At 34.8% G+C, this 576,716-nt stretch overlaps 1 protein-coding gene across 1 annotated transcript; it reads left to right on the top strand.

Moving 5' to 3' along the window:
- Positions 1 to 138,299: 138,299 nt before the first annotated feature.
- On the top strand, positions 138,300 to 512,883 carry HCN1 (hyperpolarization activated cyclic nucleotide gated potassium channel 1; the record flags this gene model as incomplete). The annotated part of the gene is made up of 8 exons (XM_080711364.1): positions 138,300 to 138,697; positions 185,144 to 185,567; positions 341,867 to 342,028; positions 398,281 to 398,499; positions 425,627 to 425,773; positions 457,008 to 457,248; positions 508,016 to 508,180; positions 511,994 to 512,883. The coding sequence occupies 8 exons, from the start codon at positions 138,300 to 138,302 to the stop codon at positions 512,881 to 512,883; spliced, it is 2,646 nt and encodes an 881-aa protein (XP_080567490.1).
- Between the last annotated feature and the right edge of the window lie 63,833 nt (positions 512,884 to 576,716).

The raw sequence follows: 576,716 nt of genomic DNA, 5'->3' as shown, positions 1-576,716 counted from the left end.
TATTTTAGAGTGTCTTCAATCACGATTCTATTCTATTTAAAATGATTAGAATAAAATTGTATTATGAGCTCACTCGAGTCTTGGGGAAAATACATGAATTTCTTATAAACACAATGAGTCAAATTTAAATACATATTATTGCAAATGATACTTCTGGCACTGAGTGAAATGCAAACTCACTACTTTGCTGTGTTTATTGAAATGACAGCGAAGCCAGCTGTTTTGATTATCTCACTTGAAGAGAATGATTTGGTCATTAATACCAGATAAACCAGTGAAAAGAATTTAGCACTTGAATCAGCAGATTGAGTAAAAAGATCACCTTTACCAGTGTCAGCTGACATCAGTGAATATTTTGAGAACTAGAACAGAACAAAACAGCAGAGAAGGGGTGACTTTTCATTGTCTTCCTGAGTAGGGACATCCAGCTTCTGTTGACCCTGAACATTAGAGTGCCTGGTTCTTGAGCTTTTGGTCTTTTACCAGTTGTACCCCCATTTCCCACTTCTGACATCTTATTTCCCTTATTTTATAACTTTAGCCTTGAACTGGGAGTTATATCATTGGCTCCCCTGGTTCTATGACCATTATACTAAGACAGAATTATGATTTCAGCAGTCATGCTCCTTTACCTTACAGGTTTAGAGGCAGCATATTATGGGACTTCTTAGTCTCTATAATTGTGTGACCCAATTCCCATAATGAATGTTTACTTATACATGTATATTAAATCTAGAATTTTTTTCTTCCTTTCTCTTTCTCTCTAGTAGGAAATATGTTAGCACATTCATTAGTTATGGGAAGGGTATATAAGAAAGTGAAGAGTTGATGATTCAGAAGTGAGTGGAGCAATGTCCCTAAATTAATAAAGGCATGAGGCCCAGTGCCACCTTGGGGAAGCTGACTTTACCTAGAAACATTAGTGGCTCCTTTCTCATTTGTAACTTGAATAATGACAGTGGTGTGTACAGAGACAGGTAGCCTAATTCTAGTCATGATGTCCTGTGAAAATTCTTTACTGATTGCTTAATTTTGCTCAGTAAAATAAGAAGTAATGTCAGCTAAGAGTGAGCAGACAGAGAATAAATTGGAATGTGGAATCTTTAAGAAGCTGGTAATCAAATTAAATTAAATACTTATAAAGAGTCATTTTCAGTTCCTAGCTTGCTCTCCTTCAGTGATGTGATAATTACATAAGATATCCTTCTCTGGTTTGAAATAACCATTTTCATTAGAAAAATTGACTTTTCTATTTTTATTTTTTATATATTGTGGTACTGTGTATTGAACCTAGAGGCATTCTACTTCCCAGTTATATATCTATACCTATTTTATTTTTATTTTGAAACAGGGTCTTGCTAGGTTGATCAGAGTCATATTACTTGCTGAGGATGTCCTTGAACCTATGATACCCCTGTCTCAGCCTCCCAGGTACTGGATTACAGGCATGTGTCACCATACTTGTCTTAAAATTTGACTTTTATTTAAGTTTTAGAAAACAATGTGGTTTGTGTTATTTTAAATCATTGTTTCTTGTTTTGCATAGTAGTAAATCTACGACTTAAATCTATGTGTTAAGTGCTTCAGTTACTAACTAAAAGATGAGTAAACCAAGTGACCTGTATTATTTTATAACTGGGATACAAAATAATAGATGTTAAAAAAGAAAGAAAAATAATTTAGTTGAGGTAGATATGGAAAAATCTCTTAGAAGATATGAAGATATGACATTTCAAATTAATCCATAATTATGGATGACAGTGACAAAAGACATAACATGAACAAAAATAGAGCGTCCAATTAAGTTGTAATCTTGAGTAGTTTTTATAATTAGAATTATAAGCAGAGCTAGGTGTGGTGGTATATACCTGTAATCTCAGTATCGGGAGGCTGAAACAGGAGGATTGCAGGTTCAAAGTCAGCCTCAACAATATAGCAAGGTTCTCAGCAACTTAGTGAGACCCTATTTAATATTTTAAAAAGTACGATAAAATAGGAGAGGATGTGTAGCTCTCAGAGGTAAAATGTTCCTGGATTCAAGGAAGAAAAGAAGGATGACGACTGGGAGAAAGAAATCAAAGAGATGAAGAAAGCATTTGAGCTCATTCATTTATTGAGACATGGCTTTCATGTCAGGTACTCTGTTGGGCACTGGAAACAGCAGAATTCATCTCTTTAAGGCATCCACAGCCCAATAGGGAGACACAATCGAATGTCTCCACCGTGGCTAGACAACTTCTGTTGATGGAATCCTGAACATGTTCTAAAGAAGTAAAGAAGCTGGGAGTGGTGGCACATGCTTGTAATACCAGCATTTGGGAGACTGAGACAGGAAAATCATGGTTCTAGGAGAGCCTCAGCTACTTAGTGAGGCCCTTTGCAACTCAGTGAGACTGTTTCAAAATACAGAATAAAAAATAGGGCTGGGGGGTGTAGCTCAAAAGTAGAATGCCCTGGGTTCCCTCCCCAGCACAGCAATAAATAAATAAATAAATAAACAAAGAAGTAAAGAGCCAGAAATTTGTGAGAAAATTGTACATTGAAGTAAGCTATTTAGTTCCAAAAGATGTTTATTAGCACTTAGGCATGTAAAGCCTGAATTTTTGTTTAAAATTCATCTTATTATGTTCATGTAGAGAAGACCTTTGCTCTACTGCTTTGAATACCTGGCCTTTGTTTCTGCTCCATTTCACAGGTAAGAGTGGCTTCCTTCACTGCAATGCCCTAAAAACTCTATCCAGTCACATTAGGTGGACTGTACTAGCTAGAAGTAACCTTTGAAATTCTGCCATTCAGTGAAGCATGAGCCCATTAAAATTGGAATTCTCTTAAGGCAAGCTGGGAACTATTGGTGACTTGCATATGTCAAACCTATTATTGAACTTTATTTTTTTATGATAAAGAGGTCTCTTATTACATAAATGTGTTACCATACTTGATTTAAAAACACAACTTCATTAGCTACATGTCTATATTTCATGGACTAAATAATGCAAATACAAAACATTATAAATCAAGTTGTCTTTCAGGCAACATTGCAAAATAATTTTCTTTCTTTATGTGGTAATTAATGAACTGTAGGGAAACCATTTAAAGCTAACATCAAAAGAATATTACAGGCATTTTAAAATGTCTTAGCAAAAATTTTATGGGTAAGGAATCCCCCTACCCCCATTCTATGAGTTCTCATACCATTCAGAGCTTCTCGACTTTCAATTTGGCAATCCTTATGAAGGCAAAGTGTGCATGCTGTTCCTGGCTCCATGTGCATCCCCCTTTTTTTTTTTTTATAACATTTTGTTTTTAGACAATGATGATAGGGATATAGGTATCTGAACTGTAGTATGGATAGGCCCTGAATGTAGAATTAAAACTTAACTCCAAGCCGGGCGTGGTGGTGCACTCTTGTAATCCCCGCACTTGGGAGGTGGAGACGGGAGGATCGTGCAGGTTCGAAGCCAGCCGTGCTGGTTTAAGAGACCCTTTTCCCAAATAAAAATATAAAATAGGTCTGGGAGTGTAGCCCGGAAGTAGAAGGGCTTCCAGGAACCCCAGTACCACACACACAAAAAAAGAAAACCTTAACTCCAAGACTATGGACTCCTAGTCAATAGTCTCACCTGTGACTTTAAATATATACTATTCTTTTAATAATGTAAGGCATCTGTTTTCTTTTTCATCTAGGGCTATAAAATTACAATTACATTTACCTTAGTGCATAAGTCAAGAAACTGAATTTTCCATTACATCTCTTCTGAGATAGCTTTCTTTCCTCCTTCATCAGCACCGATCTTATAGACCAGTTCTGTCACTGTCACTATTGACTTATATGAACATTGGAACATTCTATCTTCAATTGAAACATTTTGTTCTCATACCAAGATATCACGATGTTTAAGAATATAAATTATAGACACAAACTGATAAATTGTAATTCTACCTCCACTACTCATTTCCTCTGAGAGTCTGGGCAAGTTGAAACCCGTTTATTTATCTCATGAAATTTTAAAGTCTATTTCAGGAAACAGTTTTACACAATGGCTCACATTGAGTAAATCGACACTTGCTTATCCCAAGTCCCAGGACATAGCAATAGGGGTAGGAGGAGTGATCCTGTGGGTGGCTTGACTTCTGCCTTGGAAATTTCCTTTTCTTCTTGTGTGTGCTCCCAGCATTGGATAGCTTATAGAGCATGGAACTAATTAGCACTTTCAGGTTTTCATATTGCTTTTCTTAGTGGCTTTCTAACAAAGTCTTTTTTTCTCTCTTTCCATGCCCAGTATTAGTACACCAAATTGTAACTAGGTGGTCATGTTTTAAAGGCGAGGAAATGTTGGATAATAAAATTTGCTAGGTGTTTTTACTGATGAATTATATGTGAAAATATCAAGTAAAAACTATGACACAGGCCCTTGCTACTTATCTCAGAAACCTAAGTAGCTCCTGGTCAGTTCAAGTCTAAACTGTCCTTATCAGAATCAAGGCAATAAATCAGATAAAATTTACAGCTTTAAAAATAATGTACTCTACAGATAAATTTAATTACCAATAAATCATGATTCATATTAAAACTTAATGTGACACATTCAAGCAGAGTGACTTAATCAATTTGTCATTATTTGGAATGTGTTTATCTTCTGAAATAAAGGGTAGAGTTCATTTTATAAAATATTGGGCAAATTAGATTAAGTAATAGCTTAAGAGCATATGAAGTCAACAGTTGGAACAGGACTGAGGAGTTTTTTATTTAAATTTCAAATAGGACTTCACAATCCTTTTATTTAAATCTCAAATAACACTTTGCCTAGTTTTTTATTGAAAACATTCATTGTGGTTTTGTTTTCTGCACAGATATATAGTCCAAATTTTGATTATCTGGCTAAACTATAGACAAAGATGTAAAAAATATTATATTAATTCAAAGAGGAAGGATTGCTTGAATTTCAAGATTGTGCTGGCTTCACCAGATGCTGAAGAGTTTTTGTAGAAATTTTTAAAGCATGGTATTTAACATCTTTCTTGTCAAGATGTTGTTCCATATATTCCTTTCTATCAAATAACTTATTAAAAATTAAATGGATATGTTAAGTAGATTGACTTAACCATTTCATACATATCTTAGAATATCATGTTGTATCTCATAGATACATAAACATATGTATATGGCTTTGGGAAAATACAACTTAATGAATCCTAAAATCTAGTAACACAGGTTCTTCATTATGTGATGGCTACAAAAAAAAAAAAAGCACATTCAAAGTGTTTTAATTTTATGGCTAATGGCACTAATGCTAGAATCATGGCAACATTTTACACTTGTCAATTATTTGGGGCATTATATAACTTAGGGCAGGTTCATCCAAAGCAATACTAAAACAGTGATCCTTGTGCCAGTGACTTATTAAAAAGGATTCCATGTGAATCCATTAAAGGAGTGAGATAAACAGGAAAAGAAAGAAAGACTAACATAGATGGATTTAGATAAAGTTGTGTCAGTCTGACCCCACAGGAGAAAGCTGAAGAGTAAGTTACTTGATTTTAGTGAGGGAGCCTACACAGGTGGGCCATTGATTAAAGATCATGTACAAGAAGAATGTAAGCTTCCAGGTTCTCCACACCTTTGCTTTGGTAAAGCAGCTTCACAAGCCCATGGACTGCTCTTCGCAGCTGAGAAAGGGGTGCAAAGGAAGCATAAAGGGGGTTCACAGAATTATCTCTGTTCTGTAGAGGAACCAAATGTTATTATCCAACATTTAGTTGAAAAAAACACTCTTAACAAATTATTCAAGATTACACAATTATAAAGGTCAGAGGCTGAATCTGAATAATTTAAAAATTCCTCACAATGACAATGACATCTTTGAGTCACAACAATGAGTTGATTCAAGGCACTAAAATAAATGTAGTTTCAAATACTTCATAACTTTTATATAATAGTGGCAAAACCAATAAAGCATGACTTTAAACTCATTATTCCTCACAAAACATGCTGAGAGATGTTAAATACAATTTTTTGAATTTTATTTATTTACCTTTGAGATTTTATTGGTGTAGTATAATTATACTGCATAGTGAGATTCAAAGTGATACATTCATATATGCACACAACATCTCTTGTTGTGTTTATTTCCGTACATCAACTGCTGCTCCCCTCCTCCCTCCACATACATGCTAACGAGGTTGGTACCTCCTTTTTCCATTCTCTCCTTACTTGCCCGTCCTCTTTTATGATTCTATAGTTTCTCTTTTTAATTTTATGAAAACTCTTTGCTATTTTCTCTAGTTTCTACATATGAGAGAAAACATATAACCCTGGACTTTCTGAGACTGGCTGGTCTTACTTAGCATAATGTTCTCCAGTTTCATTAATTTTTTTATCAAATAACATAATTTTCTTCTTCTTTATTACTGAGTAAAATTCCTCTTTGTGCATCTACCATATTTTCTTTACACATTCATCTGTTGATGGACACCTAGATTGGTTCCATGATTTGGCTTCCAAGTAAAATAACACAGCATTCAGATTACAGAAAACCTTTTGTTTCAGGATTGGTTTAAAAAAATAACAATAACTTATTGAGATGATGTGAAATAATTTATTAAAATATATAAAACAATGATGGAATATTAATGATTTAAAATTTATAAGCAAATTTCACATGCAATATCTTACCATTTTCCATAATAATCCTCTAATGTAGGCATTTGTAATTTTTTTCCATGAAAAAGTTCATGATCAAAGAAGTCAGGAAAATTTTCCATATCATTAGCTACTTTTACTCAGGAACACAACAGTAGAATCTACTGTGCTGTGAACCAATACTGCAAAATATGTGCACCAAATGTCTGCAACATTCAGTGTGCCACTAGGTACCTTCATGTACCTTTCATCAGAAATTAGTAAGCCATTCATATTAAAGTAATGTATGGGCCCAGTTGAGAATCTGATGAAGGGCAAGATTTCCTCTCCCCAAAAATGTTTACCTATATACACTTTTCCCATAATTAATTTTAGTTGATTTCATGACCTTTGTGAATCCCAAAATTAATTACTGTTTTATAAAACTTCTCAAAAAGTCATCTTAGAGCAGTAGTGGAAGACAAATGCCTGAAGAGGCTTAGCCCTATGGTCTACAGCCTTGAGAGACCTGGATCTCAGGAAGGAGCCCATAGGGTTAGACAATGGCAGAGGGCACTAAAGCTTGATGCTCGCTCACGTCCCTTGTGTTCAAGGATTTCTCTGCCTATTCTGTCATTCAGTTTTGAGGATTAACTTGTATGAAATTCTACTGAGTGAACATATTCTGATTTTCCCAACATCTTGAATTTCTTTATTCTGATTATTTTATTAGGTGTGCACATTTTCTGGTCCCTCTACAAATCACTACCAAGACCACATGTACTAGTCAGTTTTCCAGGAGAAAACTAACTAATGACATTCATATAGTGGGATAATTCAAGATATATTTTATTAGAGGTATTAAAAAAGTGTAGGCAGCATAAAGAGAATCTACAGAGAATAGTTCAGTATGCCAGGGTCAGCAACAGTGAGGCTATTACTAACTTTAGATTTTGCAGTGTAAGCAGCCTGGTGGAAAGTGGAACAGTTTAAAGAATTCAGAAGTAAAAAATAAATGCTTGAAAAAAGCTTAACTGATCAAAAACTGGATGAAAATATCAATTGATGATCAACTGATGAAGTGATTTGAACTCAGCCAAAAGACCTGTGTCCAGATCTTGAGAAAACTATGACTTTGGTTCAGAGACACCACCAAACTGAGAGAATCACTTAGTACCAGCTCTAGGGGAATAAGCCCTTGGCCTTCCTTCCCTTTAACTCTCTGACACCTTGCACAGTTGCCCTGCGAGCCAGTCAATCCCATTGTGAACCATGAGAGAATCTTTTTCTATGGTCCCTGCAGGTCATTTTTCAAAGAAAGTAAATTAAGCCTGGATCTAAAGGAGCAAGCAGAAGATACCCTGCAAAGAAAGCATGTACACACACACACGCGCGCGCACACACACACACACACACACACACACACACACCATCTTTTCCTTTTTGAGTCTTGAGAATAATTTACTCAGGGTAGAATGCAAGTTTATTATGTTTTCTCTTAGACTGTTCCTTGTGAAATTTAAGGCAGGGGGTACTATTTTTATACTTTGGGTACAGAGGATTCTACTACCAAGCTACACTCTTCGCCCTATTTTACTTTTTATTTAGAAACAGGATTTCTCTATGTTGCTGAGAGAATCACTAAGGTACTGAGGCTGGCTTCAAACCTGTGATTCTCCTGTTTCAGTGTCCCAAGTACTGGGACTACAGGTGTGCACTACTATGCCCAGAAAAATCAGGCTATACTCTTTTGAAAAGCCATTCTCTTTTGACCTGAGCCACAACTCTGACACTTGATTTGCCCTCACACCTTATTTAAAGAATTATTTGTGTCTATTTTATATTTTTTTATCAGTTCAGAAGTATAGGGGCTATGCTTCACAGCTTGAACACCTTCCTAGCATCTCTATATATGTCTGAGTGATGGATGAGGAACTCTGAGATTTTGTTTTTCTTATCTTAAAGTGGGATGTAATTACCAGTAATTTTCCCCTGAAAGTATATATCTCATCTTTTTTTCTTTTAAACTCACCAGACTAAAAAAATACTTTATCTAGGTTGCTTAGATACTAATGTTTTCTATGTCTTATGAAAAGACTTTGTAATGCCTTTCAAATAATTTGTTCAACCTTTTAATTTTCTCAGGAATGAAAAATAGCCAGATGCCTTCTAATTTTGATTTTCTTACTCTACCCAAATATAATGAAAATAGCACTTTTTATATGAGCTAATTAATTAATGTTTCAGTCATTTAATACATACATTAATATGAAATATGCATGAATAATTATAATCATAGAAATTATTAAGTAGTTTCAAAGAGGTAAAGCTTTACTAAGACTAGAAGAAGGGTTTCTGGGTGGTTGTGCTGAGAAATGTGTCCACAGGAGCTTTTTTAGGTAGTTGTTTATGACTAACCAGAACAATAATAAAGATGAACAAGGTAAGCTACATCTGTTTTTGCTGATACCAACTCTTTACTGGTTCTCCTGTGATCATATTCTATTGATTTTCTGTATCTTAGACGCATTGGTTGTTAAACGTAGAAAGGACCTAGTTCAATTCATCCACAATGAACAGGCTACCCAGGGAACAGAATTACCCCAGATATAAACAGTCGATTCAAGCCTAATTTTGTTTAAAAACCAAATAATTGGCCTTTCTGGCCAAGGACCACATGTTGTCCACATACTCTTTTTGCTGGAAATACCTAGTTAACCTCAAAAAGGCTGAAGATAGAGGTGTTAAGAATGTTGACAGTGCAGAAGAATCCATGGAGTAAATCTGTCAGAGGGCTGACATGAGGAAATCTACAGGCCTGCCTGGTTTCTTAAATACACAATATTATTTGGGCAGGTCCTTTGCAAAAGCAATTTAAAAGATTCAGATAAAAATATAAATCATAGCAATAATAACAGATTGCTTTTTCCACATTGGAAATGTTATATTTTTCTCATACATTGATGATCTGGAATCAAGAACTGTAAGTAACAATAAGATTCAGGGATGAATGGACAAGCCCAACTTTAAAACAGGAAGTAAAGAAGAACACATTATAGGAGTGTTTATGACCAAGAAACATAAAATACGAAACTTTGTTTTGCTCTCACATGAGAAGTGGATGTTCCATACAGGTTCGGCCTTTAGAAAGTATTAAAACACTCTCTTACTTCAAAAAGGATCATACATAATGAGGAATGAAGCTATTCATACTATAAAGTACACACTATAAATTAGCTGGAACCACAGGTTAATGTTCACAGAAGTGAAAAAGAAGCCAATTTATAATATACGAATAAATTTCTTGTATAACATTTTCCTGCATCTATAATAGAAAGAAGAGCTTCATCTTAGCCAAATCATTGGACTAGTTTTTACTAAAAGTTAAAGTAGCATTTAACAACATTCTCGTGACCTATAATAAATTTGTAAGGTAAGGTAGAATGTTCGATTCTGGAAGTTCTTTTTATTTTTAAAACACTACAGTACATATATTAACCAGATTTCCTTATTTTTCCTCAGTGTCCTTTTTCTGTTTCAGGATCCCATCCAGGATACCATGTTACACTTAGTTGTCATGTCTCCTCTTCTTGCCTTTATGATTGCTTAGCATAAATTCCTTCTCTGTTGCTTAAATTATTTTCAAATGTTCTTAACTGAAATAAAGAGGATAAACATAGATAAAAAGTGTGAAGATCAGGATGACAAGAATGAAGTTTCTTATATTTTATATTTGTATTGCATCTGCCTCACTAATTCTGTGCCTTGGCTTGTACTTCCTGGTACTTTTAATATAAATTGAAATTACAGATTAATTTCAGCTTAGGGATGCCTTAGTTACCATCTTTGAAACATAAGAAATCACATGTGAGAGGGCTGTACTTGAGTACCCCAGGAAATCCCAAATGAGAGCCTATCTCTTTTTGCTGTTGAAAAGCAACTTAACAGTGGTGAAGCCTTTTACTGGAACTAACAATTATATTTTAGCCTCTGGGCTCATTTGAAAGCATCACAGGAAAACAGGCAGCTCTTGCCAACACAGCTAACAAGACACAGACAACACAGGAAATGTTAGCAACACTTTAAAAAAAACATGATAATGGTGATATAATGTTCAAAGCAAAATATGTTAAGGGAAATATAAAATTAAATACAGAAATACTCTGAGTTAATTACTGCAGGGGAAACTAGAACGAATTAAAGACTATTTTGAGTACATATGTTCAGTTTATACTATATATGAGTGATATTCCAAGGCTTTGGTGAAGATGAGAACATGAGATAATACACTAGACACGAGTCTACCTCATGCCTATAATGTATAGAATTTTTAACTAAATTTTTACTCTATTGGCAAATATCTGATTAAATAATAAATATTTTCTATAAGTGTGCATGAAAATAGTATGTTGCTAGGTGCTGTAGGTATGGAGATGACTAAGAAGAGTTTTTTTCTTCCTTAGAAAAAGCCAGTCACTTTGTTAGAAACAGAAATGGAAACACACAACTTATAGTTAAAGCTATTAGTTTGCCATGGAGCAAAAGGCAGAAAAGCTGTCAGGAGGGGGGTCAAAAATAAGAATTGTCAAGTAACAAAGTACTTAAAAAGAGCACCCAGACTCAACTACACAGTTAGACAGAACTGCCATACCCTGTCTTTTTTCTGTCTCTGGATATCTATAAACAAGCAATAAAATTAGCATTAAAAAAGAAATACATCTACATTTCTATTTATAAAAAATCTGTATAATTTGGAAGAAGGTAGAATTATGGGAAATTAATATTTGGGACCCTTCAGAATTCAGAATAGAAGAAATATGAGACATGATAGTGTCATACTTTGAAAGAATAAAATTATTACAGTCTGACAGTGCATAATACAATGGCATATTCTTAGTGATATTATACAAAATAAAAACTGGATCCCAGGAATTTTTAAAGAATCTATGCTTTCCCATGGTAGAATTATAGGATTTTTTAAATATAACTTATGGTTTTAATTATTTTAAAAAGGACAGTACGACAAATTTGGAGGAATAAAGTCTGTGGGGATACTCATTCCTAAAGCAGTAGTTTTATAATTCTAAAGTGGAGATGCAGAAGATGTATAGATAGTTTCACAGACAAAAATAGATAGTTAATGAATAGATTACATCATAATAAATTAAAGATATGTCTCTAGGGCACTTTGCTGGCTCACATAGCTCTATAATTTCTTGAAGCCATGATTAATTGTTTCTTAGCTTTAAAGTATAATTATCTTAAATAGCACTTATTTCTGATTGTTGTATACTTTGTTGGGTGATGAGGTAAATGCAAATAGGCTAAAGTTCCTGCGTGAAGTTTGATTAGGCAAAAATGACTTTGGAAATGTGATTTGGTTATATTTTGAGGTCAGAAATTTTGTTTTCCCCACCCAGAAGTATACTTTTGCTTTTCATTTGAAAAAGCAACACACATTCTTTAGTTGTAAATTTACTAATAATTCTCATCTAATCCCTCAACTTGGCAAAAATAAGCCACTTACAACTCTTTTTTTTTTTTTTTTTTTTTTTTTTTTTTTAGTGAAAAATATTTTATTTTTTTTAAATTAATTTATTTTTAAAATTGGTGCATTGTAGTCATATATCAATCACATTGGAGTACCAGACTTGAGAGGATATACAAGCACACATCATCCAATTAGCCCTCCTCCAGCCCCCGTCCCATTCCCTCCCCCTCCCTCCATCCCACACTTCTTTGGTGATTTACTTTGATACATTTGTTTATGTACCTCCTGCATTTTAAAGAGGCTCCGTCCTCCAGTATTACATACCCTCTGATTGATCACATTAGTTGATTCACTATAGGGCCCTTTCTATAGCTCAACCTCTTCCTGTTGCCCTTTTCCTCCTAGTTATTGCTGATTAAGAGAAGCGTCTGATTTATATTTTCTGCGATATTTCTCTGTGCATGCTGCGTTGCAAGTACCAATCCCACTCTTGATGGTCCCAGTAGTGGCCTGGCTACTCAGTGGACTGATCCAGACCTCGCTGGCTCACGCAGTGGCCTTGCCTCATGGGAGGACCCAGTTCTGGTCTCGCTGCCCCTGAACCAGTCAAACCCCTAAGCTGGCTTTGGTCCCGACCTTGGAGGCCGCAGGAGTGAACTTGCCTCACGCCAGGCTCCGATGCTGGCCATTGGCCCCTGCACCGGTCTAACCCCTTGGCAGGATTCCAATCCCGGCCTCTGAGGCCCCAACACTGGTAATGCCTCACGGCAGGCTCCGATGCCGGCCTCACTGGCCCCAGCACCGGCCTAACCCCTTGACAGGCTCTTATCCTGGCCTCAGAGGCCCCAGTACCGGCCTTGCCTCACGGCAGGCTCCGATGCCGGCCTTGCTGGCCCCAGCACCGGCCTAACCCCTCGGCAGGCTCTTATCCTGGCCTCGGAGGCCCCAGTACCGGCCTTGCCTCACAGCAGGCTCCGATGCCGGCCTCGCTGGCCCCAGCAGCGGCCTAACCCCTCGGCAGGCTCCGATCCCGGCCTCGGAGGCCCCAGCACTGGTCATGCCTCAAGGCAGGCTCCGATGCCGGCCTCGCTGGCCCCAGCACCAGCCTAGCCCCTTGGCAGGCTCTTATCCTGGCCTCGGAGGCCCCAGTACTGGCCTTGCCTCACGGCAGGCTCCGCTGCCGGCCTCGCTGGCCCCAGCACCGGCCTAACCCCTCAGCAGGCTCTTATCCTGGCCTCGGAGGCCCCAGTACCGGCCTTGCCTCACGGCAGGCTCCGATGCCGGCCTCACTGGCCCCAGCAGCGGCCTAACCCCTCGGCAGGCTCCGATCCCGGCCTCAGAAGCCCCAGTACCGGCCTTGCCTCAAGGCAGGCTCCGATGCCGGCCTCGCTGGCCCCAGCACCGGCCTAACCCCTCGGCAGGCTCTTGTCCTGGCCTCGGAGGCCCCAGTACCGGCCTTGCCTCACGGCAGGCTCCGATGCCGGCCTTGCTGGCCCCAGCAGCGGCCTAACCCCTCGGCAGGCTCCGATCCCGGCCTCGGAGGCCCCAGCACTGGTCATGCCTCAAGGCAGGCTCCGATGCCGGCCTCGCTGGCCCCAGCACCGGCCTAACCCCTTGGCAGGCTCTTATCCTGGCCTCGGAGGCCCCAGTACTGGCCTTGCCTCACGGCAGGCTCCGATGCCGGCCTCGCTGGCCCCAGCACCGGCCTAACCCCTCGGCATGCTCCAATCCCGGCCTCGGAGGCCCCAGCACTGGTCATGCCTCACGGCAGGCTCCGCTGCCGGCCTCATTGGCCCCAGCACCGGCCTAACCCCTCGGCAAGCTCTTATCCTGGCCTCGGAGGCCCCAGTACCGGCCTTGCCTCACGGCAGGCTCCGATGCCGGCCTCGCTGGCCCCAGCACCGGCCTAACCCCTTGACAGGCTCCGATCCCGGCCTCGGAGGCCCCAGCACTGGTCATGCCTCACGGCAGGCTCCGATGCCGGCCTCGCTGGCCCCAGCACCGGCCTAGCCCCTTGGCAGGCTCTTATCCTGGCCTCGGAGGCCCCAGTACCGGCCTTGCCTCACGGCAGGCTCCGATGCCGGCCTCGCTGGCCCCAGCACCGGCCTAACCCCTCTGCATGCTCCGATCCCGGCCTCGGAGGCCCCAGGACTGGTCATGCCTCACGGCAGGTTCCGCTGCCGGCCTCGCTGGCCCCAGCACCGGCCTAACCCCTCAGCAGACTCTTATCCTGGCCTCGGAGGCCCCAGTACCGGCCTTGCCTCACGGCAGGCTCCGATGCCGGCCTCACTGGTCCCAGCAGCGGCCTAACCCCTCGGCAGGCTCCGATCCCGGCCTCAGAAGCCCCAGTACCGGCCTTGCCTCAAGGCAGGCTCCGATGCCGGCCTCGCTGGCCCCAGCACCGGCCTAACCCCTCGGCAGGCTCTTGTCCTGGCCTCGGAGGCCCCAGTACCGGCCTTGCCTCACGGCAGGCTCCGATGCTGGCCTCGCTGACCCCAGCAGCGGCCTAACCCCTCGGCAGGCTCCGATCCCGGCCTCGGAGGCCCCAGCACTGGTCATGCCTCAAGGCAGGCTCCGATGCCGGCCTCGCTGGCCCCAGCACCGGCCTAACCCCTTGGCAGGCTCTTATCCTGGCCTCGGAGGCCCCAGTACTGGCCTTGCCTCACGGCAGGCTCCGATGCCGGCCTCGCTGGCCCCAGCACTGGCCTAACCCCTCGGCATGCTCCAATCCCGGCCTCGGAGGCCCCAGCACTGGTCATGCCTCACGGCAGGCTCCGCTGCATGCCTCATTGGCCCCAGCACCGGCCTAACCCCTCGGCAAGCTCTTATCCTGGCCTCGGAGGCCCCAGTACCGGCCTTGCCTCACGGCAGGCTCCGATGCCGGCCTCGCTGGCCCCAGCACCGGCCTAACCCCTCGGCAGGCTCTTATCCTGGCCTAGAGGCCCCAGTACCGGCCTTGCCTCAAGGCAGGCTCTGATGCCGGCCTCAATGGCCCCAGCACCGGCCTAACCCCTCGGCATGCTCCGATCCCGGCCTCGGAGGCCCCAGCACTGGTCATGCCTCAAGGCAGGCTCCGATGCCGGCCTCGCTGGCCCCAGCAGCGGCCTAACCCCTCGGCAGGCTCCGATCCCGGCCTCGGAGGCCCCAGCACTGGTTATGCCTCAAGGCAGGCTCCGATGCCGGCCTCGCTGGCCCCAGCACCGGCCTAACCCCTTGGCAGGCTCTTATCCTGGCCTCGGAGGCCCCAGTACTGGCCTTGCCTCACGGCAGGCTCCGATGCCGGCCTCGCTGGCCCCAGCACCGGCCTAACCCCTCGGCATGCTCCAATCCCTGCCTCGGAGGCCCCAGCACTGGTCATGCCTCACGGCAGGCTCCGCTGCCGGCCTCATTGGCCCCAGCACCGGCCTAACCCCTCGGCAAGCTCTTATCCTGGCCTCGGAGGCCCCAGTACCGGCCTTGCCTCAAGGCAGGCTCCGATGCCGGCCTCGCTGGCCCCAGCACCGGTCTAACCTCTCAGCAGGCTCTTATCCTGGCCTCGGAGGCCCCAGCACCGGCCTAACCCCTCGGCAGGCACTTATCCTGGCCTCAGAGGCCCAAGTACCAGCCTTGCCTCATGGCAGGCTCTGATGCCAGCCTCGCTGGCCCCAGCACCGGCCTAACCCCTCAGCAGGCTCCGGTCCCGTCCTCGGGGGCCCCAACACTGGCCTTGCCTCACGGCAGGCTCCGATGCCGGCCTCGCTGACCCCAGCACCGGCCTAACCCCTCAGCAAGTTCCGGACCCGACCTCGGAGGCCCTAGCACAAGCCTTGCATCATGGCAGGCTCCAATGCCGGCCTCGCTGGCCCCAGCATCGGTCTAACCCCTCTGCAGGTTCCAATACCGGCCACGGAGGCCTCAGTAGTGACCCTGCCTCACAGCAAGCTCCGATGTCGGCCACTGGCCCTGGCGCCCGCCTAACCCCTCAGCAGGTTCCGATCACTGTCTCTGTGGTTAGTATTTCAAAGGTTCCAGTTGTAATGTATCAGATCTCTGCCTCCCCCGAATATTGGCCACTGGCATTGCCACTGCCTCCACCGTTTCAAATCCTTCCCAGGCTCTTTTTCCACTCTGAATGTTGTCCAGTGTTCCTAAGCATGCGTGATGGTAGCATTCGACATTTGGTGTAATTTCTCCAAAAAAATAAAGTTGGTAAGATCCGGTTTCTGCTTCTCCTGAATACAAGTCTCTACCACCATCGCGAAGAACTCTTTCAACACCGCATTTCTCCTTGGTCTCCGCTAAACTCTCTCCTTATATGTGATGTCTGAGATTCTTAACAATATAGAGAAATAGCAGTCCTCTTTCACGGCGAATTTTTCCATAAGTTCCAGTGCATTTAGATAAGTTTTGTCTGCATCTCCAGTGTCCTGGCATCCATAACGGCTTTCTTACCACCTCTCCGATATTTTTCTTTATCTTTTTCTGTTCTGGGCCCGGTTTCTCCAGGGGTCTGGCGTGCTACTCGCAGTTCGGCCGGGCCCCAGAGTCCCGCGATCCGGGCCCCAGCTGGCGTGCTCTGTGCTCGACCCCCGCCCAGAACCCAGCATCTTACTGGGCCTTGTTTCTCCAGGGGTCTGGCGTGCTACTCGCAGTTCGGCCTGGGGCCCAGAGTCCCGCGACCCGGGCCCCATCTGGCGTGCCCAGCCCGCGACCCCTGCCCAGAACCCAGCGTCTTACTGGGTCCGGTTTCTCCAGGGGTCTGGCGTGCTACGCGCAGTTCGGCAGGGGCCCAGAGTCCCGCGACCCGGGCCCCATCTGGCGTGCCCCGCCCGCGACCCCCGCCCAGAACCCAGCGTCTTACTGGGTCCGGTTTCTCCAGGGGTCTGGCGTGCTACGCGCAGTTCGGCCCGGGGCCCAGGGTCCCGCGACCCAGGCCCCGGCTTTTGTGCGCCGCGCGCGACCCCTGCCCAGAACCCAGCGTCTTACTGGGCCTGGTTTCTCCAGGGATCTGGCGTGCTACTCGCAGTTCGGCCTGGGGCCCAGAGTCCCGCGACCCGGGCCCCATCTGGCGTGCCCAGCCCGCGACCCCTGCCCAGAACCCAGCGTCTTACTGGGTCCGGTTTCTCCAGGGGTCTGGCGTGCTACGCGCAGTTCGGCAGGGGCCCAGAGTCCCGCGACCCGGGCCCCATCTGGCGTGCCCAGCCCGCGACCCCCGCCCAGAACCCAGCGTCTTACTGGGTCCGGTTTCTCCAGGGGTCTGGCGTGCTACGCGCAGTTCGGCCCGGGGCCCAGGGTCCACTTACAACTCTTTAGAATAATAAACTGAAAATATTGTAGTCTATGTACCTTTTGATTACGGGACACTTCATAATCTTTTCCGTTTAGTTCATACTAGACTGATTCTCTTATACTAGCTATCCAATAAAAAAAATCCCCTGTGACTTTTTCTTGGTGATATAAAGTGAGAATATGATTATTTTATATATATATATATATATATATATATATATATATATATATTCTGACAAATATAAACAATTCATTTCTTAACTACATTAGAATTTTTTTACAGTTGAATTTGTTCTGGGATCTTCTAATTTGAAAGAGTGACACAATTCTAGATTATTGAATCTCAATATAATCAACTTTTTTTAAAAGTTTCTTGTTCCAGATTTTATGAAAATTAAATGGTTCTGAAAAGGATCAGCACTTGAGTTGCATAGTGTGTGATAATTTCATTTTCTGTCCTCCTTTGGTATTCTAGGAGTTAATAATTGCCTGGGTTTTTTCTCAGTTCTTTTTGTCAGTAATTAGTCACCAAACTCTATGCAATAATGCACAACCCCTCTTAGGATATAATAAAAATTTGGAAATTAATGAAATATATACATTATTTTTTCTTAAAGACATCTCTTCTTGGGGCCCTCTGTCCTCTTGATTTGGCATACTAAACATGATCTTTGAGCTTGCTGCACAAATGTCAGCCTTAAATTTTCTTCATCTCTCTCATGGGTCAGAGCCTTTGTATCCTGGAGCCAATGCCTTTCACTTTATTTGGTCTTTACCTTGTTTTGATGCAGTGATCATGATTCCTGCCAAATAATTCAGGGTAAATAACTTACGAAAGTTATTTGTACTCCTCATAAAATACTCATTCTATGTTTATTGTTAAGTGACAGTGTGGTTACTTACATAATTTTACTTTGGGAATCCCTATCCCTCAGTATTACAAAAACATTGCTGCATTAACTTTTAATTTCTAGTGTTGCTAGTGAAATACAATACCATTCTACTTTATTATTTCTATAGGTATTGACTATTTTATTCTTTCATATCTCAGAGTAATATAATTGTCCTCAGTGTTCTACAATGCCACCATAATAGAAGGTAAATATTTTAAATTACTTAAATACTTAATTTTATTTATATACGTTTTAAAATTTATTTATTTATTTATTTATTTATTTATTTATTTATTTATTGTACTGAGGGTAGGACTCAGAAGCTTTCCTACCTCCATGCTATACTCCCAGACATATTTTATACTTTATTTGGAAACAGGGTCTTACTAAGTTGCTGAGAACGTCACCAAGTAGCTGAGGCTGGCTTCGAACCTATGCTATCCTCCTGTCTCTGCCTCCCAGTGCTGGAATTACAAGCGTGTGTCACCATGCCCGGTTAAATACCTAATTTTAAAAGTATTTTAGATTACAGAAAAATTTGAAGACAGTACACAAATTTAGTACACATCTCATACCCAGATCCTCTATTAGTAACATATTAGTATGGTGTATGTTGTATAACTAATGAACTGATATTTATAATATTTTAATGAACTAAATTTCACACTTCAGTCATATTTCTATTGTTTTAAATTAATGCTATTTTCTGTTCCAGAATTCCATTAAGTATATCACATTACATTTAGTAGTCATGACTTTTGGCTGTCATACTTTCTCTGACTTTTCTTGTTTTGTTTTGTTGTTGTTGTTGTTGTTGTTTGTTTGTTTGTTGATAATTGTGATAGTTTTGACAAGTTTTGGAATATATTTTCTAGAATGATCCTCAACTAAAAATTCAAATTTTTGAGCTTATATATCAACATCCTGTCAATTGAAGCATTTCCATATTTATTTACTAATGGATATTTTATTCTTTGGTTTATCACTCAGTACTATAGTTTTGGTTTCATTGCTTTTAAAATTGTAATTGGAAGTTCTTTCTGTTAATATCTGTGTTACTTATACATACTCTATCATGTATGTATGTATATATGTATGTATCTATCATATATCTGTATGTATTAGAAAGTAAATATATAAAATATATTTATTATTTATATTGTATATAAATTTATATTTATTATTTATATTGTATGTATATATAAAAGTGGTGTGTGTGTGTGTGTGTGTGTGTGTGTGTGTGTACTTTCTTACTTTCTGGAATTATATGACAATCCTTGCCATCAATAACTGGTGATAGGTTTCTAGATTTTAACCATTCTGTCATGTATGTGATAATATCTTACTGTTTACTTTGCAATTCCTTAATGAGAAATGATATTGAATATACTTTCAAATATGTATACATATATTTTTGATGTGTATCTGCTCATATATTTTCCCACATTTAAAATTGCTAATCTTCATATTATTGAGTTTTGAGAGTTCTTTGTTTATTTGAGATAGTACATATATATTTTGTAAGTATTTTCTCTAAGTCTATGTCCTTTTTTTGTGTGGCACTGGGGATGGAACCCAGGGACATTTTACCTCCGAGCTACACCCCACCCCTATTTTGCTCTACTTTTTATTTTGAAACAAGATATCACTGAGTTTAAAAAAGGGCCTCACTAAGTAGCTGAGGCTATTCACGAACAGTGATGCTCCTGTCTCAGCCTCCTAAATGCTGGGATTACAAGCGTGCACCACCACACCCAGCTCCAAGTCTATGTCTTGTTCATTTACTCTTTCAATAGTGTATTTGATGGGACAGATTTATTTTATTTTATTTTTATATGGATCATATTGAAAATGGCATACATTCACACAGTGCTTGTTGCCCTTCCCCCTCCTGCCTCCCCTTTACCCCTTCCCAACAATGAGTGTCCAGGTTGACCATGCTACATTCACACTTATACACATATTTGAATGTAGCTCCTCCATTAATCAACCTAAGCCTTCTTCCTCTCCTACCCTAACTTTCTATATTTGCTGAGGTTTTCCCTCCATTATCTGGAGTCCCTCTGGTATCCCTAACACTCCCTAGTTTGGGCATATTAGAGAAAACATGTGTCCCTTCTCTTTCTGTGTTTGGCTGATCTCACTTAACATAATGTTCTCCAGGTCTTTCCATCTTCTTGCAAATGACATGATTTTGTTCTTCTTTATGGCTGAATAGAATTCCATTGTCTGTATGCATTTTTATGCAAATGTATGCCCATAAATTTGCATTTTATTCATTTGTTGATGAAGACATAGGTTGGTTCCATATTTTGGCTATTACAAATTGTGCTGCTATGAACATGGGTATGCATATGTTACTGTAGTTCTCTGATTTCAACCCCTTTGGAAAAATACCCAGGAGTGGTAGAGCTGGAGCATATGGTGAATCAATTCCTAGTTTCCTAAGGAATCTCCACACTGATCTCTATAGTGGCTGAACTAGTTTGCACTGCCACCAACAGTGTGAAAGAGGTCCTCTTTCCCCACATCCTCACCAGCATTTGTTATTATTTTACTTCTTAATGCTTGCCACTCTGGTTGGGGTTAGATGAAATCACAGCATAGTTTTGATTTGCATCTCCCTGATGGCTAATGCTGTTGAGCATCTTTGCATGTATCTATTGGCCATTTGTATCTCTTCTTTTGTGAAATGCCTATTCAATTCAGTTGCCCATTTCTTGATTGAGTTATTTGTTTTTCTACCGTAGAGTTTTTTGAGCTCTTTGTATATTCTGGATATTAGCTCTCTATCAGAGTGGTGGCTGGTAGAGATCTCCCATTCTGTATGCTTTCTCAGATGACATGATCCTTTATCTAGAAGACCCAAAGAACTCAACTAAAAGACTACTGGAGCTGATTAACCAGTTCAACAAAGTTGCAGGATACAAAATCAACCTAAAGAAATCAGTTGTTTTTCTATATGCCAACAATGAATACACAATGAAAGAAATAAAGACAACAATTTCATTCACAATAACCTCAAAACCAATAAAATACATAGGAATAAACCTAACCAAAGATGTAAAAGGCCTCTATAATGAAAAGTATTAAAAAATTAAAGAAAGAATTTGGAAGACCTTGGAAGATGGAAAAATCTTCCTTGCTCATGGATAGGCAGAATTAATATCAAAATGGCCATTCTGCCAAAAGTGATCAATATATTCAATGCAATTCCTATTAATATACCAATGACATTCTTCATAGACCTAAAAAATCAGTCATGAATTTTATATAGAGAAAGAAAAGACCCAGAGTAGTCAAAGGAATTCTCAGCAACAAGAACCATGCAGCAGGCATCATAATCACTGACTTCAAATTATACTACAGAGCAATAGTAGTAAAAGCAGCATGGTCTTGGCACAAAAATAGGCATATAGAACATTGGAACAGAATAAAAGATACAGAAACAAACCCACACACCTATAGTCAATTGATCTTTAACAAAGGGGCCAAAATCATACACTGGAGAAAAGATAGCCCTTTCAACAAATGGTGCTGGGAGAACTGGCTATCCATTTGTAGAAAGATGGAACTAAATCCTTACCTCTCACTGCACAGGAATCAAATTAAGATAGATAAAAAACTTGGAAATAAGACCAGAGTCTTCGATGCCTGTAGAGGAAGGCATTGGCTCAAAACTCCAACATACAAGCCCAGGAAATAACTTTCTCAACAAGACCTTCAAAGCACAGAAAATTAATGCAAGAATTAACAAGTGGGATGGCTTCAAACTAAAGTTTCTGCTCATCACAGGAAACCATCAAGAACCTAAAGAGAAAGGACAGATGTTTTAAAAAATAAAATCTTGCAATTTTTTTATAAATAAATTTTTGATAATTTGTCTAAAATATATATTTCTAAATCCAATCTTTAGAATTTTTATATTATAGTTTAGTCCATAATCTATTTTGATTTATATTTTACCGTGTCTTTATTTTCATTTATACATTTATGTATTTATTTATTTTGTATATGGATGTTCAATTGTTCCAGTACTATTTTGTGGAGAAGATATTTCTCCATTAAATTGCCTTTGATCTATTTGTGGGACTATTTTCAGGCTCTCCATTCTGATCTACTTATCTACTAGTTTATTTATTTATGTTTTTTCTTTTTACCAATACCATGATGCCTTGACTACAGCCTAAGTCAATTTTAATATTAGGTCATTTTTGTTACTATTTTTTTATACTATTGTGTTGGCTGTTTGAAGGTTTTCATTTATTTGTCTTTTCACAGATATATATTTAAGGCGTTTTTGATGTTCAAGGAATATTTGTTGGGATTATTTGAAATTCATAGATACAATTAGAAAGAATTGACATTGTAACTTCCAATATATTTCTATTTATCTTTATTTAAATATTTGATTTTCAAAAACTTTGTTTTTTGGCACATACACATTCCTAGATTTATATGGATTTTATTTTTTGATGCTATTATAAATGGAATTTTTTTTCTGCAGTACTTGGAATCGAAACAAGAAGCATTCTACCTTAAAGCCACACCCTCAGCCCTGTTATCTTTTTTATTTTGAAACAGGGTCTCACTAAGTTTCAGAGGGCCTCAATCTGTGATTCTCCTTTCTCAGCCTCCCAAGTACTGAGATTACAAGCATGTGTCATCATGCCCAGGTTAAATGACATTTTTAAATTTAAATTCCAATTGTTTATTGAAATATAGAAAAGCTACTGATTTTTAAATTTTAACTTTTTTTCTATAAATATAGATCACTCTTAAGTTTTTATTTTAGATACTCAGAAGGTCTCAATTTATATGTATCAGTATCTTTGGTTCTCAAAAAAATTTCCCCTCATTCTTTTTATCCCTGTTTCCTATCTGTTCTCTGTGAAACTCATCTTACTCATTTATGAACCTAATGTATTTTTATGTTTTTAAAACATTTTTCTCTCCTTTTTTTTTGCTTTTGTGCTTAGCCTCCTTTTAAAAACTGATTATTAGAAATCAGTGCTTGAAAGTGTAAAAATGTACTTTTCATTTTATTCAATGAGAATTTTCTCAAAGTCTAATGCTTTCAGTGACTGTTTAAAATCTGATGTGAAATGATTTTTAAAATACATTTTTAGCTGGCGTGGTGGCGCACGCTTGTAATCCCTGCGTTTGGGAGGCGGATACAGGAGGATTGCATAGGTTCGGAGCCTACCGCGCTGGCTTAAGAGACCCTGTTTCCAAATAAAATATGAAATAGGTCTGGGAGTGTAACCCAGAGGTAGAAGGCCCATGAGTTCCATCCCCAGTACCACCAAAAAAAAACCAAACAAACAAAAAAAAACATTTTTTTAAGGATTGATATTTACATTTTACAGACCTTATCACTGGTTTTTATTAATAATCAGAATTAACAATGTGATTTACATTTTACATTTAAAGAAATAATATATACAAGCTTGTAATTTAAAATTTTAACATTAACTTTAATAGTCAGGGGCTATAAATTTCAAATTATTTATAGAAGAAATGACTAAAACCTTCCCTGGGGTTCAGATATTTTTATTAAGCAAATATATTAAAATCCTTTTAAAAATTCTATAATTTCTTCAATATACTTAACCCAGAATCTTATTAATCTACATTTGCTATTTTATATTCATATATATGTATTGTCATTTTATATGATGCTAGTAATGTGGCAAAAGACCTTTCTTTTCCTTCTTTATGTCACTTAACAATTTTGCCTCCTCGCATCCTACAATTCTACTTCATGTTTTTTGTTTTGTTTTCAGTAGTGAGAATTGAAACCATGGACATTCTACCACTGAGTTACATCCTCAGACTTTTATATTTTATTTTGAGACAGAGTCTCACAAAGTTGTTCACCCTAGCCTTGAACTTGTGATCCTCCTGCCTCATTCTCCCAAGTTGCTGGGTTTATACGGGTGTGCCTCCATGCATGCCCATCACCATTTTATCACTATTATTGTTAAATAACTTTGCATGATCAAGTACAGCATTTATTTTCTACTTTTATATCGCAGAGCTGACCACAGAAATTCCAACTGTCTATGGATAATTATGTAAAAATTATTCTAGGAATAGGAATAGTGCTGACATCACAAGGCCACCAAAGAGGATAAAGTTTTCTTCACAGAAAATCTGTAGTCTGTAGACTAATATATGAAGCTTTGATCCATGTAAATATTTCATTTACCTAAATCACTTTGACTGGTTTCTAGATATAATAAAATAGAAAACCCTTAATTTTTTCGAGGAAACAAATGTTTAATAACAAAGTCAGCTTTTATAAGAAAACTTTTGTGTTGTTTTCAAAATTTAAAATTGGTAGTGTTAAGTAGATAAATATATGCTCCTTGTAATCACTTCTCTCATTTTCAATTAAGCTGTTAAGTAGTGAGTTTAATACATGTCTTCTAAGTCTTTTCTCTTCAAATATGCTTAGTAGAATATCAGTACTAATATTCTTTGAGAACATTAAAATTTTTTTCTGGAATAGCTTCCCTGAGCCAGCAGTCCTGAAGTAAGTAAGATGAGAGCCTGGCACAAAGGAAATTACATAAGAATTAGGACATCCACATCATTCAATTTCACCATCATTTTATAAGATGAATAAGGGAATATGTCTTTTCTTCACAATTCCAATTTTCTATCTGTAAAATGGGAAAGCTATTAGTGTTTTCTAAATGATGCTTCTTATAAATCAGTTCATGTACAGAGACTAAAAAAAATACTATAAATTAAATAACCATAGACAGATTATCCTAATGCTATCCTACTCCTAAATTATGCTAGGTCATTTTGAAAATAGTTTTTGACCAGGCAGATTGGTATCTTTTCCTTGGATAGAAAATCACATAATTGAGCGATTTGTTTAGCACTGTCAAAGTGAATTTTATCCTATAATATAAAATATAATTACTCTTCTAGCATAGCTGAAATATTTTAAAAGATTCATATATTTGAGAAATTAAGGCCACTATTTATGAATTCCCTTTATCAAATATGTCATTATGAAAACAAACAAAAAAGGCCAAATTACTTTAGAAAGCTTTCTTTCAGATCAATTACTTATCCAGATATCTGGAATGGTTGTACCACCAGACAGCCTTATAGATGACATCATTCTAAATCCTACTCTGTAAATGCATTTACGATAAGATAACCAAGATTTATTATTAAAAATATTTTAAATTATTTTTTCCTGAAACAAGAAATGAGCAGTGAAATTAAACCCAAAATGTACCTGAAACTCTCTGTATTTCTTTGCAAGGACAGTATTCTATTATCAGTCTCTTGATGAGTCTTTCTGTAGTGAAGTCCTTTGTGCATCTTTTCTTGAAACATGTTGTAGCCAAGTTGGGGCTGTCGTTATTTATGGTTGAGCTACTCCTATTCTCCCATGGACATGGTTAGTTTGTTGACTGCTTAGAATTGACTGTCTTCTGTTCTTCTATGGGCTCTCATCTCGTAGTGCGAGTAAAAGCACTTGAATATTTTATCTGTGCTGAAAGTGTACTATCCTGAGCATCCTCTATAGAAACAAGGCCCTTTGAATTTTACCTCAAAATACAGTTGTTCTATCTATGACCCAGTCTATAACAGTGGTGTCATATGAGAGATTCCCTCAAAGTAGAAATAACTGTTGTATCATCTTGTAATTTTATTTTTAATTGTGTGAGGAACTTCCATATTTTCTTCCATAATGGTGCTACTAATTTCCATTTCCGTCAACAATTTGTGAGTGTTCCCCTTTCTCTGTATCTTTGCCAACACTTATTTTGTCTCTTTAATAATAGCCATTCTGACTAGTGTGAGATATTATCTTATTGTAGTTTTGATTTTCATTTTACTGTTGAATAGTGGTCTTGATCATATTTTGTCATATACCTATGAGTCATTAGTATGTTTTTCTCTCAAAAATGTCCAGTAAACAAGGTTGTGAGTGGGAATGATGCACAGGGGCATCTGGGCCTTTCACTCAGAACCCCCATTTCCACCTCACTTGCTTCCTTAAATCTTGTAGTACAGGTGCTCACAGCTAATATCTGTTTAATTCCATCTTGCTCTCAGACAGTGCTAGTTTCAAGGAAGGACACTGTCCTTTTAAAATGCATTGTTTTATTTCCACAACTGTTTAAAATATTTCATTAAAGAAAAAAATGTCTATTTAAGTCTTTTGCTCATTTTAAAATTGTGTTTTTTTTTTTTGCTAGTATATAGTTTGTATTCTTTATATATTTTGGATGTTAACCCTTTTCATACATGGGTTTTGCAAATATTTTAATATATTATTTCTGACTCTCTAGGTTGTTGTTTTACTCTACTGATTGTATTTTCTGTTGTACAGAGACTTTTTTAGTTTGATGTAATTTCGTTTATCTATTTTTGCTTCTGCAGTCTTATTTAAAAAAATCCATGACAAGAGAACAAGTACAATTACATGGATTCAGTCACGGTAATACATACCTGTAATCCTAGTACTCAGGAGGCTGAGAAAGTAGAATAGCAAGTTTGAGGCCAGTCTCAGCAACTTTGTGAGACCCTGTTTGAAAATAAATGGTAAAAACAAGTGCCCTATAGTCAATCCATAGCACCACAAACAAAGCAATACAAACCCCACAAAATTAGCATGGTAGTGATATTAAAAATAGATACACAGACCAATGGAACAAAATAAAGGCTCAGAAATTGATAAATGTACTTTCAGACAACCAACTGATGCTCAACAAAGGCACAAAAAACACATGGAGGAAAAGATATGTTTGCCAATAAATGGTGTTGGGAAAACTCAATAGCCACGTATAGATTTAAGTTAGACATTTTAGTGCTACAATATACAAAAATTAATGTGATATGGGTTAAGGACTTAAATTTAAGAGCTATGACTATGAAATTACTGAAAGAAAATATAGGGGAAAATATATTGTGGTCTTAATGTAAATTTCATTTTCCCTTCATTCTTGTCATATGACTTATTCTTTTGCTTATTATTTTTAAGTGGGAATCCTAGAGTGTACAATATATATTTACAACTAGTCAAAGTTAACTTTAAAATAGCATGATACTACTTTACATATAGTGGAATCACTTACAATAACAACATATTCCCCATTTTTTCCTCCTGTTCTTTGTATCATTGTTATCATTCCTTTAGTTTATTTCTAGTTTCATTCCCTTATGGTCTGAAAAGACACAGTGAAGCATGTCACATTTTTTGAATTTGCTAATGCTTACTTTGTGGCCAAGGATGTGATCTATTTTGGAGAAGGTTCCATGAGCATCTGAGAAAAATGTGGATTCTGCTGTAGTTGGGTAGAATAGTTTATATGTGTCTAACAGGTCCATTTGATTAATGATGTTTTTTAGGTCTGAGGCATCTTTATTGAACTTTTGTCTAGAAGATTGATCTAATTGTGTGAGAGAAGTGTTGAAATCCCCCAGTATTATTGTACTGGGATTCATGTGTGATTTAATGACACAAAGAGTTTGTTTTATGAAAGTAGCTGCACCTATGTTTGGGGCATGAATGTTGAGTATCATTATTTCCTCTTTTATGAGTAAATAATGACCTGCTTTGTCTCTTCTAATAAGGTTGAGCTTCAAGTCTAATTTGTCTGATATCATATTTTCAAGTCTAATTTGTCTGATATCATATTTGCTACTCCTGCTTGTCTGGTTATCTGAGTCTTTCTCAGTCTATAAAGATGATCTCTATCAATGGGGCTGTATCTAGTGTTAAGCGCAGGTTACCCTCCATGCTTTCCACAGATTTGGAGTCTTGGTCTCCCCCACCCTCCTTAGGTGGCAGATGCCTCTGAGACTAAACTCAATGTAAGAGTCTCTGTTCTCCACAGTTAGGGCTGGTCTGGTCTGGTCTGGCTTCTCCCTGTTCACCATAATTGGGTGGTCTGTGGTAATCCCAAAGATCCTACTAGTTGGGTCTAGTGTTAAGTGTAGGTCTCTCCCCACACTTTCCACTGATCAGAGCCTGAGTCTGTCTGAGCCTCTGCTATGCCCAACAGCAGATTCCATCCTTACCTTCCTTGGGTTGAACTGCAAATTCTCAGACCCAGGGAGTTTGTTGTGGCTACATAAGTCCCTGGGGGTGCTGCTGAAAGGCTCCATTTAGAAGAAAAATCATAAGCCCCTAGCAGCTAGCTAATAGTTAAAACAGCCAGCTAATAGTTAAAAAGAAAAAGTATATTTTACTGCAGCTTACAGCTTAGGAATGTAAGATATGCGATAAGCCCACCCCATCTTATCTATACTGTCTGGGCCAGAGCGCCTTGACCCGGGAGCTTACTGACTACACCTGGTATTTTATCTAACACTTGACTACAGAATGTACTTTTCAAATGATTCTGTAATTTTCTGTAAACGCATGCAATTTAGCCCAAAACCCCCTAACTAATGGTCTTTTCCCTATAAATACCCTCAGTTTCAGTGGCTCGGAGCCAAACTCCTATACAAGTAGGCCCCAGTGCACTGGCTCCTTAATAAACCTTTTACCTTTTGCTTTTGCATCAAGGAAATTAAAGTTTCTCGTGTGTTCTTGCTGTCATCACTTATCCCGAGGCTGATTGAGGGTCTCCCCTTGGCGGGGGTCTTACACTGCACCAGGTGTTTTCTTGCGGGAACCAGTGACTTTACTTATAGTGCTATTGAGCACAGTTCTGGATTTCTGGAGAGCATGGTAAGCTCAGCCACCATTGCTTCAAGTTTAAGACTATCTTGTGCTTTGCTGGGTTGAACTGCAAAGTCTCAGGCCCAGGGAGATTTTCATGGCTGTGCAAGACTCTGGGGGATACCATGCTGGGTGTTTTACTGTGAAGACCTTGGCTTCACTTAAGGTTTTGGTGTGAGCTGGTCTGGGTCTTGAAGGAGTGGGGGCTTGGCTATTACTGCTGCAAGTTGTAGCCAGTGTTTGGGCAGGAAGAATTGTACTTACAATTCTGATTATCTGTAGCTACTTATTTCAGGTCCTTGGATGTTTTACTGAGAGTCCCTGGAGTTGGCTATAGTTAGTTAGATAAGATGGTGCTGCTGTGATGCCCTCAGCTGCAAGGTGGGTAGGGTTTTTTTCTGGTGTTGAACTCCACTCTGGATCCCTGAAAGGTGTAGTGAGCTCAGCTGCCACTGCTAGAGTTTGTAGCTAGTGTTTGCATGGGAAGTACAGATGGCTTACAACCCTGATGGTCTGCAGCTGCTCACTTCAGGTCCATGATTTTGCTTTTTGTCATTGGAGTCAGGTGCCATGAAACAAGATGGTTCAGCCATGGTGCATGACACTGCAAGGTGGACAGGTTTCTTTTCTGCTTTCTGCTTGGTCTTCTAATCTTTTTCCTTGTCTCTTGTATCTATCATTTTTATTCCTATACTGATAGTATTTTCTGGCTTTGTAAAACGTTGGTTTTGAGGCAATGGAGATCAGATGTCAGCAGGACTGGTATGTGCTGCTTCCCTCAGTCACCATTTTCCCCAAAGTCCTACTTATAAGATTTGAGTCATTGTTGCTATTATTTTGGACAAATTATTTTATAGATCAATTACTACTTTTTTTGCTGTATGAGAATGAAATCCAGGGGCATTCCACCTCCAAGAGGCACCACAACCCTATTTCTTATTCTTTTTATTTTTGAAACAGGTTTGTAAAGAGCCTTACTAAAAAGCTGAGGCTGTCCATAAACCACAATTCTCTGATCTCAGCCTCCCGAATGCTGGAATTACAAGTGTGCACCACCATACCAGGCAATTAATACGTGTTTAAAATTTATTTTTTTTATTGTTAAATTGTTATTATACATCTTAATGAGGTACAAGATGATAGAGGCATACATGTACATATCATTTAGCCCTTCTCCAATTCCCACCCCATTTCTTCCTCCCTTCCTCCTTCTCCCTCCTCATGTTTGGCTTAGTGATTGACTTTGATATGTTTGTTAATGTACATCATGTCCATTAGAAAATTCCCCTCTTCCCCCTTATACATCCCTCAGTTAGTCACCTTATTTGCTTACTATGGTTTCTCCTTCCTTCTCTAGAGTTCCTCTTATGACCCATTTTCTTCCTAGTTTCTGTACATTAGGAAGAACATCCATTATTTTACATTTTCATGACTGATTAACTTAGCATAATGTTCTCCAGTTCCATCTATTTCCCTGTAAATGACATAATTTTGTTCTTCTTTATGGCTGAGCAAAATTCCATTGTGTACATATCCTATAGTTATGTAATCCATTCATCTGTTGATGGATATTTTGGCTAGTTCCATAGTTTGGCAATTATGAATTGTGCAGATATAAACATAGATATGCATGCATTAGTTTGGTAATTTGGTTTCTATTCTTTTGGGTAGATACCCAGAAATGGTATTGCTGGATTGTATGGTAAGTTCATTCACATTTTTCTGAGGATTCTCTGCACTGTTTATAATTCCAGCAACAATGCATAAGAGTTTTCACTTCTCCAAACTCTTGCCAGAATTTGTTGTTGTTTGTGTTTGTAATAATTGCCATTCTAATTAGAGTTAAGTAAAATCTCAGGGTAGTTTTGATGTGCATCTCTCTGATTGCTAATGATGTTGAGCATTATTTCATATAAGTATATGAAAAGTATATAAGTATGAAAAGTATATTGGCCATTTGAATTTCTTCTTTTGTGAAGTATCTATTTAGTTTACTTGCCCATTTTTATTGAGCTGTTTTCTTAGTGGTGAGTTTTTTGAGTTCTCTGTATATTTAAGATATTAGTTCTCTATCAAAGAAGTAGTTGGCAGAATTTTTCTCTCATTCTGTCAACTCTCTGTTGAGGTTCTTGATCTTTGCTGCACAGAAGCTCTTCAGTTTAATGCAATCCCACATATTGATCCCCCTTTTAATTTCTTGTGCCTTGAGGGTCTTGTTGAGGTTTTTCCTGTGCCTATGTGTTGAAGTGTTGGATGTATGTCCTCTTCAAGGAGCTGCAAGGTCTCTGATCTAATTTCCATGTTTTTGATCCATCTTGAATTGACTCTTATGCAGGGTGAGAAAGTGGGGTTTATTTTCATTTTTCTGTATATGGTTAACCATTTTTGCTAATACCATTTGATGAACAGGCTATCTTTTTTCCAGTGTATATTTCTGGCTCCTTTGTAAAAAATCAATTGGCTTTTTTGTTTCTGAGTCTTCTATTCTGTTCCCTTGATTTTATATATATATATGTATATATATATTTTTTGTGCCAGTACCATGCTGTTTTATATGTGGCTTTATAGTATAGTTTGAAGTCAGATATTTTGATGCTTTTTGCATGTTTTTTGTTGCTGAGAACTACTTTGGCTATTTTAAGTTTTTTGTTGTTCAAATGAATTAATTTAAGAAGTCATTTTTTGAAGTTTTAATTTAATGTAATTTAATGATATAAAGTAATTTGAATTTTTTCTGGTGTTCTCTCTTTCTATAGGTAGATCTCAGAGTCTGACTGCTATTATCTTTTTTTGCTTTAAAGACCTTTTTCATATTTCTAGTATTTTGAATCTCATAATGAAGACATTAGTTTTCTCTGGCTCTTTCTTAAAAAGAAATTTTTGTTTTCTTTATTTCTGATATTTGATTGCAATATGACTAGGCGTGTTTTTTCTTTTACTTTTTTTTTTTAATTTATCTTGCTTTGTGTACTTGTTAGCTTCCTGAGTGTGGTTTATTATCTGACATCTATTTGGGGGAAATTATGTAATTATTGCTTCAAATATTTCTGTTTTATTCTCTATTTCTTTTCTTCTGATATTACTATTATACTAAATTATATTTTGTATTTACCCCACAATTTTCAGATATTTTGTTTTGTATTTTTTTTTTTTAGTCTTGTCTACTTCACTTTTCATTTTGGAAATTTTCTTTTGTCATATCATCAATCTGAGATGTTCTTTCCTTAGTCATATTAAGTATAACAACAATTTCATCAAATACATTTTTATTTATTTTAACAGTGCTGTTTTTTATTGTTAGCACTTACTCTTGGTGCTTCTTTGAATGATCATCTCTGCTTACATTTCTCTTCTGTTTTTGCATGTCTTCTACTTTTCCCATTAAAGTCATTTTTTATATATTTATTATAGGGGTTTTAAATTTCTAGTCTGATAAATCCAATATTCTTGCCATACTCTGACCATGATTCTGATATACTTTTAGTCTCTTCAAAGTGGGATTTTTTTTTTTTTTTAGTTTTCCTTGTAAATTTTTGTTGCAATGCAAACATGATATACTGGTTAAGAGAAACTGTATTAAGTATGGTTAGTAATAATAGTATTGAGGTGAGATGAGAGGATAAGTATTGCCTTGTCTTCTGGTCCGCTCAGGGCTCAGTCTTTTGCTGATTTTGTACCCTAGACTATGAACTTCACAAATGCTTTTCATTAATTTTCTTCTCCACTGTTCCCTTGGGTAGTACATGATGACCAAAGGGAGATGAAATTGAACATTTCTTTTCCCAAGGAAGTTAGTCTCTGATATAACTCCAGCAAGTTAAACTTCAGTAAAATGGTTCCTGCTCCCAACCCCTGAAGGCAAACCTTGTTAAGGCCAACAAAATATTGTGGAAATTTTGTAGTGGTTTATTTTCCTCTAACCTGCCAGAAGCACAGAAGCATAATGAAACCTTTTTTGTCAATGTGAGAATCTGATAACAATCTGGAGGTATGAGAGCCCTGCTACACCTGGATCTCCATAAAGATTTTGGTCTCCTGGTCCAATCCATACCGAGCCTTCTGCAGTTTGTCAATTGTTCATGGATTTTTGCTCAGGTACATTGTGATTCTCTGTATTTACCTGTCTTTCTAATATTTGGGGAAGTATATTGCTATGTTACCTCACTTCTGTGATGAGTCCATGGAGACCCACTAATTTTTCAGTTTGTTCAATTTTTACTTGTTGGTCAGAGGGATTAATTTTAAGCACATTATATAGCAGGCCAAAACTGAGAAGTGGTAATTTATTTTTTCTTGCTTATCTATTTTTAAACATTTTTGGTATATTAGAGTGTCACATCATAATGCGGTTTATAGTGATAATTACACACATAAACACAGCACATAGTAGGCTTTCCCCCAGCTTCCTCCCCATTTCCCCCTTCCTCACTCAGGGCACTGAGACTGGCATTGGTGTTCTCACATATATACAGAATGTCAATAGAAGTAATTTTTTCAATGATCCTTCCTCTCCTTCCCCTCTTCCTCTGGATCCACTATAATTTCTCCTCCATTATATGAAGTCTCTCTTAGCCTGATTACTCCTTAGCTTCTGTGTATGAGAGAAAACATATAATCTTTCACTTTCTGTGACTGGATAATCTCATTTAATATAATGTTCTCCAGATCCATTCATTTTCCTGAAAATGACATTATTTTGTTCTTCTTTATTGGTGAGTAGAAAGCAGAATTCCACTGTATGTACACTCGATAATTTTGTGACTCATTCATGTGTTGATGGACACCTAGGGTGTTTCCATAATTTAGGTTTTGTGAATTGTGCTGATATAAACATGGATATGCATACATTACTATAATATTCCAACTTCAACCCCTTTGGAAAGATAGCCAGTAGTGGTAGAGCTGGACCATCTAGAGCATCCATTCACAATTTTTGGAAGAATTTCCACACTCATCTCCATAGCAGCTGTACTAATTTGCAATCCCACCAACAGTGTAAAAGAGTTCCTATTTCCCCACATCTTTACCACCATTTATTGTTGTTTGATGTCTTTATAATTGCCATTTTTATTAGGGTTAGATGGAATCTTAGTATATTTTTATTTTTAATATGTAGATTTTATACTTTGAACAATAATAAAATAATACAATTACTTTAGATTTAATTAAAACCTTATAATCATATAGAAATTTACCAAATAGTAAATACAAACATAAATACATTTTGACAATATAAAATTATTTTGATGTTAGAAGAACAATTTTAACTTGGATTTTGTTGATGCTGCCACTAGAAATGAATCAAAATTAGAAATAAACATTTCCCTTTTTTGGTTAGCATGTTCTTTTCTTCACAAGACTGAATATATTTCCTGAGAGGAAGTTGAATGGTACAGAAATTTCTACTAAAGAATGAGTCACTGCATTGGAAATTTCCAAAAAAATAAAAAAAAATAAAATGTTAAATCTTCACTTTGCTCTTTATCTCAGATATGTGTTGGTTGGTGTGTGGGGCTGAGGAGGTGATGTTTAGAAGGGCTTATCATGTGATTTGTTTGGTCAACAGATTCTGGCAAGAGTAACATTTTGCTTGTTCCAAGCCTTGTGTTTAAGTGTTATTGTGTGCTTCCTCTGTTTCTCTCCTGGGCTTTTATCAGAGCTTTTTGAAAAGCATCGTTCCCTAGTTTATTTTTTCAAGGTGCATCTGATAACTGTGTAGGAGAGAGTTGCCTTGGATAAGAAACAGCCCCTGATAAGCTCCATTGCAAATACATTGTCACAACACACAAATCCACCTGCAGATGTATTAGAAATGAATGCCTATATTTTGTATGCCACAGAGAATTTTGGCTGGTTGTTTCATAGTTCATTACAGCAACAACTAACAATTATCTTCAAAGAGAGATTGTTTTTTACCTAAGTTTCAGGGAAAAAAATTGTGTATGTGTGGGTTGGTGTGTATTCCTGAATGCGCTTGGGAAAAGTAACCATATGTTTTTATGAATCTAGATTTCAAAGCCCAAATGGTTTTTAGCATATTTTTCATTTTTATAAATTAGCTCAAATCTATCTTAGAACATAAATTCATAAAATAAATTTTGGTAGTTTGTATTGATTGCCTGTTTTTCTGAGAGCAAATAACATGATTAACTGTTCTGTATGTTTTATTTTATAAATATACATAAGCTTATAACATATAAAAATAATTTGAATAACATTTCACCTGTTTTTGAAAATAAAATTTTTCCATTGTATACTAATTTTAGTTAAACAGTCTGTGATCCAATTTTAGATAAATTTAAATTGGTGGACTTTGTTTTAGTGCAGTTTTAGGTTTATAGAATAGTTAAAGAAGAGCGTCCCACACATCCCCTCACTACTCCAATAAATTGTATATGGGTTTAGACAAACATATAATATGTATCTACAGTTACAGCATTATACAAAACAGTTATTTCCCCCTACAACATCTGTGCTCTGCCTGTTCATTCTTCTCTCTCTCAACCCAAATCCTTCACACCTTCACAGCCACTGATTTCTTCAATATCTCTACAGTATTGCTATTCACAGTATGTACATAGTCTTTTCAGATTGGTAAGTTTAGTTAAATTTTCAACTCACTTGTTTCTATACCAAACAGTGCTATTACTTGATCTTTCATATACTTATCTGATAAGTGTATGCAAGAAACCATCAAACCATCCACTAAAGTGATTGTACCATTTTATACTCCCATCAGCAATGGATCAAATTTCCTGTTGCTCCACATCTTTGAAAGATTTTTGTGTAACTAGCAGGTATCAATGTGGATGATATAGTCTCTTTGTGTACTGATTTGATTTTCTGTTAAAAACAAAGAGATTTTCACATTTGGTAATGGTAAATGTTTCTTTCATACTGTACTTACTGATTGGAATAAAAATAGAGTTACACATACCTGGGCATGGTGGCATACACCTGTAATCCTAGTAATTGGGAGGCTGAGACAAGAGAATTCCAGGTTCACTGCCAGCTTCAGCAACTTAATAAGACCCTCAGTAACTTAGCAAAACCCTGTTTCAAATTGAAAAATAATAAAGGCCTGGAGTTATGGCTCCAGGGTAAATTGTCTCTGAGTTTCATCCCCAGTTCCCACCCCGGTATATTTTTTTCTTCTTTTTTTTTGCAGGTCTGGGGATGGAACTCAGGGACATTCGACCTCCTAGCTATAGCCCTGCCTTATTTTTTATTCTTTATTTTGAAACTGGGTCTCACTGAGTTGCAGAGGGCCTCACTAAGTAGCTGAGGCTGTCCGCGAACCACGATCCTCTGGTGTCAGCCTCCCGAATGCGGGGATTACAACTGTGTGCCACCACGTGTGGCTCCCCACCCCAATATTAGGTTAAACAAAATTGGACAAGATTTCCATGCACAAATTTATTAATTCCAATCACTATGTCCTGCACAGGGAGTGGGGAAGGAGGGTGGTGGTGAAATGGGGGGTTTTTTCTGAGCCCCCAAGATGAAACAGGGGGGTTTCTTGAGAAGAAACCTTGTGTTTCATCAAAGATGAAACAGAGTTTCTTGAGAAGAAACTCGGCATTTCCTTACTGGATTCTTGTCTATGGTGAGCGAAGAATGACACCCGCAGACTGCAGAAAGGGGAGTAAATGGTTTATTGGAAGCAGCAGGGAATGGGGAAAGGTGGCTGAACACCCCAAAGGGGCTGTCGGAACTCTAGGGTCCAGTAGCTACCTTCAGGTCACTACCCGAGTGTCGTCCAAGCCAAGTGCCATCAGTTGCAAACTACTCTCTCCCAGGGTCCACGCGATCTGCCAGAAAAGAGGTGTAGGCCACCCATAGGGGCCCTGGTCAGCCTTGATGTCCAGCAGAGGTCTTCAGATCACTACCCGAGAGTAGCTTGAGCCATGTGCCCTCATTTGCACTCTGCCTTCTCTCAAGGCTAATACGACCTGCGAGAGAGAGAAAAGCTTCCCAAAAGGGGATGGGGTCCCCGAGAGGGAAAAACCCCAATTTGGTGGCTACACTAGGGATTTTGCCAGATGTCTGCATGTCCTCTGTTTCATTGTGGTGAGTTTGGGATTTTGGGAATTCTGGGAAACAGCTCTCAGAATTTGCATAGGGTATTTGCAAGTCCTTTGAAGAGTCTCCTTTCAGAAGTGTCAGACTTGCTCCAGTGATGTCTCCTGGGTTTGTTGATTAGTAACCAGATGGTTTTGTGAAGCTTTGGTCCTTATCTGTGAACCTTGGAATAGCTGATCTCAAAAGCCTTGGAAGTTAGTATTCCTCCCCCCTCAGGAAATTGACTTTTCTTCTTTCTACCTAGGCCTCTTCCCTACCTGCCTATTTCCTTTCTATCTCCTCAGTGGGAGCTGGGGAGGGCTCCTTCTTAAATGCTGTGTACATGTATGTCTCCATCACTCTGAACATCATGATGATGTATGATTACAATGCACCAATAAAAAATAAAAAATACACATGAAGGAATTATGAAGCTCTTGATAAACAGACATGAGTGGCAAGGATCCTAGAGGGAAGAATGACATTAGGTGTTGCTTCTCCCTAAAGCTACTTGACAGTTCCAAGATGGTAACTGTATGAGAGAAAACCCAAACAAAATTGTGAAGCCCAACAGTCTAAAAAGCTAAATAGAGTTTTCAGCAATCTCTCACTGATGGGGTGAGTCAGAGTTCAGGTCCTGAATCAGAGGAGATGCTCAGGAATTCCTCTGGGACTCCTAAATTACTATGCTTTAGGAGTAAAAATAAACTAGAAATATACACTTCTTCTCACCAAGCCTAGAGCCTTCACCCATTAAGTAACTCTAATCCCTGGTCTATTCATGGAGCGTACACTTCTAATTGCCTATTGGAAGAAAAATTAAACAGGATGTTATTCTAAGATAACATCATATAGATTCTCAAATGATCACTAAAGATTTTTATATAAAATACTTGGCATTTAATAAAATATAAATAAATATATAAACAGATATATAAATAAAATATAAATAGCTATAGCTATAATACACACATAATACAAACATCAAGAAGTAACACTAGGAAAAAGTAGAACATAGAAAGCAATCTAAAAAAATCCTCTTATTAAAATTATCAAACTTGGATTTTTAAGTAACCATTATCTATCTATCTACCTATTATCTATCTATTTATCTATCTATCTATCTATTGCAGGTCTGGGGATGGAACCCAGAGGCATTTGACCTCTGAGCTATACCCCCTGCCCTATTTTTTATTCTGTATTTTGAAACAGGGTCTCACTAAGTTGCGGAGGGCTTCACTAGGTCTCAGCCTCCCAAATGCTGGGATTACAAGCATGCACCACCATGCCTGCTCCATTATCAGTATTTTTAAGAAATTAAATGTCAGAATTGACATGAGTGAACAGGAAATTTGATAACTGAAAAGCCTAAGTAATGAAATTAAGAAGTCTCTAGACAAATGCAACTATGTACAAGGTATCAGTGCATATAGTTAAATTAACTGGATGATAGTCCAGAAGAAAATTTCTAGACTGAAGCATTGAAAAAGAGATAGAGAAAATGGGTAAGAAATATATGGGGAATGATGAAAATATTTACTATACTTTAAATTGTATGTGTCAAGTAATAGAGAAATGATCCCTACCAGACATATAAGAACATAAACAACATGTGGTGGCTAAATCTTGTAATCCCAGTACTTGGGAAGCTGAAACAGGAGGATTGCAAGTTTATGGACAGCCTAAGCTACTTTGTGAGCCCTTGTTTCAAAATAAAGAATAAAATTATGGCTAGGGGTGTAGCTTGAAGTTAGAATGCCCCTGGGTTCAATCCCCAATACTGCAAAAAGAAAAAAAGAAAAAAAATGTAAGAACATATAATGGCTGAAAAACTTCCCCAAATGCCAGAAAGTTTCAAGCCATGATTAGAGAAGCAGTACAAGTTTCATTTGGGGAAACAGATCATAGATCATTCTGGAAGTCTAAATAATTTAAAAAAAAATTTTTTTTTTTTGTGGTACTGGGGTTCCTGGAAGCCCTTCTACCTCCGGGCTACACTCCCAGATACCTATTTTTTATATTTTTATTTGGAAACAGGGTCTCTTAAGCCAGCGCGGCTGGCTTTGAACCTGTGTAATCCTCCTGTCTCCGCCTCCCAAGCGCGGGGATTACAAGCATGTGCTACCACGTCTGGTCTGGCTAATTTACAATTGTTTTTATAGGCAATGTATAACCAGTCATATTTATAGAAGAATACTGAAGTAATCATGATGGTTAAGGGAGATAAATCTGACAACAAAAATGACCAGGATAAAAATATTGGAGAAAACAACAGAGATTGGAAGACTAGTTAGCTGTTTCCATAGGCACAGAGAAAAATAATGGAACTTTGACTAATATAGCAAATTTGGAATAAAAATTGATGGATTATAGTCATTTGGGGATGAAAGGAGACAACAGGATTGAATCCAAATGGCAAAAAAAAAGGAAGAATGAAAGATGAGTTGATAATTGTGTATATGAGCAATAGCTATCAAATGTCTTTAATGGAACATGAAACACATATTAAAGAGCATATTTACCAGAAAATATGAGTATTATTAATTTGCTTTTCAATTGAAGTTCATAATTTTTTCCAAAAAATAGTAACAAGTGTGGAACAATGGATTGTAAACATATTAGTTCCCTATTTACTGTTGCAAATTGCCACTAATTTAGTGGCTTAAAGTAACACACATTTATTACATATATTTCCAGAAATCAGAAGTCCAAAATGGGTTTTGCTGGAATAAAATCAAGTTGTTGGCATGAAGGTATTTCTTCCTGTTTTCCAACTTCCAGACTCAAACATTCCTTAGCTTGTGGTCCCTTGTTTCATCTTCAAAGATTGCAGCAAACAACTTGAACTCTTATTACTTATTAGTAATTCAAAGTCCAAATCCCCTTGAGCACTTTAGCCATTTACTTTATTTCAGACTTTTTAATCAAGAATATATGTTCTTGTGAGCATACCATGGCTAATTCTCCAATTCTTTTTTTTTTTTACTGTATGTAACTGTAGCCTCCTTGAGGAACAGAGCTATTCATTTCAAGTAGTACAGCTCAGATTTAAATCCTCTGAAAACATAATAACTGCACAATGTAAAGACATATTCTTATCTTCCCTCTTTTAATATGATCTAAAAATTATGTACTAAGTCTAACCAGGGTAGTGAATTAGAGATTACAAAAAAGAAAGAAGACATACTTTTGTTCTCCTAAAACTCAAGTTTGAAGACAGTCCCCTTTTTCAACTAAAATGAAATGGATGTTCTTCCTGGGTATTTCTTTTTCTTTCTTGACAATATAAATCATTCACTGTGCTCTAGATTGGTGCTTTTTATTCATGTTTATTGTTAGGGGAAAAAAGTTCCAGATATTCAGCCAATGTATTTTTTTCCCATTGTGACTTTTACTGTTCTACAGCTGTTATCTTTTTAATCATTAGAATTCACAGTTTAGGGAAAAGGTACCCTTGCCTCAGAACAATGAACTGCCTTTTTTGGGGAATGGATCCTTATAGATAGAATAAAAATCATAAGTGCAGAACAAAGTTTTGAACACGTTATTATGTCTATATTGCTGGGTTTGCCTCCCATTTTATATATTGCAACTGTCAATTTTAGTTGAGAGGCATAAAATTACACTTCTATTCCTAAAACAATAGAATGAAAAAGTAGATATTTTGGTCAATCTATACATGGATGAGTGGAAAATATTTGAATATCTTACCAAGAACCATAGCCTTAGATGTATGGAAGGTAGTTTCATTTTGAAGAGAGTGTTTTGGTTCTCAGTGAGAGGCATATTGCTGGTATATTAATAGCAGATTGGAAAATAATACAGATAAATTCTTCTTGATGTTATTTAAATGCTTTTGCCTTTAAATACAATAAATTTCAAGGTGGATTCTTTTTTGTATTTTATTTTTATTTTATTTATCAAATTTATTCCTGTCAAAGACAAAGACAGAAGGTTATTTAGGAAACTCTCTCTCTCTCTCTCTCTCTCTCTCTCTCTCTCTCTCTCTGTGTGTGTGTGTGTGTGTGTGTGTGTGTGTGTGTGTGTGTGTGTGTTTGGAGGGAGTGGATACCTAACAAATGAAATCATAGCGTGAGACACAAGTGTCAAAGAGAAAGACAAAGAGTGTACTTTATAAAGTGCAAATTGGATGCATAATATTGTCTACATCATGGCACCAGCCCCCTAACTCACATCTTTCCTCCCATTCTCTATCTTTGCAGTCTATGCTCTACATTTTTTCTATAACTAGATTTCTAATTTGCAAATATTACCTGTGTACTTAGATATTTCACTCATTTCAATAAGGCTTTATGCTTCTACTATCTTCTAGAATTGCTCACGTCTTTAGGGAGACATTCTATGCCTTCAACACCATGGTTGTTAACTAAACCTCCAATCTCATCTTCCACCAGCTCCCAACAACCTTTGACTCCAGGAATATCAAACTATGGGTTGTTACTCCATACCCACTCTGAGGCTTCCGAACTCTACACTTCCCTTCTATTCCTAGTATTCCTTTGCTAAATACTTTCCTCATTAAATGTCTTATCATTCTTAATCATTTTAGAAACCTTTATTTTTTTGTGGTATTGAAATTCAGATGAAACAATCTTCTTTTGGGAAGTTTTTCTTATCTACTTAAGTAGGGCTAAACACATTTTATCTTTGACACCAATGTGCCATTTTTTTCAATTAATAGGCTGATGAGTAGTATTAATGAATACTGTTTAAAATTAAATTACTTGCCTCTTCTAATGAATCATGAGTACCACAGCATTGGAGATGTGTTCAGTTTTCTATTTAAATCATCTAGCAGACCCCCCAGTAAATAAATTTAAAAATCTCACTGATTTAAGCTATTTTATAATTTTATAAACATACATTAAAAATGTGTACAAATATGTCCCTTAGATTTTAACTGAAGAAATTAATAAAACTAATAGTATTTTCTTTGACACCTAAACAGCGGAAAGCAAAATAAATCTCTTTGTCTAGGGAACAGAAAATATACTTATTTTTCTAAATATAATAGTTTCTGGCTATTCTTCAAATTTGAGAATATAAATTAAAGCTTCTTAATTCCTTCACACTTTATTATTTTATAATTTTAAATACTATACTTTATATTTCACATATAAAAAATAAATACCTGTCAAGAATGGATTACTTCTTTCAATGAATAATATGTTAAACTGAACACAAAGGAAAAGATCAGTAATACATATTTGGCAAATTTATATTCTGGAGAAAAATGTATTTTTGAATTAATTTAATGAATTCAGTTAATAAGGTTGTATTTTTCAAACTTTCTTTTCAATTTAATCAATTTTAGTTAATCCCTATAATAGTTAAATCTTGGTTAGAATAAATCCCATTTATCATAATATCATAATGCTTTATTCTCTGGACAGTTTCCCTAGATAGCTGATGAGTTTTAACTTTTTTTGTGTGTGTGTATGGATCTGGAGGTGGAACCCAGGGACATTCAAGCTTCAAGCTACACACCCTGCCCTGTTTTTTTATTCTTTACTTTGAAACCGGGTCTCACTAAGTTGCGGAAGGCCTCACTAAGTAGTTGAGGCTGTCCGCGAACTGTGATCCTCTGGTCTCAGCCTCCTGAATGCTGGGATTACAAGAGTAAGCCACCACGCCCAGTTAGTTTTAACTTTTTGTAATGAACCCATGAACAAAGATTAAAATAAAACAAAATAAAATAAACACAAAATATCATGACTTACTTTTGGAAAATATTTTTTTCTTTGTCAGTGAAGAAATAAATTTTTTTCTCATCCATGTCCCACCCTCCCCATAATCTTTATTCTAAATACAGAAGCAAAAGAAATCCCACTATTGCAATATGATTTTATTTTCTTCAAGAAACATTACATGCTAACCAGGTCAATTTTCTAGATAAATACAACATTCCTAAACTGGGTCAAGAAGATATAGAAAATTCAAACCAACCAATGGCAATCAAAGAGATTGAAGCAGCAATAAGAGCCTACCATCATAAAAAAGCACAAGACCAGATGGTTTCCCACATAAATTTTATAAAACCTTTATAGAAAATCAAATCCCAATAACCCTCAATCTATTTCATGAAATAGAAAGAAACAGGACTCTCCCAAATAACTTCTATGAAGCCAATATCACATTAATACTAAAATCAAATAAAGATAGCTCAAGGAATAAAAACTACAGGCCTATCATTGATGAACTTGGATGCAAAACTGCTAAACAAAAATACTAGAAACATACGTTAAAAATCACATCAGGAAAATAATAGACCATGACCAAGTAGGGTTCATTCCAGTGATGCAAGGCTGGTTCAATATATGAAAATCAATACATGTAATTCATCACATAAACAGAACCAAAGACAAAAATCATATGATCATTTTAATAGATGCTGAAAAAGCAATTGACAAAATTCAAAATCATTTATACTAAGCACTGTGGAGAATCGGAATAGAAGGAATATATCTTAATATCATAAAGGCAATCTACAATAGGCTTATAATAAACATCATAGTAAATGGGGAAAACTGCAAGAATTTCCCCTAAAAACAGAAACAAGACAATGATGTACACTATCACCACTTCTTTTCAATACTTAACGCTCTCACCAGAGCAATAAGGCAAGAAAAGAAAATCAAAGAAATACAGATAGGAAAAGAAGAACTTAAACTTTCTCTATTTGCATGTGACATGATACTATACTTAGAAGACCCAACAAACTCAACCAAAAGGCTAAAATAACTTCATCAACAAATTCAGCAAAATGTCTGGATACAAATTCAATCTTAAAAAAATTCAGATAACACTTCCACTCAGGATATCCCACAAAAATTAAATACTTAGGAATAAACTTAAACAATTAGGTAAAAGACATCTACAAAGAAAATTATAAGGCATTGAAAAAATAAATCAAGACCTCAGAAGATGAAAAGATCATCCATGTTCATGGATAAACAGAATAAATATCATCAAAATGACCATTCTTCCAAAAGTGATCTACAGATTCAATTCAATACCCATTAAAAACCCAAGGTAATTTTCACATACATAGAAAAACTGGTCCTTAAAATTATTTGGAACAACAACAAAAAAAAACCCAGAATAGCCACAGTATTTATCACAAGAAACTATAAGGTGAATCAGTGATGGGTCCAGCCCATCAGCGGTGGGGCAAGTAGGAAGGTTGAGTGCCAACGGCCCCAAACAACAGCAATACACAGAGCCGGGAGATGTGTCAAGCAGGATCTCATTTATTCTTCTTCAAACAACATATATATAGCACAAAACCACAAGGGAATTTCCAATGAGGAAATAGCCTAGCCTATTGGGATAAAGGTCACCTCTTCACGGACCCAGCATGTAGCTCTCAGCCAATCCCAGGCCAGTACACAAGCCATTCATGTGTGTGGAAGCTCCTTTAAAGGTAAAAAGGGAAAAACTGCTCAGTCTCCCTACCCATAATGAATGGGGAAACCACGTCTTCGTAGGTTCCTCCAGGCGCCATCTTAGCCCCTTTTCTGCTGAATCATTTTACTGCAGAAGTTCTTAAACTTTACCTAAAGCTTTGCCTTAGCCTGCAGGCCACTCAGGCCGAGGGAGGCTGCATCTCTTTAAGCACTGTATGCACATACCCCAATGAATCAGTACCTTAGATTGCATTAAACTAAAGAGGTTCTGTACAGCTAAGGAAACTATTAAGAACCTCAACAGAGACCCGAAAGAATGGGAGAAAATTTTTTCCACCTACTTTTTAGATAGAGGATTAGTATCTAGACTATACAGAGAACTCAAGAAACTCAACACTTAAAAAAACAAATAATCTAATAAAAAATGGGCACATAAACTAAACACTTCACAAAGGAAAAAATTCAAATGGCCAAAAAATGTACAAAAATGTTTAACGTTATTAACAATCAGAGAGATGCAAATCAAAACTTTCTTGAGATTTCACCTAACTTTAACTAGAATAGAAATCTTTCAATAAAACAACAAATGCTGGCAAAAATGTGGAGAAGTGGGAACTCTAATACACTGTTGTTAGAAATGCAAATTAATGTAACCACTTGGAAAAACAGTATGGAGAATATTTAGAAGAATGGGAACAAACTTACCATTTGATCCAGCAATAGAATTTCTGAGTATTTACCTAAGAATAGAAACAAAACTACCAAAGTAATGTATGTGTATCTATGTTTATAGCTGCATAATTTACCATTGCTAAACTATGAAATCTGGCAAGAATCAATGGATGAATGGATTACAAAATTATGGGATATATACACAATAGAACTTTACTCAGCTATAAATAACAACAAAATTATGTCATTTACAGTGAAATGGATGGAACTGGAAAACATTATACTAATTGAGATTAGTCATAAAAAATTGGGTATCGGATGCCTTCCTTAATATGCTGAAGCTAGGGAGAAAATGAGTCATAGAAGAGACTCTAGACAATGAAGGAGAAACTATATATGAGCAAATAAGTTATCTACCTGAAGGGGGAAGAGGGAAATTATTTAGTGGATGATGCATATTCATAAACATATCAATGTCAATCACTAAGCCAAACATGAGAAGGAAGGAGGGAGTACTTGAGAGGCAGAGACAAGAGGATCATAGGTTTCAAGTTAGCCTCATCTACTTAATAAGAACCTGTTGCACAATAAGAATCCTGGGAGTCTAGCTCAGAAGTAGAAAGCCACTGAGTTCAATTCCTAGTACCCAAAACAAGACCTAAGGGAATTTCATTTTCCTCACATGTTGATTTTAAGACTCCTTCCTTCCCCTCTATTTATTTTGCAGTTGCTGTTTTATCACAGTATAATAAATGGAAACATTCATTTCAACATATTATTTATAATGGAATGATCAAACAGAGACATGGGCTCAAATAAACTCATTACAAATGGCCATGCCCAGCACACATCTTACAAATGTTACTGAGCCCAATTTCCTATCGAGAGTCACATAAGCTTTTACACAGTCTCTCGAACCAGAAACTTAAAGGTTGTTTATAACATCATGTGTTTTATTTTCTCTTAAATAACCCTCTTAACAATTTTGATATAAGTCCTCATTTCTCATCTCAGTTCTGTTCTTATAATATAGAAGAGTCAAAGCTGGGCAATGGTGGTGCATGCTTGTAATCCCTGCATTCAGGAGGCTGAGACAGGAGGATTGCAGTTTTCAGATAGCCTCAGTTACTTAGTGAGGCCCTTTGCAACTCAGTGAGATCCAGTTTCAAAAGAAAAAAGAAAAAATAGAGCTGGGGATATAGCTTGGAGGAAGGATGTCCATGGGTTCTATTTCCAGTACCACAAAACAAACAAAAAAAGATAAAAAGAAAAAGAAAAAGAGAAGACTCACTAACTCACAGTAGAGATGGTGAGAAATCAAATGCAGCATTTATTTTATTAACACACATAATTTTACTTACATTTGGTTTCATGCATATGAGAAAATATATATTTTTTGAGACAAATGAAGTTGTTTAGTTATTTCACATATGTATTTATGCTAAATTATATTTAAAATGGAAGTCTAGTATTTTTACAGTGGTAGAAATCTTGTGAATAAGTTTATAGAATCCCAGTCATTCACAATATTTTTTTTCTTCCCACAAGGATTAACTTCTATGTCTTTAATCTTTCTTTAAAAATGTCTAAATCTATATTTTGTCTAGTTTAACTCTTAACTTCATATTCATTAATATCAATGGGCTTTCCTGGTTCTAAAACTGATGAATTTCAGGATATTTATTATCTCATCGTCACTTCCACAAATTCAATAACCCATTTCAGACATCCTACAACTTAAATTAGTAAATTCTCATTGTCTTTTATCAGTAGAGAAGAAGTCATCTTTCTCCCAAAAATCAATATCATGGACCATGATACTTTTAAATGACTAATTGGATGATTACCAATGTAATTAAATTGCATTTTGACAAATTGCTGCCCCATCTTTCGGATACTATAAAGATAGAGTTTAGTAATATGCTATTTGTTATGTAAGCTTACTAGATTATAGAAAGCTGTGAGAATACATTGTTTACATCCCAACTACAAAAATAAAATCCATAAATCTACACAACCATAACTCATCTCAAGACTACCAGAGCGCACTATCAGGGAGCTGAATATTCAAGGCACCTTGTCAACTAAAAGACAAAGAGTGACATCCCGCCTAGAAAAGCAGAAGGACACATGGAATATTTCATTTTTGACAGAGTGCAGGAGGGAGAAGAATCTGCCATACTAATGAGTAAGGCAAAAACACCTTATACTTTAACATTTTCTCAAAAAACCAGTTTGTAGCGGGGAGTTTAGATTCCCTGGGAATCCTGACATACTTTAGCTTACAGGCCCTTACAGTATGTAGTCACAAGAAACAGTGGGAGAGATCAGGACACCTAAGAGAACCTACCCCCGTTCCTAAACTCCACAGACAGTAGCATACAGATAAAAATCTTTTTCAGCTTCTTAGACTCTTATCTAACACAAATCAAAAGTGTTAAGGCAAGGGAAGTCAGAATGTCTTCCTTGCTTTGCTCAGTCAAAAATCTAGTGTCTGTGAAGATGAGGAGAAACAATAAGCCTCTTACCTTTAAGAGAAAAATAAAAACCCTCCAATATCCAGGCTTAAATGTTGATAGAGGGTGTTTCAGTTGCTGTTATAATATAAAGATCTCACCACATAACTTAGAGAAAAGAAGATTGGTTTTCTAGTGGTTTCAGGATCAATTCATGTGAAGCCAGGGACTATGAATCTCAGGGCATGTCAGTAGAATTGGAGAGAGGAAGAGCATCATGGAGGCTGAAGCAAGGGGGAGGAGGAACCGTATATAATCCCTGAGGTCACCCCTGAGGGACCACTTCCTCCAGCCACACCCTACTAGCCTACAGGTACCACCCAGGCAAATCCATTACAACGGACTTATCCACTTATGGGATGATAGCTCTCACAACTCAAATAAATCAACTCCAAACATTAATGAGTGAGGTCTTTAGGAGACATTTTATATCTAACTGTAACAGAGTGTAAAATAAATGTTGTGGGCCAGTGAAGGAATCCAGAAAAAACTAGAAATCCACCAAGAATGTGGCATCATATAACAATCGACAGAATTTCAATGCTGGTGAAGTGGCCAGGAATCCTCCTCCCCCAAGTTCCAGATAAAAAGTACACTGGCATTCAAGAAAGAATAGAATCAAAGCTATGTAGCCCTGAAGGAGGATGGAAAATGCTTGTGCCTAGGATCCTGCACTTAACAAAAGCAAATGTCTGCTATCAGATGAGAAGCAAAATATTCTCTACTGATCATGACTCCAAGAGATATAATGTTGTTTGACAAAGCTCTTCCAAATCTGATCCAGAAACAGTTTACCAATATCAGAAATAAAAGTATGAAAAGATGATAAAGAACTTGGTGCCAATAAATTCAATCATTAGATGAAATGGGCCAACTCCTTAAAATACACGACCTGAAAAAGTCCACGTGAGAAGAAATAGATTATCCAAATATCCCTATATGTATTGTTAAAAGATAAACATATTAAAATAAAATTTCAAATAGTTTATTTTATTAGTCAGAGATTTGCGAATCATGAAATATTAAGTCATAAGTAATTTAGAATTTCTTTGAGAAAGTACAAGGGGAAACTTTAACAGCATATTCACAGAAACAACAAAAGGAAACTACACTTAAACTAAAATTACCTGGTTAAAGGTTAGTTGGCATTTTTTGATTTGTTGAGCTTTAGTTTCTTTTTACTCTTTACCAAGGGCCTTGGTTTGCCTAAGGGGAAACTTAAAGCCCTTGATTCTTCTCAACCTAATGCCCCACCCCATTAGAATTTGTTGACAGAATTTATAAAATGACTATTTTAGTTAAACATCTTCCTAGGGAAACTGATCAGCCTAGATGATTTTATGGATGAATTTTACCTGATAATAAAGTAAGATTTAATTAATTCATATATTGAGTTATATATTTCCAAAGAGAAAGAGAATGATAGCAATATTTCTAAACTCAATATTTATTTCAGGTTATCAGCATTGCTCAATACCCAAATCAGATAAAAATCACAAGTATGCCACAAATTAATAGCCTCCATGAAAATAGAGAAAACAACTCTTAAGCAAATTATTAGCAAATTAAAATTATAAAAGTATAAAATAGAAAATACAGTATGGTCATATATACAATGAAGTTACACTTCAGAATCTGAGATTGGAGGACTGGGCGTGGTGGCGCACGCTTGTAATCCCTGCACTTGGGAGGCGGAGACAGGAGGATCGCGCTGGTTTGGAGCCAGCCTTGCTGGCTTAAGAGACCCTGTTTCCACATAAAAAGGTAAAAAAATAGGTCTGGGAGTGTAGCCCGTAGGAGTGTATCCGGAGGTAGAAGGGCTTCCAAGAGCCCCAGTACCACCAAAAAAAAAAAAAAAAAAAAAAATCTGAGATTGGAGAAAAATTTAAACATGCTTCAATTAAATTAATTTTATGACTAGACTAAACATGAATGAATCACACATGAATTTCTAAATAAATAAGAAAAACCACAAAATATCCTTAATATTATGTTATACCATAATCTTTTTTCCTGGAAGGTCACCATTTGCAATCTCTTAAATATTGTGTTTTGTGAGCTTAACCTATGCTGCTGCTTTAGCAATGGTTTATTCATTCTTCTTTTTACACAATAATCCATTGCATGAAGTACCACAATTTGCTGAGCATGATGGCACATGGTTATAATTCCAGTACTTGGGAAGCTGAGATAGGAAGATCACAGTTTTGCTGCCAACCTCACATACTTAGTGAGGCCCTCTGCAACTTAGTGAGACCCTGTTTTAAAATAAAGAAGAAAAAATACAGCAGGCTGTATAGGTGGTAGGTCGAATGCCCCTAGGTTCAATCTCCAGTACCCCAACAAAAAAGTCCCACAATTTCCATAGGCATTCGAATTATGTTCATTTTTACAATTCTTACTGATAACACTATGAACATCTTATATTTGTTTTAATGATTGATTGTATATATATATATATATATATATATATATATATATATATATGTATATTTCTGTTGAGTATACACATATAAGTGAAATTTCTGGGTCAGACACTATTAATTTATTTTCTAAATGTTGCATGAATACAATGTTTTCCACTGCCTGCACTCAGGCTAAGTTAATTAGTAAAGAAGATAGTAAAGTGGCATTAAAACTGGAGCATTCCGCCTCTACCCACCACTTTTGTCCATTTAGTCCAATATTGAAGGAGCAATCTGTAGGAAACACTTTTTTTTCATGTTTTAAGCTTCCTGAAAGCACATACAGATTCCCTATTATTTACAGAGTAAAACTGAAGTTTTATATTTGGCATTGATTTTCCTCATGAGCTCACTAGTGTGAGATTTTTAGCCTTATAACCTCTCATTCTTTTTTTAGAGTTTATTTTTATTATGCTTTTATTGGTGCATTATAGTCTCACATCATAATGTAAATCATGTTGACAGTGACATACATGCACTCAGTACCTGGTGCCCTCCCACCTCCCCATTTCTCCCCTTCTCAATATGGAGTATGGAGACTGACATTGGTATACTCATTTATGTACATATAGTTGATGGTAGTATTTCCATTAATAAATATCAGTCTTCCTCTTCACCTTCCATTAGACCACTTCCTTGGTGCCAGTAAGGTTTCTCCTACATTATCTGGAGTTCCTAGTTCACTCTAATATAACCTTTCATTATTATTATTATCATAGACTATTTCATTTCAAAACTCAACTATTTTATTATAGCTCCTATTCTAATATATTTGTTCAATAAGGACTTTAACTTGAATGTAGAGCTATTTGTTGTTGTGGTTGATCTTAGGGCCGTTCTTCCTGATCTAGAGGCTATATCTCTTAGGTTCTGGCCCCATATAAGCCTTGGCTGACCCTTGCCTCATAAAGGAGATTTTTTTTATATTCTTTGGATTCCTTAACAAATATTGTTGGGGACCTCAATATTTTAGTATGAATTATAGAAGGTTAACAGTGCTGTATTTCTTATTTAGAGGTGGAACTGTGTTGATCTAAGGGTTCTGGTAGGGTGATTCCCAGGTTAGATTAAGTAGTAGAGATAGTTTACTTTTTATAAAAATACTACTTTTTAAATAAATACTACTTATTTTTTTAAAATATTACATAAGAAATATTACAAGTATGTAATTTGCAGGAAAATGGATGGAACTAAAAAATATTATGCCTAGTGAGATTAGCCACTTGCAAAAAGTGAAAGATTATGTATTTTCCCTCATATGTAAAAGCTAGAGAGAAACTGGGAAATAAAAAGACTTCAGATAAATGAGGGGAGACACTAAGGAAATGGGGGAGAGGTAAGCCTGAGAGAGGGAGATACAGAAAGAGAAAGGGGAGATCTGCTGATGGTAACTGTTCAAGTAACCCTTTGTTCATACATGAAGTTGTTTGTATTGCTGCGAGGACTATGAAGACCGCGTATGGGGAGGGGGGTCGGGGTGGGAACCTGAGGGAAACACAACAAATGCTGTGTGCATATAAGTATTTATCACTCTGAACCTCATTATGATGTATAACTACAACGCACCAATAAAAAGTTCATGAAAGAAACCTGCCAAATAATTATTGGTGATATCATTTAAGAGTGTGATGATTAGGATTAGGGATTAAAAATAAACCAGAGCCTCTCTCGTGAATTTCCAGAACGTTTCTCCTCTAGAAAGAAATTTTTCTTAAGCAACAGAGATTGGAAGGCAAAAGTCATGATTATTCATGATAAAAAAAGTATTGTTTGATGTCAAACCAGAACTTTGGCAGCAATTGAATTAGGAAAATTGATATTAGCCAAGACCTGGAATTCCTCTATATAGTGGAGAACTAGCAATTATTGTAGAACAAGTGGACCATTCCAGCGAAGTCAATTAAGGTAGAGAACAATAAGATGGCAGGCAATTGATTCTGATAGACACTTGATCAAATTTAGGATTCTGAGAAAAAGGAAAACAAGTAATAGAACAGACAGGAAGCCAAAAATTTAAAAAGCTAGACAATGCGAAATCAGAATGTAGTTATTTTAACTGAGTAAATGGGCTTTCTTATAGAATGAAAGGCTGTTTGAACTAGAATATTTATAAGATATTCTATTACCTAGGAACTCAACTAATCTCAAATAAGTGGGAGGTCTGAATGGGCAAGTTTGCCAAAGATTAACTGAAATGCTCTGTGTTAAGTCTCCTGGTTGTCAAAGACACTTACTTTATAGGATTTGATCCAATTTTGTACTTCTATGGGGTTAGTCTCAGATTTTTTTTTTTTGGGGGGGAGATGGAGAATAAATTATTACATTACACATATAGCAGAATTTAGATAAGTCATTGATAGGCAAATATTTATCAAAATTTCACCCAAGAAACAAATATCAGGTGTGTGTGTGTGGGGGGGGGGTGTTGAACATAGGAGCATTCTTCCTCTGAGGTAGGTACACCCTCAGCCATTTTTACTTTTTGTTTTGAAATAGGGTCTTAGTAGGTTGCTGAGAGTCATGCTACAGTTCTGAGGCTGTTTTTAAACCTGCAATCTTTCGGTTTCAGCCTCCCAGATACTGGGTTTACAGGCATACACCACCATGCCTGATTCAAGAACCATCTTAAATTCTTTTAAAATTGAGAATTGAGGTCTCTTTTTTAGTCCCAACTGGTTTAGAACTCTCCAGAGGGTAAAGAGGAGTGTAGCAACTAGGAAACTCCATTACGTAGTAAGAGCCCAGGTAATTCTTTGTGTAATTTGAGAAGAAAATTTGAGAAAATTATGGAGACAGGGTACACAATGTGGTCCAAACACACCAGAGCAAACTACTGGGGTAGTTGGTGGAGAACAGTCCTGGAGAGTAGTGCTCTCTAAAGGTCTGAGAAATTTCTAGTCCATGGATCATAACAGGAGACTGATAAACTGATAGCGCAAGTCATAAAAATAAGTTAAAGAAAAAGAGGTTGCGTGAAGATACCAGGCCCAGAATAGTGGAGAGGATTTTTTAAAGGGTAGAAAAGCTTTCTGAAAGAATTACTCAACGAGGGGATTTGGCTGTATATTTTTATCATAATTGGGTATACAAGTTGGAACATACTTGGATTAAAAGCAAAAACAAACAAAAAACTTCCCTCTTCTTATGTTTACTCAGATGAGAAAATTCTCTAATTTGTAGCATTTTCTCTCTAAAGAGGACTATGTTTACACTTTAGACTGATATTCAACAAGAATCCCTATATTTTCAAGTGTGACATTGTTGTCATGGACCCAACACCTTTGCTTTTTAGTCTTAAGTCAGTCTCTCTCTCTCTCTCTCTCTCTCTCTCTCTCTCTCTCTCTCTCTCTCTCTCTCTCTCTCTCTCTGTGTGTGTGTGTGTGAAAGAGACAGAGGAGACAGAGATACAAAGAAATAAATTGTATTTCAGTGATCCTCTTCTTTTACTCATAGTAGTTGGTATTTTTATAGTGTTCAGAAAAAAAACACCTTTTCTTGGAATTTATTCCATGATCTATAAAGATGAAAAAAAAGTATTTTAAAAAAGGGACAAAAAATATATTTTTGTCTTCTAAAAAATTCTACAATAAATTAGAGAATCTTCTTAGCATTTTTTTCTCCATTTCCAGCAAATCTGTTTCTTTGTCTTTTGCTGTTCATCTTCTCTTTCCTGCCATAATCTATAACATTTCATGTTATAAAAAATGTATGTGTATTTGGTACTGAAGACAAAGATTTAATCAGTTAAAGATTAATAAAACATCAATTCTATATTAAAGATAAAAGCATATATTACAATACACTTAAAAATTGCTTGTTATCAGCAATATTAAAGTCAGTTTATATTTTTAATTATTTCTTATCTCACATTTCAATCTCTTCTGCTTTGCAAAATTTATTATATCAACCACAATTCAGAACTTCCTAAAATGTTACTTTTGTATAACCGTTTTCAAGAATACAAGATAAAAATGATCAGCTTCAATCTCTATTTTGCAATTAATAGAGCAGTTCCTATCAATAGCCACTGGGAGGTAGCACATGTATTATATTTTCATTATTTTAAGTGTAAAGTTATGAACTATGAATTCACCTTCCCTAAAGTTATTGATAGTATTTTTATCATTTGCATTAAATTTGTGTTAAAATAGAAAATTAGTGACTATGATAAAATTGATAACAGCAAAGCCAACTAAACAATATAAGAAGATAAATGTACTCCATGATTTCTTAGGCCAATATTTTTCACTCAGAAAAATATACATAATGCTGAGTATGTGCGTATTTTGTCATATCTGTGAATTTGTGAAAAACTGAGTAACAGAAATTGGACATAGAGTTATTTATGTTCAATTTTAAAATAGTTTAGAAATAAAAATAGTTTGATTATGATGCCGGAGTTAAAAAAATAGCACACAATGCAGGAAACTAATTTAGAGGCCTGGATACAAATCCCAGTGGAAGCAAAGCTTTGTTCTGCATAGATTTTCTATTAATATACATTAAATTGTTACTGTTACTAAAGAGCATTACTGGAAATTTGGGTAGTATAGATTTAATAGAGAATCTTCATAGTAAGTAAATTTCTTGCTTGCAACATGCTATTTCCAGCTTTCTTATTGTGGAAATTAACCTCAGAGCATTTTTTGTAGACACTAATGCCTTTACAAGCGTCCAGTATTTTGAGTTGTTGCCAATTTTAGGTATGTCAGATAAAATATTTCTTGCTAAAAGGATTTGAGGTATATTTGACTATATTTGAAGTCTCATCTCTTTTTTCTCAGTACTTAGCTACAATTTAGTAACAGTGTGCCTAAGAGATTTTTCGTTATAAGATTATAATTCATAAATTTAATCAATCACAAAATTAATTAATTTAATATAAGCAATTCCTTATTTGTCATATGCAGCCTTTAATTAAAATAGTCAATCATGATAGAACCTTAATATGATTATTAAGAATTTTATTCAATAACCAGAATATACCACCCTCAATTAAAAAAAGAACAAATTTTGTAAAAAAAAATTCACGATTGGTGTTCATGATTGGTGTGCAAAGCAAGGAAATATACTAGCCATAATTAGGAAATTTAGGAAATTTTCATATCTTAAAATTATATTTCGCCGGGCGTGGTGGCGCACGCTTGTAATCCCCGCGCTTGGGAGGTGGAGACAGGAGGATCGCGCTGGTTCGAAGCCAGCCTCGCTGGCTTAAGAGACTCTGTTTCCACATTAAAAAAATGTTAAAAAATAGGTCTGGGAGTGTAGCCCGTGGGAGTGTATCCCGGAGGTAGAAGGGCTTCCAGGAACCCCAGTACCACCAAAAAAAAAAAAAAAAAAAAAAAAAAAATTATATTTCAAAGGCTTTCTTTCCTTATTATTGACTTGGTCTTTCAGAAAATATAAAGTAATATTAATTAACTAAGTTACTATTTCTATTTTTAAAAGATTAAATGTGATAATTACTGCCATACAATATGCATTTGTGAATATTTACTTTCACTTGTTATTTTCCAAATATGTAAACTTCTTGACTTTTACGAATCAGTCTTTCAGAAGGGAACCTCTGTTTTTACTATATGATTTATAGTTCCCTGGAGAAAAATAGAGAATATTATTATTTTATATTTTAATGGTGGCTATTTCTCTTTTTAAATTTTGATTGGTGCATTGTAGTTATACATCTTAATGCAGTGTAAAATGGTAGAGGCATACATGCACACGTCACCTAGCCCTTACCCAATTCCCATCCCACACCCTCCCTCTGCCCTCCTTCCCATGTTTGGCTTAGTGATAAATTAGTGATTAACTTCAATATGCTTGTTAATGTACACCATGTACATTAGGGAATTTTCATTTAGCCCTCACCCCCCTCAGTTAGGTCGCCTTATTTGCTCATCTACAGTTTCTCCTTCTTTGCCTAGAGTTTCTCTTATGACCCATTTTCTCCCTTGCTTCTGCATAATAGGAAGAGCATCTGATTTCTTTCTTTTTTTGACTAACTAATCTCACTTAGCATGCTGTTTTCCAGTTCCATATATTTCCCTGTAAATGACATAATTTTGTTCTCTTTTTTGGCTGAGTAAAATTCCATTGTGTACATATTCCGTAGTTTTATAATCCACTCATCTGTTGATGGACATCTTGGCTGGTTCCATAGTTTGTCAATGATGAATTGTGCAGCTATGAACATGGATACTCATGCATTAGTTTGGTAGCTTGGTTTTCATTATTTTGGGTAGATACTCAAAAGTGGTACTGCTGGATCATTTTATTCCACAAATATGCCCGGAAAAGTACCAGAGCATCCCTGGACATGACTTCAAAAATCTATGGTAAAATTGTATAGTCATCAAAACAGAGCAGAAGTCTTTTAACCAATCAGCACATAAGTAACTCACTAATCCTCTTAGTCGCTCTATTCTGAAAAAAAAAAAAACAACCCCCCCCCAAAAAAAACCTGATATTTCTAACACATTGAGCTTTAAGAATAGTTTTTCCACTGGGGGTGATGGTACACGCTTGTAATCCCAGCATTTGGGAGGCTGAGACTGGAGGATTGCAGTTCGCAGACAGCCTCAGCTACTTAGTGAGGTCCTCTGTAACTCAGTGAGGCCCTGTTTCAAAAAATAAAGAATAAAAATAGGGGTGGGGCTATAGCTCAGAGGTTGAATGCCCCTGGGTTCCATCCCCAGACCTGAAAAAAAAAAAAAAAAAAAAGAAGAGTTTTTCTAGCCAGGCATTGTGGCACATGCTTGTATTCCCAGTACTTGGGAGGCTGAGACAGGAAGATCCAGGTTTGTGGACAGCCTCAGCTACTTAGTGAGACCTTCTGTAATTTTGTAAGATTGTGTTTCAAAATAAAGAATAAAAAAAAATAGGGCTTGGAGTTAGAATGTTCCTGGGTTCCATCCCCAGCACCACAAACAAATACATACCCACACACACAACAGCTTGCCCACCAGTAAACCTACCAACTTCCACCCTTTGCCAGTGTTCACAGTCTTATCTACTGCATTGCTCAGAACTGTTAGTTTCCTGTAATACAGCATCCTCCAGTCAGTTTAAAATGGAGAATTATTTATGTAAAATATAAAATAACTTGCAGGACCTCTAGGCAAACTGGAAGAGTGGCTTTGAAGCTGGATTTGCTCCAACATCTTGGATGGAACCTGTGAACAAAAGCAGGACTCTGGACACAAATCCCATTTGCTTCTCACATGGATTCCATTGCACCCAAAAGGGGCCTTTTGAAAGTAGTAGGGACATTCAGTCCATGCATTTAAACCCTAAGGCCTAGAGATTCATACAGCAGTGATGTATTTTGCTATTGGGGGACCAACCTATCCAGAAACATGGATGTGGCCTATAAAAAAATTCCATGTATCCAAGAAAATATTGGGAAAGTTGTTGAGTTATGTTCTAGAAGCGTATGCTTCAGGCTGATACTTTTCTTTAGTCCTAGAGATCTTTTTTCCCCCCATAGGGAAAGGTATAACAAAACATTACACTAGTTGCTAAGATCTAAACATGCCATTGCTTGGTTTCTATGTAGTCAAGTACCCTGGAGCTACTGAAAGTCAATGTTAGTAACTGGAAACCTGATACTAGGAATTCTGTGACCACTACTTCGATGCTGAAAAATCTTCACCACCACTCCCATCAGAAAATCAATCTGGTAGCTACTACTTAGTGACAGCAAAGGAATCTGGGTCATTTACCTCTCACTTAAAGTGCCCACATGTAGACTGCAAGGGAATTTGACTAAATTTCCAGCTTCTACTTTAGCCTAAATCATAATGTGGAAAATTACCCACACTCAAGAATAATGTTCATTATTGCTAGATGGCCCAAAGATATAGTGAAAGTCACTGATTTAATGTAATTTGTGTGTGTGTCTTTGTGGATGTGTGTGTGTGTGTGTGTGTGTGTGTATACACGTGTGTGTCCCCAAATCATTGATGACAAATGCTCTTACTTTGCAATTAAATAATCTAAAAATATTATATAAATTTATGACAAATAAATGATAGAAGAAATTGTTTCTTCCAAAGCTTTTTGAATACTTTTTAGAAACTTGATGAGAGTGTGGTCTTTTTTAATGCTGTTAAATTAAATGTGGGTGGAAAAATCATTATATTCTAAAAAAACAACTGCAATTAGATTGCTTCTCAAGTGTTTTTAGGCTAGGTCTTCATTCTACCTTAAAGAAAACACAAGTTGAAATCAATCGTAAATAGCTTATTATGGCTATGAATAATGAAGGAAAGATAATCAATTACTTTGGTCAGCAGATCTATATTTAAAGAAAAGATGTTGGCCCTACTTCAATAGATTACTAGCACAATATTTATTAGCTGGTTTGATATTAGGGAGAAAAATTTTATAATAATGGGCCCTAGAGGAGTAATATCCATTTATGAACATGAAGTTCAAAATCTTACAGAAGTACTGAAATCATTAATTGAAAATAATTTTATAATATAGCATACATTATTTTCTGATTCATTCTCATGATTTTATTTATTATTCTATCTTATATGTTTGATAAGGTGGCTTCTCCAATTTAGTTAAGTAAAGATGAACTTGAATACTTGTATTAGATTACTTTGTCTTTGATTCAAATTAATTTCATATGGAATCATTATAACATACTTAAGAAAATGGGTGGCATAAAATCAAATTACCATGCTCAACAACCTGAAGTTATTTTTGCCAAAATTTCACAGGTAAATTGAAATAAAAATAGAAATTAATATACATCATTACTTAGTTTACTGGGTAAAGAAGAGGGATTAGAAACTTTTTTAAAAATGCTGACTACATGTCAGTATTGGTTTAAGTTACCTTCCTATATAAAAAGACAACTGAAACAAATATTATTTCTTCTTTATCATATTCTATACTATCAAAATCTGTGCCATAAAACTTGTTTGCTTTTATTTCTGGGTAAATGACTGCATTCAACTATTGTGCAAAATTAATTAACACTTTGGGTGCATTCTGCTACAAAAACGAGGCTTTCATGGCATAGATATTTTATGTTGCTTTTGTTGACTTTCATCTCTAGTCTTAATTGTTACTTCTGGGTTCTCACATTTACCTGGACTCAATCTTCTGATATTTGTTTCTTTCTAGTCCCTTCCCTATTCTTGAATTCTATTTACATCCTTAATCTGGCATTACCATCTTGGCTACATATTGCTGATGCTCTTAAAAAAAAAAAAACAAAAATCCTTTATCGGTGCACTGTAATTATAAATTATGGTGATTCATTCATACCGTACACATGACTTGGTGTATTTCCCTACACATCTCACCCACTTCATCCGCCTCTCTCTACTCACATTCATGAGATTGGTAATGATACCTTCATGTAGAGGCATAACATTATTTACATTGTTCCCTTAATGACAGCTCTTAAGCAGTAGGTTTTTCTGATGGGTGATAATTGAGTACAACTCACTCTGACAGTTACTCTCTACTTTTCTGCATCTTGTCATGTCACTTCTCCAATTGCTGACTAACAGTACACTATTCAAATGTCCCACAAAATTTACTTACCTGGTCATCTGCTGAGAGATATCTTGGTTCTTTCAGTTTGGGGCTATTATAGATGAAACTGCAATGAACATTTATGCGAAAGGCTTTCAGGAACACAGCACTTTCCTTTCTGGAGTTAAATGGCCATATGGAAAATATATGGTTTATTTTAACACATTGATTCTATTTTATAACACACAATAAACTATGTTGCAAGTTATTTTTGCCAATATTAATGTTGCAGAATTTGCTTTCCAAAATGATTCCACCATATTACACCCATATTACTCTCAGTATGTGAGAGTCCTGGTTATTCTACATCCTCATCAACATGTGGCATGGTCACTCTCTTTAATTTAGTGTAGGCCTGTGTCATCGTGATTTTAATTTGCATTTGCCTAATGGCTAGTGATGTTGAGTATCTTGCTATGTGCCTATTTTTCAGGTTGGTTTCTTCTTTAGTGAGGCATTTATTAAAACATTTCACTCATTTTTATTGTATTCTTTCTTTATATTGAGTTTTGCAATATGAATACAAGTCCTTAGTCAGATATAATTTGGAAATATTTTCCCAGTATATGATTTGTCTTTTCCTTCTCTTATTAGTGTCTTTTGTCTTTTTTGCAAATAAAAAACGTTAATTATAATGAAGTCCAACTTAATCAGTTTGTCTTTTATATATTGTGTTGTTGGTCCTAAAGAAAATAAATTTTTGTCTAATGAAAGGTCACACATATTTTATCTTGCATTTTGTTTTAGAAAGTTTTTGTTTTAGGTTGTATGAATATATACATACATATATATATATATATATATATATATACAAGTTATAATATATATGTGTTATATACATATGCATTTATATGTTCATCAGTTGTTTATTACATATGTGTTATATACATATGCATTTAATGTCATAAGTATTGGTTGATATTCTGTTTTAAAGTGGATATACAAATTGCTCTAGTATCATTAATTGAAAAAAATTATCCTTTCTCCACTGAATTGCCTTTATATTGCTTTAATCAGTTGATCATATGTGTGTGAGTTTATATCTGGAAATATATTCCTTTCCATTGATCTATTAGTTTACCTTTATACAAATATCATGCTATTTTGATTGCTATTGTTTAAAGGCGAGTAGTATTATACTTCAGCTTTTTTTTTTCTAAGTAGTTTTGGGTATTCTAGGGTTTGTATTTCCATATAAAATTTAGAATCAATCTGTCTACTTCTACAAAAACCAAATGATAAAATTTTTATTGATGTTGCATCACATGTTTAGATCATTTTCTAGAAAACAGACATCTTTAAAATACAGTATTTTGACCTATTATATTGTTTTTCTTATTTATTTAGGTCTCTTTAAATTTATCTCCCCAATATTTTGTAAAGCACCCATGTTACAAAATAAGTCCACTTTTCTTTCAAAGAGCACTATTGTAAGTCTTGAAACTGTATCTCATCAACCACAATTATTAATATAGCAGACTATAGCTGCAAAGGTATCTGAATGGATATTTTCAGGTACTATTAATTTAGGATATCAAGAGAAAATGGAGATTGGAGATAATTTTCAAGTTTATTGCAATAACTTCTAATACATCATTCTTTTTCAAATTCCCTAGCCATTTTTTTATATTCACTATGCTTTAGGGTAGTAAGTTTTTTTTTTTCATCTGTAATATGGGTGAATACTTTAGGATTCTAATTTTAAAATTAAATCTGAAATCATAGTTTCTCCAGAATTAAATAATGCTATTACTCTTTGTCCTGAATTTCTTTTTTCATTGGATGTATTTATAGCATTGTAAGCTTATTTTCTTTTCTTGTTTGTAGGAAACTTATGTTTATCCTATTGTAGGAAGGATCCAAGAAATTCCAGATACTTATAAGGTGTATTTATGCTCGTGTTGAGAGTAGGGTCTAGAGTTAAGGTTTCTAGTACTATCTGAGTTTTGGAGTAGAAAAACACAAACTACCACTGATCCGTGGGTAGAAAATGAGAAGAAGCTTTCCCAAATATAGGTTATAATGTTTGTTCAAGCAACTGATGAACATCTCATTTTATAGAAATGCAACATGGCTGATATTAAAGACTGAAATTGAGGAAAATGTTAATTTTTTGAGTTTCTTATGATAATATAAGTCATAGTTTTAAAAATATACACTTTGGTAGCAGTCTTGACTTAACCTAGATCTGAAGGCATTGCTGTTTCAGTTTGTACTACTAAAACCTCTCTCTATATATGTACTTTGACTAAGCATTTTACCCACTTTAGCTGTCAATGCCACATAGTACGTATGACAAATTATCTCAAAATTTAAATCCAGTATGTTGTGTCATCGGAGGTCTTTCTTCCAATAAAATGCTTTGGGGAAAAAAATAAACAAAGGAAACGTGTGATGTCCAACATAAGTAAAATAAATAGCCTGTTGGTAAAAAATGGCATTAGATGTATTTTTAGTATATAGTTGAGATCAAGCATAAATACCTCAAAGCATCAGTCACCAGTGACAGGAAAATTAACTAAAAAGTGCCCACAGTTTAAATACTTGAGCTATTGTTATAATTTAACACAGTGAACAGAAATTTAAGAGAAACATAAACTCCTTCTATTTCACACAGTCAAAATATTTTTATTAAGATTTAAATAGTTTAATCCTAAATGTTTATTCCTTTATACATGTGTTCATGTTATTCCCTCATAAATGTACCTGACATTTAAAAAATGGAATAAAGCATGCTCATGTATAAAGCATAAAAATATTGTACATGCAACAGTGAGAATAAGAATGATTTCCCTGATATGGGTCATCCTCTCCAAATTGAAGTAATTATAAGTGGTATTACTTTGCATAGAATCATGATGCCACTTATCCAGGGTAGGTTTGGATAATACAAAATCACTGATAGTTTTTTTTCCAATTTAAATATCTGGCTGACTATGAGATTATTCATGCTATAATGAGCCTTTCTGTCATGCTTAAAAAGATTTCTATTTTAGGAACAAAACTGTTAGAGTGTAGAGAGAGTGCTCAACAAATTTAGGATTGTAAAGAAATTTCTCCCAGTGAATTGAGACATTTTCATTGGTGGAGTGGAAAATATGAGTGGTTTAAGAAAGCATGTAGTGGTAAAAAAAATGAATTCAAAGGAGAAAATAGGAGTATTTGATATAAATCATGCTTTTTGTTTTTTCTTTCCAATACTAAATACTATAGTCATCAGAAGGATATCAAATAAACCAATGAGTGTGATGGGTATGAACCAGCATGGATATGTACATTTGTGTGCATGTATTTGCCCATATTGAAAGGGTAAAAGAATATGTATTTGTTTCTTGACCCCTTAATACCTTTTTAAATTCTCTATTCTTCTTTTCCTCTCATCTCTTCAAAACTTTGATCTATAAGAAATATGCCCATTTATGTATGGATGAACATAAAGATTCAGCTCAAATTTAAAATAACAGCAATTACAACACATATTGGGAGCATTTTAAACTCAAGAGGGCTGTTAGATCTGATTGGAACTACTCTGACCATTTGCTGCCTTGATGAAAATCTATTGTGCTATCCTTGACTTAAACTCCCAGGGATTGTGCAAAATATAGCTTTGGAACTCCAGGAAGAAAATATCTTGAACATAATGGCTATATGCATTTAGAGACAGCAAATTGTTAATTCAGCTGTAAAAGAGTTTCATTTGAATAAGATGCAATTTTTGAGCTTGCTCTTTGTTTCTAAAGCAGGGAGCATGAATCCACACATTATAGAACTAGAAATTGTGTTTAATTTAAACATAACTGGCTTTATTAATCCCTTCCATTTCTCAAAATGTCTTTGTACTGTAAAAGAATGTAAGCATCAGTGCATGAAACTCAGATACAGTCAAATGATTTCACACATTATCAGAGATCCTGGCTTAGGAATTGCACAAAATACATGAGCTTGAGGCCATAATATTCATAAGCATACTGTGAATATTTTGATAGCTTTTATGCCTGAACAAATTTGAGACTCTTTTCTCCGTTTGAATCCAGGCAATTCAAATGCTATATTTGCCAGCAAATATAAATTTAGAAATCATTAGAATTAATCAAGTCATATTTTCAAAAAAATAGAAATATTCACTGTACTGAATGTAGTTTAGGTGTATGGAAAACCATTTCATATGATAATATGTTATAAAATTATCCTTTTAATTGTAGGACTAATGAATGAGAGAAATTTTTCCAGATAGTCAATAGTCAGTGGTCATAGATCCTACTTCTAATCTAACATCTTTCTCTTCATCATTTTATTTGTGTGATATTAGAGGTAGAACTCAGGGAGTATTCTACTTCTGAGTATACCCCCAGCCCTATTTTATTTTATTTATTTTGAAACAGGTTATCACTAAATCTTTGAGTGCCTCATTAATTTCCTGAAGCTGGCTTCAAACTGGGATTACAAGTGTATGTCACCACATCTAGCTCCTCCTTACCTCTTTTTGGGATGACTGAATCACCAATAAAAATTCTAGCTCTTTTTTTCATTTTTTGGTATTATATATTTGCAAATGTTTACCAGGTTCATAAAATGTTCTTAGAGGCTTATCTGAAACAATTTGAGGTCATCAACACCTTCAGCAGAATCTTAAGTAAACTAAATTGAATATAAGATCTTACCTTTGTATGAGTTAAACTATTAAGTAGTCAAAACTAAAATGAATGTAAAACTAAAATGATTTTAGTAGTCAAAACTAAAATGGACAACTAAAAGAGAAAAATGAATTAGTTTGTTGTTTTGTATTTATATTCTCTCCACTTCCATGTTTAACTTGTGTGTGTGTGTGTGTGTGTGTGTGTGTGTGTGTGTGTCTTGTTCCTAACACTAAGCTTGACATCAGTACTCTGAAGCACTCATGATAAAGGATTCAAGATATTCATTTGCATTTGTTGCTTGTAATTTCTATTATCCAATGTAGCCTTTTGCAAATGCTTTTCTATTGTATTGTTCCAGGCCACTGTGGGTGAAGGGAGTTTAATGATGTTGTCCAGGAAGAGTAGCAGTTTTATGCAATTAGAAATTGTTTGTTTAATCTTTAAGCAGAAAGATACTCTTCCTGCTGCTATTATCTCAACATCCAGAAAACACAAATCTTACTGATTAAAAATGCAGAGCTACGTTATTATGTGAATAATAGTTTTTACATATTAAGCATTTTATGCTTAATGAGAAAAAAGCCCTTCAAACTATTTATGGTGATGTCACACAAACTATTTATAGTGATGTCACATATTCTTTTTTTCTTGTATGTTACCATCTCTTTCCATAAGATTCTAAGTCCTTTGAGCTTTCTGGTTTACCAGAAAGGCTTGGTGAGAAAATGGCTTGGTGCAAAATGGCTGTTCAATAAATGTTTGTTGGAAGGATAAATCAATGAGTCCTGAAGAAGAAAGTATATATTCCAGCATGAATATGTGTGTGATAAGATTTAGAATATTTAAAAAGAGAAGAATTTTAAGCCCAAGGGGAGGTAGTTTTTTAAGTCATAAAAATATAGGAAGAATTTTTGAAGTAGACTTAGTAAAACTCACATCATATTTTCTGGTTGATTACACAGATGTGAGTATACCAAACTATGGACATAGCAGCTAATACCAGGAGGACTCCCAGGGGTTATGGAAAAATGTTGAAGAGAATAGATTCCAAAGCCCCTTACACACACACACACACACACACACACACACACACACACTCTCTCTCTCTCTCTCTCTCTCTCTCTCTCTCTCTCTCTCTCTCTCTCTCTCTCTCTCCCTCCCTCACTCCCTCCACTGTAAGGCTGTAAGAGTGTAAGAGTTTGGGTTCAGAATGTCCCCCTAGCCCTTATGAAAACAAGGTATAATGGAAACAGGTCTTGGTTCCTAAGGAAGAACCTCTGGGGGTGTGGCCTTGGGTATTACACAAGATCACTCCTGCTTCCTGCCTCTATGATGTGAGTGGTGCTTTAGGCTCGCTCTCTTTCTCTCTCTCATCTCTATCTCTATCTCTATCTCTATCTCTATCTCTATCTCTATCTCTATCTCTATCTCTCTCTCCTGCCACCACTTCCTGAGCTTCAGACCTTGGCCTCCCATGAACTGATGCCAGAATCTCCAAATAATTGTGAGCAAATAAATCTTTCTCCAAGTTGTGTGTATTTTGGAGTATATCAGTGAGAACATTCACACACACACACACACACACACACACACACACACACACTCAATCACTTAGATCTCTTATACACAGCTTACCCCATGAAACATCCTATTATAAAATCAATGGAAATATAAGTGTTATTTATTTCTATTTCACAAAATAAATTGAGGAATATTGGGATTAGCTCTTCTATAAAGGTTTTATAAAATTCACTTGGGAAACTATCTAATCCTGGTCTTTTGTTTGATTGTAAGCTCTTTATTATTGCTGCTTCAATATCTTTGATTGCTATTGGTTGGTTTGATTTTCTTTATCTTCTTTACTCACTTTAGAAAGTTTGTATTTATCTATAAAGTTGTCGATTTCTTCAAGATTTTCTACTTTGTTGGAATATACTTTTTCAAAATAGTTTCTGATAATCTTCTGTATTTATGGACTGTTGGTGTCCAAACTGTTGCAATATCTTCTTTTTCTTTTTGTATTTTGGAAATTTAGATTGATTCTTTCTCTTTTTTTTTTTTTTTTGTTAAGTTGCCTAGTGGTTTTTTAATTTAACTTTTACAAGAAAACAGCTTTGGATTTGTTGATTTTATGTATTTTTTATTCACTACTTTGTTGATTTCTTCTCTGATTTTAATAATTTCTTGTCTTATATTGGCTTTGGTGTTAGATTCTTTCTGTTTTTCAAGGGCTTTGAAGTATATCATTAGGTTATTTATCTGGTCATGTTCTGTTCTTATGTACTCAGGGCTATGAAGTTTCCTCTTAATACTGCCTCAAGGTGTCCTAGAGGTTTTCATATGTTGTATGTCTATTTTTGTTTATTTCTAGGAATTTTTTTATTTTACTCCTTACTTCTTCTATGACCCAATTCTTCATTCAGCAGTGTGGTGTTCAGTCTTTAGATGTTTATATGGTTTCTCTGGGTGTTCTTATAGTTGACCTCTAGTTTCATTCCATTGTGGTCTGTAAAAACACAGGAGAGTATGTTATGGTTTTGGAATTTTCTAGTGCTCACTTTATGGCCCAGGATGTGGCCTATTTTGGAGAAGGTTCCTTGAGAAACTGAGAAAAATGTGAAATTTACTGTAGTTGGGTGCCATATTCTATATGTGTCTAATAGCTCCATTTGTTTTATTGTGTTCTTTAGGTCTGAGACATCTTTACTAACTTTTTGTCTAGAAGATTGCTCTAATTGTGTGAAAGAAGTGTTGAAATCTCCCAGTATTGTTGTACTGGGATTTATGTGTGACTTAATGTTACAAAGAGTTTGTTTAATGAAAGTAGCTAATGTTGACTATTTTTTGTCTTGCTGGATTGTTCCTTTTACTTGTAAAAAACTGACCTGCCTTGTCTCTTGTGATAAGCTTGAGCTTAAAGTCTATCTTGTCTGATTTCATAGTTGCTATTCCTGCTTGTCTTCGAGTTCCAGTGGCATGGATTACCTTGCTTCAGCCCTTTACCTTTAGTTTGCTTCTATCCTTATTGTAAGGTGTGTTTCTTGTCTGCAGCAAATAGATGGATTCTGGTTTTTAGTTCATTTTTTCACCTAATGTCATTTCTATTGGGGAGTTGAGACCATTAATGTGTAGTGTGATTATTAAGAGGTGATTTTTAATTCTTAATATTTTGAGTTTTAACTTCAGTTTGAGGTAGTGTTTGTTATTTGCTTAGTTCTTTGCTTGATGGAAATTCTTGTTTCTCTGGTTCTGGTATGTATTATTATTTCTTCTTTGCAGTTAATGCCTTTGAGTATTTTCTCTAGTGCTGGTTTGGAAGACATAAATTCTTTCAGCTTCTATTTGTTGTGAAAGATGTTTATTTCCCCATCTAATCTGAAAGATAGTTTTTCTGAGTAGGAAATTTTTTGCTGCAAGTTGTTTTCTTTCAGAGTTTGGAATGTGTTGCTCCGGGCACTTCTGGCTTTCATGACTTGGTTAGGCAAATCTTGAGTTATTCTAACTAGTTTGCCTCTGAATATCATTTGGTCATTTGTTTTTGTTGCCTTTAATGTTCTTTTCCTTGGCTTTTATGTTGGTCAGTATGACTATTATGTGGCATGGTGAACCTTTTCTTTGATCTTATCTAAAGGGGATTCTATAAGTTTTCTGTACCTGTGTATTGACCTTTTGTTCTATGTTTAGAAAATTTTCTGATGATTTTCTGATATTACTTCTTTGAAAAGATTGTTGATCCCTTTGGTTTTATCTTCTATTTCCTCTTCTGTGGTTATTATTCTTAGATTAGCTTTTTAAAGATGAGTTCATATCTCTTTAATGTTGTATTCATGTTGTCAACTTGTTTTTTCTAAATTACATACTATGCGTTCATTTTTGGAGTGATCATCTTCTAAGAGCAAGATTCTATTTTTCATATGGTCTAATCTATTGTTTATAGTTTGTTCGATGCCTTAACTTTAATGATTGTATCCTTTATTTCTTTCAGGATCTCTCTAAATTTTTTCATAAATTCTGTATCATTTGTAACCTTAAATGTCTTATTTGTCCTTCTGGCAATCTGCAATTTTGTGTTGTCAGGTTCTATTATTGTGGGGTTGTGGGAGCTTGCTGCTTCCCTGTTATTCCTCCTTCTCATGACTTCAGAAGTTTGTATCTTATACTTTTGGTAGATTTCTCTCAGTCTATATGTGGCAGCTGGTATATACAAGGGCAAGTTGTGTTGTATTCAATGGTAAAGGTTGAGTAAGGAGCAAAGTGAAGACATAAATGCAAGAATAGGGTAAAGCCACAGATAAGATCAAATAGAATTAGAGTATGAGTTTGGTAAGGTAGTATATAGTAGAGATTAGACAGAGTGAATATGTAATAGGATTCTAGTATTCAAAGTAGTTTACTTGGTATAGTGATATGAAGTGGATTTAATATAAGACAAAGAAGAGAAAAGAAAAGAAAAAAGAAAAAGGATGGAGAGAAGAGAATATATATATATATATATATATATATATATATATATATATACACACACACACTCTCAAAATAAAAACAAAAACACAAAACAACAACAAAATAATGCAACCTTATAAATATATGAATACTCAGCAGACTTGGCCCCTGAGTCTCTCTCTGTCCAAATGCTGATAGTCACTGGCACTTTTCCTGCTGCAAGCCTGGCTCTCTGAATTTTTCTCAGTCTATGCAGATGGCCAGTATCAATGGGTCTGGGTCAAGTGTTAAGCATAGATTTCCCTCCACACTTTCCACTGATGCTGAGCCTGGGTCTCTGCTGTGTCCAAGAGCTGACTCCACCTGCACCTTCACCAGGTTGAACTGCAAAGTCTCAAGCCCAGTGAGTTTATCATGTCTGTGTGAATTCCTGCAGGTGCAGTCCTGGGTTTTCTCGCATGGGTGCAGTGGGTTCACATACGGTGTTGTTGAGTGCTGCTTTATATGGCTTGATGTGCTCAGCTGCCACTGCTGCAAGTCATAGCAGGTGTTTGTACAGGAAGAACTAAGTGCTCACAATTCTGATGTGCTGTAGGTGCTTATTTTGTTTCAATTTGTTGAATTTTTCTATGAATCTGTAGCAGTCCCACGAGGTGAGGCAAAGTAGCACCACCATGGTGCCCACAGCCACAGCTGTTGGAGGTGAGTGTGGGCCTTTTCTGCTCTCTGATTGTCCTTGTATCTTTTTACCTGCCACCTCCCATTTGTTACGTTCTTTTTAAATATATGCTGTTTTCTTTCTTTCATCAGAATGATGTTTTCATGGCAATAGAGACTGAGTGTCAGCAGGACTAATATGTGCTGCATCCCTCTGTTGCCATCTTCCCAGAAGACTTTATTACCAATTTTTAATAGAATAGGTAACAAAGAGGAGTTATATTTTGCTTCTAGTTTGGGAAAATGGTATTGAGACTGCTTTCCATAGAGGAGTCACATTTAGGATACATTTCCACTGCTGATAGTAAAAATTATTTCCAGGATTTTGTATTATGTTTATAAAGTATTAAGAACTTTTTTGGTCATAGAGCAGATACTTAAAGTAGAACAGGTATTTATTACTCTCAGAGTCAAGTTTCATTAGCTACAACATATAAAAAAAACTTTGTCAACTATAAACTTTAGCTATAAACAGCTATGTTCTAATAAAATTTTAGCAAAGCAGGGTTGAAGTTTTCTTTATATAATTTGTTTCCATAATGAGTACACATTCTTGGATCTTATATCTCTTTCATAAAAAAACTGACATCTACTTTTTATGGTAATGTGAACTGAACCCATTGAGGTAGGTTCCCTACCTCTGAACTATACCCACAGCCCTAATTTTATTTATTTTTATTTTTGAAATAGGCTATTTCCTAATTAGAGCATGCTGGCCTTGAAACTGTGATCCTCTTGTCTCCATCTCCCAAGTATAAGGATACATGCATGCACCACTGAGCCTGGCCCTATTATCTACTTTTGATTACATAGTTAAGTATGGTGGCTACAGTTTAGTACATTTATTCTTCATCTTAAAGACCAGGCTAACTAGAGGATAGTGATAATGTTTTTAGTATTTAGACTTAAATAATTAAACAATTAATTTTAAAGATACCCTATAATCCAAAGTCTCTTTGGTTTATAGGATTTTGTTTATTTCCCACACAAAACTATGTAGAATACATTGAGTACCTGTCCTAAACATTACTGAATAATTTGTTTTCAGTTGCTGGAAGAGAGGTTAGGTGAGGAGGCACTGGTCGGCATGCATGTTGGGTGTGGGGCTAGTCAATCATCCTTTAGTGAGTGATTGAGGATCATCATTTATGCAAGTGTGTGCAAAGAAATAAACCACAACTCCCATGGTGATTTGCATTATTGTTTCTACCCAGATACTCAGGGGAATCTTGTAGCACTTTAGCTCAGAAAGAATTTGCATTTTCCAGAGAAGTATCTACAACCTGGTAACCTGAATCTTTAAGTTCTTTCTGGGGCCTTGTGGATTAAATCAAACAGACATGCTGTCATCAAAGTCAGGTGTAACTTAAAAATAAATAGCTTTGGTAATGACTATTCTCTGTATTTCTATGACATCAGCTTTTTTCAATTCCACAAATCAGTGAGATATTGCAGTATTTGTCTTCCCATGTCTAGATTATTCACTTAGCATAATGTCCTGCAGTTTCCTGCATGTTACCACAGATGTCAAAATTTCACTTTTTTATATTACAGTAGTGATTATGAGAGGCTTCAGAAGATAGTAGGGAGGGGATGGGGAAAAATTGGTCACCAGAGACAAATTTATATTTAGAAGGAACAAGTTCTGATCTCCTATGGCAGTTTGGTGGTTATAGTAAACAATATTGTAGTATATATTTCAAAATAAGTAGAAGAAAAAATTCTTAATGTTCTCACCACAAAGAACTAGTAAGTGTTTGAAGTGATGGATAGATTAAATGATTTGATAATATATAATATATACATATATTAAAATATTCCACTATACCTATAAATATGTACATATATTATATGTCAGAGAAAAACAAAATAAAACAAAACTTTAGAAATGAGTATAGCTGTAGAGAAATAAAAATATTCTGAGAAATTCAGTTCTCAATAAAAAAAAAATTTGAAGAAAGTAAATATATCTTTATTGTATATCTCTCTATAGATCCATTTGATAGTTTTTAAATTATCTTTTGAGTATATAATAAAATCAAACATTATTCATGTACTGAATACATTCCTCAATATCTGAATATACTTTGAATAAAAATAATTTTTCTAGTTTTATTGATACTCAGAAATTATAGATAACCATAATCTCTCTCTCCCTCTCTCTCTCTCTCTCTCTCTCTCTCTCTCTCTCTCTCTCTCTCTCTCTGTGTGTGTGTGTGTGTGTGTGTGTGTGTGTGTGTGTGGGTGTATTTGGTACTAGAGATTGAACTCAGGGACATGTTATCTATGAGTTACATCTTCAGTCCTTTTTATAATATTTTTTCTTGAAGCATGGTCTCGCTAGGTTACTGAGATTCCAGGTACATTGCTGGGGCTGTACTCCAACCTGAAATCCTCCTGTCTCAACCTCCCAATTACTGGAATGTAGGAATGTGCCACCACACCTGGCTCATAATTCAACTTGAAATTAAGCATTTTTTTTCAAAACAATCCTTTGATTATTGAATTATGTAGCAAGTTCTTGGAACACTGAGTAGAAGAGAGTAAAAAAATAGAGAAGAGTTATTTCAGACCAAAAGAGAGACTGTCTGACAGAACCTAGAATTGTATTACATGAAAACATCATGAAAAGATTATACTTTCTAATTCTATTTGTTTCAATAATTCATAAAATAACATTACAGTACTTATGTCCTTTCTAGCTAGACTTATGCCACAGATTAATAGTCTCTAGACATATTTTACTCAACACTGCTTTTTAATATTGTAAGCAGATGAAAAATTACAATTTTTGAAATGAGTACATGTCAGTCTAAAAACTTTTCTGTATACTGTGTGCTTTAAATGATTCTAAGAGTCTGTAAGAAGGAATAGCACAGTATTTTCTAAATGTTTGATTTATGAAATAATCCCCCCCCCCCTCTGCACATATAAAGTAATTTCAGGGAAATGGAGAGTGATCTTGAATTTGAAGAAAAAAATCTCTGTATTCCTGGATTCTGGAAATACAAAGATAAATGAGCCATAGAACCTACCTTTAGGCCGGGCGTGGTGGCGCACGTTTGTAATCCCCGTGCTTGGGAGGCAGAGACAGGAGGATCACGCAGGTTTGAAGCCAGCCGTGCTGGCTTAAGAGACCCTGTTTCCACATAAGAAAGTAAAAAATATGTCTGGGAGTGTATCCCGGAGGTAGAAGGGCTTCCAGGAACCCCAGTACCACCAAAAAAGAAAAGAAAAAAAAAAAAAGAACCTACCTTTGAGAATGAAATAGGTAAATCCATCATAATTAACCATTGCAATTACAAAACTATTATTATTAATGATAATAAATTTAAAAATCCAACATTTACATGTTTCCACAGAAACGAAAAGTAGGGAGTAACTGACTTGGCTAGAGAGTACTTACCTCAAATATACAGTAAAATAAGAATTTTTTAAAAAGAAATTACTTTGAAGGAGTTAAGTAAATCATTTCCATCAAAGAAAACAGAAATTGCAAATCCCAGAGATTTGTTAGGCAAGGAGGATACATATCACATTAACTTTGTTAGATAAATTAGTCTTATTAGACTTTTAAGGATGAAGATGAGAGGACAAATGAACATGGGGCCGTTGAGGGATGGCCAAGAAATCACCAGATCCTCTCCTACCACTTTGCTGCTGGGCTACTCTTACCTTTGGGGCTGGGAGAGATTTAATCTTCAAACTATTATGAAAATATTTCAAGCATTTGGAACTATGAATCAGGTTCCTTTAACTCTTAACTCAGCTAGATTATGGGTTGAGTTTTTAATGGGCTGATCTAGAAAGTTGAGTAAGACTGTGTAAGTTCCAAATCATTGGGCACACATAATGTTTTCACTGATCAAAAGCTGCATGTATAATCATATGTTGTCAGGGGTTGGTGCTGATTTATTCTGTTTCCAAGCAGCAGGCTGTGTGATATCTGCCTGCAAGTAAGTAGAAAACCTAATCAAGAGTGCCCTCATGCCTTCTGAGAGTTGGCAAGGAGAGAACAGTACCATCGTTCTCCATTCCAAATTTAAGGGCAGCTGAGAGCCAACAAAGTCCAACCTTCCGCTTGATGGGGAAGCTTGGATTTTCCACCCACATCACAGCTGGCTTCTCGAGTTGTCTCATCAGTGTCACCTACAAAGCATTCTTTGCCTGAGATAATTTGGCAGAGTCTCCCTCCCTGGGACATTGGAATGCAGCCAATCTATTAGTATGGATCTGTGCCTGTAGGAAGCTCACATGGCTGTTGGAAGTAGTGCTGATTGAAGAGAGTGATTCTGAGCAGTTCTGATTATAAAAAAAATCTCCTTATGGGCATAAAAATTTATTACTTGGGATGTTAGAAGCACTACACACCAAAAGCTTTGCAGATAATGTAATGTTTGCTTATTTTATTTTGTTTTTCATTTGATTAGAAGACAACGATTTGAAATAGAGAAAATTCTATCAGCAAAAGGGTCCAGTAGACTATAAAACTGAGCCCCCAAAGGCTGAGTTTGAAAATGGAACCATCTACTTACAAATCAGATCACTCTGACATCTTGACACAATAGTAGGCTTATTGGACAGTATTCATGGTATTTAATTTAGGATAATGTTGGGAACAGCAAGTCAGCTTTACTTATTTCTCTTGTAAGCCTCCCTTTATGATTAAGAGCAAATGGTTGTCATGATATCAATTTTATCTGCCCTCCAAACTAAAAGAGCTATTTCTGAAAGATCTAGTAATGGATTAGGAAAGGCTAGTGAGCCTTGTTGAGCTTTGTCGACAAAATTGTGAGCCTTGTTGAGGTGGAATAATAAAGCTCTCTTGTTGTGATACTAGATCAGGAAAAAGGCTAATCTTGGCCTATATGAACTACAGTGAAGTTGGCCCATGAAGGGCTCTTTCTCTATGCTATGCTCAGAGCAATGGAAAATATTACCATTCAAAGGGAAGATATGTAAGGAAAAAAGACTCACCCAATGGCAAAGGCCTTTTATACTAGGTACCTGTGACTTTTGCTCATAGACATAAACTGACAACAGGAGATCATGAGACATTCAAAGAAAATCAACAATATAGAAGATAAAATTCTAGAGAAATAGAACAACTAATACTAAAGGGAACAGAAATTACTTTGAGAATTGGGATAAACAGTAGAACTATCATTTGCATACTCAGATTGGCTTCAATAAACTATACATCTGTTAAACAAGAACAGATATTTTTAAAAGAGAATTATGAGAGAACAAAAAAGTCATTTCCAAAGATATAGTGACTTCCAAAGAGAAGTAAAATTAATATAGGACTGAAATATATATAAAAGGAAATCTAAAATATAGAGGATGACAGAGATGAAAATGTAAAAAAAATACCAACAATTGAACCAAAAAGTTCAGCATTTGTTCAAATAGTGGATTTAAAGTAAAGAAAATTTAAAAAATTAAGAGAAAAAATAAACAACAGAATGTTATTAGTGATATAGGAGAGAGGAAGGATTAAGTTGTAAGAATGTTATATAAGCACACTTTTCTTTGCCAAAAGTAAAAACAAAACAAAAATACAAGTTGTAGAATGTTATATACAATATGTTTCCATAATCAAAAATTTTAGTAAAGCTTCAGTGTATATTCCTTATAAGATGAATGATATATAGTAAGATCATAAAACTATGCAAGAGAATGATGATCACAAAACACACTGTAGTTATTAATCCTAGGGAGAAAGGGAGGAAGTAGAATGGTTATGGGGAAGGATATACTCAACCCTCAAATAGGTTTACAAATTTTAGTTCTATAAACAAAGATGAGCAAATATATAGTATTTTAAAATTTGAAAATGCTGAGTTCTGGACTCAGAATACTTTTTATATTTTTCTATACTTTAAAAAATTTAATTGAATTCATAATTTTTAAATAAAGCCCTAAATATAGTTACAGCCATGAACTTCCTAATAAAATGCCTTTCAATACAAGTCTTTTGTAAATAATATTTCTCCTTCCTTTTATATTAAGTGATAGGATAAATTAGAATCTAGAGAGTTCATCTTGGAGAAAGAAAGTTGAGAAGGAAGCTGCATTCACATTTATGAAAAATATAAAACACTTTAAATTTGCCAGATGCAATATGAGAGTTTGCCTACTGAGTGGTAAATCTTTGATGGAAAAATTAATTTGTCAGTGTGTTGATGAAGCTTATTGGCTCAAGAGTAAACGGTTTAATGAATTGGGAATTATGATGCCTAGGTCTGGTAGACTATTGTGCACTTTCTGCCTGACTCACACCGAATATTGAGGGTATTCAAAATTGCATTTAGTTTGTATATTATGAGGGAAATATTTCAATCACTTTTGTCTATTGAAGACATTGTTGAGTTCTCTGTTTTTTCACATACATTTGGGACATCTCAAATTAACATCCATTACATGTCTCCATTTGCTTTCAAGTCAGTCATTGAAAAATAATGACAGAGGAGATGAAAGTATAAAGTAAATTCTCTATATTGACAAGGTGTATGTTATTCCTCCCTGTTTTTAGGATGCTATATGTACAGCACCCTGAATAAATCCTGATATGTCTATATGCTAGGCAAAGTGCTCCAATAAGTATTTAGAAATATATAGAGAGGTAGATAGATGATAGGTGATAAATGGATGGGTATATGGATGGATAATCTTCACATATATTAAAATATAGAGATATAGACAGGGATATAGATGTAGACATACATATAACGAGGTATGTAAAGATACAATTAGATAAGGGAAAAAACTCTGTATAATGTTCTCAATATCTAGAAAGGAAGATAATTATAGGATAACTCAGAAATAAAGTCATGGTTAGCTAGTCAGAAGCATACAAAACCCAGGAAGCACTGCAGAATATTACTACATCTTCTCCCTGTCCATCTATAGGTACCTGGGATGGCTCAGAGTCCTTTCTCTTCTGTCTCCTTTCCTCCTCTCACTCAGTCTCACTTGCTCAGACTCTTCCCTGCTTTTGTCCTTCTGACTTCTGTCCTGGATAGAAGCATCAAAATCACACAATACATGTACAGAGTTGCCCTTTCCTGGAATGATTGCAGTAGGTCCTTAAAGTTTCTATGGACAAGCTCCCTATTAAATTTCAGGTAATTTAGAATTAAGCCTCCACAATTTGAATGGTGGAAAATTATTTTTACAATTTTCAACATTTCTATTTGTACTCGGTTTTGGAAATTCTTCTAATATATATTTTATAATGCCTTGAACTACAACAATACATAATCACTGATATATAATCATGTGTAAAGTATAATTAAATCTGAATACATAAATGTATATATTTTTCAGGCTATATTTGTTTAAGTGTGATATCCTTTTACAGGCTTCTTTAGAAGATAAAAATCTATTTTTAACATTATTTTCCTCAATGTGTTAAGATTGCAGTTTTTCATAAAGACAATAAGTATAACAACAGAAAACGTTTTTTATAATATCTTAACAAATTTGCTTTCTCTACCATGACCAAAAAATGGAAAGAAAAGGTAAAATAAATTATAGCTGATACCCTGCCTTATCAAATTACTAAATTAATGGAAATATCAAAGAGGTGTAGCAAATTTAAAGATAACAATGAACTACTGCTTTTCAAATTCTTGTCAGTTCCAGAAAGTGTTCAGAAGGAATGTTGGGTTACAAGGTCGCCTTGATGATGCCATGTTCTAATTGGGCTTTCTGCTTTCCTCTTGCCTTCTACAGTCTCTGCCATCGAGCAGGTAAGGGGATCCTTTCATCTTTGTAAAACAAATCCCTTCATTCCTCTAGATTCAGCCTTCCATTCCTGCTCCTCACCCTCAGTATGAAACCCAAAGCCATTACAGTGTTCAAAAAGGCAGAGAGCCACTTATATATACAAATAAAATTATAACTTGATTGCAATGTGAATTAGTAGAAGGAGACTGACATTAGAACCTAAGATTTTGGATTCAAAATTGAGTACTTTTCAGTCACATGATTCTTTTTTGTTGTTTTTCAGATGAGACTTAATAAATTTTACAGGACAAATATTTTGGTTCCAATTACTACTGTGTTTCCAGCTGATGTCAGTTAATGTTATCAGAGAAATCAAATTTATTTAAGCATAAGTCTAAGCAATACATGATTAAATAACATTCTCATAAATCAATCATGGATTCCATAAACAGATAAAGATTAGATTATCTGCTTTTTTCTCTCTTCATTGTTCTCTTCCTCTCTCCCTACTTCTCTTTTCTTCCTTCCTTCCTTCCTTCCTTCTCTCCTTCCTTCCTCCCTCCCTCCCTCTCTCCCAGGATCTCACTAGGTTGCTGAGAGTTTCACTACATTGTTGAAGCTGTTCTTGAACCTGTGATCATCCTGTCTCAGCCTCCCAGTACTGGGGTTGCAGTCATGCACCACGACCCCTCGCAATCTAAGTTACCTTCTAAATGAGAGCTGACTATTTTAGGGCATTTTTCAAGCATGAATTGAGGGTTGGAAGGAATTTATTTGTTTCATACATCTATTGTAAAACAATTAATGTAGAATTTGTACTTTTTTCTTTGCGGTACTGAGGTTTCTAGAAGCCCTTCTACCTCCGGACTACACTCCCAGACCTATTTTATACTTTTTTATTTGGAAACAGGGTCTCTTAAGCCACCGTGGCTGGCTTTTGAACCCGCGTGATCCTCCTGTCTCTGCCTCCCAAGCGCTGAGATTACAAGAGTGCTCCACTACTCCCAGTAAGAACTTGTACTTTGAAAGAGTATTCTATATTCTATACTTGAAAGAAATTATTATTTTAGGCTGTTTTTTTTTTATTTCAATGGAGAGCCAAAGTCTTCAGTTTGACTAGAAATCTCAGGCAGCAGACACCAAGCTCCCTTCCCAGCATGGGTGGGAACAGGGATCTCACAATGCAGCTCTTCCAGAGGCAGGGGCATTGGCTAGGAAGGTTCTGGTGACAGTCTCATGGCAGCAACTGGCTCTCTAGTTCCCAATTCATCATGTTACCAACTGTCAGAAAGGAAAAAGGCAAAAGAAGGGAGAAGAGAACATTTGACACACTGTGCTAATAGCTGCCTAACTCTACCTGATGTCATCCTTCAATTTACATAAGGGATATTAATCTAGCCCTAAACTCACAAAAATTTTACCTATGGCTACAGGGCTCACCAAGCCCTAACCAGTAATAAGAAAAAAATGAAACTCAGAAAATTTCAGTACTTTCAAATTTATGTCAATGTTTTTATATAACTCAATTATTTTGTTGTTTGTAAATTATTTCTGATAAGAACACCCTGTTTTATTCACAGTCAATAAATTGACTTTTATTTAACTTGGCTATTTTACACTAGTCCATGACCTTCTGCTATTATTGAATGTTTGAAATTTCAAAAATTCACATTGAAATTTAATTGTCATCTTAGCAGTATAATGAGAGGTTACATGGGATTGGTGTTAATATAAAAGAATGTGGTGATTTCCATGCTTCTTGATCTCTCTTGCCTTTCTTCTTTCTACCAGGGGATGATACAGCTGGAGGGCTCTTACAAAGTACCAGCTGCCCTACCTTGGAATTCCCAGCCTTGATAACTGGGAGCCGATAAATGTTTGTTAATTAAAAATTACCTAGTCTCAGGTATCCTGTTATAGAAGACCAAATGAAACCAAGACATATCTATATGGTAGGTAATCACTTAAACATCCAGTAGTATCATAATATTGCTGATAACAAAGAGGAAATAAATGAATGATTAAGGATATTAAGTAGTTCATGACCTTAGTAACCAGTGATCGTTTTACTATCTTCATAGTTTACAACTTTTCCATACTATCATGTAGTTGAAATTGTACTGTATGTAGCCTTTTTAAATCAGCTTTTTCACTTAATATGTGTTTAAGTTCCCTCTATGTCTTTCATGGCTTGGTAGCGCATTTTTTGTGGTAATGCTAAATACTATGGTCTGGATATACCATAGTTTTTTTTTTTTTTTTTTATCCACTCACTGACCAGAGGACATTGTGGTTGATACAAAGTTTTGGGTTTGTGAATAATGTTTCTATAAACAGCCAAGTGAAGATGTTTGTGTGGACACAAGTGGTTGACTTCTTTGGATAAGTACCAAGGTGTGCAACTATTGGGTCACATGGGAAGAGTAGTAGAGAAAGAAGGTGATAGCTTGTGTGGGCTCCCAGCAGCAGGGGATGAAAAGGAGCAGCAGCTGCAGCCACCAGCCTGTGAAAACACTATCCCCTGCAACAACACCCTATCTCCAGTACGACTGCCTAAAACCCATCAGGTGTGGGGGACATTTTAAATCCAAACTATAATTTATGTTATCAGTATCTCTTTAAATAAGTCTTAACACCATCTGCAAATCTTTGGTGAGCTATATATTTAGGTATTTTGCTTTTTTAAAAAACAGAGTTTCTCATTTTATTTTGTTGAGTTTTAAAGCTCTTTGTATATTTTGGAAAACTTCTCAATCAGATGTGTCTTTTGCAGATATTTCTCCAAACTTGCAACTTGTCTTCTCATCATTTACACATTGTTCTTCTCAGAGCAGAAGCTTTAGATACCAACAAAATGTAGTTTATCAATTGTTTCTTTAATGTGTCATATATTAGCTGTTAAATTTGTAAGGTCATTTTCACACTCAACATAATCTAGGTTTTCTCCTATTTTATCTTTTAGTTTTAAAGTCTTGCATTTTACACTCACATATATAGTCTATTTTAATTCATTTTAGTGAAGGATGGAAATTTTGTATCTATAGCCTTTTTTTTCTTTTTTGCTTGTCTGTGTTCAGTATTTTCAGCAACATTTGTTGAAAAGACTATTTTTGCTCCATTATATATTGACTTTATTCCTTTTACAAACACAAGTTGAGTATAATGTGGATCTATTTCTGGGTTCTCAAGTCTGTTCCACTGATGAGTATTTTTTCACCAATAATGTGCTATTTTGATGACAGTAGCTTTGTAGTGAGCCTTGAAGTTTGATAGTGTCAATCTTATGATTTTGTTTTTCTCCAGTACTGAGTTGGATATTCTGGGACTTTTGCTTTTCCATAAAAAACATTTTTTATCAGTTAAGCAATATCCACAAAACAATTTATTGGACTTTGAGATTGTATTAAATCTGTTGATCTAGTTGGGAAGAAGCAACACCTTGATAATACTGAGTCCTCATATCCATGAACATGGATTATTGCTCTATATTTAGTTCTACTTTTGTCTTATCAGTTTTATGGTTTTACTAATATAATATATTATATTTATATAAGTACTTTATTTTAAAAATTTATAATTTATATATGAATATGTTTTTAATTTCAAATTCCATTAGTTCACTGCTGGTAAATGGTAAATCAAATAACTTTTGTATGTTAACTTTAGACATTGCAGTTTTGCTACAATTACTTTTTTGTTCAACAAGGCCCTATTGAGTATAAAAGCACCTTACTAATTTTTTTGGCAGCTGTATCTATTTCTTATAGAGAGATAAATAGATTTATTAATTTTTTTCTGGTGGTTCCATCAATTTTTACTTAAAGATTTTGATGCTCTTTAAAGGCACATACATATCAAAGATTGCTACATCATCTTAAGGCATTTCTCTCTTTATCATTGTGTTATGTCCTTCCTCATTTCTTATAACCTTTCTTGATCTGAGGTCTGCATTGTCCAAGATTGTCATTAGTACTGTCAGAGCAAATCTTTTTCTACCCATTTACTTTTAATTTATATGTATCATTAAATTGAAACAAGTTTCTTGTAGATGGCATAGATTTGGTGGTTGTTTAATTATCCTCTTTAGTAATATTTGTCTTTTAATTGGTATATTTGAACCATGTAATTATTGATATATTTGAATTGTTACCTGTCATATGTATTTTCATTTTCTCTTTGTTACTCTTGATTTATTCCTTTTTGCCATTCCATATTTTTTCTGTATTTTGTGGTCTTGATTGCAGATGTTATGATTCCATTTTTTCCCCTATCTTATTGTATAAGTATTACTTTAAAAAAAAACTATAATAGTGCTTGCTTCTGAGTTTTCAGTACAGATATATAGCTATTCCTAGTCATTTTGCAAGTAATACTATTGTACCTATGGCTAATGCAAGTACCTTAAAATAGCAAATGCCTAAAATTTTATTCTTTTATCTCTAATGTCATTATTGTTATGCATTTTATATGTAAGCACATTAAATAGATATAAATATATGTGTGTATATAATATATGTAATCAAATATGTTGATTTTATTATTTTGAACAAATTATCTATTAGATAAACTATGAATAAGAAATTAAAGTTTTTAATTTACCTTTTTTTATAAATATATTATTTTCTTTTAAAATTTTTTGTTGGTGCATTGAATTCATACCTCTTTAATGGGATGCAAGTTGGTTGGAGACATACATGCACACATCACTCAACTAGCCCTTACCCAGTTCCCACCCCATTCCCTCCCCCACCCTCCTCATATTTGGATTACTGATTGACATTGATATGTTTGTTAAAGTACATCATGTGCACTAAAGAATTTTCCTCTTCCCCACTCCTATCCCCTCATTTAGGTCACTTATTTGCTCATCTATAGAATCTCCTTCTTCATATAGAATTCCTCTTATGACCCATTTTCTCCCTAGCTTCTGCATATTAGGGAGAGCATACGATTTCTTATTTTTTGTAACTGACTAATCTCACTTAGCATAATGTTCTCCAGTTTCATCCATTTTCCTGTAAATGGTGTAATTGTGTTTTTTTATGGCTGAGTAAAATTCTATTGTGTACATATCTTACAGTTTTGTAATCCATTAATCTGTTGGATATCTTGGCTGGTTCCATACTTTGGCAATGGTGAACTGTGTAGCTATGACATAGATATGGATGCATTAGTTTGGTAGTTCGGTTTCCATTCTTTTGGGTAGATACACAGAAGTGGTATTGCTGGATGATATGGTAAGTTTGTTCCAATTCATCTGAGGATCCTCCATATAGTTTTCCAAAGTGGTTGCATTAATTTGCAATCCCACCAATAATGTATTAGAATTCCCAATTCTCCACATCCTCACCGCCATTTGTTGTTGGTTTGTGTTTTTAATGGTTGCCATTCTAGTTGGAGTTAGGTGAAATCTCAGGGTAGTTTTGATTTGCATTTCTCTGATTGCTAATGCTGATGAGCATTTTTTCATGCATTAATTGGCCATTTGAATTTCTTCTTTTGTGAAGTGTCTATTTAGTTCACTTGCCCATTTTTTATTGTGTTATTTGTTTTCTTAGTGTTGAGTTTCTTGAGTTCTCTGCATATTCTAGATATTAGTCCTCTATCAGAGGAGTAGTTGGCAAAAATCTTCTCCCATTCTGCTGGCTCTCAGTTGAGGCTCTTGATAGTTTCCTTTGCTATACAGAAGCTCTTCAGTTTAATGCAATCCCATGTATTGATTTGACCTTTAGTTTCTTGTGCCTTTGGGGTCTTGTTGAGAAAGTTTTTATCTGTGCCTATGTTTTGCAGTGTTGGACCTATGCCCTCTTCAAGGGACCTCAAGGTTTCTGGTCTAATTTCCAAGTCTTTGATCCATCTTGAATTGACTCTTGTGCAGGGTGAGCAAGTGGTATTTATTTCCACTTTTCTGCATATGGTTAACCAGTTTTGCCAACACCATTTGTTGAACATGCTATCTTTTTTCCAGTGTTATGTTTTTGACCTCTTTTTAAAAAATAATTGGCCATAAGTGTGCAAATTTGTTTTTGAGTCTTCTATTCAGCTCCACTGCTCTATGATTCTGTTTTTGTGTCACTACCCTGCTGTTTTTATTACTGTGGTTTTGTAGTAATGTTTAAAGTCAGGTATTGTGTTTCCTCCTGCATGGTTTTTGTTGCTGAGAACTACTTTGGCTATTCTTAGTTTGTTTTTTGTTGTTGTTCCAAATTAATTTAAGGACGAGTTTTTCTATGTCTGTGCGGAATGGTCTCGGTAATTTCAGGGGTATTACATTGAATCTGTAGATCACTTTTGGAAGTATGACCAAAATAATAAAAGATAGTAATAAGTTATGAATTTACTTGATATAAGAGAAACATAGAAAAATGGGTGAGTGGAGAGAAAAATCTTACATATAATAAGATGCCACCTATAGATTAAAGAGCTATTTCTGTGCAGTCATCACAGAAAACATCGGTGTAAGTGAAAGTCAACAATAAAAGTTAAATCAGGGAAAATTTTGATAAGAAGGTATTTGGATATGCAGTTAATTAGCACCTTAGTAATCTATTGGGGTTTTAAATTCTGGTTTTTATCTTGAATCTCCGAGTTTTATGATTCCACATGTCTCAAAATCAGTGTCTATTAAGAATGGATTATGCATATACATAATTACACATATTTCAAAAAATCAGGAGTTTACACAGAGACCTACAATTCTAATCCATCCCCACATATTTTTTCCTGCCTTTCTCCATTTCATATCTGTGTATTCTTTCTCCCAAAGGGAGAATTCTTGCCTTCAACACAAATAACACATCTACTCTATTCTGTAACACATATGAAATATTTTGGAATTGATTTTTTATTCTTAGTAATTAAGTAATCTTTGATATTGCTAGTATTTTCCAGCTCTGATTCAACAGAAGTATGCCTTTATTATTTTTCATTCACAAAGAAGCCTACTTTCTCAATTGTGGGTAGGATATATCTTAGCATCCATTTGTTACTGTTGGCTTTGTATGTATATGTATATTATATAAGCATATACATATATATGTATAATCTCATATCATCAATAATGGATTTTATATCAACAGGAAAATACCCTCATTATATATCAAGATTTGTATTAAGCATGTCTTCTCTAAGTAACTGTATGGTATTTGTGGAAAGTAATCTTAAATTATCAAGGCAAACACACCAGATTGACTTTCCAAAGTTTGTTGTCATTGACTGAACCACCACTTCAGTCTATAAGCTTTCAACACTTTATCATTTCAAAGTACTGAAGAAATGAATAAAACTGTATCATTAAGAGTAATGACTTACCAGTTAGAAAGTCAAGCTTTCTGGTTCATATTTCCCACTTACTAGGTAAGTGACTTCTCTATGCAATCAAATATATTTAGTTGGTTGTGGTGTCACGCACTTGTAATCCCAGCATTTGGGAGGCTGAGACAGGAGAATTGCAGCTCATGGACAGCCTCAGCTACTTAAGGCCCTTTGCAACTCAGTGAGACCCTGTTTGAAAAATAAAAGAATACAAAAATAGAGCTGAGGTGTAGCTCAGAGGTAGAATGCCCCTGGATTCCATCCTTCATACCACAAAACAAAAACAAAAACAAAAAACCCCACAATTATTTAGTTCAAATATGTGTTTTGTGAATTAAATGGATGCTTTATACAAAAGTGGTAAGTGTAGGGCTTGACCTATAAGAAGATGTTAATGGTCATTAGCTGTATTGTAACACTGTGTTTTAATATACTGTATACTATGATACTGCAATATAGTATACACTATAATACTATGTTACAATTATGTAAGTTCTATGATATCCATATACAATTTAATCTACTTAGGATCTTAGTAACTTATTCTAAATTGTGACCCTAGTTTTAATTGTATCTTAGGGTTAAAAAACACCTAGCAAATTTATTGCTATATTTCTTACTTACATCATCTTCATGAAAAAAATCTAATGGTACCAGTTTTTATTTTTTCTTCATTATAGTTTATCATTTGCAATTTCTCAAAGCCATATATTGCCTAGTCCCTAACTACTCTGACTCTGTAGATTCATTGTTTATAAAGTACATTCTTTAGAAAGCTGATCTTAAAATTAAAAGTTGTAGCTGGGCATGATGGTGTATTCTTGTGATCTCAGTACTTGGGGGGGCACTGAGAGAGGAGGATGGAAGGTTTGAAGCCAGCCTCAACAACTTAGCCAGATTCTCAGAAACTTAGTGAGATCCTGTTTAAAAATAAAAAAATAAAATAGGGTAGCGTGTGTAGCTCAGGGGTAGATTTTCACTTTGTCCAACAACAACAACAACAACAACAACAACAACAACAACTACTACTACTACTACTAGTTCTAATAATAATAAAAAAACATAGAAATTTATTGTCTAAAAATATAAGGAAAGGTATTTGAATCATACATAGGAGGAAATCTATCATAAAATGCTGATTTTTCACTCAGTACTGATTTTGCTGGTTTCCTGTGAGGGAGCTTTAAGAAATGATTTCATAGATTTCCACTCATGTCCTGACGTATAGTTTCTACCTATTTTTGTCAGTTATGAAGCCTTCCTTTTTATATTTGTGGTTTTCTTACCTGGTTTCTCACAGGGGTAGACAGCTTGTTTACTTTCTTCGGCCTTGACCTTGCTTTGACATCCACAGGAGGGAAATAGACTGTCAATACTAAAATCAGAATGGGGCAGAGACTGTCTGGCAACTAGAATCTGGGACAACTTTGGCAGCTCCTGCAGATTTGTATTTTCCATTTGATTATTCAGCTTGCCCCCCCCACCCTAAAATGTTAGAAGGCATTCCAATGCTAGAGGGCTAATACACGTAATTAGAGAGGCGTGGTTTTTGCTATTCCCATCCCATCTGCAACAGCTTCAGTACCACTGCATTACTCACTAGGAGTCATAAGCCCTGACCTACTGGATACCCAAAGGACTCAAAGGCTAGGGGTGGACAGGTTGGAAGGGAGCCAACTTTGCTTCTGACCTAGGGTAGCCAAATGAGCCCAAATAAAGTTTATATTCTGCATCTCATATTAAAAAATAAAGATTTTAAATGCTCCACTCATATGTTTCCATGAGACCCATTATTTTCAGCTATTTTTATTTTTTTACACTTTTAAATTTAGGGTGCAATATAAGTGTAGCAATATAGCATGGAAAATTAACAGTTTCTAAAAAGGATTAAAAAGTCAAAAATATGAAAATGCATATTAGAAAAATAACCTCTAGTTATTTCCATACTAATAATAGAATGCATTATTTTTCTTGTTAATAATTAGGATTAGGACAAGTAAGAGAGATTCAGAAGAACTGAATTTGAATTTTTTTTGTTTCTTTCTAAAAATAGCTTTTATCTAATTGGCTTTACCCATAATTTGGGCAATTTAATATACTAAATAAATCAGGTGCTACATATGAAAATAGATATACAATGAGTATTGTCTTTAAAATTTATACAATCTGCTTAACTAAATCTATAGAATTAACTGAATGACAAAATCAATATTTAACATAGTATATATTTTACTTATTAATTACCTGCTTCTCTCCAGTGGAAAGTATAAATTTTATGAGAGCAAAATATTGCTGGTTTTACTTATTACTGAATCCTCATTATCTAGACGTGGTTGATTTCAGAATATAGTTTGGAAATATAAGGCATTCAGTAATTAATTGAATGAGTTGATAGGTGATCAATCTGAAGACACAACTTGCATTATAACAAGAAAAGTGGAACACAGGCAAAATTGTGAAGGAAGCTTGGTTCACATTTGCTCTCCCTTTAACTTCCTTTTTCACTTTCTTTTTCTTTTCCTGGGAGGCTGGTGGTCATATAGTAGAAAGATCATGGCACATAAAATTAGAAAGGCATTTCTAATTATGATTTCTGGCTGTAAGACATTGAAACGTTACTTACCGATCTGAGATGCTTCTGTAAAATGGGGATAATGATTTTTCCAGTTAGCATTCCTGCAGTTATAATCTAAAAGACTGACCACTCAAAGGAAGGAAGATTTATTTTCTTCTGATTTCGGGTTCAGTCTATGTGAGACCTGGAACCAGGGATCTCAGGGTGAGGTGTGAAAGATGGAGAAAGAGAGAGAGCATAAGCTGTACTTCTTACATAATGGAGACCAGAAGCAAGAGAGTGCACAGGGGAAGGAGAAACAATTCATATGGTACCCAGGCCACATGCTCAGGGACCCATCTCCAGCCACACCACAGTGGCTGGGCTACAACCCAGATAAATCAATTAAAATGGATTTATTCATTGCTGGGATTACAACCCTCATGACTCATTATATCAGCTCCAATAATTAATCAATGAGCTCTTTTAGGGACATTTTACATCTAACTATAACAATAATCTTACTTTGCAGGCTTGGTACAAATATTATGTGATATTCAGGGCACATGTTTTCTAGTGCAGGTTTTGTCTCATTGTAGGTATATGCAAAGGTACCTGTGTAGATACTACAATACTCTGCGGTGATAGACACTGTCAAAGACTCTTTACTTGCTCAGATTTCCACCAATGTCTTCTACCATACGCCTTATGCTTTCTCAGGTGTGCTTCTGTGTGTAACCAGCATATACTTTTCTCTTAGGAGGAAAACTCATGGGTTACTGAACCTGCTTTGTCTATGTCATTGAAGAGCCAGAGTACTTTAGAGTTTTCATCCACCTAACCTCATCTTAAAATCCTTAGCCATTGAATATAAAAGTTCAACTGGACACGGTGGCACACACCTGTAATCCCAGCGACTAAGAAAGCTGAAGCAGGGCTATTGTATTGCACATTCTAGGGTAGCCTGGGAAATTTAGTGAGCCCCTGTCTGAAATTAAAATATAAAAATGGCTGGTGATATAGCTCCATGGCAGAGCACCCCTGGTTTTATCCTTGGTACTGAATAAAGGTTGCCTATCCTCTAATCAAGATAAACTCTGAGGTTGCCAGAATCAGGATAAATATTCCCTCCAAGGGATTTTATTTAAAATTACATTTTTTCCTGATTTCTACCTTTTCTTTATCTTACTTCTATCATTTCCTCATCTTTTCCCCTGGAAGCATTCCCTAATCAATGACTTAAATACAGATCTTAAGTTAAACTGCTTTTGGGGTACCAGATCTCAGAAATTCTCATAGATGTCAGCATGACTCACTTATGAATTGCAGTGTGGCATTACATTCTGGTTTTTTCAATCTGAAGAATGTTTGCATTTCCTAACAACTATAAAATTTTATATAAAAATATCCCACCCACTAGACAAGGGGATTTAATTTTCAAAACTAGATCCACATTTTTTATTCTTTCTTCTTTTGCTAAGTGAGGTCCTAGGATTATGTTGTGTGCTTGCTTGTGATGACCCTCTGGCACTCAGTGGCCTACTTACTTTCTTATTATGGCTGTTTTCCACTCTCCAAGAAGGCCACTTCCACCTATGCACGTCCTACTCATGCTACAAGCCCTGGGCTATTCTGTTCTCCAGAAAAACACTCAAATAAATTCAGCTGACACACTTCTTTTCTTTCTCTACTTCTCTTTGTGCCAATTTTCTGTATGATGTAATTTAGCATATGTTTCTAGCATTTTTTTTCTTTAACTTTTAAGTCTTGCTTTTATTCTATGTCCTAACTAGATGGCAGCTGCATATGAGATTTTTGTCTCCAATTTTTTAATTAAACTTTCAATTTTAACATAATTGTAGATTCACAAGTATGGAATGATACAAAAAGATCCCATATACTCTTTATTCATTTTCCTCCAGTGTTAGCATCTTGTAAAACTGCAGTTCAGCATCACCACCTGGATGGTGGCCTTGATGCAGGCAAGATTCAGAACATTTCCACCACCATGATGATCCCTCACCTTGCCCAGTGACCATCCCATCCATCATTCCTTTAACTTCTGAAATCAATCATTTATTATCCATCTTTATAATTTATTCATTTTAAGAATAAAATATAAGTTAAATCACACAGTATCTAATATTTTGTGTTCACCTTTTTTTTCACTTGGTATAATATTCTTTGTTTTCTTTTCTTTTCTTTTTTTTTTGGTGGTACTGGGGGTGGAACCCAGAGCCTTTCTACCTCTGGGCTATACTCCCAGACCTTTTTTATATGTTATTTGGAAACAGGGTCTCACTAAGTTGCTGAGAGCCTCACTAAGTAGCTGAAGCTGGCTTCGAACCTGTGCCATCCTCCTGTCTCAGCCTCCCAAGTGTTGGGATTACAAGCGTGCGCCACCACCCCCGGCCTTGGTATAATATTCTAAAGTCATCAGGTTGTTATACATAACCGTAGCTATCTTTTCATTGTTCAGAGTAGTCTATGCATAGCACATGCCAGTTTGTTTAGACATTCAAGTATTTGAGGATATTTTGGTTGTTTCTAAGAAAGAAAGAAAGATGATAGATAGATAGATAGATAAAATAGATGCCTCACTGTGATTTTTATTTTGCATTTTTCTAATGCACAATGGCTTTTCTAATGTTTAATGTAATTAGATTTCACTTGTGAATCTTCAGTGAAATGTCTACTCACATTCTTGTTCAATTTCTAACGGGATTGTGCTTTTTTAACCTTTGAGTTTTGATAGTTCTTTATATTTTATAGAATATACCCCTTTTCAGAAATAAGATTTATGAATATTTTCTGCCATGCCATAGCTTAACTTATTTTTTCATCTTTTTTAACATCTGCATAATCTTAGAAAATTATTATTGTTTTTTATTTATTGGTACACTATAGTTTCATGTCACAAGGTGGATCATATTAACAATGGCATACATTCACACAGTACTTGGTGCCCTCTCCCCTTTCCTCCCTCCCATCAATGAGCGTCCAAATTAACCATGCTACATTCATGCTTATACACATATTTGAATTAGTTCCTTTATTAACCAACCTCAGCCTTCTTCTTCCTCTACCCTTCCTTTCTAGCTTTGCTGAGGTTTCCCCTCCATTATCTGGAGTCACTCTGGTATCCCTAATACTCCCTAGTTTGGGCATATTAAACATATGTCCTTTATCTTTCTGTCCTTGGCTGATATCACTTAAAAAAATGTTCTCCAGGTCTTTTCAACTCCTTGAGAATGACATGAGTGTCCTTTATTGCTTAGTAGAATTCCATTGCATGTGTGTCCCATAATTTTGCAATCCATTCATCTTTTGATGGAGACCTAGGTTGGTTAGATATTTTGGCTATTGTGAATTGTGCTGCTGTGAACATGGGTATTCATATGTTTTTATGTTGCTCTATTTCTCTGATTTCAATCCCTTTGGAAAGATAGCCAGGAATGGTATAGCTGGATCATATGGTGGATCAATTCCCAGTTTACTAAGGAATCTCCATACAGATCTCCATAGCAGATAAACTAGTTTGCATTCCCACCAACAGTGTAAAAGAGATCTTATTTCTCTACATCCTCTCCAACATTTGTTTTTATTTGACTTCTTTATGCTTGTCTCTCTAATTGGGGTTAGATGGAATCTCAGAGTAGTTTTGATTTGCATCTCCCTGATGGCTAATAATGGTGAACATTTTTTATGTATCTATTGGCCATTTGTATCTCTTCTTTTGTGAAGAGTCTATTCAATTCAGTTGCCCATTTCTTGATTGGGTTATTTGTTTTACTAGTGTAGAGTCTTTTGAGCTTTTTGTATATTCTGGATATGAGCCCTCTATCTGAGTGGTGGCTGGTAAAGATCTTCTCCCATTCTGTAGGCTTTCTCTTTAGGTTCTTGATGGTTTCCTTTGATGAGAAGAAACTTTTTAGTTTGATGCTGTCCCACTTGTAAATTCTTGCTTTAATTTCTTGTGCTTCAGAGGTCTTGTTGAAGAAGTTACTACCCGTGCCTATATATTAGTGTTGAACATATGCCTTCCTCTAATAGCTTCACAATCTATGGTATAATTTCAAAGTTTTTGATCCATCTCAAGTTGATTCCTGTGCATAGTAAGAGGAAAGGATTTAGCCCCACCTTTCTACAAATGGATAGCCATTTCTCCCGGTACCATTTGTTAAAAGGCTGTCTTTTCTCCAGTATATGAAGTTGGCCCCTCTTTCAAAGATCAATTGACTGTAAGTGTGTAGATTTGTTTCTGTATCTTCTATTTTGTTCCCTTGGTCTGTGTGCCTGTTGCTGTGCCAATTATCATGCTGTTTTTAACTACTAGTGCTCTGTAGTATAATTTAAAGTCAGGGATTTTGATGTCTCCTGCATGATTCTTATTACCGAGAATTGCTCTGGCTATTCTTTTTTCTTTTTCCAGATAAAATTCATGACTGAGCCAGGTGTGGTGGCACACGCTTGTAATCCCCGTGCTTGGGAAGCTGAGACAGGAGGATTGCACGGGTTCGAAGCCAGCCTCAGCTACTTAGTGAGGCTCTCAGCAACTTAGTGAGACCATGTTTCCAAATAAAGTATAAAAATAGGTCTGGGAGTATAGAGCGGAGGTAGAAAGTCTCTGGGTTCCAACCCCACCTACTACCACCAATAAATAAATAAATAAATAAATTAATTAATTAATTAATTAATGACTGGTTTCTATAAATCTATGAAGAATGTTGTTGGTATTTTGATAGGAATTGCATTGAATCTGTAGATCACTTTTGATAGAATAGCCATTTTGATGATATTTCTTCTGCCTACCTATGAGCAAGGGTAATTTTTCCAAAAAATATGGAATGCTTCATAAATTTGTGTGTCATCCTTGTGCAGGGGCCATGTTAATCTTCTCTGTATCATTCCAAATTTAGTATATGAGCTGCTGACATGAGCAGTTTTCCATCTTTTTAATATAAACTTTCACAAATAAAAGATAATTGGATTTTGATTAAGTCTAATTTATTAATATTTCAAGAATTGTTCTTGTGGTGTCAGGTGTGCTTGGTGCTAGACACCCAAACGTTTCTCCTATAGTTTTTCTGTAAATTTTATAGTTTTATGTTTAAATACATGGTACAGACTGGATATAGCAGTGCATGCCTCTTATCCCAATACTTGGGAGACTTATACTGAAAGATTGCAAGTTTAAGGCCAGACTTGGCAACTTAGTGATATGCTGTTCAAGAGTTGAAAAGAATAAAAAGAACTGAGGGTAGAACTCAGAGTTAGGATGTTTCTGTGCTCAATACCTAGCACTGCCTCTCAATAAAATACATAATATATTTTTTAGTTAAATTCTGCATAAAGTTGTGAAATACATTTATTTATTTATTTACTTTTGCTTATTGATACCTATATAATACAGTACCATTCGTTGAAAAGGCTATCATTCTTGAATTACTTTTTACCTTTGTCAGAATTAGTTGGGAATATTTGTGTGGATATGATTTTTGGTTTTCTCGTTTGTTTCATGGATCTATGTGTCTGTGCACCTTATAATAGCACATGGTTTCTCTTAATATAGCTGTATCTAAGTCTTAAAATAGGGCAGTGTTTCTCCAGTTTGGTTTTTCCTTTTCAAAATTATTTTATCTATACTATCTCATTTCCCATTTGATATAAATACTTGAATAATATTGTCTAACATCTATAAAATAATGCTATATTCTGATGCAAAATGAGTTACACCTGTGATTAAGTTAAGAAAATTGACATCTTTACTATATTAAATCTTTAAATCCAAGAATATGATATGTCTCTCCTTTTGTTTACATTTAAAATTTTTCTTTTCTAACACCATTATGTAGTTTTTAGCATACAAATATTGTACATGTTTTATTAGAATTACATTTAATTATTTTACTTTTTTAAAATTGTAAATGAAACTGAACTGTACTCTTGTTGTCTTTTCTGTAGTTAGTAAATAGAAATGTGATTGATTTTTGTTTCTTTTTTCTTATATCCTGTGGCCTTGCTTAGTTTATTTATTATTAGGAGATTTTTTTACACATATGTTGGAATTTTCTACATAGATGATCAGATGAACTACAAATATCAGTCTATTTTTTAATATTTTGTATTTTCCCATCTTGGTTTTCCTCTTTCTCTCCTTCTACCTCCATTCTCTCCTATTCTTCCCTCTTTCTCTCTCCCCTTTTCTCATAATTTTTTTCCTTTTGAACTTACTGAAACTTTACGAAATATGTAGCAGTTCTGAGTTTTTATAATGACTAGGTGCTAAAACATATTTTCAGTTGATACAATTATGTTATTTTTCTTATTAATTTCATTTATGTTAAGTATTATATTTTCAGTATATAAATCAACCTTGCTGTAATGAATTCTTCTTGACTATGCCTGCATCTCTTTTTACTATACTTATGTAATATATTTGCCAATATTTTGTTGAAGAATTTTGTGGACATATTCAGAGCTATTGCCTTATAATTTTATGTTTTGAATTATCTTTGTACAATTTTGATATCTACATAATGTTAAATTTGTGGATAAATTTAAAAAGTTACTTTTCTCTTTTATGGAAAAGACTATAGAATTGATGTTAATTATTCTTCAAACATTTGATAAAATTATTCAATGTGACAATTTAGGTGTTGGAGTTTTTCTTTTGAAATTATTTATAATTGTAACTTTAATTTTTTAAATTGTTATAGAGCTTCTGAATTATAAATTTTGTACTGAATGAGTTGTGATAACTTTTTGGATAGACTGGCCTGGTGTATCTATATTATCAAATAAATGTGTGTAGATTTGGTCAAAGTATTTCCTTATTTTTTGTGTATGGTACTGGGGATTGAACTCAGAGACATTCTACCTCCTACCCATACACTCAGCCCTCTTTTTATTCTTTATTTTGAAATAGGGTCTTACTAGGTTGCTGAAAGTCTCCGTAAGTTGCTGAGGCTGGTCTCAAACCTGTGATCTTCTATTTCAGTCTCCCAAGTACTGAGACTACAGGCTTGTGCCACCATGCTGGGCTCCTTAATATTCTTTTGGTGTCTGTAGAATCTGAAATTATATTGCCTATTTCATTACTGATATTAACAATTTGTGTTTTCTTCATTTTATTTTGTTATTCTTAGTGGAGCTGCGTCAATGTTCATATTTTTTCAAATAATCAACTTGTTTCTCATTGATTTTTATCTATTGTTTTTCTGTTTTCAATTTTGTTGATTTCTGATTATGTCTTAATCATTTTCTCTTACTTGTGTAGCGTTTAGGTTGTCCTTTCCTTAGAATTTTGAGGTTGAGCTTAGATTACTGATTTGAGACTTTTTAATATGATGAAAAGAAATTTATCTTTCAAGAATGCTTTAGGCTGGGTATGGTGGTATACACTTGTAATCCCAGTAATGTGAGGCAGAGACAGGAGGATCACAGGTTGCAGCCAGCCTCAGCTACTTAGGCCCTCCGCACGTTAGTGAGACCCTGTTAGAAAACAAAGAATAAAAAATAGGGCTGAGAGTATAGCTTAGGGGTAGAATGTCCTTGGGTTTAATCCCCAGTACCTCAAAAAATGCAACTGTGTGTCTCACAGATTTTTGATATATTGCATTTTAATTTTCATTTGGTAAAATCTATTTAAAATTTTTTCTGATTCTTCTTTGATTTATGGATTATTTAGAGGCATGTTGTTTTTTTCCCAAGTGTTTGTAGATTTTATTATCTTTCTGTTATTGATTCCTAGTATGTTCTTATTGTGATCAGTAAAGATACTCTGTATGATTTCACTTACTTAAATTTGTTGATAATTGATCTATGGCCAAGGATAAGATGTAAAATGGATATGCATATTTTGGATACTAGAAAACCTTATGAGTTCTATTGTTTGGTTAGCTGTTCTATAAGTGGCAATTATATCCTTTTGGCTGGTGGGCTTTGAGTTCTCATCTTGCTGTATTTCTTTCCATTTGTTCTTTCAATTGCTGAGAAAAGGCAGTTGAAATCTCTGAATAGAATTAAGAGAGCTGTCTATCTCCACGGTTTTATGAGTCTCTGACTTACATAGTTGTCTGTTGTTTGGAAAGAACAATATAGGATTGTTCTGTCTTGATGGATTACCCTGTTATAATTATATAATTTTTTTCACTCATAATTTGTTTTGATGTCTACTTTATGATATTAGTTACTCATACTTTCCTTTGATTACTAGTTTCATAATACTTTTACTATTTTATGCATTTATTCTGACTCTATTGTTATATATGAAGTAAATATGTTGTAAGTAGGATTTCATTAAGGCCTGCTTATTACTCTACAAATTTTTGTCTTTTGATTAGTGCATTTAAGTCATTTATATCTAATTGTTGATATGTTAGGATTTAAATATGCCATTTTATTTTCTGTTTTTTTCCCATCTGATTTTTATTTTTCTGTTCTTTTTCTGCATCTCTGTGTTTACTTTTATAGGAATATATTCAAGTTTATCTATAGTGTATCTTAATGTACTTATTTGTATAGCTTTGTTAGTAGTTTATCTAGGTATTAAATTATATATACCTAACATATCACAGTGTACAAGTATTATCATTTTACTATAGAAACCTATCTCACTGTATATTTATTTAGCTTTTTTTATTATTATATGTGATATCAAATATTTGTTCTACATACATTTATTTATTTATTTATTTTGGTTGTACTGGGGTAGAACCCAGAGGCTTTCTACCTCCGGGCTATACTCCCAGACCTATTTTATATTTTGTTTGGAAACAGGGTCTCATTAAGTTGCTGAGAGCCTCACTAAGTAGCTGAGGCTGGCTTTGAACCCGTGCAATCCTCCTGTCTCAGACTCCCAAGCACGGGGATTACAAGCGTGCACCACCACGCCCGGCTCGTTCTACATACATTTAAATCCAAGTCAGATATTATACTTTTGTTTCAATTTATCATACACAATAAACCCAAAAGAAAAAAGGTTTATCACATTCAACTGCATTTTTATTACTGCGTTCTTTCTGCCTAAAATTTCATAGTTTAATTTTATTTTACTTATAAAGGTTGAATTTATTTATTGCATTTTATTGCTGAATTATAATCACACATCATGATGAAGTTCAGAATAATGAAGGCACATGCACACAGCACTTGGTAAGCTTCTCCCTAGCTCCCACCCCACACTCTCCCCTTACCTACGCATGAAAGTGGGATTAGCATTGAAAATTTTATTTCTGTATAACATATCAACTGAAGTGTTTATTTCATCAGATCCTTCTTCCCCCACCTACCTCTCTCCCTTGGACCCCCTCCATCACTCCACTAGAGTTTCTCTTCCTCTGTCTGGAGTCCCATTTGTATCCTAATTTCTCTCTGTCTTGCACATATGAGGGAAAACATATGGCCCTTTTCTGTATATTACTGACTGATTTCACTTAGCGTAACATTCTCTAATTCCATCTATTTTCCTGAAAATGACATAATTTTGTTTTATATTATGGCGATGTAGAATTCCATTGTGTGTATATCTCATAATTTGTAATCCATTTATCTGTTGATGGACATTTATATTGATTCCATAATTTGTCTATTGTGAATTTCACTGTTATAAACTTAGATATGCATGTAGTACTATAACATTCTCATTTCAATCCCTTTGGATAGATATCCAAGTGTGGTGTAGCTAGAGCATATGGTATTCCACCATCAGTTTTCTGAGGAATCTCAACACAGATCTCCAAAGTGTCCACTAATTCATAATCTCATTAACATTTTTTCAGATTTATTATTTTTTACATACTTGCCAGCATTTATTATTGTTTGTATTTTTCAAAAATTGCCATTCTAATTGAGGTTTAGGTGAAATCTCCATGTAATTTTGATTCACATCTCTGATTATTTATGATGTTAAACATTTTTATATATTTATTGGCCATTTGTGCTTTTTCTTTTGTGAAGTGTCTGTTTAGTTCACTTGCCCATTTTATTGGATTATTTGGTTTTTATAGTATTAATTTTAAAGTTTTTTGTATATTCTAGATATTAGTCCTCTTTCAGAGGAATGAATAGCTTGCAAAGATTGTCTCCTTGTGTTGACTTTATCTTAAGATTCTTGATGGTTTTCTTTGCTGCCCAGAAGCTTTTTAACTTAATGCCATCCCACTTACTAATTCTTATTTTGATTTTTTTGTGTGCTTTAGAAGTCTTATTGAGGAAGTTCTTATCAGTGCCTATAATTTAGAGTGTAGGTCTTAAGCCCTCTTCTAGTAATTGCAGATTTTCTGTTCTAATTCCCATGTATTTTATAAATTACTTTCTGTGCATAGAAATTCTTTTAGCTATTCTATTATTAGAGTGGTTACACTAGTGAAACATTTTATTTGTTCTTTATCTGAGTATGTCTTTTATACCCAAATAACTTTTTTGTTGATTATATGATTCTGGGTTGACTGTTCTTTTCTTTCAATACTCAAGAGATATCATTTTTTCTGGCCTCTATTATTTATTTATTTTTATTCTCTATCCAACTGTATTTATTTAAAAATTGTATTAATGCATTGTAGTCATATATCTTATTGGAGTCTAAGATGGTAGAGGCATACATGCACACATCAGTCAATTAGTGAAGGATTATGTCATTCTAATAATTTTCCCAGTAGGTTTCTCTTGCTATCAAGACTTTTTCCTTTTTCTTTAGTTTTTCAAAAGTTTAATTATGATGTTCTTTGGCATAGATTTCTTTGGGGTTTTGCTACCTTCATTTTTTTCAGACACATAAATGTGTAGGTTTATGTCTTTTTTTCTATCTTCAACATGCCACTATGCATTTATCTGCCTCATAAGCATCATAATTTTAGCTCGAATCTAATATAAAGCAATGCCTCCACTGCTATAGAACTGGCTTTTATACGTAGATAATAATAATCTTCAATAAAAAGTATCAAATTTAAATCTAAGTCATTATGGAATTAACCCAGGTTTTATCCCCTGATCAGTTGTATGGCCTGTAAATGATTATTTAAAGAAAAAATATTCTTTATAGATTGGGCACACTTCTTTGCTCTAATGTTCTGGGTTGCCAAGCTCAGCCACCAGGAGGAAGTATTGCCACCATGGTGCTATTCAGTGGTCTAGAATCTCTTCCTAGATCCATGTGAACCATAGACTTCTGGTTTTATGCATAGTTTTTCCATCCCTACTAGAGAGCACACTGATCACTAAATAATTTGGGGAAACATTTTTGCTGGGTGAGGGGAGAATGCATTTTATATACTTCCAAATACAAACAAACGAATCCCAAAACAGTTTATTCAAATAATAGTTTTTATAATAAAAAAAATCTTTGTCATAAGTTAAGCCCTCATGCTAATAAGCATCTTGGGTACTAGTCCAATTTTATGCTCATTACCCATAGATTCTGTGAGGAAAAAATCTATTGACTTATTAAAAATTATTTCTTAGGCCAGGCGTGGTGGCACACGCTTGTATTCCCAGCGCTTGGGAGGCGGAGACAGGTGGATCGTGCAGGTTGGAAGCCAGCTGCGCTGGTTTAAGAGACCCTGTTTCCAAATAAAAATATAAAAATAGGTCTGGGGGTGTTGCCCGGAGGTAGAAGGGCTTCCAGAAACCCCAGTACCACCAAAAAAAAATTATTCCTTAGCATTTAGTTTATGAATATAGTTGAGTTCATTACACTATTTTTTTAATGCTTCTATTGGAACATTGTAATTATGCACCACAGTGACGTTCATAGTCAAACAAACATACACACAGGTCTTGGTGTGGTTTCACTTTATGACACCTGCTCCTCTCCCCTTTCATACATAATAGTGATTTTGGTGGAGGCACCTTCAAATATGGAAATAGCATAATTTGAACTGCTGTTTCATCGGTCCTTTCTTTTCACCTCTCCCCATCCTACCTAGTATTATACTGGTCACTCTCTCTCTCTCTCAATTACCTGAAATCTCTTTTGTTTTCTATTAAGCTTCCACATATGAGAAAACAAACCTTTGACTTTTTGAGAATGGCTAATCTCCATTAGCATAATATTTTCTCATTCTATATTTTCAAAGTGAACTCAAAGTTTAGCGTTATGTAGTGTTATAGACTTGCACTTGAATTTCCTACAGAATTCGAAAACTATTATTTCCACTAAACCAGAAGTATTTTAGCACAGAACCAGCAACACTTTATCTACCAACATGCATAATCATTGTTTTTGACCAATTCTACACTGATTTTCATTTAACAAATGAATGTCTTATAAGGGCAATGTCTTATAAGCATTGTCGTCAGTGCTCATAAAACACCGTGTTAATAAAATAAGCACACACACACAAAAACTTCAGAACACTAGCAGGGAAGTGCACTTCTCAATGACAGGCCTTAGAATAAAGTGATAGAAGCTCTAAACTACATGGCAGAAGAATATACCTCATTTCCAAAGGCCACTACTGAGTCATCTTCTCATACATGCACGCATATTTATCCTGCATCCCCACCTCCCATCCAATTCCTTTTAACCTATAATCCATTAAGAAAAAGCAGCAATAAAACAATTTCTTTTATATGGTTAAAAAATCAATGGTCACAATGGCGATAAAATTTTATAAAAGAAAGAAAATTTATACAGTAACCGAAAAATTGCTACTCATCTCTCATTCTTTTTATAATGAATTAATCCATTGGCCAGCTAGGCATGGTTCATTACTGGTTATCAAGAAAGAAAGTTCCAACTTCATACTTGACTTTCTTTATACTATACCAGTACCTACTGGTTAAAAGCCCTGGTATTTCCTACCTAGATTGGAAGGCTAGCCTTTCTAATTGGTTTTTGTTAGTACAAACAGCGATATGTTTTGGGTGCATGTTTGATGTTGGTATGGGTCAGAGTGGTTATTGTTTAAAAGTTTATATTTCTATTCTGATAGAATGCCTTTTCTTCTTTTTTCCCCCAGAGAGATCATGCTTTTGTCATGATTTTTTTTATTTTATTTTTTGAAATTTATTAGTTCTATGTAATTACACTTCAAAGTAAGGTTCATAAAGGTGCATTTATGCACACACACAACATCTCTTGGTGTGTTTTCCTCTGCGCCCCACCTTGCTAACTCTCTACTTCCTTCCCGTTATGCTACTGAGATTGATAGTGGTGCCTTCATATATGAACATGACATTATTTGGTCTGTTTCTTTCCTCAAGCTCCCATCTCTCCCCTCCCTCTGCCTCCCTCTTCTGATTCCCTTCTCTTTTATTGGTTTCTCTCCTCATTTTCATGAAGTTCCTTTTTTTTCCCTATTTTCTCTCCAGCTTCTCCATATATGAGAAAACATATATGACCCTTGACTTTCTGAGTCTGTCTGTTCTCACTTTGCACAATTCCTCTTAATTCCATCCATTTTCCTACAAATTATATAATTTTTTCTTCGTTATAGCCAAGTAAAACTCCACGGCATGTATATACCACGTTTTCTTTATCCATTCATCTATTAACAGATTGGTTCCATAATTTGTATGCTGTGAACTGTGCTGCTATAAACATGAGTGTTTCTGTGTCGCTATAGTATTCTGACTTTAATTTTTTTTGGAAAGATGCCCAGGAGTGGGACAGCTGGGTCATATGGTGGTTCCATTCCTAGTCTTTTGAGAAACTTCCATACTGATATCCATATGTGTTGTACTAATTTAAAATCCCATCAATAGTGCATAAACATTTATTTTCACCCACATATTTTAGTAATGTTTTATATTTTTGTTTATGCTGGTTGGTGTTTTCAAGTTCTCAACTTCTTCACTTCTCAGTATGGAATATGTGAAAGCTAAAAAGACACTCAGAGAAATTATGGTGCCATTTCTTTGGTCCTTCAAATTTTATTCAGTCTAATTTTTTTTCTCTTTCAGAGTCTTATTTTATATATAATGCTGAAGATTTCAGTCATACTTAGGAAGAGAGAATAAAGTATGTCTATATTATCTTCCTATTAGCAAAAGTCAGAGTATTTTTTCATTGTTGAGTATTTAATATCACATATGATTTGAAGTGTATTTAAAAAATTTAATAATATTTTTATAATTTATGTATTTATGGACTAAAATAAATACATAAAATGAATGACTTAGAAATGAAGTTAACTTTCACCTACAATGTATTTCAGAGATATATAAATTGATAAAGATATTGCTTTGGAAGGTCATCAGCCTAAAACAAATATACTCACATTCATATCTTTGTAGAATTAACTATATACTATATTATATAATGAAGTACCTTTTATATCAGTGTTTTTAAACAGTAAATACTTTGATTTTTAGTTCTTATACAAATTAGGTTTTTCTACTACTAAATCCATATTTTTAGCCAAACCACCACAGCATTCTTCTTCATACCCTGAGGAAAATTTATTAAGTGACAGTTCTTATTAAGGAAACTATATTCTATTTTCACAAAAGCTACTTATGGGCAAGGAAGAACTTTGCCAAGGTGTACAGCAAAAATTTGTTCCAGTAATTTTATGTGGGACAAGCATTTTGTGCTTAGTTCACATTAGGATTTATTTTAAACTCTCAGAATGATTGTGAGGGAATTTTGACATTTCAATGTGCACTTAAATGAAGTGAACATTACCAGGACTAACTTTAATAAATACTGTACAATTGCAGGTCTAATACTTGAAAAATTCTTTGATATAGTTATAAAATAAATTTCCTTCTTATATTTTTACCATAAAAAATAACTGCCTCATGTATTATTTTGCTTTTCATAAAACTGTCCGATAAGTATTTAAAATTTGTGGGAGGATGCAAAAAAAAAGAATAAAGAATAAAATATTTAAAATAATTTTCTCATCATGTTTGAAAGTGACATTGTGAGATTCAGCTTTAAATTTAAAAATGTCTGAGTTTTTAAAGACTTTTCCTTTCATTGGTCTATGATCCAGGAGAGATAAATGTATCACAGAGGGGATTAGAAAGAGAATCAGGTTTTGAGACAAATAGAATCCTTAACCAAGTGCTTAACAAAAGACTACTTAACTAAAGTCCAATATCTCTTAATAATGTATTACACAAATTATAGGTCAGTTTTTCCAATGTCACCTGGCGTTCTGTATATGTTATTGGTGCATTGTAATCATACATCTTGATGAAGTTCAGTGTAATGACGTATACATGCACACAGTACTCATTTTACCCTCCCCCATTCCCCTCCCCCCAGCTTTCTGTGCTCAGCATAGTGACTGGCTTTGGCAAGTTATGTGTGTACATAATGGCCATTAAGATGCTTCCCTTTACACCCTCCCATCTTCCTAAGATAGGAAGGTTGCCTTCTTTACTCATCTGAAGTTTCTCCTTTTATGTCTGGAGTCCTTCCTATTGCCTGTTTTCTGAAGAACACCTAATTTTTTATTTTTTATGATTGACTAGTCTCACATAGCATAATGTTCTCCCTGCAAATGGCATAATTTTGTTCTTCTTTATGGCTCAGTAAAATTCCATTGTGTACATATCCCATAGTTCTATAATCCATTCATCTGTTGATGGACATCTTGGCTGGTTCCATAGTTTGTCAATTGTGAATTGTGCCACTATAAACATAGAAATTTATTTATTACTCTCATAGTTTAGTTTTCATTCTTTTGGGTAGATACACAGAAGTAGTATAGCTGGGTCATATGATAAATTCATTCCCATTATTCTGAGGATCTTCCGCACTATTTTCCAAAGTGATTACACAAATTTTCAACCCCACTGACAATATATTAGATTTCTACTTCTGTACACCCTTGCCAGCATTTGTTGTTGTTTGTGATTTTAATTATTGCCATTCTAATTGGGCTTAGGTGAATCTCAGGACAGTTTTTATTTGCATCTTTGTAATCTCTGCTGATATTGACCATTCTTTTCATACCCTTATTTGTCATTTGTATTTTTGTGAATATCTATTTTGTTCACTTGCCCATTTTTACTGGATTATTTGTTTTATTGTTGATGAGTGTTTTTAGTTTCTCTGTATATTCAAGATATTAGTTCTCTATCAGAAGAGTAGCTGGAAAATAGAAATCTAGAAGAAATTGAGAAAATTTATAGGTACATAAAACCTCCCTTTGCATTCTTAGAAGATACTAAGAGTGTTCTAGTTCAAAGACAAAAGGAAAATTGCAAGTTGTTTTTGTAGACAATATGTGGAATATATTGCTATTAAATGTCAGTTTAGTTGTATTATATAACATTAAATGCTTGATAAGTAATTTTTACTATAATATGTTATGTGTCTTTAGTTCTTCGCTAAGAATGGGACAATTTGATATTCTATGACTTTGAAGAAAGCTGAAAAATATTAATATGTTACATAATATTTATATCTTATATGTTGTTCAAATATATCAAGTAATGATAGCCTCTAAAACATCCCCCAGTAAGAGAACAGAAATATTAATTTGAAATTTTAAGGCGTGCAGTTGAGGTACGTGGGTAAAAGTGACCCAATAACTGGGATAGGAGTGAAAATCTAGGATATAACCTCCATTGTTTTCTTACTCTAAGATAAGGCACTTAAATATATTACAACCTGTCTTCTAATCTATATAACAGGTGCCCCAAATTAATAATATTTAAGGCAAGGCATCTGTAGCCCTTATTTCACAGAGGTACATTAGGGCTGCCTTATGAGACTGGGGCTTTAGAGTTTCTTCTTTATCCACAGTGACCTTGATTCTACACAGTTATAAATCAAGACCCTACATAAAATTTATTGTCAAAAATAGGTTCTGTAATTTCAAAAAAGTTAGAAATCTATTGATATTGTTTATATTTTCTCTTTTTTCTGTGACTACTTTGTCAAAAGGGAGACCTTGGCAAATTATAAAGTAAAAGTAAGTTCCTTATGTAAGAACAAAGTGTCCCAAATTTTTTAATGTATGTAGAGTGGTAAAACCCAGGATTTTGTCAGAAAAAAAAAAGAAAAAAAAAACCTATATTTGTGCTGGGCGTGATGGCGTACACTTGTAATTCCCGCGCTTGGGAGGCGAAGACAGGAGGATCATGCAGGTTCAAAGCCAGCCGTGCTGGCTTAAGAGACTCTGTTTCCAAATAAAAATATAAAAATAGGTCTGGGAGTGTAGCCCAGAGGTAGAAGAGTTTCCAGCAACCCCAGTACCACAAAAAAAAAAACACAACTATATTTTGTTCATTTTTAATAATATGCAGAATTAGGAGTGGACAATTTAAAGGCTTTGCTTCTAATTTTCACTTTTAGTCAACATTCAATATGAACTCAAGACTCACTCAAGAGGATACCTTCTCTTATAATCTTTTATAAAAATAGAAAAGACAAAGAAAGAAAGAAGAGAAATAAATGAATAAATGAAAGAAGAGAGAAAAAAGAAAAAAGAAAGAAAAAGAAAGAACCCCTTGGATTGGATTTGGGATAGTTTCAATCAAGAAGTAAATAAAAATATTAAAAATTACCAAACATACCTCTTTAGCAGGAGCAATATAACTTTAAATATTTCTTCTTAAAGAATTTAGAACTTTAAAAAATGTATAGTTTCAAGAATGAGACAGAGGATGTGCCATGCTGATATGAATCATCTTGTCACTATAAGAAGAAGGCTCAGACTATCAGAGATTCTTAAACCATTTCAAAAAGATTTTAGAGGCAGTATGAAGAATAATTCGCTGGCCAATGAGAAAACAATTTAAAGAAAATCAAGGAATGATAATAATAATTATAACTGACGTAGATTGAGACATATCAAATATACTTATATCTATGGCTTATAATCATATACCCCAACAAATTTATTGTTTACTTTTTAAAAATTTTTTATTTTTATAAGTGGAACATATTGAAAGTGGTGTACATTTAGATTGTGCTTCGTGCCCTTCCCCCTCCATTTCCCTTCCTCCCTCCCAATAGAGAGTGTCCAGGTTAACCATATTATATTTATACTATTACACATATTCATATGTAGCTCCTCCATTGAACAACCTCAGCTTTCTTCCTCTCCTATCCTTCCATTCAAGCTTTGGTGAGATTTCCCCTCCATCATCTGGAGTCCCTCTGGTATTACCATTACTCCCTAGCTTGGCATGTTAGAGAAAACATATGTCCCTTCTCTTTCTGTGCTTGACTAATCTCACTTAACATAATGTTCTCCAGTTCCTTCCATCTTCTTGCAAATGCTAATATTTTATTCTTCTTTATAGCTGAATAGAATTCCATTGTGTGTATTTCCCATAATTTTGCAATCCTTTCATCTGTTGATGGCGATCTAGGTTGGTTCCATATTTTGGCTATTACAAACTGTGCTGCTATGACCATGGGTATGCATATGTTAATGTATTTCTCTGATTTCAACCCCTTGGGAAAGATACCCAGGAGTGGTATAGCCGGATCAAATGGTGGATCTATTCCCAGTTTTCTAAGGAATCTCCATACTGATCTCCATAGTGGCTGAACTACTCTACACTCCCACCAACAGTGTAAAAGAGTTCCTCTTTCCCCACATCCTCACCAGCATTTGTTGATATTTGATTTATTTATGCTTGCCACTCTGATTGGGGATAGATGGAATGTCAGTGTAGTTTTGATTTTCATCTCCCGGATGGCCAGTGATGTTGAACATCTTTTCATGTATCTATGGGCCATTTGTATCTCTTCTTTTGTGAAGTGTCTATTCATTTCAGTTGCCCATTTCTTGATTGGGTTGTTTGTTTTGCTAGTGTAGAGTCTTTTGAGCTCTTTGAATATTCTGGATATTAGCCCCCTATCAGAGTGGCTGGTAAAGATCTCCCATTCTGTAGGCTTCCTCATTAGGTTCTTGATGGTTTCCTTTGATGAGAAGAAACTTTTTAGTTTGAAGAGATCCCACTTATTAATTCTTGCTTTAATTTTCTGCGCTTTGAAAGTCTTATTGAGAAAGTTACTCCCTGTGCCTGTTGGAGTGTGGATCCTATGCCTTTCTCTAATAACTTCACAGTGTCTGTTCTAATTTCTAAGTCTTTGATCCATCTTGATTTGATTCCTGTTCATTTCCCTAATTGCTAGTAATATTGAACACTTTGTTCATGTATTTATTGACTGATTGCATTTCTTCTTTTGGGACCCATTTATTCAGTTCAATTGCCCATGTTTGGATTGGGTTATTTGTTTTTAAATGTTACATTTTTAAAGTTCTTTGTATATTGTAGATAGTAGTCCTCTATAAGGAGAGTGGCTAGAAACAATTTTGTCTCATTCTGTACTCTCCTTTTAGACTTTGGATTGTTTCCTTTGATTTGATACTTGGTTTTGTTTTCTTAGCTCTGGAAGTCTAACTAAGAAAGTCTCTACCAGGATGAAATTCTTTCATCCACTTAGAGTTGACTTTTGTACCAGATGAGATCCAGAAATCTAATTTCATTCTTCAATATATGGATATCTTGTTTACCCAGCACAATTTGTTGAATGATTATCTTATCTTCTGGTATATTTTTTACTCTTTTGTCAACAATTAACTGACTATAGGTGTGAGGCTTTATTTCTGTATATTCTAATCATTGATCTATGTATTTGTTATTATAAGTCTATAGAATTATCTTCTATATTTAATAAAATTATGAATCAAAGCAATGATCAGTGGCCAAAACTATCACACAAATGCAGGAATCGGATAAAGCCACACATAGGATCAAATGGAATGATATTATGAGTTTGGCAATATAGTATAAAGTAGAGATTACAGATAATCAATTGCGATGGACCAGCTCAGCTGGAGCACTGGGACTGTTGGGACAGGGGTCTTGGAAGGTGGGCAAGTATTCGGCAAAGAGTGACAAACAGACACAGACAACTCAAGGATGTTGTATCTGAGTATAATTTGCAAGGTAGTGAGCAAGGAATATATACAATATAAGGAAATTTTTTGCATCATTGGATAACTTTGGCTTACATACAAGTTATTGTTTTTAGATCAATGATTTCTATGCACAGTCTAAGATTCCCACCATTGCACATGTCTCAATTTGGCAGCGCATGCTGACCAGCTGCTAGACTTGTGGTACAGCATCTTTCCTGTATGAAAAGGTCAAAGCTATAACTAGAAGTTATTGTTGATTTCTTTTTATATATTTTTTGTATATTGTAACAAGCTCCTTTCCATTATACATATATCCCAAATATCTCTATTCATTCTATTTTCAAACATTGTAAAAAACCAAGTCCAATGTATCCAGGGAGCTTTGTAAGGCCTCCTTTTCCAGTAAGAAAACACCTCCTCTTTTAATTCCTTTGTTATGTTTTACTTCTGGGCATTTGTTAATAAACACCTTAGTCATAATGGTGGGAGGCATGGGCCTTTTCTCCTCAGCCCCCTTCTTTCTTCTAACTGCTTAAGCTTTTTGTATGACTAAGTTCTCTTTTGGGCTTTTCTGAAATATTTCTTGCTGTTGTAATGCATCCACTAATGTGCTGGAGCCCCCTTTTTCCTTCTTTAGCCAATTTTATTATAGCTTGGAGCAAGGCAGGGGCATTTGAGGGTATAGACATATTACTAGGAAATTTATCTTCCACGGAATCAGCTTCATTTGTTCCTACAGTCTTGATTCAGGGACCTCGTCCTGCACCACTGGAGCCATGTTTGTGAAAAGTTAATAGAATCATTACCAAAAAGACAATAGCTACAAAAGAACATCCAAGAACAGGGAGTACTTTGACCAGAAACCTCTTTTTGCCTCCTTCAGGGCAGCTTCCTTGAAGCTTCTTCTGGTTTTCAGTATATTTATTTTTTTATTTGATTGTTCTACTTTTTCACCACCCCCAATATAACACTATAATTTAAGCTTTATGCTGATTGCACTGATTTTTCTGTATTTGTTCATACGATTTCCCTTGTGCTTATGAAGTGTCCATAAAAAAGAATTTATAAAATGAACAAATTTAAAGAAACAACAGGGATTGTCTATCAATTATACTTCAAAGCCAAGGGAAAGAGAATAGTTAAGAGATATTTCAAGCCTTTGGGTTAGATGACCTGAGAGTATAATTTTATATATTTGCTAAAATAAGAACTGGTTCTCCTCTGGATTTTATTCTTTTAATTTTTGTCAAAGAGTATTTCCATGGAATTTTACAAGCATTACCTATTTTATTCGTGGTGGCCCATAAAATTTATTTTTGTGAAAAACTTCACAAATCTTAAGCATAAATAATTTCAGTATAATAGTGAACAGAAAAAAATTCTATTCATGGTTGTTTCTCAATAATATGTAAAATCATTGACTTTTGTTAAATATTAAGGGACTTCCACCTATAAAGACAAATTTTTCCAGGTGCTATTCTAGGGCATTGATATCATGATCATGAGGTCAGAGAGAAATAGAAGAGGTTTGGAACTGAAAGGAGATTATATATATATATATTCGGGCATGGTGGTGGCTTATAATGTCAGCATTTGGAAGGCTGAGAAAGGAAGATCATGGTTCACAGACAGCCTCAGCTACTTAGGCATTTTGCAACTCAGTGAGATCCTGTTTCAAAATAAAGAATAAAAAATAGAACTTGGAGTGTGGCTTGGAGGTAGAATACCTCTGGGTTCCATCCCCACTACCACAAAATAATAATAATAATATATATATATATATATATATGTGTGTGTGTGTGTGTGTGTGTGTGTGTGTGTGTGTGTGTGTGTGCATATATTTCTTTTTTTTTTTTTGGTGGTATTGGGGTTCCTGGAAGCCCTTCTACCTCCGGGCTACACTCCCAGACCTATTTTTACATTTTTATTTGGAAACAGGGTCTCCTAAGCCAGCGTGCGCAGCTGGCTTCTAACCTGCACGATCCTCCTGTCTCTGCCTCCCAAGCACGGGGATTACAAGCGTGCACCACCACGCCCGGCTATGTGCATATATTTCTATATATGATATATATATACATATAAATGTGCATATATATTTCCATATATGATATATATATATACATATATACATATAAATATATTTCTAAAGAAAAACAACATTAGTAAAGGATGGTAGATAAATGTGAAACAAAAAAAGAGAAGAAGAGTGACATCAACCTTTGCCTCAGCCAAAAACAGCACACCCATGTGCTGATACATGTCTCTAAATATAATTTTATTATCCATGAAAATCTACATTTTGATTACAAAATCTTCTAATTTAATTATTTACATATCTATGCAAAAACATTCATTAAAGGTTTTACATTAAATTTCCCGTGTTGAAGTACTTTCCTTCTATCCCAATTTTTTGCAGTGTTTTTAACATAAATGGGTGTTGGATTTTGTCGAATGCTTTTTCAGCATCTATTGCTATGATGATGTGGTTTTTGTTCTTGGTTCTATTTATGTGGTGTATAACATGTATTGATTTGCGTATGTTGAACCAGCCTTGTTTTTCTGGGATGAAACCGACTTGGTCGTGATGAATTATTCTCTTGATATAGTTTTGAATGCGTATAGCTAGTATTTTGTTTAGAATTTTTGCATCTATGTTCATTAAGGATATTGGTCTGTAGTTTTCCTTTCTTGAGGTATCTTTATTTGGTTTGGGGATTAATGTGATACTGGCCTCATAGAAGGAATTTGGAAGAGTTCCATCTCTTTCAATTTCCCGGAACGTGTTATGAAGTATTGGTATTAGTTGTTCACTGAAGGTTTTGTAGAATTCAGCTGGGAACCCATCTGGGCCTGGGCTTTTCTTTGGTGGAAGAATTTTTATTGCCGTTTCTATAGGATGTGGGGAAAGAGGAACTCTTTTACACTGTTGGTGGGAGTGCAAACTAGTTCAACCACTATGGAGATCTGTGTGGAGATTCCTAAGAAAGGTGGGAATAGATCCACCATATGATCCAGCTATACCACTCCTGGGTATCTTTCCAAAAGGGTTGAATTCAGAGAAATACAGCAACATATGCATACCTATGTTCATAGCAGCACAATTTGTAATAGCCAAAATATGGATCCAACCCAGATCACCATCAACAGATGAATGGATAGCAAAACTGTGGGAAATACACACAATGGAATTCTATTCAGCCATAAAGAAGAACAAAATTATATCATTTGCAAGAAGATGGAAAGCCCTGGAAAGCATCATGTTAAGTGAGATCAACCAAGCACAGAAGGAGAAGATACACATGTTTCCTCTAATATGCCCAAACTAGAAAACACAAAGGATACCAGTAGGACCCCAGATATTAGAGGGGAAATACTAGCTAAGTTTTAATGGAAAGATAGGAGAGGAGAAAGGCCGATCTTGATTAAGGAGCATCTTCACCTGAACATGTGTAAAATTATGAATAAGACATGGTTAACCTGGCCAACCATTGGTGGGGGGGGGAGAGAAAACGGGGGCGGGGGGGACCAAATATAGTGTAAATGTATACTATTTATGTTCAATAAAAAAAATTGTTAAAAAAAATAAAGCGAACTTCACTTGCAGAGAAAAAAAAATAAATAAATTTCCCGTGAATTATTTTGGTTGCTTGTAAGATCATTATATATATATATATATATATATATATATATATATAATGATCTTATATATATATAGCTACATATAAAAGTTAGGAATATGGACAAATTTAAAAATATGTAGTCAATAAGAAGAAATGAGAAAGTGGAAATGGAACTCTTATTTATTGAGATACTTTTGCGACACATACAATCCTTATGTGTCTTAAACATATTTTTAATTAATCATTGCCATATTTCTGGAAAATATAGTTTTCCCAATTTACAGATGAAGATAAATAATAAATTATCTTAGTTCTAAACTAAAATAAAGGAAATTGAATGCATGTAATCTGACTTCAAAATAACTATTAATTACTGTATATTTCATACAATATCACAAAAATTACTGTGCACAAAGTTCTAAAAGCCTAATTGTACATGAAGAAAATGGTCATCATGGAAAGATTTCCAGCACTCCCATGCTTTGTTGGCATTTATAAAATTCTCCTAAGTTTGGATCAGAAACGACACAAACACACACTACAAGGAACCATTTGTTTGTGTGTGACTGTTTTGGGAAAGAGGAGAGAAAGCAAAAATGCATTGTGGGAGTTCAGACAAAGAGCAGTGTTCTTAAACTGTAGCAATGACAGAGAAAGATTTTAAGCTTGAGGGGGAAAAAAAGTGGGAAAAACAAAGTTAGAAACAAGATCAACCTCCATTATTACAAAATGTCAAGACTAGGAGTTTCCGTGACACTTATCATGGTCAAATATTTTAAATTATTTTATTATTTTACTATTTTTGTTTTTAAGACTTTGAACTTTATTATAATGTATAATTACAATGCACCAATAAGGGTATTTATTTTTATTTAAAAAATTTTTATTGGTGCATTGTAGTCATATACTTTAATAAAGACTTGTGTAGATAAACATGCACACATCACCCAATTAGCTCTTACGCAATCCCCATCCTATTCCCTCCCCATCCCTCCTTCTCATGCTTGCCTTAGTTGGCTTAGTGATTGACTTTGATATGTTTAAGTACATCATGTGCTTTAAAGAGTTAACCTCTTCCCTTCTCCCATTACCTCATTTAGGTCGCTTTATTTGCTCCTCTATAGGATCTCCTTCTTCGTCTAGAGTTCCTCCTGTTACCCATCTCTCCCTACCTTTCGCATATTAGGGAAAGCATGTGTCTATACCTTTGATTCAACAACATCAACATATTTATTCACTGCTTAAAATTAAATGAGGGAGGGAGAAGAACAGAGGTTCACTAAGCAATTTCCTCTAAATAACAGTTGACAAATCACAATGATATGCTATTTAGAAGAATGGAATGATGCCATGAAAATGTTCAATAGACGCTGATCCCCATCCTAGTAAATTGACCTACATATTTATTTACTTTCAGCATTGCATGACAACCTTATTTCATTTTCTAAGCTATAAACTAATGGTTTGACAAATAAACTTTTAGAACATAAGTATTCTTGAGTATGAGTTTGCCTAGATTATGAGCTTGTGCTAAAGTCAGTGAACACCTGTATACAGATGGGAAACAATCAGTTATCAAAATGCTCCAGACCAACTCCTTTTATGAAGGAAAAAGGGCATCTTGTGATCACATTTTGACTACTTCATGGGATCTGAAATAAATTAAATAGACTGATCCTTATTTGTAATATAGGATGATTGAGAAGATTAGGCATTGCAGACCCAAAGCAATTATTATTTCCATTTAGTTATTAATTAGGAGACAAATTATGAGTGAACAAGGAAAAGGAGAATTGAGAAAGGAAGAATATAAGGAAAGAAAAGCAAAAAATGGCAGTGCTATTATAAGAGTGCATGTAAAAAAATCATTAAATTTCATCAAAAAAATCTTTAGAAGTCAATTTTTCTAAATGAACTAACAAACCACAATATTACGAAAACACATCAGATGAAATAAAATAAAATACAGTTAGATTTCAGAGATAACAAGCCCAAACCATTTCAGTGTTCATTGAGCTCCCCAGGTGAAAATAACTGTGTAATCTTATTACTTTGGGGAGAAAAAATACTTTATAATTGGAATTTATATGTGAATCAATAATATATCAAAAGCAGGATGCTTGATTCTAATTATAATTTACCATCAGAGTTTACATCAGTATTATCCTAACATTTCCAGGATGGCTTATTGTGCAAAATTCCACATTCTTATGAAAACCTGTAACAAAATAAATATGTCCTTGAATCATGGATCAAGAATTCTTAAAATTATATAAACAACATTTTTTGATTATTTATTGACATAATTAAATTATTCATTTTTGATTATTTATTGACATAATTAAATTATTCATGAACTATAATAAAACCATAAGTAATTTTAAAATTACAGACTTTTCTATCAGTCATAAAAACCTCTCAGACATCATTCTAAATTAATGTTAAGGTCTTTTGAGTAGATGAAAATGTTTTCCTGCTAAAAAAAAACAGTTTGTCATAGATTGCCCTCAGAAATGCTGGGAATGAAAGAAATAGCTTAGTATTTTTAAATTTTGTTCTTTTGGGAAGTGGTTATCAGATGTCTAGTAGATTTAATCATAGTGTCTTCCGGTGCTCCCTAATTTATTAAGCAGTTTTCCTAGCCCACACAAAGTTAGAAGCATTAGCTTCCTTAGATAATTCAAGAACGTTTGCATGTGTATTGTGCATAATACGTCACATATTGTGCCAGATCTTTGTTTATGGGAATATACTTGCCAGAAAGGGAAAGACTAGCTTATTATTATTTCTCTTTTTCTCCATTTTCAGTCTTTGGAACCACTTGGTTATCCTAAATCTAAAATTTATGAAACAGAAAGAGAATAAAATATTTGAAATTTTAAAGCAGCTGACTCTTTAAGAAATGACAGAAGTGACAGATACTCTGGCAAGGGCAAGTTTCTTCAGTAAGAGGAAGTTGTGGAGACAGTTTCATAAATGCAAAATTAAGATTTCAAATGATCTCGTTCCTTTGTGATTGTTATAGGAAGTTCATAGCAACCAAAACATTTTTCAAATGAATGGGATATAAGAAATGGTTAATTTCCTGTATCATAGGGGCAGTGTACTGTGGAAAAATGGAAGTATTTGTCACAAACTAGTTTGAATTCTTAAAAAAAAACCAGAAATTAACACATTCTATTTCTTATCCCATTATGTACCTAATTATTATTTATTTCTTATGTATTTCATTATTATTCTTTTAGATATCTTATGATTATTATATTATTATTATTATAAAATGAGATACTTTGATACAGCATTCAGTACTTCGGCTTGAAGAGAAAGGGCAAATAAGTATTATATTGTTTGATACTGAAAAACCATTGGTAGACTTCCCAGAGTGTCATTAAAAAGACAAAAAGGCATTTGAGGACTCCTCTGGGCTCAGTGGAACACTATGCCGTGATCCATAAGTAATGGCCAAAGGCTTGGGGGGAGGGGCCACTATCCTTTGCTAAGTTTTTGCCATTCCTGGTCTGGAACATTGCTGGTTTTTAATGAATGTTAAAAATTTTATGAGACAATCAGTATTTGTTATTAATAGCACAAGGATGAGAAAAATTAAATTTGGGGGGTTTCTTCTTACATTACTAATTGTGAATTTTTATGTTGTCTAAAAATTGTGATATTGGTGATGAAATAGAATAGTGCAATAAAAAATAACATGACCAAGAGCGTCTTTATGGAGAAAAACAATAATCTCTCCTACTATTCCTCCAGAATGTTTTCTTTTTACTACTGTGTGTTCACTAGCCCACCCTTTCCTTTGATTTCTCCTTCTTTCAGAATAGTATTATTTTCAGACATATCTTTAAAGCAGCCTAATGTGAGTTGATATATGCAGTATGGCAGTTCCAAGTTTATCAGAAAATGCTCAGTGGGAACTACCCCCTCACAAGTGCACCTCGGGTTCCTGGCAGCCAGAGGTTTTGGAAACCTGCCTTTTTTTTTTTCCTTGGGTAAACAGTGCCATTTCAAAAGACAAATACCACTGTAATTCCTGTTGAGTTAGGACACAGCCTTCATCATCTAACACACTATGATTTTATGAAAGCATACCTCAGACTCACAAGATAATATCTGAGTCAGCTGTCCCTACTTTTGTTTTGAATATAATTAAAAGCATGAAATGAATGCTTGTCACACATTCTGTCTCATTGAAAAAATATATAAATAAACACTGAGACAGAGAATTGTAAGATATGGCAAGTGGAAAAAACAATAGGTAATTTTACCCAGAGGGAAACTTGATTATTTGACATCCAGAAAATCAATTTAACTAAAAACCATATATTGAATATGCTAAATACTGAAAGGCCCGGATTAGTAGTGTGATAAGACATTAGGTGAATGCTTTTCAAAAAATCATAAGTGTATCTAATGGACTTGTATGCTAATATAATATTTTCCTAATTTTTTTTAGTTCATAACAGGAGAGTGTTTATAATGCTCCTGTTTAATAAAGATTATATCAGAACACAGGGATACATGGGGATACATGCAAGGATATATGTGGTAAATGTGACATAAAGTGCAATGGATTAGTTTGGCTGTTTGGAGGCTTTTAAAGTTAAAACATGGAAAGAAACCGCTTACTAAGCTAACCATCCCATGCCATATGCCAGAGACTATAATGATCTGCTCCAGCTGGGAGCACACAACTGGAACATCAACTCATGGGGATCAGTACGCCTGGTTAAGATTTTCATCGCCACCTGCAGTTTCCTAAGCCCCAACCTTCTCTGAACAAATCAAAGAGGAAAACAGCGATAATGTATCTTGGGACTCAAGAGCCCTGCATTTTTCAGGTCTCAATAGTTGCACAGATTCTTGAGACTGGACAAAGAATGCAGCATTCTGTGATTTAAAACTTTGATTGGGGAAGGAGTTCTGGGACCTAGAGATGACCCTTCCTATCAGAATAGCTTATTGAATAGGTCAGGAGTCTACTGAGGTGCTGCTGTCTGTGGCTGAGGAAAGCTGGTCCAAAATACAAAATTGGATACTTTCTTTTTTTTTTTTTTGAGCTGGAAATGGGTCTTATTGGGTTAAGGTACTGAGATTTTTAGTTTGTTAGTATAGCATAATCTACCCTATTCTAATATATGACATAAAAACTAGAATATTTAAATGATGTATAAAGCCGGGCGTGGTGGCGCACGCTTGTAATCCCCGCGCTTGGGAGGCAGAGACAGGAGGATCGCGCAGGTTCGAAGCCAGCCGCGCGCGCTGGCTTAGGAGACCCTGTTTCCAAATGAAAATGTAAAAATAGGTCTGGGAGTGTAGTCTGGAGGTAGAAGGGCTTCCAGGAACCCCAGTACCACCAAAAAAATAAAAAAATAAAAAAAATAAATGATGTATAAATATAAAATGTTTGTGCATATGTATATATAAGCATCTATGCATATGTATGTATATATGTACATATGCATAAGAATAAATTTATATAGGTACAGTTATGTGCATTAAAGATTGGGTACATTCTGAGAAATGTGTTATGACACTTTTAACAGAGAAAGAATATAAAAACTTAAAAGTTGTTTAATTTTTTGAGTAATGACTCAAATTCATTTTCAAAAACACGATTATTTGTAAAAAATAAAAATGGATTTGTGTAAGCTGGGTGTGGTGCCACACACTTGTAATCCCAGCTTTAGGAGGCTGGGAGGCTATTTAGGAGGCTGAGACATGAGGATCGCGGTTCGATGACAGTCTCACCTACTTAGTGAGGCCCTTTGCAACTCAGTGAGATACTGTTTCAAAATAAAGAATAAAAATAGGGCTGGGGGTGTAGCTAGGAGGTAGAATGCCCCTGGATTTCATCCCCAGTAGTACTGGGAAATACATATGTGTGTGTGTGTGTGTGTGTGTGTGTGTGTATGTATGTGTGTGTGTGTGTGTGTGTGTGTGTATGTATGTATGTGTGTGTGTGTGTGTGTATGTGTGTATAGACATGAAATACTTATATCAGTTAGATTAATTTTTTTTAATGGTGGTACTGGGGATGGAACCCTTCTAACTCTGGGCTACATTCCCAGACCTATTTTATATTTTTATTTGGAAACAGGGTCTCTTAAGCCAGCGCAGCTGGCTTCGAAACTGCGCAATCCTCCTGTCTCTGCCTCCCAAGCGCGGGGATTACAAGTGTGCGCCACCACGCCCAGCTTGATTAGATCAATTTTAAGAAAGGTAGGATAATACTTTTTTACAAATAATTACTTGTGGAGAATTTTCCTATTTCACTGTATAAATATTTCTGCCCAAGCAACTTCAAATTTATTATCATTTACCCACAACAAGCTATTTTAAGTTATTATTTTACAAGTTAAAAATTAATGAATGTTGTCATTATTCTGATTTGTGCTTCATATTTTATTATTTTATTACCATTCTGTCAAATGGTAGATGGTGAAATAACATAGGGTGTCTCCATTTCATTTATATTTAATATCACATTCAGAAGCAAAGATTTGCATTTTATTACTACAATATCACCAACTATACCCTGGTGGTTTTGTGCATCCTACAGTTTCCAGAATGGCGCACTAACCAAGATGCCAACTGCCTGCTGGTGGCAACATCAATGTCTCTTTCTTCTACTTCCACCAGAGTATTGAAATTTCGAGTTAGGCATGCCTGGCTTCTCATGTCCAGGGAGATTTGTTTTATCAGTGAATGCCTTTCCTAGAAAGGGAGGTGTGAGATGCATAATCTCTGAAAACCACTGGAGAGAGAAATGCAAGTTATGTCTGGTCATCTGGCAGACTTTCCCATGAAATACAGTAAGAATTGACTGTCCAGCGTGTTTCATACACTACTAGATGAGGCCATGGAAGATCTACCCAAATCCTCCCAATTGATTCTAGTTTAAATACTAAATGTGACTCATATTTCCTTTTAAAAACTGAAAATTTCAAGACAACTTCTGAGTCAAAGGGCACACTGAAGCATGACCTGCTGTCTTGGATTATAATTTTGATAACAGATAAGAACTCAGTAATGATCATGTTCATGGCTCCATTTGCCCTACTGATAGAAAGACTTGTTTTGATTCCCTTTTTCATTTTGTAAGAGTTTTATACAAGTTAAGATTATATAGTATGGAAATAATTATTTAAGAAAAAGGATAACAGTATTGTATGCTTACAAATTGTACAAAAATAACAAAAAAAATTGACTTCTAGGTACTGAAGCTTGATTATTTTTGTAGTAGTAGTAGTTCTGGGGATTGAACCAGTGGCATTCTGCCCCTGAGGTGCACCCTCCCCCACTAACAGCTCCATGCTGACTAGTTGACAACAGGGATTGTCTAACTCTCCAGCAAGTGTGTTAGTTTGAAGATGGTTGTCAGCAAAAAGAAAAGGGTCTCAGTTAATGACAAGGGAAATAAATAAGAGAAAAATCTTTCTGTGGATGCAGAGAAAAGCACATGAGCTGGAAAATCCAAGTGATCAAACCCAAACTTTCTATACTCGAGTCTTTCCTGTGGTGTATACAGTATTGCCTCTAATCAGGAGTCTGGGATTTGTGAACAGGTTCAGGTCTGGGAATTGCACGTGAGGCCTGGACTCCATTTTGTTGGCTTAAGTCAGTTCTCTGTTCATCAGTCAAAGTTCTGCTGTCATAACTAAGATCCACACACACCAGAATTGTGCAATACAAGGTCTGACATGGCTGCCTTCCCCCTCCTCCTCCCATAATGCAGGGACTGTGCTTCTGAGGAAGGGACCAACCTCGACTGGGCGTAGTATCCCCAAGAGAACATGCTAAGAAGACATGTAAACTGGAGACATGCTGCCAGAAGCATTGTGACTGTCATTATGCCAACCCACTGCTCTGTGACAGTGACAGGGGTAGGAAACAAATAGGAGAAAAATGTTTCTTTTTTCTTTTCCATCTTTTCAGTTGTTTCTATCACTTCCTAACAGTGATTCACTGAAAAGAGAAATGTGGTTTTCAGGGTTCCAAATCCAAGAATAGAAAGGACTAGGTTAGAGCTGAGAAACTGGTTTATTAATCAGCACAATGTCAGTGAGCAGATATACTATCTCACTGTCCTGGAATTAATTTATTCTTTTCACCTGTATTTTCCAACACTTATCATAGGGAAGGTACTCTAGGGAGATTAACGTATTGAACAAAATGGACAAAGTCTCTGCCTTTATACAGTTCCTTTTCTAGTGGGAAAAGTCCAATAATGGCAATTTAACAAGTAAAAAGTATATGTCAAATAATAAGTGCTATGAAGACAATAAAAGAGAAATTCCACAATGCTGTTTATAGGGATTCATAGCAAGTTACCTGGTTCTTCAGATTTTGCTCTCGATGGGCAATTGGTTCTATGTAACCATTTGTGTTACAGAGGACCAAGTCCTTAATTAGCTATTTGGCCACTTCACCTTGTACTGTTTCTTCATTCTACTACAAGTATATTCAAGAAAGTTTTGCTATTTTAAACTATTTAAAAAGTACAATTAATTTAAAATGTTCCATATATCCTCAGTGGTGAATATTTGCACCCCATTTCTGGCACCATTTTCTGTGATAAGATATTTTATTACAGGCCACAGAAACTAACTTAAGCAAAAGGAATATTCATAATATTTGCATATTTTTTTGTTTCATTGTAATTATACATCCCAGTTAGGTTTAAAGTGATAGGAACCTACATAAACACAGTAGTTGGTGTGTTTCCTATAGATCCCTCTCCTTCGCCTTTCCCAAGACATAATAGTGAGATTGGCAGTGATACTCTTATATATGGGCATAGCAGAATTTGAGATGTTTCCCTCATTCACAAGATTAAAGCGGAAGCTGACACTACCATACTGGAGAATACGGAAACTAAGAATCTCCATGGCATTTCGATACAGAAAGGATTTAATATTCTCATCCATGTGTCACGGCTGGATGAAATACATAAGCAAAATCATATCTTATTCTATTTTCACCCTTTTCAGGATTCAAAAACCCCAGGAGAGAAAGCATTCTGGTCATGTGTCCATATCTCGGTTCTCCTGGGGTGAAGAAAAGGGATTTTAAATAGGAGCCTCTGTCTCATTTCAGATTTCACGGGGGAGGACTGAGATTAGTGCAGTGTGCCACCAAGATAGCTCATAATCAGAGACGTCACTACCCAAAATAAAATTGGAAGGCTGTCAGATACGGGAAGTGGATGCACTAAGTAAAACATTACTAAAGCCAACTTCAGTTTTTAACTGTCATCTCTTATTAGGCTAAATAAACTCGGATCAACTTAGTTATTACTTTATGAATTTTAAAAACACACACTTATTATGTCTCTAAATTAATAATATAAAGACAGAAGTGCCATACTATTCTGTTGTACTAGATTTTTTTATCACATTTGACAAAACAATCCATACATTCAGTGATGTTAATGATTTAAAAAATATATCATTGTGGATCTTCAAATAAGGGATCATTTTCATGATATGTCTTATTTTGAAAGGAGGAAGAATTACTCCTTACCTAAACCAAATTCCCATATTCTTCAGCAACTAGTGACTAAATCTGAGGTTACACTTAGAAGTAACAAAAATGGGCATGGTGGTGTACACTTTTAATCTAGCATTTGGGAGGTGGAGACTGGAGGATCATGGTTCACGGATAGCCTCAGCTACTTAGTGAGACCCTTCACAACTCAGTGAGACCCTGTTTCAAAAAATAAAAAGACTAAAAAATAGGGCTGGGGGTGTAGCTCAGAGGTAGAATGCCCTGGGTTCCATCTCATGTACCACACACACACAAAAAAGTAACATAAATGTGTTTTGTTCTAATAAATCCAATCTTGATATTGTTATTGCTCCACCAGTGATGGAAGACCCTGTGGAGATCTGACTGCACGACCAACAGGTTATCTCCACATGGACTCCATGGCTTCTATGCCTTCCCAGTGGCTCTGCTGCAGGGGGAGTCATCATGTTGTCACAGCTGCCTGGTGATGTGCCTGTGGCAATTGTATATAGGAGTATGCTCATACATCATTTCACAACTGTGCTATGCTCTATAAATGCATTATCAGGCAATTTCGTCATTGTGCAAACATCGTAGAGCTTGCCCATCACTCCTAGGGCCAAGGTGAACAAAACAACAAGACTAAAGCAAACACAAGAGACAGAGATGAAATCAGGAGACACAGTAAATGGGTGAATGTGAGATGTGTGAAGCTGCTGCTAGTATCACATGACACACTGTCTGACAGTAAATATGTTTTAGTGAACAGAAAGAGGACAGTCCAAAATAATGACGAACATTATTGTACACTAAGCACATAAACCAGTAACATAGTTGTTTATTATCAGGATTAAGTATTATGTACTGTACATAATTGCATGTGCTTTACTTTCATATGACTAGCAGCACAATCGGTTTGTTTACATCAGTATCACCACAAATGTGTGATAATATGTTGTGAGAAAGTGTTGTAAATGCTATGACATCACTGGATGATAGGAACTTTTCATCTTCCTTATAATATTCTGAGAGCACCATCCTATGTGTCATTCCTTGTTTACTGGGACAGAGCGATATAGCTTATGACTGTGACTGTAAACATGAGTGAAGGTAGAACAGAGAAGGGAGCCATTTTCCTTAGTGTTAAGCTTTGTCATGAAGAAAATCATCAGTTCAGGTTCCTCTCTGCTTTGCGATTGCTAGCGAAATGGCTCTTTCAAGTCTTCTGTGACATCCAGGATAGGTGACAGTAGTCAGTGCTCACCACCAGCATCAGGCACTGCGGGGAACTAATAAATCACTGCGTCCATGCCTGCGTCCATGTCCTACTTTGGGGTTCACAACTTCTGGCCTCTTTCTTTGATATGTATTTTTCTAAGAAGCATATCAGATGTCTTCCTCCAAATGAGCCTTCCTCCATGGTTATTCATCAGTTTTCCAGATATTACTTACTAACTCTCCCAATGTGTATTATCACATCCAGAGTCACCACTTCTGTAGAAATTTAAAGGACTTTCATTAATTCATGAACCATAGTATCAATTATTTCAACTGAACTCTACAGCTAAGACTCCAGTTGCCTAAAGCTAGTTCTAGATCTGATATTCCATGATTCCGTATTTCTAACTCTTCAGATTATCCTTAGGAGAGCCAGTTTTCCTTATTTCCAAAATTTGTTCTTTCTGAGTTTAGTCAAGTTATGGTCTTGGATGAATAATTATATTTTACCCCTTAACCACTTTCCAGGCAGCAAATGAATAAGGGCTTTCATTCATGTATTACACTCATAAAAACCAAAATATAATCTATTTTTATTTCCTTAATTTCTAATGAGTTCCATATTAAGCTACCATTAAATATCTATTGGAAAGTCAACATTTTTTTGGTGGTACTGGGGTTCCTGGAAGCCCTTCTACCTCCAGACTACACTCCCAGACCTATTTTTACATTTTTATTTGGAAACAGAGTCTCCTAAACCAGCACGCGTGGCTGGCTTCGAACCTGTGCGATCCTCCTGTCTCTGCCTCCCAAGCGCGGGGATTACAAGTGTGCGCCACCACGCCCAGCCGGAAAGTCACATTTTAATCATATACATGGCATTTTTTTAATCCAAATTCTATTTAATGCCTACATAATAATTTATCAGTATCTCTTATCTCTCTGTTTTCTACTTTTTTTTTTTTTTTTTGCAGTACTGGGAATGGAACCCAGGGGCATTCTACATCCAAGCTACACCACCAGCCCTATTTTTAATTCTTTATTTTGAAACATGGTTTCACTGAGTTGCAAAGGGCCCCATAAGTAGCTGAGGCTGTCTGCAAATCATTATCTTCCTGTCTCAGCCTCTGGATGCTGGGGTTACAAGCATGCACCATCACACCCAGCTTCTAAATTTTTTTGTTAAATGCTCAAAACTAAAATCTAGGGTTATTTTCTCTTTTATTAAGTCACTTGACCAATTGTCAATTATAACATTGACTCAATAATTTCATCAATATTTTTGGTATAAAATGAAATGACCCTAGTTCTACAATGAAATATTTACATAGAAAATCTAAAAGAACATAGAATTGGAATATGCTGAATTTTTTCACCTGTTACAAGGATCCCCTTAAATATGTAGTCAGTTTTATTAAAAGCAAGAACTAAAATAATTATATAATTACTAATATATAATCATTTGCTGTTTTGCTTTCAAATTCTTATCTTGGAGGGGCAGAAAGTGCCTTCATAATTTCATTCATTCAAAAACAATTCATTGAATATGACTAGATGCAAGTCATTGTTCTAAGTGCTGGAAACACAGGAAATTTCATTTTATTGTGCAAGAGAGTCTACAAATACAGAAGTAAAATACTGAGCGTGTCACTTTGTTTCTCCTGCAGTAGAGAAAAAGAAAGCAGGAATTTGAGGAAGGAAATAACTAGAGGAGTTGACTGTTCTGTGTACAATGATCAGTGAAGGCTTCACTGGGAGAATCACCGAAGTTCATCTTTGGGGTGAGAGGAATCCTTTTCAGGCAGAAGGAATAGCATGCACTATGTTTTGATGTGGAATCATGCCTGTTGGGCTTGAAGAACAAGCTGATCTCTGTGGCGAGAGCAGAGTTTGGCGTAGTATAAGTTAGGTAGTGGTATCAGAGGTGTAACAGGGTTTAGAGAGGCATTGTCAAGACTGTGAGCCTTACTAAAATAATCACCCCAAGAGAGGACTGGGATTAGAGGAACAACCTGGCTGGTCTTCATTTGTCAAAATGCACTCTGGTTATAGTTCTTGAGTTTATATTAAAAGAAGGCAAAGTAGTAGGGAATGGAAAGACAGAATGTAGAGGAAATAGGAATTGCTGACAGACTGAATGTAAGGTAGAAGTGAAGCCAGACGTGGTGGCACATGCTTGTAATCCCAGTATTTGAGAATCTGAGACAGAATCATTGCCGGTTCAAGTCCAGCCTCAGCAATTTGTGAATCACTGTTTCCAAATAAGAACTAAAATTTGGCTGGGAGTGTAGCTTGGAGGTAGAAAGCCTCTTGACTCAGTCCCGAGTAGCCCTCAAAAAATTAGAAATAGAACAGAGAAGTCAAATATAAAGCCATATCTTTTATTGAATCTGAACTGGTAGAATATATGTTAGACTTACAATTTAGATTTTATAACAAGTATTTTTTTTAAAGGAAATAGGTTAAAATTTTCTGAAAACAAGTGCTGTTGATTAATATTTTTAAACAGAACATATTTTAATATAATTTTATTGATGCATTGTAATCACACATCATAGTGAAGTTCAGAGAGATAGAGATATAGATGATCAGAGCACTTGGCGAGCTTCCCTTCCCTACTCCTCCCCCTCCCTGTCATTCCTTGTATACGATATTGATATTGGCTTTGATAATTTTGAACATGTATATAGTGTCAATTGAACTGATTTGTTGGTCAAGTTTCCATCCCCCCATCTCTTTCCCTAGACCCCTCTATTGTTCTACAGGGACTTCTCCTCTATCTACAGCCCCGTTTATATCTCAGTTTATCCCTAGTTTCCACATATGAGAGAAAACATATGGCCCTTCACTTTCTGTGACTGGCTAATCTCACTTAACATAATATTCTGAAGAAAGTACATTTTGAAATATATATATATATATATATATATATATATATATATATATATATATATAATATTCTCACACTTACACAAAAATGAAAAATAACTCAATAATTTTCACAAGTATTGATAGGATAGATAGATTGATGAGTCAATCTGTGACTTCTTCAATGTGGGAAACAAATGCTAACTCTTACAAAGAAATTTATTAGACATATTCTGGGAAATATTACCTGTCAAAGTACTGAAAAGAAAAATATAACCTATTTCTCAGATCTAACTGAAGATATTTTAATTAAAGTACTATTTGCAGAGATATGGCCGAGTTCAGGGGGCCAATGTGCATGGTGACCAGCCATATTGAAACTCACCAAAGCAGGGAAGTCTTTACCACTCTTAAACTGGCAAAATAGGTATTGAATAGGTACAATCTATACCACTGATATTGCCACAGGAGCTGTGGCCATACAAACATGCCTTCGAAACCTAAGCTATGGTGAGGAAGGAGGAAGAAGGACATGGAGAATAAGATGCCATTCTTTTTCTCCTCCTGTCCTCTGTCTTGCTTTCCTTTGACTCAGAGTGGTGCTCATGTATAGGAGTCTTGGTGCATCAGTCCATAGCAGAGGAAGGGTGTCAGCCTCTGTGGAACTGCCAATGAAAAAAGGGAATGATGTTGAATCTGGAGAAACAAAAAAGAAAGGAAAATGTATAGCACAAAATTTCATATAATTTAGGGAAGACCTAAACATCAAGACATAATTGAGGGTTGCTATAAAATGCAAGTAGGAAAAGTGAAGATTGAATGTCTGTGTTGATATCCTGGAAATGAACATAGCTGCCGGTGCTCACTTTCTCACTTATTTGGTGCTAGAGAGTTCAGGTTCTGGGAGAATAACCTCCTTGACCCATCTTGAATCAAGTATTGGCCCTTGCAATGCGAGTGGGTCAGAAGCCAGTGAATGGGGTCCAGTTCTAACCCTGTGGAGTCAAAAAAGGGCTGTGCTTCAAAGAAAGAAATATTGGATAGAGAAAATTAATACCTGGCTCCCTCTGGCAATATCAAAATATTTTTATTATTTTTTGTTGCTATTTCTATTGTTGTTTTTGCCAAAACAGGAAGATAAGCTACTCTAAATGGACAATACAAGAATTGTTCCAGTCAGCATTCTCATGGCCATAACCTAAAGACCTGAGCATGTAACTTAGAAGAAACAAGATTTGTGTTCTTACAGTTTTGGGTTCAGTCCATGTGAGGCTGTGGTGGTGGGAGGTGGAGAGAGGAAGAGCTGTGCTCCTCACCTTATGGAGGCCAGAAGCAAGAGAGAGTACAGCGGGAGGAGGAACCATATAGAATCCCTAAGGGGACACCCCCAAGGATCCACCCACTTTGGCCATACCCACATTTGAATGGATTTATCCACTACCACTATTACAACCCTCATGAATCAGTCACATCAGCTCCAAACATTAATAAGTGAATTTTTAGGGGATTTTTTTATATCTAACTATGATATTCCATCTCTGGCCCCTAAAAAGCTCACACCCAGCTCAGAATGCAAAATATACTTAGTCTTCTCCAAGTATTTCTAAAGTCTTAACAGTTCCAGCATTGCTGAAAAGTCCCAAAGTCTGAAGTATCTATTGAGACTGAAGATGAGCTCCTTTTAGTCCCTGTACAAGACAATGAAGATCAAAATAAAAAGCAAGTTACATGCATCCAATATACAACGGCAAGGTATAAACATTTGCATTCTCAAAGGGAAGAATAGGAGCATAAAAATAAAGAATGAATCCAAAGCAGTAACAAAATCTATCAAGATAAGCTTTCGATCTTGCAGGTCCGCTTCCAGCATCCACAGCACATGGCTGTGAGAAGAGATCCCCAAAGGGCCTTGGCTGCCCTGCCCTTGCAGCCTGGATAATTGCAATGGGCTATTTCCTGCCTTTTCCAGCCTGGCGCCATGGCTCACAGCTAGCAGCTCATCATTCTCTGTCATTCCCATGTTTCTGGCATTTTTAAATCCCAGGTTTTTTTTTATTTTTATTGCAACCTTGGCTTCACCCTCACAGCTTCACCAGGTGCCCCACTGGGGCCTGTTTGCAGGGATTTTGACTCTGCCATGGGTTGCCTGGCTTTCCAGGCCTTCCTTTGAAATCTAGGAGGATGCCTCCATGCCCCCCCTTTTCCTACTAAAGTCAGCATTCCATGGGCTCCGAGTTGGGCTGTCAATAGAAAAGGTAGTCACATCCTCCTTAATCATCGCCACTGGGCCTTTTTCATCACAGCCTCTGAGCCCACTTCATCCAGGTGGCCCCAACTCCATCTGGGCTGCCCCTGACCCCAACTTCCTCTGTGTGGCTCCTGGTCCAAACTCCATCTTCCATCTCCATCATGGCCACTGTTGGCCCTGCCTCTATCATGGCCCTCACTTCCTCCTCCTTTTCTTCCAACTTCTTTCCTTCCATGACATCATCTCTCTGAACTCCAGTTTTACACATGCCTTTCTGGCCAAAATGAAAATCTATGAAGTCTCTCTGCTTTACTTTCGTCTCCCAAAATTTGAATGTAGACATCAATACTCATAATGCAGTTCAGATATTTTTTGTTTTGAGATTTCCTCCACCAGTTTATTTAGCCCATTGTCTTTAAATTTGGCATCACACAAATTCAGGACATCAACAATATTCAGATAAATTTTTTGTCAAAGTATAACACATGTGGATTCTACTACATTTCCATATGGAGTCCACTTTGCCCTTCCAAATCTCCTGAGCACATTCTCTCTGTCTGCCTTTCTAGCCACATTCTGGCCCTTCCAATTTCCTCTCAGAAACCAGTACCAAAGAGTCACAGTCCACATGGTCAGATAAAGCAGCAATCTCAGTTTTCTGGTATCATTTTATTTTCAGTTCAGCATTCTTACAGGTATAATCTAAAATACTGACCATCTTCCTGTTGTGGTGGTGCACACTTGTAATCCCAGCATTTGGGAGTCTGAGACAGGAGGATCGCAGTTCGCAAATAGCCTCAGCTACTTAGTGAGGCCCTTTGCAACTCACTGAGACCCTGTTTTAAAATAAAGAATAAAAAAATAGGGCCGGGGTGTACCTTGGAGGTAGAATGCCCCTGGGTTTCATCCCCAGTACTGCAAAATAAATAAATAAATAAATAAATAAATAAATAAATAAATAATTGACCATGTAACTTAAAGATGATTTATTTTCTTATGTTTGGGGGGTATAGTCCATGTGAGACCAAGGACTATGGAACTCAGAGCATGGTGGCAGGGAGTGGGAAGAGGGAGAGCTTGTAGATTGTGCTTCTCATATCATGGAGGCTAGATGCAAGACAGAGATAACAGGGGAGGAAGAGTCATAGATAATCTCCACAGCTTTACCCCCAGTGACCCACCTCCAACCGTACCCTCCAAGCCTGGGTCACCATGTAGATGAATCCAGTGGATTTATTCACTGCTGCGCTCACAGCTTTCATTATTCAATTACATCAGCTCCAAAGACTAATAAATAAACTCTTTAGGGGACATTTTGTGTCTAAATATAACATGTTTCATTTCTGAATTACAATGAGTTTAAAGTTTTAGCACTTTGTGGGACTTTTCTGTCCCTAATTCCATGTTGTTTCTTTTAATATTTTGAAAGCTTACAATAATCCTAAAAAGAGGAACTTTGAAGGGATTAGCATGCAATACTTGATGCTGTTGGGGGTAGTATAATAATGAATGCATAAACAAAACTTTGAAGCTGAGCATTGTGGCACATGCCTGTAATCCCAGCTGAGACAGGAGAACTATGATTCAAGACTGGCTTCAGCAACTTATCAAGACTCTCACAACTGTACTGAGACCCTGTTTAAAAAAATAAAATAAAGATAAAATAAAAGGAGCTGAGGCTATAGCTTGGAGATAGAATGTCTCTGGGTTCAATTCCCAGTAACTTCTCCCCACAACCACATACACACATAGACATATAATTTTGAACTATAAGGTTTTATCAATTGCTAGGGGAAAAAGAATCACAATGATTAAACACCTTTAACCCAATTTTTGAATTCTAATTGATTCAGAGGCAAAATACAATACAGTCTCATTTATAATAGTATGCAATTTTATGTCCAGACTTTTTCCATAATAACTTGCTAAAGAAATAGAGAAAGTTAGCTCTCAGGCTCAAAGTTGATCAAAGGACTCTTTGTTGGCAGCAGTATCTACCCCTTCTCTCTGAGACAATAGGTCATGAGGTTTGGCCTTGGCAGTGAAAGGTTAAAGGAGACTGAATTTTAAAATGGAAATTACAGTGGATCAGTTCAGTATTGCCAGATTATTAACCGCTTTTCATCTTGTTTATTATTTTATCTGGTAGCCTGACATTTAATAATTTTCAGTACCAAGAGACAAGTATATTTTAAAACCTATTTTATAGTTCTTGAGAAAATAGAAAGCCCAGAATTTTAGTTATGGGTACAGTTGATTTTGTAACCAGAATGAACATGAGGTAGCTCTGGCAAAGAAGAGGAATGTAAAAATTGTATATCAGTAAACTCTCCATCCTACAGTATAAAACAGAGGGGAAGTTAGTTTTAAAAACTTATGGTGATCTGGGCATGGTGGCGAACGCTTGTAATCCCAGAATTCGGGAGGCTGAAACTGAAGGATCACAGTTCGTGGACAGCCTGTTACTTAGTGAGGTAACAGTGAGGTAATTCACTCAGTGAGACCCTGTTTCAAAATAAAAAAAATAAGGCTGGGGGTGTTTCAAAATAAAAAAAATAAGGCTGGGGGTGTAACTCGAAGGTAGAATGCCCATGGGTTTCATCCCCAGTACTGAAAAATAAATAAATAAATAAATAAGTTAATTAATTAATTAATTAATAAACAAAAAATATGGTGAGTTTTAAGTGACATAGCAATAGGCCCAGCACAGAATAAGCCTGTAGTCTTGCTAGAAATTATACAACTAATATCACTCATATGCTATAGTAAAAGATTCAGATCTGTAATTATAATGTACCATGATAAACAGTGTAAGAGTAAAGTCTTTAGTGACTTATATTTGTTGCTCTAAAAACAAAAGAGAGGACACTGTATCAAACTGGAGGATTCATGAGGAGGATTTTTGTTCATTATTTCAAAAATATGTACACAGTTTCTATTTTGGGCCAACTTGCATTATATTAGTTTCAGCAGCAAACACAACAAGGACTTGCAACTCTTGTGGTGCTTCCTATTGGATTAAAAATAGTAAAATAAAAATAAACACACACATACAATGTGAAAAAATGAAAGAATACACACTGTTTAGGAAACAAAATAGGGAAACTGTAATGGGATGAAGTGAGGAGCCAAACTAAAGAGCATGTCACATATATATTTTCTATTTGGACCCATTCTCCATCCTTTTTCTTTTGACCCTTTTCTGTTCTCCTGCCCTGTCTTGGACATATGGAAAGATCTCTGACCTCTGCAGTTTTAGTTGGATTTGTTGAGAAAAAACCCCAGCAAGAGGTTGGAGGGAGAGAAGAGACTGTGGAGGGATTCCACTTTGATATTAAAATCTGTTCCTGCACTTGTTAAATTAGATAAAAATTGACTATTATTTTTATTTCTATAGTCTACAACTGCTGATGTCATTAATATATAATATAATCTGTATTTAAAAAATCTTAACAAGATTTTGAACATAGCTGGGTTTGGTGGCATATCCCTGTAATCCTAGCACTATCCTGTTTCAAAACAAAACAAAACAAACAAAAAAATATATATAAGGGGCTGAGACAGTGGGTCAAAGGTAGAATTTTCCCTTTTTATAAGATTAAAATAAAAAAAATTAACTCTGGATTTTTGTTCTTTAATAAAATAACCAGCCGGGCATGGTGGCACATGCTTGTAATCCCAGTACTTAGAAGGCTGTGAGACAGGAATCCAGATTCAAGGCCAGCCTCAGCTACTTAGTGAGGCCCTCCACAACTTACTGTGACCCCATTTCAAAATGCAGAATAAAAGACAGGGCTGGAGGTGGGCCTCGGAGGTAGAATGTCCCTTGTTTCAATCCCCAGCTACACACACAACACACACACACACACACACACACACACACACACACACACACACACAGTTTCACATTGTGGTAGAAGTAAATCTATTCATTTTAATAAACAAAATGCAAAATATGTTGAAGAAAACATCATAATATTACTGGAAAATATTTAATAATTATATGAGAAAGACCAGGGGAATCTACTGAGAAATACAAAACAAAAGTTAAATTATCGGTCATAGCAAAGAATAGCTTAAGAGAGCAAACAAAACATTTATCTGCTACATCCTCGGAATGTAAATGCCTTAAAATGGTAGAGATGATAAATTTACAGAAATGGTGCAACATATTGTATTAAAAAATGACATGGATTTCTATCTGCATATTCAAATTTCAAGACCTTCTAAGAAGATAGAAAATAAATGTTATCAATTTGGGGATGAAAATAGTTTTAATAAGTAAAGTAAGATAGAAAAACCAAGAAAATCCTCCAAGGAGTAAGTGCCGCAAAGACAAATGTTTTTCAGAGTACTTCATACTTAATAAATGAATTGAAAAAGGGTGCCCTGGGGCAATTTTTAAAGTATTTAGTTGAAAATTGGGTCCATTAAAAGCTGAAAATTTGGGACCCTCAGAAATCAGAGAAACAGTGAAAAAGTATACACATACTTTTTTTTTACTTTGTCAACAAAATAAAAATTGGCTATTGAAAAATGACTAATAAAATATTGCATTTTCTTTAATATGGAAAGAAAACTTTGGGAATGAAATAAAGACAAAGCTACAGACACAGGAATTTTTATTGCTTTTAAAGCAAATAAAGCATGCAGATATGTACAAAGGCTTGAATGGACTGGAAAACATTTTAATATAATATAAATTAGCAAATAAAATTCAATAAAAGAAACATCAAATTACCCAATAATTGTAATAAAACAAAAAGAAAATAAAAACACAGTTAAGGATATTCTTAAATAAGCACATAAATTCTACATAAATGCTGATAGATTTGTCACTTAATGAAATATGAAGTGTTACAGAGCAGAGACATAAAATAAAGCTTTCAGATCTTCGTCTATGAAAAGGTGGCATAACCAAAGCTGGCTAAAATTACAAATAGTAATTTTAAAAATTGACATAATTTTTATCATCCAACAATGTAGTAAACTAATGATCTAGTGTACATAAAATTTAATTTATAAAAAAGAATTGTTGGTCATATGTGCTGAGAAAGTAGAAATAATTATAAAATTTTTTTATTTAACAGGTGTTAAAGTGATTTTGAAGAACAAATATATTTTACTTTCATGTATTCAAATTTATCATTATGTCACATATGGCTTCTTGTGATAATTTGGTAGGAACTCAATACTATAAAATTATATGCATGGTACATATTTTATTCATAAAAGATTCAAAATAAAACACACATTTTATATGTGATATTAAATAGCTAACAAATGCATAACCATTAGGAACTCAATGAATATGTGAAATTGGTTCATTCTTATTAGTGATTGAGGAAATCCAATTAAAAGTAAAACAGTCCTTATTTCTTGTTCATTTTAAATTGAAAAAGATTGCTCATATCTTATATTGGTACAAGGATATAAAACAGAAAACCTCATGTAATTCTCAGCAGAACTAGGCATTTGCATAGGCTTTGGAGGGCAAACTGATAGCACTATTAAAAGCAAATGTACACATAACTTTAGTAATTCCCTTTACTTGGAATATTTTTTATCCAGATATATTTTTTGCATGTACACAAGAGTGTAACAAAGACACTAATTGCAGCATTGCTTGGAATAGCATAAAAATTAAAAAACAAACCACCTCAAATTTCCATTATTAAAGGCGATATTAAATAAATTATGGTCTATTCATTCTACAAAACCAAGGCAAGAATTACAGAAACAATGCTATAATTTCTGTCATGGTAATATCTTCAAGGTATATTTTTAAACATTCCATTCAAGGGCTGACACAAGATGTCTATTAAGCTTTTGGCTATGGAAAATGATAAAAGTCTATATATGCACGCATGTAACTTTAGAGTAAGAAGTCTGGAAAGACAGATTGGTGCCAGCAGGACCAGGAGGCAGTGGAAGTGCTGAGATGCTGCGGGATACTCTATAATTTTGCAGTATTCAAGTTTTTGACAAAAATAAGGTATCATTGGATGCATAATTAAAAAAACAACTAATGAAGGAATGATGCATTTTGATTTTGGAGAGCAAGGCTCAATGTTGTGGCGCCAGTTCTTCCTAAATAATACCTATAGGCTATGCAATACCAATTTAATTGCAAAGTGGCAAAAATTATAAAAATTAATTTTACATGTATCTGTAAAAAATAAATATGTCCAATATGTGCACAAAAGCACACGTACTCTCTCTCTCTCTTGACATTGACTCTTGTTACTATATTTGCAAATGTTAAATTGAAAATTTTATTATTTAAAATTAAAATACTTTTAATTCAGAGGGTGCTAGGAATTATTATATATTTATTAAAATTTCTCCGTTGAATAATTGATTCATGGCAATTTTTCCTTTAGAACAATTGCCTTTTATTCATGTAAAAGCTTTTTACTTTATATAAGACCTTTAAATACATAGTGCTTTTTATATTATATATAATATATAAAATATTTACATATTATAACTATATGTATAACTTTTATTTATATGAAGAATAATCAACTATATAAAAATCTTTTTACATATGAAAGACACCAATTGTTTTTATGGCGTGTTTTGACATTTCTCTTTCTGTGTCTTTAAATATGCATATTCCCTTTTAGAACAGAAGCTTTAACTTTGTCTGTATCATTGAATGCACGCTATATTTTTATCTTTTTTTGTTTTGCCATCATAATTTGCAACTTTCCCAGTGCTTGAATTTGTAAACATTTATCTACATTTTTAACTAACTTAGCTTTAGAGTTTAGATTTAGAAATAATGTGAGATTACATTCTACCTTCTTTCTTTCTTAAGTTGCTTCTTAAAAATACTAGCACCATTAAATATACAACATACCCTTGACTCATTGATGTAAAATGACAGCTTTGAGCTGTGATCAATACTAAAATATGTTTCTAGTTCTCATTCTATTGCATTGACTCATCTGTTGTTTTTTTTTTTTCTGTGCTCAGGATTACCCTATGCAGCTCTAGTGTTTATAATACCTTCTCATGATTTTTTAAGGGCATAGCTTACTATTTAATAAAATGATCAATCCAAATAAGCCTGGAAAACATGTAAAACATTGTGTCTTGTTTGACCTTCAAGGAAAGAAAAAAAAGTAAGTCACACAATTTTGTTTGAAACTTAAAAATCAATATGAGAGAAACCACCATATTTATAAAATTAAGTCTTTACATTATAGACAAAAATATATCCCAATTTATTTAAATGTACTTCATGCTGTTTATTAAAATCTTCTCTTCTCTTCTCTTCCCTTCCCTTCCCTTCTCTTCTCTTCTCTTCTCTTCTCTTCTCTTCTCTTCTCTTCTCTTCTCTTCTCTTCTCTCTTCTCTTCCCTTCTCTTCTCTTCTCTCTTCTCTTCTCTCTTCTTGTGTGCATTACTGGGGATTGAACCCAGTGAGTTCTACCTCTAAGGTACACCACCAGTCTAATATCTATATATATCAGGTCTGGGAATGAAACCCAGCGGCATTCCACTTCCAAGCTACACCCCCTGCCCTATTTTTCATTCTTTATTTTGAAACGGGGTTTCACTAAGTTACGGAGGGCCTTACTAAGTAGCTGAGGCTGTCTGTAAACCGCGATCCTCCTATCTCAGCCTCCCGAATGTTAGAATTACAAGCATGAGCCACCAATCTTGGCTTATACTTTTTGCTTTGAAACAGGATCTCACTAGGTTGATGAGGCTCTCCTTGAGCCAGCAGTTCTTCTGTGTTAGCCCCCCAAATACTGAGATTACAGGCTGAACTATCACTCTCAGCTAAAATTGGTGTTTCTTAAACTATGAATCTCATACATTTCTTGTTAAGCATATTACCATGTCATTTTCATTTTTAGTTGCAATTGTGAAAATAAAATTGTTCTTTGTATTTTCTTACTGGTTACCGCTGATGCTTAGTAAAAACATCCCTTTTTGAATGTGTACTTTAGCCAAATATCTAAATTCTATTATTTATTATGATGGTAATCCAGTTGATTCTTTTGGGCTTTCAGGGAGACAATATTATTGATTGAAAATAACATGCATTACAGAAATGCTGGGTTTGAATGTCTTGTTCTGACTTTAATAGCCCTGGTGTTTCACATTAAGCATGATGTCGGTAGTTGCTTTCCAGATAGATAATCAAATTTGCCTGTGTATAAGATACACTGAGTCTGTGAGGCAGCTGAATTTGAACTATTTTTTCACTGTTTCATTGTTCTCTTCAACAGAGACAGGTCTTTTGACTTTATTTTTTTTACATGTGAAATATATGTTTTAACATACTCATCTGTCCTACTAAAAAAAGACTTCAGTGTTTTATCCCTTAAACCTTTAAATCCCACAGAGAATTTTCCAATAAGCTGTCAAACTTTAAGTCACTCATCTATCTTTTTTGTCTCATTTCACATGTGCTTTCGTCTGCTGCATGGGGATTTTATTTTAGATTCATATTAATCTTCTGCTGCTGTCTGCAATTTGATCTTAAGCAGAGTATTAAAGGAGACAGGGAACATTTTAAGAGATGTACAATTCTTACTTGCGCCGAACCGCAGTCATTACAACTATCGATGAGACATTCTCATGAAATAAATTCATAATTGATCATCTCTCATGAGACCTCAGAAATCAGATTCCTCTGAATTATGAAGCTTTTTTTTTAACATCATGGACATCTAATGTCAGAGAGTCAAACATGATAGGAGCCCTATTTCTAACATGACTTTGAAGAACATACTCTTATTTAGCCCAGTGGATTTCAGCCCAAGATCGTTTATGAATGAAGAGACAGGGAAACATGCTAAGCATTTTCCCTCAAGTTCCAAGCTTCTCTGTCTTCTCTTTCTTTTACTCTCATTGTTTTTTTCTTTTCTCTCACTCTATCCCACTCTTCTTGCAAGTTCTCTCTTCTTCCTCAGGAAACTTATTATGTAAGTCCACATTTTATTTATTTATTTTTTTAATTTGGAAACAGGGTCTTCCTAGGCTGCTGAGAGTCTTGCTAAGATATTGAGGCTGGTATTAAACCTGGGATCCTTCCGTCTCAGCATCCCAAGTACTGAGATTACTAGCATGTGCCACCATGTCTGGCATAAATCCACATTTTAAACAATTTTAAATGAACATTCTGATAGTGAAGAAATTTGACTTTTTATATTGCTGATAGCTTTATGTTAGTACCCTAATGTAATAGACACATTCACAAATTTAAAAAATAACGTATTTTCTTTCTTCTTCTTCTTCTTCTTCTTCTTCTTCTTCTTCTTCTTCTTCTTCTTCTTCTTCTTCTTCTTCTTTTTAAGCGGGTCTGGGGATGGAACCCAGGGGCATTTGACCTCAAAGCTATATCCCCTGCCCTATTTTTTTATTCTTTATTTTGAAACAGGGTCTCACTAAGTTGTGGGGGGCCTCACTAAGTAGCTGAGGCTGTCTGCAAACCGCGATCCTCTGGTCTCAGCCTCCCGAATGCTGGGATTACAGGCATTTCTGAGAATTAGACTGAACAAAATATGACCTAAAAGCTACCCTAAAAGCAGCTGACTTCATGATCCTTTTTAGACATTTCTTGGTTCTATTTTTCAGATTTTGTTTTCAGTAATTCTCTCATATTTAATGCAGACATCAAAGCTCAGAAAAAAACTTCTTACTGAAATAACTGCCTTGTCATAATTACGAATAAGTTGAAATGGAACAAAGAGAGGGATTGGCTAAAAGAGAAACTTACTTCAACTCAGTCAGCCTAACGTTTTAGATGGCATATTTTTACGTTATTATAAAATTTAAAATTTATGTTAAAATATACATTTTCACACTCATGACTGAAAATAGAGGGATTGGGAAAGCACGCAGAATGGGAGCAAGCAGAGAGCTGTCTTTAGTCTAATAGAGAAAAGCTGCCTGGAAACTTGGGCCTGTCTTCAGCGGAACTCCTCTTTGGGCAGTGTTTGTTTTGATTCATCTGTGGCTTCCTTCAGGCCCTGGTACCTGGTATCCTCATCTCACCTCTTGGAGTTCCAAGGTCCCTCGTGGAAGACAGCAGAGTTCTATATTGTTTATATTTTCCCTATTTCTTAGCATCCAGATCTGGCCATCTATACTTATTTCCTGGGGTTGTGGATTTTGATTAGTTGCAAACAGATGGCGTCTGAGTCAGGACTGAGCTCACTGGAAAAGGAGATTTCGCATGGGTTCTGGTAAACGGAATGTGGTAAGGGGAATCTTACAAGACTCTGACAGGGTCGGCTTAGTGACTTCTTGTTTCTGCTTCTCTCTGCCTTTCCCTTGGTTCCCTGCTTTCCTTCTCAGTCTTGTGTCACCCTCCCCAAGCCCCTGAAAGCATTCAATCATCTTGCCCTCATGCTTGTCTCTCTCATAGTAAATTGGCTTCATCACTGCGCAGTTGTTTTGGAAAAACACCTTGGTTGGCCTCAGTCATTTTTTCATGCCAGGTCATTGTTGCCAGCCTGACAAGGATTCCCTTCCTCAAGTGCCGACCCTGCTTCAGCACAACAACGTGGCTGTAGCTATCAGAACTCAGAGGATTGGGGACTCCTGGCAGGACTCGATTTCCTTTGAAGCGGCTGTGGGCAGGGAGTCGATGTTTGTGTATGGAACAGATGTTTTGGGACATTCAAGAGTCTTGAAGCTCTTCAGACTTCCAGGCTGCCCTGCTGAGCGACTGGTGGGTTTGGCAGCACATTTTGCTTCTTTTAGCTAATCCAGTGAGTTTGAGAGACGCGTAGGGAATAGATGGAATCCGAGAATGCTTTCCTCAGCATGAGTTGCATGTTGTAAGTTTCACTTGAGAATTCTCCCCCAGTCTGAAATGGTGATTGCATCCGGACCTGATTCCAAACTCCATGGCTTCCTAGGATGATCTGGGTAAACCCGGGCCAGTGCACAGGCCTCTTGAGTTTTAGTAATTATGTAACTAATTTAGAAAAGATCAGTCTATTCAGGCAAGGTCTCTCACACATATTTCTCCCACTCTTGGTGGCTGATACAACTGAGCACATATGTGCATTGATGTAAGCCCTGGTAAGGAAGAAATCCCATCTCCTGCTTAAGGAGCCACGAGAGAATAGACAAGGATAAGCGGAAGGAGGTCAGCTGTCTGTCCCTAGGTGCACAGCTTTAATCTGAAAAGCCCCAAGCGGCTGATTACCCAGGGTTACTGAGACCTGGTCACTTTGCTGGTCCGCTTTACTTTATTTTCAGTGGAAGCCTAAGCGTGTGCTGCCCCCCCCCCCACACACAATGTATTTTCCGCCGTCAAAGCTTACTTTACTATGTTCAGCTTGCTTTACACGTGAGTTTTCGGCATGCAGAATCAGACCGTTCCCTTTCCCCATCTGTGCCATTAAACAAGCATTCAAACAAGGTCTCTGCGAGTTTGAGAGTGTTTGTTTTCTTTGGACAAACTCGCTATCTCAGTCTCCCGCTCTCTCTCTTCTCCCTCTCCCTCTCTCTCTCTCTCTCTCTCTCCCCGGTGCAAACATCCGCCGAGTCTCTCTCGCCACTTGTACAAATAGCCGCCTCGGAGGGCCGGGGAGTTCAATGTCACGCTGGGCACAAGTGGAGCAGGCGCGCGGGGCCGGGTGCGTGCGGGCTGCAGGGCGCGCTGCGGCCGGCAGAGGGCGCGGCGGGAGGCGCTGCGCGGGGAGCATCCTCCCTCGCCCGCTGGGCAGCGGCAGCCTCAGCCCCGGCGCGGCGGAGGAGCGCAGCTCTAAGGGCAGCGGCGGCGGCGGGAGCCAGGCGCGCAGCGAGCCGCGGGCGGGCGGGAAGCAGAGGCGCCGCCGCCGCCGCCGCCGCCGCGACGGGCAGCCGGGCTCGCGGGCAGCCGGCTCGGGCCCCTGCCCCCTCGGCTTGCAGCCCCCGCGCCGGGCGGCCGGCCGCGTCCTCCGGGCATGGAAGGAGGCTGCAAGCCCAACTCCGCGCCCAGCAGCCGGGACGATGGCAACAGCGTCTTCCCCGCCAAGCCGCCCGCGACGGGCGCGGGGCCGGCCGCGGCCGAGAAGCGCCTGGGCACCCCGCCGGGGGGCGGCGCGGCCGGGGGCAAGGAGCACGGCAACTCCGTGTGCTTCAAGGTGGACGGCGGCGGCGAGGAGCCGGCCGGGGGCTTCGAGGACGCCGAGGGGCCCCGGCGGCAGTACGGCTTCATGCAGCGCCAGTTCACCTCCATGCTGCAGCCCGGGGTCAACAAATTCTCCCTCCGCATGTTCGGCAGCCAGAAGGCGGTGGAGAAGGAGCAGGAAAGGGTTAAAACTGCAGGCTTCTGGATTATCCACCCGTACAGTGATTTCAGGTGAGGCCCCGGGCCGCTGCCCCACCCTCCCTCCCGGGCGCGCCCTCCCAGCCCTGTCTGCGCTCCGGGGGGAGGGGGCGCCGGGGGACCGCGGGAGGGGGCGCGGGGCGGCGGGCGGGGGTGGCCAACCGGCTCCGCTGCTCCCCAACTCCTGTTCACCGAGGAGGGGTTTCGAGGATGAGTTCCTGTTGCCCGGGAGCCCCCCCACCCCAGCCCCCCTCCCCGGGCGACTCGTCCCCCTCTGCCTCGGGAACTTTGGGGACCGATCGGGGAAAGATGAAGGCCACCGTGACCCCCAGTTGGGAGGATGTTAAGTTGTACCCAGGAAACTTTTTGGAGCCGGGAGTGGGAGGAAGAGGGCAGACACCCTTCCCAGGGCCGCTCCCTCAAGATGTGGGTCCCTCCCCAAAGGGACACAGCGGCTCCCGGGGTTCGGGGAGGACGGGCAGCGCGGGGACGGTCGCTCGCTCGCAGATCCCTTTCCAGCCGCGCGCGCTCGCCCCCGGGGAGCGTTAATCTGTTGTTCTTATGCTCATAGGCACTGAGTATGCATCCTCCTCGCGTTTCTTCCGACTAGTGGCTGGCAGGCGGAGGAAGGGTAATTTGCGCTTGGTTAGTCCCTGACTTGAGGTTTCAGAGGAGCGGGCGCCGCCAGCCTGGGCAGGAGGCTGACAGGAAGCCTCGAGTTCCTGAAACAGAGACAGGGGGCGTTTCCAGAGCCCCTTCCTGAAATAGAGCGACACCCTTTCTTGACCTTGACTACAAGTCTATTTCAGAAACCTCTTTCCCATTTCCCAGCCCGGGAGGAAGGGCAGCAGAGCTTGTCTGCCCGGCAGTAAGAAACTCTGCTTTGGAGAAAAGAAAATTAAGACGTTTTCTGATCTTATCTGCCACCCAAATATTCCCTCGGTTCTAAGCATGTTGAATAGATTGTCAAATGAAGGTCGCGAAGTAGATCCTCTTATTCACCTGCGTGCATCGTGTAGTCGTGGTCTATTAACACCTGCACAAGGATGGGCTTGCCACATTAAAAAAAAAAAAACAAAAAACTAGTAACTCAGATTGGTATTTATTTATTTATTTAACTGAACTCGTAAAAAAAAGATAGTCAACTAAAGGAGTACGTGTGCATACTAAGCAGTTTTAGTAGTTTCCTATTAAACAGCATGCGGATATAGCAATAAAAAGCAGCATTACTTTGAGTTGTGTTTAGAAACTAAGGGAAATTGCCAATAACTGCACGCCTTAATGGGAGCTGTCCACAGTTCTGAATCTCATTAGCCGTGGAAAACACATAGTCCTGTCACACAAAGCCTCGTGGTGACTGTCTTCTTCCTTGAGATATTTATCAGTCTCAGAAATCAGTAGCATCTGTTATTTATGTACAGAGTGAATAGATTTTCAGGAGATGTTGAATTTTAAGGTACTTAGTTGCAAAACATATGCAAAAGTCTGGAGACTTGCGAAAGGGAATAGCAATTTTAGTCCTTAGGTCATAAAGAGTTTGATTGAAACATGTTCACACTAAAAGGTCTTACTAAATAATCAAACATGTTTTCTACACTAGGAAGATACATAGAGAAGCCAACCTACAGATGCTCTTGTTTTAAGGCAAATTAGATTGTTACATTCTTTAGTATTTCAAAGGTTAGAATCAAGTGTAGAATACTATCTCTTCTTTCAACTCCTTAAGGAAAGATATTGCAACACACATTAAATTTTGAATATGGAAATAGCCTGAAGTAGTAATAAAAAATAAAATAACAATATTTTCAGAAATATATGATCTTCAACAGACGCATGCAAGTAAAATGCTAAACTTTACTTACTGTCACATTCAAGTGATTATATATAATACTTTTATTTCTTCAACAATGTGAAAAGGACATCAATTTTCAAAATAGTAACATATACCACATGATAAAAAGTCTCTTCCACTTATTGGATAAACACATAGAACCACCTTTTAGAAATTAGCATAGTGTGCCAAAATCTTTTGAATGAATGACATTAAGAGGTTCTCCACATTTTCCCAGAAATTTTGTGAGACTAAATATCTCTTTATAAAAACATTGTTATTGAAAACAGGAAGGAATTGAATTAGGTGATGATTTGTTTTATTATGTATTTCAGAAATTAGGAGATCACTAAAAAGTGAGGTAATACTCTGGTATAATCTCCAATTGTAGAATAGTTTGGACTATTTGATTCTTCCCATGAACAAGTGGGAAAAGAAAAAGGCAGACATAAATAATCATTATTATTTAGATTTTTAAAGTAGAATGTGTCTGAAAATTAAAATTTAAAGAGCATAATTACAATATACATTAGTTTTCTAAACCAAGAGACTAAAGAAATTATCATATACTTACTTGCATTTAGGAGATATTTACTTATTATTATTATTGTTATTATTATTATTATTATTAATTATTATTATTATTAATGTGTTTGTATGGCCTAAATACCAATATAACCTATTGCATGTCAGGGTAATTTAGAAACTAAACTATGCAAGACAGAATCCTATCATTACTTTTTTTTCTACAGGAAAAGCAGTGTGTGAGTAATCTTTAATAAAAACAAATATTTGGTGGGCTTGTTATACTCACCTTTCCTGAAAAATTATTCTTTATGGGAGGTGCTTTTTTACAATTCCTAAAACGCCAAACTTAAGTGACTTATTTAGCAACCAAGAGACTGACACTTAATAAATTTCCACAAAGGGGGTAAGGTATTGGAAATAAAGCTACCTATAGAATTTTTTTCTCAGTACTTTCGTAAGCCTTTGCATGAGCAGGAAAGTGCTCAGCTTGCTCATTGCTTGTCCCTACACTGCTGAGTGTCCTACAGCCCTGTCCGGGGCATGACAGGACTGGTTTTCCTTCTCAGGAAGACTTCTAAGGCCAGTTCCTTTGCCTCTTTCTCAACAGGCAGGGCTGTGCTCCCCTGGAGATTTCCAGAGAGCTGGCTAGTACTTCTTTCACCTGCCAGAACCCAGGAGCTCTGTTGCTGTATCTAGCAGGTGGGTTTCTCCCACCTCTGGTTAAGTAGGACAGAGGCACTGCATTTCCCTTCTCAGGAAAGGATAATGTTAGAAGTTGTCAGAGAGTTAAGAGTTCCAAAATACTGATACTATAAGAGATAACTGGGCAGAAGCTAGAGAATTTAGCAAAAACACAAAGTTTCAATTTTTAAAATTGTTATTATGATATGTAATCACGCAGACTAGGGAAAATATAGACAAGTACTTAAGCATTCAATTTTTGAGTAGTGAGGACATGTTTTTAGTCTTGGTGAATTTCATGTGACTAATACACACATATTTAACTTCAAGGTTAAACATGAGTTTTTTAGATTACTAACAGGGATTATATATTTCATAGTTGCAAGTTTTCCTTTTCCTTTTTCATTCATTAAATGAAAAATGACGGTGGCCAAGCTTTGTGGTTTCACAGCACATTGGTAGTTTTAAATGTATGCAAAGTATATTGAGAGTGTTCTTGTGGATGATTTTTGTGCATGTGTATGTAGGGTGCTGGGGATTGAATGCAGGGCCTCATATGCTTTCAAAACAAGTAGTTTTTATTATGCAAGTACCTTATCATGGAAAGATTTCTCACCGAGGAGTTTGCTGTTTTAGGGATTCTGATGTTATTTTGTTGGGTCAGGCTTACCCAAGGACTCTTTAAAATATAATGCTCCTATTTTATGTAGATTCTTGTGGACATTTTGCCCCTCATAAGAGATATTTAGTATCTTCACTTTTTATTTCCTCCACTGCTTTTCATCATTACCGTGACTGTGTGTAAAGCTGTGTTGTAAGAACTCAAGGACTCTGGAGACTAGAGATGGGAGTCACTTCCTGAAGATATTGCACTCCCAGGCTTCCATCTCTGCCTCTGAGTTCTTCCAACTATGCTAATGTCAGCGGTCAGGAAGGTGTCAACTAGAAAAGGCAGGCTTCACACCAACTCTGCAGTTCATCACAGAGAGACTATTTGTTTCTGGGAGCTTCTCACAAGAAAACAATTCAATCTTCTGGGGTTTAAGGTCTAATTAACCAACTATTATATTATCTTTAGGATGAATGTACTATCTATTCTCCTAGCAATTTGTCTTTTTTTCCTCAAATCATCAGAGCCAAAATAAAACACAAGGACTTATTTTTTTCCTATGTTAGGTGAACCTTTTTATATCTTAAAATTGAGTTAATTTTGCTGGGTGTGGTGGTACACGCTTGTAATCCCCGTGCTTGGGAGGCAGAGACAGGAGGATCATGCAGGTTTGAAGCCATTCTCGCTGGCTTGAGACCCTATTTCCAAATAAAAATATAAAAATAGGTCTGGGAGTGTAGCCCGGAGGTAGAACAGCTTCCAGGAACCTCAGTACCACCATAAATAAATAAATAAATAAATAAATAAATAAATAAATAAATAAAATTAAGTTACTTTTTATTGACTTTAGCAACTGTTCAGTCCAACTGAAGTGAAATTATAAACCAGGTGTGGTCACGGATGCCTATAATCCCCTTACTTGGGAGGCTGAGACAAGAGGATCACAGGTTCAAGGACAGCCTCAGCAAATAGACTCTCAACAACTTAGTGAGATCCTGTTTTAAAATAAAAATAAAATAGGGCTGGAGTGTAGCTCAGAGGTAGAATACCCCTGGGTTTAATTCCCAGTTCCACAAAAAGGTAAAAATTATTTAAGAGATTTGAAAGTATTTGAAAGTTATTTGGTTACCTTTTCAATATTTCAGCAAATATTTCACTATTAAACTTCATTTAATAGTTGAATGTGGTGACACATGCCTGTAATCTCAGTATTTGAGAAACAGGAGAAATGCAGGGTCGAAGATACCCTCAGCAAGTAGTAAAGCTCTCAGGTACTTAGTAGCACCCTGCTTCAGAACAAACAAAGTTAGGCTGGGAATGTAGCTCAGAGATAGAATGTTCTTGATTCCAATTGCTAGTGCCATAAAAGACCAAAAAGAAAGAATACATTTAATAATTATTAGAGTAACGTGATACTATTAAAATATTACATGGTAGTTTTCATATTTTTCTAATCAGTTTTTCCTTTAGTCCAATTTTGAGGACTTGTTACAAGTTGAGAACCAGTGGAAATATGTTTTACCAGTCAGATCTAATTGTGTGAGAATGCATTTATGAACTTGTCTGTTGAATAATAATGAAAGAAATTTAATTGCATTAGATATATTATTTATGCTTTTTATTATGGGCCCAGATAGCTACATTGAATTCAACTTTTTCTACTTAATCAAAAGCCGCAGACCAAAACATCACCAGCAAAATACATTTTAAGTAGTATTTGTAGTTCTGCACCGTTCCATTCAATGAATCTATGTCACAAAGTGAGCATGAGAACAACCAAATGGGTTTGATGTGACTTTCAGGTGAGCATCTTGCCATTCTGACTGTAATTCTTGTGTTTTGCAGGTAACTCATCTCATTAGCTAGAGGTAGAAACTGGGTTTAGGATGAAAACTTATAATCTCTTATGATTACAGTACAAATTATGGCATGTCATTAGAAACACATAAAGAATACTGAACATTTTCAGGGCCTCTGACAAATTTTGATTTTTATCATTTTTTGTAAAAAATAAACTATGAAATTAGGCTGATACCATGTATTTTAGGAGCAGAGGTAGCGGTAATAAAAACAATCTGCATGTACTAGGAAATAACTATTTTCACTTAAACTTAGTCAATTTCTTAAAAATAATTTTCTTGTGAGGCCATATTGGTATATAACTTACCATTAGTTTTTTCATAAAAAATCGGGGAATTCCTTATGCATCCTGGAATTTTCCAATTTGTAAAATAAACCTTCAGAGTTCTATTAATTCTACTTGTCATGTGTATGGTAATGTGTGACAGCTATCCAAGGGGCATCCATATATAGTTATGTGCATTTTGAACATAAATATAGAAGTTGATTATTTTTGAATTAAGAGTTTATCTGACACATTTAACCAATTTTGATGGGCTAACTGGATTTCATGAGCCTTTCAAGTTTACTACTTAATTTCCTTATAGTCTCCTCCTCCTTTTCCTCTTACTCCTCCTTCTCTTACCCCTACCCCTCCTCCCTCTCATCCTTTTTCTTCTTTATATGGTACTAGGGATTGAACCTGGGGCCGTTCTACTTCAGAGCTATACCCCCAGCCCTATTTTATTTTTGATTTTTAAACAGGTTATCACTAAATTTCTGAGGGCCTTGCTAAGTTGCTAAGCTGGCTTCCAACTTGCTATACTTTTGTCTCAACTTCCCAGTAATTACATGTATGCCACCATGCCCAACCCTCAAGGTAACCTTCTATTTACCTAAGAATTGATCACTCAAGGCAAAGAAGAAAAATTACACATCCTCTTGATTTACAATTCAATGATCTTATTTACATAGACCTGATTTTATTTTCAAGTCCTTAGCCGTAACTAATCGTACGAAAAAATAAGGCTAATAAAAAAATAAGGTTAATCACACACACACACACACACACACACACACACACGCGCACGCACACACACACACACACACAAACACACACACAGCTTTTTACTAATTTTGGACCTTCATATTTGTTTCCAAAATTTTAGTTATAAATAGTGCTGCAACAAACATGTTCATATATTACTTAATTATGTTTTGGAACTCTCTGGCTTGGACATATATTCTCTCTGGGAAAATCTTATGTATTGGCAACATAAAAATGTTCAGAGGTGAAATCATTGAATCACAGGGTGCTATTCTTCTCAGTGAAATAATCCATTGATGAAGTGATCATTTGCATGGATTTACTGGGCAGTACCTCCTATGGTTGGGTAGGTCATGGCTGGAGGAGGCAGGTCTCTGGGAGAGTGACCTGAGGACTTTGTAAGTCCCTGGTCTCTCCTTTGCCATTACTGTGCTTCTGGGCTGCCATCACTTAAGCAGCTTTTCTCCACCTGACACCAGGATGTTCCTGCTTTGGAGCCAGCCAGCCATGGACTCTGACCCTGAGAGCCCACAGACACCTTTCCCCTTACATTGTTCATGTCAGCTATTTCAGTTACAGCAACAAAAGGGCCAACTAAAGACATGGGCAAAGTTCAGGGAACAGAATGACTGGCTATAGACATTTTAAATTCTGAGCCTATGAATTCTTACCAAGTAATACTAATGTCAGTTAAGACACTTCTTAAAATGACAAGAGTGGTGTCGGTTTTCTGAGGGTGACAGTCCTGTTAAGATATGCCTAGGGTGATTTAGAACAGGAGGTCTAAATTGTCCTCTATTCCTATAATCAAAAAGTGATAAAGGTGATCTTAAAAAGTAAATTGAGTATTATGCTGCTTAATTCTCTTGAGTGGCTTCCTCTGACTCAGAATATATTTGACAAAACTTCCATGAGCTGCAAGACCCTGCAGAATCACAAGCTCTCTGTGACTTAGTCACACGTGGCTCACTCATTCACTCCCTCCTGCACTGCCTTCAAGCCCTCAGGTAAAATTTCAGTTTCTAGAAGAAGTGGAGTTCTCTCCTGCCACAGAGATTTTGGATGTGACATTTAACCCCATTGCTTGAAACTCTTTTCACTGTTCATCACTACACAGCTAGTTTCTCCACATACCTGGTTTAATCATTATGGTCATGCTTATTTTTGTTTTCCACCTAGGTCATCATTGGGTCTAGTGATCATTTGATTTTTTTATCTAGTCCTCAGAATTTATAATTATGTTTATGTGTTTTCCTCCACTAGGATTTATGCTCTGTTTCCTCATCAGTCTAACTCAGTTTTAAATTTTGAATGCTATGCAAATGGACATAATAGACTTTTATTGCCAAACTTTCTCAAATGCTTCTTAGCAGATTTTAAGATATAATAGAATCCACTAGCTTAAAGAGTAAAATTCAATGTTTTTAGGACATTTGGAGGTTTGTATAAGCATCACCATAATCAAATTTAGAACATTTTATCATCCCAAGAAAAAGCCTCATACTCATTAGTACTCTCTTCCTACCCTCCTCTCATCTCTTAGTAACCACTAATCTACTTTATGTCTTCATAGTTTTAAAAAATATCCAGGACTTTTCATATCAGTGGAATTGTACAAAAGATAGTCTACATTCCTGGTTTCTTTCACATGTGTCTTTTCAAGGTTCGTATATATTACAACAGGTATCAGGTATTGCACTTTTTGCTGAATACTATACAATTGTATGGATGTGAAATCTTTGATTTATCTGTTCATTAGCTGATGGACTTCTGGGTTTTCTCTACTTATTTGCTATTGTGAATACTTCTGATATGAACATTCTTGAACTAGATTTTGTGCAGAGATGTATTTAATTTCTCTTAGGAGTTGAAATTGCTGAGTCAATATGACAAGATTGTAATAAATATTTATTGAATAAACAGACATATAATTAGTCTCACCAGGGTACATGCATATTTAACCTTGGAGTTAATAAGTCCACATGAAGGCAGGGGAGGCTCTTTTATTCTCCTACAGCAGTACCTGGAGCCCTCCTCCACTGCCATCTGTGACTGTGGGACCCAAACATTTCATTTCCTTTCCCAGTCTACAAATGAATAAATAAAACTGCAGAGAGGTTAAAAACCATGAACATTCTGACATAGATATAGAATAAGAACTGGGCCAGAAATTCAGTTCTTTTTGAATCTTCATTTGGTCACCTAAACTCTTACCTAATAAGAAACAAGGATACCAGCATAAATCTCTAAAGATTCAGGGAGTCATGATGGCTTAAACCTAAACATTTACACTTCCTCCTTCTTAAAACCATACCAAAATGGTTAAAATGGGAAAAAAAAAAAGGACTAAACACTTACACTCGAACACTTAGACCTGTAGGGAAAAAGAAAGAAGACAGTGGAGAAAAAGATCTAAAAAATATTTGGGGAACTAGGAAGCTGGTGGACAAATTATCCTGCTTCCACAGTCCTCCATCCATTGAACTGTAGAAAACCTCGGGACTTGGAAATGCTGGTTAAAAAACGAGTCCCAGGACGGGGTGTGGTGGCACATGCTTGAGACGTAGGATCACAAGTAAAAGTGATGCTCAGCTGCTTAGTGAAGCCTTCTGCAACATAGTGAGACCCTGTTTCCCTATTTCAAAATGAAAAATATAGGACTGGGATGTAGCTCAGAGGGAGAATGCCTTTGGGTTCAATCACCAGTACTACAAGAAAGAAAAGGAAAAAAATAATTTTTTGAGAAGCCAGGGTGTAAGCAGGGTTTGCCTAGTTCATAGAGTAAATTTAGAGCTCCCAATGCTGACAGACAGCTTGGAGCCCAGTCAGTTCTCCTCAGGCAGGAAAATGGAGTAGAATACTGCTAATGGGAGACGTTTCAAAGTCTCCCAATAAAGAGTCTTGTTTATTAGCTAGTCACTCTGAAAAGTTTCTTCATATGTACACAGAAACTTTATGTTTTTGGTATTGTATTATTTAATATGAACTAAAAGCAAAATATTGCCAGATTTTTTAGAAAAATCTCCAACATGAAAGAAAAATAAATGGCAAGGAATCTTCAAAGGACAGAGAGAGGTATTAGAATAAGGAAAAATGACAAAAACTATAAAAATATTCTATACACAGTATTTTCAAAATGTTATTACAATAAGAATAATATGATACAAAAAGAATGAAAATTAACACTGTGCTCTTAGATGGGATGAGTTAGCAGGTAAAGTATAGGAAGCCTTTCAGAATTAGGGGAAAGAGAGAGAAGAAAACAGAAAATTAACGGAATATGAAATAATAAGGGTTCATTCATAAGGTTAACATCTAATGGAAGAAGTTCTAAAATGAGAACAAAGCCTAAAAATGAACACGTGGAATTAGTAGAGACACTGTAAACAAAATTTTCCAGATAACAGTAACTTCAATTTATATTCTGAGAAACTCAGTGCTCAGCACCATCACAGAAAAAGCTCCAGCTAGAACAAGCATGCAGAAGCTTCAGAATACCAGTGAGACCAGAGAAACAAAGCTTTCCAAAGAGAAGGTTACATATCAAGACGTGATAGCAGTTCTTCAAGTTAGATGACAGTGTAACAAAGTCTACAAAGTTTCAGGAAGTGATTTCTAAAAGAATTTTATACTTTGCCATAATATAATGATGAAGTCATTGAGAATCCAAAGCTTCAAATGTTCACCACCCATGTACCCTTTCTTAGAAAGTTTCTAGATGGTATGCTTCAGCAAGACAATGTGAAGGCATGAAGATAGGAAATTGGATCTAATGGAGAAAAACCTTAAATGGAAGTCCTAGGGATACTCAGAATAGCTGCCTTGAAGGAGACTAGGCTGGACTGGGGCAGGCAAGCAGAGGGCTTTCTTCAATGTCTTCCTGGGGAGAAAAACAAAAAAACAGATACCAGAATTTGAAATATGATATTGATACATATTCCGCAGATAATTTGGAATAAGATATCTTTGACTTTCTTATAAATAATTATAGACTACATTGGATATAAACAAATAAAGGACATTATCAACTCTAGAATGATCTAAAGGTATATAAAAGTAGGAAAAATACAGGTGTTTTTCTGTTCAGCAGTCAGGGGTATTTTATCTAGTTATTATTTAGACACAGTTTTTGGCTCAATTATTCTGAGAGGACATTAAACAGGTAAATATGGGTTGGATGGTGTAAGAAAGCCATAATTGGATGCTAACATAGTATTTAAAGTGGATAGATCAATTTATCTTTGAGATATAAATTAAAAGCTAAAAGAAGCAATTGGTATGGTTGAATTTGGGGAGTGGCTATGCAGAATGAAAGAATTGGGGCAAGTATATGTTTTTATAATCCTTCAATACTCTTACTTAAGAAACTATGAAGAAACTATGGGCATGCATTGAGTTAACATAAATATCTATTGAGATAGAATTCTGGCTCCATCTACCACCTTAGTAACTGGGCCTCCATTTCCTCAATTACAAAAGGAGGAAAATAATTATGTTCTCATAGGTTTGTTGGGAATATTTGATTTTACATCTATATACACTATGTATGATGTATACTTATAACCGTATTTAGTGCTAACAAATTATACTGTGCACTACTGCTATTTATGTGTTAGCTATTATTACATAAGTAAAATTAGAATTAGGGCATGTGACCTATTTGAGAAAAATAATATTCCCAATGTGTGTACTCTGACAGTTTTTGGAGTCTTTTAACAAATATACATGTGAAGTCTGGGCAGCAGAAGCAATGGCATGTTTTGTGTGTGTTAAGTGAAGTAGGTAACTCTGAAAAAATGCTTTTTTTTTTTTTTTTTGCAGACTGGGGAGAACCCAGGGACATTCTACCTTGAGCTACACTCCCAGCCCCATTTTTATTCTTTATTTTTGAAACAGGGTCTCACTAATTTGCAGAGGGCCTCACTAAGTAGCTGAGGCTGTCCACAAACTGTGATCCTCTGGTCTCAGCCTCCTGAATGCTGGGATTACAAGTATGCACCACCACACCCGGCTGCACTGGAAAAATTATGATGTACCCTTTATGCAATGTTTTTAGATATAACAACTTTATATTCTAAATTGGTATAAAATGTTACAGTATTAAACATTTGGAAATAGATTTTAGAGAAAAATTTAAAAAATGATTTGGTTGAATGTATTAGTTCCTGTTAATCTTCATTTTTATTAGAAATGCACAGTTAAATCATTTGGGATCTTATTTCAAATCACTTAAATGGTATACATGAGCCAAATAAGATGAGTCACAACATGCTAAACTCTTTCATTTTTCTTTTTATCGTCAAATTTAATAGTCTATGAAAAATGGTATTTTGAAGTATAATTTGAGAATTTGAGAAATATTGCAAATTTGGCAGAATGGTTTTTAAATTTTTCTTACATCATTTCTAGAACAGATGTCACTTATAACCCTTGCAGAATATTTTAGCCTTGTTAATTTTTTAAAAAGAGAATATATATTATTAAAAATTATACTGCTTCCATTATTTGCACATAAGCTAAAAATCAAAATTATATCACTAGTATGTATGGAAATGACAAGTGATCCTTATTTTTTCTATGAAAGAGTCATTCCATTCATAGATTAAATAATTATTTTAAATAACCGTTAGGAGCAATAAACTTGGTAATTTTGTTGAATACCATGTAACTGAAATAGGATGAAGACAGATGTATTGTCTGGAGGCATATATATATGCATATTTATGTATATATGTATATACGTTATAAATATATGCTAGAAACAGTTATGACTGTATATGTATGACACATTATAAATCTCAGAATTCAATTGATTATATAAATAATTCATGTTTATCCATTTGTCTCATTGTCGACTAGGCTTTCAAGCTCAGAATACTTTGCCCACAATATTTTGTTTATGGTTTTAAGAGATAATGTGGTTCCCTTCAAGCACACTTATTTTGTGGGCTCCAGGTTAAGACTTCCTGAACTATCTAATATTGCACAGCAGAAATAGAGATGCTATAAACAATTCATGAAAGATCCAAGGAAACAGTTTTGCTTGGGCAAACATTAAGAATTGGAGTTGCATCTAGAAAATCTTGCCTTGAGAGTGAGAGAATTTTCTTTCAACCAAGGAGTTGCTCTAGATACCTGATCGTTAGAGATTGAATAAAAAGGATTTGTTCCAGATGGGTCAGTAAATACAATAAAACACAAAATTATAACTACAAATATACTTAGGAAGAGAAGAGACTGGTTTAGCTTTTACAAGTGATGTTTGCCTGCCTTTAAAAGGCGATTAAGCCAGCTGATAAATGATAGTTAAGAAACAAGTTCAAGAAAGTGCCTAAATATAAGTTTAATATATTAAAATAAATCACTAAATTTCCTGTATGTCAACAATTTTAATTAAAGTTGTATAATGGGAAAAATGTCACAGACTACACAAACCAAAATATAAAGTATATACCCTAATTTGAAATTTGAAAACATAGTGTTAATTAAAATAATTGAGTAAAATAAGTTCATGGCCTAAATTCAAAGTGTAGGTAAAATTTATGAATAGTAAAAATAACTGAAATAAATTCTAGAAAAATATTAGTGAATAAGGTCATTGCAGGGGAGAATTTTCTTCATTTTACTCCAAAGATTGTACAAGTTGTTGTAAAATTTCTAAGGCTCAATTTGACATCATAAAAAAACTTGAAAATTTAGCCAGGCCTGGTGGCACACGCTTGTAATCCCCGTGCTTGGGAGGCAGAGACAGGAGAATCGTGCAGGTTCGAAGCCACCCGCACTGGCTTAAGAGACCATTTCTAAATAAAATATATATATAAAAAATAGGTGTCTGGGAGTGTACCCCAGAAATAGAAGGGTTTCCAGGAACCCCAGTACCACACACAAAAAAAAAAACTTGAAAATTTATAGGGTAGTAAATTATCATAAAAAGAAAATATGAAATGTTTGCAAACACATGGAAACAAGGATGATCCTATAGTATTTTTTATAATTATAAAGTTATAAATAAATATAACCTCATTAAATTTCAACCCTGTCTTAAACCCCTGCTTATGAGTTATTCTCCAGATGTCTTCCTGCTTTTTCTTTCTATATAACTAAACATAGCAAATGTTTTGTTCCTTAGCTTTGATTATATATGTTGTCCCGCATATGAAATTTAAGCCTCACTAGAGTGAGGATATTTTTTATTGTCTTAATTGCTTCAGTCTCAGCCCTAAAAATATGCATGATACAAAGTAGGCACTTAACAAATTTGAATACATTAAGAAACTTTTAGAAATATTATGCAGAATCTTGATTTTATTTATAATTTATAATTTTAGTTTCTCCCCTATGTTTCTATCCTTCAAAAATTATTATTTTAATATAGTGTAGATCCTAATCTTTTTATCCCTATGTGGAAATGTGCATTTGGAAGTAAGATCTGAAGCTGTTTAAGATGACATCTGTGCCTACTTTTACTAATTTTGTTTACTGTAATGCTTTCTTTTATATAGTTTTTTAAAAATTTGAGTGTACTGAGGTATTGTGGTGTCTCAGTCCATTTGGTTTGCTATAATGAAATTCCATATAGTAGGTGGCTTATAAACAACAGAACCTTATTTAGCTGTCCATGGTGGCCTACACTTGTTATCAGGAGGATCCTGTTTCACAGACAGCCTCAGCTACTTAGTGAGACTCTCTGCAACTTAGTGAGATCCTGTTTCAAAGTAAAGAATAAAAAATAGGGCTGGGGATATAAGGGTATAAGCTCAAAGGTAGAATGCCCCTGGGTTCCATCTTCAGTACTGCAAAAAATAAAAAGGAAGGAAGGAAGGAAGGAAGGAAGGAAGGAAGGAAGGAAGGGAGGAAGGAAGGAAGGAATGAATTTATTTTTCACAGTTCAGCAAGCAGGGAAGGACAAGATCAAGGTGGACAGATTTGGTGTTTGGTGGGGCCCATTCTCCCCCAGGGGCTGTATCTTCATTTTAACTTCACAAGGTAGAAGGAACTGAAGTTCTCTTCAGGTTTGTTTTGTGAGGACACTAAATCCACTCATTAAAGCTCAACCATCTTGGCCTAATGACTTTTTAAAGGCCTCATTCCTTAATACCACCATCCTGGGAGTTAAAATTTTAACCTACAAAGTTTGAAGGTATGGGAACCTTTAGTATCTTGTACTTGGGATGGCAAACTAAAAAACTATTTGAAAGTCATGGCTTTGGGAATGCCTAATATCTTAATCAAAATAAGTTGATAATATATCTTTAAGAAATGACATTTAGAATGATATTGTTTTTTGGTATGTATCATATATTTTTCTGCTTTCCAAGTTGTATCATTTATGCTGGGTGTAGTGGAACATGTTTGCAATCCCAGTACTTGGGAGGCTGAGAGAGAAGAATTGTAGGTTCGCAGCCGGCCTCAGCTACTTAGGGAGGCCCTCTGCAACTTTGTGAGACCCTGTTTCAAAATAAAGAATAATAATTAGGGATGGGGTTGTAGCTTGGAAGTAGAATGCCCCTGGGTTCAATTCCTAGTACCATAAGAAAATTATGTCATTTGGTATAATATACATTTAAAACCCAATTATACAAAGAAAGAATATTGACACTATGCTCTTCTAGGTTTTATTAATAAATTCCAAATCAATATTTTGAAATATTATTAATTTTGAATTTTAACTTCATGACAACCAGAATTTTTAAATAGTATTCACCAAACTTGGAGGAAAAAAGTTTCCAATAAAAACATTTCTAGTTAGTACTACCAAATTTGTCCCTGTATAAAGTTAATAGAAGAATATTAGATCTTGATGCAAGAAAATTGAAGTTAACATAATTTTCATAAGCAAAGGGAAATTGAGTCTGTAAAGATAGTGGTGGTAGTGACAGCCTAGTATTTGTACATAAAACATAGAGCAAGTGGATATCAAAACAAAAATCCAAACAACTGAACAAGGCATGACGAAACTATACAGCAAAACTGTCTCCCAAAACCTAAAAGACAAATGAGTTGAAGTAATTCTTCAACTACTACGATGTGTGATTTTTTCCTCTGCATAGGAGGAGGGAAGCAATGGTAGACAGAGTTATCTGACATACCTGAGGACAGGTGGGCCTTTCATAGCCAACAGATATTTGCTGCAATAGCACTTGAAATGGGAGTAGGATTTGCACAAGAGGAGGAATGGCTGGTCTCAGGCTTGGGGCAAGTAATGTCTGCTAGGAGCCTGGAGCAACCTGAATTTTAGATATTAAGGAAGCTACCATAGACTGCCAGGGTCAAAAAGAATGAGGAGTCTTCTTAAAGAAACCAATATTGGCCTTCAAAAATGGATAGAAATTTCAATATATTTAAATCCATTGGTTGTTTAAATTTGGATTCATAAGGATATGAAAATGATTACCTATTAATTACCTTGAAGCCTCTGTAAGTTAAAGGAAAGAACAAAGCATTTGTTTAGCCCTTCCTATAAGAGCTGAACCTAATAGAAGAAAACAGGTATATTTATAAAATGATTTTAAGCTAATCCATAAAAACAATAGGTATATTATGTAATTAGGAAATCATGATTTTACCACCCCCATTTAATTAACAGAACTAGATGTTGAACACCAATGACCACTAATAACAAACAAAAGCAAAAGCAGACATTTCATCTTCTTGATGAAAGAACATATGATTACCTGCAGTTTTGCCAAAGGGATAGATTCTGAGTCTAATCAGGTCTCTGGGTCCAGGTGTCAATATGCAAGAAACACAGCAGATGGAGGAATGTATTGAACTGCATACCCTTGGGTATGTAATCAGCAAAACCCAGTCTGGGAGAACTGGCAACCTGCCTCCCAGGGTCTTCATCAAGTTGAATAATAAAGCAAAGAATGAGTTAGCAGAGAATTTGTAGATTAAGATATATTTGAAATAAGCTTTAAAAAGGAGGTGGGGCACACTAATCTGGGGGTGCACAATCATGACCAGCGATAAAAAAACTTTGAAGAACCAAGTACTGTAGCCATCAGCAGAGCTGTTATTTTGGAGGCTGGGAGGGTTTATGATTGAGACTGGAATTGAGTTGATGACAAAGTGCTATTGCTTGTCCTGAATGTGATTTCAAGTTTGTTTGACATATGATAAGTCACTTTTGTGGTTTTCTGTATTTGTTTTATTTCACAGTAAAAAGGAAGGGTGGAAAGCTGGAAGAAGTCTTGATTTTAAAAAAGTCTATTGTGAAAGGGCAGCAACAATATTACTATTTATCTCTGTTTTACTCAGAAATCTGATTTGTATTTGCAACAAAATCCCTTAATACTAAAGTAAAGAAACTTAATGCAACTTAATGCTGCGAAAATGACAGAGAAAAGTCAGACTCTTAACTTGATTTCAGTGGGTTTTTCTGGTCTTTTGAAGGAGGAAACTTTTGTGGTTACTGATATTTAGGGATGCAAATATTTCCAGTTTTTGGTAATGTAGTTCACATAGGAAGGAGGTATTACATGATGGAAAGTAAGAAGCCTAGTAAGTTTAAACCCATTTTTATCCCTATTCATTTGGTGTTTTGAGACAAGAGTTAACCTCTTTGAAGCTAAATTGTAAAATCTGAGAAAATAATGTCTATTCTTTTAAGATTGTTGTGATAACAAAATAAGCCAAATGGGCTGAACACATAAATGATATTTAGTAAATATCAAATTCTCTTTTCTCTTTCTTATCCTTATTCTTTTAGTGGTTATTATATAAGTACAAATAAATAATGGAGGCCAGTCAAAAAGATAGAGGATTGCAGACACAAATTTGTTTAGTAAATACTGACTGCTTAGGTTTCTTTCAGAGGAACTTAGTTATTTAACATATATTTTCAAAAAGAATGAAGCAAAGTTATAGCCGGGCGTGGTGGCGCAAGCTTGTAATCCCTGCGCTTGGGAGGCTGAGACAGGAGGATCGCACAGGTTCAAAGCCAGCCTCAGCTACTTAGTGAGGCTCTCAGCAACCTAGTGAGACCCTGTTTCCAAATAAAAATATAAAAAAGGTCTGGGAGTATAGCCCAGAGGTAGAAAGCCTCTGGGTTCCACCCCTAGTACCACACACACACACACACACACACACACACACACACAAAATAGAATGAAGCAAAGTTATAGATTTTTAAGAATTTCTTAATCTAATAAAGGAAATAGCATATAGGGATTATTTAATGGAGTAAATTAAATACTGACAGGGAAAATGTACAAAACAATACCATGAGGGAAAATCGTGATGGTTTAGTCCTATAGCATTTAGTCAGATAAAATTTGTAATTTTTACTTTTAAGATTACAGTGTGTGTTTATTGTTTTTACTTTTAAGATCTGTGTGTGTGTGTGTGTGTGTGTGTGTCTGTGTGTGTGGTGTCTGTGTGTGTGGTCTTTTACTTATTCTGTAAGCCATCACAAAAAATTAGTGCTTTTTATGTACTTCTTATGAGAAAGCAATTACTGGGGATGAAATGATCACTTTAGAAATGTAACATTTAAATCTTTACATTATTGCAGAGTTGTGATTCCAGAAAGTATAAAGCATTTTCAGGCTTGTTTTAAATGTCAGTCAAATGGAGAATTCTTTCTGAACTGTGTACTCAAAGAAAAAAAAAATCTACTGGAAATAGCTAAGGAATTTACTTATTGAAGGAAATCAGAATTTTCATTGTATATCTTTTTATGTAAAATAAAACATATATAGTGTTTTCTTATCAACAAATCATGTTTGAAAAAAGAGAAAAAAGTTCTTAACCTACTTTCCTACCTTCAATTTTTAACTTTATCATGCTTGCTAATTGCCTGGGTGTCCTTTAACCATCTATTTCCATGAGTCTTTCCCAGAGGCTTGATTTAATTTTAAAAGTGCAGTGTATTTAGCCCTAATTATGTGAGAGCTCACTGCTGGCAAACAGCAAGAGATAGTAATGACAAAAATGTGTTCTTAAATCAGTGTCACGGATACCACAGCACATTGTTATAAACATTTAATGACTAGGAAATACAGCTCTGTAAGGAGATACTTAGAAACCAGTGACATTTCAAAACAGAAATCTTTTCCCAAAACATAGTTTCCCTACATGAGATTTAAGAAATATTCACCGTACTCTTCATGTTTATTTTCCATCAAGTAGTTAAAAAAGAGGAATATTTATTTATTCATATTCCTCTCATAATCAGTGCCTTGACATGAGGCAGTTCTATTACTTCATCTGAGTTAGACTGAAGTTTAAAAACTACACTCTGTGCATCTAGAAACACTAATGTTTTCATTGCAGTACATGCTTCTATGTTGGCTTAAATGTCCACAATTAAATAAACATTTTAAGTACTATCTGTCTCATTAATATGGTGGGAGAAAGAATTGCCACTAAAATATTGTTTTAATTGTTTGCACTTTGGAAAAGCCATTCAGTGAGATATTCCACGAAAGGTGATCAAAATGTTGTATTATTTGTTAAGTTCTGACACTATACCAAGTGTTCATACTACCTCACAGAGTTCTTACAGCAATCCTTGATAGGTACAGTTTGCATTTTATTGCAGCTTAGAAAACAAAACTGGGGGGGAAATTAGGCATTCAGCCAGCTTGTAAGTGAAGAAACTCAGATTTGTGAGGTATACAGAAATAAAGAAATAAAGAATCTAAAACTTGAGTCATAAATATTACTGAAGAGCCATAGTTATTACAGAAAAGGGTCAATGTCATTAGGTCAGAATATATCACAATATGTGTGTGTGTGTGTGTGTGTGTGTGTGTGTGTGTGTGTTCTATATTAGTTCATAAATTGAAGTAAATTGAAGTTCTTTAGAATAAGAATAGATTATAATATTGGGTTATTCAGAAGGTTTATTATTACAGTTTGCATCTTTTAAAGAAAAGGCAGATAAGGCAGGAAACAATGACTGAGGTATCAAGTGGCAGATCCCTGAGAAATTCCCCCATAACCACAGAACTGCTGTGCTCTTAGATCATTCCCTCTGGTGTCCTGAGGGCTGTTAGCATGATATCTCACCATAAAAAACCATGACGTATTGCTGCTATAGAGCCATAGAAATAATTGGAGGGACCGGTAATCCCAAAAAGAATTAGAAGGAAACAATAGACATAACAAAGAATTAAAGAAATACCTCCTGAATTTTATCTGTCTAAAAATACTATTATTTTTAAATTCTTGGAAAAATAGGTGGTTTGATCACCAGTCTTCAAGATCAGAGTTTCCTGTAATAATGGATAATTTAAAAACGCATATCATGATTCATCCTTCCTAATGGGTAAATTCTTTCTGGATAAGAAATATGTTCATGGCACATTGGCTCCTATAAATATATACATTTATTAAGTCAACTAAAAATAAAAAAATATTAAAAAATAAGTAATAAGCTCAAAACACTTGAGTCAAAGGACAGAACAAACTCTTGACTCAGGTATGCTTGGCACTTTTCCGGTTTGCTGTTTACCTCTGTAGGCTTTGGAAAAGAGGGCTTCCCCTGCACGCTCACCTTGCTTTTGGTTACCTCTTAACCCTCTACTGCCTGACGTGACCTTAAGCATTCTCTTGAAAAACAAACAGAACAACAAAAGGAAATGACACAAATCAAACGAATGAATAGTAAATATTGTAAATGTCACTTAGTCCTCTTATTTCTAAATCTAGTAAACACTTTCCAGAACTTTCTATACTAACTTGTTTGTGAACTAGAGTTTCCTTCTTGACTCTTGACTCCTCTCTCCTCTGCAGTTCTGTTCACTACCTCTCAAATTCCTCTCAGGCTCTAACTCTTTCATTGAACTTAAATTCCGGTAGGCCTTAATGTTTTTCTTGAACACCTCTTCTTGTATATATTCTCCTTGGGAAATATCAGCCATTAGCAGATCTTAAATTATTGCCCCTTACATGCCAATATCCCAGGATCTGTTCCACAGCTTTATACCATGTATTGTTTATTTTGCCACCTTTGACCTGATGGGTAAATCGGCTTTGTGGCTTATGATACCTTAAAGATTGAGTGACTATCAATGACACTGAATCCTACAACTCATTGTCATTTTAGCCTCCCACTTGTTTTCTCAACATTCAGTACATCATTTGGTGCATAGCTTGGTGCATAGCTTACATGGTCAAACACACACACACACACACACACACACACACACACACACACACACTTTGCTTTACTTATTCCATTTTCTGAATATCTCCTGAATTTCTCTCCTCTTCACCATCAGTACCCAAGGTACTTTTCCTGTTATGCCTCACCCACCGATGTTTGCTGTTCTACTTCCGTGTGGTAAGGGTTCTATGTCTGTCTTCTAAATCAACATGTTTTCCTACTTTTGCTTGTTTCTCAACATACATATTGGACTTTTATATGTCTCTGTTGTTCCAACTATTTTATATCAAACAGAAATTGAAGGTTAAATTCTAAATATATAAATATACTAAATTATCTATTCATGTAATTGAAGCCAAAGAATACTGGGTTACAGAATTGAACTTAGCGCACTACACGAGGGCTACAGTTTGAAATAGAATTCAGACTCAGGCTTGGAGAAATTCTCTGAGGCTATCCAGCTGTGCAGTTCAACTCAGTACAGACCATTAATCACTTAGTTTGTGCAGCCACTGAGATGGACCCAGGGTAGAGCAATGAGGGAGGCAGATGTCATTTCTATTTTATTATCTTACAATTTTGTATAAAAACACATAGTAAATAAGTAATGAAAGGTGATTTCAATTAAGAAATCAGAGGTACGGGGTGATAGATGGAAGCACAGAGTTAAGCACTTTATCCAGGGTTTAAGAAAAGCTTCTCTGAGATGTGACAGTTGAATTTAGAACCCAAAGACAAATAGGAATTAGAGAGGTCACCAGTGGGTTCAGGCATGTGTGAGAACAAAAATAATCACCTGGCAAATGCCACTTGTAATTTAGCAACTACTGAGAACATTTTAAGTCACTCCCTAACCAGTGTTAGTTAGGGTTAGATAAGATATATAGAGCTAGGTAGATCAATAGTTATGTGGCAGATAATCAAGTACCTCTCAAGGATTACTTTGTATATATTTTTCTTCTACAATGTATCATCTCAGCCCTTGTTCATTTTTTTACTGTCATGTTTGTATTTGAATATATTCTCATTAAAGTTTGTGATTTTCCACAGATCTTTCAGCATACAAATGATCATTCCTTTGACTTCATATTTGCATAATCTAAGAATTTACTTGTGATTGAGTTTTCATTGTCTTAAGACCAAATTTCTTGGTTATTTTAGCCTTTTATTTTTCTGTCGTTTTTCTTTATATTCCTTCTAGAGCATTTATATATTCTATTTCCATTTGATTTTGTTCCCTCTCAGTACCATTTATCTGCATGGCCTAAGTGTCTTATTTGAAGGCATTCTTCCAACATAATTTTGCTCAAAACATGTTAATTTTTTTCTAGATTGGTTGTGAATGAATACGAGATAAAATATTTTAAAATATTTTAATATTTTATAACTACAGACATATCTTATTTAGCATGACTTTGCTAAAATGTGTTTTTTCCAGAGCAGGTAAAACCTTTATTGCTGTTTAGTTAATCATAAAATTTATATTAAAAACCAGATTATTCTCTGGGTTTTCATAGCCAATAGTTATTATGACAAGAAATGTCATACCAGAATGGCTAAGCAATAGAGTGCAGTTTATGAAGATTTGAAATAAAGTGATGCCTCAAGAAAGACTTCTGGTAATAAAGCTTGTTTGTACAAAGTCCAGCCATGTTAAAATACTAGCACAGGCACATACGGATGTTATAAATCATGTGAGGAGGAGATGCATGCACAGAACTGCAGTGAAGAGCTGCCTGTTTGTCTTGATCCAATTAATGACCAACAGGGCTGGATCTTGTCAAAGTTGTGAAGTATGAATAACCTAGGTTCTGCTCACCAATCTTCCCCTACAGCATTTTCCCTTTTCACACTTGAGAATCTCCCCATTAAAATGCAAGAGGATCTGACATAAACCATTTATTAATGGCATTTAGATGGAAGTATGTTCACACTGAAATGATTTTTACCATTTTTTGCTTTAAAATTATATATCTAATGGCAGAAAAAAACTGTTCATAATGGAATGAAGTGAATAAGCTGTTTGTATGTAGGTGGTTGATGGGAACGATACAGAAATGAGCCTTAAATCATATTAGGCTTACTTGGCTCTTCCTGAAGCTAAAGCTGATTTACTACTTTGGGATGATCCAGGGAAAGGTCAGAAGATACAACCGAGTATAACAAATGGGACTGAGGTTTAAGAACATAAATTTTTAGTGTCCTCCTTAGCATTCCTGTGTGCATTTTCTCTAATGTTCAGCATCCCTGCTTGTACACAGAGAGCTCAGACTGGAGCTTCCATACACATTTGGGTTTGGCTGGTGCATTTGAATGAAAGATCACTAGTGAGTCAGTGGGGTACAGAATTAATACTCAGTGATCTACTATGAGACTTAGGAAATCTTAAAATGTTAGGGAAAGTAAGACACAGAAAAGGTTTATATGGGTAATAGACTAGCAGGTAGGTACCAGTGACTAGCAATGGATAGTAGTGACCAGCAGACCCCATTCTGAAGAGGACATGGGTGCCTTAAGATATCTTAAGGCACAAAAACTGATCTCATGATGCATGAACTCTAACTAATATCATATTCAATGTAGGGAAGTTAATGAGCATTAACTGAAAATACATGGTGGTATGTTTTCCCCAAGATATATCTGATAAAAATTCAAAGTAGCGGTGAGGGTACTTTTCCCAGCAAGGATATGAAGTTGTATTTTTAGAAAACCATATTGCCTTTATTTATATTTCCTAAGGAGCATACATGCTTAGGAATTCTAAATTCACCTACATATAGCATATATTATGCACTTTTATATTCATGCATCTCTTATTGGAAATACATTTTATGCTTTCTTAGTTTAAACACCACAAATACTTTTCATTGTATTTAAAATACATTAATAAGACATTAAGCATTCATTGTATCAGAAAATATTGTCAGTTTGTAAGTTCATTTTCTGATTTGTGTACAATATACTTAATATTAAGTTAACTCTAAGAGGCAGAGGAGAGCACATAGTTTGTTAACTTACATCTAATAACATGTACTAATATTAGTTGTTATATAACTCACAAAATAAATAGTGACTAATCCATACAAAGCTTAGTTAGATTTCATAATGCAAACAAAAGAGAATTGTAAAAATATGGCATATATGTAGATAGAAGATATACAGCTTAGAAATATATTCTTTGTAGAACATTTATTTCTTTTTATCCACTATTGTATCATTCAGTGGTTTTGTTAATCACTTTTGTAAATATGGGACTTTAAAAATACAGACTCCTTCTCAGCAACTCTGTTTGGCCCTGTTCTCAAAAAAAATATAAAATAGGTCTGGGAGTGTAGCTTGGAGGTAGAAAGCCCCTGGGTTCCATCTCCAGTATCACAAAAAATAATAAAATAAAAAATAAAAATACAGACTCCTAAGTACTTATAAATTAATGATAAATTAACATCTCCCTGAAGATATTTTAAGATTGTTGAGTATTTGTCCCAAAGAGCTAATTAAAATAATTCATAATAAGAAGCTTAATTATGGGCAAATATTTATTGACTAAAAGCCAATTAAAATTAGCATTTTAGTATTAAAACTTAAAGGCCAACTATTTGGTGAAAAGCTTTGCATAATATCTGCAAAGTTTTCACTTATCACTTAAGTAGTGTGGTGTGCTATTTCATCAAAGAAGAAAAGCATGTTTTGTCTTAAGTATTAAAATATGGGGGGAAATATTAAATGAAATTAAGAAATAATGGGAAATAATTAGGGGAGCTTATATATTTGTACTTGAAATCGTGAATAATGAAATAAAATACTAGAATAATTCTGCTGTGACTTTCTTGTAGAGGGTATAAGGTCAGGTTTGTGACTGTTGCTTGATGGGTCTGTTTTAGAATGTGTTCAGTTGATTGTAGCTATAGAAAACTTTGAAGACAAACATTTCTTTATCACCTGTAACCCCCATTTGTGATGCTGATATAAGCAAAGGATTGTGGTACTTGAAAAGACCATTAAGAACTAGGCATGCTTGAGTGGAACTTGCAAAGATAATTTAAAAACCTCTCAGTGGTCAGAGATGGAGCAAACCGAGCAACTAAATAAATAAATAAGTATTGAATAATAACCTAACCTTTAAAATAAGTATTTGCGAGTCTATACTGATGTAAATATAACATAGAATCAATAAGTGAATGCAGGAGAATTGTGGGTATTTATGCAGGTACTCTACCCTCAAGGAAGTGAGCTGTAAGTCCTTGTTCCATAATTATGCACTGCCAATGGTGATGTTTTTCAAAGAATCGGTTGAAAAACCTGACCAGCACTACCATAAAACTGTCATATCTGTACTCCCCCAAACTGTCAACGTCATCAAAACCAAGAATAGTTTCAGAAATAGTCACAGCCAAGAGATGCTAAGGAGATGTGAAAACAAGACAACTAGACAGTGACATGCTATCCTGGATGGGATCTTGAAGCAGAAAAAGGGCATTAGGTTAAAAAAAATAAAGACATCTGAATAAAGAAAGGACTTCAGTTAATAATAAAGTGTTGATATCGGTGCATTATTTATGACTGAAGATGTAAAAATAGAGGAAACGTGCATATGCAGATTCTTTTCTGTGGATTTAGGTGATTCTAAGCAAAGGTCTATAATTTAAAAAGATATAATAAAATCAAAATTTCAGCAACCAGAGATCTAGAGCAGAACATAGTGAATGGACACCCTAGACAAATCTGCAAGACTCTCCAATGGAGAAAAAACTTGATATTTTTACACATTTTTTCACACCATTTTTATTTCTGATTATTTAATATGGTAATTTTCTGTTCTAAGTACTTAAACCACAAGCTGGAATTTTTAGCAAGATGAATCTAATTTAGTCACTTATTTTTTTACTTAAATATCTGACCAGATTTTAATTTCTTGATGGAATTCAGTTACTTCATTCCATACTGGGTTGATAATATGTTTACATATAGCCTGTGAATGAATATTAGCCATGCAATTATGACTACCAGCAATATATTTTATGTAGATAGTTGAACACTGAAAACATTCTTTTGACTGTTCACACTCACTGAGGCCTAAGGAAGCTTTGACTAACATTTCTAGCTTTTAAAGCTTATTATTATGATGATGTTAACAATAGTGTTATTTAAAATATCATTCCATAAATGAATGCAATAAAACAGCTCCTAGCGTTTCTGCACACATACACCAATAATTAAGACCTCCTTTGTTTATACATAGTTAATATGTGGCTTTTTAGGATTCTCTCATTTAGTTGGAAGTACAAGCCAGTAATCCACAGTTTATGTGGTATTTATGACTAATCAAACTCATTCCAGGAGTCAAACCAACTTATACATGTAGACACGTTATTGAATAACTTACATTCCACAACATTCTTTTTTTATCTCCTTCACATTTCACCATGATATTGTTGAAATTTAGAAGAGAAAGCATTTCAAATGTAGATTTTGGTGGAAGGATTTGACAACATTTTTGAAAAAAGTTATCTTTCCTATATGGACCATAAATTTTTAGCCAGCTAAAGAACAACCATATTATATTGTAACTTATATTTACTAATGCTGGGAAAGAAAAACTCCTGAATACAATCATAAGAGGTTTTCTGTTAACTTGGATTCAACTTATATTAGTGGTAACTTAGAACAACAACAACTAAACAACAACAGGTCATTCTCATAAAAGATACAGTCTTAATATTTAACTAAAGTAAAACACTACACAGTTTTACTATTGAAGGTGAACATATTGAACTATAGATATTTATGCAACAATTAGAATTGACTTTTTTCTAAATTCTACCTCATGACTTTTTTTCTGTGTGACTAGTGGTCATGAAAGGATATTATTACATGTATCTAAATTTACTCAATATCGAGTTGAGTAAACTCAATATTGAATTGTACCAATATATAACTATGTAGGTGGTGTCAAAATGGAGTGAAAAAATGTTAGATATGAACCTTATTGTTAAGGATCTTACAATCTAGGGGGAATGTTAGGGGTAGGGGATAAAGCAATTATACAGCTACTTCACTAATATATACCTATACATGATATCAGATACTCAAATAATGTACTAAAAACATGATTTTCTGGGAATGAACATTAAGATTAATAGGGAATGTTATCAGTTCAAACTGGTAAGTTCCAGAAAGTTAATTGAGGAAGGTAGTATTTGAAATTGGACATTTTAGGAGAGGAGGAATTTGGATGGTGGAGATGGAAAACAGAAAATAGACATTTCAAGTGGAAGATCCAATATGGGTGATTATGGAAAAGTAGGAAACAGTGGGGTGCTGGAGACAATTAAGAAAAGGGTATAAAAATAAAATAGTTTTCTAAAAAAATGACCGAAGAATGAGGTTGGATTTTCTGTTTGTAGTGAATTTAGTTGATACTTTGCCACATCTAAAGAAATTAAAACATTTGACATTACATTAAAATAATTAAATCATGTCATTTAAAATGTAATTCAGGGTTAAATTTCTTAAATTTCTTGCATTAGCTATCTATCCATATATATATGATATATTTCTATATATCAGGTTCTATTATAAGTAACAGATTTAGGAATATTTGCTTGTATTTGTTTTGTAGGATATGATACTAAGCATTTTTCTTTAAAAGCTGAGTTTGGAGAACATCTTATGCAGAAGTAAATTATAATTTATTGCATTGTAATTATGTTAGAGTAGGTATTGCTTATACTCTTCAAAACTATGTATTGAAAGGAGGATTTAATCATTTCCTTAAAATATAATAAAGACTTTTTCTCCAGTAGACAAATCCTGAAGTGATAGAGCTTATGTTGGATGTAGACTGAACATTAGAGAAATGTATTATTTGCAAGTTACGGCAGAGTTAATGGAATTTTCTTTGTGTGTGTAGATATTTTAGGATATTTTATATATATTAATATATATTTTAGGATATTTTAAGTTTCTTTATATTTAAATAGTATATAGCAATGGCAGTTTAAGAAACTGTTTTCACTTAAATGCATGGGCCAGAATTCTATGATATTTTCTAATCGAGGATGTTTTCTTTAACAATTTCTAGTTTGAGGACTCATGCCTACATCTTTTATGCAAAATTATAAACTTCTTTGGGAACATTATTTTACAGAAACACAGGGCCGGAATAAGGAAGTAAAATTCTCTTCCAGATTTAGTGGTTCTACTCCAAAACATATGAAAAGCATTGGATATAGAGTGTGGCAATTAACTTTTTCATTATGAAAGGAAAAAAGCTCCAATTAAGCATCATTTTTTGGCTCTATATTCCTAAGTTTGCCTTTCCTGTTTTTTATTAAATATATGTGGAAGATGTATCACATCTATGATTCAAAGCAAAGTTTTCTACTTGGTCTATGTCCAATATTTCTCCCTCTTCAGCAACTTCATTTCCCATATTTTCACTGTTCATATTCAATTTTTAAAATTAATAGCTTCTATGCTATCAGCCTTCAAATACAATCAGGTTTCTTCTAGGCTTGAAAAGTAGAAAACAAATATTTACCTTTTCCTACATCTATCACAGAGGTTAATGAGAAACACTACAAAGTTATCTAAATAAATAAAATGAAAAATATCTCACTTATTCAAAAAGGCTCTCTAGGACTTTCTGATCTTTGTTTTTCTTTTGGTAACAACTATTTGATCACATATCTTTAATAGCACATATCTTTACATAAACACTTGGTCACTACTTATAATCTGTCTTTCATGTTATGATAGTACCACTGCTTTTATAATGATAATGTATCATTGCATAAGCAATCCAAAATTATACATATTTATATAATATATAGAGCTATGTGTTATATGTAATATATAAAATTATATATAAATACACATAAATAAGCATATATTTATATATAAGCATATAAATATATAAAATTATATATATATACATATATATATATATATATATATATATTATATATTCTTTTCTGTGTATGTATGTCGTACTGGGAAGTGAACCCTGGGAAGTTCTCCAAGCTTTACCCCCATGCCCTTTTTATTTTGAAACAGGGGCTCACTAGGTTGCTTAGAGTCTCAGTACTTGCTGAGACCATCTTTGAACCTGTGATCCTTCTTGTAATCCCAAGTACTGGAATTACAGGCATGTGCCACCATGCCTGAATTATTTCTCAAATTCTGAGCATCATTTTAAACCTGTTTCCTAGTTTTGCCCGTTCTTCTCTAACACTTAGCTTTCTACTCTCCCTCCATAATCTCTACTCACTATTTTTCTCATTTATTCACATGATTTCTAAACTAGTAATTCTACCCCCAGACTCACTTTTTAAACTGAAACTGTTTTATTCAGGATTCTCACTGCTAAAACCCAAGCACCTGAAGTTAAAAAAGAAAACTTTAAATGAAGGGAGATTTATTTGTTCATGGTTCTGGAGATTTTCAGTCCATGCTAGACTGGCTTCCAAGAAGGACCCTGTTGAATAGATCCTCAGGGCATGATGGTTGAAAGCAGAAAGAGCAAGGGAAGGGAGTGAGGGACTTATAGGAATCCCAGGCGCACACCTCCCACCAAGACCTGCTTGCAGAGGCCATACTTGCAGGGATCTGCCTCTGAGCATGGCTGCCTCCAGCATATGAGGTCCAAGGGACATTTTACTTTTAAACTATAAGAACAAATAGTCCTCACCTGTGTGTTTTTCAGCCTCCTCAAAATGATCATGTCTCAAAATTAGTTAGCTCTTTGCATAAACATCATTCCTCTACCAGGCCTCCCCTTTAGAACCTTTGTTCTCTAAATCTTAGAATCTCTTCCCAAGTCCACCTTTTCTCCTAACTCTGCCCTAAGTACTGTTACATATAGACCTTCTTATCTCTTTCCAGCTTAATACCTACTGTCTCCCGCTAGTTAGGCCCTCACTATCTCCACCCCTTCATTCTAACATCATCCCCTTCTAACCAAATTGACTTTCAATTTCAAATTTACATAGATTTCAAAACAGTTTTCTAAAACAAAAAGTTATATTTCATTATGCCACTCAGCTGCCCAAGATTTTTATTTTTTCTATTGTATTTCATATCAATTCCAAAAGCTGAAAAAGCATTTGACAAAATCCAACACTCATTCATGTTAAAAATACTGCAGAAAATTGGACTAGAAATAATGTATCTCAACATCATTAAGGCAATATACAATAAACTCAAAGCCAACATTATTTTGAATGGAGAAAAACTGTAAGAATTACCCCTAAAATCAGGAACATCAAGGATGCCCACTATTACCACTCCTTTTCAATATAGTCCTCGAGATTCTTGCCACAACAATAAGACAAGGGATGGATATCAAAGGAATTTAAATAGAAAAAGAGGAATTAAAATTATCTTTGTTTTCAGATGACATGAGCCTATATCCAGAAGACCCAAAGAAACTCACCCAAAACACTACTGGAGCTGGTTAACCAGTTCAGCAAAGTGGCAGGATACAAAAATCAACCTAAAAAATCAATTGCTTTTCTATAATGCCAACAGTGAATCCACAAAGACAGAAATAAAGGAAACAATTAAATTCACAATAACCTCAAAACCAATAAACTGCCTAGGAGTAAACCTAACCAAAGATGTAAAAGACCTCTACAATGAAAACTATAAAACATTCAAGAAAGAAATTGGAAATTCCTTTATAATGGAATGCCATTGTGCCTACTTTCCTCTATTTCCAGGTTCTTTCTAGAATTCACTCTGGGCCCCACAAGGATTGATTTCTTTGTAGCCTCTCTAATATTATGTATTTATTCATGTATAATTGGCATATTTTATTCCTCTCGAGCCCCCTACATTGCCTGTCTAAATTCTGTTGGTCTAGCCTCATGTCAGCCCTCTTCCTCCCACTCAAGCAGCATTGTCCCATTTTTTGAGTCTCACGTTTCCTTTTTTTATTTTTAAAGATTTAATGATTGACTTTGTGAATGTACATCATATACATTATTTTTGATGATTTTTCTTTGGTTTTCAACTTCATTTTCAGCAATTTGTCACAAAGCTTGGTAGCAAATTACTGCCTTAGTTTAGGAGGAAATATGAAAAGCTGTTAGATTCATATTTGATGGTTTATATTAGTACTGAGAACTCCCTTCACTTTTATGCATAAGAATTAAACTGCTTCTGAAGCTCTTGTTGAGTGAAGAACTAAACAAGATGCACCTCAAGATAAATGTATTTATTGCACACATCTTAAATGAACACGGCATTCAACCCTTGAAAAAACATTTTAAAGACAATCAATATATACATTTTCAGAATTTTGCTGTTGCAGTAGCTATTTATGTTCTATTATGTCACATGTGAGAAATTATATTTCTTGCCAAATAGTTTCATTCATAATTTATAACAATTCCATTATTTTTTTTTCAGCCAGGCTTCTGTAGTTTGAGCTCAAGTTTTTCAGGGAAGATGGCCATTCCAGATAACTCTTGGGACAAGCAGAAAAACAATAACATTATTAGAAATTAAATCTAATTCTATTTGCCTTCATGCAAACCCCATCACATGAACCATGTGATTTACCAAGGTTTGTGTGGTAATTTGGCTATTAAATACTTCATTGATAAAACAAATGTATTTGGTCACCTACTCTTTGCCATAAGTGAGTCAGATGCTGCAGATACAGCTGGTTCTACTCCTTCTGGGCCTTTTCTAGTCCATTTTTTTCATGTGAAACTCTTTATTTCTGTCATTATCTTCATTTATCAAAATTCTGCTTCTTTATTGGATAACAAAATGTCACTCCTTTACACCTTCTTCCAATTCACTAAGGTATAATGATCTTTCTCTATCCTGAATTTTCAACATGCCTTGAGTTGTTAATTATTATCAAAATTAATCATACTCCACCTTATATTTTAGTCTTGACCATTCATAACTTTTGGCTCTGTCCATTCATAACTTGCTCTTGTCATGTTGTCTGACAAAATGCAGAATGTAAAATAAAATATTTAACTGAAATGAAATGTAGATAGATATGAAAAATATTACACCAGCACTATATTCAACTATTCAAAAATAGCATCTCATTTTGATTAATAGAATTATGTATTGACTTGCTTTTCTTTGGCTTAGGTCATTGAAACCTAGCCAAATGTGAGAATTAGGTGAATATATACTAATGTTTAAAAGTGAATCTTATGAAATATTCAATTTTCATTTTAGAAAAACCTCACTATCACCATGGTATAGATAAATGGAAGAGGGAAAAATACTAAGACTTGTAAAGAGACATAATATCTAAATTTGTTTGACTATCTTATACTAATTACTCCTAATTTTGCAGAAATCTTTCTTTGTATGATACATGCCAAGCCATGGACTCCTTCTCTCAGAGATTCCTTTTCCAACTCCATTTTCTGGTGTATCTTCTAGGTATCTATTGAGTGGACTTGGTCTTTGACCATCCCCTTGGCTCTTCTTCTTTTCTAACTTTTCACTGGAGGACTCCTATTCAACCATTGTTAAAATTTACAAATCTATTCAAAGACTACTAAAGCCGCTGCCCTCATCCTGGCATCAACTTGGAATTCTAGAATATTCCAGTTTAGTCTCTTATGCCATGGGAATGAGAAATATAATAAACTCTGTCTCCAAAGTTGAACTCATAATTTCTCTTTACACTTAAAACCCTTATCATATTTTTACCTTCATTGGCATAAGTCCTGGGGGTTAGATTTCATTTTCTTAACTTCTTTCTCTTCAAATCCAGACATTGCCACATCTTAACTATTCATTCTTCAGTCTTCTTTGCATCCAAGACAATTTTCATATTAAATATATTGAAAATTGCTTCAGTTATCTGTTTTGACATACAACCAACCCCTACAAAATAAAACTAAGATTTGTGAAGATTGTTGCAACTTTTATGGGTTCATGTTATGCAAGAAAAGGGAATAAACAATGATGGGATTTTTCTCAAAATGAAAATTCTAGCTAGTTGGAGTGGAGCACACCTGTAGTCCCAGTATTTGGGAGGTATAGACAGGAGGATTGCCGGTTTGAAGACAGTGGCTGGAATCATAGTGAGACTGAAGTTCCCAAACCAAAAATTTATGGGACAGATACTAGTGGACTGAGATCAGAGCAGTGTCTGTATTTATTAGATACCTGGTATTCATCGAATCATTCAATCGAGTTAATTCCAGTTGCAAACACTCTGTTAAAAAATCAGTGGGGATAAAGTGGAGAGTAGAGCTAGATATATTATCCCTGACCACGACACTTTCAGTATGGTTAGAGAACTAGACCTTTAAAGATAATTCCATCTATATATATATAAAAACACTGAGTAATTTTTGTGTATGAAAGTAGACATGCTGCAAGGACCGTAACCAGAGCATCTAAGTCTGGAAGTCATTACTTCATTCAGTCTGTAAACCCTCATGTGATTCTGAGCATTTGCACTGTGTAGTTGCTGGCTTTCTTCAAACACAACACAAGAGCAAGATAGCTTTGTTGTCCTTTATGGGAGCACTGAGGGGTGGCTTATGAGCGTTTTTGGCCATCAACCATTCAAGTGTTTTGAGGTTGTACAGGAAGTCTAAATACGTATCTGTAGGACAAGTTGCTGTTTTTATTGACTAGCAGTTAAAAGTCTAGCAAAAATTGTGCGGGTTTAGGAAGCAGCTATACTTCAAATCCTCCTAAACCGCTTCCCATATTGCCAGTTTGCCACCTCCTTAGTTCCAACTAAAAAGAAACTCTGGAGGTGCCACTGCTTGCCCCTGCATTGGGATTACCATGTCCCGAGGTTCACATGCACTCGGGTTCTGAGCAGAGAGAAGCCTGATAGGCTCAGACCGTGAGATTATGCCAGTGTGCCAACAGTCCACTCAGGATGCATGAGGTAAAAAGGGGGGGGGAGGGAGACTATTGCAAGCCCTTGCAGGAAGCAATTGAAGAAATTAAGAAAGTACATAAACTAAGTGATTATGTCAGCCTGTCTAAAACTCCATGATTTGGTAGAGGTAATGAAAGGAAAGATGAAGTTGGGTAGAGATTTAAACTAAGACGTTTATATAAGTTTAAGTAGTTTTAATATGAATCACTCCTCATGAACATAACCTATAGGTAGATATTTCTCTTTTCCTTGCTACTGTTATGGTTTGGTGCCATATGGATTTTGGAATAATGGCTCTTGAGTTAGTAATTGCAAAGCACAATGCAATCTTTATTTCCAGAACTGCTATTTTTGACACATACAAAAGATTGGGTTTTGAGTGCTTCATTTTAATTTCCTCTATGTCCTTGGCCTACATAAAATAAAAAACAAAACAGGAAAAACTTCCACCAACTAACTGCCTTTAGTCATCTGTTGAGCAACATCTTATCCTGGGTATATTTTCCGTTGAAGCAAAAAAGGTTAATAAGTCCAGTGAATGATGAAAGGAGAGATGAAAGGACAAAAATACATTTTTCGTTATGCCTATACAAAAAACACACAAGTTCTTTGTAGGGACTGAAGGTAATTGGAGTGGTTATTCATTCGATTCATTTGTAGGTGACTGAAAATTTCTCATTGTACTAGCAGTTCTGCTTAAAATGTGCCCTACTGTTTGTGTGAATTGCCAAATAATTAAAGCAACTTGGTCCTCAATTCTTAAATACTGCATAGCAAATGGTGCTCTGCCCACACACCCTTGATATTTGTTACAGACCTGAAAACATATGCTCCTGATAGAATCACTTTCTTCCTTGGCACATTCCCCCATTCTGCTCCTCAGATAATACGCAGCTGCCAGTGGGTGAAAACCACAATGCAGTTTAAGTATGAAATAACATCTTTAAGCGCTACTCTTTTTTTAGGAAAAAAAAATCCCTATAAACTAAATGGCATTCCTGTTTATCTAAGTAGGGTTCTAAATCTGTGGAAATGAATAATCTTTAACTTCAAAAATCTGCTGTTAAGTAAGTTGGTATTGGTTGCTTTAAAAAAGATTTGGAAGAAAAATGTACTTGAAAATGTATAAATATAAGCAGAACTTAACACTTCTTTGGTGTGTGGTGCTGGAGATTGAACTCAGAAGTATTCTACCTCCAAGCTACATCTCCAGCCCTATTTTATTTTTTATTTGAAAACAGGGTCTCGCTAAGTTGTTGGCAGCATAAATTGCTGAGGCTGGCTTCAAACCTGTGATCCTCCTGTCTCAGCCTTCCAGGGATGGGGATTACAGGCATAACTTTGGTGTGTTTCCCTCCAGATCCCACCCCACTGCTCCCTACTCCTTATACATGTTAGTGAGATTGTTAGTGATACCTTCCTATATGGTCATAGCATTATTTTTAATAGTTTCCTTCATCTTTTCTTTTCCTCTTTCACCTCACTCCTTTGTCCCCTTCCACTATTCTACTAGTTTCTTCATCTTCATGAAGTCCCTTTTGTTTCCTATTTTTGTTCTAGCTTCCACATATCAGAGCAAACATATGACCCTTAACTTTCTGAAACTGGCTGATCTCACTAATATTCTCTAGCTCCATCCATTTTTCTGAAAATGACATAATTTTCTTCTTCCTTAGGACCAAGTAAAATTTTGTTTTCTGTCTATACTGCATTTCTTCATCCATTCATCTGATGATGAACACATAAATTGGTTTTATAATTTGACTTTGTAAATGGTGCTTAATTGAGATTTTTATTTGACCAGATTCTTGGCTATCCTTCATCGTGATCATGCATTTTGATTGGGAAAACAAGGACTTTAAAATAGATGAGGATTAAATGTTGATATAGCCTTAGATTTACTTTATATTACAATGGCTAGAGCATTAACTGAAAAAATAAGTATACCAGAAGACCTTTTACCTTCTCATGACATTTAATCCCTTTATTTCTACCTCATGTCTAGTTTTGCTTTTTTAGTGGCAAGCAAGGGGCATTTAGTGCTCAGTGAATGTGTTGTCATGTGCACCAAAGCAAATTCCTGCAGTTGTGTAGGTAAGAGATGGATTAATTGACTCTGTGAATTTTTCCTGTTGTTCCTACTTAGAAGACATGACTACTCTCCTTGGTATGCTCTAGTACTATCTTTTATTTAAGACCATCACCGAATTTGTTATATTTTATGAGATATTTAGTTTGTTTTCTTTCCTATTTCATGTCTTTTTGAGAGCTGAGATGTATCTGATTTTCTTTAAAAGTCTAAGTAGCCCATGTATGATTATGTATTGATATTTGTGCCATAAATAAATATTCAACTTCAGCATTTCCTCAGCAAATACTGTTTTTGAACTTTTTTAATATTCATACTGACCTTAAACAGATGACCAGTTGTTCCCCTTTTGGAAATCCTTGTCTACTATACTTACAAACATACCTTAAATTATTTTTTAGTTTTATTTAGGTAAAAATTATCATTTTTATCTCATTAATTTTTCATGGTTCTTGAAGGCAGGCAGGGTTTGTGTATAATTTGCATATGCATTTCCTGCAGTGCTCAGAACAATACTTGCAGTTGTGGGGGACTTCATTAAGTAGCTAAGGTTGGTTGCGAACCTGTGATCCTCCTGTCTTAGCCTCCCAAGTATTGGGATTACAAGTATATGCCACCATGCTCGACTTTATTTACTTTTTGTGTGTGTGGTACTAGGATTAAACCCAGGAGCACTTTCAACTCCCTGGCCCTTTTAACTTTTTTACTTTGAGTCAGAGTTTTGCCAAGTTACCAAGGTTGTCTTCAATCCTTTGATCCTGCTGTCTCAACTCTTAAGTACCTGGAATTATAGGCATGCACCCCTTAGTTAATTTAACAGTAGAATGAATGATGCTAGAACATACGACTGTTGAGAATTACATAACCAGTGACAGCATTTTTTGCTTTTCTTAAATAAGATGCCAAGAAATAGAAAACAATATATGTATTTTTAAAAATCACTCAATGTTCAATGAAATAAAAATGCTTGGAGTCTATAGAGTACTAGCCTCTCTAGCAATGAAACAGAATCAATCTGGACTTTTTGAAGAACTCTAAATTTAAACATGAGGAGCTATTTTATGCACTATTTCTACTCATCCTTTATAAATTAAGAATTTTTCTTTTTAAGGAAAGTCTACATGTCATCATAAATACAGAATAATGCAGCATAGACGAACTTAATTCTCAGAGAGTTCTGCTCCATTATGTATCCTTTGATTAAAGCTGCAGACTATGGAAGTAAATTTGTGGGTGACAATTAGGGGTAAACAGATGTTTGGATTCAGCAGATTGCAAGTTGTGGCCTTCATTTGAAGTTATTTTGAATGACATAATCAAAGCACCCTTGAATGACATCTTTCTTCCTGTTGTCTAAAGCAAGGAGATTAGAACAGTTTAAAAATATACATCGTAATTCTACCATTCAAGGAGAAATAAAAAAGGCTTATACCTAATTAATTTCTAAGCCATCCAAAAGAACATCTCATCATATATTTTAACTGAAATCTTATAATAACATAATAAACCCTCATTATCACGGATGCAACTGATTTGGAATTTGATCATTAGGAACTCAGCAACACAGACATATCATTTAGTAGGCAATTTAAATATAAAGAAGATTGACATTTCATTTGGTTAGGAAAAAGAGCTAAAGCAGTATATTTAGAAATTGCTTATTAAGTGCTCTTTATCAAATTATTATTGACCCCTTGTTACGGTAAGGTATACACTATTCACTAGTGGTGCCTGCAGATGCTGGAAATTGTGTATAGAAATTAAGACAGGAGTTTGGGGCAGGGAGGAAATCAACTCCTGACTTAGTAATGGGATTAAGAAGGGTACCAGAAAGGAACTGGAAGGCAAGTTGACTATTAAAGTAACATTAGAATATACTGAATTTGGGTTTTAGAAAAAAAACACCCCAGGTGATATTTTTTGAGGAATAGCAAAACACAAGATGTTTGAATAACAGATTATTTCTAAAGTTTAGCTAAAAATCATGTACATAAAAAATAAACTCTAAGATATAGAATTGGTTTACACTCCAGAGGATTTTGAGTGATTGTATTTCATTTTGTAAGTGACAGGAAAGTTTCTTGTATATAAATAGAATGCAATTTATGATGGCAGGTTGAAATAAAAAAAATTAGTAAGCCAAATAATGATATAATAAGAACTTCACCCTGTATGATATAAACAGAAATAAATGAAAAGCCGATGTATAAACTATTTTATTAGAAGAAATGTAGAGTTGGAAAAATTATTAATTCTTATGCTTAATGGATGAAGGAAATAGGAACAAATATTTTATAATAAAAATAAAGAAAAATATCAGGCAAATTACGTTGAGGCTGTAAGATTAATTGGTTTAAATGTAAACCTGTTGACTTCAAACCATATAAAGCTACAATAATTGAAACAGTGTAGTACTATTCTAAAGGCAGATATATAAACCATTGGAGTTAAATAAAAGCCATATTAGGATAGATTTTTTTTCTGAAAAATAAATATATAAATATATGATAGTTTCACCTAAAAAAAATAGAAAAAATATTCTCTGGTAAGAAAGAAAGTAAAAAGAAATATTGAAATGTTATCTTTAAGTCATCAAAAGCTTGGTATCAGACAAATGAAACTGTTATGTGAGATTATCATTTTTAATTTTGGATAAATTGCTATAATACTAGATGTCAACCACTAAGCCAAGCATGGGAGGGAGGGATGGGGAGAGAATGGGGTGGGGATCGGGTGGGGGCTGACTGGGCGATGTGTGCATGTATGTCTACAAAAGTTTGTATCCCACTATGATGTATGAATACAGTGCACCAATAAAAAATAAAAAAATTAAAAAAAATAAATGTAAACCTGTTGAGATGGTTGTTCCACTGGGACATTTAGAGGCCACCAACTCTGCAGGATGTATTTAGAAATGCACAACACTAGCATGTAGGGTGAGGCCAGTAATAGATTGGGGAACCATTTGTATTGACGGATTAGTTAAACTTGGAGTTGATGAGGCCAAAGGAGATAGTGAATAGAGGAAAGAAAGGTAGGGGGTAGAAAGCCTACATTAAAGACAAGTTGTCTGGTAAGGACTGAAGAAAATATTTTTTCTAATATAGAAATATAAAGGAGAAACTATGATAATGTGAAATCAATGAAACCAAGTATTTGGGAGGATTTTAAGTAGGAAGCTAAACAGTTGTAAAATACCACCTATAAGAGTATGTGAAGCAAAATAAGGACATTAGTATTGGTGGTTAGAAGATTGACACCAGGGAAGAAATGCAGTACCAGGTTAAGGAAAATACACAAAATAGGTTTGTTTTGGGCTGAATTAGTTCAGATCTTAACACTTACATAGTGTGTGAATTTCTCTCTCATTAGACAGTCCCACAATTAGTTTATTATCATCAGCCATTCACAAAATTGGTTAAAATAATGTGCCACTCACCTGTCTCATGTTCGTATTGGGCAAATTGCTAGGCTGCTGGAAAACACTGAAATATCTTTAAATATGGTCTTAGTTTTTTCCTTAAGTTAGACTACATTTTCTCAAATGAAATCATTTAGTAAAAATTTTTTGTACTGAGAAAGCTAGCATATATACATTTAAAATTGTTTATATATGTGTTATTTGCATTTCTGATATCTTTCCTTTCCATTCTCCAAGGATAATAAATGTGTCTTTATGAGACATAAAAACACTAGAGCAAAAACTAGACCTGCAAATTAGCATAGCCTCTATGGAGATCAATGTGAAGATTTCTCAGAAACCTGGGAATGGATACACCATATGATATAGCTGTACCACTCCTGGGGATCTTTTCAAAGGGATAGAATTTAGGTATTTATAGTAATATCTTAATAGCCAAATTATGGAACCAATTCAAGTACTAAACAACAGACGAATTGATCATGAAATTATAGGATATGCAAACAGGGACATTGTACTCAGCAATAAAGAGAACCAAGTTATGTCATTTGCAGGAAAATGAATGGACCTGGGGATCATTATGTTAAATGAAATTAGCCAGTCACAGAAAGTGAAGGGTCATATGATTTTTCTCTCAGATGCAGAAGCTAGGGATAAATTGGACTACAAGAGGGACTTTAGATATGGAACAGAAACTAGTGGAGTAATGGAAATGGATTTATGGAGGAGGGAAAAGGAAAGTAATGAAGGAAGCACTTCTACTGACATTATATATGCATGTGAGAATACCAATGCCAGTCTCAATATCCTGTATTCCATGGGAAGGGGGAGTGGGGAGGGAGTCTTTTTTGCAAAGCTTACTAAAGGCATATACTTCAGATCAATTCCAGATTAAATATTCTTTGGGCATTCCAGGTGGGTGTTTCAGAAACAAAAATCATACACGCTAGAAGTTGCAATATATAATATTATGTATTATTTTAATTGTAGTCAAGGCATATATTAAGAAGCAATAAGGATACAGTTTTATAAAGGGAGCTTAAGTATTAGGTACAAACGTTAAATTCAGTAGGTAATGGGGCTCTCAACTGATTTGGATGCAAGTATTTATTAAAGATGATATTTTTGGTAGCTACATGTGTCATGGACCTAAATAAAACTAAATTTATAATTTTTAACTATAACTTAAGTAATTAATAGTTCTTCTACTTTCAAAAAATATCATGTGAGTAGTGGGGTTTAATTGGTGACAGGGAATTCTGCTAACACTTCAGATCAAAGTTCAGATACTGGCTTCTGAGACTTAGAGAGGTAAACCCCACTGAAAATACTGGGAAGGGGCCTCAGCAAATAAGAGAAGGCCCTTTATGCCATTTTTCAGAAGGTATGTGCCAAAGCACTGGACTATTAATTGAAATTTTGAAAATTCAGCATAAAAAAGTAGATTCAGAACATGATTGTGAAGACTGTTATTATATTGTTATAAAAAGAAATCTAGGGGGGATATTGAATACTTATGTACTTATTATATTTGTAAGTGTGTGGATACAAATGTATCCCCTATTTATGGTTGACACCTAAAAATAAAATTTAATTGATGTCTTGAGGACATTTTTTGAATAAAAGAGGATAAACACTTATATTGCATCTATAATTATTATAGATGTTTATTAATCCCTAGGAAAATACATTTTGAAACCAGTTGGCAGTTCACAGAAACATAACCAGAAGTTATCTTCCTCTTTTTTTCTAATGGCAATCTGTTTATTTTGAGAGGGAGGGAGGTAGGGAGGGAAGAGAGAGGAGAGAAGAGAGAAGAGAGAAGGAAAGGAGAGAGGACAAGTGTTTATTCAATACAATATCAAGAGAGAATATTATAAAGACAAGCACACTTTTAGTAGGTATCACAAGTGTTTATATTATATCTCTTTAAGACTTTAGTTTAGAGATGTCTGACATCAGATTATCTCCACCCAAGCAGATATCTTAAGTAAGGAGCTTCCACTCAAGGACAGCGGGGGAATCTTGTGGAGGAAGTAGAGTTGTCTTTATTTACCATAGGCCTCAGAGGGATGTAAGTGGGTAGCAAAAATGAAGTATGACCAAGTTTAGAAGTCTGAGGTTTAATATTACGGACTAATTTTTATGAAACCATTTCCATATTTCTAAATACCGAGAAGAAGCATATTCATTCTTTATAAGAAAAATAAGTTGTCTATGTAAATGATTTTATTTGTAATTAAAATTATAGTTATTAGTGATAATACACTAAGTATAATTGAAAAATATTATTTTACTTGAAGTATCTTATTATTTATTATTTACTTATTTCCAGAATGGGATAAAACACTTACCTGGTTATTACACGGCCATAATTGTCAGGACTACCGGTTTTCAACTTAATGTACTTTTTTCTGGTAGTTGAGAGAAGAGCGTTTTGTATATAGCAATTTCTTTGTCCATTTGAACTGTGGGCATTTATTTTAAGGGTCTAGAGATAAGCAAAGCCTCCTAGGGATGCTGATGTTCTGTGTGGAGAATGGAAATATTGATCAGGATTCTATAGAGAAAAAGTATAGACAAAAAACTTAGGCTACCAGATTGGGGTCTTGGTATGCTCTGACTTCTGTATCACAACTTCTAAACCCTACACTGCATATGCATATACAATTTTGAAAATAATATAAGAATATTGCAGTTCAGTGCGGTTAAATACCTTATTCCAACTTATTTAGCTAGTGAGGCTAGGATTTGAACAACTTATTCCAATTTATTTAGCTGTAAAAGCTAGGATTTGAACTCTAGTTTGCTTTAAAATTTCAACCAGAACCTTTTATAAATTCTTTCTCTCTAAGCTGGGCATGGTGGTGCACGCTTATAATCTCAGTGCTTGGGAGGCTGAGACAGGAGGATCGCACAGGTTCGAAGCCAGCCTCAGCTACTGAGTGAGGCTCTCAGCAACTTAGTGAGAGGCTGTTTCCAAATAAAGTATAAAATAGGTCTGGGAGTATAGCCCAAAGATAGAAAGCCTCTGGGTCCCACCCCCAGTACCACAATAAATAAATAAATAAATAAATAAATAAATAATTTCTCTCTGAGTAGAAGTAGATAGATTTTATATTATAGCAAATTGGGAGTCAAATCTTTTGTTTTCTGGCTATCTAACCTAAAATATATATTTCTAATCTCTTTGTTTTCCATTTCCTATTCTTTTTAATGTTATGTTATTAATGTTATCTTATTATAAAGATATTATTAAATGTTAAATATCCCCATTGAATGCATTTTTAGATGCTGTCTACCTTATAGCAAAAAATAAATGAAAGGCAAGATAAAATTTTGAACTTCAAAGAACATGAATACAGTAATGACAGAAGAAACAAGGAAAAATAGTGACAGAAGCAAAACCAAATAGGAAGCATTCTGAAAATATGTTGTTTGAGGATTGTAAAATAGGCAGAGCACAGACGATTTTTAAGGTAGTGAAACTACCCATGCATATACATGTCCCAATAAACTTTCTCAAACTCATATAATGTACAACCTCAACCACGAACCCTAATATAAAGTCTGGACTCTGAATGATAATGACATGTTGATGTAGATTTATCATTTGTAACAAATGTTCTTCCATGGTGAGTTCCATTGATAATGGGGCTGGCTATGTATGTGTCAGAGAAAAAGGTATATGAGAAATCTCTATTCTCTTGGTGCTCGCGCGCGTGCGTGTGTGTGTGTGTGCGTGTGTGTGTGTGTGTGTGTGTATCTAAACCTTATAGCTACTTAGTGAGGCTCTTTGCAACTCAATAAGACCCTTTTTCAAAATAAAGAATAAAAAATGGGGCATAGGTCAGAGGTAGAATGCCCCTGAGTTCCATCCCCAGTAGCACACAAAAAAGTATTTTATACAAACAAACAAAAAACAACATTCCCTTACACAAACTAAAGAATACTTTGTCAGATTCTAGGATAGCTAGAATGGAAGTGACCATATCTCCTGTGTATATACAGTACATAGGTATGCATGATGATAAACGTTCTTGCCTAACCTATGGAGTGCTTGTCGTAAGTTTTTCAGAGAGGCTGGGAAGGAGAAGGAGGCCATGTTGCAAAGTACCTTGACAATCATATTAAGTTGTTTTTATTTAATTGAGTCATTGATGGGCTTTTGACGTGGAAAATTACATGTTAGGTTGCTTTGAGACTGGTGGGTAGAAATGACGGGAAAGAAGAGATATGGGACTTATGAGGAACTCTAAGGAAGTGCTATCTCTGCCTAAATCAGAAAAACAACAGTGGAAATGGAAAGAGGAGATGAATAATAAGGACAATTTGGTATTAACATTTGCAAGATATAGAAATTGAGAGTTCAGGAAAAGGGAGAGCCTGGCACCGAAGAGAAATTTCCACAGCAGAGACAAGAAGAACAATTCATGGACAGTTGAGGAAATTCTCACATGGTCAGTTTTCAGGGATACATTTATTACTTAAAAAGACAGAAGTTATATCATACTTCTCTAATGGATAATTGTATTTTCTTTAGCTAACTAAGGAATGAATCTATCTGGGGAAAAGACAGTGTTATATTATACTATAAAGTCAATAGCTCGATCTGTGTTTATGCCTATAAAATACAGTAAATGATACTTTATAAGGAAATTACAAGGATTAATGGAGCTTCACATTGATACTGAGATATCAAATGGCTTCAGTATTGCTAATAAAAAGCATGGTATGATAAATATTATTGCTATAATGAATAATGGATAATACTTCATTCTTTTCATCTCTATTGGCTAATAGGGATAATATATTAGTTTTCTTTCTAACAAAGCTTCTATTTTAACAACAGAGATATAAAACTCGGTTTAATTTTAATAAGTTTCTGTATATTCCATAAAAATTTGATTTTTTTCAATAAGGAAAGAAGGACACATGGATAATTATTAGACCAACAACATTGTGTCCCACAGTTTACTTTGTGCCAAGCTCTTTGACTTATAGTCATCATTTTACTTAATCATTTTAGTCAATAAAATGTATATATTTGGTTTCATGCAAATTTTAATTTTATAGATGAGAAAATGTAGGATTAGAGAATTTATATAACTTATCTCCAAATTAAACATCTGTCAAGAATTTCTAAATGAGGACAGATGACATGGTAATAGTGAGGAGCATATATATAAATGTATGTATATACATATATAATTTAATTTTTATTGGTACATTGTAGTCATATACCTTGATGGGATAAAAGATAGTAGAGACATACATGTACACATCACCCAATTAGCCCTTACCCAATTATCGCCCCATTCCCTCTCCTCCCTCCTTCCCGTGCTTGGCTTAGTGATTGACTTTGATGTGTTTGTTTAAGTACATCACGTCCTTTATAGAGTTTCCCTCCATCCCCTCAGTTAGGTCGCTTTATTTGAGGAGCAAATATATTAATATAACATTCTTTTATGTTTTTAATTTAAAATGTAGGAATACTCTCTTTTGGGGGTCTCATCCCCACTTGGGGAAACTTCTCTGTCTCAGTATTTCCTATTTTTTTTTGGATTAAAATAAAACTTTAATATCCCTAAAAACAAATTAAAGTTATCCTCATTTGGTTTTGGTGTATGACATTTATAATATGGTCATAATTTATTATTTTATCATTTTCACTTTTAACTTTATGGTTTTAAAAACCATATATGTTAAAGGAGTATCATGCACTGTTATATTTTTAAATATTAGCCAAAGAGTCTTGGTAACTGGGGATGAGATTGGGTAAATTTATGTCTAAGAGTTGGACAGTCTAAGATAGCTCCAATATTTCTTACTTGGAAAGAATGTAATGAGTTATTTTATTCCCTGAGATAGAGGATAGTGAGACGTGCATGTGGGAGGGGAGTCTATGTGGAGGGTGTTTGAGCTTGGTTTTACTGATTGGCATCAGTGTGAAATCTTAAAGGGCAGACTTGCTAGGCTGCTGATCATGGGGATCTGGACTGAGAAGACAGGACTGGATTGGAGATAAAGCTTTTAGATAATGCTATTGTTTAAAAATTATTCATTGAAGACATAGATGAATGCATAATATTTCCCAAGTAGCATGTGTAGAACAGAAGATGACAGTCCTGTGTGTGACACTCCAGGGAAGAACAGCCTTCAAGGGCAGGACAGAGAGAATGAAGTTCACAGAAGAGACAGATTAGATTGTCGAGAAGTGAAGGATGCTCAGGGTATACTCAGTTTCATTTTAGAGTTCAATGATGTCATTTCTTTGTGAAATAGCTATTACAATATTGTATCTCCTCTATGTGTCTACTCTGTCCTGAGTGTGTTAAATGGCACATTTTGCATTTCTATTAAGAGGGGAGGGAAATTAAATTTCTAGTATTTCTAGTGAATGTTTACCTGACAGGAGTATTTGTAGACTTTTTTATACAGGTACACATAAGTTTTAACAGCTGTAGTGATGAAATCTTTAAAATGGCAAATATTTACATAATCTCAGGGCCAGAGAAAGGGGAAAAGACCAATACAGTTCTCTCTGGCACTGCAACTCTTATTCTCGGACTCATTCATAATTATGGTTAATAATAACTTCAAAAAGCTTTTGGAAATTATAACTCAGTCTAAGTAGGAGAATTAATCTAAATAAAATATCTTGGTTAACATAAATGTTATCATAGAAATTTACATTATACAATAAAAAGTCAGAAGAGAGTATTTATTTATTTATTTATTTATATTTATTTATTTGCAGGTCTGGGGACAGAACCCAGGGGCATTTGGACTCCGGGTTACATCCCCTGCCCTATTTTTATTCTTTATTTTGAAACAGGATCTCACTAAGTTGTGAAGGGCCTAAGTAGCTGAGGCTGCCCTGAGAGGTGATCCTCAGGTCTCAGCCTCCTGAATGACAAGTGTGCGCCACCATACTCAGCTTGTACTTTTAGAGATAAATTTGCAGCATCAACATTTTCAAAGCACTCTACTTATTACTATTTATTCTAATATAAGTTTGGTAAGTTGCATGTCAAGTATTTCAAAACACCTCTAGAGTCTCCCCAAATGCAATTTTTAAAGGCAGAACTTCTAATCTTATATTTTTCCCTTTTTCCATTTATATTTTAAGTTAAACATATAGGGAGATTGCTTTTGTCTCTCACATTAAGGAGGGTACGGGTGCTTTTAAATTTTATACTTACAATGCAAATAAATTTTTAGACTTTTACAAACATACTGCTTTGGTTTAGAAATATGATAGTATGGCTTAGACTAAATTAAATGTGTATACATTGAATGAATTATATTAAAATTTGTTTCTTTGTCCTCTTAGTTATATATTTAAGTATGAATCATTAATAATTTTTATGGGATGAGGAAGACGGGCTGGTTATTTTCTGTGTCTTAAAATCTGATTTTTTTATTTGTTGTAGGTTTTATTGGGATTTAATAATGCTTATAATGATGGTTGGAAATCTGGTCATCATACCAGTTGGAATCACATTCTTTACAGAGCAAACCACAACACCATGGATTATTTTCAATGTGGCATCAGATACCGTTTTCCTGTTGGACCTGATCATGAATTTTAGGACTGGGACTGTCAATGAAGACAGTTCTGAAATCATCCTGGACCCTAAAGTGATCAAGATGAATTACTTAAAAAGCTGGTTTGTGGTTGACTTCATCTCATCAATCCCAGTGGATTATATCTTTCTTATTGTAGAAAAAGGGATGGATTCAGAAGTTTACAAGACAGCCAGGGCACTGCGCATCGTGAGGTTTACAAAAATCCTCAGTCTCTTGCGCTTATTACGACTTTCACGGTTAATTAGATACATACACCAGTGGGAAGAGGTAAGTGACATTTTTTCTTTTTTAAAAAGATGGCATGAGATTTTTTGTCATGACGGCTTGAATATGAATGTGTTATGTGTCATAAGTTACTTGAAATTTGAGTAGTAAAATTTCTTTGAGTACTATTTTTGGTGCATATTTGTATCTCTGAATGATATAATCAAACACTAGGTTCTCACAACTGAAAAAAATTGGTCATTATAAAACATTGATATTATGCCAATTTAATGTATTTAAAACACATACATTGATTAACAGACTTTTATCTTAATCAGTGTAAAACTTTCTGTGCTTGGGGTATTTATTTATTTTATTTTATTTTATTTTCGGTGGTACTGGGGTTCCTGGAAGCCCTTCTACCTCCGGGCTACACTCCCACGGGCTACACTCCCAGACCTAATTTTTTTTTTTAACATTTTTATGTGGAAACAGAGTCTCTTAAGCCAGCGACAGCGCGATCCTCCTGTCTCCGCCTCCCAAGCGCGGGGATTACAAGTGTGCGCCACCACGCCCAGCTGCTTGGGTGATTTTAAAAAATCTAATATGAATGCATCAAGTATACCATCTTTGACAAAAATTTTTAGGGCTTGATTTCTAATCTATTAGTAGCTCAAAAAGATAGTATGGCATATGTTTCCTTGAATATTTAATTTATAATAAATTTGTAAATGCCTTTCTTCTTTGAATATGTCCAAGTTGTATGTATAAAGACTTTAATTTTAGCATAATATTTTTTCTCATTGTTATGCCTTACCTACATTTATTCATTAGAGTTCCTTCCTATTAGTGTACTTTGTACTACTGGAAAACAGCACACCCAAAAGGGAAATTACTACATAGAAAACACACACAATGCAGTGAATCAATGGAGTGAACCTGTCCAATCAGGCCCCTGTTTTGCTGAATAGGGAGGGCTCCTGCTGTTCTGAGGCAGTGGGTGGGAGCACAGCGCTGAGCCAACTGGTGTTTACAAAGGTCTGAGTTAAATGGACAGTCCTCAAGCAAATGAGTTTATATCTAAATTTCAATCTGTAATATTAACCTCTTTGGCTTTCTTTTTTCTTCTATGCCCACCTTTTTGTATTAATTTTAACCTGAATTTTATTGTCTGCATTAAAATGAGCATCAAGAAAGCCTCTGGAGACCTAAGCCAGCACTTATGAAAGCTTAATATTGGCTGTGGATTGTGTCTTTTTTCCCCCCGCAGAAACGCTTTTTAGCATTTTTAAGATGAAGCATGCTTTTAAACAAGTCATAAAATGGAAGTTCTGTTTGCTTTCTGTGCAGCTGGAGCAATGTTTTTGTGTGTGCTTGTCAATGACATTTTGGTTTGCAAGATTTCAGGAAATGGCATGCAATAATAAAACACTGCATAATGCATGGATGAAAAGACGTAAAGATGGGTTATTCTTAAAATATGGATTTGAAATATCTTTAAAATCAAATGAAGTGCATTTGAGAAATTGAATTCATCTTGTAATTTTTCTCTATGTAGCACATTCCACCTAAAATGGAAGAAATGTTCAGTTCTCAAAACTGTTTTATTGATTTGGGATTAGTATCAAACCAAGATGATTGTTGATAATAATAGCTAATTTTCATTGTGAGCTTATTATATATCAAATAATATATTTTACTCTTTATATAGATTAGCTTAATAATTCTTCCTAACAACACGGTGAGGTAGATGCAGTTACCATGATCATTTTACAGATGAAAACAAATACAGTTAGGAAACTTATGCCAATTCACAAAGCTGGTAAGAGGTAGAGCTGTAATGATAGCCACAGTATTTTGACCACAGAACCAATGCTTTTAACGTGAAAAACTATAAGAGTTCTCACTGTAGAATGTACTTTTAAAATTTTGAATATCTTAATATTCTGTTTTATAGATTGCCTAAGAACTGTAGGAGACTTTTTACTAAGACTGTGGCCCATGCAATGTAATAGAATTGAACCTCTCGAAACAAGGCCATGAAATTATTTTAACAAATAGCCTGTGAGAAAAAGTCACCGAGAAAATAATCAGTCAATTATAAATACAGTAGGAAATGTGACTATTTTTAATGTCTTGTAGTTTTAACCCAGTTACTGTAGAGAATGGCAGCAGGATGAACAGATGGCATCCTCTCAGATAAAATGGCAGGCCATGTGGTCAAAGAAGAGGACACTCCTTAACACCGATGTCCTCTATTCCTGGCAGTGGTCACAGGCACCTAGATCCGTGTAACACGACAGTGTTTTAAAGATGCCTTAATAGATTTCAGGAGCATCAGCTTCCTGCTATCATTATTGTGAAATGCAATTTAATATATACTCACCGACATTTGATAACCAAATGCATCTAAGACAGAATTGTGAGTTGGCAAGATTTTTTTTTTATAAATAAATAACCTTGGTTATAAATGAACAATAAGCTCATTTAGGTCAAGAATGGATTTTTTTATTTTATGATATGCTCATATAATATCACATGTCTTGGATATTTAGTGTCTGTTAATACCTAATATTTTACTAAACAGGAAAAAGCAGAATAATAGTCCAAAATTTTATAAAGACTTATTATTCTACCTATGTACTTCAAGCCAGAATCAAAAAGACACGTGAATGGTGAATGGTTCCTGAACTGGCAAATCTCTACCTGAATTCTACAAATGCCAACAGGATATATTTACAAGTAGAAATACAACAAATAAATCTGAAGTAGCTCTGTGAGCTTCTGGAATCAGATTGCAGAGGAGGATGTCTTGAGTTCACCCACATGTCTTTGAGTTCTGAGTGTTTTAGTAGCAAGCTGGCTAATGCTAAATTCAGCAAATTTGGGGAAGTAATGTGTGAAGTCTGGAAGCTGCCACTGTTCTAAATGAATCATTCCCGAGGAACATGGCTGTCTTCTAGAGGAAACTGCTTCCATCTTCCACCGTACTCAACTCCCCAACTCCCTGCCTCAGTCTGAATTAGTTCAACTGAAAAACAAGAAGAAGCCCCGAAGCCAGATAAACTAGAGAAACATCATGAATGAAATACAAAAGTTTAATATTTAGTCCTTATTTGATAACATGACTAAAGTTAAATATAGTGAGTAAAATAGGAAAGAAGAGACAGTTTATGAAATGGCATGGTGGGAGGATTTCAGGAAGGACGTTCTTATCATGAGCCAATTATAAGATCAGTAGTTTTGGAATACCAAAAAACAGAGCAAACATCAGACTGAAACTTTATATCTATTGCCAAGTGAGGTGAAAATTTGAGGTAATTTAGGTAAATTGTGTCAGAAAATTAAATATACAGTAGGTGAGTTCTCCCACTTGAGTTTTTAAAATCATTCTCTTGATTCACTACCGTTGCTGTTGTATTCAAGTAGTGACAGTGATTCAAGTGAGACTGCTACTTTGCAACCTACCAGAAGAAATAACTTATTCTGTATGATCCTCCTAACAGAGAGGTGTGGAAATCTTTGGAAATTAAATGGAATATTATTAACAATTTGTGACAATCACAAGCCACTGAAGAGATAAAATGTAGATGAAATGTTTAGTAAATAGGAGATTATTCAGTTTATGAAAGTGAAGAGTCCCAGGAACCTCAAGTGTTATAGCTGCTGATCCTAGTCTTTCAATAGAGATGACCCTTGACGTTTTTAGAGATAAGAAAAATTATTCATGGTAACATAAAATATGGCATTATGGGCCATTATGGGCTTTGTAATAAGCAAGTATAACAATTTATTTTATTTCTTATTTCCCATCACTTTAACCTCTTTATGTAGATTGTAGACACAGTACAGTTGAACACGTACTTTTAAAGCATGAAAGATGATAGTTTTTATCTTCTTTGATGTCTCTGGAAAATTCAGATGAGTGACATCTTTTGAACATGCTTTTCTAACAATTATTATTAGATTTTTATTTTGATTTAGAGATCGAATTATCTACAAATTATATTTAACAACAGTCTATCAATAAGAAAATTCAGTTCATGGGTAATAAACATAGACTTTAGTTTCTGTATTGAGTCCATTTTAGCATCTAATTGGTTTAGATTAGCAATTTAACTCTTCCTGAAAATTTTATATCTATAATTATTCAGTATATATTTCAAATACTTTAACTTTTTAGAAAACATGTAACATTCTAAGACTTACCATAAGCAAACAGCAGTGTTTTTCTAAGCCTGCCCTGGACTAGAACTCAGAGACGCTTTCTATGGCCTATCACATCAGATCTGTGTTTCTTAGCTGTGCCTTCAAGGCTCTCCAGCATACTGCTCCCTGTGTCACCATTGTCACTTCACATTTGCACCAATGATTCTTTCTGTTTGTTTACACTTTTTAGTTTTATAATGTTTCTTGCAGGAATAATTATTTCCCCTTTGATACTTTTGCATATGCTAGCCCTCAGATTCAAAAAACATATATTGTTCAATAGCTCCGTTAAAAAATCAAAGTAACCTAAAAGTATTCTACATGGATAGACTCAGCTACAGTAGTTATCCCCTTATCCCTGTGTGGTGGCTAATATAGGAAAATTAAATATACAGATCTGTGGGAGGCTGATATAGGAAGATCACAGGTTTGAGGCCAGCTACAGCAACTTAGCAAGACCCTCGGCAACTTAGTGAGGCCACAGATGCACATGATATACATTAACAAACTTATCAATCACTAAGTCAACATGAAAGAGGGAGAGGGGAGGGAAAAGGATGGGAATTGGGAAAGGGGTAAATTAGTTAATATGTGCCTGTATGCCTCTATCATCCTGTAGCTCATCAAAATGTATCATTACAATGCACCAATAAATTAAAAAATAAAATGAAATAAGGCTGAGGGAGAATGTCCCTGGGTTCTGTTTCTGGCACTATGATAATATGCACACACATAGACACAAGACACACACATACACACACAGGTAAGCACTTTTACAATCAGATATTCATACCGCAAGCATTTGTGAATGATATTTAATCATATGCATTTTGATTTTCTTTGGCTGGACATAAACAGTGAGGAAAGTCAGTATCAATTTTTCCTTTGAATCTTCTTACTTTTGTTCAATATTTAAACACAAGAGATAATTAGAATGTGCCTATCCATTAAATATGTGGAAATCTTTATGTTCTAAGTCCATTCTATAATTACAAAGGAGCATTCATTCTTCCCTTCCAAACATTTATTGAATAAAATCTATTTGTAGATATATGTGAGATTATAAAGTGGATGCCAATTTTGTAGGAAAAGCAGATGTGAGCAAATAATCATGGATGGTATGGTCAGTAGTGGCAGGAAGGAGGAGTGAACAGCACAGTTTCTCTTAAATAAGAAGAGGCCTTCAAAGGTAGATCAACTGAACTTTGAAGCTAGAGTCTGGGTCAGACAATGGGCCACGCAGAGGAGTTCATGGCAATAAAATACAAAGTACAAACAATCTAGCATGGCAGTTGCATTTATCCAGAGTGAGTTTGGAAGTATAGACTGGTGTTTGTGCTAGTTATGGAGTTAATAAGGTGTCGGTGAGGGATTTTAGGCAGGAGATTAAGATGGTAGATTGTTGCAGAGTGGAGAGAACTGGAGGTTTCATAGCTTAGAGCTAATACTATCAGCCAGGAGAGAGGTTTGTCATTTACTTGTATATTTTGCTCAAAGTATCCATAAAGGTACTTTTTTGGAATAGCTAAAGGGAGGTTTATATTTACTAAGTCCTCTTGCTTTTTAAATGTGTATATTAATAAAATATTATAAGTGTAAGTCTATTCTGTATTTCATAATATCAATTGTATTGGAGAGTTTTTTTTTTGACATATGGTATGGATTCTATACCAGAGAGTGCTTCTTATATATATATGCACCTTTATTTTTCATTTAACTTAAAAAGAATAATGTAAAGTGACTTTTTGTTTCTACACATCACAGCATAATTATGAAATGTAAATGAGGTGAGAAATATGGAAATTATTAAAAATATTTCAAATTGATATGTCTAATAATATTTATAAATATACTGTCCATGATGACATCTCTCTCAGGTTAGCATATCTATGCACACCAACATTCTTACACATGTGCAAATAGACTGATATTTTCTGCAGGCAAATATTGATTCTGCCAAAGACCACTAGGTGTCCTCTATTGGTTATGTTACTTCAGGGTTCTACTTCCTAAAACACAAAAACTATCTTTTTTGAAATTGTTGATTTACATTTTTTTTAGAATCACTGAATTGCTTGACTAATTTATTTCTATAAAAAGTAAATGACTATGGATATTTATATATGCAAAAGTATTTTCTAGTTATACTTCCTTCTCAGGTTAAGCAGAGAACTTCAAGTTTTAAGTTTAAGTTACTTCTCTAATCATTTGTATTCTGGGAGAGGTTTTTTCACCATGATACTGTATGTTTTTGAATAAAACATTTTAACAGATTCCCTGACAATGTGATGAGTCCCATTTGGATATGAAATGTTAAGTCAAGATGATTAGGAAGGGATTAACATGACGTGTGTGGGTGTACATATTTGTGTGCTAGAATTAAGACACCTCATTTTATAAATGTGTTTTGGTCAGTGCCCAGCAGCAGATCTGTGTAACCTCAACACTTTTTAACATGGAAATCTCACTTTAGTGTTAGAATGTAAGATACAGTTTGAAAGAGTCTAGGATCTGATTATAAGATTTAAATACTCAGCTTTCTTAATGCCCTGTGTTTGGCCCAATCTCTTTTCTTATTTTGCATGTTTCTCTATAATTTTATGATTCCTTAGTGATGATAATCAGACTATATCCAAAGCTTCAAAGCTATGCAGCCTGATGCCTCAGTGCCTTTCTGACTGAGGGACATGCCTGCACAAACATCTCATGCTCCCCAATACCTTGTTTCCTTTTGCTCAAGTCCAAGTCTAAGAGAGAGCCTTGAATTTTCTTCCAAACTCCACGGCTAATAATAGCCAAGTCCTGCTAATTCTACTTCCTAAATGTGGTTTGAATCATTTAACTCCTCCACTTGTTCATCCCAGCATCATCCTAGTCCCAGCCAACTGCAGTTGCCTCTCATTTGAATTTCAATAAGAGACTCATAACTTTATTCTAAAATTCATCCTTAATTATCTTCCCAGACACTCATAAGCGATATTTCATTAATAAATATTGCCATGTCACCCACCTTCTGAAAATATTTTTATAACTTTTTATTACCACTAGGGTAAAGTCCAACATTGAAGACCCTTTGAAATCTGATTCTGGCCAAACTCGGTCACTTCAGCGTGGGAAGCACTCTGCCTCATTATTTTTCAACTATGGCGAACCTCTTTACATTGCCAAATAAGCTGTTTTAAATCCTTTACGTGTGTTGTTCATTTTTCCCAGAACTTTGTTCCTTTCACTGATCTAAACTTATCTGTTACATTTTAACATAAGCTTCACTTCCTTGAGGTGGAAGTAACTAATCTCTCAGACAAAGTTGGTTCCCTCTGCAATGAGCTGGCATAACTCCTCGTGATTTTGCTTGGTAACATTCATCATTTTTTAAATTTCTCTGAAATAATGCTTTTTTAACTAGATATTAAGCTTCAGAAAGGGAGAGACCACAGTTTTCCCGAATGTTCAGTTCCTAGTCCCGTCTCTGGGAAATAAATGAGCACTATAATATATTCTAATAATATGCCCTCAAGAGAACTTCAAGTCCATAAGAATAGCAAACATGTGGGCAAACAAACAGATAATTAAAACAATAGTGGGTACTGAGTCCAATACTAGAAGTGTTTATGGTATAGACAACAAATGCAAAAGAGAGAGACATGGTATCTGCGTGTGTGCTAGAGAGTATTGGAGGAGCCTAGGGAAAAGATGCGAAATGTGGTCACTTCCAAAATGAAGTGTGAAAGTGTATGTTCTTCCATAGGCTGAGCCTAAGACATATTACAAGAGTCTTTAGAAATCATGAAAAAGATCAATTAAGTTTCTCATTAAGTACTCTTATAGAATTATTTTGAGGCCCAAACACAATGTTTTTATTGAATATATGTTGAAATCCTAAATATTGTAGATTTTGAAGTTATTATTACAAATATTTTTATAATCTCACAAAAGTATCTTTTGGCTCTTTAGTGTACTTACTGACCTTTCAAATATTGTAAAGTATTATAAATGCTACTGAGTTTTACTTCTGCCCAAAATGTACCAAGTGGATAATTGAAGCAGCACATGAGTCAGGTACATTTAGGACAAAGGACATTTAATCTTATATTTTCCCAATATTGTATGGATAAGATAAATGTTTTACTTTTGTCTTTTATTGTGCATGCAGATGGAATATATATTATGACAACTGCTGTTTAAGACTCATCCATGAACCATTGGACTCACGTTTGGGAATTTAGTTGGTTCATTAATATTGGAAACATAATTTGTGATGTGCTTCTTGTTTAAATTTGAGTTCCAATTGAAATGCCAGAGTGTTTTGTAATAAACATGTGTTACTTTAATTATCTGAGTAATTATCTCAGTAGAACAGGTCACTTTGGTTGGTGTTGTACACAATGCACCTGTCTAAAAACAAAACAGATGTGATGGGACACGACTTATATTGGAAAATGGTATAGTGGCACTCAAGAATATTTTGTTTTTATAAATAATGAAGTGAAATTAATAAACTTATCTCAGCAGGAAATATTAAACACAATTATCTAGTCAGGAGGGGAAATAAATGTTTTTTATTGTCAGTTTCTAATAAATAAATCGTTTACATTTTCTGATATAATATCAAAAGTGTTTATTAATTTGAATAGAATTTACTCAGACATAAAGTAAAATAAAATTAGGTCATTCACAGGAAGTGCCACCACGCCCGGTAATTTGAGAATATCATACTCAATGAGATAAACCAGCCTCAGAAAGCGAATAGTTATGTTTTCTCTTCTATATAGAAGCCAGATAAAAATTGGGAAACAAGCCGGGCGTGGCGGTATACACTTGTCATCCCAGTACTTGGGAGGCTAAAACAGGAGGATTGCACATTCCTAGCCAGTCTCAGCTACTTAGTGAGGCCCTTTGAAACTTAGTGAGACTTTGTTTCAAAATAAGGAATAAAAATTAGGGCCCTGGGCTCAATATCCAGTATTGAAAAAAAAAGGAAGGGGACCTTACAGGGTTAGGAGAGGCAGAAGGGGAGATAGAGACATAAAGAAGGTAACAGTTGAACTAAAGCTGCGTACATATATGGAATTGCCTATGTCAATCTCAACATGTATGAGAAAGGGAAGGAGCTGGGAGGAAATGCACCAACTATTGTGTACCTGTATATTCCTACCACTGTATACCTCAGTATGATTTATAATTATAAAAATAAAAATAAGTAATTTCTATTTTTTAGGCAAAGTAAAATATGGAAATATATCAGAAATTATCACATAAAATCTGTTTCCAGAGGCATTCTAACTGTGTGATGAAAGCTCACGAATAAATATGACTTGAACCTTCCATTGCACTGGGGAGTGGCTGAGAAAGACCTACTTTGGCTTTTTTTTTCTTGCTGATACATGCATTTTAAATTTTGTATCAGAGGAGTCATGTCTTAGTGTGAAAAGGAAATACATTTGGTTGGTTATATAATTCTGATGGCTATTCTGGGTTAAGTATGCCATTTAGGCCATTTTTTCCCCCAACAGCTCAAATCTTTTCTTATTTCAGCTTAAAGTGAAAGTAGACCTTGAGTAAAGTTTCTGAAGACTAGTCTCAGGACTCTGTATAATTCAAATCAGATGTGAATTAAGGTAATACTAGCCATTCTGAGTTAATCTTCTTCAAGGCAGGATTGGAATGACCCAAAAGGGTCTCCCATTGAGATGGGTCTTGGTGGAGGATGTTTACAATAGCTTGCTGTTTGTCAATGTGTGGCCTTTCTGGTTTTGATGTGATATAATCGTGGGAGCCCACATGATCCAGGGAATTCAGAACTTTGAGTCAGGAAGCACCTGTGAAAGTCCCTTCCAGACATTATTTTTTTTTTTTTTGCTTTAAAATGTGAATGTTGGCTTCTACTTGGATTATATGGTTGTCTTAATAATAAAGAAGAAAATTCATATGAAAGTGTTTTGTAAATTCTAAAGTTGAAAGTTAAAAAGCATATTGGCACGACATATAATTACCCTGTCAAATCAATCCCACTGATTCCTTTACAGAATCTATAAGAAAATGAAATTTCCACCTTCCTCATCAAGTAGAATTAGGCTTGTGGTGGCAGATGCTTTGAATTTAGAATTCAGAAGCTTTTAGTCCCTAACTGTACATAACAGTAATGCTTGGGGAATTAGCTAACTTTGTGGAGGTGAGTCTCTTTTTAGTCTGGAAAGTAGTTTGCCATTGTGTGAAAATATTCATGCTCATGAAACTGAGAAGGATAAAATGTTCAGAACAACTTCTTTCAACTTCCCTGTAATGAATCAGAAGCATTAAAATTCACAGATTTAAATAATACTGTAAAATTAAAATGCCTATCTCACTTCTATCTAATCAGAAATTTAGAGAAATGAAGCTTAGAAAGTTTTTAATCTAGTAAAAAATTACATCTCCATCTTTTCCCTGAAAAGATTTACTGTAGAAGCAAAACAAGTTTGTAATAACAAAGTTTGTCAATAAATGCTAATAAAAGGTGCCGTGAAAGACTTATCAAAGAATTTCTAGATTTGTCATATTTTAGGCTTATATGATTTTTTGACTTTAGGGTAATTTGGAAAATATATAGACTTCAGAATATTATACGTATACACTTCCTGACTGCAAGGCCAAGTTATGAGTAATAGAATCTTAAGGTTCTAAATGACTACTATTCTGCTTTCAGGCATTTTTTTTGGTGGGGGAGGAAATTGTTACATTGATGACTAAAACTTCACACAGGGGGATGATTCATTTATGTTTCAAGGCTTTCTCAACTTCAAGAGTATCCCAGAAAACCTCAACTATACTTTAAGTCACGTCTAGATAATATCTTAGCAGGCTGTTGGTTGACAGATAGCTGAGAGCAGTTCTTCATACATGAGTGTCACAATCCGAGCTGGAGGACATGCGTCTTTGTGTCATAGAGCGTCAGCTAGGACGTGGGAAGCTCAGATGGGCTGGCAGAGGAGGCAGGAGGGCACAAATGAGGGATAAAAAAAAATATTTCACAGTTTTTCTGAAGTCCTTCACTGCTGCCAAATTACCAGCTTTTGCTTAATGCCAAAGACAAACGTTTAATGTTTCTAAGTGGTACTGGGAATTCTGCTAACTAAAATCATCCCTCCCCTTCCCATTTAGTTGAATCATTATTTTAGATGTTCCAAAAATCACCAATGGCTTGAAATTAGAAGATGACTCTATGGCTTCAGAAAAAGCATTTTCAGTGAACACATGTTCCAGCAAAATGCTACTGTTTTTGAAAGAATTCTGAGTAGTAGCACATTTCTTAACTGTACAATTTTGTGCAACCAGCTAAAATTGTATATACAATTATATGCTGGCTGTACTAAATAAAAATAAAAGATGAAGTAGGTATTTCATTGACTTCTGCGAATCTAATACCTTTATATTATCAATTATAATATTTAATCAAAAATATATATGTATATATGTATGTGTGTGTATATATATATTCATATATATATATATATATATGAATGAATTGGCAGTATGTACACCCTATGTTGGACCATGCTATCTGAATACAAAGATGAATAAGAAACAACCACTGGTAAAAGGAATTTTATAATTTAGTAGAGGAAACCAACAAACATAATAGGTATTTGTAAATTTCCATCTGTTGTAAATTGTTCTGTAGAGAATGACTCTAAAGGTACATCTCAGCTTAGCTGGAAAGACCTACACTACCAATTCATAGTCTCTCTTGAGAGTGGGAGTAGACACAGCCATATCTGACCAGCTGATTACCATCCTTAGACTAGTCAGTGGAAACTATACCTTGCTGTATTAAAATGTGAGATTCTCCAACTTTCACAAGCAGAAAAATAATTTTATTTAAAATAATATCAATACCATTTTAAAATTGCAAAATGACTTTCTCATACTAGAATATGAAATATTTATTTGTGTTGAAAGCATGCAAATTTATGAACGATCTATAAATACGGAAAGTTTTTTTAGGAAGAAAAAAATAATATATTTCAATTTTATATGTAGTCTTATAAATGCTGCAATCAGAGACTTTAACAAAAAAGAGACCTAATTTCTCTCAATGTCTACCTCTTCTGTATTTTTATAAAATTTATTGTTTTATTGGTTAAATGTCGTTATTCAACACAGTGAGATACAAAGCGACACATTTTTATATGCAAAGGACTTCTCTTGGTGTGCTTTCCTTTGAATAACATCCCTATTTCCTGCTTGTATATACGAGTAAGATTGTTACTGATACATTCATATACCGACATAATGCTATTAGTTTTACTCTGACTCTTATTTTTTTCTAGAGTATGGATATTCTTGAGTGAAAATGTGGTATCACAATTAACAGGTGAATAGCTACAAATGCATAACAAATACCAAGGAACTGAGCACATTCAGAGACCTGAGACAAATGAGTTATTCTATAGTTACAAAAACACCAGCTCCATTCAAATGCTATGCAGAGGCATCCTCAAGATTTCCACATGCGTGTATTATTTCATTCATTTTAGTGATATTGTGATATTGTTGAAACTACCACTCAGAAGAATCTATGTGCAAAACAATGCATTCCTTCCACCAGAGCTATGATAAAATATCTTTTTAGCTGTAGGACTATTTATTGATGCTATTATTATTGTTGTTGCTTCTCTTGCCACAGAAGCAGCAGTCAATGAAGTTACCTAGAATCTGGGGTTAGATAACATTGCCCATTCTTCCATGAAGTTAGAGATCAGAGGACCCCCAGATCTAATTATCAACTGTCGTGTCCCTAGGGCTCTGACCAGCAGAGCCTAGGGAAGAAACACACGAACGCCGACTCTGTTGATGAAGCTCCTTCCTCTTTAATGCTCTCTCAACGCCCTCTCAGGTAAAAACAACATCGGTCTTCTATCCCCTCCCTCATCACTCCACCAACCCTCCTAGCTTACCCGCTAGGGCATGAGCATTTTCAACCTTCTCCTGGGCGGGCAGGTGGTAGCACAAGGCGCTGCGTCACTAATCATTCATAAGGCGCCTGATAGGGCTCACTGCGCAGGCTCAGGGCACCGCCAGCCTCGTGAGCCTCGTGACTTGGCTGCAAGCCCAGGCGCCATCTTGAGTCCACGCTGGCAACAAACCTGGGTGCCACCTCGGTCCAGCCAAGTGGGCCCCGACAATCAACCTTAGGAAATAGATCTTTCCTGTGTCCTGAGAAAACAAGGTCCTTTCAAAAAGAAGAAGGAGAAGGAAAAGGAGAAGGAGAAGAAGGAGAAGGAGGAGGAAGAGGAGGAGGAGGAGGAGGAGGAGGAGGAGGAGGAGGAGGAGAAGAAGAAACTGAGCTCGTCTTTTTATTTTTTCTTTAAGAAAGCAGGTCTTCCCCTGGCTTCCTTCACTGTCACATTTCCCTTAGATTTGCTAAAAAAGATTGCCAGCAAAAAATCTGTTAGTGATTTTTTATAACTGTAGGAAAACAAATATCAATCAGAACACACACACACACACACACACACACACACACACACACGATGGAGCCTTAGTATAAGGCCAAGGAAATTCTATTCCACAGACCTATTGTATTATATATTTCATTATTCTTTGAAGTACAGGAGGGTAAAGATACCAGCATAACCTACCATTTTGTTGGAGAACCATTTATTTTATCCATTAATTAATTATTTTGTTGTTTTATTTCTGCCTTCCAAAACTAGAGGGGAAAACCTCACAATATTTGTATGAAAAAAAAAGCAACTGAGAACATGATTAAATCTACAGATGAACGTTGCCAAATTGGCAAAATATCTTACTCAACTTTCAGAACCAAACATATCAGATTAATTATTTTCCATTGTACCTAATACAAATTTCCGGATGAAAATTTACTTTAATTATTTTATTTGACAAGAAAAATGAGTGATTCTGACTAAGTATACAGATTAAACAGTTTTACCGTAATTATTCCATAAGCATTTCTTTTCGATTATGCTATGGAGATTTTCCTAAAGAAATAATAGTTCAATTTCCCCCCTTAAAAAAAAATAATCAAAGCCAGTATCATGGTGAATGCCTGTAATCCCAGTACTTGGGAGGCTGAGATAGGAAGGATCTCGGTTTTGAGACCAGCCTCAGCAATTTAGTGAGATGCTATTTCAAAATAAAATAAAATGAGTGAAGAAATAAGTAAATAAAGCTGGAGGTATAGCTTGGAGGTGGAATGTACTTGGGTTCAATATTTAGTACTTAGCTCTCCAAAAGTCAAAATAGTTTCTTCTAGGTCAGTTATGGCAAATCATGTTATTGATACAAATTTCAGAATAAAATCAAGATGTCCTGGATTTTGAGAAAGGGATTTTTCTTGGAATATTCTCCTCTTGCTCTAGGAATCTTGATCAACATCTCTCAGTGTGCAGTCTATGAGTTGTTAAGCATTTGATAAAGACAGTTCTCTTTAATGCTGAAAATACAAGCTAAGATATTGTATTAGTGTTTCACAAAGTTCCCTCTGTTGCTCCCACTACACAGCCATCGTAGATGGGCTACCAATCCTGCTTCTTCTCACCCTACACCTGAATGCCAACTAACTAAGGAGTTCCATTGTGTCCATTGCCAATCATTTTGAAAGGGAAATAGATAACTCTGTAGGATCTTGATGTGCAACCAGATAATCTTAATCACAACTTGTGTATGTCACTTCTTATAACTCTTTGTCCAAAGTTGGTTATATGACTACCAGCCTTGATAAAGTCAGAAAGAGCAATTCTACTATGTACCTGGGATGCAGAGAACTGGAGCTATGTGCTTAATACTACTACTTCAATATTTGCAATAGTTGAGAGAGGGAGACAGGATGTATCCTAAATGGATCACTAAATTTTTTTGGTGGCTAACTTGCAGTAAAATTGAATCTGTTTAAAATAAAACCACAGAGTAGCTTGATCTCTCTCTCTCCTCACCCCCCCCTTATCTCTCTCTCCCCCCCTCACCTCTCCCTCCCTCCCTCCCTCCCTCTCCCCCCCCTCTCTCTAATGGATTTTAGCCCCAGACAACTTTACAACTATCTAATGAGGTCATGATGGAGCAAATGTGCCCTATTTTCTGCAATGCAGTCACTATGTTGTCTTTAATTCATTAACTTAGTTACCCTTATATTTATTGAATAAATGTATATGAGATTCACACTTTATGACAAGCATACAGATTACAACAGTGCATGAAAATAGTTTTCATTCTTAGTATACAATATAGTAATATAATAAAAATACAGTTACAATAAAGAGTCCTTTGGGAACATTGCAAAGCTTTCTGTGAGAATGTATCACAGTTTGGGAGGCTATGGAAGGCTTCTGGTAGAAGGCTTCTGGCAGGGAAAAATATCTGAACTACTCAATAAGACTTAGAGTGAAAAAAAAAAGAAACGTGTCATAGCCAAGGGAATATTTCTTAAACAAAAAGACAACAATATTTTCAAGAAACTTAAGTCCATATAGCTTGAGTATACAAAGATGAGGTTTGGAAGATGAATTGTATTTTGTTGTTGTTGTTGGCAGTACTGGGGATTGAACCCTTGGTCATTCTACCTCCAAATCACACCCCCAGCCCTATTTTTTATTCTTTATTTTGAAACAGGGTCTTACTTGGTTACAGAGGGCCACACAGTAGTTGAAGCTGGCTGCAAACCTGAAATCCTCCTGTCTCACCCTCCTAAATACTGGGGTTACAAGTGTACAAGACCACACTTGGTTTAAATTGCTATTTTGAAGGTTAAATTAAAGACTTCATATTAAGGACAACCTGGAACATTTGAAAGTTCTAGGTGGCAACATGAAATATTTATCAAACTTATTACCATGGAGCCACAAGCAATTCCAAGCACTTAAAATACTAATTTGATTAAGTCCCCAAATAACCCTAATGAAGCAGGAAGTATCATTATTATCATAAACACAAACCAGGGTACAGAGAAACTAATAAATTGTTCAAAATTTATAGCTAATATATGATGGAGTTAGGATTTAAACCTATACTGCATGGTTCAAAATCTTAACAAATAGATTGTTCTCTCTCTGTCGGTCTGTCTGTCTCTAAATATGACAATGCATATGGTTTTGGGGAAAAAAAGCAGGTAGAATTTGAGGAAGGGCACCCGCAATAAATGGCATGTACTCTTCTTTAAAAAAGGAATGAGACCTTAAGGTATCAATGGTGATGAAACCTCCCAAGGTGCTTAGAAAGCTGATAGAAATTCCTCTAGGCATCACTGGGGGATGACACCTTCTATTACTCTCTTGGAACTGCTTCTTGAATACATAAATTATAAAACAGTCTTTATTTATATATATTTTTTCCGGGTCTGTAGATGGAACCCAGAGGCATTTGACCTCCGAGCAATACCCCCTGCCTTATTTTTTATTCTTTATTTTGAAACAGGGTCTCACTAAGTTGCGGAGGCTGTCTGCGAACCACAATCCTCCAGTCTCAGCTTCCCGAATGCTGGGATTACAAGCGTGCGCCACCACACCCGGCTCTAAAGCAGTCTTTATTTTACTTAGTTTATTGTATGTGAACTCAACCTTAATAAGATTTAAAATAACTCTGTTAATGAAAGTACCGATTCCCAACTTTCAGAACATCAGATTTAGTGTGAGTTTAATAATTAATTTATTGTGGATGCATATTTGCCTAATTTAATTTCCTAATATCCACAGTAAAAAGATTCACAATGTACAATTTTTAGATTTTTGCCTAATCATATAGAAAACAATAAATGGTATGCATGGATACTATAACTAGCATAATTCTTTTACAAGGGAATTTTATCATACTTGGAATCTTAAGAACACTTAAATTATAATCATTAAATAATTACATATTAATATTCACTTCTTTATTTAAAAATCAAATACTTATTATTTTTAAGTATTGAGATTATTACTACTACTATCACATTTTTAATCAGCTTTGAGTTTTATGCCTTAACTCAATTAATGGAGACTTAATTCATTCTTCAGAATATGACCTATCTTAATGAATTTTCTATACTTTCTTAAAAGTTGTGATTCTTGATATTATTTGTTAGAATGTTCCCTAGTGGTCAATTACGTCAATTTCAGCCAGTTAATGGTATTATACCCTTTCAGTGTTATATATCCTTACTGATTTGATGAGTGCATATTTTCAAGAGAGGAGTATTAGAATACTCAACTATAATTCTGAATTTTTCTATTTCTCCTTTTAATTCCATCAGTTTTTTAGATTTGCTTTGAAGATGTGCCATTAGCTTCAAACATAAAAATTCTCTCTCCTCTAGAAAGACTACTTACTCAGCCAGAATAAGATGACCTTTTGTATATCTGAAATCTAGTTTATCAGATATTAACTTACTTATTCTTTATTTAGTTATGATTATGCCTGCCTTTTTTGTCTTTTATTCTTAACCTTTGATTAATGTGAGTTTTTTTTATAGACAGCTTATAGTTGAGTCTTACATTCATTTACCAAGTTAGAAAACTTCTGTCTTTTAAATGATATGCCCCAAACATTTGCATTTAATGTTTGTATTGATAGAGTTGTGTTTAAATGTACTCATTTGTATTTGTTTTTATCTTCTCTGTTTTTCAATTTCCCTGCTTCCTTTTATATTAAATTTAAAATGTTTAGAATTCTCTGGGAGTGGTGGCGTGCACTTGTAATCCCTGTGCTTGGGAGACAGAGACAGGAGGATGGCACAGGTTCGAAGCCAGCCTTGCTGGCTTAAGAGACCCTGTTTCCAAATAAAAATATAAAATAGGTCTAGAAGTATAGCCTGGGGAAGGGTTCCATCCCCAATACCCCCCCAAAAAAAAACGTTTAGGATTCTATTTTATTTCCACTCTTGCATTAGTATCTATATCTCATTTTTTACCCAATGCTTCCTCTGAGATTTATAATATACATCTTTGGTTTATGATGGTCTACTTTAAAAAATATTTTACCATTTTGCTCATAGTATAAAAGCTTAACATATTGTATTTCTGGTGTTTCCCTGCTGTCCTTTGTGCTATTGTTAGCATATAATTTATTTCTATAATTTTATAGGTAACATAATTTTAAAAGTTATTTTATTTTTGTCTGACAATTTAAAAATATTTTAGGAGTGTACTGTAATCATACGTCATGATGAAGTTAAGAGTGCCAGAGGCATACATATACATATACATGTATATCTACATATACATACACATGCATACACTTGGTGAATCCTCCCCTCAGCCCCCACCCAACTTCCTTCTCCTCCCCATTTTTATTGGCATTGATAATTAATTATTTTAAAGTGTTTTAAGTAAAATATACTTTTACATTAACTCTTGTCCCCCTTTTTATTTCTTTGCGTAGATTCATTCAATTTGGTATTATTTTCCTTCTATCTAAATATTTTCCTTTAATATTTTTATGGTGTCGGTCTGCTGTAGTAGATGCATTCTTCCTGCTTTGGTATGTCTGAAAGTCATTATTCTATCTTGATTTTCAAACTATTCTTGTTACATACGAGATTTAAGGAGAGTTTTTCCATTTTTGGTACTTTTAAGATAGCACTTTTTTTTTACATACATTATTTCTGATGAGAATTGTGATGCCAATTTTTTCTTTGCTCTACTATATAAAACTTTTGCTTTATCTGCTTTTAAGTCCTTCTTTCCCTTCCTTCTTTTCCTTTCCTTTCCTTTCCTTTTTTTTTTTTTTTGTGGCACTGGGAATTGAACTCAAAGGTATTGTACCACTGGCTATACTGCAGGGCTATTTTATTTTTTATTTTGAAACAGGGCCTCACTAAGTTGCTAAGGCCTTCATTAAGGCTAGCTTTGAACCTGTGATCCTCCTGTCTCAGCCTGGATAACAGGCCTGTGCCACCATGCCTGAATCAGATTTTTTTCTTCTTCTTTATTATGGCTTTCAAAAATTTGATTTTTCTGTGCTTTACTATGGTTTTATGTTTCTTCCACCTGAAGTTTGTTGAGCACCCTAGATCTATGGGATTATAGTTTTCATTAAATTTGAAAAGTCTGTTGTCTCATTTCTTATTTATTCTCTTATCTTGACTTTCTTGATAATTCCTCCCTTGGCTTTGGTAGTGACTACGTAGGTGTGTACACATTTCATATTCAACACGAACCTCGAGGGGACAGTCCCTTTGCCTATCTTTGAACTTTCTTGTCTGTGCAGCTTCCTCTACTCTATTATTTCCCCACTCAGTTTCCAGCTGTCATCACCTCCATGTCTCTAAGTTCCTTCTCAGTTTAGCTGGCTGTCAGCTGGTTTCCCTGTCACTGTACTGTGGGTACTCTACAGGCAGTAAACTGGTGCAAGGTCAGAGCTTACAGTCATTACTTCCCTTCTCCTATGGATTAGTTTTTGTGCTGCCTGTGAGTTGATATCTAAAACGATTGATTCATGTGGTCTGTCAGGTTTCCTGATTATTAAAAGTAAAAAGGGAAATCCGTGGTTATGACTCCATCATGCTCAGAAGTAGAATGCTGTGCTGTTTCAAAATGGAGGATCATATTTCACAGAAAGATCTTTCAATGCAGAAATGGTGATAATATAATTAGAAAAAATGTTTATTATAATTTTGCAACTTATATGGCATAAAACATAGTTTGCAATATGCTTTGGATACAGTAAAATTGTGATGTATGACATAATTTAATTTATGCAGTTAGGTTCATATAGGAGGGTCAGGCAAACAAAATATGTGTGAATAAGAAGCTTTTCCATAGGAAAAATATAAATGTCATTCAAATGACCTTACATGATTTATATCATAATTAACTAGCCATGACTAAAGCTTAAATTATAGCCATTTTAAATTTAAGAACTATAATTTGTTACATCCAAGCTTCTACACTTAGGATTCTTAGTGCTGTGGGTTAGCTGTACCCAATCACTTCATTTAATATGAGCAAATCATATGCAGACATAAAGCCATGCCCCATCTGAAAGCAAAGGATTCAAAAATTGCTCTTGGTCTTAATATGAAGGACCACTTGGTTTTAGTATCTCACCTTGAGACATAGGAAGTCCAGACTGGTTCTCCTACATATACAAAACATATTCAAGCATCCCTTTTACTAATCCAAATATTAAATAATTTTATTATGACAGAATAGCAGTACATTTCAGTTACCTCTTCCCTAGACAGCACTTGTATTGTGAGGAAGGGGGATGAAGTAGTCTGGCATTCTTCCATTCTATTTTTTTTAAACTAGTGTGTATATAGCAAACATTTGTGTGTGTGTGTACATGTATGCATTATGTTACTGCTACACATAACCTTTTTCATAATAAATATAGCTCTAGGTAATTTTAAGCCCCACTCTACTAATACTCAGGGGATGTGATTCTAATCTTAATCACTTGGATCTACCAATAGCCAGGCTACTTTATGGTACAAAGTATTGGCTGAGCATACAGAGATTATTTAAACATAATACTGGGGACAAAATGCATTATAATTAAGAAAATACATTTTATGAACCTGCATTAAAATATGCATCCATTTTTTCCCCATTATAATGATGAACCCTTTGGAAGTGTTAAAAATCTGATCTTTCACTTATGGAAGCACAAAGGATTTATCTATTTACAATTGACTTGATCTTTACCTTCTATAATAGAAAATCTTTTTAAGCATTTAATTTTTTTCCAAAAAAAGTATTATGAAAAATTTCAAGCAAGCAAAAAAGCTAAAGGAGCTCCACAGTGAACAATAAATATTGAATACTTAGATCCTATAATTGACATTTTACTAAATGTTCCATGCTACACATTTATCCCTCTATTCATGTATCATATTTTTATTCAGTGCAAATCAAAGAAACCAAACCATAGACTCAATCTTCTTTCCTCTAAATATTTCATAATCCATCACATGTTCAATGTTTAATCTCTCACTATCGCATCTATACTATCACATATAAAGCACTTATTTTATAATAATAGATTTCATAGTAAAATGAGAATAAAAGTGATCAGGCAGCAAAAATAAAATTAAGTATTAAGTGACATTGAGAAACTGCAAAGCTTACTCCAGTGATAATGGTTTCCATCATGGTTTTGTTTAAGGATTATCAGAATTTCCTTTCCTGTCTCTACCTTTTTAATCTTTATTGATTTTTATGATAAAATTATTAAAACTATCATTGGTTGCGGAAACATTAATAATTTCATTCCTATGGTCTTTGTTTTCTTGTCTCTGTAAAGAGAACTTTGGATTAGGTGATTTCTAATAGCTCTTCCAGACATGTTCCTCAATCTCAATCTTTTAATTATGTACCATGTGCTGCTTTGTGGCAGCAAATAAAGGGTATTCACATTGTATTCAGTGTGGGGAATAAATCAATTTTTGAGTAATAAACATTTATCCAGAATTGCATACTTATTTATACATTCTATTCACCAAAGTGTCTACAAAATTCAAAGTCCCCCTTTTCCTGTTCTTTGTGTCCTATTTTTACATTTCCTTGTGTGATCTTTTTCTCAAAGAAGGTGATTTCTTGAGAGCCATATGTAAGGATGTACAATTCTGATTATAAAACAATAATGGTAACAATTATTCTCTATAAGTAGCCTTAGGACCTGCATTATTCAGATTAAGGCCTACAAAGGTCTGGGACATACATGCACCTTGCAAAATACACAATGACATTAAGGAGACAATAACCAGTTTAACAGAACAAATCAAACAAAAAAGCTTATGTCAAACTCCAGGTGACCACTCTATCTTGACATTACAGGGGAAACTTTTATCTCACCAAGAGAAGTAAAGTATGATATTAGAAAACAGAGGTTACTTGATACTTTATTGCATATTTATTTTCCCAGCATTCTAGAGCTTCCTGTAGACAGAAAGGTCTACAGGGATTGAATCCAGGGCCTCAAACATGCTAAGCATTACTCTACCACTGAACATCAGGTCCAATCCCCAAGTTGGGTTTTTATTTTGACAATAAGTGACTTTGAAAAACACCTTCCGCATATTATCATTGCAGTTTTGTGCTACACTAGAAATGTTGAAGACCAAAATCAACAGTCAATGAAAACCTCTCTTGCTTTCTCAGATCAGTGAGATAACTCACTATGTCTGCATCTGACTACAGAGAAGTATTTTGAGCATTGGTTCCATATAAAGGAAATCATCAAGAGGGTGAGAAAGAACAGTAGACATCTCTATCATATGACACAAATTGATAATATGCAATCATATCCAGATTACTCTGGATAAAAATGACTTGTGTGACTTAGTAAAAGGTGATGTCCATGCTACTCAGATAAGTTTTTAGGGACTTGAGGTGATAAGTGGATGATTTTTCAGGTTCTACATTTTAATGTCAGTTACAAAAAGAAACTTGTCATTTAGACAGAATAAGAGGAAATCAGAATTACAGAATTCTATTCCTTCCTGCCTGAAGGCATATCCATTTTATTTGACATTAGATCTCAGTAGCTTGACTTTGAAAAATATATTTGGAGTAGAAATGCAGGCAAATGAATGGATCCTTCTTGATATATATGCATAGAAACTATATATATAGCATATATATATTACATATGTAAATTTTAGGCATATTTTATATATCGTAAATATATATACCCTCTCTGTGAGGTTACTTTATGTTTCTTTTTTCCCGTGTTCAGTCTGTGACTGAATGAATCCTCTGATTATAAACTTCTGTGGCTTGACTTAGAATAAAGTCTACACATCTTAACAAGATCAGTATCCTGAACCATCAGGCCCTTGCTTACCTCTCCATACTCACAGGGCTTTCAGAATTCTCCCTTTTTACAGACCCCTTATGAGTGTCCTTACACTTATTTCTGTTCCTCAAAGGTCCTTCCTAAAGTATATTTTTTACATTGGTTATTCTCTCTGCCTCCTAAGTCTTAGCTCAGATATTACAGGGAGATATTTCCTTTAGTTAAAGTTGCTATTCCTTTGCATTCACCTTTACATCATGGCGAGTCTTTGCTCTTCAGTCCTTAGATGGTTTTGTTTGTGTGTTTACTGGTTGCTGTCTCCTCTACCCATAAGTTGGTTAATAGCTGATTTGTACTGAATTGTCAGTGCTCAACTTACTCCATAGCGAGCACTCAGAAGTGATTGCTGAAGGATGTTTCCTGGAAATAGCACTGCTGATTGTGGTCTTTCAGCGATTTTGACATCAATATTCAGAACTGCTAGTCTACATAACAATATAATTATTTTCAACAAAGAAGCATTATTATATATTATTTGTAATTGACATTAGGGGTCTTTCATAATTTTCACAAATTTGATAAGTGACATCAATGGCTGTATCAATATACACATGACAGGGTTAAAATTTTTTCTCTTCTTCTAATGAACTTTGCAAACTTACTAAGCCTTCACCCCTTATCTGTGCAGTAGAAGTAATAATAGTTAACTAGAAGGGATGTTGTAAGGACTGTGTTTCCAAAGTTCCAAATTTTCTTTTTGTTATAAATAAACCTTCTGTATAAATAAGGCCAGAGTGATAATAGAGATAGATCAAAATGTGGGATATTAATTCATTATATATTTTTCTATCCTGTTCAAGTATTTGTAGTAAAATAATACAAATTTCACAATATTCTTTGAGAGCAAAGCTTAGTGCAACACAGTTTCAAAACTTTATTTAATTGCAGTATATTGGTACATTTTATTAACATATTATTTATTTCATACCCTTTGTAAAACATCAAAAACTATTAGTTTTGTTTCTTTTTTAATTTTTCCCTCCCCTCTGAGAGTGCTTTGCATTCCATGATTTTAGAGGTTAAAATTTTAATTAGAATTCGTCACATTTTTCCAGTGATATTATGAATTTAAATTTTACTGCCCAATTTAATGTGTAGACACTAAGTTTTCAGAGGATAGTGTTGTGGGGCATCAGGAAGACGTGGGCAGTACGGTAAACAGGAGAGACCATGGTGGCTTGTCTTATCTTTACAAAGGCTGTAGGAAAGTGGTAAAGACTAACTGTACCTGCAGATAAATATGTATCTAATAATAGCATGCAAGTACTGCCACAAATAGCTACACTCTATTAGATCAAGTAGAAAAATCAAAGATAATATTTTGTCCAGGAACTTGAGGACAGAGGAAGAAGCACATGTATTTTCAGCATCTCAGAGAGCCACAGGTTCCCAGCAAGAAGAGGCCCCTTTTCCCAGAGATGATTCACAGCCACATTACTCACTACAGTTGACCTAAGATGCCATGCAGACTAGCCCCAAAATGCCCTGCATCCCTATAGACTTTCATAACCACAAGAAACCCTCAGCCATAACATTTCTATTCCTGATAACCCACACATCTATTCTGACTTCATGTATGTCCCTCAAACCTCTGTCCCCCACAATTCCCACTAGGTTCTGTGGAACTTGAAAATTTTTTTAATCAATAAAATCCCTCTGCCTACCAATTCTTTTTAAAAATACTCCATCCTTCTTCTACCCCCCTTTACACTGTAACCTTGTTTCCACTTGAGAATTTTTCTTTCCCTATAGCTCTTGAATATGATGACTTTTCAATTTTCCTCTGTTCATTCTTGGGGCCTGCAAGCAAAATAGGTGTATTCCTTGACCCTCATTGTCAATTAAGGTCCATTTCCCTCTCTCTGTTCCATTACTTACTTAACTGCCCTTGCCCACAATTTCCATATTCTATTGACTTTATTTTAAATGTGGACTTGGGGACTGACCACTTCTAACCAGTGCTACCTTTACTGTTCTGTTTAAATCACCATCAGCTTTTATGGGAGTTATGATAATACTACATAAGTGGCTTCTTTACTCCTCCTCTTCCCTGCCTTTGTCTTTTTTATATAGTAGCCGGGGCATTTATTTAAGGCTAACTCATGTTACTCCAAAGCTTCAAACCATAAAATTGCTTCTCATCCTGTGAAGAGACCCGAAATATCCAACATTATCAGACTCTCCAATACCTCTGTAACCTCCTTTTCTAACATACAATCCTTGTTAACCTCCTCTAGCCACAGTCTCCTGCCTAGACTTGGAACTTGCAAGATTGCCTTGGCCCATAGCTTTTGTATGAGCTCTTCCCTCTACCTAGAAAGCTGTTCCACCAGACATCTTCTAATTTTTTAGTTTACTTGGATCTTGGTTCATAGATCTTCTATGACTAACCTATGTGAAGTTGTAATCCTATACCTATCCTTCCTCATCCCTTCTGCTCTTTTATTTTTAATTCATAGCATGTATTACAACTGCACAGGGCCTACATTTATTTGCATCCCTTCCTTCAATCTTGAATGGAAGCTAAATAGAGCTGAAACTTCATGTCACTATTGTTTTGTCCTTTTACCCTAAAACATTTCCTGAGTTTAGTGGGTTTATATTCATTATTTGTAGAGGAAATGATTAAAGTATGCTACCACTATGGGTATACCACAATGAACCCATTGTTTTATATAATCAATATACATTAATAAATAAAATTTTAAAAACATTCTTTTGAATTAGAATTAGGAGGGATTCTTCAATCACTAAATGTTTTCCTCTATGCAAAGAAAAACTATCTTTAGTTAGTCTTGGCTTCTTTAATTAGTCCCAGTGGTAGAAATAATAGAGGATAGGAAGAGAAATGTGGATAAGAGTATTATATTTGAAATTAAGTTTCTTTAAAATCTCATGTGTAAATCAAGAAAAGAGTCTCAAATAACAATTTCTTAAAAAGTAAAATCTTAGAGAGGAGAGTGATTCCAGGCGAAGCTGAGACATGGTTGAGGCCAAATGGACTTGTCCAGAATCATGGAACAGATTTCTGGCAGGCAGGATTGAACCTAAACTTTATTAGTCTCTTTCCAGATTCATTCCTTCAGCCATAACTATTTACTAAGTGCATGTTCAGGCTCAAGAAGACAAAGTTCTCCTTTTATGGATCTTACAGTTTAGCATAAGAGACACAATTATGTGCCAAAAATATATTAGAATTAAATGCATGCATTCTTGGGCTCTGTGCTGAAGAAGGAGGGGACTATGTCTAAAAAGTGGCATATTAAGAGAGGAGACTGGCCCAATATAAAGCTAGCTATATTCATGAAGTTTTGAGTGATGAGAGGAGTTAGCAAAAAGAATAGTGAAGAGATGCATTTCTGCAAAGGATAAAACACTCATCCTGATGCAGGAAAAAGCAGAGCCCTGTCACCCAGTGGAAGAAAGATCTTGATGTCCTTTATAACATGGCCAGATATATAACCTCATATATATTTGGCTATGAATAAAATTTTTTCTATTCTTTTCATTTCGGGAATGAATTTGCCATTAGCAGAAAAGTTTAACTTCAGTCTCCCTTGTTCCTATTAATGATCTTATTTTCATTCCTTGTTCTTTCTTTCAAAGAATCCTCTCCCTGACAGTCTGTTTCTTTGTGGCTCATCCTTTCTCATGCAGCTAGTTTCCTATTTTTATTGCTGAGTCATCCAATCAGGCTTAATTGTCTCTCTCTCCAGCTGGCTATGTCCTTTTAGAGAAAAAATTCTGCCACAGGTGCATTTTTTAAAATTAGGATTATGAGTGCCTATATACGGACAGCTAGATTTTAATGGTGAATTCTGAAATTATAAAGGATGATTAGCACCTTTCATCATGATGACCAATAGTTTTTGAAGCATCCATTTTACTCTGCCCACAGACTGACCCGTAGCACTCAATGAAAAATCTTTTTTTTTAAAAAATTCATTTCATATGGTTTTTATTTGTTGCTTAGTTATTTTATTTCCTTTTGTTTAGAAATTTACAATCGATTCAAAATCAAGTAAAATAATTTGATTTCAAAGGAAATGCATCTGAACTAAACAATTATTAGGTTTTAGAATGTATGGTGTGTGTGTGTGTGTGTGTGTGTGTGTGTGTGTGTGTGTGTGTGTTGGGGATTGAACCAAGGGCCTTGCTCATTTCAGGCAAGTTCTAAGATGATAAATGATCATTTTTCTTTTTTTTTGTGGTACTGAGGATTGAACCCAGGGGCCTTCCACCTCCAGTCCTCTTTTATTTTTTATATTGAAACTTAGTCTTTGTGTGTTGCTGAGCATATTGCTAAGTTGCTGAGGCGGGACTCAAACCTATGATCCTGCTATATTAGTCTCCCAAGTACTGGGATTAGAGGCATGCACCACCGCATCAAACTCATGATAAATCATCTTAATATTTCTCCTCATTACATATTCAAAACTATATTTCCAAGTAAATTAGTTGCTTGAAAATTGAAAGGGAATGTTTAACATATCAATGAACAAAGCTTATTAGTGCTACTGAATATGTATGTTAAGAATAATATAACATCAACATGAATGTAATGATTCTAAAATATTTTGTTCCATATACTAAAAGGAACAGAACTAATTGAAACATATTCCAAATATTTCTGATTAGTGAAGTTCAGTAAGCAAAACATACTCTTTTCTACTCAAATTATTTAAATATCAAATGCTTATGTTGATGAAATTTTTCTTATGAAAAATCCTTTCATATTATCTCAAGTAATGGAATATGACTCCTGTATACTAAGTCAGAGGTCAAAATTGTTAGATCAGTATCTTTTGTGTGCCCAGGGCTGCACTTATGGGATATTCAAAATATTTCCATAAAACATTTTTAAACTTTAACCCTTTTCTTACAGTAGTCATGTCTATCTAGTTCTACAAATAATTTTTCACACTTATCTCATATTCTCACTTTGGTTTTTGATGCTAATAATTTTGGGGAAATAGAGGGAAAGCTTAATCAAGCATGTACCAATTTTATGCTAATATTTCATATACATGATGGCAAATAATAGACATAATAACTAATAGGATGTGGATTATTTATTCCTTTTATCTATAGGAACTTGTGCTCAGAGAAACTAAAAAACTTGGCCATCGTAGGATCAGAGAAAATGTCCTCTAAAAGTAAAATGCCTGATGACATCCATGTTGTGGGTTTCATATGTATATAATTCTGCTTCATTAGACTCTAGGATTCAGGACAACTTTACTTGGTAGTGAGAGTACTACAGGAAAATAGAACTCAATTCAGTGTGATAACATGAGGTGAAGTAAGGCAAACTTGAGGAATCTGGAGGCTTCTATTTTCAGCTTTGTCACTATCTTATTAAATGAGCTCAGAAAAGCATTTAACCTTCCAATGCTTGACTTTCTACTGTCTGGGGGGAAAAGAATTAGAACAACTATGAGACTTATCTAACAAGGATTTTCTGAAGATTAAACAGTGTGAGTTTCAAGTTCTTGGAATAAAGGTTGTTAGAAGCAAGAGCTATTTGACTAAATCATAACCGTGAACTCATATCACCCCTTGAGTCGAGTGAAGTATTTCCTCTTTACAGAGGAAACAGGCACAGTTTATAGTTTCCCCCGTGCTAGCCCTCATCCAGAGTCATTGTTTGGGTTGAGAAGAGAGTTACTGAAAATGGAGATAGGTTTCTAGTCTCCTTGGGTCATTAATATCATAACACATATAAACTCTGAATATATAGAATTTATATCATCTCATAGTCAAGAGTTTGTGTTAGATGCTGTGTATTGTTTATTTCAACTATAGCTAGAATTCATTTATGCCAGCCATCTAGGAGGAGATATGGTACATGGTAGGTGATCAAGAAATAGCAGTTGAATAAATAGATGGTTACGTAGGCTTCTTTTCCTCTGTTAGGTGGGTTCTTGAAGATTTGTTATATAAGAAAACTACAAGGATTCCTGTGAGGGAAAAAAGCTATGGTGAGAAAGTTTAAATGAAATAATGATTTTGTCTCACTCTGCTCAAACATGAGGGGTGGGATATTAGAATTTCAATGAAATTTTCTCAGTGGTTTTTGTGTTTCTGATCCTTTCTCCTCTTTGGTTGTCAAACTAATTTACATAACAGAGAACTGGGCTTGATATAATAACCAGTATATATAACTTTCCTCTTATAGCTTAGTTCCTTAACATTGTCTATATTTATCTTCTGATACCAGCAGGAGAATAATTAAAAAAAACAGTTTATTTTAAAACAATTTTAGATTCACAGAGAATTTTATAAGAGCATATCAAGTGTTTATGTGATTTTCATATAGCTTCTCCAGTGTTATCATCTTACATAAACATGGTATAGTTATTAAAACCAAGAAATTATTTTTGGCAGTATAGTCCATTGGTATGATGTTATTAACTGCTATTAAAATTTTTTTACTAATGTCCCTCTCCTGTTAGTCATCAAACATTTTAGGGACAGATGATATTCCTTAGCCTTCTTTTTTTTTAAAAAATGAGTGTGTATGATACCTTGACAGTGAATACCATGCCTCAGATATTTTGTAGAATTTGCTTTTCTCTGATGTTTTCTCGTGATTAGACTTGAGTTAATGATTTTTTTTAAAGGAAAAAGGACACTAAGGGGAAGTACTCTTCCCATTGGCATCAGCATGACTTATTAGTGGTGATATTAAACTTATGATTAAGAGAGTGTCTGTGATATTTCTTTGAGGTAAAATAACTATTCTTCCTTTTTCAATTATCTAGTCATTAGAAGCAAGTTGCTAAGTTCAGCCCATATTCTAGAAAAGAGAAATGAATGCCTACCACCTATAGAGAGGAGCTTCAAAGAATTGGTGAACAAAAATGAAAATCACCACTCTAACAAGTATTTGATATAGTTGATATTTAGAGTTTGGTCCACTTACTTTAACATTCCTCGTGGGAGCTTAGCTATCTTAATATTACTGTCATTTTCTAGTGGTAATTTTTCTGTTCCCCTCATTTTTCCCACATTTATTATTTGAAATTCTTATGTAATGAAAATTTGTACCTTTTCATTCATCCATTGATTCATTCATTTCTTCATTGATTTGTTTACATCATTATGGACTGTGGATCACTTATTAGGGTTTAATTCAATAATGTTGTCACTTATTTTGCTACTCTGATTAGTCCAGCATTAGCCAACTCTTTTAGGTTAGCTCCTGTATCCTTTACACATGTTCCTTTTTTTCAGTATTTCTTTATGTCTTGACATTGCATGATACTCCAGTGTAGTCTTAATTTTCCCTTCCTCAGTTCTTGAATTTTCAGTTTCTCCACTGTTTTTATTGGACGATGGTATTTATAAATTAAATCCAGGTATCAGATATGCTCATTGCTGCTGGGGATGCCTGGGCATCACTGATTCTGTGTCCTTTCAGCGGACAGACATTGGAACAGTTTTAATCCAGGTTGGTGGTAATGTATAAAATATTTCTTAAAGAGTCTTGGTTTCTACTCCTTCTCCTAATTTATGCTATTTGAAGACTTTGAAATGACTAGTTATATATTCCCTACATTTATCACACCATTTTTCTACCAAGTAAATGTTAAAGTCACTTTTTAAAACAAATAGGGGCAAGTATTAAAATTTTACTACTACCCAAATCAAATGACTCTCAAATAATAATTCTACCAAAGATTACGTTTATGTTTCAGACTTCCATGTCCAAGCCCTGCTGAGTATTTCTACATGTAAGTTTGTCATGTTTCAAACTTAAACTCTTCACAACCCTCTCCCTTTTTATCTCCCTCAACAGCAACATCATCTATCTAGGCGTTTAAGTTAGTCTCTATCAGATCACCTTTCCAATTAATTACTATGCCCTGCTGATTTTACTCTCAAAATGTAATCTGCATTTCTTTCTTCCCTTCTAATCTTATTTTAGCTCAGAACTTTATGGCCTTACACTGGATGAATTCTATCTGTTCCCAAACTGGTCTCAGTCTATATTAACCATTTATTAATGTACATATTTATTTATTTTTTTCCAAGTCCATCCTTCTCACTGATCAAACAAAAATCTTTCCCTGCAGCTTCTATGCTTTCATCTTCTTAAATGACTTTCCTGTCATTTATTTGCAGAAATAAATCTTATTTAAATATCATGCAAATTATTCTCCACCTTCATGTTCTGCACCTACTGATAGCTTGTGGACCACATATGCTTCCCTGTACTTTTCTTCAGTACTATCCTCACTCCTCACCATAACACACACACACACACACACACACACACACACACACACACACACCTTTTCCTAGGATTCATTCTCTCATTTTATCCAGTAGGAGATTTGATGTGCAACCATGGCTACCTGTATTTATGCCACTGCTTTCATTTATTTTATTTTATTTTTATTACTGATTGTTTATGACATACCATAACATTATCAGTTCTTTATTTTTCAACTTCCTAAAATTATTGGTTCCTAATTTTCTGTGTTCTGCTTTTTCTGGTGTATTGAGCTGCTGAGACAGCACACCAGACCTTCTTCTTTGTTGTATCCTTACTTACTAATGAGCCACTTGTACTGAGTAGCAAGTCTGCATGGTATTCTATGTTGGGTAGATGAGTCTGGAACCGGCTAGCATGGGAGAGGGCAACATAATCTTCTCAGAAGGCCTATTTTGAAAATAGTGATATCTGTTCCTAGAAGTCAGCTATACTTACTGCTAAGATGATGGTGACAAGTACAACAACTGTTATCGGAAATTCTTTGGTGCCTTTACAATTTGGAAATATTCCCTAAATTTGTTACATTTTTTTTTTCTGAATTAACTTTCACCATAAAAAAAGGAAGAACACAAAAAAGTGAGTGGATTTACTTCCAATTTTTTTTTGCAGTAACGGAGATGAAACCCAGGGGCATTCTACCTCTGAGCTACACCCTCAGCCCTATTTTTTAGTCTTTTTATTTTTTGAAACATGATCTCAGTGAGTTGTGAAGGGCCTTGCTAAGTAGCCGAGGCTATCCGTGAACCGAGATCCTCTGGTCTCTGCTTCCCGAATGATGGGATTATAAGTGTCGGCCACAATACCCGGCTTCTTCCTAATTTTTAATTAAGTAAATTAAGGCTGTAGCAGAAGTTTATCAAGGGCTCATAATACCATTTTGCCAACTGTACCTATAAATGAGAATGGAAGTGAAAAGACTGAGTTCTTGCCAATGAGTTTTATTACTATGCCTGGTTTATAACCCTGGCCACTTGTTCTTTTCCATTATCCTTTCTTTTCTCCATGGAAGATAGTGAGACCACAATGTAAAGGGAGCCTGGGTCCAAGATTTCTACCTGGAGCAGAGACACATGTCTATGAAGAGTACTCTTTGGACATTAAGTGGATATGCTTGCTTTGTTGAAAACCTGAGATATTAGGGTTTAGTTACTTAAATGGCTAGCATTGCCCTAACACTAACATAGTGGTCAGTAGAGCCCATTAGATTCTTCATGTCACTTATTGCTGTGAAATAGGGGCCAACAGCCCCAAACTGGTTCTTATAGAACATGGGAACCAAAGTGATAAATCATGTTATGTTTATTATAATTGTGACTATTGATTTGATTGTTTACTCATTTAGGCATAGTCTTAGCACTCAGAAAAGTATGAACTGTTCTCAAGCTCTCATATTAGCCACTGACCTGGTTTCTATTACTTAAAGTAATGCTTTTTAAAAGCTTTAAAGGGCTGGGCATGGTAGTACATGCCTATAATTCCAGTACTTAGTAGAGCGGAGATAGGAGAATGGCAGGCTCTATGACAACCTCAATAATGTAGGTAGACTTTCAGCAACCTAATGAGACCCTTATTTCAAAACCAAATGTAAAAAATGGCTGAGCATGTAGCTTGGAGGGTTAATGGCCCTGGATTCAATACCCAGTAACGCACACAAACACACAGACATAGACACACACACACACAGACATAGACACACACACACGCACATGCACACACACACAATTCTTAAAGATTTTCTTTATTTTAGTTTGTATGTTTTTCCAAATAACTTTGGAAAAATAACTTGAGCAATTTGAATATAGTAACTATTATGTTTTAGGCCATTTTACAATTTTGCAAGTCATCACCATAGGGGAATAATTTATCATCAGAATTTTGAGAAAAGGAATGAGGTCAGCGCCTCATCACCTTCTGTCATCCTTCATGCGATAGGAGGAGAGGCATGACACAGATAACGGAGGAGAGCAATTGATACCAACACTTTTGTATTTGGCTTTTTAACTGAGTTCGATCATTTTGAGAAACAGATTTATTGTTCTTACTAGATTTATTTCTATGATTATTAATGCATCTCTATTCTTTAAATACATAATATATTATGTTGTACATTAAACACATTATATCAAAGGGCTTTGACAGGAAATTTGTAAGAAGCTGAACTGTCTAACTGAATGTTTCCAATCAAATCTATTCTAAAGTTTCACAATTAAATGCTGCATTCTGTACCTACCTTGTCAAGTCTACGAAGCTGCAGTATATTTGGAATCAGGTTCTTTAAGGTATAAAACATATCACAATATTGTTTCTTGGTTTGTATTTGAAAGCAAATATCAAATATCCAGAATAAGACATGACCATATACATTAAAAATGTTTAAAATTTCACTTTTATGCAGTTGCATCTTTTTTCTCCCACCCCAAAGCTAATTAATAATTTAGTATATTAATATTCCCAGAGTTATCAGTAAGGCTTTCAGAGTGCTTACATTGCAAAGAGTTTGTTAAACAAATAATGCAAATGTGATTATTTTAAGTACATGGATACTTTTCTACTAATTACTATTTATATTGTTTTGCTTAGGATAATATATTCAAAATCTGTTTATAGGAAGTGATAACTTCTAGATGAGAAACTCAGATGAAATATAGGGAAATTTCCTAGCTTTTGAAGATTAAGTTAATTGAGGTAGGAGAAAATTTTCTAGCTTTGGAAAAATAAAGTCAACTTAACAAAGGTGACTGTTTTTTTTCCCCTTTATGGGTCTAAAACAAATTCCACTATTTACCTGTAAATATATAATTTCTAACCAAATGATCCAGTGAGTCAATGTCCAAATTTGGATTGGTTACTAAGAACAAATGCAAATTTCTCATGGAAATATTGTTGGACATGGCATTTAGGTTCCAACAATATTCAGCAGAGCTTCACTTAAGTGACAATGAATATGATGACACTAAAATGATACAAACATTTACTAAAATTTATTTGATAAACTGTATGTACAGAATTTCATATACATCATTCAGAGCACAGGGAGTTTAATATTTCTTCTGCCAAACGACTGTGGACACATCAAGGAGGGAATTCCACTGACACATTTGGGTCAGGGGGGATAGAAAATAAAAGATATGGAGAATAGAAGAGCATATTTACTAAACTACATTATCTTGCCTCTTCCCCGGTTTGTATATGTCATCAGCTCTTCTGTTCTATACTGTTAACTATCTGCAGATATGTTAAGTGAGAAGACCTGGAGGTGAGGCTGGACTCTGATAACTGCTGGGTATATAAAATTATAGAATTGATATAAAATCTCCCAATCACACTTCCCTTATCTATAATAAGATTTTCATGAGATCTGGGTGTGGTGTCTCATGCTTTTAATTCCACTACTTGGGAGGTCAAGAGGATCACAGGCTCAAGACCAGCCTCAACAACTTAGTGAGACTCTCAGCAACCTAGCCAGACCCTCTTTCAAAGTAAAAATAAAAAGGGTAGGTGGTGTAGCTTGGAGGTAGAATGTCCCTGGGTTCAATTCCCAGTAGTACAATAAACAACAAAACAAAACAAAACAAAAAGATTTTTATGAGGGTCGAGAAGAGATAATTGCATGAAGAGTGTATGAACATTCTCAAATGTTACAGTTACATATTTTTTTTCAATAAAGTTTGTGTTTGCTTACACTTGATATCCAGGTTCTACATATCCTATCTGGTTCTAGCTTAGGGATCTTTTGCACATAAAAAGTCAACCTGCATTTTAATAGATAATGTTGATTCTATTTTAGAATGGAATTGGTAATTGCTGCTGCCAACAAAAACGATGGATATTTTCTGAGTAAGATACTATGAATAAAAGAAGTGAAAGAAGATAAGTAAATACATTGATATAAATGAGGACTTATAGATTCTATGTGAAAATCATTTTTGAGAGAGGTGGGGTAAGGAATTTGGAATGTATAATATGAAAATGCAAAAGCATAAAAAATTGAAAATCAGAAAACACAGGAGCACAACTAAAGTTTTTATGTGCCACTTCTTATATGTACCAAATTTCACTACTTTGGCTTCTTTTCTTTTTTCATTAAATGTATTTAGTATTAAAAGGACCTGTGTTTAAAAAAAACACCAAAGAAGAAAAATCAGAGGAGAAAGAAGAGACATCAATGGGATGGTTCACTTATTAGATAATCAGGTCCTAAATAATTGAGAGATGACTAGATCTGAAAAGTTTATCAATACCAAGAAAGCCTTGGGTAACCTTAAACCTCAGACTATTGTCAATGGGAAGAAGTGATCTGTTTCAAGTTTCCTCTTTTTCTTTTGTATCCTTTTTGGCAGCTTTTAAGAATAGATATCAGAACAAGCACCAGCTTTAGATATTGAAGGATTTTAGTTTGTATTAAAATCTACATAAATATATCTTTATTTCTTCAGAAAAGTTTGCCACTGATTAAATTAAAATGATGAATGTAGATTTCCCTAATAAACTAAAAGATGGATGAATAGATGGTTATGTATTTCATGAATAAATAAATAGGCTGAATTTATCATCTTCTAGAAAAGGAACAGAAATATAAACTTTCTTTTTATTTGCAAGATGAATTATTGAGGAAGAGACATTTGGAAAATGGAAGTTTGGGCTACTAGAATTATCCTGACTATAAGTAATGAAAATCACATGAACAACAGATGCCTCTTATTATTTTATTTCAAGATACTTTATTTTCAAAACAAATCACAACACTAAACTTTTGGCCCATTCTGTTATTGTATAAGCTACAAATGCTTTCTCAGCACCTGAGAGGCACTCTTTAGTAACATGTTTGAAACAGGATCTGGGATGACACTAATACATCATTCTTCCCGATTTGCTGTATATAACAAGAAGAAACCTGAGGCTATACAGGTACATTTTAAAAATGCATTACTGAACTTATCACAGTAACCATTTTTTCCCTACACTTGAATTTGGAGTACTCATTAGGCTATAAATGTGGCTGTAAATACTGTGGACCAGAACATTTGTACCACAGAGTGCAAAGCATACTATTTTGAAGTTTACTATTGATAGAGCAAAGTCTTTTTAAAATTTTATTGAAGAATTTTAAGTTTAAAATAAATTGAATTAAATGGTGCTTTTCTACTTCTGACAACATATCTTTGTGAACAAATATCAGTTGATGAGAACCTAAAATAAAAATGTACATCTCTATTTTTTTTGTTTCTCTATAACACACACAATTCATAAAGGTAGGTGCCTGTTTCACAAGGTCATTTTCATTAATCTTTTTAAAAATAGAATGGGTAGGGAGATAAAATCAAGCGACATGACTCTTAGATTAGTCAGTGGCATTAACTCATGTCCATTGGCTTTGAAACGTGAATTCTTTTCTCCCAGGGCTCATCAGTGTAGCTGTAAGGTTGAACAAATGTACACCAGAAGATGTATAAGAACATACAAATAACATGACATGATACACATTAATAGAATGCAAATTATACATAGCAAAATCTCAGAAATCAAGTACTAAATGGAATTATTTTATCATGCTCAGGATTATATAAATAAATGTAGTTGCTTTTCAAAATGAAATCAACATGATTAAATATTAATAAATAAATGGTTATTCTCTATTATCAATGTGCTATCCTTTTTGCTAAGCACTAGAAAAGCACACTATTTTAATACAAACACCTTGTCCTCAAGGATCTTAATGCCCATTGAGTTAGAAAATTAGGGTTAAAATAACAGTTGCCATTTAGGTAATGAAGGACAGGGACAGTAACACATGATTTACTGGAGAACTTGTAGTACATGAAAATGAAAACACCTTTCAGGTAAAAGGAGGAATCTGAGAAAGTTAAAATTTCAGAAATAATATAGTGATATTTAACTATTGGAGAATTAATGACTATTCTTGTGAATGTGATGGAGGTTGCTACTCTGTTTCAAGTCTGAAATAGTTATTGTCAAACCCATGTGCATACGATCAAACATTTATAGGAAGTTTTTCAAGTCTATGATTTTTTTTCAGCTTCCCAAAGAGAGGTCTAACTCTCTCCAAAAGTTGAAAAACCTCTGATCTGTATTTGATCTATATTATAATATGTTGCCCAGAAAACTAATTTCTCATGATAGTTCACTTGCTTAAAGTTGACTGTCCAAGTTATTGCATATTTTATGCTGAAATAGCAGTGTTTTGGCAAAGATGTTTGTGCTAGTTAGTTGAATCTTTTTTATATTTTATTTTTTATTGGTGATTACTATCAAACATCTTAATGGAGTATAAGATGGTAGAGGCATACATGCACACATCACTCATTTAGCCCTTCCCCAGTTTCCACCCCATTCCATTCTCCTCCCTCCTTCTCATGTTTGGCTTAGTGATTGGCTTTCATATGTTTGTGAATGTACATCATGTAAAAGGAACGAACCATGTTTGAATATCTCTTCAATAACATGCACCAGAAATAATTTGCTACATACATTGTAAGATTACATGGTTCCTTTTATTAAAAATGGCAAATGGAAACAAATGAAACTAATCAATACTCATTTAATTAAGAACTTAATGGTAGTACTTAAATTTTTTTCATTTTTTATTGATGCATTGTAGTTTTACATCTTAATGGAGTACAGGATGGTAGAGGCATACATGCACAGATCACCCAATTAATCCCTTACCCAATTCTCACCCCACTCCCTCCCAGCTTCTTCCTTCTTGTGTTTGGTTTAGTGATTGACTTTGAGATGCTTATTAATGTATATTCTTCACATTAGGGAATTTTCCTCCCCCCCTTCCATCCTCCTCAATTACATCTCTTTATTTGCTTAACTAAGATTTCTTCTTTGTCTAGAGTTCCTCCTTTGACCCATTTTCTCCTTAGCTTACACATATTAGGAAGAGCATCCTATACCTTACTTATGTGACTGACTAATCTCACTTTGGTAGGACAAATTTTAGTGAAAAAATATAGATAACTTTTCAAAACACTCTGGATTTATTAATCATTTTTATGAGTTATATTTTGTTAATACTACATAAACCCCAAACTGAACTAGGTTTTATTTTTAGCAGACATAGTTCTCATTTGATTTGTTTTAGATTAAATTAGTCTTAAAGAACATTCCAATTATTTTAAATTTTATAGTACTTCTTTTATGCACATACCTTTTATATGTGCAGAAGTAATTTGCTTATGATAAAACAAAGCAGATGAGCAATTTTAAGAATGTATTGTTCTCTATCTAGTATTCTTTTCACTTTATACTAAGTTATTAAGCTAATTATGAGATATAAAATTCAAGTAAATAACTTAATTGACAGAAATTATTATATCTAGTAACATGAAGCCTTAAGAAAAGTGTTTAATTATAAAGTTTGAACATGTATTAGCCATTATGTATATAATTATACATGTGATTTATATATCCTAAGTACATTTATAATATATTTTTGTACTGTATTAGAAATATATAAATAAATGAACATAAATATTTATAAAATGCTAGATGTACTGATGTTTCGTTTTGAAATAGATTCAGATAAAATTGAGATGAACTTTCAGTCTATTTCAGAAAAAATCAACATATATCCCAATAGATGTTTATTTGTAGACTTTGGACTCTAATCCTTTTGTACCCAGTTATATTTTTGTTAAGCAGATGCATGACTTTATCATTTTCCAGATAGTTTTGGGAGAAAGTAGTTACTTTGATGCCTAGTTACTTTATGTTTTCTATATTCTCATAGCTCTCTGCTGCCAGAATGCATAATACATGAGAAAAAGAGTTCAAGTTAAGGAGGAACTAATGCTGGAGAGGTAATTTATATATGAGAGTCACAGTTCTAAATAGAAGTATGAGCGTCACAGCTCTAAAAAGAACTCTGACTATACTATTGCTAAGCCCTTCTAAAACACAAACCATTTCCATTCATTTCCTGAATCTCCCTTTGTGACCTTACATCTTCCCTAGGATGCAATTCTGACTTATCTGTGTCATTTTCCAAACTTCTTTATCTCATCTGACCTCAAGTTACCTGGACATCAACTTTTGCTGACTTCTTATGCCCAGGTGTTTTTACACCAGGTTCACATAGTTACTCTCCATTCCCCAAGGGAACCATGTCCTCTCTGCCTCCTCTATACTTTTTCATGATAGTTTACTTAAATTTTGTTGGCAAGTCTGTCTCCCTCATTACACTGAAGGATCATGGGAGGAAGCTTTGCCTCCCTCTTTTCTACATCCCCTGGAACTAGTCTGTAGTGTACACAAAGACTCTACCATGGCTTGCGAAATACATTCACACTAGACTGATAATACTATAACCACTATAGCTAGGGTCTTTTAAATTTTTAATAGTCAAAATCACTGTAGAAACTAAAAGACAATATTAAGATACACCCATTGACTTATATAGTGTTCACTTTATCTTACCATGTGAAACACCCACCATTCTGAAGGTATTCAGAGCATTAATGCTCCCATAACCCAAGTAGAAAGAAAAATAAGTTTAAAAGAATTGCTATTCAGTTTCACTACAGAAGAGTTATAACTGTTATTATCTATCCTACCATTGATGGTCATTTGAATTACTTCAAGTTTTGTTGTTATTATAAGCATTATTTTACATATTTTTATGCATACATTACTAAGATTTCCTCCAAGGAGTATACCAATTGCAAGAGGGGAAATAGGTGTCTTTTGCTTTAAAAAATTATCCAAATAAAGCAGAATATGGTGGCGTACCCTTGTAATCCCAGCACTTGGGAGGCAGAGACAGGAGGATCACACAGGTTCTAAGCCAGCCTCAGCTACTTAGAGATGTTCTCAGCAACTTAGTGAGACCCTGTTTCTAAATAAATTATTTAAAAAATAGGACTGGGGGTGTAGCCTAGAGGTAAAAACCCCCCGGGTTCCACCTTCAAGTACCACACACATACAAAAAGATCTAAATAGTTTTTCTAGAAATTGATACATCCTTTATCCATCAGCAGATGAGAAAGTTACTGTTTCATATCCTCTTAAATGGTATTACTTTTTAATTTGCTAACACTTTTATTGGTGCATTGTTATTTATTTCTCTTTTTTGATATCTCTTTTCTTTCTTTCTTTTTTTTTGGGGGGGTATGTTTTGGTACTGGGATTGAATACAGGGTGTTCCATATGCAAGACAAGCACTTTACCACTGAGCTAAATCACAGCCTTAATTTATCATTCTTTAACTTGCTCTCTCAGTTGGTTTGAATTTGCATTTTTCTGATTACAAAGAAGGTTAAGCATATTTTCAGTTTGTGGGTCATTCAAATGTCTTGAATACCATTTGCTAATTTTTTCTCTTATTGATTTATGAGTTACATATAAGATATAATTATACACTAAGCAAAATTTTTGCCTAGCTTATAGATTGCCTTTATACTTTTTTCCTTTGTGCTCTTTTATTTTGCTTTTGATATATAGATTTTCATAGTTTTGATAGAATAAAATATATTATTTTTCATTATGATTTTGTGGTATTTTTGTATTTTCTTCCTACTCTACATCATGAACAATTTTTCATATTCCAATTTATTTATTTATTTTAATTTTAATTATAATTTTCTTGTTGCATTATGCCATTTTCCAGGTAAGATTATTTTTCATGTTACCATTTCTTAAATTTATACTTCAGTTTTATGAGTTTCTATTTTCTCCCATTCATCTGTTCATCTATAAGTGTGTTAATACCACTATCTCATTTACTGAAGATCATATTTACTACTAATATTATTTTTAATGTTTTGGATTTAGTACTTACTCTTCTGTTCTTCTAACATCATAAGTCAGATGCTGAGTTTATTAATTTCCCTTCATTTTCTCTAATGTTATCATCAAAGTCCATACATATGCCTTTACATACAATTTTACTACATTCTACAAGATTTATATATAAAATTTTCATTATCATTCTGTTTTAAATTATATGAAGATTTAGATTATCTTATTTACTTTGCTTTCCTGCATATTTTGATTAATTCCCACTATTTTACATCATTGTTTCTATTTTAACATATTCATTTATTTATTTATTTATTTATGTATTTATTTATCTATTTTTATGGTACTGGGAATTGAACCCAGTATTGTCCTACCACTGAACTATATGCACAGCCTTTTATTCTATCTTTATTATTATTTTCTATTTGTGTGTGTGTGTGTGCATATGATACTGGATAGTTAGCCCGGCAGTTCTGCCTCTTAGTTATATTCCTGGTCTTTTTTTCTTTTGAAACAGTTTCTTACTGAGTTATTACATGCTAGCCGTGGACCTGTGATCTTCTCTTCTTAGCTTACCAAACAGGAATGAGTACAGTTGTATTTGGCATTATTTTGTTTAGTTTGTTGCCTATTGAGATTGAGTTCTATTTCTTTTTTAAAGAAATAAGGTAAAACTTCTACTTCTCTAGAGCTGTTTCATTTCATCCTGCCTCATTTACTTTTGTAAATTATAGAGTGAAAGACATTTTTTTTTTAGTTTTGAAGAGAAGTGATTAAAATATCATATGTTTATTAAATGTTTAGTTATAGTTATGGATAGAGACGTGCTCATTTAATTTCAAAGATCTACACACCTCAAACACCTTTCTTAAATATATGCCAATGCTTAGGCTAATGTTTGCCTTTCTTATATTGACTGTTTGACTTAGATTATATGCTTACACAGTAAAATATTTTGCTCTTTTATGGCTTCCAGAAAGTCTTAAGTAGAAAAATTTACAGTGAATTTTCACTTCTTATCTCTTTGAAAATAATAAAAAAACAAAATTCAAGATTCGTATATTTGCTTAGTTATAGATAATGTCTTGTATTTTTACCTATGCCTTGGAATTAAAATAGTATTATTTGAAAAACTATAAATTACTAAAAGCAGTGTACCTTCTTGATACAGATTTTGGATAATTTGCTAACCATAAAGCCATGTTTGTTTGTGCCTATATTTTGAATTAGGTCTAATGGTCATTATTTAATATTTGGAACCTGTGATTTTAGTTTTGATCTTATTGTTCTTTCAATTATTGTTTAAATAACTATTTGAGAAATATGTCAATTTAAATTTCTTAGCACTAAAGCACCCACTAGCTCAAGTGCATCATTTTTTTAAAAGGCAGTGATATATTTAGCTTCAGACATATGACATATAATTTCTCTCCCTCTATTATTCATACATCTTTGAAGAACCATTTATCAGCAGACCACAGAAAAGTAGTTAACAGATGCAGTGTCACCTATGTGGCTGGCTCCTTAATTTCTTACAATACCACTATTTATTAATAAGACCTTTTCATTATGTCAAAAGTATGGACTTTTTTAATGTTCTTTTTTTATTGGAGATTTGTAGTTATACATCTCAAGGGAATACAAGATGGTGGAAGCATACATGCACACATCACTCACTCATTTAACCTTCACCCAATTTCTACCCCATTACTAGGAGAATAACAGTGTATAATCACCATCCACATTGCCTGTCCTGAAACTTTGGCTCTGGCACTGGACAGCTGTACCACTTATGGCACTGGTAACTCGGTCATTTGCTCTGAGTGTCCACATCTACAGTGTGGGAACAGGTGAAGTCGTTTATTCCTCAGAGCATTGCTAGGAAGTAATCAAATTTGTTCTAACCACTTAGCATTGGCAGCTAGGTTATTTGGAAAGTTCTTCTTGTCACTTCCTTTGTTATGTTTAAAATTATATCTTAAAACTTTTTAGCTGGGCATGGTGGCGCATGCTTGTAATCTCAGCATTTGGGAGGCAGAGACAGGAGGATCACGGTTTGAGGATAACCTCAGCTTCTTATAACTCAGTGAGGCCCTTCACAACTCAGTGAGATCCTGTTTCATAAATAAAGAATAAAAAAAAGGGCTGGGGGTATAGTTTGGAGTTAGAATGTTCCTGGGTTCCATCCCCAGTACTGCAAAAAAAAAAAAAAAATTACTTTTAGTTTTGAATTTGTTTCAAATATTTTTGTGAAACGTTATTTTGGGGCATAATACATTGTAATATTTTGTACTGCCTAAGTGGCTCTTATGCAAAATTAAACTTTTTTTCCCTTATATTATTTGCTTATGAGTAACTGACAACTATTGATAAGTTAAATCAATTTGAAAAAGCAAAAAGGCCATAATTGCTAACATGTTTATTTTGATTTTTCAATGCAAAAGTAGTTAAATGCATGCATATTCTGAAACAGAAAATTGAAGTGAATAACTAACCATATTATAAATTGTCTGTGCCCATAAAATACAAGAATAAAATTCTAAAATATTTGAATTTCAAAATATTATATTTATGTCATGAAGTAAAGTGAGACGCTGTAAAGAAATACCTGGCATTCTGTTACTCTCTTTGTATAAAGGCCAACTTTTATCTCCAAATGTGTGAAATTTAAAGCTTCCTCCGAGAAAATATTGTTTTCAGATTACTGGAACAGGTATTTCTTGTTTTCCTGTCTGTTTTTGAAATAGCCATAATAGAAAAATTACTATGAGAAAAATAAAAAAGAGAATAGAAATGACTTCAACATATTTTCTTCGAATGTCTATAAAGTAAACCTTTTACAAAAATTAGGGAACAAAGAACGCACAGTACATAAAACTCTGAGTGGGCAGAGCCTATTTTTATATCTTCAGTGTATAGCATTGACACACACTTGGAACATAACAGGCTTATAATGAAAATGAAGAACACAGGAGAGATAATCACAGGGCATGTTCAGTGTGGGGGATGGGATTGTCTTCTTGATCATATTGTTACTAACTGTTCACACATACCATGTATTGTATTACTACAAATGCCTTCAGCCCCTCAAATATTATCAAATATTAAAAAAGAACTGAAATAAAAAACACATACATAATAATTATAAGTATATATAAAAAGCCTGCCTGTGCTTTAAGACAGCCTTCTTTCTTTAAAAAAAAATTACTCGAACCAGACTTTTAATATTGTACTTGAAAATCCTTTATCCTTTAAACTGTGGTAGATGTTTCATTTTTATTATATTAGTTATCCCATCTATTCAAACTATCCCCTACCAGTGGATTCCTGAAACTGGATAGTAACAATCTCTCTCTATACTATGTTTTCTTCTATACATATATACATATGATCAAGTAAGGTATAGTACGAGATTAACACTGATGACTAATAATAAAATACAACAATTAAAGAGTATGTTATGAAAATGTCAACATCACTTTGTGCCAACATGCACTCTTGTGTACTGGGCCCATTCTTAAGTGAAGAAGTGTTACTGAGCACAGGCTCTGTGATACCACCACAGTCCATCTGATAACTGAGAGGACTACTGAGTGACTAATGAGCAGGCAGTGTGGACAGTGTGGATATTCTGAAGGGGACTGATTTATGTTCCAGGATGGAGGGATTAGGACAGTGTGAAATTGCATTATACTAAGCAATACGCAATTTAAAACATACATTATTTATTTCTGGAAATTTCCATTTAGTATTTTAAACCATAACTGACCATGGGTAATGGTTGACTGCAAGTAACTGATGATCAACTTTTCTTTAAACAAGGAAAAATGATACAAATGTGATTTTGAAACATTAGAAAAAACTATTCAACAAAATCTGTTTTACAGGGATCACAAAGTAAACCAGAAGCCATTTATTTCATTTAAAAATGCCTAGCTTTGTAGCTTCAAGCAATAACTAATATGGAAAGCTTGTCAAACAACTAGTCATATCTTAAAATCCATAGTGAGCAGTGTTTTTACTGCTTGGCAAGGTTTCATTTTGCTCCTTGCTATTCCTTTGGGCATGACACTCCACAATTGATTACCGATTTAATGGTCTTTCTGGCAGTACAAATTTTGTGGCAAGCCTTTCTGTTATAAATTGTACACAGGAAGTCATATATCTGATTTTTCCTTACAACAAGTTCAATCATTTAATGCTCTTTAGAGTCCATTTTAAACATTCTGTAGAGAGAACATGAAATAAATATTAAATTAAAAAAGTCTCTGTGGAAGATATGCCATCACCCACTTTCATCCAATATTCATCTGTAAAAATTAGGAACCGAATTACATCATCTTTTAACAGCCTTTTCTCTTGATCCTGTTTATCACTGGGTAGCATCTTAGGGCTTTTATTTAAACATAGTTTATTCAGAAAAGTTCTGGAAACCTATTGGCAATTGTTCTAGCCATTGATATATTTGATATTTATATGTATTTTAAAGCTTATATTTAGAAAGATGAAAGATAATTGGTTGGAAATTATCTTTGGCAGTACTAAAACAGTAAATGAATTTAGAATATATAAAATATCATAGCAATGTATCACATAATATTATAGGACATGTTACCCTGCCATCTGAAAATTTCAAAAAGGAAAAGGGATTAGGAACATTATGACAATCTGATTTATAAAAAAGAATCAGTTGAAAGAGATCCAATCATGTTAAAAAATTTTTGCTAGGTACTGTATATATCTACGTTGGCTATTTTTCTCTATTGAATTGGATAGATGTTTGATAGGATTAACCAGTTTTTGTTGTGTATTAGGTGCCACAAATTGTATTTGAACTTTAGAAATAAAGAGCCTAAACACACATCTAGTTCACTGATTGTTAGTAAGAACATAAATTAAAACTGATCATGGGTACTCAAATTTTTTGTGCCACTGTTTCAAAGCTGTGTACATATGTGTTTGCTAGTGATTTAAAGATGCTCAGCAAAAGTGCCCCTTAGGCACTCTAGTCTGAAAAGAGAATTTCCAAGTTATAGACAAAATTTTATCTTAATCACAGGATAAAAAGAAAGCAGCACTTTTTCCCAGTTGGCAATCATAAAATTATTCAAAAGGAAAATGGCAAATTCTCAATTACTTTAGGTAAATGGAAAATGAGAAAGGCACTTTATTAATTTACTAGAACTGCCATAACAAAATATCAGAGACTAGGTGCCCTAAATAACAAAAAGATAAAGTCACAATTTTCTAGAGGCTGAAAGTCTAAAATGAAGGTAGTGGGTTGGCAGATTTGCTTTGAGTCTTCTCTTTGGCTTATAGATGTCCTTTTTATGTCATTACAGTTTTTTTCTCTGTGCATAGGCATCCATTGTGTCTCCTTCTGTACCTAATTTCCTTTTATAAGGACATCAGTAATATTGGACTAAAGCCTATCCTAATGGTTTCAATGGAACCTGGCAACTTTTTCAAAGTCCTTATCTCCAAATATGGAAGCTTTCTAAGGTACTGAAAGTTAGGACTTCAGCATGTGAGTTTGGGAAAACACATCTCTGCCCATCACAGAGCACCTTCCATTATTTCTCACTTAATATTTGGAAAATGTAACCCTTAATATTATAGTTTAAGCTGCGCATGGTGGCGCACACTTGTAATCCCCGCACTTGGGAGGCGAGACAGGAGGATCGCGCAGGTTCGAAGCCAGCCTTGCTGGCTTAAAAGACCCTGTTTCCAAATAAAAATAAAAAATTAGATCTGGGAGTGTAGCCCAGAGGTAGAAGGACTTCCAGGAACCCCAGTACCACACACACACAAAAAAAACAGTATAGTTAATAATAAATAATCAGCGCTTAACCAATACTACTGAAAGGATTCAGAACAGTCAAGATAAATACCCCAACGTCTGTGCAATGTGCTTTATTCACTTAGATTTGATTTATTTTAGATGTATGCATGCATGCTTGTAACAGAAATGATTTAATTTCCTGGTATTGCAGCATTAGAAAGGGATTAGGATTAAAAAGGAATTGATTTTAGCTATTATCCTCCAGCTCATTATTTAACAGGTGAGAAATATAGGCTCTCAAGGTCAGTGGTGAATCTGCTGTAAAGCCTCTGCTCTTGGCAGTATATCTAGAGCTTTTCGATAGACTGTTTGTTGATTTGGGATTGGATTCTAGCATCTGAGTCTCCATAGAAACTGCTCCCTATTGGAAAAACGTGTCTACAGGGAGATAAAAAAAAAAAGAAAAGAAAGAAAAAGAAAAAGAAAAAGAAAAATCATTAGACTCTTCTTGTTTTAAAGCATAGAAGAAATGCCTACTCATCAAGACAAATCCCGGGACACAGAGATACACAACAAAGTCTACATATGCCCATTCACCCACCAAGGTGAATCTTCACTGAGCAATGTGAATCTTCCCCTAACTTCTAAGTTGAAAACAAATTTTCCATTTTTAGCTTTTACTCTGATATTTGAATAAAGACTAATACAACATAAATAGGATAAAGAAAAATATTCTTTCCAACCTTGGATCCAATTTCTATATCCCTTATTATTTCACTGTTATTTATTTACCTAACAATAGGAGAGAAGTAAAATACTTTTGTAAGTCTTTCTAGCCAGTTTCCCACTGTTTTTCTGCACAGACAATAATTTTGGCTAATGGAATTTAGCCTTTCTTCAAGGCCAAGTTTAATTACTATGTTTCCTGGAAGTGTATCCTGCTTTTTTAACCTATAGATCTTACTCTTTTCTGGTGTTCCCAATAACCTCACTGGCAGGAATGCTCACTTGACATTCATCTTGTGTGGTGTACTCCCTCTCACTTACTTTAATTGCAAACCTCTTGACATCAAGGGTTTGTTCAATATATTTGTGGGTTCTCAGGTCAGGAACTGCCAACGAAGTGCATTTCTGTCTCATTCAACTGTTTCCAGTCTGATGGCTTCAAAGCAAGGTGCTCTTAAGACTGTTCCTTCCAGGTGAGCTGGCCTGTAGACTTCCTAATGACTAGTATCTTGCTCAGTACAATTCTGCATGGAAAAGAACATTTTCTCAGACTCTGAAGTTCTTGTGACAACTAAAATTTTACCACAAATGAGAATTTCAGTGACTCTATAGTAGTTATAAATACTAATATTGTGTCAGGCATTTTGGGAAAAAAAACAAAGATATCTCTGGAACAAAAGAGGGAAAAGAGAAGAGAAAATATTTCCAGCACAGTTAAGTTCTTATTAAGAACTTACTAGTCTCTTATTGCTGTTTTGGATGACATTATTGGGAAAGAGAGAGAGGGAGAGGGAGAGGGAGAGGGAGAGGGAGAGGGAGAGAGAGAGAGAGAGAGAGAGAGAGAGAGAGAGAGAGAGAGAGAGAGAGAACACGAGAACATGAACATTGTAAAACGGTGCCTAAAACTACAACTCTTTTTATGGAGTAAGTTGAGATAAAATGGCATGGCCACTCATTTAAACGTATTACAGTGATTACCTTGCTAGTTGGTGAATGCTTCTTATCTCTAGCCTCCTTTAGCCACTGAGTGTTGAGTTGTGAACAGGCCTGGACAAATCGTATTGTCCTAATTGTCATTTCTTATGAGCACATTTTTCTGTGTGCCCTTGGTGAGGAAGAAAAGAAGCTTCTGTGTGAACATCTGCACTGAATTCAGTCTCACATTTGTTTCAGTAAAGTAATATTGAAAAAATACTTTTTTAAAAGGTGGAAAAAAATATAAAAGAATACTTTGTGATGTGCCTGTAGGGACTGCTTACTGATGACACAGCCACATTTCCCGTGATAACCAGTATCAGTCCAGAACATCACAACACTTCCCCAAGTAATAAGAAACAACTTACTGACCATACTTTTGTGACTAAGAGTTAGCAGATAGTACAGGAACTTTGAATTGCTCTAAAACCCAAACATATGTGATTTTCTTCTTCCTGTTTCTAATGAGAGCCTCAGGAGATTTTATTCCTCCTAAAAACTAAAATTTTCTCTCTCTCCTGTGTGTGTGTGTGTGTGTGTGTGTGTGTGTGTGTGTGTGTGTGTGTGTGTGTGGGAATACTAAGGAGTAAGCCTAGGAGTATTTTACCACTTATCTATATGGCAGCCCTTTTTATGTTGAAACAGGGTCTTGCTTAATTAACATTCTGGCTTCAGAACCTGTGATTCCTCTGTTTCATCCCCACAAGTCCTGGAATTATGGGTGTGTGCCAATACATTTGGAAAAAGTAACTTTCTCTTTTAAGATGAACAAAAAAATCTATCAATCAATCAAGCAAATAAAAGTATTACTTTTTAAAAATTTCGCTTTGAAGGAAATGTTAAGTGTTTGACTTCTTTCTCGTTCTTGTCTCGCTTGAAATATTCTTCTAATTTTGTTTTGGATGATGCAGAAGATCTGTATCTATTCTAATTCAGTTTATCCAGTCAGTAACTTTTGCTGTACTTATTAAATCTGATGTAAATTATGGGCTTTGTTTCATGGAAAAAAATGTGCACAGACTACATAGAACTTTTCATATGGTTTCATAAAATTCATGGGCAAACTCAATTCCACCAAAATGGAGGCAGGCATTTCAAAACTGTCACTAAATGGCAATTTGACAGGCAATTTCACTCAGCAAGTCCATGTTCTACTTCCCTTGTGAAAAGGCGGCAGCATGTGTGGCTTTGATATTGTCCACTTATAGATTTTTCTCTTCTCTGCAGGCATACTCTTGATCCCTGCATGATTATGTACATAAACTATTTAAAGCTCTGTCCTTCCATTCAGTCGGCTGAATTTCTCTTGAATGATAAGCTGGATTAAATCAATTATATAAACTTCAAGCTTTGTTCAAGGCATTTTGGTTATATATAATTACTATGATAGGGACATTTAGGATAATTAATAGTTTTGATCACCTGCTATGTGGAAAGCACTGCTCATGTGTCACTTTAGCTTAAACTGTAGTGAGGCAAACACCATTATTATCCATTATTATTCATAAGATGCTGAACCCAGAAAGTTTTTTGGTTGCATATATATATATATATATATATATATATATATATATTTTTTTTTTTTTGGTGGTACTGGAGATGGAACCCTTCTACCTTCGGACTACACTCCCAGACCTATTTTATAATTTTTTATTGGGAAACAAGGTCTCTTAAGCCAGCGAGACTAGTTTCGAACCTGCGCGATCCTACTGTCTCCACCTCCCAGGCGCCGGGATTACAAGTGTGCGCTACCATGCTCGGCTTGGTTGTTTATATTTTGTTTCACGTGAAGTCAAATAAAATTTGTAAAGTCATATACCTTCTTAAGAAATATAATCAGAATAGAATGCAGGACCGACAGATTTCAAAGTCATGCTCATGTTACTAAGTTAGACCTTAAATATATTATGAGAATTAGAAATGATAGAAATTTCACGCTGGGCGTGGTGGTGCATGCTTGTAATCCCAGCATTTGGGAGCCTGAGACAGGAGGATTGTGGTTCGCAGACAGCCTCAGCTACTTAGTGAGGCCCTTGAAACTCAGTGAGACCCTGTTTCAAAATAAAGAATAAAAAGTAGGGCTGGAGGGATGTAGCTGGGAGGAAGAATGCCTCTAGATTCCATTCCCAGTACCACACACACAAAAAAAGAAATGCTAGAAATTTCAGTATGTAATAACCAAGGGTAAAACTATTAGACACAGCAATTGAAGTTGATAGGATATTTAATTCTTAACCTACATATCACTTTGATTATGCTCAGAGCTACCAACTTGGCTGGAATCAGAGTGAAGTAACCAGGCTTGGAAATGCAGTCCTGAGGGTTGAATTTCTTCTTGTGCATGACTGATCTTGACAACTTGGATGTTAGAAGGCTTCAGGCTTTTAGTGTCTAGAAGTTTATTTTATATGTGTTTGTCTTTCAATGTCTGTTGGTCTTCATTATTTGGAAAAAAAATCCTGCATTTTTCTCTATTACCAGTTTTACCTTTACCTGTATTTATATTTTATCCCATATCCACAACATCTAATAACCCAGATACCTACATATATTTTACCCCCTTCCCTGTTCTGAGCTTCATTTTCAGATACTCAAATGTTTTAACTAAGACATTCTACAGGCCAGGATTCCTGGGTAATTTTCTTTCTTGCTGCCAATTAACTGAATCCTTTAAACCCATATTGATGAAACTTCTGTCCACTCATCATAATCCAAATAAGCGAAGGTCATGGTAGGATTGTATTTGGGAGTGGGAGAAAGATGATAAGTTTGGTAAAAATCAGATCTGGGATACTTTAGGTTACATTTCTAATACCCACTTAGGATGAAGATCTTTATGTTGTATTGGAGTTGTTGAAACAGAAACTCCATGTGTGTCTACTTGTGATCTGTTTATAAGAATCTTGAAAATTCTCTTTTGTCATTGATGAAGATGAGATTTAAAAATTTAGAGGTATCCATTTGACATTTTGAGTAGAAGGACCACATTCCAGGGCACCTTGCATTCAGCTGATGAATCAGGAGGGTGTTGGTTGTTGGTTTCATTGGTATTTCAGTTATTAGTGATTGATTCAGCAAAACAGATTCATTTTCCATCTGAAGAAAATGATGTAAAAGACAGTACTATTTTTTAAAAATTAAAACAGCAGAGTCATGATATCATGATACCTTGATGCAATATTGGCCACCGAAAAGCAAAGAAGGATAAAGGTGTTATCTTCATCAAACTATAGAAAGAAAACCTTTTTTCCTCTGAGCCCTAGGACTCTGAAGTACTTGGGGCAGCATGATAACACTTTCATCCCACTATAGGAAACCATTTAGTAAATTGCCACTGTAGTGCTCTTAAGGTCCCTCAAGAGGTCTGAAAGTGTTAATGTACCTCCCAAAGTGTCTGGCTTAGACCCAGGGAAGAAGAGCAGCACTCCGAATTTAGGAAAAAGTAGGAATAATCACGGAAATAGCTGCCATGTTGTAGCCATTTAGAAGCCCAGAGCACTTTTCTTTGCTCCCCTGCATCCTTGTGTTGGTAGTAGCAAGGTTAAATGAGGTTCCTTGTCTGTCCGTTGAACATGTGGGTATTCCCATTGGAATTCTGCCCAGGTGTTATGGAGATTTACCAGCTTTACTGTCTTGCTAAATATGGCTCACCATCAGGGATAAGGGAAGCTGCCATGAGAAAATGAACGTGTGGCTTCCTAATATCAATGAGGAACACTATGTCCTATGTTATGTGCATGTGGGTGTGTGTGTGCATGCATTTATGAGTGTGTCTCTATCTTTGTCTGTGTGGCTCTCTCTGCCAGTATGAGTTTGTGTGTGTGCATAGGGGGGGTGTGGGGTATGTGTGTATAAGGATTAAAAAAATTATTACTCTAAAAATAAGAAAAGTTTTATATGAATGCTATATGAAAAACATTTCTAGGTGGTGATCTAAGTGATTTGGGATAAGGATTGACTACTTCCTCATTAGTTATCATTACTGGAAATTAAACATATAATGCTTTCATTAAGTAATGTTTTATTTTGTACGTTATTTTGTCAGTGCATTGCAATTATACATCATAGCAAACTTCAATGTGTTACATCCAGACCTGCACACAGTTGTTGGTATATTTTCCTCCATATCTTCTCCCACTACATTCTCCTCCCTCCCCAAGGAGTTAGTGAGATCTGTAGTAATACTTTCATATATAACCACAGTATTATTTGAATTTTTTCTTCCTCAGTCAGCTCTCTTCCCCTTCCTCTCTCCTCAATCCCCTTCAACTATTCTATAGATATCTCTCCCTCTGCATTAATATTTTTACATTTACTATTCATTAGGGTACATGAATGGACTATGATATGTTCATAAAATTTCCAAAATGGAAGTAGCTTGTTTCAAGATATATATTCAAAAGTAGTAATCAGAATTTTTCAACCTTTCCTTAAGAAAGGTCATCTAGGCAAACAAAAAGTTTGCTTACCCCTGATTCTAATTCTTCAGTGATTTCTTTCATTTACATTGAAATGGAGATTACCTTTTTTTTTTTTTTGGTGGTACTGAGGTTCCTGGAAGCCCTTCTACTTTGGGGGCTACACTCCCAGACCTATTTTATATTTTTATTTGGAAACAGGGTCTCTTAAGCCAGTGCGGCTGGCTTAGAACCAGCTCCATCCTCCTGTCTCGTCCTCCCAAGCATGGGGATTACAAGTGTGTGCCACCATGCCCACCGAGATTACCTATTATTATTACCTAAGCCCTTACTCTAAACACAAGTCCCTGTTAATTATCCATATAATTACTTGTTTAAAATTATATGCGGTTTTTTTTTTTTTTTTTTTTTTTTTTGCGGTACTGGGGGTGGAACCCAGGGGCATTCTACCTCTGAGCTACCTCCCCCCAGCCCTACTTTTTATTCTTTATTTTGAAACAAGGTCTCACTGAGTTGCAGAGGGCCTCATTAAGTAACTGAGGTGATCTGCGAACTGCGATCCTCCTGTCTCAGCCTCCCAGATGCTGGGATTACAAGCATGCACCACCATGCCTGATTATCATATTCATTATGAAAACATTTTCACCCATTTTCTTTAAACAACTTCAAATATATTGAGTGCAGTTAAAGAAACTTAAAGAATCCAGGAAACAAGACCACTCCAGGAAAACAGATTCTAAGCAAATCTAATATCTTTAAGTTAGAATGTATTATGTAATAAAATAAAATGTATTCAAGAGCAATGAAATGTATAAATATCACAATACATATTTTAAATGAATGCCAATATCTAATTAGTATTCTCTATCATTTATTATCTTCCTCTAATATATTTATGGTTCCTGCAAAACAAAAGATTATGTTAATGGCAGAAGTTAGCCAAACAATGATCCCATTGGTGATTCATGTTCCATCTCATTAGCCAAATATTGTTGTCCGGTTACATTTAAAACTAAGATTCTTTTAATCGTAGGTTACTTTAATTATAAAACTAAGCGCATTAGGATTTTAAATATTTAAAAAACATTCGTTTGATAGACTGACCCTACATGACTTCAAAACTTACTGTGTTATAGTGATAAAGACAGTGTAGGCACCTAAAAAGAAGAGTGAGATGAATGAAACAGAATATATAACTATATAACTATAACTATATATATATGTGTATATATATATATATATATATTTACACAGACTGATTTGTCCTGTCCAAGTGGGTGAAAACCAGTAGAGTACAGTAGATATGTAACCCAAGTGTTGCTCTGAAGTTTTTTATATCATTTTTATTTTGTATATTTTTCACTTATCTCAGAAAAATGAAAACATCCCACTTTGTTTTCTTGGGCAAACTGTTTGATTTAAACTCAGGCCTCTAATGAGCTGTTTGATGAGCTGTGCGACTTTGCCAGGAGTGTTACTGTCTCTGTGTTTCCCTTTTCTCCTTTATTTTTTGTCTTGAAAATTGGGATACTCAATAGTATCCACCTTACAGAGTATTCTGATAATTAATTGGGTATGAAGTCTATGTAAAACTCTTAGAATACTTCCTAGAAAAGGAAATGCTCAGTGCTGATGAGCTCCTGTGATTCAGGAGTCAGACAGGCTTCAAAAGTGGCTGAGAGACAGGGTGACACTGTAGGATGTTTGCCTCACCACCTCCCACTCTTATCAAATGCTTTCTGGAAACATCAGAATACATTTGTGAAGGCACTGGAGAGGAGATCTCTAGGTGCATTTTTATCCTCTCTGTAGCTACAAGAAAGAAACAATCTGTTCTGGATGTTGGGTCAAAAGGCTTCAGATATTTTGCTGTCAAGTTTGAATCTAAACTCAATTTATATTCACTGCTGAGAAGAGGCTACACGCTGACTGCCGGGAATGCCCTCCCTCCCCAGCCTCATGGTGACCTCCCTAACCTGGAATGTGCCTCAGCCTCAACAACCTGGGCTCCCACTAAGCCATGTTTATTCCATTTTGGCTTCCTGAGACATAATGATTGGTCATCGGAAAGGAGACACAGGGAAATATTCTTAATATTTGATATTAACCTGGGCAACAATATTATTTTCTTAATTTTTAGGTTTTTTTTTCTTTCAAAGCAGTTCAGAGGATAGATTCATTGCTTCATTTTCCTAAAGACATTTAAGAAAAGTAAATCTTGGGCATAAAAAATTACTTTATGGGGGATATGTTTTGTAATAACAGGTTCATTTTATAATTTATATGGAGCTGTTAATGTGGATATTAACATTACTAAGAAGTTATATTAATTGCAGTTATTTGTTTATTTTGGTACTGGGTATAGAATTCCAGGGGAATTCTACCTCTGAGCTACATCCCATCCCAAAGTTTTTTTTTTATTTTGAATTGTTTCTTGGTCTTTCTAGGTTGATGAGAGTCACAACTTGCTGAGGCTGTTCTCAAACCTGTGATCCTCCTGTCTTAGCCTCCCAGGCAAATACTTAAGGGTGTGCGCCACTATGCTTGGCTTAATTAGTTTTAAATGATTCCCCTCTGAAAATATTTTCACTTTAATAAAAAAGATAACATCTTTATAAGACTAAGAATTATATATTATGTAAGTAATTACCATAAGAAATCTATGCTAGTAAAATAATTTTGTATTTCTTACATTATTAATTATAAGGTACTTTGAAAATTTATATGATAAATTTGGGAAGCTAATTTTATGTATTTCTTACCAAATGCAGTATGATACTTCACAGCCAATTCTCCATCTTGACATATTAAAATTACACCTTGCCGGGCATCGTGGCACATGCTTGTAATCCCAGCATTTGTGAGGCTGAGACTGGAGGATTGCAGTTCGCGGTCAGCCTCAGCTACTACTTAGGCCCTCCGCAGCTCAGTGAGACCCTGTTTCAAAGTAAAGAATAAAAAATTGGGCAGGGTTGTAGCTTGGAAGTCAGATGTCTCTGGTTCCATTTCCAGACCCACACACACACACAAAAATTATACCTTGCCACCCAGGTACCAGCTCTGATGTCACCTGCTCTATTGAATTTTCTGGATCATCTTAGGCAGGAGAATTTTAATTTCCTCTGACCTCAAGCAATTTACGCATACCATTCATGATGCTATTATTTGCATGCGTGTTTTTCTATTTATTATATTGTATAACCTTAAAAGGAAAATAACTTTATTCATTTTATCTATTTCTACAACATTGTACTAGAAGGTTAATAATTTTGTTGTTTTTACTAAGTGACTTTGTGGTGAGAGTAACAACTTGTTGACACACCATCCTTGCTAAAGTAAAGTTATAGATTTATGGAGAAATATTCTAGTGGAGGTGAATGTCAGTTACTCATTTAGTACAAAAACATGTAAAAACATGATCTGTAAAATTATGAATAACTTAAATAGAAGAGTAAACGCCTCATAATACTTTCTTGAATATGGCAGATTGAAGGGTTAATTTCACAATGATTCAATAATTGGGAAGGTGGACTAATAGGAGAATTGGAAGGAATTTATGCAAATTTTTCCAAAATGTAATATCTAATTCCCTTAATCTAAGGAATTATAAATATACAATTTTTATTGTTCTATGGCACTTATAATACATTGAATAATCGATAGTTAACCACTGTTTTTTTCAGTACTGGGGATTCAACCCAGAGGCATTCTATCTCTAAGTGACACTACTGACCCTATTTTTTTATTCTTAATTTGAAACAGGGTCTCACTGAGTTGCAAAGGGCCTCACTAAGTAGTAGCTGAGGCTGTCCTCGAACCATGATCGATCCTCCTGTCTTAGGCTCCCAAATGCTGGGATTAAAAGCATGAACCACCACGCCCGGCCGTTAGCCACTTTCAATGTATGTGTACTATTGGGCTCCTACTTATCTTAAATTTAAGTAATCCCAGAAAAGTATTATATCATGAAGATATAATCTAAATATAATTTTTTTGTGTGATACTGGGGTTCCTGGAAGCCCTTCTACCTCCGGGCTACACTCCCAGACCTATTTTATATTTTTGAAACAGGGTCCCTTAAGCCAGAGCGGCTGGCTTCGAACCTGCAGGATCCTCTTGTCTCTGCCTCCCTGGCATGGGGGTTACAAGTGTGCGCCACCATGCCCGGCTTCAAAGGCTTTCTTAATGTTGCCCAGATTTCTGAATTGCTCAGGTTTAGTATCACTCACTGAAAATGAGTGGATGGTTGAGCTCCCTGCTAGTTGGAAGGGAAGGAGAGACAATAATGGATTTTAAAAATAAAAATGATGAGTTTAATTTTAAATGGTTTTAAAGTTGAAGTTCTTTGGGAAGGTTAGAGACCTTTATTATATGTATATAGACTGCCTTATTATGTACATATATGTAGCCATACATACATACTTAAAACTAGTAAGTTTCTATCATCAGCCTCCCAAGTATCAATTTTTATATATACAACCCAACCCAAAATACTGTGAACAACATAGCACAGAAATGCTAATGGAGATATTTGCTCATATGATACATTTAAAAAAGGTTTTTTTCTGACCACCTTTTAAAAAAATCAAGTCTTTCTCTGTATCGCTACATTCTCCCTTCTACTTTTTTCTATTTAATTTTTATTTCTTCTTTTCCATCTGGTAACTATAAAGTCTTTCCATGAGAGCAAATGCTTGAGTTCATTGCTATACTCTTAACACCCGAATGTGTGCCAGACACATAACAGTGCTCACAATTCTGTTGAATAAATTAATGAGTAATGGCACAGTATTAGGTCTTGAAATTTTATAATAATAATTTTTTATGTATGATGAATTATATTTCACTATAAAAAAGAATAAACATTTCTTCATACTGGAAAAAGAAGAGTAGTAAGATTATATTGCCCTCAACCTTAGCTATACACCAGGCTAAAAGATAAGGTGCACATTGGTTTGTACAAAAATGACTCAGCCATACTTTATCTCATCAACAGATATTTTCGAAATGAATGGATTCTTAATGTTGTCAACCCTGAGTGGACTGCAGCATATCCCTGTTTATTCTCTTTAAAGTATTTTGCCAGGCGTGGTGGCGCACACTTGTAATCCCAGTATTTGGGACACTGAGACCTGGAGGATCGCGGTTCGCGGACAGCCTTAGCTGCTTAGTGAGGCCCTCTGCAACTCAGTGAGACCCGGTTTCAAAATAAAGAATAAAAAAAATAGGGCAGGGGGTGTAGCTCGGAGGTCAAATGTCCCTGGGTTCCACCCCCAAACCCGCAAAAAAAATAAAAAAATAAAAATAAAGTATTTTAAGTATTCTTATACTTCAAGACAAAATATAAAGTTTTACAGTTAAGGAATAGACTAAGTGTGGAGATGTCATCTCCTGACCATTGATTGAGACACCTTTCCCACAGATCTTCCTCTATACCTATAGTTTTTTTCCCCTAGATATTCCATTTGTTTTGGTTGAGATTTGATTTAAAATTCCTTATTAGCATGAAAGTGCCTCTTGAAGGGCAAGCATTGTTACTTGCCCTTTGGTATTAATTAATATCAAAGCAAGGCCAGGTGTGGTGGCAAGTGCCTGTAATTCCAGTACTTGGGAGGTTGAGACAAAAGCATGGTAGGTTCTAGGCCAGCCTCAGCAACATAGTGAGACTTTTGGTAGCCTAGGGAAACCTTGTTCCAAAAACAAAAAAATAAAATGGGTTGGGGTATGCATCAGAGATAGAATACCCCTGGGTTCAATCCCCAGTTGCACACAGGCAAATACAACACATACAAAACAATATCAAAGCAGTTTCTCTGGTGAGGACTGATTAAATAGAAGGCAATAGATATATCATATCTAAGACATATAACTTAGTGGTAGAGCAGTTGCATAATATACATAAGGGCCTGGGTTCAATCTCCATCATCAATAAAAAAAAAATAACAGAGAGGACTGTAGAAGATAAGTACTGTTTTGAAACCAAAAGGCTTCTTTCTGATTAGATCAAACACCATGCTTCCTAAAGAGGAAGGACACTGCACACGGTCAAATGCATTAATAAAATGCAAATGGTCATAACTCATGTTAATTTTAAATTCAACATATCACTTCTAATTTATAATAAGTATCCTGAGGTAGAGAAGAAGTTGATTAATTTGGTAACTCATAAAATCTCATGAAGCATCCAGGTTTATTATATCATTTTAGCCCCCGCCATCCCTAATGTATCTGCCGTGATCTCCAGTCTAGCTTGCTCCAGGAACTCTTGAAAAGAAGTCTGGATAATATGATGCCAAGAAGAAAAAAAGAAAATCAGCTTCCTCTCTGGCTTTCTGTATAGGAGTCAAGAAATATTTCCAGGAAGCAACCATCAATCTTCCCCCACATGCTCAGATTTACACCAGTACTGTCAAAGGTATTGGGATGACCAGGATTGTGCCCTGGTCTAAATTTACATGAATCAAATGGGAACTGCTCTACCAACTAACAAAGCCAGCCACTAGGAAGGAAACAGTAAGTGGCTGTGATTAGACAGCCAATTTTTCCTGCTTTGGGAACAAAAAGAAGCTTTGAAACTGGGACTACTATATCAATGTAGTTATGGAAGGAGTAAAAACTGTGAAATAATGCTAGCAGTCCTCTGTAGCACTTTGTTTGATAATATAATGATATATATAAAATTACAAAATAAGGAAGTTTGCATATAACCCTCAGTGGTGAGTAGGTGAGTATCATGATATAAAAAAGAGAGATACTATAAAATGGTCATGAAAGAACTTGAAGTTCTCATAGTCGCAGTAGTTGTAGTTGTTATTTTTTGTTTGTTTATATGCTGGGTATCAAATCCAGGTGCATGCCAGAAAACTGGGTCTACATTGCTAAGAACTTGCCTAAGTTTCTGAGACTGGCTTTGAACCTGTGGTTTTTCTTTCTTAGTTTTTCAAATATTGGGGTTATAAATCATGCACCACTGCATTCAAATTTCCTAAGAGATTTTTACATATAAAAATCTTTTGTAAATTTTTTCTAGAAAAGTCAAATAATTATAATAAGGTAAATATTTATTAATGAAAGTTTTACTTTTTAAAAATTAAAAAAATGGCAGGTTCATTTTTATGTTATTTTGTTCATAGATTGACCAGTTCAAACTTCTAGTTAAAAACTTATGGTGAAAAGAATAAAAGTTAGTTAAAAAATTTAAACAATAAGAGTATTTGGCCTGAGGGTTTCAGTGTTCTCTGTGTATACCATAAAACAGCAAAATAGCTGGCCTTCTCTTTTAATTATTACTTCTACTTCACGTAAAGGTCCTTTCCCAACTTGCATGCTGTACAGTGGTAGAAAGACGATTGCTGAAAGGCTTTTAATGATTGATGAGCCTCCTGCTAAACATGGAGATGATAAGATGAAAAATGAATATGTCAGCGATTCTATGCTCTAGATGATATGGAATCTAGGAAAATGTGCAATGAATGGAATGCTAGCAGAGTCCCCAGAAGAATCATGCTGGCTTTAAAGATACAGTAAAAATTCTCTGGGGATGGATGTAGTACATGTAGAGAGAAAGATATTGAGAGATTGTAAAAGAAGAAGAGAGAGGAAGAAAAAGAGAAAGGAGGGTTTACTAAATGCAAATATACTTGATTAAAAGAGATATTTATAGCCACTAATTAAAAATAAAATATCATTTTGATAGTTAAAAATAGTGATAGGACTTTTTCATTGTGCACAAATATCTTATGGAACAATTTTAGATAAGTCATTTTGCAAGTACCTGAAGATTTACAATTTCAGTTAGTGGGCTGCGTCTGAATTAAATTTCTCAAAAGATTAATTGCTTATAGTTTTTTAAAATAATTTACTTAAATCAGTTATTTTAAACTATGCTAGAAGATATGCTATATTCTTGTCTCTAAAGCAAAGAGTTATGCTAGTAATTGAAAAACTAATATAAACAACTGTAAATATCAGATAAATCTTATGGTACTGAATAATTTTATAAAGAGTCATTTTTATTTTTGTAGTCAAATATTACCATCAAGAAATATGGGATTTAATCAAATAGCTAAATATAGTGTTATACGAGGTGAAATATTATCCCCAAGTTTAGAAAGAGATCATTCATGAAAGTCTTGAGAGTTCCTAAGTCAAACAGATTTTCAGCCATATGTAACAATTTTTGAACTTCCAAACACAAATCTTTCTTCCCGTATCTAATATTACATCTAAGAAAGAAAAAAGTAATGTCTTTTCCTCATCCACCATAAAGTTCATAGCTGACTCCTTATAATGAAAGTCTGATAAAAAAATGAAAGCATAAAAATTTATTTTATTTAAGTTGCATATGACACTAAAGATCCTAAAAGTGAAGTCCCACAATGCAGGATGGGGCCGTGTATTTTTTGTTCTGTCATATAGAAGTTATGATTACAGAACAAAGGTGTCTGTTCTAATGGAATCAACCAGGAGAGGGGATTCAGCAAGGCCTGTTCAGATTCTTTCCTGTGTCTCAGTGAGACAGTCTTGCCTTGGGCCTAGGGCAAAAGACCTATCTCCCAAGGTCTTAAAGTAGAGAGAGGGAGAAGGTTATGGACTGAACTTTCTAGCATTTAGGACCTTCTCAGAAGAGGAGGGAGAGGAATTCAGGAGAGAGGGGCCAGGACAAGGTCAGGTACACACAGTCCTGTTTTTGTGGTTTTCTCAATTACCTTTAGTTTAAAATACTCATTATGCCTAGATGACATACTTGAAGATATTTTGAATATTAGTATAATTAATTTAAAAATAAAACTACTTTAAAATTATATTTTGAAATAACCATTTAGTTTTCATAATGCTTTTAAGATTTTAAACTATACATAAAAATAAAGCTAATGTTTTGAATAAATATTACTTTGTTGACATAATCCTTTTAAGATTTTAAAGCACAATGGGCATTTAAAAATACATAGAGAAGCCGGGCGTGGTGGCGCATACTTGTAATCCCCACACTGGGGGGGGGGGGGCAGGAGGATTGCGTAGGTTCCAAGCCAGCATCGCTGTCCTAAGAGACCCTGTTTCCAAATAAAAAACTATAAAATGGGTCTGGGAGTGTAGCCTGGAGGTAGGAGGGTTTCCAGGAACCCCAGTACCACAAAAAAAAAACATAAAGAATTTATTATAAACTGCACATAATTTATTTTAAAATACAATAAGCATTCTAAAACCTTTTGCGGTAGAATTTAATGTATTGTAGAATACTAAATATGATTAATTTTAAAAACTAGAGGTAATAACAATAGTTATTGACATTTAGTAAATGCTTATTTGCTACAAAAAATCTTCTAAGGCACTCTAGCACTCTATACATATTACGTAATTTAATATTTAGGCACTATTATTGTACCAATTAAATGATGAAAATATTGAGGCTTTTTTGCATTACATATTCCAACATTTCTTATTTGTATTCCTTAAAAAATGAAATCAGATAATACAACCCAAAGCCCTGTAAGTTTCCTAACTCATACAAAGATTTTTAAATTTCATTGATACAATTATTTTCATTATTAGAGTAAATGATTTACTCAATGTTTTTAAGAAAGCTTTGCTCAAAATTTAGCTTATGTCTTCTTTTTAATTTGTGGGTCATTAAAGTAGCTCAAAAATAAGAAAGGCCTCTAAATATTTTGTAAAATGTATAACTAAAAATGATAATCACAGCTAAAATAGTGAAATAGAAAATACAAAAACAACACAAAAACTATGGTATTATGGTTTGGATTTAGAATACGCCTTTAGACATCAGTGAGACAAGTAAACCATTTGAAGGTGGAGCTTGATTTCTGAGGATGTAGGTGTGGTCTTGAGGATTACATAGGCTTCTTCCCTCTTCTTTCTGCTTCTGGCCTTCATGATGTGACGACAAATTTCTTGAAGTTCTTTTTCTTTCTGCTCCCTATGCCCTGCCATAATCTCTGCAGACTTCATTCAGCCTAACATGGACTGAAACCCTGAAATCTCCATAACTGTGAGCAGATAAATCTGTCTTTCTCTAAGTTGCAGTGGTCAGATGTTTTGGATCACATCAGTGAGAATGCTGCCTGAAATACCCAGTTACCTATTATAAATGGAGTTATACTGGGTTCTTGTCTTCAGTGAGAATATAACTTCAAGCAAGTTCTTAGTGAAACTCTTGAGTAGCATAGTTACTATACTTATGTTTATAACTTACATATAAAGTAAAATACAGTACCTTGGTTAGGTATATGTTTAAACACATAGTCATAATGGAGTAAAGAAAATGGGATGGATCTTTAAGAATAATTCTAAGAAGGCCAAATTTAGAACTCAGATTTGTTTTAGAAACATTCTGGGGGAGAGGGCACCAAATATAGTTTAAATGTATACCATTTATGTTCAATAAAAAATTTGTTAAAAAAAAGAAACATTCCAAGGACAATAGAAGTGGCCATAACAGTACAGTATAAATCTAGAATTTAGTTTTAGGTTCTTTCAGTTGGTATGCACTATACTAGATGAGGATTTTTGTTTGATCAATATTTCTCATAGGGTACTTTTTCTAATTCAATATGGAAGTTTTAGTCTTTGATGCAAACACATGTTTTTTGTACTTTTTTTTTTTTACCCTTCCCTAAATCTTTCTTTTCCTTATTAACATCTAGAACACCTGAGTTAGTCCTCAATACTTAGCTCTGCTAAGTGTCAGTAGTTAGCTCTGAAGGTAGTTCAGGGTTACCTATATTCTCAGTTAACGATAGGCACCAGTTCTCCACTCACATCTATTTTTCCTTCCTTATTAATAGCACTTTCACCCTGAAAGACAATTGTCTGTTCTTCTCTATTCCTTTATATGAGAAAGAAATATTACCATTTGATTTTATATTAGCTGAGCCAAAAAGTATTTTTGGTGCATAAAGGTGTTGAATAATTTTTATAAGGAAGGAAGTTAGAAAGTGGTAAGACAAAAAAGGCAGGAAGATAAGCAGATTTCTATCAAACTGATATATCTTAATTCCATTCTCACTCAATTAAGCTCATTTTAATTTCATTAATTCCTTTGCACACTGTACATAGTTCCAGAAGCAGCTAAGTAAATTTTCTATTTGTATTAGCAAAAATATTAAATTATGAAGCTGAGCATGGTAGTGCATGCTTGTAATCCCCGCGCTTGGGAGGGTGAGACAGGAGGATCCTACAGGTTCACAGCCAGGCTCAGCTGCTTGGTGAGGCTCTCAGCAACTTAGTGAGACCCTGTTTCCAAATAAAAATGTAAAATAAGTCTGGGAGTATAGCTTGGAGGTATAAAAGCCGCTGGGTTCCACCCACAGTACCACAAAAATATTAAATTATGAAACATTCACAAGCTTCTAGTGGAAAAATTGGCAGGAATCGATTTTTATGAAGGGAGGCCTAAGTTGTTTGTGGGTTTTGGCCTGGATCAGAAAGAAATTAAGGAGAGAAGATACTGAGAATTTTGCTATACGTATATGGCTCACTCCAGTATTGACTCATTTTAGTTAAAAAATAATTCTACTTTTGTAAATCTCCTATTATTTGGATTAAAAAAATTACATGAAAGTAACTGAGACTTTCCTGGCCGTTTTCCATCATATGGAGGAACTCATCCCAGAGTGCAGAGATTGAACCTTGAAGAACACGATTAGAATGGGGCAATTTCTCTCAGATTTGGAGATCTGTATTCACTAGAGGACCACATGTTTTATCTAATATGTGGAAGCCAGAGAGAAGAAAATAAAAGATCTCATGGAAATGAGGAGAGCAGTAGAGTAGTGGAAGGAGAGAGAAATGATGCTTGTGGAAGGAAACAGAGCAAATAATGTCATGTGTCTATATGAAAGTATCACTATAAATCTCTATCATTTAAATTACAATTCACCAGTGAAAATTAATTTTGTAATTAAGATAGATTTTTACTGGTTAATAGAATCTGAAAGAGAGACAAGGAAAACTTCACGATTCTATTCTCGGTATTATACAATAAATACTGTCCTCTGTTGTAATAGAGAGATTCAGTGTGTGAGAACCACATTCAAATAGCAGCATCCATATTTTTTGCTGCTTATACGCAACTAATTCTACCACCAAATTATTACACTGAGGATACATTTAATTTTTTTGTTATCAAAATGAGGATATCCTTCAAAGTAATTTTCTCTCAAGGCTTTCACTCATGTCCAATTAAGTTAATCCCTAAACCAAAAGAGTGATCTTGGTAAATAGAATATGTTAATTTTTACCATCCCTCAACAATACCACAATAAGTAGATTCCTTGGCATGCAAGCATGATGTCTCTACTCAAGAAGTCTTCCTCATTAAACATGGTGTCGTGATAGTAGAACAGGCATCATTATACATGCAAATATATTCTATAGAGAAAGGCATTTGTGTGTTAAAGTCTTTTTAAGCCACCAAAAATCACAGAGTGGGGAGAGGAGCCTGTTCTGCACTGGGAAAGATGCTGTCAACTTAATAATGACACTTCCTTCATTGTCCCCATTGGTGTCTGCAGATGAACAGCAACAACAAAAAAGTTATAATGAATTTGACATCCTTCCCCTGATAGAACACAGCAGATACTTAGAGAAATCAAAAGACAAAATAGCTATAGTGTGTATCATAACACATGAGTTTTATGGTCAGTATCATTGGACAGGACCTTAAATCTGACAGTTTCATTTTAGTTTACTTTCTCATTGCCTTTTCTCTGCTATCTTCTTCCCACGATGGATTTCAGTCCAATTTAATTTGACTATAATACATAGAAGATTTTTCTGACAAGATAATTACTCTGGGCTATTTATATAAGTATTTTTAGTTTACATGGCAGAGAAAGAAAGCTCTTAAAAATACAAATGTGTAGCTCCAGAGTGCTTGTAAATCTCTTTATGTTTTTCTCCTTCTGTCTTCTCTTTCCTTCCCCTCTGATACAGTTTAACAACAGATGTAATGCAGGCAGCCACCTGTGCCTTGTTTATTTGAGATATTCCTTTTTATCATCTCATGTTCCTTACTACTGACAATTATGGAAAGCTTATTTTAATATCAGATTGTCTGTGAAATAGGATACTTTATAAAGAATAAGCTCAATATTTTTCACATAAAGTGGGGCTGACATAAAGGAATGCATAATCAGAGCAAAATCAATTATCATTTTAAGAGTGAACCCTTTAAAATAGTGAAGAAAAAGAACATTGACTCTTCTGTGTGAACTGACAAGTGTGGTGGGCAAGCATTTGGAGATTTGGAGATGGGGATAAGAGACTCTTACTACTACATCCACATTAGTTTCTTTGCTCAAATGACTTATACCAGGTGGGAAATTAGTTTGTGAGGTACCAAATGGAATTAGTAATTTACCTCGTCTTTGTGGAGTAGAATGAAATTAAATTAAGTTCATTCATTTATAAGTTCTGAATAACCAACAAGTTACCTTTTGTTGGGTAAGAATAACTTCCTACATATATGATTTGGTCTAAGGATACTGGTGGTCAGTGGTGAGCACAATAGTTTTGCTCCTGCCAGATGGCCTTATAAGATCATAATTAAAAGGTTTCTCTAGCTCATCAGTGTACTTGAAAGAACTCTTAGGATCAAAGAAAAATTAAAGTGACATAGATAGAAATTTAAAATAATTCATAGAAAATAGGAGAACTTAATATTTTAAAGGACTTGTGCTTTAAAGGTAGAGGTACCTAGGTTCAAATCCCACTCTTGCTAGTCCAGAAGTCTACCTTCTCTGTTTTGGTGTCCTTGCTTTTGGCACTCAGTTTTTCACCTGTGAATAGAGATCTAATGTGAGGAAGGATTAGAGATGTTTGAAAAATATTTTATAAAAAGTATCTGATATGTATATATTACAATTGTTCATTAAATAGTTACATTTACTAAAATGTGGTTGAATAAATTTAAGATTTCAACATTGTTATGTATTAATGTAAGCTATTAGAATTTATCAGCTAGATTTATATTTTTTAATTTTCTCATTTGACAGTGATGAAGACTGGTTTCTCTCAATGTAGGGCCTCTCTGGTAAATGTTATATTTATAAATCTTAAATTACTTTCAATATGTTATTTACTTTATAAGTGAAATGAAACAGTGATTATTTATTTTATAAGTTCACTTTATAAATCCACACTATAAAAAGAATAATAAAAGAGGTATGATAAATATTAAGTTTCTTCCTCTTGGTTGATTAAAGGAGTAAGAGATAACTATTAACATATTTAAATTTATTCACAAATTTTATATCTATGAGCAAAACTGTGCCATAGTACAGTGGTATATTAAGATTTATGCTAAATATCTCTTTGTTTCTTCAAATTCTAATTTTATGTAGTCTATCACATACCATATATATTTTGTTTAATTTAAATTAATGTTACTTTATATTATTTGTCCAGGAAATAGTGTCAGCTCTGATAATAGGAATTCATTATATTTATATTAAGTGTGATCTATACAAGAATGTTTTTTATCATATGTATCAGATATTTTTATTCTGAGTTGACCTGTGGAAAGGAAATATGGCAATTCTTATTTTAGTATCTATCTATCTATCTATCATCTATTATCTGTCTCTCCTCTAACCTTCTCTCTCTCTCTCTCTCTCTCTCTCTCTCTCTCTCTCTCTCTCATTCTCCTTAAAACATTCACTTCTTTTTCACTTTCTTAGTATTCTAAATCACAAGATTCATCTCAAGAAATTACCTTTGTGGATACTATTTTTACCCAGATATTCACTCGGAGCCTTATGTTGGGATCCATGCAGATATTTCTGTGTGTAACATTTAACTAAATTTAAGGTCAGAAGAATATACCAGGACCTGGTGTCTGCGGGCCCACTTTCTTGTGAGTTTTTTCTCTCCCTGAATTGTAAACGGCTGTCTTCTCCTTATGTCTTCACACAGTTTTCCCTCTGTCTGTATTCTAATCTTCTTTTCTCATAAGGAGCCAGTCATATTGGATCATTTCACACTCTATTAGCCCCATTTTAATTTTATTACCTCTTTAAAAACCTTATCTTTAAATATAGTCAAATTATGAAGTACTACTTCACTTCAGCATCTAAATTTGTTTGAGACACAATTGAGGCCATAACATATTTGAACTAAATTTAGCCTCGTAAGAACTGTATAAAATGGGCATTGTTACTATAAGCATTTTCCTTAGGCAGAACCCAGGGTACAGGATGCTTAAGTAACTTGTTCAAGGTATTTAGCTAATACTTGATAGACCTGGGATTTGAACTCTAGGCAGTCTGATATCAGAGTCTGTGATCTTGATGACTACACAATATTGCAAAAAATTAACTGTGGTGAATTCAAATATTATACAGTAATTCAATTATGAAACAAAATAATGTAATTAAAATTATAATGAATGTTATTTATTTTGTTCAATAATTTGTTTCTGTGGTACTGCGGATTGAACCCAGGACATTCTACTTCTGAGCTATACCACTAGCCCTTTATATTTTTATTTTCTTCTTTTGGATCAGGTCTCACTAGATTTCCAAGAGTCTCACTAGGTTACTGAGGCTGGTATGGATTCTCCTGTCTCAGCTTCTCAAATACTGGGATTATAGGCATGCACTACGATGCCTAGCTATCTGATAATTTTGTATGTGATAATTTCTTTTTTAATTTAATTTTTTTTTTTTATAAGTGGAACATACTGAGAGTGGTATACATTTACATTGTGCTTCATGCCCTTCCCCCTCCCTTCCCCCCCAATACAGAGTGTCCGGGTTAATTATGTTGTATTTATGCTATTACACATATTCGTATGTAGCTCCTCCATTGAACAATCTCAGCTTTCTTCCTCTCCTATCCTTCCATTCAAGCTTTGCTGAGATTTCCCTTCTATCATCTGGAGTCCCTCTGGTATTACCACTACTCCCTAGCTTGGACATATTAGAGAAAACATATGTCCCTTCTCTTTCTGTGCTTGACTAATCTCACTTAACATAATGTTCTCTAGTTCCTTCCATTGTATGTGATAATTTCTAAAAATATTTTCTTAGTATATTTGTTATATTATGACAACATACCTGACAGAAAGTAATTGGTACAGAACAGAAGTTTGTTTCTTAACAGTTCTAGAGGCCAAGATTCAAGATCAAGGTATGGCATATTTGTTATCTCATGAAGACTCATCCTGTGTTCTAAACATGTGGTCAAAGGGGGTGAAGGACTACAAGGTCAAGCCCTTCTCTGAGGCCTTTTTATAAGGGAATTAAATCCCTCCTGAGGGCAGAGCTTTCATGGCCTAATCACTTACTTATCCTATTACACTGGCTATTATGTTTCAACATATACATTTATGGGGACACCTTCATATCATAGCAGATATGAACGTGGAAGTTAACTTTCTGCTTCATTACTTACACTAAATACTATAAAGACATGAATAAAATAACAGACCTAGACAAATTTCGGTATGCTGCTAAGGAATCTACATGTTAACATTTAAGAAGTATACACGCAAAATTCCATCTTCCGTACTTAGTAGCAATGATAAGGCTTTCAAACAACTTAAAAGAAATACATAATAAGCTAAAACCCCTTTATTCTGTATCGTCTGCTTACTAATGTAGAACAAGAAAAGAAACTCGGTAGCACAGAAAGAGCAGTTGACAGTTAAAGATACAAAAGCAGCAATTATTCCCCACAGAAAACTCAAGTGGTTTAATGATGAGAACCTGGGGGGATCCGGGGTTTTCTGATCAATGCGTCTTGTACTAAAAGAAACAGAGTGAAAGCAAAAGGCAAAATGGGAACAAACATAACAAAAAAACTTACCAGCCCCTGGAGGAGACAGCAGAGAACTTTGGGGGAAATGAAGAAATCTGATATTTCTGCTTTAATTGTGTTTAAAACAGAAAAGGCTCTGCATTTTCTATGAATTTCTGTGGTGAGTCTTGGGAAAGAGTAGTGACAAAGCAGTGGCAGAGGAGCTTGAGTTGACAGCGATGGGACGGGGATGAAAAAGGAAGTTTTAAGCAATCCCTGAGTCAGGAATAGGTAGAAAGAAGGCTTTTGAGAGGACGATCGCTATAGACGGGGTATTTGTGGTATAGATAGGACCTCTAAAAGATGAATTCCATCTTTTCATTTTTAATACAGGGAAGAGATCGCAGTTGGGGATACATACATTTTGTGTTTATAGAATTTTACATATAAATAGTAGAAATAAACAGTAAGAAGAGTTCAGAGGGAAAGAAAACAATGAAAGAATGAGTTTGAGAAGAGTCTACATCAGAATATTTGAGGATGAAATTTTGAAGCCATTAAGAGAATTACAGTAAATTTACTGCTTGGGGTAGAGACCAAGGCCGCCTTCTTTGTACGTTTAGTGCTTTTCACAATATTAAATAGTTTTAGAAAAAAATTTAAAAACTAGGAAATTAAGAAATGAATGTTATAGTAGTATGATATTACCCAAGAGATTTGGGGCTAGAAAAGGTAAAATTCATAACAAAGTTTACAGGTAGTCATGGTGAGATATGACTAAAATAATGAACAGTTACAAAATGACACAGCTGTAGAAAGAGAAAAATGGAACTTGTGAAACTCATTTTACTGAGAGTAAAGATAGAACATTATCAGAGGTTCTGGCTTCTAATCCGATATCCAGAATTTCTTGGAAATGTTTAAATAAAGAGGTGAGGTACAGGTCTGAGTGAAGGTTTCAGCAGAAGCTCAAGGGAATGATAGCTTGGCTTTATCGTAGAAGTCAGTTTATTAGTAATTAAAGATAATACTGCCTGTAATATTGAACTGCCTGATGTAGGTGAAGAATAACTTAAACAGCTGAATTGAGTAAGTAAATATTAGTTACATAGTTAAATTAATGATTCTGGAATTTTCCATCCTTTGTTTATGAAAAAAAATGAGTTGCTTAAATGAATTAGGTTAACATTGTACCAGATTTTAAAGGAAAGTGACTGTGAACATGTTTATTCCAAAGACAAGTGTTTTGATGTGGGTGTTTTGCCTTAGGAGCATTTTGAAGCAGTCTCATCAAAACAGCTATGAAAATGTAAACACTTTTTTTTATTAAAAAGACACTCTTATTTATAGTTCATGACTGAATAATACCCTCATCCCTGATCCTCCATGAAACTCAGAGGAAAGCAGGGTAAAATACTGAGTTAAACAATCATACAGAATAAATTTAATCCGTTTGAGCAGAGGACTACATTTTAAGGTCATGTTGGCTTCAGCAAACTACCACATACACTGATTGCTCATGAATGCTTAAATAGCTCCTTAACCATTATTATTGGTCTTTTTTATTTCCTGCTGGTTGCCTTAAAGATTCTTCTGAATCCCCACAGGGAGTATTGGACTGTGGTGTCCGTCTAGATCTTGTGAAATAGCTTTTGTTTATTGTATTGACCTGGTTTTCAGATGTACTAATATATAGATACAAGGAGCTTAAAAAACTTAACACTAAAAGCAACAATAACTCAATCAAAAGAGAGCAATTGAAATAGATACTTCTAAAAACAAGAAATACAAACAGCCAATAGATATATGAAAAAATGTTCAGATCATTAGCAATCAGGGAGATGCAAATCAAAACCACTGAGATTCCATTTAATTCAAGTTAAAATGACAGTCACCAAGAACACAAACCATGAAGAACACCGGTAAGGATGTGGTTGGATAGGAAGTTTCATATGTTGTTGGTGGGACTACAAACTAATACAGCTGTTCTGGAGATCACTGTGGAGGTTTCTGAGAAGATTGGAAATGGATCCATCATATGACCTAGCCATAGCACTCCTGGACATCTTTACAAAGGAATTCAGTTCAGCATATTACAGTAATACATGCATATCCATAGCCTAAGTGCCCATTAAGAAATAAATATATCACAGAACTGTGGTATATGTTCACATGGACTTTTACCCAACCATAAACAAGAATAAAATTATGTCATTTGCAGAAAAATGGGTGGAACTTGAGAATATTACGCTAATAGAGATTAGACAATCTCAGAAAACAAGTAATTGGATGTTTTTTCTCATATGTGGAAGTGATATAGAAATGGGAAACAAAAGAAATAACAGGTAGAGGTTCAGAGACTCCAATGGAGTGATGGTGGGAATGCAGGGAATCGAAGAGGAGGGATAGAAACATTAAAAGTAATAGTTTAAATAACACTGTGTACATATATAAAATTGCAATGACATCTAAGGGGAAGGGGAGAGGGTGGGGTAGGATCTGGAGAGAAATGCGCCAAGTATTATGTACATGTATATTCCTAGCACTCTATCCATCAGTATGATGAATAACTGCAATCCACTGATAAAAGAATAAAAAATGATCTTGTAGATTCTCTGCAGGGAAGAGAGCAGTGATCATCCTGGACTCAGGTCTTTTCTCTCAACACAAGCCATCCAAATGGGTTTGCAAGAGGAATTTCATTCATCCTTTCATTAAATTCAAAGACTGAGAAAGACTAATACATTTGTGCCTGATCTGTTACATTTCATTGGACTCACAAGAAACAGAATATTAGATTTAGGAGGAAATTTAGTGGTCTTCCAGTTCAACAGGTCTTCTTACTTGGGAACCTCCTTTATAGCATTTCTAACCTCTAATCGCTCATCATGTGCCTGAGAATTACAATTTCACAAGCTTTTCTATTTTAACGGGCCTTTTTGTAAATGATAACAAACTGCCTGTTGCATCCGTCAAAATTTAGTACTTCTTTTGTCTTGCCTGAACTCCCTTGTACCCATATGCGATGAGTTGTCAGTGAGAGAGAAAAAGGCAAAATCAGGAAGGAGTACTAGTGATAGGCTGATGGTGAAGCAAGGCTAGACATCCCATAGCTAATATAAATGCTGGACTTCAGTGAAAATTTGATATAGGTGGGGAAAATGCAGACATCAAAGACAGTGCATGAAAACGAGTCAAAGTATTTTACTCATTCCATTCTTACAGTTAGGGAGCTTGTGGTGTACTTCCAGGCATGTTATTTTATAAAGGAAACATGTTTCCTCTACCCTCTGAAGGTTCCACATTGAGTCCATGAAATAAACTGATAGTATGCAAATGAAAGGAGAACAGGCCTATGAATATATTATTTTCATGAGTGCATCACAGGAAGGAAAAGTCTCAGCAACCCAGTGAGATCTAGAAGCTGATATATCTTCTCTATAGGAAAGAAGGGAGGGAAGGATGTCAGTAATATGGGGGAAGTAAGTGATTTTGGAGGAAAGATGAATGGGCTCTCAGAAGAATAAAAGAGTGTTTTCACGTGTTGTCAACCTGAGGCCCCACTCTTGTGAGAACTCGTGACAATTGTGTTCCTTTTGAAGGATCTGTGTTTAGTAAGATAAGTGTTTCCCAGCATTTTCTGGTCTCCATGCTCCCTCAGTTTGAGGCAAGTGGCCCACCTAAGTGGCATATTTTGGTGTGACTTTTCCTGAACTTTTTCACTTTGTGGTTAATTTGATCATTTTCTTTTTCTTTCTTTTTTTTTTTTTTGTCTTTGGAATTGAACCCAGGGCTATTCTAACTCTGAGCTTTTTATACCCTTCGCCTTTACTACTTTTTAATTTTGAAAGAATCTACCTAAATTCCCAAGGGTTTTGCTAAATGTTGAGGTTGACCTTGGACTTGGAATCTTTTCATCCTTCCAAGTAGAGGCAGTACAGGTGTGCACCACCATGCCCTCCCTGACCGTTTTCATTTCACACGCGCTTCTTCTAAGACCATATCCTCATCTGTGTCCCTCCATGTATTGAGAGGCTCTATATATTTAGTGTCTCTTATTTTTCACATACATCATGTCATGTAGAATACAAGTATACTTGTTTTGATCTAAAATTCACCTCTTTAACAGTACTTTTAGGTACGAATCCTGATGATAAAGTTACATAACTCTGTAATTAGTCACGATGATCCTCCTGAGATTTTTTTTCTATTTGATAAATGCTATTTTAGAGTGGATTAAGAAAATGCAACATATTTCTAGGCTTTTCAAGTCCCTCTTAACTGTCTTCGTAAACTCTTCAGATTCCCCCTTTAGAGCAAACAGCTGATAAAAACTGTTTCAGATGTGACATTTCCAAAACAAAATTAAATGCAATGATGATATTTTTGTCATAGAAATCTGTTCTCTTTATTCCAGAAGATTTCAAGGGTTTTACTTGATTATACTTATAGATGATGGTACTAAATAAGTAATATAAAGTCATGTTATGCAGAATATTAAGTTTTGAGTCCAACAGTTATGAGATGTTACTCCGTTGCAAAGGGATACTGATTGCTGTTTGAAAGAAAATGCTGTTAACCTTGTTGACTACTGTATTATTTGAGTTCAGTGCTGCCCATTTTTTGCCTTTCTTTAGCTGTTCAGTGTCAACAAAAGGTGCATTATAAATTCACAGTTTGAGAGATGGGGAGTACTACTCAAACATTAAAGAGGAAAAATATAATGCTGCTAAAGTTAATGGAGAAGTCAGATTTAATGAAGCCTTTGCAGTTCTTCGAAGAAATGTGATAGATTGCACAAAGGATGTTATTTATAGAGCTGCCTTTCTTTTAGTTGAAGCTCAGATGCAAAATCTGAGGATAAATATGCTTTTGTTAGGTCCTACCTAGTTCATGGATTTCCTTCAAAGAATATGGGATAATCTTGAGTCAGAAATAAAATTCTGTCAAAAAAACAAAAAAAAAAAAGACTGAGTGGGCAAATGAGTGGTCACTAGGCATGTATTTTAAATTAATTTTAGGATTTGAATCTATTATGTTATGAAAGTAAGCACTTTAAACATCTTAAACTATTACCTTTTGACTACTTACAAGTAATACATAAAATCACTTCCTTAAAATAGCAAGTTTTTATACCTTATAAGCAATTAAAATTCGGCAGTAATTAAAATTTTTCTACACAATTCAAAATTATTTATTATTATAAGTCCTTTATAAAGTCACTCAGAGTCATTCTCCTTAGTTTATAAATTGTACAGGTTAAAGAAAATAATTGGTGGAAATAGGTATATTACTGTGGAGAACAATATAATATGAAACTGAATATTCTTTAGCAATGCAATTGTATATTATGACATTGACTGTAATCTGAATTAAAATGCCCTATGTAAGGTGCTGTTTTACCTTCTTTATGGAAAATGAAGATAGCTCTTCAATCTTCTACCATTTTGTAATTCTTCATGATTGCTCACAGAGATATCATTTTTATAGTGACATTGAGAGTTCTACTAGTGTCCTGTGATATCATTCATTCTTATTTAGTGACTTGAAATCTTGGATATGTTTCTTAATGAACCAAACATAATTATGGAATATTTTATTAAAATTTATTTATTAAAATTTTCTTGTTCATGTTCTAAACTTTTTAGAAAATTAGATATGTAAGTCATAAGGGTATGATATTTCTTCACTCTTTGGTCATTAGCTAGTTGTCTTTTATTGCTTATTGTATCATTTTTTGTAAGAGTCAATCAGGAAATTGGGCAGAAATTTGACAGAATGCATATCATAAAATATAAAGTGATGTTTTAAAATTTAGGTTAGTGAAGTAGATAGATATAGTGGACTATTATAGAATGGTAGTATGCGTCAGAGTTATACTTAAGAATGGGGATAATGAGTTATCATTCTGAGAATTATTAAGATCTGTATGCTTAAAGTGATGTAATTTAGTTTTCTCTGCACGGCTTTCAAAAATAATATGAGCCCTTTTTCTACTTTTAACAAATGCAGAATCCATAGAAATGGAAATTAGTTGCAGCTGTGATTTTATGAATGGTTTCCTAGAAACTAGATTGAAGGAAACTTCAGTCCACAAATGTGTTTTATACTGCTCTGTTAAGCAAGTACAGATGGGAGATTTGCAAAATTTCATTGTAGCTATCAAAATGCATTAAATACGTTTTTTGAAGGTATTGCCACATTTTTTTTAGTTTATGGTAACATTAAATAAATACCATCTTTATAAAATGGGTAAATATGCATGTGTTAGTAATAGATCATTTAGCAATCATCTATTAAAACTAGAAACTGATTTATTATAATTAACATCTCTTTAAAAACTAAATAAAAATCATTGAATTTCTTATTTGTTCGTACGGACTTGGAACTCCCATATCATCTTCTAATCCAGATGATCATATTCTATTTTTGTTAAATCTAGGATTATACAATATATTTATATAAAGTATACATAGTATATTCTTACTACATACAGAGCATTGTTAGTAGTTTTGGTGAAAATATTACAATAATTCAGGAAACGTCTTTTTTTAAAGTTTATAAATTCATTGGAGAGACAAGAAATATTTATCAATAGATTAATGATAGGACCTAGACAATTCTAAAACTAATCATTAAACACATAGTTTTTTTCAGCTCAGCTAAGTATAATTTTTTAACATATAATTTTAATGCCCCCAAAAGATATGAGAATAAATGCATATGATGTTTTACTAGTTGGGCATATCATATTTAAATAGACCTTTTTGACAAAATGAAAAACAAATAGGTATTTTATAAATCTTGTGGCAAGATAGTGAGATATGCAATGAGTAGGAATATATCTAGTGGTAAATATTGGATTACCATATCAATAAATTCTTAAAAGGATTAATATTAGCCTAAAAGACAGTTCTTATGGATTGTCCTTTGACCACCCCATTTTATATATTTCTTAAATTAAAACATTGTTTATAAAACTTGTAGATGAAACCTGACACAAAATCAGGACCTAAAAAATTACAGTACTAAAGAATGAAGCATTCAATCAAATGAGATACAATTTAATAAATATTAAGATATGTTCTACACTTGTGCTCAAGACATATAATACAGGTAAACTACAGCTCTGAAAAAGATTACCATGCAGAAAATTCTCCTCGAAGTTCCAGCCTGATAGGAATAGGTAGACTGGTAATTTTATCCCACAAAGTTTCTTCACAAATGCATACTCTCTCTTGCTAAGTTATTCTGTCCAGCAGTAGCTTGTTTTTTCTACCTTTACTCAGCTTAGAAAAAATAGAAATTCACCTTCAAATTGTCCCTTCTCCTACTTTTTACTGGTACAGCAGCTCCTGTTCCTTGATTGCTTCACCTAAAACCTTGTCAGTCCCAGCTTCCTCATTTCTTTTGTGTAATCAATGTCTTGTGTATTCTGCAAAATGGATGGAGATATGTTACAAAGAACTTTTTGAAAAATATTAATAATTTCAGATATTTTCAGTAAACAATGCATAGTCTTACAAATATTTTATTATGTCTTAAATGACTAAGGTGCATTCTTATGGTTGTGCTGATGTAGAGAATGCAGGCAAAGAGAAAAATTCAAAGGTTAATGAAATAGTATAGGCATGAGGTGAAAGCTAAGAGAAGTAGGAGAGATGAAATGTAAGGAATGAACTAAAGACATGTACATAGGAAAATCTATGGGAGATTTTTGATTAATGTAAGTTCTACTTTTATAGGAATTAAATTATAATAATTATCGATTTAAGAAAACAAATGTTATTATGATCATCTGAATTAAAAGATGATATAGTAGTCTCAAGTTATATGAATAAAAAATTCAATAAACTTTGAATTTAGTCTTTGAAGAGGTTATGCACATATCATTTTAATGTGCATATATGTTAAAATTTTATATATATAGTATAATATGATTATATATAATATAATAGGGAGAGAGAGAAAGATAGAGAGAGAAAGATAGATAGATAGAGAGAGAGAGAGAGAGAGAGAGAGAGAGAGAGAGACTGACTAAAATATTTCAGAAGTATCAGTGAACCTATGGTCCAAGTTAGAGTATGAGAGCAGGAGGTCAAATAACATCTTATTATAGAAGTGAAAAGGGAGGGAAGAGTAAACCATGGAGGATGTGATCATTAATGCCACATATTTTAGAGTTAAGACTTCAGAAGATGCCATTTTCCTTGTCAAGTAGGAGTAATTTTCTAAATTAGAAAAAGACAGTAAACCTAAAACTCTAGAGATTAATCTTTACAACAAATAAAATTTATTGATTTAACAAGGTTATAAATTTTATTTTGATATTCTAAGTCACTTTTTAAGAATAATGGGAGTTAATGGTCTCTGAATATTGTACCATTATCTAGTTTATAATATATGATTACATTATTTTCTATTTAGTGTTAGAAGTGTATTCTAAACAGGCATTGTGTCTTTTGATGGTATGTTAGTTAAGATGCAACACACTATTTCTCAAAGAGCAGAGTTCTTTTAGATGGGAAGAAGATAAGTATTTGATGCCCTTTTACTAAACCATTTCTAAATCATGAAATAACAAAAGTTGAAATATAGTCAGGAAATGTAGCCCCTTTTATATGTTGATTATATAAAAGTGCTTATGAATTATTTAGGGGCAGGGAGGCACCAAGAACTGTCTGAATGTATGCCATTTTAATACGATCCACATAAAAAATTAAAAATTAAAAAATTAAAAATAAATTTAAAAGGCTGAGGTATAGCGCAGAGGTAGCATGTCCTTTGGTCCAAGTCCCAGTACTCCCCCCCAGAAAAAAATGTAGGTCAAAAAAATGTCCTATGTTAGGCCAAACACTGGTTTCCTTTCTGTAGCTATATGAGGTTTCTGAACAGAAAAAAAGTGAAAATGGTGATGAGGTAAGGTTAATTTTATGTTGAGCGTAGTTTAAGCACTCTCCGTGAATCAACACCTTACAATTATTAACCACCTATGGGGTCAGTGAACTGTGTGCTGTCACAGCCTCATGTCATACTAGGGTGCCTGAAACTGGAGAGTCCTGGAGCCCTCGCCAAGGTCACCCAGACCAGGCGACTGGCAGCCAGGTTTGTATGTGGGCCCTGCGCCTCCAGAGGCCTCACCCCCAGCAATGCTGTCTTCCTGGGAGTGGGCTGCTGAGGGCAAGGGAAGAGGATAGGCACAGGAAAGCCCTGGAATGATAAAGGTCTCAGCCACGGGAGAGGGAATGCCGAAATTTAAACCACCAGTGCTATTTATTTACTCATCTCTTGGTATTGGGGATAAAACCCAAGGGCATTCTACAACTCTAAGCTATACCCCCAGCCCTTTTTAGTTCTTATAAATTAATTAATTAATTAATTAATTGGGCTAGAAGTATAGATCAGGTATAGAATGCCCTGGGTTAACTCTCCAGCAACACAGCTACACACACACACACAAACACACACACACACACACACACACACACACACACACACATTTATCATAAGAAAACAAATAGTATGAGCATAGACATATTTTTATTGTAATTTTGTTTAGTTTTTTTAGGTGAACTTTCCCAAATAACAATATTTTTACTACCTTAGTGACCAAGTGCGTATTTGTATCCAAGTTCACCACCTTGAAGTTTATTTTAACTGGACTATTTTTAATTGGTTGTCATCCATCTAAAAAATTATTTATAACTGGATTGGAAATGGGCAAAAATAAAAACATTAATTCATTTTTACTCATTAATTTATCTATATAATAATTTAAAAATGTTTATGGAATAAAATCTATGGAATAGCTTGTATTCAAGGGTATATTCCATAGCTTGTATTTTCAAGGGTATTGTCTCTTTTTTTATCTTTATCAACTGTATTATTCCATTTTTTTATTAATTTATTTTTTAAATTGGTGCATTGTAGTCATATATCAATCACATTGGAGTACAAGACTTGAGAGGATATACAAGCACACATCATCCAATTAGCCCTCCTCCAGCCCCCATCCCATTCCCTCCCCCTCCCTCCATCCCACACTTCTTTGGTGATTTACTTTGATACATTTGTTTATGTACCTCCTGCGTTTTTTTTTTTAATTTTATTTTATTGGTGCACTGTATTCATACATCATAGTGGGATACAAACTTTTGTAGACATACATGCACACATCGCCCAGTCAGCCCCCACCCGATCCCCACCCCATTCTCTCCCCATCCCTCCCTCCCATGCTTGGCTTAGTGGTTGACATCTAGTATTATAGCAATTTATCCAAAATTAAAAATGATAATCTCACATAACAGTTTCATTTGTCTGATACCAAGCTTTTGATGACTTAAAGATAACATTTCAATATTTCTTTTTGCTTTCTTTCTTACCAGAGAATATTTTTTTCTTTTTTTTAGGTGAAACTATCATATATTTATTTTTCAGAAAAAAATCTATCCTGATATGGAATATGGACTCTAGATACCCAAAACAATCTCGAAGCAAAAACAAAGCTAGAAGATGTATATTTTCTGATTTCAAACCATATAAAGCTACAATAGTTGAAACAGTGTAGTACTGTTCTAAAGGCAGATATATAGGCCATTGGAGTTAAATACAAGCCTAGAGCTAACTTCTTCCCTATATTGTCAAGTTATTTTTGACAAGGTTTCCACAAAGATTTGGTGGTGGAAATAATAATCTTTTAACTAAATATTGTTGAAAAATAATAATTACATGGAAAAGAATAGAATTGGACCCTTACCTAATCCCACATACAAGTATTAACTCAAACTAGATAAAAGACCTAAATATAAATCTTAAGACTATAAACTTTTAGGAGAAAATCTGGGTCATAAAACCTCACAACATTGAAATTGGCAGTGATTTCTTGGATATGATTTCAATGGCACAGGCAACAGAAGAATATACAAACTCCCTAAAAAATAAAAGAAAATATTGTATATCCAAAGACAATGTAAACAGAGTTAAAAGTTACTAATAGAATTGGATAAAATATTTCCAAATGCTATATGTGAAGGTATATTAATATTCCAACTAGAAATCCTAAAAATTAACAACAATAAAGGCAAACAATACAATTTAGAGATAGGTAAAAGACTAACATAAATAATGAATCTCCACAGATAACCAATCTTAGTTGTCTGTTGGATGGAAACTCTTGTTTCTCTGGTTCTGGTGTGTGTTACCTATTTCTTCTTTGTAGTTAATCTCTTTGAGTATTTTCTCTAGAGCTGGTTTTGAAGACATAAATTCCTTCAGTTTCTGTTTGTCATGGAAGCTTCTTATTTCTCCATCTAATTTGATAGAAAGTTTTGCTGGGTAGGAAATTTTTGGCTGGAAGTTGTTTTCTTTCAGAGTTTGGAATATGTTACTCCAAGCCCTTCTGGCTCTCATGACTTGGTTTGGGAAGTCTGGAGTGATTCTAATTGGTTTGCCTCTGAATGTCACTTGGCCCTTTGTTTTTGTTGCCTTTAAGATTCTCTGCTTGGCTTCCACATTGGTCATTTTGACAATTATATGGCGTGGGGATCCTCTTCTCGGATCCTGTCTAAAGGGAGTTCTATAAGTTTCCTGGATCTGTGTATCAACCTCTTGCTCTATATTTGGAAAATTTTCTGCTATTACTTCCTTGAAGAGATTGTTGATCCCTTTGGTTTCACTTTCTTTTCCCTCCTCTATTCCAATTATTCTTAGGTTAGCTCTCTTAAGATGGGCCCATATTTCTTCAATGTCAGATTCCTGCTGTTGGATATCTTTTTCTAGATTAGAAACTATGCATTCATTTTTGGATTGCTCATCTTCTAAGAGCGAGATTCTGTTCTCTATGTGGTCTAATCGGTTGTTTGTGCTTTGAATTGAGGCCTTTACTTCATTAATTGCATCCTTTATCTCTTTTTGGCTCTCTCTGAGTTCTTTTCGAAGCACCTCTATTATTTCTACAGTTATTTTCCTGATTTGATCTTCTAGAAATCTCTGATTTTCTGTTTTATCAGGTTCTGATGTTGTGGGGTTGTGCACATTCATTACTTCAGTGTTATTCCTCTTTTCCATGATTTCGGAGGTTTGTGCCTTCTCTGGGTTCTTCCCTTGGGTCACTATGGCTTCACTTAAGGTGCTCTGGATCTCGAGTCTGTATTATCTCAGACCCTACTACTCCTGTACTGGGTTGTATCACAGAGTCTCCGACCCAGGGAGTCGATAGAGGCTGCTTTAAACTATGGGGGGTGCCAGGTTGCACGCTCTCCTATGGTGTGATATCTCTGCCACCACCACTCCCTCACTGGGTCAAGTCTCAGGAGGCACAATACTGGGATTTCTCCTCTGTGGCCCGCAATTTGACTCACTGTTCTTGAGTACGTAGATGTAGCTGTACTGGACTCGGTGAATTCACTGCTGCTGCCGCCGCCGGTGGCAATATGGCGCCTCTGCCACGCCCTTGGCCATGAGGCTGGCGTATTTTTTCTTCTCTGGTTTTGATTTCCACTCTGAATCCCTGCAGCGTGTTCTGAGCTCAGCCACTGGGAGCTTTAAATGCTGCCTGCGCCGAAAGATCCCGCCTGGCTGTTCCGCATCGGCTCACCTCGGCTTGCTGTAGCAGTCCTCTGAGTTCGCCTCTGCCGCCGGCAGTATGGCGCTGCTGCCGCGTCCTCGGGCGCGTGTGTCTCTTCTGTGGCCCTGAGCTCTGTTCTCAGTCCGCTTTCTCTCTGGAGCCTGGTGGTTTTTTTGTTTTTCTGGTGATGGTGTTTTCTGGCTATGAAAGGTGCTCTTTTTGTGGTAATGGAGATTGGTTGTTAGCGGGACTCTTAAGCCCCACTTTTCTCGGTCGCCATCTTCCTGGAAGTCCCCTCCTGCGTTTTAAAGAGGCTCCGTCCTCCAGTATTACATACCCTCTGATTGGTCACATTAGTTGCTTCACTATAGGCCCTTTCTATAGCTCAACCTCTTCCTGTTGCCCTTTTCCTCCTAGTTATTGCTGATTAAGAGAAGCATCTGATTTATATTTTCTGCGATATTTCTCTGTGCATGCTGCGTTGCAAGTACTGATCCCACTCTTGATGGTCCCAGTAGTGGCCTGGCTACTCAGTGGACTGATCCAGACCTCGCTGGCTCAAGCAGTGGCCTTGCCTCATGGGAGGCTCCAGTTCTGGTCTCACCGGCCCCTGCACCGGTCTAACCCCTAAGCTGGCTTTGGTCCTGGCCTTGGAGGCTGCAGGAGTGAACTTGCCTCACGCCAGGCTCCGATGCTGGCCATTGGCCCCTGCACTGGCCTAACCCCTTGGCAGGATTCCAATCCCGGCCTCGGAGGCCCCAGCACTTGCCTAGCCTCATGGCAGGCTCCAATGCTGGCCTCGTTGGCCCCAGCACCGGCCTAACCCCTCGGCAGGTTCCGTTCCCGGCCTAGGAGGCCCCAGCACTGGCCATGTCTCACTGCAGGCTCCGATGCTGGCCTCGCCTCACGGCAGGCTCCGATGCCAGCCTCGCTGGCCCCAGCACCGGTCTAACCCTTCAGCAGGTTGTTATCCTGGCCTCGGAGGCCCCAGTACCGGCCTAGCCTCACAGCAGGCTCCGATGCCGGCTTCGCTGGCCCCAGCACCAGCCTAACTCCTCTGCAGGCTCTTATCCTGGCCTCGGAGGCCCCAGTACCGGCCTTGCCTCAAGGTAGGCTTCGATCCCAGCCTCGGAGGCCTCAGCACTGGCCGTGCCTCACGGCAGGCTCTAATGCCAGCCTCACTGGCCCCAGCTTCGGCTTCACCCCTCGGCAGGCTCCAATCCCAGCCTCGGAGGCCCCAGTACCGGCCTTGCCTCATGGCAGGCTCCGGTGCTGGCCTCGCTGGCCCCAGCACCGGCCTAACCAAGGGTATAGTCTCTTTTAAGCAGATAAAAATGTGTAGCGAAATTGGAATACAACTATGCAGATTAAATTTTATACAAGTGGTTACTGTATCATCAGTTAAACAGATAACAGAATTCCATTGGCTTTCCTCCCAAAATTTTCTCCGAGAATTGCCTTTATTTGTAAAAAATACTCATATTATGGGGTGTTATGGGATGTATAATAAGTAAATCATTTGGTTTTTGTATATATTAGTTTTGATTTTAAGTTTTATTTTAAAATGGTATCTTTTAATTAACCAAATTCAGTGAAGTGGCAATCATTCTGAATGTACATCTAAACTCACAATGTCCCTCCATAATTTGTTGGAATAGAAAGAACCTGAAATTAAATGTATGGTCTTACATTTCAAAGAGGGAAAGCAAGATACCAGTTAGCAACTTTGAGGACCAGGTATTTTGAAAATGTAATCACATTTGGCTCTGGTTAAGAAATGTCATTGGGCATTGGATTATACTTAGAAGATAGAAGGAGTTCTATGGTTATATCTTTCCATTAGACATATTCCAATTTCTTGAGCATATTATGCAGTTCAAATGGCTAGAAACATCTTAAGTGAGGTTTAATAGCTCTATGTAATAGCTTCTCCTACTTCATGGAAATCTGATTTCAACTAAGCTCTGTTGGAAACAACAAACCAACAAAAACTGCAAAAATCCTGTCACTGGATAATGCGATAGGACAACCAGTCCTCTGGGGTGACTTTGCAGCCTGTTGCCTGTCATAGTTCCTAGGTAGGTTCATTAGAGGGCACTTAGTTCTTCAGCAGATCTGTTGCTTGTCTCCTTTCTGTCACCACTGTAGTGGTCATCAAAATAACACCTCAGAAAGAAACCGCAGCAGTGTCTCCAAAGAACTGCTAATCTGAAAGTCTTTTAAAAAATTCTCTTTTCCTTATCTAAAAATGGCACTAAAATTATGTTAGCAGATATTATAAGAAGCAAAAAATTGTTATGTACTAGAAAAAAACTTTCATACTACAAAGTCAGATACTAGAATGTGATAAGATAGCTCTACCAGTCGAAAATGTGAAGAAAACGTATTAACCAATCTACTGAGTTATTAATTATCAAGTGAGTTTGAGGTATTATGGAAACTATAAAACAAAGGTATGTGTATTTTACTATATAATTATTTATTTTGATATTGCCTGTGTGTATTTTTAGTCTTCATGTGAATGGTTAGAGAGAAAGAATTTTGCCTGAATAAACCTGAACTTAATGATATTCTATTTCTAATGTTTTCTATTAAACGCATACTATATAAAATATGTATTTTATTTCTCTTTATCTGATTTCCACTTGAATTAAACTACAGAAAGTATGCAAATTAATTCATCTTTGTATGGTTAATCAAGGCTTATAAGAATGGTGTTCATTTAAAAAATATTTTTTGTTCACAAATATGTTTGTTAGTGTCAAAAGTAGTAGTCATTTTCTTGTTTCAGACTTACAGCTCTGCAAGAAATAGGTTCAAGATACTTTCATTCTGTATTTAAATTTATATTTTAACCATTAACCACAGATAACGAGTCTCCCCAAAGAAAAGACAAGACACACATTAAAACAAAATGTTCTTTTGTAAATTTTGTGAAAGAAAATGTTTGCAGATCATGAAATCAAATTCTCATTATGTCATTGTTTACATTTTGTAGTTCTGTTGAATGTTCTAAGATTTGTATGCCATTTCTGAATCCTCGTCCTACTGAGAATGACACAAAGAAAGTAAATGGTTAAAGACCTCTGTAGTACAGTGGCTGGATATTCAAGATTCAATCAAGGAGCTTAACCATCTTCACTTAACCAAGTCTGACAGGTTCAAGGAAAACACAGGATAATTAAACAGATTTGGAGATAGCAAGCTAAAATAGGGCTGGGGCTGAGCATTCTAGGTGGATGCAAGGAGACAGCCTGATACTAGTCAGCACATGTAGGGTCACATTCAGGACAGCTGGAAAACAGAGCAATAGAGAATGCCCAGTAGGTCATAGCTTTGGAGATGGACTGATACATACAGGATTTTATAATCAAGAATTTGCTGCCTTTGTACAGAATTAAGATAGCATTTAAGGGAGATTTATCAACACAATGTGACATCACCAACATTGATTTCTCAAGATGTTACAAAGGCATTTTGTACCATTATATGTGGCTCATAGTCCACAGAAATATTTTTTAAAATTTGGAATGAGGCAATATTTTAGGCCCTTTTGTCTTACATAAACTTATTTTTTAAACTGGCTGTAATGAAGTTTGAGTTTAGCACTACATAGAATAATTTAACAAAGATGTGTATGCTTTATCAAATCAAATCAATCATATATATTACTCTCTTTGGGTTTCAATTTTTTTCTCTTACACTGAAGAGAAGCAAAAAGTTGGAATCCATTATTACCTCATATTATAAAAATAGATTTATCTTGTTTTGAGGTACTGGGGACGGAACCCAGAGACATTCTACTTTCAAGCTGTACCCCCAGCTGTATTCTTTTATTCTTTATTTTGAAACAGAGTCTCACTGAGTTGTGGAGGGCCTAAATAGCTGAGGCTGTCTGTGACCTCTATTCTCCTGTTTCAGCCTCCCAATGCTGGGATTACAAGCATGCAGTATTTCTCTTTTTTGAAATTTAATGTCACATGATAAAAATGCCTATTAAATCTACAACATAGATACACAGTAAAATATTTTCATCAAGCAGAACATATTGAGTATCATATCAGATTATTAAAATAAAATATGTAAATTTAGACAGCTTAAGAAGAAAAATAAACAATACAAGTATAACAAAAATGTGCAGTTTGCATATGTAAAATATATAAAAACAAGAACAATTATAAAAACTCAGTAATGATAAAAATTCAATAAAATATTGAGCATTTTTCATTTATTTTAGCAAATCTTTGGAAATAAGAGCAGTTAAAACCCTGAATCCAGTCCCCAGGAGAAAACACATATATACACACACCATTTAAACTGTCTTACACTGTTCAAGCAAGGGAAGAAATTATATGCTTGTTTAAAATTATGCTAAATATGTATTTATGTTTGTACATGTGATCGTCTAGCCTAAGCCTTCCTAGTAACTGTCATAATAGGCATGTGCCACAACCACTAAACTTCCTTAGATATTACTTTCTATTTAGCTATTACTCATCACATGGTTTTCTTATCCTTTTAAATGAAGTTGATATTTTAATTTTATTATATATATAATAATTGGAGGGCTAGTCCTTGTATCATATTAATTAATAGATTTTAGTTTCCAAGATCAAAAGGCTCATTGCTTATTTTGGTGCTAAAAGTGTAAATTCAACATCTTTAAATGTTTATGTGATAAGACAAAATAATGAGGTTACTCTTCCTTCGTTCATTTGGATTTTGAAGACCCACTCAGAATTAGCAAACTGCAGATAAAGCTACAGTCACTTCCAGTCTTTTTGTACCCCTTCCTTAATAATAATTAATTATGCCTATTTAAAAGTTGCATAGTTCAAGAAAAGTATATGCTATGGCAGGGCCATTGACTGCAATGGTAGTGATTTTTTTCCCTTTCATGGCACAGCCAAAGCAGTGGACCTTGACTTTTTACCTTTTCAGTCAAAGACCTGTCAACCTTAAAGTCTGTTGAAAAGCTGGTGCTTTCCTTTAGAGTTAACATTTCCGATTTCCTCGGTGATTCTAGGCATATTCTTTAAATAACTCTTGTCAAATGGCCAATAGCACAAAGAACAACAGAGGAAAAGGCAAGAAACAGAAGGACCAACCCAAGCATTTAAGTAACCTGAGAAGATAACAAGATGAACAAAAGATCTAATGGTGACTTTCTTAAGTGACATCAATGAAATAGTCAAGATCTAACATATTTGGCAATATATTCAGACAGGTATAGTATACATACAACTCATAGACAATCTGCTTTGAATCAAGACTTTACACCTGGTGATTTAAATAATTTAAAATGTTCACTTATGAACTATTCCTCATTTGACAAAACTTTATAAGGTTTAGTATATGATTGTGTGTGTGTGTGTGTGTGTGTGTGTGTGTGTGTGTGTGTGTGTTACTGGGGATTGAACCCAGGGGCATTCTACTTCTGAGTTATACCACCAGCCCTGTATTTATTTATTTATTTTTGAAACAGGCTCTTACTAAGTTTCAAAGGGCCTCAGTAAGTTCCTGAAGCAGGCTGTAAACCTGCAATCCTCTTGTTTCGGCCTCCAAAGTATTGTGATTATAGGCATGGACCACCATGCCTGGCACATTGCCTGGCACATGATAGTTTTTATTTTTTTATTTTTTTCACATGATAGTTTTTAAAAATTGAAGTTGACAGAGAATCAGAGATCAAAACTACTATTAAGATATAAGAACTTCGTCACATAAGACTTTTAAGTTTTGTTGATTTTATGCACTGGGGTATTTTCTGAGAAAACAGAGAGGTTCAACACAAAGTTCAACTTTATTAGGATGGGCTGTCAGAGCACAGAGTTTAAAACTAAAAGAACAGCTATAAATTTACAGGGGAATTCTTGAAAGAGAGGAATGCCCAAAAAGAATGAAACAACAGCATATTAGTATAAAAACTTTCTAAAATTTTATCTGATATATAAATTATGTATATTGTTTGAGAAATTGTGCATGAGCTTGGAGGGACCAGAGAAAAAACCATCAGCCAGCAGCAGAACAAGCTGATTGGAGATTTTACCTACTGCCAGCCAACTCTAATGCATTTGGAGTTTAAGTTCAGCTAAGGTGACTGCTTCAGAGTAAAATACATTTTCAGAGAAATAGAACAAAATCCAGATTCTCTTTATTATTACTAACCTTCATTATCCAATTAAAAATCAGTAGATATGTGAATAAACTGGAAAAAAGGGACTTACATTCAAGAATAAGCAATTGAATGATTGTCATAATAGTATGACGAAATTGTTTCTATTAGTGGACAGAAATGTTCGAGCAGCTCTTAAAATTCCAAGGAATATAATGAATGGAATCTCAGAAGAGAAATAGAAACTATTAAAAAAATGAAATGAAAATTCTGATGCTGAAAATGCAGCAACTGAAATGAGAGGGGAAAACCTCTGCGTCAGGTTGAGGAAAGATCTAAGGTGACAGAAGACAGTCAGTTGAGTTGAAGATAGAAACCATCCAGTCTGAAGGGCCGAAGAAAAAATATCTGAAGAACAATGAACACAGCCTTACAAATAATGCTAGAGTCTAACATAAAGCAATCAGAATTTCAGAATAAGATGAGAGAAGAATTCAGACAGAAAAAAAAATGTTTTGAAGAATAATGATTGAAAACTTTCCAAAAGATGTTAACAACATATGGATCCTAAAAGGTCAGTAAACACCCAAATGAGAAACACAAAGAAAACTACATCTTGGTACATGATACTCAAATTACCAAAATCTAAAATGGAGGAGAAAATCTTGAAATTAGCTTGGGGGAGTGAGAAGATGATACAAGTGACAGTGGACTTTTCATGAGAAACAATGCAATAATATTTAAAGTTGAGGGGTGTCACTCAAAAACAACACACATCACGGCCAGTCAGAATTACGTATCCATCAAAACTACCATTTGAAAAAATGAATATGAATGAGAAATGTTTAGATGCACAAGTAATGGTAGATCTCACCATTAGGGGACCTGTATTACAAGCCATTGTAAAGAAAGTTTATAAATGGGACAGGAAATGACACCAGATGGAGACTCAGATCTAGAAGAAAAATAAGACTATACAAAAGTTTTCATTTTTCAGACACTTAGAAGTTAGGAAAGTAGGAAATAAGAGTCAAGGGAGAATGTGGGCCATCTCAGGGAGAGAGTGACATTTTGGGAGGGTAGTACTTTTCCTTTATAGGGGAATTTCGTGAGGTGTGGGCAGGAGGTATATAAAGATGACCTCAGTCCCATAGTCACATGATTATTTGGGGTGATTCTGGTCCTGATCTGCACTGTTTTGTCATCAGGCATCCTTCTACAGGAAAGTAAAAAATATACGATGTATATGTATGTATGTATTGATATTACAAATTGTATTTTTTAACTTTAACATGAAAGGACAATGATGGAAAAAGACTTGATATTACAAATAATTATTGATAAAAACAATCAGATTTATTGAATTACACATAGCTCCTCTATCTTATTTCTCATATGGAAGATTACCATGAGGAATATAATGAGATGTTTTTAGTCATTGTATGTATTAGGACCAAGCACATGTCTCCGGTTTGTGTTAAAATAGTCTCCAGTTATATAACACAGTGTAAGAAATCCTAAAGGTTATTCATCCCTTCACTTTATTTAAAGATCATTTTCCTTACTCAAAATGTCGTATGCCTTTCAGTCTTTTAAATAAAGGCATAAAGTTATTCACTTCAGTTTTATAGTGCATAGATTAATTTCACAGCATGTCAACTGGTACTGAGAAAATACGGATACTTTATCTTGGAAAGATGGAGTTGCGAGGTTTTATTGTTTCATAGGCTATCAAGTCAGGCATATAATTAATGTATGTGGCTGTTAAAATATGTTGTTATGCTTTAAAAGTTTTCCATTCTGAGCTTTACAGTTTGTAAGAAATGTTTTGTTTGGACCAATACCTTTTCATTTCTTGGATTTGAAAACAAACCATATGCTTGTGATCCATTAAAATGACCTATTAGTCGATGAACTAGAAGTATGAGGTTAGCAGATTAGCTCTTTTATTCCTAAAATCATTCCTTCCAAGCAATTATTTTCTGAATCAGTTGATGCAAGATGAGCCTGATTCTTATTTGTTTCAGAATTACATTACTCTGTTATGCTATGCTGTCTCTACCTTTCTCATCTTTATCTACACATTAAAAAACAAAACAAAACAACCTTTGTCCACTGCTTCACAACCAGTCTCTGACTATTGTGCAAGTTAAGGTATATCCTTCTTCCTTTAAGAGATACTTTAGGCTTGTTCTAAAATTTCAGGCAGAAATGATCTTACAGTAACCTCCCTTTATATCCCTCCAGTCTCCATGTGTGATTTAGTACTTTCCCTCTAGAAAGCAACATGTTGGAGTATGCAGTGTGGATTTTGAGCAGTATCTGTAGGTGGCGCAGGGCAGAGATCTGCGCCTAGTAGAACAGGGTTTTCTTACAAATCGCAAACACTTTTAGCTAATGCAGCCTAAAGCGGGGTGCCAGTATCTGCCACTCTTTGTTCTCTCTTTTCCCCTCCACTGGCCACTTAGCAGATGGCATCCAGCCCACAGAACTGCCCGGCTGCACTCCACTAATGACCTTATTGTCAGCACTCTTTATCTTCAGGGCACAAGGCCACCCTCAAGGACTGAGTAGTTTGCTCAGCAAAGGCCCTTTCCTGAGCAGTGAGAAAGGGCTGAAGTCCAGCTCTGGCGCCTCTCCCCAGGTTCATTCTCCAGAGGCAATGCTGTTCTTATTAAACATTGGTCCAGGGAGAGCCTTTCTCTAGATCTTGTCTTGACCCTCTATGCTTTTAGCTGTGATCGGGGCTATCAGGGATACAGGTGGAGTTTTGGTATAATGAAAATACTTATTTCTTAAAAAGTGTTGGAGTAGATTAATGAGTATATTCACTTTGGTGCATCACCCACCTTGGAGAAGAAAGTTAGTAAAAAGAAGACTTTGTCCAAACTGCATGGCAGAAAAAGAAGGTCTGGGCTTTATCATATAATTCTACATAGTAAGGATATATTGACCTGGCGTAGTGGCATACACTTATAATCTCAGTACTTGGGAGGCTGAGACAGGAGGATCTGGGTTTGTGCCCAGCCTTATCTACTTAGTGATACCCTCTGCAACTTGGTGAAATCCTTTTTCAAAATAAAGAATAATAAAAAAAAGTGGGGGGGCTGAGGGTGTAGCTTGGAGGCAGAATGCCCTTGAGTTCGATCCCCGGTACTGAAAAACAAAACAAAAAACACCTCTAGGGAGCTCCCTAGACTAAGCTGAAATTTTTGAAAGTGTAGAAAGAAATAGACTTATAGTGTCAGAATTTATTGAAGAGATTTTTGCTTTTTACTTGTTTTGATTGTAACCTGTGTGTTAGTTATACCCAGGGATTAAACCCAGGGGCATTCTGCCTCTGAGCTACACACCCAGGGTTTTTTTATTTTTTATTTTTTATTTTGAAACAAGGTCCCACTGAGTTTCTGAGGGTCTTACTAAATTGCTGAAGCTAGCTTTGAGCCTGTCATTCTCTGCCTCAGCCTCCCAAGTACTGGGACTGCAGGCATGTGCTACTACTTCTGGCTTTGTTCTGATTCTAATTTGGAGTTATAGTGAACAAGTGAGGATATTTATTTTTTAAGTCAGTTCTCATTTGACAAATGTGTAGTGTTTGCTAAGAAGAAAAAGGCATTACATAAAACACAAACATACAACACACATCAATTGCACTGATTTCTCCAAAGCTCACTTGGAGCCTGCCACCATTTAGAACTGTGCCTTTGGTGCAGTAGCCCTCTCCTTAGAGCCCCAAATCTTAGCTGTCAAACGTCCTCTCAACTCATTAAGACTCATTTGTCTTTGTCAGTGACATCTTCTCCAGTGCCAGTTCATGGGGGCTGCTCTGTCTCACAGACACTTTTAATACGGCTGGTTTACAAGGGGGAAAAAAAAAAGCAAAATTATGGTTTGGCATGGATCTCAGGAAATGACAAAGTTTTTTCTTTACACCACTCCATTTACATGGAGAAGTGCAGGTAAAGCACTGCCTAAATGAATTAAATGGCACATAATAAAGATATCCTTTCCATAAAAAACTCAATTCTGAGTGTTGTACATTGGCCCAAATGAACATAGTAGAGATTCTGACTTCAGCCTTGGCTGAAAGACATGTTCTGCAGGATAATCTCTTAATACTCAGTTTAGAACTGTCTTAGGACCATATGCTGCGATAAAAATAAAACATATATACCACTCTGATCATTTAATTCAAGAGTAGATTTTTGTCTCCTTTTGAAAATAGATGATGGGTAGATTATATATATTTAAAGCCATGCTCTATAAATACAATTTCTCTCAATCTAGTCTTTTAAAGAATTAAATGCAAATGACTCCACATTAAAACTAACTGGCTATACCTTGAAGTACCCAGTTTTAATAGCTAAATGTTAAAATTGAAAGTGATATTCTTAAAGTGAAATAAGAAATTGTTTATATAGAAGGCTGCAAAATTATAAAAATCTATATTATATCTTTTTCTGTTGATTCTAACAAGCAAATAAACTATTGATGCTTCAACTTTCTATACTATGGATCATGACTGCCAATATTTTTGTCTCTAGTGTTCATTAAGATGAATAACATGCATAATCCCTGACTTTGAAGTTCCTATAGTCTAGGAGAAAAACAAAACAAAATCTGTATTAATCATAAAGGTGAGATGAGACTACAAATCATATGAACTCGGTGAATGGAAACAGAGAAAGGAGGAATTGACCGTGACTAGTAAAATCCTTTCTGAAGGGTCATACTGGAACAGAATTTGAAATAACTATAGCAATCTGATAGGTAAACTACAAGAGACAACCTATTCTAGCACTCAAAAAAAAAAAAAAAAAGTCAATGCCGGGCGTGGTGGCGCACGCTTGTAATCCCCGCGCTTGGGAGGCAGAGAAAGGAGGATCGCGCAAGTTTGAAGCCAGCCGCTAGCGCTGGCTTAGGAGACCCTGTTCCCAAATAAAAATATAAAATAGGTCTGAGAGTGTAGCCCAGAGGTTGAAGGGCTTCCAGGAACCCCAGTACCACCAAAAAAAAAAAAAAAAAAAAAGTCAGAAGAAAACAAAAGGAAACAAAATGGAATTATACATTTTTTCAACACTGGCAAATGTGGCTGGCAGAGGTGTCATAGGAGGAAATAGTGGGGTAGAGAACATTTAGATGGGGCAGGTAAACAGGGATCTATTGGCTGCACCAAGACAGTTGCGTTTTATTGTGTCTGCAGCAGAGCATAGTCTTTGAGAAAGATGGAGCCAGCAGTGTCAAGATCATATTTATAGACCTGGATAATCTTGGAGGCCTGATGGAGAGTCAGTAATGACAACAGAGGGATCTAGAGTGAGAGGTGAGAAATATTTTAGTGGGGATGTATAGGAAAAGCTCAAACAAAAAGCAGTTAGCATTTCAGTGCTGTGCATTTATATGACAAAAAAGAAAATAATAATTGTGAGCCAGAAACAATTATATAATTTTAGGAATGATGATTATCGCTTTTTTAAAAAAAGTACTGCAGATGTATGTGATTACTTCTTTATTTTTATGTCAGTAAACTCTACCCTAGATTTCTTGGCTTTTAAATCCTAAATTAATGATCTGTAGAGTCCTACCACCACCACCCTAGCCGTTTTGGCTTTACTTGCTCTTTTCCCCTCTTGTATCTGCGCTGATTCGTAATTCCTGTGTTTGACCTGTTATCAGCCAGATGACCTTGGTAAAGAGGGAATCCTTTCCATGACATCAGGTATGTTACCTGTCAGAGCAAGAGGGAGATGTTAGTAATAGAATCTACTAAAAACAGCCAATGCAAGATTTTTTTAGCTAATACTCATACAATGCTTAATTGACTTATCTTTTGGGAGAACATAACTTTTGTTAGCTGATCTTGGTGGCACAAGCCTCTAATCTCAGAATGTGGGAGGCTGACAGGATTGCAAGTTCAAGGCTAACCTCAGCAATTTAGCAAGGCTCCCAGCAACATAGAGAGACTCTGGTCCAAAATAAAAAAAATAATAATAATAATAAAATAAAATAAAACAGGGCTGAGGGTGTAGCTCAGAGGTAGAATGCCTCTGGATTCAATCCCTAGCAAGATACACACACACACACACACACACACACACACACACACACTTAAACTTTGTTATTTTGTGATAGACCCTTTGGAAGCAATTTAAAGATTATTCTTTGAATTATAGTTAACTCGAAATAGAAGTGCCGAGTTTCATTGGCTCAAATTTACTACACATGTATTTGTTCCTAGAGTCCATGTTCCAACTAGGAAGCCCTATGAAATGTCCAAAGTATGATCCTTACCAATTGTATGCTTGCAAGTAGTTTTTGGTACTCTGAAAAATACCATTTGCTGTCTTTTAAATAACAAATAACCTGCCACTAATTCAGAGATAGTAGGGCAAATTTAGAGATGACTTTCTAAATAACTCTTTAGTCATGTATTTTTACATAAAAATATAGACTTGTTTTTTCAAACACATATGAAAGTATTTTATCCAATTATCTCAAAAAGCTCCAAAGCAAATTGTATGTTCACTATGTCACAATTATTCCCTCCAAGCTACAAAGTGACATGTTTTAAAATGTCACTTTCCTTATGTTTAGTGAATATGAGTTCTTTATTTATTTACTTATTTTATTGTTTTTATAGTATAGCGTGACTTGAAGCAGGTCTGCTTATGTTTTTAGTACATTTAGTGTTATATAATTTACAAAATATTTTCAAACATGAGTTCAGTCGGTGACATAGAAGTGGGACCTGATTTACCTTGCTGCCTAGAATATGGAGCTGAGAAACAGAAGCTGTACCTCAGGTGACAGACCCAGTAAACACTGGAGTCAAAGCACAACCCAATCGCTTAGACTTCTAGGTCAGCGCTGCTTCCTTTGCAGTCTCTTTCTCTTAATTCATCTCTTTTATTATGTCTGTTTACATAATAGGCATAGCAGAGATTATGTCTTCTGGATTTTCCTGAAGAGACAAGTAGCCACAAAATACTATAAAAATAGTCACTTCTCTGATTTGTCTTCTTGATTTGGGAAGATTTAGCAAATTCATAGAGAATATTCTAGATAAACCCAGTTTTTAGAAATGGAATGATATAGAATTGGTTAGTTGCAACCGATGACATGTAACATTGTGAGCTAAATCTTTAGAGTGAAGCAGAAAAAGTGATTTGGCCACTGTGACAAATACTAGATTTCCTTAAGGGCTTACCTTATGAGAAAACATTTATCTTCATTTGCTTTTAAACTCAAGTGGGTGCTTTTGATTTGGCCTATTTTAACTTGGTGTTCTGCCCGAGACACCAGTTGGATCTGATCAAAATGACTTTGTTTCAACACACTCCACGTTTCTGGATTTATCCACAGTTATCATTAATTACTAACACAAAAATCCTTTTTTTCTTCACAGCCACACAGTATTTCTTTTATTACTTTGTCACATTTTAGGTGAAGAGAGAGTACATCAGACAGTGTCACTGTTAGAAGAGACCTCTGCAGAGGCCTTTATGCCAGTCTCCACCTCGCCATGTTTAATGAAGCCAAGGAAAGCGGGTTTATATGAGCTGTGGTTTGTCCTCATGATTCATTACCTACTTAACTAGGGACTAATTAACTCATACACATTGAAAGAGCAAAATATGTTTATATTTTATTGGGTTGAGAGATCATATGCTGCTTTCTTTCAGACAGTGTATTATCAAAGAAGAAATGTTTAGGAAAAGGGTTTCTGAAATCTATTTAACACACACACAAAATATCATGTTAATGCACAATGCTACACTTAATTTTCTTTTTTATGCCAAGTAAAAAAAGAAAATCTTGGTAATTTTAAAAATCCCTAGTATAACTACGATGAAGGAGAGTATTGCTTTTTATTTTAAAACTTAAGCATATATTCCAGTCTCTACTGTCTTTGAATACACTCTAAGAATAGGAAGTTTCTAGCTGTATTTGTCTTTATTACACTTTTGTATTTTATTAAGCTGGTGGCAACTTTACTATGTTTTACTTGTCCTTACTTTTATAATATGTCTGTGATCTTTAATTACCGTGCCAATTAGATTTGCCTTCAGAACTTATGCTTTCAATTTTAATGACATGGTCTATACTTTTCTTATCATTGGGACTCAAAATGAGAAGCAAAGACATTTTGGAAGAATTATCTTGTCATAGTACATAGATTTCAAAGACAGTGTGAACACAAGGGCAAGATTTAGAAAGAAACGATGTTTTACTTGGTGTTTTTCTACATTGTCTTGCTGGAGATATTTGCTTATTTTTAAATATTTGTAACATTTATTAGGCAACAAGTCCTTTTATAAGATTATTTCATTTCCCTCAGATTTGAATTTTATATAGATAAAATTGCTATAATGATGTATATTTTCCTATCCTCTTAAACTTGCTCCAAGTACCAAAAATCTGCCAGGTTGATGATGCACACCCGTAATCCCAGTACATGGGAGGCTGAGTCAGGAGATCACAGAGTCTAGGCCATTTTCAGCAACTTAGCAAGACTCTTATTTCAAAATTAAATAAAAATAAAATAGAGATGGATGTATCTCAGAGATAGAATACCCCTGGCTTAAATTCCCAACAAAACACACACACACACACACACACACACAAAAAAAAAAAATTATGCTAGGTACCATGACACATGCCTGTAATCAAAGCAACTCAGAAGACTGAGGCAAGAGGATTGCAAGCTTGAGGTCAACCTAGGCAACTTAGTAAAATCATATATGTATGATTAGTAAGATTTATATACATATGTGTGAGTACTGGGGATTGAACCCCAAGACACAAGGACATTCTACCTCTGAACTACACTACCAATTCTATTTATTTATTTTGAAACAGAGTCTCACTGAGTTGGAGAGTGCCTCACAAGGTTGTTGAAGCTGGCTGTGAATCTATGATCCTCGTGTTGCAGCCTCCCAAGTACTAGAATTATAGGTATGCAACCACTGCATGCTTGTCAGTAAGATCCTATTTTAAAAAAGAGAAAAAAAAAAGCAACAAAGTAATCTATGGTAGAGTGCCAATGAATTCAATCCCCAGTACAAAATTCAAAATGAAAAAAATCTATGACAAATGGTAGTAAACAAAATATTTATCAATCATCAGTCAAACTCAGTAATGAAAGCCATCTGGTCTACATATATTACTTGTAGTACTACATACAGGCTTGTAGTCTTAGCATAAAAACTTTCTATCAACCTACAGCAATATATATATATATATATATATATATATATATATATACTTACACTATTAGTCATATTGTTCATGGGAATATTAATAGATGGCTATCAGAACTGAGAACCCAAATTTATAAGTACAAATAATTAGCAATGGTATTTAGAGAAGATATATTAGATAGCCTTTTAGAGAAAAAATTGTCCTTCTAGAATATATTATATCAGATTGCATAGTTAATATTCTACCATGTTTGAAAATTCACTGGCATGTAGTGAAGATTTTCATTGCTTAAGCTGAATTTACTTATAGGATTAAAACACCTAAACTAATTCCTCTACATTTTGGTAAAAATAAGTGGAACTAAAGCAAACTTACTTATTTAATTTTTAATTTAAAATTTATTCTTTTCTAAGGACTAGAGTATGATTGGATAGGAAAATAAAATAACTCAGCCCTAACTTTCAAATTACTTGTAGTTTGATTGAGATACCATCTCCATCATTACTGCCACTATAAACTTAATGAATATGCATTATAAGTCATGCAGTAAAAATACATAAAAACTATGTGCTATCTCCCCACAGTCACCTCACATTCAAATGTGTGTGTGTGTGTGTGTGTGTGTGTGTGTGTGTGTGCACATGTGATGGGTGGTTATTTAGAATGTTTCTCTAGACCTCATTAGGACAAGTCTACCATGTTGGAGGTGGGGCTTGTTTGCTTAGGAGGGGTCCCTGGGGTTATGGCCTTGGGGATTACATATGGTCCTCCTCCTCTTTTGTTTCAGGCCTCTATGATAAGAATAGAACACTTGCTCTCTCCTTTTCTGTGCCTCCCTCCACCATGCTCTGAGCTCCACCCATGCAAACTGGCCTAACATGGACTGAATCCTTGAAATCTTTATAAATGTGAGCAAACAAATTTTTCTTTCCTTTCTCTTACCAAGAGTAGAATGCTCCTGGGTTCAATTCCCAGTAACACACACACACACACACACACACACACACACACACACACACCATTCTTCCTCTAAATTGTGGTAGTCAGGTGTTTAGGATTACAACAGTAAGAATTCAGACTGAAACAGGTGATAGAGCACTGAACCCAAGGCTAGAACTTAGATACTCAGATAACTTTTCTTCTGTTATCTGCAAATTGGAGAGAATAACATGGAACATACTTCTGGAGGAAAAGGAGATTAAATAGGCTAATATACTGGAAGCCTCTGTGACTGATCATGGCAGTGTGGCCTGCTATAGGCTATCTCCAATAAGAGGATAAAGAACTGAGAGGGAAGGCTTGTATGAATTGCCAGTCCAGGAGATGTTGAACCCAAATCCCCATTTCTAGTCCCCAGGAAAGAGGAAATCTAGTTCCAGATGAATCATGTATCTGAAAGATAGAGGTAATAGAAGAACAAAAATAAATGATACCATTAGGAAGAATGATTTCTTCAAGTCGGAGGGGTCAGAAGAACTAGTGAGCTGAATTATCAGGCTCAGAAAAAGGAACAGGAATCAATAGAGGAAATGATGGGACTGAGACAGGGCAAGGTGGAGTCAAGGACATAGAAGGTACCAAACAGATTAAAAGACTGACAGTGTACAGAGATTGAAGCCAGTTCCTGAAACTAGGACTCATGTTAGTGGCCACTTCCTGCTAAATCCTTGACAGTTTAGCCCAATCTCTTGTATCCTTCCTGTTTAAGTTTATGGCTGGTCTAAAGAGTGGTGAACCAGGTTTGGAGGAAGAACTCAACTGACCTCAACAATGGGAAAAATGGTTGGCAAAACTAGGAATTAGAATCTGATAATTTATAGTAATTTTTTTGGCTCCCTGAAAGCCTGCAAATCTTAGTTAATGTGGGTTTCTATGGAAAACTATTATAGACGGGGGTAGCTACAGACAGCCCAAACTTATTTTTCATACTTCTGGATGATCATGGATAAGGGAACCAGCAAAGCTGGGTTCCGGAGAGAGAGAGAGAGAGGGAGAGAGAGAGAGAGAGAGAGAGAGAGAGAGAGAGAGAGAGAGAGGAGAGAGAGAGAGAGAGAGAGAGAGAGAGAGAGAGAGAGAGAGAGAGAGAGAGAAGGGATTTTTCTCTTTCTTTCTCCCTCTCTCTCTTTCCTCTTTCTCTTTTTTTTTCTCTCCTTTTTAAAGAACACTGATCTCATTAAAAGGCTTTGCCTTGGCCACCGAATGCCAGTGTATGGGGGAGTGGGCTGCATATGACTTCAGGGGAAAAACAGACTTGCAGAGTATATGGTACAAGAAGACCTATGTTAAATAGTATAGAGAACATCTGGGCAGAGCAGTGCATCAGTGCAGTGGACTAGTCACTAGCATGTGACTAATCTGTTTGTTTTGGGCAAATCTGTTACTCTCTCTTACTCTGCTATTTGTCCTTTGTAAAATGAAGCAATAATATTTGCCTTGACATTAATTAGGGATATTTTCTTATGGGGCTTTAATGTGTTCAATTTATATTTTAATCCACTTGTTATTATTTAGCCTGACTATTGAAAATGTTAGGTTTGTATCAGACTTAGTATAATGACTATATCAAATAATACTTAGTATATTGATACCATATCAAATAATACTTTTTCTTTATCATTATCTTATCATTATAATTATTTAAGGTTGATGTTAAAATATCTCTAACTTAGAAGTTAAAACAGAGGATGTTGAATTTTTCTTTGCCCACAAGGCTATTTTTATTTTAGAGGCTCAATTCAATATAAAGCCCAGTTATGCTTGATATAATTTCTTTTAAATTTAGGAAAATGTTACTTGGATCAAGTGCTAATACTTTTAAGTTTTCTCTTCAGTTTGATAAAGAAAAGAGACGGTTTAAGAATTTCTACTAAGTCAAATTATGTCTTGGGTAAAACTGCTCGTAATTTAAGCAAAATTAGTTTTCAATTCAGATTAATTTTCTTTTAAGGTATTGTTGTGGTAGTTGAAGGCTGATTAATGTTTGTTCTTCACAATTGCTGCTAAGGGCCACAATGTAGTTTCATTGTGCATAGGTCTGGAAATCGATGCATGATTTAATTCAAATGAAAAAATATGACACAAATTCTTAAAACAGTAGCTATTTTGATTAATTTGACTTAATGATCATTTCTCTAACTTTTTAGAATTTTAACAGACTATATATATATATATTTTGGTACTGGGGTTCCTGGAAGCCCTTCTACCTCCGGGCTACACTCCCAGACCTATTTTATACTTTTTTTATTTGGAAACAGGGTCTCTTAAGCCAGCTTCGAACCTGAGAGATCCTCTTGTCTCCGCCTCCCAAGTGTGGGAATTACAAGCATGCGCCACCACGCCCGGCTAACAGACACATATTTATAAAGTATTCTTAATGAACTAATAGTCTAAAATGAAGCTGAATGTAATAAAGCAAAACTAATTCTGGATAGATTTTTTTTGATAATAATTTAGATAAATTAGAAAGTGTTAAAAAAAAGTAAATTTCTCTATTTTAAAATAATGGAATAAAATCAATTTCTAGCTACATGGTTATTAGATAAGACACAGAAACATGTACTTGAATGAAACTTCTGAATCACTTCATCTAGAGTGTTTTAAATTTTAAGGGCAATTTAAGAAGAATAAAATCAGTCTCATTTATGACTAGTTAGGTTCTAGAAGAGATTTTTAAAAAAATCATCAGAGTTTTAAATTGAAAAGGACTTGACTGAGTCGGGCGTGGTGGCGCACGCTTGTAATCTCTGCACTTGGGAGGCTGAGACAGGAGGATCGCATGGGTTCGAAGCCAGCCTTAGCTACTTAGTGAGGCTTTCAGCAACTTAGTGAGACCCTGTTTCTAAATAAAATATAAAAAAGGTCTGGGAGTATAGCCCAGAGGTAGAAAGCCTCTGGGTTCCAACACCAGTACCACCAAAAAAAAAAAAAAAAAAAAAAAAGAGGACTTGACTTTAATACTATAAAATTATTCTGTCAAATATAATAATTCCTTTTCTTATGAATAAAGTTGTTTAAAGATTAATGAAAATTTGGGCTCTATCCTATGCACTTCCCCAAAACAATTTCTGTCTTAACTCGGAGTTTCTCAAAATGTGACATTATTCTGAAAGTTATTATTAAATGATCAAATTAAAATGAATCATTGGAGAGGAATCCCATTCAATATGACTTGTCATTATAAAACGAATACACAGGATTAGTATAGAAATGCAGGGAAAATGTGAAGAGACAGAAACTTTCACCTGAAAACCAATATGCGACTGAGGCAGGGCGCCAGAATCCTGCAGAAAGGCACAGATCAGCTTCTCCTCACAGTGCTCAGAAGGAACTGGCCCCACGGACACACTGAATCTAGACTTCTAGTCTCCAGACCAAAAGAAAACAACTTCCTATTATTGAGACCTACCCAATCTGTGGCAACTTTTTTTTTTTTTTTTTTTTTTTTTTGTGGTACTGAGGGTGGAACCCAGGGGCTTTGCTACCTCTAGGCTATACTCCCAGACTCATTTTATACTTTATTTGGAAACAGGGTCTCACTAAGTTGCTGAGAGCCTTACTAAGTTGCTGAGGCTGGCTTCGAACCTGTGTGATCCTCCTGTCTCAGCCTCCCAAGCGCTGGGATTACAAATGTGCACCACCACACCCTTTTTATAGCAGTTCTTGGAACCAAATGCTCTTTCCCTTTGGCCTCCTGCTAAGTTTAGCCAGCTGTGGGCACCAGACATGACAAGAGAGACTGGACCCCATGAGGTCAGGGCATTTGCCTTCCTGGCTCTGTCTTTGCAAAGACCCTGATAGTTAGGTTATAGAAGATTTTTGTAAATCATCTGAGTTTTAGTTTGAAAAGATTTTACTTTAGTAATTTGTAAAATTATTCTTCCAAAGATTATTTTCTTCCTTACTAAAGTTGATTAAAGATTAATAAAAATGTGGGCTGTATCTTTACTAAGAATAAGTAAGTAAAACTATGAAATACTTTAATAATCTGTAAAATTATTCATGCGTTTTATTATTTCATCCTCATGAGAGGATGGGTTCACTCCCATTATGGTGCCCTGCCCCAGCAGTTATCTTCTGTGGATTCCTGAAGCCAGTCTCCCTCCTCCTCTGTTCACACACTGGCATTCCAGGGCTCCCAGGTGCTGCAGCCTCTGGGACCTTTGTCAGAGCTTACTCTTTCCCACACCCTTGGAAATCATTCCTTTATTCAACCTTTTGAAAGCATCTTATTTCGCACATGACATGTCCTTGGCAGGACCTTGGTTGATACAGCCTCTCTTCTCTTAAAGAGAACCCATCACCCTCTTTTTATTTTAAATTTCTTGGTGGTGCATTGTAGTTCTACTTTGTAGTGAGATTCAAAGTCATACATCCACATATTCTAGGCAATTCTAACTGCCTTTCCCTCCACACCTCATTCTCCTCCTCCCTTTCACATGCAAGTGTGATTGGTAGTGATGCATTCATATACTAATATAACATTACTTGGTCTGTTTTCCTCCTCAAGCCCCATTTCCCCCCTCCCATTATCTCTCCCCCTGTCCCTGAATTACTCTAACTGGTCTCTCTCTTCATTATCATGAAGTCCCCTTACTGTAATATTTTCTCTCTAATATATATATATATATATATATATATATATATATTCTTTTATTTCTGAGTCTGGCTAAATTTCCCTTAGCATGATATTCTCTAGTTTCATTTATTTTCCTGCAAATGACATAATTTTGTTGTTCTTATATACTTTATTGTGTGTATATACTACATTTTCTTTTATCCATTCATCTGTTGATAGACACCTAGGTTTGGTCCCATAACTTGACTATTAAGAATTGTGCTGCTATAAACATAGCTATGCATGGGTAACAGTATATTGTAATGATTTATTTCAGTAAGCCTTTAAATTTATAATAGAAATTCCATGAAGTGGAACTTAGTAGTTATTGTCAAACTAGCACTTTGTGCAGGTTCTGGCATAAAGTAATTACTCAATATATAGTTATCAAAGGAATGTATAGGTGAGTATTTATTTTTAAAATTTTTATGTAACCTGCCTTCTACACATGGAAAAAGACAGTTTGGGTATACTATACTAGGCATCATAGAATAAAATTAATTGGTGAAGGAATTCAAAACATAATAAGGTTAGGGAAAGAAATCATGAATGTAGTCAGGTTAATGCATGGAATTTCATAATGTGCTGTATACTTGCACAAAGTGAATAATAAACACTGTTTTGTGCTCTCTCACAAATATGAAAAAGCAAAATAAAATCAGTCACATAAATCACACTGTCCATAAATTAAATGCAAACTAATTACTAGGTGATGCAAACATATTTCAAATATTGAGACCAGATATAAATATTAATCTCCAGTAAATCTCCCTGAGGAGGCAAGCATGTGATCTACTGAACAATGTCTTCAATATTCTCCTACAGATAAAAAATAGTTTTATTATGATGTTTTTGTTCCAGACTCTCATGTAGCCATTGCTTTAATGTCCAAGTACTGTTCAGTAAACTCTATTCCAGTGGGAGCAAGCTAAGCAGAGCAGTGTAGATCAGGTGCTGGACAGAATGAACTTCTCCAAGCATGCCTTCAGAAGACCTAGAATAATAGGAACTGCCTATTTTTTATGTTATTTTGATTTATGCCCATAATTTCTGAAATCATAAATATTAAGTGTATATAATACTTTTCCCACTAAGATTTTGATTGGTATGTTATATGAATAAATTTGTTTTCCAAGTACTAAGAATGCAGATAACCATTGTTAACTATTATAGGTGAACTTGTGCTTTTTAATGGAAACCCATGCTATTTATTAGGTAAACTCTTCTTTTTCCATGGTCAACAAAATATGGAAAAATGTTGAAAATAGAAGTACATTTTAAAATGAATGTACACAGCAAGTCTGTAAAGGCCAGAAAATATAATTTTACTTTTAGTACCTCTTAGAATTTCCTAAACAGTTTTTTTTTTTATAGTACTTGAATTCAACTCAGGGACTTTCTACCTCAGAGATATATCGCCAGCCCTTTTTATTTTTTGTTAAAAAACAAAAGGTCTCACTAGGTTGCTGAGAGTATTTTTTTGTTGCTGAGAGGCTGGTCTTAAACCTGCAATCATAGTGTCTCAACCTCCCAAATATTAAAATTACAAGTGTGTGCTACCACACCTGACTCCACGCATGTTTTTGAATAATGAGGTATTAGAATTATATATCAGACAATTGAAATGAAAGACATTATTGAATACATAAATAATTAAATATCATTCAAAAATTTTAATAACTTGCCCCAAATGTATATAATTTAAAGAAATAACTACACCTGGTAAATCTTCATTATAGACTTTCTTCAGATTGTCACCCTGAGGAACAGAATGAAAGAACTTTGAGTATGAGATAATTAAATGCTAAAAGTCATCAATCAAAACTCATTTCATGGGGTTAAAACAAATTAATATGAACTTTTTTGTTTTGGGCAATACTCAGGAGGGTATTTCAGTAGGGATTATGTTAAATTACACGAAAAAGCTACTGTTTTGAATTTGGTGGTATTTTTAAATTTTTGTCTACATAAAGAGAAAATGCAAAGCTGGTGAGGCAAGTTATTCATCTGGTGACAACATGATCCCATAAGGGATGATGTCTCTAACCTCTTGTTAACTTCCTGTGGTCCTTTTTCTCAGACTTACAAAATATGTATAAGAACTTAAGCCATTATGCTCTTTTTTCAAAAAGAATAAAAGATGAAGAGCCAGTGGTCATCAGGTACATATCACTTGATTCAGCCTCCTTGAACCTCATTACTAATATTTTTCATGACATCACATGGACATTTATAATGATAAGGTTGGATTTAGATATAGTTATTTACCTAGGCAACTTACAGACCCAAATGAAATCATGGTTTTGTTTTTAAAGAGAAGAATTATTAAGAATGTAGTCTCTTCTATAGAAAAGCAGTTAACTTTGTGACTATATGATAATATGTATGTAGCTAAAATATCTCTTTATATTTGAGAGTACAAATGTGTGTGTAAGTGTGCATACATGTGTGTGTTAGGGTCAGGTTCAGGGTCAGAAGAAATACATGGAAAAAATCTAAAATTAGTTTCAATATTTCAGTAGAGAAGTAAAAAGAAAGAGGTAATCAGAATATATCCCCATTTGTATCTTTTCAGAAATTATATCAATAGAGGTTATTTCTGTTAATTATGATCAACAGGGTTCAATTTTGGTGCAGGAACCTCTATTGAAGTCACACAACTTATGGTCATAGGTTATTCTTGTTCCTGAAATCAAAAGCATCACATTATGTCAATAAAAGCTCTAAAGCAGTCTTCATTTTTTCTAACAATTTTCACAAACTTCTCTTTAAAAATAAATGAGAAAGTTGTGTCTAAATTCTGTGCACTTAGATTCCTGAATATTATCCTGACAAAGTTAATCAGATAAATGTGTTTATATACATGATAACTATTGAGTTAATTCATCTATATATTATAATCTAACATATAATTGACTATTTTTAATAAGTTAGAATCTGAACTAATATTATTTGATAAACTATATCCTATCAAATATCAAATAACACATCAAATATTTGATAAGATGAAAAAAATAAAAGTGGCTTAAATATTTCTTAAGGCAAAATACATTATCCAAAGATATTATTAGCTCAAATATATTAAACAGCTTACTTCATACTGCAAACAAACATACCAAATTCAAACTATGACTTATTTTAGTTAGATTAGGTTTTACTTTAAATTTTATCTATCTACTTTTTGCATCCCAGGAACTACTGAAAAAAAAAGAAAGAAAGTGAGAAGCAATGGAAGAAAATATCATTTTCATTTTTTAAAAATAAAATTTAGCCGGGCATGGTGGCGCACGCTTGTAATCCCCGCGCTTGGGAGGCAGAGACAGGAGGATCGCTCAGGTTCAAAGCCAGCCGCACGCGCTGACTTAGGAGACCCTGTTTCCAAATAAAAATATAAAAATAGGTCTGGGAGTGTAGCCCGGAAGTAGAAGGGCTTCCAGGAACCCCAGTACCACCAAAAATAAAAAATAAAAATAAATAAATAAAATTTATAATATATATTATTTTGTATTAATTCATTCTTCTGAAGAATATGGTATACCAAATAACAAATGTCTTTATCTAGGATACAAGTACTCCTGAAGTTTAGGGACTAAAGATCAGTACCTACTGAAAGTTAGAGAAGGCCAAGAAGGATCAGATTGAGAGGATAAACCAACTCCAAAGATGAATGCCTTACAGAGGGTAGGCCTGGTATCTGTGTTGTTAAAAATAAAATGAAGTGGGAGCTAGGTGTGGTGGCACAGGCATGTAGTCCTAGTACTTGTGAAGCTAAGACAATGGGATTACAGGTTTGAGGCCAGTGCATAGTAACTTAGCAAGAAGATCCTGTTTCAAAAATAACATTAAAAGTAGGGCTAGGGATGTATCTCATAAGTAGAATGTCCTTGGGTTCAAAGAGTAGTAACACACACACACACACACACACACACACACACACGAATGAGATGAGGGTATTAAAAATATATGCTTGAGTTTTTCCAACTTAGAATCTTGAATTAAAAGTTGACATGCATTTTTGTTTAATAATCACTTCTTTCTTCATGAATGATGTTTTTGTGCTGTGTGCATCTATGTCACTGTTATGAGCTACATTATGATGTGAGACTATAATACATGAATAAGAGCATAAAAAGAAAAAAAGAAATATCAGTGTTTGGTGGAAATTTAATAAACTATCTGATAGCTTTCTCACTTTGTTTTGTTTTATGGGATAATTTTGACATTAATTTTTTGAGTTACTTTTCTAAGTTTATATATTTGATGTGAAACCAGCAGCCAGTATGCTTAGAACCTGAACTGGTGTGGCACTTCGTAAGGTGGTTATAGATTGAGCTTGAAGTAACTGGCTGGGTAGGTAAACTTTTTCTCTATAGGGACTCCACGTGCGATGTCAATGGAACCGTGGCTTTACTTTTTTGTGATGTCATTGAATTGACATTATATATATCTATACTTTAGCCAGCTCTAGTTATAATAGCATGTATTTTGTATTTTTTGTATGTGAAAGCAGCTATGAAGACACAAATGATATCTTTTCAATTAAGAAAGTAGTTAATAGTGATTTTTTCAGGAATGGAATTACTTGTACATGGCTTTATTCATACTTCTCTAAGACATTAACAAATATACAGTATTTGTTGAATGAATAACTACCGAAACTTCAACCGTGGTTTCACTAATTACTTTAAGCAAAAAATTTATACCAATAAATTCTGTATACAAAGAACATTTTAAAACACTCCAATTTAAGAATTTTCAGGATGTTCTTTTTTGTTGCTGAGTAGAATTCCATTGTGTTTATTTTCCATAATTTTGCAATCCATTCATCTGTTGATGGAGACCAAGGTTGGTTCCTTATTTTGGCTATTATGAATTGTGCTGTTTTGAGCATGGGTATGCATATGTTACTGTAATTCTCTGATTTAAACTCCTTTGGAAAGATACCCAGGAGTGGTATAGCCCAATTATATGGTGGATCCATTCCCCATTTTTTAAGGAATCTCCACACTGATCTCCATAGCGGCTGAACGAGTTTGCACTCCCACCCAATGGTTTAAAAGAGTTTCTTTTTACCCACATCCTCGCTAGCATTTATTGTTATTTGATTTCTTTATGATTGCCTCTCTGATTGGGGTTAGATGACATCTCAACATAGTTTTTATTTGCATCTCCCTGATGGCTAATGATGTTGAACATGTTTTCATGTATCTATTGGCCATTTGTATCTCTTCTTTTATCAAGTATCTATTCAGTTCAGTTGCCCATTTCTTGATTGGGTTATATGTTTTGCTAGTGTAGAGTCTTTCGAGCTCTTTGTATATTCTGGATGTTAGCTATCAGAGTGATGGCTGGTAAAGATCTTCTACCACATACAATGGAATTCTACTCAGCATTAAAGAAGAACAAAAACATGTCATTCACAAGAAGATGGAAAGACCTGGAGAACATTATGTTAAGTGAGATCTGTCAAGCACAGAAAAAGAAGGGGCATATGTTTTCACTAATATGCCCAAACTAGGGAATATTAGGGATGCCAGAGGGACTTAATGGAGGGGAAACCTCAGCAAAGCTAGAAAGGAAAGGTAGGAGAGGAAGAAGTCTGAGGTTGATTAATGGAGGAGCTACATTTGAATATGTGTATAAGTGTGGAAAACCAGGACAATCATTGTCCTGAGGAGGGAAAGGGGAAGTAGAGGTGTGAATATATGCCATTTTCAATATGATCTACATAAAAAATTAAAATCAAAAATAATTTTCTGACAACAACAGAAAAAGAATTTTCAGGTTGACTGGATGGTAATTTATTTCCAAAAACAAGGTTTCAAGTTTAACAAAATGAAATGAATACTTCATGAAGCAGTGAATTATTTTTAAATAGACTTTTTTAAAGTTTTTTACATTTAATAGAGTAAAAGATTTTTAAATCAATTTTATGAGCATTCACCAAATGCATACTTTGTTCAAGATTTTATTAAAAATGTCTCCTCTTTAGTTGGATTATAGGAGATGGATAGAAATCCATTAGCTCTTAGTCTATCTGGCACAAGTGCCACCCACATATTTTAGAACTTTAAACTACATTAATCATACAACAGTCCTAAAAACCTGGTCCTTAAGTCTTCAGAACACATTTAAAGTGTTCCCAAGAAAAAGCCTTTTGTAAAAAAGAAAAGAAGGAAAGTGACTTCGATAGTGGGATGTATAAAATGAAGCCGGGCGTGGTGGCGCACGCTTGTAATCCCTGCGCTTGGGAGGCTGAGACAGGAGGATTGCACAGGTTTGAAGCCAGCCTCGGCTACTTAGTGAGACTTTCAGCAACTTAGTGAGAGACCCTGTTTCCAAATAAAATATAAAAAAGGTCTGGGAGTATAGCCTGGAGGTAGAAAGCCTCTGGGTTCCACCCCCAATACCACCAAAATAAATAAATAAATAAATAAATAAATAAATAAATAAATAAATAAAATATGGCTGATATACTTTCAGGTTATAATTAAAAAAACATTTATAAATAGAGAGTGAATAGAGAGGAAGGCTTACTAGGGAAGCCAGTTAAGTTGCTAACATGTCAAATGTTAGTTAAAGCCTTTTATGAAAATGAAGATCTTAGTTTTAACTTTATTGACATAGAATTAAATACTACTTATTTTTGAAGAACTTATTAGACTCAGCATTATAACTTTTAAAGTAAGTTTTTAATTTTATAATAACTTACAGAAAGGGTGAAAAGGTAATATATTGCAATATATCATTCACCCATTTTTTTCTATTTATTAACATTTTACAGAGTATATTTGTTAAAATGATGAACCAGTACTGATACCTTATCAGCTGAAATCAATACTTTTATTCATATTTGCTTAATTTTAAAATTAGTGTCTTATGTTCTAGGATCCCATCTAAAAACCACATTACATCAAGTCGTGATGCCTTCTTAGATATTTTCTCAGATGTTCCTTGTTTTTCATGACCTTGACAGTTTTAAAACAGTATGATTTAAGTTAAGGTTTATCTGGTATCTTTCTCATTGTTAGGCAGGAGTTATATGTTTTGGGGAGAAATATCACATAAATGAAAGTATACCATCCTCTGCTGGGATATTTATGCCAAGGGAATATGCTATGTTTATTACTTATCATGATGATGTTAACCTTGGCCTCCGAACTAAGGCACTGTTTTCCAGGGTTATTCACTGAGATATTCTTCCTCCGAGATACACCTAGCCCCTTTTTATTTTATTATTTTGTGTTTTTAAACAGTGTCTCCCAGAGTTTCTGAGAGTCTCACTAAATTGCTGAGAGTGTCCCTGAACCTGTGATCTTCCTATCTCAGACTCCCAAGTGCAGGGATTACAGATGTGTGCCACCAGGCCTGATCAATTATTCCCATTTACCACACTCTACCTTTGGAACTAAGTCACAAAGTGAGGAAGTAGGGAATGAGCATGCAGTCCAAGCTTAAGGGGGGGATAGGAAGTCCCACTCCATCCTCTTTAAGGCAGTGTATTGACAGAAATTATTTCCAGTTCCACTCAAGATATGATTTCTCCATCCAGACTTATTTATTTATTTCTCTTTTATATATTCACAAATATTCATCCATTCCTTGAAATGTCACCTACTACTTCATTATTTTGTTGCTTTTATTGTTTGACCACTGGTAGTTCAGAGGGAATGGCATAGCATTGGACACCAACATGTAAGCACCAATTGTGTTTCTGTAGCTACTGGAAGTGCTATTAACTTCAGTAAACTAATAAAATTTAATTAACATAAGTAACAATTCAAGAATAGTACCTGTATAATAAATATAATAAAAATGAAAGCCCCATTAAACTGGAGAACAGAGATTGCTAATTTTCCCCAATATTTATTCTCTACTTTGTTCCCTTTAGTAGAACCCCAGTCTTAGTCCATTTTCTATTGCTGTAACAGAATACCATAGCTGGGGTAAATTATGAAGAATAGAATTTCCAGCTGCCTGAATAGTTATAGTTCAAGCAGCTGAAAAGTTCAAGACTAAGGAGCACATCTAGTGAGTTCTTTCTTGTTGAGTCTAAAAGTTGTATAAGTCAATGCACAGTGAGGGAGCCTGTACAGGAGAAATAGATAAAAAGTAGGGATGCCATGAGTTCATTCACAAGAGCAGTCATCATAATCTAATTTTTTCTTAAAGCTCCTAACTGAACACTGTTACAATGGAAATTCAGTTTCAACATGAGTTTTGGACTGTCATGCAAACCTTAAGTATTAGACACTGACAATAAATCTTATGTTTCTAAGATCTTTTTCACTTAGATGAGGCCTTCAGTCATTATTGAAGGTAGGATAAAACATCTATCTTTAAGTAACCTTCTGGACCTTAAGTGTTGTTCGTATACCTTTCTTCTATTTTGTCCTTCATAGCCAACCTAATCCTAACTGTATTTGTTTTGCACAGTTCAGATGATTACGTGTTTCACGTAATACATCTAATCAAATAAAGATTTGTTAAGCACCTCCTATGAACCAGGCTCTGTCAGCAGACCTGGGGAAAATTGTTAAATGAGCAAGTTAACAAAGGCACTTGCCCTATTGAGTCTATAAAAGAGTCTAGCTCTATAATAAGATGTCGCCTGCGTTCAATTTAATTTCCATGTCATGTTTGTACACGTGCCTCTAATTGAGATGTCTTTACTTTTTATTTTTTGCTCAGTGATTTCCTAGTTGTTTGTGAAAGCTCAAATGAAGCATTCCTTTCTGGGTAGATCTGCCCCTACATGTGCAATTAATTCCAATTTCTTCTTCATCTTTGCTCCTGAACAGCTAATCTGAACTTTCTATCCCAATATCAAGTCATATTATCTTTCTATTAGACCACAAACTCTTGAAGACTGATTGTTCCTTTTCATTCAAGTTTTATTGCATCTACCAATATGATGCCAGATGCAAAATGTTTTTGGTATAATTTGATTTTATACATTAACAATGAATGATACTCCACTTGTGAGAATATAATTTTATTAACTACTATCCTGAGAATTCCTCCAACTTATGAAGGTGGCAGGGAAACAGGATTAATAATCAGAAATTTGCATGATGATTCTAGAGTCTAAATACAGCTTTGATGTATAAACCTGGAGAGTGTTTGATCCAGGCCATGTTGAGGTTTAAAGAAGTGTTCCACAACAAAATTCCTTTCAAAATTTGTCTTTTTGAGATTTTGAAGTGTACTTCATGATAATGAAAAAGTAAAATTCTCAGGATAGCAGCACCTGGGAAATCACCATCGTAGTAACAGCACTCTCAGCTTTTTCTCTTAGAATATTTTACTTTCTCTTAGCTGGACATGAGTTGAAATAATTGGCTTGGATTTTGAGACCATTTTACTTTATTTTTTTATTTTATTGGTGCACTATAGCCTCACATCATAATGTGGATCATGTTGACAATGGCATATATTCACACAGTACTTGGTGCCCTCCTCCCTACCCCACTTCCCCTTTTCCCTCCCTCCCAATACTGAGTGTCAATGTTAACTATGTTATATTCACATGTATATACTTATCCCAATGTAGTTTTTCCATTAGTTAACCTCAGCCTTCCTCCTCTAACCCTCCTTTCTGGCTTTGCTGAGGTTTCCCCTCTGTTATCTTTAGTCCCTCTAGTATTCCTAATGCTCCCTCCTTGGGCATATTAGAGAAAATTTAAGTCCTTTCTCTTTCTGTGCTTGGCTAATTTTGAGACCACTTTAGATGAAGTCCTATCTTTAAATCCTGTGGCCTACCAATGTATTTCTACCATGAGAAACACATTGAAACAGAAAAGAAAGACCCTGAGCTTCTGTGAGCAGTTCATGCCCAACCTGAAGCACACAGGCTTAGAATGTGGTGCTTACTAGACTCTTTTGAGTGGTACAGTTGCTGTTCTTCCCTATTTTTTTTCTTTTTCTCCCTTCTGCAGCCTATGAGCAGGTATAGCTGTATTTGTAGGTTTAATACATATGATACACTTAATCACACACGATTATTTAACCCAAATAGCCTACATGTGTTTTATTCCTCAGAAAAACCAAATCTCTTGTTTTAAGTTCACCACATTTATTGTGTGAAATCTCACTGTTCTTGTTCAGGTGGAGGTGCCTTCATACCTACAAATTAATAAGATAAATTTGGCCAAAATTGGTACAATGCTGACATGTTACATATTACATTTAGGAACTGGGGTATAGCTCAAAGGCAGGGTGCTTGCCTACCATTCAAAAAAAAGGTGCTGGGTTGGATCCCTGCATTACAAAAATAAACAAGATAAACACACACACACACACACACACACACACACACACACACACACAAACTAGCAATGACAATAATATCCAAGGCTCAAAAGCTTACTATTTTTTAAATGATTAAATATCTTGAAAATAAGAAAAAATATTTTTACCTATGTGTCTTAGCCAGGGTATGAGTTATCACATATTTGCAAAATTAACACAACACAATAGTAATATATTTTTCACTGCAGGCTGGATACTAGGATTAAAAAACAATGTGGCCAATGAGAATGATGATAGGAACAATTTGTTCACCAGCCTTAGCTAATTTGCTTTTAAATGCCCTCAATCTGAAAGCCAATTCCTTGGCCTTGTGCACAGGTATTGTGGTTTTATCTTTCTTTCTCAAGTTGAATACAACCTACTCACATTTTCAGAATGTCTTAAATTTATCCATCATACAATAAAACAATTTTTTATTAACAAGCTTTATATGGTTGGCTGATATTAAGTCACACTTATTCTAGACTGGAATGGCTAATGGTGAATGCGAATACTTGAAAATGTTCATCTTTGCATTGAGGTGGTCCTGTGCTTTGAAGCTTTCCAATGATATGATTTTTAAGAGACTATACCCCTATCATTTTTCTCTTTCTAGTTTTTCCCAGGAAAGACAATGGATAACATTTGATTATGAAAACAGAGGTAATGCTGAATACTTAAGGAAAATGGTTGAACTATTTTCTATCATTTAACTTACAAAATAGTAAAAATTGTGAACACAAAGAATAGTCTGGACGGTAGGACAGGTGGCATGATCTGACTTCCTATGGCTTTCAGAAGTGGAACACAGCAGCCTTTTTCTGGGATTATTCTGTGGTTATACTTGGAGGGTGAAGAAAGGCAAGATGACCTTTAAGACACATTTTCAGCTCAGTAATCATCACACAGAACTACTACTTGCTAAAGCTTCACAGTAGGCTCTCTGAGCTAAAATTAAAATTCTCTGATTTCTATTGTTCTTTTAGTTTTTGGTGTTTTGGTTCACGATAAATTGCCTTTCTGCACACATGGTGTTTATTTCAGATAATCTTCAGAATATACAGATTTAAATATTTTTAGTGAAATTCTAATATGCATATATATTTGCAAGTGCATGAATTTATACTATATATACTCTTAAAATCTGAAATTACATAATGGTAGTGATGATTTTAATTTGGGATTATAACAAACTAGCTAAAAAGTAATTAGTACATCAATTTTAGTAGTGAGAAATTCCCACATATTGATCTAATACTTTTTCCTAATATCTTTCTACTATTTTATGAACAAAAGCATAAAAACTTACCTTTTTAAACTTTCATTTTTTAATCATATAACCCATGAGTCACCTTCCAACAAGATACTCCGTGCTTCTCAATTTGTAGGATTGCATGTTTCTCTCTAATACATGTGTATTAGAAAAGGTGTTTCTCTAATGGTGCTATCTTTTGTGGAGCTGTTTGCCTCCTACCCCCCATCACGTTTTCAGTAGGACTTTGAAACCATTTCAAAGTCTCAATAAGTAATATGGAAATGGAGCATGTTTTCCTTCTTTTCCCACCCAGTCCTGGCCCTCTTAGCTGCTGCTATGGCAACAGACTGGCAACAGTTGTAGAGGAAACCATGCTCAGACTAAGGCCAGATGGAGGGAACTGGTGCCAGTGGCAGCATTGCAGGGAAGCTGTGTGTAGCAGTGATGAATTGGAACTTGGCCGTGCTCCTCTCCAATAGAGAGCCGAGATGGAAAGGGAAGAAAAAGGGCAGAAACTATGGGGCACTATATAAGCTTAGCAATTGTTCACTTAAGTGTGGGCCATGTCAATTTGAAATCTAGATTTCTTCTTTTTTACTTTTTAATGTTTTTTATGACTTTTTATGTCTATGCTTTATGACATAACCTCTATTCTAATTGACTTTCTTTATCTTTTTTGCAGTACTGGAGATAGAACCCAGGGGTACTCTACCTCCAAGCTACACCCCCAGCCCTAATATTTTTATTGTTTATTTTGAAGCAGGGTCTCACTGGTGGACAGCTGAGGCTGTCCACAAACCGCAATCCTCCTGTCTCAGCCTCCCAAATGTTGGGATTATAAGAGTGTGCCGCCACGCCTGGCTTCTAATTGACTTTCTATAGAACATTACCTCTATAATTAATTTTTTATTTTATCTTATTAATCTCACAACTAATGATCTCAGAGGGTTTTTTTGTTATTAGCAGTATATCTTTTGGTTCTTGGTGGTGACAGTGGGAAATGTCACCCTTAGTTTACAGTTCTGAAATTGCTAAATGCATAACATTTTCTGTTATACATATCTTAAAGATATTTCTTTAGGATTAATAAGTATTTTTCTATTCTTGATAACATTTTATGATATAATAATCAAAATGTTAAATGAATAGAAAAGAGTAATGAATAGTGATTGATTTAATAATAAAACATAGACCTCTGGAAGGAGACATAGTGAGTCCTTTCCAGCTCATAAAGATTAAAATAAAATAACAATTAATAAAACATTTAAAAATATATGCTGGAGTGGTCTTTTATTGATAAAACATGACTTGCATTAGTGTTGCTGCCTTTTTCTCATTATTTTGTTAAAAATTTAAAAATATTGGCAGCCGTGGTGGTGCACACTTGTAATCTCAGTACTTGGGAGGCTGAAACAAGAGGATCTCAAGGTCGAAGCCAGCCTCAGCAGCTTAGTGAGACCGTTTCCAATATATATATATATAACAGGTCTGGAAGTATAGCTCAGAGGTAGAAGGCCCCTGGGTTCTATTGTCAGTGCCACATAAACACACACAAAGAAAAGTTTTAAGAAAAATTAGAAAATAGAGTTACAAAGTGGTCAATATTTATTTAATATTTCGATCATGTCATATTACTTTTTAAAAAGTCTTAAATAGAAAATAAAAATTATATAAATTTATTTTACTTAATGGCGTGAGTCACCTGATAAATGGCACCTCTGGCTGGCAGATATGAAAGTATGGCTGTTTGTAGATTCATAGAACTAAAACATGTTAGCGATATTAAGAACTTGAAATATGACAATGCTTGATTTCCAAAATGTGTCCTGAAAAGTTAAAAAATCTAATGTTACCATCTAACTTTAAAGACTTCCCTTTTCTCCACTTCCTTGCCAGCACTTATTTTCATCTGTCTTCTTGATAACAACCATTCTTTTCTTATTTGAATGAGGTGGTATCTCGTGGTGCTTTTGACTCGCATATCACTGATGCTTAACAGTTTATAATATACCTTTTCTTCTTCTAAGAAATGACTAAGTAGGTTACTGACCCATTTTTAAATTTTTTTTTTCAATTTTCTTTTTTTTATGGTACTGGGGTTCCTGGAAACCCTTTTCCGGGCTACACTCCCAAGCCTAATATATATATATATATATGTGTGTGTTCCATATATTCCTGTCTCTGCCTCCCAAGCGCTGGGACTACAAGCCTGTGCCACCAAACCCAGCTAAATTGCTTTTTTCTATAGAGCTCTTGCTAAAGCTTTTTATCCCTATAATGTTCCTTATCTAATCTGGATTGTTTCCTTTGCTGTGCAGAAGTTTTTTAGTTTGAAGTAATCCTATTTGTCTATTTTTGCTTCAATACAATACCAACAATAAAACTTTGAGCTCCTAATGTGTCTACATTAAATCACATTCTTCCCACTGTGTCAAACAATATGGGGAAGAGAAAAGACTAGTAAAACATTATCTTTATTTTGAAATTTACAATCCGATAAAGGAGGCAATTTCAACACAACTGAATTCATTAAGAAAAGAGCACACAATAACACCTTATAAAATATGCAAAATATCATAATGCTATACTAAAAAATTAGAAAATTTGATTTAAAAGATATTTAAGATGTTTATTATTTGTGTCTTAGAAAAATAGACACAATATGAATATACCATTAAATTAACTATTGTTATTTAAATGAAATCTTTTTCAAAATTCTTATTTGAACATTGCTTGTAAACCCCGGATATATAATCTTAAATAAATATAATTTTATTTAGAAAAACAAAGTAAATAAAAATGAATTGGATTTAATGTTTAAATAAAATCTCATTTTATACTTATTATCCTTGTACTATAAAATATTTTAAGATTATGTATTAGAATGTTAACAATGAGTAGATTTTGGATGATGGAACTATATGAGTAGTTTGATCTTTTACTTTTTTATTGATTACATTTACATGTATTTAAACATTCCTTTTATGATCATGCATCACTTTTTAAAAATTTTTTATTAGTGCATTGTAGTCATACATCTTAGTAGAGTATAAGATGATGTAGACATACATGCACACATCACCCAATTAGCCCTTACCCAGTTCTGCCCAATTCCTTCCTCCCTCCCTCCTTCTCATGCTTGGCTTAGTGACTGACTGGTGTGTTTTCTGGAGAATACTGTTTTAATGAATTTTAAGGCAAATATATATATATTTATATATATTATATATTATATATTATATATATTATATAAATAATATATAATATATATAATATATAATATATATAATATATATAATATATATAATATATATAATATATAATATATATATATATATATATATATATATATATATATATATGTTTTTTTTTTGGTGGTACTGGGGATATAGAACCCTTTCTACCTCCAGGTTACACTCCCAGACCTATTTTGTATTTTATTTGGAAACAGGTTCTCTTAAGTCAGCGAGGCTGGTTTGAACCTGCGCGATCCTCCTGTCTCCGCCTCCCAAGCATGGGATTACAAGCCTGCGCCACCACACCCAGCCAAGGGAAATATATTTTAAAATATTATTAAATGTTCAAAGTCAATTGAAGCTATTTTCTGTGTAGCAATGTAGAAAACCCCCTAAAATATAAAAATTTAAAACATTGTAAATAACAATATGTATAAGTGTTCTTGTTTGTGCTTATTTAAAAAGAACATAGATATATGCTGTGTGTGTGTGTGTGTGTGTGTGTGTGTGTGTGTGTTTGCTAAAAAAGTCTAGCAAGATAAGACGTGACAGCAGTTCTTCTCTTGAAAGTGGATTTAGACTTACCTTTGTGTGCAAGTATGTCTCCACCTTGTACCCCATTAATATTTATGACTACAATGCACCAACAAAAAATTTAAAAAATAAAAGATACAGACTTTTGTTTATACTTTTAATAATTTCATCATTGAGAGTACAAACTCTTTAGTCAGTAGGAATTTAAGGTATTTAAAACATGTTTTATGCTATAAGCCTGAAGTCAAAAGCTATGTTTGGAGCTAATGTCTCTAAATGTGGAAGTAATATTCACTATAGATACCTTAAAAGAATTCATGTTTCTTCTTAGATAAAAAACAAAATTCAAGATCCCTCCCCATGTGTCCTTGTGAAAAATTAAATTATCTAAGGAGTCTGCAATTAGCCACCTTTCAAATTAATCCCTAGATATTTGTTATTTCTCATCTCTATTTATTAAGAATCTCAAGGCAGCACGTACAAATGTTGTTGGTTGTCTGGAAACATTCTTAGGAAAATGCATAATTTTCTTTTAGAATGCAAATCACAGGCAAAAGCTCAACATATTTGATTAAACCTAACAATTTGAATTACTAAAAGACAGAGCATAATATTAGTTCAATTTTAAATTTCATAAATTTCAGAAAGTGTCCAAGAATCTTTAAATGACACTAAGTCCTTATGTATTTAAGGAAAAAAGCCTCAAAATCATTGTAGAATAAATACATTTTACCTAGCCCAAATGCATTGAAAGAGTTTGGTGTCATTTTACTGCATCCTTCAAATACGTTCCAAGTTTGTTTTTGTTATTTTTGTTGATGTTATTTTTAGCATAATTATATTAAAAAGATTTTTAAAGGATTGAAATAATCTGTTCTATAAAATGGTAAAAGCATAATCAACAGGTAATTCTTCTACTATGTATTAAAACTTCTCTAAAAGATATCCTTATTTTACTAATGCAAAACATTTTAATAGTTGTCAAATATAGTTATTATAATTATCTAAATATTACTTATAAAAATTGATATATCACATTATATGATTCTATTAAAAAAACACAAATCACACATTGACAATAATTTTTAAATGCACCGTTAATTTGCTTGTGAGTATGTAAGGGAATGTTTTTCACAGTAATGATATGGTAACACTACTTTATATGGATAGTCTAAGTAAACATACCTTTACCAGCAAGAAAAGTGAAAAAGTAAGGCTTTTTTATGCTACCTGACATCAACAGTAAAGTGGAGTTTACAATGCTGTAAAATATTTTTAACCTCTGTCACATGGTTAGTTGTCTCATCTTATCTCAATATTATTACTTTACACACATACAAAAATTTTTATTACCTTTAAATACGTGTTTGTGTGTATTTCTGTTTTAATTAAATTTCTAATACCTGGACAGAATTAAAGAAATGGTTGAGGCCTTAACTGACTAGTTCACAACTGTATACTTGGGGGAGAAAGAGTGAGTGTAACAATGCTTGGCACGTGGTATTATATCCAAGAGATGTTTTTTGGTATATATCCAGTAGATGTTTTTGAATGAACTAAGAAGCCTGGCCTCCAAAGGAAACCTTACTTACTTCCCAAACTTTTATCCAGTAATTGCTACCTCTTCAGATAACCAAACTGACAATTTCTTTTTTAAAAAGAAATTGGTATCTTCTGGGTGAGTACAGCATTTTAAGATATAGTACAAAGTATATCTGAAACAACAAGTATATGAATCAAGGTTAAAGGCAAGGGATAGGGAAGATAATTACAGAGCATTGTAATCAGTTTCGAAAGTAAATCAAATTTAAATGTTTGTCAAACTCAAAGAGAAAATAGCACTAAAATTATGACAGTGCTTTAAAATAGTGGATATGATATCTGTAATTTCACAATAAAATTCTTTCAAGGTTCTATACTTTTCTTTCATCCTGTAAAATATAATGAGCTTTATTATGTTTAAATTATAATGTATCCATAATGTAATTAGATTTCATTTAAAATTTAAGAATCTGTTACATAAATACTTGTATGTGACTAAATTATAATATATTAACATTTAATTGTTCTTTAAATATCACTTTTCTCAATTTATCAAGTATTTCTGTAGCAGATAAGACTTTAAAATTACACTCTTTGCTTAAAGTTCTGAATAAAAGATTAAGCAGGCAAAGATACAAGTTTAAAAATTTCACATTATCCATTTACTCTTTCAAAAAGTTAAATTCTTCACTCAATCACAGTGTTAATTTGCTTAAGAACACAGATTAACAACCATTTCTAATATATCTGAAATATATAGAAATTAATGTGTTCATTTACTAAATCTGTAAGAAGTATGTATCATATGCCATGACTAACCACAATAGACACTGCATCTACTTGGAGGAGGAGAAGAAAGTTTAAAAGTTCATAGTATCAAATAATTATGTCAGGTAGGAAATTGTGTGATAAATAATATAAAGAAAACATAACCTGTGTAATGTTTGATATAGTAGAGATAGAGAAACTGACATTTCATTATTCTCTCTTAATTGTCCATTATACATCAGCAACAAGACTATATTCTATCTCATAAAATTGTATTTAACAAATTATCGTGTTAAATGCTTAGAAAGTTTTATAGTAATTCATTTAAACTATTAATTTAAATTTATTTATGTGCATATAAAATAAAAAATACACATACATATGGGATACAACATGATAGTTTGAAACAATATTATCATGTTTAAATCAGGATAAACTATCTCCTCAGAACCTTATCACTTCTTTATGGTGAAAACATAATCTTTCCTTCTGCCTTTCTGAAATATATAGTATTGTTATCTATTTTTGCCCTTCTGTGCAAAGCAAATTGAACGTCTTACTCCTATGTGATTATAACAATATCAGATGACTAGATTCTCACCTTCCTTCTCCATCTTACACTCCTATTTTCTTCCTTCTTTGCTAACCACCATTCTACTCTTAGCTTCTGTAAGAACTTGGAAAAAAAAATTCACCCAGGAGTTAGATCATTTGGAATTTGTCTCTGTGTCTGACTTAATTAATTTACCATACTGATCTCAAGTTCCAACCAGGTTCTAGCAAATGACAGGATTTCATTCTTTATATGAGAATGGAACACGAGGGCATTCTATCTTCAAGATACTCCCTCAGCCCTATTTTTTTATTCTTTTATTTTGTAACAGGGTCTCACTAAGTTGCGGATGGCCTTGCTGAATAGCTGAGGCTGGCTGCGAACCCAGATCCTCCTATCTCAGCCACCCAAATGCTGGGATTACAAGTGTGTGCAACGATGCCTGGCTAGTTTTATGTAATTTGATTTTTCTATTTTTTTTTAATTTCTCTCCTGTGGTTTGGAGATCTTGTCCAAAAAAAGAATTTCCCAATTCAGTGTTCTGAGGTTTTTTTCTAGTCGTTTTATAGTTTCGGTTCTTATATACAAGTCTTTATTCCATTTTGAGTTGATTTTTTTTAAACTGTTGAGATACAGGTCTAGTTTCATTTTTATATTTTTATATATGCAATTTTCCTAGGACCATTTTATTGAAAATACTGTCTCCATTTCATATTTTTAGCATCTCCGTAAAAAAAAAATCAATTGGTTATAGATGTATGGGTTTACTTCTAGCATTTCTATTCTACTTTGTTGACCCATATGTCTGATTGCTTTTATGTCAATACTGTGCTACTTTATTATAGATCTGGAGTTCATTTTGAAGTCAGGTAGTATATTTCATCCTGCTTTGTTCTTTATGTTCAAACTAGGTTTGGCTACTCATGATTTTTTTGTTTCGTGTAAGTTTTAGGATATTTTAGCTCTGTGAAAAATGCCATTGATTTTGTTTTTCTTTCTTTTGGGGGGTTATGTTTGACACTGGAGATTAAACCCAGGGACATTCTACCTCTAAACTACTGTCCCAACACTTTTTACTTGTTTATTCTTTTAAATTTTGAAACAAGCTCATGTTAGGTTGCTGAGGATCTTATTAAGTTGCTGAAGCTGATCTCAAACCTCTGATCCTCTTTTCTAAGCCTCTCAAATACTGGTACTACAGGAATATGCTACCGTGCTGTAGATTGCTTTGAGTAATATGGATATTTTAACAATGTTGATTCATTCTCCTAATCCATGAGCAGAGGATGCCTTTCTTCTTTTTTGTATCCTCTTCAATTTCTTGGTTTTTTTTTTTTTTTTTTTTTTAGTGGTACTAGGGTTCCTGGAAACCCTTCTACCTCGGGGCTACACTCCCAGACCTATTTTATATTTTTATTTGGAAACAGGGTCTCTTAAGCTAGCGCAGCTGGCTTCGAACCTGCGCGATCCTCCTGTCTCCGCCTCCCAAGAGGGGTGGGGGGGTTATAAGCTTGCACCACCACGCCCAACCAAGTTCTTGTTTTATAGTTCTGTTGTAAGATATACTCCATAGAAAGGGCAAAAGCCTGGGGATTTTTTGAAAATTTTCTTTCACAAGCATTGCAAAAGGTTTTAAATAAAAGGAATGATCATTAGAGACTCCTTATTGTGCTAAACATTATAATTCCAGTGGTGAAAAAAATGTAAGACACTGTTGCTTAAGGGCTATAGAATATGATATTCTTCTTAGAGTGATAGAGACCCTTATATGCTTGGCATATTGAGTAAAGGATGATCAAGGAAGTCTGCATGGCTATCACTCAGTGAGAGATGGATTGGTGGTAGAATATAGATTTGCAGGGGTCCCAGAAGGTTTAATATTGTACTTTCAAAGAAAAAATAAAGTAAGCCACATATGTTAGTTTTAAGTTTTTAGTAGACACAATGAAAAACCAAAGAAGTTTAAAATTAAATTTTGTAAGCTTTTATTAAATTTTGAAGATTATATATATATACACACACACACACAGACACACACACACACACACACACACACACACACACACAATACTCTTTTTGATAGTAATCAATATAAAATTTGTCAATGGAATATTTTCCTTTCTTTTTTATTCTAAGTCTTTGAAAGTAAGTGTGTACATTAAATCACACTTCTTAGTTCTGAATGTGCACACTTCATGGCTAGTGTCTATGAGTTTGGACAGTATAGTTCAAGTGCCCTGGACACATGTGTAAAGATGGCTTCTAACTTTATTTGGGAAATTATGTCAGAATCTGGGGCCAAAGAATACTATGACATGACATGTACTTGAGGAGGCATTGGCTGCTTTAATGACAATAGAGTGCAATGTGTGAGTCACTGTGTTATATGAGGATGTCTGCTTGCATCAGGGATGTTTGAGTTAATGCAAAAAGTAAAGAAAGAGATTGGTCTGTGAGTCTATGTTGAAGTTATGATCTGCAGATGGTTAGGATAATGTATGGGAGAAAAAGAAATAAAGAAAAGATGGACGCTTGGAGGTTTTTTTACCTAGATGAAGTTAAATATTGACAACCAATTAGATATTCCATCTAGATTTGTGGTCTCATAAATGAAACTACAAAGAATTCCACAGCATAAGATAGAAAATGCATTTGTAAAATAATTGGAGCATTTAAACTATTGAGAAATATTAGAATTACCCTTTAGATGATTATCAACTTCTTCATTATTATAGAATTCAGAGGCCAGAGCTCAAATTCTTTCCATAGAGAAGTATAGTGGAGTATATTTCAAATACTTGTCATGTCACTCAGAAATCACTCCACTATTCCTTTCATGTAGAAAACACAGTGAAAGAAGGCAGAGATTTCTAAAGTGACACTGGTGGCTATTCATATTTTCAGATATTATGGCAGAAAAAGGGTGGAGGGAGTTATTATGTCTCTTCCTACCCAGACAACACGCACACACACATACACACACACACTACACACACACACACACACACACATACACACACACACCTGAGAACCAACTCCAACTAGTTTCTCACTATCAAAGAAAATTAATGATATACAGCATATGACAAAATGAGAATTTTTTTAGCATCTTTTCTCTATGAAAGTAGGTCTTGCCTTTGGGAAGACCATAATTAACCATAGTTTGGCTTCTGCAGCCCTCTCGGTCATTATTTGAGCTGTCACCCATTCAAGTTTGAGTCTCATTATCAACCTTGTATAACATTACTGGTCATCAGTTTATGGTATATTCCTCTCTCTGGTAGCACTTTATTTTACTTTAAAGTAACCAATTAGGGTAGAATATGAGGTAAGTAGGAGAAAAGTCTTCCCCAAAGGTCTTAATGAGAAGGAGTCTACAATTATTTTGTTCTGCAACATAAGAAAGAAAATTTCTCTATGTATTTAATATTCAAATGTATAAATTTATGTCATGTTGGACTGGAAGCTATATTAAATGGCACAAAGTTCTCATCTTTTTCAATACACAAACTTTTTAAATATCTCACTCCTCTACTTTCTTCTCATACTCAAAGGATTGTTCTGAGAATATAAAACAAAATCAGGGGATGATGGGAAGTATTTATAATCCAGAAAAAATGTACTAAAATGTAGTGTAATATTATTATTTAAAAAACATAGAACTGCTAGTAGCTCACTATCTCATACAATTTTAGAAAAAAGCCTTGGCATGTATGACTAAAAAGGACATTATATTTTCCTTCATTTGTGGAAGTCTAAGAGTGTCTCAAATCTTGGTTTAGCTTACTTGTCAAACCTACTGAAAAAAAAGAAAAAAATTTGTGTGTGTGTATGTGATTGAGAGAGTAAGAAGACTTTTTGCTTCTGGTGTTTATTCTCACTGTATTGCATGGACCCTTCTAAGAAATGATTTATGGCAAAATGAAGGTTAAGTAGGTATTCAGTAGCTGGGCATGATGTGGGATAGCATTGGGTCTACCAATCATGACATAATGACAGCTATTTATGTAATCGGTTGTTCCTATAGTATACTAAAGGTGCTTAGAATTTCAGTGTTTAGCTGAAATTTTTAGGTAAAGTTAGATCAATTGAAATGTTGATTTTGGCTTTTTTATTTGGTAATATATTTTTGTGTCATGATAAAATTTCCCAGGTGTCAACATAGTATTGCATTTATTTGTAGGTAGTGCTTATTAATTATCTGATAGGGCTATGCCAGAACCTGAATTAGTAAAAAATAGACAATTAAGCCTAGCCTTAACAACTCCTTTAACTTTCTTGCATAGGTCCTGCCTCATTTCTGCAAGAAATATGTTTATTTCATAACACATTAGTACATATTATTTTTCTCATTTCTTATCACAATAACACATTGATTTTCCAGCTATAATTAAGGACACAAAAGCTAGGAAGTAGATCATTCAACTGAAAATTCTCCATAGCACAGACTATGTCTAATTTAAAAGCACACCCATAGCATATTGGCAGAATATAAATGTGAGTGAACAAATGAAGGAGTCATACAGAAGGTCAAAAAGGTTTTGGGAGGTTAAGCAACTTATGAAATGACTTATTAGTAAATCTGTGATCAAGTGGCAGAAGTTTGTGTATGGTGAAGACTTGGGTACAGAAAGGGTAGTTAAATCCTCTTGAAAAATTCCAAATTTTTTAGTGTAATAACTTTCTACTTATGATTTGCTTACAGAGTTTCATGTAGTTAGCTTGCATATATATATTTATGGAAATAATAGAATATAAAACTGAGTTCCAAAATGTGAATACTATATAATATGACAGAGATTTTGGAGAAGTGCAAGATTTTGTTTTAACAAAAGTACAGACTGTGAGTATTATTTATTATTTTGCTGAAAGATGGCTCATTAAAATGGAGTAGGCAGAAGGTAACCTTCAGTAAGTTCGGAAGAAAATATATTTATACAAAAGGAGTGGATTCATAAGGGCCAGGAAGCCATTGAGCAGGTAAAGGAGCAATATGAGAGAGGGCTTTCCATTTAGTAATGCAACGACTTGAACAGATACCTACATGGATTGGAAAGTCAACTGAGGAGGAAAAACAGATGAAAGAGGGTAGATAATGGAAGACTAGTGCAGAAAGGTCAATATACTTATAAAAAGATGGAATCTATTCTCAAGCAAAGGTAGAGCAGTTATCTACTTATGAAAGATAAGTGAAAGGAGAGACTACTCTTTCACTGATAATAGAGTTAGAATAGTAAGACAAGTGGGTTAAAAAAAAAACCTTAGTAATAATGGTTATCTCAGCAGTGAAGGTAGCAGTACATTAGAAATTATAGCTTCACAAACCATTTTTGTTCTGAAAAGAAAGCAGAAAGATTATTTAATAAAAATGCTGATAAGAAGCAAGACACAAGGAGGCTGACAGAGAAATCAAGCATTTGAAATAACTGTTTATAATATAAAGAAATGTCATTAGACATAAGTAGACTAATTAGAACCCATAAATTAATCAGGCAACGGAGGAGCCAACCAATTTCGGAAAAATCTATCAGCAAGTCTCTAATATCTGTTTCCTTCAGGATAACTATCCAATCTCATCATGATATGACTCTTGCCTACCCTACAGATTTATCACTTTGTCATTGCACTGTTGGAATTCTATGACCTAGTCATAGTGAATTTCCCTGCAGTTTTCCAAATGAGCAATTTTCTTTCACGCTTCCATATGTTGCACATGATGCTCCCTCTGTTTGAGATTCTCTTGTTACCCTGATTCACCTGGCCAAGTCCTATGTTCAGGGTGCTGCTTTAACTTTATCCCCTCCAAGAAGTAGTGTCAGTAGAATTGTAGATAAAATACAGGATGCCTAGTAAAACTTGAAGATTTAGGGCATAATCATAGTAAAACGTTATTCATCTGAATAACTCAAATTTAATCAATCTGTATATTATGTTTGCTAAAATTTACAATCCTTTATATCAGCCTCAGAAAAACTAGTTTTTTATGTTTAATCAGAACAACCAGCACAGCAACTTATGTCATATTGCCTACCAGTCTGTGTACTGGCTGTCCATATCTCTCAGAATATGAAACATCTGGGGGGCTAAGCGCCACATCTGTGGACTCTTCACCAAGACCGTGCCTGGCGCCTAGGTTGACTCACCATAGGTTCAGCTTTCTAGTTGCTTTAGTACCTTCCTTGAAGAAATTTAAGCAGCTGCCTAAGGAACTGACTACAGATAATCCAGGGCCACTTTGACCTCAACTTTAATCATTTATGGTGGTAATTTCTAGAGCACTCTATTCTTTGTGGGGATATTTGAGTAATATTTGATTATGGAGTTGCATGGTCTGAAGAACTAGCAGTGCTCTGTGCTCTCATGGGTCATGTATACTTGTCAAGTAGTTGAAAATCAGAAAACAACCTTGTCTGGAACTGGTCCAAATGTGATTTTTTTTCTTGTTAAGTGCATTCCGAGATTCCTCCTAGTACATTCAGAACAAATTTCAAGTGCTTCTGCTTGTGCTTCTGATGGTTTTATCCAAAACTGTCTTTTTAGCCACAATGATTATATTTTTTCCTACATTTCCTTTCCAGGGTCTGAACTGTTACTTCTCCCTGAAAATGCAATGAAACTTCACATATCTGCAACTTTGTCTGATATCCCTGCTCTAGTTTCCAATTATAAGGTTTGTAGTTTAGCAGGGATGAATACAGAACTAAACATAGTAAAAAGCAAATTATATAATGTATTAAAATAAAAAAAAATGTTTATAAAAAGTTATTTGAAATCAGGCTAAGAAAAACTCTTCTGCAGAACAAGTTGGTGGAGAAGTTTTGGGAGAAGACAGTTTATAGTAGGAAACCAGGTGGTCAGGGAAGTCCTCACCGAAATGTACAATTTGACCCAGACTTCAACAAGAAAGATGACAGTTGTTGGTGGCAAGTCCCTCATACACTCATCTAAATTTAGATAATCCTTATTTATTGTATGTGGTGTAGTCTCCAGTCAAGATTACTATATTCATAGTGTAGTACAACTTCTCACATACAATCCATTGGGTTGTATCATTTTAAAATAGCAAAAGTCCACCAGCCATGGTGGTGCACATTTGTAATCCCCACGCTTGGGAGGCTGAGACAGGAGGATCGCACAGGTTCGAAGCCAGCCTCAGCTACTTAGTGAGCCTCTCAGCAACTTAGTGAGACACTGTTTCCAAGTAAAATAGAAAATAGGTCTGGCAGTATAGCCAGGAGGTAGAAAAGCTCTTGGGTTCCACCCCAGTAAACACACACACACACACACACACACACACACAATATAGCCGAAGTCAAATCAGTATTTTCAGTTCAAGATCCCTGTGCTTCTTCCTTGTCATTCGGGAAATGGGATCTGGCTGTGACTCAATTTAACCCAGACTTCCAAAATTAATTTGTCCACATGGTACACAGGCCAGTCTTGTGATTTCTAAGAAAATGCCTTTAATGCATTAGTTTGATTTTACTAACCCCTATAGTTTTGATCATTCATCTCATAAAGTTAATTTCAACAACTTTTAGTGCATTTCTAATCAAACCTCATTATATATAATCAACTACATTATAATAATCACAATCTTAAATTATTTTCAAAATGGTTTTAAAAAGCGAAGCCACCGAATGTGGAACAAGAACTTCCATTATTTTGACTCTTTTCTTAGGAGCAATAAAGAAATCAGAAAATGCCTTCATATATGTGCTATTGTCTTTGAAAGGCCACTCAAGACAATGGATTTTCATGTTTCCTGAAGTACACACAAGAGCAAAGCTCTGAGAAAATATGCCTTTTAATTTTGAAATGCCCTAGATATATCAAAAATAATGATTGGGCCACCATTCATTTCTCTAACCAGCAGAATCTAAAGAGCTGATTCTGCACAATTTCTATCCTCTTGCTGACCTTTAAATGTATAGTGGTGTTCTCAAAAATGTACTTGATATTGAACAAGAAATACTTTTAAGAAAGCTCAAGTGAGTCACCATTTAAAAAAAAACACACAACTTCTTCCTGTCTAAAGTCACCAGATGCAGAGTATGGCAAAAATATGATCTCGCCATTTTCAAACTTATATTATGTACTGTATTTTCAGTTCAGTTAGATTAGTCCGAAACATTAGTAACCAAAATTAGTAACCAAAAATTATTTGTGAATATGCTCTAAATAAATACTCAAAGTCACAAATGTAATGGGATTCCTGTCTGAATTAGTTTTAACATTACATAGAAGAGTGTTCAAACTTTTAACATACCTATTTCACAATTATACAGTTAAAGTAAACAACAATTACTGCTAAAAGTATGTAAAAATTTCTGATGAATTACAGGAAACATTCATGGAAACACAGAAGAATTACTCATGGAAATTAAGCAGTAGATATAGGATTTGGGAAAATTATGGTAATTGTGACTACGTGCTTTACCAAAAGTAATAGATTATTGAGTTTAGTTGATTACTATTATATTTTTCTATTGAAGATTTACAAATTATCTCCTAATTAAAAAAAATCTCAAACATTTTAATTGGATATGCAGATGTAAATATATTCCTTTACAGCACACTTTATTATAATAAGTTAACTTTACAATATTTTCCATATATTTTACTTTATTTAAACATTAAAATTTTGATCAGAAATGAAGATAGACCTTTATAATTTTTGCTAATGTTTTATTTAATTTTTAAACAGCTCTGTTATTCATTCTATATTGTATGGCTTAAAAACTCACCTTGATATTTATTTCTGTGTCATCACTGATTACAGTGTTATCTCTGATGGATTGATTAAATAAATGGAAAGTTTTCAAAATAGAATGATTTGAAATATAGATCCACTTTTTCCAGACTAATAAATATTTGGCCAGCTATCTAATTTCCATAATCCTTCTGTTTTTATCTGTGAAATGAAAATAATTGTTTAACACCAATTTTGATGTTTCTGTGAAGTTTAAAAATGTAAGCAGCTACTGACTAGTAAATAAATAGTAGCTATGCCTCCTTCTTTTACAAAATTTTGTATGGGAATAGTCAGACATTTTGAATATGGTTAGCACTTTCTTCTAGTCTTCATATAGATTTTGTCAGAAGGCCTTGTTTGCTGGGCATAGGCAAGGTTTGAGATGTCTTTTGACTTTATATGGTAGAATATACCATGATCTCTAAAATAAGACTACATCCATGTAAGCCTTAGGTACACTACTTAGTAGATGGGGTCTTGATAAATAAATTTACTCAAATTCTTTAAGTCCAACTTTAAAATGAATATAGCAGTAAAACATAATCCAAATAAAACGCTAAATACTCAAAGTGGTAGATACTTCTTACTACTGTCACTTAGCTAGATCTTACTACGAATTGGGCTAATCTCTATGAAGAAAGATAAATTTTCCAAATCTACTTTTAAAACATGGAGTTGTTACTGCTGACACAATGAATCTCTGTGCTTTTATTACTTACCTTTGCCTTCTGCATTGCACACAGAATATAGCTTCTTGCTACAGGAATACTTAAACTTCTTGGATCTTACCTAGCAAGCAAGTCTGACAATAACAGCAATGCTTTTGCCAACTTTCCTCTTTCATAAATTTTAATTTTTTCAAGTATGTAAAAATAACTTTTTTATTTTTTGGAGAAAAGATAAATTCTCCTTTTAAGAGATAATTTACCAGTTTTTACCTAGGTTAAGGTCTCATTGTCTTTGTGGTTTAGTTAATATATAAATATTTCTTCATTGTACAAGTTATTGGGAATTTGTAAAATAAAAGTTACTTCCAGTGATTCTAAGATTAAAAACAACTATAGGTTTAATTATCATTTTAATAAGATTAAATTTTTAGTTTCTTTTTGTTTTCTATACATGCACCATTTTTAAAGTCATTCCCCCAAAACTGTAATTGTGCACCAAAAAGAGAGGAGATAATCAGAACTGGGGAGGGGGAAGGAGCATAGTAAACATGGTTTTCATTCAAATTTTATTTTGTGTGTAAGTGTGTGTGTGTGTGTGTGTGTGTGTGTGTGTGTGCACGCGCGTGCATGCTACTGGGAAATGAACCCAGGGCCATTCTACCTGTGAGTGATATCCTCAGCATCCTCATCCCTATTTTATTTTTTTAATTTGAAACAAAGTCTCAGATGCTGAGGGCCTCACTAAATTGCTGAGGCCATCTTCAAACCCGAAATTATCCTGTGTCAGTCTCCCAAGGACTGAGATTGTAAGCATGGGCTGCCATGCCTGGCATATTCAAATTTTAACAATCTGAATATACTTTAGTAACAATTTTATATGCTTTAGTAGAAATAACTACAATAAGGTGTACATGGAAGATATTCAGGTGGCTCCACATCATCATTTACTTGAAGTAAATAAATTTTTTAGAGCCTACATCAAAGTACAAAATAATTAATTGATTTTGGGTATTCTCCTGGGATATTTACCCGCCCTCTTTTGCAAATGTATTAAATGATAATATAAGGAAGCAATGCAGAAAATTACCACTTTTGACTAAGATCTATCAAGAAATTGGGGCATATGCATGGATAATGATTTTCTCTAAATTTAGTTTTGGCCACAATTCAAAAGTCCAGGCTTACAGTTGCCAAATTGCCACCTGTGCCCTATTTACCACAGGTGTTCAGGTCTTTGGAGAAGCATTTCTTCTGAAAGGTTTCTGGGCCAGCAATATTCCCACACACCCCAGTGTGAGCTCATGTATAGAATTGGAGCTCACTTCTCAACCAAATATTGATATTCCCCTTGACATTGAAGACTTTCTAACATCTCCTAAAACGATAATAGCATAATAAAAGCATATGCTCTGTACCAGTTAGGAGTTGGCTTAGTTATTATTACAGGCTCAAGATAAGACTAGAGTCCCAAGATTACATGGAAGCTCCATGTTCAGCAGGAACCCATTTGTTTCTCTCTGCTCTAACAGTAGTAGTCCATGGCTTCCATTATAGACATTACAATAGAAACATGATGTAAAAACTGCTGATATCTGACCATTTTATTCTCATTTCACTAGGAAAAGGGGGAAGAGGAAAAGATGACCCCTCAGACCCCTTTGCATCATCTCTTCTCCCTTAAGGAGTTTTCCTGCAAGCCCCAGTGATGTACTTTTGATTATATACCATTGCCTACTCCTATCAATAAAGGAAACTGTAAAATTTATAACTAGAAATATTTCTGATACCATCATATTAAAGTAACCTTAAGGAAGAAAGAATATTGGACGGACAACCAGGAATTTCTACTATATGCCCTTTTACATTTTATCTAGACCATTTATCAGAAAGTATTACAGCAAAGAGGTTTATCTCATAGATTCTGCATAGCAATGTCTAACTCAGGGACAACTGACATACACCAAGAATGTTCCAAGTTTAGTGTGCAGAATTTGCTTCTTTTTAAGGCAGCAGAGCCTTTTATTGTATATGTGTATATACATATGTATATATGTATATATGCAGAATATTTTGCCTATCCATTTATCCACAGATGGAACTGAAGTCGCTTCCATATCTTGGGTATTGTGATTAATGTTAAAATGAGTATGAGAGTGCAAATCTCTCTTCACCATGGTTAACACAATTAATAATCGTGTTTTGTATATTCCAAAATTGCCAAAAGAATAGATTTTTAAAGTTCTCACTACAAAAAAAAATGATTTTAGTGAGGTGATGGATATGCCAACTTGCTTGATTGAATCTTTCTGCAATATATATCTGACCATAAAATTACATTGTACCCCTTTGTCATATTATTTGTAAAAAATCAATTAATATTTTAAGTTTAATTTATAGATGAATTTAGTGGGGGCATATTTAAAGTAGAGTTTCCATAGAATATTGTTGCATAGTGCTGGCTGAGACTCAGAAATCCCTTTGGAATATCTGAACCCTATTATATTTACTGATATTCTCCACCCCTCCCAGCTATGATGCTGGAAAGTCTTTTTGATATTTTTCAATAGTATCAATGGCAGAATGTCCATAGAAGCTTAAAGGAAGCCATCATTTGAAGTAGGAAGGAGGCATATAGGATGTTAGAAGCTAAAGAAGGAAAGCTGTTTAGAGAATATTGAGAATATGCCTCTATTGCACATGAAAGTATCAGGCAGGTGCAGGCTGTGGGTGGGGCATAAAGCCTCTTTCCAGGTCACAGGTGCGCTACTGTGTGTGAACTTGTTTACCTGCCTATCCCAGACATTGAAGCACATGGAAGATCAACAAATTTCTTGAAATATTTCAAATTTACACCTAGCCTTTGAACTTTTTTATAAAAAATAAATCTTCTCCGGGTCCTTGATATTAGTGGATTTAGAGTTTATTTTTTCACATAAATGATAGATAACAAGTCAAGAAAGATGGGTGGGTCAATTGAAGGGAAGTGGAAACAGTGATAAATAACCAATATCATAAAGGGAGCACCTACCAATGCCTGGATACTTTTTTTTTAATTTAAGTCAATCCCCAGTACAACTCTTCCAAGCAGATATTTTGTCTTCTCCATTTTACAACTGAGGAAGCTTAGCTAGAGAGTAAGCTACTCACAGTTAGAGTTGGTAACAAAGGCAGAGTTATACTTTGTTTAACTCGGAGCCATGTTCCTTTGTGCCATAGTTTATATCATGGAAAAGAAGAAGGCATATAGAAACTGAAACCTGATCGTGTACATGGCAGAGCCAAGGGAGGAAAACCAGCCTGTGCCCACACTCACCTCCCCAAGAGAGCTCTGCCTTCACCCTAGATCCTTCTTGAACTACCAGATGGTCTTTTTTCTTTTTTCTTTTTCTCAGAAGTACTGGGGATTGAACCCAGAGGAGTTCTATCACTGAAATACAGCCCCAGCCTCTTTTATTTTATATTTGGAAACAGGGGTCATTAAATTTTCATGTGCTGGCCTTGAATTTACAATCCCTCGGTGTCAGCCTCCCAAATAGTGAGATTACATGCATGTGCCACTGCGCCCAGATTGGAGGTTTTCTAACTTCATCTGCTGCATCACAGTTCCTGCCTTCCCCCAGGCGCAAGTCCTCCAGTCACTAGCCCAGCCAAGATTTCCAGTCCCTGCTGGAATCCGTCCTCATTCCTTTCCATGCCCTAGCCCCTCTCGCAGCTCCCTTAGGTCTGATCCTCCCTTGCCAACATATTCTGTACCAATACCTTCTTAATTTCCATCTGAAGGAATCAGGATAATTAAAAAAGACATATAAAATTGAAGGTCTATTTAGCTTTAAACCTTTATATGAATAATTGTTGAAATTCAAATTCTTTAAATCCCCAATCTTCCTGACACACACAAAAATGTGGTACATGTTTCCTTGTTGATGTTCATGGGAGATGTCAGCAGAATTTGATGCTAATTGCTCCTCTGCCATTGCATGTCTTCCATTTTCCTTTTGTTGGTTTCTTTATAGGATGAGTTAATACCAGAATATTTTTTGCTGCTTGAGACATACATCCTCTCATCTTCATTTCTGCAGTCTGTGTTCTCATGTAGCTCCCTCTGAACTTCGAGTCCCTCGTAGTGTAGTATGGCAACCACCATACTAGTAGTTGGTGATCACTAATATGGTGATTCAACTCTTCTGTACCATTAACTAATGACAAATTTGCAGTCATGATTTATCTCAAAACCTTTACTTTAAGCATTGCAATATTAAACGTATTGAAATATTCTGAATATGCAGAAAGCTACTCCTAAAACTTACTTGGCATCATGTTTAAATAACCGTTAGCAATTTACTTATAATTTAAATAAGTACTATCCATTTCATCAAGTTAATAATTTTATTAGCATCCTGACAAAGGTGAAATTTAATGCAGTGCTACTAAAATTGCATCTCTCTCTTAATTGCTTTCCTTTGTAAGTTTATTTTGGCCTGTTGACTCTGGAAAAATAAATCATGGGCAAGTTCCCTCAAGGCTGAGTTAGGAAACATATATTTATATCATTAATGACATTGAATAAAATCGCACTTAAGTTTAAAACCTTACCATACTTGTGCCTCTGAATTTTTATTTTTGACCTTCCCAGTGAGTTTTATGTTCATTCTGAAAATTTTCCAGGAGTTATGTCCTTCCTTTACATTTGAAAGTCTCAGTCCCAGAAGAATCCACCAGCTCTGACATGCCCATCCTCTGATGGCTGACAAGCCTTCACTTAAATGCTGTCTCTCCTGCTGAATCTCACAAGCTTGAACTTGAGTCTTCAGTGGATATGCAGCCTGTTCACTTTCTGTGGTTCACTATTTAGCAAACACAGATTAGTAGTAAAAGGTGCCAAATGATCAAATTGTAGAGATGTGCAGAAAGTATTTATTTTAAACATTAGAATATAAACCGCCCTATGCAAACTACAATATGGAAGTGTCAAGGAAACCACAGATTAGTTTTTATATTAGAATTGACTTCATAGAAGAAGTTGCTAGAACTAGAAACAGGAGGCAGCTTTTAATAAGTGGCGTCCAGTCAGTGATAGGGACTCTCACTAAGAACATATGTGGAAAGGTGAAAACACGTGGGGATGAGTGAACATGTTTGTGAAAATATAAATAACTCAATTAGTCATAGCAGAGAGCACATGGAGGAGCCTAAATTGTCATTTGGGTACTGGAGACATGAGCCTCCTACATGATAGCCTAGAATGATTTATTTCATACATGAGGGAGGGCCAAGTCATTGGGATCATTTGACTAGAGATGTATTCAGGAGCACATTTATTCTTGATTCTTTTATTAATTTCTAGAATATACGGATGTAAGAGCTGATTTGTGGATGGATCCCTTAAAAGTATAAGACAATTATACAGGAGAACTTTTCCTTTTAATTCTACATGTTTCTGGATTTGCTTGTTTTTTAAAAATTTTTTATGAAAAGAAAACATTAATGTACTATTTGTACAATAGAAAATGAGCATGTTCATGTATTATTTAGACAATTCTGCCAATTTATGATTAGCAGAGATTAATTAAAAAGAAAAAAAGCTTAGGTAGTGACAAAGAATTAAGTTGGGGATGTAATATAAGATTTTAATTACTTTGATTTTAAGAACCATTAATGAAAATGTTAGAAGGGGATGGGTCATAAGACTGGTTGAAAGCCGAGCGTGGTGGCACACACTTGTAATCCCAGCATTTGGGAGGCTGAGACAAGAGGATTGCATTTGAGGACAGCTTCAGCTACTTAGTGAGGCCCTTTGCAACTCAGTGAGATCCTGTTTCAAAATAAATAATAAAAAATAGGGCTGAGGTTGTCGCTTGGAGATAGAATGCCACTTCCATCTCCAGTGCCCCCACCCCACATACACAAAAGACCGGTTGAGCAAATCATAGGGAAGTATAAATATTTCATTTCCACGTATCTAACCTTTGAAATTTGTTTGATAGATTTGCACCTCCTTCCTCATATCTCTCAGGACCGATAACTAAAAGTGTGTAGCTGTCTATGGGATTCATTTTCATCTAGCAATGCTACCCTCCTCATGGAATGTGATATTAGCCTCAGTCCTTTTATTTTTCCTGCTCTCTTTTCTACTTCCATAAACTTCTCTATGAGTTTATTATCTTTGTCATGTGTTCTAATTACTTTAAAATTCTTTAGAATAAAAATAATTATTAGTTAATAAAAATATATACTCTCAAACATTAATATTCAAGAGAGAACCTTATTAAAAATGAAGATGCCTGGGGTAGATTATAAAACAATTCCAATCAAGGTGTTGCTTTGTGAGTCAGACCAATATTCACTTTGGGAAGAATCTTCATAATTCTAGTATACGTGGTCTGTTGACCACATTTGTCAAAATGTTTTTATTTTTCCTTCAAAGAAAAGATGGGGGAAATTAATTGTGAAAGACTATAAGTCAAAGACACTTTTGATGTCTGGGAATTTTTTCAAAGTTCAACTGCATGACACCCTAAAAATCTTAGATTTTGTCTTCTGTTTACTTTTTATTCCACCCATTAATGAAGTTTTACTGTAGAGACAGATGTATAGTGGATATTAATAGAAGGAGATAAAATTAATTTTATTAAACTTTTCACAGGATGAGATAATTGATTTTTACAATATTAGAATAGATATTTTATTATTCAAATGAGGAAATTTGATATACAGCATAGCCTAGAGCTTTTATTGTATTATTCATGAAATGGCATTTAATTGTTGAATTGTGATAAAAAAAATAACTTAAATTCTTGCTTTTAGATTTTTCAAACTTAAAGGTAAATCAATGAGTTTAGTGTAAAACAGCTTAAATAACATGTATATCTATGTTTATATTTTATTGTTTAAAATTATAATATAAAGTACAAATGTGTGTGTGTGTGTGTGTGTGTGCCATATTTGGAAATGAAGCTGGGGTATTATATCTCTGAAATATAACTCCAGCCCTATATTATTTTTAATATGCCATTATTGATGCACTAACCATACATTATACTAAGGTTTAGTATGATGAAAACACAAAATGTACTTAGCAACCGGTGCAATTCCCTCTGGATCCTGCCCCACTCCCTGTCAGTTCTTGTTTTTAGCACTGAAATTGGTATTTATAGCTTCATGAATGCACATAGGATTACTTGAATTGTTTCCTTCATCCAGTCTCCTCTTCCAGCTCTTTGTCTTCCTCCCCAAATCTCAAGAGATTTTCGAAAGCTCTTCTTTGTCCACCAGGCAGCAGTATATACAACAAGGAGTGACTGGATAGGACAGGAGTGAGATTTGGTCAGGGGAGAACTAATGACACTGGACTCAAATGCAGGACAGAGCATATTCTCTATTTAAGGTTCAGATTTTGAAACAACTGATTGTAAAGGGGAGGATAAAATACTCTAGTTTGATAACTAAAAGCCACATATGAAATTATCACCATCTTTAAAACATGCATGCTTATGCCACTATGTTGGAATCGGGTTACCAATGGAAAAATCATTCCTAGGATGTATTTTGCTTATATCGCCTTTCATTAGCTATATTAGAAAAAATGAACTGAAAGATAATTGGGATGTAAATCTTGCACTTATATTGATTACAAGAAAGAAAGATTTTATAAAATAAGCCTGAGCAGGATGTCACAGAGATCCAAAGACCACAGTGTTAAAAACAGATCAGTGGCCAGGCGTAGTGGTGCACGCTTGTAATCCTCACGCTTGGGAGGCTGAGACAGGAGGATCACACAGGTTCTAAGCCAGGCTCAGCTACTTAGTGAGGCTCTCAGCAACTTAGTGAGACCCTGTTTTCAAATAAAATATAAAATAGGTCTGAGAGTGTAGCCCGAAGGTAGAAAGCCTCTGGGTTCTATCCCCAGCACCACACACACACACACACACAAAAAAAAAAAAACAAAAAAAAAAAACAGATCAGTAATTTTCATAGAAAACAGAAAAAGAGGGCTTTAAATTTCTGTAGTAATACTAAAACTGAAGTAGAAATTCATAATATTGATTGCCATTAATTTTGTTTATTTTAGTTATTTTTAAACTAAAGAAACTTCTTGAAATAGAATGAGATATAGATTTACCAATTAAAGTCCCTAATAAGGAATGGAAATTGTAAGTGTTTAAAAAGCATAGGACAGCCGGGCGTGGTGGCGCACGCTTGTAATCCCCACGCTTGGGAGGCAGAGACAGGAGGATTGCGCAGGTTCGAAGCCAGTCGTGCGCGCTGGTTTAGGAGACAGTTTCCAAATAAAAATGTAAAAATAGGTCTGGGAGTGTAGCCCGGAGGTAGAAGGGCTTCCAGGAACCCCGGTACCACCAAAAATAATAATAATAATAATAATAAAATAAAATAAAATAAAAACAAAAATCATAGGACTCAGTAAATTGGAGAAATGAAAACTCTTCTTCCTAATCCTAAATTCTAAATATAATATTCGATGCAATATTATCATTTATAGTGCATCCAAATACAATGATGACTTCATTTCCTGCACTGGACCAGGAGCTCCAAAACTCCAACTAACTTAAAATATCTACTTTCATACCTCATTATTTATTGTGAAAAACTAAGGCAATAACAAATATTTTAAGATATTTTTAATGAAAACCTTAGAATTTCAGAGAAAATTTGTGGATTTCCAATATTTGGTGAATTTTCAGTATTTCTACCTTAAATGTTATTTTTTAATTTAAAACTATAATTGCATTCTTCTTAGTTTTATTCAACCATACCAATATATTCAGTATAAGTAGATAAATCTGGCTATATCTTGAAAGCTAGCTTGGCTAGAGAGGAGCGACAATAAAGGGATCCAGGAAAAGCACAACAGTAAAGAGAAATGCCCCTAACCACCCTCTGCCCCCAGCCCCATAAATTCACCTGCTCTGGCCTCATGTCAAGCCAACCAATCGGAAAAATACAGGACTGCTTTGCTCTCCCTCCCTCCCAATGCCCCATAAAGGCCAAGACCGTAAGGAAGTGGACTCCTGACACTTGTGATCTCTCTCTCTGGGTCAATTGCCTCCTTTCAGGTTTTATGCATGAATAAAATCAATTATTTGCTGTCAAGCAGTGATCTCTTGGTCCCCATATAACACAACATAAATTTTTCTTTTTATTTTTCTTTATTTTTTGGAGTTCCCCTCTAACTCTTCATCTGTTATTATTTCTGTTTTTGGCATTTTACTTGTATTTTGAGAAATGAGGCATGTCTAATTTATTTTACATAGGGATACCCCTTTAGATTTTTCTTGGGCTATTTTTAAGTTAAGAAACCAACCACCACAACAACTAGGCAAAATACCTCTCAATTATGTACAGGCCTTAAACCTGTAACCTTCCTGTACAGGCCTGTCAAGTACTGGGATTACAAACTTGCATTACTGCCCCTGACTCAGATAAATTCTTGAATACTGCATGTTAATGGACAACAAGGGGAAGTTTACATGCACTCTAATATTACAGAGAGATGCCTTTGTACAGTAGATTTCCCTTTTTATTCCTTCCTACCACAAAGAGAAAGTTGCCAGCATAAGCCATTGATCTAATTTTTTCTATGAATAAACACTCTGTTTACATTTTGTGAAGTAAATATCTGTAAATTGCATCATATATTGAACTTGTAGCTGGACATGTTAGTGAAAACCTGTAATTCCAGTATTCCTGAGTCTGAGGAGTATTGCGGATTCCAAGACAGCCAGCCTCATCAACCTAGCAAGACTCTGTTTCAAAACAATCAAACAAAAATAAAACATGTCTAGGGCGTAACTCTGGGGTGGAACAACCCTGGGTTCAATCTAAAGTGTCTTAAACACACACATGCACACATGAATGCAGGTATAAACACATGCGCGCGCGCGCGCGCACACACACACACACACACACACACACACACACACACACACACACACTGTGTGGTGATGCATCCCTGTAATCCAAGTACTTGGGAAGCTGAGACAGAGGATTTCAGGTTCAAGACCAGCCTCAGCAGCAAGGCCCTCTACAACTTAGTGAAAACTGTTTCAAATTCAAAGAAATAAAATTTAAAAAATTAATGCTGGAGATGTTGCTCACAGGTAGAATGCCTTTGGGTTCAGTCTCCAGTACCATAAAACAAAACAAAACCAAATAAATTGTGTTCCTTCAAATTTTCAAGGACAATTTGTCTGAATGCTCTAAATATAAGTATTTCCATGGATGGTGGGCTCTTTTCCCCTTGATAATCCATGATACCATGGCTAGCAGGAAATTTTCTCTTTTCCTTCACTTAGCACCACTTCTTCCCAGAGCTTTCCTTCTCCTGGTCAGAACAATGTTCCCTCATGAGGAAACATGAAGACTTGCTGTATACTGAACAAGGCAATGCGAGAAAATGAAGAGGAAAATAGCCAGATACCTGAGCCTTTTCCCTGAGGATGGGTTTAGATGGTTTTGCAATTTTACTACTCACAACTTGTCCACTTTCATAATTATGCTTTCATACTTAAGAAAATAATAGGATTTGGAAACTCTCCTATGGGTTCACATTACCATCATTTCACATTACCATTATTTCAGGCTTGAAGTATTCCAAAAACAGTTTGTCTTTAAAATATTTTTCCCATTTTTTTGCTGGGCGTGGTGGCGCATGCTTGTAATCCCCACGCTTGGAGGTGGAGACAGGAGGAGCTGTCCTATAAAAATAGGTCTGGGAGTGTAGCCTGGAGGTAGAAAGGTTCCATCTCTAGTACCATAAAAACAAAAAATATTTCAATTTTTTCCTTAGGACATTTTAGATACTCAGTTGTCACATTTTTTTAAAATAAATCAGCATTACAGCACCATTCTGAATGTTTATTCTGTTTTCCTCAATTTTCATTCATTGAACAGTTACTTACCTTTTTTCCTTGAGAAAGACTGGCCAAATTATCATAATCGGCTTTCTACCTCTTTCTTTCAGTTGAATCCTCAACTTCTCAATAAAGTGATAAAATATAAAGGTTTCCCGATCTGGAAGAAATGTTCTAATTCATTTTGAGACATCTTGCTATAAAGAATAATGGTGTCATTGACTTAGTGATATGTACTAGGGAGTATAGAGTATAATTTTAAAATTATCTTAGATGTCATTCTTATGTATTTATTTATTTTTACATCGCTGGGGATTGAACAAAGGAGCATTCTACCTCTGAACTAAACCTTTAACCTTATTTTTTATTTTGAACAGATTTCCACTGAGTTGTAGAGGGCCTCACTAAACTGTTGAGGCTGGTTGCAAACCTGGGGCCGTTCTGTCTCAGCCTCCCAAGTACTGGGATTATAAGCATGCGCCGCCATGCCCAACTCCCTGATATAATTATAATGATCATTTAAATATGCTATAAATATATCTTGAGTATAATATAAAGCTAAATTAGCTAGATGTATGATATTAAAATTTTATTTGAATTCTTACTTTTATAATTCAACAAGTATTTCCTGAACTTTGTATAAAGTTAAAAATACAGGTAAATTAGGAGTACTGTAATTTATTGAAGAGGACAAATAGGCAATTACGGTTCAGTATGATAAATACTAAAATAAAACACAGTGAGCTGTGGGAGTATGTGAGGAAGAATTTTCAATACCCTCTTTAAAGACACTTGGAAACTTTTCTGGAGGAAACAAAGGCTAAGTGTGAAAAAGAGAGAGATGAAATTATAGAAGAGGTGAAAAAAAGTTCAAGAAATCCAAAGCACCCGTGGCCACTTTAATTTCTTCGTAGCTTATTTTTTTAAACAACAAAATGAAAATATATTTAAATGCCACTTAAAAGAGTAAGTGGTGGAGCAAATATGACTCATGAGCATGATTTATTGTTTTTTTTTAATTTTTGAGAATGTGCTAGTTGCATAGATGTCACTTGAAAATTATATTTGTTTCTGAATATTATAGCTTAGCCCTTCTTTTTATGTTGTTAATTAAGAATTCTTTCAGAAGACTAAAACCAAAACATAGTATAAAGTTATTTTGTTCATTTTCTAACTTATATTCTTTATGTAAATATAAAATGCTTTCTTCTGAATAAATAAGATTTATTTTTGCTGGGAATATAATTAAGGTTTGTACATATTCTAATTTATAGCTGTTGTCTTATGCCCTAAAGGAATGAATATATATGCTATATATAAAATCCCCAACCTGGTATATAAGCATTAACTCCTCACAAACCATCTCTATTATTCTTTCATCTTGGTTTTAATAAAGAAAATGAAAGACAACTTTACATAGAAAATTTAAATAGCCATAAATTAAGACACAACTATAAATAAAAAGAAGGAAATTGTCCTTAAATGTAAAATTACATTATCTTTATCTGGAGTAATGTTGATCACATTTATAATTAAACAGAAATCATGCCTTCCTTGAAATAAATTCTGGTGTACATATTTTATAATATTATTCTAATTGTGTTACAGTGGAAAAGAGACAAATGTTTTTTTTTTAGTCTTTCATGGTGATAGGTAAAATATTATTTCCTATTGAAATTGCATTATCCACTTGAATTGTAGATAATTATTTTTGTATTAACTTGAATAAATGTTTTTTATATTTTTATAAATGTTGATGAGTAATTTGACAATTGCTAGGATCTGTACACTTTTAGATACTCCAGGGAATAAATGCTTTTAATATCAAGTTTCAGTAAGCAGAGATAAGCCAAAATGCATTTTCCTTACATACTAATGTCTTTTATTGACTTCTGAGCAAAATAATTAAAATATTGGTAGATTTTAAATTAATTTAAACATTTTAACAAAATATAAATATATGATAAAATTATTCTCTTTTATTCAATATGATCAGAGATGTCAAAGTTCAGAGATTTATTACAAATGCAGAAAAATTCACACATGCACAGGTGCGTGTACACATACACACACACACACACACACACACATGGAATTTAGCAGGTAAAAAGACAGTTTCTGAGTCAAAGAAATACATCATGGTGGATAATAACATCTCTAAAGGAGGTACAGATGCCAGTCTTAATTCTTATAATTGTGGTGGTCAGGACACTGATTCTGTCTGTCTTCCATTTTCTTTCCAACTTTAAGAGAATAAGTTGTTTGACTTTTCTGATGACTGTTGCAGTCAGAATATTGTAAAATTTTATAGATACTTATTCACTCGGCATTTGCCTGGGCCTGTATTACCTTGGGCTGTGTTACTGATGAATTATGAGAGCTGTCTCTTGATGAACACCCATCACTGCATAAGCATACCCCATCTCATTCAACCTCTCCACCTATGAAACAGAAATGAGTGACCAGATCTCAAGACTATTCTCTGTGATGACGAGTGAGCTGATGGACCATGTGCATCTAAAACTGAATTACAAGTATTTTGAGCCTCAGCTCTGCCATATCGTTTCCTTGCCTAAGGAGATTCTCTAAAGAGCACAGAATACCCAGTGTTTGAACGCCTAAGAACAATGTTGGAGTTCGCCACTCGTTTGAAGGATGATGCATCCCTTAAAATTTTTCATTTTTGATGAATTTGTATTTACACATTTTTATGAAAGGTAAAGATTTTGAGAGAGAAATTTTGTCTCCATTTTAAATACCATAGTACTTAGTAAATACTATTGCTGGGGTACAGCAGTTTTACACACAGGCCAGTATCTCTGAAGAAGCACTAGAAGGATGTTTCCTTTTGCCCTTCTCCCTTGCTTTGTGCCTGCTCATTTTCAATCTTCTGATCTGGATGCTCACTTCATTCTCCACCTGGATAACTATGTACCCTTCAACGCCTTTGCTTGCTCATCTTTATGTTTTCTTAGCTTTCATTAATGAAGGTTTCTGATAAGGTCTATCTTCTTGGTTTAGGGAAGGCTAACTTTTTGTTGTTTGCTCAAAAGAGCGAGAGCGAGAGCGAGAGCGAGAGCGAGTCATCAGTCAGTCTCTGGTCCCTTCTTATTCAGGAATTAACCTCATCATGGGGATTTTAGTATCAAGATCTACTTGCTTCTCAAATGCTCCATCTGCTAATACAATTTTATTGGGGCTTAGGACTTCAACATGTGAATTTGGAAATGAATGCAAACATTCAGTCTATTGAACTCACTTTTAAAGAGTGGCTATCTAATTTTTTTTATGGATAATAAGGTTTCCAAATCTTTAGAAGATTTTTTTTTTTGCATTTTCTGCATCTATAGGAATCTTGAGGATGCTTTTGCTTTTTGTTAAGGGTAATGATAATGTCCTATAGCTTCTTTTCCATGCAATTTATTTTATTTTATTTATTTATTTTTGGTGGTACTGGGGTTCCTGGAAACCCTTCTACCTCCGTGCTACACTCCCAGACCTCTCTTCTATATTTTTAAATTTGGAAACAGGGTCTCCTAAACCAGTGCGGCTGGTTTTGAACCTGCGCGATCCTCCTGTCTCTACCTCCCAAGTGCAGGGATTACAAGCATGCGCCACCACTCCCGATGTTTTGCCATGCAATTTAAAAAATGCTTTATAAATATTTTAATTTAAGATTGAGTCCTGAAAATTATAATTTATCTTATTTTGAATATACAAGCCATAAACTGATCTCTTGACTATGGTACCCTTTTTCTGCAGGACATGCTGATTCTTCTTGAGCAGAATTAGAAAAGGGGCTTACAGAATTATGGAGGTAGAAATATTAAAACTTTGCTCCTTTTTTAGTCTTAAAATAAAAATGCATTTTCTCTACATAAATTATTAAGCATAATACAGAAATATTATGTTTTCACTCTCATACTACATAAATATACCAAATGAAAGAAATAATGTGGAAGCTAAAATCAATGCTGAATTTAGCAGAAAGCCTGACAGTGATTTGTGAGTTTGAATGCTGGATGAAAGCCCAGATAATAATGATAGTAACCTTTTGTACTCCTCTATTTAGAACTTGTCAAAAATACTGAATTCTATTGAGTTTAATAGTGCCAACTCAATGGGTATATGCCCAAATCTCATTTTTTAGAGTGGATTTGGCACAGTATAGGTAGGTGTCTGTTACAAGCTTAGCCTGTTAACTAAAACAGGTAATGAATCCAGAACTTCTTAGAACACAGTGGGGGTTATGTTGTCAGATTCAATATCAGTGGAGACTAAGTCTTTTGTTAATTCAAACTAGTCTCCAAAGCCCAAATCATTGGTAATAACATAAAAAATTGGCAATCTTGTAATATTTTAAAATTCTGCCAGCATAGCATGAATTTAGAATGCAGAAACCAAATTCCTTTGTTTAATAACAATTTGATGAGTGTAGAACTTATGACAAAGACCATAAAAGTCATTAGGACGGGTTAAGTGCTCATTATGTGTAATCAAAATTGAATTAATTGCTAGTTTATTTTACATGCTCATTATATCCACTATTATATTAATATCAGAAACAGACTTTGATTAGTTTTTGATTATTGACATGAAAATGAATATCTAAATAAAATCATTCAGTGTTTTAAGGATATACAATTTATTTTTTTTATTTTTTATTTTTGGTGGTACTGGGGTTCCTGGAAGCCCTTCTACCTCCGGGCTACACTCCCAGACCTATTTTTACATTTTTTTATTTGGAAACAGGGTCTCCTAAGCCAGCGCGCGGCTGGCTTCGAACCTGTGCGATCCTCCTGTTTCTGCCTCCCAAGCGCGGGGATTACAAGCATGCGCCACCACGCCCGGCTACAATTTATTTTCAAGTGAATGCCATGTGGATTAAAACATTTTCAGTATATTTATTTTGCATAAAATGAAATTGAGTAAGTATTAAAAGATAGTAGGTTTCATTTATCCATTATCCATTCAACCTACTTTTATTCTAATCAGCTATATGTCAAGTCCTTGAGATGCTAAGACTGTAAGATAGGATCTTTTCCATTGAATAGTTTGTATTTTAATGGAGACACTGGTTATATAACCAAAATTAGTGGAAATAGTGAGTCATAAATTTTTTAAATGAGATGACAGAAGAAAATGAATGTGTAGGCTAAAAGAAAGGGAAATAGTCAAGGCTTGTAAGTAATGTTACCAGATCATGAAGGGTCTTATTCCATAGATGAAACAACTTAATCTGTACGTACAATTTAACTCACTGCTGTTGAGGAATTTTAAACAGGAGATGGCATCAACATATTTTCTTTTAGATAGAACTCATGTTGTATAAAGGGCACTATGACAAATTTATTTTGCTTTAAGCACAAAAGATCTCTAGAGAAAGGGAGACAGATGACCATAAAATAGTGGTACTGAGGGCTAGTCACAAAGGGCCTTTTATTTCAGGCCAAGGTATTTAGCTTCATGGAAATTCTTTGGGTCTCCAGTGAAAGTTTTAGCAGGAAACTTATATTATGAAATTTGAACCTGGGGCTAGTGGGAAACTCCTATAATTCCACTATGTGAGAGGCTAAGTCAGGAGGAATGCAAGTTAAAGGCTAGCCTCAACAAACCAGTGAGGCCCTCAGCAAATTAACAAGACCCTGCTTCAAAATTTAATAATAATAATAATAATAATAATAATAATAATAATAATAATAATAATATAATAGGGCTGGAGTGCATCTCAGAGGTGGAACGTCTCTGGGTTTAATCACCACTAACATACGTAATATGCTCATTCGTGTACGCACACACACACACACACACACACACACACAAACACACACACACTGAATTATTTCTGGATACCAGGTAGACTGTATTTTCAAGGAAATCAAGATTAAATTTGGGGGTAATTTATAATGTTGAAAATTATAGATCCAAATTATCTTATGAGTTAAATCCGTGACAAGAAAGCACAACATTATTTTATAAATGAGAGAGACTTGAAAAACTAATTTTGAAATGTAAGTGTGAGAAACACAAACTATTTCCAAGGAGAAATATTGGGGAGGATAGCTGAGATGTGGACAAAGGTAAACTAATTGAAGCAATGGTTTATTGATACTTGTATTGACCAATAGCTCATTGGAACAAAACAGTTAATCCAGAAAGTTCATATAATTATAAATTTGCGTTATATTAGTCTTATAATGACAGGCTTAGTAACTGTAATGTTTGGGTAAGGTGTAACTTGTAAAATAAATATTTCTGAAAAGATGGATAAGACTCACATGTGCTTTTGATATCTTCTAAATATATAGCACAATTAAAGAATCAAAGTGAGCAAGAATACCTAAAAACATAAAAGAACATGTTCAAGAGGCTCTTTTAAGCTAAAATGTTTGAAAGATTGAAAAACAATGGTGTTTAATGTGGTGGCACATGCTTGGAATCTCAGGACTTGGGGGGCTGAGATAGGAGGATCACAGGTTCAAGTCCAACCTCAGGAACTTAGCTAGACCTTTTAGGAACTTAGTGTGACCCACTTTAAAAAATTAAAAAAGATAAAAAATAATAAGGATAGGGTTTTATCCCAGCTATAGAATGCCCCTGGGCTCAATGACCAGTATCAACCAAATAAATAGCATCAACGAGATGAAAAATGAAAGGTAACATAATAAAAGAAAAATCACATCCTGAATTATGCTAAAGAGTTTACAGAAGAAGTGGAAACTAGTTCAAATAATGACATCATCGAGATATTTAAAATTGGAGTAAAAAAATATAATGCAGAACATATTTGAGTAGTAATCCTAAACAGAGAAAGAGAGCTTAGTTTAGGTCCCCATTGCCCCTCCATATCCTGCCTCACACCCTCTGCTTACACATATAGAATCTGAACAGTTTTTATTCATCCTCATGGAACACTCTCTATCCACTAAAAAAATGAAACACATGTTTGGGGAAAGATATCATTTCACTAGCTGCTAAAAGAAATGAAGTCATATATTTTAAATATTTTGCAAGTTATTATTTTCAACCTAGAATTCTATACCCAGACAAGGTGTCATTAAAAGGGAAAGACAAAAGTATACTCTCAAACATGTGCCTACTACCTTGCCTATCCACTCTCTACCTCCTAAAGTTTCAACAAACTAAAGGGAGCCACAGGAAGACATGTAAAAGGGAACAACAATTACAACTCTGTAGCAGGTCTAAAGTAAGCTGAGTACTGGTTAATACAGGTGAGAGGTCTTTAGAGAAAAAGTGAGTTAGCAGTGAGGGGCTGGTAGGGCATTTGCCAGCTCTACAAGCCAGGGATGAGTGCCTGCCATTGCACTATTCTCTTCACAAATGTTAAATAGGTAGGCTATGGTGATAAGAAAAATTAAGGCTTATGATTATAAGGACCCTTCCACACATGCTTATTTATATGGTAGTCTTACAACAATTGAAATAGTTAAGTATTTGCAACACTTCATATGGTCTGGAAAATATCTAGATGTGCCATTTTATTGATAGAGCACTATAAATTTTTCCTAGTTTTGAAATGTGTCCAACTTGTGAATCTGAAATTATTCCAGTTTTCAATAGATCACAATCTTACTCAAGTGTTTCTTGGGCTGCTAGAAACTTTGCCAATGCTTGTTTACTTTTAAGGTTTAGTTTCCTTTTGGGGGAGTTGCACCAATATGTTTTTCTCCCTTATTAGGTTTCATCAAATGGCAGAATGTGTAATTTCTTCACTAAAATTTGTAGTTCTACTTTATGGGCTTCGTACCAAAATCATGTGCTCAGTGATTTATCGTGGAAGCATATGCCAAAACTATTTGTTACCCCAGAGCATCTCTGACACAAACCACTCAAGTTAATGAGCATTTTGAACTTGACTGGTGCATCAGGCCAGAATAACAGGATGGTGTGCCAATGCATTACGTAGCTTGATGACCACTACATACAAGTATTGTTTTCATCTTGGCTGTGTTTTCAGAAGCCAGTTTTATTTCTTTTTTCTCCTTTCTTAACTTTATCTAGAAAAGAGTACAATTTATTTAAAATGCCTCAGACATATTTTAATTAAATTATATTTTTCTTATTATATCTTATTTTTTGTTTTACCAATAAAAGTTTAAGATAAAGTGCTTATATAAAGACATGTTTTTAGATTAGGTGTATCTTCCAAAAATAATATTAGTTATTATTATTGTGGTTTTATATGTCTGAATTTTCAGTAAGGCCAAACATATATATATATAGTCATCATAATTATATTACAATCATATAATAAACATATTTTTAATGGTGATTGAACCTAAAGGCATTCTACTTCAGAGCTACACCTCCAGTCACATTTTTTGTGGTACTGTAGATGGAACCCAGGAACATTCTACCTCCCAGCTACACCGAGTCCTATTTTTTATTCTTTATTTTGAAACAGGGTCTCACTAAGTTTCAGATGGCCTCACTAAGTAGCTGATGAAGGCTGCTATGAACCTGGAATCCTCCTGTCTCTGCCTCCCAAGTACTAGGATTACAAGTGTGCACCACCACACCGACATATTTTTATTTTTTTAAGTAAAAGATATTATGGAATTTTACACATGAATTTTATACTTACCTTAGTCTATTTTCTATTGCTATAACAGAATACATAAAGCTGGATAATTTATAAAGAAAGAAGGTTTATTTTGGTTCACAATTCTAGAGGTTAAAGAGCATATCATAGTCATTTGATCAGCTTCTGGTGACAGAAGCTTCATACTGGACTATACTATGGGGAAGAAACAAGGGGAAGGTGACACATTTCAAAGGAGCTTATGAGAGAGTAAAAAAGAGAAGAAAGATGCTAGCCATCCTACTTTCTAACATCCCACTCTTCTAGTAAGCACTAAAAGACCTAATTCATTCTGTGAGAACAAATTCAATCTTAAGAGAACTAACCCAGTTTCTCAAGAAAGACATTCATGTAACTTTTGAGGGCATTCTCCCCAAGTCTCAATCACCTGCATTACACCTCACTTCTTAATAGCTGCTTTTAAGGACATTTTGATACCTCTCAGTAGCATTTCATTGGAGACCAACTTTCCAGCACACAAATCTTTGGGCTGTGAGAGATAAACAAACCAAAGTTGTTCTTCAGAGGACCTTATCTCCATCTCATTTTTTTCCTATAGAAAATCTAAGGCAAAATTTAAAAACTGATTCACACAAACTCAGAACTAGAAGACTTGTCTTCTAGTTTCAAGTTATGTCTTTCCATAGTAGAGAATTTTAAAAAAAAATTCAGAGGACAAACACATTGGTTACTTTATCTTTTTTTAGTAATTTTCTCATTTTTCTCTACAATTAACAATAATTACTTGATGATTTAAAAAATATAATACATAGCTTGAAATTTAATGTTCAATGCATATATATATATATGATGAAATCTTAAGAGTTCACTGAAATTGTAGGAAGAGTTTTTGAGGTATGGAAAGAAGAACCCAGCAAACAAGAATGCACAACATCTTAAAGATAGAACAATGCTTGGAAAGATTGGGAAATGGATACTTGCATTTTAATTATTAGAATATGCTGATTAATTTGAATGTCCTAATGGTTTACTTTTCTACAGGTTATGGTAAGAAAAAAGTTATGGTTATCTCATGGAGAAAAATCATCCTCTTTAGAACAGGGACTGATACCATTAGTACAATTACTACAGTCTTAGAACAGTGTCCATTACTGTGAAGAGTGGTATCCTCTCCATCAAGCAAAACTTTCTGCACTTTGTACCTAAAGCATGATGGGATAATGTAAATAGTTTTCAGGGTAAAACTTGCAAAGGGAATAATAGGGCTCTTAAGATGTTGATTTTACCATTGATTTGTACTACAACATTGAGCCTTGATCATATATATATATATATATATATATATATATATATATATATATGATATATATGTATATATATGTCGATATATATGCAGTAGAAGACTTTAAGAATTTAAATATTTTTCATATTCTGTCAGATGTCATATACATAAATATGGCATATATTATACATATATGTAGTGACAAGTTGTACAGGTCCAGATTTATAAAAAGAGATAAAATATCCTACCTTCTTCTAGATCTTTATAAATGAGAATGTTTTGAGTTAATAGAGCCATTTCTGGGCCATTTGATTCTCTTTAGTGTTATTCTAATAAAAATATGAAGTTATATTGAAGGTTTTGAATCAATACTGAAGTTACAAAACTAGTTCATAGTTATCCCAGTTTGTGAAGTCAAAGACTTCAAACCAGATCAATATATGTTATTCATAGTCTTCAATTTTTTGTTTTTTGTTTTGTTTTGTTTTTTTGGTGGTACTGGGGTTCCTGTAAGCCATTCTACCTCTGTGCTACACTCCCAGACCTATTTTTTTTAATATTTTTGTTTGGAAACAGGGTCTCTTAAGCTAGCACAGCTGACTTCGAACCTGCGCGATCCTCCTTGTCTCTGCCTCCCAAGCGCAGGGATTACAAGCATGTGCCACCACGCCCGGCTTCAGTTATTTTTGACATTTTTAGTTAGGTAAAATATCTAAGACTAGATTAAGGTCCCTTCTTTTATGTTATGGCTAATAGATCGTGATACTTTGAATACAGTTAATCAAGAAACAATGTGAAAACATTTTGAAAAAACAAAGCTAATTTGTGGATATAAGGACAAAGCACAGTTTAGAATTTTAACTTTTAAAAACAAGATGAAGTATCTATTGATCCTAGAAAAATGTTATGAAACATATTTATGAGAAGCAATTCTGCAAATATTTGGCATGATTAGTGATTCTCAATATTTTACTTATACTATTATTCTGTTTGGAAAAGTTAGTTAGATAGCCTACATGGGGTAATAGGAATATAGGCAGAATTCTACAAATATAACATAAAATAAGTTCAAAGAGAATTTATGGTCATAAATTTATGGTCACTTATTGAAGACATATGAAGAACAAAATGTGTTAAGCTGAACAAATATGTGCAGTGCTTTCTGCTGACATGTTTTGTAATCTGGTTTTTTTGGTTTAAATAAAAGAAAGTACTACTTGAGAATATTTTGCTGGTGAATCTGAGTGATCTATCTTTTTGCTGCCTACCTTTGAAGCACAAAACTCAGGTTTCAAGTCAAATCAGTTGGAAGGCATTAGAAAATAATGAAAGTTATTATTATTTTTGCTCATTTGTCTAAATTCACTGGTTTAAAATATGGAAGCAAAAGTTTCTAAGACCATAAAATATTTGTATGCCATCATTGCTAAACCCCATTTATCTTTCTCATTCACTCATTTATCAACAATTTTCTGCGTGTTTCCTAAGGTGCCATTTTTGAGTGAAGTCAAGTTTGCATACAGTGACATTAAGATAATTTATTTGGACAAAAATTTATTGTTTATGAATATACACTTCACAGGTGGAAAAAAATCTAAAAATACTGGTTAATCAGTAACATTTACTACTTGATAGTAAGGTGTGTGAAGCCACAGATTTATCCTACAAACTTCCCTAAACATTAAGATATAATGACAATTGATAAATTTATCTGATATTTCTTTCTTTGGTAAATGTCTTTATCTACACATGTGTGCTCTTCAAAGAAGTCCTCTTATTCAAAATTTTCTATGAGTAGGGTTTCAACAGGGCCATTAAATCTCAGCATTTAGTTCACCTGTAATGATTATATATGCCAAAGAATATTAATTATAAGAGTTCAAAAATACATGTAATTCAGTCTAAATACTTCCCATATTTATGTATTCATGGAAGGTAGTATTTTATAGATTATAATATTATTTTTATGTTATATAAAGATATACATTTATGATTTGACTATTTGAGGTTAGTCAGTGTCAAAATAATCAATGTGCGTGCACCTTCTCCAAAGTAAGATTTTGAGATAGCTCCAAAAAGTGAGGTCACTTTTGAATACATAATACTAAAAGCCATAAGGGAGATTTGTTATGAATAATTATGTGAGCTATTACTGAGTATTTGTGTATAGTAGTTAGTATATAAATATAACATAATTGTTATATACTGACACTGTGGTGGTGGACATAGAAATGGGGTAAAATAATCAACTCTAAAAATTATTCTGTTACAGAATTCATGAAATTGCTTAGAAGCAAAAATGTATATCTAATATGTTACTGAAGGTCTTATATTCTCATTAACTTTCTCTCTGAGAATATTTCTATATGGTTATGTTTCTCTAGAGAACATTTCAGAGATAATAGGGTTTTCTTAGAGGAATTTGCAAATAAGTGCTAGCATATGTAATTTAGAAAATAATCTGAAATAATTAAGATATCACAATAAGAATCTAATTTCTTAAAGGGAATAAGAAAATGCAAAAAAGTCAACTTTACTAGGCATGGATCATTGTTCTTCAGCATATGCCAGACTGCACTGCAAAGCCTGATCATTGAACAATGGGTGTTCCTTGCTACTGGAAAACCATAAACGGTTATAATCCCTGGAGTTTAGCAAGATATTTGGTTAGTTATTGTTTACTCCAAATAACTGGACTGAGAATATTAAGTTTCTGTTTGATTTAGAAGCTTATATTATGCAATTTTTTCTATTTCTCAATGTAGCGCTCGCAAGAAATCTTGAGCTACTTTCTTAGGAAATATTTAAATCTAAATATAGATTCTATTAACAAACAAAAATTATAAATTTATGATGATTTTCTTTCTTATCTTATTAAAAAACTTTTTAAAAATTATATGCTACCATGTTATTTTAATAGGAAAATATTGGTACAGTTCCTATTTACTAATTCAGTAACAGAAATATCAGAGGGACTAATACAGAAAGGATGTTTCTAAATTTAAAACAAAATTAGAAATTAATTGAGAGAAAATATAATCTTAGTTCTGTAAACTGCATTATTGTACCTAGAGATGGCTATCAAAATGTGTGATTCCTTGCCATAAAAATCTAGGACACTGCCAGGTATGGTGGCGCATGCTTGTAATCCTAGCGTTTGGGAGGCAGAGACCGGAGGATTGAAGTTTGTAGACAGCCTCGGCTACTTAACAAGGCCCTTTGCAACTCAGTGAGACCCCGTTTCAAAAATAAAAAGACTAAAAAATAAGGGATGGGGGTGTAGCTCAGAGGTAGAATGCCCCTGGGTTCCATCCCAGGTACCACAAAAAAAAAAAAAAAAAAAAAATCTGGGACCTGCTGTCTTATTTCAAAAGGAATTTCTAACAGTGGGCACATTTCTACGAAGATTAATTTTTTAATCAAATCAGTATAATTATTGCATCAAAAGGAAGATTGTTTAAAGTAAGAATGTGCATAGGCATGTATAAAATTAAAAATATTTATAAAAGCAAACTCATAGATGACTTGTCATTTTAACTTCAAAATGCCCATCTTATAATCATAAAATTTCAGGCTGGGCATGGTGGCACATGCTTGTAATCCCCACACTTGGGAGGCAGAGACAGGAGGATCGTACAGGTTCGAAGCCAGCCACGCTGGTTTAAGAGACCCTGTTTCCAAATAAAAATATAAAAAAATAGATCTGGGAGTGTATCCTGGGGATAGAAAGGTTTCCAGAAACCCCAGTACCACTAACCAAATAATAATAATAATAATAATAATAATAATAATAATAATAATAAACTTTCTTACAAAAATAGGGTTTCTACATCAAAATACAAATTTTTCAGAGTTTTTATCATGTTTTACATATAATTTATCAAGATATGTTACCTTTATTTTAAAATACCCTTGTTTAATTTTCAACAGTTATTTTAAATATCTCAATGTGTCTATGTATTATACATATGTTAATTATATTTATTGGTATAATAATTGTTTAACACTAAAAGGTAACCTTTTTCTAGAATGTAGTCTGTTTTCAAATTTAATTTCAAATTCTAGACTAGGTGAAATATTAGTAGTGGGAGAATTGCTAAGCATCTGAAGGGAATTTAAGGTTCTTATTCTATTTTTTTTAATAACTGGAAGAACAAGTACTTATTTATGTAAGGCTGGAGATGTTTTTATTTTTATTACTTTCTAGATGTTATTTTGAGCTTTAATGTTTGATTTTTATGATTTCTAACATAATCTTACCTACTGTAAAATTTTCCTTAAAATACAAATAAGAAATATTTATAGAAATCAAAAATCTGTGTCATAAGAATATGGAAAATTGATGGAAATAGTTATAATTTTTTAAAAATATTACTTGTGTTTACAGCAACATTGGGTAACTTTTTCATTGAAGGTCATTATTCATGTTTAGTATGCACAATTTAAAAAGCACCTTCATTCACACAGCTATAATATTAAAATTTTCAATGAAAATCCTTTTGTTTATAGTTTTAAGCCCTTAGATTTCTTTGTCCTTCAGCAAATATAATCACTTATGTTATAAAGTAACCTTGACAACAGGTACAGTAAGACAGTAATAAAAACCACTAGCAAAACCAAGGTTCTTTACAGTTTACATTTCATGGTATTTTTGTTTCTTGTGAAAAACCCACAGCTTTGTATAATAGTCATAAAGCAGAATGCAAACTTATTGGCAAGATAAGGAAATAGAATCTCTCCTTCTAAAAGCATGTTTTGTCTTTTTATTAATACTTATTCCACTAACCTCAATCCTATTAATACTAGTAGTGTGCTTGTTTTTTATCTTTAAAAATGATTTTAATGAGTTGAATTGTTTTTGTCAACAGATATTCCACATGACCTACGACCTCGCCAGTGCAGTGGTGAGAATATTCAACCTCATTGGCATGATGCTTCTCCTGTGCCACTGGGATGGCTGTCTTCAGTTCTTGGTACCACTACTGCAGGAATTCCCACCAGATTGCTGGGTGTCTCTAAATAAAATGGTTGTAAGTAATTTGTATATTACATTTTATATGTTCAATGTTTTACTCAAATCTTTTAAATGCTTTTACTAGGATGATCTGATTTATCTTTATTTCCATAAATGTTTAGATAAAGTATGGTTTTGTTTCCATGAATATGATATCAGATGATAGGGCTTCTTTTTTACAACTAAACTTCATTTTCATGTTCATGTGAATGTATATGTTATAGCATATGTTTTTGTACATTTTACCCTCTGAAAACTGACACATACTTTAATTCAAAAATTCAAATACGTACACATAATCTCGATGCATTGTTTTTTAAACATTGCTACAGTACAGAATAATTCCTTCCTTCAGCTTTTTAGTGTGATGTTTAGCTCTTGCTATGTTGTAGACACAACATACATAGCTTCTGCTTTGTATGCTTCCAGTGTTGTTTCTAGTAGTAGTTTTTGCTAGAAAAAATTTCATGAAATATATAGATTTCAATCTTAACTTTGAAAGGCATTTAAATATTAAAACAATATGCATTTTCTACAAGTGATATAATACCATTCTTTATATCTCCACTGTATATGCATTCCATATTTTCTTTATATAATCCTCTGTGAATGGGCACCTTGGCTAATTTTATATTTTAGCTATTATAAACAGAGCCATAATATCAGGTTTGCAGGAGCTAAATGATATCATGTTAAGTAAAATAAGCAAGACACAGTCGACTAATATCATATGTTTTCTCTCATATGTTAGAAAGAAAAAGGTAAAGATGACCTGAATGGAGATAAAAAAAGTCATAAAAATTTAGCAATTATTTCTCTACTTTGTTATTTATCTTTTCTGTGTCCCTCACACCAGAATATAAGTTCAAATAATTTTTTTGTTTTCTTTTTTTCTTCACATCCAGAGATTCTTAGGTCATTATGTGAGGTTATAAAAGAATACCACAAAGTGGACTACTTACAAGAAACAAAACAAAAAAGGAAAACAGAAAGTTATTTCTCATAGTTCTGGAGTCTAGGACATGCAAGACCAAGGTTACAAGGGTTAGATCTCTTGTTCTGAGATGGCACCTAGATTGTGCAATCTCTGGAGAGGGAAATGCTCTTCCATACAGAGCAGAGAGTCAAAGCCCGGGACACTGCCTTTGCAAACCCTTTCCATAAGAGCATTACGTTGTCCATGAGGGAAAATCCTCTATGACATTAACACCATCCAATACTCTCCATCTCCCAATCTTGTAACATTGGTGATTCAGTTTCCAAAACAAGAATTTTGGGAGACTTATTCAAACACATGGCTCAAAAAGTACCTGACCCATTAATTTGTTTGAATTTAGTCACTTACCATCAAAACTTTGAGGAATGTTTTTATGGAAGCTTGTACAACTAAAGAACAAAACAAGGGCTTTATCAGCTCACTTTTCAGATCTTTGGCATCTCCTTGATTAAAGATCTGTCATTTTACTTACCTATAAGGAAGCAAAATGTACACTGAAGACAGTAATACAGATAGTTTTTGGGGAGAAGAAAATATGCAGATCTATAATCTAGCTACATACTGAGTGTATAGTATAGAAACACTAGTACTAGCTGCCAAAAGATGATTCATCACTTGGACAAAAATTTTGATTAATAAACAGTTATTATTCTAAATTTTCTCTAGGTATCATTCAGAAAAATAGCAACTATTGAAACATTGAAACATTGAAAGAGGAAAAGAACTATTCTTAAGTCTCTATGAAGTACATATAATTTAGGGCAGTATACTGATTGTCTAGTGGTGAGCACATTTATTGAAGAAAAAAATTAATGTCTTATTTTTCTTTGAACATGTCTGTATATATTCGCATGTGTGTGTATGGTGTGTTATGTTTGTGCTTTGTTTAATCTAATGTAATCTAAACTTCAGTCTTCATTATATCCTGAAGTTATACAAAACACCTTTCTTGAAATTGCAATTCATTTTAAAGGTACCTTTTCTTCTTTTTGTTTTTAGCCTACAGATTTACTTTTAAATTAGCTTTCATTTCCTTGACATTTTTAAAACATTATTTCCATTTGTAATTCTACTGTGGAGGGCTGAAAACAATTAAGAATGCATATTTAAAGATCAGAAATTCTTTTACATTGTGGATATTTGTGATAAGAGGGGAAAAACAGAAGCAGGATAATTTTTGTATCAGATAATTTTGATAGAATCTTTAGAACTTAAAAATTTAGTATTTTACATCTTAAAGGTATAGCATTTTAGAAAACCTAACAAAACACCAAAAAGCTTGCACAAAAAGTGTTATAGTGGAGAAGTGAATGTCTATTATATTAAAAAAATCACACTGCAGCTGGGCGTGTTGGCACACACTTGTAATTTCGTCATTTGGAGGCTAAGACAGGAGGAGTACTTAGGGAGGCCCTTTGCAATTCAGTGACACTCTGTTACAAAAATAAAGAATAAAAAGTAAAAGGGATGAGTGTGTAGCTCTGATGTAGAATTCCCCTGGGTTCTATCTCCAGTAAAGCAAACAAACAAACAAACAAACAAACAAACAACACCTCACTGCAGTTATGCTTTTGCTACATATAAAACCTTGTGCTTTCAAACATGCTATCTTATTTGATCCTCATAGCAATATAATAAGGTGAGCACTATTAGCCCCCAGTTCATGGTTCATAAAATTGAAAATTTTAGAAGCTAAATAAATAACCCAGCCAAGCGTGGTGGCGCATGCTTGTAATCCTCGCGCTTGGGAGGCAGAGACAGGAGGATCGTGCAGGTTCGAAGCCAGCCACGCTGGCATAAGAGACCCTGTTTCCAAATAAAATTATAAAAAAATAGGTCTGGGAGTGTAGCCCGGAGGTAGAAGGGATTCCAGGAACCCCAGTACCATAAAAAATTTAAATTAAATTAAAAAAATAAATAATCCAGTGCCACATGTGTAGAAAATATCAAAAGATGAATGTATGTATACTTAACTCCATAATTTCTGCTCTAAACTGCATTAGAATACCTAATGCTACATAAATAAAAAATAACAGCTAAGAAAATTAATAATAAAAAATGAAAGTCTAGGTATAGAACTTCAGTCACAAAACAAACTCTCTAAAATCAGCATATGAGCTCTGACACAAAAGACATATTTTTAGATGTAGAAACACAAATATTGATATTGTGAAAGCAAGATTAGAGACATGATATCAGAATAGATGAGCCAATCAGTGTTGGGTATAGGTGTGGTAGTTGTACCAAAGTTGTACCATTTAGCACCATACTTGGCTTTGGTCCTAAATGATTAATGATAACGATTGATGCATTTAGCAAAGTTTTTACATTTTTCTTCTATTTCATGTCTTCAATTTTTATATTATTTATTTCCTTAAATGTCACTAAGGACTATATATATTTAAATCTTTCGAACTTTATTTTTTATTAATATCCATATTCTTATATAAACCTATATCCCATGAACTAAATATCTATATCTAACCTATGATGAGAAATTTAGAGTCAATGCTATAACTATTTTATGCCTTTAACTATGGTGTTTGTAATTTACTTAACATATTTATTCTTATATTAACTGTTTCTCATGTGCATTTTATTTCATAAAAGTAGTCTTGATTTTTCTCAGCTAATTTCTTTGTACTCTTTATAAATTTCTGATTAAAATACTCTTTAAAAATTAATTTAAAGAGTCACTCACTCACCAACTAGTATTCGCTGGCCCCAGATCAGGAAATTCAAACATAGTGGGGACCAAGGTACTTTGGTCACTTCTAGTTCAAAGTATAATTATTATTATTATTGTATACCAGATGGGACCTGAGCATAAAGAGTTGTTTGCTGATGTCTCTTAAGTTCATGATTTTGAGGGTAAAAAAGCAGTAAGTACTATTCATATGTAAATTATCATATAAAAATAGAATATGGAAACCTAAGATGATAGTATCTATGGGTATTTTATCAAATGTATAAAGGCCAAATAAAATAAATTTGCTTTCTGTCTTACAAAGCCCATTCAAATACTTAGTGATGGATGGAAATAAAGTAATCAAAATGAAGCTAAAGTAATACATCTACAAAACGAATAATATATATATATATTTTTTTTTCTTGAAGTACAGTAATATATTTTAGATTTGAATTTCTATATATTAGAATTTGTATTATTATGATAGTATTAAATATTTTCTAAATAGAATGTACTGCCATAACAAAATTGTTTAAAGTTCTAACAAAAGGTAAGTAATTTGCTGACAAATCATTGTAGCGTTACTGGAAAAATGTATTAATAGTTCTTATGAGTTATAATAATAAAATAGGTCAGCAGCCTGCTGAGTGTGGTGATTTCTTCTAACCATTCTATTTCTCCCTATTAAGAAAGCCTGCCTGGTGCCTAACCGCTAGTGGCTAGAAATAGGACCCTTCAAGAAAGAGAAACAGTTTGAATACTGTCTTCTTCCATTTTAGATGTGAATTATTTTATGGAACAAACATGAAAATAATTTATTACCTGATATTTAATTTTTACATAAATTTGCATTTCAGAAAATTTTAACTTGAATTACAGTTCCCTAAAAAGAATACATAATATTGCTTTAATTATGCATTTGCTATGAATACATTAAGTTTCCTTAGCAATACACAAGCCATGAGTTGCAAAATTTCTTTTCTTACACAGACTTATTCTCAAATGTAAGCAACAGATGTCTAGAAGAAATATTCATGATATTAGTTCTTCTAATAAATGGTACCTATGAAAAGTGGGGAAATAATATTTAATAGTATAGTATTTCCTTCTAAAAGACTGATTTAGTCTTAGTTATCCATGAATTTTCATACATAGTTTTGATGCATGTTGTTAAAACTTTGGTGTATTATTTAAACTTTACTGAGTAAACTAAACAAAAATGTATTTATTTTCATATTAAAGAAAAAAAAATCCAGATTCTTTTAGGAAATTTTTGCTCTTTTGGCATAATGCCAGAGGCAGTTGATATGAAAGCTGGTTATAAAAAACCCCTATTAATGATGGACCCACCATACCTCCCATTCTACTTCATGGCCCCCAAAGGGCTTCATCTATGATGATCCATCCTTATCCATGCTTACAGAAAACAACTACATATTATATTTACCCCTGGAAAAGTTTAAAATATTTATGAATAATATATGAATAAAATTGTTGTTTTTGTATATGTGTGTTGATTTAAATTCTCTCCTTTTACTACTGTCATAAATCCAGAAATATTAGGCAAATGGAAGCAGTAACACCTTACATATTATGCATTTTTCATATACTAAAGTGTCCCATGAAAATTATAGTTTTGAAATTATGTAGGCTGGAGTAAAGTGATATCATTGTTTTCAATCTGAAAATCAATGAAATAGTAGATTAATGGTTTTGTACTGCATTACTCTACTAAGAGATACATGAATATCAAGTAGTTCATATATAAACATGCTGTTTTGACAAAGAGTCCAAGACTATTACTTTCTTTTAACAAAGAGGTTATCAACTAGGTTATTAATTCTTAAGGGAAAGGAGGGGTACAAATGAAAGGCATATGTCTGTATTCAGTAAATATTTGTCAAATCAAATTAAAGATTCATTAAAACTTTCAAATTTTATGGAAGAGAGTCTTCTGAGGGAAACTTTCATTTATCAATGTTAAATTTCTGTAACTTTTTGATATTTTTGTATTTGGAGATTAGAACTTTTTAAAAAGTAACTCTTTTAAAAGGTATGAAGAGTATTCAAATAGATACAGATTTATGTGCAAGGAGCCAACTATACACATAAACCTTATAAATGATGAATCTAAATGTAATTTCTTATGAATATTTATGAGAATATTATGTTCTCAAGTTTTCTTAGTGTACTGCTTTGTCATTAAATTTGTGCCATAATTCATTGTGCCAGCAGACTAAGTTTTTTATGGTAGCTTAGTGTTTTATATAAATTAAATGGCCACAAAATTTGAAATAAACAAAAATAAGAGAGCTAAATAAAGAGAAAAAGGAAACAAAAGGGACTTTATTTATTTATTTATTTATTTATTTATTTATTTATTTATTTATTTATTTATTTTGGTGGTACCAGAGGCTTTCTACCTCTGGGCTAGCTATACTCCCAGACCTATTTTATATTTTATTTGGAAACAGTTGCTGAGAGCCTCACTAAGTAGCTGAGGCTGGCTTTGAACCTGTGTGATCCTCCTGTCTCAGCCTCCCAAGCGCGGGGATTACAAGTGTGCGCCACCAAGCCTGACAAGGGACTTTAGATAATTGAGTAAAGTGAACAGTGGAGTAGTGGAAAGGGAAGAAATAGAGAAAGGAAGGAGGTAGGGAGGGGAAAACAGAAGAACTAATAAGATAAATGATTCAAATTATGCTGTGCCCATGTATGAAGCTGTCACTGCCAGTCTCACTATCATGTATGGGATGGGGTGGGGATCAGGGTGGGATCAGAAGGGAAACTCACCGAGATCTGTGCATGTTTGTGTGTATGACCTTGAACCACCTTATGACATAATCATAATGTACCCATAAAAGTATAAAAATAATAGTTACAGATTGTGAAATACCTAAAATATATAAAAAGTAACAATGTATAAAATAGAAGTTATTTATAATCCCATATACACATATGCTATCAATGATTCTAAACAAATAAAAAATGGATGGAAGCAGGAGATAAAAACTAGAAACCCAGAGTGAAAGCAATTAAAGCAGATTGCATTTTCCCCTCCAGGCTATGTTCCTGCCATGAGGTCATTCACAGAACATTCTCACTAGGTGTTTTTGAAGCTTAATTTCTTATGAAGGAAATAAAATTATGCCCTTTATCATAACCAGCTATTGTTTGAGATCCTAGGTCCTAACTTTCTTTCTTTCATAGAGCTATATTCTTAAGAGATTTAATTTGTTTCTAACACAGGTAGTAAAATATACCTTGGTAGGTATATTTCTACCACATTTAAAAAATAATAGGCAATTAGAGTAATTAGTGGAATAGTTTAGTTTATACCGTCAAATTCTACTATGATTTGTTTTTATTTATGCACCTGGCAGTTGTGTGATATCCATCCCCAACCATATGCAACAAATTGTATTAAGTTATTAATAATTAAATGATTATTATAGTGTCCTAAATTCCTTTAAAAGTACTTGCATATATAATAATCAATGTTGTGAATATATTTTAATTAAAGAAAAAGACAATTAAAAGACTTGTCAAAAGTCAAGCACAAAATTGGTAACAGAACAGGTGATAATACCAACATTTTTTTCTTAAACTCTCCTCTTTTCCCAATCGATTTATAAAAGAAGAAATTCATCATTCATGTATTAAGATTCAGTGATTGGTAGAGGAGAAATTCTTTTCACAGTCATTGGTTTTCATGTTAAAATTGTATTATCAGTTGTATGAGGTGACACATACCTGTAATCCAAGTACTCGGGAGACTGAGACAGGAGGATCACAGTTTTGAGGACAGCCGCAGCCCTCACAACATAGCCAGGCTCTCGGAAACCTAGTGAACTGTTACAAACCAAAAACGAATATAAGACTGGGGGTTTAGTTCAAAGGTAGATTGTCCCTAGGTGTAATCTCCAGTAAACCCCCCCACACACACGTGCGCGTGCACAAACACAAAGGGTATTATATTTATCCAGTGGATAAGTTAGTTACTGAGATGTAGAGGTAATATAGAGTTTATCAAAACCTTTCTTAAAGATTAGGTTGAGAGATAACAATAACTAAAATCTATGTTCTTGAATTTTCAATATTTTAATACATAAGTAGGGTAGATCAATAAAAATTCCATGATAAATTACAAAATTTGGGGCGGGGCTAAGATTTCTGATTAAAATGTTTTCTTTTTACCAAAATGACCTAATTAGCCGGACATTGTGGCACACACTTGTAATCCCAGTATTCGGGAGGCTGAGACCTGGAGGATCACGGTTCGCGGACAGCCTCAGCTACTTAGTGAGGCCCTCTGCAACTCAGTGAGACCCGGTTTCAAAATAAAGACAAAAAATAGGGCAAGGGCTGTAGCTCGGAAGTCAAAGGCCCCTGGGTTCCATCCCCAGACCTGCAAGAAAAAAAAAAAAAAAGACCTAATTGTTGAAGATTATATCAGATGGACACATATCTACAAACAAATACATATAAAGAAAACATTAATAAAGAGGTATTAGTAAAGGATAATATTACTGATAAAATGGAGAATGGTTGTAGCACAATATAGTATTGGATATGTTGGCCTGTGTTTTTGACCCCCCCCCCAAAAAAAAAAAAAAGCCAAGCAGAGGCTGATTGCAGAGGTACATGTCTGTTATTTTAGCTATTTGGGAGGCCAAATCAGAAGGATTAAAAGTTCAAGGCCAGCTTGGGAAACTTAGACGCTATCTCAAAACAAAATAAAACAGGGATGAGGATGTATGTTAGTGGCAGACTACATGCCTAGCACGCACAAGCCTCTAAAAAAAGAAAAAAAGCATAGCAGAAACAAGAGTCTACTTCAACCAAAGTTCAAGAATTTACTGATTAGGGTTATGTGATATGTAAGGAAGCATGAGTGTAATTTTAAAATAAATTTGAGAAGTGGTACTGTGAAGTGACTAACCATGCTAATGCCCTGGAACTATATTTCTTTCTTTTTCTTTTTTTGTGGTACTGGGGGTGGAACCCAGAGGCTTTTCTACCTCCGGGCTATACTCCCACACCTATTTTATAATTTATTTGGAAACAGGGTCTCACTAAATTGCTGAGAGCCTCACTAAGTAGCTGAGGCTGGCTTCGAACCTGTGCGATCCTCCTGTCTCAGCCTCTCAAGCGCTGAGATTAAAAGCGTGTGCCACCACTCCAGGCCTTGGAACTAAGTTTCTTAGATTCACTGATCTCCTGGTTCTCTTACATTTACTAGCTCTCTAATTGTGATACCTTGGACAAAAGACTTAATCTATTTGCACTATCACTTCTTCCTCTATAATGTGGGATCGATGATTTTGTTTACTTCATAGAATCTTCAGGTAAACAAAAGATCTTATCATTGCCAACTACATAGAACAGTTCTTAATACATTTTCAGCTCAATACACAGAAATTATTACTAATCATTGTAGTTTTATGGGGATAGAATTGATGTTTTTACTTATAAATTAGTACATAATTATTTGAAACAGTAATCAAAGCAGATATACTGTGTACCTGAAAATATGAAGAGAATAAAAGATAGAATTACAAGTTTATAAGGCATAGACATGGCTAGAAAAAGCAAAAATATTTGAATTTAAAACTTACATTTACTTTAATAACACATACAGAATACTAAATAAGTCAAAACCCATAAGAATAGCGTCAAAGAACATTTAGAATGAAAAAAAATTAATGGCATTTAATAATAGCTGGAAGAAGTATCAAGAATTGCATAATCCTCACTTGGGATCCACAGAATAGTAATAAATGACACAATGTAAGTGGAATACATTCAGGCTTGTTTAATATTGTCTCTGTCAAGGTGAAATACATTAAACCGAATAAATTTTAGAGAAATTTAACTCTAAGTCAATATGTTGGTACTAAATGAGTCCAGTCCCCTGGCTCATTGAGTTGTACTTTAAAATGGTGATATGTTAGAGAAGAAATTGTGACCAATTGTATAGAACATTTTATTGACCATAAATACATGTGCTTGAAGAACTGTCTTTCTATCAAACATGAAAACAATTTGTGGATTTACAAAGAAATGAAGAAAGATGTTGAAAATGAGAAGTTGGTATGTTTGATGTTATTTAAGGTATGATTGTTCACTAATTCATAAGACACATTATTTGTGAGCAAATACGTCTTTATATAAAGGACTAGTTTAATAAAAAATAAAACTTAAAATTATAGGCTTTATTTTTTTCATTTTATATATAAGATTTTATGGAAAAACTTTGATGAAAACATTGCCAAGTAATTACATCAGACACTATACTTCCTTTTAGATGAACTTTATACAAGTATATTCACTTGTACAGGGCTTTCTGCAAGGCACTTCATGATATGTTATTATAAAATACAGGGACTATGGCAATATAACCAAGTGGGCTCATACCTCATTGAGTGAATATTTTCTGCCTCCAGGTCAAAAGTGCACAAAATTTCAGACTGACAGATTGATATCAACATAGAAGAAAATGTAGAAGTGAACATCTGTCTCATCTAGCGCTGTAATTGCTCTAAATCAAACCAGCTGATCACAAAACTTAGAGTAAGAAAGATTTTTTGCTCACAGTTTTTTAGAGATTTCTGAGTTCGGTCCATATCAGGCCAGATATGTGGAGCTCAGCACATGAGGGTGAGAAGCAGAGGGAGTAATGGCTGTATTCTCACATCATGGAGGCTAGAAGCAAAAGGAGCAAACAAGCAAGGAGATTTAAAGACAAAAGAACAGTTCCTAGGGCTACATCTCAAGGCATCCACGTTCTCCAGCCACAGCTCAGCTGCCTAGGTTACCACCCAGTAAATCCATTATAATGGATAATTCCACTGATGAAATTACACATTGTATCCTAATTGCATCAACTCTGAACATTAATACATGAGAACCTTAGGGGGAGTTCTAAATCTAACCATAATAGTCCATCCCTAACACCTGAAAAACGCATGCCCACTTTTAAATGCAAAGTCCATTCAGCTCATCTCTAAGAGTTCCCATAGCCTCAACAGTTCTAGAATCACTCAAAAGTTCCAAAGTCCAAAGTCTCCTCTGAGACTAAATGTGAACTCTTGACTGTAAAGCCCCTGTAAAATAAAATAATACTAAAATCAAGTTATATGCATCCAGTGTACAATGGCACAGAATAAACATTTTCATTCCAAAAGTGAGAAACAGGGACATAGAAGGAATAGGACCAAAACAGTATCAAAATTGAGTAGGGCAAGTATTTAATACACTTCTGGCATCTGGGCTTATCCAGGGCACTCTTAACAAGTATTTCTTAAAGTAATCAGTATACTTGCATTTAAATAAAATAAAAGTATTAGTAATTTACTTTAAAACGCTGCTGAAATTATACAAATATTTTGTTGGTTATCTGGCCATCTTCTTTTAACTTGGAGATAATCTTCAATGTTTCTGATCCATTTGATCTAATTACTTTCTATATTGTAATACAAAGGACATGGAATAACACCTTGGAAATAAAACAGAACTATGTTAAAAAGAGAGATTTGAATTTGATTTATTTTCTCTTAAAAGGAGAAAATAGAACACATTATTTTATGACATTTTCATTTTAATTTATTCACTATACTTCATTTTTTCTTTTACCTTAGAAATATTAATTCATTCCATTTTTAGTTTGAATTCTAAGTTTTCATCTAGACTTTTATATTTTCCAATAATTACATAGTTTCTTATCTAAAATTATAATTATATATTTTATCTGAAATTTTTTATCAAATGTGTTCTAGAGCTATGTTTATATGTATATAGAACTGTATGCCAGGAACATATTTTCTTTGAGCATTATAATTCAGTTTACCTACTACTTTAAGAAAATGCTGTACTTATAAGAAAAATATTGCTTAGTTACCTTCTGTGAGATTTTAATGGACTACTGATAGTTGAAAACATTAAAAAAAACCAGGTTGTTAGAAGTAAATAGTACTTTATTAAAATTATGATTATAAGCCGGGTGTGGTGGCACGTGCTTGCAATTCCAGCACTTGGGAGGCTGAGACAGGAAGATCACACAGGTTCAAAGCCAGCCTCAGCTACTTAGTGAGGCTCTCAGCAATGTAGTGAGACCCTGTTTCCAAACAAAATATAAAAATAGGTCTGGGAGTATAGCCCGGAAGTAGAAAGCCCCCAGTTTCTACCCCTAGTACCACACAAAAAAAATGATTATAAGAATGTCCACAGATTGTCCATATTTTCTCTTTTTAAGAGTTAAATTTTTATTTTATTCAAAGAAAGAATAATCTTCAGAGAAATTTATGGAGCCCAATGAGTATTCTTTCATGTGATTGCCATCTTATCAGGTATGTAACAGCTGTGCATAATTATTGTCACAGAGGTTGATGTGAAAAGAGACCATTTATATGCATATTTTTTCGTAGCCAGAGCTAGAAGAAACATACTACCCACTATTATAGACCAAGTAAAGGCTATACTTCTCTTCCTACTTGGTCCTTTAAGAGTTGTGCTTACTATTAGGAATCCTGATATGCACATCATCTCATTCATTATTTGCCAACTCTAAAGTATGCATTGTTGATCCTAGTATTATGACAAAGAAATTGGGACTCTAATTAATACTAGCTACTGTGAATTATAGAGCTTAGATTTAATTAAAACTTATCAATGCCATGTTTCAAGAGCTCTGTAATCACTTGCCCATTCTGCCTTAACATCCAGAACATTATTGTCTAGCTAGTGTGTTTAAGGTCTGTCCAGTTTAACTCCAACCTAGCACATTTTTTACCTGATCATACTGGAATATGTCTGAACCATATTCATTGTTTATCTTGCATGGTTGTCCTTCCTCAGTGGTTCATGTCCTTGTGCAATCCCTTCCCATATAGTGCCGGGGTTGCTCTCTGTTGCCAAGAAAATATGGTAGAACTGCTAGCATATCACTTCTAATATTAGGTCATCTCCTCTCTTGGGTTCTTTCTGTTTTAGATCACTTGCTGTAAGGAAAGCCAGCCGTCATATGTAACCACCCTATGACAATTGGATTCTATGTCTGGCTTTCCCTTAGTGTACTCTTTAATCTTGTAAATAGGACTTATTTTCTGTGGCTTCTTTTTACTCATACATAAAATGAGAGAACTAGACAATTAGTAGTTAGCCTAAGAATTACAAAAATTTGAAAATCAATATATCAAATAAATAAATATTCAAATAATAAATAAAAAGTCTAGATGATTGAAGTGAAGTTGAGATGGAGCCCTGGAACCCAGGCGTCCATTCCTCTAAGTCTTTAAAGGCTCTGTCAATATTGCTGAGAACATGGTGTGACAACTAAAAGGATATGATGCTCTCTACAGCTATTGTATTTGTATTTGTAGTATTCCAATATTAAATTTAAATATATATTTAAATTTGTATATATACTATTTGCCATTGCAAATTGAATTGGATGAAGTGATTCTGTACTCATAGTTCATAACCACTTCCTTTAACTAGCTCATGAATAAATTATTATTTCATTATCAAAATTGGTAGCCTCTCTAAAAGATCTATATCAAAATTAATGAATTTAACTAGCTTCCCATAGGAAGAAAGTCAATGTGGCAAACTGATCTGGTATGGTGTAAGGCAGAATCTCTGTCTTAATGATATTTGAAATAAGGAGAACATGTAGAGTATTTCATGTAGTCAGTTGAATTAAGATGAGTTATATATGTCAAGTTCAGTTAGACCTGATGGGACAAACATGAAAACTCTGAGTAAGCTGACAATATGAAATATAAACTGTGATTGAACAAATCCAGGCCATAAGGAATTTTCCTCGCTAACACAGAAGCCATGGGCACATTGCATACAAACACTATCAGTTCCACCTTGTGGTCATGCACTAAGATATTGTCTATTAAATATTTGTAAATATAGAATAAAATGGAAGCTACAAATCATTTCTGTGCAGCATGCATTGAACAAATAAAGAAATCCAGATAAAATGTGAAAAGGATGGAATTGTTGAGTATAAGTGAATATTTTAGACAATAAAATCTCCATTTTGCTTCTTGAGGGGTTTTATGGAGAAGACCCCGATTTGAAATGCATATTATTTTTTAAATGCTTCTATTTTATTTTTTACAATGAACCAATAAAAAGAAAATAAAACAAAACCCTTAATAAAATAAAATGCATGTTCTGGAGTGAATGACAATGTTTTATGTATTACAGATTTGTCCCCAGAAATGTATTTTAGAATAGCTGTCATATTTACTAATTTTGTTTTGTTTGGATAAATTTATTTCTGATATCAATTTTTAAAAATATTTTTTTGCCAGGCGTGGTGGCACACACTTGTAATCCCTGTGCTTGGGAGGCAGAGACAGGAGGATCGCGCAGCTTCGGAGCCAGCCACTTGGCTTAATAGAACTTGGCTTAATAGTACTTGGCTTAATAGACCTTGTTTCCAAATAAAAATATAAAATAGGTCTGGGAGTGTAGCCCAGAGGTAGAAGGGTTTCCAGGAACCCCAGTACCACCAAATATATGTGTATATGTATATATGTATATATGTGTGTGTGTATATATATATATATATATATATATATATATATATATATATATATATATATATATATATATTTGTGAATTGACTATTCATCATGGAATGCTATAAAAATTACTGAAGATTTTGATTAGTAGATCATAGGTTGTTAAATTCTTATACAATATATCCTTTTCCCATTAATGATTTTAAACCGTAATTTCAGTACTTGGGAGGCTGAGACAGGAAGATCACAGGTTTGAGGACAGTGAGCAATAATTTAGCAACATGCTACTCTTTCAAAATACAAAAAAAAGGCCTGGGGGTGTATCTCAGTGGTAGAATTATCCAGCACCACACACACACAAATATGTGGGTACACACAAATTGAAGCTTACATAAATAAGCTTCAGTCTTCAGTTTTACATTATTAAATTACAGAACTATTTGATTTTTCTTCACTATTAATTTTTCTCCCCAATGTATAAATCAATTATTTGATTTGCTACTTTATAAATTTATAATATAAATTGTAGTTTAAAGTACATGAAAATTTTATTTGTTCTTGTTAAAAATATAATTAGTGATATTTTTATGGTCATATATTTGATATTTTTAAGAAACCGTAACTTTGGGCCCTCTTACATTAATCTTAGACAAAGACAATCTTGCAAGTCTATTTAAAAATGATTATCTATGATAATATTACATTTTAGTATTTAATGTTGCATGTTTTTAATGGTATATATAATTCTTTTCAACCACAGGTATAATATAATATGGAAATAAACTTTATTTTTCTTATTCTGAGTTCCAGAAGACACAATGAATATCCCCATTGAATTGTTTTAAGATTTATAAAACACTGTCTATAAAATACTTGGTATGGCTGCCATATGGTCAGCCCTCAAAATTCTTAGCTATCAGCAATACAATCTTCCACATACCAAAATTTGAAAAAACTGGCAGTTTTAAATCATCTATACTCTTCATCATTGTTCAGACTTTGGCAAAAACCTTCTTCTCAGCTACAGCTAATTATCAGTTTATTCACAAGAAAGACATGAAACCTCTTCCGCATTCTTGTAGCCACTTTATGTTTTCTATACTTTTTGTATTTTTTTCTCTTTCAATGGAATTCTATTGGTTAAATATCTTTGTTTTGATTCAGAAGGTTGGTTGGAAATACTCATTACTTCTGTGTGTACGCGATTTGGTTTGAAAATGAGCTACATAGAGGTGCCCCAGGGTAGAATCACAAGTATTCTCTCCACAGATACCACCAAGAGTTAAAAACTGATCATTTTAGCCGGGTGTGGTGGCACACGCCTGTAATCCTCGTGCTTGAGAGGCAGAGACAGGAGGATCGAAGCCAGCTGCACTGGCTTAAGAGACCCTGTTTCCAAATAAAAATATAAAATAGGTCTGGGAGTGTAGCCCGGAGGTAAAGGGCTTCCAGGAACCCCAGTACCACCACCAAAAAAAAAAAAAAAAAAAAAAAAAAAAAAAAAAAAACCTGATCATTTTGTGTACTTATAAAAAAATAAAATTTCTACTACTTTCTCTAAAAATCACTACTTTGTGTCACCAGGCTTATATATTAAGCCTATAAATCCTTCATAAGCAACATAAAGTTTATTTGTTTTTTTCTCTAAAAAAGAAGTGAAAAACATCCTCTGAGCTATAACCTAGTACCTAGTACCTAATATTAAGTCACCTCTGTGGAATGCATCTTGCAGGGAGTGAGGAATTCACCTTATGTTTCTCCCACACTGAAACACCACTACATTTGCTTATGTAATGCACCGTGCATGGATCACACTTCCCTCTACATCACATTGGTTAGCTCTGAGAGTAAGCCAACAGTTCTTGTAATCTTCCAAGCTGTGTGATATTTGGCCAATTTGAATTCAGTCACGCCGCAACATTAACTGAGCACTTATACATCAGCATATGCTAAGTCTTGCGAACATGATGAATAAAAGAAAGGCATATTTTCTGCTTTGGCTTCTCTTTGGGAAAGGAAGTGTCTAATTTGAAAAGGTACATTGTCTAGCATTTTAACATTCAGCAAAGCACATAAAAATTGTACATTCTGTCAGGCTAGCCAAAGAAGAGAAAAAAGGAAAAATAGAACAGGCATCTATGCTGTAGTGTGTGGAAGCAACCATTGCCTAAAACACAGTCTCAGTCGCACTAAATTTGAGAGTAATCATCTACTTGTTATGAATAAGTCATGTTTTGGTGAGGCCACTATTGACTATGTTTTTTGTAATTATTTGCCTAACTATAAAACAGAAAATTGGATGAATGATGAATTTATGTCCTTCTAAAATCATATAATTATCCAGGAGGAAAAAAATAAAATGCATTGGAAGGGTTTTGCTTATTTATGTCAGTGTCTATAGTCTTTGGCTTTTTCATGGCTCAGTTATTTATATTACTGCTTACAGATCATATTCTTGCCCTTCCCCAAACACCCAGCTTTGGTGTAATTTCTATGTCACTAACCCTGCTTCTCCAGTCTGTCCCATAAAAGTTGTTTTCCTTCATCCCTTTAAGGTCTCCAACTCAGCCCCAGCCTCAATGTTGCTGTAAGTCCCACTAATAATGTTGTTTCCGGGTGGATTTAAGTTTCCAAATAAAGGTCTCTTCTGGCATCTGGAACTCATCTCTTTCCACGATCCATCTCCCACTTTACTGTGGCCTCTCACGCCTATGTTCTTCATCTAGACATTTTGATCATCTATTCTACAACCTCTCCAAAATTTCACTTTAGACATCTGCTCTGGTTGCCACCTCTCTCATAGCTTTCCTGTTTATTCACTTCATTCCCTCAATTTCGGTAGTGTTTGCAGCCCACTGTGAAATTCAATCAAATGACTGTTTCTCTTTTTCCTTATCTCTCATACAACTCATGTCCACACAGTAACCTTCTGTAAAGCAATGAACCCTCCCTCCCCAGCCATCAGCCCCGGCTGTGGTTTTCATAGACAGCAAGCATCAGCTTGTCAACTGTGAGTGCAACATCCTGAAAGTGGATGTCTAGCCCTGCCTAAGGAGCCCGTGTGAAGCCACTCATATGAGTGTGGAGCCCTCCTTGCTGAGCGCTGAGGAAAAATAAATGATTGTTCTTAGTTTAAGCTACTAAGTTTGGACTGGTATGTTATACAGTAATATATAACTAGAACAGGTGGCTATGGGAAGACAATCTTGAAATTGTAATTTCTATCATTTTGTGTAAATTCTGTGATCTTTGGGGACTGGGCTACTTAAACTCTTTGAGCATAAATTCCATCAACAGTAAACTGAAGATTATTATAATTCATATCTTTTAAGATTATTTTGAATATTAAATGAGAATACATTTAAAGCTTTTAGAATAGTTACTTAACTCATCATTTCTCATTAGTTTTTGGCTATTTTTCTTATAGTATTTTTCATGTATGTTATATTTTCTACTTTCCTTTTTTTCTCTTGACACTGGGAAGTGAAACACCCAGGCCCATTTTAGCACTAAGGTAAACTCTAGCTCTTTCTTTTTATTTTTTGCTTTATGACAGTATTTCTAAGTTACCACACACTGTCCTTGAATGTGTAATTCCTCTGTCTTAGCCTCCCAGGCATTGAGATGACAGGTCTGTGCTATCACTCCACGCTTTCATTTGTTCTTTTAGTCTTTTATTACTTTTACTATTTTCTTCTCAGATTATGTACAGAATATAGTGCTACATCATATTTAATATATATTTATATGCTAATAATTTTTTTAACTTTTGCTTTTTTCTCTCTTTCTGTTCATTTGTTCCTCCTTCATTTGGTGAACTGGTATTCATCCCATCCTTTCCATCTTTCTGCTTTATGACTCCCAGTCCCAATTTCATTTTTAGATAATGCAGGATGGCAATAATGTGTTTATATAATAATACCGGAAAAATAGTAAATCATAACAAATCATATTAAATATTTAATAAAAAGAAGTGCAATTGACTATATCACTCAAGTCAAAGTTAAGAATTAATTGTTTATATAAATTAGCTATTAGACACAACTATGAAGTTTACTAATATAATTTGTTTTCACATAGTCATGAAAGTACATGGCAAATTAGAGTGACTTGAATGTTTTTTTAATTAATTAAATTAGTGACTCTCTTTGGCACTAAAATGACTGAAAAGAATCATGATAAACAGGAAGGAAAAATAATTTTCTAAATGACTCTTGATATGCATCATCAAAAACTAATAAAAAATTCATATTTATTAATGCTAACAGCTGAACTGAATAGCAGGAAATTCAAAACTAAATTATCTCTAAAACTTAATTTACTTAATTTTTACATAGTGAGAATATATGGAATAGGTCTTTTAAATTATTTGCCAGTCATGTTTTTACTATGTGGCAGGAGCTTTGCTTTAATTATCTCATTTTATCCTCTTAATAGCTTCACATGTTTTATTCAAAAAGAATAAAAATAATATAGGTTCAGAGAGATTAAGTGGCCTATTCAATATAAAATAGCTAGTGAGAAACCAAGCAAGAATTTTACTCAAGCCCCATAGTACTCTAAAGTGTTCCTTCTATCCACCATACTATAGATGTTACTAGCCAAAGACACAGTGTTCTCATACGGATAATACCCTGAAATTTTGAAATAAAGAGCAAAGAACTACCTCATACAATGGTAGCAAAGTAAGAGCTGTTCCCAGAGCCAAGGACCTAAAATAATCCCTTGTATTTGATATGACAGAGAAAGAATGTCATTACTTATTTTCTCATGCTTTCAATCAGTTCCTTCAGTATTTACTAATCAAAATTTTCATCAGTTAATACTTAAATTTAAAAAAAACCTGTTTTCTAAGCTTATTTAGAAAACTTTCTGATGACCTATACTATTTATATAGTTTATATGCTGTTTTAGTTTTAAAGCTTTTAATACTAACTGTTGCCAACCGACAAAGATACAAATAATGTCGGTGGAGACAGATGTCAACACTAATAACTGAATTAATACAATGCTCTTTTTTTTAGTTTATTTATTTATTTATTTATTTATTTATTTATTTATTTATGTATTTATTTAATTTTTGTGGCACTGAGGATGAAACCCAAAGGCTTTCTACCTTTGGGCTACACTCCCAGACCTATTTTCTATTTTATTTGAAAACAGGGTCTCACTAAGGTCCTGAGAGCCTCACTAAGCAGCTGAGGCTGGCTTCGAACCTGCAAGATACTCCTGTCTCAGCCTCCCAAATGCTGGGATTACAAGCCTGTGCCACCACGCCCGGCTTTTACAATGCTATTTTTTCATCACAAAATGTGTCATCAGGATCTGTACTTTAGTCAAATCTAGTGAAATACTTAGCTGCTTTGCAAGCTAATGTATAGGGAAAAACCTAGGAATATTTTAGAAAGAGAGGTTGAAAAGAATTTGCCTAAACACAGAAACTGTGAAATATATATATTAGCAAATTCAAAACTGGGGTTTGAGACTGTTTGTCATTCAGAAATAAATAATTAAATAAAATATGCCAGTGAACTACATTCTGGGAACAACTGAAGCCACTATTTTGTTTTTAATGTTTTGTTTTTGACATTTAAGGATAGAAAATTGTGATGTATTCAGCCCTTGGTGTCTAGAAACAGGCAGCTGTAAAAAGCACCTTAGGAAAAAAAACATTTTAAGAATATAGTTGACCAGTGTCAGCACACTGTGTAAGAGTGGAAACTTAGAAAATGTTGGAATATAAAAGGAATTTAGCGCTCCCTTGTTTGAAGCGCAGCAAGATTTTTTAAAATATATGTTTATATGTCGGGCGCAGTGGTGCATGCTTGTAATCCCCGCTCTTGGGAGGCAGAGACAGGAGGATCACACAGGTTCAAAGCCAGCCATGCTGGCTTAAGAGACGCTGTTTCCAAATAAAAAGTATAAAATAGGTCTGGGAGTGTAGCTCTGAGGTAGAAGGGCTTCCAGGAACCCCAGTACCACCAAAAACTAACTAAATAACTAACTAAATAAATAAATAAATAAAATATACATTCATATAATTTATGTAATCCACATTATAACATAATCACATTGTATATAGTATTGTGATATTATTATAGCCATTCATATGAAGGCTACCAAATATGCCTTGAATATTATGGAAATATAAACTGCTTAACTGTCATAGTCTGAATTCAGATTACACTTGCATTTAATCTATATTGTAGTATAACATTTTCTTTTAGTTTAGCATATCATTGGATAGGGCAGTTTTTACTATGATAAGCACATAAACACATTACAACATTCTTAGATTTCTTATTTGAGAGAGATGAATGCTGTCCTTCAGAAAAGAAAGGAGAGATTTCTGTGACTGATCATGCATATAAGGTCCATAATGCATTTGTTTGTAGATTTCACAGTGAATCACAGCAAAAATGTACTAAGATTACATGTCAGTATTGAAATGTAGGAATCACATCTATTAGATCCACCACACTTGATTTAATTCAGTTTCACTCATTCATATAGTTAAATAGAATTAACTGCAAGGAGATGTGAAGCCCTTCTTTAGATAAGGAAAGGGCATAGAAGGATGTTGTTCAACCAGGCTAAGGAATGCAAACACCTAATATCTATTTTCCTATTCTCATAGAATTATAGCAATACTTTCACTTATTATTTTTTCTTCCACATCGAGTTCTAATTTAAGATGTTCTTTGTATGTGTTCCTTCTGCCATTCCAAGCATCTGTTTGAAGTCATCATTATTTCAAGTTTGAACTATAGGTAAGCCGGGTGTGGTGGCATATGCCTGTAATTTCACTACTTGAGAGGCTGAGCCAGGATCACAGGTTGGTTACCAGCCTCAGCACTTTACTGCGGCCCTCGGCAACTTAATAAGACCCTGTTTCAAAGCAAAGTTTAAAAGCAAAATTTGGTGAGGAGTGAACTCAGAGGTACAAAGTCTCTAGGTTTAATCCTCAGTTCCAACAAAATCAATTAATTAATTACAGGTAAGATCTCGAGTCCTCCTTTTTTTCTGAATTGATCCCCTATTACACCTTTCTGTCAGTAGTATTTCTTTATCGATTATTAAAATATAAGTCTTAGTACATTTCTAGCCTAGACTGAATCAACTCTTTCTAATCTCTAATTACTTCAAACTATATGACATAAAATGTATCCACAGTCCTTCCTCAAATGCCCTCTCTCACTGCTCCATCTCAGTCCTGTACATGGTAGTGGTCTCTTTCATCGCACTTACTGAGAATTAGATTCTTCTCTCCCCTAAATCTCCATTCTTTCTCTCTGCTGTCTCTTTCTATCATTCTCATTCTCATACAAAATGTTTTTTACCATCTTCTCAGCTCAGATTACTAAATCACTTTGATATACTTGAAAGTATTATTTGACCCCTTAATACGATTATTAGTATGAGGCCAGGAATTCTCCTATAGTTATTTCATACATTTATGTCATTCATGTTCAAGGGTTTAATGAATAATTTTGAGTTTATTAAATGCTCTACTCAATGAATTTCTTATTATTAATTGAAATGACACAGACAGAATTAATTAGGATCAGGCATATATGAATTGTGTAAGTACCTTATGATCTAATATGCATGGTGAGAAAGGCACAATCTGTTATGTGGAGGCACACAGCACTGCAACTCCATGTATGCTAATAATTTCATGTCACCCTCTAAACTAAGGGGCAAGTTAGAACGTTTAGCTAGAAAACCATAAACCACCATTCATCCATTGCTTTTGCTTACCTACCATGTGTTAGGCATTATTGGAGAAAATTATAATAAAGCATCAGTCTCATCTTCTCTGATTTTATTAAGTTCACAAACTAAATATCCAAAATATAGAGCATTAAGCCGGGCATGGTGGCGCACGCTTGTAATTCCCGCTCTTGGGAGGCGGAGACAGGAAGATCACGCTGGTTCATAGCCAGCCTTGCTGGCTTAAGAGACCCTGTTTCCAAATAAAAAGTATAAAATAGGTCTGGGAGTGTAGTCCAGAGGTAGAAGGGCTTCCAGGAACCTCAGTAAAACACCAAAGAGAGAGAGAGAGAGAGAGAGAGAGAGAGGGAGCACGTGCATTAGTCAGAATTATAATAAATGATTCCTTGGCTGTAAAAATATTTTATTAATAGTGATAATACCGATAATTTTCTATATGTAATATAGAAACATGTATGTACATATATATCCTATTATGACAAAAAGGAGCATTTTCTAGGATAGATAGATAGTAGCCACAAACACTATTCTTCTATTGAGTAATGTGTTTAATCTACCCACAATTAATTATGAATGAAAACCTAAAGTGCTGGTATTGTATCTCTATATTCTAGATGAATTTTCAAAAAATTTATCAATAAAGAATGAAAAACATGGTCTAGAAATATGTTGAAGTTTATAAAAGCAAACCTGTTTCCAAATGTATTTTGGGAAATAATTTAATACTATTTTTAATTTTAAGTTGCATTTCATCTTATTGGGGAGATAATATTTTCCTGAAAGTGCTGTCACATTTTGGCACAGTTGTTTATAAAGATTTTTTTAATCACTTCTCATTTTTTATTTACAGCCTTACATAACCTTTAATCAGAAGATAAATTATTTCTCTAATTTCTGCAGAAGCTATTATTACTGGTTTCTTGATGTATTTTCAAAAATAAGGCAGCTTGCCGGGCGTGGTGGCGCACGCTTGTAATCCCCGCGCTTGGGAGGCAGAGACAGGAGGATCGCGGAGGTTCGAAGCCAGCCGCGCAAGCTGGTTTAAGAGACCCTGTTTCCAAATAAAAATGTAAAAATAGGTCTGGGAGTGTAGTCCAGAGGTAGAAGGGCTTCCAGGAACCCCAGTACCACAAAAAAAAAAAAAAAAAAAAAAAAAAATAAGGCAGCTGACATATAGACACCATTGTCTGTCACAACTTTAATGTGTTTATTCCAATAAGTAAAACATCAAATTTTATGGCACACTTTTTTACAAGCAATGATGAACTTGGCAAAATTAGGGAAAGTGAGCATATCGTACTATACATAGCTTTTCTTCTCAAAGAAGTTCATCTGGAAGGCAAGAGAAAATTAAAACATGAAATTTAAGTAAAATCCCCAAGAGTAGTTGAAGATTTATTTGAGTTGAGGTATTCAAAACTTCATTCCTGAACCTGTATTATGTGTTAGTCGCTATTTTTCAACCCTGGCAGTATGGTGGTGAACAAGTGAGACAGTAACAGAAAATATTATACAAATATGTTAGGAAGCTTTATATAAATATAATTTTTATAGCAATTCTAAGGAAATATTTTCAAGGAAGAAGTAAAATCTGAGCTGAATTTTCAAGGATAGGATTAAATCTATAGACAGAAAATCGGAGAGCTTTCCCAATAGGTGGAAATGTAGCAAACCAGAATATTCCTTGGGAGGATGTCTGATGCTGGACCATCTAAAGGTTCTTTGGGAGTCAGGCGGACTTTGGCTCCAGTAGTGGCTTCAAGGAAAAGAAACACAATTGACCAAGTTAGAAAGGGAAGCAGAGGCCTAATAGTGTGAGGCCTTTAATGGTGGCTTATAGGAAGTAGATTTTAGGAGAGGAAGGATTACTACATAAGTTTTTACTCTCTTACATTTGAACCACTTGCAGAATATATATTCTGCTTCTTGAGCTTAATGTTTATCCCCGTAAAGATCCCAGTATTGAACAAGTAACAATGACTTTATGAGATAGAAGAGGAATGAGATTGTTGTCTGATACATATTTTTTCTAAACTGATGTGTAATGGTAAATAAAAGATAAATTTGGTGACCATGGAAGGCTTTCTGAAAAGTTTTGGTTCATGTAATAACCTGCGCCTATAAAATATTTATGAGGTAGTGCTACACTTTTAGCATGTTTAACTCATGCTCTATGCATAGGCATTTCCAATGATAATTCAAAATATCTGTCTTTTTACAAATACATACATGTAGCTATGATTACTAAATGATTGTAAATTAGAGATTGGCATTTGGTATAGATTGAATGTTTTCCACAAAATTTATATAATCTCCCGGGTCACAGGACCCTGGGCCCCAGGCAGGGCTGTGCGGGGCATGCTGGACCCCTGGAAAAACAGGCCCGGGTCACAAGGCCCTGGGCCCCAGGAGGGGGTAGCGCGGGGCACACCGGACCCCCAGAAGAACCAGGGCCCAGGCCGCAGTGCTACCAAGTGCCTGATCCCACAACCTCCTCAAACCACACATACTGTCTTCTCTTATTTAAAAAAAAAAAAAAAAGGAAAAGAGAAAGAAAAGAAAAATATTGGAGAGGGGTCAAAATGGCCATGGCGGCTGCCAGGATACTGGAGAATCAGACAAAACTTACCCAACTGAACTGGAACTTTTGAAAAAATTCCCTGCGAAGGAGGACTGCTTCTTTTCTACATCCTTAAGAATCCTGGACATCACTTGTAAGGAGAGAGTTTAGCGGAGACCTAGGAGGAAGGCGGTGTTGGAAGCGGTTGCTGCGATGGCGGTGGAGACTTGTATTCGGGAGAGGCAGAAATCTGATCTTACCAACCTTACATTCTGGAGAAATTAACCCAAATATCGAATGCTACCATCACGTATGCATGCAGAGTGGACCTGGAACTTTTGAAGAAATAACCCCAGAGGCAGAATACTACCACCACGCACCCTCAGGAACATGGGACAACCTGCTAGGTGAAGAGGGTGTTCAGATCGGAGCCTGCTGAAGAGTGAGGCCGGTGACAGGAACAGCAAAGCTGGGATTAGAGCCTGCCATGAGGCAAGGCCTGTGCTGGGGCCTCCGAGGCCTGGATGGGAGCCTGCCAAGGGGTAAGGCTGGTGCCGGGGCCAGTGAGGCCAGGATCCAAGCCTGCCATGATGCAGTTCCGGTGCTGGGGCTCCGGGGCCTGGATTGGAGCCCACCAAGGGGCAAAACCGGTGCCGGGCCAGCGAGACCGGGATTGTAGCCTGCCTTGAGGCAAGGCTGGAGCTGGAGCCTCTGAGGCCAGGATATGAGCCTGCCGAGGGGTTAGGCCGGTGCCAGGGTCAGTGGGGCTGGGATCGGAGCCTGCCGATGGGTTAGTCTGGTGCAGGGATCAGGAAGGCCGGGATTGGAGCCTGTCGTGAGGCAGGGCCAGTGCTGGGGCCTCTGAGACCGGGATTGGAACCAGCCGAGGAGTTAGGCCGGTGCGGGGGCCAGCAAGGTCAGAGTCGGGGCCTCCCATGAGGCAAGGCCAGTGCTGGAGCCAGCGAGATTGGGATCAGAGTACTCTGGGTGGCCAGGCCACTACTGGGGCCATCAAGAGTTGGATCGGAACTTGCAATGTGGCATGCACATAGAAATAGCACAGAAAATTAAATCCAGATGCTTCCCCTAATTAGCAAGAACTAGGAGGAAAGGGGTAACAAGAGGAGGTCGAGTTATAGAAAGGGCCCTATAGCGAAGCAAATAAGGTGACCAATCAGAGGGTATTGGATGGGGGAGGATGGAACCTCTTTAAAACTCAGGAGGTACGTAAACAAATATATCAAAGATAATCACCAGTCAAGCATGGGATTGAGGGAGGGGGAGGAAATAGGATGGGGATTGGATGAGGGCTAATTGGATGATGTGTGCTTGTATATCCTCTCAAGTCTTGTATTCCAAGGTGATGTATGATTACAATGCACCAATAAAAAATAAAATTAAAACAATTATATAATCTCCATTGTGATTTGGAGGGTTGGCCTTTGGAAGTTGATTGAATTTAGATGGATGTTGCGTGTAGAGCTCTCCTCAGAGTGGAGGGGAGAAAAAGTAACATGTTTTCATCACCCAGTGCATGGTTCATGGCTGATACTCCTTTAGCAAAGATAGATTCGTGATAGAAAGTATAAAATATTTATTTAACCAAATTTTCATGTGACACTAATGTTTTAAAAAATTAAGACCTCCTTGAAAAATAAAGTAGGGATACTGTGTACACTCAAATGATTAAATCTAAAAAGATTAAAAAGCCGTATAAAAGTAAAATTGAACAAAAGGGAGCATGATCAAATGCTAATAAACTGGGAGAATTAACAAGTCTTTTTGTACCGATATTTTGTGGCATCTCTGTGTCATGACTCCTTTCTTTTGGATAAAAGGCAAGGTAGGGTACTCACCATATATGAAGGTCTTATGACGTATTTTCAGGAAAGGTGATTCAGAGAATTCCTTTATGGCCAGGTGTCATACTAGAAGGTGACAGAAGGTCAAGGAATTATTTTCCTGCTTCTGCTGTTTTCTTCATGGTGAAGGGACAACATTTTGAGGCAGGATGTCCTATACCCTTCAATGAGATTAATGCCCTCATAAAAGCAAGAAGACGAAATCTCTTTCTGTATGCAGGCACCAGGGAGAGGACATGAGAGAACCTATCTAGAAATAGGGACCTGACCAAGAACCTAGCTGTGCTGGAATCCTGATCTTGGACCCTGCTTTTCAGAATCATGAGGAATAAATGCTTCTGATTTAACCATTCTGTCTATTTTATCATAGTAGCATAAGATGATTAAAATGTATTTCAACATTGAATTTTTTTCGGTTTTTCAACTGAAAATATAGATTCAAAATGTATATGCATATGTAGACAGTATATTCTTAGGATATGCTATTTGGTTTTACTTTGTTTTTAAGCCTATGTAAACTTTAATAAACTGTACCTTTATCTTTGCAGTTAGCTTCTTTAACACATTATTTTATTGACTTATTCATTCATGTAGATGTCTGTGTCTATGTCCCATTCATTTTCAATTTATTATAATATTCCATCGTGCACATACATATTTTCTATTTTTATGCTGTTAAAAGCCATGCTACTCTTCTTCATATATGTAACTGTGCAGAATATATAATTGTAGACAGACTGACCAGTTTTAGAATAAGTAAGCCACATGGATTAAACAAGTTCATGGTCACTTTTGGTGTTGGGAATTTTATGTAGTTTTAGCACAGTCCTGGTCCATTTTAAGGGCCCAAGGAGACTCTTAAGAAAAATTGGAAGCAGGTCTCTGGGACATTTGAATATGGAGGCCCATCCTCAACACCACGGAGCACATGGTGTGTGTGTGTGTGTGTGTGTGTGTGTGTGTGTGTGTGTGTGTGTGTGTGTGTAATTTAGTGATTATGTTCAAGTATTATTTTTTTTTTGGTGTTACTGGGGTTTCTGGAAACCCTTCTACCTCTGGACTACACTCCCAGACACCTATTTTTTATATTTTTATTTGAAAACAGGGTCTCTTAACCCAGCGAGGCTGGCTTCGAACTTGTGCGATCCTCCTGTCTCTACCTCCCAAGCGTGGGGATTACAAGGGTGCGCCACCACGCCTGGCCTATGTTCAAGTATTGTTAGAGAAAAAAGACTATCTTAGAGAAACCCAAGCTGTGTTTGCTATAGGGTGTGACTGCCACTATGGGAAAGCTGTCCTGGCCACAGTCATCAGATACATATCTGAGGGAGAAGAGGAAGGCCTAGGGCAAGAAAGAGCACACTTTGTCTTCCTCTTGTGTTTCTAGAAGCCCTGACCAGTAACTTTGACTTTCACTTTATTGGTCAGTACTAAATAACTTAGCTGTTCCATTCTTCCAAAAAGAATAAATAATGTATTTCATTAAGCTGGGCATATTGGAACTCCAAATTCTTTGAGGTTGTGTAGGAGAAAGGAGATGGATATTGATAAAGCAATCAGCAGACTGTCACAGGATAAAAGAAGGGTATAAAAAGCAGACACCAGCTATCTTATAATCAAATTGTTTCTATATTTAAAATAATATAAATAGAACATTTTAGAGGCAAAAATAAACTTTAGATTCTGGTATTCTGTGTTTTTTTTTTTAAATAGGAAAAGATGCCTAAAAAGTTTAAAACCTTTCTTAAGTTCATAGAATCATTAGTGACATATCCAAGTTTAACATTTTGTGATACTTGAATGAGTTTTATTCTTATTTCTCTATGTGAATTTTCCCTTTCTGCCTACAGTCTGCACAGAAATGGGCCTAGTAAAGTAAGAGATGATACTCTCAAGTCACAATGTTGAGCGAAGGTTCAAATAAGAGACTACTGAATTGTGAGTGGGATTTTGAGAACCACCAGGATCTCCAGGGATAATAACAACAGAGTTGTTAAGAAAAATAAAGCTCAGAATGATAGTCATGTCAATAGGGCTGCACTGAATGAGTAACAGTCTTTGACAGAAAACACAGACAGTCCACACTCTTCAACGTAGCAGCTCCCAATTCTCACTACAATCTCTTTTCCTCTAAGCTTCTGTTAGGGTCCTTCATTGACTTAATCCAGCTGGAACTCAGAGGGCAAAGGAGCATGTTGCTGAATTCTGTACAGATCAATGTCTTGGATGAAGAACAGCCAAAGGATACTGTTAAAAGATATTGTTAAAATATAAAACAAATCTAGATTGCAGATCAGGATTGACTTCATTTACAAATCTAGATATGGACAGTTATCCAGACCAAAAATGGTTCAGAATTCTCTGCCCTAACACATGTCAAGTTATATTTATAGAGAGAAGACAGGAAGTGACATAGATAAAAGAAAGTGAAGGCAGCCCAACTGATGCAGCTCCAACCTGTCTTAATTTGAACAGTTTGAACAGTCATCTGTGATTGCTTGAGTCAGTTACTTTTTATAAAAATAGGTTATCAAAAAATAAAATAAAAATAGGTTATCATCCATTTGCATATCAAGTTAGGCTGCAGTTCACTATATATGGAGAAAACATTAGGCTAAATTTAAAATATATACAAAGGCAGTTTTTGGCTAAAGAAATTTTGCAATTTTACAATATGAAGGGAATTTGTAGCACCATACCCTGGTCCCATGTCTTATGGAAACACTTGCTTACTTATTCAAACTTCTTAGGGGGCTTCTGACACTGGTTTGCTTTGGTATCTTGCATAAATACTCCTTTGTGTTTCTAGTTCATGTGCTATTATTTTGTTTTGTTTTTCTCTTATGTTACTGTGGCTTTGAGGGTGTAATTCCTGTCCTAAAGTACTGGGATCTGCAGTAGCTACCATCAGGTACTTGTCAAAAGTAGGTAAACAGATACTTGGTCAAATGTTCCACAGTTCCCATGAGACTATCCCTTCCGTCTTAATAACTATGCCATAGATCTTTCTGGATATATATTAATATCTCAAAGTCTTTTAGGATTGTTTGACAAAATAAGTGAGTATAGTGTCATAGCACAGCACTATCTGAGTTTCCCAAAAGGGTTCATTCCAAGTTTTTGAAAATGTCTTGAAAGACACTAGGCAAAAGGATGGGCTTCTCTATAATTGATACTAACAGAAAGAGAAAGAAGAGCCCAGGCTGATCCAAGCATGATGGCACCTGCCTATAATCCTAGAACTTTGGGGGTTGAAACAGGAGGATCACAGGTTTGAAGACAGCCTCAGCAATGTGGTGATACTCAGCAATCTAATGAGGCCCTGTTTCAAAAATAAAAAATAAAAAAGAAAGAAACAAAACAGCCCAAGGACACTATCATAAATTCTCTACTTCTCTATAATGAAGCTAAGTCACTCCAATGTAACTATACAATTTATGCTCTGGTAATACTTCTGGGTTGTGTTATGTTAATGGCATATCAAATCATATATGGATCTGTACATTAAAATAAGACATTCTTACAGAAAGCATTAAAACTGTCCAAAGGCAAACTGGCTTGGAGATTTACATCTTATGCTCAAGGAAGCAATCCCCAGATGGCTCATATCCTTAAACACAGTGTTCGCTTCCATCTCCACGGTGTGTGTGCTTTCCTTTCCCACATCTGTGTTAATCTTAGGACTCAGGTGGAGACAGTCATATTGATTTACAGCATCAGCTTCTCATGGGAAATGTACTGTTATTTTCCCTATTGGTTTGCCCGGCTAAGCATATGACCTTTTTCCTACCAAAATATCATTTAGAAAAGATGAGATTACCTGATCTTGAGATCAACATGCAAAATATTACTAAATAGATTAGAAGTCCATTAATGCTATTATCAGTATTTTTTAGCTTTTAGCTTCGATGAACTCTGTGATAGGTAATTATTTTTTCTCGAGAGAGCCAATGGAGACTGACATAGTACATATAATGGCGGGTAACCATATGTTTAATCCTTCTGTTTGTGCATATTAGTCAATAAATATAATTTAATGAATATGCTTTCTTGCCTTTGTTTTTATTTCACAACATTTTGATTACTTTTATCCTGAAAACAGCAAGACAATATTATAAATAAAAACAATGCACTTGTATGCACATTATATCAATTCATGGTCCTATGTTGATATTTTTTCTAAGATGTAATTCACACAAAACAACCATTTTAGTATTTTAAGGTGCCCACTGGTGCTGTGATAATTTTGTATACCTCTCTGATAAAGACATTCCATGCCCACTTCCAACCTTGTCAACTATTTTGTAAAAAATATACCTCAATATATTTAGAATATCTGCTTTTTTTCTGTCTTATCATTTATCCAGTAGTCTAAATGAGATTTTGAAATCTGCCTGACAGTAGTTGTTCCTCTAGCTTTTGGTTTCTTTTCAGGGAAGTGCTTGGAGGATTGAAATTTTCCACCATGAAGTCATATACCTTGAGCTTGACCTTGCTTTTTTTCCCTTCACTTTACTCTAATGAGACCCTGGGTGGCTCTCATTTAAGAAAGCTGTTTTATGTCTCTTTGACTAAATTAAATTGATTGTCACTGACTATGGATAACCTATTGTTTTATTTACTTTTGTTTTTGATTACTTTGAAAAGGCTTGAAAAATTATGTTTTGTGCAGAGTGTCGCAATTAAAAATATTACACTGTATTCTTTCCAGTCACCTGCTGGAGGCGATGACCTTGCATTTATTTTAAAAATGAAACTTGGTATAACATGATCTCTTTCTCTGTAATAGCTACGGCATGATAAAACAGCAGTTTAAAGGTCAAGTACTATAGGACTTTGCTAACACAAACTATAAATTTCACCCCTAACTCTGACCTTGAACTTAGTAGCAAATACTGATTAGAAATGGCTTCTCAGACGATTTGTTTTCTTAATCTTTTTAGATACTAAAATATTTTAGAAACATCATATTACCTTAGTAATTATAAAATAAAATCATTAGTTTTTATTTTTAATTGATTTTACATTTAGCAATAGAAGTACAACTAAATAATACCTTGGGTCATTTATAGAGACTTGTCATTCCTAATTACAGTACTACTAATATTTAATACCCTCACACTATGTGCCTGGCACTACAGGCAGAAAGAAACACACCTGGATGTTCTCATACGTACTGATATTTGAGCCTAAACAATGTAAAAATAGTTCAGGGTTGTTGCAAAGTATCTTCGAACATTATTTTTTGTGTGTGTGGTACTGGGGAACGACATCTTCAGTCCTTTTTTTATTTTTGTTTGTTTGAAACAAGGTCTCAGTAGGTTGCTCTGAGTCTCACTAAGTTTCTGAGGCAGGTCTCAAAACTATGGTTCTCTTATCTCAGCCTTGCAAGTACTAGGATTATAGTACTAGGATTATATCTACTTATTTATTTATTGCAATGGTAGGGATTGAGCCTAGGACCTCATGCATACCAGGCAAGCTATCTATCACTGATAGACATATCAGTGATAGACATATCACTCATATTCAAACTTTAGGGTATTTAAATGTATTAATTTATTTTGTCCATACATGGGAAATCATTTTAGAAGGCTCCAGAAATTTAAAGATTAGCCAATGAAATAGCCTAAGATTACTAGCAGAAAAGATTTGAGATGTTTGCATTGCCCTTGTCCTTTCTGGAATCCAATAGGAGTTCAGTAAGGGAAAGGATACGATTCAGTGTAGTCTATTCACCAAGATTTATAGTATGTTATTATTATTTTTATGTGTTTATTTTGGTATTGGGTATTGAAATCTGGGGCATTCTGCCTCTGAGCTACAACTTCAGCCCTTTCTAATTTTTTTTGTTTGTTTGTTTTGACCCAGGGTCTTGCTAAGTTGCTGAAAGTCTTGCTAAGTAGATGAGGGTAGTCTCAAGCTTGTGATTTTCTTGTCTCAACCTCCCAAGTATTGGTATTACAGGCATGCATCCTAAAACCCGGCCACAGGTTATTCCTAAATGGAGAAACTTCTGAAATTTTCATTCTCTACCCTAAAAAGAAAATTGTAACATATTGAGAATAATCTAATCTGATTGTGTTTTGTGAAGTAAAATATAATTCTGTTGTTACTTGTAATACATGCAGAAATCATCTGAAGCTAAATAAAAATATCATATGAATAAATCTACACATTTATGATATACCATTTATTTTGTTCCCACCAGATCTACAAGCCCCATTCTCACTAAACTGGTAACATTTGACATTTTGGCAATACACCACATTTTTTACTTCCAATGTAAATACTAGATTTATTATTCTCACCTATGGGAACCAAGAAAAACTTCTGTTAGATAGCTTGTCATTTTATATTTACTGGGTATGTATTCCATCTTTGCTTACTGAAGAATATATATAAAAGATAATATTTGTACTATTACAACAGTGTTTCCAAATTTAACTCTCTGTACTTTAACAACACACACACACACACACACACACACACACACACAATCATTGTTAAAAGAGTTTTCCCTTCCTCCTCATAGCAAATCAACTCAAAAGACAGTATGTTTAAAAAATAAAAAAGTATGTCTTAAAAACTAGCCATTAAGGCCAGATGTGGTGGCGCACACCTATAATCCCAGTACTTCGGGGGCTAAGACAAGAGGATCACAGGTTCGTACCCAGCCTCAGCTAATTAGTGAGACACTCCACAATTTAGTGATACCCTGTTTCAAAATAAAGAATAAAATAGGGATATAACTTTGAGGTAGGATGTCCCTGGGTTCAATACCAAGTACTGAGAAAAACATTAGCCATTGATGCAGATTTCTTGATAAGAAATTGCATCTATTTTATCTATTTGGTATTATTTTTAATTTTCTTATAATATTTAAATATATGCTGAGTTGTTTGTGACATCTGCTATATGATATCAGTTGAGGAAATGATCACACTGCTAAAGGCATCTGTTTCATTTTGTTAAATTTAAAGTTCACATTTTTAATAACAGTGTAAATACCCTGAAACTTAAAGAGAGATCCTAGATTCTATTTTGGTTTAGGAAAAGGCATCTGACTTTTCAACTTTCAACATAATTCAAGGCAGCTCTGATAATGATATAGAAAAGCATCAGAATTGCATACCATTATTAAGATACTTAAGTATTTTTCCTAGCCTCCCCAGTCACTCTGTTGGCTATTTGTAATGGAATAAAATGGTTATAATTTTGTCTTTGCTCTTAGGTAATCTTAATTATGTTGGTAAAGGAGAACAGATTGTATAATGCAACAGTAGGATAAGATGACTAGTTGAACCAGTATGGCAGGACTGATGTGGAGGTCTGAAGGTAGATCTTGGCAAGTTTAAAAAAATGAGCTGCATCTTGAAGGACTGTAAAAGTGGCCAGGCAAAGAGGAAGGAAACCAGAAAATACACTGAGAGAAAACTACCTGTGTAAAAGTATAAAGCAGAAAGAATTGGCTTGTTGGGGAATTGGAGGTAGTTTAGCGTGACAAGAGAACAATCTTGGGTTTTAATACAAGGGGTAGAAGAATTAAGGGGTATTTCTGAAAGAAAGGCAGGAACTTCATGATAGCCAGCTTCTTATGATCCCCTTGTTTGTGTTAACTTTATATTCCAGGCTATGAGAAAACTTTAAACACAGAATTGGCATAATTAGAATTGTTTCTGATTGCTCTAAAGAATGAACTAGGAAAAAATAATGTAATTTATGATCAAATTTATAGTAATATAGGAAAAATATTTAAGAAAAATAAAGCATTTTTTCTTTTGGATGATGAAGATGAACTATATTTATTCTGTTGGAGTTCAAAGTAAAATAATCTATAAAAGATCAGAGTAAAATCTGAGGATGGTGAAGGAGTAGGTGGCTCAGTTTAATGCCAATCAATGCTTATAAGATCTGACAGAGGACAGTACCTAGTTATGCCATAGTATTGACCACAGAAGTGCAATTTCATTTTAACAAAAGTGTGAGAGACAAACAACTGGTCTCCAAGTCATTAGGGGTTATGATCAAGTTAAAAAAATGCAAAAAGACAAGTATGGTTATTAACAATGCCAAGTTTTTTCTGTATTATAAATACCTGAGAATAGAAATAACCAGAAGAAGAACTTAATACAGCTTTAAATCAAATGATATCACAACTTCCTGGTGCTACAGACTGGGACCCTGTGGATAAAAAAACAGGGGACAGAAGAAAGATTGTTTTTAGTTGTGGGTATAGTATTTGCGTGTGTTTGACTAGTTGTTTTGTGAAAAATATACTTTCAGGCCTGCTAGTCTGAATAACTATTTAGTATTTGGATAGAATAATAGAAATACTTTCTATTTAGTCACCTCTGTCCAGATGCTTTGGATCCATTCAGTGGAGAGAAGGGGAGTCAAGCATAGAGTCAATCAAATGATGCTTAACTCAGTTGGGGGTGGAGGAAAACAGCTTTACTAGTGGTAGGCTCAGATGAGATGAGCTCTGTTTGGACAGTTTGGGATGTCTTTCTAAAGCTGAGTTGAGGTAAATCCATCCAGCTATATATACTGATCTAAATGTCAGAAGAAGGGGTCCATTTTATTTTAATGAATCCTATTTAACTCTATTTATCTATGTAATTGAGGGCAAACCAGACTTGTTTTGTGTTTGTTACTTGTTTTATAAGAGGAAGTATGGAAGTGAAAGACAAGATTAACAAATAACTAAATTCTTGGATAGAATTATGACCTGCCTGTGATGGTTCACTAAATAGCAAGCAAGAATAGACAATACCTTCCTGCTAATAGTCTGGTGAGTCTACAACCTCTAACATGGCTTCAGAGTAATATTGTGTAAAATAACTATGGTGAATTGGCTATGAAGATTTGTTTTCTGCAACTTTTCCCCTTGTTAATGATGCAATTTATTAATGCCCAAAGTCAGCTCAGATATGTAGTTTTTTTTTTCTTAAACTTAGGGAAAACTGGTTGAGCTTTCAGATATGTGTATCCAGATTTTAGATTAGCTTTAATTTCTTATATTGCACGTTCATAGAGACATTGTTAATCATTTAGTTTCCTAAAACAGACTTTACTATGAATATATTTTTGAAGATTTATTCAAGTAGCATGTTATTATCTTTGAAAATACCTCAGCTTATTATCAAATTTGTCTTCAAAAAAGTTTCACTGAATTTTGAAATTTAAAAAACATTCTTTATGGCTAATTTTATCAAGATCATTATTTTAACCAAATTATCCAATCCCTAGTATTCCTGATAATATAGTACTATTTTAAATACTAAATATTCTCATTCTTTCTACATGTATACACCCAAAATTTATCAACAGCCTACTCACCTTGCTTATATAAATTGCTCTTCCATTATGGAGCTAACAAAACAAGAACAAAATAAATGCCATGACAAAATCATACTTGAGTAAACTTCATGGATGGACATAGTAATATTTGAACCATATCCTTTATCAACCCTTATTTATCACTAACAATCTCATAAACATGTATGGGGAGGGAAAGAGAATATGGTGGTATTAAAAGTAATAACATCAAGTGCTATGTATCATATTGAAACTTACTATGATATATAATTGAATGCACCAATTAAAGTATACTTTAAAAAAGAATACCCTAGAAGTATTGTGATAATTCTTTGGTATGTTAATCGCTTTCTTCTCCATGTTTCTATAAATGATTTTATTTCCAAGATTGAATCATATCTTTCTGATTTTTCATTTTTAGCAACCTCTGAGTATGACCCTCTCATACACTATTTTAGCATATCACTTTATCATAAAAATAAAGAGTAAAGAACATAAAACATGATTTTCCTATATAACCACATATTATATTCCCAAAACAAAACTCATCTTTCTATGCCATCATTCTATATCTTTCTATATTCTTTTTTTTTTTTTTCGGGTCTGGAGATGGAACCCGGGGACATTCAACCTCTGAACTACACCCCCTGCCCTATTTTTTATTCTTTATTTTGAGACCGAGTCTCACTGAGTTGCAAAGGGCCTCTCTAAGTAGCTGAGGTTGTCCACGAACCATGATCCTCTGGTTTCAGCCTCCGGAATGCTGGGATTACAAGCGTACGCCACCATGCCCAGTTTAGATTTACGTTTCTAATCTTATCTCCTTTCAATTGGTAGGTCCTATTTCTATCATTTGCTTTCAATATTATCTAATTAAATCCTTTTATTTTCTTTAAAACTTGTCTTTGGATTCTCTTCATGCTCTTTCCATCTCTGATGACCTGGGTTCACTCAGTTCCAACTTCTCCAGAGCCAACCTTGAACTCTGTTAGAGTCAGCTATGGAACCTTCAGGCCATGGCAGGGATATATTTGCATCCTGGCTTAAAGGCACCATCAGACATTTAAATAGTGGTCTTTCAGAGACATTATCATTCACTTTTCTTTCTTATCTAAAAGAAAGACTCAGAAGAAATTATTTGCCTCTTAGAAGGATATATTAAGAGAAATTTTGAGAAGCCACTTTTTGTATTGACATTCTCTGGTTATATAATTGAGTGCTCCTTTCCTTTCTTCTTTAGTATCAAATGACAGTGTCTCCCTGAAGCTTACTTCTGCTTCTGGCCTTATTGTCTACGGAATTGGGGGAAGCACATTGGTCAGATATAGGGGATATCACTATATTATACTTCCGTTGCCAAGTTAGAAGTAATTTGGGAAAATCTGGCATGAGTCATAGAAATGATGCACAGGCTAAATCATCAAGTTTTGAATGTTTACTTCTTTTTCAGAACAGGCCCTGTTGATTGAGAAATGCATGCTGTTAATTATTAAGGCATTCACTAGCTTTGCCAGTAAACCATGGTGCTGTTTCCTTCCACATAGAAGGAAGTTAAGAGAAGTCGCATTTATGACCTGTCTGGATGTGTTCCAAAAATTAGTTTGCCATTTATGACAAACCTGGCATTCTGCCTGATTAAGATGTCATAGTTTAGTCTTCTACAGGAATTATATCAAGTACTATGCTTTCTGTATTAAATACTGATTAGTATGCCTCACATACAAGGTGGTCAGAATGTGAGAGATGTTGGCCTTAGGTAATATTAAAAATAGAAGTAAATAAGAATTATGTAGCAGGATTTAGAGATGCTTTTTTTCCGCACCTACTCGTTTATCTTTCCTATTTCTTTTCCTTCTTGAAAACAATTAAATCATAAATGAATTAAGATATGAATTGGCTTGCATTTGTATTTGTGCTTCTACCATCAGAAATCTGCTTCTAAAAACATAAGACAATCTTAGTTTTCTTCTCTATGTCATAAGAATATAGCTTGACTGTCCTCATTAGCATGATTTCAAATGGTATTCACTAACATTCAAAGAGAACTCACTCCACCCTTTTTCCTCTGGTTAGTAATGCCATGGTTGAATATGGAACACTTGTCCATGTGTTTTTGTTCTGATTTTGGAGAATTGAAGGGATCTCATCTGAAATACAAATTATGCATGAATCATGAGTTTCCTAGTTTATAACCTGGTGAAATCAAAACTTAAAGTTACAAAACAAATGAAAATAATATATATTTTTGTATATTCTTTTTGTATACTTTCTTGTTATATGTTTCCAAATCAGTTTTTTAATGAATTCAGGAATATGACTGAGAGAAGATCATCTGAGCTTTGAAATCTGTCTTTTCTTGTGTGCATGGGCACACACACACACACACACACACACACACACACACACACACACACCACCACCACCACCACCACCACTGCCACCACCATCACCATGTACAAACTCAAATATAATTGGAGAATTGATTTATCAGTGACAACTGAGATTTTAGGGATTTAACTTTCCTAAGTACTAGTAAAAGGAGGGTGTTTGGATTGATATTCTATTGATGTAAGAAGCTGTATTTTGCCTCTCTTAAGCACTGTTTCGTATTTGAATTTTCTGTGCAGTTGTACATGAGATCAAGGAGTCTACACATTATACAATTTACATTTGTATAAGGCTTATGTAGATTTAGAAATCAAAGCAGAATATTCTGTCAGAAGAGTAATCTTACATACAAGCCTTACCTACTAATAATACACTAAATACGCATCACAGGATAAGAGGTTTAAGTTGGGAGTTAGGATTCTAAAAATAACTCTAAGTGCTCAATACTTTCTGCCTTTTATGCAGCCTTACACAGCAAAAGATTTCCTAGGCTTATCCAGTTAGATTGCATAATCAATATGCCAAGTTCTAGCATTACTTGTAATTGAAGGTTTTGTTTGTATGAAATTCAAGGTTATGCCTTTAGAATTAAATAACATATTGTTGCTGATTTGTGTAATTATTACTCATCTATAAACAAGATAACTTTAAAAATATTTTTCTAAAGTAATGCAATAATTTTAAGTAACCATAATTTATCATTCATTTTAAACTTGTGATGGAAGTTTAAATGGAAGCAACTTAGGCAGAGAGGAATCATTTTCTATATAATTTGATTAACTGGTGATTTTATGAAAACATGTGCTGAAAATAGACAACTCTATGACAATGATGGACAACACAGAACACAGTTATCATTTTGGCCAGCTATATTAAAATAGTTTGACTTACACTATCACTTTCAGAGTGGTGATGGCACAACCAGACCATGATTTTTTTTCATCTTAAGTACCCATATATATGCAGAGTACAACATATCAATTATTAAGGGGCAACTTAAAATGCCCTATATACAAAATTAGCAGACCAGAGATGGTACCACTGGCCATGAAGGCCATAGGCAAGTGAATGAAACTGAACTTTTGAACTTTCACATCATCAGTAAAATGAAGAAAATAAAAACTGTTTTAGCTTTCACTAGGTCTTATGAAAATCACCATATCTATAAAGATCCCTGTTATAAGAGATCTAAATAAAGCATACTCGATCTTGTCAATGATGATTATTTGCTACGTATATGATTATGCAAATGTAATAAAAATAATGCTCAAAAACATTTAGAGACATGTTTTTCGTAGGTTTTTTATTTGGTTTTATAGTTATTTCTCAATCTCTGGACAAACAAGGTAAGACCTTGGGCAAATAAATGAGTATTTTTTATGATTTTTATGATGGATCATTCCCTATATATTAGAATAAAATATAGTTGTAGTCTGAATATGTTTATGTATATATGAGTGTATATTTTTGTTTACTTATTTTTTTACTTTCATATTTTAATCAAGAAATTCTGAAATTTAGTTTGCTTTTAAAAAGGATAGAATAAATTTTTATCCAACCCCTATATAATTCCAACTTTCTGTGAATTTATGGGTAAGAATCAGTCTACCATATAAAAATATTTATTGGATCAATATTTTATTTAGCTTTCACTTCTTAGCTATGATAGTAAGAGCCCCAGTCCAGTAGCAAAACCAGACAGACAAAGAAATACCAGAGACTTTTGTACCATACTATCAAAATTACATGGATATGTTAAGTATGACATGGATATGTTAAGTGTTAAGGGGAAATTATTACCATTATAAATATGAGATTTCAAAATCTATAACAAGTAAAGAAAAAGTTATTTGTGCCTCAACAAAATAATTATTAAGTAGGTTTCATACTATCATACAGATTTATTTTATCTATGGTTTAAATGTTCCTGTACATTAATTTTGCCTATACCCAAATATTAGTTTGTAATCAAATTTTCCTGACATATATTTGTAAAAAGGTTAACATTATATCCGGTAGCAGAAAGCATTACAGATATATCTGTTGAATTAAAACACACACACACACATACACCATGTAAACACACCATTAGTAAATGTAGACCTACATTTACAGAACAATTTTAAGTAAAAAAAAATACTTTTTATTATTCCTTCTACTCACAAACTTTTATATTATCTTTCATTTAATCCTCACAAAAAGTCTTAAGTTCTTTCCACATTCCACCATCTATTATATAGATTGAGGTACATGCAAATTATCCAGAAAAAACATCTACTGATTCATTCTTTCATATGGTAATGCATTTATATTAATAGCATTTATATTTATTTAATTTTATGATGTAATAATAGAAAATGAACACCAAAAAGATTGCATATATGATGGAGTGCCATTTTTAAGTTTTCTGTTTCTTTTTTATATCAGGGGCCTCTTTTTAATTAATAACAGAAATTTGAACTTATCAAAAGAATTATGGTTCTTTGTTTTCAATAAAATTTGAATTTTGTTTTAGTGGATTTTGTTTGTTTGTTTATTTTGGGAAGCCCAGCTTTTTTTCTGAATATAAAATCTCAGGTTTTTTTCTGAATTTAAGATAGGATCACCCTGAGTTGCTGAAGGTCCAGCTGAATTGCTGATGTTGGTCTTGAATCTGCAGTCTTCCTTTCTCTGTCTCTCAACTACTGGGATGACAAATGTGTGCCACATTACTGGGTTAGTTTTAGTAGATTTTAACAGGACCAAGGTGTCTAAATCTCAAATTATCAGATTAAACAATTTGAGAATGCTATCAAAAGAGATGGTTGACTAATTTCATGATCATTAACATGAAGCTACTTGACTAAAAAACAAAATTAATTTAAAATTGCATATCAAATAATAGCACTTAGGAAAAGTGACATTATTGCTTATTTTACTTGGCCCAAATATTTATTAAAATCACACACATCAACTAATGCTTCAGATAGAACCTGTGACCCTATTCTATTAGGTTATCATTAGGTAAGAGGATGGGTTGCCTTCTTCTAGGAACTCACTGAGCTTTATCGACTGACAGGAAAAAGAATGAATTATGAGTGTATGGCCAAACCACCTTGATTGGCTTCAGACTCACAAAGCATTTTCTCAGAGAGATTCTTCTCGGATACAAATGTTAGATAATTTTCAAATTATTTTCTTAAGGTATAATAGAGGTTACTTTTTGCTACCTGAAATGAAATATAGACTTTAAAAATTTTGTGTTGTGGCTATGATCTTAAAATACTTGAAAACTCTACATTGTAATTATAATTACTTTTATTCCTATATATGAATTATATGGTCATGATGGTTGAAATGGAGAAAGTTTAGACTGTGGATCAGACAGAACTATAGCTGAATTTCAGCTTTGCCACTTATAAGTGTGCGACCTTGAAGAAGTTCCTTAATTTCTCTAAGCTTTGCATTTCCTATCTATAATACAATATCAAGATAGGTTTCCATACTATTAAAAAGAGAAATGAAATGATATAATAGCACCTTGAAAGGAATAAAGGCTCATTGCATTCTTATATATTCCAATTATTTTTTGTTTATGTATATATACCCATAAATATATCTACATATGCATATATATTGATAGATACATCTGTTCATATATATAAAATATATTTACTATGTATGCATATAAAATATATTTACAAATAAACATTAAAATTTATTTACTTATATTTACATGTACAAAGAAGATCCCCATGAAAATATTTTTATTTGATTAAAAACCCAATTATAATTGAAAAGCCACACTTAAAATATTGAAATAATGTCTGATTTGGGGACTGTTATGTAAATAATATTAATGAACCATTAGTCTTAAAGTTAAATGGACAAACCAAGTTTTAAAATAGTGTATTTATGTGTTTAATGTTTATTTTAAAATAATGTGTAACATTAAACTAAGTATTAGAAAAATGTTCATAATTTTATGCATCAGTAAGTTTTAGTTTATAAATGTAGGTACTTCAAATTTTGTGTCTTATCATCATTACTGAAGACTAAAAATGGATACTTAGATATTTAGGTAATAAATTGACCAAAAACAAGTGAAAAATAACTCTTTAAATCACTAAACATCACTCGTTATAGAAATAATAATTTTCTTGTGCAATATTTATTTCAGCATTAAAATCCATTTCAAATTCCCTATAATATAAAGGGTTGATGTCATAAGTAAATATGTTTGTATGAAGATCATAACACTAAATATAAGAAATACACATAATATGTATCCATTAGCCCTTTGTATCTCTTCTTTTGTGAAGTGTCTATTTAGTTCATTTGCCCATTTCTTGATTGGGTTGTTTGTTTTGCTAGTGTAGAGTCTTTTGAGCTCTTTGTATATTCTGGATACTAGCCCCCTATCAGAATGACGGCTGGTAAAGATCCTTTCCCATTCTGTAGGCTTCCTCTTTAGGTTATTGATAGTTTCCTTTGATGAGAAGAAACTTTTTAGTTTGATGTTATCCCACTTGTTTATTCTTGCTTTAATTTCCTGAGCTTTGGAGGTTTTGTTGAGAAAGTTACTGCCTGTGCCAATATGTTGTAGTGTTGAACCTATGTTCTCCTCTACTAACTTCACAATCTCAGGTCTAATTTCTAAGTCTTTGATCCATCTTGAGTTGATTCCTGTGTTAGGTGAGATATAGGGGTTTAGATTCATCTTTTTACAAATGGTTAGCCAGTTCTCCCAGCACCACTTGTTGAAAAGGCTGTCTTTTCTCCAGCATATGTGTTTGGCCCCTTTGTCAAAGATTAATTGACTAAAGATGTGTGGGTTTGTTTCTGTATCTTCTATTTTAATCCACTGGTCAGTATATCTGTTTTTGTGCCAGTACCATGCTGTTTTTACTACTTTTGCTCTATAGTATAGTTTGAAGTCTGGGATTGTAATGCCCCCTGTGTGTTTCTTGATATTGAGCATTGCTTTGGCTATTCTAGGTCATTTCTTTCTCCATATGAAGATCATGATTGATTTTTCTAGGTCTTGAAAAGATGTTCTTCATCACTGGCCATCAGGGAGATGCAAATCAAAACTACACTGAGATTCCATCTAATCCCAGTCAGAGTAGCAAGCATAAAGAAATCAAACAACAACAAATGCTGGTGAGGATGTGGGGAAAGAGGAACTCTTTTACACTGTTGGTGGGAGTGCAAACTAGTTCAGCCACTATGGAGATCTGTGTGGAGATTCCTAAGAAAGGTGGGAATAGATCCACCATATGATCCAGCTATACCACTCCTGGGTATCTTTCCAAAGGGGTTGAATTCAGAGAAATACAGCAACATATGCATACCTATGTTCATAGCAGCACAATTTGTAATAGCCAAAATATGGAACCAACCCAGATCACCATCAACAGATGAATGGATAGCAAAACTCTGGGAAATACACACAATGGAATTCTATTCAGCCATAAAGAAGAACAAAATTATATCATTTGCTAGAAGATGGAAAGCCCTGGAGAACATCATGTTAAGTGAGATCAGCCAAGCACAGAAGGAGAAGATACACATGTTTCCTCTAATATGCCCAAACTAGAAAACACAAAGGATACCAGTGGGACTCCAGAGATTAGAGGGGAAATACTAGCTAAGTTTTAATGGAAAGATAGGAGAGGAGAAAGGCCGATCTTGATTAATGAGGGTCTACACCTGAACATGTGTAAAATTATGAATAAGACATGGTTAACCTGGACAACCATTGGTGGGAGGGGGGAAGAGAAAATGGGGGCAAGGGGGGGGAGAGGGCACCAAATATAGTGTAAATGTATACTATTTATGTTCAATAAAAAAATTGTTAAAAAAATAAAATTAAAAAAAAAATAAAACAAAAAAAGTGTCTAACCACAGAAAAGATGCAAAAATTAAAAAAATAAAGACTTGTCATCAAAAAAGAGATATACACATAATAAGTAAATATAAATAATAAACTATAAATATAATGCAAACAACTAGAAGAAAATAAATTTTCCAACTGAAATATATTCTATATAATTTATTTAAAATATTACTGCTAAAATCATAGTATTTAATTCACTTGATATATTCCTTTCAAGAATGCAAATATAAATTTAAGAAACTAAGAAGCTTCTATTATGTGAATTACAGAGAAATAATACACTACTTCTAATACATTTAAAAGTAATGCTAATGTTACATATCAACTTCAGCAGGTCATGAAATCCAACAAAGCATAGTGTTTGGTATGCTCTTTTCAACCTTACAACAAACTATATATTATATGCACAATGTATTATATATATATATATATATATATATACACACACACAGACATATATATATATATATATATATATATAGTATATATCCATCTTCACTACAAGTCATGTTTTTTTATTATTATTTGAGATAGTCTCCTAAGTTACCCAAGAGGGCCTCAAACCTGTGATCTCTCTGTTTAAATCTCACAAGTAGCTAGAATTACAGGCATGTGCCAGTGAACTCAGCTTGCATATTTTTTTAATAGAAATACTTTTTTATGTGGCCAAGTGAATTTTGACCTTATACCCAACATGACTGGTTGTTGTTTGCCAAAGATTCCTAGGAATGGGATGCACACAATACTTCAATTAGGTTTCAAACATTGAGCTAATTTTCAGCTTTGTCAATAGTGAAAAGTCACAAATAATGTTTTTATTCAACTGAGATAGAGACTTCTTTAGGATGTTTCTTTAAAGTTTCCATTTGTAAATATATAAATTCAGTGATTCTAATGAGGCAAATATTAAAGAACAAACAAACAACAAAAAATAATGGCAGTTATAATTCTTTTTCAATCACTAATCAGTATAAAACTTGCTTCCACAAGTCTATTTATGATTACTGTACTTCAGCACTATGAAATTAATGGTAACTAATAGTTCACTTCCCTGGTTCTGTTTTCTTATATACTGAATGTAAAGTCATGGAATATTCAAATGAAAACTGTCTCATAGTAACGCATAACTGTTCGGCAACACTTTTTCTGACTTTAGGCAAATTAAGCTCTGTCATAATTCTTGGGTTAAGTACTTCTTAATGCAACTTTCTATCTGATTAGCATTTCTGTAATTGACAAAATGATATGATTATTCAATGATTTCAGAAGTAAATTGAATGCAGTGATCAAATTTTTACAGTTCATCTTCTATCTTGCTTTCTAATTCCACCACTGGATTATTCTTCTGATTTTTCAATGTTTTTAAAAATATTTTTATAAGTGCATTGTAGTTGTACATCTTAATGAGGTACAAGATGGTAGAGGCATCCATGGATACATCATCCAATTAGCCCTTAACCAATTCCCCTCCCCCCTCCCTTCTCATGTTTGGCTTAATGATATGCTTGTGAATGTACACTATGAATATTAGATAATTTCCCTTTCCCCCCTCTCTTTCTCCTCAGTTAGGTTGTCTTATTTTCTCATCTATAGTTTCTCCTTCTTTGTCTAGAGTTTTTCCAATGATTCATTTTCTCCCTAGGTTCCACACATTAGGGAGAGCATCCTATTTTTTATTTTGTTGTGACTGACTAATCTCACTTAGCATAATGTCCTCCAGTTCCATCTATTCCCCTGTAAATGATGTAATTTTGTTTTTCTTTATGACAGAGTAAAATTCCATTGTATACATATCCCATAGTTTTGTAATTCATTCATATGTTGATGGATATCTTGGCTGGTTTCATAGTTTGGCAATGGTGAATTGTACAGCTATGAAAATGGATATACATGCATTAGATTGGTAGTTTGGTTTTCATTCTTTTGGGTAGATACCCAAACAGCAGCATGATACTGGCACAAAAAAATGACAGATAGAGCAGTGGAGCAGAAAAGAAGACTCAGAAACAAATTGGCACACTTACAGCAATTGACATTTGACAAAGGGTCCAAAAACATACACTGGAAAAAAGATAGCCTCTTCAACAAATTGTGTTGGCAAAACTGCTTAACCATATACAGAAAAATAGAAATAAACCCCATTTTTTCACCCTGCACAAGAATCAATTCAAGTTGGATCAAAGACTTGGAAATTAGATCATAAACCTTTAAAATATTTTGCCAACTACTCCTCTGATAGGTAACTAATCTCTAGAATATATACAGAGAACTCAAGAAACTCAGCACTAAGAAAACAAATAACCCAATCAAAATATGGGCAAGTAAACTAAATAGACACTACACAAAAGAAGAAATTCAAATGGCCAATAAGTTTTTAAAAAAATGCTCAATATCATTAGCCATCAGAGAGATGTAAATCAAAACTACTCTGAAGCCAGGCATGGTAGCATATGCTTGTAATCCCAGCATTTGGGAGGCTGAGACAAGAGGATCTTAGTTAGCGGCCATCCTCAGTTACTTAGTGAGGCCCTATGCAACTCAGAGACAGCCTGTTTCAAAATAAAAAATAAAAAATTAGGTTGGGGGTGTAGCTTGGATGTAGAATGCCCCTGGGTTCCATCCCGAGTACAAAAAACAAAACAAAACAAAACAAAAAAACCTATCCTGAGATTTTAAACTAACTCCAACTGGCAATCATTTAAAACACAACAAGAAATGCTGGTGAAGATGTGGAGAAGTGGGAGCTCTCCTACATTGTTGTTAGGATTGTCAATTAGTGCATCCACTTTGGAAAACAGTATGGTAGGTCCTCAGAAGAATGGGAACAAACTTGCCATATGATTCTTCAATATTTTAACAGTTGATTTGTGTATCTGTGAGACCAATATTTTATATTTGATTAAGATGTCACTTAATAAACATATACATATGCATTTTTTGCAAATAACAAAGAAGAGTTAGTTCAGGTATAAAAAGTTGGAATAGTTGGCCTCCAAATTTAATAAATTTATATTTCTATGAAAGCTGATGGGCTGCAGAGCCTTCATTCTTATGGTAGGCCACTAAAAGGCTTAGTTTTAATGTTATAGGTTAGGAGGTCTGGGACACTCTACAGTAAACATTTCTATTATAAATATATATTATATATATTTGCAAATAGCCTTTTACCTTTTCCAGATTCGTTAAGAATATGAACAGGGTGTCAAAACAAATGTCTAGAAAGTATTATTTCTATATGAAAGTTCTCAGATGGAATTGGCAAGTTTATTTATATATGTTTCTAATTTGTGGAAACTTTGAACAATAAAAGTTAATCTATAAGGGACAATGTATTAGTTACTGTGCAACAAAATTAAAATGAAATAAGCCTTAGTGAAATAGAACTTCACAGGTAACCCTTTATTTTGTTTTTAATAGAATTTAGATTGCATTTAAGTTGAAATACTTGGATGGTAATTTTGTAATATATTCTCCCATTTTTGTTATATTATTATTATTAGCATGAAATACAATATAGCAATTTTGAAAGATGAAAGAATAGCCATATAATTGAACTAACAAGTATTGTGACTAGAAATAGTACTGTATTTTTACTAAATGATTAAGTCTAGATGTTCTTTCTTTTGAACTTTTTGCCCGCTTTTAAATTTACCAGTGAAAAAGGACTTGAATGTATGATTTGGGCTGATACATTATTATTTCACTCTTTATATTTTGTTTGAAATTATAAATAAATTTATAAAATTAAGAGCAGAATAATGTGCTGTTTAGAGTGTGGTTTCTAGGGCCAGATAATCTCAATGCAAAAAAAGGCAGAATTTCAGTCTCCTTCAAGAAAAATCCTGCAATAAACTAAGTGCATCTTAATAGGCCTCACATCCCCAGAGTTCCTTCACTGCCCATTAGCATCATGGTTTGGACCAGTCTCTTAACACATGTATGTTTGAACTACATTCAACATCCAGAGCATATCAAGGGCATAAGGTGGGCTTTTGTATTAGATTGTAGAACATTTAGCAGCATCACTGGCCTTTACTGAGTGTATATTAATACTACCTCCTCCCATGTACAAAGCAGTATAGACTCCAGATATCATCACATGTCTTTATACATACAAAGTTTTTAGTTTTAATGAAAAATTTCAACCATATTACCCTCAAAAATACACTACCTGGCCCACATCTAGCACTGTACTCCATATTTTTATCTGCTTTAACCTGTGGTCTTGATCAAATTCCCTCACATAGTATATTACATCATATTAGGTGATAATGTCACGATAATTAAAACCATGTTGTATCAACTTAGACATTGGCAGATAGATCAGCCAAACAACAAGCCCAGAAATAAGTATCCGTGTATATAAAGACAAAGTATAGGTCAAATGTGGTATTGCACACCTGTAATTTTAGTACACAGAAGGCTGAAACAAAAGGATCACAAATTTGAGGCCAATATCAGCAGCTTAGCAAGATCTTGTTTCAAAAATGAATGAATGAATAAATAAAAAGAGCTATGAGTATAGATTGGAGGTAGAATGTCCTTGAGTTCAATCCCTAGTACCAAAGTAATAATGAAGAAAACAAAAAAGAAAGAAAAAAAGAAAGAATGAAAGACAAAGAAAATAAAGAAAGAAAAGAAAGAGGATAGTAAGGGGCAGTTATTTTAAACTTACTTTTTAACTGATACTTAAATATTACATATATTAATGGGCTATTATGTAATGTTTTAATATATGTATACATTTCATAATGTGTAAGTCAGGTTAAAAAATCTCCTAGCCGGGCATGGTAGCGCATGCTTGTAATCCGAGCATTTGGGAGGCTGAGACAGGAAGATTGTTCAGGTTTGAAGCCAGACTCAGATACTTAGTGAGGCCATTTGCAACTCAGTGAGACCCTGTTTCAAAATAAAGACTAAAATATAAGGCTAAGGGTGTCACTCAGCGGTAGAATGCCCCTGTGTTCCATTGCCAGTACCATAAAAAAGAAAAAAACCTCAAACATTCATTTATAGTGAAAACTTTTAAATTATTTCTTATAACTTTTGAATTGTATGGCACATTATAATTATCTTCATCCTCCTGTGCAATAGCATACCAAAATTCCCACTCCTGTCTAACTCTTAGTACCAATTGATCAACCTCCTGCGCCCTACTTACCCTAGCCCTGGTAACCACCATTCTTCTCTTAACTTATACGAAGTTGACTGTTTTAAGATGTCATGTATGAGTGAGATCATGTGATATTTATCTTTTGTGCCTGGATTATTTCACTCAACATCTCTAATTTCAACTATTTTTGTTACAAATAGCAAGATCTTATTTGCATATTATTGCATTGCATATAGGTACCACATTTTCTCTATCAGCTACTGGACATTTTGATTATTTTTTATTTTTGGCTATAATGAAAAATGAACATGATAGTACAGTTGTCTATTTGATGTAAGTATTTTATTTCCTTTGTGTATATACTCAGTGCTGGGATTGCTTGCTCATAAATTAGTTCTATTTTTAATTTTATTAAGGGATCTTCATGCTGTTTTCCATTATGACTAAACTAATTTATATTCCCAACAACAGTATGCAAAGTTCCTTTTTCTCCACGGCCTTGCCAGAACTTATTGTTATTTTAGTCCTTTAGGTAATAGATACTGTTAATGGAGAAAAGTAATATCTCACTGTATTTTTGCTTTGTATTTCCCTGATGATTAGTGATGACGAGCATTTTTAATGTACCTGCCTGCCAACCACTTGTATATCTCCTTTTAAGAAATATCAACCTAAATATATTGCCCAATTTTAATACTTATTTTTATTTTTGATATTGATTGTTGAAGTTACGTATATATTTTGAATAGCCACCCCTATCAGATGCATATTTTCAAAATATTTTATCCCATTCCATAGGTGGTATCTTCACTTTGTTGAAATTTTATTTTGATGTTTAAAATTTTCTTAATTTGATGTAATTCCATTTTTAATTTATTTATTTCTTGTGCTTTTAGAGTTTTTTCCTTAAAACCCTTGCCAAGCCAAGTATCCTGAAGCATATTTTTTGTTTTAATCTATAAGAAGATATTTATTGTCATCTAGTAAATTACTCATTGCATGTTGTACATAGGCACAAGCAACAATCCTCTTAAGAATAAAAGAAAATGTGATCTTTTTTCTATATATATTAAAAACCCCATATATAAAATGTATCAATGTACAAATCATATAATCTCAAAAATATAAATAAATGAATGATCACAGATTTAGGGAGATCTTTTTAATGACTACAAGAGACCCAACAGCTTTTGAGGAAGTTTGAGACTTATTTTTCCAACTCATATTAATCAAAATGTTTGCTTTGTAAATTATAACATAAATGTCGAGAAGCTGAAACTCTGATACACTGTTGGTGATATTGCAAATTAGTACAACCACTTTGGAAAACAGTATGTATGGTCCTCACAAGAATGGGAATCAAACTACCATATGACCCAGTTGTACTGCTCCTGGATATCTACTCAAAAGAATTGAAACCAGACTAGCATAGTAATGCATGCTTATCTATGTTTACAGCAGCACAATTCATAATAGCCAAACTATGGAACCAGTCCATCAACAGATGACTGGATTATAGAATTATGGAATGCATATATAATGGAAATGTAAAAGAAGAATAAAATTATGACATTTGCAGGGAAATAGATGAAACTGGAGAACATTGTGCTAAGTTAAATTAGTCACAAAGCAAAGGTTGGATATTTCCCCTCAAATGTGGAATGTAGGGAGAAATTGGAACATAGGAGGTTTTCAAGACAAAGGGAAGAAACTCTAATGGAGTTAAAGAGGAGATCTTAGGGGAGAAGAGGTGAGTGGAGGAGGGAGACTCAGTGAGAGAAACACTTTAATGGCCATGTCGTACATACACAGATTTATCAATGCCAATCACAATGTGGTGCACAGGGAGAGTGAAGGAGGGAGTGGGAACTGGGAAGGGCTTACTGAGTGCTGTGTACTCAGTGCTGTGTACACATATGCATCTATCACTCTGAAATTCATCATGATGTCTGAATACAATACAGCAATAAAAAAGGAAAACCAAATTGTATCATAAAAGATTAATATGCAAGTTATAAATCAGAAATAGATATTTATAAAGACATGGTATATAATCTTCAGAGAAGAATGTTATTTAAGAAAGAAAAATATAAATTTTATCATAGATAAGAAACTCTATTTGGAAAATTTATGAATAACTTCTCAGATTCCTTAGGGAAATGCAAATAGGAGTAATGATTCTATTTCTCATTTTAAAAGGTTATATGTTATATGTTAACATTTTGTTTTTGAAAAAAGTTTTAGCCTTTCTATTTTATTCTGGCAAATATATATTGAGATAAAATTGAAAACTTTGCTTTTTGAACCAAAAAAAAAAACACATACCTGAGAATCTATTTGATAGAAAAAAAATGTAAGAATGAGTTTCTTTAATTCTTAAAAAGTTTGGAGTGGCAAAAACTGGAAAAGAATAAAAAATTAATTATGGCATGACAAACAATGGATGATTACATAGTTATAGGTACACAGATTATTTGAAGGAATTTTTCTGCAATATGCAGAGATTCATCCATCAAATTATATATATGCATATATGTGCAATTATGACTATATCATCTACATGATAATGTCAAATTTTCAGGAAATACAAAACCAGAATGTGTGGATTGTGAGATTACTTGTGTATGGGAAAAGGAACAAAGAAATTTATATCTGATTGTGGACAGGGGGAATTTAGGAGGAGAAAAAAGGAGGAAAATGTGCAATAAACAAAGAATGGAATAGTCGAGAATTTGAAAGAGTACAAGAGCACATACAATCTCTATTTATTTCTTCCTATTTAAGAGTGTGTATGTGTGCCTGCTGTGTGCCTAAGAATATAAGTGAATAAGGACACATGCTAATACAAAAGAATTTGGGTACTATATAGTTATATAACTTTATAAATGATGGTTTCTTTTTTTCTTCTGTACCCTGGCTCCATTCAAAATCAAAGAATAATACAAATACAAAGTTCTAGATCCACTTGACACCCCACTGGGATTTTTAATTCTTTTCATTATGTCTTTGTATATCCAGGTATCTTGGTAATATGCCTTCTCCATGCCTTTGCATGGAAGATACTTCTTTTCTTTATATTTAGCATCATTGTCAAAATGTATTCTCCTTTTAATTTGACAATAAAAATGTGTAATGTTTCCACTGAATGATGCAGTTTAACATGGGAACATGATCAATGAGCCTTGGCCCCTTCCTGATATAGGAGCAGATGCAGGCGTGTGAGGAGGTTGTAACATGGACCATGGCCCCAATATTACAGGGGATGCTTGAAGCTCTGTGGGAGCACAAAAGAGGTGGGAGTCAGCAAGAAACAAAGCATTTTGTTTTGATTTGAATGGACCCTAAGGCTAAAAGCCCTTATTCATTTTGTAGTATGATTTGTAGTAAATTCATTTTTAGTACATTGGCATGAGTTGAATTTCATTAATTTACTGTGACTTGAAATAATAAGCACTATCAAGATTTTTGTAGCCCACATCATTTTGTTCATTGGACATTCCATTTATTGTCCCATTCCATTTATTTTATTTATTTCCATTTATTTTACACTCATATGTATACACTCATATCTATACACTTGTATGTATTGATACTTTGTGTGGGGAGGTAATTTAATGTAACAGCATGACTTTATTTTGCAAATGAATAATAATGAATGTCAGTTTTAGAAACTAAACTCTTGGAGCTCACTGGAGCTAGTTATTGTTTGTTAGCAGAGCCTCCTATATTCCTAAGTTTATGAGTTTAGACCTTTAAAACCTTATCATATTCTCTTTTTGCAATCTTTAAATTTTAGTTTTTACAACTACAATGAAAATGATGAGCAAGAACATCAATATTTAGTTAAAATGTCTTTTACACAAGTTTTAAAATTTTCTGGTAACTTAGGACTTACATTGACCTTGATGTTGTCCAAGACTCTGTGCTTGGGTCAACGCTTTGCTGCTTCAGCCATTTCTGCATTATTAGTAATTTTGTGTTTGAACTTGTATTTTGTAAGTGAAGTCTGCCGGGAAAATGGAGTGTGTACATGAGCCCTGGAGCTGCAGGTGGCAGCAGCACACACACAGGTTCAGGCCTGCAGCCACGGCAGTGAGTACAGATGCCAATCAAGTGGCCTGGCAGCAAGGTGCACATATACATGACTCAACAGCCTGGCCTCCCGTGTCCCCAACATGACTAAGGCCTAACGGAGCACAGATTTGTAATGATAACAGCCACAGCCGAAGCTGCAATAGCAGTAGTCATAGGAGATCTAAATGGCTCAAAGGACAGGCAGGGATGGCATCTATGGTGAGAAGCCCATTTGCTCATCATTCCCAGGATCCTATCCCTGTAGTGTCTACACAAATATTAAATCTCTCACCCATATTCTGTGAAAGGACCTGTGGCACTCAGGCAGTAACCTTTATCAACACATTCTTATAAAAGAATGTACTCACGTGCTCTCCAATCAGTGCATCTAGAAGTTAGAATTCTTTAATTACCAGTTCCAATTTTGAAATCTGCTCCAACATTAGAAAATGAATACCAGAAGCTTAGAAGAGCAATCTAATTTTAAAGATGGTCATATTTTGTGATCATATTTTTACAGGAGTCTTTTTTTTTTGGGGGGTACTGAGGATGGAACCCAGGGGCCTTCTACCTCTGGGCTACACTCCCAAACCTATTTTATATTTTATTTGGGAATAGGGTCTCCAGCTAAGGCTGGCTTCAAACCTGCGTGATCCTCCTGTCTCACCCTCAGCGCAGAGATTATAAGCGTATGCCACCACGCCCAGCTTACAGGAATCTTTAAATGAACTAGTTATTAATAAGAAAGGCATTTTATTAAAATTTCTTGTAATGGAAAAGACAGCAATAGAATAAGTAAATAGGCAATTTGAATTATAAACAAATCATAAAACTACTCCTGTTCTTTTTGCATAACCTTGAAAAGTTACAGGAACAGCCAGAGGAAACATTAAAATGCCATCGCATACATTTACATTTCATAATAAATTTAAAATAAAGGTGATATGTGTGTTTCTTGTGATAGAATTGTTCTGTGCTTTTACTCTGGTGATGAACTACCATTGAGGAAAATGGATGAAGATGTTATTTAACTTTCATGTGACTTCTCAGTCATCTCAAAATTTAAAAAGTTTAATTAAAAAAGAGTTCTAAACATATATGAAACTGATTTCTGTGGTGGTGATTTTTTTCAGCTGCTTGATGTCATATGATTTTTTTATATTTTTATTTGTGCATTGCACAAATAAAATTGCAATTCAAAGTGATTACAAACATACAAGCACACTTCACATTGTGTTTTTACTTCCACATCCATCCCCATTTCTCCCCTCTTTTCTCCCTGTCCATGTTAGTGAGAATCATAGAGATACCTTCATATTTGGATATAACATTATATGAACAGTTTCTTTCCTCTGTCCTTCTTTTCCCTTCCCTTCCTCCCTCTATTAAGTTTCTTTCATTTTTCTCTACTGGCCTTTTTTCTCATTTATCTAAAGTCTCTTATTTTCCTATTTCCTCTCTAGCTTCCAAATATAAAACTAAACATAAAGCCTTTGATTTTCTGAGGCTGGCTGATCTCAGTGTCATGTTCTCTAGTTGCATCCATTTTCCTGCATATGACATGATTTCTTCTTCTCTATGGCTGACTAAACTTCCATTTTGTGTATATGCCACATTCTCCTTGTCCATGCATTTGTTGATGGACACCTAGCATGGTTCTCTGATGTGCCTGTTGTGAACTGTGCTGCGATAAACATGAGCATGCATGTATCACTATGGTATTTTGGCTGTAATTCTTTTGCAGAGATACCAGGGAGTGGAAGAGCTGGATCACATGATGTTTCCATTCCCAGTCTTTGAGGAACCTCCATATTGATCTCAGTAGTGGTTGGTGTTAATATACAACTCCACCAACAGTGTATAATAGTTTCTATTTTCCCACATTCTCAAAAATAAGAACATATCAACAATTGTTTGTGCTCTTGCATTAGCCAAGAGAAACTGATATGTGCCAATTATATAACAAAATCAAGTAAATAATTGTATGTATTTTGATGCCCTATGAAATGAGTTTTCAGTAAACTAGAAAATTCTCAAGATCAATCAAGGTCTAACATTAATATATTATTTATTGTGTTATATATTTTTGAAACCAAATAATATTTTATAATTGTAAGTTTTTGTTGTTAGTTATTACTATTATCTAATTTTACAAATGCCTTACATGAAAAGTCTTTATATTTAATTATATCTACAAGCATATTTTTCCTGTGTTTTGAATTAGGAGCTTCATTTTTTTAATTTTGCATTTGCCCTTATAAATTATAGAAACCCTGAGCTGGAGAATTTGACCCAATTTAAAATTTTAATTATTTAAATTTTATCAAAGGGAAGATAAAATGTGTTTGACAGTTTATTTCTATAGAATTGAGTTTGTAATAAAATTTTGATATGACATCAGAAATTATAGAATATTCTAAGTAAGTTCTTTATCCAGAATGTTTGGCTAAATAGTCATTAGCCTGTATTAATTTTCTTCTATTGTTTTATCAACATTCAACAAGATTCATTTATTTTTAGCTCTGGTATTTTATTTTGTATATATATTCATATATTCATATATATATATAGTCATATGTTCATATAAAAATTACTCTGAGACAGAGCTTCAAGAAGTATTTCACATTTTATAACTTTATTTACAACATATATTTATTTTTTATTTACAAAATTTAAAAGCATTAAAAACTCAACACATATCAATTTGAACTTTTTTAATAATAACAAAATATTTTTGAGAAAAAAAAGCTTTTACTTAGGCCCTTAATATTCACTCACCTGCTGCATTTCTCAGGTTGAAAATATATCATCAGATTTCCTTGGAACATTAAAATGATCCCATCAACAGTAATTCTTGACATTATAATATGGTACACCATTGTCTCTAAAGGAATTTTAGTTTTAAAAACAGGAAAATTAAAAATTGACTAGGAATGCATGTGGTAGCAGTAGACTATTTCTACTTTATTGGGCCCATCATAATTTGAAAAACCTCAAGTAATTTGAATCACGTCCACTTGCTATTCTGCAATGCTTCTGGACAGGTCATACTCATTTTCAATTGTACAATCCTAATGGCGCCATCTTTTTTCTTTATCTCTCATGTTTCAGAATGATTCTTGGGGAAAGCAGTATTCATATGCACTCTTCAAAGCTATGAGTCACATGCTGTGTATAGGGTATGGAGCCCAAGCCCCCGTCAGCATGTCAGACCTCTGGATTACCATGCTGAGCATGATTGTCGGGGCCACCTGCTACGCCATGTTTGTTGGCCATGCCACAGCTTTAATCCAGTCTTTGGATTCTTCAAGGAGGCAGTATCAAGAGAAGGTACTTTATTTTATCTCTTATATTTTTAATCAACTAATATAAGTAGAATCAATTGTATTCAAGCTAATGAAGGGATCTCCCTCTATCAAAACTCTAACGAGTGAAAATGCTGAAGGAAAACACCATGTTTTACCATCATGAGGTTTCGTCAAGATGATACTATAGCTATTGTTTGATTTTAGTTTCTGTCTTGAATAATGTATTTTTGAAAGGTATCTTACTTTGCATCTGTATAAGAAATAGTTATATGTTTCCAAATGGAAGAAGCTAAAATAAGATGTTACTATACTTATTGTTAGATCATAGTGTGACATATATAGATATGTGCAATGATATAAGCCCTTCTCTAATGTATGTTAGAAAAATGTTAGCTGATTAAATGGGGACAAAAAGCCATTGAACATGCCCCTTTGTGCCTTTATGCATGCTATAATAGTAATTTATATTACAATTCATACATTTAGCTTAACATACGCTGCCCTTATATCCAGATAACTCACCATAGCCTGCAGTTTAAATTCTAATGCACAGTGTGTTAATTAAAATTATTACTGCTCTAAACTTTTCACGAAAGAGAGAAATAAGTAAGTTTACATGATCATGATTTATTAATTGCATTTTAAAATGCTAATTACTTCTATTGGTGTGATACTAGGTAATTGACCTCTACTTGTACTTTTAACTAAATATCAGTAACTCTGACAAATAAAAACATTTTATACTTGAAGGGAGAATGTATAATATGGGCCTGTGTTGCTCATGACACAATATATAGCAGGCATCTTGCCAAGGGGCATTTCTTCTCCTTCTTCCTCCTCTATTTCTCCTCCTCCTCCTCCTCCTCCTCCTCCTCCTCCTCCTCCTCCTCCTCCTCCTCCTCCTCCTTCTTCTTCTTCTTCTTCTTCTTCTTCTTTTTTTTTTTTTTCATGGTACTGGGGGTGGAACCCAGGGGTCTTTCTACCTCCAGGCTATACTCCCAGATGTATTTTATATTTTATTTGGAAACAGGGTCTCACTGAGTTGCTGAGAGCCTCTGCTCAGCTAAGGGGCATTTCTTAAAGTAATAGTTCAAATGGGTCTGGAATACTTCTGGTGAGTGATATTATCCTAGAGTCAATTATTTTCAAAACAACTGAACATCATTTCAGATGTTGCTTTATTTACAGAAGTATTCAACACTATAATCACACAATAGAAGAAATGGAACCTATATATTTTATTTCCCCTGAAGGTAATTACACTGCCACCAACTATTATAATGAGCAAGTTGGTATTTTATTACTGAAGCAATGAAAAGATGAACCACAAAATTGCTTTGGAGGTTCATTTTAAATAAAGCCTCCAATTACATTGTGTAGAACTAAAAGCATAGTAAGAGAGACAAAACTTTCAACAATGGTGAGTTTGACTGAAAATATATACTCAAAGGAACTCAGGCTAATTTTATGGTGAGTTAAGATAAGACTACAACAAAGTATATCTGATGTTTATTTTTCACTGTTGCTTTTTCTTTTTCAAATTGGTTTAAATAAAAATGCCCTTTTCCATCTATTTTTCCTGCATCATTGATACTTCAAAAAAAACACATTTTCAACGTTCAGGACAGCGTTGATTAGCACTGTGTTGTGCACTAAATAATTTCCTCCTCTTTATATTTTTAGGCTTATCATATAAGCCAAGTCTAATAATCTTTATTTATTTAATCATGTAATCACAGACATTGATATGCAAAGATGTTGCAGTCTTTGCTGTAATTCCAGTCATCAAGTTCTTGCTTGATCTTAAAAGTGCTTGATAGAGGGAAAGGATACTGGGGTGATCCTTTGTTCTTTTCTGACATTCAAAGTAATTTAAGCAGGGACACCTGGTTTAAAATAATCACACACACACACACACACACACACACACACACACACACCCTTCCACACCAAGACCTATCAATAAGCTTATTTCTAGCATAGTACACTTATTTCTAGTCAGCACTACAGTAGTCTTAACAAAGGTTTCAAAAGTTAAATTTTAAGATTTAAAGATCTTACTTTTATGAACAATATATATGTACCATTCAATCAATCATATAGGATGGTTCTGTGTTTATGTATATTTAGTTGGTTGGTTGGTAACTTCTTTTGTAATTTGAAGGTTTTGATCTTTCCCTAAACTGTTATTTTTCTTAGGTCAGACTCATAAAATTCACCCTTAATTGTTTAAACATTTGTTTCTAGTGTATTGTGATTACACCCAGGAAAACTCTACCATTAAACTACACTCCCAACCCTTTCTATTTTTTTTTTTAAAGAGGATCTCACTAAGTTACTGTATACTGGCCCCAAACCTCTAAGCCTCCTGTTTCAGCCTCTCAAGTACTAAGAGTACAGGTGTACACCACCATGCCAGGCTCTCCATTAGCTGTTTTAAGGTATATAATGTGGTGGATTTTAGTCCATATACACTATTGAGTAGTCTATGCTACTCAAGAAGACAAGAAGTTTATTTAATAGTTATTGTCCACTACCTTTTTGACTCAATATCTTTTCAAGGTTCATCCACATGATAGCATATATCAATGTTTCATTATTTTTGTTTTGTGATTATAATACATTCAATTTTTGACTCATTAGTTGATGGACATTTGGGATGTTTCTACCATTGGCTATTATGAATAATGCTACTATTGTACAAGTATTTATCCTGAGCACCTGTTTCATTTTGAGTATATTTCTAGGAGTAGAATTGTTGTATCATGTAATCATTTTGTATTAAATTTTTTGAAAAATCACTTTTTTTAAAAAAATGATTTTCCTTCATGGTTTATATTTGTCTTTAGGTGTATTGGAATTATCTACCAAAAAGCATTCAAAATTAATAATATATCCCATAGTAACATTTTTATGTAAAATATATCATATACTCAGTAATATACCCAGTAGTAATCCAATGATAACATACCTAGTCACAGCACATATACCCAGTTGTAAAATATTTTATAGTAAAATAAGAACTCTCTAGCTAATAATTTTTATAGTGGACACTCAGATTATACTATCGATATTTCAACCCACTGAGTTTTGCTGCAGAATTTGTCTGAGACCTAACATTGTACTTACTGTCTGTCACTTACCATGCTGTTGGGCTCAAGTGAACACATTGACCAAGTCTGTTATGCTCCACATCATCCAGCCCAGTGTTTTATTTTGAGTCTAAAAGTCATTTAATTTCTTCTTTCTGGGGAACATCCTGTTCAACTTGGATGTCCCTATCTTAAGTAGTTGTGATAAAAAGTCCTCTGCTGGTGAGATCTTTGACAACAGAATGTACCAGTTCTAATGATCTGAGAGAGATAGGGTTTTCATCATCTTTTTATCTTTTTCACAATGATAGGCATTATCATTTTGTCTGATAATCAAAATATGCTATATTCATTATGCTGTTATATTGCAGATTAAGCTTTGATTTTATTATAATATACAATGCTGATTATTATTTGGTGTGTGTGTGTGTGTGTGTGTGTGTGTGTGTGTGTATGTGTGTGATACTAGGGATTGAATCCAGGGACATTCTACCTCTGAATTATAACCCTAGCCCTATTTTATTATTGATTTTTTTGGGGGGGTGGTACCGGGGGTGAAACCCAGAGGCTTTCTACCTCCGGGCTATACTCCCAGACCTTTTTTATATTTTTTTAAATTTGGAAACAGGGTCTCACTAGGTTGCTGAAAGCCTCACTAAGAGCTGAGGCTGACTTCGAACCCGTGTGATCCTTCTGTCTTAGCCTCCTAAGCACGGGGATTACAAGAGTGCGCCACCATGCCCGGCATAAGGTCTCACTAAGTTGCTGAGGCTGGTCTTGAACCTATGATCCTCCTATCTCAGCATTTCAATTACTAGGATTATAGACATGTGCCACCATGCTTGGATTCCAGTGGCATTCTACCACTGAGTGACACCCCAGCCCTAATTTTTTATTTTTCACTTTTGAAACAGTGTCTCACTGCATTGCAAAGGGCCTCATTAAGTAGCTGAGGCTGTCTGCAAACCGTGATCCTGAAGTCTCCGCCTCCTGAATGCTGGGATTACAAGTGTGCGCCACAATGCCTGGCCCATCTTTGAATCTTTTAATGTTGATTATTGGAATATATGCAAAAATGTTGTCTCAAATGTTTGAGCAACTGCTTTAATTACTTGTTTGTTTAGTTATTTATTTTAAGATGGTGTCTCAAAATAAAACTATGTTGTTCAGACTGGTCTCAAACTCCTGGGTTCCTTCTTTTACCACTTAAGTAGTCTGAACTACAGACATGTACCACCATGCCCATCTTTTTACTTATTTGTTTTTATTTTACTTGAGCAGAGATTATATTTTAGAAATTTATATTTTCAGTCTGATTTTTTTTCTACAATTCTGAGATTGATTGTTTATTCCTGGAAGTAAAGGGCATTTTATCAAAGTTCCTGCTATCAGGACGGAAAGGCTATCTTAGTTGCTTAGTTGATCAGAGTTGTGTTCTGATTCAGTACATGATGGGTTCCTTTGTCTCAGAAAGAATTGGTCGCTGCTGTCATTTCCTATCACTTTGAATTATGTTATAATGTAAGACTACAATGCACCAATAAAAGCACACACACACACACACACACACACACACACACACATACATATATACACTAAAAAAGCACTATGATCACATGGCCAGAGTAATGGTTAGGCAAAGAGGAACCATTTGGGATAATGCCTATAATCTTTTATAAATAATAGTTATATTTAGTTAATACAGAAAAAGTTTACATGTTATCTTATGACTTATGATCAGTTGAGCGGCTAATTTGGCCTACTGATTTTGTGGGAAATAGTAGTATTCAATGTCAGAAGATCAGATAGCTTTAGAGTTTTAATCATCTTGACCTTAGAAAATCATGTCAACCTAGTGATTGAATGAGTAATGGTTTGATACGCTAATTTTCATTGGATTCATTCTTAAGGGGAATAAATAGCTCAAAAATCCATGTACACTCAACAAACCATTTCACTTGGATTCCTTCATAACTCTTAAATGTTTTCTCATTCCCTTTACAAGCAAGAATTCTATGAGCATGATTCCCACATGGTGGTTCCTTAATTAGTCAGGAAAGTTTTCATGAGATTATACCATATGATTGCTTCCTAAACATTGAATTTAATGTACTCTTGGTTGTGTTAAATTGGTATAAATTCTTAATATTCTCAGGCCAGAGAGGTCCCAGGACTGGGGATCTGTGATATTCTCTCTCAAGAAAACAGCAGTATCACCAACTTGGGTTAGGTTCATATAGTCTCTTAAATTGCTACCAATTAGGCTGTTGGTAGAACAGTGATATCACACTTCTGGTAGAATCTTGATATCATATGTTATCATCTGGAAAAATGCTTTTATTTTAACTGAATGTTGTTAAGATTAGAGCAAGTAAAAGGAGAGAGTTTAAGTCTGCTAATTAAGCCAAAAAATTTTGTCAGTTACAGGTCACTTATACCACTGATTTTCAACATTTATATTTTGATATGCCCCACAATACCCCCTTTTACTCAGCAACAGAGTAACATTTTCTGTAATAATACTCTGTGTACATGCTGTAATTTTCCACATAAATATTGTGTATATCATGGTTTCAGGACTGTGCAAAGTGCTAAAGATTTCTCTTACTAAGTATATTTGTTAGTTCTTTGCAGTTTATATTTATTGTTTATAGCGTATGATGGCTTCTTGTAATGTCTCAAAAGCAGAGCTGCATTTTCTGTTTTCTTTTATTGGATGATCTATGGATATGATTTTTTGAAATGTTTGAAATTTCATATGAATTTCCTCCCTAAATTTCCCCTTCAAGTGTTTGCTTTGAGTATTTGTATGTATCTCTCATAAGGTATAAATATACTATGAAGCACTTTTACAGGATAGAAGCTGGTGATCAGGGGACCATTAAATCTGATAAGAGCCCACAGAGGACAAAAATCATCCTCTCATCCTGCATGTGACTTGAGTTTGATTAGCCAGATTAGTTGATCCATTGGAAAAAGGCCTTGACTGATGCCAAGGAAATCAGCAGGCAGAGATGCTCACCATGGGAGAAATGTTCCAGAAATGTGCTCTAATTCTGAGAGGATTCTTGCAGACAGGAATAAAATATGCAAAGACCAGAGCTGGAGATATATGGGGAATATTGAATTGTCTGGTTTGAACAAAGCAAAAACAATCTTTCTTGGGAGAGTGTCAAAGAAGCCTTGGTTATGTTTCACCTAAGAATACTTGTGAAATTTGGAATGATAGGACTGATCATTAGGAAAAGTATATCCTTTGCAAATTTTTCATAATAGGATATTTTAATCAGAATTATCTTTTAGGAAAACTTATATTGTAAGATTCCATGATTAAACAGATCACATTATAAATACTTGCTAATAAAACATAAACATATTAAGAAGGAGCTTCAGTACTGTATAGAGTTAGAAACAACTCTATATTTTCTTTTTTAATTTTTATTGGTGCATTGTAGTAATACATCTTAATGGCGTACAAGATGGTAGGAGGCCACATGCACACATCACTCATTTAGCCCTTACCCAATTTCTAACTCATTCCCTCACCATCCCTCCTTCTAGGGTGGGTTAGTGATCGATTTTTATGTTTATGAATGTACATCATGTACATTAATAAACCACTGGAAACAATATTATTTTATAAATAAGTAGGATACAGACAGTCTACAGAAACAATGTAGAAGTTGAGTGCCAATAATTTTTTAAATTCTCTAAATGCATACTTATTTAATGTTTATTATGTGTGAGGTCTGATATTAGTTGCTGGACATGTAGTGAACAAATAGATATGGAACCTTCCCTTGTCATGTCTCTTATAGTATAGTGTATGGAAGTGCTGCAATACTATACATTTTTATAGTGCTATTAAGAAAGATACAGAGCCAGCACACACTTGGAATTCCAGCAAAACTATCTCAGGTTAGCTTCAGCTATTCAGAGCAACCATGTCTCAAGGATGAAAAAAAGGAGTTATAAAGATATGTAAAGGCATGATAAGAGATTTAAAAACTTTGATTTCATTTATATGAGATGCATCAGGGTGGGGTTAGGCAAGAAGAAATTTCTTTAGAAGAGACCTAAAGGATGGAGAGGAGGGAGACACAGAAGTGGGGGACATGCAGGAAGTATGAGAAGACTTGCCACTATTCAAGAACATATATGAAGCAAGTATGATGACAGCAGAGAGCAAGGTGAAATGAAACAGGAAAGATTAACAAGGATCATATTAGCCCTAGTTCACCATGTACTCTGGCCTGAATAAAATGGGACTCTAGTATAATTTTTCGGTGTGAGTCTGGTTAGAATATTTGCCTTTTAAACTTTTCAATGAATGTCAAGCAGCAACACAGAAAATATATTTAAGGAGAGAAAAACTGGCCTAGTATTCTTTGGCATTAGACAAACAGTCCAGTGCTAAACTAAAAAAACCTGATTAGTATTTTAATTTTAACAGGTGGACATATTAATCATGCTCTCTCAGATGGAAAATAGTACATGGGGCAAAAGCTAAGCTTCTGTAAGAAGGAATCCCAACACGATAGTGACTTAAAGAACTCTGTGGCTTCACAAATCAACCTGGTGTAATGAGAGGCTGATCAGTGGGTTGCCTCTGTTGGAAAAGACCACTCATCAACACAAGTTCATTCAAGTTGTTCCTCCACTATTCCTTGAGATAGTTCCTTGCAAACATTAGGGTATATCATCATCATCATCTAGAGACTTTGGGAAAACAGATTTGTGGGAGCTACTCTCAAAGTCCCTGGTTCATTAAGTCTGTGGTGGAGCTTGAGAGTTGCATTATCAACAGGATCTTAGATGCTGCTGCTGCTTCTAGTCTACTACTGCCCTAGGGAGCTGTTCCTGGTACTTGTTTGAAGCTGTATGTGCCAAGGATATAGCTGTATTTCAGAGCACAAGAAAAGAACACAGGAAAACACATCACTTCTAGTCATGTTCATTTGATGAAAACTTAGTCATATTTCTACTGAAGGAAGCTGAGGTACTTAGTCTAGCTGAGCAAGTCTGCAACCAGCTAACGACTCTATGGGAAATAGGCAGAGAAAAGATTTAGATGGAAAGCTATGACCTTTGCCAGAGATAGAAAAGCAAAGGTGGTATGTAGGAACATCTGCATTTTGTTTGGTAAACAATGGAGAACAATTGAGACTTTCAATTATATGTCTTGATTCTATATGAAGATAGAAGATAGGGAATGTGGAGCTATACAAAGCAAGAATTGAAGGAGAATTAGATGTAGGGTAGAACTTACATCTTCTGTTAGTTAACTTGGAATGGACTATCTATGATGTGTCTTATGTACAGTATCTTGTCAAGAGTAATGAAGCATCTTGAAATAAAAACATTAGTGAAATGAGTCCCTTTAAGCATACTCAAAACTGTTATTAAAATTACATAAAAACTTATATAACAATAACTTATGTTCCCCTACTTTTCCATTATGATCTGATCATTTTTTCTGAATCACAAACATAGATTTTCTCTGTCATTTTCAATAAGAACAATTTGGACAAAACGAAATTGCAATTTATGCATCATAAATAATACTTTGTGTAGTCAGAATATTTCTGTTTAAAAATGTATAAAATAAGAGCTCATGAATTGAATATATTGATAGTATAAATTTAATAACAAATTAAAACTTTTGACACATAAAAAACTATAAACTACTTTAATGCAAAGTATCTAACATTTTTTTCTGATTATGGCAATATTTTACTTAATGGGTACAATATAAGATAAAGGACAATATTCCACAGATTAATTTTTAATTAAGCTTTGTCAAGTAAATGATCTTTAAATAATATATTTTTAAAAAGACTTCTTCCTATCAACCTACCTCACAAAGCTATTATTAAAATGAATGAACTAGAATTTTGAAGTTCTTTTGCAATTGACAAAAAGGTTTTAATAAAATATTTAGCATTAGAATTTTAATAAAATGATCTTAAATGTAAATATTTATAGTTTTATTAAGTAATTTATTAAGTAATTTATTTAGAGAGAATCCATGATGTCTCTTAAATGATGCAAATATAACATTTTAAAGTTTTCATCCAATGAGAACATAAAATAACAAATTTCATTTTAATATGTAATTTATTTTATCTTTAAGTGGCAAGCTGATCATTAGAGTACTGAATTAGTTTTCAGGTATTTACAGAAACATCTTACATGGTTGGAGCTCAGGTAACTAGTATGACTCAATGAGCTCACCTCTACTGCTGCACTTAGTAACCCAGTAAGGAGATGTAGAGATGCTAAATGTGGATAAACAGGAATGAATAAGGGGGAAAGTGATTGATGATGATGATGATGATGATGATGATGATGATGAGAAGGAGGAGGAGGAGGAGGAGGAAGAAGAGAAAGAGGAAGAGGAGAAGTAGAAAAATAACAAGAAGCATAGGTTGCATAAACGGAGGAACAGAGCAATGGCAAATACAATACTCTCAATTAGAAGGCAGCCTCTCCATGGCGTAATGCAGTGTCAGATATGCCTGGTAGCTTTCAACTACTTTAGTCAGGCTCTGGTAGAAAGATTCCATCCCTCATTTGCTCTCTTCCACATTTTGATCAATTTATGAAATGTGCTTCTATTACAATGAGAGTTCCTTCTGTGTTTGTGGCAGGCAGACTATAGAGCTGAGCTGGTCATAGGGTCCAGAGGTGAGGAGACTGAATCACAGAATGGCTGCAGCCAGTGTAAAATTTTACCATTCTTAAACAGCACCATGGAGCTGAAGTAGAACAAGATAATTATACAGTCTTGTTTTGTAGTTTGTCTTAATTTTTTTTTAATATGGTACTGGGTATTGAACTCACAGGTTTTCTACCTCTGAGCTATAACCCCTATTAAAAAGAAAAGAGTCTTTTAAATTACTATGCATTGGTCTCCAACCTGTGATCCTCCTGTCTCATCCTCTCAAGTACTGTGATTAGAGGCAGACATCATTATACCCAGTTCCCATTTTTTATTGCATTTACCATTTAACTCCTCCATATTTTCACTCATTTTTAAGGATTTAAAAATAGTTTTGTACTTACTGAAACCCTCTTAAAAGAAGAAAGTAATTTTAAGATATCAAGAAAATTTACAACAGATTTGAGGAAAGTTCACAATAATCTTGATTGTACTGATATATGTTAAAATGTTTTGAAGAGGTGAAAGGGTAAAAGCCTTAATTGGCTAGAAACTTTTCTTATTGAAACACTTTGTTCCCTGAGTGGATGACTCATTCTTCCTGGATTCCTGGCAGTAATATTATAGCTTCCTAGTCATACAAGCCCCAGGAAGTTATATGTTGAAGAAATTGCAATATTTACAAAATGGAATTTACAAAGCAATTATCTCTTCTTCATATAATAAATCAGAAGAGTAGTTTATTTTTATTGGTGCATCGTAGTTATACATCTTAATTGCATAAAAGATGTTGGAGACATACATGCACACATCACCCAATTAGCACTTACTCATCTCCTATCCCCTTTCCTCCCCCTCCCTCCTTCTTATGCATTGCTTAGTGATTGAATTTTATATGTTTTTGTTAAAGGACATCATGTGCTTTAGAGAATTTTCATCTTCCCCCTCCCATCCCCTCAATTAGGTTGCCTTATTTGTTCATCTATAGAATCTCCTTCATCTAGAGAGCCTCCTGTTACCCATTTTTCCTTAACTTACACATATTAGATAAAGCATCCAATTTCTTAGTTTTTGTGACTGACTAATCTCACTTAACATAATGTCCTCCAGTTCCATCCATCTCCCTGTAAATGATGTAATTGTGTTTTTCTTTATGGCTGAGTAATTGTACATAACCCACAGTTTTATAATCCAATCATCTGTTGATGGACATCTTGGCTGGTTCTATAGTTTGGCAATGGTGAATTGTGCAGCTATGAACATAGATATGCATGCATTAGTTTAGTAGTTTGGTTTCCTTTCTTTTGATAGATACCCAGAAATATTGCTGGATCAAATGGTAAGTTTGTTCCCATTCTTCTGAGGATCCTCCATACTGTGTCTCAAAGTGGTTGCACTAATTTACAATCCCACCAACAATGTTTTGGAGTTCCCATTTCTCCACATCCTCGCCAGCATTTGTTGTTGTGTTCTGAATGATTGTCATTCTAGTTGGAGTTAGGTGAAATCTCAGGGTAGTTTTGATTTGCATCTCTCTGATTGCCAATGATGTTGAGCAATTTTTCATACATTTAGTGGCCATTTGAATTTCTTCTTTGGTGAAGTGTCTACTGAATTCACTTGCCCACTTTTTGGTTGAGTTGTTTTTTTAGTGATGAATTTCTTGAGTTCTCTGTATATTCTAGATATTAGTCCTCTATCAGAAGAGTAATTGGTAAAAATCTCCCATTCTGTTGGCTCTCAGTTGAGGTTCTTGATAGTTTCCTTTGCTGTACAAAAGCTCTTCAGTTTCGTGCAATCCCATGAATTGATTTGCCTTTTAGTTTCTTGTGCCTTTGGGGTCTTGTTGAGAAAGTTTTTATCTGTGCCTATACGTTGCAGTGTTGGACCTATGCCCTCTTCAAGGAGCAGGAGGAATCACAATTCCTGACTTTAAACTATACTACAAAGCCATAGTAATAAAAACAGAATGGTAGTGGCACAAAAACAGGTACATAGACCAATGGAGCAGAATAGAAGACTCAGAAACAAATCCACACACTTAACAGCCAATTGATTTTTGACAAAGGGGCCAAAAACGTACACTGGGGGGAAAAAATAGCCTGCTCAACAAATGGTGTTGGCAAAACTGGCTAAGCATATACAGAAAAATGGAAATAAATCCCACTTTCTCATCCTGCATTAGAGTCTATTCGAGATGGATCAAGGACTTGGAAATTAGACCAGAAGAGTAGTTTCTAGATGTTAAGAATGTATCAATATATTCTATATGCAATCATAGTGATAATCTCCTCTATTAGCAACCCGGAAAACATAAGAAGTATACTCCATTATCATATTTTATAAAAATATTATAAAAGAGCGTTTATCTTAGCTCAGTTTTAGACATTATCTGGAGTTTGAATCAACACAATCTTAAGGAATCCAAACTAAAAAATAAACAAAAATTAGTCAAGATTCTAAGTATGAGTTTTCATGGAGCACTCTAGTATTAAAACATGTCTGTATTTTAAATTGCTACATTACCATACAGATAACTAATGCTACATAGAAATCTTTATACAAATATTTTCTTAACTTAAAAGTTACCAGATTGCCAGGTGTGGTGGCGCACTCTTGTAATCCCCACACTTGGGAGGCGGAGACAGGAGGATCACGCAGGTTCGAAGCCAGCCTCGTTGGCTTAAGAGACACTCTTTCCAAATATAAAAATAGGTCTGGGAATGTAGCCTGGAGGTAGAAGGGTTTCCAGGAACCCCAGTACCACCAAAAAAAAAAAAAAATTCCCAGATTAATTATTTTTATTTCTCCAGTATTGGAAGGAAAGAAAATTTTCCAACAAGTATCTTTATTATAATTTTATTTTCAGTTCATAATTTAGAGATAAAAAACTGAGGTCCAGGGAGACTAAATTTTATTCTACATTCATGCATCAAAATAGAAGAATTGCAAACATTGAAAATGGCATTCTTTTCCAATTCATTGTGCTTTGGAGAAATGCATGGGTAACACAGAGGCGTTAACATTTCCAGAAACACTTTGCCATTCAGAATTTCTATTTGTCTTATAACCTTGAAAAGTCATAACATCCTGAGAGACAGAATTATTATCTTAAGAATTTTCTATTTGTATAAACAATTTTATTTAGAAAATATCAAATATTTAATTAAGATATTAAAATTTTCATCTTTGTATAGTTAACTAGGTAGGTCATTGAGTGCTCTACACAATATAATACAAACATAAAAAGTTATATTTTGCCAGTGTTGGTTAGGTTCTTTGGGGTATATAAACAGTGAGTTTTTACTTTAGAAAATTAATTTTCATTAATACTTATGTTTTCATTGACTAATAATATACTACAAAATTCATATTTTTTTCAAAATTTGTTTTAACTGTATTTGATGTAATATAGATGTCATTCTGATATTTAAGGCTGATATTATCCAATTAAATTCATTCATCATATTTGTAAACATGATTCTGATATACTTAATAGAAAATGGATGTGGCATTGTAAGCAGCTTTATAAAACACCCACTACTGATCAAAGATTTAAAGGGAACATTACGACATGGTGTGACTACTAAGCTTTTATCATGAGAATCCCCTCCCAGCAAACTATGAAAGGAGTTATTTTTATTATTAAATTGGTGGAGAAATAATAGTATAAACATTATAAAACTTAGCCAGGACGTAAGGTTTTTGGTGTTTCAAAATATGAATAAATACAATCAATTCCAAGGATTTTTGCTAACAATTCTCCCAGCCCCCATTGAAACAGAAGAGTATAGAAATACTACCTTTGTTTAAAAAAGAAATAGGAGGATTATTTTTTATACTTTACTATTAAATTTTTGAAAATGTTAAATATTTTTTACATTTCATGGAACTGACCCAAGTTATTTTAAATAGGTGGAAGTGAATATTTTTATATTCTGTCACAGAATTCAAACCCAGTGGTTGAAAATAAATATTTTTTGCATTTCTTGGAACTGACAAAGTTATTTTAAATAGGTGAAAGTGAATATTTTTATATTCTTTCACAGAATTCAAACCCAATGGTAGATGTGAATGTTCTTGACTTAAATTGAAACTTAATTATTTAGAGTAAGATAGCACAAAAGTTATAATTATTTAACAAGATGTGGTGGCAATAAGACAGATTAAAGATATCATGACATAGTGATCTGTCTCAAATTATCAGAATATTTGAATCATATGTATGTTACATCTTAAAAATTATCATTTCCAAAACTGTTCACCTGAGTCATTGTTATAGTTGAAAGTGCATTATCTTTAGCCTCAAGATAAACGGGTTTTGAATTCTTCTACCTCTTTTCCATAACTGTGTGGCCAAAAATCTTTAAAAAATTTTTCTTTATATTCCAAAATGAAGTGAATCATTTTAACTTGTTAGACTTTACAAACTAATATGATGAAAAACAAAATGTCTAACAGGTTTTTAAATGTAATCGTGTTTTAAATTTCTAATTACTATTTCATCATAATACACAATTTACTTATATACAAAGGTTGTAGTCAAAAGTAGAGAATTCACTTGGCTTCCTTGTTTCCATAATTATTAGAGAGGCACTCTAGGATCTATGTTCTGTATAGAAATTTCTTGGATGAAATTTCTATTTTATAGAACGAATTTCTGCTAGTTTCTGAGAATATATCAAAAAAAATTTAAGCAAATATAATTTTCAAAAGCAACAGGTGTTATATGGCATATACCTTATTTAAATATCCTATTAGCAGGCTATGTTCTTTATTTATGTACATGTTGATCTTATAATTATAATTGAGGTCCTTCCTTACATAAATCAGTTTTAAGAAATTGTGTAAGAAATCTAGCTTTGTTCTCTTGAAATGAGCTTTGCAATATCATAACAACCATCCTGTGAAAAAAAAACACTGTATGATTCATTGTAGCTGAAGATAGCTGCTAATAATTACTGTGCTCACAGAACATTTATCTTAACTGTGCCATTTTCTCTGGAAAAGGAAGTAACATTTAATATTTTTCTACTTTTCCATAGAGTAAAGGAATTATCCTTACTTTGAAAGACAACAGGATGTCTTAATCTCTTGGTCCCAGGCAATTTTCTGTCTTGGAAGAAATATTAATATTTCTTTATAATTTTGCCACGGTGTTACTCAATTTTCTATCTCTCTAACAAAATACCTGAGATAATTCACTTATAAAGACAAAAGGGCTATTTTTGGCTCATGATTTTAGACATTTTAGTCAATGAACAGCTAAGCCCATTGTTTTTAAAATTGTGGGAGGCAATACATAATTGTAGAAGTGAGTAGTTGAGTAAAAATGCTCACCTCATCGCCAATAAACCCAAGAGCAACAAGGGGTGCTAGGTCCCATTACTCCTCTGAAGGACATGACCCCAGTGACCTAAAGATCTTCCACTATGCCCACTTCATAAAAGTCAAATCATCTTCTAATATTGCCACAATGGGTCCAAGCTTTTAACACATGGATTTTGGAGGGACATTAAATATGAAAAATTATAGCAGCCTTGGGGATAATGAAAAAAAAAAACAGCTCATTAGGAATGCAGAGACCTGGTTTTATTTCTGACATTTACTGAATGTATAGTATGTAAAAAAAGGAAGTGCCAGTCTAACACGAGAAAACATGTTCGGAGAATTAGCAGGTATTTTTATCTAGCATTAAGATCATGCATGCCCTTTACGCCGGGTGTGGTGGCGCACGCTTGTAATCCCCGCACTTGGGAGGCGGAGACAGGAGGATTGCGCAGGTTCGAAGCCAGCCGCACTGGCTTAAGAGACCCTGTTTCCAAAATAAGAAAGTTATAAAAATGGATCTGGGGGTGTAGCCCAGAGGTAGAAGGGTTTCCAGAAACCCCAGTACTACGAAAAACAAACAAACAAACAAACAAAAAATCATGCCCTTTAGATGTTATGTTGTTTCTGCTAAAATATAGATAGCATTAAATTTACCAGTTTTACTATTCTTTTTTATGATAAAACAGTACATGTTACAAATATATTTAATAAATTATAACTCAACAATTTAGAATACTAGGACCCATAATCTGAACTATCAATATAATTTAATTCTCACAGAATTTTTTTCTCATACACTAGATACTCATAGAATCTATGAAGAGTGGTTGCGTATTTTTAAGATTGTTTTTCATGTTTTGCTTTTTTACTCCATATTACATATTGAATATATTTTATGTCTATCCTAATAACTCTACCTTACTTTTAAAAAAACAACAAATTTTTTAAATGGTATACAGCTTTTATCACTATCTACTTTCAGGACCTTTTCTTTGTTGGTGCTAGGAAAATTGGATAAGTATATATGGAAGAATGAAATAACCCTGCACAAAAGTCAACTTATGATGCATGAAAACCCTTGAAATTAGACCAGAAATTTTTCAATTGCTAGAATAAAATTATATTACTTTTATAGAAGAATGTAAGACTTTATCCAGGCCCTTCCCTTTATTTCTATGATGTGGTTTGAAACAACAAAACAAAACAAACATTAAAAAGCCCTAAAATTTAATAAATATAAGACTTACTCTCAGCAGAAGAAGACTTCTCAGGGACCTTGTAGAGTAAAAATGTTCATAATTAGTGTTTCAGATTAAGAGGAAGATATGATAAAATATACACAAGAAAAGAAACAAATTCTAGTAACTCAACATTGTAAAAGTAACGAATGAATGGATCCATGGATATATGGATGGACAGCTCTCACTTAGAGACCTTCACTAGGGAAGAGAGTATTTTGTCTCCTAATTAGGACCAAAGAATATGTTCTGAAATTGACAGGCTTTGGTTTCATCTTCAAGATCAGTGGAACCATACACTGCTGTTCTAGAAGGAAATAGTTTTCCCTTCCTATGCACATTTTAAAAATGTCTTTTTATCTAGAGTTGTGAAACAAAATGGTTCTCTTGTTTATTACTTTTTGTAGTTAACAGGAGTATAAAACTCTGACCCAAGAATTAATAAGAACCAAAAGAAAATAAAACATACAGAACTCTAGGGTGGCCTTGGGGATAATGAAAAAAAAATACCTCATTAGGAATGCAGAGACCTGGTTTTATTTCTGACATTTACTAACTAGATGTAAAACTCGTGAAAATGAATTTGCCACTCTGGGCTTCTTTTTCTCATCTGTGAAATGAGAGGATTGGAAACAATTATGTCTGTGGTGCCCTCCAGGTCTGGATGTCTCTTTTTATACTAAATATATGTTAATCTCCCCACGATGATCCACAAGGCACTTAAGTGTCTTTTGGGTCATCTTTATGAACATAATTCATTAATGTATAGTACTGGTTGGGGATAAAGAATAAGAAGATCACCTTTCTTAAATTATTGACCACTTTTATTTTATATAAATGACTCTCTGGACTTATGCCAACAATTATTTCTAAAGCTAAATACCATCTTTTTATATGACTCGCCTGGGGATTTTCTTCCACTAGTTCAGGTTTTGGAGTTAAAACTTAGTTTCTGATGGCAAGGCATGTTTATAATACCATCAAATCATAAAGCTACCCGAATTAACAACAACCTCAAGTAGGTCAGTCACAAACCCAGAAATAATTAAATTAAAACTCCTCTGAGTCTTAGGGAAATAACTCTCAATATAGGAATAAGAAATATTTACATTTCTTGCCTTCTCATATATGTAACATTTTAACTGATTTTTACATAAAACCATTTGCTTTTTCTAGGGAATTTTAAGGAGGCACTCTAACAAGTAAGATTGCAAATACTGGGTCTTGAACCCCTAAATGTTTGGGAACTTTTAAAAATTAGATCAGATTCACAAAAAAGTAGTAAAGAAATACCATTAGTAAGATGCAAACAAAAATTAGTGGAGAAGCCAGTACTCTACACATCTTAGGAGAATGAAGGATAAAAAAATAAAGTGGGAGCACTAGGAAAATGTATCTTTGAAATATTGGATGATCCAGGTGGAATTACTACATTATACATATTATAGGAAGTGTTCGAGATGATTACCTGAAATCACGAAGGGCAATTTAAATTATGTTTACCATGAAGGAGAGATTAATAGTGATGTAGAATCACAGAGGTCTAAAGTTGTTAGAAGTATATGCTATTAAATGCAGACTTCTCCAACTTTGAAATCTCTGAGGACAAGGGGGTTATCTTCATGTTTCTTTTTATTTAAAAGTTTAATATTTATAAATACTTATCTTTTCATATTTGACTTTCTTTGGCCATATTTCACAAGGATCCTTGTTTGTGCAATTTCAGCCAATTGTCTGAGGTGGCAAAAATTTAAAAAGACATTTATTTAACACCGATTACTGGCATATTATATTTTAATTTTTAAATATAGTATTTGTGATTTATCCCATAGCATCTTATATGATGGAGAAAGCAAAGTTAAAGGGAGTCAAGTTACTCGCTCAAGGAAGGTAGTGCCAAAGAAATGTACATCTGAATTTACATATCTATCTAAAGGGCAAGACTTGTCCAACATGCGCTGCTTCTTTTCCTAAACATCTTAAGGGGATACATGGATGTTGCATATTCTTAATCCATAGAAACATATTTCTTTCTGGCAGTTTAAAAGTAAAGTCCAGAAGTAATTTTTAAATGGACACAATTGTTTTGATTGCTAATAACTAACACATGTGCAAAATTACAACTTATCACTAACAGAAGAATGGAAAGTAGGTTGAACAAAAAGGAGAAAATGCAAAACTGTGCTGAAGTCTTAAGTTCTTTGAGTGATCTCTTATAACTCCACTGATTACTGGCTTTCACCATTTTTCTTGATTTCTGACTGTCCATTTTTTCTTAAGCACTTTTTTTAAGATTACAACTTCAAAAGACATATTATTTTGAATATATGAATAAAAAAATATTTTAATTGTATTAATGTCATTCATTCTACTCGTGTGACTTTTTTCCCTCACTGTTTCTACTTTTGTCTGGTTCAGAAGAGTTTAATAAGTTAAATACTTTTTTAAAATTATTTTCTGGTTCTGAATAGTATACCAGGTTTTTCTCATGAATTTCTCATCTGCCATATTCTTATATGCCAAATTCCTGACTGTATTATTCTTATTTTTCACCAGTGGATATCCATCTGCGCTGAATGTTGGAATCATTTATAAACCTTTAAGAAATAATAATGTCAGGAAATAGCAACAGGTTTTCATTGTCTTTATTAGCTTTATATATTTCCCACCAGTCTATCCCATTATCTTTATGAAGATATAAACACAATCGTGTGTATTCTGCCTGGCCTATGAAGTAGGTGGGAAGACCAGATGTTTTCTATGAACTTTAAATCATCATACAGTTATTGATATTATCATCATCTATTACATTTTTAAATATCAATTGCTTTTCAAAATTTTTATTATCCACATTTCTGCTTACCCAGTATATTCACTAACATGTTAAGTTTTTAGCTTTTTCTAGTTTTGAGATTTTTATTCTCTTCATTGTTCAACAAATATTACAAAACCACAAGAATCTTCGAAAATATTTAACTGGGTGCTGCACACCTTAATCCCAGTACTTGGGAAGCTGAGACACAAGGAAAGGAGGCTTGAAAACAGCCTGAGAAACTAAGAGGGAACCTGTTAAAAAAAAAAAAAAAACACAAACAACAAGAGCCTGTTTCAAAAACAATACAACAACAAATTTTAAAAGGCTCAAAGTAGAAATCAGATATAAAATACCTCTGGGTTCAATCCCCACTACCATAAGTAAATAAATAAATACAATAATTTGTGTTTATACTGTCAATAAAATGAAATTTTGAGCTATTATACTGCCCCGTTTAGCCAGTCATCACTATATTTCCCTTTATTTCATTTAGACTGTGTGTACATGAGATAGTGTTTTCTTCAGCATATTTTCTGTTTTGTATAGTTAAGAGCACCATTCTGCCATTAAGAGAATTTTTTTGTAGTTTTTGCTTCTCCCAAACTCTAGCATTATTGTGGCTACTTTTCCTCAAAAAATGTCAAATTTTAGATTTAGATCAATCAATAACTGTTTTCATACTGTGTAAGTGGAAAATGTTTGATCCTTTTTCTTTTGAGCTCTTTGAGTTACTTTCTGGAAATATCCCCTTTCTTTTGGCAACTTTATACATGATAGTTATGATTCTATGCTGAATTTTTAGGCAACTCAAGTAAATGTCAATCTATACTAATAAAACACTGCCAATTAAACAACAGTTGACCAATATGTGCTACGCATATATACATATTTGCAATTCTCTATTTCTAAATGTTGATATGTGTATATGTAGAATTCATGCATATGTGCATATTTCTTTTGAAATTATTCACCAATTATCATTAACATGGGTCTTAAGTAACATTTTTAATTTAAGACCCAAAGAATATTTTTTAATTTTATTCCTTCTGCAGTGCAATACTTCATAAGCTCTTCTAAGAACATCATGTTACTCGTCAGTGTGTACCCACCAAAGGTTATTAAACTACTTATGTAATATAACTTTTCTAATGGGTTAACACAGGAATTTAAATTGTTTCATGATGAGATTGACAAACGATTAATACTCAAATCCAAAGCAGGGGTTTTGACTATAACTGAGCTTAATATATGGGTATGTCCTCTCATTGCATGTCAGACATCCTAAGTATTACAGTAATATCTTTTTAAATCTCTTTCTATACTGTGCACATAAAATAGACTTTAATTTTAGTTTGTACTTAAGGAATATATTCATTAGAGATATTTTCTTTTGAAAAACAAATCCAAAGGAGGGTAAAGGTTAAGCATTGTCAAATCTTCATTCTTCATCAAATCTGTTGTTTCTCCAGAAGTCATTAATTCATGTCTTCTTTTTATTATTCTCCTAATTGCATTTACTCGAAGTAGTTGTTAGTATTCTCAGATATTCAGTTGCTTTAAAATTAGAAATCCATGAACAATGAAATTAAAAATTTGTTTAAAAGGAACTGGACATACTTTAAAAATCAAGCTATTTTAATGCTAGAAAATATTTTGATGAAACTATTGAATAAAAATATGAGTGATAAACAACATTCAGTCTTAAACTATTAATATATTTAATGCACTTCTATGTACAGGGTTTTCATAGTATGTTCTGGAACATTCTATAAACAAAAAACATATTTGAAAAATTATAACTTGCAACTACTTTTCAGAATTATTATAGATGAAATTTTCTTTCCATAGTTAAAATTATGTAGATTATTTCTTTGATAATAGATATAATATGAAAGCCAAAAGTTGAAAGCAAGAGATTAGGGATATAGAATGCCAGTGGTTTTTAAAAATACCTTGAACATATGCAATGACTAAAATTTCTCCTTTTGTCATTCTTAAAACAGGAGAAAAATTGTTTTTTGCTTTTGTTACATTTATCTTTTGCTTAAAACATGATATATTTCTAAGATACCTTAACTTTTGATATAAATTGTACATTTATCATCAATCAATAAATATTTACAAGTTATATAAAAATTGGGCATGTGGAAAGAAGATACAGGACATACTAGAAATATTTTTCTAAATTTTTTTCTTTTTTATCTGAAATAAGAAGGCATAGAGATGCTGACAGCCAATCAGATATTTTGTTGCTTAATATCAAAATGCATAATTTTATATATAATTTGTTTAACTCTTATAAATGTTTTTGAAATGATAAGGAAGAAATATCTCTTTTCCAATCTCTTCTACTTGAATTTGCGTTTAACTTCAAGACTGACACACAGATTCATGAAGAAATTTTATAGTCTTTGAAAAGCACATTAATTCACTTATCATACCTTCAGTCCAATTACATTAACTCTAATTACCACTCTAGCTCTTCTCTTATATTCAGAGAATATTGAAAATATTATTATACTTGATATTTCCACTTTTGCTTCTCATTTCTAGTTACATCAAGTAATTATACCCTGTTTTGAATTACCTCTACTCCAAGCATATCCACAAATGTGTATAAGCTCAGTCACTAAAGACATCATAAAGGTTAAAATCAGTATATACTTTTAACTCATCTTCTAAGATATCTCAGATATTTTTAGAAAATAAATTATGTCTTGAAATCACATTTAAATCCCACGTTAGTATATTTAAGTAAAAATATTATAGAATAAATAAGAAAGTAATATTTGAAATTCAAATAAAATAAGAATTTTAGGTATATAGTAAAATATAAGGGGAATATAGAGAATGTTGATTAAAAGGAAATACAGGGAGAGTTAGGTAAAATATAAAGAAATAATATATAAAATAAGTAATATTAAATCAAATTTTGAGCTGGGCATGGTGGCTCACACTTGTAATTCCCACATTTGGAAGGCTGAGATGAGAGGGCTGTGGTTAGAAGACAACCTCAGCTTCTTAGTGAGGCCCTTTGCAACTCAGTGAGACACTATTTCAAAATATAGAATAAGAAATAGAGCAGGGGGTTGTAGCTTAGAGGTTGAATGTCCCTGGGTTCCATGCTCAGCCCCTAAAAAAAAAAGCAAATTTAGTATAAAAGATCAAATTCTAATCCAGAGGCATTACATCCAGCTCAAGAATTTCAACCTAAAATTCTCTACAGAATCAGATTGTCAATCAAAACTGAGAGTATTATTAATAATGACACTTTCGCATTTGGAAAGATTAAGAAAACCTATATCCCACATTACATATCTTAACTGTTTATTTAAGGAAATATTCCAACAACATGAATGAACAAACCAAAAGAGACACCTGGGTTCTGAGGGTAGTCAACCCAAACAAGGATGTTTAGAAAGAGAAATCTTACAGGAAACTTTCAAAAGAAAACTCAGTATATATTGATTGAGATATGGAGGCTTGTAAAAAGATCTTAAAATAATAGCTAATTATAAAAAAATAAGATTTAAAAGTCCAAGAAACCAATGTAGAGGTCATCAAATGCTCCACTTGGCATTATGATCAACATTCATATGATCAGAAAATGTAAGCGCTTTATGGATTTGGAAATTTCAATTATAAGCACAAAATTATGACCCACTTTGACATCATGAAAGTTGAAGTGACAGAAGTTATAAAATAGAAACTAAGGAGACAGTTGGTTATTTTCATTCTATGAGTTGTCTAAAGTTCTCTGAGCCATAAATTAAAATAAATGTTACATATATTTACAAAGGAGAATAAGGAATAATTAATATTAGCAACAAAATCATAGCATGTAAAAGAAGATTTGAGGGACTATAGATGGCTAAACCCCATTTTATGGCAAAAAGCAATAAATGATTTCTGTAATTAATCTATGCAATAAACAAACACAGAAGTACATTACTTAGTGATATGGACAAGGCACCTTTTAACATGGGAGGAGTAAAGCTAGTGTTTGTTTTAAACAGCTTCTCCATTGCTGACTAAATTGCCTGATGAGCACAATTTCGAGGTATGAAAGTTTATTTGGTGCTTACAGTTTCAAAGATCAGTCCATGATCAGATAATTTCTGGGAAGGAACTTTAGCACAGAGCCACAGGGTATGGCAGAGGAGGCAAGACCACATTTGTGCATGACATCAAGGACAGAGGTGTGTGTGTGTGTGTGTGTGTGAGAGAGAGAGAGAGAGAGAGAGAGAGAGAGAGAGAGAGAGAGAGAGAGAGAGAGAGAGAGAGAGAGAGAGAGAGAGAGAGAGAGAGAGAGAGAGAGAGAGAGAGAGAGAGAGAGAGAGAAGGAGGAAATGGTCAGGGACTCATATAATTTTCAGAGCCAGGTCTCCAGGGATCCACCTCTTCTAGCCATGTCTCACATCTGACCCTTGCTGAATTAGGGACTTACATTCAAAACATTAGCTTTTAGGGTACATTTAAAACCTAAATCATAACACTTCTCATTATAAAAATTCTTGTTCAATCCTATTTTATTATCATGTACACACATTATATTTATATATTTCTCTAATCATGCATAAAATTAAAAATAAAAATATATTATAATTTTAGGTGATAATTACTTTAGACTTTCTTTAGTTCCGATGAGATGAGCTTTTAATCTTATGTAGTTAAGAAAGAATTAAAACTGCAATTAAAAATCTATTCATGACTTAAATGTATCAAATATGCTATATTATGACAAAGAATAGAAATGTTGCTATTTTTTAATTTTCTGACTTTGCCAAGCTATGTACATCCTTAACATCTACTTTATTTCATTTTCCAACTACCACTAAGTGTCTTCAAAGTGTAGTGTGTTATTATTATTTTTCTATTTCACTTGGAAGTGATATTTTTATTTATTTTTGCAAGTCTTGTTAGGTGTGAGAGAAACGGATAGGAGGAGACAACTCCTGGTTTTCATAAATGTTGTATTCTAACAGATTTCTACTGAATTTTCAAATTCATGGCCTCTATTCAGTACGTCTGTCCTTAGAATATAGATCTTTTATATAGATGAGTTCTCCTCTTAACTTTAGGTTCTGCTAATCATGTTTTTCTAGTTCTTATCTCACATCCTCATAGTTATTATCAGTATCCTTAACTTGAGCAACCTTAGTGGCCCAACTCTTTTAAATGCCAGTTCTACTTTTGTTTTCTTTCTCCTCCTTTGACATCTTGTCCCTCGGTGGCTCCCTTAGGCACTAATGACGTGCATACTTTCTTCTCTGAGAGCTTGACCTACATATGAGTATGAGGATGTGCCACGAGCACTTTAAACTTAACTTCCCAAAAACTGAATTTATTTTTTCCCTGCTCTCACTCAAACCTGCTCCCTTGTGTCCTAAGATAACACAGTACTTGCAATCTAGCAGTGATTTGAATGTTTAGGGTGTGGAGGGCCTTTTAAAACACAGATTCCTGTATCTTAAATGTAGAGTTTTTGAGAGGATCTGTGGTAGACACTACCAATATGTATTAATATGTATTCCTAACAAGTTCTCAGGTGACACTGGTAGTTTGACAATGGATTAAAAGTCACTGGCAGATAAAGATCAGTTCATATTTGTTAGATAAATAATTACTATACCTCAAGTCAGTAAAATAAGTAACATGCCCCCAAAATCAAATTTCACATGAGTAAATGACAAGAAATTTTCATGAACATTGGATATTTAATATGAAAGAAGGGAGGTCATTCAATTTTAAACCCTCTCCTTATAGATTAATAAACTAAGGAGTGGAGAGGTAAAATGATTTGTATGAAGAGTACTCGCTAGATTCAACTAATAATAATAACTAATAATAACTAATAATAGCTTTATATGTGACATTTTATTTAGCTAATAAGAATTAAATTTTTCATTTTCAGAAAGGTAGCTGGAATGAACTTTAGTTTCCCTATTTGATTAGGCACCAATTTCCTCCACATGAATAAAAGTCTACTATTTCCCTGAGATTCAGAGAAACGGAAGAGAAATGTAAAATGTAATATGTCAGTTGAGACTACAAAGTTTTACTATTCCAAACAATTGGGCCACCTATGTGTTGTGAAAAGTGAGCAGAGATAATGTGATACTAACTGATAAAGGTGGATACTTTATTTGGCAAGAACTGATAGCATTTCCATGGATGCATACCAGTGAGTGTAAAAATATTTTCAGTCCTGCAATCTTAAACTCCTTTGCTATTTTTCCAAAAAATGGATATTTGCAGGACTCACTGTACTTCACTCATATGAAGCTTGTATTTTAAAGCAAAAGACACAATTCAGCAAGAGGACACGGAGAAGCAGAGCGATATAAGAGCTTTTAGTTCTTCTGTAGACCCAGTCTTTGGCCAACTAGAACATGCCAGGTCTCTAGCATGAAAAGCCAAGATGGGTGCAAAAAATTTTGGTTTCTGGATACTTCCCCAACAAAAGTCTCTTGTATATTTAACTTGCCAAGCCAGTAAGACTGGTTTTAGTGAAGAAGCTAGCCTTGGGGTCTCCAATAGCTTTTCAGACCCCAAACAGTACATCACATATCCTAACTTCCTCTTGTATAGCCAAAAACAATAACCAATTACATAGAACATTCAAAGAATACAGAGGTTTGCTAGCCCAACTACATATAAACTTCTTCCTTCATTTATTTCTTTTATAGAGAAAGCCACTAAAAATTCTCTTCTATGGACCAAGTGACTAAATCCTAGGTGTCTAGAAGTGGCCACCAAAGCACACTGTGGGTAGGAAGGTGTATATATGTTGAGCTCTACAGGTAAAATCAATGCAGTTCTTAAATATTTACTAGAAAGCACTTAAATATAGGGACAGTGATGTATTGGTGCCTAAATTCAGAATCTTATATCATAATCAAGTTGCTCCAAGATCTATACACAGGACATCATGTTCTAGATACATTGGGCAGAAGTGTGATTACCAAATAAAGTCCTGTGACAAAGTGGTATTTCCTCTGAGGGTACCATTATCCAAAGGCACCATCTAAGCAATGTGAATTTCATGCGTAAGGAAAATATATAAGGAATGACTAAAGAAAGGTCTCAGCCTCCCAAATGCTGGGATTACAAGCATGCACCACCCGACCTGGCTTTCTATGTTCCTTTTTTGATTAGTCATACTACTGCTTTTATGTTCCTGTTTGATTAGCAAGGAGCAAGGACATTATTTTTTAAATACTGTGTATATGTTTATATGTAAATATAAAAAGATAGGTATGAAAAAGGAATTAATCTCTGGGATGAAGACTAAATATCTACTTTCTTCCAAAGCAACCTTTCCCCAGATCTTAAGAACAATAAAATTTAAGAATTAGTTGCTTAAATGAACTTTAACATCTAAATAAACATTAAGGTTTAAAATCATGTGGTTCTCATCTCTACCTGATACTTTTGTAAACCCTGAATTGGAAGCCTGAGATAATCAATTAGGTCTCAATATTTATGGGACGCTTCTGTTGCTTGAGTATCAATGATTTTCAAACAGATGCCAAGCTCTTCGCCTCTAGATTCAAAATTTAATTTAGTTTAGATCTTTTGCTAGAAGATTTAAGATAAAGCCTCTTGTACTATTCAGAGTTACAAGACTTTTTCTTCAAATGAAAAGCCAAGCAACAACTTTATGTTTCTTTTAGAACTCAAATGAAAAAAAACAAAAAAGAAGATTATCCTTTTTTTTTCTTGCCCAACCCTGGCTCTTTTGGAGCTACACTCCTAAAATCACTCTGAATTCCTTTAATTCCTCCTTTTCACATCTCAGTTCTTTATAGGATGCAGTTATCTAAATAAAATGTCTTAAATAATATCTAACACCAAAGCACAATAGAATCTAGTGTATTAGTTTCTCCTTAAAGTATTTTTACTTCTTGACATTGGATATCCAAATGTCATTGAATATATATGAATGAAGGAATATGATGATTTTTCATGCAGCCTATGAATGATGTCTAATTTTTTTCTTTTTCTTACAGTATAAACAAGTAGAACAATACATGTCCTTCCACAAGTTGCCAGCTGATATGCGTCAGAAGATTCATGATTACTATGAACACAGATACCAAGGCAAGATCTTCGATGAGGAAAATATTCTCAATGAACTTAATGATCCTCTGAGAGAGGTAAGATTTATTATTTTTGAGCTCTCTAATACATCGTCATCATTTGTTTTCTCTAGTTTTGGTAAATCATCTAGCCCTTGATACGACACTACTCAAAAGAAATATCAGAGCCAAATGTAAAGGTATTGTTTTGTCTTTATGTTTTTCTCATAAAAAGCCTTCAATTATTAAAAAGGATAAGAAATTGTTCTTCTGACTTTAATTCTCTGAATATTCTACATATCCCTGGCTCTCAAAAGTTCCTTTATGTGGTCTTAATGCACATGTCTTTACAATGTTCTATTCTTTCATGCTTTACAAACACTTTCTTCATTTATTTTTTAGTTTTTTTATTTCTACTCCCTCTCCCATCTCCATTTCTGTGACCTTCTCCTAGGTGTTTATCAGGAGATGCAAGCCTGCTGTAAGCAATTTCTTTCCATCCTTCCTTCCTTCCTTCCTTCCTCTTGTCTTTCTTTCTTTTTTTTCTTGTGGTACAAGGGATGGAACCCAGGGGCATTCTACCTTCAAGCTACAACTTCAGCCCTAATTTTATTTTATCCGCATCTCACTGAGTTGCAGAAGGCCTCACTAATTATCTGAGACTCTCCATGCACTGGGATCTTTCTGTCTTAGCCTCCCAAATGCTTAGATTACAAGTGTGCACCATCACGCCTGGCTCAATTCATTTCTTAATACCTCATTCGCAATGTCAATAATTACCTCCTTGCCTTCCTTGCAGTGCTCCCTATGAATCCTCTCCTGCCCACTAGCATCTTCAGATCATTCCCAAAACAAAAGACCATGTGTTTGATCGTGTTTCTTGCACTGCTTTGCTCTCTAATTTCTTCTTTAAACTTTTTTACATTGAACCATTAACAGTTCATTCTCTGTCTCTGAATTCACTTTTTATTTCATTGCACACTTCAATTCTGTATATTTTAGTTCTAAGTTCCTGCCATAAATTGCATTTTCTTAAAAGCTACAAGATATCCCCTGGCAACATATATATAATAAGCTATTTAATGAAGTCATTATCTTCTAAAGCATTTGTCCTTATAGTCTCTCTGTAACTTTTCTGTCATCCTCTTAAGTAATTGGGGTTATAAAACTTTAGTTTTATTTTGAGTCTTTTCTTTCTGTGCTCTATACATCCAGTTACCAGTTCACATTGGTAGAACACCTCACAGCTTTGCCTGGCTTCCTTCTCCACTGCAACCTGCCCAACCTTACTCCTCTCACACGGACTATCTGCACTGTGCCTCTTAGTTTGCCTTCAAGACGTGGGTCTGTTTTCTCTAAGTTCTATTTAAAACAGCACCATTATACTAATCTTTTCTGTATATGAGCTGGCCATATCTCTGCTCAAAAATTTTCAGTCTTCACATTACAAACTAAATCCACTATAGACATTTTACCTGCATCTCCCAGCCCTTCTATCCTCTGATTCCAGAGACATTTTCAGTGTTCCTTTCTGCTATTGCCCTTTGTGTTATAAAGGAGCCTGTGGCCAAAGTGAGTAACTTTCTGTTTTACAAAAATTGATTATAATTTCTCACCTTTGAATCATATGTTTTTCAGAAATCCCTAAGATAGGGCACAATCTTATTCAATTAACACTTCTTTGTTTCTCTCTGCTTTCATCAGGTACTAGACTGGGTCTAATTTTTTGAACCTCTGTCTCTCAGGGTCCTTAGTTTATAGGCAGGTGAGCTACTTACCCCTTTGCCTCCTCTATTGTTAAATTTTCACATTCATCTCCATTTTTGTTTTGAAATTTCTTTAAGAGCAAGGGCCACTTCTTCTACAATCTTAAATTTTCTTGAAATTCCTAGTACATTTAGAATAAGCTAAGTAATACAAATATTTTTATCCCAGGTGGTATCTTTCTACTTCATTATCATTCTAAAATTTCTTCCTCCCATTATCTATTTATTACTAGTGCTAAAAAAAAAAACAAGCCAGCTAATTGAGTGATGTGTGTATGTATGCTTCTACCACCATGTACTCCATTAAAATGTATGACTACAATGCACCAATAAAAAAATAAAAATAGCTGGGAGTTGTGGTGCACACTTGTAATCCTCTTGCTTGGGAGGCAGAGACAGGAGGATCGCACAGGTTCGAAGCCAGCCTCGCTGGCTTAAGAGACCCTGTTTCCAAATAAAAATATAAAATAGGTCTGGGAGTGTAGCCCAGAGGTAGAAGGGTTTCCAGGAACCCCAGAACCACCAAAATAAATAAATAAATTAATTAATTATAAATAAATATATCATATATATAATAACTGATATAAATAAATTATATATAAACAAATATATAAAAACTGATATATTTATTTTTTTTAATAAAAGTAGTTACAAGGACTCAAACCCAAGGCCACATGAATGCTAAGCACACACTCTATCTCTGAGCAACATTTCCAGTTTGTTTCACTTATTTTTAAGATAGAGTCTTGCTAGTTTGCCCTGGCTATCCTTGAACTTGAGACCCTTCTGCCTTAGCCTTTTGAGTAATCTGGGATTACATATTTGTGCCACCATGCCTGACTGCTACTGATGTTTTCGTAACTTGTTTTTCTATTCAGTCTTCAATCAAACTAGATTGTGCAAATTTTTTTGCTTTGCAGAATATAATTCAGAATTTTTAATAGAAGAAAACACTTTTTCATTGGTTTCCAAAAGTCTATTGATATGCTTTGCTTTATCTTTTTGTTGGAATACAGATTATTTTTTAAACCATATCTTCATCAGTAAAGGGAAGAAGCTGAGGACACTTGAACTGGGTTGTTTTCTCATGGCCTGGAAGGTTCAGTGTTAACTGAGGCAAGTTATAGGACAGAGAAAAAGAAAATTTAGGAAACAGTATCGGAGATAGAGTCCAAATCAAAAGACAGGCAAATATTATCAAAGTAAGGCTATGCCCCAAAGAGGCAGGAGGAGGTGGAGTACAAGCCTAAAATCTCACTAGAGAACGCAAGAAGCTGATGGAACAACCACAGATGAACCCTGGGAAATGGTCCTTTCTGACTTAAAAAAGGAATAAAGCTCAGTGTAATACAAGATAAAGTTAAGAGTTTTCTGTATCATCTATTTTTATTTACCTTTTTTTACCATTGATCTTCATTAGAAAACAGTACATTTTCATTTTGCATCCATAGACAAACTTCCCATTTTCTTAAAGACTACACCCTTTTACTTATTAAATTATGATCATTTATATATATGTATATATGTATATATATATGTATATGTATGTATATATGTATATGTGTGTGTATATATATATTCATATATATAATTTATATATATGTATATATGTGTGTGTGTATATATATATATATAATAGATTACATATATATTATAGATCAGGTTCCAGTGTCTTTTGCCTCAATGTCTGAAGTGTAATCACATTTTTTCTTCCTGGTTTTAATCTCAGCCAGCTCAAATGCATTCCATAGCAGGCCTACCATAGTGATTCCCAAATTTTATACTGTCATTCCTCTTGAAGCCTGGTTTTGACATCCCAAACACTGCAGGAAACGTTTGGGCTCCATAACATGTCCAGGAGACTCTTTTTGGCCAGCCTCCATTTCAGTTCTTAACAGTAATGCTTCATTAATAGGATGTTGTTGATAATTTCCTGAAAAAAATGCTGATTGCCTCTTTGCCTTTCTTCAGTCAGCCTAATTCATCTTGAGTTCTTTCTATCCAGCATACCTTTTCCTCTGTTGGGTGTTACCTTTATCATGAATATTCCGATTGATCATTCTGTCTTTAACACAGTGTTTATTATTTGTCAGTTTATTGCCCCTTTCAGGACAATGAGTTTCTTAAGGATAAAATCAGTGTCTCAATATGCTTGTATCTCTGGTGACTAGCATGTAGCAGAAACTCATGAAATATTTACTCAGAGATAGTCTTCTTTAACAAAATTATGAATGAAATGCAGAATAAGGATCATGGCTACTTAAAAAATTAAGCACCTAGAAATGAAAACATGAAATTCTCAGATACTTAACACCTTAAAAAGTGAAAAAAAATTCTCTGTTCAGTCTCCTGTTCTTTAGATTTTGCTGCTTTGGCACCAGAATCACACAAAAATCTATATTTAATGTACTGAGTTGAATATTAGAATCAGAAGAAAATGAATAGAACAAAGACATGAGAAAAGATTTAGTAAAGAGATAACAAAAGCTGTTATTGGAATACAATTTGGGTCTAAAGGAGCCATATATATCTTTGTAAGAAATGATGAAGAAAGTAAGAGATATATCTCCCTATCAAATTGGGACCCTGTAGACGTGCTATACTTAAGTCTCAGTGGAAGATCACAAGAAATATCTAAAAAGTAATAACACATCATCCCATCATTTACAAATTGCAGCACTCTTATGAGGAAATGAGGCATAAACTTACACACAGGTGAGTTTCCATCCCTGTCGTGTTCTTAGTGTTCTAAACAGTGCATGGCATGCAGGCAAATTGCAGCACTCTTATGAGGAAATGAGGCATAAACTTACACACAGGTGAGTTTCCATCCCTGTCGTGTTCTTAGTGTTCTAAACAGTGCATGGCATGCAGGACTTTGAGCAACTGACCCAATACATGTCAAGTATGTGGACCACGGCACTCAGAAAGGGAAAGCTGGATCACTTGAAATTTATTTTATAACAAAAAATAAAAATATAAGATGTCTGTTCTACATGTGTATGCACACCCCACAAAGAATTACTGAACATATATTAAATGTTGAGTAAACAACCATAAAATAGTATAACAAAACTTTTGATTTAAAATGCTTTATTGTTGCCGGGCATGGTGGCGCACGCTTGTAATCCCCGCGCCTGGAGGGGAGACAGGAGGATCACGCAGGTTCGAAGCCAGCCTTGCTGGCTTAAGAGACCCTGTTTCTAAATAAAAATATAAAAATAGGTCTGGGAGCATAGCCTGGTAGAGGGGTTCCATCCCCAGTACCACCAGAAAACAATGCTTGATTGTTTGGAGGGCTCATTTTTTATGAACATATCTTGCATAATTTGTGAGGATGAGCAGTGATTTTACTTAATAGAAATCTGAGAACTCAGAAGCTTATAAAAGTGAAAAATACATCATACCTTCAGAATCTCAAAAATGAACAAAAATAACCTACTTATTCAAAATAGAGAAAAAGTAAAATGCAGTGGTGAGGAAAGTAAAAATTAATTTATAATCATAATTTAGTCTATGTCATGGTTTTCCATCTTATATATCATCTTGTGTTTTAAATACAGAAATAGTTTAAAATATGCTAAGATATAAAATGGCAGTAAGAATTTTATTTGTGTGACCTTTAAAAGCTCTTAAAAAAATCTCATGTCATGCATATAAAATTAATTCAGTTCATTGATATTTCAAAACTACTATTTTATTGAAAGAATTCTATTTTCTTTTCTTTGGTAGAAATTAGGTGATTTATCTTTGTCATATGTTAGAGAAAAATTGTTGGAACAGCTTTAACAAATAACTGGCTCATTTGTATTGTTCAAGTCTCAATACAAATGTTACCTTCTGAAAAGACCTTCTCTTAGCAGCTCGTTTAATTAGATTCTTTACAGTTATTCTCTATCGCATGATCCCTTTTGCTGTGTATACATCACCCCGTTGTCTTGCTTTCTCTTGATATTTACTTGTTTGCTGTCTTATCTGTCATATGAACTCAGTATTCAAAAAAGTCATTGTGTTTCTTGATTTCCACTCTCATTCAGTTCCAAAGATATTATATACTTACTAATCACTTTTATTAATAAATGAAAATTAAATAAGGATCATATACTTTGGAAATTATCTCAAAAATCATTGATAGTTGAGGCTTAGATAAAGCATTTTGTCAATACAACAGTAGCACTTGTATGGATAAGAAAAATTATATTCAGAATGTTGAGAAGTTTTGTTCACAGAACTTAGTATCACTGTGGATTTGACTATTACCAATTTTTTTTGTGTGTGGTATTGGAGATGGAACTCAGAAGCATTCTACCTCTGAGCTACATCCCCAGTTCTATTTTTTATTCTTTATTTTGAAGCAGGGTCTCACCGAGTTGCAAAGGGCCTCACTAAGTAGTTGAGGCTGTCTGTGAACTGTCATCCTCCTGTCTCAGCCTCCCAAATCCTGGGGTGACAAGCGTGCACCACCATGCATGGCTTCGATATCTTTTAACATGCTACAAGAATATGCTGGCACCCTTATATTCTTCTGTAACTCTGTGTGTTATGTGCAGGGTATTCCTAATATTCTATTTTACAGAGTTATATTTATATTCCTCCTAACTTACTCATCTAGTGAAAAGTTAGCTTGAGAAACGAGGTGGATGAGATATTTGTGATAGAATGCCATTCACTGTAAAAGAAATGTTAATGTTCTGTCCAGTCATGGTAACCAAATAACATCCATGGAATGTATATATATATACCATTTTTCTTATGTTGCTGTTATGATGGGTATTTGTGTCTCTTCCCTCTAAATTTAGCTGTTGGAATCCTAACCTTTAACGTGATAGTTTCAGGAGGCGAGGCCTTTGGAAGGCAATTCTGTCATGAAAGAAAATCCTTCATGGATGAAATTAATGAGATTACTGTCTTTACAAAATAAGACCTAGAAAAATCCCTTATTCCTTCTGCCATGTGAGAACACAGCAAAAAAAAAAAATGCCATCTGTTAGTCAGACATGGCCTTTCACTAGACACCAAACCTGCTGGCAATGTAATCTTGGACCTCTTCATCTCCAGAGCTGTGTCAGATAAGTTTCTATTGTTCCTAAGCCATCCAGTCTCCTGATACTGTGTTATAGCACCTGAATGGACTAGGATAATTATAATGCTAAGAGGGTCTTGAGTATTCTTAGTGTCTCATCAAACAACTGCGACTGGTTGCACCATCCAAACCTAAGAAGTGAGACACTTCAGGGTATTGACAGTTTACGGATGCAGATGAAGTTGTAGCGGCACACACTGCATCTGGGGCTTGGCCATAGGACCTGCACACTCAGCACTACTGAAACTGTCAGCATTCCTGAAACTGTCAGGAAGTGTGGGCAAAGTTATCGGAAATGTTTTTCTTTATTCTACTATAAGCTAAAATTCTTGGGATACCATATAAGGAAACAACTACAATTTTCCAACTAAAATTCTTTAAAATGATGCCCAGAAACTTGGCAATTAAATCACAGTTATTAGCCAGGCATGGTTCTGCACACTTATAATCCTAGTATTTGGGAAGCTGAAACAGGAGGATTGCAGATTCAACGTCCTCAGCATTTTACAGTACTCTTAGCAACTTAGAAAGATCCTGTTTAGAATAAATAATAAAAGGGATGAGGGTATAGCTTGGAGGTAGAATGCCTCTGCGTTCAATCCCCAGTACCAAAAAAGGAAAAATCATAGCTTTTATTTTATGATGTAATCATTCTCATAATTGTGATTGTTAGTTGCTCTATGGCTATGAAGTCAGAATTTTGAGTGAGCAGAGCACGGCTTCTGTCACTAGGCACCTCTCCACTCTTCCAGTCCCTGCTGGAACTGGGTTTCCCTGGAGAAACCTCCTCTTTCTTACCCTTCCATCTACTTACTACACTTAATATTTCCTGGATGCTCAGAAATATTCAAAATGTCATTGTTTTGGGTAGCTGAAGTCCCTTTTGTGATTGTCTCAGTCAGATTGATAAGGGCATGTACTCTTTCAGCTTGTAACAGCATGTGACGTAATGAGTGAAAACCTGCTACCGCTACTAGCCTGGCGTGGTGGTGCACACTTGTAATCCCAGCATTTGGGAGGCCGAGACAAAAAGATCTGGATTCACGGACAGCCTCAGCTACTTCATGAGGCCGTTTGCAACTCAGTGAGACCCTGTTTCAAAATAAAGAATAAAAAGGGCTGGATGTGTAGCTAAGAGATAGAATGCCCCTGGTTTCCACCCCCAGTACTGCAAAAAAAGAAAAAAGAAAGAGAGAGATAAAGGTAGAGAGAGATGGAGAGAAAGAGAGAGAGAGAAAAAGAAAGAGAGGAAGAAGGAAGGAAGGAAGGAAGGAAGGAAGGAAGGAAGGAAGGAAGGAAGGAAATCTCCTGAGGGGCTGTTCAGCTTCAGGATATGTTTTCCCTTCACCGGCCTCATTTCATTCTAACTCTGGTACTAGTTGGATGTCTGACTTTTGTATGTCTTCTAAACATATGTGTAATTTATTTTCTTGAAATGTGAATGATGATAATAACTATTTTATGAGGTCATCGTAAAGAAGAAGTGAGGAAAATATATGAAAATTTAGAAATGTTCCTAGCACAGAGTAAATAAACAGTAAAATTTAACTCTTTCTTCTCCTTTTCTCCTCCTCCTCCTCCTCCTCCTCCTCCTCCTCCTCCTCCTCCTCCTCCTCCTCCTCCTCCTCCTCCTCCTCCTCCTCTTCTTCTTCTTCTTCTTCTTCTTCTTTGATACTGAGGATAGAACCAAGGGGCATTCTACCTCTGAGCTACACCCTCAGCCCTATTTTTTCTTCTTTTATTTTTTTTTTGAAACAGGGGTCAAAGGCCCTCACTAAGTAGCTGAGGCTGTCCTCGAACCATGATCCTCCTGTCTCAGCCTCCCAAATGCTGGGATTACAAACATGCACCACCACACCTGGCTAAAATTGAACACCTAATGTTAACTATGATTCAGTGGAGGACTGGACACAGTCCCAGCCCTTATGACACTTATGGTTTGAATATATATGTATGTGCTAAGCATTGAGAGTAGGATTAAAAGGGCAACAGGCCAATATACAAAAATGATACCAAGCTCACTCTCATCAAAGGTCCCATTTCTTTTGGAATTCATTCACACAACCTAATAAGCTCTCCCTTCATTTTAACAGCCAGCTTTCTGGAGACAATGCTTTAGCATAAGAACTTGACATTGAAATATGAGGATCATAAGACTGATGTATGCTTTGGTAAATGCTGGCAGTATATTTAAAAATAAAAAATTAATTAGAAAAAAAACTCAGTTAACTATACCCCCTTTGTTTATGAGAGTGTTGAAATGTGTGTGAAGGAAGAAGGTCTATTTTTAACATGATCAGATTTACACAGATTCGATTAGAGCAAAATGGCAAATTTAACAGTCAAGAAAGAGGTTAATGCCCTTCTGAGCCTGTCTCCAAAGTTCAGAACTGATCTATTTTTAAACAATGTAGTGTGGAGAGCCATGGGCTGAAAATAGGTACAGATCATGTGTCCCAGTGGAATATAGAACGTCAGTATATTTCATTTTCACTGAACATGAATTGGGCTGAGAGTGTAATCCTGTCCTTCTGACCTTTAATTTGTTGAATAGATGATTATACAAGAAAGCATAGCTTGTATGCATACTTATTTAGCGTAATTGTGAATCATTTTAAAAGTACATACTTGATTTTTTAAATGTCTTCTAAAAATGTCGCCAGTTAAAATGAATTAAAACAAGCTAGAATAATAGCATTGTAAACCTTTATCAGGACCTTATGTATCAGATACTCATGTAAATACATAAGTAATGAAGACTAAAAAGATTACTTAAGTGACCTTGTAGTGGTCACAGTGTCCCAGTGCTAAACGTAGGTCCATGTGTTCTCTGTTTTGTCCTATACTTTTTTTTCTCACATATCCCCAGATTCTGGAATAGAAATTACTAAAAACATGTATTGATTTCTTAATGTGTGTGAGACATTGATCCAGGCCTGATGGGAAAGACAACTGTAAGTTGTGGTTTCAAGCATCAGAGAAAGTGCTTACTAAAGGCTTGGACAAACAAAGCACACATATACATACACAGAGACAATGAAGAAAAAGTAAATTACTTTTTTTACTAAAAATCCAGGAAATATAGCAAGTCATTTATATATGATTGTGAAAGAAATGCAAGGCTTACATACATAAATTGTTGAGAAAAAACCTCTTTATCATGGTCTAGAGTAGACTGGAAAGGAGAGGGAGGCACATGTGGAATTTGAATAAAGAGGATACAAGATGAGATTTGGTATAAAGAAAATATGGTAAATAAAAGAGACACTTTTATTTACAAATCCAGTTTCTATTTGTGCTTTGGCGCAAGAAATAGAAAAAATAAATTGAAAAAATATATAGAGTTTTCCCTTCTATTGTTACTTAAAGTCTTAAATATGTTCAATTGCAAGTCAAATATAAGCTTATTTTCATGGATATTTTATAGTGTTTATGATGATCGAGCTAGGAATTCCTAATAAAATTAAATGTTGTACTTCTTAATGTGAATCTAACTTGATAGTATTTAACTTGATAGTAACATGAACCACTTATACTTCATCAATTACAAAGATTATATTCAAGAAAATCTAGAGGTTGAAAATATTTCAAGAACTAATAAACAAAAGTAGAAATATTTGACATGTAGTTACACTGAAATTATATGTCATACTTCTCAAGGAAAACCAAAGAAAGGTCGTATGAAATAGTATAAAGATAAAAAGGCATCCATATATGCTAAAATTTTAAACTTCTATGAGAAAGTCTTTAAACAAATTATATAATATAAAGGAACACCTTATTTTGAAAAAGATAAATTTTCTAATACATAATTCCATTTGAGGGAAAATGTATTTAAATGTATCTCCAAATAAATAATCACACATTAGCAGGGTAGGAAAAATCAGTATCAGAGAGGTTTATTTAACGTACATGGCATAATCTATAAGCCATTATATCTAGCAATAGGAATTTCTTTCATAGATATTTCATTGAATTAAGAAAATGCCTATTGCTGGGCGTGGTGTGGCATGCTTGTAATCCCAGTATTCGGGAGGCTGAGACTGGAGGATTGTGGTTCGCGGACAGGCTCAGCTACTTACTGAGGCCCAATGAAACTTAGTGAGACCCTGTTTCAAAATAAAGAATAAAAATAGGGCAGAGGGTATAGCTTGGAGGTCAAATGGCTCTGGGTTCCATCCCCAAACCCACACACACACAAAAATAAAATGCCAATTAGAATAACTAATGTCATGATACATTCCTATTTGTTAAAAATAATTGGCTAGTTATTTTAGTCTCAGTTTCTTTTTGTTCTAATGCTGCACTTTTTTCTTTTTTAGTAATGTCAAGATTGTGTGTGTATGTGTGTGTGTGTGTGTGTGTGTGTGTGTGTGTGTGTGTGTGTGTTCTTAATATATATCAGGCCAATTAACTTTCTTGGGTATTTCATTTGTCATACAAAATATTTTTTAAAGTTTCAACAAACTATTATGATTCATCTGCATTTCACATCCTATGTTTGAGCAGATTTAATTTCTTAAACTCAAATGATGTAAACTCCAGTGCTAAATCACTTCCTCAAAAATCTATGTATGTAAAATTCAGTGTGGCATTATAGATTGGATCCTGGGACATAAAAATGATGCAAGTGGAAAACAAATCAAAGAATAATCCAGTCTGGAGCTTAATAGTAATACAGTGGTATGAGATTCTTAGTCTGACAAATGTTTCATGGTAATAGAAGATAAAAACTTTTGAGATAATTGGGTGAAGAGTAGATGAAAACACTTCATACTATACTGCAGTATTATGTCAATTTATAATTGTATCAAAGTAAAAATTTATTTAATAATCTATATGTCTAATTGAAGAGTTGGCCTTGCCTCTGCTATCTGGAAACTCCCAACTTATTTTATAAAGTTAATTAAAAAATACCAGTCTCTCATGGTTATTATGAAGAACAAATAAGATGCTATATATAAAAAAACTTTACAAATCATGTCACTATCCCCATATAAATCATTATTTCTATCTTATTCCTGCTGAATGTCAGGCATTTCTGCATATATGAATTTTAGATTATCATGGGAAGATGAAAACTTATATAATTTTTAAAGACTCTGCACTAGAATATAAATTGAGTATTAATTTTTAAGAAAAATATTTAGAAAAAATGTATTCTCCCTATATATAAGTAAACAATGCAAGTCATTGCAAAAATAATTTATTTTATAATTATTTGTTCTGGAAGCTTCTCTGACTGACTATTTCTTGGACAATGATGTCCATTTACTTTAAGACTGAACTTTTTCTTTCCTTAAATCAAGTGAATGAAGAATAGTGGAGCAATTCCAGGAATTTGCATTATTATAATGAAGAGACAGTCTCCTGTGACTTTCTTTTGTTACCCTTAATATTTCTCACTCTTACCACTGGTCCTCTCCAAGCAATACTGTTTACTTTTTTAACTTCAAAAATTAATTATATGCTAATATTATATGATTACAATCATGCAGTTCCAAGAATAAGCAAATTCATAGAGACATAAGGAAAATAGAGATTACCAGGGCTAGGAGAGGGACAGGGAGAATTGTTCAGGGATCATAGTGTTTGTATTGGGGGTGATGGAAAACTTTCAGGTAGAAGTAGTAGTTAAAATTACCCAATGGTGTGAATATATCTGTGAATTGTATGCTTCAGAAGAGTTAAAACTATAAGTATTATGCTATACATGCTCACAATCATTTTTTAAAATAGCCACATAAAATCCACCCAATCTTGCATCCCTCACCTATCTCCAGAGCCATTTCCAATTGATGGCTGCCCTTGTCATCAGAGTCTCCAAGAGACTTTATATGCAACATCTTAAAGCAAAATATCCTTCCTCTGTGTAACTAGTTTAAATTAATTTCAACTCAAACTGAGAAATGCAGTTCTTGAGATGCATATACTGTTCCACATCTACTCCCAATGACCTCAACAGATTGCCTCCATTGCCCCGCTACATCTGCATGTTTGGAGTGATGTTACTGCTGCCTCCTGACAAACCTACATAACGGGCCACTTCATTCTTCTGGTCATATTTTATATATTTTTTGGATTGAGGATTGAGCCAGGGGCATTCTACTTCTGAACTCTACCCCCAATCCTATTTTACATTTTATTTGAATAAAGGGTCTAAGTTGCTGAGAGCCTCACTGTGTTGTTGAAGATGGCTTCAAACTTGTAATCCTACTGTCTCAGCCTTCCAAATACTGAAAATATGGGCGCATGTCACCATACCCAGCTCTGTTCATACTTATATAAGCATAATTTACAATAGTAATTTTCTAGGGGTGCCATAACAAAATATCACAAACTGGGTGGCTTAAACAACAGGAAAGTAGTCTCTCAGAGAGCTGGAATAAAGATTGCTGGAGTTCCTGGAGATCAAAGTACTGCCCTTGAGCCTCAGACACCATATACTGGCACCAATGTTTTTCTCAGCTCTAAGTTTGCCTGTTATTTTGCTATTGAGAGACTTTTTGAAATACAGAAGTTTTCTATTTCTATCCACTCAAAATTCTTCCCTTCATCATTACTGGCTTTTGTTTCATATCCAGAAAGACATTTTCACCCAGAGATGACATTGATATTTATATTTTAGTTCTAGAACTTTCAGGTTTAATTAAAGATCTAAAATATTTAATCCAGACTTCTGGGAAGGTGGTGACTGAGAAAAGCAGCTTTTACAAGTCCTGCTAAAACTCGATCTCTATTACCACAAAATCAGCGCATTTTATAGCCAGAAAATCACTAGCAACAGAGAAAAAAAAGTGTAAACACAAGGAACAGAGAAAAAAAGACTAGAAGAACAACCAGAGATCAGAAAAGAAATCAAGCCTGCAATGTGGCAGCAGAGCCACACTGGCACCATCTTCACTCATGGCACCAGGCTCCAGAGAGGAAAGGTAAACAAGGAGCTGAAGTGAGCACCTGAGGATCATTCAGGTGTAATTCAGCAGTTCTTTCAGTGCAATGAACATCTAAAACTTCCAGTGGCCAAGCTCATCACGCCTTCCAGGGACTCAGAACGGAGCTCAAACCCAGAAAAGAAACATGCCAGCCTCATGGCCGAGGGTGTGGCAATGGCGCCATATTGCCACCAGCTCCAGCCTCACAGCCAAGGGCGTGACAGCAGCGCCATATTGCCAGCATCTACAGTGAGTTCCCCGTACCCTGCGACAGCCCTTGATCAACACGCACAATACTGTGAGTAAAACTGCAGCCCCTAAAGGAGAAATCCCTGTACACACTCCCAGGGACTTGTGCAGCTTTGATAATCTCCTTGGAGATAATGGCAGCTGAGATTACCACAGAGTCGTGATACAGAGCAACCAACCTAAGTGAAGTCGTAGTGACCCAGGGAAGGCACAAAATTCTGAAATGGGAAAGAGGAACAATAGAGCAATGAATGCCCACAACACCATATCATAAGAACCTGATAACACAGAAATTCAGAGATCTCCAGAAGATCAAATCAGGAATATAACTGTAGAAATAATACAGGACCTTCAAAAAAAATATAGAGAGAGTCTAAAAGAAATAAAGGATGCGATCATTGAGTTAAAGGCCTTAATTCAAAGCATAAACAATAGATTAGACCACATGGAAAATAGAATCTCACTCCTAGAAAATGATCACTCCACAAACAAATGCATAATTTATAACTTAGAAAAAAAAATCAGACAGCAGGAATCTGACATTGAAGAAATATGGGCCCATTTTAAGAGAGCTAACCTAAGAATAATTGGAATAGAGGATGGAAAAGAAGGTGAAACAAAAGGGATCAATAATCTCTTCAAGGAAGTAATAGCAGAAAATTTTCCAAACATAGAGCAAGAGGTCGATACACAGGTCCAGGAAACTTATAGAACTCCCTTTAGACAGGATCAGAGAAGAGGTTCCCCATGCCACATAATTGTCAAAATGACCAATGTGGAAGCCAAGCAGAGAATCTTAAAGGCAACAAAAACAAAAGGCCAAGTGACATTCAGAGGCAAACCAATTAGAATCACTCCAGACTTCCCAAACCAAGTCATGAAAGCCAGAAGAGCTCGGAGTATCATATTCCAAACTCTGAAAGAAAACAACTTCCAGCCAAAAATTTCTACCCTGCCGGGCGTGGTGACACACACTTGTAATCCCCGTGCTTGGGAGGAGGAGATAGGAGGATCATGCAGGTTCAAAGCCAGCCGCGCTGGCATTAAGAGACCCTGTTTCAAAAATATAAAAAATAGGTCTGGGAGTATAGCCCAGAGGTAGAAGGGCTTCCAGGAACCCCAGTACCACCAAAAAAAAAAAAAAAATTCCTACCCAGGAAAACTTTCTATCAAATTAGATGGGGAAATAAGAAGCTTCCATGACAAACAGAAACTGAAGGAATTTATGTCTTCAAAACCAGCGTTAGAGAAAATACTAAAAGAGATTAACTACAAAGAAGAAATAGGTAATAAACACCAGAACCAGAGAAACAAGATTTTCTATCCAGCAGACAAATAAGATTGGTTATCTTTGGAAATTCGTTATTTATTTTAGTCTTTTACCTATTTCTAAATTGTATTGTTTGCTTTTATTGTTGCTAATTTTTAGGATTTCTATTTGGATTATTAATATACCTTCAGATATAGCATTTGGAAATAGTTTATCCCATTCTATAAGTAACTTTTAACTCTGTTTACATTGTCCTTGGATGTACAATATTTTTTTATTTTTTAGAAAGTTTGTTTGTTTATTCTTTTGTTGCCTGTGCCTTTGAAATCATATCCAAGAAATCACTTCCAATTTCAATGTTGTGAAGTTTTATGACCCAAGTTTTCTTTTAAAAGTTTATAGTCTTAAGATTTACGTTTAGGTCTTTTATCTACTTTGAGTTAATATTTGTATATGGTGTTAGGTAAGGGTCCAGTTTTATTATTTTTCATGTAATTATTATTTTTCAACAATATTTAGGGAAAAGATTATTATTTCCTTCACCAAATGTTCTTGGAAACCTTGTCAAAAATAACTTGACCATATATGGAAGAATTTATTTCTAGGCTTTTTATTTTACTCCACTGGTTTGTATATCTGCCTTTATAGCAGTACTACACTGTTTCAATTATTGTAGCTTTACAAGGCTTGAAATCGGAAAATGTACGTCTTCTAGCTTTGTTCTTTTTCGAGATTGTTTTGGGTATTTAGAGTTCATATTTCATGTTAGGATAGATTTTTTTCTGAAAATAAATAAATAAGTGTATGATAAAAAAATAAGTACTTCTTACCCTTGTAATTTCTTACAGATTTTTTTACATTCACAGTATTTAGGAATTGCAGTAAAAGCTCTCATGATGAAGAAAGAGATCATATCAACTAGAGAAATAGCATATTGTAAATACTTCTTGCTAGAGATTAGAAATCAAGAGACATACTTTAATAAGCAGAAGTAGGTACTTAGCTTGCTAGACAATGTTTAGATACATGTACAAAACATTTTTAAAGAATTAAGATTTGCTTTCAAGTGCTGGTTTATTTTTCTCTTCTTCTTCTTCTTCTTCTTCTTCTTCTTCTTCTTCTTCTTCTTCTCCTCCTCCTCCTCCTCCTCCTCCTCCTCCTCCTCCTCCTCCTCCTTCTTCTTCTTCTTCTTCTTCTTCTTCTTCTTCTTCTTCTTCTTCTTCCTCTTCTTCTTTTCTAGCACTGGGGATTGATCTCGGGGCATTCCATTTCTCCAGTACACATGCAACCCTAATTTTATTTGGAAACAGGATTTTGATAGGTTGATGAAGAGTCTCACTACTTGCTGAGACAGTTCTTGAACCTGCCATCCTCCTGTCTCAGACTCCCAAGTACTGGGATTAGAAGTGTGTGCCACTACACACCACACCACACACTGTGTGTATATAGATAGATAGATAGATAGATAGATAGATATAGATATATAGATATAGATACATGTATATATAGATATCTATCTAGATATCTATATATATAGATATATATAGATATAGATATATGTATATATATCTAGATATATAGATATCTAGATATATATATATGTATATATATATATATAGATATAGATATAGATATAGATATACATACAGTCAGTCATCTTGCCATTTAGAATACAAACTACCAGATCAATTTAAGGCAGTTGGGAATGCTGAGCTGAAAAAACCAGAAACAACATAAAAAACTTTTTTTCTCCTAAAGTGCCCCCAAGTGTTTTCTTTTACGTTTTTTTTTTTAAATGGAATGTAAAAATATAATTTTTATTTTACTTTCCAAATTCATTATATCAATAAAAGTTTTATTATGAGTGCTATATTTTATTCCTTAACTTTGGTCAAAACCTGTTTATTATTTATGATTATATCAAATACTTACGTATCTAACTTCCTCCTTCAACTAGATTTAGGCTTCAAGATACTTGCTTATTTTAGGAACTGGTTTCCACACTTGACTGCTTAAGTAGAGATTTGAGTCATATCCCCTAAAGACTTAGATTCAGATTCTCTGACTCTGGATTGGAGCCTGGTAAACTGTCTTTTAGAAAAGTGCCATAAATAAGTCCACAGGGATACTGTCTGCCTCTAAAGAATAACAGCGAGGAAAATGTCACCTTTGACAGGCCATCGAATCTTTCCTCTTTTTTTTTTTTCTCCTATTTTTCCCCCTTGATCGTGCTTGTCTACCTGAGAGCCATGTGAGGCCAATGGCACATAGAATAATCCTGAGTATGCTCTGTTACTGCATAAGAAGTTTTACATTACACCTGCAAACGTTACTCCACACTGAGCACCTTCTATGTCCCATGCTCTCTGATGGATGTGTCAACAGGCTTTTCTGAGCTACTTGCCTGGCTTCTCAGCACCATCAGAGGCTGCAGGAGCCTGGGCGAACTGGAATTTCTGTCTCAAGAAACAGATGCTTCTATTTATACATTTTAAGACTTTAAATAGTTATTCTTTATTTTTGCCTCACGAACTTAATGTAGTAAGTAATCTCAGAGGTAATGACTACAGATGATTTACTTAGAAATTTTTAGTAAAGTCTCTTAAAATTAACATTAGCTAGCCATTTCCAAATATTGATTTAAACTGTTTTGTTTTGTGGCACTAGTGACTGAACCCAGGGTTATTCCATGCCAAGGCTATACACCTAGCCCTTTACACTTTTGGTTTTAAAATAGGGTCTTGCTGTGTTACTAAAGTTACACTAAAACTTGCAATCCTCTTATCTTAGCCTTCCAAGTACTAGAATTCATGGTGTGCACCACTACATCTGGTAGCAAATCATGATATATTGTTTTGGAAGTCTTAGAATCTAAATCTTATTTTTCCAAGTGCCAAACTAAACTATATTTTACAAGCCTATGGAAGTTTCATTTTTCTCTTCATGTTATAGATATATATTGGAACTATGTCCCTCATGTTTGCCTTGCTAAATTCTTCATTAAACAAGAATATTTCACATGAAAATTTACAAAAGTCTAGCAATATTTTCTAGCATTTTTCTTTCCAAATTCTTTTACATATAGCATCAGAATTATTTCATGGTACTATTACTGTCCAATGAAAATGTAACACAAATGCTACATGTGATTTGAATTTTTTGTGGTTACATTAAAAATCAAAAAGAAATCAAAATTTAGTATAATAAATCTTGTTAACCAACTTTATCCAAAATATTATAATTTCAAATGCACTCTCTATAAAATCATTAAAGTGATAATGTCTGTTCTTTTCTAATAGTAACCATTTATAATCCATTGCATGATTTTTTCTACTTATAACCCATTTTGATTTAGGGGCTTTTTCCTCAGAAGAAGTTAATGTGATTATAGATTTCATGTAAGTTACAGCTGAAAAAGTACATCCACTTCAGTTTTTCCAACTATCACTTAATCATTTTCTAATAACTGAACTGAGTATCAATTTGGGACTTTGTACTTATATGGATTAAATGAAATACATTAAAACTTCAGCTTCTCAATCATGCTGGCCATATTTCAACTGCTCAGTCCTCCATTTGGCTAAGGACAACCAGAATAAACAGCATTGCTCTAAAAGCAGACTGCATATTTCCAAATATTGGCTTCACTTTCTGATTCCTATGTGATTTTTATTAAATGACAACCTCCTTGAGACATATTTGACTCATATCTAAGACTAGATTCATAATGTAGCTACTCCATCAGGTTGTTACTATAGTTTAATGAAAAAACACAAACCATTCAGTAAACATTAACTGTCAACATCACCATGGTCTTTATGATCCATTTAGACCCATGATACTGATCCTCTTTCTGGTAATGGTTCTTTTGGAAATGCGGTAGAGGCTGCCATCTGTTCACATCAAACACATATCCAATGTATGCATATTTCCATACAGCTCCCCAGGGTCAGGCAAGCTACCTATACCCCATCATCACCTTTATTAGTACCCCGAGACTCCAGATTTATAATGCTTTTTTATTGTTGAATTTTGTGGCTATTAGTCACTAAAACCCTATTTCCCCCTTCTATCATTTGTGAATATTTCATGGAGTTACTAAAGGAAGTAAATTAATGTTGGCCAGGATGTTTGTTCACCAAAATCATCCTAACTCATTTAGTTATGCTTCAAGATCTCATTTGCTTTCTACTATATTGACCTTTTACACCAATTTTCTGGTAAGGCACAAAGAAAATCATTTTTATTTACCTAACATGTAAATAAATGTTGGTGATTTAAAATACAATTAATTTCATTTCTTAGTTTTCAATTATTTTTTTTACTATTGTTGAAGTAGCTATTTTCCAAGGCAAATTTAGAATCACAACTAATAAAATACAAATAAGTGTTTATGTTATATATTAACTAGAACTATATAAGTTTTTTAATTTGATAAAAGTAATTGTACATTGATGAATATGCTATTTAAATATTCTATTACATAAAATATGTATCAAAGTGGTTAAAATGCTTATAATCTAAGAAATACATGTAAGTAAAAATATGTATGGGTAAGTTTTAGATTAAAGAAGTCATAACATGCTAGAAGTAATCAGGTATTTTTATTATTGTTGTTCTAAAGCAGAGATGCTTGCAAACGTAAAGGAATGGTTAATGCTAGGTGCTAAGCTTCTTCTCTGACTTTGTTACAGTAGCAAGGCCCTGTGATAGGGATGCATGAGCGTGGTCAGCTCCCTAGACACGTTTTAGCTCCCTGGCCTGGGGAACACACTTCTTTCCAAGTACCACTCTCTTCTGTCCATGTGGGAAAACAAAAGCAAATGAAAGATTATTTTTAGATTGTTTTTCCCCAGAAGGGAATGAGATACATTACCTGAAGCATCAAACCCAAAAAAGAATACTTTTTTTTTTTTTAAAAAAAGAATACTTAATTCACCATGTTCCCTTTCTCTTTCCATCTACATCACTAACTTGTCCTCAGACTAAATTACAATATTCCTTTTGGGACTATGAAATGAGAAGTCTACCACTGAAGAAACAAATGTCCAGGGTATTTCTTACAAATAAAAAATAAAAAGCAGACATTGATAAACTATGAGGAAGGTTTCCAGTTTGTTCACACTTTCCCCTGCAATACAAGACCTGACTTTTGTCCCACAAGCAACACAGCAAATACTGGTCGTCCTCAAGATAGAGTTCCCTGATTCACTGCCCAAAGATATCAAATTCTACTGTCTCACGAAACCAGTCAGATAGACTTTTTGTAGGAAGTAGTAAGAGGCTTTTAAATGGTATTTTAGAAACTGTAGCAAACTGGAACACACATGCCTTATAGAAAGATATTTAGATGTCTGTTTAAAAAAAAACTAAATTTGGGGGCCAGGATGTAGCTCAGTGGCAAAGCGCTTGCTTTGCAGGTGTGGCCCTTTGGGTTTGATTCCCAGTTCCAAAAATCTAAAAACAAGAACCCCTTAAATAAATAAGTTAAAAAAACTTAATTTGTGGTCATTAGTTTGTTACCTCACAATCATCAAATATCCATGTAAAAATGTGTGAAATTAAAAAAAAATATGCTTGCAATCCCAGTACTTGGGTTGCTGAGATAGGAAGATTGCAGATGCAAGGCACCAAGCATGCAGTAACTTAGCAAGGCTTTGTTCTATACTAAAAATATGAAAAGGGCTGAGGATGTAGCTTGGAGGCAAATCATTACTGGGTTTAATCCTCAGTACCAACCAATCACTCACACAGACACACACACACACACACACACACACACACACAATTTATGGCTAATATCTAGAGCTTCAGGATTTGTGGTGATTTTAGACAATAACCATTAAGTGATTTCTCAGAATCCAGAGAAACACCAGCTTCTCAGAATCCATCTAGATTCAGGGAGCCAGGCTGCCTGAGAAACCACAGTTCTGCTTCTTGCACCTGTGAGCTCAGGGAGATTACCTGAGATCCTCTATAAACGGGGCAGCAATAATACCCAAGTTATAGGACTATTTGTGAGAACAAATAAGTTAATATTTTTAAAAGATTAAGAGTAATAACTTAACCCAGGTAGAACTCAAAAATGTTTCCTCTTTTTATTACATGCATTCTTGAATCATCCCTGCTGCTAGCCCCTAAATGTTTCCATCGCTCTTTTGATTACAACTCGTTCAGGTTACTGAACTGGAAAAGAAACCAGAGGAGCAGCAGCGGCACTCTTGGACGGGATGACCTCATGATGAAGCACTTCTCGTGCCTATGTCTGGACTATAGTTTTTTTTTATTTAGTCTTTTAACATCCTGTTTGCTGGTGCATTGTAGCTATATATCACATTGAGGGTTAATGTGATTGAAACATGCATGCACAGATGTCACCCCACTCCCCCTTTCATTCATGATGTTGAAATGTTATTAATATTGAGTGGGCATTTCGGCAAATGTACAGAGGATTGTTTGAACTGTGTCCTTCATCAGGTCTCCCTTACCCCCTCCCCTCCTCTGTCCCTGAATCTTCCACAACCGGGTTCTCTCCTCATTTATCTCTTTTCTCATTTATTTCCCAGTTTCCCTCTAGCTTCCAAACATGAGAGAAAATATATGACCTTTCACTTCTTGTGACTTGCTAATCTCCGTATTAATATTCTGTGGTTCTATCCACTTTCCCACAGATAAAATGTTATGCTTTTCTATGGCTGAGTAAAATTTCCAATTGTGTGTATTTGTTTTGTATGTCGATTTAAACGTCTCCAGGTCTGGATGCATTTGACTGTCTTGAGTTGTTAGAATGAAGTTCTTATATGCTCTGTGCAGTCTAAATATATGGGATGTGTTGGAGTGTAGGGATTTAGCAATGCGACAGCAGATCCATTTTGTTAAGATTACTCTATGATTCATTTGTGTAATGATGGTAATTATATTTAGAGCTTCCGTGCTTAAAACATTGTAGAAATATACTTTTTAGAATGATAATAATTTGTATAATACAGCAGACTTAGATGTTTTATAAAATATAACTTTTACATAGTGATATGTAGGTTATTAACTTAAATTTATAGTAATATATAGTACAATAACAAAATAAAATTTTACTTGAACATTTCTAGGGTCTTAGAGTATATATGCTCCCAAAATAGAGATTTTGATTTTGAAAACATTCTGAAAGCATTCTAAAGCAATCTAAATATATAATATCTAATTTATAAAATTGTTATAAAGTTAAACTAGGAAACAAGTAACCAACAAAACAGTTTCACTATGGAATGGCAAGCAAGAGATGAGAAGATATTTGTCATGCATAGCCCCTAACTACGTAAATCAACAATAGACACAGAAAACCAAGGGGAAACTCTTGACTGGGACCTTCGCAAAACAGGATATTCATCTGAACAAAAAGCTAAGAAAATGTGCATCATAGCATTCTGCATGGGAAAGTACAGATTAAAACCACAAGCAATGAATAAAGCAAAATGATAACCCATCAGTACATATTTACCAATACATATTCATCAATACATATTTAACCATTTGTGAAAATGCTTAAAATTTAAAGGAGTGATCAAAACAAATATTGCCAAGGATATTTCCCAACTGAAACATCATTAATTACTGGAGTGAGAGAAAAATAACAAATCATTTAGAAAAACTTTGACAGTATCTACTAAAGTTAAGTATATGCTTGGTCTATTAAATACATATTGCAATAGAGCATATACTCAAGGGAAACCCATTCATAAGGCGCTCCAAGAATGTTAATAACTGCTTTATTTTGTTATCCTGAAACTATAAATAACCTAAATGCTATGAGAAGTACGATGGGTAAATGAGTTCTCTGATAGTCAATAAATGAATTCAGCCTGAAATTAAAGAGAAAAAGAATGAACTTCCATTATTACCACACATGTATAAATCACACTGACCTAATGGTGAGCAAAAGAAGTAAAACTAAAAATATAGCATAGGAGATGGTTTTATTAGTGTGAATTTAAAGAACATGCAAAACTGCTCCACGGTGATAGAAGTCAGAACAGCTGGAGCCTTTGGAGTTAACTAAGGAGCAGAGGAAGCCTTGTAAGAATGCTCTGGATCTGGATCTGGAGGCGTATATACTTGCACATACTTGTACAAATTCACTTAAGGTTTGTATGCAATTACAATGTGTGCACTTAGCTGAGAATAGTGGTATATGCCTATAATCTCAAGTACTTTGGAGGCCGACACAGGAGGATTACAAGGTCAAGCCCAGCTTAGGCAAGTTAATTAGACCCTGTTTTTAAAAAAAAAGCCAGGCATGGTGGCGCACGCTTGTAATCCCCACACTTGGGAGGCAGAGACAGGAGGATCGCGCAGGTTCGAAGCCAGCCACGCGCGCTGGCTTAGGAGACCCTGTTTCCAAATAAAATGTAAAAATAGGTATGGGAGTGTAGCCCGGAGGTAGAAGGGCTTCCAGGAACCCCAGTACCACCAAAAAAAAAAAAAAAAAAAAAAAAAGGGATGGGGATGTATCTCAGTGGTAGAACATTTCTTGGTTCAGTTCTATTACCCTGCCCCCCTACACACACACAGTGTATACTTAACTATATCTTTGCTATATCTTAAAAATATATATTCTACTTAATTAAAAACATTTTAATAAATTGTTACCAGAGAACATGAATAATTTTGTGGTACTTTAGCAAAATAATGAGAACGAGCTTTAAGATTTAGGAAAGATTTTCCTATCTAAAAAAAAAAAAAAAAAAAAAACCTTAGCTCATCTATAGTTTCTTCTTCATCTAGCGTTCCTCCTCTGACCCATTTTCTTCCTAGCTTCTGCATATTAGGGAGAGCATCCATTTCTTATTTTTGTGACTGACTAATCTCATTTAGCATAATGTTTTCCAATTCCATCCATTTATCTGTAAATAACGTAACTGTGTTCTTTATGGCTGAGTAAAATTCCATTGTGTACATATCCCACAGTTTTATAATCCATTCATCTGTTGATGGACATCTTGGCTGGTTCCATAGTTTAGCAATTGAGTGATGTGTGCATGTATGCCTCTACCATCTTGTACTCCATTAAGATGTATGACTATAATGCACCAATAAAAAATTTTAAAAATTAAAAAAATTAACATCATGTTAAGATAAGAGAAAGCTTAGGTTCTTTGTTGTTTGATTGTTATATTTTGTCATTTTCAATAGATAAAATTGATTTAAAGTCTTAGTGTTACTCTAGTAGGGTTACTGCTTTTTAAGTAATGTAAAGCATCCTAAGATACTGTGTAAGAAAAAAAATTGACATGAGTGTTATGTGTGTTTGTGTTTGTTAATGTTTTAGAGTAATTTGATTTAATTGTTTGGTTTGGTTGAGCAAGATTCCAGAAAAATCTGACATTAAGTTTTCATCTCACGTAATCTTTTAAAAAAAAACCTTCTCAATGAATATAAATACATTTACACCTTGGGTTCTATCTTAGAATCTCCTTGATAACAAACATTCCTTTCTAACTTGAAATATTAGAAGAAATATTGTGCATCGCTTCACAAAGCATCTGAGCTTGTTTACATGGCTCTCCAGTGTTTCATTTCCAGCTTTGAATTTGAGATCTCAGTTGGCAAGCTCTGAGGGAGAAAATACTCTCCAGGTGCCAAGGCGACCAGTCTGCTCTTCCTGTGCAATTACTGCTCTGTCTGAGTTTTTCTTCAAAAGAATAAATGGAGCTACAGGTCTCCTGCATTTTAGTATGAGATACCATATGCAAAAACTATTACAGAAAGCACATTCTTGGCTCTTTATAGTTGGTGCATCTATATCAGATGGTTCCTTTATATGCAAACTGTCCACTACAGTCATGTACTTGTTATAATTATCATCAGTCAAGCAACATGTCTACTCTCAAGAACTTAAGGTGTTGTATTACTTTAAATTCATCTTATTTCTGCATGGATATTTTCTTGTGAGTAAATATTTTTGTGACTTATTTTACTTATTTTATTGTGCATAATAGTTGTACAGAATAATAAATTTCACTGTGGCATATCTGTACATGAGATGCATATAAGATAATTTGACCACGATGCCTCTGTTTGACCTCGCACATCCTTTTGCCTGATCCTTTAATAGTCTCCCTTCTACTTGCAGGATATTCTTTTCTTTTTCTCCTACATCTTACCATTGTTAGATGGGAGTGAAACATTTAGATATGAGAGAAAATATTATTTTCTATTGTTAGTTATGAGAGAAAACATTTGACACCTGACCTTCTGATTTATTATGACTTGTTTTAGCAATATAACTTCCTCAAATTATTAATCTTTTAAACAAATGTTCTAATTAATTTTTTTAATGTGACTTGATTTTTCAAGTAAGAAGAAATTGAATCAGTGGATTTTAAACAGTAACATTTAAAATCCATTCTAATGCTAATTGGCAATTTAAAATTAATTAAATTAAAAATTCACCTAATGTGGTGGTGCATGCCTGTAGTCCCAGTACTTGGGAGACTGAAACAGAAGGATGATAGGTTCAAAGCCATGTCTGTCATTATATAACTGTCTTTATTATATAACTTACATTATGACATAACGTTGCATATTATATAACTTGTATTGCATTCCTCTTACATAACTTACATAGTATCAATGTAGTTTTTATTTTTACTATTGATTGATTAATTGTACTGGGGATTAAATGTAGAGGCATTCTATTTCTGAGCTACACCCTCAGCCCTATTTTATTTTTATTCGGAAATAGGGTCTTATTAAGTCACTGAGAGCCAGACTAAATTGCTGAGGCTGGCTTTGAAACTGTGATCCTCCTGTCTCAGCCTCGCAAATACTGGGAATACAGGCATGCGCATGTCATATTTCTTTAAGGAAACACTTTTGTTTCTCCCTAATTTTTGGATTCTCAATTGAGTGAAATGTTTCAAACTTTGAGATAATTATGAGCTTTTGTGTTTGTAAATATACACTTAATAAAGACATATACCTGAGTGTGAAAACTATAAGACAGTTACGTAATTTTGTGATCTTATTGCTAAGGTTAAGAACTCCAGGGCAATTGAAAAAGACACATGAATGGCCTTGAGATTGATCAACATGTTTTATTATAACTATTTTCAAATATTTACCAAAAGATCTTTTTGCCTTAGATTTAAATGAGTTAATTTGAAGAAAATGTGTTTTAATACTATGAAAAAGGCCACATTTTGCCATAAGATTAATGATTATTGTTTTCTATAGTTTTATTGGTGCACCAAGATTATATATTGTAATGAGGCTCAGAGTAACAGGAACATACATGCACACAGAACCTGGGACGCTGTCCTAAAGACCCTCCCCACTGCCTGCCCCTCCCTGCCCATATCACTAGGAATGATAACTTTATATATGTACCTAGCATTATTTGAATTGTTTCCTCCAACATACTTTTTTATTTTAGAATAGATTCATATTTGCAGAAAAGCACATAAATAGTAGAGAGTTCCCATATAACTCACACTCGATTTTTCTCTTTTTAATATCTTTATCTTATATGGGTATGATACTTGTGCTACAGTTATTGTTGTGGTTACACCAAATGAGTAAACCAATATTGATGCATTATTATTATTAACTTGAGTCTAAACATTACCCAGTTGTCTTTAGTTTTTAGTTAAATTCTCTTTCAGGATCACACCAAAAAAACTATATTATATCTAGTCCACAAGACTCCTTACTCTCTTTTTGACTATGACAGTTTCCGTAGGATTTCTTGTTTATGATTACTTTGACAGACTTGCAGAGTGCTGGCCTTCGAGTAGAATGTGTTGAATGGCCTTCTATTTGAGTTTGCTGATATTTTTGTCATGGTTTGCAGGGATTGTGGATGCTGAGGAAAATGCTACAGAAATAAAAAGGCTTTCTTGTTACATCCTATGTGATGCGCACTATCAACATCACTCACACTCTTGACGTGACACTGACCATCTGGTTGGAAATGGTGCTTGTCATGTTTCTTCACAGGACAACTTTGTCTTCCCCCACCTCTTCCCTATTATGATCTTTGAAGGAAATCACTATGTTTACCTCACACTTAATTATCCCCCATGTGCTTAAGGGGAAAGTCTCCATATGAATCATTTAGAATTTGAACACGAGTCTTATCTATCCTCCACATTTTTAATGTATTCAATCTTTTTTTTTTTTTGGTGATACTGGAGTTCCTGGAAACCCTTCTATTTCTGGACTACACTCCCAGACATATTTTTTTATTTTTATTTTTATTTAGAAACAGGGTCTCTTAAGCCAGCACGGCTGGCTTCAAACCTGCCCGATCCTCCTTGTCTCCGCCTACCAAGCATGGGGATTACAAGCGTGCGCCATCACGCCCGGGTTATTCGGTCATTTGTTTGTATTATATGAGCTCTTAATTTTGTTTTATACTTGGGTTTCATTCAATATTACTTTTATTTGTTTTGTTGCCCAAAGTATTTCCAGCCTTGATCAGTAGTTCTTTCAGTCAGCCCCTGTGTCTCTGAAATACACTCATCCCCATGGCTTTTTTATACCCTTTTCATCAATTTTCTGTCTATATTTTAATCATTTACATATTTATTTATTTGTTTGGTCCTGGACCTTCAACACAAGGGTGTTCTATCTCCAAGGTACATCTCCAGCCTGATTTTATTTTTGTTTTGAAACAGGGTCTTGCTAGGTTGCTGAAAGACTCAATATATTGTTGAGACTGCTCTCCAACCTGTGATTCTCCTGTCTCAGCCTCCGAAGGATTGGGATTATAGGTGTGTTCCAACATGCCTGGATACCTTTTTTTTAAAAGTATAAACAGTTTAATAAGTTTGGAATGTTTTTATTGTTAAGTCAGGACCATGTCTTTGCTTAATTCAGCAAGTGAGCTTTTCTCAATTTAATGCAGATAAACAATACTCAAAACTCAGGCCATATATTTTGATTAAAAAAACTAATTTTAACTGCTATAAAGAATTTGGATGGAGATTAGAGATATTAATAACTGTTTTATTTAAGTCAGCATGCTGTAAGAAAATGTGATTGATGCAGGAGGAACTTGAAAAGTTTTATTTTACTTATGAAGAGATATTAATAATTTAATAATGTATTCTTTAAGAAAATAGGCCATAAAGAAGTGTGATTGATCTAGAAGAACATTTAAAAGCTTTATTTGACTTCTAGACTTGGACTCACAGAATTTATTTCTCTTAAACTAATACTGAAAATAAGAAATTTTATGGGAAACTGAAGGCTTTTAGAAACTAAGCAGTTTCATCTCAATACATCTTTGCCTATTATATGTTAGAATTTACAGTTTCTAGTACATTTATGTAGAAGTATAAGTTTCACAGAGAGAGGGAAAAATGGATTTCTTCAAGCAATAACAATAACATTAAATTAACCCAGCAGTGTTACAATCAAAGCAGCTCCAAGTGATATATCTACATTGGTATGGTAACATATAAATTTATTTATTTAAAGGCCAGTTTAATGATTTATAAGCATATTTGCAATTATTTTATAAAATGTGAAAGAATAGTGCAATAAAAACTGTATAGCTTAAATCAAATAACATAAATAAAAATATTCTCAATTTTATTATATCTATTTAAAACCTCTTTTTTTCTACAATCTGGCTTACTTTCAGCTTCCTACACAGTATCACTCCATCATTATAAATGTGAAATCTGTAATTTGTAAATATCCTATGATTTTAATGACATTATCGCTGCAGCTTTTAGTTCCATTTCATCTTTAATTTTCCTGTGTATTTTTATATAGGTATTTTAAATACAAAAAGCACATTTTTTATTTTTATTTTTGTGTGTGTGTGGTACTGGGGTTCCTGGAAGCCCTTCTAACTCCGGGATACACTCCCAGACCTATTTTTCATATTTTTTATTTGGAAGCAGGGTTCTCTTAAGCCAGAGCGGCTGGCTTCAAACCTGCGTTATTCTCCTGTCTCCGCCTCCCAAGTGCGGGGATTACAAGTGTGTGCCACCACCCCCAGCCAAAAAGCACATTTTTTTATTACATGAAACTTGGTTTTCAAATCACTTTCTTAATAAAGCATTCTGAGAGTTTCAATGTAATTGTCTTCCACCAAAAATAAAAGGAAACTTTGTGAACACGTATTTCTCTAGTTGAAGCTTACTATCCTTCTTCCTTCCTCCCTTTGTCTTCCCCCTCCCTCCCTCCTTTCTTTTTCCTTCCTTCCTTCTTCCTTCTTCCTTTTCTTCTTCCTTAACATGCATGCATGTTTACTAAGCAGTTGCTATGTGCTAAACACTGTTACTGCTACTCACTTTAGGCCCCAACTCTTTAGCCCCAGCTAAAATTGATCAAAAATTGTCATTGAAACAGCCAATTGTGGAGTCAATTATATATTGCTTAGGCTTAGATAATGCTGCACCAAGCACCACATCTAATTTCTTTCCTTTATATCCACTGCTTTTAGTTCCTGATTGTTATTACTGATTATTAAGTTTTTTGTATCATCTTCCATGAAGCTCTACTCTGAGACACCTTTTCTCTACCGAACTCACAAGAATGAAACACCATTTTTTTCAAAGGTGGAACTAATATGTTGTTGTTTTCATCTCAGCTGAAATTCGTTTTATTTAAATTTACTTTAAAGTGGTATGTAAGAACATATAAATTTTACACATTTATGGGGTTCCATGTGATATTTTGATACATGTTTACATTTTATAATGTTCAAAACAAGGCAAACAAATGTGCTTATCATTTCTTTATGACGAAACATAAAAAAACTTTCTTCTAGCTTTTTTAAGTATACACTACATTATTGTTTTGTATAATGTATTTCCCCACGGCAATGGTTTTAGTGCTCAGACTCTGTCAAACTCATTCATTTCAGTTTCCACTCTTCCAACTCTTAGCAGAGGCAGCTTTACTTTCAATGTCTCTAAAGCAAGATAACAAATTCAGCTCAACCCTTGAGGTTTTATGTGAAAAAAATTTCTAAGAGATGGGGTATGTTAAAACTTAAATGATCATTGTCTAGTCCATGTCACATATCTGACTTGGGAGACTGAAATTAATTATTCCTATATACCTCTTTTAGCTCCAAAACAATATGTCTAAGCAGGAAAAGAATGGAAAGGATAAAAGGTCTCCAAATTTAGAATTGGACTCACCCTAAAAATCAAACAATTCAGAAAATGGAAGCATGACCTATTTTCAGTCCAAGATTTCCAATGGAAACCCAAGAGGCTTTGAAGGAGTAATTCTCTGATCTGGCCCAGATACCGACTGAATTTATAATTTAAGATTAGATTACTTTAGATAATCTTTTTCTACCCTCTTCCTGGTTTTCACTCTAATGTGAATAACTTTTTAAAAAAGAAAAAGAAGCCGGGCGTGGTGGTGCACACTTTAATCCCCACACTTGGGAGGCGGGGACAGGAGGATCATGCAGGAGGATCATGAGACCCTGTTTTCAAATAAAAATATAAAATAGGTCTGGGAGTGTAGCCCGGAGGTAGAAGGGCTTCCAGTACCATCTCCCCCCCCAAAATTCTTTTGTCCAGCACCTGGGCCATAGTTTTAGAATTCCTACTAGTAGGTACAAGTTAGAATGCTCAGCAAAATGGTGTGTAGATACAGTAATGCTATCGACAGTAGGTTTTCTTTCTTCCTAAGCAAAAGATAAAAAGAAGACTAAAATTCCTCACTGTAGAATGTGAGAATAATAGAGAATGTGAGAAACATAGGAACAATAATAAAGAAATGAGACATTAACACTGGTACTTTTATATGTTTAATTCACATTTATTAAATATTGAATTCATTCCTATACTACTCTTGGAGCTAGGAAAACAAAATTTTGACCAAAAAGCTCTGACTTTGTTGAGATGTGTGGATTATTAAAATGTATGTATTTTTGTTCTAAGTATCAATTGCAGTGTTTTCTGTATGTATTTTAAACCCCTGTTTTCCTTCCAGATATGAGTAATACCTCCTAATATTTATTTGTTCTTGCCACCTTTAGGAGATTGTCAACTTCAACTGTCGAAAGCTGGTGGCGACGATGCCTCTGTTTGCTAATGCAGATCCTAATTTTGTGACTGCCATGCTGAGCAAGTTGAGATTTGAGGTTTTTCAGCCCGGAGATTATATCATACGAGAAGGAGCTGTAGGTAAAAAGATGTATTTCATTCAACATGGTGTTGCCGGTGTCATCACGAAATCCAGTAAAGAAATGAAGCTAACGGATGGCTCTTATTTTGGAGGTTAGTAAAATATAAAACACAACTAATTGAAGTTTCCTGATATGTATGATATTTTCAGAATTTTGGAGATGTCAGAAGACTGGTTGGCGATGAATATGAATTTGTCTTTGAATGCTGCTAAGTATATCTATAATGTTTTCATATTTAGTGGGCACAGATTCAATGCGTGTGATTTTATTATGGCATTTGTTGGGATATTATTTCAATTTCCTTAATTGGAATCAAATAATAGTTACTGGAACTAAATTAAGGTATATATATTTTTTCTCAAACACAAAAGTCTCCAAGGAGTTGAATGTCTTTTTCCACAAGAGTTTTCAGGGACCCAGATTCTTTTTATTTTATTGGCCTGTTTTTGTTTGTTTGTTTTTTTGTTTGTTTGCTTGTTTGTTTTTTCTTATCCTTCTATTCTACATGAGAGGAACTTATTTCTTCCTACTAATTTTTTTAATTGGTTCATTGTTAGTCATACATCTTAATGGAGTACAAGATGGTAGAGACATTTTGATATGTCCCACAGGATGGTGAAGAGAGAATAAAAGAAAGGAGAAAGCTGCAGCTTCTCTTTAGTCACGTGCCCACATCACTGCTATTCATATGTGACTGGACAGAATTTAGTTAGGAATCACCTCCAGTTCTAAGGACTGGTGAGAATTGTAGTCTCTAGATGAATGGCAACTTGCATTACTCTAAAGTCTAAAAATTTGAATCTGTTCTATACTAAGATTAATATTTGTGTTTGTAAGCATGTGCAAAAAATGGCTAGGATCAATTACTGGGTCAAAACCCAGGAATATTTTAAAACTGAGATAAATAGCACCAAACTGCTTTTTAATAAGACTGCATAATTGTTTTGCCAATTTATTTTTAGATTTATCTTTTTAACAAACAAAAATGACATTCTCCTATTGTTTCATTTATATTTATGTTATTCCTATTAAGTTTGATGCTTTTCTTTATAGATGTATCAATCATTCATGCTTTTTTTCCTATTCTTTTTGCATTTTCCTTTAAAATCCAACATTTGGAAATGTGCATAATATATTTCTTATATATGTTGTAACTATCTTCTCCAAGATTGTTGTTTCTTGGAGTTAGATCACAGAATCTCTCATTATCCTGATACTCATTATTGTTCATTTTAATCTGTCCATTCTTTTCTTAAAGAATCAAAGATTTTGTGTTCAGGCAAGTTTTATAAATGTAAAATTATGGAATTCTTTCCTCTATTTTGTTTAGTCTACCACATTACTATTAATACTACTTTATTATTAAAATCTTCTATATTTTATAATGGTATACACTTTCATTATGCTTTTTTAGTATTAATTCATCCAAAGTATAGTAGGGAATATAGTGCTAAGCATTCATAATGATTCCATGTTTTTCTCTAAAAGACAATTTTTCCAGTTATTCATAGATTAATTCTTTTTGCTAAACATTTTAATGTTTTTAATAATATGCTATATGTAAATGTTTTCTTCATTCACAGTTAATATATGCATTAGAAAGGACTTTTTATTTTATTAGATGATCCAGAAGAGTTGATCAAAATAACAAAAGGTTATTATTAATTAATCTATTATGGACGAGTAAAGCATATTAACTCAGATTAATTAACCTTTTTGACTTTCTGTTCACCCATTAAGGACAATTTGAAAGTTTCTAGCCTCCCAGTTCTTCCTACTCTTTTTTTCTTCTCAGAATGATTCAATGTTGCCTCATCAGCCCCTTAGACTGTTGTGTAAATTATGGTAAGGAAAATGAAGATTAGAAAAAGCTAAGAATCTAATAGGGTCATCTTTAGCAAGAAAATCACTATTGTTTGAATGAAGAAAAAAAGAAACAAGGAAGTAATTGAAATACAACAGGGTATGGAATAAGAGTAGAATAGTGCAAACCAGGTCTAAGAGTAGGTCGGTCGGTGGGGGAGAAACTCTACTGCAGCAATTTGTGGGGAGGAAGGTAATATATTTTACAAAACTGAAAAAATAGTTCTAAAGTGTCATGATGCATTAAGAATGGATTTGTGTAATAAGCATACATTTGGGGAACTCAAAGAAGCTTTTAAGTACTTTACAGTTCTATTTTGTAAGATGACTGAGGTTTTATATAAAGACTGATGTCTTTGCCTCCTTAGATATTGGTAAAGTCAATCACATTAGTGAATGTCATGTTGAACCATAAGACCATGTCTGAGATAAAAACTGGATTTTTCCCGATGTGTTACTTCTTTTAACAGATTGTAGCATCTCTGTGCATAAATGAGGGAGCTTTATAATTTTGTTATTATGGCGGTTATTTTTGGAATCTCTCCGCTGACTTTGGATATCAGCTTTTGCTCACCTCTTAGAAAGAAAAATACAACTTTAAAAAATTAGTCCGTAGCCAGAGATAGTAACAACACTTATAATCCCTGTACTTAGGAGGCTGAGGCAAAGAGTTCAGGTTTAAGAACAGCCCCAGCAATGTAGCAAGACTCTCAGGAACCTAATGAAATCCTGTTTCAAAATAAAATATAAGTTGGGTGTGGTGATGCAGGCTTGTAATCCCCGCACGTGGGAGGTGGAGACAGGAGGATGGTGCTGGTTGGAAGCCAGCCTTACTGGTTTAAGAGACCCTGTTTCCAAATAAAAATATAAAATAGGTCTGGGAGTATAGCCCGGAGGTAGAAGAGTTTCCAGAAACCCCAGTACCACCAAAAGAAAGAGAAAGAAAGAAAGAAAGAAAGAAAGAAAGAAAGAAAGAAAGAAAGAAAGAAAGAAAGAAATGGAGAAAGACTATTTAAAGAAGGTCAAACAATTGAAACATTATCCATCATTCGAAGAATAGCTAGGTCTCACACATATTCAAAATAATAAAACTATTTCAAAGTACCACAAGAACTAAATAAAAAAGATTCTAATAACCAAAGATGAAACAATCTCAACAACATTAAAAATTTTTACTGGATTATAACCCAAATGATGACAATGAGTATCCATGCTTTTATAATTATGTAAATCTGAGTAGGTAAATCAATTAGGAGATAAATTTCCTATTCAGCATTATTTCACATAATTTACATAATACTCTGCCCTTTCAAAGGTGCATATTTCTACTACCTAACTAAAAGCATTACTACCAAGTATAATGAGGCATAATGGATGGGATAATTTTGTAAATGTAAAAATTAACTAAAATAAAGTTTTTAAGAATAAAAGGCACTATAGATTTATATCAGTATTACTACCTGCAATATATAATTTGAAAGTTATTTTGAATCATCTGATTTTTGTTTACTTTTTACATGCTGAGGTTTTGTCTCAATTCTACCCATTTATAGTTAGCATCTTGCAAAGAACAAAGTCTGAATGAGAGAGTAAAAGATATAACTATATAATGAAGAAGCCTGATAGACCTCCCTCAAGCCTTTGCTTATCTGTAACTCCTCAGGGATACCGGGTGCCCACCCTCTATCATCTCTATATTTCATTGTTCAGTTTTAGTTTACACATAGAGCTGTTTCATAATGGTTAATCTGTAGATCTGTGGGAAATTACTTTATCAACTAGAGTACAAGCCTTATATACAATTATTTTGTCTTAAATCTTACCAACTAGCTGTATTTTCAAAGGTGCTTAGGTCAGGAACTTAATCTGCAGCCCTCTTCAGTGAGATTGTTTCACATGGTTATAAAGCTTTTATATCATTTTGTTACAGTCTTGTGTTTTATCCTGAGATCCTTTAACTTCTTAAATTATTTCTTGATTTGCATATCATACGGTTTTCTCTTTGTGCTGCAAAGTTTAGCAGATTTTGACAGATGCTTAATTGATTTGTATCAATACTGTAATACCATAGAGAATATGTTCCTCAATCTAAAAAATATCCTGTCTGCATCACATATTCAATTTTCCCCTTTTCCAGACCCATAGCAACTACTGATCTGTCTACATTTTTCTTTTCTTAAACTACATGCAATTGGAAACATAGTCTATAGTATTATTTAAATATTTTTCTTGATTTCAAATTCCTAATTTTGAGTTGTATATATTAGCCTTTTATCCAATAACCTTGATTTACTTTCTTATTAGTTATAGGAATTCTTTGGCAATTCTTTGGGATTTTCTACCTGGGAAACTTCATGTTCATATAGAGACAGTTTTATTTCTTCAATTCTAATTTATGTACATTTTAATTTGCTGTCTCATTTTATTGGCAAAGACTTCTAGCACTATGTTAAATCAGAGTAACAAGAGAAAACATTCTTAACTTGAATCTTATTTGGAGGAAAAGCATCTATTTTTTTCTCATCATTTAAATATGATGCTGGTTGAAGAAGCTTTTATAGATATGCTTAATAATACTGAAAAAGTTACTCATTTCAATTTTTCTGAGATTTCATTTAAAATCATAAATAGATATTGGATACTACTAAATGTTTTTGTTTGTTCTGTGACTATTTTATGACAACTTTTTCTTTATTTAACTTGTTAGCATTAGAGATCACATTGATAGAGTTTTATTTTGAATGATAAACCAGACATCCAGGCATGAAATAATTTTAATTTATTAAAATGAGTAAAAATTGCTGTATTTGATTTGCTATTTTTATTATATTTTGTGGTACTGGGGATTGAACCCAGGGGCATTGTACCTTTGAGCTATACATATATTTCAACATCATTTTATTTTTATTTTGAAACAAGATTTTACTAAGTTACCGAGGGCCCCACTAACTTGCTGATGATGACCACAAACCCTGTATCCTCCTGTTTCAGCCTCTTAAGTACTGAGATTACAGACATATGTCACCATATCTTGCTTGATTTGCTATTATTTTTAAACACAACTTTTATATCTGTCTTTCTAAGAAATATTGCTCTGAGGTTTTTTTTGTACTTTATTTTCTAATTTTTAATGTTGGTCTAATTTAACTTATTAGAATGGACTAGAGAGTGTTCCTTCTGCTTCTGTTTCCTGGAATAGGTCACAGAGATTAGGATCACAGCAATTAATATCATTGCTTCCTTAAATATGTAGTAGGATTCTTCATAGAATTCTACATGGTAGAATTCTAAAACCATTGGAGATCTGTGATTCAGTTTTTACAAAGTCATCAAATTATTTATTTGGTTTATTCATACCATAGACATAAAGTTTTCTCATTGTGAATTTTGTTCATATTTCCCTGGAATTAATTTAACTAAAGCAATTTGAAAAATCAAAGAACTAGGTTTTAGACTCATTGATTTTCTCCACCAGTTTCTGTTTTCAATTTTATTTATTCCTGATACAATTTTTATCCAATCCTCATGCTCTTGATTTGGGAGTAACAATACTCTTCTTTCTCTATTTTGCTAATATGAAAGCTCAGATTATTGATTTTATGTTTCTTCTACTCTGATATATGAACATAGCTAAAAATTATAGATTTATAAGTATTATTCTTAATGCCTTTAACAAATTTGATGTCATAGTTTAACTTTCTTCAATTAAAATATTTTTAAAATATCTACTAAGACTCCATCCTTGATCCATATTCTACTAAAGTATTTTAAATATTAGGGAGATTTTCTCATTTTTTTTTCTAGTGAAAATATTCAGTTTAATTCCATTGATACACAAGAAATTTCTTAAAGTATTCTCAATATATTATATGTGCTTAGGGATTTTTTTTAAAATAGGGGAAGAATATAGATTCTGCTCTTTTCACTTATTTAACTCCACTCACTCTAGTAAGATTTTCTGAAAATTACTGCTTTCTTTGAATTCAGTGCTTTTAACCTCATTTTAATTTTTATTATAGTGACATGAGGTGGCTCGTTTGGGACACTAGGTTAATGAAAAGCCAAGCCTTCTTTAGGTAGTATATGGAAAAAATACGTCTGCAGTGCTTCTAATGCTTTTCTATATTTAATTGCTATTTGTTGGATTCAAACACCAAAAATATAAGTGCCTAAAATAATAATATTAATGTATGTATACTTAACGTTAGTGTTTACAGCCCACAACTTGTTTATCATGACACTTTAAAATTAATAGGGTCAATTTTTTATATTTTTGTATTTATTTTTTGGTGGTACTGGGTATGGAACCCTTCTACCTCTGGGATACACTCCCAGATCTATTTTATATTTTATTTGGAAACAGGGTCTATTAAGCCAGTGAGGCTGGCTTTGAACCTGCGCGATCCTCCTGTCTCCGCCTCCCAAGTGTGGGGATTACAAGTGTGTGCCACCATGCCCAGCTAGGGTCAACTTTTTTATTTTGCTAGTTTTAAATTTGTGTTAAGTTGCAGAGAACAACTCTATAAAGTGTCATTAAAAGAAGGGTCAGGAATTGACTGAGGAATATTTCTTAAAGCATTTTAATCTTCTGAAATGTCTGAATAAATAAAAATAGTCAGTGCATAGAATACTAAACTTCAATCTAATGGACAGAAAAATAGTGACCTAAAGAGACTAATATTCAATGAAAGATCAAATTCAGCTTTGTACTCTTTGCCTGACTTGATTTATTTCTATAATAATACAGAAGTATCTTTCTGGTGCAAGTTTCCTTTAACCCCAGAGAGTTTGTTTTACTTTTTTTTTTTTTCTTTTCTTGAACGGTGACCCATACATCATCTCATTCAGCATTCCCACCAACGAAACTCCTAAATAATATTCTAGAAGAGGGAGTGCAAGCAAGTTATCATAGAATAAGCGCCTGGTGTGTATTATATACAATTATAGGCCATTAGGACATAACGGTAAACAAAGAGAGACCAAGATCTTCACAGCTGTGAAATTTCTATTTGGGTGGGTACTTATATTTTATAAACAATAATTTAATAAAGAGACCTAGAAATTGCTGGAAATATTAACCCACATTGTTAAGTAAAGTGTTTCAAGAAAGTTCAATCAAGGGAGAAAGATAAGGATTTCCTCCTGCCTTCTATGGCCATATTGAGTTCAGAGGCCAGGAACTCAGGATTACCTGGGAATCTCAGTCTTCCTAGTGAGTGATGGTGAATGGAAGCAGGGATCAAATAAGATTTGTATTCATGGCTTACATGAGAGAGATGCTGAGGCAGTGAGTTTGGGTACTAAAAGAGCCATAGTGGAAGGAGTTGCTGGACTTTTTCTTGATTCCTCCTATGATGTAAATTTTATTAGTTTATAATCCCAATTCATATAGGAGAAAAATGAGGCTCAGAGAAGTTAAACAAGCTGGCAAAGAACATGTAGCCAAAAAGAAATAAAGCCATGTTTCAAACTTAGCTATTAACTTGAATTTCAGATCCTTCTGTATTCTTTCCATGTTTCCTCTACATCAAGACAGGCATGATTATCCTATAGGATGTAGAGTTCAAACATTTCAAGATCTTAGCTTCTCTTCCAAAGTTATCCATAGCCCTTTCATGTATGCATTTTCTAAGCCCCTTTGTAATTTCCTCTTTTTCTACACCACCCTCCCATTAAAGTAGCCAAATCGCTAATATATTATCCCTTGAATAAGTAAAACCATTAATATACATCATTAAAGATTCAAATAATATATTTTTGTACCAGTACTTCATGATTTCAAAGAAAAGCTGATGCTTTTCAAATATCATGTTTTTCATTATTTTTAATTACCACTATTTTCTTACCTTTTAACCATGATTGGCTTTCCAAGCCAAAGTGTTCTAATTGATTTTCATTCAAAATGCTTGTCCTAAAAGTTCTTATGGCATGGTTAAATGAAACAATGTTATAAGGGAAATATTTCAGATGAATGTTACTAAATGTTATTTAATGATGTCCACCATTTTTCTAACTCAGAGTGGGCTAGTAAATACTTCATATAGGTAATATCCATATCTAGGATTTTTATGCCTAAAGGCATTTGACTGGATACAGATCATCTGACACATATAAATTTACACTAACAGATTTGAAAAACCACAGGCAATCCCTGTCATGGTTACTATTCATCAACTGTAAGAGGACTGAAGCATCTGCCAGTCTATAGTTTTCAGACTATTCCATCTCTGCTACAGTGTGTATTTTTAAAAGTTGATATTGGCTTTCAAGGAGGTATAAAGAATCTGTTGATAGTGATTTTGCCATTTGACAAGCTCAATTTTCCCAATTTGTAAGGATGTGGTAGTGATAGAAAAGAGTGAAAGATTTTCTTACAGATATTTTGTTTTTATTTCCTAACTTATTATTTGCTTCCTTATATTTTATTATCAGGCTAAGTAAAATAATCATTACAGTGCTGACAAGATACGAGTGTCAAGTCTTTTTGAAGGTCTTGGCTTACTTATAAATATCAAATGTGCAAGAATGGGGAAAATATTTGATGAATCATCAGGTAAAATGGATGACTATATCAATATCCTTGCCTTCTTTCAGCTCTATGTCTGTTTTTTTTTTTTTTAAATTGGTGCATTGAAGTTGTACATCTTAATGAAGTACAAGAAGTTAGAGGCACACATGCATACATCACTCATTTAGTCCTTCCCCAATTCCCACCTTATTCCCTTCCCTTCCATCTTTCTCATATTTGGCTTAGTGATTGACTTTGATGTTTGTGAATGTACATCATGTACATTAGGGAATTTTCCTCTTACCCTGCCTGTCCCCCTTGGATAGGTTGCCTTATTTTCTCATCTAAAGTTTCTCTTTCTTGGTCTAGAGCTCCTCCTGTGACTCTTTTTCTCTCTACTTTCCTCATTTTAGAAAGAGCATCCAACTTTTTTATTTTTGTAACTGAGTAATCTCACTTAACATAATATTCTCCATTTCCATCCATTTCCCTGCAAATGATGTAATTTTGTTCTTTATGGCTGAGTAAAATTCCATTGTGTACATATCCCATAGTTTTGTAATCCATTCATTTGTTGATGGACATCTTGGCTGGTCTCATAGTTTGGCAACTGTGACTTGTGTGGTTATGAACATAGGAACACATGCATTAGTTTGGTAGCTTAGTTTCCATTCTTTTGGGTAGTTACCCAGAAGTGGTAGTCCTGGATCATATGGTGGGTTTGACCCCATTCTTCTGAGAATTCTCCATACTGTTTTCCAAAGTGTCTTCACTAATTTGTAATCCCCCCAAAATATATTCAAGTTCCCACTTTTCCACATCTTTGCTAACATTTGTTCATTCTTGTGTTTTTATAAAGTCTTCATAAAGCTTTATATTTTATAAATGAGTTGATGAATAGTAAAAGTTCAAGTCCAAATGTGTGATGTACTTATGAACTTATGAATATCAAGACCTGATGAAATTTTGAAGTCATAATGCTTTTCTTTAATAAAATGGTGAAAAGAAGAAACTTTAAAGTCCACATTATAAGCCAAGCATTGTGGTGCACACTTGTAGTTCCAGCATTTGGGAGGCTTAGACAGAAATATCACAGTTTGAGGACAGTCTCAGCTACTTAGTGAGGCTTTTTGCAACTCAGTGATACCCTGTTTCAAATTAAAGAATAAAAAAATAGGGCTGGGGTTGTAGCTCAAAGGTAAATGCCTCTACCTTCTATTCCCAGTACCACAAAAAGTCCATATTATAATGATAGTTCCTTCTTTATTCATAGGGTTGTGCAGAATAAGCCATATTTGGAGTTTTTATAATTAAAAAGTAAGGCTATTTTTAATACATAAGGTAAATATATGTTATAAACTTGATTGTGATTCTTATTTTTATACATTTAAAAACCTGTCTCTACCAAGTTCTAAATTGCAATATTCATTAATAACTAGGGGAAAGTGCAGAGCTCTATTGCAAGCTTAAATAAATTGAGAAAGTTGTGATTCACATTAGAATATAACATTATTCCCCCTCCTTTGGTACTGGGGATTGAACCCTGGGGTGGTCTGTGTTTGAGCTTTGCTCCAGATCTTTTTATTTATTATATTTTGTTTTGAAACAAAGTCTCTCTAAATTGCTAAGAGTCTCCCTAAATTGCTGGGGCTGATCTTGAACCTGAGATTCATCTGTCTCAGCCTTCCATGTACTGGGATTAGTTATTCACCATCATGCCCAGCTAACATTGTCTTGAATGTTATAAAAAAATTCTTCATTTTTTTAAACATACATTGCTAAATTTTTATTATAAATATTCTTTGGCATTCAGATTTTGCTTGTTTTATTCAAGTGCTATCTTCTGTAATTACAAATTTTGTATACTATTAAAAGAATTTCTGGTAATATGCATAGCTCTAGAAATGAAAGGGAGCAGGGCTTTTAATTAAGCATAATTAGAGGAAAAACTAGGGAGCACAGTCTTAGAGGAATGCACATCTTGGAATGATGATTTTTGTTTTTTAAGGTTTCTCTTTAAAGTCAATCTGCATTGGTGATTTGAGGGAATAAATGAGGCTTTCCTTATCTTGAAGTTTCTAGATTCCCATTCCATTCTTTTATCCCAAGATTCTCAGAAAGGGAGGTTCCAGAATCATGTTCATTGAGTTTATTTCTTCTATACCATAGCAAGTCATTTTGTTTCCAGAGTTGCATTTGAATTTGATACTTTGCCCTCTCCTCTAGCTGATGAATAGTGTCCAAAACTTTAGATGAAATCTCCCAACTGTGATCTGGCCCAAGCTATTTTGCTAATCTCAGTTCAGATCTTTCCCTTTCAGAAACTTTAAACCAATCCCCAAGACAAACCAAGATTGCCTTTGTAGATATTAGTTACTTCTGTTTAAGACAAAAATCTCTCTCTGCTCTGTTTAGTCTATCAAGTGTTCCTCATCTTTTTAAAGATGCCACTCAAATGTTATCTTTTTCATCTTCCCCCAGGAAGGCAAGTGATTCTTTTCTTTGTGCTTTCATAGCAATCGGCCTATTGTAGAATTGTATTTTTATTTTATATGTTAATCCTACCTATTAAATTATGAGTGTTCTGAGTTTAAACACTATGATTTTCCCCACCCTTAAAAATACTGCTCAAGGCTGAAACAGGAGGATCATATTTTAAAGACAGCCTAAGCTACTACTTAGTGAGCCCCTTTGCAACTCAGTGAGATCCTGTTTCAAAATAAAGAATAAAACATAGGAATGGGGGTGTAGCTCGGAAATAAAATGTCCCTGGGTTCCATCCCTGGTACCACACAAAATAAAATAAAATAAAATAAAATAAAATAAAATGAAAATACAGCTCAAAGAAAAATGTTGAACTATCAATGGCAATCACTATGGATTTATAAGAGTACAAATAGGTGTTAAATATGCTCAGATGGATGGATACATTTTCCTTGGTCCCAATTTTTCATCTTTATCTTTGCTTCTTCCTTTCCAGCCCTAAAATTTGAAAAAGTAGTCAAGCATCACATTCAATTCAGTATTATTACGTTAATCTCTGTTTTTACCTTAAGATAGGAAATCAGTGAAATGATTACAAATTACAAACTAAACTGAACAAAACTCAAGGCATTATTGATTTCTGAGAAATTCAGAGTTTGGATGAATTATATTCTAATTTTGAGGTAATCTTACTCTATTAGGGATCAAACAATATCTACAGCAAAGCTATCCAGTATAACTTTTTGTGGGAATAGAGATATACTATAGTCAGCACTACTTAACATATGCAGATTTTGAACATTTAAAATTTGGTGAGTGTAACTGAGGAACTGGATATTTAGTTATTTCAAATAATTAATTCATTAAACATTAGAACTACATGTGTTTACTGTCTATCACATTGCACAAAATAATTCTATTTTATAATAATATAACGAAGAAAACTTTCAAGGGAATTTTATCCAGAATTGTATAGGTAGATATTATTTTCCCTCTAATTTTAAGATTATTAGAAACTTTCTAATCTTCACACAGTCATTATTTTATATTAAACCCAAGTATCACCATCTTAGTATGTTTTGGGTTGCTATAACAGCATACTACAGAATGGGTAATTTATAAAGAACAAAATTTATTTCTTATAGTTCTAGAAGCTGAAAAGTCTAACATTGATATGTTTACATCTGGAAAAGGCCTTCTTGCTCTGTTATTCCATACTTAAAAGTAGGGGGGGGGGGAGAGAGAGAGAGAGAGAGAGAGAGAGAGAGAGAGAGAGAGAGAGAGAGAGAGAATGAGAGAGAGAGAATGAATGAGAATTGGGCCAAAAGCCAAACTCAGCATCACAAGCCTGGTCTTATAACAACTACCTCTCCCCCATGACAAAGATATTAATATATCACCTCTTAATTGGTCTGACCTCTCAACACTTGCATTGGAGATTATGTTTCCAACACATGAACTGTAGGAAATGCATTGAAACCATAGCAATTCCTAGAAGTTAAGTTTACCTCAGAAATGAAGCAAACATATTCTAATCCTTCCTTCTTTCTTTCATTTCTTCCTTTGGCAAATAAATGGTGAAAATCTTCTATGTTCAAGGGAGAATTGGAAATGTTTATTATAAGGTTCTAAATAAGACAAATCACTAGTGTTCATGAATACTCTTGGGGAGATATAGGATAAATTTAAAAATTAACATATGTGGTGATTTCATATAATAATGGGTATCATGATAAACAATAATCAGGCAAGCTAATGAAAGGACATTTAGACAGAAAAGGGGCAGATAGTTATAAAATGATCTGAGGAACAAGAGAAATGTGCCTGAAATGAAAATAGAGGTGGTAGATTCCAGGAAAACAGTGATGTCAATACTGCTAGAGTAGAGAGAGGCTAAGAGAGGTATCAAATAAGAATTCAGGGTGATGTGCAGAAAACAGAAATGGTGAATCTATATGGAGCGTAATGTACTTATAAGATGATATAAATGCTAACTGAGCACTATTTTTTCATGTGGGAAAGTAGTGCTCAGTGAGCAGGAAGTGTAGTCCATGAACTAGAGACCATTAAGGAGTAGAAAAATCATTGGAGGCAAAGCAGGAAAGTGAGCTGGAAATACAAGAAGTGGTGACCTGAATAGAAGCTTTGAAGTTGATTAAACTATTAGTGATAATAAATCTGGGATGTAACTATTGAAAGCGTGGCTAAATAGAAATTAATATATGGGAGATTGTTAGGAAAAATGATGTAAATCAGAAGACTATAGATTATCTATAACACTGGAAATTTATAGACGGTCATTTTATGGTTTGTTTTGCATCCTTACCCCTTAGCACAGTGTCTGACACATTTTTTTTTATTAAATGCATATTTTTGGCATTCTAATTTTGGAGCCATCTTTAATGGAATAATATTTCACACCACTAAGTAAGACATCAAATTTAGTGAGTGATGTCTATTTATATATTTCTTTCATTTTTAGACATAAAAATGTCTACATCTCTTTGATATTTCTACAAGTTATTGATATCAAAAGTATGAACCAAATAATTAGCCTTAGGTTTTTGGTAATACCCTATGTAATGCTTGGTATGGACCGAATGTTGATGTTTTCCCCAAGTGTATATGTAGATACTCTAATCCCAGCATAATGATATTTGGAGATGAGGCCTTTGAAAGATAATTAAATCAGTCATGAAGGTGGAATATTCATGAATGGGATTAGTGTCCATATAAAATAAAGCCAAAAGAGGTAGCTGGCTCTCTTTCTACTATATGTGTAATTGGCAACCTGGAAAGGATATTCACAAGAACTGGGCCACACTGGCATCCTGATCTCCAACTTCCAGTCTCCTGTGAGAAATAAATTTCCATTGTTTATAAGCCAACCAGTCTGCGGTAATTTGTTGAAGCCACTCAAATTGACCAGGACAGTGGTAAATAAACTAGCAAGATTCTTTTTTGACTAATTCTTGTTTTTTATTTCTGGAAGTATGTTCTCTAGCTTCACACTGGGCTTTCAGAATCACAGTGCGACTTTGCTGATTATGTTCTTCTTGCCCTACTTTGGTGAATCTGTTCATCCTCTGTCACAGCCGGGTGTGATTAATGCGTTAACATTACTAAAGCACTTTGAGTTCTTTAGATACAGTTATGCAAACTATTCTGTTGTAACACTTATTTCAGGGCCATTATCCCACTTTATTGTACTCATGGTGTCCATGAAACTGAGGAAAACGTGTCTGAGAAGGCATACTTAAACAAAGTGGGCAAGTACAGCAACTACACAGAAAGAGCTGAGATTTGAGATTATTTTAATACCCTTTCATCCTTTTCTCTTTATTTTAACTATCAGCCCAAAATTAGAGGGAAGTGAAATATGGATCATATTTCTATGGGAAGATAATGTTGTTACTTTTCGAGGCATTATGTGTACATTTGGAAGCAATTAAGACTTCTTTTACTTTCTCAAAGTTATATATTTATCCTAAGGAGTAATTATCCTATATATATCTGGGAGATGCAGGTTTTTATCATGGTGTGCCATTTGAGTTCAACAGATTCTTAGGTTTAATAAATTCTATAAATGCCCCTACATACACTGCTCAGGACAACGCTGATCTCAGGAATTCTGTTTGAACATGTTCATTTGGAAGGCAGTAATGTCCTGCGGTTACTTTATGTGCATCATTGTGGGTGGACAGATGGCTGATTTCTCACTGTGTCCTCGTTTCAACTCTATCTCTGGCTTGCTCCTTTTCCATGTGGCCTTCCTCCCACCTGTGCTAATAGCTGAGACTTTTTATTCTGGACCTAAGTTTTCTTTACTCTTGAATGTAGACCCTCCTTTGATGTCTGAAGGTCCCAGTTGCTCAAACCATGAACAGCTGTACCACTGACTGCCCTTGCTGAACTCTGCACCACATAACACTTAAAAGGTGATGTCTTAGGAGCCTAAGCCTATTTTATAATACTGCAAATTAAATTTTTTAATTCTCTCTTTAGTATCAATGCTGGATGGATTTGGAAGCAGCATGATGTGGCAGGGCACTCAGTCTTCACAGAGCAAGCCAGAATTTAGTCCCATCCCTGTGGACAGGGCCTAACTGCGTGTCCTCAGGCACTTTGTTCAACATCATAGTGCTAGAGAGCAGTATCTGTAAAATGAAGTTATTAAGATAAACACCCTCGATAGCCCCATACAGCTCAATAGTTCTGCCAGAGTATGATTCTTGGGAGTGGGGGAAGTATGTTTGCTTTACCAGCTTCTTTGTTTAATTTTCACAGTTTTATTTAATTTTGAAGTTTTCTGAGCATTTAAAATGAGTGTTTGCCTATTCCAGACTTCCCAATATTTTTTTCCCCTGTACTAGTATTGAACCTAAGACCTAGCACCTACTAAGCAGGTGTTCTACCACTAGCTTCATCCTTAGCCATTTTGTTTTCTTATTTTACTTTATTTGTCTTATTTTATTTATTTTTTAGACAAGGCCTCACTAAGTTGCCCAGGTTGGCCTCAACCTTATGATTATCCTGCCTCTACCTCTTGATTGGCTGGGATTATGGGTGTGAGACACCAGACAGTTCTCAGTATTTTTTAGGAAAGGCTGCATTTCGTATGTAGTATTATCACTGAAGATGCCTTCTAGGCCCCACCACTCAGAAATTTTTAAAAAATGAAGGTAGGTGGTAGCTACAGTGATTCCTGTTCTAGTGGATAAAAATTAAATTAGCTTTATTTTCATAAATACTGAGAAATGTAGACATTGTCAGTACCTGGGCCATGAAGCTCCTTGAAATGTGGGGAGAGACAGGAGAATATTTGCGAAGGGAATCTGAAATGTTTTGGGGCCTTGAGGAGGCCATGAATCCATTTTGGGTATCTATAAAAGACTCAGAACAATATTAATCCCTACCTAATTAGATTTGCTTATAGTGTAAAGTAATGTAGCATATCTAAAATGCTTAGAACAGCTGGGCATGGTAGCGCACGCTTGTAATCCCCGCGCTTGGGAGGCAGAGACAGGAGGATCGCGCAGGTTCGAAGCCAGCCGCGCGCGTTGCCTTAGGAGACCCTGTTTCCAAATAAAAATGTAAAAATAGGTCTGGGAGTGTAGCCCGGAGGTAGAAGGGCTTCCAGGAACCCCAGTACCACCAAAAATAAAAAAAAATAAAATAAATAAAATAAAATGCTTAGAACATTCTTTGGCACATAGTCTTTTCTGTATGTTAAGTTTTTTGTTTGTTTGTTTTTGTGGTACTGATAATTGAGCCCAGGGGGCATTGTACCTCTGGGTTGTACCTTCATTTTAATTTTTATTTTGAAACAGGGTCTTGCTAAGTTTCAGAGGACCTCACTAAGTTGATGAGGCTGGCCCTGAACTTGTGGTTCTCCTGTCTCAGCCTCCCACAATACTTGGCTATGTTAAGTATTAAGGGCTGGTGTAAGCAAAAGGGCTGGTGTCACAGAATGCAAAAATAAAATGTAAAAGGCATTACCAACTAATTATTGATATGGTACTCATGTCAAGTGTACCAACACTGAGAATCTTTCTAACAGTTTGTATGTTCTTCCGATTCATTCTTAAGCCAATAGCAGTGAAACTCATTCAAAATCACTATGTGTATGGTGGAAGATTGGAAATTAGAAATGGAATAAATAATCTTGAAAGCTCTTTTAAACTAATCCTGAGAAGTCTAATTCCTTAGCTACACACATTCGTGAATACACACACACACACACACACAAATAATACTCTAGGATTTTACAAAATTCTAATTCTTTAACTAATGCATAATGTGCTAGGAATAAGTAATTTCACAAATATTATATAACTCCACTAGAAGAATGAATTTTTGCACAGTTTTCACCCAAAAGTACTGATGAGTATGTGAGAAAATTGATAAGCTTAACCCAATTTAAACATTACTTAAATGTATATATGTACTGAAACAATACATGTTACCACATTAATATGTATAGCTTTTAAAGTTTTAAAGTAAATTTAAAAGTAACTATAAAATCTTTAGTTTTTATCATTTTTAAGTATCAAATTACCAAATTGATTGCAAAGAAAAATGTAAGAACAGACATGTTTTTCAGAAACTAAATTTTTCAAAACATTTCTGAAGATTCAGAATTAAGAGGGACTCAATGAATTATTTCATTGTATAAGTAAAAAGCCCGGGTCATGCATTAGACTAGAGATTCATGGTTATCTTACAGTCATAAGTGCATTATTTGCGAGTTCTTACCAAGATTTCATAGCATTTCAGAAAATAAGAATTCTTTCCACTTAGATAGAATAGTAAAACCAATTATCCACACTCTCCTCTAGCCCACTACTAAATAATGTGAATTTGCCAACTCTAAGCTTGCTTAATTAAGTGTGACTGTTTTGACCTATCCATTATCCATGGAGACACTTCTCCATGGCTAAATTTACTTCTTGGGAAGAGTGAAAATGCCAGTCAGAATAGCTGAACTAAGATAATGAAGTGGAAAAAGTGTAGTCATTTTAAATTGTATTTCACCTATTTTTTGAGATATAATAAATTTATTGAAATTTTTGAATATCCTTAACAATTTTAAAATGCTAGACATTTTTGAAGGTATCTTTGTTTTTCATACTGTATACTACAAGAGAAACACATGAACAAGTCCTGCAATGAATAGTTTCTTTGCTGAGGTATGCCTTTGTTCCTTTGTTAGTTAGCTTTTCATCTCTGTGACCAAACACCTGAGAAGAACAGCTTACAGGAGGAAAGACCTACTTTGCTTCACAATTTCAGAAGATTCAGTCTATGATCAGCTGGCTTCAAGGCAGAAGCATCTTGGTGGAAGGATATTCTGAAGGAAAGCTACTCAGTTAATGGCAGCCATGATAGAGAAAGAGAGACGAGAGAGAGAGAGAGAGAGAGAGAGAGAGAGAGAGAGAGAGAGAGAGAGAGAGAGAGGAGATGGAGAAGAGAGAGGAGCTACTCATTTTCCTAATCTAGGAAAGAAAGAAAAAGAGAAACAGAGAGGGGGGAGAAGAGAGAGAGAGAGAGAGAGAGAGAGAGAGAGAGAGAGAGAGAGAGAGAGAAGAGAAAGAGAAATAGCAGAAGCTTTCAGACTTTGGAGGACATTCCATCTCCAAATTTCCCCAAAGGGAAAAAAAATAGATGGTTCAAAAGATATGTCTAAATATTTTTGATGCTAACACATCATCTATAGAAACTCACGTTAATATAGTCACATTGGTTATGAATGAAAGTTGAAGACTAAAACAGATCAGATACTTTAAAGAAATGGCATTTGAAATCTTAACTGAATTCATTTCCAAATGGGATGCTTCATTGATTTATTTACTAAATATTTATTTACACTCTGATTTTATGGATTTAAGATGAAGTCATCAAAATTTCTAATTTTCTTTCAGTGTATAAGATATTTACAACTATCAAATGCTCCTAATTTTTCCTGCCTCAACAAGAGTCAGTAAATATTAGTACAATTCTTTTTAATTACTGAAATCATTTTAGATCATAATATGCATGGTTGTACATTTACTGTTATAACTTAGAGATTATAAGATGTTTAAATTTATAATATTTAGCAGGTGATTTTTTTTTTGGTAGTACTAGGGGTGGAACCCAGAGGCTTTCTACCTCCTGGCTATACTCCCAGACCTATTTTATATCTTAAAGAAACTAGATAAAGAGATAAAGGTACTATTATTATGACTGAGTTTTTGAGTGAGATATGACACAAAATACCACTCTGTATCTTTATTTCATATCTTGTCCCCTTTTTCTATCTAATTTGAAAGGATACATCTAGAGAAAAGTTGATTCCACACTTTATGAGAATTGTGCATTTGTTGGGGCTTTTGTTTTACTTTTATTTTATTTATTTTTTTTTGCTTCAGTACTATTAGAATAGGGCATTTTTGTTGTAATGTCATAGCTTGTAAGATTGGGAGAATTTAATATTTTGTTAATTCTAGAGTCTGAATGTTCAGATTGACTTTTTCTTGGGTTAAATAAAAAGCAGATGTCTAATCACTTTCTTATATTGTATGGACACAGCCTTACCAACATACTAAGTTGTGAGTCGAGATTCATGCTGTTGCTGAACTTAATTTGTTTCAGTTACAATATGATCATGTATGGAAGAACAAAAGGTTACTACAGGGAGAAGCGTATGTGTCATAAATTTCAAAATGCTTGTTCATGCCCTAGAAATATTAACTTTTCTGGAAAATTTCTGGCAAGATCAATAAGGGAACTGAAAATACTGGATTGAATCCACTCTGAAAGTATTACATTGCATCTTAGTTTTTATTAAAGACTATATTGTTCAAGTAATCAAATAAATAATTTATAAAATTGATCATAACACCCCTCCCCCAATTTTAACCCAGTAAAAATGTGTAGTTGTCAAATCTTCATTATTATGTAGTTTTGTAACTATATGTTTTTTTTTTAACAATTAAATTTGCCTTTTATGTATATTCTCAAATCAAAAAAGAAAGTTTATGGGAGATAATGGGAAATTAATAGTGACCATCCAGTAAATGTATAAAATAATCATAATATGCTGCTGAATAAATCTTTTGCCATTTCTGATTTATAGAGCCCCTCTGAATTGTGTGTACAACAGTTACCATGTTTATATGTGTATGCATATTTCTATTCTTTTAATTCTTCTGGAGGGTATATATTATCTTCTGAAACAAAACAAAGCTCAATATCCCTGCATCATTAGGTGGAATATCTTTGAGCCAACCTTTTCTGTTGATAAAACTGAAAGAAGACAAACTGGTGATAACTGGTCTTGGCTACATTTTTCGGCAGCGATCTTGAGATTTTTCTCAGGAACCATGGAAATGAATATGAAGCCAAAATATAAATACCTTTAAAAACTGAAAGCTGAAAAATTAAAAAATATGTTTAAGTAGAATACTCTTTTAAATGAAATGTAGTATTTCAAATGTGTCTAACTCTACAGGATCTAAGTAATACCTAAGAATAAACCTAATTCCCACTGGCATCTAGTGAGAAGTATATAATAACATGAGAAGAGTGAAAATGAGAAAAAGAGATAGCACTGGGGGATGTAAAATTTCATTTCTAGCCAAGAAGATAAGATTTTTGAAAGCTATTTTGTATTTAATGCTGAATCCTTTGCATTAGCTGGGTGCATTGGCTTTGAACCAAATTTTGGAGGCCCTGACAGTAGCCAGGGACATGACGGTGGATCTCCATGCAGAGAGAAGTGATTATACTGTGAAAGAGAATGAGTCTCAGGGATGAACCCTGCAAGTAGCTCGGAAGAAATAGATGTGCCTTTTCATGGTAGGTTCTCACCTGTAAATCTAAAGAAATTGCCATCATTAGAAAAATTTATACTTAAATTTGCCATAATGACAGTAGGGAGGAAGACCCAATTATCAATATTCCATATAGGATCTTGATATAAACCTCCAGAAACATCTGCATATATCAAATTGATGAGAAGAAAATTCTGGACGAAAATTATCTAAGTCTTAAATCAATCAAACAATAAGCAACTTGCATAGACAAAAGAAGTTCTTCCAACATCAGCTGTCCTGTGCTAGTCATCCTGTAAGTGTACATCAGTGTTCCATCACCTTACCTTATTTTGGTTTGCTACAGAATTCATTATTCAAGTCATCCCATTTATTTGTGTTTTCTTTCATCTCCTTCTCTAGAATATGAGTTCCATAAGAATAGTTAATTTGCTTTACACATATAACACTTGAAATGAGACAGGACATGTGGTAGGCCCATGATGTAAAATTTTTGGCTGGATGAATGAGATAACTTCTGAGCTGAGTTGTAAAACTGGACAGTAAAAGTTGGGACAGAGATGGCAAGTTGAAGGAAAATGTGGCCTGTTTTAGAGAAAAAAATTGCATGCAACTACTTCTGTTTCTTTACCTCAGAAAACCATTTATTTTTCTTTCTTTCTTTTTTTTTTTTTTTGGTGTGGGTATGTGTATGTTACTGGGGATTAAACCCAGGGGTGTTGTACTTTTGAGCCACACCCCCAGCCATTTTATTTTACTTTTGAAACTGGATCTCTTTAAGTTACCACCTCCTGGCCTCAAACTTTAGTGCCTTCTGTCTCGGTTTCCCAAGCATTGATATTACAGGTGTGCAGCACTGGAACCACCACCAGAAAACCATTTTTAAATATTTTATTGGTGCATGATAGTCTCACATCATAACAAAATTCATATTTATATTGAGATACATAAACACCATACTTGGTGAGCTGTCCTCCCAACTCCCTCTTTATTCGTCCCTTCCGCATACATGATATTGAGATTGGCATTGGTATTTTCACATAAATACCTAAAATCAGCGAGTGTTTTTTCTTTGTTAATACTCACTCTCCCTTCCTCAACCAACTTTTCCATAACTCACCTTCCTTCTGAGCTGAAATCTCTCCAGCTCAAACTTAAAGTGTATTTGGAAACTTGATTATAAAGGCAGCCTCTCCCCCTCCGTTATGGAATAGAAACTTCTAGAGCTTTCACCCAGAGTTTAATTGACTTAGAGTTGACCCATTTTTTTTTTTAGCTTAAATGGACCCATCATTCTTATGAGGCATAGGAAGAAAGGAAAAACACTCAGAAGAGATAAAAAAAATCTCTTACCCATATCTTCAAACTAATAACTGTGACATAAAATGGTTTTCAGACTTAACAGTTTGATTTGAAGGTCTCTCTTCTGCAAAGAGAAACTGCCATATGGCCTATATCGTGGTCTTTCCATTTACACAACAATTTAATATGCCTAGTTCATGATGAAATACCAGCTCCCAGCTGGGAAATTAAGGCAGTGTTCAGCTCCTCTCAGCAAGAAGGCTTCAGTTTGATATATTCTGTAAACTGGGTTCTGCATTAGCCAAGGGAAAGGATTGACATAGTTAGGAAACACAGTTGGACTTGTTAAAACAAGCGTTTCTGTGCACAGATGCTAAGTCTCTTTGGAGCTGTTTTGGATCTTTTTACTCCTACTTAGCTATCAACCAAATATACTTTTGTTTTAGTTCTTTTTAATTTTCATCTTCTACCTTTAAGCCATTTTTTTAAATGTTTTCTGGAAAAGAAAGAACCCAAAGTATATTAAAATATTCTCTTTTCTTTGTGTATGGCTCTTTAATGAGTCCCAAACAGTATCTGTCAAGGTGACACAGTGAAACAAAGGTGGCCTCTAGAAGACAGAGAATCAAATGCTTTTAGTTACTAACGAAATATCTGGGCATAAATAGGTAACTCAAATGCCTTTTATCTTGAGAGCAGTAGTAAAATAAGAATAATGACACTTTACAGAACAGTTGTAAGGAATAGATGATGTATGTGTATGCAGTCTTTCCTCAGAGTACATGGAGGATAAATTCCAGGACTTCTACTGGATCAAAGCCAAGGATGCTTATGTTCATTACATAAAATGGCATAATATTTGCATATAACCTACACTCAGCCTCCCATACACTTTAAATCATCTCCAGATTACTTATAATACCTACTGCAATGGAAATGCTATGTAAAAGTTTTATGTTGTATTATTTGTGGTGTGTTAATTATCAGACTCAGTTAAGTGAAGATAGAGACACAGAATAACTTATTATACTAGTGTCTGTCTCCTTCAGCATGTCCATCCACAGGTATCCCTGTGTTAAGGGAGTTAACATTTGCTACAGTGTGGTGTACTTGGAGTGAATGACTCTATCTTTTAATGTTGTTCCATTTTCTCAATCCCCGGGAGAAGTCTGCTAAAATTCCTTGGATAGATATCATGATCGAAGTCAAAGCTAGCAACATTTAAAGTTACATATGACAAAGCTTTTGACTCTTTTTCTGTCTACTGTGAAATTATTCTTTTTTTTTTTTTGCGGTACTGGGGATGGAACCCAGGGTCATTCTACCTCTGCACTACACCCCCAATCCTATTTTTTTATACTTATTTTGAAACAGGGTCTCACTGAGTTGTAAAGAGCCTCACTAAGTAGTAGCTGAGGCTGGCCTCGAACTCTGATCCTCCTGTGTCACCCTCCTGAATGCTGGGATTACAAGTGTGTGCCACCATGCCCGGCTTACTATGAAGTTATTCTTTACACTCATTTATCCAGTAATCTCACTGTTTCCCAACAGGCTGGTCAATGTATTGTTCTTTCTTGTTTTAATATCCTCAGCCTATTTTATCTCTCTTTAATGTAGTGCAATTACATTTTTTGTACAATTTGTATAGTACAATTTGGTCTTTTGCAAAATCAAATCTTACTCTATGTTTGCCTACTGGACTAAATCTCTTTCACCTTCATATCCCCACTTCTTACTCTAAGGTTTATTAGGTATTCAATACCTGTGTTGAAATAACAAACCACGCCTAAGAACAGGAAAATAAAGACAGCCCTCTAACCCTGAAACTGATTACCCAACCCTGCTTACCACCTATGTGTTTGAATACATTAATGTTAGGTTAGTCTAGTTATCTGAGGCCAAGAAGATATATAAGATCCCATGACAAAAACAAACAAATAAAAACATTGATTAATAGTTTATACATGTTATTTCCATGTATCCTTACAAAAAGATTCCTTGGTAATGACCTTCCTGAAGCCCCATGAGAAAGTTGGTGGCAGTCTGTATTGCATTTTTCCATGGTCTATAATGAACTAAGTAATATAAAAACAAATGTAGTGAGCTATTCTCATGAAATAGAATTTTATTTAAGTGTTCTGCCTTTTTACTCTTCGTGTGTGTGATTTTTAATTTTGAAATTACTACTTCAATAGGGACATATTCTTGTATGCATTCATGGTGATAGTGAATGGATATTAGTTTGAGTTTTCTTATTCTTTTTTCAGGTGTATCCACACATGGGAAAAAGATGTAGCAACTAGTTCTTGGTCTTAATTAAGCAAAAAAAATTAAATTATTTTTTTCATAATACATAAATATATTATAACCATTTCATTCATTCATTTATTTATTCATTCACCCCAAATAGTATAGAACCACAACAAAGTGTCAGTGGCTATAATAAGCAATGGTAATACACTAAGAATTTAAAAAAACATAAAATTATCCTGCTTCAATTCAGCTTCCATTTTAGTTGGGAGAAGCAGTTCATAAACAAGAAAATAAATCAGTATCACTTTGGATGACCTTAAAAGCATTTTAAACAATAAAACTATTTTTAGATCAGATTTCTCTATGGGTCGGTATTGCGCCAGCAGTACGTCATTTTTAACTGAGCTAACCTGGGTAACCCACTCATCTGCCTCATGGAAATAGTCATTGACATGACAGTAAGAATATTGTTGAGAATGTTAATAATTTTAATACTGCAAAAAAGAATGTTACTATTATATAACATATAATTTATAATATTATAAAGTGCTTTCTTAGGACTATTCAAGAAAAATTTCTTTTCTTAACAATGCTGGGGATTGAACCCAGGGGCATTCTACCTCTGAGCCTCACCCCCATCCCTATTTTTATTTTTTATTTTGAAGCAGGGGCTCACTGAGTTGCAGAGGGCCTCACTATGTAGCTGAGCCTGGCAGTGAACCTGTGATCCTCCTGTCTCAGCCTCCCAACTACTGGTGTTACAAGCTTGTGCCACCACGCCTGGCTGAAATTTCTTTTTAAGGTATGTATGAAGAAAAATAAAAATTCTCCTGAGAATGTTTTTTTCTCTTTGTCATTTGCTGGCAGAATATTTATAGCATAAAATGTGTCTTCATGATAGATGAGATGAAAATTAGACACATTTGTTGCTCGTTTCATTTCCCATTCCCCATCAATTATTTTTAAAATGCTTTCTAGCAGAATGTCACCTATCTTTTTTCACTTTTTGCAAAATCAAATCTCACTTTGTTTAATGCCTTTTTGCTATACAAATGGAAAAGAATTGCTTTCTTATGAGATCTTATGGACAAAGCAGATCTATACTATTAAAACTAATTCCTGAATCGTTTCTGTCTTTAATATGCATTACACTTGAATATATAAAATGAAAATATACCACCATGAAAAAAGCTCTGGTGTATACTTTGCATTATAAATAGTGTTAATAGATCCAGAGAGACTCCACCCTGATGTTTAACTTTTCATTACTTCTTTTTTTTTTTTTTTTTTTTGGTGGTGGTACTGGGGTTCCTGGAAGCCCTTCTACCTCCGGGCTACACTCCCAGATCTATTTTTACATTTTTATTTGGAAACAGGGTCTCCTAAGCCAGCGCGTGAGGCTGGCTTCGAATCTGCGTGATCCTCCTGTCTCTGCCTCCCAAGCGCGGGGATTACAAGCGTGCGCCACCACACCCGGCTTCATTACTTCTTATAAAACAGAATTCTTTGTCATGTATGACTCCTAGTACTGCAGAGTTATTATACAGTTAAATATAGATAAATGGGTGAAAAAATAAATTAATAGATAGATATCGATCTGGGGAAAGACATCTGTTGATACAAAATCTGAGCAGAAATTTCCATGCTTTAAGCATTTTTAAGCGGGTCTTGATAACACAGTATATCTGAAACTAGTTATAGAACACTTATACTCACATCGAAAAAGCCATTTTGGAATCCAGAAGGAAAACCTAGTATTGTCATTCTAAATGTGCAGACTATTTTAATATATAATTTATTTTCTTTTCCTCCTGGAAATGCTGCTGCTTCCCTATGTTCATCTGTAATATCTTCGCTTTTGTGATAGACTAATCATAGGCAGGGGCAGATATCACAAAATCTGCATTCCCTTTAATATATAAAATACAAATATTCTTTGTCACTTACCCAATTAGTTCAATCATATCACTTAAAATGTATGCATTTCTAGGCAGATAATCTATCATAATTACTAACTTAATTATGCAATACAGGCAGCTAACAGTAAATTAAATTGTGATAATTTTGGGAAAACAAAGCCCTGAAATAACAAATGGTACTAAATAACTTCCAGAAGTATTTAATTATGTCTTCACATGATATTTATTTTTCAATAAAAATTCAGGACATTTGTGGGGTGGGGGTAATATGGGAAATCACTGTAACTTCTACTCAGTTTTGCTCTGAACCTAAAACTACACTCAAAGAAAATGATGTTTATTAAAAAAATTCATCCCATGCAATAAAAAGGAGTGTTGATTTTTCTATCTGAATCTCATTATAATTTTCTTAACTAGATTGCATGCAAAACCTGACACAATTAATCAAACTCTTTTCAGCAAACATAACTCAACCCCATTCTATATGCAAAGCTCGGTGCCCTCGGTGTCTTTTATGCTATTCTCTTTTATTAATAATTCCTGCATATGCACCTTAAGTATACATTCAATCAAGTCTATGACAAAGTTCATCATTAAGTCACATCTAGGTGGGAAATATGAAGATTTCCCTATTATTTGGAGAGTTGCCATATTAGTGTATGCTTATATTTTATATTATTTAAGCTTACTTTTATTATGATACTTTTATAGGTTGAAGTGACAACAAAATATAAAAAAAATACATAGATCAACTTTATTACTGCTTAATTTAAGTAAAAAAAAAATGCATATTACTTTAAATGAAGCTGAATTTAGAATTTACTCTTTAACTTCCCCTTAATAACTTTTCCGTGATCTCGGTATCACTGAAAACTTTTGTTCCTTATATAGGATACCTCGAATCTTGAGTGAAATATTTTTATGTTTGTTCATGAATCACATATTAATTATGATATGATTCAAACATTTCCCAGATTTTCTAAGTTTGAAGTGCTAAAAAGTTGACATTAGGAAACATAAAACATGGCCCAACCTTCCCGGTAAAAATGGATATGGGGGCTGGGCATGGTGGCCCATGCCTGTAATCCCAGGAGAATCGCAGTTTAGAGACCAGCCTCAGCAATTTTCTTTTTCAGTACTGGGATGGAACCCAGGGGCATTCTACCTCCAAGCTACACCCCAGCCCTATTTTATAGTCTTTTTATTTTGTTGAGTTGCAAAGGGCCTCTGTAAGTAGCTGAGGCTGTCCATGAACTGGGATCCTGAGGTCTCCACCTCCGCAATGCTGGGATTACAAGTGTTCACAGCCATGCCCAGCCTAACCCTCAGCAATTTAGTATGGCTTTTGGCACTTTATTTATTTTTTTATTTTATTTTTTATTGGTGCACTGTATTCGTACATCATAGTGGGATACAAACTTTTGTAGACATACATGCACACATCGCCCAGTCAGCCCCCACCCGATCCCCACCCCATCCTCTCCCCATCCCTCCCTCCCATGCTTGTCTTAGTGGTTGACATCTAGTATTATAGCAATTTATCCAAAATTAAAAATGATAATCTCACATAACAGTTTCATTTGTCTGATACCAAGCTTTTGATGACTTAAAGATAACATTTCAATATTTCTTTTTACTTTCTTTCTTACCAGAGAATATTTTTTCTATTTTTTTAGGTGAAACTATTATATATTTATATATTTATTTTTCAGAAAAAAAATCTATCCTAATATGGAATATGGACTCTAGATACCCAAAACGATCTTGAAAAAGAACAAAGCTAGAAGATATATATTTTCTGATTTCAAACCATATAAAGCTACAATAATTGAAACAGTGTAGTACTATTCTAAAGGCAGATATATAAACCATTGGAGTTAAATAAAAGCCTAGAGCTAAATTCTTCCCTATATTGTCAAGTTATTTTTGACAAGGTTTCCATGAACATTTGGTGGAGGAAATAATAATCTTTTAACTAAATATTGTTGAAAAATAATAATTACATGGAAAAGAATAAAGTTGGACCCTTACCTAATCCCATATACAAATAATAACTCAAAATAGATAAAAGACCTAAATATAAATCTTAAGACTATAAACTTTTAGGAGAAAATCTGGGTCATAAATCCTCAAAACATTGAAATTGGCAATGATTTCTTGGATATGATTTCAATGGCATAGGCAACAGAAGAGTATACAAACTCCCTAAAAAATAAAAAATAAATATTGTATATCCAAAGACAATGTAAACAGAGTTAACAGTTACTAATAGAATGGGATAAAATATTTCCAAATGCTATATCTGAAGGTATATTAATATTCCAACTAGAAATCCTAAAAATTAACAACAATAAAGGCAAACAATACCATTTAGAGATAGGTAAAAGACTAACATAAGTAATGAATCTCCACGGATAACCAATCTTAGTTGTCTGTTGGATGGAAACTCTTGTTTCTCTGGTTCTGGTGTGTTTTACCTATTTCTTCTTTGTAGTTAATTTCTTTGAGTATTTTCTCTAGTGCTGGTTTTGAAGACATAAATTCCTTCAGTTTCTGTTTGTCATGGAAGCTTCTCATTTCCGCATCTAATTTGATAGAAAGTTTTGCTGGGTAGGAAATTTTTGGCTGGAAGTTGTTTTCTTTCAGAGTTTGGAATATGTTACTCCAAGCCCTTCTGGCTCTCATAACTTGGTTTGGGAAGTCTGGAGTGATTCTAATTGGTTTGCCTCTGAATGTCACTTGGCCCTTTGTTTTTGTTGCCTTTAAGATTCTCTGCTTGGCTTCCACATTGGTCATTTTGACAATTATGTGGCGTGGGGATCCTCTTCTCCAATCCTGTCTAAAGGGAGTTCTATAAGTTTCCTGGATCTGTGTATCAACCTCTTGCTCTTTGTTTGGAAAATTTTCTGCTATTACTTCCTTGAAGAGATTGTTGATCCCTTTGGTTTCACTTTCTTTTCCCTCCTCTATTCCAATTATTCTTAGGTTAGCTCTCTTAAAATGGGCCCATATTTCTTCAATATCAGATTCCTGCTGTCGGATATTTTTTCCTAGATTAGAAACTATGCGTTCATTTTTGGAATGATCATCTTCTAAGAGCAAGATTCTGTTCTCCATGTGGTCTAATCGGTTGTTTGTGCTTTGAATTGAGGCCTTTACTTCATTAATTGCATCCTTTATCTCTTTTTGGCTCTCTCTGAGTTCTTTTCGAAGCATCTCTATTTCGAAGCATTTCTACAGTTATTTTCCTGATTTGATCTTCTAGAAATCTCTGATTTTCTGTTTTATCGGGTTCTGATGTTGTGGGGTTGTGGGCATTCATTGCTCCAGTATTATTCCTCTTTCCCATGATTTCAGAAGTTTGTGCCTTCTCTGGGTTCTTCCCTTGGGTCACTATGACTTCACTTAAGGTGTTCTGGATCTCGATTCAGTAGTATCTCTGACCCCACTACTCCTTTACTGGGTTGTATCACAGAGTCTCTGACCCAGAGTGTCGATAGAGGCTGCTTTAGACTGTGGGGGGGTGCCAGGTTGCACGTTCTCCTATGGTGAGATATCTCTGCTACCGCCCCTCCCGCACTGGGTCAAGTCCCAGGGAGTACAGTACTGAGATTTCTCCTCTGTGGCCCGCAATTTGACTCACTGTTCTTGAGTACGCAGATGTAGCTCTACTGAATTCGGTGAATTCGGGGCTGTTGCTGCCGGTGGCAATGTGGCGCCGCTGCTACGCCCTCGGCCGTGAAGCTGGCGTATTTCTTCTTGGTTTTGATTTCCACTCTGAATCCCTGCAGCGTGTGCTGAGCTCAGCCACTAGGAGATTTAGATGCTCCTTGCGCCGAGAAATCCCGCATGGCTGTTCTGCAGCGGCTCACCTCGGCTTGCTGCAGCCGTCCGGTGAAGTCACCGCTGCCGCCGGCAGTATGGCGCTGCTGCCGCGTCCTCGGGCGTGAGGCCGGTGTATCTCCTCTGTGGCTCTGAGCTCTGTTCTCAGTCCGCTTTCTCTCTGGAGCCTGGTGACTTTTTTGTTTCTCTGATGATGGTGTTTTCTGGCTATGAAAGGCGCTGATTTTGTGGTAATGGAGATTGGTTGTTAGCGGGGCTCTTAAGCCCCGCTTTTCTCGGTCACCATCTTCCTGGAAGTCTGGCTTTTGGCACTTTAATGAGACTATATTTCAGAATCAAATTAAAATTAGGCTAGGAGTGTGACTCCAAGGTACAATTTACAACACTTCCCCCAAAATGCATATAGGTAAAGAGGTGCCATTAATATGGTCTGCAGTAATTGGGGAAGGGTTCATGAGTGAGATTATTTTTCTAATTCTGCATCTTAAGTGGAAGGTGATACTTAGTATGTATGTAAAAGACCTTACAAATGGAGTTTCAGGAAAATAATAAAACACATTTTTCCCCCTGTGGTACTGGGGATGGAACGCAGGGGCTTTCTAGCTCCAGGATACACTCCCAGACCAATTTTTTATATTTATTTGGAAACAGGGTCACACTAAGTTGGTGAGAGCCTCACTAAGGACCTGCAGCTAGCTTTTGTTTCCTTCCCAAGCCTCCTTCATTCCCCTTTCTTTTCTTCTTCCCCAATCCCCTTCCCTTATTCTCATGAAATCTCTTTTCTTTCTTATTTTTTTCTGTATCTTCTAAGTATGAGAAAAGCATGTGGCCCTTGGCAAAGTTGTTTTTATAATGGCCACTTATTTGGCACATAAAGTGCAATTAAATCAGTTCTGTTAGAGTAACTCCAAAGTAGCTTTCAATGCTTTAACTACTTTATCTTAAAGACATATTTAATGAATGTCCATTAAATTTGTATGATATTATTTTATAAAGATAAAAATAGACTAGAAATTGTTTTCACTGATAGATGATAGTGCTATTTAATACATATTGTGCATATCTTAATTCAATCTTCTCTATTCCCCCCAATTTTTGTGTTTTGATATCAATGCAAATACTTAACCACATGTGAGATTTAACCACATGTCCCAACATTAAATAACATATTCCTATATGACCCTTAACATTCCTGTAATCATATGTTACAGCTAACAAAAAAGACCTTCCTTATATTCATAGTCTGCATGCCCTCAAATCCTTTTTGTCTATACACATTAATTAAAAGTCCCAAATGAATGAAACTTTCTCTGTCGTAAACAATTTGCACATTGGCTTGTATGTATTAACACCAATATAAATTTTATTTCCCACTTTCTTATCTTTTTCTCTGTCAAATAGCCAAGTATTCTCTAGTAGGGATCTTTTTATCTTGCTAAATTAAATGGGTAAGCCAATTGGAGATACCTGACACTTGAACGAGAAAGAAAAATAGCTGGGAATTTTCGAAAGGCATGTCTAATGCGTTTAAATAGATTTATTCTCATTCACTAAGTGATTAGCATTTGTTTTACAATGTTCCAAGAAGATTATCCAAAAAAGATTGCATAATTAAAGCAAATGTCCCAAGGAGTTTAATTATAGTTGCTTTGATATCTAAAACATAATTAAGCTTCTGTTGTAAAGATGATCCAAAAGTTGAACAAAGCACAAAGCAATAGCATGTTTGCTACCTTGGGTTTTTAGAACAGTGTTCATAGAGATTTTTAGAACAAGGTTATGGGGGGAGGAAAGTAGATGTATGTCCTCATCAGCTTTACTGTCAGAGCCTCAGTATGGCACTTCAGGTGCTTGGCATTTGCTACTGGCAACAGTGACCCAGGCCAGGGAGATGCCGAGCATTTACAATGGTTCAAAAACCACTTTTGCAAAACAAAATGCTGGACATTTTATAATGTTTAGGACATAAATATGTGTCCCAAACTGTGAATAGGGCTGAGACTGAGAAACCCTAGTCTAGACACTCTTAATCAATTTTATATATTGGAGCACAAGTTCCGTAATTAATAATGCCCAGGTAACATTAAGAATTGCCTTTCTTGCTTTGATTTTGTTTTTTTCTCTAGATCTTTTCAAATCTTTCTGCATTCTCACTTGACCTCTGAATTTCCAGTTGTCATCTATCTTTCTGTTTAGGAGTTCTACATATGATGATAATTATGATGCAAAATATGATAAATATTTATGTAGGTAAATCAATTTTCTAGGAACTAAGGCATTTTATTCATGTTTTTCTGGTCAACAAAAACAAAATCGCTTTCTATTTTCAATTTGTACTTTCTTGTGTGGTACTGAAAATTGAACCCAGGGACATTCTACTTCTGATTTACACTTCCAGCCATATTTTTATTCTTTATTTTGAAACAGGATCTCACTAAGTTGCAGAGGGCCTCACTATGTAGCTGAGGACAAACTGCGATCCTCCTGTCTCAGCCCCCCAAGTACTGAGATCACAAGTGTATACCACCATGCCCAGCTTAAACTGGTACTCTTAAAATAAGTCAGTATCTTGTCTGTCTTTGAGATACATGATTATACTTTTTTTATCTTGACACCGTATTATAATGAATTACATATCCTTTTATCTTTTTTTGTGTGTTGGTCTGTGGATGGAACCCAGGGGCATTCGACCTCCAAGCTATACCTCCTGCCCTATTTTTTTATTCTTTATTTTGAAACAGGGTCTCAATAAGTTGCAGAGGACCTCACTAAGTAGATGAGGCTTTCCGTGAACCGCTATTCCTCCCAAATGCTGGGATTACAAGTATGTGCCACCACGCCCGGCTCCTTTTATTTTTTATAACTTAGTTTTCATTGTTTTATATCCTTTAGGTTCTAGGATACATTTAGGCTCCTCTAGAAAGATGAGGGAATTGGGACATGATAAGGAAAAGAAGCTATATGTATACTGTCACAAAATTGTTCCTACTTCGTAATTTGGACACTGACTGAATGTTTGATATAATTATGAAGCTACAGTTGATATATTAGGTATGATAATAATTTTATGAAGATCTTATTTTAAGATTTTTTTGCGGGTCTGGTATTTTATTTTTTTGTAGTACTGGGGATTGAACCAAGGGAGCTCTACCCCCAGACCTATTTTTTATTCTTTATTTTGAAACAGGGTTTCACTGAGTTGCAAACAGCTTCACTTAAGTAGCTGAGGCTGTCCGCAAACCGTGATACTCCTGTCTCAGCCTCCCAAATGCTGGAATTACAAGCATGAGCCACCAGGCTGCCTCTTTTAAGACTTTTTTTTTTTTAGTGTTGAATAATGAAATTTTAGAGTTGAAATAATATATATGAATTTACTCCAAAATAATAAAAGAAAAGAAAGGCAAAATGTATAAAGTATCAATGAAACCAGTCTAGCCATGAACTCATTAATGTTGAAGCTGTCTAATAAGCAAATGAAGGTTTATTGTATTATAAAATTACACTATTCTAGGTTATTAGGCTATAATGTACTTTTCTGTATTCTAATTGTATAATACTGGCCTATCTTTTCAGATATTTACAATTTTCCATATTGAAAACATTAAAGCTATAATAGGGGAAAATAAGCATATTGTGACTTTTTCCTTTTGAAAAATTTGTTCCTTCTCATTCCTTCTCCACAAATACTGAAAATAAAATGTTGATTTATTGACTATTTGGTGAATTGAGACTCCTTTTGAACCTGATTTGAAAATAATGCAATCATCTTTTAGTTAAGCTTATGAAGAATGAGTAGGTTTTCTGGTATGAGTGCCAAATCATCTTCTGAAGTAGTTTTTATGATGTCCTTGTATCCTAAAATATGATAAAATGATAAGAAGGTTGTTTTTTGTTTTTGTTTGTTTGTTTGTTTTTTGTTTTTTGTGGTACTGAGGTTCCTGGAAACCATTCTACCTCCAGGCTATACTCCCAGACCTATTTTTATACATTTTTTATTTGGAAACAGGGTCTCTAATGCCAGCATGGCTGGCTTCGAACCTGCGCGATCCTCCTGTCTCTGCCTCCCAAACGTGGGCATTACAAGCATGCGCCACCACACCCCGCCAGGTTTGGGGTTTTTTAAATAAGATATATAGTTTGAATAAACTGTTAGAGAATTTTAACAAGTTTTTTACTTTACTTTGCTTACAACCATAAGCTAAAACATTGTTTATACATCTTTGGTCCACAAATGTCTATTATTTTCATATTTTGTTATTTCACTAAGTTACAACAAAGGACATTTATTTCTAAGGAGAAATTTTATTTTATTGAGAATTTGTCAAACTTTTTTCTATAAAGATCAATAATAAATACTTTGGCTTTGAGGGCCACATTTGATCTCTCACATATCTGTCTTTTGTCTTTTTAGTAAACCTTTAAAAAATGTAAAAAAAAAATCTTAATTCAGTACAAAACACAGTACAAATATCCAGTCGTGGGATTTTGCTGAGAATTTATTATTTACTCCTTTGTTTGCAATTAGCTTTTTTTCAAAATTCAACTCATTCTGAATAAAATAATACCAGCAAAATTATTATACAAAATACATTGTACTTATTATCATTCCTTTCATACATATTCATTTCACCTCTATCTAATAATATATACTACTATCAAAACCAGCTAGTTACTGCTGTGGATTATTTATTAGTATCAATACATACTTCAGTCAATACACAAAATTTTTTAATTTAGAATTTTGATGAAATTTTTTAAGTATTATGTTGAATTTGCTATGATAATTGACTTTTGTTATGATTAATTTGTGGGTATAAGTTTTCTTGGGTGGTTGTTGTTGTTGTTGTTGTTGTTGTTGTTATTGTTGGGAGTTGATAATAGGGCTGCTTTATTTGCGTACTTAGTTTTCCAGTTTGGTTCTCTGCTGATTCCTTAGATTTCTTAGAAATAGAAAATGAGAACTCCATGAATAGAATATCAGTTTTCTACTCACTTCAAGGCCTCTATGTGGCTCTCCTATACTGGAAATACAGAGTTAATTGTAATCTAACAAGAGGAGGAAAAAAAACAAAGAAAACATAGAGGCTTTGAACAAATGGGCTATTGTGAACACTGAGGAAAGAAGTCATAGATGAAAATGGCATGTGAAGGGGGCTTTGAGGTTGACCTGCAGAGTCATGTTCACGTTAGCTGAGGTGAGAGAGTTTATTGCAAGGAAGTACTGAAAAAATGGAATCACAGTAAACTGTCTTGGAGGTTTCAAGATAGGCATTATGGTAAGTGGGAAAGGCCTTGAGGAAACCACAATGAGTCCAGTGGCCCAGAGCCGCAGTAGGGAGACCCCCACTCCCATAATTCATGCATGTGTGGACTTCTCAAGCACTTTATCTTCACTTTAAATCTCTCCACATGAATATATGACTGAATGATTTTCATCACAATCTGACATGCATCTCCAGTAGCAGGAGCTCTATCCCTGATCATGGTGAGGGCTGCTGCCAGGTGGTAAATTACTTTCTCTCAGGGGGATAATAATCATGCCTAATGTGGTTTGCACAGGTTTTCCAAGTCCCCAGATAAAAGTTTGCCAACTGTACATTCACAGAAATATTGCTTATCATGTTTTGTTTTGTTTTGTTTTTAGAAGAGAGTGATGAGCTTAGTGTCAAAAGAGTTTCATGGAATAAAATCATCTCTGGATACCAAAGTTTAGCTTAACTTTCCTGCAGACCTTTTATGTTCATTCAAAGGACAGCTGCCTCTGAGATGTTCTTTTCTGTCTAGCTTTAAACTCGTAGATGCATGATCAAGTTCTGCTGAATCCTCATTTTACAGCGATGGTTGGAAGAGATCACATCTGTTCTCAGTGCAATGGCTTTGATTTAGGCAAGTCCCCAACAACACATCTAAAACTATTGTCAGTACTTCCTTATGTATCTTTGACTGCTAAGAATCTTCCTCTGAGCTTATTTCACAAATGAAATATAGATATTCCTATATCATAAATATGTGAAAATATTTGATAATTCAAAAAAATTATCTTTTAGAGAAAGAGAAAATACCTTCCCCATTCATGGCAAGATATGTAGACAGCTATAATTCCCCACTCAATTCCATATAATCTCATTTTCTTAAATAATATCTTATATCCAGATTCCTTTCTTAAAGCCCCAACAATAACACTGTAGATCAAGACCAAGATTTTTATCTTTGGAGAACACTTCCACATGCCTAATTAAACTGTGATCCCTGGAGGCATTTGTTTTTACCATTCCATGAAAATCCTCCTCCAAACCATTCTCTGAACCTATCCTCGTGATTCTTCTTCATCCTCCAGTCCTGCTCTCCCTTCCCCATTCTTTTCTCATGTCTTCTCGGTATCTATGGCTGATACAGTACAATCCCTACACTTTTTTCAAAGCCCAAGCAAGACCCTTGATGTTAACCATGATATATAAATTTGCATACACTAGAATGAAGTGTATATTGTTTAAATTTGCATATAGTTTCTAGCAGGAAAGGTAGCTTTGGAAGTATTCTTAAGCCTTTTTATAATATTATGCTTGCATTTCTAATTGTCCACACTTTGGGGCAGAAAAGTATCATTGATATATTTTGCATTTCCCATAGTTTCTTTCAAGGTGCAGCTTATAGGAAAATCATGTTGACTTTAGTTCATATTATTCTTTAATTTCCATTTCTTTTGTCTCCCGTTTTCATTTTTTTTCTAAACAAGGAACTGTGCTCTAGAAGTAAATTTGAGAGGTACAAGAACTCACTTCCAGGAATACTATCACTGATATCACTTAGGAGCTGGTTAGGACTATAGATCCTCAGGCCCAATTTTCAATTTACTAAATCCTAATACACTTTTTTTTTTCTCCTCTTTGGTACTAGGGATTGAAACCATGGCCTTTTTACCTCTGAACTATATCTCCAGCCCTACTTTAGTTTTTTACTTTTGAAACAGGTTCTTTCTAAGTTGCCGAGGGCCTTGCCAAGTCACTGAGGGTGGCCTTGAACCTTCAATTCTTTTCCCCCAGCCTCCCAAATCCTGGGATTATACAAGTATACCACCAAGCCCAGATCTAATCTGCTTTGTAACAGAACATGCAGGTGATTCCTGGATAATGAAGCAAGACAACACTGTAGTAAATAATCTAACTTAAATGAGTTTACTTGTTTTTGCATTAAAGAAATCAAGAAAGTATGGATCTGATTTTCCCATTTTATCATGTGTGATATGTATATTATATATAGAGAGAAAATCAGGTGAAGTTTTGAGACAAAAGCTTTTTGTAGCCTATAGTAGACTTGACTCATAAATATCTAATGAATGTATTTTCTATGGAGACTATTATTTCTGTGGTGCCCTTTATTTTCCACATTGTGTAAGCATATTAAATCACACAGGAAAACAGAGCTGTGATGATGTCACTTCAAAAAAATACATTTGAGGTATCTAAGAGCTAAAATCATTTGATGAATTTTTTAAAAAGCTGGCTGTTTTTAAATGGCATTTATAATTCAAGGTGTTTGATTAACTTTTAAAGAGCTGAGTGTTGGTAGATTTAAAACCAAAGGGAATAATTTCTCAAGTGATCTGGTAGATTTTTAAAGCTGTATAAAAGTAAGAAAAATGTGGTCTTGCCCTTCTTAGTTTTGATGTTTTTATGTGGCTTTTATTCCAATCACATAACATTTAAAGCTTTTGTATGTATCTCATGGGCTAACATGCCTGAGAGTGATTCTTATCTATCTACTAGATACTCTGATAATCATTGAGATAAAGTCTATCAAATGTTTTACTTGTCAAAGATAAGTAGTATAAATAAATATATAGGAGCTGGGCATGGTGACGCATGCATGTAATCCCAGCATCTGGGAGGCTCAGACAGGAGAATCACAGTTCGAGAATAGCCTCAGCTACTACTTAGTGAGGCCTTTCACAACTCAGTGAGACCTTGTTTCAATATAAAGAATGAAAAATAGGGCTGGGGCACATAGCTCAGATATAGAATGCCCCTGGGTTTCATCCTCAGTACCGCAATAATAAAAAGACTACGGAGTAGAAGATGTGAACCTTAATGAAAATCATCCACTAGCCATCAAATGGAAACTGTCATGTAATAAACACATTTATAATCACTTGGAACCAGATATGAGCCTCAGAATGTGTAGAAGGTAGGGACAAGGCTCTGAGAAAGATATGACGATTTGAATGTTGTTTTCAACCATGAACACTTCATTTTATACAAAATATTTCCAAGTTGTTACCAGTCATTCTGCTTTTCATTTGTTTACTGGTTTATTCATTCCAAAATTCTCAAACCCAGAATTATGTATATACATTTCCAGTAAGTGCTAATCTTTGTAAATGTGATTGTTGTACTTGCCTTTAGGGACCTTACAGGTTAGTATAGAGAAGTATAAACAAGTGAGATTAATAATGTGTTGTAAGAACTAAGAGAAGGAGGCTCAAAGGTAATTTCTCCTGACAGTTCAGTAAGTTTTCCAATGTATGTACAACCATTTTAGTAGAGATACAGTAGAAGAAACTAGTATAGTTAGGTTATGGAAAATCTTTACAATAAGGTCAAGGAGCTGGATATTGACTGAAATTTCAGTAATTGTGAGGCTGAGACAGAATGATCACAGGTTTAAGGCCAGCCTCAGAAATTGACAAGGCCCATAGAAACTTAGACCTTACTTCAAAACAAAAAAATAACATAAGGGCTAGAGGTTTAGCTCAGAAGTAGGATGCTCCTGAATTCAATCCCCAGTACCACACACATAAAAAAAAGAAGATCAAGGGTGTGGTAAATGATAGTTTTAGCTCACAATTTTTTATTTTATTTTATTTTATTTTTTGGTACGAGGGATGGAGCCAGGGGCATTCTACCTCTGAGCTACACCTTCAGCCCTACTTTTTATTCTTTATTTTTGGAACAGGGTCTCACTGAGTTGCAAAGGGGCTCAGTAAGTAGCTGAGGCTGGCCATGAACCACAATCCTGCTGTTTTAGCCTCCCAAATGCTGGGATTACAAGCATGCATAACCACTCCCGTTATCTCACAAATTTAGAAAGTTACTTAAGCACTACTTTTTCCTTGTTCTAGCTGGAAGAGTCAAAATCACCAAGAATTACAAGAAAAAAAGAAGGAACATAAGGAAATAAACAAACAAACAATGAAGAAAACTAATGTTTTACCCAGTATCAGCAGGGCATGTACAGAACACCCCACAGGCACTAGTCAGTTGCACAACTTTGCAAATGAGTAACTTTGCCAAAGCATAATTGATCGCAGGAATTGCTACCAGCTCAACACCAAATTTATTACCCTAATTCATATGTTTTTTTTTTTAAGACAAGTATGATGAAAGTGATGGGGAGAGGTAAGATTTGTTTGTCAAAGTAATAAATTCAGATGATCTAAATAAACCAGTGCCAGGGCCAGCAGCCAGCATCGGAGCCCTCCGTGAAGCAAGGCCGCTACTGAGGCCTCAGAAGCCTGGATTGGAGCCTGCTGAGGGGTTAGGCCGATGCCGGGGCCATCGGCTAGCATCGGAGCCTGCCGTGAGGAAGACCAGTGCTGGGGGCTCCGAGGCCGGGATCGGAGCCAGCTGAGGGGTTAGGCCAGTGTTGGAGCCAGCGAGACCAGAATTGGGGCCTCCCACAAGGCAAGGCCGCTGCTTGAGCCAGCGAGGTCTGGGTCAGTCCACCGGGTAGCCAGGCCACAACTGGGGCCATCAACAGTGGGATCGGTATTTGCAATGTGGCATGCATAGAGAAATATCGCAGAAAATTAAAACCAGATGCTTCCCCTAATCAGCAATAACTAGGAGGAAAGGAGCAACAGGAAGTGGTTGAGCTATAGAAAGGGCCCTATAGTGAAGCAATTAAGGTGACCAATCAGAGGGTATGGAATAGGGAGGATGGAGCCTCTTTAAAAAGCAGGAGGTACATAAACAAATGTATCAAAGTTAATCACCAAACAAGCATGAGATCGAGGGAGGGGGAGGGAATGGGATGGGGGCTGTATGAGGGCTAATTGAATGATATGTGCTTGTATATCCTCTCAAGTCTTATATTCCAGTGTGATGTATGATTACAATGCACCAATAAAAATAAATTTAAAAAAATAAAAATAAAAATAAATAAATAAATAAATAAGCATAAATAACAATAGCATGAGCAGCTATGGAAGACAGAAGTAATTTTGCAAGTTAGAGCTATATGTATTGAAATGGCTAGTTACAGCCTTATTAAGAAAGACAAATCTGGGTATACTGGTTCTCAGAATATTTATTATGAATGCCAGGTGTGGTGGCACATCCTTGTAATCCCAGTACTTGGTAGGCTGAGACAGGAGGATGGTGGCTTTGTGAAGCAGCTACTTAGTGAGTCCCTTTGTAACTCAGTGAGATCCTGTTTCAAAATAAAGAATAAAAAATAGGGCTGGGGGTATAGCTCAGAGGTAGAACTTCTCTGGGTTCCATCCCCAGTACTGCCCCAGAATTCTTATTATGCTGCCTATTTTGTCTCTATATTAATTTTTATAATAACTATATTTGGAAGTATGTTTTATGTAATATTTCAAAAATTTTACAAAAAGTGAAATACATCAAAATATATCAAACACTAAAAAATTTGCATCTGGTTAATGCTCTGTCTAAATGTCTTTAGATCTATATTCAAATTCACTTAAAGCCCAAAGTGCTTTTACTAGCCAAGTTTGTTATGCAGATTGATTTGGGCCAGATGTTACCATGCTCTATGCCATGCAGAAGCAATATTTTAGTAATTCACTAGTATAAACATAGAAAGACTATAAATATGAAAATAGAAGGAAATCACAGTGAAAGTCATCCTGCATGTTATTATAAAAATAGATTAAATGTAAGAAAATTCTCCATCATTAGTATTTTGATAAACAGTAGAGAATTTTTTTTGTTTAGTGGTATTAGGTGTAAAGAAGGAAACAGATTTCGCTTTTACTGTAATGAACAAATGACTGTACCTTTTCTCATAAATTCCAGAAACTCAGGTTAAACATAATACTTTAGAAATGTCTGTCATGAGTTCCTGATTACCTCTGTGTCACTGCAATGTCAAGCTGTTTTAGAGGTCAGGGAAATATTTCCAAACTGCAAAATGCTTCAAGCTATTTTGCCCTACCTTGTAAAATGACTGCTTAGATAGGCAGCAGTAATGTCAGGTGGACTTAATGTTTATAATCAGGGTTAACAAATGTCAGCAAAAATAGCACTGGGCAGATGATACGTCTCAAACCTTAAGGATTATTAAAAGTAGACATACAGTGTACTAGGCCAAACTTAATCTCTCAGCCCATACTCTTCTTGATGTTGAAATTGGAGTTTTTACAGTTCCTATGACAAAGTATATTATTGATAGTTTTTAATCTTAGCCAGATGAAATAACTCATTAGCTATTTTATGAAATGACAATTAATGCCCTGAAAAGAAAAGCAGAAAAATCCTACCAAATTAAATGTAATATATCAAACTCTTATTACGTACCTACCTGATTATAATGTAGAAATTGTAGATTCAAATATAGCATAGAGATAAAGAGGGTAAGAAAATTGCACTAAATTTCTTGAGTGATGATGATTAGATCGCTAGTAAATTCCTGGTTGAGTTTCTAGATACTGAACAAATAAGAAAAAAAAAAGCAGAATGATTGAAACAATAAATACGTTCTAGAAAAATGCATTCTAGAAAATATGCAAAACCACTTTTTAAAAAGCTTTCCTGTTATAAACCACACTTAACTTGCTCCTTTCATCTTCCATATAGAGTCAACCTGGGCACCCAAAAGATAGTTAACTTTCTACCTGATGAATGTGTGTGTGTGTGTGTGTGTGTGTGTGTGTGTGTGTGTGTGTATTACTGGGATTTAACCCAATAGCCCAGTATCTATAATTGAGCTACACCCATGTCCCTTTTTATTTTATTACTTTGAAACAGGGTCTTTCTAAGTTATCGTACTCTGCCTTGAACCTGCAACCATCCTGTCTCAGCCTCCCAACTACTGGGCTATGAGGCATTGACCACCACTCTTGGCTGGACACATTTATATTGATGAAAATTTCACCAAATCATATAGATTTTTTTTAGATTTTTTTAAAAAAAAAAACCTTTGAGATAGGTTGTGTTGCTATAAGAAGGTACATAAAATATTTGTCACAGTTTATTATGAAAGGGAGATACCTTACAGGCATACCAATATTATATTGTCTAAAACTTAAGAAAGAACTCTATGTTGGCCTTTACTATCTCTACAATGTCTTAAACTATCTGGAGGATACAACCACTACTTAAAGGATGATTAGAAAATTCAGCACAAAAAATGTAAAAATAATGATAAACTAGTATTTACATAATTTCTAAGAAACCTAAAGGATAATATAAAATATACATGACATAATGGGTTTTCCTTCCCCATCTTTTATTCAAACACACACACAAACAACAAACACACACAGAACTCTATCAACACCTAACACAAGGCTATGTTTACTGAGTAAATGTATTTCCAAACTGAATTAATAATAAGAAAAAATTATTTCACTCGTATTGAATTTGAATATTTGATTTATAAAATTTAAGACTCTTATCATCAGAAGGCTTTATTTTTATTCATTGCTACATATATGTCATTTTTTAATTCTGTTATTCATATAGAGGACTTAAAAAAGAACAGGACTATTTTATTTGATTTTCATGCCGATTGGTGCCTTTTTTACTTTTAAAATAAAAAAGCAGTTTATAAATATGTGTTTGTGGTTAAAAAAAAACATACCAGAAATTTCTAAGCATGAGAAAAATAAAAGTTCATATCTTATGTAAGATCTGAACACATTGCTGGGCAATGTGGTACATTCTTTCTTATATCTACTTTTTATTTTTCAGAAGTAAGACATCCTGTCTCATTCCTTTATTGTTCCTAATTCATGTGTTTGATCTCCTGCAGTTCAAGTAACTATGCAATTCTACTAGTACTTGGAAGTCTTAGAAAGAAGGATCAAGACACCATCTCAGTAACTTATCAAGGTCCTCAGAAACTTAGTAAGACCCTGTTTCAAACAAACAAACAAACAAACAAACAAAAAAATGATTTAAAAGGGCCGGGGTGTAGCTCAGGAGTAGAATGCCCCTGGGTTCAATCCCCAATACTAAAAACAAAACAAACAAAAATAAAAAGTTTAGAACATGTCTTTATCTCCTCAGCAAATATTTACTTTCTCCCTTTCCAGAAACCAAGCTGAAAGTAGTATAATTGCATAGTTACTTGAACTGCAGGAGACCAAACACATGAATTAGGAACAATAAAGGAATGAGATAGGATGTCATATTTCTGAAAAACAAAAAGTAGATATAAGAAAGAATGGGGTTTGAGATAAAATGGGCTCCCTAACTGGACATTTCATTTATTTTATTATTGAATAAACCAATGCTGTTTAGGTATCCATAAACATTCCTTTAAACTACTTTGGTGGTTGCTGATGAATCTTGCCAAGGAAAGTATAGAAAGGTGGAAAATATGGAGGATTCTGGACATAGAGAGAGTAGAACTCTCAGTAGATCTCTTCCTACACAGGTTCCTAGCAGCAACACAGAAGGCAGAACAAAAAGTACAACAGAGCATGACGTGTGGTGAAGTCCAGTTTGGGAAGCAATTAATTCTCCATCCTCCCTCCATATACAGAACAGCCTGCAGCCAGTCGTTTATTCTCTTGAAAGGGCTGAGGGTGTAGAAAGGGCAGTGATTCTTTCCTACCTAGCCCTTCTATTTTGACATCTAGGGAAATGTGTGGCCCCCTGTTCACCTGTGAAAAAAAAAAGAACCAGCACATTCTGGAGCATCATCAGAGTTTCTGTCCTTAAATATGAATAAATAATGGGAAGACCCAGACACAGAGGCAGAAATGATGAGTCTGGAGTAAAGAAAAAGAGCTCATATAAAAGAAGAAGTTCAAATATAATAAATCGAAAGTTAAAAATAAAGATAAAATCTCTTTTCTTTTACATTCTCTGTAGCCTTAGTGCAACATTTACATATATATTTTGTCCGTTTAAGGTGAACTACTTAAATTTTACCAAATTATAAAAGAAACCTCATAACTCATGTTTTAGAGAATTTTCATCACCAAGTAAGATTCTTGCACCCATTTATTTATTGTTTTCTTTTGTTTCTTTTATGGATGAATTTTTAAAATTTATCATTTTTACTTTGCCTGTATTTTTGTGGTACACTGTGAAAATTAAGTACATACATGTAATCTGCATTTGTCAGTTGAGTTAGTTGACTTTTCCATCTCCTTAAATGTTTTATTTTTAATTTAAAATATTAAAAAAATTATTTTCAGCCAGGCGTGGTGGTGCACACTTGTAATCCCCACGCTTGGGAGGCAGAGATAGGAGGATCGCACTGGTTCGAAGCCAGCTGTGCGCTGGCTTAGGAGACCCTGTTTCCAAATAAAAATGTAAAAATAGGTCTGGGAGTGTAGCCCGGAGGTAGAAGGGCTTCCAGGAACCACAGTACCACCAAAATAAAAAATTATTTTCAACTGAAACATAAAATATAAAAATATAAATATTACTGAAATAGCATGCTATGTCTCAATACACATACCATTGTGTAATGTTTAAATGTGGTTAAACATTTACCTTTTTAAACATTTGTCATTTCTTATGATGGGCTTTCAAATCCTTTCTTCAGTTTATTGAAAGGCACAGTACATTATTGCTATCATAGTTACTCTACTCTGTGATAGCACACCAGAATTTTTTGCCTGTATCTAAATGTGACTTAGTACCATTGATCAGCCTTTCCTCACCCCATCCATCTACTCTCCTCAGTCTCTGCTAACCACCATTCTGCTTTAAAGTTCTGTGAGACCAACATTTTTAAGTTCCATAGATGAGTGAGATCATGTGATACTTGGCTCTCTGTGCTTGATTTATTTCACTAGACTTGATCATCTCCAGGTCCATCAAGGTTGCCATAAATGACAAAATTTATTCTTTTATGGCATAATAATATCCCATTGTGTATATGTATACATTTTCTTTATCCATTCATCAGTGGATTGAACTTAGATTGTTTCCATTTCTTGGCTATTCTGAAGAGTGCTTCAATGAATATGAGAGTAGAAATTTCTTTCTCTCTCTCTCTCTCTCTCTCTCTCTATATATATATATATATATATATATATATATATACACACATATATACATATATATATACACATATATATATAATTTAAGTTTCTATCTCTCTCTCTATATATATATATATATATATTTTTTTTAAGTTTTCAAGTTCTTATGTGTTTTGGATATTTTGTCTTAAACCTTTTTAATTTTTTATTGGTGCATTTTAGTCATACATCTTAATGGGATACAAGATGGTGGAGACATACATGCACACATCACCCAGTTAGCCCTTACCAAATTCCTGCCCCATTCCCTCCCTGTCCCTCCTTCTCATGGTTGGCTTAGTGATTGACTTTGGTATGTGTGTTAAAGTATATCATGTGAATTATAAGATTTTCCTCTTTTCCCCTCCCATTCCCTCAGGTCGCCTTATTTGCTCATCCTTAGAATTTTGTTCTTCATCTAGAGTTCCTCCTATGACCTATGACCAATTTCTCCCTAGCTTTCACATCTTACACCATTTTTTAGATTCATAATCTTCAATTTTTTCTTCCCATTCTGTAGGATGCCTCTCATGCTCTTGTTTTCTTTGAAAAACCATATTTTGTAGTTTGGTGAAACTCTATTTGTGTGTTTCTGTTTTTATGGCTTGTGTTTTCTCCATCTTGTAAAAACAAGTCCTTGCTTATACAAATGTTTTGAAGAATCCTATCTTTTTATGTTATAGTTTCAGGCCTTACATTTAGATTTTTGATCCATTTCAATTTTAGTATATAATGAGAGATAGGAGTCAAGTTTCAATCTTATGCATGTGAATATTCAATTTTCCCAGCACTGTTTATTGAAGAAAATGTTGTAGGTTTTTTTGGTGGTAATGAGGTTCCTGGAAACCCTTCTACCTCCGGGCTACACTCCCAGACCTATTTCTTCTTTTACTTTTTTATTTTTAAATGGTCTCTTAAGCCAGCGAGGCTGACTTCAAACCTGTGCGATCCTCCTGTCTCCACCTCCCAAGCACGGGTATTACAAGCGTGCGCCACCACGCCCGGCAGAAAATGTTCTTTTTCTCATGTATGTTTTAGGTACCTTTGTGAAAACTCAGTTAGCTTCAAATGCCTGGAATTATTTCTGAGCATTGTATTCTGTTCCATTTGGTTTCGTGTATGTTTTAATGCCAATATAATGTGATTATGATTTATATAGATTTACAGTGTATTTTAAAGCAAGATAAGTAATATGCCTCCAGCTTTGATTTTTATATTAAAATTTACTTTGCTGTTCAGAGTCTTTCTTTTTTATTTCTATATAAAATTTTAATAGTTCTTCAGTTCTGTAAATAATGTCATTTGGTATTTTGATAGGTATTATTTACTTTGTTTACACAAAATATGATTTTATATTCAGAAAAGCTCTCTCCAAGCTGGGTGTGGTGGTGCACACTTATAATCCCAGTACTTGGAAGACTGAAACAAGAGGATCACAGGTTCAAAACCAGCCTCAGCTACTCAGTGAAGCCCTCTACAATTTATTGATACCGTATTTCAAAGTAAATAATTAAAAATAAAGCTGGGGGCATAGCTCAGAGGTAGAATACCCTTGAGTTTAAACCTCAGTACTGCCTCTCTCAGCCTGGCTCCATGGCTTGAAGCTAAAACTTTTCCTCATGATCATTCTACCTTTTTGGCTGTCCTAATTATGGGTCTGCTTGCAGGGATTCTGATCCTGCTACATGTTGCCTGGCTTCCTAGGCCTTCCTCTGAAATCTAGGGGGAAGTCTCCATGGCTTCCTTTGTCAGGCAAAGCCGGCATTACAATACATGGACTCTGAGATGGGCTCTGAGATGGATGAGATAAAGTAGTCATCCCTTCCTTAGTCATTGTTGTTTGAGGCCTTTTCAATCATAGCACCTGGGCCTGCTCTATGCAGGTGATCACAGGGCCCAAGTCCATCTGGGCCACCCCCGGCACCAACTTCATCTGCCGCCTCTATCATGGCCATTACTGGCCCCCGTTGTCATGACAGCCACTGTTTTCTTCTTTCTTTCAGCCATCTTACTTTTTTCTATGACATCATCTCTCTGAGTCCCAGCTTGACACATGCCTTTCTGACCAAACTGTACATCTATAAGTCTCTACGCTTTACTTTCTACTCCTGAAATTCAGTGTATAGGTCACTGAATGCAAACATCAATATACAAAATGAAGTTTGGACATTTTGTTGTTTTGCTATTTCCTCCACCAGATTATTCAGCCCATTCTTTTTAAATTTGAACTAATACAAAGTTTCTGGACATGGGTAAAATGTAGATAAGTTCTTTGCAAAGGGAACACACATGGTCTCTACTTCAATTTTTATGGAGTCATCTTTGCCATCCAAAACCTTTTGTGTACAGTCTCTACCACCCACCTTTCTAGCTGTATTCTGGTTCTTCCGATTTCCTCTTACAAACCAGTTCCAAAGAGTCATAATGCACATGGTCAGATTTGGATGTAGTAGCAACCCCATTCCTGATACCATTTTCTGTTCCAGTCAGTATTCTTTCAGCTATAATCTAAAAGATTGACCATAAGACTTATAGTAAAGAAGATTTATTTTCTTATGGTTTCTAGTTCAGTCTATGTGAGGCCAAGTGTGCAGATCTCAAGGCATGTCAGTGGGAGGGAAAGAACATGCTAGGTGTACCTCACATCTTGGAGACTGTAAGCAAGAGAGAGAGAAATAGAGCATGGGGAGGAGGAACCATATCTAATTTAAGGGTATATCCCCACACCCTCAGCCATACCCTACTGGCCCATGCCACAACTCAGGTAAATCTATTACAATGGGATCCACTTATGGGATTACAACCCTCGAGGCTCAATTATATCAACTCCAGACATTAATAAATGAGCTCTTTAGGGGACATTTTATGTCTAACTATAATATCTTTATATATTATTTTAGACTTATTTAAACTGTTCCCTTTTCCCCTCTGCACCTCTCTCCTCCCATCCTGTTCCACTGTTCTACTACTCTCTCTCCTCATTTGTCTGAACTCCATGATGATTTCTATTTTTCTTTCTAGCTTCTGCATATGAGAGAAAATATACAACCCTTCGCTTTCTGAGACAGGCTAATCTCACTAAGCATAATATTCTCTAGTTCCATCCATTTTCCTGTAAATGACAAATTTATGTACTTCTTTAAGCGGAGTAAAATTCTATAGTTTGCATATATCACATTTTTGTTATCCATTGCCTATTGTGAATTGTGCTGCTATAACATGGATATGTATGAGTCACTACACTATTCTGACTTTAATTCATTTGGAAAGATATTAAGGAACGGTATAACTGGGTATTGTGATGGTTCCATTCTTAGTCATTTTGAAGAACCTCCATACTGATCTCTATTATGGTTGTAGTAATTTGTGGTCCCACCAACAGAATTCCTATTTTCCCACATTGTCACCAGTATTTATTACTGCTAAAATTATTGATTATAGTCATTCTGACTGGAGTTAGATGGAATTACAGTGCATTTTATATTTACATTTCTCTGCTAATGATGTTGAACATTTTTATATATCTATTGGTAATATGTATTTCTTCTTTGAGAGGTTTCTCTTTTGTTCAATTGCCCATTTTATTGTTCTTTTAGGTTAGTTTCTGTTTTTGGTGGTGGTACTGTGGTTCCTGGAAACCCTTCTACCTCCAGGCTACACTCCCAGACACCTATTTTATATATACATATATATTTTTTCTTTTTTTCTTAAATTTGGAAACAAGGTCTCTTAAGCCAGCAAGTCTGGCTTTGAACTTGCGATATCCTCCTGTCTCTGCCTCCCAAGCGCTGGGATTATAAGCGTGTACCACCACACTGGGCTATGTTAGGTTTTTTTTTAATTATGTTTATTTTAAATATTATTCTTCTATCAGAGAAGTAGCTGACAAAGATTTTCTCCTAATCTGTTGGCTCTATCTTCAGACTTTGATTGTTTTTTTTGGTGTGTAAAAGCTTTTCAACTTGATGCTATCCTATTTTTTTTATTCTCAGTTCTATTTTCAGAGCTTTGGGTTCTTATTGAGGAAGTTCTAACTGGCTTACATGTTGGGGAGTTGGTCCTTTGTTTTCTTCTAATAATTGCAAGGTTTCTGATTTAATTTTTATGTCTTTGATCCATCTTGAGTTGACTATTGTGCAAGGGGAAGATTAGAGTCTAATTTTTTATAATAAATTGTTAATTTTATTGAGAAAAAATTAAGATATAGTGGGGAGTAAAACAAGGTTGGAAAAATTATTTCACTTTTGCCCTAAAACTTTTTAAATTGTTTTTGTGCTTTTATTAAGGTGCATTGTAGCCTCACATTACAATTTTAATCATGTTGACAATGGCATACATGTGCAAGCACTTGGTGGCCCCCCTTCCTCCCCCATTCCTCCCTCCCAATACAGGTACCCAGATTGACATTGATATATTCATATATATATATATAGCAAATGGCAGTATTTTCAATAATGAACTTCATTGTTTTCAATAATGAACTTAACTTTTAACGACCTTCTACTATTAACATGTAGACTTTAAAAGTTATCACATAGATAGTTCATCCACCAACTACAAACTTGTGTATGAATCTTGACTTGTTATTTATTTAAAACATTTTCATATATTTTAATTTTTATAGATACATACATAATATATATCATAGTATACACATCATTGTAATTGTACACTGTGTCCTTAGGGTAGATGATGAAGTGCAATTTTGGGGTTGAAGTGTATAGATACTTCTAAAACCTTTGTTATATAATATGCCATAAATAATTTAGTGACAGAGAAATTTAATTCTGGGATATGTTGAACTGCTTCTTTAATTACTTATTTATATAGCACCAGGCACATTATATGATAATTTGCTTAAATATTGACCAATGTGAATTAATCTTTCTACACCAAACACACACACAAACTCACAGACACATGCAATATACACATGCATACACATATACAAACATAGTCCAAAATATTTTGCATTCATTTTATAGCATATTAACCAATGAGCAATAATGGAATTGGTGGTTGAGATGCAATTTCATGATGTTCTTTTTTGTACCTTCCCAGATTGGTTCAGATATCCTTCTGAAATTCTTCCAGTGTTCGTATTTTTATCACTTTTCTTACCCGGTTTCATTTAAGTAGACTCTTTGTTAAGTTAGACTTTTTTAATCATCACAATATAAGCAATACAAAACTAAACATTATGTTTAATTTATATTTCTAGTCACAACATTAATTGCATAGTACCATAATTCACTCACAATGTCAATTAACAACAGAAATTTAAGTTCAGAAGGCTGCAAAAAAAGACATATAATTATTTTTCTGTATTTCTTTTTATTAGAAGACTAAATTTTAGAAATAATTCTGCCACTTTATTTTTATTTTTTGAGGAAGTTTTAAAATTATTTCTGAAACTTAAAAAATTGAAGCCTACAGGATTTGATCTAGTTCACAAAATTTATAAAAATACAGAAAATTAACTATATAGATATATTAAGTAGCATATAAAGAAATCTAAATTGGAAATGTTTATTTTCCATATTTTGAGTAAATTTTAGCAAAAAAATTCATCATAGAAGATATTTAAGTGGAAAGCTTTTTGTATATTTGGAATATAATTTTCTTCACTAAGTCTCAAAAAGAATATACAAAGTATATTAAGGCATCATGTAATATATTGATTTTATCCTCTAGATTTATTTAATCATCGGACTTATTAAGCTAATGCTTAATTCCAGCTGTTTTTGTGTATATCATACTCTCTGCTTTCTGCCTTCCAGAACTTATAAAACTTTCTGTCAGATTATGGAACCTTTTTTCCCACTCCATTGTTGATATTTCATTTTCTGCATCTTTCTGTTTCTGTTATCTAAGGATGACTACAGTGAGTGTTGAGAGGCAGATAATTCTTCCTTCCATTTGAATTCTTCCTTCCATTTGAACCCAAACTTTTGATTGTTTAAAAAAAAGTTTTACTTTTAAAATTAGCTGTAACAACTGGGTGCTTCTCAAAAGTAATTTTCGGGTAAAATAGAAAATAGTGCTAATCACTGATTTTTCATATCATGAGACTTTTTTAATTGTAAAAGGTTTGAATGGTTTGTAAAAGAAAATTGCCAACCTAATCATAATTTCTTGTTTTATAGAGATTTGCCTGCTGACCAAGGGACGCCGCACTGCCAGTGTTCGAGCTGATACATATTGTCGTCTTTATTCACTGTCGGTGGACAATTTCAATGAGGTCCTGGAGGAATATCCGATGATGAGGAGAGCCTTTGAGACAGTTGCCATTGACCGACTAGATCGGATAGGTACTCTTCAGTTTTCTACTTTCTTCATGCACAATTTAGTTTCAATCTAGTAGAGCATTATACATTCGCACGAATAAATTCTAAATGCTATTTGCTTGTTAATTTGTGTATAAATAGCAATTAGCTGTAGCCATATTTTTAGAGAGATCTAAAGTCTGATATTTCTCTTCTACGTTGTCTGGGTTTACTTATTCATATCTGTTTTTACCAGCTACACAATCTGATATGCCAAGTGATACCAATACAGTTTGAATATTCAGGTAAAAAGCACCAATACAGATTCTGAATAGCATTAAATTAGAACTAAAAATAAAATAATATGAGTCTACATTACAAACCAAATTTTGTCACAAGGTTTATTTTTTAATATATAAGGGCCAACTTCATATTTATTATTATATTTTAAAATGTAAACCTGTTATTTAAATTGCTATCATTAGAAACTGATTGAAATGTTTGTAATACAGACTCAAGTAGAAAAAACCCTTCATAGAAATCCCAACATAGATGTTTTACTTCGCAAAATCAATGTATTTTTAAAGGTTTTTTTACTACAAATAAAAATACATAAGTTAGATGCCAATAATGAAGCTAGCTTAGAGATTTGCATAATCGCCTATTAAAGTTAGATAAGATTGGCTTGCTTATAATTTCCCTAGATATCCTGAAATACTCTGATGTGTTATAAGATGGTATGCATTCATTTTCAAAACCTAAGCTCTTTTTGCACACTCTACCCTTTGCTGCTCATTTTCCCAGATTAGTTCTACTCAACCTTCATTACTCAGTTTAGATAACAATCCCATGTAGAAATCTTCTCTAACTTAACTCCGAAAGGCTAAGTTCTCTGAATAAACTCTCCTGCTGTGTCAGAGGTTTTCCCCATCACAACACTTTTATTACAGTAATTCCCCTAGAGAAGTTAAGCTTTGTGAATGGACATATCATGTTTAATTCACCATAGCATTATAGTATCCAGGGCACAAAAGAGATTTGTTGAAGAAAAGGAGGGAAAGAGGGATAACTGCACTTAAAAGCAATGCAACTGAGATCAGTTAGAAATAAACAGGCATGTATCTCAACTGCTTTGTTCTTAAAGATCAGGACTGAGATTGATGTATTAGTACATCATCCCTTTTTCCCTCTAGATAATAGCATAATGCTTTGTAAGGGTTTCTGATTGGATTAGTAAAATTAAAGGTAGAATTTGGACATTATTATCAAAGATAGCAAACATGTTAGAATTTCATATTGACAGTCTAGAGAATTAACAGGACATAATCAAACAAGGAAACAGTAGCCATAAAAAAGCAGGTACTCTTGAGCCAGGCGTGGTGGTGCACGCTTGTAATCCCCTCGCTTGGGAGGCTGAGACAGGAGGATCCCGCAGGTTCAAAGCTAGCCTCAGCTGAAACCCTGTTTCCAAAAAAAATATAAAATAGTTCTGGGAGTATAGCCCGGAAGTAGAAGGCCCCTGGGTTCCATACCACACACACACACACAAAAAAAAAAAACCACCCACACAGAGTAATTTGTGAGTATATGAGTTTTTCCTGAAACTAGCTAGAGATCATTAAAGTATGAAATTTAACATATTTCAGTAGAGAATTTTTATCTACTATAACTTCACTTTCATCTAAACTATTGGAGTTAATTTTTAAAAGTTTGTACAAATGATTTATAATCTATTACAGAGTCAATAAAAAGTGCTAGTAAGCACAAGTCATTTGCAGTTTTGATCCTCACATAATTATAATAGTGCATTTAAAATTATAGTAAAAACCAGGTATGGTAGCATGTGCTTGTAATCCTAGTACTTGGGAGGCTAAGACAAGAGGATCACAGGTTCAAGGACAGCCTCAGCAAATAGTGAGACACTAGTCAATCTATAAGACCCTGTTTAAAAATAAAAATAACAAAACAGGGCTGGGGGTGTAGCTTGGTGGAAGAATGTCCCTGGGTTCAATCTCTAGCACCATTCACACAATAAAAGTTATAATTCTTTTAAGTTTACAGATCCTTAGATTGGGAAATGTGAACTATTCAATTGGTCACAATGAAGTTTGTTTTTGCTTTTTTATTTTTGTTTTTAGTTTTATGACCATTGCTTAGAAATATACACTGTAGTTAGCTAAGGAAATTTGCTAAAAATGAGCATTTATACTTATTACCAGTATAAAAGTTTTGTTCTTTGGGAAATTAGAACAGATTTTTACTTAAGAGAACTATTTTGGCAGTAATTTTATTTTATTTTATTTTATTTTATTTTATTTTATTTTATTTTATTTTTTGGTGGTACTGGGTTTCCTGGAAGCCCTTCTACCTCCGGGCTACACTCCCAGACCTATTTTTACATTTTTATTTGGAAACAGGGTCTCCTAAACCAGCGCGCGCGGCTGGCTTCGAACCTGCGTGATCCTCCTGTCTCTGCTTCCCAAGTGCTGGGAATACAAGCGTGCGCCACCACGCCCGGCTTGGCAGTAATTTTAAATGGTTACTTTTCTTAGGAGTCAAGAATACAATATATTTCCATTTTGAAAAAATGCTTCTTTACTTTTGTAATATTTATTAGGCAATATAGTCAACTGATTCACTTTTCAATCCCCATGTTCACTTGGGTATTATTGTATCAAAGATGTCATGCAAAAAGTGACTGTTTTTTCCCTTATTAACCAATCAATTATTGATTGCAGTTGTTATTCTGCTGCCAAATGTCTAGTTAGTGCAAACCACTCCAAAGATGACAATAAAAAGAAGAGCTAATGCTTCCTGAGGCCCTCGGGTGAGCTGAGAGTGGGCCACACCCTGTGCTCTTGGCCCTCTCAGCACCAAGTGGAGAGAGATGATCATGACATGGTTTTCAGTCTGGCTGCCCATGAGGATCCCCTAGAGGAATTCTCCTTTAAAGTACCCAAATCTGGACCTCCTGTCTGATCATTCAGATTGAAGTCATAGGGTTCAGCAGTTTGGATGGACTTTAATACTTTTCAGAGCTCCAGACAGGAGATAAACATGCATCTAGGATTTAGAATCATTGATGCTGATGAAAAGTTAAGGCCCGGATACAGTATTCTTCAAACTTGCAAATTGGATCACCTGCCATCTTAGTCAAATGCAGGGTTAGGTTCAACAAGTGGGGTCAGGCCTGGGAGGCTGTGTTTCTAGTAAGCTGGCAAGTAACATACCTGCACTTACTCTTTTATCTACAGCAAGAGTGCACAAATACATACATGCACACAGCACTTAGTGAGCGTCCCTCCATGATTTCCTGGCCATGGTTCTTAATCTTCTTGTGTTAGATTTCTCCTTTCTAGTAAAAATGAGATTACAAATACTTTACGGGATTAAATAAAAGATTTTACTAAGTCCTTTTGTAGACTACCTGTCACAAAGCAAGTGCTCTAATGTTAGTTCTTGTCTCTCCCTTGGTTTTTATTGAAAACTCAGCATGAAATTCAAATACAAATTTCAGGCACATTCTGTTCAAAAAACCCCTCCTTCCCCCATTCTTCAAGATAGCCCCAGTGTTAAATATCTCCAGTACCTCTGTGAAGAAACTTTTTGTCATCCGATATGCTTTTCAACTTGACTTTATTAGCAGGTAAGATTTGCTAGACAGATATAGGCAGTGTACAAAGCAGATCCTTAGCTGTCAGTTGGTGTCTGCTGGTGAATTTTTACCTTCTCAGATTCTTCTGCAAAATATTAATCTACTTCTGTTTTGGGGAGTCGCTCTCACGTGACATCATCATCAGTTGTACACACAGGCTAAATGACCTTTTTTTTTTTTTTTTTTTTTTTTTTGGCCTGTAGGCAAGAAAAATTCCATTCTTCTGCAAAAGTTCCAGAAGGATCTAAACACTGGGGTTTTCAACAATCAGGAGAACGAGATCCTGAAGCAGATTGTGAAACACGACAGGGAGATGGTGCAGGCCATCGCTCCGATCAATTACCCTCAGATGACAAACCTGAATTCCACATCTTCCACCACCACCCCGACCTCTCGGATGCGGACACAATCTCCACCGGTGTACACTGCCACCAGCCTGTCTCACAGTAACCTGCACTCCCCGAGCCCCAGCACACAGACCCCCCAGCCGTCGGCCATCCTCTCGCCCTGCTCCTACACCACCGCAGTCTGCAGCCCTCCTGTACAGAGCCCACTGACCACGCGAACTTTCCACTATGCCTCGCCCACTGCCTCTCAGTTGTCTCTCATGCCGCAGCCCCAGCCGCAGCCGCAGCAGCAGCAGCAACAGCCCCAGGCCCCGCAGACTCAGCAGCCCCAGCAGCCGCAGACCCCGGGCAGCTCCACGCCCAAAAACGAAGTGCACAAGAGCACGCAGGCGCTTCACAACACCAACCTGACCCGAGAGGTCAGGCCGCTGTCGGCCTCGCAGCCCTCGCTGCCCCATGAGGTGTCCACCCTGATCTCCAGACCCCATCCCACTGTGGGCGAGTCCCTGGCCTCCATCCCGCAACCAGTGGCAGCAGTCCACAGCGCGGGCCTTCAGGCGGGGGGCAGGAGCACCGTCCCACAGCGAGTCACCCTCTTCAGACAGATGTCATCGGGAGCCATTCCCCCCAACCGAGGAGTCCCTCCAGCACCCCCTCCACCAGCATCCGCCCTTCCCAGGGAGGCTTCCTCAGTCTTAAACACAGACCCAGATGCAGAAAAGCCACGATTTGCTTCAAATTTATGATCCCTGCTGATTGTCAAAGCAGAAAGAAATACTCTAATAAACTGAAACTATCTTCAGATGTTATTTTATTCTATCTCCTGATAGATCCCTATAGCCAACTATGAAGAGATATTTTAGACAGCTTTGGCCTACATGCAAAATGTAAAAACATGTATACATATGCTATTAAATATTATATATATATATATATACATATATCTAAATTCTTAAGAGGAGTTCAAAAGACCTGTTTAGCATTCAGTGTTATATGTTGTCCTTTCTTTAACTCATTAAAGGATTTAAAATGTTGCTGTAAGATTATTTATTTCTAACCTACTTTTACTGAATTCCTTTGATATATGTATTTCTCTATTTTTCTGAAGAGTTCTTGGATTCAGTGGGGAACAAAACTGACTTTAAAAAGGCAGCTTAAATGAGCTCCGAAATAGCACCAATCAAATCTGTCTTTCATTAGCTGTGTCTCTCCATCTAAATTGTCAATCACTAATAATGAGGGATGAAACAGCAAATACCATTTTCTAGATCTAAATTGTATTTTGGTGCTTTCAATTTTGAATTAGGTCGAAGAAAACATTATATGCTTGGCCACCATAGGAGTCTAGCACCGGCAGTGTTCAGACTCTCTCTAACCTCAAACATGCTCATTGATCTTTCAGAAAGCAGAGGGAATATTTGTCTTTATGTGTTATTGGACTTTTACCAAGACTCAATCAATGTTAGTTGTAAATAACTTTTTCAACCCAAATAAGAATAGCAATTCTGTGTTGTATGAAGGTAAAAGTCATTGTTCAAGAATTTAGTTTTATTGCTTCACTTCAAAACTTATAGAGTTTTAAATTTTACACAACCTGACTGTGACAATTATTCAATTATAATGCAGTGGCTTGAAACCTACAGTATCATTTTAACTTGCAATGTTTTATGCAAAATTGTATGCTCGAATCTACAAACTGCTTGTATTACACCAAAATCATTACTTTTCTTCCTTCTTTCCATAATCAAGCATCTAAAAATAGTCCCTGCATGCTTTCTTTGGGGAAAAAAAAATAGGTTCAATCAGTCGTCGTAAGGAAAGGCTTACAGTATTTCTCGTTTCTAGAAAAGTATAAAAAAAATCATTAATTGCCTATCTTAAAATTTTTATAAGGCTGACTTGGATCTCTGATGTAAGTCTAGAAGTGAGGTTTTTTCACTTTCATTTATATTATCACTATTATTATGATTTAAAGAATTGTTTGTAAACCATGACTTGGAGTTGCAAGTGTGTTCTGTGTCTTCAATGTAGTTGGTAGTTCACTGTGGTGTTCACTTAAAGAAATAAATGCAATTTATCATCACGTCTGTTTGGAAACACACATTTTGCTCATGTATATTGTAACTAAATGGTTAGCAAATCTTAAGGCATGTGGCGACTAACATAGACCTTAGATAGGAGGTTTGTTATTTTAAATATGCTAAAAATCGTATGGATACATGGTGGTAGAGAGCAGAGGTGAAGTGGATTATCTGTTAGCATTGTTTGTTTGTTTGTTCATTCGTTTCTTTGATTCTTTCCATGATCTGGAAGCATCTGCTTCCTCTCAAAGAAGTCCCTTAGTAATCATTTGTGCCTAACACACTCCACAAATGTGGCGGATGACTGGAACACAGTGGGAAGATTCCTAATACCCGACTTCTCTAAATAACCCAAGTTAAGACAATGACCTAAATTGGAGGTCTTCAGTATCTCTGACCCTGGCAACACATTTAAGAAGAACTTAACAAATATCATTCAGTACATAGGACAGGGCCTCCAGATAGACTTGAGGAGAGAAAACAGAAACAATAGCAAAAACTCTAAAGTGGATCCATGCTGCCTAGTATGCCTTTAATGGATATAATATTTATCATACCAAAATAAGTTCCTACATTTAATCTCTAACAGATCCCAATTTGTGTGGACATAATCAACAATGCTAATCAATGTAATTTTATCATAAACATGTTGGTGACAAATAAGGGCATATTAAGAATGGTGTGAGAAAGGAATTATGTTCAGCCTACCTAGAACCTATGGGAAAGCTGCAAGACCATTTACATATCAGTACAAAACTCCTTTATTTTATTAAAATATGAGAATTAACTTCAATTTATTAAGATCATGCATTGTTCCTTTAAAATATTAAAGGTTTACATTTGATAGGACTAATGGGTTTGGTAGTGAAATATTTTTATATATATATGAATTTTTGTTTATTTTGAGCACTATTGGAAAACATAAGCAAAATTGACTTGCATGGTCTTTCAGTGCAACCATACAGTTTTTATTCACTTTGTAATAGAATGGAAAAATAAGGTTTATATGTTAAAATACTAAAATGGTACAGGGTAAATTATATACATATATATGTATGAATGTATATATACTTAGGTTAAGAAAAATTTGATTCACATTCCTGTAATATAAAAAAAAAGTTCATTGCTAGTTGAAAGTGACCTCTTTTTCTCTGTACATAGTTAAGCCCATAAGTATGGAGTTTTAATCTGTACAGAAAGAAATGTATTATTGAAAAGATTGGTCTTTTTGCTGCTGGGGAAATAGTAAAATAGCTGATTATTACAACAACTGTATGATCAGGGATGACTTAGAGTACTTCTTTTGTCTTTGCTCAAAGCCATACATATATAAATATATATATATATAAAGATTATTAATAAATTCAACAAAAAATAAACTAAAATCATGAATATTTTATTTTATCAGTATACTCTAATCAAATGTTTTCTTTTATTAATGAGTACAGATTTGCCTCCGTCTTCATATTTCTGTATCATATAATTTCCAAGAAGGCATATACTTGAGAATCATCATAAGATTAACCATAGATATTCTATAAGTGTAAACGAAAGGAATTTGAATATAACATGGATTTTTCCAATCTTCTTTTATTTTACCTCTTCCCTATAGTAGCATTTAGTTAATCTCAGTATTTGCTTTGCAGTTCCTTAGCATGTGGTGGTTTACTTTCAAAACACCACCATTTTAGTGTTACTGGTTATAAAGATAAGAAATAATTGTACTGTAATTTATGTATACAAAACTATTTTGTCATAGCTTTTAGCCCTGGAAAGGCTTCTGGATACCGGTAGAACTTCCTCATACAAGTGAATTTTGAATCAGACCTCAACGCTTAAGATGTAATTTATCAAGTGAGGATGAACAGCCATGTATTATCGAAAACAGTGACAGAACTGCTCCGTAATGAACAATTCTCTAATGAATGCTGTTTCACTTTAAAAAGATAGTTAATTTGCAGTTTTGCAAACTTAAATGACCATAGTATTTTCAGGGCACTACAAAGTACACAGTTGAGTTATTTCAGTAAGTCCTATAAAAGTTGGCCTGCTTAAAATATATGAGGAGTTTAAGTTTTTACATGCATTATTTCAAAACCTGAATTATTTATACATCAAAGTAAAAATGGTTTCAATTATCTTTAAGGATTATTTAAAAATCACTATGTCTTTCTTCTGCTCAGGTTTTTATATTTTCTGATTTTACTAGGTTTATTCCTATAGACTGACTTCACTTTCATATTTATAATATGAAACTCTCTGAACAAGATTTCTTTCCCTCTATCCTTCTAGAACATGTGCCTTTAAACTCAAGTATGGTTATTTTTTCCATATGCACCTAAACCTAAAAGAGTTTTATACCATGCTAGGCCTGCTTTAAAACAAAAAACAAAAAACTACTCATAGCTATACCTTGAATAGAATAATTGAATGCTGAGCTGTTTAAATCTTGTAAAGAATGGTCAAAGATTTAAAGACATGAATGGCTGCATGTACCAAATTGTACATGAATATGACACTACTCAATATATATTTTCTTCCAAAAATAGGCTGGAGATTTTCTTTAAAATGTTTGCTACTAGCAGGGCGTGGTGGTGCACGCTTGTAATCCCAGCATTCGGGAGGCTGAGACTGGAGGATTGTGGTTCGTAGACAGCCTCAGCTACTTAGTGAGACTCTCTGCAACTTAGTGAGACCCTGTTTCAAATAAAGTGTAAAAAATAGGGCAGGGGATGTAGTTCAGAGGTCAAATGCCTCTGGGATCCATCCCCAGACCCGCAAAAATAAATAAATAAATAAATAAATAAATAAATAAATAAATAAATAAATAAAATCTTTGCTACTCTGTTCAAGGTTACCTATATCTACTAATGTCATTTGAAAACAGTGTCTTTTAAGCAATTTTAATTCTTTCTTTTTTAACAAATGTCAGCTGGTTGTTGTTTTATTGGGGGGGGGCATTGTTTGTTTTGTTTTGTTAAATAGGCAAATAATTAAGTTGATCCTGAAGGCAACCCCTGCAATAGGAAGGAACAAAGAAAGTATAAATGCCGGATAAATTTGTGAAGGATTTAGGAGCAAATCCAGCCAGAAGATTTATAGTCCTACTCCCGGTTTTGGAATTTCTAACCAAAGGCCATATCCCTTCCATCCCCAGAGACAACTGATGTTTTCATTACTATGTGTCATTTTATTCTTTCTCATATTCTTAGCTTTAGGGTATGAAAGGCATGAGCTTCTCTGTGTAGAAACAAATTTTATGACATATTCACAAATCTGTCACGAGAAAAGATCACTTTATTACAACTGTATAGAAGAAAATATTAGTGATTTTTGTAATACCAAATTGCTTTTCAGTTTGGGCTATTGTCTTCATGAAATATCACTGCTTCCTCTTCTCCACACTGAAACATATTCTCTCTCTGATACCAAACTATGAGCAGCAAGGATAATCTTCCTAGCAGGTCTGGACCACGGGCAACATGAATAAGGCATTTAACTCATGTGCAAAATTTAAAGTGCTAAAAACTCAGACACAGGACAAATATTACATTTGAAAATTGAAATTAAGGTAATCATCAGTAATCAGCTGATTCTCACAGTTTTAAGTTAAGGTAAAAATCTAACCTTGAGCTTGCACAACTCAGCTGACCCAGGCCTGTCTCTCTGTTGGGGTTTGGCAGTATCACATGGAGACTTGGAAGGTTGCTATGATAGAAACATTGTCAAGATCTGCCTTATGTCATCTTCAAAATTTTATGAGGATTTTATTTAAAGAACCTACATATAGATAGGCATGGTATCACATGCCTGTAATACCAGTATTTGAGAAGCTGAGAGAGGAGGATCATGGGTTTGAGGCCAGCCTCAACAACTTAACCAAAGCCTGTTTCAAAATAAAAAATTTTTAAAAAGGAGTTGGGGTATATCTTGAAGGTAGGTAGAATGCCCCCAAGTTCAATCTCAATTGCCAAAAAAAAAAAAGAACCTACATATAAGGCTCAGAATTTATTTTCAAGATCCTTGATGTAGAAAGAATGAGTAATATATTAAATGCAAAAGAAATAATTAATAATTAATAAACAAATGAAATCTACTTTTCTAAAGTAGGGACATTCAACAGAATGGCATTGAGAACATTGGCAGATCAAGGAAAGTGAAACATACAGGCTGAAAAGGGACAGCAAATGAATGTTAAATAAGGATTCAAAGCCTTCTCAAAGGGCTTTTATGATTAGGCCAAAGGTTTTATAACTCTATACTTTATCTTAAGTTTACTTAGGCAAGACTATCAATTAGAAAGGTGCACATTGAAATATGTATATTGTTAATGTGACAGAAAGCAAAATAATTGTGACAGAGCAAAAATTGGGGCTATTTACAATGTCTCACCTCTTGTGAGGATGCAGGACTCTTAAGGATCTTCCTAGGATTGCTAACAAGGGGAATGGGAAATGGAAAATTGACTTATTTTTCATAAGCCAAATATTATAAAAAAGGAAAGATTATGAGGAAATAAGACTTAGAACCTATAAGAAGGGATAGAAGTGATTAAATTCATTTGGTTATAATGGAAGCACTTGTGCAAGCCTTATTGGAGAAATGACCCCCAAAGATTGACAAAGGTGAACCTACTTCAGAGTTATTTTCTTTCTAATGTACCTTGAACAGTCACTCCCAAAGGAAAATGGCTCTTTATTTTCTTTTATTGTTTTTAATAATGATATCTGAGTGAAGGAAGCTCTTTATTCACATCTGAGTTGAACACATCTGAGTAAATTAGCACATACAGTTTTTTAAAAACTTAGATCTATTTTATGTCTCCATAAGACTCATATAATTTAAAACAAATACCTTAGAATTATTCAGATTTCTCTTTATAAAATAATGAAGAAGATTCAAAGAACACAACTCACAGTTTAACCAGGCTGATCATAGTGTTCAACAGAAAAAAAGTCAGATTTGTGGAGCCAAGGAGATTTTCTTTTTTCCCCATATAACTTATAAGGGAAATCTCCTAAGAAATGGGAGATTTACTTTTGAGTGAAGAACGAACATAACTAAGAGAAGCTTGAGAGATTTAAAAGGAGTTTTCCAAATGTATTGTCATTTCCTTTTTGTAACATATTTGTTCAAAGTCTTAGTTTCCAAACATTTAAAAATAAAAGTTATTTGTGTAACTTCTTTTTTTTTGTGGTACTGGGGTTCTGGGGTTCCTGGAAGCCCTTCTACCTCTGGGCTACACTCCCAGACCTATTTTATAATTTTTTATTTTTGGAAACAGGATCTCTTAAGCCAGCGTGGCTGGCTTCAAACCTGAGTGATCCTCCTGTCTCCCCCTCCCAAGCGTGGGGATTACAAGTGTGCGCCACCATGCCCAGCTATGTGTAATTTCTCTAAGATCTATTGCCAGCCAACATATTACAATTTTACTGAATACAGAGCAATTCAGTGGAACGTCATGGAAAATGTAAACTGGATTGCTCTAAGTATGATATTCAGATATCTAACATAATTGAGTACTTAATATGAGAACTATTACATAGTATTTAATAATAGAAAAAAGGCTTGCATAAATTATATAGCATATACCCCCAAACTAAGAATCTAATGTACATTAACTATATTGGCTTATGAACAAATGTATGAAAAGAGTCAAGTGATTGTTTTTCTCATAGTAACTATTTTAAAATGCTAAACACACACCCAAAAGACACCATAAATCAAAATATGTTTAACCTCCCAATTAAGAACAGCCTTTAGGAACAGTGGCAACTTGATTTAAGTATTACCAACCATGATTTATCTCTTTCAGGTAAAAGCAGTCCTATTTTGGGAATCAGCCAAAACTTATTTGAAACCATATTTTCTTAACTGAGAGAATGATCTAGTTTAGTATCACTGTTTGTGATCAAAACTCAAATGTGATTATTTTTGTATGTGGCTTATATATGTCTCCGAGGGCCATTTAAACTGTCCCAAGAACATTTTGATGTATATAGTTTCCCAGCTTCCAACTCTCAAGATATAAAAACTGTGATATAACTTCTTCTGAGCTAATGGCCTTAGAGCTTAATAAATAGCCTGGGTTACTTTTACTCTCATGAAAGAACAATGAACAAATCCATCCCATTCAGGCATGTTTTGCATATTTTTAAAGGGATAATTATTTGTCCTATACCATTCATAGGACATTCTATGTTCCTATGAATGAATGGTACTGAGTTCTAACTTCTCAGAGTAACTTCTCAGACTGGTACCTGGAACAAAATTAGCCAGCTTTTTATTAGGTCTCTCATAGGCCACAAAAGTAGACATGTATTAAAATATCTTGTTCAGCCAGGTGTGGTGGCGCACGCTTATAATCCCCATACTTGGGAGGCAGAGACAGGAGGATCATGCAGTTTCGAAGCCAGCATCACTGGCTTAAGAGACCCTGTTTCCAAATAAAAATATAAAAAATAGGTGTCTGGGAGTATAGCCCGGAGGTAGAAGGGTTTCCAGGAACCCCAGTACCACACACACACACACACACACACACACACACACACACACACACACAAATATATTGTGCAAAGTAACTCCAGGCTCTGTAGGTAGAAAGGCAAGTTTGGAGACTTCAGCTAACTTGCTAAAATAATTTTTAGATAAGTTAATTACAATAATACGTAAAAATCTTAGTTTGATCTTGAGTAGGAAGCTCCAAGTAAGACAATTTAAAGATTTCTTTTAAGTAAAATTTTTTTGTGTGTGGCACTGAGGATTGAACCCAGGGGCATTGTACCTCAGAGTTACACACCAGCCCTATTTTTGTATTCTTTTTACTTTGAAACGGGGTCTCACTTAGTTTCAGAGGGCCTCACTAAGTCTTTCATATAGGCCATAAACGGATCTTCATCTAGGCTCATATATCGGGCCTCAGACATATTTTTTCACATACCCATCTCACGTATGATCTGAACCAAATCTTAAAAGGTAGTTCAGCTACTCATCGTCTCTGAAACTTGCATGCATTATCCCAAACTGTGCAGGCTGTGGCCATGAGCCAATTAATTAGAGTCTAATTCCTGGCTTGTGTATCAGCTACACACAGATTCTGTAGGCACTGCTGCAAGGAAGGCAAGGTGGTTATTTGAGCCAATTGGGTGATCCAATCTGGTTCAGCTCAGTATTATCAGCCCCATCATCCCACAAGTGAAACAGCCATGCAGGGACCATGTCCCCTATCTTTTGCTTCCATTACTTTGACAAATCCCTTAACTTCACATGCTTATACAGAGTCATATTGATGTTGTAGGTGGATTTCTGAGGTCTTGAAACCCTCCCCTGGGGGCTGAAGGCTATTTTATCTCTGCCTTCTTCTTTATCAGGGGGCATGCATATTGAAGAAAGTCTACCTGACTACCAGATCTAGAAGCTGGATCAAGTTCATTCAGTCTGTGCAGGATTCATTTGGCAGCCTGTACACATTGTTCTAAATCTTATTCCTGTTGCCATAGTCAGTGAACCTCTCATGTCAGCTTCTCAGTGTCACAGTCGGCATGATGCAACACTGCCAGAAACATCCAGGCCACCTCTGGTTGTGCCACTGCGAAATTTGGCGCCAGCACCTCCAGCACCCTGCAGACCTCATCCGGCTGGGGACATACCTTATCCAGTCCTCTGGTAGGGTCCATATTGCCAGATATTCTGCTACTTGGAACCACAGAGAGGCCGGTGGCCACATCTCTTCTAACCCAGGCTACTCCTCCAAAGGGGTGCTGGGGGCATGCATATCTCGTCCTGCTGACTATACAAATTGTCAAAGGCCCTATTATGGGCCAGCTCTGGTTAGGGGGGGGGGTTGGCATCAAGATCCCCAGTGAAAATAACACAGACAAAATCACCATCAGAGGACAAATAGCAACTTTATTCACAGACCCAACCCTTTTAGAGGGTTCTGGGCAAAACGGCTCACTTTCACACCAGCCTGATGTACACTTGTATGTGATGCTTTACCTAGTCATTCTTAAACAATTATATACACATCTGTGGCTACTCAGGACAACATGTCTATTTATCCTTATCTAACTAAACACTGGTTTATACCAGTGAGGCTTGAGCAGGCTCATCCATGCCTACACGGGGTAAGTGAAGTTAGGTCCTCACTGCCAACCTGTACTTCCTCTGGGCCCCACATAGTTCAATAATCTTTTAAAAAATTGTGGGTTACAGATTTTTAGCCTCTTCATAAATCTAGATATTAGTTGATTAAGAAAATTTTTCTAGTTGAGTTCTTAATTTCTTGAAAGTTTCTCAGAAAACTGTTCAAGGATTACATTAGAAATGTTAGCTGGAGCCAGGTATGGTGGTGCATGCTGTCATCCCAGCATTCAAGGGGCAAAGACTGGAGGATCATGGTTTGTAGTCAGCCTCAGATACTTAGAAAAGCCCTTTGCAACTCAATGAGGCACTGTTTCAAAAACTGAAAAAGACTGAAAAACAGGGCTGGGGGTGTAGCTTGGAAGTACAATACCCCTAGGGTCTATCCCTGGTACCTCAAAAAAAAAAAAATGTTAGCTGGATGTGGTGGTGCATGCCTGTAATCCCAACACCTGAGAGGCTGAGACAGGAGGATTGAAGGTTCAAATACAGCCTCAGCAAATTAGCAAGGCCCTCAGCAATTTAGTAACACCCTGTTTCAAAATAAAAAAGAAAATAGGACTGGTGGTGTAGCCTGAAAGTAGAATACCTCAGTGTTTAATACATAGTACAAAAAAAGGAAGGAAGGAAAGGAAAGAGAAAGGAAGAGAGAGATAGAAAGAAAGAAAGAAAGAAAGAAAGAAAGAAAGAAAGAAAGAAAGAGAAAGGAAGAAAGAAAGAAAGAAAGAAAGAAAGAAAGAAAGAAAGAAAGAAGGGAGGGAGGGAGGGAGGGAGGGAGGAAGGAAGGAAAGAGAAAATGTGAAAAAAAGTGTTAAATATTTTTCAAAATAGAAGATTTGGCCCTGACTAAATTTTGGATATACTTTTCTTAAAATTGTAACATATTTTATGAGAGTAAACAATAAACTTATCTTCCCCAAACATTTTTGTTTTTTTGGTTTTTTGTTTGTTTTGAAACAGGGTATCACTAGGATGGTGATAATCTAACTATGTTATTGAAGATATCCTTGAACCTGTGATCCTCCTGTCTCAGCCTCCCGAGTACTGGGATTATAGATATTCACCTCTATACCCAGCTTATGCACACATTTTTAAGTGATTTTAACAGATGTGTTTGTCTGCTTTTTATCACTGACAGGAAAAATATAGAGGAGGAAAATTTATTTCTGCTCAGGTTTCATAGCAGGAATCAGGGAGAATATATAGTCCTAAGTCATGCCCAGTAACTTACTTTCTCTATCCACGACCCACATGCCTAGAGTTCCTATCATCTCTCAGGAGTTCATCCTGCTATGAATAGATTAATCTACTGATGAGGTCAGGATCATGATGAGCCAATCACTTTTCCAAAGCCCCACCTCTGCCTGTTGCTGCATCAGGGACCATGTTTTGAACACATGAGTTTTTGAGGGACACTTCATAACCAAGTCATAACACTTGTGTATACCCAAAAATTAGTTTAATTTTTTTTTGGTTGTACTGGGGTTCCTGGAAATCCTTCTACCTCCGGGCTACACTCCCAGACCTATTTTTTATCCTTTTTATTTGGAAACAGGGTCTCCTAAGCCAGTGCGGGCAGCTGGCTTTGAACCTGCGTGATCCTCCTGTCTCCGCCTCCCAAGCGCGGGGATTACAAGCGTGCTCCACCACGCCCGGCTCTAAAAAATTAGTTTAAATCTGAAAAATCTTAAGCATCTAGGATAGGCTAGCTCAAGAAGTTCCTCCCTATTGTCTCAGCACAAGATATTTATTTTTCCAATGGTATAAAACAGTGGAGTCTGAATTTCTTGCAAGAAAGTAGTTTGCATCATCTGTAATGACTCTATAATTCCTAAATTATGAAGTCTTTGTAATCCTCAAAGGCTTTTATGTTGAATAATGAGAACAAGACCTGAAAAACTTGAAAAATGTCTATATCTTTTTATGTTAGATCTGAAAGCAGGAAAAAACATAGGAGGATCAACTGCCAACAAGAAAAGGAAGACATCACATTTCAGTTCTTCATTTAATCTTTTATGCATAAACACAGTTTAAGATTTCTGCCTCTTACCTGATCAGGAATTGTTTTTGCATTCACAAGGCCAATCAGCCCATGGATTTCCATGTGGACGAATTTAAAATGATAATCTAAACTGGAAAAAAATGTTTAAGTAAAATGCACGAGAAGAGGGAAAATAACAGTGATAAAGATCGAGTTTGGATTTGAAAGCATCTTTAAATATTTATTTTGATCACAAGGAGTGTGTAGAGATAGTTCTAATAAAAGAAGAAAACAAAAGGTTTGAGAGATTTACTTTTAGAATATGTAGTATAGAGCCTGGCGTGGTGGTGCATGCTTGTAATCCCCGTGCTTGGGAGGCTGAGACAGGAGGATCACGCGGGTTCGAAGTCAGCCTCAGCTAGCTTAAGAGACCCTGTTTCCAAATAAAATATAAAATAGGTCTGGGAGTGTAGCCCAGAGATAGAAGGCCCCTGGGCTTCATCCCCAGTACCACCGGAAAAAAAAAAAGGAATATGTGGTATAGAATATGGCTTATGCAGGAGCTGATTTCTATCACTACTTAGTATGACATTTTCTCTTCTCCCTTTCTCTCTGTGATATTTTCACAGCTTCCTCAACATATTTAAAGATGGTTTTTCTTAGCTTTTCTTCTTAACGATGTATTTAATAGCTCTCTTGCTTGTTATGACAAATCCACTCAAATAATCATGTTTTGTTTTATAATGGAACTAAAATATATAAGTAAAAATATATTCCAAAGGAAATCACAAAATCTTTAAAAATAGCAAATTAAAACTGGGGCAGTTCTGGTTATTTGGTAATGCTAAAGGGAAGGAGAAGTCAAATGAAGAAAGTATAGACAGAAATAACAGTTTCAATTTATTAGAAATGTAATGCATACATCTAAGTTTATTTCAATGCAATCCATAATCATCAGACTATAGAAACAGCTTAGGTGTCCACCAATAAATGAATGAATTTTATATATATGTATACACACACACACACACACACACACACACACACACACACTGGAATTCTACTCAGCCATAAAGGAGAACAGAACTATGCTATTTGCAGAAAAATGGATGAGATGGGAAAATATTATGCTAAGTAAGATTAGTTAGCCACAAATTGTGAACGGTTGGATGTTTTTCCACATATGTGGAAGCTATGGAAAAATTGGGTAACAGGAGGGACTCCAGACAAAGGAGGAGAAACCTTAGTGGAGTGAGGGAGGGAGCCTATTAGAGAGAAGAGGGAGAGGCAGAGAGACTTGATGAGGGAAAGACATCAGTGATGTACATACACAGATTGTCAATGTTGACTGCAGTGTCGCGCACAAGGAGAAGGAGTGAGTTGAGTGGGAGCAGGGAGAGTGCTCACTGGGTGCCCTGTGTATGTATGACTCTCACTCTGAACTTCATCATGACGTATGGTCACAATGCACAAATTAAAAAAATAATAATAAAATATTTTATTAAGAAAAAATAGGATACATTAGGAAGAAATAAATTTTTGGAAAAAATTTAAAAAATTTATACCTGTTTGCAAAACTAATCTTTATTTGTGGGGTGATAGCAATAAAGTCAGTATGAATCCTGAGTTCTTTATGTTAAGAAGAATGTGGTGACTACTTTGAAGAGAGGAAGATGTGGGGAGAATTAAGAAAGGAGAAAGGCCTAAAAATACTGTTTATTCAGTAATAAAAAACAACCAACAGTCAACTTTTTACCCTAAATGGATTTAAACTCACCAGCAGGCAAAGCATGACTGCAGACAGGACATTCTCCAGATGCACAGAGGTGCAGGGCAAGTGGGACATTCTGCTTCTCTAGTGCATACTGGAGTTGCAGTGTGGACGGAGGTGACCAGAATGTACTCATTAAAAATTTAAAAATAGTGTGAAAACTTACACAAAATGGCATATACCATCAAAGGTATGTATCCTTTTTTTCAGACTTACAATAGCTACCTCCTCCTGTCTGCAAACTTCAAACAAAAGCTGACCTTTTGTTTCCTTCATTGTGATTATCAACATTTTATTTTTTTGAAGATTTAAAGAAGTTTATTAAAAAGATAGAAATACAGAAGATAGTTACAGCCCCATGCCAGAATGGCATGAGAGGGATGGTCTGAGCCAATTCACCACCCAAAGATACAGCACGTAGACTGGGCTTTTTATACCCATGACCTCCATCTTTTTTACGTAATTCTGACTTAGTAAACGTCCCTGTATGGGTCCTCTCCCAGCAAGGTGTGGCAAGGTGTCTACTTTCATGAAGGGAGAAGGTCAACCCCCTGCTCCATCCTCCCTAGACTATCATGTAGATCTGTCTTTAGAAAGAGTAAGCCCTATCTCCCCTTTCCTATTGACTTGCTAATTACTTTTACCTGTCAATCTAAGTTTCAATAGTTGTTTGGTTCCTGATCAAAGCCAAGCCTTTCTCTCTCCAGGTCTGCCATTTTGACACAATTATTTTTGAAATATATCTATTCATAATCAGAGCTTTCTCAAATCTTCCTAGGCCATTCCCAATACTGGTACATTCCCCCCTCTGTCTAGTAACTTCCTGACACCTGTCAGGCCAAAGTTAGATATAGACAATACATTTTGACTTTTACAATTTTACAAACATTTAACATGAGTTTACAAACATTTAACATGAGTCAATTTCAAGGACGTCAAGTTGGTCATAAACTGCTTCGAGCTGAACAGGGACAAAGTTGGGGGCCCCAGCTTTAGGGTAACATTCATGCATGTAGTTGGCATGGGGGAATCAGATGGGTCTGTGCTGTGTACGTCTATGACCATCCAAAGGGCTTTGATAGATGTCTGTCAGGTTCTGTTTGTTGGAAAGCTTTAACCCTATGAGACAACACTCACAATACAGGTTAACCACAAAAACCCAAAAGATAATATTTAAATGAGAAATTAAAACCTGTTTTGCTGACTTTGGCTTAAACATACATTACTGGGATGTATTTAGTATATTTTGTGCCATGTGAACCCAGAAATTAGTACTGTGGAGACCTGAAAGAGGCTTTGGGGTAATTTGAATAAATATTTTAGAAGATTCCTCATATGGTATATCATTAGGGTACTATTTTTGGATTTTTATATACTTATAGGTGCCATTATCCAGTATGATGGCTTGAGGTAGAATAATAGAAAAACTGGTGTTAGAAGGCTTTGATTAATCCATTAAATTTTAAATCTGAACTGTTGAGTTGTATGAGAAAATATTGTTTTTGAATCTTTTACCCATATTATCGGTCCTATGGGAGAAGTACAACTTGTCCAGCATTGCAATATCAAGGAACTTCCTATCACCACTGTGTCGCCGCTGTAGCTAAAGGCTATAAGATAACATCATTCAGCAAGTGAACACATAACAGTTGTAAAAATACCAAAAATGAATTGCCTCATTGTCTAATTAGTCCAGAAAAAGAAGTATAATTAGGAAAAGTTAAAAGACACAAATTTGAGTGTCTGTATATTCCTGGAAAGTACCCTGGAGCCACTCCTTGTGGAACACCTGTAAGAGTTGTTCTGGAGTATCAAAGGGGCCATGAAGGAACAAAGTGAGCTCTTGGGTAAAGTCCAGAAGAAACCATGGAATTCCTGTGGAGAAAGGGGCATACTAAATTGTCCCCCTTAATTGCGACTACTTATCAAAGGATGTCTTCTTGAAAAGAAGTCTGCAGTGGCTCACAGGAATAGTCTGGAGTGGTCTCTGGAATCTCAGAGGTCACAGCGGGAGCAGGTGGCAGGCCTTCTGCTGTCCACTTCTTAACCCTGCTATGACGTATCCATGAATCAATGTCAGGTATCTTAGCAGTGGGAGGAGAAATGATAACGGGATATGGGCCCATCCAGGGGTTTTCCTTTCTTTCTATGGATTTGATTAGTACCAGGTCTCCTGGATAAACAAAGGGTCCCCTTTCCCCTCCAGTGTTGTTTGGAGTTTACTTAAGACCTGTTGATATATTGCCAATTAGGTAACATAGTCTGTTAATATTTGAGACTCTATATCTAAGACTATATCTTGAGTCAGTAAAGATCTTCCATATAGCTTTTCAAAGGGGGTGAGATTCAATTGGCTAGGCGTATTATGAATCCATATTAGGGCCATTGGAAGTAATTGCCACCAGGGGGCATGTACCTCCGGGGTTAGTTTGAGAAGGTGCCACTTTAAAATACCATTTGTCCTTTCTACTTATCCTGAGGACTGTGGATGCCAGGCACAGTGCAAATTAAAATCTATTCTCAGAGCTTGTGTGATATCTTGGGTGACTTCCGATTTGAATGCTGGTTTATTATCACTCTGTAATGAGCGGGGAACTCCAAAACAAAGAATAATTTCTTGAAGTAATACCCTTACTACCTCTTGGGGCTTTTCTGATTTACAAGCAAAGCTTTTATCCATACTGTAAAGTTATCAACTAAAACTAACATTACCTGATGCCTTTTACCCTCCAGGCATGTGAGTGAAATCAAGCTGCCAATCGTCACCTGGATATGTGCCCCTCAATTGCTTTCCTGGAGGGCTTAACAAGTTATTTTTAGGGTTAACTCTAAGACAAATTTCACATCCCTGCACGATGCGAGTCATTGTCTACTGTAACTTTTTTTCTGGTAAACAATCTTGAAGCCAGTTTTAAGGAATTATCACTTCCCAAATGGTGCATCTGATGGAGAGTTTTAAGTATCTTACATTGCATGCTCTGGGGAACCCAGAATTAATTGTCAGATGTAATCCACCATCCCCTACTATCCATCTTACATCCTTGCTGCTGGGCTCTAGCGCTTTCCTCTTGGGAATACACTGGTCTCACATCAGGCAGCAGGGACCCTTCCCACAGGATGGGGCAGAGTGTCTGACATGGACAGCTGGCAACCTCTCATGCTGCTCTATTGGGTAAGTTATTACCCTGAGAAACAAGGTCTGTTCCCCTCTGATGACCCTGACAATATAAGATAGCCACTTGCTTGGGTTTTTGGACTGCCCCTAATGAGTCTAGAATTTGGAACTTATGTTTAATGGGGGATCCCAATGATGTAAGCAGTCCCCTTTCCTTCCAGATGGATGCATGAGCGGGGGTTTCAGCCCCTCCCTTGCCCTGCAGAGGTCATGTGACACAAAGTCACATGAGTGCAGGACCCAACTTATCATAAACCTTATGAAGTTAAGAGCATTTTAAAGCATTGCATTTTGCATTTCCCCAATTTAATAATTGAATTATAAGACATTAGGTAAATATCACTAGCACCTTAAAACCTTAGTTCTGCAAAAGGGATAAAATTAAAAGGACAATGCATATCACATTTGGTCATACACCTTAAAAACTGTATTATAAATTACCACAGAAATCCACAACATCATAAGCATCATGCGTGTCTTAAAACATTAATTCTGTCAATGAAGAAAATAACTTTATTTAATCACAACGCACAGGAGTCTAATTGGACAATTTTTCTGAAGTTACCAGTTTAGCTAAGACTGAATATATATATATATATATGCGCAATAACTTTAGTGCAGCCAGCAAAAGGAAAAAAAAAAAACTTTTGCTTTCTGACATTATGTGTCCTTGTTATCAGAGGAACTGAAATCTCTGGTATGGCTAGGAATGAGAGAACAGAAAGTCACCCTGGATGCAGCAGGCTGAATAATGAGTAAAGAGATGGTTTAGGGCTGGCCTGATAAGCCCCCCACACCCTGGCTAAGCTTTTGGACCTTGGGCCAGTAAAGAAGGGGACACCTTAGATCTGGCCTCTGAGATCTCACTGCAATCGCCTAAGGCTCTTTTAGTCCTAATTCAGGTGGTGGTAGTTGGGAGAACTCACTGGGAACCTAGGTCTGGGGACCCCAGTTCCCTCTGGAATTGGGGATGCTCAGCCATTTAATGGTCCCCATTTGCACTGTGAGCCAGGCCTTGGAGGGCCTTTTTGGCCTCTTGGTTGAGAGTATTACTCCAGAGATGTCCTTGCTTTCCACCCTTAAACAGACTTGAGCCTAGGCTTCTGTGCTTGGCTGGAGTCCTTTCATGGCTTTTGTCCATCTGTCTTTCCCTTTTCAAGTCCCTGTTAAGCTGAATTGGCAGCCTGCGGTAGTAGACTTTGAAGATGACCTCCTATTCTACTGGGTAAAGTTTTAAGAATATCAACACCCATTGTTTGAGTTGGTGATGTAGCCTTACACTCAGCCCTTAAGAAAGAACTGCATATGGGCAGATCGAACTCTAAGCTCTCCTCTCCAGGTGGTGTAAGGAGACCTGTAGGCAGAACCAATTGGAGACTAATCTGGCGGCACTAAGGCCCTGTGGAAACCAGGCCACTGAAGATGTGCCTGGGAGGGTCCGGCATTACTGTGGCTGGGCTCAAGTGCCAAAGAACCTTTGCATTTTGGGAATTGTCTCAACACTGCAGTCATTAAAGAAATCTGGGTGGTCTCTGAAGTTAAGCTACTTCCATCTATCTTTCCAAGAACACATGTGAGTGGAGATCTGGCACTCACTTTCGATTACTGGGATCCCACTTGAGAGGGAAAGGGTGTGGTTTTAGTGGCCTGTCTGGGAAAGGTCGCCCACCCTTCCCAGAGCTCCCACTCAAAAACCAATTAATTATCCTAGCATTTAGGATATTGCTGGAATTCCACCTAAGAAAGAAAGAGTCTGCATGGCCTTTCTCTGTCCGAATAAAGTTCTCTGCACCTCTAAAGCTAGTGGCCCAGCCAGGGGCATCCAGCTGGGACCGCATGGAGCAGTGAAGTTGCGTCACTGTCCACCAGAAAGCCAGTGCAAGCTTGAAGTTGTAGCCACCTCCCATCTGCCTTGCAACCAAACTTTCACTGTGCCTGTCCTTTCTCTAAATGAGGTTTTCTAGCTGAAAATATTGCCATTTTCAACAAAATCTTATTAATTTGCTTCCCTGAAAATGTTTTTCAATTTCTGAGGGGACTAAGAATCCCGAGCCACCTGCGGTCCAGCTTAGGCTCCTCCTGAGCTTCCTCCCCTGAGGGCTTCCTTATGCAAATGGAGCTGTAACTGCCTGTTGAATGCCAGACAATGCCTCCTAGGTGTGGCCATTCACCTAGCAGACCTGCCTGTATTTGGTTGAAACTTTTGGCTGGCTTTTTCTTAAGCTCTTGGAGAACCTTACCTATTTATGCTTCCATTAGCTCCTGGGGACTACCAACTGCCATAGTTCTCAGACCAACAGAGTGCACGTGGCTGCAGTTGCTAATGGCCATGCTTCCTAGACCCTGCCACTAAAAAAAACAAGCTAGCTTATCTCCCTAGAACCTGTTTCAAACTATAGAAAAACTCACTACCATTTTAGAAATGGGTGCTGGCTGGGGTCTCCTGTTTGGGGAGCTTTCTCTGTCCATTTACCCTCCTTTATCTTATCTCCCTAGAACCTGTTTTCATTGCCGGGACACACACACACACACACACACACACACACACACACACACACAGACAGACACACACACACTCACTGCTATTTAGAAATGGGTGCTGGCTGATGTCACCTGCTTGGGAAGTTTTCTGAAGGTGGGCCATGGACTTTTCTCTTTAGATTTAACCTTGTATAGGACTTTTTTCTTTCTTTCTTTTTTTTTTTTTTTTTTTTTTTTTGGTGGTACTGGGGTTCCTGGAAGCCCTTCTACCTCCGGGCTATACTCCCAGACCTATTTTTACATTTTTATTTGGAAACAGGGTCTCCTAAGCCAGCGCACGTGGCTGGCTTCAATCCTGCATGATCCTCCTGTCTCTGCCTCCCAAGTGTGGGGATTACAAGCGTGCGCCACCACACCTGGCTGTATAGGACTTTTAAAAGTGTCCCATCTGTGATGTGGGCAGAATGGATGGGCACTCATTGGGCTTATTATGTCTATGCTATTTAATGGGAATGTTCGATCCCCTGGAGATTCTGCCATAGCTAGTCCATGACAGGGGGTCTCCATGGTTCCAGAGAGCCTGTTGGTGCCAGCAATCCAGTCATCCATCAGGATCTGGTCCCATTTTGGGGAGGGTTACTGACCTTCAAGATGCAGTGGCTTTGGGGCCACCGTCAGCTGGAGTCGCCTTTGGCTGGACAGATAGCCTCACATGGGCACCAAATATGTTATGGTGGGCAATGTTGCGGTGGGAATGTTATGGTTGTGGGGAAACTGTTCCCGGGGACTTCTGTTAGGGCCCAGGACACAATTTCCCTCAAACTACAACAAAACCCAAAAAACAGAAAAAACCGCGGGTTCTTGTCCTGAGCTAAGGATAAGTATACATAGCTCAGACACTTGCTGAAGATTTAAAGAAGTTTATTAAAAAGATATAAATACAGAAGATAGTTACAGCCCATGCCAGAATGGCATGGGGAGGGGATCCATGCCAATATACCACCCCTGATTACCAACATTTTAGTCAGAATTTTGATCCAGAAAGTACCACCCCTTAGAGGATGTGAGTGTGAGCCAGACAAGATGGTGCATGCTTATAATTCCAGTACTTGAGAGACTGAAACAGGAGAATTGCAAGTTCAAAGCAACTTAGTGAGGTGCTAAGCAACCTAGTGAGACATTGTTTACAAATAAGAAATAAAATCAATCTGGGATGTGTAGCTCGGAGGTAAAATGCCTCTGGGTTCAATCCCCAGTACCAAAAAATAAATAAATAAATAAATAAATGTAAAGATGGAGAAAATTTAAAAATTAAATTTAAAAACTATGATATCATGACATGCCAGAATTTATACATAAAATTTTTATTAAGTACTTTTTATTACTTTAATTTATGTCACACATACTATCTATAAATATTTATTTTGTTAATCAATGAGTATTATTTAAGGAGAGATGTGAGACTATAGTAAAATATTATTCATAAAAAGGGCCACCTATAATGTTGAGAACCACCATCCAAAGCGCTGATGTGTAGAGAGATTTGCAAAATACCCTTACTGCTAACTAGATATTTCTATTTTTATATGATACCAGAGCCAGCTGGCAAAAGAGAAGAGTGAGGATTAAAGAATTCACGCATGGGAGGGTCACCAGTCACTACTGGCACCTCGACTTTATTCTCTCATGGCCATTTATACAGTTTCTATCTTTGGGTTGCACAGAAATGCAAGAAGGCAAGTACAAGGTACATACATCATGAGCAAGTCAAATAATACCCTGTTACAACAGAAACCTAATCTTATCTAGCAGACAGAACAATTAGCATCCATCATTCCAAGAGGGTCTTACTACTTTGAAACCCCCATGACCCAAAACCTTGTTGACTCTGGGTGAAGGACAGTCAGAAGTGCACTTTTGAATAAGGGTGAGACAAGATAAGGGGAAGACCTTAATGGCTCCCCACAATATGACAATACATTTTATAAGAATAAGTGAGTATTTGGACTCAGGATAAATAAACATAAATAAAAAACGATAGCATCAAAGGACAGAAAAAATAACCAAATGTATTTGAAAACAGCAAACTGGGTTCTCTTTCCTACAGGTTTCCTACCATCAAATGTATAACATTTGAAAAAGAAAATATAATTACACACATCATCTTAAAATAGAAGAAAAACAGGTCTTATTTCACAAAAGTGAATTGGTTAATTAACATTTCAAGCTGCCACTAGGAACTGATGGAACAGCTGGAGTAGTCACCTGAAGGGGAACACCTGAAGGATGTCTTGTGCTCCTTTTATCTATATAATTTTCCCCATGTTGCTTAGAGTCCTTGCTACTTAATCATTTCTTTTGCTTTTGTGTATGTCAATTTCCTTGCTATACATGTTATCCTTGAAGTTTGGTGCCATTAGCTCTATCTCCAAATTAGATGGTTCATTCTTTATTGGGTTCACTCATGAAACTGTTTTAGATAACATGAATATGACAGTGAACAAAAGGAATGAACACTTGTGCCCTCATGATGCTTATATTTTCCCAGTTAGAAATAGATAATAGCCAAAATAAAAGAAGAAAATAAAATAATTCAGGTAGTTAAAAAATCTTTGAAGAGCAACAATGCAGGGAGTAAAAAGGGGAATAGATGAGTGTTCTGTGAATAAAGATGGGGAAGATTTGCTATTTTAATGAGCATCATCAGTAAGGCTTAAAAAGAGAAAAAGTAATAGGTAAACAATGGCCAAAGGATTCTCTCCAAGGACCAGGTGTCCTCCTGTGCTTGGTACTGAAAGTGTGGCATATGAAATGATAGCAGCGGGATCACCCTGCTGCCTGTGAGAGGCGCAGGGCCTTAAGCCTGTAACTGCAGGCAGCAATGAGCTTTTTCATGAGAACCTCAGGAGATTCATATGCATATTAATGTTGAGAACCATGGGGCTGGCAAAGTCATAGGAAAGACAATTTTTAAGAAAAATTTAAAAGAACTTTTCTTTTGAAGAGCAATTGTGGGAATGACAAGTCAACACAACAAAGGAGCTTGGCTAGACAGAGCGAGGGGGAGGATATTAAATAAACATAAACAATCTGAAAATGATGACAGCCAACCTACTTAATAATTTCACCCTGGATGATCTCTCAGTTGGACGATCCCGAGACTTTCTCTCAGTTACAGTTTGTCCTATTTTGTCTCCTGGTACTTTAGAAACAGAGAGGAGAAAATTAATAAATGTTAAGCATTATGATTTTATAATGTATAGTAAGTTTTGGTGTTGCAACCATCAATGCTTTTTTCTTTCTTTTAATGGGAGAGTAATTGAGAATTGAAGCAAAGGACTTTTTTTTTTTTTTTTTTGGTAGTGGTACTGGGGTTCCTGGAAGCCCTTCTACCTCCGGGCTACACTCCCAGACCTATTTTTACATTTTTATTTGGAAACAGGGTCTCCTAAGGCAGCGCGCGTGGCTGGCTTCGAACCTGCGCGATACTTCTGTCTCTACCTCCCAAGCGCGGGGATTACAAGCGTGCGCCACCACGCCCGGCAAAGCAAAGGACTTTCTAACTTCAAGTTATTCTTCAGTCCTATATTATTTTTTAATTTTAAAACAGAGCCTCACTAGGTTGCTGAAGGCCTTGCTAAGTAGCTGAGGCTGGCTTCAAACCTCTGATCCTCCTGTCTCAGCCTCCCAAGTACTGGGATTACAGGTATGCACCATCATACCAACTGCCATCATTGATTCTTGATCTCACATTAATACAATACATATCTATCATCTTCTGTAACATTTGTGTATGTGAATAATAATGCACTAGTAATATAAGAATAAATAAATTTGATCAATATTTTATAAGTGAGCAACTATTCATCTGCTCTATCTATATGCTCGCAATGTTTAGAACAGTTAACTATAGAAACTGTCTCTACCACTTAAATCATGTGCAATCATGTGCAACCATGGCAGAGTTATTGGATAACTTCTACTTTGTGGGGTGATATGAGGATGAAATAAAATTAACATTACAAAAATTTTATCCTAACTCTTAGACTACCTCAAATATACTGAGTGCAATTAGAAGAACTTTCTAAGTTATGCTGAGCTTCCTAGACAGTGCATTAGATGGTACTGAATTCTGACACATAACCTTTTATGAACAATAAATTTCAACTTCCCAGGGGAATGTTGACTTCATTCCACTGCAACACTTCTCTGGGCCCATGAACTGTGTTTGGCAGTGATTTGCAGATGGATTCTGTCAAGAGCTGACACCAAACATTCAGTCTTTTTGGTGCCATTCAATCAGATGACTGGTGAGGTTGCTTTCACCTGTGTTCCTGTAACTGGTCAGCTACCATAGAGGTGTATTCCTCAACTGTCGTACTCACTGTTACGGTTTAGGTTTAAAATGGTCTCCCAAGAGCTAATGTATTAAAAGTACAGTCCTGAATGCACGAAAGTTCAGAGTTGGGCATCGAAGGAGGAGATGGCTCACTTGGGGAATACTCTTGGGGACTCTATAGGTCCCTAGTCTTCTTCTTTCTTTCTCTATGCTCCTTGCCACCATTATTGAGAGAGGGTTTTCTCTGCCTTGTTCCCTGATACCAAAGGTTCTGCCTTGGAGCTGGTTGATGATGGACAGAACCTCTAAAACTGTGAGCTAAATAAACCTTTCTTGCTCTAAGTTGTGGTTGTCAGATATTTTGGTCAAAGTGATGGAAAAGCTGATGAAAGCACTCATCTCAGTAAGCTTCTCCATGAGATTGGAGAATGAGACAATAGATGGATGGTATCATGATCCTACTTCTTAATATACCACATGACTATATACTTTTTCCTGAGGTCTATTGTGTGAAAGGTTCACCTCAAATTGGATGCCAGATATAACACACTTGACTTGATAAATATCATTATAAGTGTACTTCTTGAAAACAAGTGCAAAAGTCACCATGTTTTTTGGTAAAATTGATAATGACTAAAACATACACATGCGTTCATACACATACATGCATTTGTTTACACACATGGAGTCATGTCTTTTATGTGGCTTATTTAGGAAAAGAAATTTTTCTGAAAATATTCACGCCCAACGACTTTCCTCTTTCTTTGAAGTATAGATCCCATTAAAGAGCCATGTGCTTTTCTGATGTGCTGAGAGACATGGCCAGTGTGTAATTGAAGTGCTATAGGTGTCTTTCTAGGAGTAGTTGGATACCTTTGTATGTACCAAGCATCTGCCTCTAAGGATTTGACTTTCTTGCCCTGACTATTTTTTTAAACTGAGGCTCATTGCTAGACAGTAGGAACTTAGGGATCTTGCATCACATAAGATCACATTTTTTTCAGAATGTATACTTTAAAATCTACTACTATTACAAATTCACAGAACCTTCTGGGCTGGTAAGCTCCACAGGCCATCATCTGGACTCAGCCCTCAAAGCTTTATTCACAGCAGGAGCTGAGACTTGTACTTCTCACGATTATGTGTCATGATTTATATTTTAAAAAGCAAGAAATAAAACATACACCTCAAGTCAGATTACTTTAATGATGCTGTGGTGAACAATGTTGTCAGAGATCTGTACAGGACTAAAGTAATCAAAGAACTGTGGGGTTTGCAAATTGAAGCTTCCAGGAGTTTCAAGTCAGCCCCATCTATATTATCAGATGGTCATTCCAGCGAGAGAAGTCTGGAGCTGTTCATTTAGTGCAGTCTTTATTGCTCAAGTTGGGATTAAAGAGGTTTTGGGGCTGTTAGAGAATGAGCAAAATTTACACTTGAATTTTTTCTTTGAAACAGGTCCTTACTAAATTGCTGGGGCAAGCCTTAAATCTGTGATCCTGCTGTCTCATCCTCACAGGTACTAGGATAACAGTCCTGCACAACCATGCCTGGCTGAGAAAAGTTATTTTTAAGGGAGATAGTTGAGTATAGCATGACATTTTGTGATCTTTCTTGCCTATTTTTTGTTTTAAAGTGCTAATGCAAATTAACAGTTGAGCTTAACTTAAAATTTATAACCATAACTTTTTAATATTGGGTATGAAAGGCTGACTGGTTCCAATACCCTTAACATGCTTGACTCTCTAAGACTGGCCAATTATTAATACTTCAGTCATTTTTTAGCACACTTCCTTTTTTAATGATGAGATCCTGCCTGTCATATGTATGTAAAATCCACAATTTATATTTAATGTAAATATGATAATAATAAATTTATCTTTGAAAACTCCAACTACCTTTTTCTATATTACTCTAGGCTTTTATATTCATTTTGTTCTATAAGAAATAACCACCACAACAAAAAAATCAGACCTGACTAAAAACTTATAGTTAGTTAGCTCTTGAAATCTCTCAGGTATATATACATTTTAAAAGAAAATGTGCCAGGCTTGCCTGTAATCCCAATACTTGGGAGACTGAGGCAGGAGGATCACAGGTCTCTGACCAACCTGGGCAACTTACTGAGATCCTGTTTCAATATAAAAAATAAAATAAGAAGGCTGGGGGTATGGCTTGGTGGTAGAGTCCCCTGGGTTTCAATCATCAGTACTACCAAAAAGAAAATAATAATATATATAAATATTCATATTTACCATAAAAATAAAAATTCAAATATTTTGTGCTCAAAATAGTTTGCCAGGCATAATGGTGCATACCAGTAACCCTGGTACTTGGGAGGCTGATAAAAGAAGTATTACAAATTCAAAGTCAGCCTCAACGACTTAGAAAGATTTTTGTCTTAAAATTAAAAATAAAATGAGGAGGTGGAGAAAAAGGAGGAGGAGGAGGAAGAGGGGGAGAAGAGGAAATAATAATTAAAAATAAACCAAAAGTTATAAAAATGATTGGCTACTAAATACCTCATGGATACTAGCTAGTGTTCTTATCTCAAATATAATAACTTGATCACATAATCTACAAGATTGTTTCTAGAAGAGAGATTCTAAAACATAAATTCTCTTTCATCCTGATGGGAAGGATAATTGGTATCACTGAATGATTGGACAGAACTTTATGCTGTTCAAAGAATCTGCAATATAGCAAATGAATACACATTTCCAAACATCTGGACACTTGGAATAATAAATAGTAGTAAAATTAACGAAAAGAGTATAAGACAAAATCAAAGGATGTAACAAGATAGCAAGCATTTTTACAAAGATTTTTTTTTTACAAAGAGATTTTTACAAAGTTTCAGGATAATTATTCACCTGAAGTAACTGAGTAATTGTACATTGAGGTGGTGATAATTTAGGGTTGATTTAATAAAATTTTAGATAGAAATAATTGACTGAAATAAAAAAAATAGGCTGCTCCAGGATTTTTGTCATGTGTACAAACCTCCTAGCAAGAATGTATTTACCCTTACTTAGGACATTTGACTGGAGGAGAGAAATTTTCTAGAAAAGAGAACTTAGATTGAAGAAAGCCTTAATTTTGATGTCAATAAAACCTTCACCTTTTTCTAGGTAGGCAACAAGGAGTCCTCTCGATATCTTTTGAGAAAAAAACAGTGAGGAAATAATGGAAATATATTAAAATTGGATTTTTGGAAAGAATATTATCAGAGGATAGATTGCATGGCACAAGCTGGGATCTTATGGAAATGTTCACCAATTCCTTCAGTGTCTCTGGCATGAGTTTCCTTTGCAGCCTGAACTTCTCTGACAATGGTGATCTATACAAACGCTTCTCTGGAAAGAAAACTCTAGGAACATTTACATAATTAAAAACTCAGTAGATTGTTTGAATGAAAGAGTAAATTAACTGACATATAACAATGCTATGGTTGTTTTTATTTCTCATAAAAAGAGTATAAAATAGGTCTGGGAGTCTATCCCAAAGATAGAGGGGCTTCCAGGAACCCCAGTACCACCAAAAATAATAATTCACAGGTTGGAGAGAGTGTTGATGTAGTAGGGATATTGGACATGGACCAAAATTCTTTGAGACACAGCTTACTGTTCAATGTTTTTGCCAATACTGCTTCTGAAAAAAGAATGTTTTTAAGATCTGAAATAAGCAGTAAAACTGAGACTAACATTTTCAGATATAAATATGTGTAAAATGATATCTTGCTGTGAATAGATAACTTCAACACTGATAATTATTGAACCATCTTACTGTAGTGAGTTTTAAATTCTAAGTATTTCCTCCAAATAAAATATCCACTTGCTGTTAACCAGATGTCATATATTGCTCCTATTTTGAAAAAATTGACTCTAGGTTCACTTTTTTCATCTTAAGTAATGCCAAGGGCACTTGCATGTATTGTGAGGAAGGAAGAGAGGAGGCACTGGGGTATAGAAGGAAAGGCACCAATAAATGTTGTATGCATATATGAATGGATCTGTTAGAATCACTATTATGCATAAATACAATGTATCAATAAATTCTTAAAAATTAGAAAAATAATAATCCAGCATCTTTCCCCCCATTTCAAACTTACTTCTTTATTTTCTTATTCCATAAAATTCTACTTCTTCCAATTACTTATTTACAGAAGTCCCTTTCTTGTTCCAATCTAATTTTCCTTGCAGTCATAATTTTCTTCAAAAATCTCTTGTCTTTTGAAGTCATCTCCTATTTTACCCAAACTCAAACCCAATTCTTTCTTGAGATTTTTTCCTTAACTTCTAATTTAATTTTCTAATGTCCTACCTGTACAGAACACTTAGTATTGTTGTCTCTTACCCTTTTTAGGTTTAATCTGCTCAGGGTCAAACTTGTTCACACTCTCAACCCACAGGATAATTTCACTGTTTCTACTCTTGTTAGTGAGCCCTGTTTTTACCATAGCCAAACTAGAAGATGTGAACTACCTTTCCCTTGTTTCATACCTAAACACAATTTGACTTGTGTGGTGTATTTTTTTCCTACAATTGGTCTTTTCCATTCTCTCAGCTAACTTGGTCACTATCCAATTCAAGGACTTTGTCTCCAACTTTAGTTTCTCCCACAGTAGTAGTTGGTTTTTACAATACTTTTTCTCTACCTGCACTTTCTTATATCTTTACAGTCCAATAATCTCCATAACACACCACTTATTTCACTTTATTTTCCAAGTTAGAGGATAATTTCAAGTTAATCAAGTAAGTATCTCTAAGTAAGTCTCCATGAATAAGTGAATATCTGCCTTTTTACTTATTCTTTCTTCCAATCACCATTCCCACTGCACCGTGTAATTCTCTACATTCTCCCTTCAATGTAGCTAAATACACTAAAGCCATTTAATGTCTAACCCTCTACTACAGAATTTTCTACCCCTTCACACTAATAACTCCTTTCTTGAAAATTCTACTACAGTTATTGACAGTATCACATACCACTTTGCATTTAATCATTTCCTAGCTGCTTGTTAACAAGTGTTTCCTTAATTAATATGATCAGTTTTATAAAAAAATGCATCGAATAGTAACTATAAGTTGATCAACATTGTACCACCATAGCGAAGATATGAATGTAAACAAATGTAAGGATTTTCTTCTAGGTTTATTTTTAATGGAGCCATAAACTTTACACACACACAACACACACACACACACACACACACACACACATACACACACACAGAATAATTGCAGACAGTCTTAAATCTTAAGAATGAAAACTGCATATCACTCAATATATACATATAAAAAGTCAGAAAGTAAAAGTAGGCTTCTCAGAGAACATTCTATTTATATTTAGATTTTATGATCAGTTGAATTTTATAGAAAACATTGCATCATTGGGGTGAGGATGGTTGGAATAGAGAGGATAAACATTCCAAGCAGAGTGTATATCAGGAGCATGTGGGAGAATGACGTATGAAAGAAGCCCACAGTGGAGCAGAATAACTAGAGTGAAGTGGGATGAAGCTGATGATCAGGGGAAATCCAAAGCATTGTAGATCAAATAGAGTATAAGTATGTATCTTTATCATTGTAGTTCTTTATGTTAAAAATTAGTGAGTAGACACTAACGTTTTGCAGATAAGGTTTCCATATTCCCTGCTATGTTCTATTGTTTATGGTAAGCATCCCATCCAATGTTCAGATGGACCATATAATTGAAGGTTCAGAGTACCAGAGTAAAAGGAGACTCAGTTATTATACTGAAGGAAAGGGATAAACTGAAACTGCCAGGTCCTTCTGTATTTTCTTAGTGACTCCTTCAAGCTGAGCACAAATTTCCACCAATGCTTGTGGATTAATTAGTCAATGAATGAGAACAATATGTAAATGAACTTTTTCTCACAGTAGTGGCCTGTGTTTTGTAAGACTCCTATTGAGAAAAAGCCTTAGGTAAAATTTGATGAATGAAACTTTGATTTGACATTCCTTCAGTAATTCATTGTGTATTCTACTCAATTCAAATTGAATTTGTTGCCCCAAATGTTCAGGGTAGTTGGTGCTTTACAGTTGTTATTTTTTATTTATCTTTTAACAAAATACCTGTTTTAGGAGTTGATAAAGCTGAATCATCTATGCTGGGCATGGTGGTCCACATCTGTAATCTCAGAACCTGGGTGGCTGAAATAGGAGCATAGACATATGGACAGCCTCAGCAACATAGCAAGACCATCAACAATTTAGTGTTACCCTGTTTCAAAATAGAAAAACAAAGAGGACTGTGAGTATAGCTTGGATATGTAATGCACCTGTGTCCAACTCCCAGTAAGAACAGCAACAACAAACAGCTGAATTATCTAGTCATGTAACACTGGAAAAGAAGGAAAAGATAAGACCAAAGAGATTTGCAAATGTAATACTTTGTCTAAAATTTGAAGATTCCAAGCCTTCTCAAGTCTTCTAATTTTACCATGGCTTTGCAACTTTCTGTGATGTTCATGCTAATCTTGTAGGCTTTTAAATAATCCTATAAGAAACTATTATAATTTTTTCATCTCTTCTCCTTTTGGATTTATCATAAAAAATCAAATATAAATAAGTTGCCTCCCTTACTTCTGCAAATGTTCTGCACAGGCTGACCTTTTTCTTTGATAATGAGCCTCATAATCTTGCCTCATACCAGCTCAATTGTTTTCTTCCTCATGCAAGTCTTTTCAGTTTTAATTTTTCTTGGAAGTCTCTGATCACCATTAGCAGCAAGTTTTAACACTTGGCACATAAAAGATCTTCATTCTCTCTCCCTTGACAACCTTTCCAGCTTCAACTTTAGGGAATTCTATTTGGCTGAGCATTTGCAATAAGTAACTCCATCTAATGCCGTTTCTTATAGTACCTATAAAATTTAAGGTCTGTATTACTCAGCACCTATGTATTAACTGGACTGTATTGTTCATAAATTAATTCATGAACATAAATGTCTATATAGATTAGAAGTACTCAAGAGGATCAAGTCACATAGTTTACTGTGTTCACCACAGAGAAAACAGAATCTAAGGAAGTGGTGGTTGAAAAGAAAATCATTAAGTTTTATTTTCTGATATTTGTGTGCTTCTGATGCTGCCCTAAACCCACTCCTTTTTTCCACTCTCCAGAAGTTCATGAACTAATTATTTTATATGCTCATTTTGTGTGAAACAGTACAAAGTAATGGTAGAGTTTGGACCCTAGAGCCAGTGTGTCTTTACTGTGTAGCCCAGAGGTAGAAGGGCTTCCAGAAACCCCAGTACCAACAAAAAAAACCAAAAAACAAAACAAAACAAAAAAAAAACCAGCATTCTACAAAGCCATAAAATACTTCCAGTAGAGGAATCACACAAAAGATACAAGTCACACACTTGTAATCCCAGCATTCAGGAGGCTGAGACAGGAGGATCACGGTTTGTGGACAGCCTCAACTACTTAGTGAGGCCCTCTGCAAATTAGTGAGACCCCTGTTTCAAAATAAAAATACAAAATAAGGCAGGGGGTATAGCTCAGAGGTCAAATTCCCCTGAATTCCATCCCCAGACACCCCCCAAATAAACGGTATGAGTCAGCAGGAAAAAAAAAAAAAGGTTAGGAGACTGATCAGAGAGCAGTAAAGAAACCCACTCACCTTGTGGCGGGGTGCTCCTGTAGCACCATCTTGCCTCACTGCACCCGACTCCAGAGATGAACAGAAAAACAACCAAGGACATGAAATAAGCAGCTAGAGACCACTGGAATTGTAAGTTATCAGTTAATTCTGCAAAAATACCAGCTGCAACTTGCAGTAGTGGCAGCCAAGCCCACCATGCCCTCCAGAGATCCAGATCAACACTCAAAAACACCAAGAGTAAAGCCACCATCCCCATGGAAGAATGCCTAGCAGGGAGCCTACAGGGAATCATGCAGCCACAAGAAACTCACCAGGTCTGAGAATTTGCTGTTTAATGTAGAGAAGGTGGGGATGGAGTCTGCTCTCGGACAGAGCAGAGACTCAGACAGATACCGCCTCTGCATCATTGGAAAGTGTGGGGGGAGACCTACGCTTAACAGTAGACCCAGCAAGTAGGATCTCCAGAATCACCACAGACCACCCAACTGTGGTGGGTGGGAAGAAGTCAGACCAGCCAAAGCCAAAATGTGGAGAACAGAGCCTCTTACATTGAGTTTGGTCTAGCGACATCCACCACCAACCGAGAAAGGGTGAGACTGAGACTCCATCTGTGGAAAGCACAGAGGGTGACCTGTGCTTAACACTAGATCCAGCCCCATTGATACCAGCCATCTGCATAGACTGAGAAAGACTCAGAGAACCAGGCTTACAGCAGGAAAGGTGCCAGTGGCATTTGATGTCTGCACAGAGAGAGACTGCAGAGGCCTAGTCTGCTGAATATTCATTTATTTGTAGAGTTGCATTAATTTGTTGTAGGTGTTGCTTTGTTTATTTGTTTTTTTGTGTATGTATGAGTGTGTATACCTGTTTATTTCATTCTTTCCAAACCCTCTCCCAATCTTTTTCACTTGTATATGCATATGCTTTTCTCTATATCTCATATCTCTTTTCTTTCTTTGTTCAATTTTTTGCTTTTTCCTCCTTTTCTTGTATTAAATCCACTTTATATCACTATACTTGAAACTCTACATTGGTTACTAGAATACTACTACATATTCACTCTCTCTAATCTCTAATACATACTATCTTACCAAACTCATGCTCTCATTCTGTTTGGTTCTATATAAGGCTTTACTCTGTTCTTGCATTTATAACTTCGCTACCTTCTTCACTCAACCTTCATTGTTAAATACAATGCAAATTGCCCTTATATATACCAGCTGAAACCTCGAGACTGAGAGAAATCTATCAAAAGTAATAGATACAAACTTCTGAAATCATGAGAAGGGGGAATAACAAGTAAAAAAAAATGAGCTCCCACAGCACCACAATAACAGAACAGAATTGCAGAGTTCTCCAGAAGGTCAAATCAGATAGGTAGCTGTAGAAATAATATAGTACTTCTGAAAAGAATTTAGCAAAACTCTGAAGGAAATAAAGCATGCAATCATCAAAGTGAAGGCATCAATTCAAACTGTAAACAATTGATTAGACCACATAAAGAATAGAATGAAAGATGATCACACCAAAAATGAACACATTATACAAAACTTAGAAAAAACAATTTGACAGCATGAATTGGACTTGAAGAAATATGGGTCAATTTAAAAAGAGCTAACCTAAGAATTATAGTCATAGAAAAGGAAATAGAAGGTTAAATTAAAGGGATCAAAATCTTTTCTAAACAGAAAGCAAGAAGTCAATACACAGGTACAGGAAACTTATAGAACCCCTTTTAGACAAGATCAGAGAAAAGGTTCACCATGCCATGTAATAGTCAAACTGACCAATGTAGAAGCCAAGAAGAGAGTCTTAAAGGAAACCAAAACAAAAGACCAACTGACATTCAGAGGCAAATCAATTAGAATCACTCCATACTTCCAAACCAAGTCATGAGAGCCAGAAGAACCTGGAGTAGCATATTCCAAACTCCCCAAATTTCCTACCAGCAAAACTATCCCTAAAATTAGACAGGTAAATAATCTTCCATGACAAACAAAACCTGAAGGAATTTATATCTTCTAAGACAGCACTAGAGAAAATATTCAAAAAGATTAAGTGCAAAGAAGAAATAAGTAATACACACCAGAACCAGAAAATCAAGAATTTTCATCAAGCAAACAACTAAGCAAAGAAGAACAAATACTACCTAAAACTGAAGTTAAATTTTAATATATTAGGAATTAAAAATCATCTCTCAATAATCACCCTGAACATAAATGGCCTCAACTCTCCAATAAAAAGACATAAAGTAGCAAAATGGATTAAAAACCAGAATCCATCTATCTGCTGCCTACAAGAAACACACCTTACAAGTAAAAATAGTAACAAACTAAAGGCAAAGGGCTGGAGCAAGATAATCCATGACAATGAAATTCAAAGACAAGCAGATGTGGCAATTGTGATATAAGACAAGTTGGACTTCAAGCCCAAGTTTATTAGAAGAGACAAAGCAGGTCATTTTTACTGATAAAATGAACAATCTAACAAGAAGAAATAACAGTAGTCACATTTATACTCCAAACATAGGTGCAGCTACTTTCATGAAACAAACTTTTTGTGACATTAAGTCACACATAAATCCCAATAAAATAATACTGGGAGACTTCAACACTCCTCTTGAACCATTAGATTGATTTTCTAGACACAAGATCAGTAAAGATGTGTCAGGCCTAAAGGAGACTATCAACAAAATGGATCTATTAGACACATATAGAATAGTCCACCCAAATACAGCAGAATTCACATTTTTCTCAGCAGTTCACAGAACCTTCTTCAGAATCCTGGGCCACAAAGTGAGCACTAGCAAATTCAAAAGATGTGACATATTTCCCTGTGTCTTTTCAGACCATAATGGAATGAAACTAAAAATTAACTATAAGAAGACCTAGAGAAACCCATAAATATGTGGAGACAGAATACCACACTAATCCTCCGGTCTCCACCTCCTAAATACTGGATTAAAAGTGTGCACCACCACATCTGGCTTACAGGCCTACATCTTGGATGAACTTAGATGCAAAACTGCTAAATAAAATACTGGCAACACTCATTCAAAACTCCATAAAAAAATCATACTCCATGACCCAGTAGAGTTCATTCTAGGGATGCAAGGATGATTCAACATACAAAAATCAATCCATGTAATTCATCACATAAACAGAACCAAAGATAAAAATCACATGATAATTTCAATAGACACTGAAAAAGAATTTGACAAAATCCAACCTCCATTTATACTAAAAGCACTGCAAAGAATTGGAATAGAAGAAACATATCTCAACATCATGAAGGCAATCTATAATAGGCCCAGAGCTAACATCATCTTAAGAAAAGGAACAAGATAAGGATGTTCATTAGCACCACTTCTCTCCAATATAGTATCTGAGACTCTAGCCAGCGCAATAAGGCAAGAAAAGGAAATCAAAGGAGTACAAATAGGGAAAGAAGAACTCAAACTTTCACTATTTGCAAATGACATGATACTGTACTTAGAGGACCCAACAATCTCAACCAAAAGTTTTATAGAACTTATCAACAAACTCAGCAAAGTGTCTGGATACAAAATCAACCTAAAAAAAATTGGAAGCTTTTTGTATACCAACCATAAATCCATTGAAAAAGAAATCTAGAAAACTCTTCCACTCAGAAATTCCCACAAAAAATACTTAGGAATAAACATAACCAAGGAGGTAAAAGACCTGTACAAAGTATATTATGAAGCATTGGAAAAGAAATCAAAGATGACATTAGAAGATGAAAAGATCTTTTATGTTTATAGATAGGCAGAATAAATACTATCAAAATGGCCATACTTCCAAAAGGTATCTAGAAAATTTAAGATGGAGCATTTAGCAAATTCAGAGTCTGTTAAGAGAACATTCCTCGGGTATTGTGCCTTCTATCCATGTTCTCACATAGTTGAATGGTAAAGCCATTAAACATTTCCCCAAATATCCATTTCTTAATATCATCACTTTGGGGGCTAAGCTCCAATATGTGAATTTGGAGCACATGCATTTGAGACCATTGCAATTTCCAAATCATGAATCTGAAAGTCCCACATTTCCCTTCCATGGACACCATATTTATAACAATTCAACTCATATTGCCAGTTTGATATCCAAAATATTTTTGCATTAATTTTCTCTACTTCAAGATAACCTCTGTGGGTGTAACTTTCAAAGTAAAACGTATGAAGCCAGTCTTCTGTTTTCTTCCTCCTCCTTCTTCCTCCTCCTCTTCTTCCTCCTCCTCCTCCTCTCCTCCTCTCCTCCTTCTTCTCCTTCTCCTCCTCCTCCTCCTCCTCCTCCTCCTCCTCCTCCTCCTCCTCCTTCTCCTCCTCCTCCTCCTCCTCCTCCTCCTCCTCCTCCTCCTCCTCCTCCTCCTCCTCCTCCTCCTCCTCCTCCTTCTTCTTCTTCTTCTTCTTCTTCTTCTTCTTCTTCTTCTTCTTCTTCTTCTTCTTCTTCTTCTTCCGAGATGGTAGAGGCATACATGCACACATTACCTCATTCTCTCCCACTTCCCTCCTTCTCATGTTTGGCTTAGTGATTGACTTTGATGTTTGTGAATGTATATTATGTACATTAGTGAATTCCCTCTCCCTCCTCTCATTCCCCTCAGGTCACCTTATTTGCTCATCTATGGTTTCTTCTTTAGAGTTCTTCCTATGACTCTTTGTCTCCCTAGCTTCTGCATTTTAGGAAGTGTCTGATTTCTTATTTTTTGTAATTGACTAATCTCACTTCACATAATGCTCTCCAGTTCCATCCATTTCCCTGTAAATGACATAGCTTTGTTCTTTCTTGCTGAGTAAAATTACATTGTGTACATATCCCATAGTATTGTAATTCATTTATCTGTTGATGGACATCTTGGCTGGTTTCATAGTTTGGTAATGGTGAATTGTGCAGCTATGAACATTGATACACATGCATTAGTTTAGTAATATGGTTTTTATTCTTTTGAGTAGATACTCAAAAGAGGTATTTTATGGATCATGTTATAGGTTCATTCTCATTCTACTGAGTATGGATCCTCCATATTGTTTCCCAAAGTGGTTGCACTAATTTACAATCCCACCAGCAATGTATTAGAGTTGCCATTTGTCCATATTCTTGCCAATTTGTGGTCTGTGTTTTGAACAATTGTCATTCTAGTTGGAGTTAGGTGAAATCTGAGGGTAGTTTTGTTTTGCATCTCTTTGATTGCTAATGATGTTGAACATTTTTCATACATTTATTGGCCATTTAAGTTTTCTTTTTTTTTTTTTTTTGGTGGTACTGGGGTTCCTGGAAGCCCTTCCACCTCCGGGCTACACTCCCAGACCTATTTTTTACATTTTCATTTTTGGAAACAGGGTCTCCTAAGCCAGCGCGCGCGGCTGGCTTCGAACCTGCGCGATCCTCCTGTCTCTGCCTCCCAAGCGTGGGGATTACAAGCGTGCGCCACCACGCCCGGCCGGCCATTTAAGTTTTCTACCCAGAAAAACTCTCTCAATTTCTTTGATAAAAATATATTCCATGGATAACAGAAACTAAAAGAATATATGTTTTCAAAACCATATATATATATATATATATATATATATATATATATATATATATATATATATATATGGTTTTTCTCTAAGAAACACAATTTACAATTAAAGATTGTCATTGGCTAAAGATGAAGGGATGAAGCAAGGTAATCCATGCCAATAGAAGTGGAAGACAAGCAGGAGTAGTCATTGTGATATCAGATACATTAAGCCCAAGCTTATCAGAAGACACAAAGCAGGACATTTTTTACTGATAAAAGGAAAAATTCAGCAAGAGGTACATAGGTGCAATCACTTTCTATTTTCTTCTAGTTACATATTTTCTTCTGAATAGCAAACAAAAGTGACTAAAGGCTAGAAGAAAAAAGACTAGAAGTAACTAAAGACTAGAAAAAAAATCCCATATGGTAGAAAGATGAATCATATATGGCTGCTACCAATGATCCTAAGTATACTCTTTTTAAAAATATATTTTTATTGGTGCATTGTAGTCAAATAGAACAATGGAATACAAGACTTGTGAAGATATACAAGCCCACATCATCCAATTAGCCTTTATCCAATCCCCATCCCACTCCCTCCCCCTCCCTCAATCCCATGCTTAATTTAGTGATTAACTTTGATATATTTGTTTACATTCATCATGTGTTTTAAAGAGATTCCATCTTCCCCCAACCCATTCTCTATGATTGGTCACCCTATTGCTCCTCCATAGGGCCCCTTCTTCAATCAGATTTCCTCTTATTACCCATTTATTCCTAGATTCTGTGTATTAGGGAAAGCATCTGATTTTTTTCCCCCCTGTGGTATATCTCTGTGTATGCTGCAGTAGTTCCAATCCCACTCTTGAAGGCCCTAGCACTGGCAGGTACAGTAATAGCAGTATACCTTAGAGGATATTTCTTTAAAATTATGAGGTAGATTGGATTGAATCTCTGCCTCTACCAAATACTGACCACTGCTGCCACTGCCACTACCATCTTGGTTCTCTTCTGAGCACCTTATTCACACAGCATGTTGTCCCAAATTTCTGAGCATGCCCAGTGGTAGCATTCTACCTTTGGGGTGATTTCTTCAAAAGATCAAGGTGGATTGATTCAGATCTCTGCCACTCCTGAATACTGGCCACTGCCATTGCAGCTGCCTCCACCATCTCAATTCTCTCCCAAACACTTTTCCCACACTGCATGTTGTCCAGAATTCCTGAGCATGTGCAGTGGTAGCATTCTGCCTTTGGGGCAATTTCTTCAGAAGATCAGGGTGGATTGGATTATATCTGCCTCTCCCAAATACTAGACTCCACTGTAGCCACCGCCTTCCTCCTGGTTCTCCTCTGAGCTCCTTCCTTACATGATATGATGTCCAGAATTCTTAAGAATGTGCAGCAGGAGCAGTCCCCTTCTAGGGAATTTTTTTCCCCAAAAGTTCCAAGTGAATTGGATAGGATTTGTCTGCATCTCCTGAATCCTGGCTGCTACCGCCACCATCTTTATATATATATATTTATGAGTAGACAGTATGTGTGTTTTGTGATACTGAGCACTCAGCAGCAATGAATTTTATCTCCCCTCCAAGAGTGGAGGTCCACAGTCTCACTGCGTAGAGCAGGATCTGCTGTTCCAAGCACAACACAAACCCTAGCACAGCATATAGGAACACATTGGCCAGGCACGCTGAGCTCCCCGGACATGCATCTGGGCTTCCTGTCCGGTGCTGCCAGGCTCCCTCCACCATGTTCAGATCATTTTATATGTCATCTATATCTCTATCTATCTATCTAACTATATGCTATTACTTGAATGATCACTTGAACCTTAAATCCTGAGCAAATGAGTAGAATGTGTTTTTTCAAATTTTTGAAGCTATCATTCTTATTTTGCTGTTTTTGTTTGATATACACAAAGTTGTTTTTGCTTTCACCTTGAGAGGGGTAGAAGCAGCTTAGTGTTTTCTAAATGATTAATTATTGTCTTGTTAAGGAGTACTGTACATCAAATCTTTATAAACATACCATCTAAAGACACTATAACATAAATAGCTTTTATATTTGCCCCTCTTCTCTGTTCTTCTGTCCACCATTCACCTGTTAACTATAAAGAAAATAATACCAAAAGCAAATGAGAAGAATTTTTTTAAAATTAAAGAAATATGTTCCAAGAAAGTAAAATAAAAATTTCTAGTTTATGTTCTGAGGGAATTCAGATTGTATATATGTATGAAAATTCACTTTGACTATATAATGATTTCTTTTTTTCCTTTTGGGTATGTGGGAGTAATAAAAGAATGTTCAGTAAGAACAGTTTTGAAATATTTTACTTTGGTATCAATGTGTGAAATGATTTAATTCAAATCAATGACTTCTTCATCTTCTACTGTAATTAAGGTACATTTGTATATTAAAATTAATTTGAAGCATTCTGTCTCTGAGCTAACCATCAACCCTATTTTTTATCCTATATTGTGAAACAGAGTCTCACTAAGTTGCGGAGAGCCTCACAGGTTGTTAAAGCTGGCCACAAACCTGTGATCCTCCTGTCTTAGTCTCCCAAATACTGGGATTGCAAGTATGTACCACCTTCATAATAATAAAGACAAAATTAATACAGTTTTCTAACTGCATATGCTGCTTTTGAGGATAGTCAAATCTTAATTTAATGAAAGTATATATATGTAGGGGTGTGGTGTGTGTGTGTGTGTGCGTGTGTGTGTGTGTGTTGTAATTAGTTGGATCCTGGCCATTAAGATGATTTTAAAAGCATATCAATAAATGTGTCGAATAACTAACACTACATTAGGCTAGGGAGGGTGGATTTGAGGAATAAAAAAGTAAATAACTTCTAGTGAACTGATAATGATTAAATGAAAAGACAGAAGTAAATATAGCCATGTGAAAAATATTTAAAATTAGCCTTAAAAGCTATGAATAAGTTATAAATATTAAAAACACCATACACTCATTTTCTAAATATGAGAACCTTTTTATTAATTTAAAGAGATGCTTCATTTAAAATTTTTATGGTTATATTGAATTTTATTATAAAAATTGATCCTAAATTCTGTATTTTATTTCAGTCTACAATAACTAATTTTCATAGAAGCTATGTCTTTTTATTAGAAAGTTGATGTCATTTATGTTCAGTGTGATTATTGAGAGATGCTTTTTAATCTTAACATTTTGAGTTTTAACTTCTGTTTGAGGTAGTGTTTGTTTATCTTTGATTAGCTGTTTGCTTATTAAAATTTTTTATTTTTCTGGTTCTGGCATGTATTACTTATTTCTTCTTTGCAGTTAATCTCCTTGAGTATTTTCGCTAGGGCTGGTTTGGAAGACAAAAAGGTTTTCAGCTTCTGTTTGTTGTGGAACATTTTTATTTCACCATCAAATTTGAGAGATAGTTTTGTTGGGTAGAGATTCTTTGGCTGCAAGTTGTTTTCTTTCAGATTTTGAACTATGCTGCTCTAGGCTCTTCTGGCTTTCACGACTTGGTTTGGGATGTCTGGAGTGATACTAATTGGTTTGCCTCTGAATGTCACATGGTCTTTTGTTTTTGTTGCCTTTAAGACTTTCATCTTGGCTTCCACATTAGTCATTTTGACTATTATGTGCTATGGTGAACTATTTCTCTGATCTTGTCTAAAGGGGATTCCATAAGTTTTCTCTACCTGTGTATCGACTCTTGTTCTATGACTCTCCTATTTCCTTTTCTATGCCTATTATTCTTAGGTTAGCTCTTTTAAGATGGGCCCATATCTCTTCAATGTCCAATTCATGCTGTCAGATTGTTTTTTCTAAATTATATACTATGTCTCCATTTTTGGAGTGGTCATCTTTTTTTTTTTATTCTCCACGTGGTCTAATCTATTGTTTATAGTTTGTATTCACTTCAATGATTGTATCCTTTATTCTTTCAGACTCTTTCTAAATTCTTTTTGGAAATCTTGTATAATTTCTACTGTTAAATTTCTGATTTGTCCTTCTAGCGATCTCTGAAATTTTGTGTTATAAGGTTCTGTTATTGTGGGGTTGTAGGAGCTCATAGCTTCCTTGTTATTCTGTCTTCTCATGATTTCAGAAGTTTGTATCTCTTGCTTTTGATATATTTTTCTCGGTCTGTAGGTGTCAGTTGGTATAGCCAAGGGCAAGTTTTGTTATAGTCAATGGTAAAGATGGAGTGAGGAGGGAAGTAAATTCATAAATGCAAGAATAGGGTAAAGTCACAGGATTGACTAGAATGAGAGTATTATTTTGGTAAGGTAGTATATAGTAGAGATTAAAGGCTGTAAATATGTAGCAGTATTCTAATAACCAAAGTTGAGTATTTAGTATAGTGATATAAAGTGGATTCAATATAAGACAAAGAGAAAAGAATAGAGGAAAAATGGGATGGAGAGAAGAGAGTAGTTATGTACAAGGGAGGAGGCTTGGGAAATGGGTGGGGGAACGAGCAAACAAAGCATACACACACACCCAAAAAATATTGCAACCCCCCAAATATATGAATATTCAGCAGTTCTGGCCTTTGCAGTCTCTCTCTGTGCAGACACTGAGTGCCACTGACTCCTTTTCTGCTGTATGCCTGGTTATTTGAGTCTTCCTCTGTTTATGTAGATGGCCATTATCAATGGGGCTGAATTTATATTATGTGTAGGTCTCCTTCCATGCTTTCCAAGGATGTGGAGCCTGAGTCACTCTCTGCCTATCATAGGTGGTGGGTCCCTCTGGGACCTAACCCAGTGTATATGTAAAAGTCTGTGTTCTCCACAGATAAGCCTGGGTTGGTCTGACTTCTTCCCATTCACTCTGACTGGGTGGTCTATGGTGATCTCAGAGATTCTGTCAGTTGGATCTAGTGTTAAGTGTCTCTATCCATGTTTTCTACTGATATAGAGTTGAAGTGTCTCTGAGCCTCTGCTGTGTCCAATAGCAGACTCTACACCCTCCTTTACTGCATTGAACTGCAGGGTCTAAGACCCAGATAGTTTATTGTGGCTACATGATTCCCTATGGCTGCACTGGGAGTTCTTCCATAGGGATGTCAGGTTTACTTATGGTGTTGTTGAGCGCCACTCTGGTTCTCTGGAGGGCATGGTGAGCTCAGCCACCACTGCTGCAAGTTGTAGCCAGTATTTGACCAGGAGAAACTGAGGGCTCACAATTCTGAAGAGCTGCAGCTGCTTACTTTGTTTTAAGTCATTGGTTATTTTCCTGTGAGTCTTTGGCAGTAGTGCTAGTGAAGCAAGATGGTGATGCCTTAGCACCCAGACCTGTAGCCTTTGGAGATGGGCAGGTTTTTTTCTTCTCTCTACAATTAGAGAGCCTTCTAGCTTTTTTATGTTGCCTTTCACTTGTTGTGCTCTTTGTATATTATGCTTCCTTTTGTTTGTGTGTCAGAATGCTGTTTTTATGGCAATAGAGACCAAGTGTCAGCAGGACTGATATATGCTGCTTCCCTTGGTCGTCATATTCTCGGACATCCCCTAATGAATCTTAGCTCTTGACCTCAATAGTTTTTATATATTTCTGCTCTCTTTTTTGGAGTGTCATAACTTTCACATATATGTGAAGCTCATAGTAGCCAGTGGAAAACATAAGAAAGCCCATTAATAAAAAACATGACATTTTAATTGAGGCCCTCTCTAGATCACCCAACTTTTGGCTAAACTAGTAGTTGATCTTAACATAAAAATGGTCCCAGTGAAGACTAGAAGAATCACCCAACACAATTTAAATATCCACCTTATAGAATTATATTTTATATAATGACTTTTATTTAATCCACTAAATTTGACATTTTTGTTTTGCATAAAGTAATAATAAATTCTAATTTACATTACTTTAGCTTATTCAAACTATAAGCTAGATCAATATCATATATTCCTTAGAACATTTTTTACTCTATCTTGGTTTCCAAACTGTAAGTAAATAAGTAAAGAACTTTCTAAACTCAAGTTTTTTATTTCATAAAGAGAAATATCTGCAAAAAAGGGAAGAAAGATTAATTACAAGGAAAGATAAGAAGAGAGAGCAAAGATGAAGAAGTCCTTTTTGACAGTCTAATCATTCATGATTCATAGTTCCTCTAAAACCAAGTCTACCTAGGCTTCTTACTAATGTCTATAAAATTTACAAATTCATCTCTTTGGATGAATGTAATTACAGTTGAGGCTCTGTTATTTTAATTTGAAAGTATCCTTACTCAAATTGTTTAGCTAATCAGGAAGAAATAGTAGCCAGACATGTTGGTACTCTTCTTTAATTCCAGGTACTGAGGAGTGACTTTGAGATAACTTGTAAAAAATAAAATTAAAAAAGACAGAGCTACTGAACAGTATCTCAAGCATAAAGTGCAACATTCAATCAGTAAACATTTGTTTAGGATGCACTAGATCAAAAAATGAGAACATGATTTATCCTTAATGGATTTTCATCCCAGCCTAAAAGGTGGCCTAGTGAATTTGAAGTTATGATTTATGTTTCTTAATTTGGTCTTACTAAGGGAAAACTTCAGCTTAGCCCTGAGTGAAAAGCAGCGCTAAGCTAAAATACAAAGGTAAAAGGATGCATTCTGTAAAATTAAGAGATAATAATTAATGCCTTTCCTCTATGAAAATATATCCTTTGTTGGTTTGCTAATGCTTGAACAGCTATAATTTAATTTTTAAAATTACAGTGGTGAAGAGAAGAACATGGTAGACTTATATGTTTCAATAACCTACTAAGTTCAAAAATCTATATAACATATTTTATACACTTTCTCATTTAAATATATCTTAAGGAAGACTTGGGTTATCTTATTATGTTTTAAATGCACTTCTCTTGAAGAGAGAATATTATATTTTATCTTATTATGTCATGTTATGTGACAGAAATTAGTTTCAAAAGGAGTAACTTAATTAAATTTCAACATTTTTCTTTAGAAGAGTACAAATATTTTTGAGAGCTACATTAATTCTGATGTACAACATGTACTATTTTGAAAAGATTTTGAGATATTTTTCTGGTCTCAACCTTAGTTCTTTACTGTAATTGGCCAACTTCAAAGGTTTTATAATGTTTTATATATAAAAGTTATTAATGAAATTATGAGACAGAGCAAGAAGGTACTTGTTTCCTCAACCTATATTTTCTTTTTACCTAACCACAACCTGCTTAAAAAATGTTTCCTCCAATGATCAGGTTTAGTAACTGCCTACTCCTCCCCCAAACTTTCCTATAATCCTTTTTTATCCTCCCTCCCCAGCACAAATCACATGAGAAGTACACTTGATCTTGACTAATATATGACCTTTCTGGGGTGTTGATAGTGGCACAGATGGACCCAAGTACATGAGCTGATAGCATGGTAAAGTGCAAAGCCCAGTGGTAAGAGAAAAGAATTGCCAAGATGTGCAGAAATCCTAATCCTGTGTAAGAGCAGAGCATGAACCCGTGTGAAACCACACCTGATTTTTTCATATAAGCTTGATTCCTGGAATTTTTCAGAAGCTGTCTAGACACCTTATCCCTTCTCCTGTGTTCTTCAGGCTAGAGCAAAAGCCAGAAAAAAGTCTCATTCAGAGGATGTTGTCACTTGGATCTTTATGATTTCTACCTTGAATTGAGCAAAAGAACTCAAAGCTGAGCTGGTAACAGGAAGAGCTGATAACACTCAGAGCTGGCAGGATTGGTAACAACTATTAAAATTGTGTTCTATATGTGTAAAATTATGAATATGTCATGGTTAACCTGGACAACCCTTGGTGGGAGGGGGGAAGGGAAAACGGAGGCGGGGGGGGGAGAGGGCACCAAATATACTTTAAATGTATAATATTTATGTTCAATAAAAAAAAGTTAAAAGAAAAAAAAATAAAAAATAAAACCAGGACTACTTTACCACTGAAAAAGAAAAAAATTGTGTTCTACATCTAAGATTATAGTTTAGGGTCTTGTCACTGTTTTCTTTAGTATACTCCCAGAGAAGTATTTTGCCATTAATAACACAATAAAGAAATATTATTAGGTGACATTGCAATGCATAAATTGCTCTTTGTTAATAGTTAGGATTTTGTTCTCAATGGTACTCTTGACTGTGTCTTCAGCATCTATTTTCTTTTTAAAATGTATAAACTCTACTTTTGTCTTTAACATTTTCTCATAAAATATCTCAAAGGAACATTACAATCTGTGCTCTTAGTGAGCTATCCATATATATGTGAGTTTCTTATTTGTTAATTAAGCTAAACATAGGTAGAAAGTATTGAAAAAATGTGTTGGTGTAGAATATGTATAGACTTTTTTGTTATTATTATGCATAAGTAACATAGTATATGTTGTATATCCTGTATATGAAAGACTTGGGATGAAACATGCTTTGGAGTTTACTTTTTGTTAGAATTTGGAATATTTTCACATGTATAATGAGATATCTTGGAAATGAAACTCAAGTCTAAACATAAAATTAATTTATATTTCATATATACCTTACATATGTAGTCTAAAGTTAATTTTATACAACAATTTCAGTGCACATAGATTCAGACTGCAACTCACAAGAGGTCAAGTGCTGGAGTTTTCCTCATGTTGTGTCATGTTTGTACACTAAAAACTTTGGATGTAGAGGATTTTAGAGTTCACATGTTTATATTAGGGATTCACAAACTGTATAACAACTATTTACATAGAATTTACATTTTTATGTATTTATATTAATCTGAAGATATTTAAAGTATACAAATATATGGAAGAGCCCAGAGATGTAGCTCAGTGGTAGAGAACATGCCAAGCATATATAAAGCCCTGGGTTAAATCTAAACACCAATACACACATACATACATACATACATACATACATACACACACACACACACACACACACACACTAGCTCATTTCTGTTTTCATATGCAATATGGTACTAGATTGTTATTTATAAGTATCGATAAATTTGTTTATGGAGGGATAAAAGGCAAATTCCAGAAATTTAGCATACAGGGTCTCATAAAGATGTATGATTGCTAGTTACATTTGAATGCCATTTGACATTTTCAATCATTTATTTCATTAAAAATTTTATGCACCAAAGCATAATTTTTTCTAACAAAATTCAGCTACTACCTAAAGGCAGCTACTGACATATAATAAAATTTTCTAGGAGAGGGTGGACAGTGAACCATTATTAATCCAAACCTAATCCAACTCAGAATTGAACTAGAGATAAATATCTGAGTGTAAGGACCAATTCCTCTATTGAGATTAAAGGGACTAAGTAATTCTTGTTGGATTTTTGGATTTAAAGAGAAAGTGAAGCTGAAGATGGAGCAGTAATTTTCTTAACATGTAAATAACACTCAGGAGTGAAGAGAATAAAAGAAGATGCATACACAAAAGCATTTACTGGACTGTTCCCTCCAGACTTTCTAGTACCAAAATTTAATGCATTTTTCATCTTTCTAAGAAATCCACCTTTATTTTCCTAAGCTGCATTAAATGAGTTCCGTTACTTGGAATCAAATTATCCCTAGAATAGTTCAGAATCCATTAATTCAGACTACACAGTTGTCTATTTTAACATAAATTACTTGGTCAATACCTTTAATATTTTGTGTTGCCCTAAGTTAGAATAGTTTACTATCAATGACCCTCTTACTTTTCATCTTTGACACAAGAAGTTTCACTTGCCTGTGGAATCAATAAGAACCAGAAGGTTGGTGTGGTTGCTAAGAAAGTTAATGATATACTAATTAGTAGAAGTATCATCTTGGTCAACATTCTTACCACAAAATCCAAAACAACTGAGCACCCAACTTGTATGAAGGAAGATTTATTTGCTCACAGGTTTTTGGAGATTTGGTGGTTCAGTCCATGTCAGGACTAGTCTGCAGAGCTCAGGGCATGGCAGCAAGAGGCAGGGAGAGGGGAGGATAAAGTGCTCTGCAACTGACACCATAACAATAAGCAAGGGGATTCAAAGACAAAATCACAGTCCCTAAGACCACATCCTCAAGGATCATTTGTCTTCTGCCACACACCACCTGCCTATGTTACCACCCAGTAAATCCATTATAATGAATTTTTCATTGATAAAGATTACAATCTTCTTTACTTAATTATATCAACTCAACATGACATAAAAATATTTTTAAAGAAAAAAATGGCTGGGCATGGTTGTGCACGCTTGTAATCCCCGCGCTTGGGCGGCTGAGACAGGAGGATCGTACAGGTTCGAAGCCAGCCTCAGCTACTTAGTGAGGCTCTCAGCAACTTAGTGAGACCCTGTTTCCAAATGAAATATAAAATAGGTCTTGGAGTATAGCCCAGGGGTAGAAAGCCCCTGGGTTCCACCCCAGTACCACCACCAAAAAAAAAAAGTTTTTTGTTTGTGTTCATAGTGTTCAATGACATTAAGGTGCCATCAACAGATGGATGGATTACAAAATTAAGAAACACACATGAAATTCTACTCAGCAATAATGATAATCAAAATTATATTATTTTCAAGAAAATGGAAGAACCTGGAGAACATTATGTTAAATGAGAAGTGAGATTAGCCAATCACAGAAAATGAATGGTCATATGCTTTCTCTAATATGCTCAGGATAGGGAGTAATTAGAATACAAGAGGGCCTCCAGATGATGGATGAGAAGCCTCAGTGGAGCCAGGGAGAAGACCTAAGAGTAGAGAAGGAGGAAGACTGAGGTTCATTAATGTAAATTATACCAGTGACTGTGTGTATATATGGGAACATACCAATGTCAGTCTTGGTACTCTGTAGTAAGAAGGAGGGGAATGGGGAGGTAAGGGGGACATCAAATACTGTGTGCATGTATGTCATTATCAATGTGATTTATTTACATTATGATGCGAGACTATAACATGCCAATAAAAACACAAAAAATAAAAAAGTAAATGATTCTTTTTTTTTCTCTTCCAATCACTTCTTCAGGTAATGTTTGTGGCCTCTTTCTACAAATGAAAGAACTAAAACACAGGGAAAGTTTAACAATTCATTTAGGGTCACCTGGCACCAAAACAATTTCAATACTTAAGACAAATATTTGTGCTTATTTCTGTCTGACAAAGAGAGAACTAGAGAAAGAATCGTGATTTTGTAAGACCTGAAAACTGAAACAGCACCATGAGGAAGATATAAACTATATTACCTCAGATTCATTCATCACTCAATTTTACTTGTGCACAGTGAACCATTCCATTACACACCACAGTTTCTGAGAACATACCAGGGGAAGAAAAGAGGCAATGAAAACACTGTCTCTCTGATGTACTTCATTGAATCTGGTGTTATTTCTATTTGCTTCTATTCCAGTAAAGTAACTTGAGTAAAATACATACTGGAGGAAGATAAGACAAGATAGAAGTGAAAATAATGACTTAAAAATATAGTCCAAAGCCTAACAATACATCTGTTCATAGCAATACAAGTATTCAGTGGCAATAAAACGATTGAGATATCCTTAAGGAAGGAATGTTTTACTTCACTGTTCCCTTACAATAAAATTGAGGCAAGTTTTTTTGCTGTGGTGGTTAATGACTTTTTATTAAACTCTATATAAAATGTAATTTAAAACAAAATTAAGCATAAAGAACAGAGCTTATCACCTCTCCCTTGCCCTCACATGTTCATGGCCTCTCAAATTATCAATATCCCACCATCTTTCTTTGTTAGGTATATGAGTCTGTGTAGTATTAAGGTAATTTTGACATAATAGAATGAGATAGGAATTACTTTTTCTGATTCAATCTCCTTCTCCTCCTCCTCCTCCTCCTCCTCCTCCTCCTCCTCCTCCTCCTCCTCCTCCTCCTCCTTCTTCTTCTTCTTCTTCTTCTTCTTCTTCTTCTTTTTCTTTTTCTTTTTTTTCTTTTTTTTTGCGGGTCTGGGGATGGAACCCAGGGGCATTTCACCTCTGAGCCATATCCCCTGCCCTAATTTTTTTATTCTTTATTTTGAAACAGGGCCTCACTAAGTTGCAGAGGGCCTCACTAAGTAGCTAAGGCTGTCCGCGAACCACGATCCTCCGGTCTCAGCCTCCTGAATGCTGGTATTACAAGAGTGTACCACCACGCCCGGCTGATTCTATCTTCTGAAAAAATTGTAGAAAGCTGATATAAATTTTTCATTGTTTAAAAGAACTCACCAGTAAACTTACCTGGGTTTATGCATTCTGTTTTGCAAAGTTATTAATTATGTTTCAATTTATTTATTATATATACATAATTACAGGCTTACTCAGGTTGTCTAATTCTTCTTGTTTGAATTGCACTAGATAATGTTTCAAGAAATCAGTTAATTTCCTCTAAGTTATCAAATTTGTAGACATGGAACTGTTCATAGCATTTTCTTATTATCCTTTTAGTATACATGGTATCTAAAATGATGGCCCCCTATCATATATAGCATTAAATTGGTATACCATTTTTAATTGGTCAGACTCACGAGAGGTTTAATTTTATCAGTCTTTTAAGGGGCCTCCCTAAGTAGCTGAGGCTGCCCACAAACTGTGATCTTCCTGTCTCAGCCTCTTAAATGCTGGGATTACAATCATATGCCACCACACTCGACTTTTATTTTAAATTTTAAGAACTGATTCTTTACTGATTATTGTATTATCAGTAAAAGTATTTTAAAATATGATTTAAAATATTAAATACAGGACACTGAGAAATAAATTGTGAAACAATTATAAATTATTTAATTATAAATTTATTATATAATAAATAAATAATTATTAAAGGCTAATAAGTAAAGAAAATTTTAAAAATCAAACCAGAGAAATGATAAATACAATTAGCATTATTATAGCTAGGCAAATTTAGCAATCAAGCTTTGTACTTGGATTTTTGTGAGTTTCATTTCTGCAATCAAAAGGCATAAAATTTTTAAACACACTGAAAAGAAATTCATTCACTTATTATTTATACCTTGAACCAAAATTATTGACACTCTCATGGTTACTATACTTTATTAAATTTTACAGAACAATTAGAAGAACTTACCCTATATCAGAGATCTTAAATTTTTATTTCATTGCTTCTATTAGATATGTTTTCCCCTGTATTCAATGAGGATTTATTTTAGATTATCATGAATAATGATGTAATTAACTCTGCCTCCAAAATAATAGGTGTCCAGAAACCCTTTCCTTTTACTATGTTAGTCCCTAAGTGATCCAGATAACACATCTTTGAACTTCATTGTGTTAGGAAGACTTGCTCCCTCCAGACGGTCCACACTTAAATCCCTGGCTCCCTTGTTTTTGTTATGTCACATGTCAAAAGAGGCTTTGTGAATGTTATTTAGTCTTATGGGGAGATTAATGTAGAATATCCAGGTGAGGTTAGACCTGAGTCTTTAAAATCAGAAAACTTGATCCAGAGTAACAGAGGTTTCCAGTGAGAAGCTGAAAAGATTTGAGCGCTGAGAAAGGTGGACTCATTATTGCCGACAGAGAAGAGAAATGCAGGAGCAAAGACCAAGTCCCAGAGAAAGGCCAGAAAGAAGGTATTTCAGTTCCGCCACCTCAAGGAATGAACTGAACTTGGACATAACAAGTATAATCTTGGGAGAAGATTCCTCAGTAGATCTTTAACAAAAATGGCTCTGACAACATCATCATTTCAGCATATAGTACTCTAAGGAGGAGCCTCAGCTGTACCATGCTGCACCAGGACTTCCGACCTACAGAGCTGCGACATAATGGATGTTGTGTTATGTTACTAAAGTTGTGCCAATAGCTTATGGCAGTCATAGAAAAGTAACACGCTATTTTCATGAAGATTGTGTCTGAGCCAGTACTTATTCCAATCCCTATTTCAATCAGAATTCTTAATATTTAAGAGAAATTTATGCTGATTTAGCAACTATTAACTACCCCATGATATCAAGGGCAACAAGAGAGAAAGTCCCAGAAAATGAGAAGGGGTAAATGGGGTTTAGTTAAGTATCTGTTTCTTAACCAAAAACATGCCTGAGAATAAAATGGCAAAGACAACATTGTTTATCCCCTAGAACACTGTGTTTTGCTCTACCAACCATGTCAGTACTAGACTATGGACAATGCAATGTTAACTATAGTTTTCTTGTAACTATTTGCAAGTATAACATCGTTACTGAAAATCAGTCTCTACAGTCACTCTTTTATGGCACTATTGCTTTAGTATCTGGAATGGATACACTTGATTGGCCAGACCAGCCTTAGGTGCCCCTACCAGACCTGCCCTGGCAGCTGGAAAAGTATCTACTACAAAAAGTGATGAGCTCTACTAACAACTATGTAGTGCTCCACAGATACAAAGGAAAGACAGACAAATGTTCAATACATACCAGTTCTACTCAGTTCACTTGCCTGAAGCTTTTGAAACTCCCGTCTGGATTCCTCTGGGTTCCTGCTGCATCATCATCATTTCCTAATGATGTTTTATATCAGTGGAAGAGAAACTACAGAAGCATACTAGTGGAACAAATACAATGTAGAATGTTCTTTTTTAATTTCAAGTGAGGTGACCTTGGCAATGTCTCTACTTAGCCTTTCTACATTTGTTTCCTCAAGTGTAGAAATAATAATGAGCCTACCACAAATGGGTATTGATTAGTTAATGTGATATTACTAAGCTATTTAGAGAAACCCCTGAAGAGCTAAAGATGGATTTAAGACAAATTGTGAGTGGGTGGTGGACAGGAGAGTATATTAATTGTAAAATTAGGTCTCATATGCCAGAGACTGCTCTTTGAAGCACTGTATTTTAATTCACTTCAAATCTGAAGGTCATGGTCAAGCAAGATTAGAGTGGTATTGCTGTGACATCATTAAAAACCTACTTTCTTAATTAAAAATGACATATATGTGTTTCTGTATTAATATGTATAATATTTCTCTGCTTGTTTCTCCCCTGCTGGCTAATGATGCTTCAGACAAATTTCTCTTTGTTCTGTACTACTTCCCAGTCTCCCTAGTTTTTTATTGTCTTAGAAGAAATAGTAACCTTTGATACCCATGGTACTTTTTCTTATGTGGTTTGTATATGAAGAGCTGATTATTTAACTTAAAAAAGAAAGTAAAGTAACTTAGAGCATTTTTATCTTGTTTAAGTATAACTCATATGGAAGGAAGACTACTCTGCATAATCAAACAAAATAACATAAAATAAGATATATAGAATAATAGGTAGATACATAAGAATGAAATAAATTTAGCCAGCTATTTATTCAAGAATCTAGGTGACAGTTGGCATAATCTCTTTAAGACCAATTAGCTCTCCATTGGTACCAAGAAGAAAACCAGAGGAAATTGACCGATACAAAATAATCCATGCTAATTTCTGTCACAGCTTATTCAATTCTACCATTGTAGCACAGAAGTACCACAGACAATATATAAATGGGTCTGGCTATATTACAGTAAAACCTTATTCATAAAACCAGAGTGGGCCAAATTTGGCCCTCAGGCTATAGTTCAAACAGCCCTGAATATATGGTTAACCTTGTCTTCTATGTATCTTATAGCAATGCATTCATCTCTCTGTCAGAAAATAATTAAAGGACCATAAGGTTAGAAGTTATACTTTGTGTATTTTTCAAGAAGTAATGTCTGTGCTTTTATATGCTAAATGATCATTCACTTAATGAGTGCTGCAGGTAACAATTTGAACTGATAGAGCCATGCTGGAGGGAAAAGTACAGAGTACCAGTAATTAGTTTGTACACCCTATATACGGCACTTTTTGTCTCAAAATTCTCACTACTGTGAGGAAATCTCTCACACAGGTTTAAAGGGAAATTTATTATATCATTACTTGGTGGTAACTTTGATGTTTGACTATCTTCTTTAAATAAGAGGTTCAGACTTCCAAGCAAGTTGTATCATCTTTACATCTTCTTCCCTATCTATCTTCCTGAAAGACATAAATACTTTCCTAAACTTTTTCTTTGCAACAATGTCAACTTCAATGAAAATATGAGGATTAAAGACTATTTTCATTCATAGCTTTCAAATGTATCTTGTTCCCACCCTATTATTACTGTTCTATGGCTCAGTCTGCAATGCAATCCTGTATGAGTTTTCAAGTGGAAATATAAATATTACATATAATACATATTTAATAATTAGTTATCAAATACTAATAAAGTAAATACTAATAAAGTAAAGCCATGCTAGATAATACATGCATTGTAGTAATCACAAAGATTACTACCCACCTCCTCCCAATTCTGGAGGAATTGGTACGCCTGGCATTTATTCCCTATGGAGTTAAATTCAGTTGTGCTTCCTGGTGTGGATAAGTGTCCATCTGTGGCCCTTATTACCATCATCATTATGTGTCATTAACCAATGTGAAAATTGTCAAGCTACGTAATGATAGCAGTCAGTCAGCACCACTTGCTTTCTCATTTTTACTTGAAAATGTCTTCTTCAAATAGAAAATTTAAAATTGAAATTTGCCTTTAAGCAAAGATGATATTGTTTTACCATATGTTTATAAAAGTGTGAATATGATTATCATTATAGTTAATGTATCACATATATATCTCATGTTATTTATTTTATTTCTCTAAAGCCTTCATCAAGTGTGAATAACAATCACTGACTCACTGTGAAATTAAGTACGATTGTCTGAGATGATAATGGCTCTGCAAACCAGACTTGGCTAGTCTTGGGGGTAATTAAAAGAGTGATCTTTTAAGAATTTCAATTTCAGGCTTTCTCACTGAGTAAATTATAAAGATGCACCCCAGGGAACTTTGAGGAAGTAATGAGGTTTTCATTTCCATATGTCAGATTGGTGTTTAGCTAGTGTACTTATTATAAGTAAAGGGCATGAGCTAATTTCTTGGCTCATCTGAGGCAAAGAAGAACAGTCTGACAACATTTCCCAACAAAGGACACAAGGAGAAATGTGGTGCTGGTGGAGGTTTGCTGCCAGAACGTTTTTCAAATATGTCATGATCCTAGAAGATCATGGGAGTACAATTGGACAAATAGAAGACAGGCATGTGCAGAAGTGAATCCATTGTCAAAATTGATATAACATTGCTCATGCACGATACGCATAACTCTTACCAGTGTCAAGCCCATTTGACATATCAGCGATTTGGAAAACATATCCTGAGTTAACCTACTTTATGGTGTCATAGCCAAGCTGCTCATTTAAGTTGAAATTCAGTGGATCTCTCCAGCTGGGTATCTTCACAAATTACTATTTTAGAACAGGATTCTAAAATTAGAAGATCTTATTTTGAAATACTTTGTAGCTGGCTTGTGTACATTACATATCCAGATGGTGCAGTGGATCCCAGTAGAGGCAACTTATAGAGCTGAATGGTTTCAGAAGCCTGAGCTACATCACTCCTACCATGGCAGCTTGCCTTTTGTTAGCATGTGATATACTCATGGCACCATTTAGGATCTCATTCACTCTAATATTTGTGATTATTTAAAAAATTAATCCATATCTCCATTCTAGCCATAAATACATTAATTTCTATGGAAAAATGATTGTTTTTATCTTGAAGAGATAAGTATTGCTTGTGGACTGTCCTAACATAAAAAAGGAGCCCTAGCATTTTTCATATAAAGAGTAAATGTTGATTAATAGACTGATATAAGTATAATATTGGCACAAGGACAGAGAGCTGATATCAATATCTCTGACTATATCCTCTAGTTAGTAAGACCTCTAGTTAGTAAGAATTAACCAAACATTTAGGCTTTGAAAATAAGCTTTTAGGCACATTATGTGTGCTCAGTGAAAAATTATTTTTAAAATTAAATATTATGTAGGAAAATGGAAAAACTAAAAGTGTACAAAGAGCTATTTCAGTTTAATCTGTAGGATGGGTATGGTAATCAAATCTGGGAAATTAATCTCCATAATAAAAATACTTTTATTCAAGAAGAGTAATAAATATAAAGGTCTTAAACATGTTCTCAATTCTTATTTACAGGCTCATTTTATTTTTGTTCAAATTGAGAATAAGTATATTTTAAACAATTAAGTACAGCTTCTACTCCTGAATTCATGCATTTCACAAGAAAATCCAGCCTTTGATTTTGTAAATGGACTGGTCAGTAAAATGCATCTTTCATAGCTTAAAATATTTCAGATAATTTACATATTCAGTTACACAAACCATGAAAATCTTAAACTTGCCAAAACAGGCAATGTGTTACCCCCAAATTAGGACAGATATACCTTAAGAAATATAAAATAGATTTGATTTCTGTTTTAGAATAATCTATGACTACATATCCTTCTAATGATAAAAAATTGTTTCTCATTGCACACCTTCCACTTGGGATGCTGAGACATAAGGATTGCAGGATTAATGTCAGCACACTGTGACTTAGGAACAGCCCATTTCAAAATTAAAAATAAAATAGGATTGGGGATATAATTCAGTGGTAGATCATGACCTCTTGGTTTAAATCTAGACTCTCTCTCTCTCTCTCTCTCTCTCTCTCTCTCTCTCTCTCTCTCTCACACACACACACACACACACACACACACACACACACACACACACTTTCCCTTAATTAGAAACTCAATCAAGGAAATCATTTAAGAAAAGAATTTCATCACTTTTTTTCTTTGTATCCCACTCTAATACATTTTGCCTCCATTGGTTCAAAGAAGCCAGTGACAAATGACTTAAATGATGCAGTTGGCTAAGATGTTTGACTATCCTCATCAGTTCCCAGCCTTCAGACACAAATGTCCTGACATCAAAACTTTTATACAACTACATCTCAACCAAATTATATGGTAATAAAATGACTGTTTTGCTTAAAGCATTATTCATATTTCTCATCATTGACAAAGACAAGGGCAAAATTTAATCCCTCTTGCTATACTAAACATTTCATATCTGTTAACTCACCTAATTCAACACCATCTTAAATTAGGCCTTTCATGTTTCAGACAAATTATTTGAGATGATTGCAGACCAAAGATTGTGCTGGGAATCAATAGGACTAAATCTACAAATTCAGACTATGTCCATCTCATGTTAGAATACAGAATAACACTAAAAGATAGTTGTATACAAAAAAATCTAACCACATGGGCCCTCACCTTTTGGTAGTATTCTAGCAAATGAAATAAAGCTATACAAAATAGCTGCTATACAAATTTGTGAGATAAAACTACATAAGAAATAACCACAATAATATATAATGTACATGCCATATGATGAAATTCTCTAAAACATTTTACAGTGCTGAATAAAAATGGGACCAAAACCTATAGGAGGCATCAGAAAATTCTTGCCAGCTCAATTAACATATGGAGCTGAATCTGAAATGTCAGTAAGGATGACAAATTTGGCAAAGCAGACAAGGAAAAAAAGAAATTTGGGGACAGTGATAGTATATTAAAAGTTATTCTGTGCCGTGTAAGGAAGTATAGACAGTGAGAATTATTGAACTATGCTATTGAACTATGTAAGAGTAGGTAGTGAATTAATAATATTAACATTTTAAAAATAAGATTTTAGCTGGGCATGGCGACACAAGCCTGTAATCCCAGTATTTAGGAGATTGAAACAAGAGGATCACAGGTTCAAATCTAGCCTCACCAATTTAGCAAGAACATCACCAACTTAATGAGATCCTGTTTCAAGATAAAAATAAGATAAAATAGGACTGATAGTATAGCTCAGAAGTAGAACACTCCTGGGTTCAATCCTCAGTACAAAATAAAATAAGAGTTTAGCAATGATATCAAATTTGAATTTGAGAAGCATATAGTAAATACAGAACCACTTGAAAATTCTAGACAGAAAACAATGAGCCTCTTCTATGACTGTGGAAATGATAGAAAACATGATTGCTGAAAAATGTTTAGGGAAATCAAATAAACAGAATTTATCTATGGTAGTGAAAACCCTGCATTTCTTTTAATATGTTTATTTTCTAAGAGAGAATGATCATTTCATTCAAATAGACTAATGGGGACAAGGTCTGTCATTGTTTTCTGCTGATGATACTTGCAGGATCTTTGATGTAGCAAACCCATGAAGTCACTATAGAGTCAGAGCATCATTTTAATTATAATTATTAAAGCATGCTAATGACATTTCCATACATGTAAATATCCTGCTTCATTGGTATACTACCTCCTATTGCCCTGCAAATCAAAGTATTGAAATCCAAAAAGGATTGAAATCCAAAAAGGATTGAAATCCAAACTACCTGCTCTAGTTTATGTTCTTGACCATGACAGCTTTCTGGCAAAGGATTAGTGACTATATTTTATGGTCAAATTCCAAGTACAAAACAATACCATCAGCCAAAGGCAGTATATGCCTAATATTTTCATCAGCAATAATGTTTGTGGAACTCAATTGAGCTCTTAAATTAATGTTGCTCTGTAAGCTGAAAGCTCCCTTTTCAGCAAATCTACTGCATTTCTGGCACATTTATTGTTATTGACTATCTCACATCCCTTCCAGATACCTTTCAGAATGTTTCTCTTTTTCTTTCTGCTTTTTTTTCTATTTGGTGAATTTCTTTGGTACTACTACTTTTGTCTTGCTTTAAAAAACATATATTGTAGAAAAAAACAACACATTTACTTCTCTGTAGTTTATCCTGTATAATTACTTTCTTACCTTGTTCCTATTGCCAAATGCTGAAATACACGGGGCTATGTTTTGTTAATACAAATAAGTGATCAGCTGAACGTGTAACTAAATCAACTCCTCCAAACTATTTGTATTTATTTATATTTGATATTTCAGAGAAGTACAAAATGATGTCTTTTGCAGGAAAATAGATGGAACTGGAGAATATTATGCTAAGTGATATTAGTCAGTCATAAAAACTGAAAGGTCAGATGTTTTCCCTCATATGTGGAAGATTGAAAAGAACTATTTTCTCAAAATGGAGGACAAAATGATCTCTAGGCAAAGGAGGGGAAACACTAGTGAAATGATAGAGAGGTTAGTATAAGGGAAGGTGATGGTTAGGGGAAAGGAGGCTTAATGAAGAAGACACTTCAGTAAACATAATGTACATACACATAATTGTTAATTCCAATCTCAGTGTCCTACACAGAGAGGGTGAGGGAGTAGGGTGGGAGCTGTGGGGGAAGAGTCTGCTGAGGGCAATGTATTAATAATTAATACATTTAAAAGGATCTGTTCAAGTGGAAGCCCTCCCTGCATTCAACATGTAGCTATATGAAATTCATCTTCTATAAGAAAGTTTAAGTTCCCTACTCATGTAGTCATTTGTGCTATCTGTTTTGATAAAATAGCTTGATAAATTAAAAAATAATTGACATATGCCTAATCTATTTCTTTACTAAAGAAACTGATCTGATTCAGTATTATATATAGATTGAAATATCCTGAGTCATCTCTCCATGTTAGTGATTCCCAAGGTCAAAATATCTTTGCCAAATACAGGGGTGTATTTTTTTGTGCATTCCATATACTTTTTACCTGAGAGTTAATATTAAGATTCTCTCTTTCTCTCCCTCTTTTTCTGTAAAGAGAAAAGATGCATCCATGTTTTAAAGCTACCTCTTTCAAAGTACATGGTACTTACACTGACAGTTTTCTTTTCTGTATTTAGATGAAAGGCTATGCAATTTGAACAAGCCATGAGTATCTAGTGTTTCTTTTTCTTTCTTTCTTTTTAAAATTTTTAGTTGCTTTTTGTTACTTCAGATGTAAAAAGGAATCCCTGACCCAATTAGTACTGACAATTGGGTCTGGGCCGGGCACTGTTCTTACCTTGTAATGCTGGTAATGGCAGTTTTCCATCCCAAGAAATCACATTTAAGGGAACAGAAGACATTTGATGCAGAGACATCAGGTGCTGCAGACCATGTTCATCCCATGCGCAGTTTCAAATATGGCCTCATAATGCCATGCAACAATTAATGAAGTTTTTCCCCCCTTCTAGTTTTGTTGAGAAGTAAAATGATAATAATTGTCTGCCTCAAATTTTCAACTGAAGTTTTTCTGCTAAAAGTCAAGCAAATATTGATTTTTTTTTAATGTGGCTGTGCAGATGGAAGTAATTTTCCAGATTATTTCAAAGCACATTGATGTGATTTGGATGCACAGACACGGCCCCAGAAACAGCAAATTTGTAATAGGTATTCTGGGACTGTACTTCTGTGGAAAGCAGCTGACTGTACAGCTACATGTGAAAATCATTTTCCCATGATGGCCTCTGCAATTCTTGTTCCTACAGGGCTGTATTTTATGGAAGCAAAAGTGGTCTATGCTTGGGAAAGAAATTTTAGTGCATGTTCATTACAAACGCTGAGGAGCAGAGGAAAGCATCATTACTAAATGATATGACAATTACTTTCTTTCAGCCTAAAAAGGTTGACATTTAGCTCATCTTCCTTTTAGTAGCACAGTTATTCTTTGTCTGAAATAACTTGAATATCCTCATATAATAACTACTTGTTAATCTAAAGCCATACTGAAATGTCAATTTGCAGGGAGGGGGAAACATAAAACAGGTTGTTGAATTTAATCTTCTTAGAAGAACACTTTCCAATAGACCCTTACAGCTTAGAAGTTAGAAATCCTACTTGAAAACTTCAATATTTTAATACTGAAAGATTGTAATTGAGCTTTTAAATATTTAATTGTGATAGTTCCTTATTGAAATTTATTGAAGTGTTTCATCAGATAAGATACAGAGGAGATACTTATTATTACCTTAATAAAATAATGACACAACGAAAGCCTAGCTTCAATCATATTATATTTCTGATCAGAAACAGATTCTCTCATTTATCTGTGGAATAAAATGTGAAACCCCTTTGCTTCCTTTAAGGCCACAATAATGTGACTCAATCTATGACACTTTTTTTTTTAAATCTCTTTGCCACACTGTATGCACTAGCCAATCTTATTTTTTTAAATATTCAGAAATAAAGATTTAAGAACCTCTCTAGATAACTTGTGTCCATGTAAAGAATTATCTTACTTTTATTTATTTGTTATCGAATCACATAACTAAAGTCTAAGTAAATAGTTTGCTTTCATTCAAAACAGGACAAGCTGTCTTGTTGAGAAGAGACAACATCAATATAATTGATAGGATAAATGTGCAGCTTCAGGAACACATTTTCACTCTTTCATAAAGTACCTCTTGCACACATACACAACACTATATGAACAGATGGACACACTACTAAAATCTTACATCTAAGGTGGCATTGTGTTCTTTCTTTGTTCATCTTAGCCCCCAGTCGGAATGAGAACTGTCAAGGTCTACTCACATTATACCCTGTGTCTGGTGAAGTCCACCCGCCATAGAATGTTAGGGTAACAGAGAAGTTTTTGCAAAATGATAAATTGAATGTTTTAGGAATAGTATTCTGACAGATAATATTCACAATGATAACTAAAAAATAGCAGTATCGTCTAATTTTCTATAGGCAAATATTTTATCCTTGCCTAATTCAAGGTCCATTAAGTTATGTTTTTTGAAACTGGTCTTACAATATAGTTCCCTGCCACATAATTCACTTGATTGGTTATATCTGATATTAGTTATATTGGATATATCTCAATCAACAAGAGATTATATAGAGATTCAACCTTGGCATCATAAATTCCTTTTTAAGTGGAATGATCTTGTTTACAATGAAATTTAAGCCGGGCATGGTGGCACACGCTTGTAATCCCAGCATTTAGGTGGCTGAGACAGGAGGATCACAGTTAGTGGACAGCCTCAGATACTTAGTGAGGCCCTTTGCAACACAGTGATATCCTGTTTCAAAATAAAGAATAAAAAGTAGGGCTGGAGGTGTAGCTTGGAGGTAGAATGCTCCTTGGTTCCATCCCTGGTACTACAAAAAATAAATTTAAACTATATTTTCAACAACCTCTGGTAAAGATACAATGATTTACCTAAGTGTAAAAGTTTGGGATGTTGGCCCCTTACCTCTGACATGTCTAAACCTATAGGTAGGAATAAAGTTTAAATCACCTTTTAACACTTCTGAGGATTCTTCCAACATCATGATACAAGAAAATTTTTGTTTCTGTGTGAAGTTATCCAGTATATGAGTACTGAAAACATTAAATGATGAGATATTTTTAGAGGCACATGGTCAATATCTGATTCATCTCTACCATTATCTTTCTTGTGAATTATTCCTTAAAAAATAGCACCACCATAAACAATGAAAGCATAAACAATCAATAATTCTCTTCTCTGAGCTCCCATAAAAACTTTCCTATGCTATAGCATTGTTTTTCACTTTGAATGTTGATCTTATAGTAGCCTAAGAATTTTTGAAAATTAGAAATTTTCTTTACTTATTCATTTCTTATTTCGCAGAAGAAGGCTTGCAGATTGTAGATTCTTGATAATGATACCTAATGATGAATGTAACTTTATCCTTTCTGATGTATTTATTCTCTGAAAAAATGTAGCACATTCACTCAATATTTGATAACTCATCAAATGCTGGCTTGAAGCTGTTGTTTAACCATTTAATATTGGTAGCTCCTGAAGGCCCCCAAACTGGCCATATTTCTATTTGTGTCTGACTTAATTTTTAAATTACTGGAAAAATAGTAGTAACAAAACTTGTTGAGTAGGTCAATACTGCAATTTCTCATGCATGAACTTATCAATTAAAATATTATTTATGACATGTGTTGTATCTAGACATAAATGAAGGTGTTAGTTTGTAGTTTCTCATGACAGATAAAGGAAAGAAAACTAAGTAATTCATTTAATATCTATGCAAGTTGATTAAATGAGTTAGTAGAGAAATTTAGAGAATTTCAGATGAAAGGTAGAATCTTAGGATTGTAGAAATTTTTCTTAATTAGAAAGTAGTGTGGCAGGTTAAAGTATAAAAATGTGGCTCGTTGTGTGTTTCATGGGATCATAGAAAAATTCATTTTTGGATTGGCAAAATTTTTGCCCTTTAAAGTGTTAGAAAATATGTTGGCTAATCTCATGAGGAAACCCTATGGGGATAATGAACTAGTAAAAGTAAAAACCTGAGAGAAATCTGCTATAACTAGGCAAAATAGTTTAGATAGGAATCATCAATCTTTTATTGAATTTAATATATAACTTCACATCTATGCAGGCAGCTTGGGACAAAAAGAAATTCTGAGAGAAAATCAAACCAGTGTGAAATTATGCACACAGAAGTGATGAAAGCCTACTCTGAAATATATGTAACTCTTGAATAATAAAAAGCATGTGGGAATAATTTTAATAGCTACAACCTCTCATTTCTAGATAAAATTATATCAATCTTGTTTTCTGATATTTTAGATTAAAGAGAAGGTTCTTTAATAGTGCAGTAATTATTAATGAGTTAATGTCTGAAATTGTGCTTTTAAGAAATATTTATGTTTGAGATTTTATTATAGGTCCACCAAGTGTTTATATTGTATTGTGAGTGTTGTTTTTTTTTTCCATTTAATTGATCTGCAAATAGATGGCATTAAGAATGTCTGGCCAAAGGCAGTTTGATAATACTTTATTGTGCAACTTCAAGTTGTCAATAATATGATTATAGTGCTGACATCTTAAATTCAGTACTGTGCTTTTCCTTGTAGTGAACTAAAAATAAATTTTGAAATCAATTATTATTCATTCCATTGCTTTACACTCTAAAATTTAAAGCAACCTTGAATCTAATTGACATAATATAATAAATGTAGCATAAGTAGAATGATGGGAAACATTTCCCAAAGATATATCAGCCTAACTGGATTTACCTTCTTCCATCACCATGTATTTTTCCCTTCCTACCCTTAAGCTGTTCCAAAGATCTAGTGTCTCCAAGGAAAATGGTTGTGTTCTATTTTGTTCTGTGTATTGCCATAAGCTACTTTGTACTTTATAAAGTCCAATTGCATTCATAAGCACATATAATGGAAAAAGATAAAATATTACATATATTACTCTGACAATTTCAGTTTGTATTTTTAATCAATAATTATGTCTACATATTTGTTATATCCTCCACAATACATCTTCCTCCAATTGAAGCAAAGAGACCTTTAACCCTGTATAATTAGGTACCTGTACAAGCCAGTATAGGATTAAGTGTTGAAATGTAACCTTATCAACTCAATTCACATCAAGATTTTAGGTAAATGGAGGAAAGTAAAAGACATTGGCAATTTAGAGAATGATATAAAAAGCATGCAAGAATAGGTACTTAAAAGAATATCATAATTTGTGATTAATGATTTAATTTTTCTGTTTTGCTCAGGACCTAGACACTGTTTAGCCTTTTATATTTTTATTGGGAAGGAGTTTTTATTGAGAAGAAGAAATCAAGTGAGAAATGGTAGGACATTTATCAGGATTGACAAGACCACTTTGTTTTTCTGTGCTCACTTCTATTTCAATCATCTCAGCATTTGAGGTCTGCAAAAATAACTAGACCCAGGAATCCAGATTTCAGGAGTGGGTTGCTGAAGGAGCTCAGGTATGCAATAAATGCTAATTATCTTAAATGAAGATACTTGGGTATCAGGAGATGCTGAAAAAGGTTTTCCTTTGAAGTCCCTTATCAGCTTAAAGATCTGCCCAAAGAAAACCCATTTACATGCTATTTTTACTGGGTGCTTTCTTCAATCAAGAATGAGCAAAACTCATATCACAGAAGAGATGGAAAGTCAAATACTACATAAATGGCTCAGATAAACTTTGTCTCAGGCCATTTTCCCTGGAACTCTAGAATCTAGTAAACTTGTGAGCAAATAAATCTTCCTCTAAGTCTTGTGGTCAGGCTTTTTGGATTATGGCACTGAGAATGTTGATCTAGACACTACCCCTCTAACTTGCCTATGCCCCCCCACTTCCTTCTCTCCCATAAAAAAGGGTGTATAAGTTTCTGAATCTCAATGAGTTATTGGGTACTTAACTTCCTGTGATGCCAAGTGCATGTAATAAATTTGTATTTTTCTCCTCCTTTTGATTAGTCTATTGTCAGTTCATTTCTCAGACTCAATATCAAAACTCAACAGGGAGGAGGGAGTATCCTCTTCCCCCTTTATTGCCTAGCCTAGATTTTTCCATTTTCACATAACGTCTACATTAACATTTTAATGCCTAAGCAGTCTAAACAGGCAATGAAGAAGATACATTGGCATAAGAAAAGTTGTAGTTGTCATGTTGTTTATTCATTTCCAGGAATAAATTGCTTATATATTTGAAGCTGGTATATGACTACGCTTATGGATTTCCATACATTTGCATGTCATTTTTAGAAAGTCCTTACTCTGTATTAAATGAAATCCAAGAATTAGTTCAACAATATAAAATTGCTATATAATTTATTGCTATTTTCTTTCCTTTTTCCCCCGTTGGTACTGGGAATCGAATGCAGGATCTTTCCACTACTAAACTATATTCACAACCCTTTTTATTTTTTTTATTTTGAGACTTGGTCTTGCTAAGTTACATTGGCTGTTCTTAAGCTTGCTATCTC

Source organism: Muscardinus avellanarius, assembly GCF_963383645.1.
Source record: "Muscardinus avellanarius genome assembly, chromosome: 1".
NCBI lineage: Eukaryota > Metazoa > Chordata > Mammalia > Rodentia > Gliridae > Muscardinus > Muscardinus avellanarius.
Note: the sequence above shows the minus strand (reverse complement) of the source record. Positions and strands in the feature narration are given on the sequence as shown.